Genomic DNA, 576,716 nt, shown 5'->3' with positions numbered 1-576,716 from the left:
CTTCTTTAAAGATTATTTTATTTTGCTGCATTCTCATTAGAAATTGAAACAACATTATTCCTAGGCACATAGCCAGCTGTGACCTTGAGCGCGTAAAACATAGAAGTGTATTGTCCAGCCAACTGACACATGATCTAATTTCTATATCTAATCTGTACTAAAGCCATAGTAATATTCTCAACAGACAAGAGATCTTTCTCGCAACAATTCTGTGTACGTGCTTTCTCTCCCTGCTAATATATTTTTCACAGTATATACAGATTGCTTTTAACTTTAACAATAACATAGAGTGGAGATGGTTTAAATGATAAAGTGCAGTACAGAGCAAAAGACTGGATCGGGGTATATTCTTTTGCACTTATCAAACAGATCCAATAAAATTCTTTCACTTATATATTGAACTCTGGGTTCAGGTCCCTCCTCCACCTATCACTCTATATCTGGAACCTTGGAAAAAAACATATACTTACCCTTTTCAAGGTGTCTTTAGCCGAGTCAGATGACCCCACAGTTCCTCTTTCCCTTCTGGCGGTGGGTGAATCCTAAATGCTGGAGATTGGCTCAGCTGTGTAATGATGTGCTGCCACTCTAAGCAGTATTCCGTCTGTGAATCTAGGGCAAGGGATGGTGTCTTGATGTCCAGGGCTTACAGTAAGTGGGCTAAATGGCATTGGGGGACATTCAACTAGAAGAGGGGCAGCGAGTCTCTTGATCTGTGAGTCTGTGGGGGACAGCACATAAGATTGAGTTTTCTATTATTTCAGAATAGTTAATGCCATGTCCTCTGGTTACTGTATGGTGTCCCTTGCTGTCAGGGAAAAATGCTTTGCCTAGCACTATGACTTACCTTTTGAGGGTGATCTAAACTTCACCTTCTCTCACACAAACACATAGTTGTGTAGTAGAGATGAGCGAATCAAACATGACGAAGTGGAATTCGTTCCGAAGATTTGGAAAAATTCTATTCGCGACGAATCCGAAGATTAGCAAACTTCGGATGCACGAATCGAATTTTCCCAAAAATGGCGGCGACATGTGTGGCGACGGAGAAAATGGACAGAGAAGATGGGGCGGGGATCTCTGGGAAGGCGCGCAGACAAGGCGCGCTGACCCATAATGCATTCATGACATGTGATCGCATTAGCCAATCAGCAGCCAGCCAGCACTGTGTAATGGTGGAGCTATAAATCGCGGCCATCTTAGAATTCTCCATTAGCCTCCGGTCATTCAAGAGAGACAGACCTGTGTGTATTAAGGGACAGAGTTAGGGCCACAGAGACTTTAGGGCCACAGAATCGTTACTCAGGGAAACAGAATCGTTACTCAGGGACACAGAATCGTTACTCAGGGACACAGAATCGTTACTCAGGGACACAGAATCGTTACTTAGGGCCACAGCTATCAAAGAATCGAAAATTTAAAGTGACATACACCCTTTTTTTTTTTGGTGGCTGTCGTGCACAGTTGGTGCTGCAGTGTGCCGATTGTGCAAAATAAACTGACTTTCTGCTTCACAACCACTATTGTACGTTCAAAGAGTTAGGTCCATTTACATGCCGGGTGGCGGTAATATTTTTTGGGTGATTAGTGCATTCCAGTGACATAAACGTACAGTTTCCAGCCAACGGCAAGCTGCAATTGACCGATTGTGCTAAATAAACTGACTTTCTGCTTCACAACCACTATTGTACGTTCAAAGAGTTAAATCCATTTACACGCCGGCTGGCGGTAATATTTTTTGGGTGATTAGTGCATTCCAGTGACATAAACGTACAGTTTCCAGCCAACGGCAAGCTGCAATTGACCGATTGTGCTAAATAAACTGACTTTCTGCTTCACAACCACTATTGTACGTTCAAAGAGTTAAATCCATATACACGCCGGGTGGCGGTAATATTTTTTGGGTGATTAGTGCATTCCAGTGACATAAACGTACAGTTTCCAGCCAACGGCAAGCTGCAATTGACCGATTGTGCTAAATAAACTGACTTTCTGCTTCACAACCACTATTGTACGTTCAAAGAGTTAGATCCATTTACACGCCGGGTGGCGGTAATATTTTTTGGGTGATTAGTGCATTCCAGTGACATAAACGTACAGTTTCCAGCCAACGGCAAGCTGCAATTGACCGATTGTGTACAATAAACTGACTTTCTGCTTCACAACCACTATTGTACGTTCAAAGAGTTAAATCCATTTACACGCCGGCTGGCGGTAATATTTTTTGGGTGATTAGTGCATTCCAGTGACCTAAACGTACAGTTTCCAGCCAACGGCAAGCTGTAATTGACCGATTGTGCTAAATAAACTGACTTTCTGCTTCACAACCACTATTGTACGTTCAAAGAGTTAAATCCATTTACACGCCGGCTGGCGGTAATATTTTTTGGGTGATTAGTGCATTCCAGTGACATAAACGTACAGTTTCCAGCCAACGGCAAGCTGCAATCGACCGATTGTGCTAAATAAACTGACTTTCTGCTTCACAACCACTATTGTACGTTCAAAGAGTTAAATCCATTTACACGCCGGCTGGCGGTAATATTTTTTGGGTGATTAGTGCATTCCAGTGACAGAAACGTACAGTTTCCAGCCAACGGCAAGCTGCAATTGACCGATTGTGCTAAATAAACTGACTTTCTGCTTCACAACCACTATTGTACGTTCAAAGAGTTAAATCCATTTACACGCCGGCTGGCGGTAATATTTTTTGGGTGATTAGTGCATTCCAGTGACATAAACGTACAGTTTCCAGCCAACGGCAAGCTGCAATTGACCGATTGTGTACAATAAACTGACTTTCTGCTTCACAACCACTATTGTACGTTCAAAGAGTTAGATCCATTTACACGCCGGGTGGCGGTAATATTTTTTGGGTGATTAGTGCATTCCAGTGACATAAACGTACAGTTTCCAGCCAACGGCAAGCTGCAATTGACCGATTGTGCTAAATAAACTGACTTTCTGCTTCACAACCACTATTGTACGTTCAAAGAGTTAGATCCATTTACACGCCGGGTGGCGGTAATATTTTTTGGGTGATTAGTGCATTCCAGTGACATAAACGTACAGTTTCCAGCCAACGGCAAGCTGCAAGTGACCGATTGTGCTAAATAAACTGACTTTCTGCTTCACAACCACTATTGTACGTTCAAAGAGTTAAATCCATTTACACGCCGGCTGGCGGTAATATTTTTTGGGTGATTAGTGCATTCCAGTGACATAAACGTACAGTTTCCAGCCAACGGCAAGCTGCAATTGACCGATTGTGCTAAATAAACTGACTTTCTGCTTCACAACCACTATTGTACGTTCAAAGAGTTAAATCCATTTACACGCTGGCTGGCGGTAATATTTTTTGGGTGATTAGTGCATTCCAGTGACAGAAACGTACAGTTTCCAGCCAACGGCAAGCTGCAATTGACCGATTGTGCTAAATAAACTGACTTTCTGCTTCACAACCACTATTGTACGTTCAAAGAGTTAAATCCATTTACACGCCGTCTGGCGGTAATATTTTTTGGGTGATTAGTGCATTCCAGTGACATAAACGTACAGTTTCCAGCCAACGGCAAGCTGCAATTGACCGATTGTGCTAAATAAACTGACTTTCTGCTTCACAACCACTATTGTACGTTCAAAGAGTTAAATCCGGTTTTATTTTTGGGGTGCTTATTGAATTAAAGAGTATGTCAGACAACACGCAGAGGAGTGGCAGAGGAGGCAATGTTTCAGGAGCGAGCAGACGTGGCAGCAGAGGAAGGGGTCGAGGCAGCACTAGTCGCAGCCAGAGGCCAGTGCTCCCGGTGTCATCCAGCGGTCGTGTCTCCACCGACAACCCTGCCGTCATCGATTGGTTGACTCGGTCGTCTTCCTCTTCCCAGGTCACCTCTGACACCTACAGCCAACGGTCGGTGGGTACGTCCGACACAACCGTTAGTTGGCATGGCCCGGGAGCAAGCCCACTGAAATCACGTGTCCTCGACCTGCCCCTGTCCTTTGGTGTTCCCTCACCAAGCGAAGTATCGCATGCTGTGGGCTCAGCCCCACTGTACAGTGAGGAAGAGCTAACAGAGGGCGGTCAGGAACGGGGGGAGACATCCGCCTCTTCAGCAGCCAGGCGAAGAAGTAGTGGCGAGGAGAGTGGCTCGGTAGCCGGTCTAGAGACAGGTCTGTCTCCTGACCCACACGCAGCCGAGGGGGCTAGTAGTGAGGCGGAGACCCTAATTGATGATGATGAGGCTGATCGCACTTGGCAGCCTCGTCGTCATCAGGCTATTGCTTCCGCATCATCAGGAGAAGAGGGTGGCAGCTTGGCAGCGAGCAAAACAGTCGGTGGGTTGCCCAGGAGGCAGCAGGGTCGCAGCAGTGTCAGTGGAGGCAAACGGCCCGGAGTAGAGCACCAGCTCCACTGCAGCCTACCACCACGGCCAGTAGTGATGCCGGTGTGCACGGAGGAAGTAGCAGTCAGCCAGTGAGGAGTATCGGGGGCAAAGTTTCCTACTCGGCGGTGTGGCAATTTTTCGTCAAGCCACCCGAGGAAGTAAACGTAGCCGTATGTCGACTATGTGGGCAGAAAGTCAAGCGTGGCCAGGGGGCCCATGTTGGGACTACAGCGTTGCGTCAGCATATGCAGCATCGCCATTCGGTGGCCTGGGAAAACCGTGATAAAGATACGGCGGTTCTGCCCGCCCCAGCCCCCGCTCCATCACCCGCTCCGTTACTTGCTCCGTCACCCGACGTCAATCGCCCTCTATCAGCCAGTCAAGGCTCCAACACCTCTGCTGAGGGGAGTTGTCGCTCGTTGGCATCTTCCGCTCGTTCAGATGCTCTTTCTCCTGCTACTCCTCTTCACGGATTCCGTCAGCAGTCTTTCTTGGAATCCGTTTCCAAGAGACAACAGTTTGCGAGCACGCACCCGACGGTGCAGAAGCTGAACGTCCTCCTGTCCAAGTTGCTGGTGCTGCAGTCCCTCCCTTTCCAAGTGGTGGACTCAGCACCTTTCCGAGAAATGATGGCTTGTGCCGAGCCGCGGTGGAGAGTGCCAAGCCGGCATTTCTTCACCAAAAAGGCAGTGCCAGCCCTGCATTCACATGTAGAAGAGATGGTGGGCCAGTCTTTGAGCATGTAGGTCTCTGCCAAAGTGCACGGCAGCGCCAACGTGTGGAGCTGTAACTACGGTCAGGGACAGTACATGTCATTTACGGCCCACTGGGTGAACGTGGTGCCGGCACAGCCGCACCAGCAACTTGGACAGGTCACGCCGCTTTTGCCTCCACGTTTGCACGTCCTTGGTCCAGCAAAGATGTCCGCCTCTACCACCTCTTCTTCCGCCGTGTCCTCAGCCGCCACCCCCGTGCCAAGTCCCATTACCCGACCGGCATATCACATGTGCAGGGCGCAACGGTGTCACGCTGTGCTGCACCTGGTATGCCTTGGTGAACATAGTCACACAGGGGAGGAACTTCTGAGTGTAATGAACAGAGAAATCGACAGATGGCTGTCTCCGCGCAAACTGAAAATCGGAACCATGTTGACCGACAACGGAAAGAACATGGTGTCTGCTCTGCGTCAAGGAAGGTTGTGCCATGCGCCATGCATGGCTCACGTGTTCAATCTGGTTGTCAAGCGGTTCCTAAAATCCACCATCCCACTGCAAGACATCCTTAAAATGTCACGTAAACTTTGCATGCATTTCAGCCATTCCTACACCGCAAAGCACACCCTCCTTGAGCTGCAGCGGCAGAACGGAATTCCACAGCATCGCCTGATCTGCGACGTTGCAACAAGGTGGAATTCAACTCTACATATGTTAGACCGCCTTTACGAACAGCGAAAGGCCATCACTGATTTCCTGATGTTACAAGCTCATGTGTGACACCTGCCACTTGCTCAGGCCCTTTGAGGAGGCCACGCTATTCGTGAGTCGGCAGGACTATGGGATGAACGACGTCATTCCTCTGTTGCATGTCCTGGAACAAATGCTGTTAACAATGGCTGGTCAGGGTGCGGTAGACGTGGCGCACAGATCTCAACGCCACATGACCCCTGTGGGGGCAGGACAGGAAGAAGAGGAGGAGGTAGAGGAGGACATTGGTGCTCAGGAATTATTGAGTGAAATGGGTGGTTTTTCCACTCAGCGGACAGGAGTGGAGGAGCAGGAGCATCTGGTAGAGGAGGAGGAGGAGACAGAGGACCCAGACGCACCGTGGCAGTATGCTGTGGAGATGGAGGCAGGGAGTCCCTCGCATTCCTTGGCACAAATGGCCCATAGCATGCTCGGTTGCTTGCGTAGCGACAGCCGAATAATAACCATCAGACAGAGGGATGACTTTTGGCTGTCCACCTTGTTGGACCCTCGCTACCGTTCAAAAATGGTGGCCTTTTTCACACCTGCTGAGAGGGAGGCCAAAATAAAGTACTATAAAAACCACCTATGTAGTCAGTTGGTCTCTGCCTTTCTGCGCCAACGTCCATCCTCAGACACTGTGGGCCCTGTGCGCTCGGGTTCCGCTGCCATGGCCATGATGAGTAGCTTTCTTCACCAGCGCAGTGAGGAAACTACTAACCAGCCGCAGCAGCAGCAGCATCAGGTGGACCTGGAGCAGGACCTCAAACAACAGGCTTGGGCCTACTTGGACAGCACCCTGCCAACCGAGGTAGACAATCCCCTTGACTACTGGGCAACAAAACTTGACCTTTGGCCCCAACTAGCTGAATTTGCCCTTGAAAGGCTGTCATGCCCGGCCAGTAGCGTGGCATCGGAGCGCGTGTTTAGTGCGGCAGGAGGTATTGTAACTCCGCGGAGGACACGACTGTCCACCCAAAGTGTGGAGAGACTCACGTTTGTGAAAATGAATCAGGCGTGGATTAGTCTGGATTTCAAACCACCAGTTCCTGACACAACTGACTAAATCCGCCATGAATCATGCCCCAAACATGTTATTAGGGACAAATGGAAGACCTCCACCTGATCCGTACATTTGTATATATATTTTATTGAGAGGCTGCTGGTCGGCCGACTCATGTTTTGCACATTTTTAATGACTTATACTCTGCAGGTCGGGCCCCTCATGAATTGGGGTTTTTATATTATTTATACTTCGCTGGACGACCGTCACATGAATTGAACCTTTTTAATGACTTATACTCTGCTGGTCGGGCCCCTCATGAATTGGTGTTTTTAAATTATTTATACGTCGCTGGACGAATGTCACATGAATTTAAACTTTTTAATTATTTATAGTCGACCAGTTCCAGACCGATGGAATAGCAATTTTTTTAAATATTTATTTGACACGTGTTGTCCATCTCATCAATGAGGTGGACTGTTTATTTATTGGCCACGGTTTGGCCCCCTCCTGTTTCTTACATTGTTAACTTGTTGTATCGGTCACGGTTTGGCCACATGTTTGGTTGTCTTGTTAAGATTTTCTGTAATGTACACAGTTACGCTTGACTTGTCGACTTTCCACAATCTACTAAGGTATAGCATCGCATCAAAGTTTTTTTTTTTGGTCTAAACCATTTCTTATAATGTCAATTTGTAGGATACGCCGCTGTAAGGCGACCTACTTTTTTGTCACTGTGTAGACATCTATTTATAGGCCGATGTTTGGACAGAAAGATATATTTAGTAATAACCTAGCCGTTCAAGCCGCTCACTGAACACCTCGGGAATTGCTTTGTATATCTGTCGCCTTAGGGGCCGCTGTCTGGCGACATAATTTTTTGTCACTGTGTAGACATCTATTTATAGGCCGATGTTTGGCCACAAAAATATATTTAGTAATAACCTAGCCGTTCAGGCCGCTCCCTGAACACCTCGGGAATTGCTTTGTATATCTGTCGCCTTAGAGGCCGCTGTCTGAACAGCTCATGAATTGCTTTCTATATGTGTCGCCTTTGAGGCCGCTGGCTGGACAGCTGATGAATTGATTTGTATATATGTACTTATTGTCCGCTGTCCGGACAGCTCATGAATTACTTTTTGTATATAGCCTTCCAAACCACTCTCAGAATAAGTCATGATATTCATGCTGTGTATAGCCTTATAGGCCAATGGTCAATCAAGTCATGATTGTTATAGTGTGTATAGCCTTATAGGCCGCTGTCTTTACAACTTTATAATTCCATGCAGTATATAGCCCTATCGGCCACTTTCTGGCATCCAGTTGCTGTAGCCCCCATCACCACACTGTGCCACGGGCCCCTGTACCGCCTTCTCATACTGCTGCCAGATCCATCCTCTGCCATGTGCGTCTTTGTCGTCTGCTCACGCTGCTGGGTTCCAGTTTTAAACCTAGGCCTGTGTATGGCTTCCGAATACTGCTGCCTCCACCGCCACCCTGCGCCATGTGCCTCTGTCGTCTGCTCACGCTGCTGACGGCTTCCGCTTTTTAACCTAGGCCTGTGTATGGCTTCCGAATACTGCTGCCTCCACCGCCACCCTGCGCCATGTGCCTCTGTCGTCTGCTCACGCTGCTGACGGCTTCCGCTTTTTAAACTAGTCCTGTGTATGTCTTCCGAATACTGCTGCCTCCACCGCCACCCTGCGCCATGTGCCACTTTCGGGTCTCCTCACACTGCTGCCAGGTCCATACTGATTCATGGCCCCCTGTACCGGCTCCTCATGAACGTGGTTCAGCGGGTTTGCATCACTTAACGGCAAATCGTTGACATGCTGGGACGTTCAGTGTTGTGCGCATTAAGCCAGACACCAAAGGGCAGCACAGACCTGTTATTACTCGCTCAAGCATGGCTGAACAAAACCAGTCTCTACCACAAATTGGACCCAGACCTGCCCAGGGTCTCGTAACTAGATTGCACGGAGGAGTAGAGTTCGTTATTGGAATTAACTGTGAGGGACTTTTAAACCTAGGCCTGTGTATGGCCTTCAATTGAAGCTGCTTCTGCTCCGCCACTCTGCCATTGGACTCTTGATAGTCGTCTCCCCACGCTGCTGCTGGGGGGACTTTTTAACATAGGCCTCTGTATGGCCTTCAATTTTAGCTGCTTACGCTCCGCCACTCTGCCATGGGCCCCTGTACCGCCTCCTCATGCTGCTGCCAGGCCCGTAATCTGCCATGGGCCCCCGTACCGACTCCTCATGCTGCTGCCAGGCCCGTAATCTGTCATGGGCCCCTGTACCGCCTCCTCATGCTGCTGCCAGGTTTAGAGTGTGTCATGGGTCCCTGTACGGCCTCCCATTGCTGCTGTCTCCATCACCACACTCTGCCATGTGCCACTTTCAGGTCTCCTCACACTGCTGGTGGGTTCCATTTTGTCATAGGGTGCTGTATGGCCTCCCATTGCTGCTGCCTCCACCGCCACACTGTGGCTCCACACTCTGGTTTTGGCCCCGTGACTGCCCAAATGAGTGAAGTGTGCGGTGATTCTAAGATCGACGGCACTCATCTGCATGTCATACTGACTGACAGTATTATTTCTCTTCCCCAGCAGACTCCAAGGGCATTTAAATTAAAGGTACAGTGTTCTGCACTAATATAAAGGCTCTCTGAAGCCTAGAAACACCCTTTTTATAAGTTAAATTCGCAGCGAATATATTCGGCTCGAAGCAAATTTATTCGGCGAATTCGGCGAATCAGCCGAACCGAATTTTTGAATAATTCGCTCATCTCTATTGTGTAGTGTGAGTCCGGGGAGCTGATGCCACATCTAGAGGAGAGTAGTAGTACATGTCACTGGAGCATAAGGCAATGGCATAAAGTGATAATGATAGGGAAGGTCTGCGTATAAATGGATTGTCTGTTACCATCACCATGCAAGATAGACAATCCATTCATATGCATTTACATACATTCACAGAGATAGCTATGGTTATTGTGAGGGCATTATAAAGGTTATTATAAGGATATGGTATAACTAATCACTGATGCCAATTTAGGAAATAGACCATTATGTGATAATTATCCTAATATCCATTAGTATTGGCTTTTTTATATCAGTCACATCCACATATCAATTATTTGTATCCATTACAATTCCCCCTATTACAAAACTATGAAATATAATATAGAGATCTACTGACCACTCATGTCTGTATTTGTAAGTGGCTGTGCAATTTAGTGTCATAGAGTTATTTATGTACATCACTTCCTGCTTCTATGTGGCTGGGTTAGAAAACCCAGAGGATGGAGGTGGAGAGAGAGAGAGGAGGAGCTGAGACTACATGTCCCCATGGAGGAACTATTGGTAATCCAGACCAGAAGCAGGGATTATTAGTCAAGGGTTCCCATTTTAATAGCTTACTATTGCTGCCCATAGCTTCTGTGTGTGTGTGAGTATACTGTGTGTGTATATATATACAACAGTATATATACAACAGTAACAACACCTTGTTGCAATCTGACATGCACTATACCAGATAGCTGAGTCTGTGATACCATGTGTGTGTGTATTGGTCACCTTGCTGTATGTTAGTAGGTGAACCTGTTTATTGCAATAGTTTATATACAGCTCTTGTTATTTTAATTAACCCTGTCTCTTAGTTTTAGCTCAATGCTCAACAGCCAGCATAGGCTAGAGCCAGGTTAGGCATCTGACAGTCCATAGCTAGTTAGAGGCACAGTTGCATGGGAGATTAAAAGTAAATAGGGACTAAGGCAAAAAGTAGATAGGCAGACTCCAGTATCAGAGCATAGTTCCTGCTGGTGAGAAGTTAAGTTCCAGGCTCGTTGGACAACCATTGAAAGATCTCCCCATCATCAGTGATTCTGTCTTCCAATCTTTGACACCAAGACATACGCTGCATTGTGATCATCATCAGAGGTCCCTGCAACTGGAGTTTGCTGCAACATTCATCTGAAGGTATCTTTAATAATAATTTTATATATAAATATATCCAGGTATATGTGCACAATTCCACCAGGACTCATATCAGGCCCTCTGCTGGTATTACCTGTTAGTGCATTGGACATACAGTATGTACTGTTATTAACCTTTTATTATATAAAGTTTGTATTTTTTTCATACTGGTGTGTATCTACAGTGCTTTGAAAAAGTATTCATACCCCTTTGAAATTTTCCACATTTTGTCATGTTACAACCAAAAATGTAAATTTAATTTTATTGGTATTTTATGTGATAGACGAACACAAAGTGACACATAATTATGAAGTGAAAGGAAAATAAATGGTTTTCCAAATTTTTTACAAATAAATATCTGAAAAGTGTGGAGTGCATTTGTATTCAGCCCCTTTACTCTGATACCCCTAACTAAAGTCTAGTGGAACCAATTGCCTTCAGAAGTCACCTAATTAGTAAATAGAGTCCACCTGTGTGTAATTTAATCTCAGTATAAATACAACTGTTCTGTGAAGCCCTCAGGTTTGTTAGAGAACATTAGTGAACAAACAGCATCATAAAGGCCAAGAAACACACCAGACAGATCAGGGATAAAGTTATGGAGATGTTTAAAGCAGTATTAGGTTATAAAAAAATTATCCCAACCTTTGAACATCTCACAGAACACTGTTCAATCCATCTTCTGAAAATGGAAAGAGTATGGCACAAATGCCGGGCAACGAAAGCATTAATCAGAGAAGCAGCCAAGAGGCCCGTGGTAACTCTGGAGGAGCTGCAGAGATCCACAGCTCAGGTGGAGAATTTGTCCACAGGACAACTATTAGTTGTGCACTCCACAAATCTGACCTTTTACGGAAGAGTGGCAAGAAGAAAGCCACAGATGAAAGAAAGCCATAAGAAGTCCTGTTTGCAGTTTCTGAGGAGCCATGTGGGGGACACAGCAAATGTGGCAGAAGGTGCTCTGGTCAGATGAGACCAAAATTAAACTTTTTGGTCTAAAAGCAACCTGCTATGTATGGTGGGAAAACTAACAATGCACATCCCCCTGAACACATCATCCCCACTGTGAAACATGGTGGTAACAGCATCATGTTGTGGGGATGTTTGTCTTCAGCAGGGACAGGGAAGCTGATCAGAGTTGATGGGAAGATGGATGGAGCCAAATACAGGGAAATCTTAGAAGAAAACCTGTTAGTCTGCAAAATACTTGAGATTGGGGTGGAGGTTCACTTTCCAGCAGGACGACAACCCTAAACATGCAGCCAGAGCTACAATGGAAGGGTTTAGATCAGTGGTCTCCAAACTGTGGCCTGAGGGCCAGATGTGGCCCTTTGCTTCCCTCTATCCTGCCCTTGGAACACTATTCCTCCAACTGACAACAATGATGAGGCACCATTCCTCCCACTGCCACCAATGATGGGGCACTGTTCCTCCCACTGTCACCATCACTGGGGCACTATTCCTCCCACTGATACCATCATTGAGGCACTATTTCTCCCATTGATACCATTGATGGGGCACTATTCCTCCTCTTAAAACCAATGATGGGGCAGGGTTTACCCCCACCTCCCACCTAGACATTTTCTACTCACACTGGCCACAGCCGGGCCCCCCTAACGCCTGAAGGGCAGTAAGCGGGCCCTTTGTTTAAAAAGTTTGGAGACCCCTTGTCAGGAATGGACTGGCCAGCAATGGTGGGACTCACCTGCCTTTTGATCTGCAGTACCAGGGCTGGCCAGCGGGTGCTCCCAGCAATCAGAGACTCAACTTTGCAGCCAGCTAACACCTGGAACTGATTATGCTGGGGTATTTAAGGGATGGCCAGACCCACAGACTCTGCCTTGGTGTGTGTTTGTCCTGGGCCCTGTATCTGTCCTGCATCCTGTTTCTGTTCCTTTGCTGACCCTCTGTACTACGCTGCTTGCTACCTGTCCTGATCCCTGGCTTGTGACCCTGACCATCCCTCTGCCTGACCCTCTGTACTACGCTGCTTGCTACCTGCTGAACCTGGCCTGTGACCCCGACCATTCTCCGCTTGCTCCCCCTGTACCTACCTGCCCAATTGATATTGACCCGGCCTGCCTGACGACGCTTGCTTGTATGTACTGTTATCTGTGGGTGGTTGGTTTGGTTTGTTTGCACTGTATTATGTTTAGTATTGCACTGCGTTTATGTTTGTATTGTTAGTGTTAATAAATTATATTGTTTATCCCATATCTGAAGTCTGTGTTTCCCTGCATCAGTCACACATCTCTGGTCATACCTGGGAGCCCTGACATTACACCAAGGCCAATCCTGACCAGAAGTGGCTGCACAGGGAAGCCATCTTGGTTTGTTGATGGGAAGGATGGATCTGGATGAGGTTGAGTATTTATCTCTGCTAGTGTTTGATGACAGGGAGTATGCTTATCAAACTCTGAAGGAGTATCCCCGGGATGAACTGCTAGAATGTATACGGCTCGCTCATGTTCTAGTAGATCAGGGCACAGAGTTCTCTGAGGTGCAGCCTTTGATTGAGGTTTGTGCAGAGTTGGTTTCATCTGGTTCCCCCGAATGCAGGGATGAATTTTTGCCACCATTTAGTGCAGACCAGGTAGAGTCCCTGGTGTGGTTATTAGAGGATGATGTGGGTTACTTTCTGGAGCGTTATTCCACATGTTCACCACAGACACTAAGAGTTTGTATAAACGCAGTGCAGTCATTGACCAGACAGGCTTTGTGTAAGCTCAGCTTTGTTCAACCCCTACTGCAGACATGGACAGACTTGTTGCACCCAGCCTCAGTCAGCTTACAAAAACCCAGTCCTGCTTCTAACTCTTCTCCTGTATTCCCAACAGCTCCTCCAGTTACAGCCCAGTATACTTGGCTATCTACCGCATGTCAGTACCCTGTTCCCACTCGCTGCACCTATCCTGCCTTTAACCCTGTAAAAAAGCCCTCTGTAGCAACTGCTCCCTCTCCTGTTCCATCCTCCAGTTCTTCTCTGTCTCCAGCTGCTCCATTCGTTTGCAGACCTGCGTTTACTTGCAGTGCTCCAGTAGTTAAAACCAGAAAAAAGCGAAAATTCTTTTCAACCAATACCATCCTGCCAGTATCCAAACTGGTGAACCTGCCTTCCGTGGTTCAGCCTGAAGCCTCTACTCGGCCTGAAGCCTCTACTCGGCCTGAAGCCTCTACTCGGCCTGAAGCCTCTACTCAGCCGGACGCCGGCATTCAGCCTGATGCCTCTACCCAGCATGATGAACTGATCCAGCCTGATGATCCTATTAGGCCAGTTGACTCGATGCCCGCTGTTGATCCAGATGATCCGGTACCTGATCCGGTGCTCGCTGTCGTGCCAATTGACTCAGAGCCCGCTGTCGTACCTGGTGACTCGGTGCCCACTGCCTTGCCAGATGACGCGGTGCCCGCTGGCGAGCCAAATGACCTGATGCCTGGTGACCCAGTGCCCGCTGTCATACCTGGTGACCCGATGCCCGCTGTCGAGCCAGACGATCCAATGTCTGGTGACCCGGTGCCCACTGCCTTGCCAGATGACGCGGTGCCCGCTGGCAAGCCAAATGACCTGATGCCTGGTGACCCAGTGCCCGCTGTCGAGCCAGACAATCCGGTACCTGATGACCCGGTGCCCACTGTCGTGCCTGTTGATTCGGAGCCCACTGCCTTGCCAGATGACACGGTGCCCGCTGTTGAGCCAAATGACCTGATGCCTGGTGACCCGATGCCCGCTGTCCAGTCAGACGATCCAATGTCTGACCCAGTGCCCGCGGTCATACCAGTTGACTCGGAGCCCACTGCCTTGCCAGATGACGCGGTGCCCGCTGTTGAGCCAAATGACCTGATGCCTGGTGACCTGATGCCCGCTGTCCAGTCAGACGATTCAATGTCTGACCCAGTGCCCGCGGTCATACCAGTTGACTCGGAGCCCACTGCCTTGCCAGATGATGCGGTGCCCGCGGTCGAGCCAAATGACCTGATGCCGGGTGACCCGATGCCCGCTGTCCAGCCAGACGATCCAATGTCTGACCCAGTGCCAGCGGTCATGCCAGTTGACTCGGAGCCCACTGTCGTGCCAGATGACTCGGCGCCCGCCGCTCTGCCTGAGGGCCCGAGACCTGTCGCTCCACCTGGGGGTCCGGCGCCTGCCGCTCCGCCTGAGGGCCCGAGACCTGTCGCTCCGCCTGGGGGCCCGAGACCTGTCGCTCCACCTGGGGGTCCAGCGCCCGCCGCTCCGCCTGAGGGCCCGAGACCTGTCGCTCCACCTGGATGTCCGGCGCCCGCCGCTCCGCCTGAGGGCCCGAGACCTGTCGCTCCATCTGGGGGTCCGGCGCCCGCCGCTCCGCCTGGGGGCCCGAGACCTGTCGCTCCGCCTGAGGGCCCGAGACCTGTCGCTCCACCTGGGGGTCCGGCGCCCGCCGCTCCGCCTGAGGGCCCGAGACCTGTCGCTCCGCCTGGGTGCCCGAGACCTGTCACTCCACCTGGGGATCCGGCGCCCGCCGCTCCGCCTGAGGGCCCGAGACCTGTCGCTCCACCTGGGGGTCCGGCGCCCGCCGCTCCGCCTGAGGGCCCGAGACCTGTCGCTCCATCTGGGGGTCCGGCGCCCGCCGCTCCGCCTGGGGGCCCGAGACCTGTCGCTCCACCTGGGGGCCCGAGACCTGTCACTCCACCTGGGGATCCGGCGCCCGCCGCTCCGCCTGAGGGCCCGAGACCTGTCGCTCCACCTGGGGGTCCGGCGCCCGCCGCTCCGCCTGAGGGCCCGAGACCTGTCGCTCCACCTGGGGGTCCGGCGCCCGCCGCTCCGCCTGAGGGCCCGAGACCTGTCGCTCCGCCTGGGGGCCCGAGACCGGTCACTCCACCTGGGGGTCCGGCGCCCGCCGCTCCGCCTGAGGGCCCGAGACCTGTCGCTCCACCTGGGGGTCCGGCGCCCGCCGCTCCGCCCTAAGGGCCCGAGACCTGTCGCTCCACCTGGGGGTCCGGCGCCCGCCGCTCCGCCTGAGGGCCCGAGACCTGTCGCTCCGCCTGAGGGCCCGAGACCTGTCGCTCCACCTGGGGGTTCGGCGCCCGCCGCTCCGCCTGAGGGCCCGAGACCTGTCGCACCACCTGGGGGCCCGATGCCTGTCGCCCCGTCTGGGGGCCCGAGACCTGTCGCTCCGCCTGGGGGCCCGAGACCTGTCACTCCACCTGGGGGTCCGGCGCCCGCCGCTCCGCCTGAGGGCCCGAGACCTGTCGCTCCACCTGGGGGTCCGGCGCCCGCCGCTCCGCCTGAGGGCCCGAGACCTGTCGCTCCACCTGGGGGTCCGGCGCCCGCCACTCCGCCTGAGGGCCCGAGACCTGTCGCTCCGCCTGGGGGCCCGAGACCTGTCGCTCCACCTGGGGGTCCGGCGCCCGCCGCTCCGCCTGAGGGCCCGAGACCTGTCGCTCCACCTGGGGGTCTGGCGCCCGCCGCTCCGCCTGAGGGCCCGAGACCTGTCGCACCACCTGGGGGCCCGATGCCTGTCGCCCCGCCTGGGGGCCCGATGCCTGTCGCCCCGCCTGGGGGCCCGATGCCTGTCGCCCCGCCTGGGGGCCCGATGCCTGTCGCCCCTCCTGGGGGCCCGGCACCCGCCGCCCCACCTGGGGGCCTGATGCCTGTCGCCCCGCCTGGGGGCCCGATGCCTGTCGCACCACCTGGGGGCCCGATGCCTGTCGCCCCTCCTGGGGGCCCGATGCCTGTCGCCCCTCCTGGGGGCCCGCCGCTCCGCCTGGGGGCCCGATGCCGGTTGCCCCACCCGGGGGCCCGATGCCTGCTGCTCCGCCCGGGGGCCCGGTGCCTGCTGCTTCGCCTGGTAATCCGATGTGCCTCTGCCCGGAGTCCAGCCCGATGTGCCTCTGCCCGGAGTCCTGCCCGATGTGCCTCTGCCCGGAGTCCTGCCCGATGTGCCTCTGCCCGGAGTCCTGCCCGATGTGCCTCTGCCCGGAGTCCTGCCCGATGTGCCTCTGCCCGGAGTCCTGCCCGATGTGCCTCTGCCCGGAGTCCTGCCCGATGTGCCTCTGCCCGGAGTCCTGCCCGATGTGCCTCTGCCCGGAGTCCAGCCCGATGTGCCTCTGCCCGGAGTCCAGCCCGATGTGCCTCTGCCCGGAGTCCAGCCCGATGTGCCTCTGCCCGGAGTCCAGCCCGATGTGCCTCTGCCCGGAGTCCAGCCCGATGTGCCTCTGCCCGGAGTCCAGCCCGATGTGCCTCTGCCCGGAGTCCAGCCCGATGTGCCTCTGCCCGGAGTCCAGCCCGATGTGCCTCTGCCCGGAGTCCAGCCCGATGTGCCTCTGCCCGGAGTCCAGCCCGATGTGCCTCTGCCCGGAGTCCAGCCCGATGTGCCTCTGCCCGGAGTCCAGCCCGATGTGCCTCTGCCCGATGTGCCTCTGCCCGGAGTCCAGCCCAATGTGCCTCTGCCCGGTGTCCAGCCCAATGTGCCTCTGCCCGGTGTCCAGCCCGATGTGCCTCTGCCTGGTGTACCGCTGCCCGGAGTCCTGCCAGGTGTGCCAGTCTTTGATATCCCGCCAGTTACCAGACCCGGGCGGTGGAACATTTTTCCCAGCTAGGACTGTTTGGAGCGTCCTGAGGCCGCTCCTTGAGGGGGGGGTACTGTCAGGAATGGACTGGCCAGCAATGGTGGGACTCACCTGCCTTTTGATCTGCAGTACCAGGGCTGGCCAGCGGGTGCTCCCAGCAATCAGAGACTCAACTTTGCAGCCAGCTAACACCTGGAACTGATTATGCTGGGGTATTTAAGGGATGGCCAGACCCACAGACTCTGCCTTGGTGTGTGTTTGTCCTGGGCCCTGTATCTGTCCTGCATCCTGTTTCTGTTCCTTTGCTGACCCTCTGTACTACGCTGCTTGCTACCTGTCCTGATCCCTGGCTTGTGACCCTGACCATCCCTCTGCCTGACCCTCTGTACTACGCTGCTTGCTACCTGTTCTGATCCCTGGCTTGTGACCCTGACCATCCCTCTGCTTGACCCTCTGTACTACGCTGCTTGCTACCTGCTGAACCTGGCCTGTGACCCCGACCATTCTCCGCTTGCTCCCCCTGTACCTACCTGCCCAATTGATATTGACCCGGCCTGCCTGACGACGCTTGCTTGTATGTACTGTTATCTGTGGGTGGTTGGTTTGGTTTGTTTGCACTGTATTATGTTTAGTATTGCACTGCGTTTATGTTTGTATTGTTAGTGTTAATAAATTATATTGTTTATCCCATATCTGAAGTCTGCGTTTCCCTGCGTCAGTCACACATCTCTGGTCATACCTGGGAGCCCTGACACCCCTGGTTTAGATCAAAGCAAATTCATGTGTTAGAATGGCCAGTCAAAGACCAGACCTAAATCTAATTGAGAATCTGTGGCAAGACTTGAAAATTGCTGTTCACAGATGCTCTCCATCCATTCTGACAGAGCTTGAGCTATTTTGCAAAGAAGAATGGGCACAAATTTCACTCTCCTAGAGCTGGTAGAGACATCCCCAAAAAGATTTGCAGCTGCAATTGCAAGGAAATGTGGTTCTACAAAGTATTGACTCAGGGGGGCTGAATACAAATGCATGCCACACTTTTCAGATATTTATTAGTAAAACATATTTAAAACTTTTATCATTTTCCTTCCACTTCACAATTATGTGTCACTTTGTGTTGGTCTATCACATAAAATCCCAATAAAATACTGTGATGGGAGTTAGGCAGGACAGAACACACAGAGCTTTATTAAAGAACTGCCAGTCACTCAATTGGGGTCTGCAGGTAGCGTGGCAGTACCCAGTCTAGGGGAATAGCAAGGAGAGGGCTAAAAATAAGTGTAATCCGTCCCCAAGGGGGGCAAAGTTAGAGTCTCTAGCAATTTGTAATCCAAGTAGGGAGCAGAGGGGGAACAGAGTTCAAGGACAGACCAGGGGGAATAAACAGGGGTGCATACACTCACGGCTCCGGCAGGGATGCCCGGGTTCTCAGCAGGCGACAGTCCAAGGGGGACCCACCTCAGCACACAACAGAGGGTCCTAACAGCAGGATGAGGGGGGGGGGGCAGGAAGGGGAAGCTGCAGAGAGGGAGAGAAGCAAAGAGACACCCTAAGTAAACACCGTGAAAGTGAAGAGATAAGGGCCCGCACATTGTGACACTCCTCCCTCTTCCATTTCACAAGTGCCAGCAAGGGGGCCCGACCGGGTTCCCTTGAAGGCACTTGTGGGTCCTAACTCTGCTACTGTGGGTCCTGCTGGCAGGATAGCCCGTCCGCATTTTGGTGTCGGCTTCACTGTCTATACTGAATGGTGAAATTGTAGGGCTGGAGGGCGAGGCTCCCCGGACACCCTATTTAACCATGTGAGGGGGTTATGATCAGTGACAATGATGAACTCCCGGCTGTACAAGTAGGGTTGTAATTTCTTTAGGGCCCAGACTATGGCCAGGCACTATTTTTCTACAGTAGCGTAAGCAACTTCCCTGTCCAGTAGTTTGCGGCTGAGGAAGGCAACAGGGTGTTCTTCCCCAGCCTCGTTTACTTGGCTGACTACGGCCCCTAGGCCGTAGGTGGAGGCGTCTGTCTGTACCAGGAAGCATCTGCTGTGGTCAGGTCTGACCAGGATGGGGTTGCTTGCCAGGGCTGACTTGAGGTCACGGAAGGCAGAGTCACAGGTCGAGGTCCAATTCACCATCCTGGGGCTGTTCTTCCTGGTCAGGTCGGTCAGGGGCTGGGCCGTGGAGCTGAAATTAGGTACAAATTTACGATAATAGCCAGCAGTGCCAAGGAACACCATCACTTGTTTCTTGGTCTGGGGGGTGGGCCAGTCATGGATGGCTTGGACCTTGGCAGGATCAGGTTTCAATTTCCCCTCCTACTCTGTGTCCAAACTGCTGCACCTCAGCCATTCCTAGCTGGCATTTGTCCAGTCTCACTGTCAGCCCAGCCACGCAGATGCGGTCCACGATGGTCCCCACATGCGACAGGTGCTCCGCCCATGTGTTGCTGAAGATGGCTATGTCATCTAGGTAGGCGCACGCAAACCCTTGGCACCCCTCTAACAGTTGGTCCACAACCCGTTGGAAGGTGGCTGGGGCGTTTTTCATGCCAAAGAGCATGACTAGAAACTCGTACAGGCTGAACGGGGTGATGAAGGCAGAGCACTCAATGCCCTCCTTCGTGAGGGCAATCTGGCAGTAACCCTTACTGAGATCTAGGGTGCTGACGTATTGGGCCCCGGCGAGACGATCTAGTTGGTCGTCTATGCGGGGCATGGGGTAGGCGTCACTGACGGTACAGTCTTTCAACCTCCGGTAATCCACGCAAAAGCGGGTGCTCCCGTCCTTTTTTGGCACCAGCACTACCGGGAAGGCCGAGGGACTGCGGGAGGGGCAGACGATGCCCAGCTGGAGCATCTCCGAGAGCTCGGCCCGGATGACCGCTTTCACAGATTCGGGGACTCGGTAAGGGGCCTGCTGTATGGGCTTTTGACCGTGGGTCTCCACATGGTGGAGGGTTAACCCAGTGCAGCCCGGGGTTGCCGAGAAGGCGATGGCCCGGTCCTCTAGTACGGCCCGCATCTGGGTTGTTTGGCGGGGGCTCAGCCGTGCCCCTGTGGGAATCTGGTCTAGAGGGAAGGTGGTTTTTGTGGCTTGCAAGAGGTCGGGCAGGGCCCCCTCATCGGCCTCCCCTGTGAAGGTGGGGCAAATGGCTCCCTGTTAGCAAATAGCAGGTGAGGGAGGAGCTTCTCCCAGTCTGCCTCCCCGTCACGAAGGTCATTGGTTTGGGGGTGATAGGGAGTGGTCCGGATCGCCCGCACCCTGCACGTGCGCCATAGATATTGGACTACATCGGACATAAACTGGGTACCCTGGTCAGTCAGGATCTCACTGGGGAAGCCTACCCGGGAAAAACCGTGACCAGAGCCTCCGCCGCTTTAGGGGCAGAAATGCTCGACAGGGTGATGGCCTACGGGTAGTGGCTCACGTAATTCACCACCGCGAGGATGTATCTGTTCCCCGACTTACTGGGGCGGGCCAGTGGTCCTAGGATGTCTACGGCTACTCTCCGAAAGGGCTCTTCAATGATGGGCAAGGGGTGGAGCGGGGCCTTGGGGTGGTCCCCTGGGTGTCCCTTCCTCTGACAGGTGTCACAGGTCCTGCAGAACTGAGCGACGGACTGTGAGATACCTGGCAAATAAAAGGCTTGGGTCAGTCGCTTCTCTGTCCTCCCCTTCCCTAGGTGGCCAGCTACCGGTATGTCATGGGCGATCTGGAGTAGCGGGAACCTAAACAGTCTGGGCATGACCAGTTGTTTGGGGGCAGCATGAGGCTGGCCCATGCGGCTTGGGCCCGCCTGGTGGTACAGCAGCCCCTGCTTCCACCAAAGTTGGTCCCCACCCCCCTCCAGCCGTCCTTCGTCTGCCTGGGCCCTAAGCTTGGTCAGGGTGGGGTCTGCGTCTAACTCCCTCTTAAAGATCTCCCGGTCCCAGGTCAGGGCGGTGTCTGGGTCAGATGGGGGGTCACACACCGGGTCCATGAAGGGGGAAGGTCCAGTGGTAGTCTCGTCTGTGGGAAGACCTCGACCTGCTTGGCTCCTAGTCACCGACGTACTGGCACTGCAGCTCCCCCAGATCATTCCTGAGCAGAACATCCGCCGGGATGCCACCCATGACGCCAATCTGGCAACGTTGCTCTCCGAATCCATAATCAAGGTGTACGGACGCCCTGGGGATATGTCTGGCTCCTCCCGCCAGTTCGATGGAGAATCCGGGGCCGGGTTGTATGGCTTCCGGCCTTATCACTTGGAGGTCGGCTATGGTAAGGAAAGCCCTGTATCAGCACACAACAGAGGGTCCTAACAGCAGGTACCAGTCCTGATCACCAGCAGTGTACTCCATGGGGAATAATCCTCCCAATCTTAGCATCAGCGTCAGCTGTAGTAATAATCCTCCCAAGCGTTGGGTATTGCTGCAGAGTCAGTAGTGGGAATAATCCCCTCGATCTCCACCACAGGGCAGCAGTATTAGTAATAATTCCCCCCAGCTCAGGGCAGCAATAATAGCCCTTTGGGGTCTTTTGCAGAGGGCTACAAGAGTCCTGCCTCAGCACAGACTTTCCTGGCAGCTGCACAGCAGTGAAGAAGGACCAAGACCCTCCCCTCAGACCTTCTTAAGGTCTGTGTGGAGCGTCCCTGGTCGCCCTAGCAACCGGGTGTGGCGTGCCTCATCAACCGGCGATGAGGCACGCCCCCTTGACACGGGCCGTGCTCTCGGGAACGCGGCCTCTGTCTTCTCAGGGACAGGCTAGGGGGGAGTGACGAAAGTCACACGTCTCCTCTTGGATGGTCCGCATCAAAGGGCAGTGACAGGATGAGGTGGGGGGGGGCAGGAGGGGGAAGCTCCAGAGAGGGAGAGAAGCAAAGAGACACCCTGCCTAAACACATAAACATAAAATGTATGTGACAAATACATTTACGTTTTTGGTTGTAACATGACTCTTCAGCAAATGTGTTTTTTTGGCTGAGTCCTTGCAATTTTTACTATTCTTCTATCCATTCGAATGGTAGTTTTTCGCTTTCTTCCACATCTTTCAGGTTTTGGTTGCCATTTTAAAGCATTTGCAATCGTTTTAGTTGAGCAGCCTATCATTTTCTGCACTTCTTTTCCCTCTCCAATCAACTTTTTAATCAAGGTACGCTGTTCTTCTGAACAATGTCTAGAACAACCCATTTTCCTCAGAATTTCAGAGAGAAATGCACTGTAACAAGCATGTGCAACATTTGCTGCCTTCCTTCCTTAAATAAGTGCAATAATTGCCACCTGTTTTTCAAAGAATGAATGACCTCACTAATAGAACTCCACACTGCTATTATTTTGAACATGCCCCTTTCAATTAGTGATTCAATTACACAGAATCAGCAGCATGCATGTCATGATTGATGGGTCTGTTGGATTTCTATTACTCTACTACACCTGCTAGTAAATTATTTGCCATGTAGAAATATCATTTCTACCAAAAACAGTGATTGATCAGGTTAGTGATGTCTGGCTGCTATTATTTTGAACACAAATGTATATATATAATCTCAATATCACCCTCTAGTGTGCTACTAGGGTTAGTGTAGGTGAATCTATTGTGTATGAGGTTCATGTTCATCTTACATCAAGCCCTGCTGAAGTCAGTGTGAACTGTGTGATCTTGCTTGCATTGCCCGCAGCAACCAGGAAGGCCTATTGCTTTGTGGATTACAAATGCCTAGCTACCCATCAGTGACTGGGGCCAAGCATCATGTTGAGACAAGTTCTGCAAATGTCAGTGAACTGTTCTTGTGTTCCTGTAAGGAAACACCGCTCAAAAGCCTTCAACCCAGTCAGTACACTTCCGCTCAGCTGAGCAGGGGTTAACACAAGCATGGGAAAAGTCCTGCAAACCAGTGCCACTGGCACCAACAAGTCTGAGTGAGGGGCATGGCCACGCCTTAAAGTCTACCTAGTACACTCAGTGTGGGGAGAGAGTGAGAGAGAGAGAGTTACCTGCAGCCTTACAGCCAAATTGAAAGTTTTCCCGAAGTAGCAGGATCGGTACCAGACTACTGGATGGTGGATACCAGTGTGCGATTGGAACATGGGGGGGGATTTGCTCTCAGCACAATCAACATGGTGGTAGGACTGTGCTTGCTATGTTCTAATTGTCGGAGATCCACTGCAGCGATCGGAGCTTGGCTATGGTGTGGGCACTGTGACAAACAGCTTATGAGGTTGGTGCCCAGCGACCTGCCACTGGTCGACTACTCAGTGGAGCTAAAGTCGGGACTGTTTGTACAGAGGAAAGAGGAATCTTCTACCCGATTGGTTAAACTCCCATAAACATGCAACAGGTTGGGACTCGCCTCCACCTGGTTCTGAAGGACCACGGAAGCTTCCATAAGCCTGTGAGCAGAAGGGGTGGAGACCTAAATCTGCATGTTTATGGGAGTCTAACCAATCCCAGGTTTGGAGGCCCTGGTAGAGTGGTGAGGCCAATCCATAAATATGTGAGAATCAGGCTGGCAGGGGAGTCGGGTGGAAGATGTAGTGCTGAGGAGGCTGTTGGCAGTCTGGGAGGGGTCACCTAGGTCTGGGGGGGGGTCTGGGCTCCAGCTGGCTCAGGAGGATCCATTCAGTATCCCAGAATCAACAGGATAATTTCCTGGTAGATCTTCAGGCTGTCAAAAATCTAATTTATACAGTTCATGAATGAGTTAGGAGTTAGGTTCATGACAGCAAGCTTTGCATTGCAGGAGAAATGATCTTTATTTCTCCTGCAAAGCAAATTGTAAAAAAAAAAAACCTTGATCACCGCCCACAGTAGTACAATGTTACTAAGGTAAATTTACTATTCTGATAAAACTATTTAAAAATATATATATTTTTTTTAATAAATACCATGAATGGGAAATTTGCTCTGGGCAAAGCAGCGTAATCTTATGTTGCTTCCTATTTCTGGGTGTGAACGTGCCTGCACCCCCCACTGCCCCTACCCTTCTCCCCCTTGCCCTTCCAGGGAAAGAAGAGAGAACATTGCACCAAGTGAAAGCACTACATTTTACACCCACGAGTTAGATTATCACATTTAACCCTTTGATCATCCCTATTAACCCTTTAATAACCCTGTCACCCAGTCAGTACCATTAGTACAGTGTCATTATATGTATATAGAATTTTTCACTGCTCACTGTATTCCTGCCACTAGCGACATCAGATGGCTTCGGGCTTAGCATCCCTCCCAACCAAGGTCAGCTAGCGTTAGATTGTCCGCACACTATCGCACTCACGTTGTAAGTCTCTGATTATCCCCCATTACTAGTATAGTGTTTGTACGGATCTATATAATGACCATGAACAGAACTATACTAGTGCCTCCTTTGTATAGTGTCCTCAAAACAGTGTTAGCAGGATCAGCCCTGTTTGCTGCCAGCGCTAGCGTTTAGCTCCTCCACTGTTTTTCACAGAAGATTTGTACCAGTTGATTGTGGGCCAAGGCAATTTATACACACAACAATACATCGCTGTCCACCCAAATTCAGCTCTTGCCAGACAATTCGCATGGAAACCTTTCACGGTTTCTGAATTTAAAACTTTTTTGGGCCTAACCCTCAACATGGGCATTGCAAAAAAGAATGAATTGCGGTCATATTGGGCCAGAGACTCGATTCACCATATGCCCATGTTCTCTGCTGTTACATTTATGCCCAATCACCCCAAGGAATTTAAAAAGAGGCGTGGTGAGTATTTTGCAGATATATTTTTTTTTTCTCACAAGGTTTTGAAATATAAAAAAAAGAAAAGAAAAAAATGTTTTTGTTTACTTTCTTCATTTTCCAAAAACTTGTGGCAACAAACAAGATCTTCAAAGTACTCACCATACTTGTTATCAAATTCCTTGGGGCGTCTACTTTCCAAAAAGGGATAATTTGGGGGGGGGTGCTATCCTGTCATTTCAGGGCCTCCAAAAGGTAGTCAGGAAGGATAATGAGGATATAAAGCTCTTTAAAAAGCCTGAAGATGCTTATTGGATTTTGAGGTCCTGTACTTTGCTAGACTGCCAAAAAGTCTCTCATATGTGGTACCCCCATACTCGGGAGAAGTAGCAGAATGTATTTTGAGGAGTAATTCCACATATACCCATGGCATGTGTGAGCAACAAATCATTTAAGTGACAATTTTGTGTAAAAAAAAAATATATATTTTTTGGTCATTTTCCAAAAACTTGTGGTAAAAAAAATAATTTCTTCTAATGACTCAACATGCCCCTCAGCAAATAGTTTGGGGTGTCTACTTTCCAAAAAGGAATCATTTTGGTGGGTGGGGGCATTTTATGCCCAGCATTAGAAGTTTATGCCACACATCATTCACTCTTCTAACCACCTGAAGACCAAGCCTTTTCTGACACTTTTTGTTCCCATGAAAAAAAAAATGTTACTAACCCTAAAAAAATGTTATTAACCCTTTAATAACCCTGTCACCCAGTCAGTACCATTAGTACAGTGTCATTATATGTATATAGAATTTTTCACTGCTCACTGTATTCCTGCCACTAGCGACATCAGATGGCTTCGGGCTTAGCATCCCTCCCAACCAAGGTCAGCTAGCGTTAGATTGTCCGCACACTATCGCACTCACGTTGTAAGTCTCTGATTATCCCCCATTACTAGTATAGTGTTTGTACGGATCTATATAATGACCATGAACAGAACTATACTAGTGCCTCCTTTGTATAGTGTCCTCAAAACAGTGTTAGCAGGATCAGCCCTGTTTGCTGCCAGCGCTAGCGTTTAGCTCCTCCACTGTTTTTCACAGAAGATTTGTACCAGTTGATTGTGGGCCAAGGCAATTTATACACACAACAATACATCGCTGTCCACCCAAATTCAGCTCTTGCCAGACAATTCGCATGGAAACCTTTCACGGTTTCTGAATTTAAAACTTTTTTGGGCCTAACCCTCAACATGGGCATTGCAAAAAAGAATGAATTGCGGTCATATTGGGCCAGAGACTCGATTCACCATATGCCCATGTTCTCTGCTGTTACATTTATGCCCAATCACCCCAAGGAATTTAAAAAGAGGCGTGGTGAGTATTTTGCAGATATATTTTTTTTTTCTCACAAGGTTTTGAAATATAAAAAAAAGAAAAGAAAAAAATGTTTTTGTTTACTTTCTTCATTTTCCAAAAACTTGTGGCAACAAACAAGATCTTCAAAGTACTCACCATACTTGTTATCAAATTCCTTGGGGCGTCTACTTTCCAAAAAGGGATAATTTGGGGGGGGGTGCTATCCTGTCATTTCAGGGCCTCCAAAAGGTAGTCAGGAAGGATAATGAGGATATAAAGCTCTTTAAAAAGCCTGAAGATGCTTATTGGATTTTGAGGTCCTGTACTTTGCTAGACTGCCAAAAAGTCTCTCATATGTGGTACCCCCATACTCGGGAGAAGTAGCAGAATGTATTTTGAGGAGTAATTCCACATATACCCATGGCATGTGTGAGCAACAAATCATTTAAGTGACAATTTTGTGTAAAAAAAAAATATATATTTTTTGGTCATTTTCCAAAAACTTGTGGTAAAAAAAATAATTTCTTCTATTGACTCAACATGCCCCTCAGCAAATAGTTTGGGGTGTCTACTTTCCAAAAAGGAATCATTTTGGTGGGTGGGGGCATTTTATGCCCAGCATTAGAAGTTTATGCCACACATCATTCACTCTTCTAACCACCTGAAGACCAAGGCTTTTCTGACACTTTTTGTTCCCATGAAAAAAAAAATCTGTATTTTTTGCTAGGAAATTACTTTGAACCCCCAAACATTATATATATTTTTTTAAAGCAGACACCCTATTGAATAAAATGATGGGTGCTGCAACTTTTTATGTCATAGTACTTGCGCAGCGATTTCTCAAATGCAATTACTTGGTAAAATATAAAAGATGATGGTATGCCGAGTAAATAGATACCAAACATGACATGCTTTAAAACTGCGCATGGCCCGTGCAATGGTGACAAACTGCATACATTATTTAATATCCATAGGCAACGCTTTAAAAGCCTTTACAAGCTACCATTTTAGATTTACAGAGGAGGTCTAGTGCTAAAATTACTGCTCTTGATCTGACATTTGCGGCGATACTTCACATGCATGGTGCAACCACTGTTTACATACCGGCACAGGGTCAACACTCTCACGTGCGGGGGGGAGGAGAGGGTGCTTATTTTTTAAGTTATTTTGATTTTTTTCATAATTTTTACACTGTCTCTTTAATTTTTTTTTTTTTAATCACTTTTAATGCTATCACAGGGAATGCAAATATCCCCTATAACTTTAAAGGGCATTGTCATAGGTTCTTTTTTTGAGAAATTTGGGGTCTATGAGACTCTAGATATCTCCTCTGCCCTAAAATTATCTAATCTCACCAAGATCGGTGTGATCAGATGCTTTCCCAATTTACAAATGGCACTGTTTATATCCTGCAAAACTGAAGTGATGAAATGCCCGTAGCTTCCTGTTTCTTAAACTATAGAGATGATTGACACTATTCTGGTCTCCAATAAGCTCTATGGCCAGCTGGCAGAGACAGGTTTCCCCAATGGCACTTGACTGCCCATGGAAGGCATCGTCTCCCGCTGCTTGTAAAAGCAATCCTGCAACTAATTGGCCACTAGGATTGCTTTTACATGAAAGACAGCTGAAAAAAAGCAATACCAGGATGATGCCTGCAGCTGTAGACATCATCCTAGTATAACCTTTCAAAGTCCAGTGATGGGTATATATGCTATGTTATTTTTTTTTTTTTTTGTATGCAGCCTGTGGGCTGAATGGGAAAAAAAGAGAAATCTCTGCCAGAAAAAGTGTGTGGTATGCCCACCATTAGAATATACTGCCCTACATCCACCCACTTCTAATGGTGAGCACACATTAGGTCTCACGGTGCCACATGCGCCAATTCCAAGATTGTACAAATGTCTAAATAGTGGCACGTATAAGTGGTACCCCATATGGAAAAAGGATGACGCCAAGTCCCAAACTATCTTGCCACTACTCTCCATGAATTCTGGGCATCTGGGGGCCTCCATGTGACGATCTTTTCCCTCGTAAATCCGAAACTTATAAGTATAGCCTGTTGCCCTCTCACAGGTCTTATACATCTTGACCCCATATCTGGCATGCTTGCTGGGGAGAAATTGTTTGAATGCAAGGCGGACAGAAAAATTAATCAGGGACTCATCAACGCAGATTTTTTGCTGGGGAATATAAACATCTGCAAATTTTTGGTTAAGGTGATTTACGAGGGGCCGAGTTTTGTGGAACCGGTCAAATTCATGGTCACCCCTAGGATGACAGAGTGTATTGTTGTTGAAATGCATAAAACACATTATACTCTCATATCTATGCCTGGCCATGGCAGCAGACAACACGGGCATATGATGAATCGGATCTGTAGACCAATAGAACCGCAATCAATTTTTTTTAGTAATGCCCATGTTGTGGGTTAGGCCCCAAAAAAATTTACATTTGGAAACCGTAATGGGTTTCCACGCGAATGGTCTGGCAAGGTTTGAATTTGGGTGTGGCGGTGATAAATTGTTGTGCATGTAAATTGCTTTTATCCATTCAAAGTATACAGATCTTCCGTGAAAAACAGCTCCAAATAAATCAAGGGAAGTAGTTAAATTTGCTGTTTCCACCTGAATTTCAGGTTGGGCAGTGAATGGGAGAAGTACAGGTGCTGATTCTGTGAACACTATGGTTTTGTGTGCAATGTATCAAGTGACAATGACCTACTGACACTGCACTTGCTGGGGGGGGGGGGGTTAAGCATAGGGGCTAAACGCAGGTGCCGGGGCTGATCCCGCTAACACTGCGTTTTTGGGGACACTACTAATGTGAACGCTGGTATAGTGTTGATCTGATGAAAGATATTGATCTGTTCAGACACTCTACTAGCAATGGAGGTTTATTATGTATGAGCATGTTCCTGGCAATCAAGGGGTTAAATGTGATTAATGGTGTACTGAAGGGCAATCTGACGCTATCTAGGAGGGGCGTGAAAACCACTGGAGCGCTAATGATGTGTATATATACACATGATTTTGCACACCTGTGTCGCCCTGTAGCAGTATTTCTACTATAGGGCGGTCACAAAGCAGTTACAGAAGCGGTTTGCATTATGGCGCTGCTTTGCTTTAACTGACAATTGCATGGCTATGCAACGCTGCACCCAAATGAAATTTACGTCTTTTTTTTCCCTACAAATTGAGCTTTCTTTCCGTGGTATTCGATCGCCTGTGTGGTTTTTTTATTTTTTGCGCTATAAAAAAAAGACTGACAATTTTGAGAAATAAACAATATTTTGGACTTTTTGCTATAAAATATGTCCAGTTAAAAAAATTAAAAATCAAGTTGCGATCTATCACCGACTGTGTACCTCGGACACAGCCGAAGACAGATCTGTGTACCGGCCCTGTTGCCAGTGTCATGTGACCTGCTGTGATCAATCACAGTAGGTCACATGACAGTTGTAAACAATGGATGGCTTCCTTTCATGCCATCTATTGTATACAAGTGTGTCTATCTGTGAATGGTTACAGTGATCACATGCACAGGCTCGGTCAATCAAAGCCCATCTGTGTCATGTGATCAGCCGTGGCCAATCACAGCTAATCACAACAAAAAAACCTGAATGAATCAATTTCATTCAGTTAAATGCTTGCTTATAGCAAAGAAATTATTTGCTATAAGCAATCAAATTGTGTAAGAAAAAAATAAACAAAATAAAATACTGATCACTTCCCCAAAGTAGTACAATGTTACTATGGTAACATTATACTACTTTGGTCATAGTGTAATATGAAAAAAAAAATTCTTAAAAAAAAGAGAAAAAATTTAATAAAAATATACAAAAATAAAATAAAAATTGAATAAAAATATTTTTTTTTTTCGTACTGTCACCAGTCAATGTCCCTAATCACACCAGTTATATGATGACACTATACTGCACTGGTGACAGTATGTAAAAAACATTTGTGAAAATAATTTTTTTAATTTCTTCATTTTCCCAAAAATTATGACAAAATTACAACTTCAAAAAGCTCGCCATGCCTCTTATGAAATACGCCGGACTGTCTCCTTTGCAAAAAGGGGTCATTTGGGGGATATTTGTACTATTCTGACATTTGTGGGCCTCAAGAAATTAGATTGGCTGTCAGTACATCAGGATTGATCAATTTTCAGATATATACCATAATTTGTGAACTCTAACTTTCCTACAGACTAAATAATAAACACTGATTTGGGTTATTTTCCCCAAAGAAACATAGCAGAATACATCTTGACCTAAATTTATGAAGAACAATAATTTATTTGCAAACTTTTATAACAGAAACAAAGAAAAATGTGGGTTTTTTTTTCAACATTTTTGTTCTTTTTTTGTTAATTTAGCAAAAAATAAAAACCCCAGTGATGACTAAATACCACCAAAATAAAGCTCTAGTTGTGTGAACACAATGATACAAATTTAGTTTGGGTACAATGTTGCATGACAGTTCAATTGTCATTCAAAGTGCGAGAGCGCTGAAACCTGAAAAGTGGGCTGGGCAGGAAGGTGGTAAAGTGTCTGGTATTGAAGTGGTTAAAATGTTGGTACAGTACTACAACTGGCATATAGTGGAAGAGAGTTACTAACTGGAGGAGGGAGAGTAGGTGGGAGATGGTGGAGCTGAAGGATCATCCGTAATAGGAAATGGAGGGCAAGATGGAATTTGGCCCATACCTGATTTTTTTCCCAAAAAAATATTGTATTAGTATAAGCAGACAAGATAGCATATAGAGCATATACAGCTATAGATCACAGTCAGAACATAGACATGACACGTTGTCTCCCGTTTCGCAGACGGGAGCTATTGTAAACTGTAAAACAAGGCCATGTGGAACAGAACAGTACATCAAACATACACTACAACCAATGGATACGCAGAGGAAAGAGAATCCAGCAATGTAGGTGTGCGTCATCACGTCTTGAATCTCAGCATATATTTATGATGGAGTGGTATGAAGATAGGGTATGGAGGGCACTGAATGTTGTGGACGTCATGGCTTACTTATTCATAACTTAAGTATATGATACAGTTGAGGTGAGTCATATCTGTGTAACGGTAGGTGCTCTATTCTGGTTGGTGATGAAGGAATGATAAGGTGGTGTGACAGGTGTGAAAAAAGAGAGGTCGGAGAGAAGAACAGGACGAAAAAGAGATGCGGGATGAAATGGTGGGGGGATATGGGGGAAGGGAGAAAAAAAAAAAAGGCATATGGGGGAGGGGGGAAGTAAGAGGTTACGCAGAGGTAGCGTGTATAGGAACTAGAAAATTGAGGTGGAGCACATCTCCAAGTATTAGCCAAGCCAGAAAGGTAGTTATAAAGCTTAGAGTATGGAACGTGTAAGGTCGGACAGCGGGGTAACACGTGGATCAGAGACCCCGTTATTCATGTCATAATATATCTCTACAGCCCATCTTTACGCATGGTAAAAGTTTCCCCGGTGATCCGGGTATTCCCTTATACAGTGTTGTATTGGGTCATTTAGTCCGGGATATAGATTGATCATTTACTATTAAGTGATAGGCAGGAGTGGATTTGAAATGATTCCAGCAGGCCCATGTTTTCCTAAATCTCTCCGGATGTTCCTTAGCTATAGAAATCAATTCCTCCATTTCTTCAGTTGTGTTGATCCTAGCATACCATTCTCGTACAGTGGGAACATGTGTTGAGTGCCAGTGTACTGGGATACATTGCTTTGCAGCATTCACCATCTGCATAGTGAGTGACTTACGGTATGTCCGAAATGGAAATTGTGCGGGGGAAAGGTCTAGGGCAGTGATGGCGAACCTTTTTGAGCCCGAGTGCCCAAACTGCAACCCAAAACCAACTTATTTCTTTCAAAGTGCCAACACTGCAATGAAACCTGAATATCGAGCTTTTGGTTTAGAAAAAACAACTCGTACAGTAGTGCAAACTAATTAACAGTACAGGGATGACCAGAGACTGCGGACACAGTACAGGGATGACCAGAGACTGCGGACACAGTACAGGGATGACCAGAGACTGCGGACACAGTACAGGGATGACCAGAGACTGCGGACACAGTACAGGGATGACCAGAGACTGCGGACACAGTACAGGGATGACCAGAGACTGCGGACACAGTACAGGGATGACCAGAGACTGCGGACAGTACAGGGATGACCAGAGACTGCGGACACACTACAGGGATGACCAGAGACTGCGGACACAGTACAGGGATGCCCAGAGACTGCGGACACAGTACAGGGATGACCAGAGACTGTGGACACAGTACAGGGATGACCAGAGACTGCAGACACAGTACAGGGATGACCAGAGACTGCGGACAGTACAGGAGATGACCAGAGACTGCGGACACAGTACAGGAGATGACCAGAGACTGCGGACACAGTACAGGAGATGACCAGAGACTGCGAACAGTACAGAAGATGACCAGAGACTGCGGACAGTACAGGAGATGACCAGAGACTGCGGACAGTACAGGGATGACCAGAGACTGCGGACACAGTACAGGGATGACCAGAGACTGCGGACAGTACAGGGATGACCAGAGACTGCGGACACAGTACAGGAGATGACCAGAGACTGCGGACACAGTACAGGGATGACCAGTGGCTGCGGACAGTACAGGGATGACCAGAGACTGCGGAAAGTACAGGAGATGACCAGAGACTGCAGACACAGTACAGGGATGACCAGAGACTGCAGACACAGTACAGGGATGACCAGAGACTGCAGACACAGTACAGGGATGACCAGAGACTGCGGACACAGTACAGGAGATGACCAGAGACTGCGGACACAGTACAGGGATGACCAGAGACTGCGGAAAGTACAGGAGATGACCAGAGACTGAGGACAGTACAGGGATGACCAGAGACTGCGGACACAGTACAGGAGATGACCAGAGACTGCGGACACAGTACAGGGATGACCAGTGACTGCGGACAGTACAGGGATGACCAGAGACTGCGGAAAGTACAGGAGATGACCAGAGACTGTGGACAGCACAGGAGATGACCAGAGACTGCGGACAGTACAGGAGATGACCAGAGACTGCGGACACAGTACAGGAGATGACCAGAGACTGCGGACACAGTACAGGAGATGACCAGAGACTGCGAACAGTACAGAAGATGACCAGAGACTGCGGACAGTACAGGAGATGACCAGAGACTGCGGACAGTACAGGGATGACCAGAGACTGCGGACACAGTACAGGGATGACCAGAGACTGCGGAAAGTACAGGAGATGACCAGAGACTGCGGACAGCACAGGGATGACCAGAGACTGCGGACAGCACAGGGATGACTGCTGACCTTTGGGGAGGGAGGGGGAGCGGGTACCTGAATTTGACAGGTACCCGCTCTTACTTCCGCAGAGTTTTTTTTTTTATCTTACCTGTTCCTTTATCCAGCCGCGCGTTGTCTTCCCGGCTTCTGTAGTGTGGGCGCTCGTCGGACAGCCGGATGCCCAGTGCGCATGCGCGAAGAAGCGCTGCGCTTTGTGATTGGTCCGGCGGCTTCTGGGATCTGTCATGTGTCCCAGGTACCGCCTTACCATTCACAAAGAGCACTGCTTCTTGTGCATGCGCACTGGGGACCCGGCTGTCACGCACACTACAGCCGGGAAGACAGCGCGCCGCTGGATTCTCCTGGCGTGCCCACAGATAAGGCTCGGCATGCCGGCTGTGGCACGCGTGCCACGGGTTCGTCATCACTGGTCTAGGGTATACGTGGTAACTTCTGCGATTGTAGATTGAACTTTCTCCCAGAAGGGTTGCAACAATGGGCATTCCCACCAGATGTGCAGGAGTGTACCCGCCGTTTTATGGCATCTCCAACACAAATCAGGAGTGTTGGAGTCGAAGCGGTGAAGCAGGGATGGAACCCTATACCATCTAGAGTATACTTTAAAGTTATTTTCTTGTGTGGAGACACATAAAGACCCTTTGTGCATGTTTTCATATATGTGGCTCTAGTCTTCAAGTGAAAGTTGGATTTGTAAGTCAGCGCTCCAGGCCTTGCAAGCTTTCCTGGTTGAGAGGTCACTGGTGTGTTCTAGACATGTATAAAGCGGGGATATAACATGTCTCTGGGGGGAGTCCGTTGAGCAGAGTTTCTCAAAGGGGGTAAGATGTCTAGTGTAGTCTTTTAGATGGGGTGAGCTGTAGATAAAGTGGTGGAGTTGCCTGTACATCCACGGCGTTAAGGTCAAGGTAGGCCATTTGTTCATAAGGCGGTCTCTGGATAAGAGCAATCCATCTCTGAACAGGTGATGCAGACTCACACCGTCTGCGAGAAGATTTCCCGCAAGAAAGGCATGAGACATACCAGGGGGGAAGTCTGGGTTCAATCTGACAGGAGTGAGTGGGCCACGTGTGGATGAGAACGCTATATGCTTGCTGATTTGATGGTAACAGGACAGAGTAGGGCCTATGAGGATGTGTTCCTTGAGTTAAGATGGAATGTGATGTTTTAGCAGCCAAGGGGAAGTGGCGAGCAGGGTTTCTGAAAAAGCCGCTTCTAAGGCAACCCAGGCCTTGCGAGCATGGTTTGTGGACCAGTCGAATATTCTTGCCATCTGACACGCTTTGTAGTAGCGGGAGATGTCGGGTAGCCCTATACCCCCACATGTTTTGGGCCTGGTTAGTTGGTCAAAGCCAATTCTAGGACGCTTATTACTCCATGGAAACGAGGTACATAATGTTTTGTATAACTTGAAGAAGGAGTTGGGCAATTGGATTGGAATGGTTTGTAGTAGGTACAAAAGTCTAGGAAGCACATTCATCTTGATGATAGCTGCTCTGCCAAACCAAGAAAAAAATGGTTTATCCCATGCTTGCGGATCTTTAGTAATGTTACGCAGGATGGGTAGAAAGTTTTTGTCGTAGAGTTCTGTGAGATGGGTTGGCAATTGGATTCCTAAATAGGTGATGGCGTTTGATTGCCACGTGAAGGGAAACTTAGATTTTGCATGTCTAATCGCGTCCTGGGATAATGAAACATTGAGTGCTTGGGATTTATTGAAGTTTATTTTAAAATAGGCCAGATACTGAAACATCTTGAAATCATGTAGTAGGTTAGGTAATGTAATGTGTGGATGCATCAAGAAGAGTAAGATGTCATCAGCGAAGGCTGCTATTTTGTGAGTTTTGCCATTTATAGAAATCCCTTTAATATTGTCATTCTGTTTAATGCAATTCAGGAATGGTTCCAGTATAAGAATAAATAGGAGGGGAGATAATGGGCGGCCCTGTCTGGTCCCATTACTTATGGAAAGCTTCTGAAAGAAGGCCATTGACTCTCACTTTAGCAGTCGGTGAGGCTTATAGCGACATGATAAAGATCAGAAGGCAATAAGGTATCCCCAGACCAACCAGAACTGCTTCCATGTAGTCCCAGGCCAATCTGTCAAAGGCCTTTTTGGCGTCTAGAGAAAGGAAGAAGCCCGATTGTTTCTTCTGCTTTAACCAATGATGTATCTTGATTGCCCTGATCGTGTTGTCTCTAGCCTCTCTACCAGGGACGAACCCCACCTGGTCAGTTGAGACAATAAGATCTACAATATGCAGTAAGCGATTGGCCAATATCTTGGCAAAAATCTTGAGATCGACATTCAATAGTGATATCGGGCGATAGTTTGCTGGCAATGTCTGGTCTTTACCCTCTTTAGGAATTAATGTGATATGTGCCTCGGGGAGAGAGCGCATGGGCTGTCCTGGGGTATCTAGTAATTTGAAAGCTTTTAGGAATGGATGTGCTAGGACGTCAATGAAAGATTTGTAATACGCGGTAGTCAGTCCATCAGGTCCCGGGCTTTTGCCTGGTTTTAATTGTGCAATGGCCTGTTGCAGTTCTTCCAGCGTCAAAACACCATCCAGTTCTTTTGCTTGTGATTGGGAAATGGGTTTAGGGAGAAATTGAGCAATAAAAGACTGGATAATAACCTTATGTGGTCTAGCGTCCCCCGATGGTTTGGGTGGTAAAGGTAGGTTGTACAGAGAGGTATAATATTTTTCAAATTCTGCTGCAATATCCGTGGAGCTGTAAGCAAGTGACCTTGTTTAGATTGAAGTTGAGAGATGGTACGAGACGCTTTTTTAGATTGCAAGGCACGAGCTAAAAACCTGCCGCACTTATTTCCATGTTCGTAAAAGAGTTTTTGCGTTAAAATGTACTTCCGCTTTGTTTTCTTTTCCACTATGTCTCGAAGTTGTTTGCGGGCTTGGTCAAGTTCGTATGCAGACTCGACCGGCTTAGCGCACTTATGCGAGCATTCCAATGTACGAACTTTTTGGAGTAAGGAGGTAAAAGATGCTTGAACCATATGTTTCCTAGAAGCAGATATGGCAAGCAAGCGTCAACGAATTACATATTTGTGTGCTTCCCTTCGAGTAAGGGGAGACGTTCCCGGGGACGAGTTTTCCTTAAAGTAATTGGTTAGAGCTTCGCGTATTTGAGTAATAACGGACGAATTGGTAAGGAGAAAGGAATCTAATCTCCATGTTTTAGATGTAAGAGGGGCATCGAGAATTTGTAAAATCATCGTAATCGGATGGTGGTCAGAAAGAATCATTGGTTCGATGGAGGCAGATTTCAATGTGTCAGCAAACACAAATGCTCCTGCGCTTGGGGATGGACTCGATGAAGGCTACAACCACATTAAGAATGTCCTGGAACATGCACACCTTGCTGCCCTCAAATGGACCGGGGGAATCCAAATATACTGAATGGGGAAAGAACAAAGAGAGGGCGCACAGGCCTAGTGCATTACCATAAAAAATGTTTAATAAAAAATAAAGTAGGTGTTGTACTCACAAATGACAATATAGTCAAGGCACATCATAAAAGAACAGCTGGGTCAACACCGCGCTGAGTAACAGTCCGCAATAGGGAGTTTAGACATCCAAAAGGCTGACGCGTTTTGAGGACTTGCCTCTTCCTCAGAGCCACTTTGGATGTCTAAACTTTATTTTTTATTAAACATTTTTTATGGTAATGCACTAGGCCTGTGCGCCCTCTCTTTGCTCTTTCCCCATTCAGATTTCAATGTGTGCAAGTCTTTTTGCAAAAGAAAAAGGTAGTCAATTCTGGAATGACATTTGTGCGGTGCTTAGAAAAAAGTGTAGTCCTTATCTGTGGGATGCAGGATACACCATGTATCATGGAGGGTCAGGTCATTCAATTCAATTTTAATCTGTTTAAGCGCTCGTTAGGGTTGTGACGAAAAGCCTGTCGATGTATCTATTAAGGGATTCAGTGCTACATTAAAATCACCTCCAAGTATCAAGAGACCCGATTAGAATGATGCTAGAGTTTTGGAGATTTTACGAAAAAAACTCACTTGAGCTGTATTTCGGCTATAGATGTTTGCTAAGGTGAGCGGTTTATTGTGTATGGTGCCTTTAAGGAAGAGGAATCTTCCCTCCGGATCCTCGAGAGATTCAGTAATCATGAGTGGGAATGTTTTAGAGATCAAAGTGGATACTCCTTTCGCTTTTACCTCTGTGTTAACTGAATGATATGCTGTGGGATAATTGGCATTGGCAAATTTAGGGATGTGATCCGCTCGAAAATGAGTTTTTTGAATGAAAAGCACGTCTGCATGCAGACTTTTCATATAGGTCAGGAGTTGTGAGCGTTTATCTGGTATATTTAGGCCCTTTGCGTTAAGAGATGCCACAGTGAGTGTACAGTGGGTTCGTACAGATGTGCGTTTAGAGGACATTTTATTTTTAGAAAAAAAAAGGGGGGGGGGTGATAAGAGTAGGGGCGGTTGGGGGAAGAACAGAGATAGAGGAGCGAGTTAGAATTGAGTGGAGTGGAAGAACGAAAAAGAGTTCAGGAAATCAGAAATCAGTAGAGGTGAGAAGCATTAGGCATTCACATTCAAAAACAGACAGATGTGATGATGTTTAATCCCAATACTTATCTAGAAGAGTAAATTCCGGGGACAGAGTAGTCCAGCTATGCTGTCCTGTAAAAGCTTTCGTAAGGTACTTGGTGTATGGTGTAGTAGAACTCGGAATTGTGTCAGATCCAGAGAAGGCCTCCGTGAGGTGCCTCAGGACAAACCCAACTAAAACCTCAAGGGCCCACCAGTTATCGTGGGAGTGAGAAGCAAGTGTAGTGTAAAGTCCAGTAAATGAAAGCCATGACACAAGAAAGTAGGTGGATGTCAGCTAGTGGTGACGGAGAGAGGTGCATAAGGTATCACGGGGCTAAACATAGGCGATAATACCTATATAGGTGTGTTAGTTGTGATACGGTAATCATTTGTAGGTGGGACTCGAAGTGGTCACTCGTGTGTATAAAAAGGAATGTGATCTAATGGCCATTGCTAATGTGTTTAGTAATGTGAAATACTCTTTTAGTAGGGCATTAAGGTGTGACTATGTCACCGGATTTGGTGTAGTTATACCGTTACAGTACTATAGTATCACGAGGTGAGCAAGAAATAAAGGTATTGATTCTGTAAATCTGCGACTGGTCACAAGTCATGTAGTGCGGCCCAAGAAGGAAGCATGATGAGCTCTCCTATAATATGTCAAAGCAAATAATAGACATAGCAAATACGTGATGCAATAACAATCAGAAACGTATTTCAATGGCCAACCTTCAGGTTAAACTGTGGCTCTATGATTCTAGTAAAAAAGAGAAAATGAACTCAAACATGACGTAGTACGCTGTACAACAGGCCACCACTGTACAAGGAGACAAACTCCAGAAGCACATGGTTATGAAAAACCACTGAGGAAGTATCGTGCGGTTGTGGCCAGTCGAGAGCATGGTCCAACAAAATCCAAAAACATGTGATAGATCTTGAAAAAATGTAATGTCTGCTCCATTAAAGATCACACGAATGCGCTCCCTAGCTCTACGCAATATTTCTTCTTTTAAGACGGAAATCGACTAAGCAACAAATTATGTCCCTAGGGGGGTCAGACTCTCTACCCCTAGGTCGTAATACCCTATGGAGGCGTTCAAACTCAATAGGAGACTCTTGCGGCCTTTCCAGCAGATCATTGAAAATGGTTAAAAGCATTTGGTTGAGTTGACCAGGTTCAATTGTTTCAGGTACACCGCACACCCTTAAGTTATGACGTCGCCCCCTGTTGTCTAGGTCTTCGATGTGGCGGTCCAGCTCTCTTAGGTGCATAGTTTGCGTATCTACCAGCGTGCGAATATCATGAATGGCTAGGTCATGTGTGATAACTTTATCCTCCACTGCTTCAAGCCTTTGGGCTACCGCCTGCATATCGATATGCAAATATGCTATTGCGGCAGAGAGGGTCTCATTAATATCTGATGCAACCACTTTCAAATCCTCTATAGTGAGAGGTGGGGTGTCAAGATGACAGGATGTGGTTGCTGTGGCTGAGTTCCTGTTTTGCGAATGAGGCTTCTTGTGAAGCGACTGTGTTGGAGAAGCAGGAGCCGAAGCCTCAGCGTGTTCTGGTGTCTGAGAGCGGAATAACTCTGGAATGCTGCAATTTGTGGAGCCGTTAGGCCTGCGGGGGGATCTGGAGCGTGGGGTAGCAGGTTTCCTATCCGTTTTCCCCATAGCAGCGGTGTCTCTCCTTCATAGTATCAAAACTTTCACCTCCTTGTGTCAGGTCTCCCGTGATTAAGCCACCATGTTTTCTGGACCCATGCTGGGCCCCACGGTGTTCATAAACTTATGTGCAACTCTGTCAGGCCCCGTAATGTGTTGGTTCTTGGGTCCCTCAGGGTGGATGTAAGGGACCCTTTTCAGTACTCCCCAGATGCAGGGCCGCAGGTTTGGAAGGTTTTGTGGGCCCTCTGGTGACTCAGTAGGGTCTATGGCAATAGACACCTATAGGCACCTTGAGGATCCCAGTGTAGGCTATGCCCCTAGCCCACTGAAGGCTCATTGAGGCCTATAGAGGTGTGGGCGTTTCTAGACCTTTATTGCAGGCCGTATCCCCTGGTCTGAAAGGGGGGAGGGGTCTGCTAGGCCGGGGGGGGGACTGCCCGCTGTTCCGGGAAGGGGGACTCTGATCCACAGGAGTCCCCTCCCACCTCCCACAGCTTACACCCGGCTCCCGGCGGTAATGATTTTAGCCGCGGCTTCAGCAGGCCATATTCGGCCACAGGGGATGGGGAGCGATATGCACCCGGCTCACCTCCGCTGCAGTCCCGCTCGTGCCGCGCTGTCCCTGCCGGTCGCTCCGGGTCCACTGCCACCTGGATGGCAGCGGATTGCGCGAGTCTGCGCCAGAGCTCCGGATCACACGACTTGTCCGGTCACCATCTTGGACACGCCCCCCCATACCTGATTTTGATGGAGCTGAAGGATCATCAATAGGAGATGGAGGGCAAGATGGAATTTCACTCACACCTGATGTTAATGACACAAGTTTTTTTATGTATTCAATTCTGTCTACCCTCTGGAAAAAATTATCCAGTGATGTCTGAGTAGTAGCTCTTTTTTTCTCATCATAGATGACTCTGCAGCAGCCATTCAGAATGCCATCCAGTGCTACAATCTTTGTGTATCATTCTATGTTGGGGCCCTGTGCCTCAAAAACTAATAGTGCCTCTTCAAGTAAAGAAAATCCCTTTGCCATTTCCTGTGTTGTGAATCTCTTTGGTTCTTCGGTTACATTTTCCTCTTGGCTCTCTTTGTCTTTTTGCTGTGCCTCGAATTCCATCAGGTCCTCATTAAGTAAGCTCCTCATGTTGCACAGCAAGGTGTTCATTAAAGCCATCCTCTTGCAGATCTAGCTCCAGCTTCATGCTAAGGGTCACTAAGTTGTTGAAGACCTCTTTGGACTCTTTACCCATCTTCTCAAGTCCATGAACTTCATGAACAAACTGCAGGCAAAGGTTCTTCCAACCCCCATTCATGTCAACAGCCGAAACCTCACACCAAGCAAAGTTGATGTTTTTTATAGCCATGTAGATGTTATAGTCCTTCCAAAATTGTTGCAAGGTTGTTCCTGTTTCATCAATAGCCTTCACTCCCTGACAAAAAGTGTGACGTAAATAATATTCCTTGAAAGTCGCAATAACTCCTTGTTCCATAGGTTGGATGAGCGGCATAGTATTTGATGGCAGATGCACTACTTTGACGTTGGGATGAAAGTCATCCATGAATTGGGGGTGACCTGGTGCATTGTCAAGCAGCAAAAGAATGTTGAATGGGATATCTTTCTCCAAACAATATTTCTCTATCTCTGGGATAAAGTGGTGGAAAAAACAGTCCTGGAAAATGGCCTGTGTAACCCAGGCTTTGGAGTGCCTCGTGCTTTATGTCTTGTTGGATAGACCTGGTGGGTTCATCACATATTTTACTTGACTATTGCAACAATTTTTTTTTTCTTTTAAAGGTATAACACATGCATTTTTTTGTCTTTTTTTATCATTATAATGTTTGTACACATGTTTTTCCTTTAGGCATATTACTTCACAGTGGTTGTTTTCTACATCCCAGTCCTGATCATTATCATGCCATCAATATTTTCTCACGCAAATTTCCTTTAGTCATCACTTCGCACTTATAGTAAGTGTGTTTAGTTCTTAATTTAAATTTATTTTAAGGTTGATGATATCGAATTGATATTAATACTATTTTTTTTCTCTCATTATTCATATTACAGCACTGCCCTATCAGCATCAGCCTGCAGGTGATCTTGTTGCCAGTGCATTTGGACAGGGCCCCTTCAGGAGGCTTTTTGGCAGCAATTGTCCTTCACTGGTTTCAGTGTTTCCTTACTTATTATTTTTTGTTCCATCATTTTTGCCTGAGATATATGAGAAGTCCTTGGCTGTGTTCATATAAAATTAGTTCGTAAAATTTTTGGCGGTTTTTACCTCACATGGAATCATGTAAGTGTATAACCATATCGTAAATTATCATATTGTTTTTACTAATTAAATCGTGTGATGTAAATTGATATAAGTATGTTTGTTATAGGCGTCATGCCTTCTTGAGCACTTCTTAGGAAGAGATTTCTGTTGATCTCAAAACGCATCAAGTGCAAATTATGCATGATCCATGACTAGATTTGCAATACCATCTTTGATGACACCGCTGCAATCTGTATTGTAGCTCTATGTTTGTTTTTTTTTAAGATTGTAAAAATAAAACTGCATATTGTTTTAAAAAAAATCTTTATTGAACTGCTTACATTTATTATATAAAGAATTGTGCCATTAAAGTCCCCTCTGCGACGATCGTGGCGTCAGACCCCAGCCCTTCTCACCAAACTCGTGACCAAAGGACTAGCCAATCTAAAACCGCGCTGTTACGTGCGTAACAATGCCACGCCCAGCTGCACCCTGCACAAAGATTTTCCAGCTAATGGACCACAATCTGTGTACCTGCAGCCTGGGAGCAATTGTTACTGGGTCAGGTTAATTACGCAATTAACCCTTCACACTGCCACCACCTTCTTTTTGTACAGAGAAAGAGGAAACTCAGCAATATTAGCAATACACTGATGTTTGAATAATCATCTGTATACCACTGTCACAGCAGGCAGAGATATACCGAAATTTAAAACACACACAGTAATGCTCTTTAGAGACGGGTTCTTAGTTTGCATTAAAGAGCTTTAGAAACAGTTCAACACTTTTCAGATAATAGGATTTATTACTAAAAAGGTCAAAAGGGTGCAATAACAATATTTACAGAAAAAGATGTAGCCAATATATATATAAATATACAGAGAGCAATAACACAGCAAAGAGATAACAGAAAGGAATCTAGAGAGGTAGAGTACTTGCCAAAAGTCCTGGGTTAAGCAGCTTTCAAGTTTCAGAGCAAAAGGGTCCCTTATCTCCCAAAGTTAGTTCCGATGTTAAAAGGGAGGATTCTTCAACTTCAACATGACCTACTCAACTTAACTTAACTGCTCCAAGCATAACAGCTTTTCTAGGAACTCAGCAGGGTGTCTCCCTGAAGCAGATAACCAATCACCTCACTTGGAGAGGGCGTTGCAGGCGGAGACCCAAGTTAGAACAAAAATCCTTCCCAGTTTATATCATGAACAATAACTTACCCTCGGTGCATGTAGCAGCCTAGCCACTAGTGGATTAATATGCAGACGCACCTGCTGAACGTCTAGATATTAAATATGACATACCTGTTTGGGACTCTTAAGGAGATATCGTTTTCGGCTCTCCTGTAGATTCCAACTAGGGGGTGTAATATATCAGCCGACTTGTATTAAAGTGACCGAACTGAATATATGCCTGGTTCCCTTGTAAGTCTTCCATATCTCCAGATATAAATTTATATGAAAAAGGGGATTTTTAACCATTAGCCGCCCGGCCAATGGCCGTTTGGCGGCTTGAAAAGCGCTGCAGCTTTCCGGGTGCACGCCATTTGGCATGCTCCCGCACATGCGCGGTTTGTGCGGTTGCAGAGCGACGCAGCAGTGCGATCTGTCACCGCCCGTGCACCTCGGACACGGCCGATGACAGATCCGAGTACCGGCTCCCGTTGCCGGTACCATGTGACCTGCTGTGACTAATCACAGCAGGTCACATGACAGTTGTATACAATGGATGGCTTCATTCATGATGCCATCCATTGTATACTAGTGCCTAGCTGTGAATGGTCACAGCTAATCACATGCACATGTCATGTGATTAGCTGTGACCAAATCACAGCTAAGCACAAAAAAAAAAAAAAAAAAAAAAAAAACTGAATGAATCGATTTCATTCAGGTAAATGCTTGCTTATAGCAAAGTAATTCTTTGCTATAAGCAAATTGTGTAAAAAAAAAAAAAAAAAAAATACTGATCACTTCCCCAAAGTAGTACAGTGTTACTATGGTAACATTGTACTATTTTGGTCATAGTAAAATATGAAAAAAAATCTTAAAAAATTTTTTAAAAAATGTAATAAAAAATTAAATATAAAACAAAAATAAAAAAAAAAAAAAAAAAAAAAATATATATATTTTTTTTTCATACTGTCACCAGTCAGTGTCGCTGTTCACCACCATGCCAGTTATATGATGACGCTGTACTGCACTGGTGACAGTATGTAAAAAAAAAAATTGTGAAAATAATTTTTTTAATTTTTTCATTTTCCGAAAAACTATGACAAAAAAATACAACTTCAAAAAACTCGCCATGCCTCTTATGAAGTACGTCGGACTGTCTACTCTGCAAAAAGGGGTCATTTGGGGGATATCTGTACTGTTCTGACATTCTTGGACCTCAAGATATTAGATTGGCTGTCAGTACTTCAGGATTGATCAATATTCAAATCTATACCATAGTTTGTGAACTCTATAACTTTCCTACAAACTAAAAAATACATCCTAATTTGGGTTATTTTCACCAAAGACATGTAGCAGAATACATCTTGGCCTAAATTTATGAAGAACAATTATTTATTTGTAAACTTTTATAACAGAAACAAAGAAAAATGTGGTTTTTTTTCAAAATTTTTGGTCTTTTTTTGTTAATTTAGCAAAAAATAAAAACCCCAGCGGTGATTAAATACCACCAAAAGAAAGCTCTAGTTGTGTGAAGAAAATGATCAAATTTTAGTTTGGGTACAATGTTGTATGATCGCGCAATTGTCATTCAAAGTGTGAGAGCGCTGAAACCTGAAAACTGGCCTGGGCAGGAAGGTGTAAAATTGCACAGTATTGAAACGGTTAAATGTGAGTCTGTTTTACAGCTAGCTGGATTGTCTTTGAAGCTCAGTGAAGGACTGGTTTATGGTTTTACGAGAAGAAAGAGAAGTGCGCCAGACTAAGTGCAGTATGAATATAAAAGTTTATTGCACACAAGATTATAAATACTCACAAGATGTGGGTAGATATCAGGCATCAATATATAAGGAGGAGAATGTCATCTGTGCTGCACCTCACAAATGGATGGCTGTAATGCCAAGGTGTTGCGTGGCTGGCGCTCTAGGCGGGTCCCACAGGAGGAGGCGAGGATGGCAGGCGCATGGATGTGCCTCAAGCTGGCTATTGTGCCCACGCTGATGTGAGAGATCAGCAGTGCCTGCCCTGGATCCCGGTTCTTATCTGCGCCGCGACTCCCGGTTACTGCGCCTGCCATCCTCGCCTCCTCCTGTGGGACCCGCCTAGAGCGCTAGCCACGCAACACCTTGGCATTACAGCCATCCATTTGTGAGGTGCAGCACAGATGACATCCTCCTCCTTATATATTGATGCCTGATATCTACCCACATCTTGTGAGTTTTTATAATCTTGTGTGCAATAAACTTTTATATTCATACTGCACTTAGTCTGGCGCACTTCTCTTTCTTCTCCATTTACCACAGAGTCCGGTTTACTCTAGAAAGTGCAAGCCTCACGACGGTGTCTACATTGCAGCGTTGTATATATATATATGTATACACATATATATACCATCTATCTCAATTCAGTACTGTTTGCATCACAAGGCCTTTTTTCCCCTCCTTTCCCTACCCCCCTCCCCTCCCCCCTTCTCTTTCCTCACCACTAAAGCTGCATCATCTACTTGTTGCCCCTTTATTACTGGCATGTATGATTATATATCTTAATTTCTGTTTACTGGATTATTTTGTTTAAGGTTTGCTGAGTGAACGTTATGTCCACTACAAATTCTCTTGCGCCAATTGCATTTTTATTTTTATGGTTTTACGATCCTTTTCCAAGCAAGAGTCTCACAGACCTACTGGGGTCAGGCTAATTGGGGTTTATAACCATGCAGCTCTCCAGTTGGGCCTGATGCCTTTTGAACTCAGCATCCAGGGACCACGTGTCACTCAACAGAGAGGGAGGGGGGATTTGGAGAAGGGAGAGAGAGATTCAAGATGGAGGTGTCACAGAGTGTCAGTGCCTCTCCCATCCCCCGCCATATCCCTCCACCCCTCCCTTCCCACTTGCACATTCTGATGTCCTGTAGCTTCCATGAACATTGCTGGGTGGGCCGTTGCCGAGGCAACCTAGCAGCGTGCCACATGGATTTTAAAAGACCCACACAGGAAGCAGCCCCCCTCTTTGTTCCTGTGCACACTGCTAGAATCATCTTGCTCCCTCCGCTGAATGTCTCAGGGTGGGAGTCTCCGCAGCTCTGCATGAGTCCCTCTTCCAAGGTCAGACCCGCGGCCATGCTACCCCCGCTGCTGTGAGGGCCCCTGCCAGCTGGTCACTGGGTCCTGGAGAAGCCGGCCGTGGTGAGGGCCCTGCTGCTGATCGCTGGGTCCCTGGAGAAGCTGGCCGCTGTGAGGGCCCCTGCCTGCTGATCGCTGGGCCCCTGGAGAAGCTGGCAGCTGTGAGGGCCCCTGCCTTCTGATTGCTGGGCCCCTGGAGGAGCCGGCCACTGTGAGGGCCCCTGCTGCTGATCGCTGGGCCCCTGGAGGAGCCGGCCACCGTGAGGGCCCCTGCTGCTGATCGCTGGGCCCCTGGAGGAGCCGGCTGCTGTGAGGGTCCCTGGAAGCTGCCTGCTGCCGAGCGTCCACAAGTCGCCCACCCCCCTGGAAGCCGCCTGCTGCTGAGCGTCTGCAACTCACCTACTGTGAATGTCCCTAGAAGCCGTGAACTGCCCGTTGTGTGCGCACAGACTACCCGTGTCCTGAACTGTCCCTGTTGTGCGCACAGACTACCCATGTCCTGAACTGTCCCTGTTGTGCGCACAGACTACCCGTGTCCTGAATTGTCCCTGCTGTGCGCACCGCCCACCCATGTTTGAACTGTCCCTGCTGTGTGCACCGACCTCCCCAGTGTCCTGAACTGTCCCTGTTGTGCGCTCAGACTACCCGTGTCCTGAACTGTCCCTGGTGTGCGCACCGACCGCCCGTGTCCTGAACTGTCCCTGGTGTGCGCACCAACCACCCGTGTCCTGAACTGTCCCTGGTGTGCGCACCGACCACCCATGTCCTGAACTGTCCCTGGTGTGCGCACCAACCGCCTGTGTCCTATACTGTCCCTGGTGTGCGCACCAACCGCCTGTGTCCTGGACTGTCCCTGGTGTGCGCAATGACCACCCATGTCCTGGACTGTCCCTGGTGTGTGCACCGACCACCCATGTCCTGGACTGTCCCTGTCGTGTTAGGCTAGACTCCACAGCTGGAGTCCCGTTGAGTCCCCGTGAGCCCGATGTCCCTAGAAAGCTGGGTGGGAGCTGTGCTAGGCCAGACTCCACAGCTAGAGTCCTGTTGAGTCCCCGAGACCCCTGCCCAGGGGTAGGTTGCCCGCCTGTTGCCCAAGTCTTCAATCCGCTGTGTAGTCACGGAGGGAGCTTGGCTGAGGCCCCAAGCCTAGGGGGGAGATTGCCTGCCTGTTGCCCGAGACTCCTGCCCAGAGGTAGGTTGCCCGCCTGTTGCCTGAGACTCCAATCTGCTGTCCAGTCACAGAGGGAGCTCGGCTGAGGCCCCAAGCCTAGGGGGGAGATTGCCTACCTATTGCCCGAGACCCCTGCCCAGGGGTAGGTTGCCCGCCTGTTGCCTGAGACTCCAATCCGCTGTCTAGTCACGGAGGGAGCTCGACTGAGGCCCCAAGCCTAGGGGGGGAGATCGCCTGCCTGCTGCCCAAGACCCCAGTCAAGGGGTGGGTTGCCTGCCTGTCGTCGAAGACCCCCGTGCCTGGAATCGTCCCTAGTTTGCGCACACATCACCCTCCCTGCCATTTCCCCATTGAGTGTCATTTTGTTGTTTCAATAAAGCTTTGTGTGTTCCCCATCTTCTCCGTGTGCTCTTTCCTGCCTATGCTTCCATTACAGGAGGGTTTGGAGCAAAATAGATGACCGCGTCCATCTCTGTTTGTACAATTGCTACATCATCCAAAAGAGGACTCCCCCTTGTATTCTTTAGGGATGTTGGTACCCTGTGTATCCCTTCCCTTCTCTCTTCCACACAACAGGTAGAGAGCCCGTGGCTATGTTTTTGAGGGCTCTTGGGTTCACTGAATGGTAAACTGAGAGGCTTTAGTTTCATATCACCGGAAGCATTCCCACCAAACAGAGGAAGTCTGTTCTTTGCTGCTTTGAAGCCTGGTATCACTTTTTCCTCTTTACAGATGTAACTTCATTCTGGCATCCTCTTTCAGTACAGTCCTGTCTCAATGACTTTAAAAACCTGTGGGGGTAAATAAGCACCTTCGTCAATAATTTCTCCAAGTGTTGCTGGAAATTCTTGGGCAGCTATGGTATCAGCACTTGCAACGTCACCACTTATGGTACTTTTACGTTGTGAAGGTTAGCTCAAGTCTTGAATCTGTTAAACCATCCATGGCAAGCAGTAAAAGATGCACACTGTTCACCCTGTCTTTTATTCAAGTCTTCAAAAAGGCTTTTAGCTTTTGCTTGAATAAGCATTAAGCTGAGTGGGACTTGATGCTGATGCTGATCCTGCATCCACACACTGAGATGTTTTTCCATCTCCTTTAAAACTTTACCATGCCTTTTGGATATTATTGTTGACTTCATAGGCACAGCAGACTTCACATGTTCCATGATCTTGGCCTTGTTATTTAGAATTATGCCAATGGTTGAACAGTTAATGTTATAAGAACAAGCGATGTCTACCATCTTTTCGCCAATTTCTCAATTATTTTCACTTTGTTTCCATGGTTATTGCTTTGCGTGTCCTAGCAGTCCCCTCCACATCACCACTGTTTTTCCTCTTGCTGCTAGACATCCTGGGCTCTGTACAGTACATTATCGCACTGTACTGTACAGTAAGCACACAGCAGCGCAGCTGTGACAATCTCAGTCAGATACGTGAGCTACTTCCAGCACTATGTTCGCATCTACGAATGTTCGTAATGCGAGGTTATTTCGTATCTGTAAAAGTTTGCAACCCGAATGTTCATAAGTCTGGGACTTACTGTGTTGGCCTTGAGAATGCCAAGGGACAGTCCACCACTGGATCATGGGAGAGCAGGTAAGTAAAAGTGATTTTATCATTCTCTAGACAAAAATTAGCAGAGTGGAAGTAAACTCTATTTTGCATCTTTTACCTACAGGTAATTTTTTAAAGTGTTACTAAACCCAGCACCCTACATTCACTATATCTGGTCTCCCACAGTACACACAACATGGAAATGCAATTATTTAAAAAAATATAAACTGCTAAATACCTTTTTACATAAGCCGTATATGGTAGTCTTGTGATTTCTATCTGTCCGGCCAAGCACTGGTTAAAGCTCATAGGAGGAGTTTTCATTCTGATCTGTTCTATGAGACTGCATAACCCCTGACCCTGTGTCTGGACAGTGCTGATTGGACTTGTGCTGATCACATGTCCCCTCCCAAAGAAAAAAACCTCTCTAGCCATACACACTAGACTGAGCATGTGCAGAGTGATTCCTAGGGCTCTGTACTATCAGCAGATGGATTGGGGACAGTAGAAGGAGGATCAGAGAAGACAGAATCAAACAGCCTTTATACACAATGTGGATGATTAACCCCTTAGGTTCCACAGTGAGTAAAACAAGCATGTTTTACTTCATGTACAAACTGAATTTACTGTTGTGGGTTTAGTAACACTTTAATAAGGCTTACCTGTAGGTACTGTACATATCTCCTAAATGTGCACTGTCCAATGAGAGAGCCATGCCACAGCCAAAACTCTGTTCACTCATGTGCAGGAATGACAACATCACAGCTCGGGCAATTAGAAGGCCTCAGCCCACGAACCCAGAAGGAAGACCGAGTGAAGATGGAAGCCTCTGGAAGCCGTGGCAGTGCTCTGTTGGAGGGCTTCAATTTTAGGTAAGCCTTTCATAATGTGCTAGTATGGAATTCTTGCTAGAACATTATGCTCTTAACTTGCAGGGAGATTTTTTTTTTTTTTCATGGTTTACTACCACTTTAACCCTTGCAGTGGAGGCTCTGCCCCATGCACAGGAGAATTTTCACTTTTCCCAGAGTTCCCCTTCAACTTTAATTGAGTCATTTTGTATTTTTCTGTTTTAACCAGGAAGGTTTAAACTGTATACTTTAAATTATGGTTGTGTTATATGCATACACAACAGAAATTATACTCAGAGGAAGTTCTTGATATTATTCATAATAGACATGCTAGCTTTATACAGGAACATTTGATCATTCTGAAATGAACAGACTTCCCAACAATTTCTGTTTCATTAGATATGCACAGCCACTATTCAGCTCACATCAGCTGGGCTTTCCATTATTATCCTTCTAGTTATCATAGTATGGCTTATATCAGTAGAGATTAAATCTACTTGGTCAGTTTTCCTATTTCTCAGATTACCTGCAGGGACAATGACAGTCTATGTACCGGTTTCATAATTCATTATTGTCCGGGAATTTCTTCCATTCTGTGGCTAGCTTTAGGGCTTCATTTATATGTCAATGCTACATTGCGATGCAAAATAAATGGCAACACACCATGGTACACAAATTGTCAAATTTTTTAACTCAGAAGAAAAATGGCAACAGTTTATGATGGTAAACAATGACCAGATTTCTTCTAAAATATAGATTTCACCCCTTTTTTATTCTTGTTTGCATCTCAGCACTTCTGATCTTCTCCAGGTTCTACTCCGCTGCTTCTGGTCTATGTGGTTGTAAAACCTGTGAGGCCCACATGTTATTGCTCAGGGCTTTTAGGGAAAATAGTTACCAGGTGAGTAAGTATTATAGTCAGGAATACAGATAGGAGTAGCTGCAATGAGGATTAGCATCAAGGTGAGGGTCAGTGCTGAATTACTAAATGGGCATTATTAGGCACCTGGCTATGGGCCCCATATCGGTTGAGAGCCCCACGGCAAGGGGCATCAAAATATTGATTTAATCTTGAAAGAAAATTTACAGTGAAGCTTTCTTAAATTGTTTACAAAAGATAGAACAATTTAATAAACTCAAAGAAACAACACTAAAGAGATCTAAATTCAAGTAACACAGGTTAGTATAAAGATGCTAGATTATTAAAGTTTTGGGGTATAGAAAAGCATACCCATCATTGGAGGAGGGACAATACTATTAGAGAAATCAGTAAAAAGGAGTCTAATGGCTTGAATAAAGAGTTTGATTTGACATGTTTTATTAGTAATTTTTAGGTACTATGTTGGGATTTATAAAATATTTATAAAATATACATATTTTCTAGGGTCATTTTATAGGGTTAATTTTATAACATAATGATTTTAACATTATATATGAAATTTTTATACAATTTAAAATATTTTTTAATTTTTATCTAAAGGGGAAGTAGTTACTGTGATCCGCCTCTAGGAGACAACATAATAACTATAAAGGTTTAGCATGTTTTTTAAGATTTATTAACATATGTTGGGTAGTTGGGGTAGAGATATACACAGTATAGGATATCATGTATAAATATAATCATCATTTTAAACTATTTTAATTTGTAGATTGGTTTAGTAATGAATGTAGTACCAATGTAATAAATTCATTTATTTATACATATTGTTTAATGGGGATGGTACTTATTATTATATGTGCTTTATTAAATAAGAGTGCATTATATTTTTATATATATAATATTTCAATGGGATTGGTGGTTAGGGATTTATCTTATTGTAATTATTTAAGGAATGCATCTATAGATATTGCATGGCCCCTGTGGTGTTTAGCACAGCCTGTCAGGCCATCAGCATCTTTCAATAGAATGAAAAATCAATACAGTCATCTATTCGACATTATCATACATTGGATGTCATATTACATCCAGTAGACCCCAGATAGATGGCCGCGCACATGCGGACTAAAACAATATGGCGATCATTAGATATATATAAAGCTATGAGAAATGTGACAGCCAATCATATCCCCCCTGATGAAGTCACGTGACCCGGTGACGCCACGCGTAGGGGAGGGGCTCTGACGCCACAACATTGTTTTTATTTAACTTCCGTTGTTTGTTGAATTTATATAAGTTATATATTGATTATATGTTTTTGGTCCTATTTTTGCTTTATTGTAGGAATTTGTGTTTTGTTTTCCCTGAAGAAGCGGGCATTGTCCTGCGAAAATGCGAGAGACCCCAGGTGGATTATTACCTAACTACAACCATCCATAAAATATTTGGAGAATATCGCATGCAGGAGAATTATGGTTACATCTGTCTTTTGAGGACAAAAAGCGAGTTTAGCCTAAAAGTTATTAGGCGAAACATAAGGTGAGTGCATAATAATATCATACTGCATTTGGATTTTGGAGTGGGATTTTCTCTGAACTGAAAGAGGACCCTGTTTCTACAATTATATTGACATTGATCATGTGATCTATGGACATTAGTTATTAGGATATCACAATGCACTGTTATTTTATTATTTGAATATTATAGGCTTTATTTTTTTATATATATATATATATATATATATATATATATATATCTTTTAGTATTGGAGATATTACCATTAATTGTTTGCACAATTTAACACAGGAGCGCGGCACTATTGGTTATAATTAGAGATGAGCGAATCGAACCAGGCGAACCGGAATTCGAGTCGAATTTCAGGAAATATTCGATTCGCGGCGAAACCGAAATTTTGCCTACTTCGGGTGCGCGAATCGAACATTTCCCGATCAGCCGGCAAAAGTGTCCCTGCAGTGAGCTCCGCTATTTCTGACAGTTCTCTGACAGAAGGAACACATGTTTAGCGGTTGAAACATTGTATCTATTAGTTTACATTTAGGATACAGATGTTTCAACCACTGTTCATGTGAAGAAGCTGTGAGAGAACTGTCAGAAATAGAGGAACTCTGCACATACACTTTTTGCCGGCTTGGAATTATTCTTCTTTTCATCCTACTTCTTCTTCTTCTTCATCTTCATCCTCAGAAGAAGAGGATGAGGATGAGGATGAAGAAGAAGAAGAAGAAGTAGGATGAAAAGAAGAATAATTCCAAGCCGGCAAAAAGTGTATGTGCAGAGTTCCTCTATTTCTGACAGTTCTCTCACAGCTTCTTCACATGTACAGCGGTTGAAACATCTGTATCCTAAATGGAAACTAATAGATACAATTTGTATCTATTAGTTTCCATTTAGGATACAGATGTTTCAACCGCTGTACATGTGAAGAAGCTGTGAGAGAACTGTCAGAAATAGAGGAACTCTGCACATACACTTTTTGCCGGCTAAGAATTATTCTTCTTTTCATCCTACTTCTTCTTCTTCTTCTTCTTCATCCTCATCCTCATCTTCTGAGGATGAGGATGAGGATGAAGAAGAAGAAGAAGCAGTAGGATGAAAATAAGAATAATTCCAAGCCGGCAAAAAGTGTATGTGCAGAGTTCCTCTATTCTGCAGATACACTTAGAGGAGCTCTGCACATACACTTTTTGCCTGTTTGGAATTAATCTTATTTTCATCCTACTTCTTCTTCTTCTTCTTCTTCTTTATCCTCATCCTCAGAAGAAGAAGAAGAGGATGAAGAAGAAGAAGAAGAAGAAGAAGAAGTAGGATGAAAATAAGAATAATTGCAAGCCGGCAAAAAGTGTATGTGCAGAGTTCCTCTATTCTGCAGATACACTTAGAGGAGCTCTGCACATACACTTTTTGCCGGCTTGGAATTAATCTTATTTTCATCCTACTTCTTCTTCTTCTTCTTCATCCTCATCCTCATCCTCAGAAGAAGAAGAAGAGGATGAGGATGAAGAAGAAGAAGAAGAAGAAGTAGGATGAAAATAAGAATAATTCCAAGCCGGCAAAAAGTGTATGTGCAGAGCTCCTCTAAGTGTATCTGCAGAGCTCCTCTAAGTGTATCTGCAGAATAGAGGAACTCTGCACATACACTTTTTGCCGGAAACCGCTGTATGGAGGGAATGTCCCAGAACTGTCAGAAATAGTCTATTTCTGACAGTTCTGGGACATTACCTCCATACAGCTGTTTCAACCGCTGTATGAAGGGAATGTCATAGAACTGTCAGAAATAGACTATTAATGACAGTTCTGGGACTGTCCTTCCATACAGCGGTTGAAACATTGTATGTATTTGTTTCCATAAATGGATCCATTTATGGAAACAAATACATACAATGTTTCAACCGCTGTATGGAAGGACAGTCCCAGAACTGTCATTAATAGTCTATTTCTGACAGTTCCATGACATTCCCTCCATACAGCGGTTGAAACAGCTGTATGGAGTGAATGTCCCAGAACTGTCAGAAATAGACTATTTCTGACAGTTCTGGGACAATCACTCCATACAGCTGTTTCAACCGCTGTATGGAGGGAATGTCATGGAACTGTCAGAAATAGACTATTAATGACAGTTCTGGGACTGTCCTTCCATACAGCGGTTGAAACATTGTATGTATTTGTTTCCATAAATGGATCCATTTATGGAAACAAATACATACAATGTTTCAACCGCTGTATGGAAGGACAGTCCCAGAACTGTCATAAATAGTCTATTTCTGACAGTTCTATGACATTCCCTCCATACAGCGGTTGAAACAGCTGTATGGAGTGAATGTCCCAGAACTGTCAGAAATAGACTATTTATGACAGTTCTGGGACATTCACTCCATACAGCGGTTGAAACATTGTATCTATTTTTTTCCATAAATGACATTCTGCAGATACACTTAGAGGAGCGCTGCAGATACACTTTTTGCCGGCTTGGAATTATTCTTATTTTCATCCTACTTCTTCTTTTTCTTCTTATGAGGATGAGGATGAAGAAGAAGAAGTAGGATGAAAATAAGATTAATTCCAAGCCGGCAAAAAGTGTATCTGCAGCGCTCCTCTAAGTGTATTTGCAGAATGTCATTTATGGAAAAAAATAGATACAATGTTTCAACCGCTGTATGGAAGGACAGTCCCAGAACTGTCATAAATAGTCTATTTCTGACAGTTCTGGGACATTCACTCCATACAGCGGTTGAAACAGCTGTATGGAGTGAATGTCCCAGAACTGTCAGAAATAGACTATTTATGACAGTTCTGGGACTGTCCTTCCATACAGCGGTTGAAACATTGTATCTATTTTTTTCCATAAATGACATTCTGCAAATACACTTAGAGGAGCGCTGCAGATACACTTTTTGCCGGCTTGGAATTAATCTTATTTTCATCCTACTTCTTCTTCTTCATCCTCATCCTCATAAGAAGAAAAAGAAGAAGTAGGATGAAAATAAGAATAATTCCAAGCCGGCAAAAAGTGTATCTGCAGCGCTCCTCTAAGTGTATCTGCAGAATGTCATTTATGGAAAAAAATAGATACAATGTTTCAACCGCTGTATGGAGTGGATGTCCCAGAACTGTCATAAATAGTCTATTTCTGACAGTTCTGGGACATTCACTCCATACAGCTGTTTCAACCGCTGTATGGAGGGAATGTCATAGAACTGTCAGAAATAGACTATTAATGACAGTTCTGGGACTGTCCTTCCATACAGCGGTTGAAACATTGTATGTATTTGTTTCCATAAATGGATCCATTTATGGAAACAAATACATACAATGTTTCAACCGCTGTATGGAAGGACAGTCCCAGAACTGTCATTAATAGTCTATTTCTGACAGTTCCATGACATTCCCTCCATACAGCGGTTGAAACAGCTGTATGGAGTGAATGTCCCAGAACTGTCAGAAATAGACTATTTATGACAGTTCTGGGACAATCACTCCATACAGCTGTTTCAACCGCTGTATGGAGGGAATGTCATGGAACTGTCAGAAATAGACTATTAATGACAGTTCTGGGACTGTCCTTCCATACAGCGGTTGAAACATTGTATGTATTTGTTTCCATAAATGGATCCATTTATGGAAACAAATACATACAATGTTTCAACCGCTGTATGGAAGGACAGTCCCAGAACTGTCAGAAATAGTCTATTTCTGACAGTTCTGGGACATTCACTCCATACAGCTGTTTCAACCGCTGTATGGAGGGAATGTCATAGAACTGTCAGAAATAGACTATTAATGACAGTTCTGGGACTGTCCTTCCATAGAGCGGTTGAAACATTGTATCTATTTGTTTCCATAAATGGATCCATTTATGGAAACAAATAGATACAATGTTTCAACCGCTGTATGGAAGGACAGTCCCAGAACTGTCATTAATAGTCTATTTCTGACAGTTCTATGACATTCCCTCCATACAGCGGTTGAAACAGCTGTATGGAGTGAATGTCCCAGAACTGTCAGAAATAGACTATTTATGACAGTTCTGGGACATTCACTCCATACAGCGGTTGAAACATTGTATCTATTTTTTTCCATAAATGACATTCTGCAGATACACTTAGAGGAGCGCTGCAGATACACTTTTTGCCGGCTTGGAATTATTCTTATTTTCATCCTACTTCTTCTTTTTCTTCTTATGAGGATGAGGATGAAGAAGAAGAAGTAGGATGAAAATAAGATTAATTCCAAGCCGGCAAAAAGTGTATCTGCAGCGCTCCTCTAAGTGTATTTGCAGAATGTCATTTATGGAAAAAAATAGATACAATGTTTCAACCGCTGTATGGAAGGACAGTCCCAGAACTGTCATAAATAGTCTATTTCTGACAGTTCTGGGACATTCACTCCATACAGCTGTTTCAACCGCTGTATGGAGGGAATGTCATAGAACTGTCAGAAATAGACTATTAATGACAGTTCTGGGACTGTCCTTCCATACAGCGGTTGAAACATTGTATCTATTTGTTTCCATAAATGGATCCATTTATGGAAACAAATACATACAATGTTTCAACCGCTGCATGGAAGGACAGTCCCAGAACTGTCATTAATAGTCTATTTCTGACAGTTCCATGACATTCCCTCCATACAGCGGTTGAAACAGCTGTATGGAGTGAATGTCCCAGAACTGTCAGAAATAGACAGAAACTGTCACAGAACTGTCCTTCTTCTCATCCTTCTCCTTCTTCTCATCCTTCTTCTCATCCTTCTTCTCATCCTTCTCCTTCTTCTCATCCTTCTCCTTCTTCTCATTCTTCTCCTTCTCCTTCTTCTCATCCTTCTCCTTCTCCTTCTTCTCATCCTTCTCCTTCTCCTTCTTCTCATCCTTCTCCTCATCCTTCTCCTTCTCCTTCTTTTCATCCTTCTCCTTCTCCTTCTTCTCATCCTTCTCCTTCTCCATCTTCTCATCCTTCTCCTTCTTCTCATCCTTCTCCTTCTCCTTCTTCTCATCCTTCTCCTTCTCCTTCTTCTCATCCTTCTCCTTCTCCATCTTCTCATCCTTCTCCTTCTCCATCTTCTCATCCTTCTCCTTTTCCTTCTTCTCATCCTTCTCCTTCTGCTTCTCCTTCTCCTTCTCCTTCTTCTCATCCTTCTCCTTCTTCTCATCCTTCTCCTTCTTCTCATCCTTCTCCTTCTTCTCATCCTTCTCATCCTTCTCCTTCTCATCCTTCTCCTTCTTCTCATCCTTCTCCTTCTCCTCATCCTTCTCCTTCTCCTCATCCTTCTCCTTCTTCTCATCCTTCTCCTTCTCCTTCTTCTCATCCTTCTCCTTCTCCATCTTCTCATCCTTCTCCTTCTCCTTCTTCTCATCCTTCTCCTTCTTCTCATCCTTCTCCTTCTCCTTCTTCTCATCCTTCTCCTTCTTCTCATCCTTCTCCTTCTCCTCATCCTTCTCCTTCTCCTTCTTCTCATCCTTCTCCTTCTCCTTCTTCTCATCCTTCTCCTTCTCCTTCTTCTCATCCTTCTCCTTCTCCTTCTTCTCATCCTTCTCCTTCTTCTCATCCTTCTCCTTCTCCTTCTCCTTCTCTTTCCTCATCTCCAAGGGCATTTAAATTAAAGGTACAGTGTTCTGCACTAATTTAAAGGCTCTCTGAAGCCTAGAAACCCTTTTTATAAGTCATCTTCGTAGCGAAGAAATTCGCATCGAATCGAATTTCACACTGGAATTCGCCGAATCAGCCGAATCGAATTTTTGAGAAATTCGCTCATCTCTAGTTATAATTAGTTTGAGTCACTTAACACTATTGTAAGAGTTGGTGTGAGTGCCAGCGCACCACATGTGTGTTCATTTATTTAATTGATTATCACAGATATTTTTCACCATAGTAGCTCACAAGTACAGCTTGTTTTGATTTAACACACACTCATTTCCACTTGTTTGTAGACACTATGGAGATTTTCACTTATTTGGAAAACAGATTTAAATACAGAAAATATATTTGCAGGGGAAGATAAGGATGAAATCAGTATAAACAATTTATTCGGAAAATTGGGTAATATTATGGATGAAAAAAATTTACATTTCGTGAGACATTTTAACTATGGAGAAGTATATCAAGGAGAAAATGATTCCCAGGAAACTTAGATGGGAACTACCAATTAATGATGGTTTATTGGAGAAAGAAGATAAGAAAGAATGGTATAACTTCTTCAGTGAAAAAGGAATGGAGGTACTCCAATTCCTAATTAAAAGAAAGCAAAGGAAAATGAGGAAAATTTAAACTATTATGAAAGAATACCAAAATAAGGTAGAGAATATTAAAGATCACCCGGATTTTGGAAAACATATGACTCAAATAAAAATGTGCATAAAAAAAGATATGGAAATAAAAAATAAGAAAAAGAGAAAATACCAAAGAGTTAGTCAAGACTATCAACAAAAACAAGTCTTTAAATGGCAAATTAATCCTAATAATAATGCAATGAAATCAACAGAGTCAACACCAGAAAAACAGGAAGAAGGGAACGCATCCCCTAAGAAGAAAAAATTATTAGGATATAAAACATCGAATAGTCATACCCCTAGTAAGGACCATGGAGAATATAGAATGCAATATAATACACAGACACCTCAAACCTATAGGAGGAATCAAGGGTATAATAACTGGAAACCTCAGTATATGACACCAGGACCATATAGGGCTTCTTTCTTTTACAAAGAATTTTATTATAGAATAGATAGGAGCAGAGAATCAGTCAAAAACAGATGCATTGATCAACAGGAATAAAACATACAGGGTATTTGACGAATATTACAGAAAATGTACTGATGGAGAGACATAGAAATAAACTGCATACTTAAGTGCCGGGTACAGAAGAAAAGAGAACACAAAAAAAAAAAAGGGAAAAAACAATAACTTGCAAAAACGGTAAACATTTAAAGACCAATGACAATATAAACTCTAAGGAAAAAGTGTCACTATATCAGCATACAGAAAGCGAAGAAGATATGAGATGTAGCCTCTCTAATCGCAGATAGGCATTCCACACGCATGGTTTCCGATGGAGTCCAACATAAGGATATAGTATTGCTGGTGCAGCACTCAAAAGCAATAATCACAATCAGTACAAATAGCAGAAAGACAGACTAGACCAAAGGAGAGGAACGATGAGTAAGGAGACAAAAACAAAAAGGGCTCCAGGGGGATCGCAACAGAAAAAAAAGAGAAAAATAAACGAATATGTAAATTTTATATCGACAAAAGAGACTGGTCGAATCTTGATGGTTGGGCTATATCAAGCCAGGGACGCCTGGCTGTCCGGATGTCTGCAGGAATTTTGTGTGGCTGTTTAGCAGTATAGCCATCAGTTTTTCATTAACCATTATGAAGTTCATCCGGTTTTTGACAGCCTCATAGCTGAGGAGGGGAGTCTTCCAAGCCCTCGCGATCATCAGCTTAGCCATAAACAGGTGTGATGCCAGCTGCCGTTCAGGACGAAGTAGGCCCACTAATGGTTTAAATAAAAGCGCTTCATACGGGTTGCACTTAATGTCTATGTGAAACATAGTACGGAGGAGGGCATATACTCTGATCCACAATCTGCAAACCTTAGGGCAAGTCCACCAAATATGGACCATAGTACCCATCTGTTAACAGCCCCGAAAGCATGTCGGGGAATATGTAGGGATAAAACGAGCCAGACGAGCAGGCGTATAATACCATCTATAGAAAACCTTATAGGCATTTTCTAGAATGATAACATTCCTAGAGCATTTAGATAATGCTTGGATCATGGTCCACCAATCCTGTTGATCCAGAGTGCCCCCGAGTTCTGACAGCCAACGCTGATGATAAGAACGGACTGGAGGAGTTCTATAAGAAATAATGGAAGAGTAGACTAGAGAGATTAAGCCCGGAGCATGGGGTCTATGTCTACATTGACTTTCAAATGGGGACAACCTGTAGGGTCCCGAGTGCGTCCGTATTAATGTATTGATAAAGTGGTGGAGTTGAAGGTAGCCAAAATGTTCCCGCAGTGGGATATCATGAGAGGAGCGCAGAGTTTCAAAGGTGAGTATTCGAGTGGGAGATAGCATCGAATGTACCTCATGGAGCCATTTGCTTGCCACCATGCAAACTGTCCAGGATTATCAGGACCTGGGGGGAATAATGGGTTATGTAGCAAACATAGCAGCGGTAGGTGGGCAGAGATGAGGCCAGCAGAATATTTAATAGAATCCCAAAGACGAAGCGTTAGCATCGGGCTAAGGGATGAAGGTTGATGAGTAGAAGGAAGCCACGGCAAAGAAGAGAGTGGTATCGGGTGGGAGTCCATCAAGTCTATAAAAGCCCATAAGGGAAAGTGGTGAGATGCATGGAGATGGGCTAAGGTGGCAATATTGGCTGCCAGATAGTAAGACTGAAGATTTGGGACAGATAACCCACCCACGGTCATACGAGCAAATAAAATTTGTTTACTAATTCTGGGTCGAGAAGAACTCCAAATGAAAGACACTAGTTTTCGCTGATGAATACGCAATATATGCGAGGGAACAGGGACAGGTAGAATTCGAAACACATACAATAATTTGAGAAGATATGTCATGCGGATCGCATTGATTCTACCGAACCACGATAGCAGATAATGAGACCAGGAGGACAACAGCTCTGTCAGTTCATTAAAGACGGCGGGGAAATTAGCCCGGTAAAGTCCTTCATAAGTCGGGGTGAGCTTGATTCCTAAATACAGCAAGGCCGAGAGCCATTGAAAAGGGAACAAATGTTTCAGAGTGGCCAAAAGTGATGGTGAGAGGGTAATTGACATAGCCTTAGATTTGGCAGGGTTGATATGGAGGCCTGAGAGAACTGCAAAGGAGTCCAAAACCGCAAGTAAATTTGGCAAAGTAACTCCCGGGTTCGTGACCAAGGTTCCAAAGCCAAGATAAATCGTATAGGAGAAAGTGGGCACCCTTGTCTAGTTCCTCTGCCAATCGGGAACGTTGAGGACTCAAAACCATAATATTTGAGTTTTGCTTGAGGGGACATATATAGTGAGGAGATCCAACGTAAGAACGAGGGACCAAAGCCAAAACGGTGAAGGACCGACATGAGATAAGGCCAGGACAAAGTGTCAAAGGCCTTGTTGATATCTAGTGTTAGGAGCATCATATCAATTTTGCGAACATGAGCAACAAATGTTGTAGCTGTAAAATGCGTCTGATGGCATCTCCGGCTTGTCTGTGGGGGACGAAACCCACCTGGTCCTTTTTTATCAGACGAGAAAGGAAAGAATTCAAACGAGTGGCTAAGATCTTGGTGAGGATTTTCATGTCAATGTTAATAAGAGAAATTGGCCTATAATTTGCCCAAGACGAATTATCACGATCCGGTTTTGGGATCATAACTACATTAGCAGTCAAAGAGTCAGGGGAAAAGTTCGAACCTCCCTTCACTGCATTGAACATAGCGGCAAGGTGAGGGGCAAGCACATCAGCCAATTTCTTGTAATATAAAGCCATGTATCCATCTGGACCTGGGCGTTTGCCCGTCTTCAGATCTGCAATGCATTGCAGAACTTCTGATATTTGGATATCACGGTCTATCAGTTCCTTATGAGCCTGAGTCAAAGTAGGCAAGGATAGATGGGATAAAAAGTCAAAAACAGACTGAGGGTAAGCCCATGTAGGATCCGTATAAAGTCTGGCAAGTCGATGCCGGAACTCCAATACCGCTACAGGATTACTTGTAAGAGCATTCTGACGAGTGCATAGAGAAATCGTTCTGGGGTGATGTGCAAAAGAGAGTAATCTATGTGCTAACATGGAATCTGGTTTATTTGCTTTACTATACCACTTCTGGTGTGTCTAACGCAAAGAGCACTCAGCCTCATCTGTCAAACAGAGATCCAGTTCCAGGTGGGCCTGATCTAGCAATCTATCGTTCGATGGGGTAGGTACCTGCTTAAACTGAGCCAACGCGGAAGCTAGCTTTGATTCCTGCTGATGCCGTTTATGTTGTCTATCCCTCTTCCGCCTCAAAGCAATCTGAATAATATGGCTCCTAAGAACAACCTTGTAAGCTTCCCACAACGTCACCGAAGAGGAGACAAAACCCGAGTTTAGCTGAAAATATTCTTGGGATTTGCGCTGTAGTTCAGCCTGAATCCTATTCAGCAAAAGTAGGGAGTCATTCATAATCCAAGAGGAGTAGGCTGGCTTACAGAGGAGAGATCAACAAACCACCAAAATGGGGTCATGATTAGACCATGGAACCGTGAGGATAGAGACGGAGCGAACCAAAGGGAGATGTTTGCACAATACAAAAGCATGGTCAATTATAGAATGAGAATGATGAGGGTGAGAGTAGTAAGTATAGTCTTTCCACTGGGGTGGAATTCATGCCATAGATCGACCAGGTCATGGGTACTTAACATACGGGTAAAGTATTTGGCTGACGCGGAAGAATTAGAATTCTCTGCAGAGTATTTATCTAGGGAGGGATTTAATACTAAGTTAGAATCTCCTGCCAACAAAAGGATACCCGTTGATGGACAGCCAGGAGAGAGCAGATATGTGTCAGAAAGGGTCCAGGATTGATATTGGGAGCGTAGTAGGACATTATTGTGACATCTATACCCTGAATCGTGCCCTGTAGTAAAAGATACCTGCCACTGGGGTCAGCAATACGCTTCACACAAACAAATGGGGTTTTGCTGTGAAAAGCAACAAGAACTCCCCTTTGTTTAGTAGGGCCAGTAGCCTGAAATACCTGAGGGTAGCATGCATCAAAATATTTTGGGGGGGAGGTAGTTGAAAAATGAGTTTCCTGCAGACAGGCAATATCTACATAAATTTAAATATTTTTACCCGTTTTTGTGGAGAGTTCATTCCCTGAACATTCAAAGATAACCAGTTCGACATGGCGATCGGGAGGAAAAAAAATCAAATCCGCTACGATCCCCGAGAGCCCTGACATTTTTTTTATAAAAACACACATGACAAGGGACAAAGAAAAGAAGATGGAAAAGAAGGAAGAAAACAAGAAACCATCTGGTATACAAGCAATACGCATGTGACAGCAAGATTAGTACAAACATCGTAATAATCAACTGTGGGTGATATACACACAAAGAGGCTGGATAGCGGGCAGGACACCAATCCAGACCATTAGCCAGCTCGGAGGGGGACATAATAGTCCACCGGAACAACTCGACTTAGTGAAGACAAAAAAAAATACTAAGCAAACAACTTAGGCTAATATACCCACGAATAAGTGGTCTATAAGTGACTCATAAGGCAATAGGAATCTCAGTCAGCTAGCACCTTAAAAATGAGTAAACTCCAAAATAACCGGAGGAGTAAGACCACTCACGGGCCCGCCCAGTGAGCAGAGTCACACCCGCAGCCTGAGATCCACCGCTAGTTCTGCCTATCAACAATAACATAAATAGAAGCATATATACAGAACTAACATGGTTATTTAGGCGTTGGCTGCAACGAAAAAAGTGCTACATGGTGTAGCTGCGGAGGAACACCTGTGGGCAGTGTCGCCCACTTCTCAAAAAGTATAAAAAAAACACAAATGTGAATATTGAACCGGACACAGAGACCCTGATTTACTATTGTGCATAGGCGCATTTCCGGGGGCGAACGTCTACTTTTTACTAGCGACCGTCTACTTTTACCTCACTAAGAGATTTACTAAAGAGAAGCATCAACAAGTAGACGCCAAATTGAATTTACTAACGAGACACAGATCAGGAATCAGACTCAAAAAGTAGACTTGCTAAGAGGCACATCTAACACCATGAAAAATCACTGCAGAAACATGTTCACATTGAAATTTGCTTTGCCAAATATCAGGACTTCACTTTTTTTTTTCCAAAAATACTTTATTGTTTTAGGAGACGACAAAAGCATTTAGAGCATGTACAGCCATAGATCACAGTCAAAACATAGACATGACATGTTGCTTTCTGTTTCACAGACGGGACAAATTGTAAACAGTTGTGCAAGACGAAATCATGTAGAACTGTACATCCATCATAGAAAGTAAAATGGTGGATACCAAGAGGAAAATGGATAAAGTGATGTTAGTGAATGTTATCTCGTCCTGACTCTCATCAACTTTTTAATGGTGAAGTAGTGTGATGATAGGGGTAAGGGTAGGGAAAGTATTGGGTACTGTGACGGTCATTGTTTTTATATTTATAGCTAGCGTATGTGCTATGGTTGAAGTTAGTCATATCTGTGAGCTGGTAAATGCTCTATTTGGTTGCTAGAGAAGAAATGATACAGGGAAATAACAGGTGTGAAGACAAGAGGTTAGAAAGAAAGACAGTAGTAGAAAGAATTGTAGGGTGAGCTATTGGGGAAGAGAAAAAAAAAAGGGGGGGGGAGGGGAGAAGGCATTACATCCTCATGTATTGACCCAGCCAGACAGGTATTACTAGAGCTTAAAATATGATGTGTGAAGGATCGGTCAGTGGGGTAAAGCAGGTATCAAGAACCCCAGAAGGCATGTTGAGATATAGATGAACAGACCATCCTTGTGCGTGAGAGAAGTGTCTTCGGTTATCAGGGTATCTCCCCCTACAGCATTGTGGTTAGACATTCAGCCAGAGGGTCTTGGTTGATCGTGTACTATTAGGTGATAGTTAGGGGTGGATTTGAAATGACTACAGCATGCCCATGTTTTCCTGAATCTCTCAGGATGTTCCTTAGCTACAGAAATCAGTTCCTCCATTTCCTCAGTTTTGTCAATCCGGGCAAACCATTCTCGTATAGTGGGAACATGTGTTGAACGCCAGTGGACTGGAATACATTGCATAGCAGCATTTACCATATGCAAGGCGAGTGATTTGCGGTTTGTCCGAAATGGAAGAACAGTATGATGGAGCAGAAATTGTGCGGGGGAAAGGTTTAGGGCATACGTGGTAACTTGTGCAATTGTAGATTGAACTTTCCCCCAAAAGGGTTGCAACAATGGGCATTCCCACTAAATGTGTAGGAGTGTGCCCGTCGTTTGATGGCATCTCCAACACAAATCTGAGACATTGGGGTTGAAGCGGTGAAGCAGTGATGGAACTCTATACCATCTAGAGTACACTTTAAAGTTATTTTCTTGTGTGGAGACACATAGACCCTTTATGTATGTGTTCATATATGTGGTCCCAGTCTTCCGGCGATAGTTGGAGTTGTAGGTCCGCGCTCCAGGCCTTACAAGCTTTCCTCGTTGAGAGATCATTGGTGTTTGAGACAAGAATAAAGTTGGGAAATAATATGTCTCTGAGGTGAGTTCGTTGAGCAAAGTTTCTCAAAGGGGGTCAAATGTCTAGTGTATGCTTTTAGGTGGGGTGAGCTGTGGACGAAATGGTGGAGTTGTCTATACATCCATTGTGTTAAGATCAATGTAGGCCATTTCTTTAGAAGGAGATCTCTGGATAAGAGCCTTCCGTCTTTAAAGAATTGGTGCAGACTTAAGCCGTCTTTGGGACCAAGTCCCGCAAGAAAGGCATGCGACATACCCGGGGAGAAGTCTGGATTCAGTCTGACAGGAGTGAGTGGACCTGGGGTGCATGAGAGTGATGTATTCTTGCCTATCTGGTGGTAACCTGACAAAGTAGGGCCTATAAGAATTTGTTCCTTGAGCTCATATGGAATGTTTGTAGCCAGGGAGAAGTGGCGAGTGGGGTCCCCGAGAAAGCAGCTTCCACTTCAACCCATGCCTTTCGAGCATGGTTCGTAGACCAAGCTACTATTCTTGTCATTTGACAAGCTTGGTAATATCGGGAGATGTCAGGTAGCCCTATACCTCCACCCGTTTTAGGCATGGTTAGTTGTTCAAAACCAATTCTAGGGTGTTTATTGCACCAAAGAAACGAGGTACATAATGTTTTGTAAGGCTTAAAAAAGGAGTTGGGCAATTTAATTGGAATTGATTGTAGTAGGTATAAAAGTCTTGGAAGCACATTCAACTTGAGGATAGCAGCTCTGCCAAACCAAGAGAAAAATGGTTTATCCCATTGTTGCAGATCTTTGGTGATGTTACGCAAAATGGGTAGAAAGTTTTTGGCGTAAAGCTCTGTGAGATGGGTTGGCAATTGAATTCCTAAGTATGTGATGGCTTCTGACTGCCACGTGAAGGGAAAATTGGATTTCGCTTCTCTAATTGCGTCCTGGGCTAGGGAGATATCAAGTGCCTGGGATTTATTAAAATTTATTTTAAAATTGGCCAGATACTGAAACAGTTTGAAGTCCTGTAGAAGATTTGGTAGTGTAGTACGTAGATGTGTCAGGAAGAGTAAGAAGTCATCAGCGAAGGCTGCTATTTCATGAGTTTTGCCATTGATTGAAATCCCTTTAATATTTTCATTCTGTTTAATGCAATTCAAAAAGGGTTCCAACGTGAGAATAAATAGGAGGGGGGATAGTGGGCAGCCCTGTCTAGTCCCATTTCTTATAGAAAAGGCTTCTGAAAGGAGACCATTGACTCTCACTTTAGCAGTCGGTGTAGTGTATAGTGACATAATAAAGTTCAAAAGATGGGGAGGGAGCCCAAGGCCCACCAGAACTGCTTCCATGTAGTCCCACGCCAATCTGTCAAAGGCCTTAAGAAAGAAAGAAGCCAGACTGATTCTTCTGTGTTAACCAGTGGTGTATGTTGATTGCCCTGATCGTATTGTCTCTAGCCTCTCTACTGGGTACAAACCCCACCTGGTCAGTTGAGATAGTAGAATCTATGATACTTTTTGAAGTATGGAGGTAAAGGACGCTTGAGCCCTACGTTTCCGAGAGGCAGATATGGAAAGCAAGAGTCCACGAATCACACATTTATGTGCTGCCCATTGAGTGAGGGGAGTTGTTTCCGAGGACGAGTTTTCCTTAAAATAATTGGTTAGCGACTCGCGTATTTGAGTGATAACGGCTAAGTCTCTGAGGAGAAGGGGGTCTAGTCTCCATGTTTTACAAGTAGGAGGGGCATCGTGAAGCTGCAAGGTCATCGTAATGGGATGGTGGTCAGATAGAATCATTGGTTCAATGGAGGCTGACTTCAACGTATGTAAGTCTTTTTGCGACAGAAATAGGTAATCAATTCTGGAGTGACGTTTGTGCGGTGCTGAGAAAAAAAGTGTATTTTTTATCAGAGGGATGTATTGTACGCCATGTATTGTGGAGAAGAAGGTCATTCAATTCGATTTTAATCTAAGTGCTCAGTAGGGTTTCGATGAGAAGCCTGTTGAAGTATCTACTAAGGGATTCAATGCCACATTAAAATCACCTCCAAGAATCAAGATACCCGATTGGAATGCTGCTAGCGTGTTGGAGATTTTGCGGAAAAAACTCATTTGCGCTGTATTGGGGCTATAAATATTTGCTAGAGTAAGCGGTTTGTTGTGTAAGGTGCCTTTAAGAAAGAGGAATCTGCCTTCTGCATCCTCAAGAGATTCCGTAATTACGAGCGGAAGTGTTTTGGCGATCAAAATGGAACCCCTTTTGCTGTTAACTGAATGGTAAGCAGTGGGATAGTTAGCATTAGCAAACTTGGGGGTGTGGTCAGCACGAAAATGGGTTTCCTGCACAAAAAGCACATCTGCCCGTAGACTTTTCATGTATGTTAGGAGTTGAGAACGTTTCTCCGGTATATTTAAGCCTCTTGCATTAAATGATGCCACCGTGAGTGTATGAAGAGTTCGTGCAGGTGTGCCTGTAGCGGGCATTTTGTTTGAAGAGGAGAAATAAAAAAATATATATATTCTTTTGGGGGGGGGGGGGGTTGGGAGAAGGATCGAGGTAGAGAAAAGAGATAGAAATGAAAGACAGGAAAGAAGAAAGGTACGGAGAGAATCAGAGCACAGTGGATGTGAGAAGCAGTAGATATTCACCTCAGAAATCAAAAGATATGATTATATGTACTTCCAATACCTCTCTAGTGAAATAGACTCCTGGGACAGAGTAGTCCAGCTACGCCGTCCTAAAAAAAAGTAGTTTAATGTGTAGAAAAGGTATTTGGTAGATCGTGTATGTTTGTATAGAAGGTCGGAAATGTGGCTGACCCAGAGGCGGCTTCCGTGAGGTACCTCAGGGCAGTCCCACCAAAGACATCAAAGGCCCACCCTGTATCGGGTGAATGAAAGTTATGTATAAGGTAATGTCTAATAAAAGACAGCCATGACACAAGGAGATAGGTGGATTTCAGTTAATTGTTAAGGAGAGAGGTTCATGTGGAGGCATGAGGGTAAAAGTGTGGACTAAGACATATAAGGTGTGCTAGTTAAACGACTGTAAAAGTTTGTGTGTATGAATCAAGATAGTCTAGAGGGTGTAGAGGGGATATGGTCTGAGGGTCATTGTGAATGTGTTTAGTCATATGCAATACTTTCTCGTGGAGGCAATAAGGTGTTACTATGACACCAAATGTGGCGTAGTTATACCGTTACAATACTATAATATTCCAAGACATGCATTAGATAACAGTAGAGATTATTTCCAATCCATGCTTGGTCATATGTCATGTAGTGCAGCCAAAGAAGACATCATGAGAGGGTCTCTTATAACGTATCACTATAGACTGAAAAATCATTAGTTGTACATAAAACCATGGAAATAACAGATGCATAACATTATAACAATCTGAAACAGAGGCCAGGAGCCAACCCTCAAGCTAAACTGAGGTTTTATATTCCTGAAATAAGATAAATCTTGATCTCAACCAGGACGTCGAACGCTGTACTACAGGCCACCACCTTATATGTAAGTTAAACTCCGGCTACTCGCAGATGAGAAAAAACTCCCACTGAAAAAGTAGTTTGTAGCTGTGGCCAGTCAAGAGCGTAGTCTAACATAAATCAAAACACTAAGTTAGAAACTAACACAACCTCAAAGTACACAGATAGTGTGCATACCATTTCAGTGAAATCTTATTTAGAATACATGATGCCACATCATGTCTAAAGGCAGATAAAGGGTTAGTGTTGTGGAATGAGGTGGAACCTAGGTGCCCACAATTGGGAAAGATGTGAAGGCAGTCAAGCTATAAGAAGGGAGGGGGGGGTGATATGGAATAGATACTGAGAGAAAGAGGAAATGGCAATAGTGCCTTACCCGCAATTTCACACTTGGGAATGCATGACTCTGGATGCGTACGTGTGCGTATGGGAATACATTATAAGCATAACTGCTTATAACCTATAATTTTATAGGTAATCAGGACTGTTGCGGATAAACGTAATGGGCGATATATATGTTTAGGCAAGGCATAGATCTGTATCAGCAATATCACCGAACTTTAATGTTACATAAGAACTTACAAATATAAGGCTCATTCCGGAATAGCTCGTGGATTGTAAAACTAATCTGACGGGCAACTCAGGAAGGCCACAGTATACCAAATGACGATAAACATGAGATCACAATCGTATAACGTGCCCAAGCTAGGGAGACCAAATGCTAAGTATGGTTAGATTCAGTGATTCAGACATATGCCCGGGGAGAGAAACAGTCTGCGTCACTGGATCTCAAAACCGTAACACGTTGCTGTCGCAGCCAAGGTCACCAGCATGGCATGCTAGGTCATCATTGACCAATCTTACAAACTTCAAAGTTGGTCAGTTTGGGCAACCGCTCAGTGGGCACCGCTACCCTACAGCTCGCAGCAAGCGAGCGCCATTATGGTCTCGGTGTCCATGGTCAGAATCGGTGTACACATACAGTAAGCAGAAATTGTGCCTGCAGGAGAGGACAGTCTGATGTAACACACATACCCTAGCATTATGTCTCCAGGTGGTTGGGATTCTCTTCACATATGAAATGGAGCCAGGTGCTGGAACAGAAGCAGTAGAAATCATAGCCCCGTTGCGGGAAAAGCCATTAAGTGACTAAACTATAATGCAAGGGTGTGGTGAGAAAGGTGAAAGGAAAAGTGTCAGTCGTGACATGCCTTACGGTGAGCAGGAGAGTTTGGAAGCTTGTCCCCAATGTTGAGCCTTCGGCTTGCAGGAGAGGACGAGGTGCGGTGGAATAATCTGCAACGCCTTGTTCCTCCATGATGACCAGCTGAGTGGGCCTCAATCGGTTCTTCTTCTGTGTCCTGGGGTGGGAGTTGGGAGTCTCCAGACCAATTGGGTATATCTACTCTTGGAATGTCAAGGGCCTCGCAAAATGGTGCTACATCCTCCGGGAATCTCAGGAGCGCCAATCTACCCATGTGTGTTGCTGAGAGGCCAAATGGGAATCTCCAGCGGTAGGCAATACCCCTTGAACGTAGGAGATCCAGTAAAGGACGTAAATCTTTCCTGCGTTGCAAGGTAAGGTGGGATAGGTCTTGAAAAATTTTTATATCTGCACCATTATATATCACGCGGTTGCGCTCCCGCTCTCTACGTAATATTTCCTCCTTAAGACGGAAATCAACTAAGCAACAAATTATGTCTCTCGGGAGATCAGACTCTCTACCTTTCGGACGCAGCGCCCTATGGAGGCATTCAAACTCAATAGGAGATTCTTGCGGTCTTTCTAATAGATCATTGAAAATGGTTAAGAGCGTTTGGGTGAGTTGACTGGATTCTATTGCTTCAGGGACACGTACCCTCAAATTATGATATCGACCTCTGTTGTCCAGGTCTTCGATGTGGCGATCAAGCTCTCTGAGATGCATGGCATGTGTATCTATCAGCGTGCGCATATCATGAATGGCAAGGTCTTGTGAGATAACTTTATCCCCCATCGCTTCAAGCCTTTGGGCTACCGCCTGCATGTCGATATGTAAATCTGCTATTGCAGCAGAGAGGGTTTCTGTAATATCTGATGCAACCGCTTTCAAGTCCTCTATAGTGAGAGGTGATGTATCAGGACGGCAGGCCGTGGGTGGTATGGCTGGTGTCCTGCTTTGCACAGGAAGCGTGCTGTGGCACGGGTGCGTGGGAGAAGCAGGATCGGAGACCTCTACGTGTTCTGGTGTCTGGGACTGGAATAACTCCGGAATGCTGTGATTTGTAGGACCGTTAGGCCGGCGGGAAGATCTGGAACGGGGAGTAGCTGATTTCCTATCCACTTTCCCCATAGCGGCGGTGTCTCTCCTTGATAGTATCAATTAATCCACCTGCTTGTGTCAGGGCTCCTGCAACTAGGCCATCATATTCTCTGGGCCTGATCCTGGCCCCATAGTAAATATTGTAGTGGATTGTGATAGACAGTCCACGTTCTATTAGATGATCAGTAAAATTACAATTTTATAGTCTTGCTACTTTCTGCTTCTTTCTCTTTAAATTCCTTACTCTCTTAAGTAAACAATCAGATATAAGTTGACAGAACAATGATAATTAAGATGGCGCCTTCATCCGGAGTCTCACCCTAGGTGACTCATTAGAAGGAAAGTATCTTTTAACATAAACAACCCCCATAAAAGGGAATGAGTCGTTTTGGGGACAATGATTGGAAGATATCAACACGGATGGAAGAACACACAAAAACCTAGTGGACTTTTCACCCAATCAATGTATACTGTATGCTTTGCCTGCATCATGAGACCTATAAATGTTACTGTTAGTTCCTCAATAAAACAGAATTTTAGGAAGTTGGCAAACTGCAAAGTGCCAGTGTCTTACTTCCACGTGCACATATTCTCACATTAATTAGGCTCACTGGTAGATCACAACAGCTGTGGTCGGTAAGTGACCGCATCCAAAACATTTTGGCGCCCAACGTGGGGCCCGGGTTTTCTGAACACCGGATCAGCCGATCGAGAGTGGACGAGGGGGACCGTGGAGCATTCCAGACGTGGAGGCTGATCACCTCCGAAAGCGGTAAGTGAATTTTTATGTTTAATAATTCCTTACCCGCATAGTCTGGAATTGCCCAGCGGGACTCCTCACCCGTCTGGCTGTTCGTTGGTCAGCAAAGGACAGGTACTTGCCCGGGGCTCCTTTGAACCCACCTGTCCGCGTAACGTCATCTACCAGTGTGATATGTCTTGTTTTTTGTGTTGTCTGTGTGTACCAGCGTGATTGGTTGTTGCTGATGCGCCTGTATGGGAGGGGAGAATTACGGCACAATATTCCTCATCGGGAGTGGACAGGATACACCCTGATTGGAGAGAGGGTGGCGGGGAACTCGCAGTCGAAGTAATAGCGACACGAGAAGAACTCGCAGTAATGGCGACACAAGGGGAACTGAACTCGCAGTCGCAGTAATGGCGACATGAGGGGACTCGCAGTTGCAATAATGGCGACACGAGGGAAAAAACCACAGCCAGGGATTGGTCTTGTGGGGAAGAATTAAAAATTTTACTCCCAACAGGCGTGTCTGAAATACTATGTCATACCCACACTGTGTATGTGGATTAATGTTTGGGGTACATGAAAGAGGGTGGGGATTGGTTAAGGTAGTAAACGGAGGATACGATCGCCCCCTTCTAGGACTGCAGCCAGTGACACTCGTTCTGATATATTGGTTTACAGGGTTAATGTACATTACTCAGTGGAGCTGGAAATGGGGAAGTCACTGGGAGAGAAGCAGGGGGGGGGGGGGGGGGGGAGTGCTGCGTGCTGTCCGTGGGTTCTGCTTAAACCATATCACGACACAACACTTTTAGAACAGGAGAGAGTGACGGCTTTGGGGTACACCTTAGGGTTCCCAGACGGGAAGTAAAACAAAATGGGACAGAAACTTACGAAGCCAGAGAATAGTTTGTTTTGCCCGGCAAGGCGCCACCCCCCTATGATGATGGCCCATCCTGGAGGTGCGAGGCATGTGGAAATACAGGAAGGCCCCACCCCGAGAGTCCAGATTTTTGCATACCGTGTAGTCAAAACCTCTGGATATGTAAGGGGTGTTCAGCTAAAAATCCAGGGTGGGAGGAGATTTGCAAGGGATGTGACTGGAAGCTGACTGTCGGGGATCGCCGCGCCGCTGGGCTCGGCACAGGCGCAGTGCGCCGCCCTGTGCAGGAACGCGGGCGCCGGGACCTGGCCGACCCCGGCAACCAAGTTCGCGCATGCGCAGTAGAGATCGCGGGCGCGCGCCTGGCACCAATGACAGCGTAGGGCGGGATATTTAAACGGCCCTGAGCTGTCATTCGGTGCCTTCTGGTCTCCTTGTATCCTGTGAACCTGTGAACCTGTTGTAGTAAGTTATTGACCCGGATTGTGCCCTGACCTTGCTGTTTTCTCCTGTTCTTGACCCTTGCTTGCCTGACCTCTCTCCTGAATGCCCCCTATTGGATCTGACCTGCTGTTGCTGACCTGGCGTGTGACCCGACTATTCTTTGCCCGCTGCTCTGTACCGCACCATCCCCATAGTTACCGACCCGGCTTGTATGACCTTGCACTTGCTCAGCCATCCATCCATTCCTCTCAACGGGGTCTCCAGACCTCCTCATACCTGGCTCTCTCCCATGGGAGCCCCTGGCGAATACCCCTACCACTGAAGGGTGTCCTCAGTAGTCACGACCTGGTCCCAGGGTACTCCAAGTCCATCCCCACCATCAGGGGCTGTGGTGAACAAGTACTCTGGGGCTTAGACTCTGTACGCTGGGAACGGCCGATCAGTGGAGTGCTAGTGGTACCGCCGGGCGGTCCCTTACAGTACCAGAAGGCCATGACTGAGCCTAGAGGAGGGCCCTCCCCGCTAGAGGAAATTTGCAGGCACCTAGCTAATTTGACGCAGGCCGTAACGGCCCTGCAGGACAGATGTATGCAGCTGCAAAATCGCTTCCAGACTTGCTCTATCTCTGACCCGGCTCCACAGGCCCCGGTTTCTGCACCCCCGGCCCTGGTAGCTCAGGAGCCAGTCTCAGGGGCTTCTGCCCCGCTCCCTATGGCGGAACCCCGAGTACCCTTACCGGAGCGCTTTCACGGGGACCGCACACGCTTCCGGTCATTCCGTGATTCCTGTCTCTTTTGTTTGAGCTACAACCCCGTACCTTTCTGACTGAAAATGTGAAAGTAGGATTCATCATTTCACTATTGCAGGGTGAACCCCAGGATTGGGCCCACCGGTTAAGGGGAAACAATGATCCTCATCTGGGATCAGTCAATAGTTTTTTTGAAGCGATGGCCATCTTATATGATGACCCACAGCGGGCAGCCTCTGCCGAAGCGACCTTGTATGCGCTCCGACAAGGCCGGCAGGCGGCAGAGGAATACGCCTCTGATTTCAGGCGGTGGATGGGGGACACACGCTGGAACGAGTTTGCTCTGCTGCACCAGTTCCATATGGGGCTCTCTGATCCCTTGAAAGATGAGCTAGCCCGGGTGGAAGTTCCCGAGTCTCTAGAAGACCTTATTGCCCTGACAATTAAAATTGACCGAAGACTGCGGGAACGCCAGGGTCACGGAAATGCCTGGGGTCCATTCCTAGGCCCCAGCCAATCAACCCGACAAAGCATCCAGAATCCACCACCAGGAGATGTTCCAGAACCTATGCAGCTAGGCCTGGCGCGGCCTAAATTATCACCGGAGGAACGCCAGCGCAGACGAGCCCAGAACCTCTGCCTCTACTGCGGTGAAGCTGGTCATATGGTGCGATCCTGCCCACAGAAAATGAGTAAGTGCACCCGCTCTTCTTCGTTATCTATTAGCATTACCTGTCCTTCGCAATACTTAGCAGTGCCCCTCTCCTTTCAGCTTCCAGAAAGGACTGTGGAGGTGACAGCCATAGTTGATTCGGGGGCTTGCAGCTGTTTCCTGGATTTAGATTTTGCTCACCAGCAGGGCATTCCCCTCCAACACAGACAGAAGGGCTTCAACATCTTTTTGGCCGATGGTTCCCAGATAAAATCGGGGGTAGTTAATCAGGAAACTCCCCCCATTACCACTACCATTGCCAACCAACACCAGGAATTCCTCCGCCTGGATGCTATTGCGTCACCTCTTTTCCCAGTCATTCTGGGGCTCCCATGGCTACGGGCCCACAACCCCCAGATTGACTGGGAAACCGGGTCAATCTCGTTCCCTTCCCCATACTGTCGGGAACATTGTCGCACTTCGGGCCCTGCAGGGCCCCAAGTTCTCCTATGCTCTGAAGGAGACTCTGATTTGAGACAGGTTATTCCCGCAGCCTATCATGGGTTCCTGGATGTATTCAGTAAGCGGGGAGCCGATACTCTGCCCCCCCACCGCCCGTATGACTGTCCAATCGACCTATTACCAGGCTCTGAGATTCCTTTTGGGCGAATTTTTCCCCTATCTGAGCTTGAATTGGGGGCCCTAAAGGAATATATTGAGGACAGCCTCCAGAAGGGATTCATCCGCCCCTCCACTTCTCCAGCAGGAGCGGGAATCTTCTTCGTGGAGAAAAAAGACAAAACCCTGAGACCTTGTATCGATTATCGGGAGCTGAACAGGGTCACGATCAAAAATCGTTACCCGTTGCCATTGGTACCAGAACTATTTCAGAGCCTAAAGGCTGCGGTCATATTCACAAAACTTGATTTAAGGGGAGCCTATAACCTGGTACGCATAAGGGAGGGGGACGAGTGGAAAACGGCTTTCCGTACCCGGTTTGGCCACTTTGAATACCTGGCCATGCCATTTGGGCTGTGCAATGCACCAGCCACCTTCCAACATTTCGTGAACGACATCTTCAGGGATTTTTTGGATGTCTTCGTTATCGTCTACTTGGACGACATACTAATTTTTTCACCCTCCCTGGAGGATCATAGGATGCATGTGGCAAAGGTATTGGGGCGGTTGCGGCAGCATGGGTTATATGCCAAGGCGGAGAAATGTTGCTTCGAGCAATCTAGCATCACGTTTCTAGGCCTGATTATCTCCACTGCGGGGGTCGCGATGGACCCCCAGAAGGTCTCTGCAATTTTAGATTGGCCTGAACCCACGGACAAAAAAGGCGTCCAACGGTTTATAGGGTTCGCAAACTTTTATCGGAAGTTCATCAAGAACTTCTCGGGTCTGGTCTCCCCCATTACTCAACTAACCAAACTTGGAACCCGGTTCAAAGGGACACCAGAGGCTCAAGAAGCCTTCGAAGCCCTGAAAAAACTTTTTACCTCGGCACCCATTCTGGGCCATCCGGACGCGGCCCTGCCCTACATCTTGGAGGTAGATGCATCGGAGAATGCGGTAGGGTCCATCCTGTCTCAGCGGAAAGGCACCAAAGAATTACTCCATCCCGTAGCATTCTTCGAGGAAACTCACCTCAGCGGAGAAAAATTACGATATCGGTGATCGAGAACTGTTGGCTATCAAAGCCGCGTTAGAGGAATATAGGTACCTGCTGGAAGGTGCCTCACACCCCATATTGATTTTCACAGACCACAAGAATCTAGAGTATCTGAGGACTGCCAAGCGTCTACGCCCACGGCAGGCGAGATGGGCCTTGTTCTTTTCCAGGTTTAATTTTCATATTACCTACAGGCCCGGATCTCAGAATACGAAGCCCGACGCGCTATCCCGTATGTATGAGGACTCCGAAGAAGAACTGGTACCCGACACTATCCTGTCTTCAGGGAACTTCTTGGCGCTCCAGACGGACCTTCGCTCCAAGCTAATAGAAGCATCTACGGCTACATCAACCCCAGTCGGGATATCCCTCCAGAACAAGGGGGGACTTCTGTGGAAGGAAGATTCAATCGTAGTACCTGAGGAGGTCCGGACCCTGGTTTTGGGGCATTGCCACGATCACCCGCTGGCTGGACACTTTGGCCCAGTCAAAACTCTGGAGCTTCTCCGACGCTCTTTTTGGTGGCCAAACATGGCTAGGGATTGCAAGCGCTACGTGAGATACTGTACCATCTGCCAGAAGAGCAAACCATCGAGGAGCAAAGCCTGGGGGCTGTTGTGACCTTTGCCGATTCCCGAACGGCCTTGGCAGAGGATCGCGATGGACTTCATAGTCGAGCTCCCACCGTCGCAAGATCACACAGCCATTCTTGTGGTCATTGATCGCCTATCCAAAATGGCTCACTTCGTGCCACTAAGGAAGACTCCGTCAGCAGCCGAGACGGCGCGAATATTTATCCAGGAAATCGTTAGACTTCATGGAGTACCTGAGGACATTGTCTCTGATCGAGGGGTCCAATTTACATCTAAATTTTGGAGGGCTCTGTGCAAGGCCCTGAACATCAAGTTGTCTCTCTCCTCTGCGTTCCACCCTCAGACCAACGGCCAGACTGAGAGGACGAACCAGACCCTGGAGCAATACTTGCGTTGCTACACGTCTTTCCTGCAGGATGATTGGTTGTCCCTCTTACCCCTGGCGGAGTTCGCTTATAACAACGCAAGCCATTCTGCAACGGGGCAGTCCCCGTTCTTTTCTAATTATGGGTTTCACCCTGTCTTTCTCCCTGATTTGGTCTCTGAATGCCCAGTTCCGGCGACGCAGGATGCATTAACCTTCTTCTCCGCCAATAACAAAATACTCCGGGAAGCCATCGCTCGGGCCCAAGAGGACAATAAGAAAGCATTTAACAAGAAACGAAGAGGAGATTTGGCGTTGTGGCCTGGGCAGAAGGTGTGGTTGGCCACAACCAATTTAAAGATGCTCTGTCCCTCAAAAAAATTGGGACCTAAATTTGTGGGGCCTTTTCGGGTAAAGCGGATGGTCAACGAAGTAGCATATGAGCTTATCCTTCCTGACACGTTCAGAATTCACCCAGTTTTCCACGTATCCTTGCTGAAACCAGTGATCCCAGATGCCTTCCCAGAACGAGAATCCAGACCCCCGGAGGCCATAACTGTCGAAGGACAAGAGGAATTTGAGGTGGAAACGATCCTTAAGTGCCGAAGAAGGGGGGGCCAGACCCAATTCCTAATCAAGTGGAAGGGCTATGGTCCAGAGGACAATTCCTGGGAACCAGCTCATAATGTCCACGCACCTAGACTAGTCCGGGAGTTTCTTCGCGATCACCCGTGGTGGAGAGATCGGGTAGGCATCCGGAGGTTGCCCGTAGGGGGGGGGCGCAATGTCGGGGATCGCCGCACCGCTGGGCTCGGCGCAGGCGATCCCCGACAGTGCGCCGCCCTGTGCAGGAACGCGGGCGCTGGGACCTGACCGACCCCGGCAGCCAAGTTCGCGCATGCGCAGTAGAGATCGCGGGCGCGCACCTGGCACCAATGACAGCGCAGGGCGGGATATTTAAACGGCCCTGAGCTGTCATTCAGTGCCTTCTGGTCTCCTTGTATCCTGTGAACCTGTGAACCTGTTGTAGTAAGTTATTGACCCGGATTGTGCCCTGACCTTGGGGCTCTGGTGAACAAGTACTCTGGGGCTTAGACTCCGTACGCTGGGAACGGCCGATCAGTGGAGTGCTAGTGGTACCGCCGGGCGGTCCCTTACACTGACTATGCAATATCCGATGCTTCCAACTCAGTCACCTCCATTTCTGCCCCCGGCCCCGCCCCTTCCACCCTCATCAAAGATGGTGGCGCCCAGTGAGGCCACCGGAAGCCATGTTGTCTCTAGGCCTAGCACACCGATATACCATACACACCTCATGCCAGCTGCCCCCCTTTGCCCAGTGCTTACTGTCTCTTGCTCTCAACCGCCTTCGGTGCTCCACACACCCCTAATGCCTGTAGTAACCTCAGACCAGTTTAAACCAAAAATGCCCAGGACATGGAAGGGCTGGAAGTTTACTGACCCGGACTCCCTGACCCCCCAAATAAATAGAAGGGCCCCAGAAGTGAGAGCGGCCACGGCGGATCGCCGGGTCACACAGGCAGATGATGCCAGCTCCATCTGCCCCCAACAGGACTACCCACCCCCGGAAGGCTGCAGTCCAGATCTGGAAACCAAGCCGCTCATTCAACCACTCACCTAGACTACGTGTTCCCCCCGTCAAAGACTACCTATGTATGAGTCTGATAAGGGGACATGCACGATACCCCAATCCCCCACTCCCCTACTTACCCCCATACCTGATGCTCCTATCATGTATGTGGTCTTCACTCAATCCCAAGCCTCCACACTAGTCACAACTCTCCCGGACCCGGAGAAACACCCGATGCCTTTTTACCGGCGCAAAGCCCAGATCCACAAGACCTATTCCACAGCCTGGAGGGATTTAGTCAGTCTGCGTGAGATCAAGGCTGGGGATGCATATTGACCTATAAAATGGGAAAAGGCCTCATCAGAGTAAGGCCAAATGAGGACACCACTTATGCCTCGGGAACTTCCTTCTGTGACCAGTTGCAGCAGTGGGCCAGAGAGAGACTGGCGGACCAGGCCACCACGTTGCAGGAGATTACCCAAGACAAGACTGAGTCGGTGGAAAAATTCCAGACCAGACTAACACAGGTGTTTACAGACCTGGGATTCAGTGTCCATAACAAGGTACATACCCAAATGCTGGCCTCTGCATTTGTATCAGGACTAAAGGAGTCTGTCCGCAAGGGTTTGATAGTTGCCCGCCTGGAATATCGTACCCTTAGCCTGGATATACTACTGCTGGTGGAAAAAGGACTGGAAGCAGCCCAGACGACCCGGAAGCTGACACCACTCATGTTGTCAGCTGGAGAGCAGGTCCCCAGAAGAAACCCACTGGTTTGCTTCAACTGTGGAAAACCAGGACATTTCAGAAGGGAATGCAGAGCTCCCAAATGTCCACGGCGACTCAATGACTACAACTCAGGGTGGGAAGAGTCTGCAATGCCACCACATCCACTGCCTCCAGGACCCACATGGACAGGACCTACCCAAGAACATCTGAACCTTCTCCAATAGGACAGGGGCAAGCCTGTGTCCACTCCCCTTATGACTGTTTCTTCTCATGGATATTGTGCTAGCGGGCCCCTAGCAAAGGTCACTGTCCCTATTGAGGGACATCCTACACAATTCTTAGTGGACACAGGTGCAGCCAGAAGCGTTTTGCGGAGAGAAGATCTACCCAATGAGACATACCTCTCAAACATTGATGTCGCCTGTGTTGGAGTGGACAGCTGCCCACAACGCAGTTGGCTTACAAAACCTCTACATATTGGCACCTTACCCAGTCTTCTGTCTCGTTTTGTGGTGTCAAACACTTGCCCGTTGAACCTACTGGGAACTGATGTCTTATCCAGGTTGCAAGCAACTATACCCTACCAACCAGATGGCACCATTCAGCTCTACACCCCCCTGGGAGATGAGGACACCTCAGCTCTGTGTTCATTACCACTGATGATGTCTCTACAGGAAGTTTCAGGCCGCCCAGACCATGTAGAACAGGCCTTACAGGAGCTGCCACTCACTCTTTGGTCCACCGGCCCCGAGGATATCGGCCATCTGAAAGTTACCCCAGTGTTAGTCCAGCTTAAGCCTGGAGCACCATTGCCAAGGAAGCCTCAATACCCTCTGAAGCAGGCCCAGATGGACGCCATCTCCAAACAAGTCAATGTACTTCTGGAAAATGGGGCATTAATTCCCTGTGTGTCCCCATGCAATACACCCCTTTTTCCAGTGAAGAAAAAAAAACTCCAAAGGGTGAGCCCACCAAATATCGCATGGTTCAAGATCTGAGAGCAGTCAATGAGGCAACTATCTTGGAAAGCCCCATTGTGCCAAACCCCCACACTCTGCTTACAGGGGTACCTCCCACAGCCCAAGTGTTCACAGTTATTGACTTGGCAAATGCCTTCTTCAGTGTCCCACTGGACCCCTCCTGCATGTACCTCTTCGCCTTTACTCATGCCGGCCGACCGTATACCTGGAGAGTTATGCCCCAAGGGGCCCAGAATTCACCAAGCCAATTTACAAAGGCCATGGCAACCATCCTCAGCACCTGGCAACAGTCGCACCCAGAAGTCATAGTGCTCCAGTATATGGAAGACTTGCTCCTATGTGCCACCAACCACTCTGAAGGGAAAAAAAAAAAAAAAATCGCCTCTCTGAGCCTCCTCCACCACCTGGCTGAACAGGGCTGCAAGGTTTCCAAGGACAAGTTACAGTGGTGCCAAACTTCTGTCATCTTCTTGGGACATTGCATTTCCCAAGCCACTCGTCATCTTACGCCGGATAGAGTACGGGCTATCTAGAATGTCCCAATACCTCAGGGACCAAAAGCCCTGCATGCTTTCCTAGGGTTGGTTTTCCTATTGTCGTTCCTGGATCCCAGAAGCCTCCATCCTGATGCAATCCCTTTATGATGCCCTGAAATCTGAACCCTTCATCCTGACAGAAGAAGCTGTATGTCACAATATAAGGTCAGGTTCAGAGACCAGTTGCTACAGCAGTTGTAAGGCTTACCTGAAACCAACAGGATTGGTACACCAGCGGCCTACCCTGGGAATGACGCAGGCTCACCTGAGGTGTGGGGTCTAAGCATCCACCGGTCTTCCCCAGAGCTCCTAATGGTGGAGATGGATTTGGCTGTGTGCGAATGCCATGTCGCAGATCTCAGGATCACCCCACCAGGGAATGAGTAGGCTGGAAACCAAAAGCGGATCAAACAGTTCAGGGATCAAACAGAAGCGGAGTCAGTCACAAGCCAAGGGTCGGTCACCAATGGTAGTAGATAGGATGAGGCAGAATCGTAGTCAGTAGCAAGCCAATGGACAGTAACGTAGATGAAGACAGCAGCAGGAACAGTAAGTGAGATATTGGCTGGTAAGGCACAATAATCTGGCAAGGAGGAAGTGCATAGACATGGCTTTTATAAGGAAGTTCATGGGAGGAGCAAGGAGTTCAAGGTTCAAGAGAAATCAAGGCACAAGGCAGGATTATCCAAGAATTGTCAAAGGAGCTGTCCAGCATTCCAGATAGCTCAGCGAGAAGAGACAGTGCCTCCCACCGCAGAAGGACCAGGTTCGATCCCAGGCTCTGACAGTACTCCCCTCCTCACAGGACATCCACTGGATGTCTTAGGACCAGGCTTGTGAGGATACCTCTGGTGAAATTCTCTTGTCAATCTAGGAGCATGAACGTTTTCCTCAGGCTCCCAAGAATTTTCCTCTTGCCCATATCCTTCCCATTGGACAAGATACTGCAATTTTCCTCTAAACATCCTAGAATCAAGAATCTTCTCTACCACATATTCTTCTTCACCCTGCACCTCAACAGGTGGAGGAGGAGGAAGAATTCTTCCAGAGAAAGGATTTTCATGAAATGGTTTGAAAAGTGATGCATGAAACACAGGGTGAATCTTCATACTGTCAGGCAGTTTTAAGCGAAAGGTGACTTGGTTGATCTGAGCAGAAATCTGGAAAGGTCCCACAAACATTTGGCCCAACTTTGCAGCTGGAACATGAACCTTCAGATTTTTGGTAGATAGCCAAACCTTGTAGCCCACATGAAAGGTAGGAAGTGATCTGCGATGACTGTCGGCAGCCCTTTTATAATTTTCCTGAGCCTTCCCCAAGGTCTCGATCAACTTTGCCTGAATCTCCTGCAATGTAGTTAATCTGTTAGCAACAGCAGGAATTTGAGTTGTGATAGGGAGATCCGGGATAAAAACTGGATGATACCCCATATTGAGGAAAAAGGGGCTTTGGGAAGTGGAGCTATGTTTAGCATTGTTATAGGCAAACTCTGCCGTAGGTAGATAGTCCACCCAGTCATCCTGAAGATAACTGACGAAGCACCGAAGATACTGTTCCAAAGTTTGATTGGTCCTCTCAGTCTGACCATTAGATTGTGGATGGAAAGCAGAGGACAGGTTAACAGTTACCCCTAAAGCTGAACAAAAGCTTTTCCAAAATTTTGAAGTAAATTGTACTCCTCTATCAGATACCACATCATTAGGGATTCCATGTAATTTAAAAACATCTCGAACCATCAACTCCGCAGTTTGTTCAGCAGACGGTACCCCCTTAACCGGTATGAAATGAGCCATTTTAGTAAGGCGGTCGACAACTACCAAGATCGTAGTCATTTCTCTTGAAGGAGGTAATTAGACTATAAAGTCCATAGAAATTGACCCCCAAGGCCTTGATGGAACAGGAAGTGGTTGGAGCAACCCCAAAGGAGAAGCTCGGGGTGTCTTATGACGTGCGCATGTCAAACAAGCGGCCACGTAGCTTTTGATATCTTTTTATAACAAGGCCACCAGAAGGAACATGCCAGAAGATCCTCTGTTTTTGACATCCCAAAGTGTCCCGCCAGTTTGGAGTCATGCACTAATTTGAGGACTTCCACCCGAGCCGACTCAAGTACATAGAGACGATGCTCTAGAGTCCAAAACCCGTTCTTGTACTCAAGGTTAATGTCTCTAGGAGGATCACTGAGAAGTGGGTCGTTCTCATACCCCTCTTTGAGAAGACTCAAGAATGTCTTTGCACTTGTGGCCCCTAGAAAGTTCTTTTGAGTTAGGATCGGACATTCGGAATTACCCTCCTGGGGAGGCTCAGACAGCATCCTTGATAAGGCATCGGCCTTACCATTCCTCGATCCAGGTCGATATGAAATGATAAAATTGAATCTAGAAAAGAATAGCGACCAACGTGCTTGTCTAGAAGACACTCTCTTGGCCGAGCAAACAAATTCCAGATTCTTATGGTCAGTGAGAACAGTTACAGGGTGATTAGCCCCTTCTAGCAGATGCCTCCATTCCGAAAAGGCTTCCTTAATTGCCAGTAGCTCTTTATTCCCAATGTCGTAATTTCTTTCGGCTGGAGACATCAAACGGGAAAAATAGGCACAAGGATGAAGCTGCATCTTTTCATCACTTTGCTGAGACAGGATAGCTCCCACGGCAGAATTGGAAGCATCTACTTCCACTATAAAGGGTAGTTCAGAATTGGGATGTACCAAGATTGGTGCGGAAGTGAAAAGAGTTTTCAGCTTTTCAAACGCAGCTTGTGCCTCAGAGGTCCACACAAAGGGTACCCCTTTCTTTGTAAGTTGTGTGATTGGAGCTATCACTCTAGAGAAGTTTCTTATAAATTTTCTGTAGACGTTGGCAAACCCGACAAAACGTTGAATTTCCTTAACATTTCTGGGTGCTGACCAATCTACCACTGCTTTGACCTTCTCAGGGTCCATGCTCACTCCCTCCGGAGAAATGATATAGCCTAAGAACTGGATCTGGGTTTGTTCAAACTCACATTTCTCCAATTTAATGTAAAGTCTATTTTTCCTTAATCTTTCGAAAACTGTGCAAACATGTTTGCGGTGCTCTTCCCAATTATCAGAAAAGATAAGGATATCATCCAGATAGGCAATTACAAATTGGTCCAACAGATCACGAAAGACATCGTTGATAAAATGTTGAAATGTTGCAGGGGTGTTGCAGAGTCCAAACGGCATCACCAAGGATTCAAAATGCCCATACCTGGTTATGAAGGCAGTCTTCCATTTGTCTCCTTGACAAATGCGGACAAGGTTATATGCCCCTCGAAGATCAAGCTTGGTAAAGATCTTAGCAGAACGAAGTCTTTCCAACATTTCCGAGATTAAGGGTAATGGATAGCGGTTTTTAATAGTGATTTTATTCATGTCTCGGTAGTCAATGCATGGGCGTAAGGTGGAGTCTCTTTTTAACGAAGAACAGGGCTGCCCCCGCAGGAGAATTTGAGTGTCTAATAAAGCCTTTTCCCAAATTATCATCGATCCACTCCCTGAGTACTTTTAATTCAGGTTCTGACAGATTGAACAGGCGGCCAAAAGGTATTTCTGCCCCCGGGAGCAGCTCAATGGGGCAATCATATGTGCGAAGAGGGGGAAATTTATCTGCATTTTTCTTGTCACAGACATCCCGGAACTCATGGTAATGTGGGGGCAAATTGTCATATGACTGGATAGCCACTTTATCACGTAGCGCCTCCTTGGTTGGTGACGGACTTGGTTGGCAAGGTTTTTTGCAATATTTTTTACAGTGGGAGGACGTAAAATCTATAGTTTGTGCTCCCCAGTTAATGGCAGGATTGTGAGTGGAGAACCAAGGAATGCCCAGGATGATGGGAAACTTGGGTGATGTAATCAGCTGAAAGCTGATGGTCTCACAATGGTCAGCCTCAAACAACAGAACCAGGGGAACCGTTTTATGGGTAACAGGTCCTGAAGATAAGGGTGACCCATCAACTGTCTCCATATCAATAGGGGTAAATGTATCTCTTGCTTGAATATTATTGCTGTTGGCAAACTCTATATCCATAAAGTTCCCCCCCGCCCCGGAGTCCAGCATAGCTGATCAGGAGATTTCACGGCCCTCAGATACAAGTTTAATAGGGATAACAAAGTGAGAAAGTAATGAGTTCACCTTATTCTCTTCAGGAATCAGTGGGGAGACAGACTGGCTTATGGAGTTTATGTGTTCAGGCTCAATCACATCAGTCACAGCAATAGTTCTTTTAACCTTGTTAGGACAATTAATTGCATAATGACCAGAATCCCCACAATAAAGACATACGTTTTCTGAACGTCTTTTCTCTTTCTCCTGGATGGAAATGGATCTCTTGATCGCATCAACCTGCATAGGCTTAGGAGTGTTAGAACCCAGAGAGACTCTTGAATCCTGCTGAACAAATGGACTAGCAGAGAGATGCATGCCCCTATTACCTCCAAACATTCCCAGCCTCTCCTTCCTCCTTTCTGTAAACCTTTGATCGATTCAGATACACAATTGGATAAATTCCTCAAGATCATTAGGAATATCTACTCTGGCAAGCTCATCCTTTACCTGTTCAGAAAGCCCTTGACGGAACTAGCTCTTTTGTGCTGCAGGGTTCCAAGTGGTATCTGCCATCCAACTTCTGAATTCGGCTGTATATTCAGTGACCGAGCGTCTACCCTGCTGCAGGCTATGCAATTTTGCTTCGGCAGTAGCACAACGGTTGGGATCATCAAAAACCTGATTCATTGCGGTCAAAAAGGTATCAAAATTATCCAGAATGATATGGTTCTGCTCTATATAAGGGGAGGCCCAAGCTAGAGCTTCCCCAGTCAGAAGCCCAATAATAAACATTACCTTTAGAGATGAGCGAATTATTCAAAAATTCGATTCGGCTGATTTGCCGAATTTGCGGGAGAAATTCGATTTGATGCAAATTTATTCGCTGCGAATTTAACTAATTAAAAGGGTTTCTAGGCTTCAGAGAGCCTTTATATTAGTGCAGAACACTGTACCTTTAATTTAAATGCCCTTGGAGTCTGCTGGGGAAGAGAAATAATACTGTCAGTCAGTATGACATGCAGATGAGTGCCGTCGATCTTAGAATCACCGCACACTTCACTCATTTGGGCAGTCACGGGGCACGACAAAGAAGAAGAAGAAGAATGAAAAGAAGAAGAAGAATGAAAAGAAGAATGAAAAGAAGAAGAATGAAAAGAATGAAAAGAAGAATGAGAAGAATGAAAAGAAGAAGAAGAATGAAAAGAAGAATGAAAAGAAGAAGAATGAAAAGAAGAATAAGAATGAAAAGAAGAATGAAAAGAAGAAGAAGAATGAAAAGAAGAATGAAAAGAAGAAGAAGCAGAATGAAAAGAAGAAGAAGAATGAAAAGAAGAATGAAAAGAAGAAGAAGAAGAATGAAAAGAAGAATGAAAAGAAGAAGAATGAAAAGAAGAATGAAAAGAAGAATGAGAAGAATGAAAAGAAGAATGAAAAGAAGAAGAAGAATGAAAAGAAGAATGAGAAGAAGAATGAGAAGAATGAAAAGAAGAAAGAGAAGAATGAAAAGAAGAAGAATGAAAAGAAGAAGAAGAATGAAAAGAAGAATGAAAAGAAGAAGAAGAAGAATGAAAAGAAGAAGAAGAAGAATGAAAAGAAGAATGAAAAGAAGAATGAACTATATTACTATATCAGTCTCTAATGGATGCTGGAGAGTTAAACCCCCTAACACCTGCTGTGCCCATTATGAGGGGTTCCCACCATCCCTGTGCTGAGGTTCTGGGTATGCACACCTGCTGTGCCCATTATGAGGGGTTCCCACCATCCCTGTGCTGAGGTTCCAGGTCTGCACACCTGCTGCGCCCATTATGAGAAGTTCCCACCATCCCTGTGCTGAGTTCCTGGGTCTGTACACCTGCTCTGCCCATTAGGAGGAGTTCCCACCATCCCTGTGCTAAATTCCTGGGTCTGTACACCTGCTGTTCCCATTATGAGGGGTTTCTACCATCCCTGTGCTGAGGTCCCAGGTCTGCACACCTGCTGCGCCCATTACTAGGGGTTCCCACCATCCCTGTGCTGAGGTTCTGGGTATGCACACCTGCTGTGCCCATTATGAGGGGTTCCCACCATCCCTGTGCTGAGGTTCCAGGTCTGCACACCTGCTGCGCCCATTATGAGAAGTTCCCACCATCCCTGTGCTGAGTTCCTGGGTCTGTACACCTGCTCTGCCCATTAGGAGGAGTTCCCACCATCCCTGTGCTAAATTCCTGGGTCTGTACACCTGCTGTTCCCATTATGAGGGGTTTCTACCATCCCTGTGCTGAGGTCCCAGGTCTGCACACCTGCTGTGCCCATTACTAGGGGTTCCCACCATCCCTGTGCTGAGGTTCTGGGTATGCACACCTGCTGTGCCCATTATGAGGGGTTCCTACCATCCATGTGCTGAGATTCCGGGTCTGCCCACCTGCTTTACCCATTATTAGGGGTTCCCACTGTCCCTGTGTTGAATTCCTGGGTCTGTATGTACACCTGCTGTGTCCATTGTGAGGGATTCCCACCATTCCTGCACTGAGTACCTGAGTCTGTACACCTGCCAAAAGAAAGTTTCAGGATTTTGAAGGAGCAAAATACAGTAATACTGGAACAAAAATGAGCTCCGCGGTGGAGTTGCCAGAAGAAGAAGAAGAAGAAGAAGAAAAGAAGAAGAAGAAGAATGAAAAGAAGAAGAAGAAGAATGAAAAGAAGAATGAAAAGAAGAAGAAGAATGAAAAGAAGAAGAAGAATGAAAAGAAGAATGAGAAGAATGAAAAGAAGAATGAAACGAAGAAGAAGAATGAAAAGAAGAATGAAAAGAAGAATGAGAAGAATGAAAAGAAGAATGAAAAGAAGAAGAAGAATGAAAAGAAGAAGAAGAATGAAAAGAAGAATGAAAAGAAGTAGAAGAATGAAAAGAAGAAGAAGAAGAATGAAAAGAAGAAGAAGAAGAAGAATGAAAAGATGAATGAAAAGAAGAAGAAGAAGAATGAAAAGAAGAAGAAGAAGAATGAAAAGAAGAAGAAGAATGAAAAGAAGAAGAAGAATGAAAAGAAGAAGAATGAAAAGAAGAATGAGAAGAATGAAAAGAAGAAGAATGAAAAGAAGAATGAAAAGAAGAATGAGAAGAAGAATGAGAAGAATGAAAAGAAGAAGAAGAAGAAGAATGAAAAAGAAGGAGAAGAATGAAAAGAAGAATGAAAAGAAGAAGAATGAAAAGAAGAAGAAGAAGAATGAAAAGAAGAATGAAAAGAAGAAGAAGAAGAATGAAAAGAAGAAGAAGAAGAATGAAAAGAAGAAGAATGAAAAGAAGAATGAGAAGAATGAAAAGAAGAATGAAAAGAAGAAGTATTCCAGTACAGCAAAAGTACAGAAGAAGAATGAAAAGAAGAAGAAGACTGAAAAGAAGAATGAAAAGAAGAAGAAGAAGAAGAATGAAAAGAAGAAGAAGAAGAATATAAAGAAGAATGAGAAGAACGAAAAGAAGAAGAAGAAGAATGAAAAGAAGAATGAAAAGAAGAATGAGAAGAATGAAAAGAAGAATGAAACGAAGAAGAAGAATGAAAAGAAGAATGAGAAGAAGAATGAGAAGAAGAATGAGAAGAATGAAAAGAAGAATGAAAAGAAGAAGATGAATGAAAAGAAGCAGAAGAATGAAAAGAAGAATGAAAAGAAGAAGAAGAAGAATGAAAAGAAGAAGAAGAAGAATGAAAAGAAGAAGAAGAAGAATGAAAAGAAGAATGAAAAGAAGAAGAAGAAGAATGAAAAGAAGAATGAAAAGAAGAAGAAGAAGAAGAATGAAAAGAAGAAGAAGAATGAAAAGAAGAAGAAGAAGAATGAAAAGAAGAATGAGAAGAATGAAAAGAAGAAGAATGAAAAGAAGAATGAAAAGAAGAATGAGAAGAAGAATGAGAAGAAGAATGAGAAGAATGAAAAGAAGAATGAAAAGAAGAAGAAGAAGAAGAATGAAAAAGAAGGAGAAGAATGAAAAGAAGAAGAAGAAGAATGAAAAGAAGAAGAAGAAGAAGAATGAAAAGAAGAATGAAAAGAAGAAGAAGAAGAATGAAAAGAAGAAGAAGAATGAAAAGAATGAAAAGAAGAAGAATGAAAAGAAGAAGAAGAAGAATGAAAAGAAGAATGAAAAGAAGAAGAAGAATGAAAAGAAGAAGAAGAATGAAAAGAACAAGAAGAATGAAAAGAAGAATGAGAAGAATGAAAAGAAGAATGAAAAGAAGAAGAAGAAGAATGAAAAGAAGAAGAAGAAGAAGAAGAAGAATGAAAAGAAGAGGAAGAATGAGAAGAAGAAGAAGAAGAATGAAAAGAAGAATGAAAAGAAGAAGAAGAAGAATGAAAAGAAGAATGAAAAGAAGAAGAAGAAGAAGAATGAAAAGAAGAAGAAGAATGAAAAGAAGAAGAAGAAGAAGAATGAAAAGAAGAATGAGAAGAATGAAAAGAAGAATGAGAAGAATGAAAAGAAGAATGAGAAGAATGAAAAGAAGAATGAAAAGAAGAAGAAGAATGAAAAGAAGAAGAAGAATGAAAAGAAGAATGAAAAGAAGAATGAGAAGAATGAAAAGAAGAATGAAAAGAAGAAGTATTCCAGTACAGCAAAAAGTGTATCTGCAGAGAGCTCCGCTATTTCTGACAGTTCTCTGACAGTTCCTTCACATTTACAGCGGTTGAAACATTGTATCTGTTTCCGAATAAAAACATCTGTATCCTAAATGGAAACAAATAGATACAATGTTTCAACCGCTGTAAATGTGAAGGAACTCTCAGAGAACTGTCAGAAATAGCGGAGCTCTCTGCAGGGACACTTTTTGCCGGCTGATCGGGAAAAATCCGATTCGCGCACCCGAAGTTGGCTAATATTCGGATTCGGCACGAATCGAATTTTTCCTGAAATTCGAAACGAATTCCACTTCGCCTGGTTCGATTCGCTCATCTCTAATTACCTTCTTTTTCTCTGAAGGAAACGCAGCAGGGTACATTTGGAAATATACACGACATTGATTAAGGAAACCCCTGTAGTGGCGGCGGTCTCCATTAAACTTAGATGGTTGGGGCATATGTGAACTAGTATCATCTCGGTTCAGCAGTTGTCTCTGTAGAGACTGAATCTCTACCTGTTGCCTTTCTACTATACCTTGCAGTTCAGAAAATTTCTCTTGGTAGGTAACACTAAACTCTTGCAGCTCTGAAATTTGCTGCCTGATAGGAGCCAAGGCATTTGCTATAGCGGCCTCCATGTTTTGGGCCAGATTATTCTGTCACGATATAAGGTCAGGTTCAGAGACCAGTTGCTACAGCAGTTGTAAGGCTTACCTGAAACCAGCAGGATTGGTACACCAGTGACCCACCCTGAGAATGACGCAGGCTCACCTGAGGTGCGGGGTCTAAGCATCCACCGGTCTTCCCCAGAGTTCCTAATGGTGGAGAAGGATTTGGCTGCGTGCGAATGCCATGTCGCAGATCTCAGGATCACCCCACCAGGGAATGAGTAGGCTGGAAACCAAAAGCGGATCAAACAGTTCAGGGATCAAACAGAAGTGGAGTCAGTCACAAGCCAAGGGTCGGTCACCAATGGTAGTAGATAGGATGAGGCAGAATCGTAGTCAGTAGCAAGCCAAAGGTCAGTAACGTAGATGAAGACAGCAGCAGGAACAGTAAGCGGGATATTGGCTGGTAAGGCACAATAATCTGGCAAGGAGGAAGTGCATGGACATGGCTTTTATAAGGAAGTTCATGGGAGGAGCAAGGAGTTCAAGGTTCAAGAGAAATCAAGGCACAAGGCAGGATTATCCAAGAGTTGTCAAAGGAGTTGTCCAGCATTCCAGATAGCTCAGTGAGAAGAGACATTGCCTCCCACCGCAGAAGGACCAGGTTCAATCCCAGGCTCTGACACTGTACTTGACTTCCATTGCCTGAAAAAGGCCATTTCCACTGTACCTGCACTAGGCCTACCAGATTACGATGAGCCCTTCAAACTCTTTGTGGCTGAGAGGCAGGGTCATGCAACAGAAGTCCTGGCACAATGCTACGGAGGTCACCTCCGGCCTCTAGGCTATTACTCCAGCAGGCTGGACCCAGTTGCACGGGGTGGTCCCTCCTGTGTGAGGGCTGTTTTTGCTGCACATCTTCTCCTAGATAAGACAGCAGACTTAGTCCTAGGACACCCCCTCACACCTCTGGCCCCCCATGACATCACTGCAATATTGAATCAAACTCAACCCAAACATCTATCTGCTGCCAGACATCTGCGATTACAAGGCTCCCTCCTCCTGCCTGATCATGTTACCCTGGTCAGATGCACCCAGATAAACCCTGCAACTCTTCTTCCTCTTCCAGAGGGGGGGATAGAAGAAACAGAAGAAGACACCGAAGACATGGCACCAGAGGATATGGCACATGACTGTTTGGAAATTATGCAGGCAGAAACTGCACACCTACCAACAGTCCATGATACGCCCCTATCAAATCCTGCCCTAATACTCTTTGTGGATGGATGCCACTTTGCAGATAATGCTGGCACCTACCACACTGGATATGCTGTGATTACCGACACAATGGTACTGTAAGCTAGACCTCTTCCACCTTTTATGTCTGCACAAGAGGCTGACCTAAGGGCCCTCACCAAAGCCTGTGAGTTAACAAAAGGAAAGACAGCTAACATTTACACGGACTCCAGATATGCACTTGGCATTGCACTTGACTTTGGCCTAATCTGGAAAATGAGGGGCTTCCTCACGGCAGCTGGAAATCCTGTAAAGCATGGAAAGGCGATCAACCACCTTATGGAAGCTCTCTTACTACTAGCTCAAGTGGCCATACTGAAGGTGAAGGCCCACAGTAAATTGACCACTATGGAAGCAAAAGGAAATAATCTGGCAGACATGGCTGCTAAGCAAGCTGCGGTCAGGGAGCAGGAAGAGGATAAAGAGATGTGCAGTGAGGTGGTGCCTGTGTTAATTCCTCAGCCCAAGGACAGCCAACTCCAGGAAGCCCAGGATTACTCTTCAGAAGAAGAAAGGAAGGAGTGGATACGGAAAGGAGCAGTTGAGGGCAAAGGGTTGTGGGTGGTGGGGAAGAAGGTTTTGCTTCCCAGATCCTTATATCCAGCCACAGTGCAGTGGGCACATGGGGTGTCACACCTGTCCAAGATGTTAATGAACTCCTTGATCAACACGTACTACGTAGCACCCGGAATTACGGCTTACACAGACAGATTCTGTAAGTCTTGTGTTGTGTGTGCCAAGTACAACCACGGAAGACCTGAGAAACCTACCAACAAACATCTGGCCAAGACGTCATACCCATTCCAAAGGATCCAGATAGATCACATTGAGATGCCAAAAAGTGGATGGTTCGAATATACCCTAGTGGTGGTGCATATGTTCTCAGGATGGCCAGAGGCGTTCGCAGTAACCAACCAGACGGCAAGAACCACTGCCAAGAAGCTGCTCATGGAGATAGTCTGCAGATATGGGGTGCCTGAGGTGGTTGAAAGCGATCAGGGACCGGCTTTTACTGCCAATATCACAAAAGAGATCTGGGGGGCTCTGGGGGTCACACTTGTGTTTCACACACCCTATCATCCCCAGAGTAGTGGGAAGGTAGAGCGCCTGAATGGGGTCCTGAAGTGAAGAATGTTAAAAATGGCCCAAGAGGTAGGCATGGGATGGCCGGACAGCTTGCCTATTGCTCTCTTTAGTGTTAGATACACACCAAGGGGAAGTCATGGGTTGTCTCCCTATGAGATTTTGTTTGGGTCCGCCCCTAGACTGGGTACCTCCTATCCTCAACAATTACAATTGCAGTCTCACTCATTGACAAAGTATGTGATATCTTTAGCACGTGTGTTGACTAATATCCATGCGCAAGTTTTCTCCTCCATTCCAGATCCTGAGGCGGACACTGGAACGCACACTTTGCAACCTGGAGACTGGGTCTTGGTCAAGAAGTTTCTGCGGAAACATACATTGGAAACCAGATATGACGGTCCTTTCCAGGTGCTCCTGTTGACAGCCACCTCAGTGAAGCTAGAAGGAAAGAGTACCTGGATCCACGCCTCTCAATGCAAGAAAGCTGCACCCCCAGAAGACAACTAGAAACATGAGAGTATACGCATGTATTCTTTTGTATGTGTTTTGGGGAATGGGTAGGGGACAAAGAGTGGCAATCACAAGGGAAGGTGGGACACCCGAACAGAGTGGCCTGATAACATTTTGGTACAATTCTTCCAACACCCGTATGGCCACTTTCACCTTTGACTTCTGCTACTTCTGCCTTGTCCGAAACAACCTTGGCAGTGTACTATGTATCAGGATCACTCCAGTAGTATATATATATGTGTGACAGATGACTATTGGGGAGACGAGTGCGGATACTGGGGCTCAGTAGGATGGAATACGGGAATACTGACTGGGGGTATAAACCACTAAGTGCCCACAAGGGAGTTTTGACCCCCATGTCTATATAGACGCAATAGGAGTCCCAAGGGGGGTACCCGATGAATTCAAGGCCAGAGACCAGGTGGCCGCAGGATTTGAATCCCTATTCCTCTTCATCACTGAGAACAAAAATGTAGATTGGATAAACTACATTTACTATAATCAACAACGGTTTGTAAATTACACACAAGATGCCCTAAAGGGGATAGCTGTCAAGGTCCTACCTTTTCCCAGAGGTTATGTTACTCCATGTGCTGGCATCCATCTTGGATTTCTGGTGAGCATGGTGGGAAGCTTTTATGCCTTCAGGTCTCTGAGGTCCATCCCCCAGAGGGGTGTGGCTGAGTACATATAAGCCTGTGATCCGCACATGCTCTTTGCACTTGTGTCTTGTGTCTTGATCTTGCTACAGCTCTGTGTATACGCTCGTGACTCTTCTGGTATTCTGACTCGGCTTGTGACTAAGACCATTCTCTGTGTTTTCCTTCGATCTGACCTTCCGTTGCTGAACCCGGCCCGTTACCTGTGATTCTCTGTCTACTGTTCTGTACTGTTTTGTCCCGTTGTTGTTGACCCGGCTTGCCTGACTACGCTATTGTCATTCTCACCAGCTACACGCCATTGGCGGCGGCCATTACCGCAGCCAGGGTGTCTTGGGGGCCGCGACCTGGTTCCTGGCTGCGTCAAGTCCATCCCCACCATCAGGGGCCCTGGTGAAGGGCAGCCTGGGACTTAGACTCCGCGCCCTGAGGGACTTCGGTCTGTTGGTGGTGGTTGTCGTCAGCCAGTGCGTTACCCTGCCACTAGGCCTACCTGTCCGTTCCACAGCCCTGCCCTGACATTACACAAGTGCCATAAATCCTGACGGTGCAGGTACACCTTCGCTTCCAATGTTGGTCGTCAGACTGGATCAACAGGATCTCCTGTTGGATCAGTTCGCTCAGGCGTTGCAAACTCTGCTTGCACGCACCGCGCACCTTACTCCTGGTGTTATTAGGCCGGTTGTCACTCCGGTGGTCGCTCCCGCTGCTGTTCCGCTTGTCGCGCCTACCGCCCCGGCTGCTGCGGCACCCGCGGCGCCCAGAGGTATGACTGGTTCAGCCCCTCTTCCACAGCACTTTGGGGGTGAGCCGAGTCAGTGTCGTGGGTTCCTCAACCAGGTGGGGATTTACTTCGAATTAATACCCCACGCTTTTCTGACTGAGAGGTCAAAGGTGGGTTTCCTAATATCGCTACTCTCAGACAAGGCCTTGGCCTGGGCGAATCCCTTATGGGAGAGGAATGACCCAGTGATTCACGAGTTTTCCGGTTTTGTCGATGCCTTCCGTAGGGTATTCGACGTACCGGCTTGCTCCGCCTCGGCTGCCAAGCTGCTCATGTCTATGCATCAGGGTTCACGGACCATTGCCGAGTACGCCATAGAGTTTCGTAAACTGGCAGCAGAGGTGGGTTGGAACAATGAGGCTCTGGTGGCTGCGTTTTCTCAGGGTCTTTCTGATACATTGAAGGACGAGATCGCAGCCAAGGAATTGCCTGTGGAGCTGGAAGCACTAATTTCCTTCCTGATCCTGATTGATACCAGGCTCAGGGAGAGGCCTTCACTCAAGGAACGCCTGCGGAGGCCTTCCAATCGACTGGCACCTGCGTTTTCTGTCCCACCCATTCCTCCCTCTCCTCCCACGCCTCCTGGGGATAGATTGTCTGGTGGTGAGCCCATACAGCTGGGGTTTGCTCACCTTTCCGAGGGAGAGCGGGCCGCTCAGCGTCGGGAGGGTCGCTGCCTGTACTGTGGTCTTGGTGGGCACTTTCGGCAGTCCTGTCCAGTCCGTCCGGGAAACGCTCGCACCTGAGATCCTGTCGGGGACAGATCTTGGGTGGAGTCTCCTCGTCCCCGTCGTTCCGCAGAGATAAGCCACTGATCACCGTTGTCCTCTCTTGGGCGGAGGGCTCGGTGACGGCTCAGGCGTTGGTAGATTCTGGGGCCGGCGGGTTGTTTATGGACAGCTCGTTTGCTGCCCAGCACTCCATTCCCCTGCAGGCTCTAGTTACCCCATTGGTTCTCGAGGCGATAGATGGCAGGCCCCTGCAACCACCGCAGATTACCCACGAGACTATGCCAGTTGAAGTAGCTATTGGGGCTGCAGAGCGTTCCAATCAGGCCTTAGAACAATTCCTTTGGTGTTATATCTCGGACCATCAGGACGATTGGGCCAATCTCCTGCCTTGGGCAGAGTTTGCCAGGAACTCAGCGGTCAACTCCTCCTCCGGGATGTCTCCCTTCATGGCCAACTATGGGTACCAACCCGCGGTATTACCTGAGAGGTTCTCACCACAGGACATTCCGGCTGTGGAGAACCATCTTGCTGCCCTGCGTTCTTCGTGGGGGCAGATCCAGAGGGCTTTGAGGGACTCGGCTCAACGTCAGAAGTTCCAGGCTGATCGCAGACGGTTGCCTGCTCCTTCATACCAGGTCGGCGATCGGGTGTGGTTGTCTACTCGTAACCTCAATCTTCGGGTGCCCACACCCAAACTAGCTCCCCGTTTTGTCGGTCCTTTTCACATTCTCCACAAGGTGAATCCGGTGGCCTATGCCCTTGCCCTTCCACCTGGGATGCGGATCTCCAATATCTTTCATGTATCACTGTTGAAACCTCTGATCTGCAATCGCTTCACTACCTCTCTGCCTCGGCCCCGTCCCATTCGGGTTGACTGTCATGAGGAGTATGAGGTGAGAAGGATCCTGGACTCTCGATTGGTGCGCGGTCGATTACAGTTCCTGGTTCATTGGCGCGGTTATGGTCCCGAGGAGCGTTCCTGGGTTCCTTCCACGGATGTCCATGCTCCTGCCCTCCTCCGCGCTTTTCATACCCGCTTTCCTCAGAAAGCTTTTGTTGAGCCGCGGAGGGGCCCTTGAGGAGGAGGTACTGTCAAGGTCCTACCTTTTCCCAGAGGTTATGTTACTCCATGTGCTGGCATCCATCTTGGATTTCTGGTGAGCATGGTGGGAAGCTTTTATGCCTTCAGGTCTCTGAGGTCCATCCCCCAGAGGGGTGTGGCTGAGTACATATAAGCCTGTGATCCGCACATGCTCTTTGCACTTGTGTCTTGTGTCTTGATCTTGCTACAGCTCTGTGTATACGCTCGTGACTCTTCTGGTATTCTGACTCGGCTTGTGACTAAGACCATTCTCTGTGTTTTCCTTCGATCTGACCTTCCGTTGCTGAACCCGGCCCGTGACCTGTGATTCTCTGTCTACTGTTCTGTACTGTTTTGTCCCGTTGTTGTCGACCCGGCTTGCCTGACTACGCTATTGTCATTCTCACCAGCTACACGCCATTGGCGGCGGCCATTACCGCAGCCAGGGTGTCTTGGGGGCCGCGACCTGGTTCCTGGCTGCGTCAAGTCCATCCCCACCATCAGGGGCCCTGGTGAAGGGCAGCCTGGGACTTAGACTCTGTGCCCTGAGGGACTTCGGTCTGTTGGTGGTGGTTGTCGTCAGCCAGTGCGTTACCCTGCCACTAGGCCTACCTGTCCGTTCCACAGCCCTGCCCTGACATAAGCAGAGCAGTTGGAGGCTCTTCTAACATTTTCTTTCAAAATCGTATGACACTCGATATGTTATTAGCTAAAAAAGGGGGGGGGGTCTGTAAAATGATACCAAAGACCATGACCTGCTGTATGTATATCCCAGATAACACAGGCCCAAATGGAAAGGTGACACTGGCCATCAAGAAGCTGGAGGACCTATCAAATGAACTTAAGGAAAACTCAGGTATTACACATCCCTGGGATCAGTGGTTTGGATGGCTGAGTGACTGGCAGAAAGCCCTCGCCCAAGCAGGGGTGGTTACCCTGGGTATTATCATTCTAATGGCAGTAGTCGCCTGCTGTGTGATCCCTTGCATTAAGAGGCTAATAGGAAAAGCTGTGAACGAGATCTCCCCTACATTCCTGAACTATAACAATGTTGAACTCCCCCGTGAAGAAAGGGAATCCTATACTCCCTTACACACCGTGGCCCCTGACCATCTTATTTCAGACTTATAAATAAAAAAAAAAAGGGAATGCTACAATTTCCCCCCTTAACAGACAACTATAAGCAGGGAAAGACAGTGCCTGACTGTGGCCTTCTCAGGACGCATCAAGACTCTAGGGATGGATTAGCCACTTGGGGGGCTCTATATGCGTCTTAAAATAGTTCCAAGGGGAGGGCCACCAGGCAGTTAGGACATCAGAAAGACATAGGGACAGTCAGGAATAAAATAGCCATTTTAAGGGGGGATTGTAGTGGATTGTGATAGACAGTCCACGTTCTATTAGATGATCAGTAAAATGACAATTTTATAGTCTTGCTACTTTCTGCTTCTTTCTCTTTAAATTCCTTACTCTCTTAAGTAAACAATCAGATATAAGTTGACAGAACAATGATAATTAAGATGGAGCCTTCATCTGGAGTCTCACCCCAAGTGAATCACTAGAAGGAAAGTATCTTTTAACATAAACAACGTTGCGGACAGTGATTGGAAGATATCAACACGGATGGAAGAACACACAGAAACCTAGTGGACTTTAAACCCAATCAATGTATATGCTTTGCCTGCATCATGAGACCTATAAATGTTACTATTAGTTCCCCAATAAAACAGAATTTTAGGAAGTTGGCAAACTGCAAAGTGCCAGTGTCTTACTTCCACGTGCACATATTCTCACATTAATTAGGCTCACTGGTAGATCACAACAGCTGTGGTCGGTAAGTGACCACATCCAAAACAATATAAACTTGTACAAAAGATCTCTCTGATTGAGTAATTGTAGGCCCCAGTGGAGGTCTCAGGTCACATGTGGAGGTCAGCAGGTAGAGATGCTGGCGTCTGATCCCCCTCCACTGAGTATAACTCAGGTGTCCCCAAGGGGGATGCAGTGGGCCCTTTCTTTGTTCCCCAGTTGCAGGGATGTAGTTGTTGGTGGGCCTGTGGACCTGATGGCCCCCTGTTGGGGCTTAGTGAGGCCTGTATTGTAGGCAGTGCCTCTAGGCCTTTATTGCAGGCCGTAACCCCGGGTCAGCGTGGGGGGGTCCGACAGGCCGGGGGGAGGGTGGTCACTTTTCCGGGAAGGGGGCCCTGATCCACAGGTGCCCTCCCACACCCCAACTCTCACTCACCGGCTCCCGCTGGGCTGTGATGTCGGCCGCGGCTGCAGTAGGCCACAGCAGCCGTGGTGGTTCACCGCCATGGAGGGGGGCAATAGTCATCCCGCTCACCTCCACTTGGTGCCGCTGCCGTGCCTTCGACTGGTGTGTCAGAGCCGCTGCCGCACGGATGGCGGTAGATTGTTGTGGTCCCCGTCGGAGCTACGGCTCATGTGACTTGTCCCGTTGCCATCTTGAACACGCCCCTCCACTTTAAACAAAATCTGCCATTTCCAAAAAAATTTTAAATGTGTTAAAAAGTTTTTTTTTAAGCAAGTTGACACAATGAAGAACTAGACGCTTGTGCAGCGTATTTGGCCGATATAAATGTGCAGAACACCTTTTAGATGTCTTCTGTGGGAGCTTGCTTTTTAGCTGCTGTTCAATAGTAAATCTCTGTGTGGAGTCCTCTGACAGACGGCACTCGGTCGCGTCTACTGTGTTTAACAAACAGCACTAGGCATATCTTTATGTATTATAATTTGATTTCCTTAGTTCTATTGATTCTGTTTTTGTTTCTTATCCTTTATAATTATTTCTGTAATGATTTTACTTATTTCGAAGGTCTAGATAATATTTATTTTAACAGCTGAATGTAAAAATAAAGGTCTGCAATAAAAAAAAAAAAAAAAAACAGCATGGGGTCCCCCTCCCATTCATACCAAGCCCTTCTGGTCTGGTATGTATATTAAGGGGTAACTCCATGCCGAAATAAAAAAAAAAACAGCAAGGAGTCCCCCCAAAATCCATACCAGACCCTTATCCAAGCATGCAGCCCGGCAGGTCAGGAAAGGGGGGGGGGCGAGTGAGTGCCCCCCCCTAAACTATACCAGGCCACATGCCCTCAACATGGGGGGGTGCTTTGGGGCAGGGGGGGCTCCCCCCCAAGCATTTTGTCCCCATGTCGATGGGGACAACGGCCTCTTCCCCACAACCCTGGCCGGTAGTTGTGGGGGTCTGCGGGCAGGGGGCTTATCAGAACCTGGAAGCCCTCTTTAACAAGGGGGCTCCCAGATCCCACCCCCCCCCCTACGTGAATGAGTATGCGGTACATGGTACCGCTACTAATTCACAAAAAAACCAAAAGTGTAGTGTAAAAAAACACAGTACAGGGTCTTTGACAAGTCCTTTAATAAAACAATGTCCCCCGAAGTAGATCCAACGTCAATTACAATGTCACGGCGACGACCCAAAAAAAGAAAAACTGTTCCGCACTCGACGAGGCTTACCAGCCTTATGCAGCCTTTTGCTTTTTTTGTGAATTAGTAGCAGTACCATGTACCGCATACTCATTCACGTGGGGGGGCGGGATCTGGGGGCCCCCTTGTTAAAGGGGGCTTCCAGATTCTGATAAGCCCCCTGCCAACAGACCCCACAACCACCAGCCAGGGTTGTGGGGAAGAGGCCCTTGCCCCCATCAACATGGGGACAAGGTGCTTTGGGGGGGAGCCCCCCTGCCCCAAAGCACCCCCCCATGTTGAGGGCATGTGGCCTGGTATGGTTCAGGAGGGGGGGGGGCGCTCGCTTGTCCCCCCCTTTCCTGACCTACCGGGCTGCATGTTCGGATAAGAGTCTGGTGTGGATTTTAGGGGGGACTCCACACCATTGTTTTTTAAATTTTGGCGTGGAGTTACCCCTTAATATCCATACCAGACCCGAAGGGCTTGGTATGGATGGGAGGGGGGACCCCACGCAGTTTTTTTTTATTATTTATTTAATTCACGGAAATTATTTAAAATTCAGCTGTCAGTGGTGAACCCCGCTGACAGCTGGAACATTACTTCTGTCCCTGCAGAGAGCTCCGCTATTATATTTGACATTAAAAAGTATAGAGGTTGCAACATTGTATCTATTTGTATCCATTTCGGATATAGATGTTTTTATTTGGATACAAACAGCTGCAATGTTGCAACCTAATTCATTTTAATGTCAAATATAATTTCTGTTTTTGAGCTTTGTGAATTGTTCTTTTGTGGAATTCCAGACCACATCTGGACATGGCGAGATCACTGTTCTCCACCGAGGAGCTGATCCTCATTTGCCGGGGAAACATTACTAATAATTGTTGTATTTTCAGTTGAAAACATGTCTAATTCCTAGAGGTGCATAGCAGAGGTTCAAGGTTCTTCCCAACTATACAGGTGGCACAGACACAAGCATACACCCAGGGCCACTGTTAGATATCACGGGGCCCCGTACAGCATACATGACAGCCCCCCCCCACCGCCAGAGAAAATACCCAAATTATATTTATGGTACAAATACACTAAAAACATTATTAATGGACATAATCCCAACCATATTCCTGTGAAATCTAAATGATAAAACTGTACTGAGTTCATAAATAAAGCTGTGTGTAATGGAGGTCTTGGGGCTCATTCACATGGGTACTGTGGCCTGTAGAGTGGGAATCAGTGGTTTGTTTTTGTGGCTGTCGCCGTTTGCAGGCAACCTCTGTTACACTATGGAAATGTTGCAGGTCATAATTTGACAAGCATATGGGTGTACAGCCCTGAACACAGACAATGAGCATTCAGGGCCACTTCACCATGCCTTCACACCTGTCAGATTAAAACCTGAGTTCATACAGCTGCTGTGTCCCCATAGTGTAACAGGTGGCTCCAGCCAGATGAACAACCCACTCATTCATGCTGTACAGCCAGAGGACCTGTGTGAATGGGGCATTTTTTACTTTTTTTTTCCTCAGTTCATTAATTTTAATGGGCTGCCTGACGTGTGGGAACATGCAAAAATACTGCAGGCATATTATTTTAAAAGTGTGTTGCACCTAACCGCACAGTAGTGTGGTGCCATGCGTTTTGGTGGCTATGAACGGGTCTGTTTTTAATAGACGTGTGTAGGTGCAATTACGTTTTCATCATGGTACCTACGCACATCTGCAAAGGCCATTGCATTTCCTTGCTGTGCTGGAAAATGTTTGTTCTTGCATGCGTTTCTGCACCACCAATGGTGTGAACAAGTCTTAAGGGCCAGTTCACACTATAGAAACAGTCTAGATGTGTTTCTGATGCGTTTTTGCATGCCCTTTTGGCCTGCATGTTTAGTGTGTTCCTGTACATTTTGGATGCGTTTTGGACACGTTGCATTACATTTTTGTATCCCTTCCAGTTAGTTTTTTCTACTTTCTTTTTATTCAATTTAATTAGGGACATGTGTGTTTTAGTACATTCAAGGGCATTTCAACGCGTTCCAGCACATTTCTGTGCATAAACAATGCAGCGTGGTCAACTTTGTTTACAGCACCTGCAATGCACTGAAAATGCAAGTGCTGATGTGAATTATGACATTGACAACCACATAACCTTCTTTGTGATGCCGAAAAAGCAACTGAAACACATGTAGTGTAAACTGGCCCTAAAGATAATTAGAAGTAAGGGAACGGGACTGACCAGGAATTGTGAATTCATTCAGACTAGTGGTGAGATACAATCAGCAATCGTATAATAATGTGAGATCTGAGCTGCAGATGATAGAAAATGATACACATTTACTTGATCAGTAAATAAATAGTTAAAAAGAGTGGGGCAGTGATCCATAGATTTGCATATGGGACAGGTGATGATGGGGTGGGGGAGGGGGTTAAGTTGTATAAGGAGACAGGTTTAAAAGAAAATAAAAAAGGTTACAATGAAATATACACAGCATGAAACTTGCACATTTCCAACTTGTCAGAAGAACAGGACACAGGTAAGAGTCACCCCATTTCCACTTTCTAGTCATTAGGCAAAATCTTAATTGATTGATCAATATTCCTGTCACTGACACAACCCAGAAAATGTATCTCCATTTTTTTAACATTCATAAATGTCAAGGAGTTTATAATCTAAGGGCAGAAACTCAACCATGTACTAGGCCCAATTAACCTAACAGCATGTCTTTGGAGTGTTGGCAAAAACACATCCATACAGGGAAAGCATGCAAACTGGGATGTAGCCATGACTTGGATTAGAACCCATGACCCAAGTGCTGTAAGTTCTGCATTCTAACCACTAAGCCACTGTGGGAGACGGAGTTTGAGCTTCAATGTAGAATAGTTACATTCTTTAAAACTGATAAAGCGAGCGCTGGTCAAATTATATAGACTACTAAAATGGTATTACACAAGATAAATATAAATATACTGTAGGTATAGATATGAAGGTAGCAGCTAGCACTCAGGCTATTGGCAACAGTCCCAGAATAGAAATATGTTAAAGTAATAGTGCAGCGCTATAAATGCATGTTATCAATCATAAACACATGTAAAATCCAAAAAGTGCAAATAAGTGCAATAATTTATTTCAGGTACTTATATAGCGCTGCCAACTTACTCAGTGCTTTACACATCTATTGTACATTCACATCAGTCCCTAACCCTCAAGGGGCATACAATCTAAGGTCCCTAACTTACACATACTAGGGCCAATTTGGAAAGGAATCAATTCACCTACCAGTATGTCTTTGGAGTGTGGGAGAAAACGGAGTACTCGAAGGAAACCCAAGCAAGCACAGGGAGAACATGCACAGGGTGACATGGTCAGGAATCAAACCCATGACCCATTTACTGCAAGGCAAACGTATTATCTAGAGATGAGCGAAGTATTCAAAAATTTGATTCGGCTGATTCGGCGAATTCGAGGAATAAATTCGATTCGATGCGAATATATTCGCTGCGATTTTAACTTATAAAAGGGTGTTTCTAGGCTTCAGAGAGCCTTTATATTAGTGCAGAACACTGTACCTTTAATTTAAATGCCCTTGGAGTCTGCTGGGGAAGAGAAAAAATACTGTCAGTCAGTATGACATGCAGATGATGTGCCGTCGATCTTAGAATCACCGCACACTTCACTCATTTGGGCAGTCACGGGGCCAAAACCAGAGTGTGGAGCCACAGTGCGGCGGTGGAGGCAGTAGCAATGGGAGGCCATACAGCACCCTATGACAAAAATGGAACCCACCAGCAGTGTGAGGAGACCTGAAAGTGGCACATGGCAGAGTGTGGCGATGGAGACAGCAGCAATGGGAGGCCGTACAGGGACCCATGAGAGACTCTGGACCTGGCAGCAGCATGAGGAGGCGGTACAGGGGCCCATGGCAGATTACGGGCCTGGCAGCAGCAATGGGAGGCCCGTAATCTGCCAGCACCCTATGACAAAATGGAACCCACCAGCAGTGTGAGGAGACCTGAAAGTGGCACATGTTTGGGGCATGATTCATGGCGGATTTAGTCAGTTGTGTCAGGAACTGGTGGTTTGAAATCCAGACTAATCCACGCCTGATTCATTTTCACAAACGTGAGTCTCTCCACACTTTGGGTGGACAGTCGTGTCCTCCGCGGAGTTACAATACCTCCTGCCGCACTAAACACGCGCTCCGATGCCACGCTACTGGCCGGGCATGACAGCCTTTCAAGGGCAAATTCAGCTAGTTGGGGCCAAAGGTCAAGTTTCGTTGCCCAGTAGTCAAGGGGATTGTCTACCTCGGTTGGCAGGGTGCTGTCCAAGTAGGCCCAAGCCTGTTGTTTGAGGTCCTGCTCCAGTTCCACCTGATGCTGCTGCTGCTGCTGCGGCTGGTTAGTAGTTTCCTCACTGCGCTGGTGAAGAAAGCTACTCATCATCGACTGCAGACTGAGGCAGCCGCTGCTGGTGGAGCTGCCCCTGCTCCTACCACCCCACCCCTCCCCTGCTCCCATGGCAGCGGAACGCGAGCGCACAGGGCCCACAGTGTCTGAGGATGGACGTTGGCGCAGAAAGGCAGAGACCAGCTGACTATATAGGTGGTTTTTATAGTACTTTATTTTGGCCTCCCTCTCAGCAGGTGTGAAAAAGGCCACCATTTTTGAACGGTAGCGAGGGTCCAACAAGGTGGACAGCCAAAAGTCATCCCTCTGTCTGATGGTTATTATTCGGCTGTCGCTACGCAAGCAACCGAGCATGCTATGGGCCATTTGTGCCAAGGAATGCGAGGGACTCCCTGCCTCCATCTCCACAGCATACTGCCACGGTGCGTCTGGGTCCTCTGTCTCCTCCTCCTCCTCCTCTACCAGATGCTCCTGCTCCTCCACTCCTGTCCGCTGAGTGGAAAAACCACCCATTTCACTCAATAATTCCTGAGCACAAATGTCCTCCTCTACCTCCTCCTCTTCTTCCTGTCCTGCCCCCACAGGGGTCATGTGGCGTTGAGATCTGTGTGCCACGTCTACCGCACCCTGACCAGCCATTGTTAACAGCATTTGTTCCAGGACGTGCAACAGAGGAATGACGTCGTTCATCCCATAGTCCTGCCGACTCACGAATAGCGTGGCCTCCTCAAAGGGCCTGAGCAAGCGGCAGGTGTCACGCATGAACTGCCAATGGCTGACATCTAAGTTACACAGGGAGTACCTTTATCCGCTTGTAACATCAGGAAATCTGTGATGGCCTTTCGCTGTTCGTAAAGGCGGTCTAACATATGTAGGGTTGAATTCCACCTTGTTGCAACGTCACAGCATGAGGAGTCGGTACGGGGGCCCATGGCAGATTACGGGCCTGGCAGCAGCAATGGGAGGCCCGTAATCTGCCAGCACCCTATGACAAAAAATGGAACACACCAGCAGTGTGAGGAGACCTGAAAGTGGCACATGGCAGAGTGTGGCGATGGAGACAGCAGCAATGGGAGGCCGTACAGGGACCCATGAGAGACTCTGGACCTGGCAGCAGCATGAGGAGGCGGTACAGGGGCCCATGGCAGATTACGGGCCTGGCAGCAGCAATGGGAGGCCCGTAATCTGCCAGCACCCTATGACAAAAAATGGAACACACCAGCAGTGTGAGGAGACCTGAAAGTGGCACATGGCAGAGTGTGGCGATGGAGACAGCAGCAATGGGAGGCCGTACAGGGACCCATGAGAGACTCTGGACCTGGCAGCAGCATGAGGAAGCGGTACAGGGGCCCATGGCAGATTACGGGCCTGGCAGCAGCAATGGGAGGCCCGTAATCTGCCAGCACCCTATGACAAAAAATGGAACACACCAGCAGTGTGAGGAGACCTGAAAGTGGCACATGGCAGAGTGTGGCGATGGAGACAGCAGCAATGGGAGGCCGTACAGGGACCCATGAGAGACTCTGGACCTGGCAGCAGCATGAGGAGGCGGTACAGGGGCCCATGGCAGATTACGGGCCTGGCAGCAGCAATGGGAGGCCCGTAATCTGCCAGCACCCTATGACAAAAAATGGAACACACCAGCAGTGTGAGGAGACCTGAAAGTGGCACATGGCAGAGTGTGGCGATGGAGACAGCAGCAATGGGAGGCCGTACAGGGACCCATGAGAGACTCTGGACCTGGCAGCAGCATGAGGAGGCAGTACAGGGGCCCATGGCAGATTACGGGCCTGGCAGCAGCAATGGGAGGCCCGTAATCTGCCAGCACCCTATGACAAAAAATGGAACACACCAGCAGTGTGAGGAGACCTGAAAGTGGCACATGGCAGAGTGTGGCGATGGAGACAGCAGCAATGGGAGGCCGTACAGGGACCCATGAGAGACTCTGGACCTGGCAGCAGCATGAGGAGGCGGTACGGGGGCCCATGGCAGATTACGGGCCTGGCAGCAGCAATGGGAGGCCCGTAATCTGCCAGCACCCTATGACAAAAAATGGAACACACCAGCAGTGTGAGGAGACCTGAAAGTGGCACATGGCAGAGTGTGGCGATGGAGACAGCAGCAATGGGAGGCCGTACAGGGACCCATGAGAGACTCTGGACCTGGCAGCAGCATGAGGAGGCGGTACAGGGGCCCATGGCAGATTACGGGCCTGGCAGCAGCAATGGGAGGCCCGTAATCTGCCAGCACCCTATGACAAAAAATGGAACACACCAGCAGTGTAAGGAGACCTGAAAGTGGCACATGGCAGAGTGTGGCGATGGAGACAGCAGCAATGGGAGGCCGTACAGGGACCCATGAGAGACTCTGGACCTGGCAGCAGCATGAGGAGGCGGTACAGGGGCCCATGGCAGATTATGGGCCTGGCAGCAGCAATGGGAGGCCCGTAATCTGCCAGCACCCTATGACAAAAAATGTAACACACCAGCAGTGTGAGGAGACCTGAAAGTGGCACATGGCAGAGTGTGGCGATGGAGACAGCAGCAATGGGAGGCCATACAGGGACCCATGAGAGACTCTGGACCTGGCAGCAGCATGAGGAGGCGATACGGGGGCCCATGGCAGATTACGGGCCTGGCAGCAGCAATGGGAGGCCCGTAATCTGCCAGCACCCTATGACAAAAAATGGAACACACCAGCAGTGTGAGGAGACCTGAAAGTGGCACATGGCAGAGTGTGGCGATGGAGACAGCAGCAATGGGAGGCCGTACAGGGACCCATGAGAGACTCTGGACCTGGCAGCAGCATGAGGAGGCGGTACAGGGGCCCATGGCAGATTACGGGCCTGGCAGCAGCAATGGGAAGCCCGTAATCTGCCAGCACCCTATGACAAAAAATGGAACACACCAGCAGTGTGAGGAGACCTGAAAGTGGCACATGGCAGAGTGTGGCGATGGAGACAGCAGCAATGGGAGGCCGTACAGGGACCCATGAGAGACTCTGGACCTGGCAGCAGCATGAGGAGGCGGTACAGGGGCCCATGGCAGATTACGGGCCTGGCAGCAGCAATGGGAGGCCCGTAATCTGCCAGCACCCTATGACAAAAAATGGAACACACAAGCAGTGTGAGGAGACCTGAAAGTGGCACATGTTTGGGGCATGATTCATGGCGGATTTAGTCAGTTGTGTCAGGAACTGGTGGTTTGAAATCCAGACTAATCCACGCCTGATTCATTTTCATAAACGTGAGTCTCTCCACACTTTGGGTGGACAGTCGTGTCCTCCGCGGAGTTACAATACCTCCTGCCGCACTAAACACGCGCTCCGATGCCACGCTACTGGCCGGGCATGACAGCCTTTCAAGGGCAAATTCAGCTAGTTGGGGCCAAAGGTCAAGTTTCGTTGCCCAGTAGTCAAGGGGATTGTCTACCTCGGTTGGCAGGGTGCTGTCCAAGTAGGCCCAAGCCTGTTGTTTGAGGTCCTGCTCCAGGTCCACCTGATGCTGCTGCTGCTGCTGCGGCTGGTTAGTAGTTTCCTCACTGCGCTGGTGAAGAAAGCTACTCATCATCGACTGCAGACTGAGGCAGCCGCTGCTGGTGGAGCTGCCACTGCTCCTACCACCCCTCCCCTGCTGCCATGGCAGCGGAACGCGAGCGCACAGGGCCCACAGTGTCTGAGGATGGACGTTGGCGCAGAAAGGCAGAGACCAACTGACTACATACTGTAGATGGTTTTTATAGTACGTTATTTTGGCCTCCCTCTCAGCAGGTGTGAAAAAGGCCACCATTTTTGAACGGTAGCGAGGGTCCAACAAGGTGGACAGCCAAAAGTCTTCCCTCTGTCTGATGGTTATTATTCGGCTGTCGCTACGCAAGCAACCGAGCATGCTATGGGCCATTTGTGCCAAGGAATGCGAGGGACTCCCTGCCTCCATCTCCACAGCATACTGCCACGGTGCGTCTGGGTCCTCTGTCTCCTCCTCCTCCTCCTCTACCAGATGCTCCTGCTCCTCCACTCCTGTCCGCTGAGTGGAAAAACCACCCATTTCACTCAATAATTCCTGAGCACAAATGTCCTCCTCTACCTCCTCCTCTTCTTCCTGTCCTGCCCCCACAGGGGTCATGTGGCGTTGAGATCTGTGCGCCACGTCTACCGCACCCTGACCAGCCATTGTTAACAGCATTTGTTCCAGGACGTGCAACAGAGGAATGACGTCGTTCATCCCATAGTCCTGCCGACTCACGAATAGCGTGGCCTCCTCAAAGGGCCTGAGCAAGCGGCAGGTGTCACGCATGAGCTGCCAATGGCTGACATCGAAGTTACACAGGGGAGTACCTTTATCCGCTTGTAACATCAGGAAATCGGTGATGGCTTTTCGCTGTTCGTAAAGGCGATCTAACATGTGTAGGGTTGAATTCCACCTTGTTGCAACGTCGCAGATCAGGCGATGCTGTGGAATTCCGTTCTGCTGCTGCAGCTCAAGGAGGGTGTGCTTTGCGGTGTAGGAATGGCTGAAATGCATGCAAAGTTTACGTGACATTTTAAGGATGTCTTGCAGTGGGATGGTGGATTTTAGGAACCGCTTGACAACCAGATTGAACACGTGAGCCATGCATGGCGAATGGCACAACCTTCCTTGACGCAGAGCAGACACCATGTTCTTTCCGTTGTCGGTCAACATGGTTCCGATTTTCAGTTTGCGCGGAGACAGCCATCTGTCGATTTCTCTGTTCATTACACTCAGAAGTTCCTCCCCTGTGTGACTACGTTCGCCAAGGCATACCAGGTGCAGCACAGCGTGACACCGTTGCGCCCTGCACATGTGATATGCCGGTCGGGTAATGGGACTTGGCACGGGGGTGGCGGCTGAGGACACGGCGGAAGAAGAGGTGGTAGAGGCGGACATCTTTTGTGGACCAAGGACGTGCAAACGTGGAGGCAAAAGCGGCGTGACCTGTCCAAGTTGCTGGTGCGGCTGTGCCGGCACCACGTTCACCCAGTGGGCCGTAAATGACATGTACTGTCCCTGACCGTAGTTACAGCTCCACACGTCGGCGCTGCCGTGCACTTTGGCAGAGACCGACATGCTCAAAGACTGGCCCACCATCTCTTCTACATGTGAATGCAGGGCTGGCACTGCCTTTTTGGCGAAGAAATGACGGCTTGGCACTCTCCACTGCGGCGCGGCACAAGCCATCATTTCTCGGAAAGGTGCTGAGTCCACCACTTGGAAAGGGAGGGACTGCAGCACCAGCAACTTGGACAGGAGGACGTTCAGCTTTTGCACCGTCGGGTGCGTGCTCGCAAACTGTTGTCTCTTGGAAACGGATTCCAAGAAAGACTGCTGACGGAATCCGTGAAGAGGAGTAGCAGGAGAAGGAGCATCTGAACGAGCGGAAGATGCCAACGAGCGACAACTCCCCTCAGCAGAGGTGTTGGAGCCTTGACTGGCTGATAGAGGGCGTTTGACGTCGGGTGACGGAGCAAGTAACGGAGCGGGTGATGGAGCGGGGGCTGGGGCAGGCAGAACCGCCGTATCTTTATCACGGTTTTCCCAGGCCACCAAATGGCGACGCTGCATATGCTGCTGCAACGCTGTAGTCCCAACATGGGCCCCCTGGCCACGCTTGACTTTCTGGCCACATAGTCGACATACGGCTACGTTTACTTCCTCGGGCGGCTTGACGAAAAATTGCCACACCGCCGAGTAGGAAACTTTGCCCCCGATACTCCTCACTGGCTGACTGCTACTTCCTCCGTGCACACCGACACCACTACTGGCCGTGGTGGTAGGCTGCAGTGGAGCTGGTGCTCTACTCCATGGCCGTTTGCCTCCACTGACACTGCTGCGACCCTGCTGCCTCCTGGGCAACCCACCGACTGTTTTGCTCGCTGCCAAGCTGCCACCCTCTTCTCCTGATGATGCGGAAGCAATAACCTGATGACCACGAGGCTGCCAAGTGCGATCAGCCTCATCATCATCAATTAGGGTCTCCGCCTCACTACTAGCCCCCTCGGCTGCGTGTGGGTCAGGAGACAGACCTGTCTCTAGACCGGCTACCGAGCCACTCTCCTCGCCACTACTTCTTCGCCTGGCTGCTGAAGAGGCGCATGTCTCCCCCCGTTCCTGACCGCCCTCTGTTAGCTCTTCCTCACTGTACAGTGGGGCTGAGCCCACAGCATGCGATACTTCGCTTGGTGAGGGAACACCAAAGGACAGGGGCAGGTCGAGGACACGTGATTTCAGTGGGCTTGCTCCCGGGCCATGCCAACTAACGGTTGTGTCTGACGTACCCACCGACCGTTGGCTGTAGGTGTCAGAGGTGACCTGGGAAGAGGAAGACGACCGAGCCAACCAATCGATGACGGCAGGGTTGTCGGTGGAGACACGACCACTGGATGACACCGGGAGCAATGGCCTTTGGCTGCGACTAGTGCTGCCTCGACCCCTTCCTCTGCTGACACGTCTGCTCGCTCCTAAAACATTGCCTCCTCTGCCACTCCTCTGCATGTTGTCTGACATACTCTTTAATTCAACGATTATGTGTCCCTGAGTAACAATTCTGTGTCCCTGAGTAACAATTCTGTGTCTGTCCCTGAGTAACAATTCTGTGTCCCTGAATAACAATTCTGTGTCCCTCAGTAACACTTCTGTGTCCCTCAGTAACAATTCTGTGTCCCTCAGTAACAATTCTGTGTCTGTCCCTGAGTAACAATTCTGTGTCTGTCCCTGAGTAACAATTCTGTGTCCCTCAGTAACAATTCTGTGTCCCTCAGTAACAATTCTGTGTCCCTCAGTAACAATTCTGTGTCTGTCCCTGAGTAACAATTCTGTGTCCCTCAGTAACAATTCTGTGTCCCTTAGTAACAATTCTGTGTCTGTCCCTGAGTAACAATTCTGTGTCCCTCAGTAACAATTCTGTGTCTGTCCCTGAGTAACAATTCTGTGTCTGTCCCTGAGTAACAATTCTGTGTCCCTCAGTAACAATTCTGTGTCTGTCCCTGAGTAACAATTCTGGGTCTGTCCCTGAGTAACAATTCTGTGTCTGTCCCTCAGTAACAATTCTGTGTCCCTCAGTAACAATTCTGTGTCCCTCAGTAACAATTCTGTGTCTGTCCCTGAGTAACAATTCTGTGTCTGTCCCTGAGTAACAATTCTGTGTCCCTCAGTAACAATTCTGTGTCCCTCAGTAACAATTCTGTGTCCCTCAGTTACAATTCTGTGTCTGTCCCTGAGTAACAATTCTGTGTACCTCAGTAACAATTCTGTGTCCCTCAGTAACAATTCTGTGTCCCTCAGTAACAATTCTGTGTCCCTCAGTAACAATTCTTTGTCTGTCCCTCAGTAACAATTCTGTGTCTGTCCCTGAGTAACAATTCTGTGTCTGTCCCTGAGTAACAATTCTGTGTCCCTCGGTAACAATTCTGTGTCTGTCCCTGAGTAACAATTCTGTGTCCCTCAGTAACAATTCTGTGTCTGTCCCTGAGTAACAATTCTGTGTCTGTCCCTGAGTAACAATTCTGTGTCCCTCAGTAACAATTCTGTGTCCCTCAGTAACAATTCTGTGTCCCTCAGTAAAAATTCTGTGTCTGTCCCTGACTAACAATTCTGTGTCTGTCCCTGAGTAACAATTCTGTGTCTGTCCCTGAGTAACAATTCAGTGTCTGTCCCTGAGTAACAATTCAGTGTCTGTCCCTGAGTAACAATTCTGTGTCTGTCCCTGAGTAACAATTCTGTGTCTGTCCCTGAGTAACAATTCTGTGTCCCTCAGTAACAATTCTGTGTCCCTCAGTAACAATTCTGTGTCCCTCAGTAACAATTCTGTGTCTGTCCCTGAGTAACAATTCTGTGTCCCTAAGTAACGTTTCTGTGGCCCTAAGTAACGGTTCTGTGTCCCTAAGTAACGATTCTGTGGCCCTAAGTAACGTTTCTGTGGCCCTAAGTAACGATTCTGTGGCCCTAAGTAACGTTTCTGTGGCCCTAAGTAACGATTCTGTGGCCCTAAGTAACGATTCTGTGGCCCTAAGTAATGTTTCTGTGGCCCTAAGTAACGTTTCTGTTGCCCTAAGTAACGATTCTGTGGCCCTAAGTAACGTTTCTGTGGCCCTAAGTAACGTTTCTGTGGCCCTAAGTAACGTTTCTGTGTCCCTAAGTAAAGATTCTGTGGCCCTATGTAACGTTTCTGTGGCCCTAAGTAACGTTTCTGTGGCCCTAAGTAACGTTTCTCTGGCCCTAAGTAACGTTTCTGTGTCCCTAACTCTCTCCCTCAATACAGACAGCTCTGCCTCTCTTGAATGACTGGAGTCAAATGGAGAATTCTAAAATGGCCGCCATTTATAGCTCGACCATTACACAGTGCTGGCTGGCTGGCTGCTGATTGGCTAATGCGATCACATGTCATGAATGAATGCATTATGGGTCAGCGCGCCTTGTCTGCGCGCCTTCCCAGACATCCCCGCTCCGTCGCCGCACATGTCGCCGCCATTTTAGGAAAAATTTCGATTCGCGCATCCGAAGTATGCTAATTTTCGGATTCGTCGCGAATCGAAATTTTCCTAATATTCGAAACGAATTCCACTTCGCCGAGTTCGATTCGCTCATCTCTAGTATTAACCATTAAGCCACTGTGCCACCCATTAATAGTGATGTAAACTGGTAAATGGTGCTAAAAAAAAGTTCATACAATCATTCCTGAATAATGGAATGGCCTTCGTGTTTACCTTTCACGAGTTCATGCACTACTGTCCATCACGGATTCATGAGTACTCCCTGAGTTGGTACTCTCACGTGAAGGACATTCCATTATTCAGGAATAATTATTTGAACTTATTTTAGCACCATTTACCATTTTACATCATTATTGCAATTATTTGCACTTTTTGGATTTTACATGCGTTCATTATTGATCACATGCATTTATAGCACTGCACTATGACTTTAACATAGCATAGTTACATGATTAAAGAGAAGGAAGCTATATCATTATTAGAGATGAGCGAATCGAGCGTGACGAAGTGGAATTCGTTCCGAAGATTTGGAAAAATTCTATTCGCGACGAATCCGAAGATTAGCAAACTTCGGATGCACGAATCGAATTTTCCCAAAAATGGCGGCGACATGTGTGGCGACGGAGAAAATGGACAGAGAAGATGGGGCGGGGATCTCTGGGAAGGCGCGCAGACAAGGCGCGCTGACCCATAATGCATTCATGACATGTGATCGCGTTAGCCAATCAGCAGCCAGCCAGCACTGTGTAATGGTGGAGCTATAAATCGCGGCCATCTTAGAATTCTCCATTAGCCTCCGGTCATTCAAGAGAGACAGACCTGTGTGTATTAAGGGACAGAGTTAGGGCCACAGAGACTTTAGGGCCACAGAATCGTTACTCAGGGACACAGAATCGTTACTCAGGGACACAGAATCGTTACTTAGGGCCACAGCTATCAAAGAATCGAAAATTTAAAGTGACATACACCCTTTTTTTTTTTGGTGGCTGTCGTGCACAGTTGGTGCTGCAGTTTGCCGATTGTGCAAAATAAACTGACTTTCTGCTTCACAACCACTATTGTACGTTCAAATAGTTAAATCCATTTACACGCCGGCTGGCAGTAATATTTTTTGGGTGATTAGTGCATTCCAGTGACAGAAACGTACAGTTTCCAGCCAACGGCAAGCTGCAATTGACCAATTGTGTACAATAAACTGACTTTCTGCTTCACAACCACTATTGTACGTTCAAAGAGTTAAATCCATTTACACGCCGGCTGGCGGTAATATTTTTTCGGTGATTAGTGCATTCCAGTGACATAAACGTACAGTTTCCAGCCAACGGCAAGCTGCAATTGACCGATTGTGCTAAATAAACTGACTTTCTGCTTCACAACCACTATTGTACGTTCAAAGAGTTAAATCCATATACACGCCGGGTGGCGGTAATATTTTTTGGGTGATTAGTGCATTCCAGTGACATAAACGTACAGTTTACAGCCAACGGCAAGCTGCAATTGACCGATTGTGCTAAATAAACTGACTTTCTGCTTCACAACCACTATTGTACGTTCAAAGAGTTAAATCCATTTACACGCCGGCTGGCGGTAATATTTTTTGGGTGATTAGTGCATTCCAGTGACAGAAACGTACAGTTTCCAGCCAACGGCAAGCTGCAATTGACCGATTGTGTACAATAAACTGACTTTCTGCTTCACAACCACTATTGTACGTTCAAAGAGTTAAATCCATATACACGCCGGGTGGCGGTAATATTTTTTGGGTGATTAGTGCATTCCAGTGACATAAACGTACAGTTTACAGCCAACGGCAAGCTGCAATTGACCGATTGTGCTAAATAAACTGACTTTCTGCTTCACAACCACTATTGTACGTTCAAAGAGTTAAATCCGGTTTTATTTTTGGGGTGCTTATTGAATTAAAGAGTATGTCAGACAACACGCAGAGGAGTGGCAGAGGAGGCAATGTTTCAGGAGCGAGCAGACGTGACAGCAGAGGAAGGGGTCGAAGCAGCACTAGTCGCAGCCAGAGGCCAGTGCTCCCGGTGTCATCCAGCGGTCGTGTCTCCACCGACAACCCTGCCGTCATCGATTGGTTGACTCGGTCGTCTTCCTCTTCCCAGGTCACCTCTGACACCTACAGCCAACGGTCGGTGGGTACGTCAGACACAACCGTTAGTTGGCATGGCCCGGGAGCAAGCCCACTGAAATCACGTGTCCTCGACCTGCCCCTGTCCTTTGGTGTTCCCTCACCAAGCGAAGTATCGCATGCTGTGGGCTCAGCCCCACTGTACAGTGAGGAAGAGCTAACAGAGGGCGGTCAGGAACGGGGGGAGACATCCGCCTCTTCAGCAGCCAGGCGAAGAAGTAGTGGCGAGGAGAGTGGCTCGGTAGCCGGTCTAGAGACAGGTCTGTCTCCTGACCCACACGCAGCCGAGGGGGCTAGTAGTGAGGCGGAGACCCTAATTGATGATGATGAGGCTGATCGCACTTGGCAGCCTCGTCGTCATCAGGCTATTGCTTCCGCATCATCAGGAGAAGAGGGTGCCAGCTTGCCAGCGAGTAAAACAGTCGGTGGGTTGCCCAGGAGGCAGCAGGGTCGCAGCAGTGTCAGTGGAGCCAAACGGCCACGGAGTAGAGCACCAGCTCCACTGCAGCCTACCACCACGGCCAGTAGTGGTGCCGGTGTGCACGGAGGAAGTAGCAGTCAGCCAGTGAGGAGTATCGGGGGCAAAGTTTCCTACTCGGCGGTGTGGCAATTTTTCGTCAAGCCGCCCGAGGAAGTAAACGTAGCCGTATGTCGACTATGTGGCCAGAAAGTCAAGCGTGGCCAGGGGGCCCATGTTGGGACTACAGCGTTGCAGCAGCATATGCAGCGTCGCCATTCGGTGGCCTGGGAAAACCGTGATAAAGATACGGCGGTTCTGCCTGCCCCAGCCCCCGCTCCATCACCCGCTCCGTTGCTTGCTCCGTCACCCGACGTCAATCGCCCTCTATCAGCCAGTCAAGGCTCCAACACCTCTGCTGAGGGGAGTTGTCGCTCGTTGGCATCTTCCGCTCGTTCAGATGCTCCTTCTCCTGCTACTCCTCTTCACGGATTCCGTCAGCAGTCTTTCTTGGAATCCGTTTCCAAGAGACAACAGTTTGCGAGCACGCACCCGACGGTGCAGAAGCTGAACGTCCTCCTGTCCAAGTTGCTGGTGCTGCAGTCCCTCCCTTTCCAAGTGGTGGACTCAGCACCTTTCCGAGAAATGATGGCTTGTGCCGCGCCGCGGTGGAGAGTGCCAAGCCGGCATTTCTTCGCCAAAAAGGCAGTGCCAGCCCTGCATTCACATGTAGAAGAGTTGGTGGGCCAGTCTTTGAGCATGTCGGTCTCTGCCAAAGTGCACGGCAGCGCCGACGTGTGGAGCTGTAACTACGGTCAGGGACAGTACATGTCATTTACGGCCCACTGGGTGAACGTGGTGCCGGCACAGCCGCACCAGCAACTTGGACAGGTCACGCCGCTTTTGCCTCCACGTTTGCACGTCCTTGGTCCAGCAAAGATGTCCGCCTCTACCACCTCTTCTTCCGCCGTGTCCTCAGCCGCCACCCCCGTGCCAAGTCCCATTACCCGACCGGCATATCACATGTGCAGGGCGCAACGGTGTCACGCTGTGCTGCACCTGGTATGCCTTGGCGAACGTAGTCGCACAGGGGAGGAACTTCTGAGTGTAATGAACAGAGAAATCGACAGATGGCTGTCTCCGCGCAAACTGAAAATCGGAACCATGTTGACCGACAACGGAAAGAACATGGTGTCTGCTCTGCGTCAAGGAAGGTTGTGCCATGCGCCATGCATGGCTCACGTGTTCAATCTGGTTGTCAAGCGGTTCCTAAAATCCACCATCCCACTGCAAGACATCCTTAAAATGTCACGTAAACTTTGCATGCATTTCAGCCATTCCTACACCGCAAAGCACACCCTCCTTGAGCTGCAGCGGCAGAACGGAATTCCACAGCATCGCCTGATCTGCGACGTTGCAACAAGGTGGAATTCAACCCTACATATGTTAGACCGCCTTTACGAACAGCAAAAGGCCATCACCGATTTCCTGATGTTACAAGCGGATAAAGGTACTCCCCTGTGTAACTTCGATGTCAGCCATTGGCAGCTCATGCGTGACACCTGCCGCTTGCTCAGGCCCTTTGAGGAGGCCACGCTATTCGTGAGTCGGCAGGACTATGGGATGAACGACGTCATTCCTCTGTTGCACGTCCTGGAACAAATGCTATTAACAATGGCTGGTCAGGGTGCGGTAGACGTGGCGCACAGATCTCAACGCCACATGACCCCTGTGGGGGCAGGACAGGAAGAAGAGGAGGACATTGGTGCTCAGGAATTATTGAGTGAAATGGGTGGTTTTTCCACTCAGCGGACAGGAGTGGAGGAGCAGGAGCATCTGGTAGAGGAGGAGGAGGAGACAGAGGACCCAGATGCACCGTGGCAGTATGCTGTGGAGATGGAGGCAGGGAGTCCCTCGCATTCCTTGGCACAAATGGCCCATAGCATGCTCGGTTGCTTGCGTAGCGACAGCCGAATAATAACCATCAGACAGAGGGATGACTTTTGGCTGTCCACCTTGTTGGACCCTCGCTACCGTTCAAAAATGGTGGCCTTTTTCACACCTGCTGAGAGGGAGGCCAAAATAAAGTACTATAAAAACCACCTATGTAGTCAGTTGGTCTCTGCCTTTCTGCGCCAACGTCCATCCTCAGACACTGTGGGCCCTCTGCGCTCGCGTTCCGCTGCCATGGCAGCAGGGGAGGGGTGGGGTGGTAGGAGCAGTGGCAGCTCCACCAGCAGCGGCTGCCTCAGTCTGCAGTCGATGATGAGTAGCTTTCTTCACCAGCGCAGTGAGGAAACTACTAACCAGCCGCAGCAGCAGCAGCATCAGGTGGACCTGGAGCAGGACCTCAAACAACAGGCTTGGGCCTACTTGGACAGCACCCTGCCAACCGAGGTAGACAATCCCCTTGACTACTGGGCAACGAAACTTGACCTTTGGCCCCAACTAGCTGAATTTGCCCTTGAAAGGCTGTCATGCCCGGCCAGTAGCGTGGCATCGGAGCGCGTGTTTAGTGCGGCCGGAGGTATTGCAACTCCGCGGAGGACACGACTGTCCACCCAAAGTGTGGAGAGACTCACGTTTGTGAAAATGAATCAGGCGTGGATTAGTCTGGATTTCAAACCACCAGTTCCTGACACAACTGACTAAATCCGCCATGAATCATGCCCCAAACATGTTATTATTTTTAACATAGGCCTCTGTATGGCCTTCAATTTAAGCTGCTTACGCTTCGCCACTCTGCCATGGGCCCCCGTACCGCCTCCTCATGCTGCTGCCAGGTCCAGAGTGTCTCATGGGTCCCTGTACGGCCTCCCATTGCTGCTGTCTCCATCGCCACACTCTGCCATGTGCCACTTTCAGGTCTCCTCACACTGCTGGTGGGTTCCATTTTGTCATAGGGTGCTGGCAGATTACGGGCCTCCCATTGCTGCTGCCAGGCCCGCAATTGCCATGGGCCCCCGTGCCGACTCCTCATGCTGCTGCCAGGCCCGTATTCTGTCATGGGCCCCTGTACCGCCTCCTCATGCTGCTGCCAGATCCAGAGTGTGTCATGGGTCCCTGTACGGCCTCCCATTGCTGCTGTCTCCATCGCCACACTCTGCCATGTGCCACTTTCAGGTCTCCTCACACTGCTGGTGGGTTCCATTTTGTCATAGGGTGCTGGCAGATTACGGGCCTCCCATTGCTGCTGCCAGGCCCGTAATCTGCCATGGGCCCCCGTACCGACTCCTCATGCTGCTGCCAGGTCCAGAGTGTCTCATGGGTCCCTGTACGGCCTCCCATTGCTGCTGTCTCCATCGCCACACTCTGCCATGTGCCACTTTCAGGTCTCCTCACACTGCTGGTGGATTCCATTTTGTCATAGGGTGCTGGCAGATTACGGGCCTCCCATTGCTGCTGCCAGGCCCGTAATCTGCCATGGGCCCCTGTACCGCCTCCTCATGCTGCTGCCAGGTCCAGAGTGTCTCATGGGTCCCTGTACGGCCTCCCATTGCTGCTGTCTCCATCGCCACACTCTGCCATGTGCCACTTTCAGGTCTCCTCACACTGCTGGTGGGTTCCATTTTGTCATAGGGTGCTGGCAGATTACGGGCCTCCCATTGCTGCTGCCAGGCCCGTAATCTGCCATGGGCCCCCGTACCGCCTCCTCATGCTGCTGCCAGGTCCAGAGTGTCTCATGGGTCCCTGTACGGCCTCCCATTGCTGCTGTCTCCATCGCCACACTCTGCCATGTGCCACTTTCAGGTCTCCTCACACTGCTGGTGGGTTCCATTTTGTCATAGGGTGCTGGCAGATTACGGGCCTCCCATTGCTGCTGCCAGGCCCGTAATTGCCATGGGCCCCCGTACCGACTCCTCATGCTGCTGCCAGGCCCGTAATCTGTCATGGGCCCCTGTACCGCCTCCTCATGCTGCTGCCAGGTCCAGAGTGTGTCCACACTCTGCCATGTGCCACTTTCAGGTCTCCTCACACTGCTGGTGGGTTCCATTTTGTCATAGGGTGCTGGCAGATTACGGGCCTCCCATTGCTGCTGCCAGGCCCGTAATCTGCCATGGGCCCCCGTACTGCCTCCTCATGCTGCTGCCAGGTCCAGAGTGTCTCATGGGTCCCTGTACGGCCTCCCATTGCTGCTGTCTCCATCGCCACACTTTGCCATGTGCCACTTTCAGGTCTCCTCACACTGCTGGTGGGTTCCATTTTGTCATAGGGTGCTGGCAGATTACGGGCCTCCCATTGCTGCTGCCAGGCCCGTAATCTGCCATGGGTCCCCGTACCGACTCCTCATGCTGCTGCCAGGTCCAGAGTGTCTCATGGGTCCCTGTACGGCCTCCCATTGCTGCTGTCTCCATCGCCACACTCTGCCATGTGCCACTTTCAGGTCTCCTCACACTGCTGGTGGGTTCCATTTTGTCATAGGGTGCTGGCAGATTACGGGCCTCCCATTGCTGCTGCCAGGCCCGTAATCTGCCATGGGCCCCCGTATCGACTCCTCATGCTGCTGCCAGGTCCAGAGTGTCTCATGGGTCCCTGTACGGCCTCCCATTGCTGCTGTCTCCATCGCCACACTCTGCCATGTGCCACTTTCAGGTCTCCTCACACTGCTGGTGGGTTCCATTTTGTCATAGGGTGCTGGCAGATTACGGGCCTCCCATTGCTGCTGCCAGGCCCGTAATCTGCCATGGGCCCCCGTACCGACTCTTCATGCTGCTGCCAGGTCCAGAGTGTCTCATGGGTCCCTGTACGGCCTCCCATTGCTGCTGTCTCCATCGCCACACTCTGCCATGTGCCACTTTCAGGTCTCCTCACACTGCTGGTGGGTTCCATTTTGTCATAGGGTGCTGGCAGATTACGGGCCTCCCATTGCTGCTGCCAGGCCCGTAATCTGTCATGGGCCCCTGTACCGCCTCCTCATGCTGCTGCCAGGCCCGTAATCTGTCATGGGTCCCTGTACGGCCTCCCATTGCTGCTGTCTCCATCGCCACACTCTGCCATGTGCCACTTTCAGGTCTCCTCACACTGCTGGTGGGTTCCATTTTGTCATAGGGTGCTGGCAGATTACGGGCCTCCCATTGCTGCTGCTAGGCCCGTAATCTGTCATGGGCCCCTGTACCGCCTCCTCATGCTGCTGCCAGGCCCGTAATCTGTCATGGGCACCTGTACCGCCTCCTCATGCTGCTGCCAGGCCCGTAATCTGTCATGGGTCCCTGTACGGCCTCCCATTGCTGCTGTCTCCATCGCCACACTCTGCCATGTGCCACTTTCAGGTCTCCTCACACTGCTGGTGGGTTCCATTTTGTCATAGGGTGCTGGCAGATTACGGGCCTCCCATTGCTGCTGCCAGGCCCGTAATCTGTCATGGGCCCCTGTACCGCCTCCTCATGCTGCTGCCAGGCCCGTAATCTGTCATGGGTCCCTGTACGGCCTCCCATTGCTGCTGTCTCCATCGCCACACTCTGCCATGTGCCACTTTCAGGTCTCCTCACACTGCTGGTGGGTTCCATTTTGTCATAGGCTGCTGGCAGATTACGGGCCTCCCATTGCTGCTGCCAGGCCCGTAGTCTGCCATGGGCCCCCGTACCGACTCCTCATGCTGCTGCCAGGTCCAGAGTGTCTTATGGGTCCCTGTACGGCCTCCCATTGCTGCTGTCTCCATCGCCACACTCTGCCATGTGCCACTTTCAGGTCTCCTCACACTGCTGGTGGGTTCCATTTTGTCATAGGGTGCTGGCAGATTACGGGCCTCCCATTGCTGCTGCCAGGCCCGTAATTGCCATGGGCCCCCGTACCGACTCCTCATGCTGCTGCCAGGCCCGTAATCTGTCATGGGCCCCTGTACCGCCTCCTCATGCTGCTGCCAGGTCCAGAGTGTGTCCACACTCTGCCATGTGCCACTTTCAGATCTCCTCACACTGCTGGTGGGTTCCATTTTGTCATAGGGTGCTGGCAGATTACGGGCCTCCCATTGCTGCTGCCAGGCCCGTAATCTGCCATGGGCCCCCGTACTGCCTCCTCATGCTGCTGCCAGGTCCAGAGTGTCTCATGGGTCCCTGTACGGCCTCCCATTGCTGCTGTCTCCATCGCCACACTCTGCCATGTGCCACTTTCAGGTCTCCTCACACTGCTGGTGGGTTCCATTTTGTCATAGGGTGCTGGCAGATTACGGGCCTCCCATTGCTGCTGCCAGGCCCGTAATCTGTCATGGGCCCCTGTACCGCCTCCTCATGCTGCTGACAGGCCCGTAATCTGTCATGGGTCCATGTACGGCCTCCCATTGCTGCTGTCTCCATCGCCACACTCTGCCATGTGCCACTTTCAGGTCTCCTCACACTGCTGGTGGGTTCCATTTTGTCATAGGGTGTTGGCAGATTACGGTCTTCCCATTGCTGCTGCCAGGCCCTTAATCTGCCATGGGCCCCCGCACCGACTCCTCATGCTGTGACGTTGCAACAAGGTGGAATTCAACCCTACATATGTTAACCGCCTTTACGAACAGCGAAAGGCCATCACTGATTTCTTGATGTTACAAGCGGATAAAGGTACTCCCCTGTGTAACTTAGATGTCAGCCATTGGCAGCTCATGCGTGACACCTGCCGCTTGCTCAGGCCCTTTGAGGAGGCCACGCTATTCGTGAGTCGGCAGGACTATGGGATGAACGACGTCATTCCTGTTACACGTCCTGGAACAAATGCTGTTAACAATGGCTGGTCAGGGTGCGGTAGACGTGGTGCACAGATCTCAACGCCACATGACCCCTGTGGGGGCAGGACAGGAAGAAGAGGAGGAGGTAGAGGAGGACATTGGTGCTCAGGAATTATTGAGTGAAATGGGTGGTTTTTCCACTCAGCGGACAGGAGTGGAGGAGCAGGAGCATCTGGTAGAGGAGGAGGAGGAGACAGAGGACCCAGACGCACCGTGGCAGTATGCTGTGGAGATGGAGGCAGGGAGTCCCTCGCATTCCTTGGCACAAATGGCCCATAGCATGCTCGGTTGCTTGCGTAGCAACAGCCGAATAATAACCATCAGACAGAGGGATGACTTTTGGCTGTCCACCTTGTTGGACCCTCGCTACCGTTCAAAAATGGTGGCCTTTTTCACAATTGCTGAGAGGGAGGCCAAAATAAAGTACTATAAAAACCACCTATGTAGTCAGTTGATCTCTGCCTTTCTGCGCCAACGTCCATCCTCAGACACTGTGGGCCCTCTGCGCTCGCGTTCCGCTGCCATGGCAGCAGGGGAGGGGTGGGGTGGTAGGAGCAGTGGCAGCTCCACCAGCAGCGGCTGCCTCAGTCTGCAGTCGATGATGAGTAGCTTTCTTCACCAGCGCAGTGAGGAAACTACTAACCAGCCGCAGCAGCAGCAGCATCAGGTGGACCTGGAGCAGGACCTCAAACAACAGGCTTGGGCCTACTTGGACAGCACCCTGCCAACCGAGGTAGACAATCCCCTTGACTACTGGGCAACGAAACTTGACCTTTGGCCCCAACTAGCTGAATTTGCCCTTGAAAGGCTGTCATGCCCGGCCAGTAGCGTGGCATCGGAGCGCATGTTTAGTGCGGCAGGAGGTATTGTAACTCCGCGGAGGACACGACTGTCCACCCAAAGTGTGGAGAGACTCACGTTTGTGAAAATGAATCAGGCGTGGATTAGTCTGGATTTCAAACCACCAGTTCCTGACACAACTGACTAAATCCGCCATGAATCATGCCCCAAACATGTTATTATTTTTAACATAGGCATCTGTATGGCCTTCAATTTAAGCTGCTTACGCTTCGCCACTCTGCCATGGGCCCCTGTACCGCCTCCTCTTGCTGCTGCCAGGTCCAGAGTGTGTCATGGGTCCCTGTACGGCCTCCCATTGCTGCTGTCTCCATCGCCACACTCTGCCATGTGCCACTTTCAGGTCTCCTCACACTGCTGGTGGGTTCCATTTTGTCATAGGGTGCTGTATGGCCTCCCATTGCTGCTGCCAGGCCCGTAATCTGCCATGGGCCCCCGTACCGACTCCTCATGCTGCTGCCAGGCCCGTAATCTGTCATGGGCCCCTGTACCGCCTCCTCATGCTGCTGCCAGGTCCAGAGTGTGTCATGGGTCCCTGTACGGCCTCCCATTGCTGCTGTCTCCATCGCCACACTCTGCCATGTGCCACTTTCAGGTCTCCTCACACTGCTGGTGGGTTCCATTTTGTCATAGGGTGCTGGCAGATTACGGGCCTCCCATTGCTGCTGCCAGGCCCGTAACCTGCCATGGGCCCCCGTACCGACTCCTCATGCTGCTGCCAGGTCCAGAGTGTCTCATGGGTCCCTGTACGGCCTCCCATTGCTGCTGTCTCCATCGCCACACTCTGCCATGTGCCACTTTCAGGTCTCCTCACACTGCTGGTGGATTCCATTTTGTCATAGGGTGCTGGCAGATTACGGGCCTCCCATTGCTGCTGCCAGGCCCGTAATCTGCCATGGGCCCCCGTACCGCCTCTTCATGCTGCTGCCAGGTCCAGAGTGTCTCATGGGTCCCTGTACGGCCTCCCATTGCTGCTGTCTCTATCGCCACACTCTGCCATGTGCCACTTTCAGGTCTCCTCACACTGCTGGTGGGTTCCATTTTGTCATAGGGTGCTGGCAGATTACGGGCCTCCCATTGCTGCTGCCAGGCTCGTAATCTGCCATGGGCCCCCGTACCGCCTCCTCATGCTGCTGCCAGGTCCAGAGTGTCTCATGGGTCCCTGTACGGCCTCCCATTGCTGCTGTCTCCATCGCCACACTCTGCCATGTGCCACTTTCAGGTCTCCTCACACTGCTGGTGGGTTCCATTTTGTCATAGGGTGCTGGCAGATTACGGGCCTCCCATTGCTGCTGCCAGGCCCGTAATCTGCCATGGGCCCCCGTACCGACTCCTCATGCTGCTGCCAGGTCCAGAGTGTCTCATGGGTCCCTGTACGGCCTCCCATTGCTGCTGTCTCCATCGCCACACTCTGCCATGTGCCACTTTCAGGTCTCCTCACACTGCTGGTGGGTTCCATTTTGTCATAGGGTGCTGGCAGATTACGGGCCTCCCATTGCTGCTGCCAGGCCCATAATCTGCCATAGGCCCCCGTACCGACTCCTCATGCTGCTGCCAGGTCCAGAGTGTCTCATGGGTCCCTGTACGGCCTCCCATTGCTGCTGTCTCCATCGCCACACTCTGCCATGTGCCACTTTCAGGTCTCCTCACACTGCTGGTGGGTTCCATTTTGTCATAGGGTGCTGGCAGATTACGGGCCTCCCATTGCTGCTGCCAGGCCCGTAATTGCCATGGGCCCCCGTACCGACTCCTCATGCTGCTGCCAGGCCCGTAATCTGTCATGGGCCCCTGTACCGCCTCCTCATGCTGCTGCCAGGTCCAGAGTCTCTCATGGGTCCCTGTACGGCCTCCCATTGCTGCTGTCTCCATCGCCACACTCTGCCATGTGCCACTTTCAGGTCTCCTCACACTGCTGGTGGGTTCCATTTTGTCATAGGGTGCTGGCAGATTACGGGCCTCCCATTGCTGCTGCCAGGCCCGTAATCTGCCATGGGCCCCTGTACCGCCTCCTCATGCTGCTGCCAGGTCCAGAGTGTCTCATGGGTCCCTGTACGGCCTCCCATTGCTGCTGTCTCCATCGCCACACTCTGCCATGTGACACTTTCAGGTCTCCTCACACTGCTGGTGGGTTCCATTTTGTCATAGGGTGCTGGCAGATTATGGGCCTCCCATTGCTGCTGCCAGGCCCGTAATCTGCCATGGGCCCCCGTACCGCCTCCTCATGCTGCTGCCAGGTCCAGAGTGTCTCATGGGTCCCTGTACGGCCTCCCATTGCTGCTGTCTCCATCGCCACACTCTGCCATGTGACACTTTCAGGTCTCCTCACACTGCTGGTGGGTTCCATTTTGTCATAGGGTGCTGACAGATTACGGGCCTCCCATTGCTGCTGCCAGGCCCGTAATCTGCCATGGGCCCCCGTACCGACTCCTCATGCTGCTGCCAGGCCCGTAATCTGTCATGGGCCCCTGTACCGCCTCCTCATGCTGCTGCCAGGTCCAGAGTGTGTCATGGGTCCCTGTACGGCCTCCCATTGCTGCTGTCTCCATCGCCACACTCTGCCATGTGCCACTTTCAGGTCTCCTCACACTGCTGGTGGGTTCCATTTTGTCATAGGGTGCTGGCAGATTACGGGCCTCCCATTGCTGCTGCCAGGCCCGTAATCTGCCATGGGCCCCCGTACCGCCTCCTCATGCTGCTGCCAGGTCCAGAGTGTCTCATGGGTCCCTGTACGGCCTCCCATTGCTGCTGTCTCCATCGCCACACTCTGCCATGTGCCACTTTCAGGTCTCCTCACACTGCTGGTGGGTTCCATTTTGTCATAGGGTGCTGGCAGATTACGGGCCTCCCATTGCTGCTGCCAGGCCCGTAATCTGCCATGGGCCCCCGTACCGACTCCTCATGCTGCTGCCAGGCCCGTAATCTGTCATGGGCCCCTGTACCGCCTCCTCATGCTGCTGCCAGGTCCAGAGTGTGTCATGGGTCCCTGTACGGCCTCCCATTGCTGCTGTCTCCATCGCCACACTCTGCCATGTGCCACTTTCAGGTCTCCTCACACTGCTGGTGGGTTCCATTTTTTCATAGGGTGCTGGCAGATTACGGGCCTCCCATTGCTGCTGCCAGGCCCGTAATCTGCCATGGGCCCCCGTACCTACTCCTCATGCTGCTGCCAGGCCCGTAATCTGTCATGGGCCCCTGTACCGCCTCCTCATGCTGCTGCCAGGTCCAGAGTGTCTCATGGGTCCCTGTACGGCCTCCCATTGCTGCTGTCTCCATCGCCACACTCTGCCATGTGCCACTTTCAGGTCTCCTCACACTGCTGGTGGGTTCCATTTTGTCATAGGGTGCTGTATGGCCTCCCATTGCTGCTGCCTCCACCGCCACACTGTGGCTCCACACTCTGGTTTTGGCCCCGTGACTGCCCAAATGAGTGAAGTGTGCGGTGATTCTAAGATCGACGGCACTCATCTGCATGTCATACTAACTGACAGTATTATTTCTCTTCCCCAGCAGACTCCAAGGGCATTTAAATTAAAGGTACAGTGTTCTGCACTAATATAAAGGCTCTCTGAAGCCTAGAAACACCCTTTTTATAAGTTAAATTCGCAGCGAATATAATCGCCTCGAAACTAATTTATTCCCCGAATTCGCCGAATCAGCCGAATCGAATTTTTGAATACTTCGCTCATCTCTATACACATTAGTACAGTGTCCCCAAAAATGCAGCATTAGTGGGATCAGCCTCGGTACCTGCCAGCACCTGTGTTTAGCCCCTACGCTTCCCCCCCCCCCTCCTCCAGCAAGTGCAGTGTCATTAGATCACTGTCACTTGATATATTGCACACAAAACCACTATGTTCACAGAATCATGCCTAATCGCTGTTAGCAGTTGTAGGTAAATTTTTTTGTAGCAGTTCAAGCAGTCCCTGACAGGCGCTCTTTTTCTCGTGAGTCGCACTAGGTACCTATAAATTTAGTGGCCAAATTGTCCAACGAAAGGTACTCTAGTATAGAGGCCTACAGGATTTTGATCATGTCAGATGAGAGTGAAGGGGAAGCTTCACTAACAGAGTCTGCCTCAGAATACGAACCTGTAGACAGCAATGGCACCCTGACAGGTAGCTCAGACGATAGAGAGAAGGTCCCCGCTGAGGTCAGGCATACCTACCCGACCTTGCTCGCAGGTTGCTGAGATGTTACAATCGTATGATGATTCTCATCTGCAGCAGAGTGCCAGTACTAGTGCCGCTCTACCTTTTGGTGAACTTGCGAGGACCAGCGGCCTTGTACGTCCTGGTCTTATACATATCAGCACTGCAGTATCACTTGGTGACATGGCGAGTCCTATAAGTGCAATACAAGCTAGTGTGGTGGCGAGCACAAGTAGTGTCCCGCAGCCACCAAAAATTCGCACACAGGCCCATAGAGCCCATAGTGTCCTTTCGGATGTCCTTGCAAATCCTGATTGGCAGCCCACAAATTCTGCAACATCTGTACTTCCCCCATTCACTGAATTCAGGTGGAAACAGCAAATTTAATTACTCTCCTTGATTTTTTGGAGCTGTTTTTCATGGAAGATCTGTATGCATTGATTATGGATCAATCATTTGGATAAATCATGGATTTATATGCACAACAGTTTATCAGTGCCAACCCAAATTCAAACCTTGCCAGGCCATTTGCATGGAAGCATATTACGGTTTCCAAATTTAAAGGGTTTTTTTTAGGCCCAACCCTCAACATGGACTGAAAAAAAGGAATTGTGGCTGTATTAGTCCACAGACCCAATTCAACATATGCCTGTGTTCTCTGCTGCCAAGGCTAGACATAGATATGAGAATATAATGCGATTTATGCATTATGCAATGATATTTCATTCTGTCAACCTCAGGTGAACCTGAATTTGACCAGCTCCACAAAATTCAGCCCCTCGTAAATCACCTTAACCAAACATTTGAAGATGTCTATACTCCCCAGCAAAACATCTGTTTTGAGTCAGTCCCTCATTCATTATTCTGTCCACCTTGTCCAGATATGGGGTCAAGATGTATAAAACCTGTGAGGCTATACATATAAGTTTCGAATTTACGAGAGAAAAGATAGTCACGTGGATGCCCAGATTACATGGGGAGCAGTGGCAAGATAGTTTGGGACTTGGTGTCTTCCTTTTTCCATATGGGGTACCACCTATACGTGGACAATTTTTATTCAAGAGTGCCACTATTTAGACATTTGTACAATCTTGGAATTGGTGCATGTGGCACCATGCGACCTAATTGTGGTGGCTTCCCCCAACAGCTTGTAAAAAGGGGGAAAAAGCCTGCTTGAGAAATGAAGAATTGCTTGCAGTGAAGTGGAAGGACAAACAGGATGTTTTCGTCCTGTCTTCCATTCATGCAGACATGACCATCCAAATTGCCAGAGTAGCTGGTGTTGTTGAGAAGCCCCTCTGTGTCCATGATTATAACCTTAACATGATGAAGCCGTACTTCATTTCCTGAAAAGCCAGACGCTGGTACAAAAAATGTCTGTTTATTTCAATTGGCTCTATATAACTCTTTTGTGCTTTACAAAGCAACTGGACTTAATGGATCCTTCCTAAAATTCGAGGAAGAGATCATCATGACCTTTTGTATCCAGAAGGTGCTATGGCCCAATCCTTCAACCCAGATGCAGTTAGCTGGCTGCATGAGAGGCATTTTCCCAATGCCATTCCTGGTACGCCAACCCAAAGAACACCCCAAAAAAGATGTGTCTGTAGGAACACGGAATTAGGCATGACACCCGCTCTTTATGTCCCTCCTGTCCTTGCCAACCTGGTCTCTGCCTCAAGGACTGCTTCTGTCGCTACCACACACTAGTGGAGTATTAGTATAGGGTACAGCACAGCACATAGTTACATAGGTATTATGGCTGAAAAAAGACAAAGTCCATCCAGTTCAACCATAGGAAAAATAAAAATCCTACACCCACAGTTGATCCAGAGGAAGGCAAAAACCAAAGCAAAGCATGATCCAAGATCCAATTCCCTGGATCAACTTTACCTATAAATGTTAGTAACAAGTTATATTCTGTGTATCCAAGAAAGAATCCAGACCTTTTTTAAAAGTAATCCACTGAGCTGGTCAGAGAGGGAGGGAGTCTATTCCACATTTCCCAGCTCTTACTGTGAAGAAACCTTTTTGTATTCGGAGATTAACTTTATTTTCCTCCAGACGTAAAGAGTGCCCCCTTGTCCTCTGTGATGACCTCAAGGTGAACAACTCTACACTATATGAACCACTGATGTATTTTATACATGTTGATTATATCCCCCCTTAATCTTTTCTTCTCAAGAGCGAATAAATTCAGTTCCTCTAATCTTTCCTCACAGCTGAGCTCCTCCATGCCTCTTATCAGTTTGGTTGCCCTTCTCTGTACTTTCTCCAGTTCCCCAATGTTCTTTTTGTGAATTGGTGCCCAAAATTAAACTGCGTTTTCCAGATGAGGTATTACTAATGATTTGTACAGGGGTAAAATGATCTTTCGCTCTGTAGTCTATACCTCTTTTAACACAAGAGAGGATTTTGTTTGCTTTAAAAACCGCAGGTTGGCATTGCTTGCCATTATTAAGAGATGTATGATGCATGCATATTCTTAGCCTTCAAGTGCAGAACATTTATCAACATTAAACCTCATTTTACACAAAATAGCAGGAGCGCTGCCTCAATGTTTGTTATATGACATGAAAAACATGCTTAAATAATGAACACATAGCAATAAATAGTGAAATAAAGTCCCAAATGTGAAATCAAGTGAACAAAAATCCCTTTCACATCCAGAAGGTGATAAGTGCTCTGTGCTGCCCACCGGTGTGCCCCCTCACTCACCAACTTTAATGGACTCTTATGTTGAAATAAGAGTCACGCTTTTGGTGGTGCATAGGAAGTCATGCTGGAGCTTGTAGTCCTCCTGATTAAATGTTGCTTGTCATTCCCAGTGATTCAATTGTAGAGCTGATAGATATACAGTATACATGTAAGGAATGGAGAGAGGCATCCAAAATATTGTAATTCTGTTTACTAGTAAAAGCAGACACACTGATATTGCACTCACATGTTTCCAGATACAATAGGCATAAAGCTCCAAGTGTACAATAGTAGGTAGATAGTTTTCCACAAAGCTCCTAAGTTTAGTATCACCACCTCTGTGATGGATGCATTTTGACCCACTGGGCGTCCTCAGAGGCATAGCTGTTTTCCACGGCCTTCTCTGGCAGTCCTGTGCCATTGGGTAAACCTGAGAATGCAGCCACTATTTTTGCCAGCTGACCATAGAGCTGTTTGGAGACCGGAATGGCGCCAATCATCTCTATAGTCTAAGAAATCGGAAGCTATGAGCATTTCATCACTTCAGTTTCACAGGATATAAACAGTGCCATTTGTAAATTGGGAAAGCATCTGATCACAACGATCTTGGTGAGATCAGATGATGTAAGGGCAGAGGAGATATCTAGAGTCTAACAGACCACAGATTTCTCAGTTGAATACTTGTCAATGCCTATCGCAGTCATAGGAGATACTGTATTTACATTCCCTGTGATAGCAATAAAAGTGAGCGTTGACCCCGTGCCTGTATGTAAACAACAATTTCACCATGCATGTGAGATATCACCGCAAACGTCAGATCGAGGGCAGTAATTCTAGCATTAGACCTCCTCTGTAAATTTGAAATGGTAGCCTGTAAAGGCTTATAAAGCGTCGCCTATTGATATTAAAAATGTATGCAGTTTGTTGCCATTGCAGGGGGCGTGCAGTTTTAAAGCATGTCATGTTTGGTATATATTTACCCAGCATACCATCATATTTTATATTCTACCAAATAATTGGCCAATATATTGTGTTTTTGTGCATTAAAAGAAAAAAAAAGTGTATTTTTTTCTAAACATTTGCGTCTGAAACATCGCTGTGCGAGTACTATGTGACATAAAAATTGCAGCACCCACCTTTTTATACACTAGAGTGTCTGTTTAAAAAAAATATATAATGTTTGTGGGTTCAAAGTAATTTCCTAGCAAAAATACAGATTTTTTTTTATGTGAACAAAAAGTGTCAGAAAAGGCTTGGTCTTCAGGTGGTTAGAAGAGTGAGTGATATGTGGCATAAACTTCTAATGCTGGGCATAAAATGTCCCCAACCCCCAAAATGACCACTTTTTGGATAGTAGATACCCCAAACTATTTACTGAGAGGCATGTTGAATCAATAGAAGAATTTATTTTTTACCACAAAAAAAGTGCACAAAATTGTCACTTAAATGATTTATTGCTCACACATGCCATGATTTTATGTGGAATTACTCCTCAAAATACATTCTGCTACTGCGTACAGGACCCCACATTCCAATAAGCACCTTCAGGCTTTTACTTCATTACACTTCCTGACTACCTAACTGATAGGTGCTGAATCATTGTTACAAGCAGCGGGAAGGGACATTCCCAACTCCTCCCCCCTCCCCTTCCTGCCACCTTCCACAGTTTTCTCAGGCTCTCCTGTCCCACAGGGGAATCTGAGAATGCATCCAGCAGTTCCACTGGCTGACTATAGAGCTGATCAGAGACCAGAATGTCTCCAATCATTTATATGGTCTAAGAGACCAGAAGCTATGAGCATTTCATCACTTCAGTGTCACAGGATATAAACAGCGCCATTTGTAAATTGGGAAAGCATCTAATCACACTGATCTTCGTGAGGGCAGAGGAGATATCGAGAGTCTAATAAACCCCAGATTTCTCCAAAAAAGAATACCTGTCAGTGCCTATTTAAGTCACAAAGGATATTTCCATTCCCTGTGATAGCAATAAACGTGATAAAAAAAATGAAAGGGACAGTGTAAAAGTAATAAAAAAAAAAAAAGCCCCCCCACCGGGCAAGCGTTGACCCCGTGCTAGTATGTAAACAGCAGTTGCACCATGTATGTCAGGTATCGCTGTGAACATCAGATCAAGGGCAGTAATTCTAGCTCTAGAGCTCCTCTGTAAATATAAATTGGTGACCTGTAAAGGCTTTTTAAAGCATTGCCTATCGATCCTACAAATGTATGTACTTTGTCACCATTGCACGGGCATGTAAAATTTTAAAGCATGTCATGTTTGGTATATATTTGCTCTGCGTAACATCATCTTTTATATTGTATTAAACAATTGGGCAATATATTGTGTTTTTGTGCATTCAAATTCAAAAAAGTGTATTTTCCCAAAAGATTTGCGTTTGAAAAATTGCTGTGCAAATACTGTCACCCCATAAAAAATTTCCTTTATTAAGCTAATAAAATCCACTCACCACGTCACTAGTCACTTCCTCCGCCCACGCGTCACAAAGTAAGGAAGTCGTGAACAGTGATGCAATGCATGGCCGGAGCCTAGTGATGTCACTTCTGGTATTGCGTAAACCAGGAAGTGTGGTGAGAGTGACCATTTTTGTTATTGGAATTACATGCCTTCACTGTTTTGCACTTTGTCAGTGGATTTTAAAAGCTTAATAAAGGAGATCTTTTTATATGGGGCTGCACTATGATTTGTCTTCTTTTCCCCTGAGTATCTACCATCCCGGTGGGAAGCTGAAATCCGGTCTCTTAAAGGGCCTGTAGCAAGGAAACAGCTACTAAGGGATAGCGGTGGACAAACAAAAGATTTACCAAGGTCTATAGTGTTTATGATCTATATGATACATAGGTCAAAGAAGAATGTGAGTGCATGGCACACTCATTGGTGATGGTAAGCACTTCTGTATATGTTGAATGAAGTGAACACTTTACAACACTGTTGTGGAGCATGGTGTGTTTTGCTGTAATGTGAGTGCATATGTTTTGTGCACTCTACCATTAGCTTTAATTCAAACGGTGTTGCACTACGATATATATTTTTGTTTTTTATCTACACTTTGTTGGAGTCGTGACTGAGTTAAGAAATTTGGATTCACTTCTGTAAAAACACCTTTGACCTAATATAATTTGTAGGTCAAACTTAAAGGTGAGCTGAAAGAGTATCTTGAGCACAAGCACGTCTTCTGGAAAGGTGATTGTCAAACTCACTAATTTGGACATTCTATGATTTGGGAGTTGGACTTTTATTGCAGTGTGGATTTGTCTTGCATGGGATTACTGAAGGATTATTTATTTCATTTATAAATCTGGATGAGGAGTTAGCGCACTACACATTCTTGGTTTATATAAATTTTAAGTGAGAGTACACTTAGTGAGTGGGTGCAGCAATCTTCCTTTGTTTATTTTTATTTAGGGTGTAGCAGCGCATGAGTGTGAGCCTTTTTACTTATTTACACTGTATGGGCAAGAGAACCCCTGTGAATGAACCCATTTTTAAAAATGAATTTATTATTTTTTAATTTTTATTTTTTAAAGTTCTTTTGTTTCATTTTTTTTTTACATGTTACTTTGCCTTGGGGGGTGGGGCTTTTGAGTATTACCAGGGGTCTAAACAGACCCCCGCAGTCTCACTTCTGAGACAGAGAAAGGGACTGAGAAAGCAAGTTCCCCATTTCCTTTCTCTGCAGCCTCAGCTGCAATACAGATGAATAACAGTGTCTCCTATTTATTCATAGACACAATTTACTAGGCTTCACTTATGAATGAACACAGTGAATAATTGGTACCGATCACTCACTGTGTTCATTCAGAAAATGAAGGGGCTGGTAAATGACATATTTACCTGCCCCTTTCCCTGCTCTCCATCCTGAAGATTCCCAAAGCAGCCAGCGGATGAAGAAAGGAGAGGAGGGAAGCCAGCTGCACTACGGAAGGGGGGGGGCACACAGAGGGCTCAGACTTCGGGGGGGATCCAATAGCAGACAATAAGGGGTGATCTGACTGTGGGGGGCAATTACAAGCACTGACCCCTGAATGGCTCTTAGTGTAGCAGCCAAAAGTCTTGGGAGGGAGACAAGGAGAAGCAGCTTTCAGTGGATCGGTTCTTGTGATTGGCCCCTGCTGCACCCATCACTCCTTCCTGTACACAAATTCCACCTGTTTTGGATGTTTTCTATGCATTCAGCTAAAGAGGGTGCAGAAAAATGCAACATGCCTGCAGTTTTCCACACCACTCTGAAGCCTAAGGTGATGTGAAGGCAGCACAAGCCTCCCAGAGCATGGACCAGATCACAAATTGCAACCTCTCAAGCTTCAGCAGTACTTCATCCAAGGCTTTCACAAGACACAGGATTAACAGGCTGAGTAATCAGCTGAATAATCAGACAGGGTAACTGTAATTTGCAGTTTAATGACAGGTGCAAAATTAAATCAACTATGCAAAACAGGGTCACAATTAGAGATGAGCGAATCGAAGTAGGCGAAGTGGAATTCGAGTCGAATATTGGAAAATTTTCGATTCGCGCCGAATCCGAAAAATAGCCTACTTCGGATGCGCAAATCGAAATTTTTCCTAAAATGGCGGCGGACATGTGCGGCGACAGAGCGGGGATGTCTGGGAAGGCACGCAGACAAGGCGCGCTGACCCATAATGCATTCCTTAATGACATGTGATCGCATTAGCCAATCAGCAGCCAGGCAGCCAGCACTGTGTAATGGTCGAGCTATAAATAGTGGCCATTTTAGAATTCTTCATTTGCCTCCAGTCATTCAAGAGAGGCAGACCGCTCTGTATTAGGGACAGAGTTAGGGCCACAGAAACGTTACATGGGGACAGAGAAACGTTACTTAGGGACAGAGAAGCATTACTCAGGGACACAGAATTGTTAATGAGGGCCACAGAATCGTTACTTAGGGCCAAAGAAACGCTAGTTAGGGCCACAGAATTGTTACTCAGGGACAGACAGAATTGTTACTGAGTGCCAGAGAATTGTTACTTAGGGCCACAGAAACGTTAGTTAGGGCCACAGAATTGTTACTCAGGGACAGACACAGAATTGTTACTGAGGGCCACAGAACTGTTACTTAGGGCCACAGAAACGTTAGTTAGGGCCACAGAATTGTTACTCAGGGACAGACACAGAATTGTTACTGAGGGCCACAGAATTGTTACTTAGGGCCACAGAAACGTTACTCAGGGACACAGAATTGTTACTGAGGGCCACAGAACTGTTACTTAGGGCCACAGAAACGTTAGTTAGGGCCACAGAATTGTTACTCGGACAGACACAGAATTGTTACTGAGGGCCACAGAATTGTTACTGAGGGCCACAGAACCGTTACTTAGGGCCACAGAATTGTTACTCAGGGACACAGAATTGTTACTGAGGGCCACAGAACCGTTACTTAGGGCCACAGAATTGTTACTCAGGGACACAGAATTGTTACTGAGGGCCACAGAACCGTTACTTAGGGCCACAGAATTGTTACTCAGGGACACAGAATTGTTACTTAGGGCCACAGAAACGTTAGTTAGGGCCACAGAATTGTTACTCAGGGACAGACACAGAATTGTTACTGAGGGCCACAGAATTGTTACTTAGGGCCACAGAAACGTTACTCAGGGACACAGAATTGTTACTGAGGGCCACAGAACTGTTACTTAGGGCCACAGAAACGTTAGTTAGGGCAACAGAATTGTTACTCGGACAGACACAGAATTGTTACTGAGGGCCACAGAATTGTTACTGAGGGCCACAGAACCGTTACTTAGGGCCACAGAATTGTTACTCAGGGACACAGAATTGTTACTGAGGGCCACAGAACCGTTACTTAGGGCCACAGAATTGTTACTCAGGGACAGACACAGAATTGTTACTGAGGGCCACAGAATTGTTACTGAGGGCCACAGAACCGTTACTTAGGGCCACAGAATTGTTACTCAGGGACACAGAATTGTTACTGAGGGCCACAGAACCGTTACTTAGGGCCACAGAATTGTTACTCAGGGACACAGAATTGTTACTTAGGGCCACAGAAACGTTACTCAGGGACACAGAATTGTTACTGAGGGCCACAGAACTGTTACTTAGGGCCACAGAAACGTTAGTTAGGGACACAGAATTGTTACTCAGGGACAGACACAGAATTGTTACTGAGGGCCACAGAATTGTTACTTAGGGCCACAGAAACGTTACTCAGGGACACAGAATTGTTACTGAGGGCCACAGAACCGTTACTTAGGGCCACAGAATTGTTACTCAGGGACAGACACAGAATTGTTACTGAGGGACACAGAATTGTTACTGAGGGCCACAGAACCGTTACTTAGGGCCACAGAAACGTTAATCAGGGACACAGAATTGTTACTGAGGGCCACAGAACCGTTACTTAGGTCCACATAAACGTTATTCAGGGACACAGAATTGTTACTGAGGGCCACAGAACTGTTACTTAGGGCCACAGAAACGTTAGTTAGGGCCACAGAATTGTTACTCAGGGACAGACACAGAATTGTTACTGAGGGACACAGAATTGTTACTGAGGGACACAGAACTGTTACCTAGGGCCACATAATTGTTACTCAGGGACACAGAATTGTTACTGAGGGCCACAGAACCGTTACTTAGGGCAACAGAATTGTTACTCAGGGACAGACACAGAATTGTTACTGAGGGCCACAGAATTGTTACTGAGGGACACAGAATTGTTACTGAGGGCCACAGAACCGTTACTTAGGGCCACAGAATTGTTACTCAGGGACAGACACAGAATTGTTACTGAGGGCCACAGAATTGTTACTTAGGGCCACAGAAACGTTACTCAGGGACACAGAATTGTTACTCAGGGACAGACACAGAATTGTTACTCAGGGACAGACACAGAATTGTTACTCAGGGACAGACACAGAATTGTTACTGAGGGCCACAGAATTGTTACTTAGGGCCACAGAAACGTTACTCAGGGCCACAGAAACGTTACTCAGGGACACAGAATTGTTACTCAGGGACAGACACAGAATTGTTACTCAGGGACAGACACAGAATTGTTACTGAGGGCCACAGCATTGTTACTTAGGGCCACAGAAACGTTACTCAGGGACACAGAATTGTTACTCAGGGACAGACACAGAATTGTTACTCAGGGACAGACACAGAATTTTTACTGAGGGCCACAGAATTGTTACTTAGGGCCACAGAAACGTTACTCAGGGACACAGAATTGTTACTCAGGGACAGACACAGAATTGTTACTCAGGGACAGACACAGAATTGTTACTGAGGGACAGACACAGAATTGTTACTGAGGGACACAGAATTGTTACTCAGGGACACAGAATTGTTACTGAGGGCCACAGAACTGTTATTTAGGGCCACAGAATTGTTACTCAGGGACAGACACAGAATTGTTACTCAGGGACACAGAATTGTTACTGAGGGCCACAGAACCTTTACTTAGGGCCACAGAAACGTTACTCAGGGACAGACACAGAATTCTTACTCAGGGACAGACACAGAATTGTTACTCAGGGACACAGAATTGTTACTGAGGGACACAGAATTGTTACTGAGGGCCATAGAATTGTTACTCAGGGACACAGAATTGTTACTGAGGGACACAGAATTGTTACTGAGGGACACAGAATTGTTACTCAGGGACAGACACAGAATTGTTACTGAGGGCCACAGAACTGTTACTTAGGGCCACAGAACTGTTACTTAGGGCCACAGAAACGTTACTCAGGGACACAGAATCGTTTAATTAAAGAGTATGTCAGACAACATGCAGAGGAGTGGCAGAGGAGGCAATGTTTTAGGAGCGAGCAGACGTGGCAGCAGAGGAAGGGGTCGAGGCAGCACTATTCGCAGCCAGAGGCTAGTGCTCCCGGTGTCATCCAGTACAGTGAGGAAGAGCTAACAGAGGGCGGTCAGGAACGGGGGGAGACATCCGCCTCTTCAGCAGCCAGGCGAAGAAGTAGTGGCGAGGAGAGTGGCTCGGTAGCCGGTGTAGAGACAGGTCTGTCTCCTGACCCACACGCAGCCGAGGGGGCTAGTAGTGAGGCGGAGACCCTAATTGATGATGATGAGGCTGATCGCACTTGGCAGCCTCGTCGTCATCAGGCTATTGCTTCCGCATCATCAGGAGAAGAGGGTGGCAGCTTGGCAGCGAGCAAAACAGTCGGTGGGTTGTCTACATCGCCACACTCTGCCATGTGCCACTTTCAGGTCTCCTCACACTCTGCTGGGGTGTTGAATTTTTTGACATAGGGTGCTGGCAGATTACGGGCCTCCCATAGCTGCTGCCAGGCCCCTAATCTGCCATGGGCCCCTATATACTGCCTCCTCATGCTGCTGCCAAGTCCAGAGTCTCTCATGGGTCCCTGTACGGCCTCCCATTGCTGCTGTCTCCATCGCCACACTCTGCCATGTGCCACTTTCAGGTCTCCTCACACACTGCTGGTGTGTTGAATTTTTTGACATAGGGTGCTGGCAGATTACGGGCCTCCCATAGCTGCTGCCAGGCCCCTAATCTGCCATAGGCCCCTATATACCACCTCCTCATGCTGCTGCCAGGTCCAGAGTCTGTCATGGGTCCCTGTACGGCCTCCCATTGCTGCTGTCTCCATCGCCACACTCTGCCATGTGCCACTTTCAGGTCTCCTCACACACTGCTGGTGTGTTCAGTTTTTTGACATAGGGTGCTGGCAGATTACGGGCCTCCCATAGCTGCTGCCAGGCCCCTAATCTGCCATAGGCCCCTATATACCGCCTCCTCATGCTGCTGCCAAGTCCAGAGTCTCTCATGGGTCCCTGTACGGCCTCCCATTGCTGCTGTCTCCATCGCCACACTCTGCCATGTGCCACTTTCAGGTCTCCTCACACACTGCTGGTGTGTTGAATTTTTTGACATAGGGTGCTGGCAGATTACGTGCCTCCCATCGCTGCTGCCAGGCCCGTAATCTGCCATGGGCCCCCATACCGACTCCTCATGCTGTGACGTTGCAACAAGGTGGAATTCAACCCTACATATGTTAGACCGCCTTTACGAACAGCAAAAGGCCATCACAGATTTCCTGATGTTAAAAGCGGATAAAGGTACTCCCTGTGTAACTTAGATGTCAGCCATTGGCAGCTCATGCGTGACACCTGCCGCTTGCTCAGGCCCTTTGAGGAGGCCACGCTATTCGTGAGTCGGCAGGACTATGGGATGAACGACGTCATTCCTCTGTTGCACGTCCTGGAACAAATGCTGTTAACAATGGCTGGTCAGGGTGCGGTAGACGTGGCGCACAGATCTCAACGCCACATGACCCCTGTGGGGGCAGGACAGGAAGAAGAGGAGGAGGTAGAGGAGGACATTGGTGCTCAGGAATTATTGAGTGAAATGGGTGGTTTTTCCACTCAGCGGACAGGAGTGGAGGAGCAGGTGCATCTGGTAGAGGAGGAGGAAGAGGAGACAGAGGACCCAGACGCACCGTGGCAGTATGCTGTGGAGATGGAGGCAGGGAGTCCCTCGCATTCCTTGGCACAAATGGCCCATAGCATGCTCGCTTGCTTGCGTACCGACAGCCGAATAATAACCATCAGACAGAGGGATGACTTTTGGCTGTCCACCTTGTTGGACCCTCGCTACCGTTCAAAAATGGTGGCCTTTTTCACACCTGCTGAGAGGGAGGCCAAAATAACGTACTATAAAAACCACCTATGTAGTCAGCTGGTCTCTGCCTGTCTGCGCCAACGTCCATCCTCAGACACTGTGGGCCCTGTGCGCTCGCGTTCCGCTGCCATGGCAGCAGGGGAGGGGTGGGGTGGTAGGAGCAGTGGCAGCTCCACCAGCAGCAGCTGCCTCAGTCTGCAGTCGATGATGAGTAGCTTTCTTCACCAGCGCAGTGAGGAAACTACTAACCAGCCGCAGCAGCAGCAGCAGCAGCAGCATCAGGTGGACCTGGAGCAGGACCTCAAACAACAGGCTTAGGCCTACTTGGACAGCACCCTGCCAACCGAGGTAGACAATCCCCTTGACTACTGGGCAACGAAACTTGACCTTTGGCCCCAACTAGCTGAATTTGCCCTTGAAAGGCTGTCATGCCCGGCCAGTAGCGTGGCATCGGAGCGCGTGTTTAGTGCGGCAGGAGGTATTGCAACTCCGCGGAGGACACGACTGTCCACCCAAAGTGTGGAGAGACTGACATTTGTGAAAATGAATCAGGCGTGGATTAGTCTGGATTTCAAACCACCAGTTCCTGACACAACTGACTAAATCCGCCATGAATCATGCCCCAAACATGTGCCACTTTCAGGTCTCCTCACACTGCTGGTGTGTTCCATTTTTTGTCATAGGGTGCTGGCAGATTACGGGCCTCCCATAGCTGCTGCCAGGCCCCTAATCTGCCATGGGCCCCTATACCGCCTCCTCATGCTGCTGCCAAGTCCAGAGTCTCTCATGGGTCCCTGTACGGCCTCCCATTGCTGCTGTCTCCATCGCCACACTCTGCCATGTGCCACTTTCAGGTCTCCTCACACTGCTGGTGTGTTCCATTTTTTGTCATAGGGTGCTGGCAGATTACGGGCCTCCCATAGCTGCTGCCAGGCCCCTAATCTGCCATGGGCCCCTATACCGCCTCCTCATGCTGCTGCCAGGTCCAGAGTCTCTCATGGGTCCCTGTACGGCCTCCCATTGCTGCTGTCTCCATCGCCACACTCTGCCATGTGCCACTTTCAGGTCTCCTCACACTGCTGGTGGGTTCCATTTTTTGTCATAGGGTGCTGGCAGATTACGGGCCTCCCATAGCTGCTGCCAGGCCCCTAATCTGCCATGGGCCCCTGTACCGACTCCTCATGCTGCTGCCAGGCCCGTAATCTGTCATGGGCCCCTGTTGTCGCTTGTTGGCATATTCCGCTCGTTCAGATGCTCCTTCTCCTGCTACTCCTCTTCACGGATTCCGTCAGCAGTCTTTCTTGGAATCCGTTTCCAAGAGACAACAGTTTGCGAGCACGCACCCGACGGTGCAGAAGCTGAACGTCCTCCTGTCCAAGTTGCTGCTGCCAGGCTCGTAATCTGTCATGCGCCCCTGTACTGCCTCCTCATGCTGCTGCCAGGTCCAGAGTGTGTCATGGGCCCCCGTACCGACTCCTCATGCTGCTGCCAGGCCCGTAATCTGTCATGGGCCCCTGTACCGCCTCCCCATGCTGCTGCCAGGTCCAGAGTGTGTCATGGGTCCCTGTACGGCCTCCCATTGCTGCTGCCAGGCCCGTAATCTGCCATGGGCCCCCGTACCGACTCCTCATGCTGCTGCCAGGCCCATAATCTGTCATGGGCCCCTGTACCGCCTCCTCATGCTGCTGCCAGGTCCAGAGTGTGTCATGGGTCCCTGTACGGCCTCCCATTGCTGCTGTCTCTATCGCCACACTCTGCCATGTGCCACTTTCAGGCCTCCTCACACTGCTGGTGGTTTCCATTTTTGTCATAGGGTGCTGTATGGCCTCCCATTGCTGCTGCCTCCACCGCCACACTGTGGCTCCACACTCTGGTTTTGGCCCCGTGACTGCCCAAATGAGTGAAGTGTGCGGTGATTCTAAGATCGACGGCACTCATCTGCATGTCATACTGACTGACAGTATTATTTCTCTTCCCCAGCAGACTCCAAGGGCATTTAAATTAAAGGTACAGTGTTCTGCACTAATATTAAGTCTCTCTGAAGCCTAGAAACACCCTTTTTTAAGTTAAATTCACAGCGAATATATTCGACTCGAATCGAAATTTTTCCACGAATTCGCCGAATCAGTCAAATCGAATTTTTGAATACTTCGCTCATCTCTAGTCACAATGGCAAAGAGCATGCAGAATATTACAGAACAGATTATGAAAGGTGTAAAAACATGGACTCTTCAAAGCAATTACCCTGGGGGCTTAGGATGTATGTGGCTGCACAGTATAGTCTCTATAAGACTCTATACCAACAAAAAGTCTAGCTGAGAAACACTACTTCAGGGAACCGATTCAAAACACAAACCGCTACTTATAATTTTCCTTTATAAACAGCATTCTTCTGGTAATGCAAGCAAAAAGCTAATGGATTCCCCATTTCCAAAAAACACAGCCAGCAGGCTTCGTCAAGTGTCGTCCAGGCCTTCAACAAGCAATGGTCATTATTCTAACTATCAACACTATGCTAACCTTATATTGGGCCATACCTTCTACCAGTTAGTAGGTGAAAAAGTAGTGGCACATGCTACCTGAGTTGCAGAGCGTCTAGTGACACTTTTTACAGCTTCACACACCCCTTTTTGATCAACCTACATGGTTACCTACAAGATACAAGATTTTGATTTACCTACAAGTGTCTAAAGGTGTCCAAATAAGCCAGGAAAAGAAAATAAGTAGGACAAGTGTAGATTGTATGTTTTGCTACCCCTTATAAAACTAACCTGGATGTTTATTATAATAAATATTTACAATCAATGAAAATGAGTGAGCGCTTTAAAGGACGAGCAGCTGAAACACATAGGACAACCAAAAGAGTTCCTCACATAAATGTAAATAAAAGTGCAGCGCTAGAAAATAACAAAAAATCAAAAATCAAAGCACATAGAGTCAATAAAAATAAGTCCACAAAAAAGGGGGAGGGGGGGGAGGGAGGGGAAAGGCCCTAGGCCAAAAAAAGTCTCAAAAAAGAAGGACGACTTCAAATGCCCATACACACTGATCAGAGGTGTATGCACTGTGGTAGAGATGGAGTTGAAGATGTAGTCAGGGAACAGAGGTAGATATAATCCCCGGATCAATGAAGATCCCCAGATCAAGGAAGCACACGTTCCACAAGACAGCAAGGAAGCAGTCACAGCTCCACCAAAGAATACCACCACTCCTTCACTTCATATCAGCGGCATCTAGGAGGAGATACTGTCCCTAGTTTGGTCAAAAAAGGAAGAGCCATTCAGGAAATTCAGGAAAGCAGAGAGGATTTCAGATGAATGGCTCTTCCTTTTTTGACCAAACTAGGGACAGTATCTCCTCCTAGATGCCGCTGATATGAAGTGAAGGAGTGGTGGTATTCTTTGGTGGAGCTGTGACTGCTTCCTTGCTGTCTTGTGGAACGTGTGCTTCCTTGATCTGGGGATCTTCATTGATCCGGGGATTACATCTACCTCTGTTCCCTGACTACATCTTCAACTCCATCTCTACCACAGTGCATACACCTCTGATCAGTGTGTATGGGCATTTGAAGTCGTCCTTCTTTTTTGAGACTTTTTTTGGCCTAGGGCCTTTCCCCTCCCTCCCCCCCCTCCCCCTTTTTTGTGGACTTATTTTTATTGACTCTATGTGCTTTGATTTTTGATTTTTTGTTATTTTCTAGCGCTGCACTTTTATTTACAAATATTTACAATCCCTTTCAGCCAAGACCACTAGTATATCTCTACAAAATACTAGCAATACAGGAGTACTCTTGATGATAGTTATTGCAGCATTTTATTTTTAGGCACAAGAAATGGTTTCTTGGTTATTGGTTTTGCCCCCCTAATCCAGACTTATGTGGTCTACTTGAAAAATCAACAAAGTCAGGCAAAAATAAATAAAAGAGACTGTTTATTCTGATAATCAAAATCTTTTTAGTAGTGCAGTATCTAGGCTGTATATCTTAACACATTTGCTTTATTCAACCAATAGAAAAAATAGGACAATTTACAAATACTGCTTTAGTACCACAATTGTTACCCATATTTAAATATTAGAGCCTTTTAACTGTGCTTACATTTTCTTCCAACATGTAAAGCATATCCTTCATGTTTATGTCTAGAATACATACAGTACATTGTAACAATAGACAGTACAGATCTTTAAAATATACTGTATATTAGCAGCATATTCCTATCTGCATGTATTCTATTATGACTATTTACTATCATGGTAATGGCACATTGAAAACAGCATATTTCAAAAATGCTGTTCCATTTCAAAACAGAAATTAAATATGTATCCAACGAAAAAATGTAAATCTGGCCCAAATAATATTTCACATAACAGTATTAAAACACTCAATGCCATGTTTGTCTATATCTGTTAAAGTTCTTAAAACATCCCCCATGCACACAATACATTAAATATTTCTAACACAAAAATGAGGTGCATTTGCATGCACTGTCATTATACCAGTACCAGACTGGTCCTTCACAACAATTCCTTAACCAGCAACGTAAAAAAATCATACACATGTAGTCTGGAATAGATAAAAAAAATCATTATTTGAAAAATGTAAAAATATACCCTTCAGCATGACAGCCAATCATTTTTAATATTGCCAACTTTAACAATCTTTAGTATTCTATCTTCCATTTCATGATAGTATTGATCTTTGAAGAAATAGCTGTAGCCTGAAAAACAAGAAGGTGAAATAACACTGGAAAACCAATTATTCAAACTTATAATGAAAAATAAAGAGGTCTAAACTAGGAATAAGCTCACAGTTTTGCTTGTTCAAAGATTTGGCAAAGGGCTGAACTAAATGGGTAACACGCATTACCTATCTCTCTCTCTCTCTCTCTCCCCTGTATGTACCTTTGTACCATTTAGCTGTTTTTATGGACTGTTTTTTAATTAATATAGTGTTGCTTTGAGAAACAAGGGAGTGCAGTGATTTTTCATTTGTGCGTGTACAGTGGCGCGCTGGGCTAGCACCCCTCCTGTATTTGGAAAGTGAATATTAATTGCCAGCTTACCTTGAACAGCAATAGAAGTTGATGCCAGGAAAGATGTAGGGGGAGAACATGCATCCCCCTCAACATGGGAGGGGTACCTTGTCAGGAGGGAACCCCCAAGAAAAGCACACTGTCTCCATGTTGATGAGGTCAAGGGCCTAGTGCCTACAATCCTGGCCTGGTGGTTGTTGGGGGGGGGGGGCTGTAGGTGGGGAGCCTATCAGAAACTGGAAACCCATTTAAAAAGGAGAGACACCAGACATACTGTATACTGGTCAGTTATATACTTTGTTATGATTTAACAAACTTCAAGGCAGAGCACTACCCCTTGTCATTTTGTCGGACTTAATGTTACCACATAGTTACAATAACAATTGTTCACTCTGTACAGCTATGTATAGATGGAGAATAGCCTTTGTAAAACACCAACCTCTCTCATGGTTTATTATTTTCAACTGGTTTCAGACAGTGAAAACATGATTCACTTTTAGTCCAAATAGAGCCAAGAGGAAAAAGCATTCTTCATGTCTCTAACCTCAGTGCCAGCCAGTCATGGAGTGAGGGAGTTGTTTGCTGCCAACAACATGTGGATGTTTTAAACCAGGAACATGTCTATGGCATCGCAAGGAATGTGAGCAGTTTCCAGGTTTAATTGACAACATGATGGGTTTCCAGAACCCACCCAGACCACATCTGGTACAAGTTGTCCCTGGATTCAAGAGGGACCCTGCACTGTCTGAAGGCATTGTTTATCCACTCAAGCTTTTATTGTTTGCATAAGATTCTGTCACAAAGCCACTTACCACTTCCACGGATATCTGCCACAGCATCCAAATTGTCGTGTACGCCATTCCATGAATCTGCAATTAGTTTTGGGAAACCAGGGTCCATTTTCTTTTTTGCTTCATTATATCTGAGCCAATAAGATAAAAAAATAAATATTAGATATGATTAAAAAATTTGATTAGAGAAATGTCACCAAAAAGTACAGATACAGTGAATGTTGATAGTACTGTACAGTATACTGTATTAATCATAGAAGGGAATAAGTGGAACCCAATAGAAAACATACATTGTACAATAACTACAGTATAAACTATTAATATATACATAAATGTTTATTAGTGAATTATATAAACTCTGCTCTGTCAGGGCTGATTTTAAAGGGGAAATAGCCTGCAACCTATCTAGGGTACTGAATACAAAATGGCTGAAGAATATCTTCTCTGACCTCACCTGAAAAAAAAAATCCTCCTAACTCAGACAGGAAAACTAAAGGGAAGATTGGAGCTTTAAATTTTCTCTTTGATTTTTCTATCTGAGTTAGGAGAAAGTTTCTGATTATCATTACTTGGGGATATTTGGAGATATCATGTACTTGGGGATATTTGGAGATATCATGTAAAGTATATATCATACTAGATATTGCAAACAATGTTAAATAAGTTATATAGTTATATTAATTGTTAGATAGTTGGTAAGGTTGAATGTCACTACCCTTTTCTATGGTCCTGTACACATCGTTTGCTAAGAAACACATCTAAACATTTTTAATTGATCTACATGCCACGCAGACACCATCAACTGTGAAAGGATGTTCCTCATCTTTACCATTTTAACAGTAATGAGCCCCTTATGTGATTTAAGATTGAACCACGTCCCATCCAACTTCTTATGTGTCTGTGGCTGCATGTATTCTCTAGAGACCCAACATTAAATACTTTTCTCCCATTCATATAGTCATCATTTAAAGGTTTGTATATTGGAATCATATCACCTCTTAGGCACCTCTTCTCTACTGCTCACAACTCTAAACTATTCAGATAATATGCCATTAATCACTACTCTCTGAACCTGCTCCTGTAACCAATTTTCTACCTAGGTACATAATTATTATCAATGCCAAAAAACCTACATTTGTAAAATAAGTGTGAGGTACTGTATCAAATGTCCACAGACCTTCCTCTATCCAGATTACAACTAGAGATGAGCGAATCGAACTAGGCGAAGTGGAATTCGTTTCGAATATTAGGAAAATTTCGATTCACGACGAATCCGAAAATTAGCATACTTCGGATGCGCGAATCGAAATTTTTCCTAAAATGGCGGCGACATGTGCGGCGACGGAGCGGGGATGTCTGGGAAGGCGCGCAGACAAGGCGCGCTGACCCATAATGCATTCATTCATGACATGTGATCGCATTAGCCAATCAGCAGCCAGCCAGCCAGCACTGTGTAATGGTCGAGCTATAAATGGCGGCCATTTTAGAATTCTCCATTTGCCTCCAGTCATTCAACAGAGGCAGACCTGGCTGTATTGAGGGAGAGAGTTAGGGACACAGAAACGTTACTTAGGGCCACAGAAACATTACTTAGGGCCACAGAAACGTTACTTAGGGCCACAGAATCGTTACTTAGGGCCACAGAAACGTTACTTAGGGCCACAGAAACGTTACTTAGGGCCACAGAATTGTTACTTAGGGACAGACACAGAATTGTTACTGAGGGACACAGAATTGTTACTGAGGGACACAGAACCGTTACTTAGGGCCACAGAATCGTTAATTAGGGCCACAGAAACGTTACTTAGGGTCACAGAATTGTTACTTAGGGACAGACACAGAATTGTTACTGAGGGACACAGAATTGTTACTGAGGGACACAGAACCGTTACTGAGGGCCACAGAACCGTTACTTAGGGCCACAGAACCGTTACTTAGGGACACAGAACCGTTACTTAGGGACACAGAATTGTTACTCAGGGACAGACACAGAATTGTTACTGAGGGACACAGAATTGTTATTGAGGGACACAGAACCGTTACTTAGGGCCACAGAAACGTTACTTAGGGACACAGAATTGTTACTCAGGGACAGACACAGAATTGTTACTGAGGGACACAGAATTGTTACTGAGGGACACAGAACCGTTACTTAGGGCAACAGAAACGTTACTTAGGGCCACAGAAACATTACTTAGGGCTACAGAAACGTTACTTAGGGCCACAGAATCGTTATTTAGGGCCACAGAAATGTTACTTAGGGCCACAGAAACGTTACTTAGGGCCACAGAATTGTTACTTAGGGACAGACACAGAATTGTTACTGAGGGCCACAGAACCGTTACTTAGGGCCACAGAAACGTTACTTAGGGCCACAGAATCGTTATTTAGGGCCACAGAAATGTTACTTAGGGCCACAGAAACGTTACTTAGGGCCACAGAATTGTTACTCAGGGACAGACACAGAATTGTTATTGAGGGACACAGAATTGTTACTGAGGGACACAGAACCGTTACTTAGGGCCACAGAAACGTTACTTAGGGCCACAGAAACGTTACTTAGGGCTACAGAAACGTTACTTAGGGCCACAGAACCGTTACTTAGGGCCACAGAAACGTTACTTAGGGACACAGAATTGTTACTCAGGGACAGACACAGAATTGTTACTGAGGGACACAGAATTGTTACTGAGGGACACAGAACCGTTACTTAGGGCCACAGAAACGTTACTTAGGGACACAGAATTGTTACTCAGGGACAGACACAGAATTGTTACTGAGGGACACAGAATTGTTACTGAGGGACACAGAATTGTTACTGAGGGACACAGAATTGTTACTCAGGGACACAGAATTGTTACTGAGGGACACAGAATTGTTACTGAGGGACACAGAATTGTTACTCAGGGACAGACACAGAATTGTTACTCAGGGACACAGAATTGTTACTGAGGGACACAGAATTGTTACTGAGGGACACAGAATTGTTACTCACGGACAGACACAGAATTGTTACTCAGGGACAGACACAGAATTGTTACTGAGGGACACAGAATTGTTACTGAGGGACACAGAATTGTTACTGAGGGACACAGAATTGTTACTCAGGGACAGACGCAGAATTGTTACTGAGGGACACAGAATTGTTACTGAGGGACACAGAATTGTTACTGAGGGACACAGAATTGTTACTCAGGGACAGACACAGAATTGTTACTCAGGGACAGACACAGAATTGTTACTGAGGGACACAGAATTGTTACTCAGGGACACAGAATTGTTACTGAGGGACACAGAATTGTTACTGAGGGACACAGAATTGTTACTCAGGGACAGACACAGAATTGTTACTGAGGGACACAGAATTGTTACTCACGGACAGACACAGAATTGTTACTGAGGGACACAGAATTGTTACTGAGGGACACAGAATTGTTACTCAGGGACAGACACAGAATTGTTACTCAGGGACAGACACAGAATTGTTACTGAGGGACACAGAATTGTTACTGAGGGACACAGAATTGTTACTGAAGGACACAGAATTGTTACTCAGGGACAGACACAGAATTGTTACTCAGGGACACAGAATTGTTACTCAGGGACACAGAATTGTTACTGAGGGACACAGAATTGTTACTCAGGGACAGACACAGAATTGTTACTCAGGGACAGACAGAATTGTTACTGAGGCACACAGAATTGTTACTGAGGGACACAGAATTGTTACTCAGGGACACAGAATTGTTACTGAGGGACACAGAATTGTTACTGAGGAACACAGAATTGTTACTCAGGGACAGACACAGAATTGTTACTCAGGGACAGACACAGAATTGTTACTGAGGGACACAGAATTGTTACTCAGGGACACAGAATTGTTACTGAGGGACACAGAATTGTTACTGAGGGACACAGAATTGTTACTCAGGGACACAGAATTGTTACTCAGGGACAGACACAGAATTGTTACTCAGGGACACAGAATTGTTACTCAGGGACACAGAATCGTTTAATTAAAGAGTATGTAAGACAACATGCAGAGGAGTGGCAGAGGAGGCAATGTTTTAGGAGCGAGCAGACTTGGCAGCAGAGGAAGGGGTCGAGGCAGCACTAGTCGCAGCCAGAGGCCATTGCTCCCGGTGTCATCCAGCGGTCGTGTCTCCACCGACAACCCTGCCGTCATCGATTGGTTGGCTCGGTCGTCTTCCTCTTCCCAGGTCACCTCTGACACCTACAGCCAACGGTCGGTGGGTACGTCAGACACAACCGTTAGTTGGCATGGCCCGGGAGCAAGCCCACTGAAATCACGTGTCCTCGACCTGCCCCTGTCCTTTGGTGTTCCCTCACCAAGCGAAGTATCGCATGCTGTGGGCTCAGCCCCACTGTACAGTGAGGAAGAGCTAACAGAGGGCGGTCAGGAACGGGGGGAGACATCCGCCTCTTCAGCAGCCAGGCGAAGAAGTAGTGGCTAGGAGAGTGGCTCGGTAGCCGGTCTAGAGACAGGTCTGTCTCCTGACCCACACGCAGCCGAGGGGGCTAGTAGTGAGGTGGAGACCCTAATTGATGATGATGAGGCTGATCGCACTTGGCAGCCTCGTCGTCATCAGGCTATTGCTTCCGCATCATCAGGAGAAGAGGGTGGCAGCTTGGCAGCGAGCAAAACAGTCGGTGGGTTGCCCAGGAGGCAGCAGGGTCGCAGCAGTGTCAGTGGAGGCAAACGTCCACGGAGTAGAGCACCAGCTCCACTGCAGCCTACCACCACGGCCAGTAGTGGTGCCGGTGTGCACGGAGAAAGTAGCAGTCAGCCAGTGAGGAGTATCGGGGGCAAAGTTTCCTACTCGGCGGTGTGGCAATTTTTCGTCAAGCCGCCCGAGGAAGTAAACGTAGCCGTATGTCGACTATGTGGCCAGAAAGTCAAGCGTGGCCAGGGGGACTACAGCGTTGCGTCAGCATATGCAGCGTCGCCATTTGGTGGCCTGGGAAAACTGTGATAAAGATACGGCGGTTCTGCCTGCCCCAGCCCCAGCTCCATCACCCGCTCCGTTACTTGCTCCGTCACCCGATGTCAATCGCCCTCTATCAGCCAGTCAAGGCTCCAACACCTCTGCTGAGGGGAGTTGTCGCTCGTTGGCATCTTCCGCTCGTTCAGATGCTCCTTCTCCTGCTACTCCTCTTCACGGATTCCGTCAGCAGTCTTTCTTGGAATCCGTTTCCAAGAGACAACAGTTTGCGAGCACGCACCCGACGGTGCAAAAGCTGAACGTCCTCCTGTCCAAGTTGCTGGTGCTGCAGTCCCTCCCTTTCCAAGTGGTGGACTCAGCACCTTTCCGAGAAATGATGGCTTGTGCCGCGCCGCGGTGGAGAGTGCCAAGCCGTCATTTCTTCGCCAAAAAGGCAGTGCCAGCCCTGCATTCACATGTAGAAGAGATGGTGGGCCAGTCTTTGAGCATGTCGGTCTCTGCCAAAGTGCACGGCAGCGCCGACGTGTGGAGCTGTAACTACGGTCAGGGACAGTACATGTCATTTACGGCCCACTGGGTGAACGTGGTGCCGTAGCAGCCGCACCAGCAACTTGGACAGGTCACGCCGCTTTTGCACGTCCTTGGTCCACAAAAGATGTCCGCCTCTACCACCTCTTCTTCCTTCGTGTCCTCAGCCGCCACCCCCGTGCCAAGTCCCATTACCCGACCGGCATATCACATGTGCAGGGCGCAACGGTGTCACGCTGTGCTGCACCTGGTATGCCTTGGCGAACGTAGTCACACAGGGGAGGAACTTCTCAGTGTAATGAACAGAGAAATCGACAGATGGCTGTCTCCGCGCAAACTTAAAATCGGAACCATGTTGACCGACAACGGAAAGAACATGGTGTCTGCTCTGCGTCAAGGAAGGTTGTGCCATGTGCCATGCATGGCTCACGTGTTCAATCTGGTTGTCAAGCGGTTCCTAAAATCCACCATCCCACTGCAAGACATCCTTAAAATGTCACGTAAACTTTGCATGCATTTCAGCCATTCCTACACCGCAAAGCACACCCTCCTTGAGCTGCAGCGGCAGAACGGAATTCCACAGCATCGCCTGATCTGCGACGTTGCAACAAGGTGGAATTCAACCCTACATATGTTAGACCGCCTTTACGAACAGCGAAAGGCCATCACTGATTTCCTGATGTTACAAGCGGATAAAGGTACTCCCCTGTGTAACTTAGATGTCAGCCATTGGCAGCTCATGCGTGACACCTGCCGCTTGCTCAGGCCCTTTGAGGAGGCCACTCTATTCCTGAGTCGGCAGAACTATGGGATGAACGACGTCATTCCTCTGTTGCACGTCCTGGAACAAATGCTGTTAACAATGGCTGGTCAGGGTGCGGTAGACGTGGCGCACAGATCTCAACGCCACATGACCCCTGTGGGGGCAGGACAGGAAGAAGAGGAGGAGGTAGAGGAGGACATTGGTGCTCAGGAATTATTGAGTGAAATGGGTGGTTTTTCCACTCAGTGGACAGGAGTGGAGGAGCAGGAGCATCTGGTAGAGGAGGAGGAGGAGGAGACAGAGGACCCAGACGCACCGTGGCAGTATGCTGTGGAGATGGAGGCAGGGAGTCCCTTGCATTCCTTGGCACAAATGGCCCATAGCATGCTCGGTTGCTTGCGTAGCGACAGCCGAATAATAACCATCAGACAGAGGGATGACTTTTGGCTGTCCACCTTGTTGGACCCTCGCTACCGTTCAATAAATGGTGGCCTTTTTCACACCTGCTGAGAGGGAGGCCAAAATAACGTACTATAAAAACCACCTGTGTAGTCAGTTGGTCTCTGCCTTTGTGCGCCAACGTCCATCCTCAGACACTGTGGGCCCTGTGCGCTCGCGTTCCGCTGCCATGGCAGCAGGGGAGGGGTGGGGTGGTAGGAGCAGTGGCAACTCCACCAGCAGCGGCTGCCTCAGTCTGCAGTCGATGATGAGTAGCTTTCTTCACCAGCGCAGTGAGGAAACTACTAACCAGCCGCAGCAGCAGCAACATCAGGTGGACCTGGAGCAGGACCTCAAACAACAGGCTTGGGCCTACTTGGACAGCACCCTGCCAACCAAGGTAGACAATCCCCTTGACTACTGGGCAACGAAACTTGACCTTTGGCCCCAACTAGCTGAATTTGCCCTTGAAAGGCTGTCATGCCCGGCCAGTAGCGTGGCATCGGAGTGCGTGTTTAGTGCGGCAGGAGGTATTGTAACTCCGCGGAGGACACGACTGTCCACCCAAAGTGTGGAGAGACTCACGTTTGTGAAAATGAATCAGGCGTGGATTAGTCTGGATTTCAAACCACCAGTTCCTGACACAACTGACTAAATCCGCCATGAATCATGCCCCAAACATGTGCCACTTTCAGGTCTCCTCACACTGCTGGTGTGTTCCATTTTTTGTCATAGGGTGCTGGCAGATTACGGGCCTCCCATAGCTGCTGCCAGGCCCGTAATCTGCCATGGGCCCCTGTACCGCCTCCTCATGCTGCTGCCAGGTCCACAGTCTCTCATGGGTCCCTGTACGGCCTCCCATTGCTGCTGTCTCCATCGCCACACTCTGCCATGTGCCACTTTCAGGTCTCCTCACACACTGCTGGTGTGTTCCATTTTTTGTCATAGGGTGCTGGCAGATTACGGGCCTCCCATTGCTGCTGCCAGGCCCCTAATCTGCCATGGGCCCCTGTACCGCCTCCTCATGCTGCTGCCAGGTCCACAGTGTCTCATGCCATGTGCCACTTTCAGGTCTCCTCACACTGCTGGTGTGTTCCATTTTTTGTCATAGGGTGCTGGCAGATTACGGGCCTCCCATAGCTGCTGCCAGGCCCCTAATCTGCCATGGGCCCCTGTACCGCCTCCTCATGCTGCTGCCAGGTCCACAGTGTCTCATGGGTCCCTGTACGGCATCCCATTGCTGCTGTCTCCATCGCCACACTCTGCCATGTGCCACTTTCAGGTCTCCTCACACTGCTGGTGTGTTCCATTTTTTGTCATAGGGTGCTGGCAGATTACGGGCCTCCCATAGCTGCTGCCAGGCCCCTAATCTGCCATGGGCCCCTGTACCGCCTCCTCATGCTGCTGCCAGGTCCACTGTGTCTCATGCCATGTGCCACTTTCAGGTCTCCTCACACTGCTGGTGTGTTCCATTTTTTGTCATAGGGTGCTGGCAGATTACGGGCCTCCCATAGCTGCTGCCAGGCCCCTAATCTGCCATGGGCCCCTGTACCGCCTCCTCATGCTGCTGCCAGGTCCACAGTGTCTCATGGGTCCCTGTACGGCCTCCCATTGCTGCTGTCTCCATCGCCACACTCTGCCATGTGCCACTTTCAGGTCTCCTCACACTGCTGGTGTGTTCCATTTTTTGTCATAGGGTGCTGGCAGATTACGGGCCTCCCATAGCTGCTGCCAGGCCCCTAATCTGCCATGGGCCCCTGTACCGCCTCCTCATGCTGCTGCCAGGTCCAGAGTCTCTCATGGGTCCCTGTACGGCCTCCCATTGCTGCTGTCTCCATCGCCGCACTCTGCCATGTGCCACTTTCAGGTCTCCTCACACACTGCTGGTGTGTTCCATTTTTTGTCATAGGGTGCTGGCAGATTACGGGCCTCCCATTGCTGCTGCCAGGCCCCTAATCTGCCATGGGCCCCTGTACCGCCTCCTCATGCTGCTGCCAGGTCCACAGTGTCTCATGCCATGTGCCACTTTCAGGTTTCCTCACACTGCTGGTGTGTTCCATTTTTTGTCATAGGGTGCTGGCAGATTACGGGCCTCCCATAGCTGCTGCCAGGCCCCTAATCTGCCATGGGCCCCTGTACCGCCTCCTCATGCTGCTGCCAGGTCCACAGTGTCTCATGGGTCCCTGTACGGCCTCCCATTGCTGCTGTCTCCATCGCCACACTCTGCCATGTGCCACTTTCAGGTCTCCTTACACACTGCTGGTGTGTTTTATGTTTTGTCATAGGGTGCTGGCAGATTACGGGCCTCCCATAGCTGCTGCCAGGCCCGTAATCTGCCATGGGCCCCTGTACCGCCTCCTCATGCTGCTGCTAGGTCCACAGTGTCTCATGGGTCCCTGTACGGCCTCCCATTGCTGCTGTCTCCATCGCCACACTCTGCCATGTGCCACTTTCAGGTCTCCTCACACTGCTGGTGTGTTCCATTTTTTGTCATAGGGTGCTGGCAGATTACGGGCCTCCCATAGCTGCTGCCAGGCCCCTAATCTGCCATGGGCCCCTGTACCGCCTCCTCATGCTGCTGCCAGGTCCACAGTGTCTCATGCCATGTGCCACTTTCAGGTCTCCTCACACTGCTGGTGTGTTCCATTTTTTGTCATAGGGTGCTGGCAGATTACGGGCCTCCCATAGATGCTGCCAGGCCCCTAATCTGCCATGGGCCCCTGTACCGCCTCCTCATGCTGCTGCCAGGTCCACAGTGTCTCATGGGTCCCTGTACGGCCTCCCATTGCTGCTGTCTCCATCGCCACACTCTGCCATGTGCCACTTTCAGGTCTCCTCACACTGCTGGTGTGTTCCATTTTTTGTCATAGGGTGCTGGCAGATTACGGGCCTCCCATAGCTGCTGCCAGGCCCCTAATCTGCCATGGGCCCCTGTACCGCCTCCTCATGCTGCTGCCAGGTCCAGAGTCTCTCATGGGTCCCTGTACGGCCTCCCATTGCTGCTGCCAGGAGGCAGCAGGGTCGCAGCAGTGTCAGTGGAGGCAAACGGCCACGGAGTAGAGCACCAGCTCCACTGCAGCCTACCACCACGGCCAGTAGTGGTGCCGGTGTGCACGGAGGAAGTAGCAGTCAGCCAGTGAGGAGTAGCGGGGGCAAAGTTTCCTACTCGGTGGTGTGGCAATTTTTCGTCAAGCCGCCCGAGGATGTAAACGTAGCCGTTTGTCGACTATGTGGCCAGAAAGTCAAGCGTGGCCAGGGGGCCCATGTTGGGACTACAGCGTTGCGGCAGCATATGCAGCGTCGCCATTCGGTGGCCTGGGAAAACCGTGATAAAGATACGGCGGTTCTGCCTGCCCCAGCCCAGGGTTCCATTTTTTCATAGGGTGCTTGCAGATTACGGGCCTCCCATTGCTGCTGCCAGGCCTTAATCTGCCATGGGCCCCTGTACCGCCTCCTCATGCTGCTGCCAGGTCCACAGTGTCTCATGGGTCCCTGTACCGCCTCCCATTGCTGCTGTCTCCATCGCCACACTCTGCCATGTGCCACTTTCAGGTCTCCTCACACTGCTGGTGGGTTCCATTTTTTGTCATAGGGTGCTGGCAGATTACGGGCCTCCCATTGCTGCTGCCAGTCCCGTAATCTGCCATGGGCCCCAGTACCGCCTCCTCATGCTGCTGCCAGGTCCACAGTCTCTCATGGGTCCCTGTACGGCCTCCCATTGCTGCTGTCTCCATCGCCACACTCTGCCATGTGCCACTTTCAGGTCTCCTCACACTGCTGGTGGGTTCCATTTTTTGTCATAGGGTGCTGGCAGATTACGGGCCTCCCATTGCTGCTGCCAGGCCCGTAATCTGCCATGGGCCCCTGTACCGACTCCTCATGCTGCTGCCAGGCCCGTAATCTGTCATGGTCCCCTGTTGTCGCTTGTTGGCATATTCCGCTCGTTCAGATGCTCCTTCTCCTGCTACTCCTCTTCACGGATTCCGTCAGCAGTCTTTCTTGGAATCCGTTTCCAAGAGACAACAGTTTGCGAGCATGCACCCGACGGTGCAGAAGCTGAACGTCCTCCTGTCCAAGTTGCTGCTGCCAGGCTCGTAATCTGTCATGCGCCCCTGTACCGCCTCCTCATGCTGCTGCCAGGTCCAGAGTGTGTCATGGGCCCCCGTACCGACTTCTCATGCTGCTGCCAGGCCCGTAATCTGTCATGGGCCCCTGTACCGCCTCCTCATGCTGCTGCCAGGTCCAGAGTGTGTCATGGGTCCCTGTACGGCCTCCCATTGCTGCTGCCAGGCCCATAATCTGCCATGGGCCCCCGTACCAACTCCTCATGCTGCTGCCAGGCCCGTAATCTGTCATGGGCCCCTGTACCGCCTCCTCATGCTGCTGCCAGGTCCAGAGTGTGTCATGGGTCCCTGTACGGCCTCCCATTGCTGCTGCCAGGCCCGTAATCTGCCATGGGCCCCCGTACCAACTCCTCATGCTGCTGCCAGGCCCGTAATCTGTCATGGGCCCCTGTACCGCCTCCTCATGCTGCTGCCAGGTCCAGAGTGTGTCATGGGTCCCTGTACGGCCTCCCATTGCTGCTGTCTCCATCGCCACACTCTGCCATGTGCCACTTTCAGGTCTCCTCACACTGCTGGTGGGTTCCATTTTGTCATAGGGTGCTGTATGGCCTCCCATTGCTGCTGCCTCCACCGCCACACTGTGGCTCCACACTCTGGTTTTGGCCCCGTGACTGCCCAAATGAGTGAAGTGTGCGGTGATTCTAAGATCGACGGCACTCATCTGCATGTCATACTGACTGACAGTATTATTTCTCTTCCCCAGCAGACTCCAAGGGCATTTAAATTAAAGGTACAGTGTTCTGCACTAATATAAAGGCTCTCTGAAGCCTAGAAACACCCTTTTATAAGTTAAATTCGCAGCGAATATATTCGACTCGAATCGAAATTTTTTCACGAATTCGCCGAATCAGTCGAATCGAATTTTTGAATAATTCGCTCATCTCTAATTACAACTCCTCTCCCCATAGAATGTTAAAAGGTTGGTCTGGCAGGAATGGCCTTTCATAAATCCATTTTGGTTACTACTAATGATGCCATTTTCACAGGCAAATCCTTGGATATTCCCATAGCTTCCAATAGTCAATAATTTTCAGACACTGTATGTATCTCAGGCCTTTTTTGAATATTGGTGCCATGTTTGCTTTTCACCAATCTGCTGGTACCATTCCAATCAGTAAGCTGTCCTTAAAAATTAGGAACAATGGTCTGGCTATAACATGGCTAACTCCTTTGAGAACTCTCGCATGTAAGCCATCTGGTCCTGGAGTTTTCTTTATATTATGTTTTTCTGATCCATCATGAACACAGCTTTCTGTTATCCACAAGGGTACATTTATTAAAATGTTATTAGCATTACTGTCAACGCCTATGGTAGTGAGCTCTATAGATCCACAGCTTGGGGTTCCCCAGGGTGCAGAATCTAAGCCCCAGCCTGCTTGTTCACCAGGGCCCCTGATGGTTGGGATGGACTTGCAGCAGGTTGGAACCAGGTCGCGACCCCCAGGTACACCCAGCTGAGGTGGAGGAGACTGCTAGCTGGAGCAGGGTGCAAGGGAGAAGACACAGGGAATCCAATGGGCAAGCCGTGGTCAGGACAGGCGAAAAACTTGCAAGGTCAGGAATGAAGCCGGGGTCGGTACACAGATAGACAACACAGGATACACAGCGGAAACACACAGGAGGTCCAACAACACGAAGTTGCTCAGGCAAAGTGGGACAGACTGAACATGTCTTAAATAGACAAGCCAGCTAGGAGGCGACCCAGGAAGTGATGAAAGGGAAGGAAATAAAACCCAGGGAATAGCAGATGATGCCCACAGGTGAGCACAGACAAACACATGTGAAGGAATCAGGAGCAGCAAGGAGGTAAGAATAAATACACAAGAGGGTGCTAGCTAACTTGTGACAATTACTGTCTTTTTGTTCATATAAACTTAGAAGCATGTGTTTGATACAGTTGCCTTCTGCCTGTCACTTGTAACCAACTTCCCCTGATCATCTTTTATGGGGCCAATATGTTCTCCTTCCTTCTTCACCTTTCTACTATTAATATTTTTTTTTAAATGTGTTAGATTCTCCTAATCTATTTTCACTGAGCTGATCGTGCTCTTGAATTTCTATATTTTTTAAAGGACAGTTTTTTGTCCTTTGAATATTTCTTTTACTTTAGTATTTAGCCACCCAGGTTTAACATTTTTTGTTTTTATATTTGTTGCCCAGTGGAATTCACTGACAAATATTATTGTTTAATATGTCCTTTAAGAGCTTCCACTTTTCTCCAGTGTTCTTTTTTTGCAAGATTTTGATATCATTTAGTATCATGTAATATAGAGCGCAGCTTAGTAAAGTTGGCTTTTTTTTTAACTTTAGTGTTCTTTTCTTACCCCCCGGTCTCTCTTTACTGTAATTTGATCTCATTTAGTATCATGTAGCAGGAGGCGAAGCTTAGTAAAGTTAGCTCTTTTGCAATTTAGTGTTCTTTTCCTACCCTCATGTCTATCTTTACTATCATTTATGGCAAATGTAATTACTCTGTGATCGCGGTTTTCTAAGGGATCCCTTACTTCCATATCTGCAATCAGCTCTTTGTTGTTTAAAATTAGTAGGTACAGCAGACAATTATTTCTAGTTGGAGCTTCCACCATTTGAGTAGAGCCATGTCTTATAGAAGTGGGCCTCCTGCTTCCTAAGGGAAAAAGTAAGCTCCTCCATATCATAAATATCATTAACAGATTTTATTCAGTGATTGATTGTGGAACCAAAGGTGAACTTCCAGTGAACTGGGATACAAACCCTGGCCACGTTGATAAGGTGGATTGCCAGAGAATTATGAAATTTTAATTTGGTAAGAGAGTGAGGTGAAGAAGACAGGTTGCACGGTCTTGCCCCTATCTGTGAGGTCACAAATTAGAGCAAGTGCGTTTTGCCAGAAGGGTGAATCAGTGCACAAGACCAATAAATGTGGTATGTGCCCCTATCTGCTTTGAACTTCCAGCAGGTAGGGTCAAACCTCCGAACACATGCAAAGCAGTTTTGTGGGGACTCTCTACTACCTGGTCAGCAATTTGTACCTGGATTCTTGTATTCTTGAGGAGTTTGAAGACTTATGTGCAAAGTGAAGGAATAAATAATGTTGTTTGGTGGAGAAATGTTGGACCAAATCTGTCCTCCAGTCCTTTAGGAAGCTCAGGCTTTCTTCGTTCATAGGGGTGATAAGAGCAGCATGGGTGATCAAAAGACCATGGCAGAGTGGTAAAGGGAGCACACAAACGGTCTCAAAGGGTCTGAGAGTTTACTCTGAGTTAAGGGAATAGAAGGAAATGTCTAATCTGATATGCCTGCCATAGAGGTATGGGATGATTGACCATTGATTGAATGACAACAAACTGTTTTCCACCTTAAGGGTGGTAGCCAGCAATGGGTGTTCTTTGACGTTGGTTGGGTAGAAGCTCCATAGCCAAGAAAGCACTGGAGAGAAGACTGGAGGGAATAGAAAGAAGGCTTGCTCTATGGACACCCAGCTTTTAGAGGAAGCGCATTTGTTTGCACCATTCCAGAACCCTGCTGAGGTGGGCAGCCTGGTAATAGTGGATACCTACAATACATTTACCAATTGTTTCATCCCTTTGAAGCTCCAAACACAAAGACGTGACCTCCTCACTAGTCCCTTTTTGTGATGTCATCTCTCATATTCGCTATCAAATCACTCTTGGCAAACAGGCACACCCCTGCCCCCTCCCTACCTTCTACCTCCTGTGTATACTTGGATTGTCACAAACCAGTCATGTGAACTGTCAAACCAAATTTCTGATATATTGTTTACCCTTAAATTATGAATAAGCGTAACTGTCTTAGTGAGTGTTTTGTGCAAGTGTGGACAATATGACAACAGGGAGTATGGGCAGGTATTTAAATGATATGACCTGAAGTGCTCTGTCATGAAATGGAGGCTAACACAGTTGCTATTTTAATACACTTTATTAAATAATCTTCCTTGTTTTTGGAAAAGTTACATGGACCCGTCAGTGAGATATTACATGATGTACTAGGCTGGGCAAGGTGGGGAAGTTGACAGCTCAAGTGGATGCATGCTGAATAACCCTAGTGGTAACAAGTTTTGCATCTATAGTATGACAGTGGATACAGTTTTGAAAGAGGTGTTAAAGAAAATCAAGAGAATATTCTCTATGGATGAGCTAGAATGATTTTGTCGAAATTACCAATTTTGTCATCTGTAAATTCTCACTGAAGTGGAAACTTATTTTGCTACTTGAGCTGCTAAGGTGAAAACTGCTTGAAAAAAAAATAGTTTTGTTTATTTTATCTTTTGTTTTTTTGTGTGTATTGGACAATTATTCATAGTATTGCTTTACTTTTTTTTATTTTTCTTTTTTCACTATCTGTTTTCTTTCTGTGAACAAAATTGTAAAATAATGAGGATAACGAGGGGCCAATTTTTCAAAAGAACAGGTCTAGCATATTGTGCGCCTCAGGAGGCATTAGCCTGCTGTTGGCTGAAAACCGGTCACAGAAGTGCAGAACTAGCTCCACAACCTCCATACTAACTTGTAATAGAAAGCTGGGAAACAGAATCCATCTTTATAGTAAGTATAAAAGACACCCTATGGATCAGTAAAAGACCCCATAAATTAGTGTTTATGCTGTTAGATGCAATTTTTGCCTGGATTTTTAGGATCTTATCGCTCTGATTATGGCAAAGGTTGAAACATTCCTTAACTAAATGCTTTGTTCCTTCTACTGTTGGTAAAGCATATATACTTGTAGAGTGTATAGGCTGACTCTGAGTTCTGGTGCCAGACCACAGTTTCAGATGATGAAAATATGTGTTCCAGGGTGGTTGGAGGATCTTCCATCACTGCTGATCCTGTCTTCAGATCCCCAACATCAAGACCAATGCTGCACCGAGATCATCCTCAGGATCCTCTGCAACTGAACTTTGTGCAACATTCATCTGGTGTTATCTTTATTAATAATTTTATATTAATATTCTTATACAGGATTTATATAGCGCCAACAGTTTGTGCAGCACTTTACAAAATGAAGGTAGACATTAGTTACAATACAATTTGGTATAAGAGGAAACTGAGGGCCCTGCTCGTTAGAGCTTACTTCCCAGGTATTTGTGAACAATTCCACAAAGACTTTTTGCTGAAAATACCTGTTTATACATTGGATATATGTACTATTATTAATCTTGTCTTATATAAAGCTTGTATTATCTCCATACTGGTGTGCATCTATACTTATCTACTTATAGTCAGGAGTGTTGTGCAGCCCTAGGCAACACAAAAAATCTGACTCCCGTTGCTGTCTCAGCCAATGAGGAGGGAGAGACCCCGGGCAGCCACTGTTCTCGTGCACATCGCTGGATTGAGATAAGGCTCAGGTAAGTATTAGGTGGGCTGGGGGGCATAGAATGCCAATATCAAAAGCTCTAAGGCCTATTTACCTATTCTGGAATCTGCTTCGATATCTGGAGAATAATTAATATTTTAAAGGCTATTTTTTTTGAATGCACTACAATTCTGGACTAGAATATGACATTCTGCAAATGAATAGAATTTTGAAAGCTCCATAATTGAGTAGTCTACACAATGATTTAGTTATGTTACCTCGGTCAATACTACTACTTAGATATACATGGAAGTCAATGAACTAACATTTCCCTTGGTTTATATTTACTATATGTAATTATTCTTCTTTATCTATTACTGTGTTAGTATAAGATATGTATGTGTCTAAATTTAAGGATATATTTTTGTTTCTATTAGATAATCAATATTTTTAAAGCAGTATTTCAGCTCTTTCATTGCATGGTTAAGAAATTTTATGAAGCAATTTATTTCAATCACATCCTCATGACATCTTGTGGCAGAGCTGGAAAACAACATGTACACAAATATAAATGAGTACCCTAACTGAAGTGATTTTATCATTTTAATTCTATTTGCCCACACAACCTCCCCCCTGAGACCCCACCTTGTTGTTTTTTTTTTTTTAAACTAAAAGGTTTCTTATTCCTTTTCATAGATTAGGTTTAAAACACACACACTTACATATATATATATATATATATATATATATATATATATAATGGTGCTGTCCAATCACCCAGACATACTAGGAAAAAGTGTTAAATACAATTAAAAACATCAGTAGTTTTCAGATTGGGCAAGATCCATGGCGATGTATCTTTCATGCTACTAGGGATTCAAGGAAAAAATATAAAATGTCTATTGTTGTACCATTTTTTTTTAATTCAGCCAAAGTTTTAATCCTGAAATCAAAGAAAGCACCGACAGAATGGTTCAGAGAAATGGAACCAGATTAATGGAAACGTTGATACAGTCATATCGGGACCCCTATATGAGTTTCTATGAAATCCGAAGTAGTTGGATTGCATATAGGTAAGATAAGTGAGGTAGGCTTATGCAGGCCATAGATGCGTCGAAAATCGGCCGATTTTCGGATCGTTAGTGGGCTATTTGGTCGGCCGTTTTTCGGTATTTTGGCAGGTTTTTTTTTTCGGTAAAGTTGCGCATGAGCAGTGACCTGCAAGAGGAAGACAAAAAGAAGGAAAAGAAGAAGAGGAAGAAGAAGAGGATGAAGAAGAAGAAGAGGAAGAAGGAGAGGATGAAGAAGAAGAAGAAGAAGAAGAGGATGAGGATAAGGATGAAGAAGAAGAAGAGGATGAGGATGAGGATGAAGAAGAAGAAGAAGAAGATGAGGGTGATGAAGAAGAGGAGGATGAGGATGAAGAAGAAGAAGAGGATGAGGACGATGAAGAAGAAGAAGAGGATGAGGATGAAGAAGAAAAGAAGAAGTAGGGTGAAAAATAAGAGGAATTCCAGTCCAGCAAAAAGTGTCCCTGCAGAGAGCTCCGCTATTCCTTTGACAGTTCTTTGACAGTTCCTTGACATTTACAGCGGTTGCAACATTGTATCTATTTGTTTCCAAATAAAAGCATCTGTATCCTAACTGGAAACAAATAGATACAATGTTGCAAACACTGTAAATGTCAAGGAACTGTCAAAGAACTGTCAAAGGAATAGCGGAGCTCTCTGCAGGGACACTTTTTGCCGGCTGTAGACGGGATGAAAATCGGCCGATTTTTTTTTTACCATTGATGGTAACGTCGGCCGCTTGAACGACCGATTTTCGTTTTTTTTTCGTTTTTCTCCCCGTCTATGGCCTGCATTAGTCTATTAGAGGGATTGTTAAAGACAAAAATACAACCTGGGCACAGAGGCAGGCCATATATCCTCTCCTCTCAATGTTGAGTATAACCCCCCTCCCCCAATCATAAAGGTTCCTCTTTAAAAGTGAGATAGATAGGTAGAAGAGAGAAATAGGTGATTAAAGGCACATAATCTGGTTTGTTCATAGTAAATAAAATGGGGCACTTTCAATGAATGCACAATACCCACTTAGGGCCTGAAGGGAGGTAAGAAGGAGGGAAGGGAGAATAATTAGATTTATGCACAGTTGACACATTTTTATTTTTTTTCCTCTCACAATATAATCAATATCATTATCACATTGTGATGTAATTTCACAACACAAGTAATAGGTGGAGGTTGGGAAAACATTAGGAAGAAGGGAAAGGGGAGTGTATGAGAGGATATGGGGAGTAGATAGCAGGGCCAGGTAATTTTTAATATTGTATGCATTCCAATCTAGAGGACCTCTGCCCTTCCTATTGTCCCCCCTTGTTCTCTCTTAAAGGGAACAAGGTGGGGGATTATTAAAATAGAATGGGGATTTAGGACATACACCTTTTTATATTTTTTGTTTTTCTTCTTTTGTATGGTGAGTACGAGTTTTTAATGTTTGTACAAATCTGTTTTTTGGATATCTATCTTTGTTATTAAACCTGCAACAGTAAAATCAGTCTGTATATGCAGTAAAGCATTGTTATACTCACTGTGGAATCTAGGGGTTTAATCCTCTGCATCGTGTAAAAATACTGTTTGATCCTGTGTTCTCTGATCCTTCCCTACTTCCAGTGTTCCCCTCTTATCTCCTGATAAGACATATTGTGTAGAGTCACTCTGCACATGCTCAGTTTATTCTATATTTTTTTTTTCTTGGGAGAGTGCATGTGATCAGCACAGGGCCAATCAGCACTGTCCAGACAGAGGTCAGGGGTTCTACATCCTCCTAGAGCAGAATGAAAACTCCGACGAGCTTTAACATGTGCTCGGCTGGACACTGATAGGAGTCACAAGACTGCTATATACTGCTGATGAAAAAAGGTATTAAGCAGTTTATATTTAATATAATAATTGCATTTCCATCTTGTGTGTACTGTGGGAGACCAGATATAGTGAATGCAGGGTCCTGGGTTTAGTAACACTTTAAACACATGTACACACATACACTATATTGCCAAAAGTATTGGGACACCCCTCCAAATAATTGGATTCAGGTGTTCCAATCACCTCCATGACCACAGTATTATAACAAAGTGGAAGCAACTGGGAACAACAGCAACTCAGCCACAAAGTGGTAGGCCACGTAAAATGACAGAGCAGGGTCAGCTCATGCCGAAGCACACAGTGCGTAAAAGTCGCCAATTGTCTGCAGAGTCAATAGCTACAGATCTCCAAACTTCATGTGGCCTTCAGATTAGCACAAAAACAGTGCATAGAGAGCTTCATGGAATGGGTTACCATGGCCGAGCACCTGTATCCAAGGCTTACCTCACCAAGTGCAATGCAAAGCATTGGATGCAGTGGTGTAAAGCATGCCACCACTGGACTCTAGAGCAGTGGAGACGTGTTCTCTGGAGTGACGAATCACATTTCTCTGTCTGGAAATCTGACAGACGTGTCTGGGTTTGGTGGTTGCCAGGAGAACAGTACTTGACTCACTGCAGTATGCCAAGTGGTGGAGAGGGGATTATGGTGTGGGGTTGTTATCCAGCAGTTTGGCTTGGCCCCTTAGTTCCAATGAAGGGGTCTCTTAAAGCGTCAGCATGCCAAGACATTTTGGACAATTACATGCTCCCAACATTGTGGAAACAGTTTGGGGATGGCCCCTTCATGTTCCAACATGACTGCGAAGCAGTGCACAAAGAAAGGTCCATAAAGACATGAATTATCGAGTTTGGGGTGGAGGAACTTGACTGACCTGCACAGAATCCTGACCTCAACCAGACAGAACACCTTTGGAATGAATTAGAGCGGAGACGAGCAGTTCATTTTGTTCGACGTCAGTGCCTGACCTCACAAATGCTCTTCTGGAAGAATGGTCAAACATTCCCATAGACACACTCCTAAAACGTATGGACAGTCAGATCCCAGATCCTTCTCCACCATTGATTAGCGCAGTTGTACTCCCCCCTAGTATGTATGATGCATGCATATTCTTTGACACCAAGGCCTTGATTCACTATTGGGCGTGGGTGCATATTCATGGGCTAACGCCCAATTTTCATCGGCGACCGTCTATTTTTTACCCTGCAACCAAATTCACTATTGACCAGCGCCCATAAGCAGATACCCAATCTAATTCACAAAAAGACACACGCCCGGAATCAGACTCACAAAGCAGACTTGCTAAGAAGCACGTCTAACACCATGAAAAATCACTGCAGAGACATGTTCACTTAGAAATTTGCTTTGCCAAATATCAGGACTTCACTTTAAACAATATCTGCTATTTCCAAAAAAATTAAGAATGTGTTAAAAATCGTTTTTTTCAAGGAAATCAACACAGTAAAAATCTAGACGCCCGTGCAGTGTCTTTGGCAGATATAACTGAGCATGTACAGAACACATTTTAGACTTCTGCCATGGGCGTTTGTTTTTTAGCCACTGCCTAATAGTGAATCTTACTGTGGATTCCTCTGACAGCCGGCACTCTGTCGCGACTACTGTGTTTAATAAACAGCACTAAGCATATCTTCATATAATCTAATTAGATTTCCTTAGTTTTAGTGATTCTATTTTTGTTTCTTATCCTTTATAATTATTTCTGTAATGATTTTACTTATTTCAAAGGTCTAGATATTTATTTTGACAGCTGAATGTAAAAATAAAGGTCCGCAATAAGAAAAAAAAAAAAAAAACAGCATGGGTCCCCCCTCTCATCCTTACCAAGCCCTTCAGGTCTGGTATGGATATTAAGGGGGAACTCCACACTGAAATTTAAAAAAAAAACAGCGTGGGTCCCCCTCAATATCCATACCAGACCCTTATCCGAGCATGCAGCCCGGCAGGTCAGGAAAGGGGGGGGGGGCGAGCGAGCGCCCCCCCCCTCCTGAACCATACCAGGCCACATGCCCTCAACATGGGGTGCCTTGGGGCAGGGGGGGCTCCCCCCCCAAAGCACCTTGTCCCCATGTTGATGAGGACAAGGGCCTCTTCCTCACAACCCTGGCCGGTGGTTGTGGGGGTCTGCGGGCGGGGGGCTTATCAGAATCTGGAAGCCCCCTTTAACAAGGGGGCCCCCAGATCCCGCCCCCCCCCCTACATGAAGGAGTCTGCGGTACATGGTCCCGCAGACTCATTCACAAAAAAAAAGTGTGGTGTAAAAAAACACAGTACAGGGTCTTTGACAAGTCCTTTATTAAAACAATGTCCCCCAAAGTAGATCCAATGTCAATCGCGGCGGCGGCGGCGGCGGCAGGGACCCGAAAATAAAAAAAAAGTTCCGCTCCCGTCCGAGGCTTCCAGGCTTGTGAAGAAAAGGCTAGATGACATTTCTTATATAGGTATGGGGCGGGGCCAGCCGGGGACATCATCCGAGTGACCCGCCCCATGTCACATGCTTGCTGTTCCCGGCTGGCCCCGCCCCATAGCTATATAAGAAATGTCAGACTGTCTCCTGCATTCAGCTAGATAGCCTCAGTGGAGAGACAGGCTGACAATTCCTACATAGGTAAGGGGCGGGGATGATGTCCCCAGCTGGCCCCGCCCCATACCTATATAAGAAATGTCAGCTAGCCATTTTTTTTTTGCGGACGATTTTAGACCCATCTAAAGCAGGCCATAGATGGGTCTAAAATCGGCCGATTTTTCTGCCGAAAAAAAAACATTACATTCAGCTGTCAGTGGGGAACCCTGCTGACAGTTGAAACATTAACACATGGCTGTCGCTCCTACAATCCCGCATGAGTTATGTTATCAACTCATGCAGCATTTTAGTAGCGAAAACCATTGCAGTGCTCATGTTTCAGCTGTCGGCGGAGTTCCCCACTGACAGTTGATGTAAAAGTATTGCAGGGAATTATAAACAATTTTTAAAAAACCTGGCGTGGGGTCCCCCCTCCCATCCATACTAAGCCCTTCGGGTCTCGTATGGATGTTAAGGGGTAACTCCACGCTGAAATTAAATAAAAAACAGCATGGGGTACCCCCCATAATCCTTAACAGATACTTATCCGAGCATGCAGACCTGCAGGTCAGGAAAGGGGGGGAGGCGAGCGAGCGCCCCCCCCCTCCTGAACCATACCAGGCCACATGCCCATACCAAATTATTCAAACATTTGTAAACAGACCAATTAGCTGAAATGGTTTGGCATTTGTACCCCAAATATGACGTTCCCTGAGGCGTTGGTAAACCGAGGTACGCCTGTATTAGTATTGCAATCCTTTGTATTGGGATACATAGAACCAACATACATCTGAATTGGCAACATAGCACAACATTTGTGTCACATTGGAGATATCTGGCTAGTTACACTGACCTTGCCCAGGGACTTAGGATTGATTCACACCACAGAAATACAGGCAGGGTTAGCAATGTAGCTCTGTGGATTAGTGGTTAGCACTACTGCCTCACAACTCTAGGGTTGTCGGTTTGAATCCCAACCACGGCAAGGAAGTAGCATGATCTCCGTGTGTGGCTGTCTTCACATACAGTGGGAATTGAAAGTTTGGGCACCCCAGCTAAAAATTAGTATTAATGTGCATAAAGAAGCCAAGGAAAGATGGAAAAATCTCCAAAAGGCATCAAATTACAGATTAGACATTCTTATAATTTGTCAACAAAAGTTAGATTTTATTTCCATCATTTACACTTTCAAAATAACAGAAAACAAAAAAATGGCGTCTGCAAAAGTTTGGGCACCCTGCAGAGTTAATATCTTGTACTGCCCCCTTTGGCAAGTAACACAGCTTGTAAACGCTTTTTGTAGCCAGCCAAGAGTCTTTCAATTCTTGTTTGAGGTATCTTTGCCCATTCTTCCTTACAAAAGTCTTCCAGTTCTTTGAGATTTCTGGGCTGTCTGTCATGCACTGCTCTTTTAAGGTCTATCCATAGATTTTCAATTATGTTGAGGTCAGGAGATTGTGAAGGCCATGGCAAAACCTTCAGTTTATGCCTCTTGATGTAATCCCCCGTGGATTTCGAGGTGTGTTTAGGATCATTATCCATTTGTAGAAGCCATCCTCTCTTTAACTTCAGCTTTTTCACAGATGGCATCAAGTTACCATCCACAATTTGCTGAAATTTTATTGAATCCATTTTTCCTTCTACTCGTGAGATGTTCCCTGTGCCACTGGCTCCAACACAACCCCAAAGCATGATTGATCCAACCCCATGCTTAACAGTTGGACAGAGGTTCTTTTCATTAAATTCTGTGCTCCTTCTTCTCCAAACATACCTTTGCTCATTCCGGCCAAAAAGTTCAATTTTAACCTCATCGGTCCACAGAACTTGTTTCCAAAATGCATCAGGCTTGTCTATATGTTCATTTGCAAAGTTCAAACGATGATTTTTGTGGTGAGGACGTAGAAGAGGTTTTCTTCTGATGACTCTTCCATGAAGACCATATTTGTACAAGTATCTCTTTATAGTGGAATAGTGTACCACAACTCCAGTGTCTGCCAGATCTTTCTGGAGGGATCGTGCAGTCAAACGTGGGTTTTGAATTGTTTTTCTCACAATCCTGCGTGCTGTTCTGTCTGATATTTTTCTTGGTCTTCCAGATCTTGCTTTAACTTCCACTGTTCCTGATGACTGCCATTTCTTAATTACATTCCGAACAGAGGATATTGACATCTGAAAACGCTTTGCTATCTTCTTATAGCCTTCTCCAGCTTTGTGAGCGTCAACTATTTTCAGTTTCAGTTTTCTAGACAACTGCTTAGAAGAACCCATGGTGCTGATTGTTGGGGCAAGGTCAGATGAGTCTGGGCATTTAAAACCTTTGAGATTGACATCACCTGGTCTTCCCAGACAATGATTGAGAACAATCCATGACACTGGCAGGTCTCAGATTTGCAAAGGGGGCAGTGCATGCTATAAATTCTGCAGGGTGCCCAAACTTTTGCAGACGCCATTTTTTTGTTTTCTGTTATTTTGAAAGTGTAAATGATGGAAATAAAATCTAACTTTTGTTGACATATTATAAGAATGTTTAATCTGTAATTTGATGCCTTTTGGAGATTTTTCCATCTTTCCTTGGCTTCTTTATGCACATTAATACAAATTTTTAGCTGGGGTGCCCAAACTTTCGATCCCCACTGTACATGTTCTGGCAACATCTTTGCTTTCTGTCTAAATGATCCCTAAAATGTGAATTAGAATGAGGCCTTGTCTGTTGAAACACCTTCAAAGCTGCACCTTATGTGAATGTCATACAATGGGATAAGATAAGGGCCTGAATCACTAATAGATTTGATAATGATGGTTTACACTCCACCCACTTTTGTGAAGGATTTGGCAAGCAAAGAGCTGACAGAGAGAGAGAAGAGCGAGCCAGTGAGACGAAGAGGAGTGACCGAGAGATACATACTGAAGAGTGATAAAGAGAGACATACAGAAGAGTGAGCGAGAGAGAAGAGCGAGCCAGTGAGACGAAGAAGAGTGAGCGAGAGATACATACTGAAGAGTGATAAAGAGAGACATACAGAAGAGAGAGAAGAGCGAGCCAGTGAGATGAAGAAGAGTGAGCGAGAGATACATACTGAAGAGTGATAAAGAGAAACATTCAGAAGAGTGAGCGAGAGAGAAGAGCGAGCCAGTGAGACAAAGAAGAGTGAGCGAGAGATACATACTGAAGAGTGATAAAGAGAGACATACAGAAGAGTGAGCGAGAGAGAAAAGACTTGGTTGGTGAATCCACATATCAAACTTGTCACAAATACTGGTATGGATTTTTCCACCAAATACAAAGCAGACCCTTATCCCAGCATGCAGGTACTGCACGCCTTCAAAGATTTATTTCCTTTGTTGATTTTCCTGCTTTGCTCACACTATATGCAATTGAAAATTACTCTTTAAGTTGCCAATTTTACTGTGTTTTCTAGAGAATTACTAACTAGTTGTGTTTTAAATTGTGTGTAGCATTGCGATTTCTATTTGAGTCTAGATGTTAAATTGCTAATAAATGGACAAAATTTTCAAATACCTTTGAACTCTCGCTGCAACAAATGGCGTACGTTAATACACTCACATTCACATTCATTATATCCAATATCAGGTACCATGTCAATTCACAAATCGCACCTGAAATTGCACACCCTGGATGTGACTTGTCATGTGATTGGCATGGCCAGCAGCTTGCCCTTTGCATGGCAAATTGCACCCAATGTTACTGGGGGCTAACACCACTGTCACATCTAATCCGATGCGGCAATTGCCCAACATACAGTGAAGTTGCACGAGTTCACAATCCAATTGGATGTGAACAGAGCCTACAGTGGCCAATAGGGTGCGACTTGGTCTATGATTTGCAAGTCGCCTGTCATGCCAATTGCATGGCAATCGCAAACAATGTTACTGGGGGCTACCCGGTCACATTAAAGCAGATTTCTAAGTGGTGTTATTGACACCACAGTCACATCATGTGGCTTGCATAGAAGTTGCATGATTTCAAAGTCGGGGTACATGGTGATTTCAAGTGCAATTTGCAAGACATTCGACACCGATCTCTCAGCAAATTGCATGAAAAGTTGTGTATTCATTACTTTATTATTACTTGAAGCTCCTACCAAGTTTGAACCACAACAATATGAACGCTCCAATAGCGTGCACATAGAGTGGGACTTGGCATGTGATTTGCACAACATGCAAGTTGTAAATCGTCTGCAAAGTCGCACCCTATTGTCTGCTATTAGAGCGACCACATGGGTGCGTTTCAAACACTGATTTCTTAAGTAGTACATGTACTACTTTAGTGGCAATTTGCATAGAGATCTGTGTCAGATGTCTTGAAAATTGCATTGAAATGGTCAACTTTACTGTAAGTCGCATGATTTGTAAATCAGCTTTGCCCAGAGTGTAATGTTTGGTGATGTTTGATTTCTGGAGTGTTTTGCCAATTGATGGGAAATTCACCATACTAGTCAAATCGATTTGTCATTTTCAGTATTGCATACAAGATGTGGTCATGTGACTGTCTTAACTCATGCGAGAATCTGGAGGGAATTGTGACCATAGTAGCAATAAAGGTTCCAATTGGGGTTCCCTTTCACATCCCTGCTCAATGTTCTGTTGTATGCTGCACACGTACATTTCACTGTATATTTCTTTCTGATTTGTGGGGCCTGTATACCAAGGGTTAATGCAGGTAGGAAGGGGATTCATCAGGTGAAAACACTTTCACTGACCAAATTAAGGTCAGTGGTGGGTGTGGCTTCATTGGGTGTGGGGCCTTGTTTGGCGTGCTCCAAATACAACCTAGCTTATATAAAGACGTGCAATAGTGAGTGATTTGGCCTGTTACTAGGCCGTGTGGTTTTTGACTAAGTCCTTGCTTGTAGTGGTTTGGGGGAAGAAGAGATTTTGTGCTGAATTGCCCCAGACACCACTCAGGCTGTGTTTGGAAGTGGGCTGGAAATGTTTGCATATTTTTGGCCTTGTAAAGTGTGTTTGTGTGTTATTGCACAATGATTGTGTTTTTTCTCTTTGCATTGAAAGCCTCACACATGTCAATCGTTTTGTTTAAAATCTGCTCTTGTTTTAATTTTGCTTGCTTATTTAGACTCCAATGCATTTTTCTGACAAACCTGCTGACAAATGTATGTGTAGGGGATTTGTAGAGGTGGGAGGGTTTTTTTTTCACATGCTTTGTTTTCTTGATATTTTGATCTGTAGACTTTTTTTGTGAATGGATCTTTATACTAAGTGATTGTGTAAGTAAATCTTATGTGCACGAAAATGTTGCTTGATTCATCTTCCCCTTTGTTTCCTGCTATAACCTGTGCACGCACAGTTCATTAGAAGTATCTTTAGATTGTAAGCTCTTGTGAGCAGGAGTGTTTTATTTTTGCCACATCCTATTTTTGTGACTCACCAAGATATTGACTGTACCTACTTGTTCCTGCTGACCAAATAAATGAAGATATATTTTTTCAATAAATGTTTGACCGATGTTTTTGTGTTTATTTTATGTTCAATATATGAACAACCTTAATAGTTACTTTTGTATACTTATATAATCTGCTCAAATGTAGCTTGTAAGAGCGTGAATATGCAAGTGTGTGCAAACTGGCTTTTTCAAAACTAAAAAAAAAAAAAAAAAAACCCGCTTGCACCACAATATTATGTACTAATGAATATGTCACATTCACTGTGCAGCCAGCTACAGGTTTTCTACAATTCGATTTACAGTAATAAAATAGTCCACACTTTGTTTATTTCTGGCCTTTGGCAACAAATATATATTAGCCAAGGTTAAAAAAACAAATCAATAAGAAACACACATTCGCGAAAGCTATCATAGCCGCGCATAGAAATGTGTGATTGCGCATGAAAATGCGCGATTGCAAACAAATAAGCGCCAAACAGGTGTCCCCATGGCGCATGAACGGCTATCCTCCCGGAAGTCCGCGCACACCCGGAACTGGTTGTGGGGAGTGTAAGTGGATGAGAAGTGGTTGGAGGTTTTGTGTTGGTTGAAAATTTTGATAACTTTATTGGCATTTGGACATGGCGAGAGCACAGTTCTCAACTGAGGAGATGATCCTTATATGTAAAGTGTGGCCATTGCAAATATATTTATAACATGTGAGGGACAGGTAATTGTAATTTTGTGGGTGGGGCCTAGCAGAATCTGACTTGGTGCACATGCTACTTATCTGTACATTAGCTCCTGGGTATTGATGGGTCAATGATATTAACCACTTGCCTACTGGGTACTCATACCCCCTTCCTGTCGTGGCCAATTTTCATCTTTCTGCACTGTTACCCTTTGAATGACAATTGTGCGGTCATGCCACATTGTACCCATCTTAAATTTAGATCAGTTTTTTCAGACAAATAGAGCTTTCTTTGGGTGGTATTGTTGGTGGGCACTGATCATCAGGGCACTGATCATCGGTGCTGACCCCTGCTCTGATAACTGCTGGTTCTTGGCAGTACTTTCCACACATTCTGACAGCGTGATGAAAGTGCAGCCAAGACCCGGCAAATGCATTTCCCGGTGATCAGCGTGTCATTGGACATGGCTGATCACATGGTAAAAAGCCGCTGTGATTGGCCTTTTACCACATCACGTGATCAGCTGTGTCCTTAGGACACAGCAAACACGGAGAGCGCGTTCTGCCAGGATGTCATATGACGCCCTCCCAGAGCTGGATGCAGTGTAGTGTTATTCGGCTATCTGCGGTCGCCAAATAGGTAACCAGCTAGGCCTTCATGGCTAATCTTTGAATATCTGGACATGTATACTGCGTATAATGCATTACATTCTACAATGTGTTGGTGTACATGGTATTACAGTGTGCAATGCGTTGCTGGATTCTGCATGACAGTGGACAGTGTATCACAGTGTGCAATGCGTAGCTCCAGCCTGCATGACAGTGTACAGTGCATTACAGTCTACAATGTGTGGGTGTACACGGTATCACAGTGTGCAATGCGTTGCTCCATCCTGCATGACAGTGTACAGTGCATTAGTCTACAATGTGTGGGTGTACACGGTATCACAGTGTGCAATGCGTAGCTCTATCCTGCATGATAGTGTACAGTGCATTACAGTCTACAATGTGTGGGTGTACACGGTATCACAATGTGCAATGCGTAGCTCTATCCTGCATGACAGTGTACAGTGCATTACAGTCTACAATGTGTGGGTGTACACGGTATTACATTGTACAGTGTATTACAGTGTGCAATGCGTTGTACACTGCAGTGTGCACTAAAGCATTTTACACTCATGCACTGTACACACTAACGCATTTGACATTTCTAGTGTGCAATGCCTTCGACAATACAATGCATTTGCAGTATTGGTGTATGTTTATTAAGCACAGATAATTAATCTGATTTTAGTTATCAAGGAGAAGTCTTCTCTGTCCCCCTGTTTATGAGGTGGAGGACAATTGTTTTCCGAAGAAGAGAGGAGACATTTTTTCAAGGAGATCTGTATAGATTTCCAGAGATATGTGTAGATGGTTGAGGGGCTGCATGTGATCTCCGGAGATAATTGTGATTAACGATCACCTGAGTTAAACCAGTGAATGAAAAGTGTAAAAGAACATGGATTGAAAATAATCTGCACTGACCACCGTGCTTTGTCAAGCCACATATTGGCACATTCTGGTTTCACACAGATGCGATGTAAAATTTGCAGTGTTTTCTGTGCAAGCGCTGCACCGCATCACAACCCCAACCCCTTCATGCCACCTGCTGCGGCTTTCTAGGTGAAGTTAACAACACACCAAAATTGGTACACAAAGCGTATTGCGATTTGCCAAATTGGATCGCATGCCTATTCACAAACATGTGCATACCCTGAAAAAGGGTCCTGCACATTTTTGGCCCGGATGCTGTGCAATTTGAGGTGTGCAAAATGTTTGTCTCTAATTGCAACGCACACAAATTGCATGTGATTTGCCCAGGAGTGCGGTGTTATACCACAATGCATGTATGTGAAGCCAGAATAAAAGTATGTGTATTTTGTCTACTTTTATTTGCGCATGTTAACATTATGTAAGTGCATTTTTCTTCTGTTTAACATGCTATAGAAATGGAACATGCATTTGGATGGAGTGTTTTTGTATGTGCATTTTGGAAGTATTCTAAACACACATTGACCCTAGGGCCACACCATATCTTAAGCCGCGTTTGTCAGAAATGCTGTACAGTACATTTAAAGCGGATTTACACTCCACCTATCAAAAAATAACAGTCATCAGCTACAAAAACGGTAGCTGCTGACTTTTAAAAAGCAGCCGCTTACCACAGAGCAGCCAAAATCATTCATTTAGCTGCTCCCATGCCAGCATTCCTTGGCCCCTCTCTCCTGTCCATTGCTCCCCGAACAAGCACCTTGTTTTGGTGTGATCCCAAGAACACTCCTTCATGAGCCACGTATACCAGAGAGGCAAGCTTTTCAAGCACATCATGAAATCAGGATGGGGCTCCACTTCAAGTAAGCATTAGTGTGCCTGGGGGAGGGGGGGGGCCTTGGGCCTTTCCAAACACAGTAGATGCTCCAAGAATGTTTCCTTGAACTCTTGAAATGGTTAAAAAGGAAAGACACTCTAGATAGCCTGCACTGAGAATTGACTGTCATGATGACGTGTCAATGATTATTTGCTCTCATTTTTCAGGAGTGGTACTGCTTGCGGTTGAAGCTGGTAGAAATCCACCTTCACGTCCTCCACTCACCTTCACTTGTGGCAAGTGCATATTTTGTGGCCCCAGGCAAGAATTGGCATCGAGGACCTGCATAAAGACCCTGGCATGCCAGAGGTGATTTGGAAGCAGCACAGCAATTTGACCATCCCTTTCCTCTATGTTGGTTTTAGGGGTGCAGAATTGCTTCTCGTTCGTGAACGGACTGTCGCCGGATATCAGAGTCCCCATATTTTCAAGATATGTTTTAGCCATGTTGGCTTATTTTTATGTTGAGTCAATTAAAGACTATTTTTTGTTACCTTAAAAAAGTGTCAGATCCTCTTGATTGTATTCCCGAGACTTAAGATGGCCAGATAATATGCAATCTGAGGAAAAGTCAGTGCAATGTCCTCCACAAGTAGCTAAAGTCTGTCATAGGAGGACCTACCAGAACAATGCATTCATTTGGAGTGGGCCAGGCCCATACAGTACATCATGGAAGTTTGCTATGAAGGAACATTAATGTTTGGATACTTGAGCTCACGTGGTTTGTTTCCAAATATTTCTGCCCATTGCAGCGTATTGACTATTGCAGCTCAATAAAGATCAGGCATACAGAAAAGTGTACCTTGTCCATAGAATAGCCACTGGGAGGTCCTATCTGGGCACACAGATCTGGCCTATGCATAATTGTGGAAAATGCCAATTCGGTCTGCTTTATAATATGAAGGGGTCAGTTCACGCTTGCTTCAGGGGAAACATTACAAAGAATTTTGTTCTTTTTCATAGGAAAACGTGGCCGATCCCTAGATGCATTGAGGTACATAGCAGAGGTTCAAGATACTCCATAGAAGAACTTATTGTTCTTCCTAACTATACAGGTGGCACAGACACAAGCATACACCCAGGGCCACTGTTAGATATCACGGGGCCCCATACAGCATACCTGACAGGCCCCCACCACCAGAGAAAATATCCAAATTATATATATGGTAAAAATACACAACATTTTCTTCATGGACACAATCACAAACAAATTCCTGTTCAATCCAAATGATAAACCTGTACTGAGTTAATATATCAAACGTTGTGTAATTGAGGGCTCATTCACATGGGTGCTGTGGCCTGTAGAGTGTGAATCAGTGTTTGGTTTTTGTGGCTGTCGCCATTAGCATGCAACCTATGTTACACTATGTGAATACTGCAGATCCTAATTTGACAAGCATATGGTTGCAGGTGTACAGCCCTGAACACACAGTGAGCATTCAGGGCCACTTCCCCACGCCTTCACACTTGTCAGATTAAAACCTGTGTTCATACAGCTGCTGTGTCCCCATAGTGTAACAGGTGGCTCTAGCCACATAAACAACCCACTCATTCATGCTGTACAGGCCAGAGGACCTGTGTGAATGTGGCATTTTGTGTTTGTTATATTTATTTTTTCCCAAAGCCCATTGAATTCAATGGGCTGCTTAACATGTGGAAACATGCCAAAATACTGCAGGCATGTTATTTTCCAAGTGTGTCGCACCTAACCGCACAGTAGTGTGGTGCCATGCATTTTTGTGGCTGTGAATGGGGCTGTTTTTAATAGACGTGTGTAGGTGCAATAACGTTTTCATCATGGTACCTGCGCACATCTACAGAGGGCATTGCATTTCTTTGCTGTGCTGGAAAATGTGTGTTCTTGCATGCGTTTCTGCACCACCAATGGTGTGAACAAGTCCTAAGGGCCGGTTCACACTATAGAAACAGTCTAGATGTGTTCCTGATGGGTTTTTTTCATGCCCTTTTGGCATGCATGTTTAGTGTGTTCCAGTACATTTTGGATGCGTTTTGGACATGTTTACATTGCATTTTTGTATCCCTTCCACTTATTTTTTTCTATTTTCTTTGTATTCAATGTAGTTAGGGACATGTGCGTTTTAGTACATTCAAGGATGTTTCAATGTGTTCCAGTACAGTTCTGTGCAGAAACAATGCAGCGTGGTCAACTTTGTTTACAGCACCTGCAATGCACTGAAAATGCAAGCGCTGATGTGAACTATGACATTGACAACCACATAACCTTCTTTCTGTGCGTTTGTGATGCCGAAAAAGCAACTGAAACACATGTAGTGTGAACTGGCCCTAAAGGTTATTACAGGTCAGGGAGCGGGACTGACCAGGAATTGTGAATTCAATCAGACTAGTGGTGAAATACAATCAGCAATTGTATAATAATGTGAGATCTGAGCTGTAGCTGATAGAAAATGAGACACATTCACTTGATCAGTAAATAGATAGTTAAAGAGTGGGGCGGTGATCCATAGATTTGCATATGGGACAGGTGATGATGGGGTGGGGGAGGGGGTCAAGTTGTATAAGGAGACAGATTTAAAAGAGAAAAATGTTACCATGAAATATACACGGCATGAAACTTGCACATTTCCTAATTGGCAGAAGAACAGTACATAGGTAACATTCATCCACTTTCTAGTCATTAGGCAAAATCATAATTGATTGATCAATATTCCTGGCACTGACACAACCCAGAAAATTGATCTCCATTTTTTGGGATGTAGCCATGACTGGGATTAGAACCCATGACCCAAGTGCTGTAAGTTCTGAGCTCTAACCACTAAACCACTGTGGGAGACACAGTTTGAGCTATAATGTAGAATAGTTACATTGTTTAAAGATGATAGAGCGAGCGCTGGTCAAATGATATAGACTAGTAAAATGGTATTACACAAGATAAATATAACCACGAACAGTAGTGCATGAACTCGTGAAAGGTCATCCACCCTTGTGACAGTGTACTACACTATTGAGCACCTTTCTGGCTCCTGTGGCTGAGCTAATTCCTCCCCAGGACAATTTGGGCACCCACCCTGATGGATGGATTGAGCTGGATGACTAACCCATAGCTGCCAGCATACCGCCGCACCCCCAGATGTGTGATGTGTATAACCCATGCACATTAATACTTTTGTTCTGGTGAGTGTAGACCAGTCCCAAGGGTGGTTTACCTTTCACGAGTTCATGCACTACTGTCCGTCACGGAGAGACCACACGTGCCATTCATAGGCACTCTCTGAGTTGGTACTCTCACACGAAGGACATTCCATTATTCAGGAATGATTCTATGAACTTATTTTAGCACCATTTACAATTTTACATCATTGTTGCAATTCTTTGCACTTTTTGGTTTTTACATGCGTTCATTATTGATCACATGCATTTATAGCGCTGCACTTGTCTTTAACATAGAATAGTTACGTGATTAAAGAGAATTTAGATATATAATTATATTGGGAAATTAGAAGTATATAAATTATTTGAGATATAAGTGTGAAAATGTTTAACATTTGAATACAGAATGTATGACATTCATTAGTAAATGCATTAGTTTCCTGATCATTTTGGAGAAACAGCAAAAAAAATAAATAAAAAAAAATAGGAAATTCTAATACAGGTGTACTATTTATTACATTCTAAGGATTCTCTTTTGCTATCAGAAAAACGCCAATATAAATAAAGCCCACGCTTTATTAACATATCCGGTATTGCACCTAAAAATGTGCCAGACGGGATACCACATTTACTAATCGCAAAGTAGTCAGTAGACGCTCGTTAATGAGCTTGCTAGACGCTGGTCAGACGACTGATTGATTGACCTGAGTCTGCCTGAATGGTCAGTCTCTGCTAGTACACTCACATTTTAGTGAATCAAGGCCCAAGTGTCACCTTACGTTTTTTTTTTTTATTATAAATATTTATTAATTTTCAACCAAATACAAATCGCATTCATTTTCTTCTTTAAAAAGACATCAAATCAATTTCTTCTTACTAACATAATTTATCTATATCCCACATCTCCTTCCACCCCTTTCCCCTCCCCTCCCCTTCTCCTACAACCACATCCCCCCATCCTCCGTCCCACTCTGCATTTCTCTTTTAACCCAGAAACATTTCTTTACTTTCTAAAAACCATTTTCTAAAATCCGTATTTATTTCAAGGGATGTAAATCATCATCATATGTTTCACTTTTTCTCTATACTCTTCCCATTTTTTCCACTTTATATAATACTTCTCCATCTTATCTATATGCATATAGTAAAGTTTTTCCATCCCACAAATCTGATTCATTCTAACCATCCAGTCTTCCTCTGTCGGCACCTCCCTTTTTTTCCAAAAACTAGGTATCAGACTCTTAGCTGCGCTCAAGAAATGCAAAATCCCTGAATCCTTGTATAATCTCACTGGAAGCTCAGTAATATGGAGAAGACATAACTCTGGATCTAATCTAACATCAATCCCAGTAATTTTCCTTACTAAGTAAACAATTTTCTTCCAAAACACCTGTATCTTTAAACACTCCCACCATATGTGATATGACGTACCCGCTTCTCCACATCCTCTCCAACACAATGGTGAAATCTCCCCATTCAATTTGTGCTCCACATTCGGTGTGATGTGCCATCTTACTAAACACTTATAGTTCAACTCCACTTCCCACATACTAATATTTTCGTGAATTAATCTAAACAATTTCCTCTGCTGCTCCTCATCTATTTCCCTTCCCATATCTTTTTCCCATTTCTCTACACAAATTAATTTTGTGTCAGTGTCTAATTCCATTAATATTCTATATATTTTTGCAACTCCGTGTCTCCCATCTCCCCGTGTTTCTAATAATCTTTCAAATAAATTCCACTCCTTTCTAGTTCTTACAGGTTTTGGGAGACTCCCAAAGAAATGTTTCAATTGATAGTATCGTACCTCATCCATTCTACTAAAAACCTCTCCCTTTTTTTTCTCGAACTCTTTATATGATCCTATTTCCTCACCCACCATTATATCTCTCAGTTGCGCATCTTGTTTTATGATCCATTTCCCTGTGATATCTTCCTTCCCCGGAGCGAAATAATCTGTATTTCTTAGTGGCATTAACTGTGAGTTAAAAACCCATCCCTTTAATCTGTGTAACATTTCCCAAACTTTTAAAACAATAAAAGTGTACACACTTGTGTTAACATCTAGTCCTCTATATTGTGCAGGTAACCATATAATCCTACTTAAATTTGTCCCACTCAGTGTATTTTCAATTTTAACCCAGCTTTTCTCTGGGTTATGAGTCCAGTCGAAAATTCTCTCAATTATGACTGCTTTAAAATATCTCTTGAAATCTGGGAGTCCTAAACCGCCTCTCTCTTTAATTCTGGTCAGCATTTCATAGCGTATTCTAGGTTTTTTATTCCTCCATATATATCGTGACAACATTTTTCTAAGTGTTTTGAAGAAAACCTCTGGAAGTTTAATTGGGATCATTTGAAATTTATATAAAACTTTGGGCACTATTATCATTTTTATCAAATTTATACGACCCGTCCAAGATGGATTTCCACTCCCCAACCTCTTCAACTCCTCCTTAATCTCATTTAAAAGTGAAACATAATTAATTTTATACATATTTTTAATTGAAGCAGACAGTTTTATCCCGAGGTATTTTAATTCTTTCTCTCTCCAAACAAAGGGAAATTCTTCTTGTTTTTTCTTTTTCACTATTTTTAAGTTTTAGATTTAAAATTTCAGTTTTTGTTGGGTTAATTTTTAAGTTTGATAATTCCCCGTATTCCCTCAGTGTTTTCATTAAATTTAGAAGTGATATCCGAGGGTTTCCAACATAGAACATCAGATCATCCGCATAGGCCGCTACCTTATGTTCTCTGTCTCCTATCTTTATTCCTTTTATATTTATGTTCTTTCTTATCATAGAGAGCAGTGGCTCCAGCGATAAGACATATAGCAGTGGAGATAGGGGGCATCCCTGTCTTGTTCCATTTGACATCCTAAATATCTCTGATCTTCCTCCATTAACCATAATAGCGGCAGTAGGCCTTCTATATAAGTTACCAATCCACTTCCTCATTCTATCCCCCAGACCTATCACCTCCAGGGTGTCCATCATAAATCCCCAACTCACTCTATCAAATGCTTTCTCAGCGTCAATTGACAGTAGTACTACTGGGGTTTTCCCTTTTTTTCCTTCCTGTATGAGCAACAATGATCTCAGTCCGTTGTCTCTACCCTCTCTTCCCGGGACAAACCCCACCTGATCCCCATGTATCCATTCTGGCATCAAGACCTTAAGTCTATTTGCCAGGACCTTTGCATACAGTTTAGTATCTACATTCAACAGCGCTATTGGTCTATAACTTGCACACTGAGAGGGGTCTTTATCTTCTTTATGAATTAAAACTATATTAGCCTGTAAGGACTCTCCCCTCATTTCTATCTCACCTCCCAAAGCGTTCATGTATATCTTCAGTTTGGGTATTAGCAACTCTTTATATTTTTTATAATATTTTACAGTATACCCATCTGGGCCCAGACTTTTCCCCACCGCGGTGTTTTTTAATGCTATTTCTATTTCCTCTGACGTAATTTCTGATTCTAAGGAGTTCAATTGGATTTCACTTAGTTTTACTAAACCAGCATTTTTTAACAATGTTCTTCTTTTTTCTTTATTTACTGTATCAGCTTTATTAAAAGTATCCTGGGGTATGATGTTATACAGTTCACTATAATAATCCTTAAATACTCTAGCAATATCTTTAGTTGAATACACCATTTCACCTTTGGGATTTCTTATTTTTTCTATATAGTTCCTATTTTTCTTTTTCCTTAAGGCCCTCATTAAGTATTTTCCCGGCCTATCTCCCCATCTATACCTTTCACTTATTACTTTATTAAAGACTCTTCTTTTTTCCTCCTCTATTACCTTCTCTAATTCTTCTTTCTTCTTTATTATTCCCTGCATTATCTCTTTAGATGTATTCCTTTTATGAGCCTGTTCAAGGACAAATATTTTGTTTAAGAGTCTATTAATCTTTTCCCTCCTTTCTCTTTTCTTTTTTGCCCCTATTGCAATGAATAGTCCTCTAATGTAAACCTTATGGGCTTCCCACACTGTTGCGACCGACAATTCCTCTGTATCATTCTCTTCGAAAAATCTTTTAATTTCTATCTCAATCCTTCGATCAATCTCCTCATCCTGAAGAAGTGCCTCATTCATCCGCCAAACAAATCCTCCTCTCTCCTCTCTACCCCATCTTGACTTCATTGCAACCGGGGCATGATCTGAGATAGAGCTTCCTCCAATTTTTACTTCTACCACAGATTCTATAAATTGATGTTCTACCAATATGTAGTCCAACCTAGAGTAAGTCTTGTGAACATGTGAAAAAAATGTATAATCTCTATCTTTCATATGCCTAATTCTCCATATATCCACCAATTGATATTTATTCAACGATTTCTTCAGTAATCTCAAGGACCTACTCTCCTCCCTCCTCACACACGAAGTGGTATCCATCCGTAGGTCCATGCAGATATTAAAGTCCCCAGCTACTATCAAGCTACACCTTTTAAAATCCATCAGCCTCTTCAATACTTCCCTCAAGAATATCTCCGGGTTCTTATTTGCACAATATATACTAGCCACTGTACACTCAACTTCCTGCAGCTTACCTCTCAGAAACAAAAACCTTCCCTCTGGGTCTGTTATTCTCTTCTCCTCCTCAAACCTTATATTTTTTGCAAAACCTATAGCAACCCCTTTTGCTCTTTTAATTGGTGAATCCGCATAATACCATGTCGGGAAATATCTAGTCCTCAGCCTGACCTTCGATTCCATCTCTAGATGTGTCTCCTGCAAGAAAACCACTGAGGATGTTCTATACTGTAGCTCCTTAAATATTCTAAATCTCTTCCCAGGACAGCTTAACCCCTTTACATTATAAGTTACAAACTGAACTTCTTCCATGTTGACCCACTCCTCTTATCTCTCTCTTTCCTCCACCCCTCCTCTCTCTCTCTCTCTCCTCCCTTTTGCAGAGTATTACCCTCCCTACCCCGCCCCCTCCCCCCCCCCAGGCCTCCTTTGCCTTTGGATCATAATCCACCTCTGATCCCTACCTTAGAGGTTTGGCTCTGCCCATGACCGCTCACCTTCCCCCCCTCCTCCCCGGTGTCCCCTTATCCATTGACTCTCTGTTTCCTCTTCTAACCAGCTGCCACTTTCTTTCCCCTGGAGCGTATAACTCTCCCTCCTCTACTTCCCAGCCCAGTATCTCAAGTCTCTGCAGTCCAAATTTATCACAGAAATCTTCCATATCTTCCGGAAATCTTAAAATTGCTGTGATTCCATCCCTCCAACCGATTAAGCTCGTTGCACGACCCCATCTATATTTCACGTTATATTTTTTCAACACTTCTAATAGGGGTTTCAGTGATCTTTTTCTTCTCAGAGTCTCTGCTGTTAAATCCGCAAAAATTTGAATATTTTTCCCTCCATATACAATACTTGTTCTTCCTTTAATCTTTTTCCATATTTCTTCTTTATCTCCATAATTATGGAATTTAACAAATATATCTCTTGGTTTCTCTAATCCTTTTTCTTGTTGGTACTTCCCAATTCTATACACTCCATCCAGTTTAAACGTCACCATATCCGATTTATCCATTATGGAGATCAAGATTTTGCCAATTAACTCTTTTAAGTCTTCCCCCTGGGTCGGCTCTGGGACTCCTCTTACTCTAAGATTATTTCTCCTTTCTCTATTTTCTTGTTCTTCCATCATATAAAGCAATCTTTTTTGTTCCTTTCTATTATCTATTATCCATTTCTCTAATTTTGGGAGAATTTGGGTATGAATTTGAACTTTTTCCTCAGTTTCCTCCACCCTGGTTAACAATTGCTCCAAATCTTCCCGTATTGTCCCCATCTCTTGCTTTATTGATTTTTCCAGGTTTTTAAACATCTCCTCCATTTCCTTTTTAATTAGTATTTGCAGATCTCTTTCAGTTTCTCTCGACTCTATACCTTCCATTAGATATTGACTATTATATATTGGTCCCAGGGAAAGTCTCGGACTATTATCCAAACTTATTTCCAATTCACTCTTTTCACTTGCTCCCCGGGATCTTTCTGAGGTCAAATTTCCTTGTGACGTGTACTTCTTAATTGTACCAGTTTGGGAATTCTTAGGCCCACTCCCTTTAATATTTTTACCTTTCATGGTATTTTGTTTTTGGAATTTAATTTTTATTCTAAGAACTCCTCTTCTTCAGCTCCTCCAGACCCTCCCAAGGAATCCTCTATTTCCTTACTTCCAATTAGCTGTTATATACAATGTCTTGTTACAAGCACAAGGAGATCCAATGCATAAATCCCATATATAAAAAAAAAAGAATCCAGTATATAAAGAGTGTATAAGGAGACCTGCAGAGAGGCCGCAGTTATCACTCACCCTCCGCGTTGGAATATGCAGTCCTCTCCTGTCTTCTCGTAGAGGGATCCCTATGGGTCTCTTTATACCTTGTCTTCCTTTCTGTATTCTCCTGGGTTGGAGATGGTTTTGTGGTTGGAGATGGTATGGAGGTGATGGTATGGAGGTAATGGTATGAGAATGGTATGGAAGTAATATGGAGGCAATATGGAGATGATGGTATGGGTATGGAGGTAGTATGGAGGCAATATGGAGATGATGGTGTGGGTATGGAGGTAGTATGGAGGCAGTATGGAGATGATGGTATGGGTATGGAGGTAGTTTGGAGGCGGTATGCCGGCATTCCACCTTACATCGCTCACCCGGCTACCTTGGACGCCGGGACGCCGGCAGTTTCCCCCACTCCCAGAGCTTCTCCGCGGCAGCCCACGTGTCTGCGCTGCTGCGCCGCTACGCCCATCTCCTGGGCAACCCTGCGCTTCCTCTGTAGCTGTCGTGGGAAACACCTTCGGGCTCGCCGCCACGCCGTCTCCGAGGCCCCTCTCCAGCTGGATAAGACTCCGCTCACCCTCCAGTGCAGCTAGTTACGGTATTGGGACATCATAGGGAGGATAATCGGGGGAGGCTAACGAGGAGTGCTTAAACCACACTCTCCCGTGCCACCATGTTCAGGCTCCACCCCCTCTGTGTATGTTTCCTTCTCCGTGTCACCTTACGTTTATCAACAGTAAACCTCATTTGCCACATAGTTGCCCAATTAAACAGTGCATTGAGGTTGGCTTATACGTTGGAGACATCGTGTAAGGACATTATTCCACTGCAAAGCTGGGTGTCATCTGCAAAGACTGAAATGGGATTTTTAATCCCAGACCTTATATCATTTATAAATATATTAAAAAGTAAGGGTCCTAACACTGAACCTTGGGATACACCGCTAACAACGCTAGACCATTTAGAGTATTAATCATTAACCACTACTCTCTAAATACGATCTGTTACCCAGTTTTCTATCCATTTACATACAAATTTTTACAAGCCCATAGACTTTACCTTACACATTAGCTGTGTGTTCGGAACTGTGTGAAACGCTTTTGCAAAATCCAAGTATACCACGTCCACCGCCACCCCACTGTCCAAAGTTTTGCTCACCTCCTCATAAAAATAAATCAGATTTCTTTGACAACTTCTGTCTTTTATTAATCCATGCTGTCTGTTGCTTAAAAATTTTTTTTCCAGCAAGAACTAATCTATGTGGTCTTTTATTAAACTCTCTGGTATCTTCCCACCTAATAGCTTGGTAAAGATTTTGACCCCTTTTTAAATATAGGCACCACATTGGCCTTACGCCTATCCAGTGGTACTATGCCAGTCGTTAAAGAGTCCCTAAAATTAGAAACAATGGCTTAGATATGACAGAGCTCAAATCTTTACGTGCATGGGTGTATGCCCTCCGGTCCAGGTGCTTTATTCATCTTTATTCTTTCTAAATATTTCTGGATCATATCAATTGTGAGCCAATGTGGATCATCTGGAGCTGTGTCAATACCATACCCATTATGGACAAGAGCTCCCCAATGCTCCTTTGTATACACAGAGCTGAAGAAGGTATTTAATAGATTTGCCTTCTCTTTGTCCCCAGTCACCCACTCTATATTATTTTGTAAAGGGCCTACATGCTCGGACCTGACCTTTTTACTATTAATATATTTGAAGAATTTTTTGGGGTTTGTCCTGCTATCTTTTGCAATCTGTCATTCATTTTCAATTTTTGTGGCCTTTATTTCCTCTTTACATATTCTGTTATATTATTTGTATTTTTTAAATGATGATAGCATTCCTTCATTTTTATATTTAATAACAGCTCTTTTCTTATTATCTATAGTTGTTTTAAGTTTGGCTGTTAGCCCCATAGATTTGATTTTTAGCCTTTTAAACTTGTTCTCCATGGGAATACAGTATATTTTGCAGTGTGTTCACATACAGTCTTTTTGAAGAACTCCCATTTCTGTGTTGTGTTCACAGATGCCAATATTCCCTCCAAGTCTAAGTCTTGGAGAGCTGTTCTCAGCCTTGGAAAATTAGCTCTATTAAAGTTGAGCATTTTTATTTTTTCTGTATGTGCTTGTTGTTTACAGCTAACAATAAATGAAATCATGTTATGGTCACTGCTACCCAGATGTTCTTTTATATGGACATTAGTAATAAGCTCTGCATGGTTTGAGATGACCAGGTCCAGCAGAGCATCATTCTTAGTTGGGGCCTCTACCTGTACCATAAATTTGTTTATACATTTTTTCCCCCTTAACTGTTCCTGCAGTACCATTACTCCAGTCAATTTCTGGGTAGTTAAAATCCCCCCTTATTATAACTGTCCCAGCCTTTGCAGCCCTTTCAATCTGTGCAAGGAGCTGAGTCTCCACCTTCTCATTAAGACTGGGAGGCCTATAACAAACTCCAATGATTTCCTTTGTAGTACACACCTCCATGTGCAGTTCCACCCATAATACTTCAGCCTTATCAAATTCTCCATCAACTAGATCCTCTTTTACAATTGCTCTGAGATCGCTTCTCACATGGAGACAGACACCACCACATTTCCTTTTACCACTGTCTCTCCAAAAGAGAACATAGTCAGGAATATTAATGGCCCAATCATGTGAAGAATGAAGCCAAGATTCAGAAATACCAATTAAATCATAGTTCTCTTTATGCACCAAAGCTTCCAACTCACCTATTTTGCTTGGCAGACTTCTGGCACTGGTGAACAAACACTTTAATTAATTGATACCTTGTGCACACGTATTTTGCATATTTTTTATTTTCATACAAATGGTACCAATTCCATTGGTTGTTTGTAACATGGGAACCTTCTTATCTGCCATAGCCCTCCCCCATCTTTGTCCATTCCACCCACCAATAAGGACTAACACCTGTCTGATCTGTCTACCCCATTATAATCTAATTCTTCCTCCCCCTCAATCCTAGTTTAACTACTCCTCCAGCCTCCCCATAAACCTCTCTGCCAGCACAGCAGACCCCCTTCCATTTAGGTGCAAACCATCTCTAGCATATAGGTTGCACCCCAATGAAAAGTCAGCCCAGTGCTCTAGAAACCCAAATCCTTTCCTCTTACACCAGGTCTTTAGCCATGCATTTTTTTTTATAATTAACGTTTTATTAATTTTCAAAAATGTACAACAAACAAGCTGCATATGTAAACATAATGCAATAGAAGAGAAAGAGAGACAACCGAAAAACAGGCTCAGCGATGAGAGGTTCATAGGTACTTACAATGTCAATACAGAACAGTGAAATGTCAATCAATTTCAAACAATTTGAGCAGACAAGTCAGAGGTATAAGTATCCCATGGGTCCCAAACTGCCTCAAATGCAGGAACAGAATTAGCGTGTAAAGCAGTTAGGTTCTCTATTTTTCTAATCTCTGCTATAACCTTCATCAATTCCAGTAACGTGGGGGGTATAGAAGAAAGCCAATGCATGGGAGTGGTTCTCCTGGCTGCCATTAAAACGTGAGTGGAAAGTTTCCGTGAAGATTTGGAGAGGCCTGAAAAATGTAGGCCCAGCAAAAAGTAAATGGGCTCAAATGGGACATGAGCCTGCAAAAGTAACTGTAGTAGGGCAATGACCTCTCTCCAAAAGGGTGCAATAAACTGGCAAGCCCAGAAAATGTGGAAAAGAGTCTCAGTTTCCTTGCCACAATGCCAGCAGACAGAAGAAACATTTGAGTTACAAGCATGGAGAACCTCAGGAGTCCTGTAACAAAACATCAGGATTTTATAAGTATTTTCTTTATATACTACACATATAGAAGTTACTGATCTAAGCCAATATTGCATTGGAGGAATCGGGGCCATTTACGCATGTAAAGGTGAGTATCAATAGAAAGGGGGCAGGCATCTAAAAGCAGCTTATATATGGAGGAAATTATGCTGGTATGGGCCTTAAATACAGATACGCTCAAAGGGGGTAGGATTCTCAAGAATCATGAATTACATATCTGTAGATAAACAGAATATTGGTGAGGTGGCATACGAGTGGCTTTTTGAATGTCAGGGAAGGATTTAAGTTTGCGAGTCATTGGATTGACCAAGTGTCGCAACTGGAATAGATTGGCCTCAGCCCAGGGATGCACACGAGCCATGGCCAGGCTATCTGGGATTCTGGCTATCTGGATTGAATATGAAATTAGTCAAGGGGGAACACATAGAGGCTAGGGTGAATCAATCCTACACAGCCTCCATATAGGTAACGTGAACTGCATGGGTCCAAGCAGGAGATGTTTGTAAGAGTAGATGTCAGCTTTGGTAATAGACCAGAGGAGAGAACAAGGGTGCATTGGACTGAGTTGTAGGGATTCAATCTCGGTCCATTTATTAGGGGGGCTGTGGGAAGACCATGATACAAGATCCTGGAGATGGGTAGCTAAATAGTATGTCACAATGTCTGGGGCCCCAAGACCCCCCCTAGATCGAGGTGAGAGGAGGACAGTACGGGCAATGCAGTGTGATTTATTATGCCAGATAAAATGGAGAAAAGACTTCTGAAGGGCATGGAGATAGGCATGGGGATAGGGACAGTAAGTGTCTCAAACAGATGCAAAAGCTTGGGCAATATAGTAATTTTTATTACATTGAACAGGAATAATTTAAAATCACAATCATGAGTGCGTATCCCCTGTACATCTGAGTTGGATCTAATGGCTATGGCCAGGGGTTCCAGACAGAGGATAAACAGCAGAGGGGAAAGTGGGCATCCCTGATGTGTACCGTTTGAAATCCAGAAGGAGGGTGACAGGAATTATGCCAATTTGACCTGGGAGGTGGGGGTGGAGTATAGAGCAGGGGTGGACTCACCATTCAGGCATTGCCCAAAAGCCCGAGGTCAGTAGGGGCCCCGTGAGAGGTATGGTGACTGTGTGGGGAGCGGTGGAGGAGGCAGTCTCCCCATTGAGCGAATCGAGGTCCCGGGCAGTAGTAGTGTCTTGCTACATGCTGCTGGAGATGGAGGCAGTGGACAGTGGGAAGTTCAGAGGTATATCATCCATGGGTGGAGAGTGTTCACTGCACACAGACTGCCCCCATGGATGACATGTATCACAGGAGCAAAGTCGGAGGTGATCGGTGCAGCGGAGGGAAAGTGACAAGCACAGATCAGATCTCCCTTTTAGTGAAGCAGCTGGAAGCTGATTATCCTCTCCCTCCCGTGGCTTCCAGCTGCTTCACTAAAAGGGAGATCTGTGCTTGTCACTGTCCCTCCGCTGCACTGATCATCTCATGATCATCTGATCATTGTGGATCGGATTTCTCTTCTGGGCCCCCCCCCCCCCTGTGCTCCTCAGCCACCCCCCCAGGTCTCTGATGCCTTGTCTTCTCTCACAGTGTCCAGCCCCTCCCTCCCATCCTCCACATCAATGGCAGAGGAGAGTGCACAGATCTCCCCTGCTCCCTGCCCGTACTCCCCACCTCTCCCTGTCCCCACCCACACTCCAGTCCAAAGAGGATGTGTGGGGAAATTGTGTCCAGATCAGCTTGCAGCTCTGTGAGGCTTCTGAATGTGTCAGTAAGCCAGGAACCTTCCACTTGAGTCCTTCCCTTCCTCCCTGTCTTTCTGTCTCCCCTTTCTTTCTGTTTCTCCCCTTCTTTCTTTCTTTTTTCTTCCTTTTTTCTTTTTCCCCTTTTCCTTCTTTCTTTCTCCCCTTCTTTCTTTATTTCTTTCTCCAATTTTTTGCTTTCTTTTTCTCCTTACCCTTCCTTCCTTCTTCCTTTCTTTCTCTGCTTCCCCTACCTCCTTTCTTTCTTTTTCTCCCTCCCCGTTCTTCTTTCTTTCTTTTTCTCCCTCCCCTTTCTTCCTTTTTCTCCCTCCCCTTTCTTCTCTCTTTTTTTCCCTCCCCTTTCTTCTGTCTTTTTTTCCCTCCCCTTTCTTTCTTTTTTTCCCTCCCCTTTTTTCTTTCTTTTTCTCCATCCCCTTTCTTTTCTCTTTTTCTCCCTCCCCTTTCTTTTCTCTTTTTCTCCCTCCCCTTTCTTCTGTCTTTCTTTCTGTTTCTCCCTCCCCTTTCTTTTTTCTCCCTCCCCTTTCTTCTTTCTTTCTTTTTCTCCATCCCCTTTCTTCTTTTTCTTTCTTTTTCTCCCTCCCCTTCTTGCTTTATTGCTCTTTTTCTCCCTCCCCTTCCTTCTTTTTCTTTTTTCTCCCTCCCCTTCCTTCTTTCATTCTTTTTCTCCTTCCCATTCCTTCTTTCTTTCTTCTCCCTCCTCTTTCTTTTTTTTCTCCCTCCCCTTCCTTTTTTCTTTCTTTCTTTTTTCTCCCTCCCCTTCCTTTTTTTTCTCCCTCCCTTTCCTTTTTTCTTTCTTATTTTTCTCCCTCCCCTTCCTTTTTTCCTTCTTTCTTTCTATTTTTTCCCTCCCCTTCCTTATTTCTTTTTTCTCCCTTCCATCTTCTTCTTTATCCCTCCCCTGTCTTCTTCTTTCTTTCTTTTTCTTCATTTCTTCCTTCCTCCATCCCCTCCCTCCCCAATCTTCCTTCATTCCCTCCCTCCCCTTTCTTCTTTCCTTCCCTCCCTCCCCTTTCTTCCTTCCCTCCCTCCTTTCTTTCCTTCCTTTCCTTCCTTCCTTCCTTCCTTCCTTCCTTCTTTTTCTTCATTTCTTTTTCTTCATTTCTTCCTTCCTCCATCCCCTCCCTCCCCATTCTTCCTTCATTCCCTCCCTCCCCTTTCTTCTTTCCTTCCCTCCCTCCCCTTTCTTCCTTCCCTCCCTCCTTTCTTTCCTTCCTTTCCTTCCTTCCTTCCTTCCTTCCTTCCTTCCTTCCCTCCTCTTGATATAAGGGGGTACAGGTTCTGTTTATTCATCCCAGCATATACTAGTGCTCCCTGTTCACTTCCTACTGACACTGTCCCCACAAAATCCATTGTGAAAAATACAAAATAAATTTGTAAAAAGTTTATTTCTCCCTCCCCTTCCTTCTTTCTTTTTTCTCCCTCCCCTTCCCTTCTTTCTTTTCCTCCCTCCCCTTCCTTCTTTCTTTCTCCCTCCCCTTCTTTCTTTCTCTCCCTCCCCTTCCTTCTTTCTTTTCTCTCTCCCCTTCCTCTCCCCTCCCCTTCCTTCTTTCTTTCTCTCCCTCCCCTTCCTTCTTTCTCTCCCTCCCCTTCCTTCTTTCATTCTTTTCTCTCTCCCTTCCTTCTTTCTTTCTTTTTCTCCCTCCCCTTCATCCTTTCTTTTCTCCCCCCTTTCTTCTTTCCCCGTTTCTTCCCTCCCCTTTCTTTCTTTCTCTCCCTCCCCTCTTTCTTTTTCTCCCTACCTTTCCTTTTTCTTTCCCCCCCTTCTTCTTTTTCTTTCTTTTCTTTCTTTCTTTCTTTCTTACCCTCTCCTTCTTCTTTCTTTCTTTTCCTCCCTCCCTTCCTTCTTTCTTTTTCTCCCTCCCCTTCCTTCTTTCTTTTTCTCCCTCCCCTTTCTTTCTTTTTCTCCCTCCCCTTTCTCTTTCTTTCTTTTTTCTCCCTCCCCTTTCTTTCTTTCTTTTTTTTTCTCCCTCCCCTTTCTTTCTTTCTTTTTTAACCCTCCCCTTTCTTTCTTTTTCTCCCTCCCCTTCCTTCTTTCTTTTTCTTTCTCCTCTTTCCTTCTTTCTTTTCTCCTCCCTTTCCTTCTTTCTTTTTCTCCCTCCCCTTTCTTTCTTTTTCTCCTTCCTCCCCTTTCTTTTTCTCTCTTTCTTTTTCTCCCTCCCCTTCCTGCTTTCTTTCTTTCTTTCTTTCTTTCTTTCTTTCTTTCTTTCTTTCTTTCTTTCTATCCCTCCCCTTTCTGCTTTCTTTCTTTTTCTCCCTCCCCTTTCTTTCTCTTTCTTTTCTTTCTTTCTCTCCCTCCCCTTTCTTCTTTCTTTCTTTCTTTTTCTCACTTCCCTTTCTTCTTTCTTTTTCTCACTTCCCTTTCTTCTTTCTTTCTTTTTCTCCCTTCCCTTTCTTCTTTCTTTCTTTTTCTCCCTCCCCTTTCTTCTTTCTTTCTCTTTCTTTTTCTCCCTTCCCTTTCTTCTTTCTTTCTCTTTCTTTTTCTCCCTTCCCTTTCTTCTTTCTTTCTTTTCTTTTCTCCCTTCCCTTTCTTCTTTCTTTTTCTCCCTCCCCTTTCTTCTTTCTTCTCTTTCTTTCTTTTCTCCCTTCCCTTTCTTCTTTCTTTTTCTCCCTCCCCTTTCTTCTTTCTTTCTTTTTCTCCCTCCCCTTTCTTCTTTCTTTCTTTTTCCCCCTCCCCTTTCTTTCTTTTGTTTTCTCCCCTTTCTTTCTTTTTCTCCCTCCCCTTTCTTCTTTCTTTTTCTCCCTCCCCTTTCTTCTTTCTTTCTATCTTTTTCTCCTTCTTTCTTTCTTTCTTTCTTTCTTTTTCTCCCTCCCCTTCCTTTTTTCTTTTTCTCCCTCCCCTTCCTTATTTCCTTCTTTTCTTTTTCTCCCTCCCTTTCTTTCTTTTTCTCCCTCCCCTTTCTTTTTCTTTCTTTCTTTTTCTCCCTCCCCTTTCTTTCTTTTTCTCCCTCCTCTTTCTTTCTTTCTTTCCCTCCCCTTTCTTTCTTTTTCTCCCTCCCCTTCCTGCTTTCTTTCTTTCTTTCTTTCTTTCTATCCCTCCCCTTTCTTCTTTCTTTCTTTTTCTCCCTCCCCTTTCTTCTTTCTTTCTTTTTCTCCCTCCCCTTTCTTCTTTCTTTCTTTTTCTCCCTCCCCTTTCTTCTTTCTTTCTTTCTCTCCCTCCCCTTTCTTCTTTCTTTCTTTCTCTCCCTCCCCTTTCTTCTTTCTTTCTTTCTCTCCCTCCCCTTTCTTCTTTCTCTTTCTTTCTTGCTTTTTCTCACTTCCCTTTCTTCTTTCTTTTCTTTTTCCCCCTCCCCTTTTCTTCTTTCTTTCTTTCTTTTTCTCCCTCCCCTTTCTTCTTTCTTTCTTTTTCTCCCTCCCCTTTCTTTCTTTCTTTTTCTCCCTTCCCTTTCTTCTTTCTTTCTCTTTCTTTCTTTTCTCCCTCCCCTTTCTTCTTTCTTTCTTTTTCCTCCCTCCCCTTTCTTCTTTCTTTCTTTTTCTCCCTCCCCTTTCTTCTTTCTTTCTTTTTCTCCCTCCCCTTTCTTCTTTCTTTCTTTTTCTCCCTCCCCTTTCTTCTTTCTTTCTTTTTCTCCCTCCCCTTTCTTCTTTCTTTCTTTTTCTCCTTCTTTCTTTCTTTCTTTCTTTTTCTCCCTCCCCTTCCTTATTTCCTTCTTTCTTTTCTCCCTCCTCTTTCTTTCTTTCTTTCTTTCCCTCCCCTTTCTTTCTTTTTCTCCCTCCCCTTCCTGCTTTCTTTCTTTCTTTCTTTCTTTTCTATCCCTCCCCTTTCTTCTTTCTTTTTTCTCCCTCCCCTTTCTTCTTTCTTTCTTTTTCTCCCTCCCCTTTCTTCTTTCTTTCTTTTTCTCCCTCCCCTTTCTTCTTTCTTTCTCTCCCTCCCCTTTCTTCTTTCTTTCTCTTTCTTTCTTGCTTTTTCTCACTTCCCTTTCTTCTTTCTTTCTTTCTTTTTCCCCTCCCCTTTCTTCTTTCTTTCTTTTTCTCCCTTCCTTCTTTCTTTCTTTTTCTCCCTCCCCTTTCTTCTTTCTTTCTTTTTCTCCCTCCCCTTTCTTCTTTCTTTCTTTCTTTCTTTTTCTCCCTCCCCTTTCTTCTTTCTTTCTTTTTCTCCCTCCCCTTTCTTCTTTCTTTTTCTCCCTCCCCTTTCTTCTTTCTTTCTTTTTCTCCCTCCCCTTTCTTCTTTCTTTTTCTCCCTCCCCTTTCTTCTTTCTTTCTTTTTCTCCTCCCCTTTCTTCTTTCTTTCTTTTTCTCCCTCCCCTTTCTTCTTTCTTTCTTTTTCTCCCTCCCCTTTCTTCTTTCTTTCTTTTTCTCCCTCCCCTTTCTTCTTTCTTTCTTTTTCTCCCTCCCCTTTCTTCTTTCTTTCTTTTTCTCCCTCCCCTTTCTTCTTTCTTTCTTTTTTCCCCCCTCCCCTTTCTTTCTTTTGTTTTCTCCCCTTTCTTTCTTTCTCTCCCTCCCCTTTCTTCTTTCTTCCTTTTTCTCCCTCCCCTTTCTTCTTTCTTTCTATCTTTTTCTCCTTCTTTCTTTCTTTTTCTTTCTTTCTTTTTCTCCCTCCCCTTCCTTTTTCCTTTTCTTCTTTTCTCCCTCCCCTTCCGTCTTACTTTCTTTCTTTTTCTCCCTCCCCTTCCTTCCTTCCTTCCTTCTTTCCTCCCCCCAGCTGGGAAAATTCATGCAGTATTTGCTGCAGTAAATATTTAAATGCCCCTTCCATGCAGCTGAGCTGCAATATGTAGCTGGGGTGTTTTGTGGTTGTGGGCTTGTGTAGGTGGAGAAACAGAGGGCCCCATTATCTCTTATTGCCCGGGGACCCCATAAGTTGTCAGTCCGCCCCTGGTATAGAGCTTTCAGTGCTGCCACAAATGGGCCGCTAAACCCAAACCTCTCCTGGACCAGAAACATATAAGTCCAACTAAGTCGGTCAAATGCTTTTTGGGTGTCCAAGCTCAACAAAAGAGCAGGAGTTGAGGACTTAGTAACAAGATTGATCAAATCGATAGTCCTCCTAGTGTTATCTGCAGCATGTCTAGCCGGTACAAAACCCACCTGGTCTCTGTGTATAAGCCTGGATATACATCTGGCCAACATGTTAGCCAATATTATCGTAAATATCTTGTAGTCAGAGTTTATTAAAGCTATAGGGCGATAGTTATCCAGAAGGGAGTGGTCCTTGTCTGGCTTGGGAATCACCAAGATGTATGCGCGTGCAAAATCATTGTGCGGGGCCAAACCTTTCAAAAGATCTTGGAACAAGGACAGAAGATGAGGAGCCAGGATACCAATAAAAGTTTTGTAGTATGAGTAGGGAAGACCGTCCGGTCCCAGGGATTTGTGTGTACGGAGATGTTTGACAACATCTAGTAATTCCTCAGAGGAGATGTCCGCATTTAGAGCCAAGACATCGGAAGGTGACAAACCTGGAAGTTGCAAGGGGTTGAAGAAATCATCAAAAGCTGCCTTCTGGAGGGGAAGGTGGACATCGGGGCTAGGCAATTATAGAGCTTCTCATAATATTCCCCCAAAAAATCAGTAGCCATTATGTGTGGGTCATGTGTGGGTTTGACAACCAAATGGAGTAGGTGACCTGGCAGTGAGGAAGGTGTCTGAGATTTCAGTCTATTTACAAGCATGTGGTGTGGTTTGTTAAAGAATTCATAGAATTTCTGCTTAGCCCAGGCAAGGGACTGGGCAGTTTTGTGGAGGTCAAGGGCTCTGATTTGGTTGCGGAAGTGGGATACTTTCTGAAGCCGAGATATAGATGGTTTGTCTAGTAGCCGCCTTTTGGCTAAGGACAGTTGTCTTAAAAGATTATCTGGTGCTAACTGAGGCCTTCTTCAAACGAGCGCCCATAGAGATACAAAGGCCTCTAAAGACAGCCTTGTGAGCCTCCCATAGGGTTGATGATGAAACAACTGATCCAACATTGCATTGAAAATATGCGTCCAGCCCCTGAGAGAGTTCCTCTCGAAGGTGGTCTGACTGCAGAAAACTCTTATTGAGGCACCAGTGACAAACTTTAGGGGGAGATAGGGAAAAGGAGATTAAGCAGTAGTGAAACATGATCTGACCAAGTCATAGGGTTGATCTCAGAAGAGACCAAAAAGGGAAGCAGGGGAGTGGTGACAAAAAAATTATCCAATCGCGAGAATACGCAATGCGGAGTAGAGTAAAATGTAAACTGTCTATTGAGAGGATGCCTAACCCGCCAGACGTCAAAAAGGTGATGCTCCTGTATCAGTTTAGGGAAAGCTTTCGAAGAGGAGCATTGCCTTTTCGAGGGAGTAGATGCAAAGAGAACCGTCCTATCCTTGCGAGGAGACATACTGTAATCAAATTAAAATCTCCTTCCAACAATCATGTGGGGTGGATAGCGAATATAGTTTTTCTAGCGTTTGAGAGGGAAATGTCAGCTGACCAGAGTTAGATGCATGCAAGTTCAAAAGGACAAGTAGGGAACCCTCGTACATACTTTCCAATAAAACATAGCGACCCAGTGGTTTAACCCTGGAGGAGGAGACCCGTAGGGAGCAGTTTTTCTGAATCAAAATAGCCATTCCGGATTTTCCAGAGGGGTCAAAAGCTGAATAGGACTGTGGAAAGTTCTTAGAGGCAAAAATGTTTGAAGTGAGTTTCCTGAACAAATATAATATCTGGTCCTGAGGATCTGAACACCTTCAGAGCCATCCACCATTTTTGAATGGAGTTAAGACCTTTGACATTATATGACAACAGCCTTAAAGTCATCATAAAACAACATTAGGTATATCAGCTGTGTAACTGGAGTATGCAAGAAAATTATCATCGATGAGGTAAAACGGAAAACAACAGGGATAGAGAACCAGGTAATTAGCAAGACAAGTGTAGAGATGTGCTGGTTGCTTTAAATCTTAAACAGCAGTTGCAGAGCATTTTTTTTTCTTTTCCCTCATTGTGAGTGACAGACAGGAAAAGCAGGACTGTGCTCTGATTGGTGGTTGCTACAGCTGAGAAGGATCCACCCATAGCAGCACTCTTGCAGCTGAACTTATGATTGGCTGTGGAGGAAAGGAGAGAGGAAAAAGGAGGAAGAAGAAGCACATGTGGGGAGGCAGACATTTTCAGGGGACCGCATGGAACAAGGGCTCCTGGTGTAAGGTCACAGAGTCTCACTCTCTGTGCTGCTGGAACCCATAAACTGGGCTCAGAGTGTGTAGCAGAGAAATTGTTGCAGGAGGACAGTGTGCAAACCAAGGATTGTCCTGCCTGACACTCAGAATTACAGCCACTCAAGTGCATGTGTCTCTCAAAGTCTGGAGCTGCTGAAAGATAGAGGATTTCTACTACTGTCTAATGCTATCTAAAGGACAATCCAGAAAAAGTGAGTACTCTGTGATGAAAGGGGATTTTGATATTGCTGCATTTGCTGTTCATCTCTGGAGAATGGTCATGAGAAAGCCTGCTCTCTAATTCTCAGAGTGACACAGATCTTGGAAAGCCCAAGCTGCTCAGAATTAGCTATTCCTGTTGCTGATTGATGAGAGAACTCTGTCTCTGTATATTACTGGTGATTGTCTCCTCAAAAATTGTGCTGTGGCTGAAGAGTGTGTTTTAGTTCCAAATCCCCACAGAAGCTTGCTGCTTTAAATATACTGAGCAAGTGTCAGTACATCAGGATTTCACCTGTATGGTAAAGATTTTGTTGAAGTGTTGTTTTTCCTATTGCAATGTTCACTGGAAGATTCTGCTTAAAGGAGACTGTGCTATCCTGCTACCCCTGGATTACAAATACTCTCCCATGCAGAGAGTGAGTGCTCTTCCATTGATTAAAGGGCCCCAACGTTGAGAGACTTTAAGTTTCATCCCACTGGCCAGTGGTTAGGTAGGATATTTCTGCTTTAGATAGTACTGCTATAACAAATGTCAATAAGCTGCTAAACCTCATTAACAGTTATTGTTTCATGTGTCAATGTCACTCTCATATGTTACTCTAGTCAGTGTGATACTAGTCAGTTTTGGAGTCTTTGGCAAGTGAATTGTGACTTCTTACTAACTGTGTTATGCAAAGTGGTATCTGTGTTTTATGTACATTCCCTGTGTTAAATCAGCTACCATATTTTCCAGCGTATAAGATGACTGGGCGTATACGACGACCCCCTACTTTTCCTGCTAAAATGTAGTGTTTGGGCTATACTCGCCGTATAAGACTACCCCTCCAGCAATGCACACCAGTGGCAGAAATAGTGCTCCATCATTGGTGTCAGTGGGAGGAATAGTGTCCCATCATTGGTATTAGTGGGAGGAATAGTGCCCCATCATTGGTATTAGTGGGAGGAATAGTGCCCCATCATTGGTGTCAGAGCGAGGAATCGTGCCCCATCATTGGTGTCAGTGGGGGGAATCGTGCCCCATCATTGGTATCAGTGGCAGGAATAGTGCCCCATCATTAGTATCAGTGGGGGGAATAGTGCCCCATCATTGGTGTCAGTGGGAGGAATAGTGCCCCATCATTGGTGTCAGTGGGAGGAATAGTGTCCCAACATTGGTGTCAGTGGGAGGAATAGTGTCCCAACATTGGTGTCAGTGGGAGGAATAGTGTCCCAACATTGGTGTCAGTGGGAGGAATAGTGTCCCATCATTGGTGTCAGTGGGGGGTGGAATAGTGCCCCATCATTGGTGTCAGTGGGGGGGGAGGAATAGTGCCCCATCGTTGGTGTCAGTGGGGGGGAGGAATAGTGCCCCATCGTTGGTGTCAGTGGGAGGAATAGTGCTCCATCATTGGTATCAGTGACACCAATGATGGGGCACTATTCCTCCCACTGACACCAATTACACTTGCTGACCTCTGTTCTAGTATGGTGCTGCTGCAGCCAGCATGTGTGGTTGCAGCAGCACCTCTACACGGCACACTTACCGGCCACTCCTTCACTCGATTTTCGCGGGGCCGCTCGGCTCCGTCCCCTCGTCGGTGATTGGCTGCCTGTGTGCCTTTCCTGAGCTACAGTTCTGGTGGCCAATCACCGGTGAGGAGGCGGAGCCGAGCAGCCGCGTGAACATCCAGTGGCCCAATTGAAGGAGCAGCCGCGCTTCCTGGACCGGATCGTCGTGGGACCGGAGCCAGGTAAGAAACAGCAGCCCCTGCCCACCCCTGTACTTAGTGTCCCTTCCATTGGAAGGGGGGGGCGGCGGTGGCACCGCACCGCCCCCCCTAAAAAGTGTCAGTATGCCGTATACCGGTGTATAAGACGACCCCCGACTTTTGAGAAGATTTTCAAGGGGTAAAAAGTTGTCTTATACGCCGGAAAATACAGTAGTTCTTTTTCAGGGTTTGTCTTCTTCAATAAAACCCCTAAAAAATATTCTCAGAGTGTCGAAGTGTTCTGGGTATAATCGGAGATGTCACCAGATTCAGGTGGGAGCTGAACCTATATATCTAGCCAAGCATCACCTAAGGGTGTGCTACACAGGGAGCCTACTGCATGTAAATGTATCACTCAAAACAAAGGCCAAAAGGATCACGGCTAGAAACAAAGATATACACCTGGGAGAATGGGAATATCCCAAGTCATCAAGGCCTAGGGCCCGACGTTCCAGGGGGCGACATGGCAGCTGGCCCATTTTGGCAGATGCCTACCTCAGAAAAATACAAAATGGTTATAGTCAACACATTGTGCTGCAAACAATGTTAAGGAACACATGGGAAACAAACAGCCCAATTAACAGGGCAGGAGACCTGTCAAACAAGAGCATCAGGTGGCAGAGCTCATCAAAGCAGGGAGTCTTGGACATTGAGGAGTGCAAGGGAAACACTTCCTTCCAAGTTTAGCTGGTGTCCAGATCTTAGGCGGGGTGGTGGAGGATCCGGATAGGGGTGGAGGTATCAGAGATGCCTCGTTTGGCAGGGGAGGGAGCCCCAGCTGTTTGAAGAAGGAGCCCTCTTCATGTAGGTCACGGAGTGTGACTTGGGTGTTATCCTTGGAGACAATGTGCTTAAAGGAGAACCCCCACCAGTACGGAACATGATGCTGTTGGAGATGCATAGTGACCGGCTTCAGGACCCGTCTTTTGGCTAGGGGGATGGGAGATAAGTTATTGAAAATTTGGAGCCTGTCTCCCTTAAATTCCATAGAGGGCTTATTGTGAGTAGAAGAGTGCATGGCTTCTTCACTGCCAAAGTACTGAAAATGTACAATAACATCCCTAGGCCTGGTGCCCTCGGAGGGTTTCAGGCCTAACGACCGATGGGCCTGATCCACTCACCAATAAACCTCTGAGACTTTAGGAGCTAGAGTGGTGAATAGAGACAACAGGTGGCATTGGAGTTGAGAATGGGAGACTGCTTTGGATATGCCGCGAATATGAATATTCTGGCAGCGCACCCTGTTTTCTAGATCTTCCTGTTCAAGCTGTAATTGAGACACAGAGTGTATCAGGCTGGCATTATTTTCCTCCAAGACATGGACATATTGTACCAGTTCATTAATATTACACAAAAATACTTGTAGATTTTCCTCCAAGGTGTCCACCGTCAAAGTAGGGGTCGCTGACTAGGGGTGTGAAGCTGCAGAGGGGTCTGCGTCCATCCCATCCATCTTAGTGGATCTCCTGGATCACTCACTGGGGCTGCGGCCACTACTCCAGGCTGGGAATGTGGGCCTAGTGAAGAAGTGGTCCAGCACAGAGGGCTGGGGGTCTGGAGGAGGCAGAGTGGGCGGCTTCCAGCACCCAATTTTTCCCATGCAGAGATATGAAGTGACCTGGGAGAAGGCGCTCCCGGAGCTTTAGAGGCAAAAGAAGCAGTGCTGGAGGGCCGTTAAGCCTGAGGATTAGTGGAGCGCCATTCTCAGGCATCCACCATCTTGGACCACCGTGCATGTGCCTGCCATGCATTTAGTTCTCTAATCTCTCCCTGTCTTTCCTGAGTTGCGCATGGCACAGGCAATATTTCAGAGAATATTACCTTGAAGGTCCAGTTCTTTAAATTGATTGTTAAACAGCCTCCACCTTCCATGTATTCTGTCATAGGTTCCAACATGGACCAAGACAGCTGGGTCATACCCAGCCCCTCCCAGTAATTTATCAACCCGGTCCACCACATGCCAAACCCTGGCACCAGGGAGATAGCAAACCATTTGGTTGAGGCAATCCTGGCTAAAAATTATTCTATCAGTCCTTCTGATTATAGAATCCCCTACTACCACCAACTGTCTAGGCCTTCCTGCACTATCCTCACCACCCCTCCTAGATGGTCTGCCCTCCCAGCTGTCAGGGATAGCTGTGACATCCAGGGCTGCCACCCCTGAGCTTGCTACCCCCACATCTTTACCCAACTTGGAAAATCTGTTTTGGTGCACAAACCCAGGGCTGGCTTCCTTCTCTGTGAGCCCTTACCACTCTCTCTTGCTATAGTAACCCATCTTCTTACCTGATAATCCTGATTAGCCCTTCCACCCTTCACATCAATCCTATTAGCTACTTGCTCAGAACCAACAACCCTTTCAAGGTTGTTGGTTCTGCCCAGTGTTGCAACTTGCTCCTCTAGATCTCTAACGTGAGCTTCCAGAAGGGCAACCCACTGACATCTCTCACTCACAGCGGTATCCATCCTGGAGCTGTTCCTCCATTGTTGCATACATATGGCACACTGTTCACTGCACAAAACCTTCAACTCTGCTAGCACTCATATCCCAGTTACAATATTAATATCACTAATACAAAATATCAGATATTACTTACAGGTTAGTAGACCCCTGTTATATTCTCCTGTTTTTCACTCTGTTTTTTTAACTCCACTTATCAAATGTCCACTTGCTCAAAGGTCCAGCAACCAAAATACAGGCAAGCTCAAAAATGAGCAAGCTCAGAGTACATTGAGCATTTGTGACCAATTAACCCCTCCCCTTAATTAGGAGACTGAAGGAAGGCAAGGAAAGGAAGAAAATAAAATGCTATTTAAAAAGTGGCAGAAAAAAATATTTTAAAAAGTAAAAGCTTCTAGCAAGTTCCAAAGAAGAAAATAAAACCACTACAAGCACCAGCAATCACCAGCAGTCAAAAGTAAAACTTTTTTTTAACTCTCCATTCACATGTCCCACTTTTTTAGCTACCAGCCAGCAAAAAGTGCCAGACAGGGTTAATGTTTCAGAAATGGGGATTGTAGCTTAGAGTTTTAGGGTTGTTGGGGTTTAGAATGTTATAGGTCCAGGTTCAATATTTTACCTTTTTTGAAGGAGATATATTATTTATTTTAATATAATTTTGCTAGGGTTTTATTATTATTTCTGGGTCAACAGTGCACATGACACAGGCAAAGCTGCCCTTTGTTTGTAGCACATCACCGCACACTTGTGCAGTACAGTGTACTGCACCAAATCACTACGTTGTTAAGTCATAGCTCCCAACTGTCCCTGATTTCGAGAGACTGTCCCTCATTTAAAACAAAGTCCCTCTGTCCCTCCTTCCTCCTCATTTTCCCTTATTTTGGTCTGATTTATACAGCTGTATATAAAATGCACTATTTATCTATCAAAAAGTGTTTGCAGTGCTAAACCTTTCATCCGATTTCTAAATTACCACATCTGTATATTTAAAAAGCCAGTATAAAGGAATAGCAGTGGTTAAAAAAAAAGCACTTGTGGGTTTAACTAATTGTTTTTTGTAATATTCTCCTTTAAGGAGGCATGGCAGGGTTGTGTGTCCTACACTTACATACTTTTGCTAATTGGTGTCCCTCATTCCAATCTCAGAAAGTTGGGAGGTATGGTTAAGAGCACCAAGCATCATATTCTCAATCTCTCTATTTCCATAGCTGCTAATAAACTGGACTATCTCTATATTCATCATGTTTCAGAGGCCTAAAGGGAGAGGAAGGGTTTTTTTCACAAGCAGATAGTAAGGGATAAGCAGGTTCTAAACTGGCAGGCAAAATTGGTGGTCCTGCCACACCTTTGAGAGCCAGGGTATTTCTGGCAGTGAGTGGGCAAGCTACATAGCTAGAGCACCTGGAGGAGGTTTGCGAAGTGGCTAAAACCAAGCTTTTCACCTCCTAATCCTTCCCATTCACAAAGCAGTGCATTGCCCCAGAAGCTGCAAATACACCCTTTTATTCCTCCTCCTCGAATGTTAATCCCACCATTGTCCTGCAAACTGTTGCAGAAAGTTGCAAAAGAATTTGTTATTGGATGTTAAGGAAGAGAGCACAAAAAACATAGAGGGAGGGGACAATAGGCATGGAGCAGCAATTGCTATTGTTTTTCCGGGCAGCTGCATCTTTCTGCCAAGTGACTCAAGCTGTCACGTACCTTACTCATGAGCCTGACGGCAGAGGAAGGCCTCTCGTACGGCTCCGGCTCAAGGTCCACTGAAATTGGGACAGCAACCACAAGAGCATGGTGGGGTATGAGTGCCTGTTCAGTCCTGTAGTCTGTGCGGGAATTGCTGGCACTTCGCTGGCCGATGGGATGGCTGGATTGGCTGGCAGCAGAGCAGACTGGTAGCAGAGCAGGCAGGCAGTGGAGCAGGCTGGTAGCAGACTGTATGAAGGGTCAGACAAGCCGGGTCGGTAACAGATAAGCAGATCAGACATGAACGGCAGGCAGAAGAATGGTCGGTCACAAGCCAGGGTCAGTGTTGATGGGAGCAGATCAGGCAGAGTCAGAAGGCAGAGGCGGAGTCCAAGAAGCAAGCTGGGGTCAATCACAGGTAATCACAGGAACAGACACAGAAATACAGGAGGGGGAGCTGCAGAGCAGACAGCAATTCACTAATGCAGATGATGCACCTTTATAGGCCAGTGGGTGCCAAAATCAGCCAATGCACATTCCTGTGCATGTACGCCCATGCATGCGCATATGTGTACGGCCACGCACAACAGTATGAACACGCGCAGGCCCGCACTTGCGTGTTCACGTGCGGATACGAGCCTCAGCTATGCCATGGCCAACATGTCCCTGACACAAGCAATGAGCTGGGTAAGGAATGATGAGGTGGCAGGCTGTACCTGGAGGAAAGGAAGGACAGAAAGTGAGGGAGAGGCCCAACAGTAGTGTAGGAGGATTTCATCCAGGAGCAAGGGCAGCTTGCAAAGGAGCAGAGGAAGCAACTTTTATATTCCACAAGATGGCACTGCTCCATGTGTCCAGGTCAGCGCTATCCCCAGGGCCACTCAGCAGTCCAGGCTTATGTTTTCCCTCTACCCCCACTACACAATATTTTCCATTTGCATCCACTGACACTGCTCTAGGGCTCTAAAGAAGTTTCTATTACTACTACTACCACAATTACTACTACTACTACTTTTTACTACTGACTTAAAGCTGAAGTCCACTGCATGATTTAAGCATGTGCTCTAACATAGTGTGCCCTGAAAATTAGATAAAGTCCTCAAATGTACATAGTTCCTATTTTTGGAGTATCCTACCTATCTCACTCATCCTTTTCCAGGTTTTCCAAAAAATAAAAAAAAACAACACCCCTAGACTGGTCATTAGAGAAACATGTGAATGAGCCTATGCACCGGTCTGCGGGGCACAGTATTTAGGGAAGACCTGGGCCAATATTCCTGCAGTTCCTACAGGAGTAGCACTACAATTGGGGGCTTGGTCCATGATTTTTCCCCTGGAACCAGCTACCAGCAACAGCCAGAGGAGAATAAAGAGACTGTCAATGTTGCTGTGCAGATTGTGAGAAGACAATCGGTATGAAGTAGTGTTGTGTTACCGTGGGGAATATCTGTACTACACTAAAACTGTTGCCAGTGCAGAAGCATTTCCAAGGAGTGACAGTAAGTTAACTCGGGGCGCAGGAGCGCCAATGAGATCTGCCTGCGGAGAGGCAAGGTGAAAATGTCTGTGCTACACTAAGAACTGTTGCTAGTGCAGAAGCATTTTCAATGCCAGTAAAGCCTGTAGGGAGACAAAGGAGAGTGCCACCGGTATGTGTGTTACTATCTCCATTACAGCATGGACAGATAATGCCTGTGTTTCAGTGAGGCTTAATAATGCTGGAGTAAGGTTTGGTAGGGAAGGGGTTAACTCAGAGAATAAGAAGAGGCATGCTAGAGAAGTCCACTGTTCGATTCAAGCACAGGCTTTGACATAGCTTGCCTTGAAGATTAGATATAGTCCTCAACTGTTCATAGCTCTTATTTTTGGAATATCCCACTCATCTCCCTCATCGCTGTCTAAGTTCTCTGAAGAATTAAAAAAAAAAACAATACCCCTAGACTGGTTATTGGAGAAACGCGTGAATGAGCCTATGTGCCTGGCTGTGGGGCAAAGTATTTGAGGAAAACCTGCAGAGATTCAGTGACTAGGAGATTACTAATCACTTAAAAAATAGGATTGATGGAATTTGTGATGAGATCTCCACTGTACAAATATCTCCCCTGCTTAACCTCCCTGGCGGTATGATCATGTCAGGAATTTTGTGCTGAAAGCGGTACCATTTTTTTGCATGGAAATATGTAGTTTTTAATTGTAGGCTGTAATTTTTAGGAATAACTCACTGAAATCTATCCGGAAAAGAGTCTATTAAACATTCCGGATATGATAAAACTTGAAACACGAAATCATAAATTATAATTTAATAAATAATCATAAAAAATAATAATATAATAATAATAAATTTAATTCAATAATATAATCAAACCAAAAACACTGAAATTTGAAATACAGAGGCAAATTCGCACATCGCTGAGCAAAGTCGCAAAATCGTTTTCAGTGTCTGATGACGAATTTCCCCACAAATCATTATCACTCAATTCTGCAAGTGGTTCTGATTTACTATCGCTGTTCTAAAACCGCTTTTGACGTAAAGGGACGCTTTTTGGACGCCATGGACTTTTCTAAGTTTCCAGGCAGAAAGAACATTCATAATGCAGGCAGGGCACAGGACAAAACAGTGGGGACAAAATGTATGTGAAATGCAGTGAAACAGCAATGACAGCAAAAATGTCATTTTTTAAAAATTTCAAATTTCCCGCCGGTTCCGCCGCCCGAACGTTCCGACGTCACGGGGACCGGAACACGGAAGCCAGATGTCGGCATCCGCCGGAGGAGATGGACGGAGACGCTGCAGGGGACCCATCGTGGGAGCGAAGGACAAGGTAAGTGCTGCAGGGACCCCCAGAGAACGCTGCATGGTAAGCCCAAGTGTAGCTCGGGGTTACCGTTCTTGGTATAGAAATTCTACCCCGAGCTACACTCGGGAACACCGCCAAGGAGGTTAACGGTCCATGCCCACCTCAATACCTCTTGTTTAACCATACTACTATAGAATAGGCCTCTAAACTTTTTTTCTAATGCCCACCCAGCTATCTGGCCCCCTGGACCTGTACTCTTACTTCTAAACTTTTCTGCTTTGATAGGCTCCTCCAAAATTTCCATTCACTTGATCTCCATGACTGTACTTTTTGTTGGTCCTCATCTTATCTATCTCACTGCACCCTCAGTATCTCTTATAACTCTACCTCCACCTCTCCTCTTTATGTTGGGATCTCCAAAAGGTTCTGTAATTGGACTTGGCTTATTCTCTATCTATACCTCCTTTCTGGGTCAGCTCCCACAGCTTCCAATACCATTTCTATGCAGATGACACTCAAATCTATCTTTCTACCCCTCAGCTCACCTCATCATTTCCCTCATGCATCATTAATTTTTTAACAGACATATCGGTAAGGATGTCACACTACTTCCTCAAACTCAATTTATCCAATGCTGAGCTCATAATATTTGCTTACTCCACGTCCCCCTTCCTCTGACTTCTCATTGATGGCGCAACTGTCAGTCCGTCCTCGCATGTCAGGGTATTAGGGTATTCCTGGACTCTTAACTTTTATTTTCAGACCCACATCCAGTACCTGTCCAAATCTTCAACCTCTGTAACATCTTCAAAATATGCCCCTTCTTACCAACAATATAGCTATTGCCATTTTTGTTGGTTTTAACACTTTATGCTTCAGTTTAGCCAGATGTTTATTAGCTCGTCCAGGTGTTTACTGCCACTGTGATTGTGTTTTATTACTGATATATGTTTGACATATTTATTACTGTTCTTGTTGGTTTTTACATTATATTCTTCCACTCAAATGGGTGTTTATTATAGCTCGGCCAGGTGTTTATTGCTATTTGATGGTGTTTTATTTTTTATATATGTTTCACATAGCATTTGGATTTAGTCGCTCAGCCAGTTTTCTTATTAACTATGGACTTTTTATGTTTCACAGATCTATTCATTTACACATTGGGTTTGATGCTCAGAAGGGTGTTTATTTATTAGTTCTTTTTGGGTCACGGGGGGGGGGAGAGTGGAAAACAATAATATCCCTGCAGACCTATTTGGGCTCCATTGAGATTCTCCTGTCCTGTCCTTTTAATGATGAAAAACATGTGGCATCAAAGCTTGCATCCAACAGTAAATCACAGGGTAAGTGAGCGCTAGAGTAAAATTATAAATGAGTTGAAAGGAAGAAAACAGCAGCTGAACACCGAAAAGGCACCATATAAACCTCCAGAATAATCAGAATAAAGCAAGGTGCAGCGCTAAAATGATACATTAAAACATATGGACATGTTATATTCAGACATCCCCATATAAAATACAATAAAATAACATAAACCAATACCAAGGTGCAAGTAAAAACATCACCTAATGGTGACTAATAGGTGATTGGGCACTAGACCAAATACAGTCTATAGCGTGAGTAGAGAATATCCCAAATGATCTTCAAAAATCCAATGGCTGGATCCGTGGGTGAGGTGATAGATGTATAAAGATTGCGCACTCACCAGATACGCAATCCCAATGCGCATTTAGAGTAGATAATCTCAGGACATCAAGGATCCTTATGTGGGTCTGGTCAGATCTGGTCAAATGCTCCTCACTGCTTGGTAGTGCTGCCACATTTGGAAATAGTCACTCTGCAGATGTAAATGGCTCCCACCGGAGCTCAAAGAACAAAAGGAGGCCAGATAGTGTGATATCCTTATGACAATGAGTGTTTATTCCAAATAGGTACAGGTAGGAGCAAGGAAAAATACTGACCCATACAAGTATGCAAATGGCCGCCGGGGCCCTCGTGGCGCCGGTCGGCGTGATGTCAAACCACTGTAGCCTCCTCTGACGCGTTTCGTGCGAAGGCACGTAGTCATAGGGGGTTAGCTTACCAACAGTTTGTCATATATATAGATGTAGCACCCTCCTAGTTTACAGTAGGCTGCTAGCTAAATTTAGTTCAGCTCCTCTGGAAACAGTGGAGCAAGGTATGATTACTTGGGTTGCTCAGGTTTCAAAGGTTGCTGCTCTGTTACTTCCCTGTCTTTTAGAGATTTATAGAATATAGTGGAAGGATAGACAGAGTCTGTAACCTGAATATTTAGAGAAGCTCTAGCCAATCCCTGGGAAGGTGGGCCCAGAAGGTAGAGAGAGAGCCCATAAGTCTCAGGCCCCATAAGAAGCCTGAGCAGCAAGGTGCAGAGTTCCTGGGTTCAGTACTTCAGGAGGAGACCCCGTTGTGCAGGGGCTCTGCCCCTGAAGCAGAGGAAGCTAGAGGAGCATTTGAAAACATTAAGGTTCCAGCTAGGCTTAGCCCAATGGCATCCCTAGGGGGTGTGGGCCGCACCGGGTGACACCATCACAGGGGGTGCAGGATGCCAGCAGACCTTCTGGGCTCTGTGAAGGTCCTGGCCAGTTCTTGGGGTGATCCTGGATTCCCAGCACAGTGATAGCGGTAAAATGAGTATCCCGGACCCGTGAAGATATGTATCCCCTGAAGCAACTGCGCATGTGCTGGTTTCAGGCTGAAGAAGCTGATCGCCGATCTCCGACTTTAGCACAGAGCTGCCTCAGTTAACCCCTTACTGGGTGAAATCTGGTTTCTTCTTTTTTTTTTTTCTTTCCTTTTTTCTAAAAACTGCTGGATTTATATCCTAAATCTTAATTCTCCCTCTTCCTGAACCCAAAATGTGCAGACCCAGCACAGAATTTGATTTATGTAACTCTGTCTCTGTTCCTAAATGCATATTACTCGTTATTCTTTCTATTCACATTTTTTATATGCATCAGACTATCATGAACAGGGCTGTTTTGCTCTGCGAGATATTGTCTTCCAGGCTCTTAGATCTTACACAAAGCTAAATGTATGATATGACTGGGCAGCACAGTGGCTAAATGGTTAGCACTTTCACCTGGCAGTACTAGGGTCGTTGGTTCAAATCCCAGCCATGGCACCACCTGCCTGGAATTTGCATGTTCTCCCTGTGCCTGCGTGGGTTTCCTCCCACACTCCAAAGACATGCTGGTAGGTTAATTGGTTCCTGTCTAAATTGGCCCTAGTATGTGGATGAATGTAAGTTAGGGACCTTAGACTGTACGCCCCTTGAGGGTTAGGGACTGATGTGAATGTACAATATATGTATGTAAAGTGCTGCGTAAATTGACGGCGCTATATAAGTACCTGAAATAAATAAATAAATAATATGAGGCCTCATTGGATCCCAGAATAGGCTCCCTGTCACTATATACTAGCTTTGGATACGTCCTCCCCTTAACCTTGTTCCTACTGTTCTTTTGTCCATATTTTTGTAATATAACCTGCTGTTACAGTGTACTTCACTATTTAACCAATCTATCTATAACTGGATATTTATACATCTTTGTTTATGATATGGAAATTTTGTCTGTGAAAAAAACAAATTTGCCACAAATTGGTGCTCTGGTGCCAAGGTTCAGCATGTGGTGGACTGGGTTGATAAATTACTGGGAAGGGCTAGGTATGACCCAGCTGTTTGGTCCATGTTGGAACCAATGACAGAATACATGGAAGGTGGAGGCTCCTTAAGAATCAATTTAAAGAACTAGGCTGCAAGTTAAAGGGAAGAACCTCTAAGGTGATATTCTCTGACATATTACCTGTGCCATGCGCAACAAAGGAAAGACAGGGGGAGATTAGAGAACTGAATGCATGGCTAAAGACCTGGTGTAAGAGGGAAGGATTTAGGTTTCTAGAGCAGTGGCCTGACTTTTCATTGGGGTGCAACCTATATGCTAGAGATGGTTTGCACCCAAATAGAAGGGGGGGTCTGCTGTGCTGGGAGAAAGGTTTATGGGACGGCTGGAGGAGTATTTAAACTAGAATCGTGGGGAGGAGGGAGAATTAGATTATACTGTGGCTGACAGATCAGACAGGGGTCAGTCCCTATTGGTGTTTGGAATGGGGAACGATGGGGGGAGGGCTATGGCAGGTGATAAGAAGGTTCCCATATTACAAACAACCAGTGGAATTGGTACCATTTGTACGAAAATAACAAATATGCAAAATATGTGTGCAAAAGGTGTCAATGAATTAAAGTGTTTGTTCTCCAATGCCAGAAGTCTGCCAAGAAAAATAGGTAAGTTGGAAGCTTTGGTGCATGAAGAGAACTATGATTTAATTGGTATTGCTAAATCTTGGCTTCATTCTTCACATGACTGGGCCATTAATATTCTTGGTTATGTTCTCTTTTGGAGAGACGGGGTAAAAATTAAAGGTGGTGTTGTCTTTCTCTATGTGAGAAGTGATCTCAAAGTGAGTGTGAAAGAGGACCTAGTTGATGGAGAGTGTGATGAGGCTGAGGCATTATGGGTGAAACTGTACATGGGTGTGCATACTACAAAGGTAATTGTTGGAGTTTGTTATAGGCCGCCCACTGTTAATGAGGAGGTGGAGACTCAGCTCCTTGCACAGATCAAAAGGGCTGCAAGGGCTGGGAGAGTGATAATAATGGGGAATTTTAATTTCCGAGAAATTGACTGGAGTAATGGCGCTGCAGGAACAGTTAAAGGGCAAAATTTATAAACCTACTGCAGGACAATTTTATGGTACAGTTTTGCGGCCCCAACTAGGAATGATGCTCTGCTGGACCTGGTAATCTCAAACCACGCAGAGCTTATTACTAATGTCCATATAAAAGAACATCTGGGTAGCAGTGACCATAATATGATTTCATTTATTGTTAGCTGTAAACAACAAGCAAATATGGGAAAAATAAAAATGCTCAACTTTAAGACAGCTAATTTTCCAATGCTGAGAGCTGCTCTTCAAGACTTAGACTGGAAGGGAATATTGGCATCGATGAACACAACACAGAAATGGGAGTTCTTCAAAAAAGTCTGTATGAGAACACACTGAAAAATATATTCCTGTGAGCAACAAGTTTAAAAGGCTAAAAATAAAACCTATGTGGCTTAAAGCCAAAGTTAAAAAAGCTACAGTATATATAAGAAGAAAATAACTTTTAAAAAATATAAAAATTAAGGAACACTATCATCGTTTAAACATTACAAAGAATATAACAGAATATGTAAAAAGGAAAATGATGCCCGCAAAAATTGAAACTTAACAACAGATTGCAAAAGATAGCAGGACAAACCCCCAAAAATTCTTCAAATATATTAATAGTAAATAGGTCAGGTCCAAGCAGGTCATTTACAAAATAAGCTACAGTGGGTGAATGGGGACAAAGAGAAGGCAAATTTATGAAATATCTTCTTCAGCTTTGTGTATACAAAGGAGCATGGTAAAGCTTTTGCCCATAATGGACATGGTATTGACACAACCCCAGATGATCCACATTGGCTCACAATTGATATGATCCAAAACTATTTAGACAGAATAAATTTGACTAAAGGACCTGGACCAGATGGCATACACCCACGGATCCTTAAAGAATTGAACTCTTTAATTTCAAAGCCATTGTTTCTCATTTTTAGGGATTTTTAATGAATGGAATAGTACCACTGGATTGGCGTAAGGCCAATGTGGTGCATATATTGTATTTAAAAAGGGATCAAAATCACTACTACGTATTATACTGTAGACCTGTTAGTTTAACTTCTATAGTTGGGAAGATACTGGAGAGTTTAATAAAATACCACATAGATAAGTTCTTGCTTGAAAAAAATATTTTAGGCAACAGACAGCATGGATTCATGAAAGACAGAAGTTGTCAAACAAATCTGATTTCTTTTTATGAGGACGTGAGAAAAACCTTGGACATAGGGGTGGCTATGAATGTGGTATACTTGGATTTAGCAAAAAGCTTTTGACACAGATCCCCACACATGGCTAATGTGTAAAGCAAAGTCTACAGGCTGGGAAAAATTAGTATGTAAATGGATAGAAAACTGGCTAAAACATTGTATTCAGAGAATAGTGATTAATGATATTTATAATATTTATAAACAATATAGGGTCTGGGATAAAAAATACCTTTCAGTCTTTGCAGATGACACCAAACTGTACAGTGGAATAATGTCTTTACAGGATGTCTCCAACTTACAAACCGATCTCAATGAACTGTTTAATTGGGAAACTATGTGGTAAATGAGGTTTAATGTTGATAAATTTAAAGTTATGCACTTGGGGGTAAGAATATGCATGCATCATACATACTAGGGGGAGTACAACTGGGAGAATCAATGGTGGAGAAGGATCTGGGAGTTCTAGTAGATCATAAGCAAAATCCTCTCTTGTATTAAAAGAGGTATAGACTCCAGAGAGAGAGATATCATATTACCCCTGTACAAATCATTAGTAATACCTCATCTGGAATACGTAGTTCAGTTTTGGGCACCAATTCACAAAAAAGAATATTGGGGAACTGGAGAAAGTGCAGAGAAGGGCAACCAAACTAATAAGAGGCATGGATGAGCTCAGCTATGAGGAAAGATTAAAAGAATTGAATGTATTCTCTCTTGAGAAGAGGAGATTAAGGGAGATATGATCAACATGTATAAATACAGCAGTGGTTCATATAGTGAACTCGGTGTAGAGTTATTCACCCCTGAGGTCATCAGAGGACAAGGGGGCACTCTTTACGTCTGGCAGAAAAGAGATTTAATCTCCAAATATAGAAAGGTTTCTTCACAGTAAGAGTTGTGAAAATGTGGAATAGACTCCCTCAAGATTTGGTTCTGGCCAGCTCAGTAGATTGCTTTAAAAAAGGCCTGGATTCTTTCCTAGATACACATAATAAAACTGGATACTAACATTTATAGGTAATGTTGATCCAGGGAATATCCGATTGCCTCTTCGAGGATAAGAAAGAAATGGTTTCCCCTGCAGGAGAAAATTGTATCATGCTTTGCTGGGGTTTTTTTGCTTTCCTCTGGATCAACTGTGGGTATAGGATTATAACTTTTTTATTTTTGTATGGTTGAACTAGATGGAATATTATCTTTTTTCAGCCAGACTAACTATGTAACCATGTAACAAATTCTGTGCAGAAATTGACCTCGAGTGGGATAGGTCTGTATGAGTTGGTGTGATAACACAGCATTGTCCTCAGTAATCTCACCCCACCCATGTATAACACCCAGGGTTTGGGAGGAATGAAATATTCACTTTTAAGCCTGTCTCATTTCCTTCTCCTATTCACTGCCAGAGCCCTTCTCATATTTTTTCTTAACTTCCTGCTACCTCTGCCTCACAGGGATGGAGGAAGTAAACATAGGGTCCTGCTGGCACTGTGACAGTAGTAAGTCTCCTCTTCTTCCTGCTTCTGTGTCTCCAGTGGCTGGTCTATCAGGTCATGTAGTGTGTGCTCAAGGAGGGACAAAAAAGGAATTGTATCATCAATCCCCACCTTGTTGCAGCTCACAATTTTGTTAACCTTTTCAAAAGGTGCCAAAATGCTGCATGCATCCTGAATGATGATCCATTGACATGGTGCAAAGAACCTAAGCTCCCCAGTGTGTGTTCTTTTATCATAATATCAGAGGTACTCATTGATGGCATGCTGTTGCTGCAGCCTCAGAAGCATGGTCAGCGCTGGGTTCCATTGCATGGGAAATCCACAGATGAGGCAGTTGGCAGACAGCTGATTTCTGTGCTATATTTCTGCCACGCAAGCCAATAAAGCATTGCCACAAATCCTTCTGGATTTCTGGGTACTTTACAATGAAACATTGCACCACCAGTTTGAGGACATATGCCAAGCAAAGTACATGTGTAAATTTTCCTAGGGGATAAGTAGCCTGCAGGTTCATGGCACTGTCACTCAATACTTTGTCTGGCTGAAGATAGCATATGGTCAGCCAACTTTCAGCTTGGACTTGGAGAGCTGTAAGCAGCTCTGACTCAGTGTGGCTCCTGTCTCCGAGTCATATAAGCTAAAATATAGCATCGCAGCATTTAGTCTAGGATATTAAATATGTTCTTGGATCCTATGGGGGACTGCTGGTTCCAAGAAGTCAGAGAATGAGGCCAGTGAGGAGGAAGAGTGTGCTGACACTATCTAACAAGTCAAGTGGTGGCACCACCAGTTCCAGTGGTGTGACCCATTCTGCATCCTTCCCAGATATCAGAGGGTTTGCATCCTTGCCTATACTTACTGGACCATGCGCCTATGGTATGTGTACCCTGCCACTGACAGTGTGATCATGTGACACAGACACACTATGTTCCACATGGTGGTGGAGAGCAGGGATGGCCTTCTGGACAAAATAATGGTGGCTGGGCAACTACCACTGGTAATCTAAATGCCATAAACTCATTAAAGGGGACTGATTCCAGGAAATGGAATGGGAGCAGTTGCAAATCCAGAAGTTTTGTCAACCGGGTATTAATACAGCCACTTTGGAAGAAACACCTACCTTGGGTGTGTAGGAGAATGCTGAGGAATTCAAAGCATTTGCTTGACTCTCCTCAGTGTGACCCTGTGATTCTCTTCCTCACTTGATATTGTCTATCCTAAGCCACTCAAAGCCCTCAGGAGGAAGGATGCAGAAAGTGAAGAATGAGGAGTTTTAGCATTTCATTGCTAATTTGTTTCACTGAGGGCTGCTCACAGTGGGTTTTATGGTGCAGTGTTATATGCTTCCTCATGCATGAAAAACCCACTTGGCTGATACCTGTACCATAGCTCTATGCTGCAGGCATGGACTGCAGACCAAAATGGTGTTGTTGGCAGCAATTACACTAAAAATGACCCACACTGCAGAGCTTTGTTGACTGGCCCAGAAGATAGCACCAGCATGCACCTGTGGGGCAGCACTGCTCCCTACAGCCCTCTGCAACTTGCCCCTGGATAAAGTCCTCCCTCTCTGCTGTTCTGACTCTCCCTCAGAAATTTCTTCCTCTCCATCAGTGAAACCCATGGATCATCTGGCACCTCATCATCCACCACCTTCTCATCTCTGTAGCCCACTTTGTAGTAATCTCCAGGTCATGGAATATCACTGCGTCATGTCCCTTAACTGCTGAATACCTAAGCCTTCCTCTCTCTCTATGGTCATGGTGCTATCTTCCTCATCATCGATACCTGACAGGAGGAATGCTCACTTATGACCTAGATCATCCTCCTGCTGCAATCAGGTGATCAAATAATTCTGTTGGCTCCTCAAAAGACAGGTAGCGGGACTATGGCGGGATTTGTACACGAAGAAAAGAAATCAGAAAAGGACCCATAAGCAGCACTTGCAGACAACTGCTCTATGCCCAGGAGAAAGAAGAAGAGCTAGACTGTATTAGTAAATCTCCTGCAATTGCTGTGGATTTCTGTGCACTTTTCTTTACCACACACATAGGCGGTGACATGCTGCATCCAAACGTTAGTGTTGCTTGTAGTAACAAGTGTACACTTTGCACCTCAAAACAAAAAAGGCCCTAGCAACAGAAAATAAAAGATATACCCACCCCCCCAAAAAAACCTGAAACACCTCATTTGTAACCAAATTGAGTTTTGGATATAGATAACACTCCAATAAAACAGCAAGGGGGTGGGGCAGAAGCTGAATAGCAACTGCAATGGACCTAAAATGGACTATTGGGTCTCTGAACTATGAACACAGAGGGGAGCACATAAGAATATGTAGCCCTTTCACACTTCAATCCACATGAAATTAGTGTAATATAGAACCCTATAGCACAGTAGAGCAATTAAATCTCCCTACTTCCGGTGCTGTATGTGAGAGACGCGGGACTCGCGAATCCGGGTCCTCCGGCATACAACACCGGCTCCCTGCTCCTGGGACTCACACCACGAGCCCCCCCACACATTGCCCCTGCACCTCGGAGCCCCCCTGCATAGAGCGGTACCTTCTGCCAGCTCCTCCCAGCTCTGTACCAGCTCCACGGCCTGACATGTGCAGCTCTCCCTCCTCTGCAGCCAAGATGGCCGATGGAATGGAGACAGGCACAGCAGAAACACAGCACCACACAGCCCCCGCTCCTCAGGAACCACAAATTCCAGCAGATCAATATGATAGAATAGCTCAGGCTGTGGCTGCACTTCTTTCACCTACTATAACACTAGCAGTGGACCGTGCAGTTTCACTGGGAATAGATCAAATCAATAGAGAATTAAGCGACCAGGCAAAACGTTTATCTGAAACAGAACAACAGCTTTCTGACTTGGAGGATGATGTTCATTCTATTACAGCAGGAGCGCATCAAGTCGCACGCACGCAGCAATCTATCCTAGATAAATTGGATGATCTAGAAAATCGCTCACGCAGAAACAACCTGCGCATTATCGGTCTCCCTGAGTCATTCAATGCAGGAGGCCTCCTGGATCTTTGCTCTACACTTATTCCTGCAGCCCTAGGCCTAGCCTCGCCATGCATAGTCGAAAGAGAGCACCGCCTAGGCTCACCCTCAAACGACAGACGCACGCCTCAGTAATAGCCAAAAACCTCAACTACGCAGACAGAGTGGCTATTCTAAATTCCTTCTGCAATTCTTGTTCACTGCAAATCGAAGGTCACAAATTATTAATTTTTGCGGACTATTCACAAGAAGTTTCACGCCAAAAAAAGCTTTCCAACCCATCCGCGCTTTGCACCGAAAAGTGTTAAAATTCACCCTCGCTTATCCAGCCACCTTACGGCTCACTACATCTACAGGAGAAGCCAAGACCTTCACCCAATGTCTGGATGACATAACTGATTCACCAAACCCTCAACATCCTATTCAAGACAAAGGTCCCAGGGACCAACGCAGCCCTCGCAAGGACCCTCTGAAAAGACGAGTAACCCACCTTGCCAGTAAACTTCGGCCTCCATGATTCTACCTCTACCTAGCAACATGCCTCATTGCTCAGGAAACCCTAAGTTTTTTTCCACACACATGACTTCCACACCGCCTTCACTTGATCAGTCAATCTTTCGAAACTCACATACCATATCCTTATTATGTAACTACATATATGATGTATTTTTATGTCATATTCTTGTCACTTAAACAATTTTGATACTGTTATTTGTCCTGTCGCATTCCATATGGTCCTCCATTCCCTCAACATATATTTACCGGCAATCTCTGACAATCAAAAATCTCTTATACCCAGAGCGGGTTTCACACCCTGTCATTTCCGATTATGCTTGCCATTGTAAGGAGTACCATGTAGAAAAATGCAAAGTCCAGGCTAACACTTTGGTTTTGTGTATGCATTTGTTTATTACCAAGCCCCTGTTGGGCCTCACCCATGCCCCCCCACTTTCTCCTTTTACTCTGTTCTCTCCTCTCTTCCTAGGCCTTCATTCCAACACCAGCAAAACCGAGTAATATTTCCATATTGGTTTGGACAGTTAGGAAGCTGTCTCTAGCTTACACTAGATACACTGATCGGAACACCTTCTCTACATTGTTAAAATGATCTCCATTATATCTTGGAATGTCAAGGGCTTAAGATCTCCACACAAGTGCATGGCGGTATTACACCACTTAAGGCAACTTAAAACAGATATCGCACTGCTCCAGGAAACCCACTTAACGCGCTTGGACTTTCCGCGCATGAAAAAATTATGGGTAGGGTGTGTATCCGGCTCCCCCTCAATTAAAGACAAAGCAGGTGTAATTATTCTAATTCACAAGCGGCTTTCCACTACACTGAGATCGATGACTAGGGCCATCTCGTTGCCATCCACATCAAACTAAGCTCTAAGGATCTAATCACACTAATGTATATGCTCCCAACTCGCCATCTAAACAATTCTTTCAATCAGTATCCTCACAGATATCGAAATTAGTTCACCTGCCCCTTCTTATTTCAACACCTGTATGGACTGGCGGGAGGACAGATCAAAAAGTACTGACCACCCTGTAGGTGGTCTGCCACACTCTCCCCCTGCTTCCTCGGTATTAGCCATTTTTACTGAGGCGCTACAACTAACAGACATTTGGGGGTTTATTTACTAAAGCTGGAGAGTCCAAAATCAGACTCCCTTCTACATAGAAACCAATCAGCTTCTAACCTCAGCTTGTTCAATGAAGCTTTGGCAATGAAACCTGGAAGCTGATTGGTTTCTATGCAGAAGGGAGTCTGATTTTGGACTCTCCAGCTTTAGTAAATAAACCCCTTGGCGTCTATCCCACCAGGACGGTAGAGACTACACATTCTATTCACATGCTCGCCATACTCTATCCAGAATCGACTAACTTTTTCTGCAACCCCCTCTTGTTACAGAATATTATTAGCTCCACTATCCATGATATAGCTATCTCCGACCATGCACCAATTTCGATGTCCATGGAATATTTGGACACAGGTTGCTCTCCCTGAATCTGGTGTTTTCCCTCTTATCTGGCCGATAATAAAGATCTCCTTCAAGTAATCTCTACAACCTGGGCAGAATTCATGGCAACTAATGAGGCTCATTATAACACCCCAAACTTGTTCAGGGAGACAGGCAAGGCTGTGTTAAGGGGTAAAATAATAGCATTCGCATCGGCATACAAAAAGAAACTTTTGCGCAAATTCACAGCAGCCAGTGATCGCTTAAGACATGCCCAAAGAATGCTATCAGAATCCAATTCCTTTGACAATAGAAAAACTTGCCTGGAGGCCAAAAACCAATTTGATATGTGGGCTAAGGCACAGGAACGTATACACCAAACATACCTTGACCTGCAATACCACAAATATGGCAACAAACCGGGAAAGCTCTTAGCCCGGCTATGTAGAAAACCTTTTGTCCCGAACCACTTGGCAGCCTTGAGGGACTCCCAGGGATCCTTAAAATCTACACCAGCTGAAATTCTTTCAATTTTGGAATGATACTATGCCCAGCTATATGGCTCAGATCCGACAGACATCACACGTGCCAGCACATTTTTAGAACAACTTACCCTTCCACAGGCTGACCCCACCACACTAATGAAACTTAACACCCCGATCTCCACAACGGACATCACCTCAGCGATACAGTCACTAGCCAATGGCAAGGTCCTGATGGCTACACTGCTGAATTTTATAAACTAACGGCCAAGATACTCACCCCGACCTTACTGTCAGTATTCCAGACCATCCAGAATGGAGGTATTTATATTCCTTCGGGCTATCAAGCGCACATTAAGTTAATAGCAAAGAAAGGTAAAGATCCCACAGAACCAGGTTCTTATCACCTGATTTCATTATTAAATCTAGATGCAAAAATCTTATCAAAGATAGTTGCCAACAGGTTAGCTTCTATAATACCTTCACTTATTCACCCATCACAGGCAGGTTTTATACAGGGAAGATCAGCAGCATCCAATATTCGTAAAGTGCTTGCGGTCCTAAATCATGCCCAACACAGCCCACTTCAAGATTTAGCAATAATATCACTTGATGCCGAGAGGGTCTTTGACAATGTAAACCTCACCTGGCTACAATTGGTTATTCAGAAGTTCGGCTTCTCAGGTCCCTTCATACACCTGATCCGTTCCATGTACTCTAACCCATCAGCACAAGTCATAGCAGCAGGGCTTATGTCCAACTCTATTCCCCTATACAAGGGAACAAGACAAGGTTTCCCACTCTCTCCCCTCCTATTTAACCTAGCCTTAGAGCTGCTGGGGCTCTTTCTACTTTCCAAATCCCATCTTCATGGAATTCAAATAGGTCACCAAGACCTCCGCATTGCTTTATTTGCAGATGATATCTTGATCTTCACCTCTAACCTGAGCTTAGACATACCCTACATCTATGACATTTTCTCTGACTTCAGGCATTGCTCTGGCCTTCGTATAAATTTTTCCAAGAGTGAAATACTTCCACTTTATCACACTAGACCCCCCTCCTGGTCTCTATCCGCTGTTCACTTTATCCAAACACCACATTACCTACTTAGGCATCAAGATAGGGAAAACCCCATCTTCACTATATACACTCAATTTTTCACCAATGATAGACAAAATTGTCAGAGAACTGGAGATGTGGGCGGGCCTGCTTCTCTCGCTCCTTGGGAGATCGCACCTTTTTAAAATGGTTAGCTTCTGTAAACTTTTATACCCTCTTCAAACTATCCCACTCCTGCTCTGACATAGAGATGTAACAAAACTAAACAAAGCTATTTCCAAATTTCTCTGGAAGGGTCGTCGCCATCACATAGCGCTACAAAAGTGATATCTCCTGAAGGGTGAGGAGGGATCTGGCCTACCCAACGTCCGAGTACATAACCTTGCTTGTTTATTACGTATTTGCCTAGATTGGTTGTCCAAATCTTCCAGATACTCCAACTACCTGATTGAAACTGATATGGTCCATCCATATAGTTTAGCCGCAATTCTGCATTGCAATGTCAACCTACTTCCACCACATTTGAAAAACAACTCACTTATACCAGACACTCTTATAGCATGGAGAGAAATCAGAATCAAGCTAGGTGTATCCCCATGGATCTCGCGTTACCTCCCAATTCACAACAATCTCTCCTTTCCTCTCCCCCAACAATATGCAGCTTATAACACTTGGTATGCACACGATCTTACACAGGTATTCCAATTATTTGATACTTCAACTGGTGCTCCTAAACCAACGCAACATACATTATGGAGCCTGGACTTACCCTCCCACCATTTTATATATGTCATGCAAGTACTGAACTATGTTAAATCCCTTGTCCCTGACAAATCTGTCTGATTTCACTCATCGTTGATTTACATCCTTCTGAGCAGAGGCAAATTCAAGATATCAGACATCTACAGCCCACTGAACCTACAGTTTACCAAGCCCATAGAACTTTCATCAACAACCTCTTGGGTCAAAGACTTCCAAAACTCATTCATGGTAGATCAAATACTTACAGGTTTCAATACCACTTGTGCCTTCACAACAAACGAATTTTGGTACGAACAACAGCTGAAGATTATGCACCGTGGCTACATGCCTTGTGCCTTCTCCAATACAACCCCTGCAACCTCACAATGCCCACACTGCAACTGTCCTTTACCCACCCTCAAGCACAGATTCTGGCTCTGCCCACAAGTATATAAATTCTGGGATCAAGTGCTGTGCTTCATGGACTTTGTAATCGGAGTACAACTTTCAAAGAGCCCACTACACCTTCTTTTCGGCAACTTGGAGTCCACATCCTCCACACCTCTCATCGCACTAAACACACTTCTCAGAAAGAATACACCCTGGCTGACAACCTGCTTGTTAATGGCAAGAAGAGCTATTTTAACAAAATGGGTAGAGGACTCACCTCCAACTATATCAGATATTAAACAAGACCTTATATGTCTTTTCCACAAGGATAAGCTTGATCTACTCACATCATGCCCTCGTAGATCTGAATCCTTTGCTCGAAAACGGCAACTATACATCTCCAGAGCATTCACTACGTCAGAACAAAGCGAACTCTTATTAGGCCCCCTGGCAAGCCTTAACCCTGTCAATCTCTCCAGCTGACCTCCGACTCAAGAATCTATTGATCCCAATAACATGTCATAACCTTATACTACTGTGACTGCATTTATCTTGCTCAATGACTCCCTCTGCTCAGTTTGGTTTGTTTAGATGAATATTCAACTGTATGCCTAACTACCTAACTGTCTAAAGTAATTGCATGCCACACCAGAAATGTTCTGTTTCTTTTACTGCTACTTTTAGAGGCCTAGGAACTCAGGTTTCTTATTTCTATTTTCCCCTTTCCTCGCCTTCATATAACATACATAATTGGTGTAATACATATTAGTCTATCTGCCTCCACACCCTTGAGCCACCACTGGCGGACATAGGCTACATTAAGGGCCGTTTTTTTTTACCTCCCTACCCTCATCTGTATTCCTCTCTATGATATCCCCCCCCCCCCCCTAAGCTCTCCCTCAACCCCTTTCCCTTATCCTTTTTGGTAGATCCGTCTACCCCCGTTATGCCACTTTTTGTATGTTATTACATTTTGCTATGCAGAAATAGCATTTACAATCTTTTTCTATAGCAAGCATATTTTATCAAGACCTCAAAACACTCCATGATATGGTCTATTTACCTCAGACTGTGTCTATATTAGACAGCATATTAGTCACAACACAACCATGGCAGGTATCACCTATTCTGTGCTATCAATATGCTACTATTCTTTTCTTTCCCTCATTTGATTATTACCTTTGTAATACTATTCTTTGCACCGTTGACTTGTATTGCATTATCATGCTATTAATCTTTGTCAATCTTTGTCAAAACCCAATAAATATTTCTTAAAAAAAAAAAAAAATCTCCCTACACAGACTATCAATTCTCCCTAAATACACTGATACATTGGGATACCATAAAGCAAAGCCACCATTATCTTTCATTCTAACTCTACTGATCACAGTTGAAAGGTCAGGCAGAGCAATAGTGTTATTTAAAATTAATTCCGTTAAATGTTTGCATAGATTCGCCAGAAACTGCAAACCCTCTCACCCTGATTCACCACAAGCCCACCTTGTGGTGAACCCAAATCTTAGCCCTAATTTTGAGAAACTCTACAAGTCTTACAGATTTTTCCACATACAAAAAATTTGTATTTGCAGTTGGGAGCCAAAAATGAATACTAAACTATCAGGACAATATTTCAATAATTTGTTCTAGAGTGTACTGTTATAGAACCTATAACTTGCACTCCTCAGATGTAATAGCAAGGTGTCATGAAACTTTTAACACATTTCACCACTTCACAAACTCTTTAAAGCAATTTGCCTTTCATAATTAAAAGAACACCCTTAGACTTGGTGAAACACTTTCCTATGCAGGTTAAATATTTGACATGATTGTAATCTGTATTAACACTTGATGTGACTGGTATTACCTCCAAAATTTGTCACCAGCAAAAATGTATGTTTTCTTGTTTCTACCCCAGTTAAATGCAGCATCCACACGATTGAGATCTGGTGGTAATCCAAAGTTACTCAACTTCTTTGGGTATCCTCTTTCCAGTGTGCTTGAAGAGTAAATCCAATATTCATCACCTGTTAAACAGATAAAAAAAAAAGAAAAGAAATGTAATAGATTTTGAAAGTATACCTATGCATTGGCATAAATTAGCAAGATGTTTCAGTGGACATTCCGTTTTCAAAAGAAGGATGCATTCTTTAATATTGACAATGTAGTCCCTCTTTAGTCTCAGATAACATGACCAGTGGCCCTTTACAAAATAATAAATAAAATCAGTAAATATAAATGTGTAGGGTACAGTAAGCCATAGTAGCAAACCAAACACTCCTGTTTTTTTTGTTCTGAATGACATGAAATGGTAGTTGATGGACTGGTCAACAATTTCATGTCTATAGGAGACATCCAAGACTGCCAGCTGGCTGTTGTCTTTTCATTCTTTATTGTATACTATACATCTACTGTGAATTTTACTGAAACACACTTGAATACATATCTAGCGGGTATATCTCTTCCCACACTGTCAGCACACCTGAGAAGGGATCTAGACATTCCTACTGGTACTGACAACATAGAATTGGCCATTTCACAACTCACTTCCCATTAAATGCCAGGCCTGGATGGCCTTCCGGCCAAGTGGTATGTCAAAAATTCAAGCAACTGCTTATCCCACACCACCTTAAGGCAGGCCTTATTGTACAAATTCTAAAACTACAGAAAGATCTTCCTAAATGTCAATCAGACATCCTTGATCAATGAGGATTTTACGATCCTAGCAAAGGTTTTGGTCAACTGTATTAATAAGGTAATTTCCTAACTGGTGAGTAGCATTCAGGGGGGCTTTGTACCAGGTAGATCTTCCAGGATGAATATTTGTAAGATTTTTCACAGTCTCCAATACCACCGAATACTACCTTCAGCACAAGTGTCATTGTAGCCTTAGGCACCTGTAAAGCCTTCAACAGTATAAAATAGCCATATTTGTTTTGTATACTTCAGCTTTATGGCTTCAGTCCACATATGCCTGTGCCCCCCCCCCATTGTTTGATTTAGCCATACAGCCCCTTGCAATATGTGTCTGCTCCACCTCTGGCCTAATGGGCCTTCTTATTGGGATGCTGGAGGAGTGCATATCACTTTATGCGGATGATACCTTGATCTACTTGGCAGGCCCTAAAGACTCCCTACACTGCCTACTGAATATAGTAGAGGAATTCTGAGATTATTCAGGCTTCAGAATTAACTGGGAGAAATCTAGTTTAATCCCCATTGATTGGATGGCTTTCTCCGAGATTCATCTAGACTCCCACCTACAGGTGGTGTAGTCTTTCAAATACCTTGGGGATGGTTTAATTATAATTTCACACCTACAATACAAAACCAGACAGTGGATGGATCTCCCTATAGATCTAATGAGAAAAGTGAATGCTTAAAATGACCTTCCTACCTAAACTGCTGTATGCCTTGGCAAATTCTCCCTGTAGGGTCCCCATGCTGATATTTAACCAAATTGCTTCAATCTGCTTCATAGTTACATAGTTAATCTGTTTCAAATAAAGACACTATTTCATCCAGTTCAACCAACATAAAAAAACAAAACACAACAACCACACGCAGACAATTAGAAAACCTTCATATACACTATCCTAATCCCACAGTTGATCCAGAGGAAGGTAAAAAAAAAACCAAACAAAGCATAATCCAATTTGCTCCAACGGGGGAAAGAATTCCTCCTTGATACCCCCATAAGGCAATCGGATATTCCCTGGATCAACTTTTCCTATAAACATTAGTATCCCATTATATTATGTGCATTTGGGAAATAATCCAGGCATTTTTAAAGCAATATACTGAGCTGGTGGCCAGAACCAGCTTGAGGGAGTCTAGTCCACATTTTCACAGAGTGACCCCTTATCCTCTGTGATGACCTGAAAGTGAATAACTCAACAGCAAGTTCAAAATATGGACCACTTATGTATGTATGCATGTTGATCATATCCCCCCTTAATCTCCTCTTCTCAAGAGAGAATAAATTCAGTTCAGCTGACCTCCTCCATGCTTCTAATCAGTTTGGTTGCCCTTCTCTGCACTTTTTCCAGTACCCAAATATCCTTTTTGTGAACTGGTGCCCAAAACTGAACTGCATATTCCAGATGAGGCATAATTAATGATTTGTACAGGGGCAAAATTATATCTCTCTCTCTGCAGTCCATACCTCTCTTAATATAGAAAGGATTTTGCTTGCCTTTGAAACTGTAGCTTGGCATTGCATGCCATTATTAAGCTTATGATCTACCAGAACACCTAGATCCTTCCCCACCATTTATTCCTCCCAGTTGTACTTTCCCTAGTATGTATGATCCAGTAGTATGTCCCAACATTGAACCTTTAGGTACACCAGTAACAACCCTAGACCATTCAGAGTATGAATTATTAACCACTACTCTCTGAATATGGTCTTTTAGCCAGTTTTCGATTTTTCCAAGTCTGGAAGCTGTACCTTACACAATATGCCCACCAATAGTCTGCATCCTGCACAAGGGTGAGACTACCCATGTGCAGGACACTGACTTTTTGCAGGCATTTTGACAGCTGTCATGATCTGACCTCTCTGCAGTTAGAGAGATAGGACTAGTTAATACACACTGACAGCTTTGCAGTCTCTCCATCTGCTCCACTGACAGCCCTGTGGTGTTCGTATCCTCTACCTATGCTGATTGTCAAGATTTTAACATGTAAGTGTACTATTTGTTTTTATGGAATACATTTATTTGCCATTCTTTGGAGGATCCCATACTGCTCTCTCTTTGTTGTAAGAATTAGAAACAATGACTTTAAAGTGACAGAGTTCAATCCTTTTAGGACACATGGGTGTATGCCATCTGGTCCAGGTGTTTTATTCACCTTTTCTGTCTAATTATTTTTGGATCATATCAATTTTGACCCATTGTGGATCATTTGGGGCTGTGTCAATATCATCCATATTATGGACATGAACGCCCCCATGCCCCTTTGTAAATGTAGCACCCTCCTAGTCAGCTAGGGGGAGCTAAACTCCAGTTGTTAGCCAGGAGGACTGAGTAGTAGCCTGGGTGTAATAGCTAGCAGGGCTCAAATTGTAGTCAGAGCTGAGAATCTCTGCAGACTAGCTCTCTGTAATTTCCCCCTGCTCTAAGACTTTGGAGAAAGATCTAGAAGCGGTGGGATGATCTGAGGAGTGGCCAGTCTGTACTCTTGGAGGATCCTGGCCAATCCCCAACAGAAGGCTTGGCAAGGGGCCAGGACAGCCTTTATGAAAAACTGAGCCTGCTCAGCAGGAGGAGAGTTCAGGTGGAAAATGGAGAGGAAGTGAGGCTGGAGAGCAGGGGCCTGGGATGGGGCCTAGATGGGAGAGGTGCTCACCTACAGGCAGGAGGACCTTGGAAGGAGGAAAGCATGGAACTTCACCGGCCCCCTTAGAGTGCACCACCTGTGAGACATGTGAGCCACATAGGTTTTACTTTTAGCCTTTTAAACCTGTTACCCATGGGAATATATTTTTCAGTGTGCATACAATCATTTTGAAGAATTCCCATTTCTGTTCTGTGTTCATCGATACCAATATTCCTCTCAGGCTAAGTATTGGAGACAGCCCTCAGTCTTGGAAAACTTGCTCTCTTAAAGTTAAGTTTTTTTAATCTTTCCAGTATGTGTTTGTTGTTTAAGCTAACATTAAATGAAATCATGTTATGGTCACTGCTACCCAGATGTTCTGTTATATGAACATTAGTAAAACGTTCAGCATGGTTTGAGATTGTCAAGTCCAGCAGAGCATAATTACTAGTCAGGGCCTCTATGAACTGTACCATAAAATTGTCTTGTAATACGTTTATACATTTTTGCCCTTTAACTCGTATAATTATTTGAGATCAAATTGACTTTTGACCTCGGTAAGAAACCACAGAACTTTGACAAAGTGTGTAATTTTCACTATATTGATAATACTGTGTCTGGACATATGAGACTATTGTTAATGATAATGTTTGACTGTGATTTTCTTTCTTTTTTTTGTATGATAAACCCAATAAACATATCTTTAAAAAAAGGGGGGAGCACTTACATCTGCCTGAAGTAGTCTTTATATCTGGAGGTAGTATTTTGTTTTGTTTAGCTAACAGAGAATACCTTGTTTAACCACTTGCCCTCAGTAAGATTTACCCCCCTTAATGACCAGGCCATTTTTTGCTATTCGGCACTGCGTTATTTAAACTGGTAATTGTGCAGTCATACAACACTGTACCCAAACAAAATGTATGTCCTTTTTTACACACAAATAGAGCTTTCTTTTGGTGGTATTTGATCCCCACTGGGTTTTTTCTACTTTCGGTTATAAAAAATATCCAGTAAACTCAAAGTTAGTCATAAATTTAGGCCAAAATGTATTCTGCTACATGTCTTTGGTAAAAAAAAAATCCAAATACGTGTATATTGGTTTGTGTGAAAGTTATAGCGTCTACAAACTATGGTATGTATAATGGAATTTACGCAGCTTTTACATATAATCAGAAAATTATAAGAAAAGGTCAGATAGTCTTAAAAAATATCTTGAGAAAGAAGAATCTGAACAAAAGTTTAAAAAACTAAAAAATACCTTAGGGATTTGGAGGACTATAAGACCAATAAGGTTTTTAAATGACAATGTAAGGAATTGGTAAAATTAGATGTGGGTCCCAATAATGGTACAATTTGGTTACCCCTAGATCTACCCCAGAGTTGGGTGGCCAGCAGGTGGATCTGTGGTTAGAAACTTTGGGCTGGTGAGGGGAAGAGGTAGGGGGAGATGTGATCGCACTTTAGTCCCTAGGGGCCCAATATTATCCACTTACAATAGATTTGAGGCTTTGGGTGAACATAAGGATGATTATTATGAGGCTGATAGATATATTACGCAACACCCTTCCCAGTATGGAAATCAGTGGGGTGATCAATGGTGTACAAGGAATGATTTTTACTCACAACAGGGGAGGAAGGAGGGAGTACCTGTTCCTCAACAAAATGGGGGCAACTGTAAGCCTGGTAATAGTTTTTTTTCCCAGGGGAGGATTAGGCTTAAAAAGGGTAATAGAACAAAAAGAGGCACTAGAGAGGGGAGGCGTGTCTGATCAAAACAGAAGGCGGGTCTAGTTCTCAGCAAGGGTCTTCTATCTGAGGAAGAAAAGTATGTACTCTATCAGAATTTAAAATTTTCACCCCCTTGTTCTCTCAACAAATTTGAGACATTTATGGATATACATAAATATATCCAGAAACTGAATATCAAAAGATACTTTATCACCAACCCGTCAAGGGTAAGGGCATGTGATACTAATACATTTAAAATTTCCTCTCTCATTTAAAATGACTCTCTTTTCAAGCCCCTGGGTAGTGTTGCAGCATCGGTTTCTGTTTTTAAACACCTGGTATGTAGAGGTTTAGAACATCTTAAATTAAAAAAGCCCAAGTTGGATCTTAAGTTCAAAAAGGGAATGGAGGCTTTGAAGTCACAAAATTATATAGTGGTTCATCCTGCTGACAAAGGGTATCGTCATATTATAATAAGCTTATTAGGTCACTTTCTAATAGAGTTACCTATTTTCCTTTGAATGGTAATCCTACGGCTAAATTTAAAAAAGAACTACACAGTATACACAGATACTTACTGGATACTAACATTTATAGGTAATGTTGATCCAGAGAATATCTGATTGCCTCTCGGGGAGGAATTTTTTTTACCCTGCAGGAGCAAATTGGATCATGCTTTGCTGAGTTTTTTTTTTTGCCTTCCTCTGGATCAACTGTGGGTATAGCATTTTTTTTTTTTTTTTTATGGTTGAACTGGATGGACTTTGGCATTTTTCAGCCAGGCTAACCAAGTAACTATGTAAGGTGTGGTTGAGGTAGGTTTTGGCCAAAAGATTATTACCAAAAAGGAAAAGTCTTTTTTGATTCCAGTAGCACCTCATGTGCCAGTTATCTATTATTTGCCTAAGATACATAAAAGTCTATCTAACCCTCCAGGTACACCAATTATCAGTGATATTGACTCCGATACCTCAAAGCAAATATATAGACTCTTTTTTGCAACCTGTAGTATCTACTACCCCTTCATTTTTTAAAGACACCACTCAGGTGATCGATACAGTTGAGTGGAAGGATAATTATTATACAGTATTATTATTTACACTATATAATTACACTTTGGCCACAGCAGATGTAGCTTCCCTCTATACTGTCATCTCACATGAACACAGAAGGGAGGCTGTAGATTATTTCCTTCAGAGAGATGTCAAGGTGAGGGGATAACAGCGAGAGTTTATTCTCTTTATTAGATTTTGCAATGGGTCACAACTATTTTTGGTTTAAAGGCTCATATTTTTGCGGGGGGCTCTAAATTTGTGCCCAGTATGGCCAATTTATTTATGGCCAAATGGGAGGAGGACATCATCTATAAGGTACGAAGGCCTAAGTTGGTGCTTTGAAAAAGATATATAGATGATGTCCTCCTTCTTTGGGAAGGAGATTTTGATTCCCTTGATTGATACATTGGTCATTTGAATGACCGAGGTATTATCCTCCAACATTAGGCTAGTAACAATGAGATCCATTTTTTGGATCTCGCTATTAGGATTCAGAATAGGAAGATTGTGACTTCCATGTTTTTTAAGGAAACGGATCGTAATGGTTCTATTGATGTTAAAAGCTGCCATCATGCAGCATGGCTTAGGTACGTTCCTAAGTGCCCATATTATAGATTGAAAAGGAATTGTACCTATCGTGATGATTTTTTGCAGGAGGTTCATTTTCTAAAACAACGTTTTCTTGATAGGGGTTATACATCTGAGGCCTTAGAAGTGGTCTTCCTTCAAGTTGATGCTATATCACGGGATGATATACTCAGGTCAAAACAGTCTGTTGAGGTTGATTTCTCTTTTAATTATGCGTTTTGCACTACGTATTCTACTCAACATTATGCTGTGAGAAATATTTTTCATAAGCCTTGGAATGTGTTGGAAAATAAGGTTGTGGGTCCTCTTTTGCCAGAGGCTCCTTCTGTTGTGTTTAGGGGTGTTCCACCATTGAGATTGAGTGTAGCCCCTAATGTTCTGGAAAAACCTTTGTTTTAACCTGGGTTAAATCTACTTCCCATTGGATGTAGCGGTTGCTGTCAATGGAGCACATCCCAATGAGGGGGAGTGTCCTTCCGAGTCCTATTTAAACCATGTGATGCGGCGCACTGGCCACGCCCCTGACAATTTCTTTTGATGGCTAAACGTGTAGGGTAGAGTCACGCCATGTGACATCATCGTGCTCCGGAAGGGCAGCGGCCATCTTGTTGACTATTCTTTCATGCTGTTTTTGATGATACTTATGTAAGTGAAATTTTAATAAATCTCCTGGTTGAATTTATCTACTACACTATGAGCTAGCATCTTTTCTTTATATGGTGTTGTGTCATTCGATGGGAAGTTTGCTACTCAGAGTATCTATAACTTGGAGAAGTATTTGTGAATATACCAGTCTGCACTGAAGACCTAGTGCTGTATCATTTGGATATACTATACTGCATGTTTTGGCCAATCCTTTGGACAGTCAAACCTTCTGGTAAGAGGCCAATTCTTTTGGGTGGAAGGTGATGGCTTCTCTCTGGATTGGTCTTTTTTTCTTTATGTACCAACTTCTGTCTGCATATGTGCTGCCACTTATGTGCATTTATTATTAACCTTGTTTTGCTATACCATTAAGATGCATGTATAGATAGCGCTGCAATTGGTTTGTTATTTAAGTCTTGACCAGTTTAATGTGCAAGCTGCTTTATCATTTTGATTATTTAGATTCTAAGCTCCAGTTCTATTTACACATCTACTTTCTGACTGCCTATCACATTGCTTGAGGTTCTAAAATGCCAGGGCAGTACAACACCCCCCCCCCCCCCCCCAAATTACCCCTTTTTGGAAAGTAGTCACCCCAAGGAATTTGCTGAGAGGCATTTTGAGTCCATGGGAGAGGTAATTTTTTGCCACAAATTTATGGAAATTTGGAAATTACAATTTTTTTTGTTACGTAAAGTTGTTACTTAAATAATAGAGTGCTCACACATACCATGGGTATATGTGGAATAACACACTAAAAACACCAAAACACATTCTAGTACTTCTCCCGAGTATGGGGATACCACATGTAGCTTTCTCCCTACCTATCACAGTTTTGGAGGCCCTAAAATGCAAGGATAGTATAAACACCCCCCAAATGACTCCTTTTTGGAAAGTAGACAACCCAAGGAATTTGATAAGGCAATTTAATAGTCATGACAAGTATTTTGCAGATATAATTTTTGTCACAGGGTTTTGAAATAGTATACGTTTTCGTTTTCTCTTTGTTTTCCAAAAACTTGTGGCAACAAATAAGATCTGAAAAATACTCACCATGCCCCTTAGCAAACACCTTGGAGTGTCTACTTTCCAAAAAGGGTTAATTTGGGGGGTGCTTCTACTATTCAGGGCCAACATTAGAAGCTTATTCCACACAGCACCCACTAACTACTTGAAGACGAAGCCTTTTCTGACACTTTTTGTTTACATGAAAGAACAGTTTCTTTTGCTAGAAAATTACTTTGAACCCCAAACATTATATTTTTTTTAAAGCAGGGACCCTAGAGAATAAAGCAGTGGGTGTTGAAATTTTTATGTCACTCAGTATTTGCGCAGCAATTTTCCAACGGCCTTTTTTTTGTTTTGGAAAAAATACCCTTTTTAAAATTTTAATGCACAAAAACACAATATACTGGCCAATTGTTTGATAACATATAAAAGATGATGTTATGGCAAGTAAATGGATACCAATCAGAACATGTTTTAAAATTGCGTTCATTAATGCAACAGCGACAAACTACGTAAATATTTCATCTATATAGGCAATGCTTTAAAAGCCTTTACAGGTCACCACTTTAGATTTACACAGGAGGTCAAGTTCTAGAAATGCTACCCTCGATCTGACGTTCACGGTGATACCTCACCTGCATGGTACAATCTTTTTTACATACCGACACGGGGCGGCCGCTTGCATTTGCCTTTGTGCACGAGCATGGGGATGGGGGTTACTTTTTTTTATTATTATTATTATTATCATTTATTTTGTTTTTTTTTATTTTTACACTGTCTCTTTCCTTTTTTTTTTATCACAAGGAATGTAAATATCCCCTGTGATAGCAATAGGCAGGGACAGGTACTCTCTTTTCTGAGAAATCTGGTTTCTATTAGACTCCAGATCTCTCCTCTGCCCTTAAAGCATCTTGTCACACCAAGATTGGTGAGATCAGATGCTTTTCAAATTTTAAAATTATGCTGTTTCCAGCAAAACGGAAATTATGAAATGCTCGTAGCTTCCGTTCTCTTAGACCACAGGATGGCTGGATTCCAGGAGGCATTCTGGTCTCCGATCAGCTCCATGGTCAGACAGCGGAACTTCTGGCTGCATTCTTGGATTCCCCTGTGTGCCCAAGAAAACTGTGAAAGGCGGTGGGGAAGGGGGGGAACATCCCTTCCCATTGCTTGTAAAAGTGATCCAGGGGCTAATTAGCCGCTAGGATTGTTTTTACATAAAAGCCAACCGCCAGCTGAAACAAAGCATACCAGGATCATGCTTGCAGCTGCCATTTTTATTTAAAAAAAAAAAAAACAGTGTGCCCCCCCCCCCCCCAATTCATACCAGACCCTTTAGGTCTGGTAGGAAGGATAGGAGGGACCCCTCAGTAAAAGTAATGTGTAAAAGGTGTGTGGGGTTGCCCCTAAAAGCCATACCCTTTAAGCCTGGTAGAACGTTTAAGGGGAACCCCACCTCCCACAAATGGAAGGAGAAAAGAGTGTGGATTTTTCCCTAAAAGCCATATCAGGCCTAAAGGGCCTGGTAGGACTTTTAAGGGAGCATGGGGTCACCTACCAGATCCTTGATTCGAGCACAGGCACTCCCCCTCCTGAACTGTACCAGGCCACATGCCCTCAACATGGGGGAGTGCTGTGGAATGGGGGATCTCCCCCCAAAGCACCTTGACCCCAAGTTTATGGGGACAAGTGCCTCTTCCCTACAACCCTGGGCTGTGCTTGTGGGGGTCTGCAGGGTGTCACTTATCAGAATCTGGAAGCCCCTTTTAACAAGGAGGCCCCAGATCCCGCCCCCCCCCCCGGTGAATGAGTATGGGGTACATAGTGTAAAATGTGAATAAAACACAACAGTTTTTGTCAAGTCCTTTATTTTTTATTAAAAAAGCCAAAAGGTTCCATCATTGTAATCCACCATCAAGCACAGTGTCCAGCCAATGCCAACTCGCCGAAATAGAAAGAAACCGACACCCACTGACCCGTCTGCACCCACCAATGACTCGCCAAACTTATGTTTGACTCGAACATCAAGCCCATCAATACGGGACGTTTTAAAAGACCTGCATTCAATCCTACCAAGTATCCAGCTTCTAATTCTTCTTCCTCTTCACTTCACCAGACACTATTGATTCAAAAGACGCATACATACAGGAGCACAAAAAATGGTTAGATGCTCCAGTGGAGCAAACATATGATTCACGTGGTGTTTTGCACTCTTCACATTCAGTAGATCAGACAAAAGGTGAGGTGATGGGCAATTCAATATCTTCCGTTTCTGATGTATCTAGTGTGATCGCTCAGGACACATTTAGATATTCTGGAGGGCATCCCCCTTTTCTAATTCACATTTTTTTACCCACATGGGAGGTCTTCTCCGCTTTCGAGGAAGGAGTCGAGGGATGGAACCGTATGTAGTGCAAATATGAAAATAAATTAACTAATGATGACTTATTTGAAAAATACTGTTTAAATGTTTACACTCCAACTCTACTACTAATTCTAGCTCTTTCAATTGGTCATCATATACCACCATGGACTTCAAAGCCATCAAGGATCTATCATCCCTGCTGGATGAGAACGAACCTATGGATTTGATTGACCAGATTGACCAGAGGTAGATGAGGCCACCAACACTAAGAACCTTCCTTCAAAAAGCCATCAAACAAATTTCCACCTCCTAGCACTAACTGTAATGCAGCTCTTTTCCTAAAAGGGTCACTGAAGACATAGAACAATGATCTATTATGACCCCAAATACCTCCAATTTGTCTGCTATTGAAAAACAGGCTGTACGTTCTCTTCAAGTCAATCATTCTATTATTATAAAAGCTTCAAAAGGGTAAACTTGGTCATTATGGGCATTACACAATGCGAAACAATGTGTCTACAAATCCTACAAAATAAGGAATGGAACCAGATTATATCACCATCTTTAGTCAAAAGATTCGATCAGGAATTCTATCAGTTGGCAGATACAACATTCAGAGCAGGGGTAATCTCCAAAGACCTTTGGGAATTTATCAGAACACCACGTTCTAAAAATTCCCACATTTTACAGTTTAGCCAAACTGCACAAAGATACGATCAATCCCTTGGGAAGGCCCATCGTTTCGGGTAATTATAGACTGACTGAAAATCTCAGTCAAGTATTAGACACTTATCTTCATCCAAATATTATTTATCTGCCTTTTTTTGTAAAGGCATAGATTCACTTTCTATTTACTTCCTACAGGCATATAATAGAGCTATTACATAGATAGAACTATTGGAAAAACTTCTTTTTACCAACCAAAATCAACAGATAACCCCACTATGGAACATTTCATTACTCCCACCCCAGCAATTACTTTCAGTAGGGCCACATCATGAAGAGATAGGTTGGTTAAAAGCAAATTCTCTGAAGAGAATCGAGGAGATCGAAAAGATCCTTGTCGTTACCCAGGAACGTATCCCTGTTGCGATTGTTCCTATTCATTCATGCTGGGAAGATCATCAGTTATGTTGCCTTATGGGGAAACCTTTCAGTTACATTTTACAAACTGCTATACCAAGGGTGTAGTACAGTATATATGCTGTCATGTGAATGTGGCACATTCTATATACGGTAGGTAAAACCAAACAAGAATTCTGGCCTCACATGTATAAACATTTACATAGCATGGGAATTGGTAACATATCTCCCTGTTGGAAATCACACTGCCTACACCTATAATTACAAATTTCCAAAAATTAAATTCACCGTACTTGATCAAGTACATATTCCAGCCAGGAAGGGTGATTGAAATAAATCTTTGTTACAATTAGAACAAAACTGGATTTATAAACTTCAGGCAATGCTTCCCCCTTCCTTAAAACTTGTCATGTTTAAACCTTTTCTTAAAGGATTTTCAACAGGGACAAAAGATGCAATAATCCTTGCACTAACAGACTGGCAATTTCTTGTGACCAGTATAATCATTTATATAGCCAGAGAGAATAGTGCTCATTATAAGATCAGTATGGTTTACATCATAGCATCTAAAAGTGTATATAAACATGTACTATAGTTTTTTGTTTGTGTGTTTATCCTGTTACGTATATGGTAAATGTTTAAATATATTATAAAATGTTGATAATATTGTTCAATTTGTACATTGTAGGTCCTTAGGGCTACTTCGGATGATCACTGTATTAGTGTCACTGGCAACTTCAGTTAGCGTTAGCGCCCCTCCCAGATAGCATCAGTTTGCCCGCTAGTACACCAGTAATCACATTTAAACCCCTTGATCGCCACCCCCCCCCATTTACCCCCTCACTGCCCTCTCACCATTGTCATTAGTACAGTGTACAGACTTTTTGCTGATAACTGTATTAGTGTCACTGGCGACTTCAGTTAGCGTTACCGCTCCTCCCAGATAGCGTCAGATTGCTAGTCAGTATACCAGTAATCACCCTTGATTTCCAGGAACACGCTCACCTACACAATAAACCTCCATTGCTAGTATAGTGTCTGAATTTATCAATATCTTTGATCAGATCAGAACTATACCAGCGTTCACATTTGCATAGCTTCTCCAAAAATGCAGTGTTAGCGCGATCAGCCTGGTCACTTGCCAGCAACTGCGTTTAGCCCCTATGTTTACCTCCCCTTCTCCCCCAGCAAGTGCAGTGTCATTAGATCACTTTCACTTGGTACATTGCACACTAAACTGCAGTGTTCACAGAGTCAGGCTTGATAAATTTAGTGGCCAAAATGTCCAACCAAAGGTACACTAGTGAAGAGGCCTACAGGATTTTGAGCATGTCAGGTGAGAGCGAAGGGGAAGACTCCCTGATACAATCAGGCTCAGAATGTGAACCTGTAGACTGCAGTGGCACCCTGACAGATAGCTCAGACGATGGAGAAGAGGGCCCTGCTAAGATCAAGCATACCTGGCCCCATTTCCAGGTTCCTGAGATGGTACAAACACATGATGACTCTCATATGCAACAGAGTGTCAGTACTAGTGCCAATCTACCTTTTGGTGAACTGGCGAGCACTAGCGGCCTAGTACATCCTGGTCTTTTTCATACCAGCACTGCAGTATCACTTGGTGATGTGGTGAGTCCCATAAGTGAAGTAAAAGCTGCTGCGGTGGCGAGCACAAGTAGTGTCCCGCAGCCACCAAGAATTTGCACACAGGCCTGTAGAGCCCATAGTGTCCTTCCGGACGTGCTTGCAAATCCCGATTGGTAGCCCACAAATTCTGCAGCACCCGTACTTTCCCATTCACTGCCCAACCCAGAATTCAGGTGGAAACAGCAAATTTAAATACACCCCTTGATTTTTTGGAGCTCTTTTTCACACAAGATCTGTATGCATTGATTACGGATCAAAGCAATTTATATGCACAACAGTTTATCGCCGCCAACCCAAATTCAAACCTTGCCAGACCATTTGCATGGAAACCCATTACGGTTTCCCAATTTAAAGTTTTTTTGGGCCTAACCCTAAACATGGGCATTACTAAAAAAAAGTCAATTGCGGTTGTATTGGTTCACAGACCCAATTCATCATATGCCCATGTTCTCTGCTGCCATGGCCAGGAATAGATATGAGAATATAATGCATTTTATGCATTTCAGCGACAACACACTCAGTCGTCCTTGGGGTGACCCTGAATTTGACCGGCTCCACAAAATTCGGCCCCTTGTAAATCACCTTAACCAGAAATTTGCAGATGTCTATACTCCCCAGCAAAACATCTGCGTTGATAAGTCTCTCATTAATTTTTCTGGCCACCTTGCATTCAAACAATTTATCCCCAGCAAGCGTGCCAGATATAGGGTCAAGGTGTATAAGACCTGTGAGAGGGCAACAGGCTATACATATAAGTTTAAGAATTACAAGGGAAAAGAGTCACGTGGAGCCCCCGGATGCCCAGACTACATGGGGAACAGTGGCAAGATGGTTTGGGATTTGGTGTCACCCTTTTTCCAAATGGGGTACCACTTATACGTGGACAATTTTTATTCAAGCTTACCACTATTTAGACATTTATACAATCTTGGAATGTGGCACCGTACGACCTTATCGCCGGGGCTTCCCCCAATGGCTTGTAAATACCCGTCTTAGAAAAGAGGAAAAACCCTGCTTAAGAAATGAGGAATTGCTTGCAGTGAAGTGGAAGGACAAATGGGATGTTTTCGTCCTGTCTTCCATTCATGCAGATACGGCCATCCAAATTAACACGGCAGCTGGTATTGTTGAGAAGCCCCTCCGTGTCCATGATTATAACCTTAACATGGGAGGGGTGGACTTCAATGACCAGATGATGAAGCCGTACTTAGTTTCCCGAAAAGCCAGACGCTGGTACAAAAAAGTGTCTGTTTATTTCAATTGGTTCTATATAATCCTTTTGTGCTTTACAAAGCAACTAGACATAGTGGATCATTCCTAAAATTCGCAGTTAGCCGGCTGCATGAGAGGCATTTTCCCAATGCCATTTCTGGTACCCCAACCCAAAGGAAACCCCCAAAAAGATGTTGTGTCTGTAGCAGACATGGAATAAGGCATGGCATCCGCTTTTTTGACCCTCCTGTCCTGGCCAACCTGGTCTCTACCTCAAGGACTGCTTCCATCGCTAACACACACTAGTGGAGTATTAGTATAGGGTACAGCAGTGTTTTGAAAGATGTTATGTAGTCAGGAAACTGGCTATCACATTTGGAGAGACCCTACAATCTGTTTTAAAAAGTTAAAGTTTAAAAAAAAAAAAAAATAAAGTACAAAATCCCAAACAAATTAAACATTTTAAAAACCAAAAATAGTTATAGTTTTTTGTTGTTGTCGTCATTGTTACTGTTCTATTGTTACACTTTTTATTGTTTTATTGTTAACCATTGCTGTTTTCTTTGTAGGATCGCTTTCAGCTGCAGCAGCGTCCTGTTTATTCTGACAGCAACAGGAACTTGCTCTCAGAATATACATATACAAGAAGGTGTGGGCAGCTCTGTTGGATGAGAAATTTCATCCGCAGTTAAAAAAGTGCATATATGCCAAAGCAAGGGGGCTTGGGGCGACCAGTGGGTGGATGGCCCCCATGCTGCAGCATATATATTTTATAACATTTGTTGGCACATTTCATGTGTGCCCATCATTAGAAGTGGGTGGATGCAGGAAGGTATATTCTAATGGTGGGCATACCGCACACTTTTTCTGGCAGAGATATTTCAATAAAAAAAAGTTGTTTTATTGAGTTACTGTTTTATTGTTAACCATTGCTGTTTTCTTTGCAGGAATGTCATTCAACTGCAGCGCCGACTTGTTTATTCTGACAGCAACAGGGTCTTGCTCTCAGAATATACATAAGTAGGTGTGGGCAGTGCTGTTGAATGAGATTTTTCATCCACAGTTAAATAAAAGAGCATATGCAGAAGAATGGGGGCATGGGGTAGCCAGTGGGTGGATGGCCCCTATGCTTTGGCATTTATATTTTATATTTGTTGGCACATTTCATGTGGGTGGATGCAGGGAGATATATTTTAATGGTGGGCATACCATACACTTTTTCTGGCAGAGACTTCTTCTCTTTTTTCCATTCAGCCAACAGGCTGCATAAAAAAAGAACATAGCATATACACCCAACAAGGACCAGCGACGTACTGGTACATCACTGGACTTTGAGTAGTTATACCTGGATGATGCCTGCAGCTGCAGGTATCATCCTGATATCGTTTTTTTTCAGCCGGAGATGGGCTTTCATGTGAAAGCAATCCTAGTGGCTAATTAGCTGCAAGATTGCTTTTGCAAGCAGCGGGAGAAGATGCCCCCCCTCCCCCGCTGCCTTCCGCGGCCTTCTCGGGCAGTCCCATGCCATTGGGGGAACCTGAGAATGCAGCTGGTGTTTCTGCCAGCTGACCATAGAGCTGATTGGAGACTGGAATGGAGCCAATCATCTCTATAGTCTAAGAAATTGGAAGCTACGAGCATTTATCACTTCAGTTTCGCAGGATATAAACAGTACCATTTGTAAATTGGGAAAGCATCTGATCACACCGATCTTGGTGAGATTAGATAATGTAAGGGCAGAGGAGATATATAGAGTCTGATAGACCCCAGATTTCTCAAAAAAGAATATAGGACAATGCCCATTGAAATTATATGGGATATTTGAATTCCCTGTGATAGCATTAAAAGTGATAAAAAAAAAATGAAAGGGACAGTGTACAAATAATTTAAAAAAATCAAAATAACTTAAAAAAAAAAAAAAAGTAGCCTCGCCCCGCCATGCACGTGCACACCTGCGTGTGCAAGAGTTGACCCTGTGCCAGTATGTAAACAGTGGTTGCACCATGCATGTGAAGTATCTCCACAAACATCAGATCAAGGGCAGTAATTCTAGCACTAGACCTCCTCTGTAAATCTAAATGGTAGCTTGTAAAGACTTTTAAAGAGTTGCCTATGGATATTAAAATGTATACAGTTTGTCGCCATTGCACGGGGCATGCACAGTTTTAAAGCATGTCATGTTTGGTATCTATTTACTCAGCATAGCATCATATTTTATAAGTTACCAAATAATTGGCCAATTTATTGTATTTTTATGCATTAAAATTTAAAAAAGTGTATTTTGTTTTTTTTTAAATTGTGTTTGAAAAATCTCTGTGCGAGTACTATGTGCCATAAAAAATTGAAGCACCCACCATTTTATTCACTAGGGTGTCTGCATGAAAAAAAAATATAATGTTTGGGGGTTCAAAGTAATTTCCTAGCAATGCTGGACATAAAATGTCCCCACCCCCCAAAACGACCCCTTTTTAGAAAGTAGACACCCCAAGCTTTTTGCTGAGAGGCATGTTGAGTCAATAGAATTTTTACCACACGTTTTTGGAAAATGACAAAAAAATTATATTTTTTTTTTTACACAGAATTGTCATTTAAATAATTTATTGTTCACAAATGCCATGGGTATATGTGGAATTACTCCTCAAAATACATTCTGCTACTTCTCCTGAGTATGGAGATACCACATGTGAGAGGCTTTGACAGTCTAGCCAAGTACAGGACCCCAAAATCCAATAAGCACCTCCAGGCTTTTAAAGGGCTTTATTTCCTCATAACACTTCCTGAATACCTATCACAGTTTCAGAGGCCCTGAAATGTCAAGATAGCACCATTTTTTAAAAGTAGGCACCCCAAGGAATTTGATAAGAAGCATTGTGAGTATTTTGCAGATCTCGTTTGTTGCCACAAATTTTTGAAAAATGAAAAAAGAAAGCAGGAATATATATTTTTTTTTTTTATATTTCAAAACCTTGTGAGAAAAAATGAAATCTGCAAAATACTCACCATGCCCCTTTAAATTCCTTGGGGTGTCTACTTTCCAAAAAGGGGTCATTTTGGGGGGGGGGGTTGGTGCTATCCTGGCATTTCAGGGCCTCCAAAACCGTGGTGGGTAGTGAGGAAGTGAAATGAGGAAGTTACGCACCTTCAGGCTTTCAAAGTGGTCATTGGATTTCAGGCTCCTGTATGTGGCTAGGCTCCCAAAAAGTCTCACACATGTGGTATCCCCATACTCGGTAGAAGTAGCAGAATGTATTTTGGGGTGTAATTCCACATATACCCATGGCTTGTGTGAGCAATATATCACTTAGATTGTAAGCTCGAAAGAGCAGGGCCCTCTAACCCCTTGTGTATTGTATTGTTACTGTATTGTCTCATGTACTGTCCCCCCACTTTATTGTACAGCACTGAGCAAACCTATTGGCGCTATATAAACACTATATAATAATAATAATAATAATAAGTTAAGAGACAACTTTGTGTAAAAAAAAAAGTTTTTGTCATTTTTCCAAAAACTTGTGGAAAAAAAAATAAATCTTCCATGGACTCAATATGCCTCTCAGCAGATAGCTTAGGGTGTTTACTTTCCAAAAAGGGGTCATTTGGGGGTGTTTGTACTGTGCTGGTATTTTAGCACCTAAAGAAATGTGATAGGTAGTCAGAAAGTAAAAGCTGTGTAAATTCCATTATCTATGCCATAGTTTGAAGACGGTATAACTTTCACACAAACCAATCAATATACACTTATTGGGATTTTTTTTTTTTACCAAAAACATTAACAGAATACATTTTGGCCTAAATGTATGACAAAATTTGTTTTTTGGATTTTTTTTATGATAGAAATCATGAAAATAGAAAATAGAAAAAGAAAATATTGTTGTTTTTTTTAAAACAATTTCGGTCTTTTTTTGTTTATAGCACAAAAAATAAAAAGAGCACAGGTGATAAAATACCACCAAAACAAAGCTCTATTTGTGTGAAAAAAGGACATAAATTTCATTTTTGTACAGCATTGCATGACCGCGTAATTGTCAGTTAAACTAGTGCAGCGCTGTATAGAATAAGTGGCATAAATTGCAGTATCTATACCATAGTTTGTAGATGCTATAACTTTCACACAAAGCAATCAATGTACACTTATTGGGATTTTTTTGCAAAAACATGTAGCAGAATACATTTTGGCCTAAATTTATGACTAACTTTGAGTTTACTATATATTTTGTTATAGCCCAAAGGAAAAAATATTGTTTTTTTTTTCAAAATTTTCGGACTTTTGTTTATAGCGCGAAAAATAAAAAGTGCACAGGTGATCAAATACCACTGAAAGAAAGCTCTATTTGTGTGAAAAAAGGATATATATTTTGTTTGGGTACAGCATTGCATGACTGTGCAGTTGAAATAGTGCAGCACCGAATAGCAAAAAAAGGCCTGGTCATTAAGGGGGGTAAATCCTCTGGAGGTCAAGTAGTTAAACAAAATCATAGGTTTACGATCATTTTTATTAACATCAAGGTGCCCCACACACATTCTTTACAGAATTTAGACAGGGTTTCTTCTTGTATAGTTTTTTTCCTTTGCTATGTGATTTTTATTTTAACAACTTTATTATTGTATGTTTTAGCCACTACACGATTAAGGGTTTTTTTTTTGTGGAGATGAATTAGACTGACAGTTAAGCAGGCCATATATTTATCAAAATTTGTCTAGTTCAGCAGAGACCAGTTGAATTTCGATCAATGTTTTACCATCACTACTCGACTGACGTTGATCATTTAAATCAACTTCTGCTGATGGGACATGCTAGAAAATGTTTGTTGATTATCTGGTTGCAGCCACTGCTCAGTGTATTCTGACAGTGGAGGGTTCTTCTAGCACCATCTTTTATTATACATTTATAGTACATCTGAAGGGGTAGGCTGCCCTATCAGTATTTCATTTAAGGTTGATAAGAAGAACTTGCAGAAATGTTGGACAATGTTACAAATGAGATAATGGATCAGGATCTATAGGGGATGAAGGAGGGGATGCTAAAAGAACTACTCAGAGAGCACCTAGTGTGCAAGAGTTAACATTGCAATAATACAAGAGCATTGTAATAACTGTGGCAGGCCAATCTTACCACTTAAGTTCACAAGAGCTTTAAATAGTCACAGCAGATGACTCAAAATCACCAGACCTGGAGAATGAAATATGACTTTTGGATAAACCCCAACAAAAAAAACTTCTCTCATTTGCTTCCTTTTGGTCTGTTAATAATAAATGTCAATGATCAAGTGGTTTCTTGTATCTTTTCAATAAGGGCAAAAAAACCTGTTGATTTTGCCAAAAATCTTGTAAACCGATCACTTTCTGGGCTCTCTGCCTGTGCTGCACTTATCAGTACCTATTTCCTTGCTATGGACTAAAAACACCTAATGCAGCCTCTCTATCTGAGGCAGGTAAGCTGCCGTATATTTATTTTTTTGTTTAGACTTTCGATCAACTTTAAACCTCTTTTTAATTTTTGGATGGAGTAGTGAAGGGTTAGAACATGGCTGTAATTGAGGTCTCTGTCCATTATATGGATATTGGCCCTTTCCTTTTTTTGTCCTCTGTTTGTCAAATGTTTGAAATGTAACCAGAGGAGAAATAAAATATAAATAAAGAGAAATAAATATTTGAAAGAAAGCACTTGTTTCAGTGATAACTGTCTAAAAGATATATCTAGGTGAGGGCTTTCCCTCATTTTGAAGAGATTTCCTCTTACTTCCTTTTGTGTCTAAAGTACAGAAATTAAATGGAAATTTCCCCAATGGGACAGGGATGGCAGAAAAAACCTGACAGGAGCATTATTTTTTTATATTCTTTCAACAATAATGGTATTACTTATAAATCATATCATACACATCAATATCACCTGCAAAAAAAACAGTCTTCTCCTCTTCGGGGTCTTCATATACGGCATCTATTTTCTCGGGTAGCTCAGGCCAAAATGTAGCAACAAGGAGAGGACCTGATGGCTTCTCTCTACGGTTCACAGACCTCCAAATAAACCTTGGGGGAAAACAGATATTTAGAATACGATTGTGTATACACACACACAGGTCAAATCAATTTAAATTTTTCAAGCAGGTCCTGATTTTTTAATACAAGCATCCATAAAGAATAGTTAAGCTGAACACTACTTATTTCTAAATCTAAAAATTATACATCTTGTGCAAGAGCAGATGCCAGCCTTATCAGTCAGAATGGCTAAATTTGAACAAATTAAAAAAAGTATACAGCTGCCAGCTGGTTTCCTTTAGTAACAAATTAACATACAAAATATATTTACATATATATATATATATATATATATATATATATATATATATATGTATATATATATATATATTTCTTAAATAGAACACAATTAAAAAACTTGGTCAAGAATACTAAAAGAAAAGACCAACACCTCCAGCTTAGTATTCCTAGGTAGCCCTCTTTTTGGGGGGTTATGACAAATGCACCTCTCCAAACAGGATATTGTGCTAAACCTGCAGATATATAGGAGAGTCAGGACCTTCGTGAAGTGGAAGAGCGAGTTTGATAATGAAGTTGGCAGTGCCTTCACCCAGGACAGGGCCTCTGTGAACAGAGGGTATTCCCTTTTCCCTTCCTAGGAAATTAATCAGTAATCTAATCAAAGTATTTGGGAGCAGAGGAACTACTGCAACCAACATATCACATTAACCAAAAGTATATAGATGCACACCGTTATGCAAATAATACAAGCTTACTTTATACTTTACTTTATATAAGAAAATTAATAATAGTACATACATTCAATGTACAAACATGTATTTTCAGCAAAGGGCCTAGCAAGTCCTGGTGGAATTGCACACATATACCAAGGTTTATATAGTTATTAACCACTTCCCTTGCGATCCATGTATATAAACGGCCAGAAGGGAGCAGTGCAGAAGCGGGTTGCCGTTCATAAACGGCGCCCACCTTTTTAGCCTGTGCATGCTCCCTGGGAGTGCATGGCACTGCGGTACCGGAGGACACAGTGGAACACCGATCGCTGTACGGGACTTCTATGTGAAGTCCCGATCATGTGATCACTGATTGGCTAATCAACTTCTGACATCGTTGCTTACTACGTGTGAAATCTGTGAATGATCACAGAGATCACATGGTACAAGGCTATTCACAACAGCCTTCTACCATGTGACAAGCTGTGACCAATCACAGCTCTCGCAGTATTTCTCAGTGGCTGCAAGAATGCAGTCAGAGAGAAGAAGAAATGATTGCTTTTACAACCTTTAGGGGTGTAAACGCAATCAGTGTAAAAAAAAAGAAAAAATCTTCATCACCCCCACAAGTAGTACAGTGTCACTATGGTGACACTGTACGGCTAGGGTGACAGTATGTTAAAAAAAAAACAAATCTAAAAAAATAAAAAATATTTAAAAAAAAAAAATTTTAAATGATAATTTTTGGTTATAAACTAATTTGGGTTATTTTTTACTAAAAAGATAGCTGAATACATTTTGGCGAAGCTTTATGAAGAAAGATTATTTATTTGCAAAATTTGTTGGTTTTTTGGACATTTTCATTTATATAGCAAAAAAAAAAAAAATCCCAGTGGTCAATAAATATCACCAAAATAAAGTTTTATTTATCACAAAAAAATTAATATGGGTACAGTGTTGTCATTCAAAGTGTGACAGCACTGAAAGCTGAAACTTGGCCTGGACAGGAAGGGGGTAAAAGTGTCCAGACTTGAAGTGGTTAATAGCGATACTGCCAGATGAATGTTGCAGCAAAGTCCACTTGCAGGGGCCCCTGAGGCGGATCCTGTCAAAGCGTTCATCTTACGCAATTAACCCTTCACACTTCCACCACCGTCTTTTTGTAGAGAAAAGGAGGAAACTCGCCAATATTAGCAATAACACTATGTTTGAATAAGCGTCTGTATACACAATGTCACCGCAGACAAATGTATGCAGAAGTTTAAAACACACAGTAGCGCACTTCAGAGACAGGGATTCTTAGTTTGCATTAAAGAGCTTTAGAAACAGTTCAACACTTTTCAGAAAATAGGATTTATTACTAAAAAGGTCAAAATGGTGCAATAAAAATATTTAGCCTATATATATATATATATATATATATATATATATATACAGAGAGCAATACCACAGAAAGAAGTTTAGAGAGGTAAAATACTTGCCGTCAGCCTTGGTTTCAGCAGATCAAGTTTCCTGAACAAAAGGGTACTGTCTCCCAAGTTGGTTCCTGATGTTAAAAGGGGAGATTTCTTCAACTTACTGCTCCAAGCATAACAGCCTTTTTCTACGAACTCAGCAGGGTGTCTCCTTACAGCAGAGAACCAATCGCCTCATTTGGGGAGGGGTGTTTTAGGCAGGGAACTCAGGCTATGACCAAATCACTCGCAGTTTATATCATGGTCAATAACCTTCCCTAGGTGCATGTAGCAGCCTAGTACTAGTAGATTAATGTGCAGAACGATATGCTGAACGTCCCGACATCAAACATGCCATATTTCACTATTTCAGCTAGAACTATATGGCTCTCTGCTCTCCTGTAGACTTCAACTAGGGGTGTAAGATATCAGGCGACTTGCATTAAACTGAGCTATCCGAATATATGCTTTGTTTGATTGTAATTATTTCCTATCTCCAGATATGAAATTATATGGAAAAGTGGATTTTAAATGTGATGTCTGTTTTACGGCTATCCCTGAATACGTTTGAAGTCCAGTGAAGGACTGGTTTATGGCTTTACGATTAGCTTCAGAGCAAGAGTTTCACAGACATTCTGGGCCCAGGCTAATTGGGGTTTATAACCATGAAGCTACCCCACTGGGCCTGATGTCTGTGATCTCAGCATACATACAGACCACATTCCTGAGGGAGGGGGATTGGAGGGAGAGAATGATACAAGATGGAGGATCCTTAGCAAGATGGATGACCGCGTCCATCTCTGTGTGCACAATTGCTACACTGAGCATGTCTGGGGGCCATTCTGATGACCAAGATCTCTATATATAGAGATGAAACAAACGATAAGTATAACAGATAATATGCAAAATCTACTTGCGCTCTTATGTAAAATAATCAATAAATAAACGTAATAGCTGCTAACATCTGATCCTATACCAATAGATCTGATAAAGTGTAAAAGCAAAAAATGATGTAGCGCTAAAACAAAAAATTATTAATGGAAAGAAATATATAGATACTCTGTTAATAGATCATATTAGGCACATAGTCAATGCAACACAGTGACACACTCATTAACATGTAAAAGGAAAAATAATGCGTGATGGAACTAGATGAGTGAGATCTAAAACACATGTGAGACCCCTGCACACAGTGCACATATCAAAAAAGTCCAGTGATCCGTATCACATTCCTTCCACTCATGCAAAATCAATGGACTGTGTATGGACCCGCACACCCCGAAGTGCAATCCAAAACCGGCTGAAATGGCCTCTCACCTCCTATCTGCGACCCTGCAGGGCCACAGAGCATGTAATATCACCACTGGATCAAGAGAACATTCCTCTTGGGTAGATGACTTCAAGATATGTCCCCAGTACACTGATTCCACCTCTCCTGTAATATCCTTAATGGTCAGATGAGCAGGGTGGATCCCAACTCAAATCCCAATAGGATAAAAGAAGAAGACATCCTCCATAGTGTAAAACCACTTTAATTGTTCTTAAGACTGAATACAATGCACACTTACATCAGCAAGATGAAAAAACAGCTTGTTCCCATACCATGGGTGTAAGCATGTGGCTGAAGGGTGTTCCAAGATGGCGCCGCGCCGGAAGTGCGTCACCACGTATTGCCGTCGACGCGTTGCATCACGTGACCTCGTGACTTCCTCAGGACTAGCGTGATTGGTCTATTGCACTTCCTTAAATAGGCCAGATTTTCCTCCAATCGTGACCCACTGGGCGGGGTCACAGCGGCCATATTATTGTAGCCCGTCGCTACCACTACAGGAGTACAGGCTGAATACATGTAAATGTATACCCAGGGCTGCATTTCAAGACTTAAATCATGCCAAATGCCATAGCATAGACCCTGGTTAATACTTATAATACACTAAATCCAAATGATGTAAGGAGTTAGCTACTACAAAAATATATATAAATATAACTCAAAAAAAATAAATACATGACCCAAAAAATGTTAATTTTAATACAAATCAATGAATAAAAAATATATATATTTAAATATAAAATATATATATTTAAATAAAAAATATATATATAAAAATAAATCAATATATAAAAAACGAATGCAAAGAACGCCGCAAGGAAAAAACAATCTATATAAAAAATTGAGTAAAATATAAAAAATAAAAATAAAATAGAAATAAAAATAAAAAATAAAAATAAAAATGAGAAAAATAAAGGAACCACCTCTAGACATATGCCAGTCACCCATCATATGAACAGATGAAATGTCAGAAGAACATACAAGATAAATCTAAATGAAAAAACTACATAATACCAAAAATGGGATACAAGAATAATTAATAATCACTAATAAAACAATTTTAATCAAAATCAATATTTAACCCTTTTGGTGTATGTGTGTCTAAAATAAAAATCCATTTGGACTCTGCCTGACTTAATGCTCTGATCTTATGACTTCCCCTCCAATGCCTATGGTGCTTCTCAATTCCCCAGAACACAAGACTTGAGGGATCTTTATTATGACATTGCAGAAAGTGTTTAGAGACACTGTGCTTTGGAAAGCCCTTACGAATATTCTGGACGTGTTCTCTCAGTCTAACCCACAATGGCCTTTTTGTCCGTCCGACGTATTGAAAGCCACAACCGCATTGTAATGCATATACTACCCCCTCCGTCCTACAGGATATAAAATCCTTGATTTGAAATTCTCTATGATTACTTGTGGAGATAAATGAATGGCGTCTGGGGTTGGGGCCTTTAATGGCTCTACAAGCATAGCACGTCTTACAAGGAAAGAATCCCTTTTGATCCAAAAATGTAATTGTCTTCTTATTTGGTGGATCTAGAACATTATGTACTAGAGTAGATCTTAATGTAGGGGCTTTCCAAAATATGAATTTAGGAATTGGTGGTAATAATTTACAAAGTAAAGGATCCGTAAGCAGAATCGGCCAGTATTTAATAAAAACTTTTTCTATTTCCTTATAATTGACTGTAAAATCTAGAATGATAGCCAACTGGTTATCAAATTCTATCCTATTCGTTTTATTCTTATCTACCAGAAGGCAACTTCTATCCATATCTCCTACTTCTCTGATTTTGCTTTTAATAACCTCTTTATGATATCCTTTATCTACAAACCTCTTTTCCATAATTGTAGCCTGCTTAAAGAACTCTTCTTTTTCTGTACAGTTCCTCCTCAGTCTGACCAGCTGACCTTTTCGAATATTCAAAAGCCATGGAGGGTAATGGCAACTATCCAATGGGATATACCCATTACGATCTACTTTCTTAAAGAAGGTTCTTGTGCAAACATTCCCCTCATGTACATACACACATAGGTCCAAAAAATTGATAAATGACCGATTGACCTCCCATGAGAAAATAATATTCCTCTTATTGGTATTCAGCTGGTTGAGGAACGACAGTAAGTCTTGTTCTGTACCGTCCCAGACAATGAACACATCATCGATGTATCTCTTGTACAGGACTAGTTGTTGTGGGGGTTGATGGTATACCGCCTCCTTCCAGTGGGCCATAAACAAGTTGTCCACACTGGGAGCGAATCTTGCCCCCATGGCTACACCCCTTATTTGTTTGTAGAATACATCTCTATACCAGAAGTAATTGTGAGATAGGCAATAATCCAGGCACTCCATAATATATCTCCTCTGAGTCCATTTAAATTGGCTGAGCTCTCTCAGACTCCAATTTACTGAATTTATTGCATCTTCATGGTTGATTATTGTATATAAGGCCGATACATCAGCACTTGCAAACACCAATTGATTACTCCCTGTTACATTGCCTAAACACTGAATGAGATGCTTGGTATCTCTCAAATAGGCTTTAGTTTTAGTAACTACAGGTTGGAGGAAAGTATCCACATATTGTCCCATTCTCGCCATGACAGAGTCTATCCCATTGATTATGGGCCTCCCTGGTGGATTATCTGGGTCTTTGTGAATCTTAGGTACCATGTATATAACTGGTATCCTACACACTTCTGGATTTAAATACTGTGCCTCTTTCTTATTTAGTAATTTTGTATCCTTTCCTTTCTCGATCAGTTTTATAAGATCTTTTTTATATAGGCTGGTAGGATCTTTTGATAGGGCTAGATATGTAGTTTTATCATTAAGATGTACTTCCATTTCTTTTTCATAATATTCTTTGGTTAAGATCACTATTCCCCCACCTTTATCTGCTGACCTAATAATAATGTCATTTCTTTTCCTCAATCTGCTAATGCCAATAGACAGAGCTCTATTCTGTGTTCCTTTTGAAAAACTCAAATTCCTCATATCCATATCAATAATTTTTTTAAAAACCTCAATCTGATTATTATTATTCAATTGAGGATTGAATAATGACTTATTTCTTAGTGCTGTATGTACAATATCATTACTAGGAGCACTAGATACTGTATTTTTTGCTCCTGGTAACCCTAAGAAAAACTTTTTGATATTCAATTTTCTGGCATACTTAAGAGTATCAACATATACATTAAAGCCATTAGCTATTTTTGGGGGGGCATATTTAAGTCCCTTGTCTAAAACTAGTAGTTCTTCAGTGGTTAACTTGGTCTTACTCAAATTGAAGACTCCTTCTCCTATGACTTTCTTTTTTTTTTTGAGCCTGGCGGCCTCCTCTGCATCCCCTCCTCTGTCGGTGCTTCTCCGACTTGGGCTTACTTCCGCCCTGTCCCTCCAAAAAAAATCTCTATCAGGATGTTCATGTCTTAAGGGCTCAAACCTATTATATGTTAGAGGTGGACTTCTCTCATTGGGGCGGTAGTAATAATCATAATTCTGGTAGGGTCTCGGACTCCTATCATAATAAGTATTAGGATTATGTCCAGATCGAACATTATTGTTATGATAATATGGCTCGTGTCTTGGTGGTCCATTAAAATACTGGGCCTGTTGGTAATTAGGTCCTCGTGGAGGATATGGTCTGGGTGGATAGTAATTGGGTCTCCACTGATTACCTTTTTAGGTGGTTTCTTATGAAAAGAATTATTCTTTTGTTTCCACCCATTTTTTGGTGTCTGGTTGGTGGATTGATGTTGATAATTATTATGTTGATTCCGAGGTGTGTTATTTGTTTGGGATGCGGATGGAATAGAATGATTAACAAATTTTGTCTCTTTCACTGGTGTAGTAACTATCGATGCACCTTCATTGTCAGCAAGGGAACTTTGCCACTTAAAAACCTGATCTTTTTTAAAATCATTACAGTCCCTTTGGTATTTTTTGGTTTTATGATGTTTAACCTCCTGATCTATATGTTCTAGATCTTTACATAATCTTTTAGTAAGATTAATCATATCAGGGGTATCTTTAAAAGGTTCTAATTTTGTTCTAATATCATTAATCTGTAATTCCAAACCTCTCATTTTCCTTTGTTTTCTTTTGAGGAGAAATTTAACTAGCTCTAATCCCCTCTCCTGGAAAAACTCAAACCACTCCTCTATATCTTCTGTTTCTAGTAAACCATCACAAATAGGTAACTCCCACCTGAGGCGCCTAGGTACTAATTTTTCCTTAAGATATTTTTCATAGGTGATCAGGTCCCACCATGTACTAACTTTTTTCTCCATAAAATGACCCAACTTTCTAAAATGCGTTTGTAAATCACTAGTGTGATCATTGTTGGGTTTGGAGAAAATCTCTTCTATATTGATGGTTCTACTCTCTATGAACCCAAAAACATCCATAATGTGCAGCAAGCAGGTGAAAAAGGTACGATAAGAATAACAGATAATATGCAAAATCTACTTGCGCTCTTATGTAAAATAATCAATAAATAAACGTAATAGCTGCTAACATCTGATCCTATACCAATAGATCTGATAAAGTGTAAAAGCAAAAAATGATGTAGCGCTAAAACAAAAAATTATTAATGGAAAGAAATATATAGATACTCTGTTAATAGATCATATTAGGCACATAGTCAATGTAACACAGTGACACACTCAATAACATGTAAAAGGAAAAATAATGCAAGATGGAACTAGATGAGTGAGATCTAAAACACATGTGAGACCCCTGCACACAGTGCACATATCAAAAAAGTCCAGTGATCCGTATCACATTCCTTCTACTCATGCAAAATCAATGGACTGTGTATGGACCCGCACACCCCGAAGTGAAACAAACGATAAGTGCCATTTTGCCATCATGTGAAACTGAGTACAACTTCCAGCCACTATGTGACCTATTTTAATTCTTTATATTCCTGACGAAGCTCTGTGTTTTGGAGCAAAACATGTAAAGTTTCTTTTTTTTCTTTTCTTTGGGTCTTTCTTTGGGAGCACTTTTTGAATGCACATGGTATTTACTCCTTGCCCCTCTTTTTTGGAGTGGTCTGTACTGCACTGTAGTGCATCATTTGCATTCCTCAAGATAGTGAAGTATTTTTGGCTTGATATGGTGATATATGCGGTTTGTGCATTAGAGGCTGACATTAAGGCTCGTGGATGAGTGTACCCGTATTACATATCTGTAGTAAAACAGATTATACTATCTAATTAGTTTTGTCCATGAGGTAACTTTATCTCCTTAATAGAGATTATATATTCCATCTGATAGGCTTATGATCAAACTACAATGTCTTCTTTATGCCATAATTTCATCTAAAATGTTATGGTATTTGATCTGGTCTGGTGTTATTAACCATTTGGATGTAAAGTAAATAATTGTAATGGTATCCAGTCATACTGTTGTGCGCAGTACATTCCACTCCAACAGGCATTAATTACAGCTGAGCATACATTTTACATATATCTGAATAAAGGTTATATTTTAGATTCATCAATTGGCTAGATGGTGCGTAGGGACACGCACCCTCATCCGGCATAGATGTTTTCATCTTTAGCATACAGGTTGCACCCCATGAAAAGTCAGCCCAGTGCTCAAACCCAAAGCCTTCTCTCTCATACCATGTCTTTAGCCATGCAATCAGTTTTCTAAGTTCCCCCTGCCTTTCATGTGTTGTGAATGGCATAGGCAATATTCCAGAAAATATAACCATGGAGATCCTTCCTTCAACTTGCAACCTAGTTCTTTGAAATTATTCTTAAGGTTCCTCTTTCTTTTTTTTTTTTTAATTTAAATATTTATTGATTTTTCATAGAAATAACAATACACTTTCATCTTTTTCATAATAAATACACAATTCTTTCTTATCCTTTATTTTTCCCCTCTTAAAACATTACCCCCTTCTCCCTCCCCCCCACTCTGCGTTCTTCCCTGCCTTCTGTCTAAAGCAAGCATATCCTACCCCTCTACTCATTCTATGTCATTCTACATTTCACTTTCTCATATTTTCTACAAAATTTTCCCATTTTTCCCATTTCGCGGAATATGCCTCCAACTTATCTTCCTGCGTGTAATATAACTTCTCCATCTTACTACTCCAGTTCACTCTCTCTATCCAATCCTCCTCCTTCGGTATTTCTATTTTCTTCCAATACTTCGGAATCAGACTTTTTGCAGCGTTCATATAGTACCCTAAACCTAATTTCTTGTATTTGCTAACTGATAGCTCTGAACTGTGCAACAAACACATCCCTGGGTCTAACCCAATGTTCATTTCGGTAATTGTCTCTATTAAATGTATTATTGATTTCCAGAATATTTGAATTTTTGGACATTCCCACCAAATATGATACACTGTCCCCACTTCCCCACACCCTCGCCAACACCACTGTGATTTCTCCCCACTTATCTTACTTTCTACTCTCGGTGTAATGTGCCATCTTGTCAAACATTTATAATTTATTTCTACATCCCTCAGACTTACATTTTCGTGAACTAATCTATTTATTTTCCTTTGTTTTTCTTCATCTAATACCACTCCCATATCTCTTTCCCATTTCACTATGTGCATTGGTTTGGTGTTTGTGTCTAATTCTGTAAGAATTCTATATAATTTGGTTGTTCCGTGTTTCCCATCCCCCCGTGTATTCAACAACCTTTCAAACAAATTCCAATCCCTTTTCATTCTCAGAGGTTTTGGGATTTTTCCCCAAAAACATTTTAATTGGTGATAACGCCACTCATCTAACCTGGTGAAGATCTTTCCCTTTTCCTTTTCCAAATCTTTAAAGGGCTTCAGTTTCCCCTCCCCCATTATATCTCTTAGTTGTACATCTTCCTTTTTGAACCAACTACCTGTTATCTCCTCTCTACCTGGGGGAAAAAAATCTGTATTTCTTAGTGGCATTAGTATGGAGTTAAATTCCCATTTCATATGTTTGTGTATTTTGCCCCATTCCCTTAAAACATTTACAGTGTACAAACTTAAATCTTCCTTCAATCCTCTATATTGTGCCGGTAACCATATAATTCTATTCAAATTACTTCCACTAAGTGTATTTTCAATTTTTACCCAACTTGAACTAAATTGAACGTCCAATCAAATATTCTCCCTAATATTACTGCTTTGTAATATCTCTTCATATCTGGAACTCCCAGACCTCCCTTCCCTTTATCTCTACTTAATATTTCATAGGATACTCTCGGTTTTTTATTCCTCCAAATGTATCTTGTTATCATTCTTTTTATTACTTTAAAGAAGGCTTCTGGGAGTTTAATTGGGATCATTTGAAATCTATATAATATTTTCTGTACTATTATCATTTTTACCAGATTTATACGTCCTATCCATGATGGAATTCCTCTTTCTAAAGTTTTTAATTCCCCCTTCACTTCATTTACTAAAGAAATATAGTTTAGTTTATACAGATTCTTATACGCTGCAGTAAGTCTTACTCCTAAATATTTTATATCTCTTTCTTTCCAAATGAAGGGGAATTCTTTTTGTATTTTCTCTTTTTCACTTTTTGGGATATTTATATTTAGGATCTCAGTTTTGGTTGGGTTGATTTTTAAATTTGATAGTTCCCCATATTCCTTCAATGATTTCATTAGGTTTGGCAGTGTTATCCTGGGGTTCCCCACATAAAACAACAAATCGTCCGCAAAGGCCGCCACTTTATGCTCTATATCTCCTATCCGGATTCCCTTTATATCTCCATTCTTTCTTATTGTTGACAACAAAGGCTCCAATGACATAACGTATAATAAGGGGGATAAAGGACAACCTTGTCTTGTTCCATTTGACATTCCAATGGGCTCTGTTTTTTCCCCATTTACTATTACCACTGCGGAGGGCTCCCTATATAACTTTTTAATCCATTCCCTCATTCTAACTCCAATTCCCAGAGCCTCCAAGGTATCCATCATGAAGCCCCAATCTACTCTATCAAAGGCCTTTTCGGCGTCAATTGAGAGAACCACCGCCGGTACCTTCCCTTTTTTACTTTTCTGGATAAGCATCAGGGATCTCAACCCATTGTCCCTACCCTCCCTTCCTGGGACAAAGCCCACCTGGTCTCCATGTATCCATTTAGGCATAAGTTCCTTCAACCTATTCGCCAAGACCTTTGCATATATCTTGGTGTCTAAATTCAACAGTGAAATTGGCCTATAGTTAGAACATTGTGAAGCGTCTTTTCCTTCCTTATGTAACAATACCATGTGAGCCTGTAAAGATTCTCTCCTCATATCCATCTCCCCTCCCAGGGCATTCATATATTTCTCCAGTTTAGGGATCAATTGCTCACTAAATTTTTTGTAATACCCTGCCGTGTAACCATCCGATCCTGGGCTTTTCCCCGTCTCCATACTTTTTAGCGCTACTTTTATTTCTTCCTGTGTAATTTCTGCTTCTAGGGAGTTTAATTGATCTTCTCTTAATTTCGGTAGACCCGCATTTTTTAAATATATCTTTCTTTTTATTCTTTTTTCCATTTCCGTATTATTTATTGCATCATAGGGGTTAATATTATACAGCTTTCTATAGTAATCCATGAATACCTTTGCAATCTCCTTATTTGAATGAACCAGTTCTCCCTTAGGATTTTTTATTTTATCAATATAATTCCTATTTTTCTTTTTCCTTAAGGCTCTCATTAGATATTTTCCCAGCCTATCTCCCCATTTATACTTCTCACTTAACACTTTGTTATAGACCCTCCTTCTCTCCTCCTCCATCAAAGTCTCTAACTCTCCTTTTTTTTTTGTTAGCTTCTGCTTGATTTCTTTTGCTATACTATTTTTGTGTGTCTGTTCCAGGTCAGATATATCCTTTAAGAGCCTACTTATTTTCTCTCTCCTTTCTCTTTTTTTTCTTGCCCCAACTGCAATCAGGATACCTCTTATAAATGCCTTATGTGCCTCCCATACTGTAGCTATCGACACATCCTCTGTCTCATTCTCTCTAAAGAATCTCTCAACTTCTTTCCCAATCCTCTGGGTGATATCTTTATCCAGGAGAAGTGCTTCATTCAACCTCCATCCCACCCCATCTGTTTTCTTTCTTCCCCATCTCATTCTTAAAACAACAGGGGCGTGGTCTGAAATAGTCATTGCTCCTATGTCCACTTTAACCATTGACTCTAGAAATTGATGTTCTATCAATATATAATCCAACCTTGAGTATGTCTCATGTGCATTCGAGAAGAATGTATAGTCTCTGTCCTTCATATGCATAATTCTCCATGAGTCCACCAATTGAAATTCATGGAACAGTTTCTTTAGTAGTCTCAGAGATCTGCTCCCTTCACGCTGCACAGAAGAGGTTGTATCCCTTTGTGGGTCCATACAGAAATTAAGATCCCCAGCTAATATCAAGCAGCCCTTTTTAAAATCCATCAGTCTTTTTAACACCCCTTTCAAATACGTCTCCGGCTTCTTATTTGGACAATATATATTAGCTACTGTACACTCCACCTCTTGTATTTTGCCCTTCAAAAACAAATATCTCCCCTCTGGGTCCACTTTTCTATCCTCCAATTCAAATCTTATGTTTTTTCTGAACCCTATTGCCACCCCTTTAGCTCTCCTAATCGGGGAATCTGCGTAATACCATATTGGGTAATCTCTAGATTTTAACTTAACCTTAAATTCTATCTCAAGATGTGTCTCTTGCAAAAAAAACACTGAGGCTTCTCTATGGTGTAATTCTTTAAATAGCCTAAACCTTTTCCCAGGACAATTCAACCCTTTTACATTGTATGTGATAACTTGTAGTTCTTCCATCTTATTTATATCCCTCCTTTACCTTACCACTCCTCCTCCGCTTTTCTCTTGCTTTAGTACCCCTCTCGATCCTGCAGAGTATTAACCCTAATATCCCTATCCCTTCCCCCCTCCCCCCTCCCCTCCCCCCAACCCCCCCTCCCCCCTTCCCGTTTTTAGGCAACTATTATACCTACTAATCATTTGTGGGATTCTTTCCCCACCTTTGAATTATTACTAACGGTCAAACTCCGCCCATGGACGGCTCCTCCTCCCACCACCTCCCCAGTGTCACCCGTTCTTTTATTAACTCATTATAATTCCAGGCACCTCTTGAAAACAGTATTAAATATCTTTCTATAAAGAAGACTTAAGGGGCAAGGGAGAAGAGAGAGAGAGAGAGACATGAGAACATAAAAAAAAAAAAAAACTTATATCCTACATCCCCCCCCCCCCCCCCCGTCCCCCCCTCCCTACTTCATCCCTCTTGCAAACTGCCAGTCCTCTTGTCTCATTTTTCCTATCTCTCTCTCCTCTTCCTCCCATCCGGCGATCTCCATTCTTTGCAACTCAAATTTTTCACAAAAGTCTCTCAGGTCTTCCGGAAATCTCAAATAAGCTGTAAGTCCATCTTTCCATCCTATTAAACACGCTGGGGTCCCCCATATATAAAACACATTCTTTTTCCTCATCTGCTCTAAAAGGGGTTTCAAGGATCTCCTTCTCCACAGAGTCTCAGGTGTAAGATCCGCAAATATCTGGACATCCATTTCTCCATGTCTCATTACTGCTTTTCCTTTGATCTTTCTCCAGATTGCTTCTTTATCTCCATGTTTGTTAAATTTAACAATTATATCCCTTGGTTTTTCTTTCCTAGTGCCTTGTTGGCGCTTTCCTATTCTCACGACCTCCTCCAAATCAATCACCTCTAGGGCAGGTCTGTCCATTATGGAGTTTAAGATTTTTCCTACTATTTCTTGCAGTGTTTCCCCTTTTGCATTCTCTGGGACTCCTCTTATCCTAAGGTTACTTCTCCTGTCCCAATTTTTTTGTACTTCCATCTTATATATCATTTTTTTCTGTATTTTCCCCATATTCTTTATTTTCTTTTCTAATTCCTCGATGTTTTGGGCTTGGTTTTTACATTTCTCCTCCATTTCTTCCACTCTCATCAACACCTGCCCCAGGTCATTTCGAATAGTTGCCATTTCTTGTTTTATTATTTTCTCTAGATCTTTAAACATCTCTGCCATTTCTTTTTTGTTTGATACTTGTAGTTCACTTTCCATGTCTCTCATCTCCATGGCTCCTAATGTTTGTTGACTACTAACATTTGCACCCACTGATAGTCTAAGGCTACTTTCCAAACTTGTATCCCCTTCACCCTTTCCATTTTTACCTTGAGATCTTTCTGGGGTCACTGTTCCCTGGGATGTATATTGTTTAATCGTTCCTGTTTGGGATCCTTTTGGCCCACTTCCTTTACTGCTTTTATTCTTCATTTCTTTCATGGACCTTACTCTCCTTTATACATAGCTGGTTCACATAAATATAAAGGTCCCATCCTAGCCCAATTCGTGACCGACTTTTCCTCCTCTTTTAAGTTGCTTAATCTTCTTTTCTTTTCTTCCTTTTTTCCTCTCTCTCTTCTATTATTTCAAAAGCCCCCAGGAATCCCCCTTTTTCTCCCCCTCACCCCTTATTTTCTTCAACAGCGCTATGGGACATTTAAAATACAACAGTTCCAGGCTCTTTCACTCACCCATGTCTCTCGTCCCTTGCTGTGAAGAAGGTAGGGGTTTCAGGTTTCCAGCTCCTCTGCACAGGTATCCAGCTTCTCTGCACTTTGGGGGGGATTTCACAGGTCTGCTTATCCAGCTCCTGTACACGTTTCTTTCCCTAGGGGGTACTCCACCAGGCTGCTTCTCCTGCTTCCATAGGGTTCAGCGGAAAGCCAGTGTCCGCATCCTCTCCATTACACACTCCCAGCCAGGGTGTGGGTCAGAAATCAGGAGACCAGAAAGCCAGGAGCAGATAGCCACCTTCCTCTACCTGCCGGCCGGCTCACTCCGCTCCCAGTGCTCCTTTGCGGCTAGACACGTGGTCTCGCCGCTCCTCCGTCTCTCGGCAACCCGGACCTCCGCTCCGCCGGACTCCAGACGGACCGGTCTCCTGCTCCCCTCTCTCCGCTCAAATCCTCCACTCCCCCTGCACTCAGGTGAGACTTGCCACGGCTCACTTTCTCTGTAGAGGGCCCCTGGGGAGGGTAATAGAGGAGCTTAGTGGTGAACTCCTACATCGAGCCCTCCACCGCCGCCATGTTCAGGCTCCTCCCTCTCCAGGATCCTCTTTCTACCATATATTCTGTCACTGGTTCCAACATGGATCAAGACAGCTAGGTCATGCTCAGCCACTCCCAGTAATTTATCAATCTGGTCCACCACATGGCGAACCCTGGCACCAGGTAGACAGCAAACCATCTGACTGAGGTGGTCCTAGTGACAAATTATTCTATCAGTTTTTCTGATTATATAATCCCCTATTACCACCAGCAATTTAGGCTTCCCTGCCTTAACCTTACCACCCCTACTAGATTGGCTGTTCTCCGAGCTGTTAGGCTTAGCAGAGACATCTAGGGCTGCCACCTCAGCCCATGTACAAATTATTAGTAAGACCTCATTTGGAATACGCCGTTCAATTTTGGGCACCAGTTACAAAAAAAGATATTAGGGAACTGGAGTGCAGAGAAGGGCAACCAAACTGATATGAGCTATGAGGAAAGTTTAAATGAACTAAATGTATTTTCTCCAAGAAGATGTGATCAAAGTGGTTGTAAAGGCTGAAGGTTTTTTACCTTTGGGCTTCTATGCATGAAGGTAAAAAAAACCTTCTGTGTGCAGCAGTGCCCCCAGCCCGCTCAATACTTACCTGAGCCCCATCGCGATCCACTGATGTCAATGACAGCCTCGGCTGTCCAGGGTCTCTGCCTTCTCAATGGCTGAGACAACAAGTGGGAGCCATTGGCTCCTGCTTCTGTCAATCACAACCAGTCAGCCACAGAGGAGAAAGAGAGGGTAGGGCCAAGCCAGGGCTCCGTGTGTGAATGGACACACTGAGAAGCGGGTGCTCCCATAGCAAGCTGCTTGCTGTGGGGGCACCCGACAGGAGGGAGGGGCCAGGAGAGCCTGTGAGGGACCCGAGAAGAGGAGGATCAAGCCTACTCTGTGCAAAACCACTGCACACAGTAGGTAAGTATAGACATGTTCCCAAAAAAAAATTAACCTTTAGAATTGCTTTAACCTCCCTGGCAGTATTCCCGAGTGTAGCTCGGGGTAAAGTTTCAGCACCACAAGCGGTAACCCCGAGCTACACTCGAGAATACACAGCAGCGTTGCTCCAGGATCCCTCGATCACTTACCTTGTCCTTCGCTCCCGCGATGTCCCCCCTGCAGCATCCCCGGCCATCTTCTCCGACCGATGCTGGCACGTACGGGAATGTAACCGGTGGGAAATTTAAAAATATTAAACAGTGACATTCACTAATACATTAAAATCACATAGTAAAACATTACTGTATCAAACCATTTCACATACATTTTATCCCTAGTGCTTTGTCCTGTGCCCTGCCTGCATTTTTACTGTTCTTTCTGTCTGGAAACTGAGAAACGTCCATGGCGTCCAAAAAGCGTCCCTTTAGGTCAAAAGCGGTTTTACACCAGCTAAAGAACAGCGATAGTAAATTAGAACCACTTGCAGAATTGAGTGATAATGATTCGTGGGGAAATTCGTCATCAGACACTGAAAACGATTTGGCGACTAAGATCAGAGATGTGCTTGGCACTATATTTCAAATTTCAGTGTTTTTGATTTGATTTTATTATTATTATATTATTATTTTTTATGATTATTTATTAAATTATAATTTCTGATTTCGTGTTTCAAATTTTTACACACCCGGGATGTTTACTAGACTCTTGTTCGGACAGATTTCAGTGAGTTATTCCTAAGAATTACAGGCCTACAAGAAAAAAATTACATACTGTATTTCCATGCAAAAAAAATGTACCACTTTGAGCACAGAAATACTGACATAATCATACCGTTAGGGAGTCTACAGGGGAATATGATCAATATGTACGTTGTGTAAATACATAAGTGATCCCTATAGACTTTCCGATGGCTTGCCGAACACTGGGAGGAGGAGCCTGGTCATGGCGGTGAGGGAGAGTGTGATGATGTGAACGCTCTCCACAAGTAAGCCACTTGCCCCTCATATGTATCCAGCAAAGCCTCAGGGTTGCCTGTAAATCCCTACCTTTGATAGGGAGGATCGTGCTGGAGGTGTGGGAGATCGTGGAGACCAGTCAAGTGGTGAGACTGCGGGAGGTGGAACGTCGGGGGTCTGCTACAGGGGAACGAGTGAAGTCTCAGTCCGGAGCAGCGGGTTGTTTGGAGCCCGGAGGATGCGATAGCGGTCACGTGACCTCCCGCAAGGGAGTGCTGGGAGGAGGAGAAGCCGGCTGGCGTTTTCAGGTGGAGGGAGACGTCGGCTCTCCCACTGAATACACAGAGCCCAGATCATCAGAGGACGGAACCCAGCAAGGGAATCTCCCCCTAATCTTAAGCAAAAGTAAAGCAGCAATACAAGCAGAAGAGCTGGTGAGAAGCACGGCTTACAGCTCACAGCCTATAGAAAAAAGAGCCTGAAGCAACTGTATGTAAAAGAGAAGACGGCAGGTGAGTGTGAGAAACAAGGTGTTTTGTATTGCTTGCAATGAACTGTATGTAAAAGTGAATTTAAAGGGGAGATTGCCCAGGGGGTTCAGAAGAAAGGAGGTCTAAATAACAAAGTACCGGTCCCCAGAAGATATAGAGTCCAGCAGAGGGGTTAGAAATGATATACGGGACTGTAATATAATTAACCCCCCCCAAAGTTTGGAGAAGTGAGCTAAATGTTTGACGATATGAAAAATAAAGTAGCCAAATGAGGTGGGCCCAAGAGTTCCCAAACAAGCACAATTAAAAAATATATACCCTCACAGGGGAATGTGACTCCAGAAAGACAACTAGGATTAAGTGAAAATAGTGTGTTAGAAATCAGTATGGAAGACAATCCTAGACTATCCCTGGGAATGGCGAGTAGTATTCAACAAAGGAAAGAAAGAGTGGAGGCGGAAGAACAAAAAAAGGAACTACAAATGCCAAATAAAAAAAAGAAATAGCAGAAATGTTTAAAAGTCTTGAATAAACAATAAAACAAGTGATGGTGATAATACAGAAAGATCTGGGGCAAATGATATCAAGAGTGGAAGAAACAGAGAGAAAAGTGAAAGAACAGGCCCAAATAATTTTGAAATTAGAAAAGCGGATGATTGAAATGAGAAAAGAACAAAGAAAGCTGCTATATAAAATAGAGGATCAAGAAAATAGGGATAGGAGACGTAATCTAAGGATAAGAGGAATACCAGAGATTTCACACGGTGAAGACCTAAAGGGTATAATATGTAAAATGCTGAATACTATAATGGACAGATCTATATCAGAGACGTTTAAGTTGGACAGTGTATATGGAGTAGGAAAGCCCCAACAAGAAAGGGATAAAGAAAAAACGAGAGATGTAATTGTGCAATTCCATAACTTTGGGGACAAAGAAGAGATATGGAAGAAGATAAAAGGAAGAACGGTTATTAATTATGGAGAAATAAATATTCAGATTTTTGCTGATTTAGCAATAGAGACATTAACAAGGAGGTCTCTGAAACCATTATTAGAGCAGATGAAGAAGCAAAATGTGCAATACAGATGGGGCTGACCGGCGTGTTTAATTGGATGGAAAAATGGACGTACAGCAAGATTGAGATTTCCTGAAGATATGAGAGACTTTTGTGAGAAACTGGAAATTCAGAAAATGGTGATACCTGGATGGGAAGCAGAGGAAGGAGAGATAGGGGCTCTTCAAAAGGAAGATTGGCAGGTAGTGGAAAGGAGGATTAGAGAATAGAGAAGAGGAGGGGGGGGAGAGAGAAGGGGGCCTTTTTTTGGGGGGTTCCCTTTTCCTTTTTTACGCAAACCTTTCACTTAGAGGGGCTGCTGAAGATTTATTAGATATAGAGAGTAGTAGGACACGGAAGAGAATAGGTGGCTGGCAAATCGTTCATGGTCAGAGCACCACTTCAAACTTGAATCAGGGGTGGTATTGGGACCACTAATGATTTGTAGGCAAAAAGGTAGCCTAAGGGATGGGAAGGGTAAGGGAAGGAGAGGGAGGGGGGAATGGAAGGGGAGGGGGAGGGTAAAGGGATATGGGTGATACTCAGCATAAAGAGAGTAGATAGAAGAAGTAGGGAGAATCCTAGGGAAAGAAAGAATATATACAGTAATGGAGGAGGTTAACTTTATGACTTATAATGTTAAAGGGTTAAATAGTTGGGAGAAAAGATTTAAGATACTTAGAGAAAAACAAAAAAGATTTATAGAAGTAGGGTTTATACAGGAAACCCATTTAACACAAGAGGTTAATGTGAAATTATACTCTAAGCACTACCCATTGTGGTATTATGCAGACTCCCCAAGTAAATGTGCTAAAGGTGTGGCAATTGGGTTTGCGAAAAATATACGGTTTAATTTGGAAGAGTAAATGGAGGATTCGGAGGGGAGATTTTTATTTTTAAAGGGGAAATTGCAAGAGGTAGAATGTACACTGGCAAATATATATTGCCCTAATAAAAAACCGGAGGTCTATCTAAAGAATATATTGAAGAAGCTATTACATTTTAAAAAAGGCAAATTAATTGTGGCAGGAGATTTTAATTGTTGCATGGAACCACAGATTCACATGACGTCTCATGTGCTGAGAGAGGGTAATAGACATTTGAAAGAATTAAGGAAAACAATACAATATTGTCAGTTGGTGGATAGTTGGATGTGAGGAGCCATCCCTTTGTGATAACATTTTGCCCTTTCTGTTCTGGTTTTATCCCCTTTGTAAAGCTGTAAATGTTAGCAGCTAGTATGTAGACAGACATTCTACACTGTTTGTTTAAGGAAATGTGACCTTGTAGTCTTTCACTTCTAATAGAGTTTATACTGTATTGTTGGGTTGTAGGGTTTTGTTGTGGGTGGGAAAAACCCGGTGCCAGGCTGTCAGGTGGGACTGAAGGGGGCGGGGATTACTGCCAGGATGTGCGGTATATACTGAGCTGTGTTTAATAAAGAAAGGGTCATTTTTCACCCTACACGAAATTCCGATTCGTGGTTTGGGGAAGGATTGGCTTTGAGCTTTAATACCTGCCTTGACAGAGCGCTGGAAGACATGCAGGACAACGGGACCATTGGGTGAGACGCACTGCTCCGCACGAGGAAGCCCAGGTGGAACAGTTCCGCCACATTGGAGAATTAAAAATCTGGGTGAGAAAGACTATACATTCCACTCTCATGCACATGAGATGTACTCATGTATGGATTACATATTATTGGACCATAGACTTATAGGGGTTTATTTACTAAAACTGGAGAGTCCAAAATCAGACTCCCTTCTGCATAGAAACCAATCAGCTTCTAACCTCAGCTTGTTCAATGAAGCTTTGGCAATGAAACCTGGAAGCTGATTGGTTTCTATGCAGAAGTGAGTCTGATTTTGCACTCTCCAGCTTTAGTAAATAAACCCCATAGAGTCGTTGGTTAAAGCAAAGATATAAGTTATAACTTTATCGGATCATGCACCTGTCACAATGAGGTTAAAATGGGGAAAAGAACAAAAACAGGTAAATGCGTGGAGGTTGAATGAGACACTTTGTCAGGATCAGGAGATAGAACAGATAACACTGTTCAACAAATTTTTATTTTTTACCAGTTTTGGAAACAAAAGGATCCATTTCTTAATGAATTTCACATTCTGAGTTCAAATATAACAATGAAATTTGTCAATTGGCTCTAGTTTTTCTGTAAACGGAAAGTTTTCTACTATAGGCGTAATGACTACATAATGCACAATAATTATATAGATAGATGTCTTTCCACAAATATAAAGCAAGTGATATTGACTACATAACAAAGCCTAAATGGCATAATATATTGCATAGGATTACCAAGAAAAATTATAGCCATAAGCTAAGTTGAATTATTTTAATACTTAGGATTCTCACTAGTTTTGTCTTCAGTTTGTGTCGGTTTTGCTTCTCTTGGCTTTTCTCTTGTATTCGAGGAAAGGGCTATCTCTTACAACTGCACGTGACTACACGCTTCAGGTTCTTCCTCACTTGACTCAACCACGAAGGATTCTGGTGCTTTAGGAATTGGTAGCCCCTCTCCATGAGGAACTGGACGTATTGCCGATGGAATATTTGGATAGTGCACAGATAACCTTTTCTTCTTATTTAGCCCTTTTACAATTGGAGGCACCATACAAAAGTAACAATTACTAACATGATCTGTTGGCTCTCTCCAAATCATTGGCACAGCGAAAGGCATAGATGCCTTTTTTCCATTCAACCATTGCTCCAGTGCCGTCCCACAAGAATTGCAGCATATATGTGGTGCCCAGCTCTTGTCCTGGTCTCCTATCTTGCAGCCAAAATACAAGTTGTAGGCTTTCTTAATCATTCCTGTTATCCTCCTTTTTTGTGAGATAAAAGTTATTTCACCGCAGATATAGCAGAAATTATCTGCTTTATTCACACAAGTTTGAGGCATTACTGAGTAGCCTATATAAGCATAAAACTAAATGTAAAGACGCTGTCGAACTACAATCAGCTACAGATACTGCAGCTTTTATGCAGTGAAGTGATGCAATAAAGGCTAATATTGCATCATCTCAGTATACATGCAATTTTCTATTGGTCACCAGTATCAATTGCGCAATATGCAGCTGAAGTTGCATCATAATTTTGAATGGCTTACGTCATTAGATGGGTGAATATATCATGGAAACTAGAGCCAATCAACATTTTTTAGGGTCATTTTCGTTTTCAGCATCCCAAAATTATGTAAGATTAGCTAATTTTATGCCCAAAACTTTTTACCTGTTGAACAGTGTAATTAAAAGAGAAATAGAACTAAATTTTTAAAGAAATGAGACTGAAGAGGTGTCGGTGGCGACTGTATGGGAAGCCCACAAGGCCTATATTAGAGGAATCTTAATAGCTATTGGGGTGAGAAAGAAAAGGAAAGGAAAGAGAGAATTAATACGCTTTATAGAGAATTACTTGAATTAGAGCAGGTACATAAAAGAAAATAACAAAACAGATTAAGCAGAAGGTAATTGAAAAATGAGAAGAACTAAATAATTTAGTGGAGGAAGAAAAAAGGAGAGTGTTTAGTAAGATGATTAGAGAAAGATAATCGGTGGGGAAATAGACCAGGAAAATTCTTAATGAGGGCTCAAAGAAAAAAAGAAAAGTAGGTATTTTATAGAGAAAGTAAGAGATAATAAAGGAGAACTAAAATATTCTACCAAAAATATTGCAAAAGTGTTTAAAGATTATTATAGTAAATTATATAATATCAATCCTCAACAGTCCATAAGAGGAAGAAAGAAGTAAAAAAAAGACATATATTTAAAAGAGGTGGGGTTACTGAAATTGAAAGAAGAACAGTTAATATCCCTAGAGAGAGAAATATCAGAAGAAATTCATAATGCATTAAAGAGCACCATGGCAGGGAAAAGCCCGGGGTCGCATGGGTATACGGTGAGATACTATAAGGAATTTAAAGAACAATTGATACCTAAATTAACTACAGTTGTGTTCAAAATGATAGCAGTGTGTTGAAAAAAGTGAATAAAGCTCAAAATCCTTCTGATAGCTTTTATTTCCATACACACAAATGCATTGGGAACATTACACATTCTATTCCAAATCAAAACATGAAGAAAAATATATCAAATTTGTGTTGTTTCTCTAAACAAAATTTAAGAAAAGTGAATATTAGACTGTTCAAAAAAATAGCAGTGTTTGTATTCTTCTTTACAAACTCAAACATTCACTATATAAGCTGAAAAATGTTTGACGATTTTGCTTTCCTGTGAATCACTTAATATATATTTGTATAACCACTGTTTCTGAGAACTGCTGTACATCTGTGTTGCATGGAGTCAACCAACTTCTGGCACCTGTGAACAGATATTCCAGCCCAGGATGATTGGACTACATTCCACAGTTCTTCTCTATTTCTTGGTTTTGCCTCAGAAGCTGCATTTTTGATGTCACCCACAAGTTTTCTATTGGATTAAGATCCGGGGATTGGGCTGGCCACTCCATAACATCAATCTTGTTGGTCTGGAACCAAGATGTTGCACGTTTACTGGTGTGTTTGGGGTCGTTATCTTGTTGTAACACCCATTTCAAGGGCATTTCCTCTTCAGCATAAGGCAGCATGACCTCTTCAAGTATTCTGATGTATTCAAACTGATCCATGATCCCTGGTATGCGATAAATAGGCCCAACACCGTAGTAGGAGAAACATCCCCATATCATGATCCTTGCGCAACCATGCTTCACTGTCTTTACAGTGTACTGTGGCTTGAATTCAGTGTTTGGGGGTCATCTGACAAACTGTCTCCGGCCACCAGACCTAAAAAGAACAATCTTACTTTCATCAGTCCACAAAATGTTGCGCCATTTCTCTTTAGGCTAGTCAATGTGCTTTTTGGCAAATTGTAACCTCTTCAGCACATGTCTTTTTTTCAACAGTGGGACTTTGCGGGGGCTTCTTGCAGATAGCTTGGCTTCACATAGGCGTCTTCTAATTGTAACAGTTCTCACAGGTAACTTTAGACCTTCTTTGATCTTCCTGGAGCTGATTGTTGGCTGAGTCCTTGCCATTTTGGCTATTCTTCTATCCATTTGAATGGTAGTTTTTCACTTTCTTCCACATCTTTCGGGTTTTGGTTGCCATTTTAAAGCATTTGCGATCATTTTAGCTGAGCAGCCTATCATTTTCTGCACTTCTTTATATGTTTTCCCCTCTCCAATCAACTTTTTAATCAAGGTACGCTGTTTTGAACAATGTCTGGAATGACCCATTTTCTTCAGCATTTCAGAGAGAAATGCACTGTAACCAGCATGTACAACATTTGCTGCCTTGCTTCCTTAAATAAGGGCAATAATTGCCACCTGTTTTTCAAAGAATGAATGACCTCACTAATAGAACTCCACACTGCTATTATTTTGAACATGCCCCTTTCAATGAGTGATTCAATTACACAGAATCAGCAGCATGCATGTCATGACTGTGGGGTCTGTTGGATTTCTATTACTCTACTACACCTGCTAGTAAATTATTTGCCATGTAGAAATATAATTTCTAACAAAAACAGTGATTGATCAGGTTAGTGATGTCTGACTGCTATTATTTTGAAAACAACTATATATATATGAATGCACTGGGAGGGGAAATGAAAATGAGGGAGGAATCCCTCCAGGCACATATTACATTAATACCAAAATAAGGGAAAGATAGTACACAATGTTCTAGCTATAGACCAATATCCCTACTAAATATAGACACCAAACTATATGCAAAAGTTTTAGCAAATAGGTTGAAGGAGTTAATTGCGGAGTGGATACATATGGATCAAGTGGGGTTTGTCCCTGGAAGAGGGATAATGGATTAAGATCAATAATGCTCATACAAAAAAGTAAAAGATAAACATTTCCTGTGTTGTTACTGTCGGTAGATGCTGAAAAAGCGTTTGACAGAGTAGACTGGGGGCATATGTTGGATACACTGAAAGTCCAGGGGATGTGTCCTAGAATGAGAATATGGATAGGGAAATTGTACAGTCAACCATCAGGTTAATGGGGAAATATCAGAGAGCTTTATGATGTATAATGGGACGCGTCAGGGATGCCCTTTGTCACCTCTGCTGTTTGTTCTGTCCTTAGAATCCCTTTTAGAGAAAATAAGGAATAATATAGACATCAAGGGAATTAGGATAGGAGAGACTTGCTGTTCTATGTAGGTAACCCAAGGATAACATTACCCAATTTAATGAAAACACTAAAGGAATATGGGGAGTTGGCTAACTTAAAAATTAACCCAACTTAAACAAAACGTTATAAATCTTCCAAGAGGAGAGAAAAAGGGTTTGCAAAGGGAATTTTCTTTCTCGTGGAAGGAAAGAGAACTAAAATACTTAGTAATAAATTTAGCCGTCTCCCTGAAGAATCTATACAAAGTAAATTATATTCCATTATTAAACGAAATTAAAGATGAAATGAGAAAATTTGGGACAGTTGGTGTATCGTGGATAGGACAAATAGATTTAATTAAAATGGTAATCGTCCCAAAAATTTTATATAAACTCAAGATGATCCCAATAAAGCTGCCAGGACAGTATTTTAGGATAATGAAAAAAATCATGCTAAAGTTTATATGGAGAAATAAAAAACCTAGAATAAGTTATGAAGTTCTAACTAGAGACAAAGAAAACGGGGGTTTGGGTGTACCTGACTTCAGAAGATATTATAACTCAGTATTGATAGCACAAATTTTTGATTGGACACATAAATCACAGGGGTAAAGCTGGATAAATATAGAAAACACATTAAGTAAAACACATTTGGATAGGATAATATGGTTGCCACCTCACTTTCATGGAGTAATAGAAAGTAAAAGTGTATTTACAAGAATTGTTCTGAGAGCTTGGGACACAATGCACAAACAGATGGAATTTAACTCTGTGTTGATGCCTATTGTAAACACAGTTTTTTTTCCACCGGGGAACAAAAAGATTGCAGGGAGATGGATAAGGAAGGGAGATGCTCAATTAAGAGACCTAATGAAAAGCGAGGAAATTTGCCCTTTAGTATAATTGAAAAAGAAGAAGGAGTTCATTAAAGTAGATGAGTGGCGGTATCTACAAATAAAACATTTTATAGAAAAACTTCCTAGGCCCCTAAGGAAGAAGGAGCAATGGAACCCATTTGAAAATCTGTTTAGTACACAGGGAGATGGGAAACATGGAACTTCGAAAATATATAAAATTCTTACTAAGTTAACAACAAATACGATACCTGCATATATGGAGAGACGGGAGAGAGAATTAGGAATAATTATTATTATTATACAGTATTTATAAAGGACCAACAGTTTGCTCAGCGCTGTACATTACAAAGGGGGACAGAACATGCGGCAGTACAGTAACAATACAATGCAAAACATGAGGGGTTCGAGGGCCCTGCTCTTTTGAGATTACAATCTAGGAGAAGGAATAAGAATAGAGGAGGAGATGTCAGAGGGGGAGATGGGGAGGAGCCACAGCAGGAAACGATAGCAGCATGGCTGGGAGGCAACGGATACTGGCCTGTTAGAAGGAGTATGAGGTGTTGTGCCCTAAGTGTGGAAACAGCTTACCCTTCCCTGGAGTGAGAGGACGCAAAGCCCGGGTGTCATCTGATCCAGAGCGATGGAGGACGGTAGTGCGGCAAGGGAGCAGTGTCGCTGTGCTGGGGGAGCGGAGTGAGAGTCCGCTCCCATGTGAGTCTGAAGCTAGTGTGCTAGCGAAAGTGGCCAAGGAAGGAGAGAGAAGAAGCAAAGACCTGGAGAGGTACGGAAGGACCCGCAGCTGCCCCGGATACTGCCTGAGGACCGGAGGACTGGTGGTCACAGGTTAGGAGGGGAAGGGAGCAGCAGCAGTGGGACCAAAGCCTGGGGACATATGGTCAGTTCCCAAATTTATCTCGTATTCCACCGGGCATATAAAGTAAAACATATACAAAAGGTTGGTGCAGATTTCCTGGTGTAGGGTGATTAAGGGTTGCTGCAGACATTTTCCAGCACACTGGGTATATTTGCTTGAGAACTGTATTACCAATGTCTGTTGGTGCAGGTGGAATTCTAATGACTGATATTTAATTACAGCTGTTTCTTGTCAAGCACCATACAGCAGACCTACATCAAGCTTTTAAATGTAGATCTACACCAAAGTATATACAGCGTACCTGTAACAAGCTCAATACAGCTGACTGACGCCAAATGTTATACAGTGGATCCGCACCTTGATCCAAACAGCAGACCTGTACTAAGCTATATATTGCAGGCTTTTGTTAAATACAACGCAGCAGACCCACACTAAGCTTCAAACAATAGACTCATATGGAAGTATTAACAAGTGACCTGCACCAAGGTGGTGCAGATTTCCTGGTGCAAGGTGATTAAGGGTTGCTGAAGACATTTCCCAGCACACTGGGTACATTTGTTTGAGAACTGTATTACCAATGTCTGTTGGTGTAGGTGGAAGTCTGCTGACTGATGTTTAGTTGCAGCTGATTCTTGTCAAGCACCATACAGCAGACTCACATCAAGCTTTTAAATGTAGATCTATACCAAAGTATATACAGCGTACCTGTAACAAGCTCTATACAGCTGAGTGACGCCAAATGTTATACAGTGGATTCGCACCTTGCTTCAAACAGCAGACTCACACCAAATCCTATAGAACAGACCTGTACTAAGCTATATATAGCAGGCTTTTGTTAAATACAACGCAGCAGACCCGCACTAAGCTCCAAACAATGGACTCATATGGAAGTCTTAACAAGTGACCTGCACCAAGGTGGTGCAGATTTCCTGGTGCAGGGCAATTAAGGGTTGCTTCAGACATTTCCCAGCACACTGGGTACATTTGTTTGAGAACTGTATTACCAATGTCTGTCGGTGCTGGTGGAAGTCTAAAGACTGATATTCAGTCACAGCTGATTCTCATCATATAGCAGACCCACACCAAGCTCTTAAATGCAGATTTATACCAAAGCATATACAGCGTACCTGCAACATGCTCTATACAGCTGATTGACGCCAAACGTTATACAGCGGACCCGCACATAGCTCCAAACAGCAGACTCACACCAAATTTTATACAGCAGACCTGTACTAAGCCATACATAGCAGGCTCTTATTAAATACAACGCAGCAGACCCGCACTAAGCTCCAAACAACAGATTCATATGGAAATCCAAACAAGTGACCTGCACCAAGGTCTATACAGTGGAATTCCGTCTAGTGTTACATAGTAGATCTGCATAAATCTTCAAATAGTAGACACACATCAAATCGTATACAGCTGATCTGCATCAAGTTATATATTGCTGACCTAATTCAAGTACTATACAGCAGACACGTATTAGCTGTATATAGCAGAGTTATGCAAATTCAATACAGAAGATCCAAGTTAGTCTTATATAATAGACCTATATTATATATATACTGTAGAAGGCCTACCCCAGTCCGAAATAAGAAATAAGTCATTAAACAGGAATCCGCTAAAGAAAATGAGAAGTAAACCAACTAAAGGGGGTGGCCCTAAAACACCCCAGGCAAGTGCAAACTCCCTTACCATAAAAAAATATATGCCGACACAGGGGAAAAAAAAGTCCAGAATCGCAAAATCAAGAGAACCAGGGTGAGTGCTCTATAAACATGAGAGGTGATCAATCAAGACTGTCACTTGGTAATATGGAGGAGGTCAAAGATAAAGGAAGCCCAATTTCAGAGAGGAGAGGGGAAAAAAGAAAAGTGAAACAGGAAGGGTCCTCAGTACATACCGTTTCAAAAAAGGATTTGATAGAAATGTTCACGAAATTGGAGATGGTTGTCAAGAAGGAGATTGGGAACCTCTGAGGCGATCTGGGTCATGTACTGTCCCGTTTGGAGGAGTCGGAGAAAAGAATAGAGGAACACACACTAAAAATTGAGAGATTAGAAATGCAAATAGAAGAGAGGCAATTAGAAATGAGAGAAGTATTATTTAAAATGGAAGATCAGGAGAACCGCAGTAGAAGGACTAATTTAAGGTTTAGAGGTATTCCGAAAGAAAAAGGACAAGAGGAAGACTTGGGGAAAATGAAAAGAATTTTCAAAACAATTATGGGAAGACCAGAGACAGATTGTATAAAAATGGATAGAGTATATAGGGTCAGAAGGCCAAAGGGTATATCAGCAGAAAGACCCAGAGATGTGATAGCCAGATTTCAGGGTATTGGAGATCAGGACCAGATTTGGAAGCGTTGTGGGAGTTTCCGGAAATAAAATTTGAAGATTCAGTCATACAAATTTATGCTGATTGTCATGAGTCCCCCGCACGCCACGCCCACAGCGACTAGCTAACCGAAGCGTGCACGTGCGGCCGTGACTTGGGGTAAGAAGGAATAAAGGTGACTTAACTTTGAATATATAAAACCGTATATAAGATCCTTTCACAGCCCGCACTACTACCTCTTGGCCACCACCGGAGGGAGACTCCACTCCAATCCAGCTGGCTGACCACACACACTGGCAGATACAAATCTTATATACAATCTGATGCACTGATTAGAGTTGAGGAGCAGCCTAGCGATCGACGCACCTTTCTAGAGTTCCTCCAGCTATCCTACAGCTAGAACCCCGGTGTTAATCACTCTTCCACTGTCCACACACCCACACACCACAAAAGGTAGCCTGCCACCACCCAGAAGTTTATCCGAAGAACGGTCTGCTGAGACACCCCACACACACAGATCTCCGTCTGGCAGATCTGTTACCTTTTACAATCTGCATGCAATCTGCCCACACGCAGTGCAATTGCATACAGATTGGCAATGAGCTTGACCGAGCGTTTAAAGGCACTAAAATACAATACAATCTAATCTCTCCAATCTAATCTCTCCGAAGATATGAGCCCATGCTTAAATACACAGAATTCACTAATAAATTTTAAGATTTAATTTCCTGAAAGTGGGCAGTGCATAAAATATGTACAAAATATGTACAAAAGTTACAGAAATACAAAAAATACAAGAAGACACACAAATGACTGTTCACTAGAAAATAAAACAGAATAAAACTTTTACCAAGATCTATCCTGTGACTGGAGCAAGTCAGGGAGAAACAGCAATCCGTTGGTCGATCGAACCAGCTCCATACGAATTACGATGTCCCAATGTCCGGGTACTCAATTTATGGGGATATGGACGTAGGCGGGACATTATTCCTCGGCCAGTTGACCCTGGGGGGGTTTCCTGTACCCACCCACAGGATGTTCTGGGTCCTGACCTGCCCAAGGTCAATCGGACCAAGACCGGCTTGGAACACCAAGTTGGGAATTGGATTTCCAACACCAGCGCATCAGCCCGATCGCAACAGTACCAAACACTGTTTGACTGTCGCGATCCAGTGCCACCTAACCATTTCCTGCATTTTCCTGGCATTCTACCTAAGCCACAAATACGGTTTTTATACGTCGGTGTGACCCACAGGGTGCCCCATCAGAAGGAAGTATTTTCTATCTCTCTGCAACTAATATTTTAGCTTTTATGAGGGATGAAACATACTTCTTTGATGTATGTATATTCTTTTAGAGCTCTTCAATGTCAGATAGGAGACCCCCTGGTGTCTGCAGCCAAACTGTCTGGAGCCATTTCCTTCCAACTGGTTTTCCCAGAAGGTGACAAAATCTTATTAGCCCCCAGGTGCCACTTCCAGAGGAAGCCAGGCTTTTCAGATGCTAATTGTTGAGCTAATTGATGGCCATTTGTGTCTGAGTACCTCTGACTGAATATGTCTTTAATAACAAGGAATGAGCTAAATTTACGTTGTCATATTCTCTACAGGTCACATCTTATCTACTCAAATCTGTACATTCATGTCACATGTACGTCACATCTCAGGTCACATCTCAGCTACTCAAATCTTACATGTACGTTACATCTCCCCTCTTCCAGACGATGCATAGCTGGGGTGGGAGGAGATGGGGTAGAGAAGGGGTTTAGTAGTAATTATCTGTATTCAAGTGGAAAGGAATCAAAGGGAACAGATAAAAAAAAGAACAGAGGGTATGAATGAGATTAAGTTTATGACTTATAATGTGAAAGGGCTAAACTCACCCAGCAAAATACATAAGATATTGAGGGAGGTCCAACAATACTCAACAGATATAATATTCTTCCAAGAGACTCTCCTAACTAGAAATATAAATGTGAAATTATATTCGAAGCATTATCAAACATGGATATATGCGGATTCACCTATAAAGGGGGGCAAAAGGAGTAGCAATTGGTTTTTCAGTAAAAGTTGATTTCCAATTGGAGGATAGAACGGAAGATTTGGAAGGTCGATTCTTGTTTATCAGGGGGAAATTATTAGGAAAGGAATATACACTCGCTAACATATATTGCCCAAAAAAAAACCCAGCGGGATTTTTGGAAGGGACATTAAGGAAACTCATAGAGATTAAAAAGGGGAACCTGGTCGTGGCGGGGGATTTTAATCTGTGTTTGGATCCCAGATGGGATGTGTCATCTGAGGGGAGGAGAGAAGAAGAGAGGAGTCTTAAATCTTTGAAGGGGGTGTTGTATAGATATCAGTTGGTTGATGTGTGGAGGATAAACTATCCATGGGAAAAAGATTACACCTTCTTCTCACATGCCCATGCTACTTATTCAAGATTGGATTATATAATGGTGGAACATAGACAGTTTGAGATAGTAAAAGGATCTAAGGTTGAAGTTATGTCATTATCAGATCATGCCCCAGTCACAATGAGGTTTCAAATGGGGAGCGGAGAAGATAAAACATTATCTTGGAAATTTAATGATTCGCTTTTACAGGATCCTGAAGTGGAGAAGAGGATAAAAAGGGAAATTGAACAATTTTTTTAGATAAATGGGACTGAGGGAATGTCAGAGGCAATAGTGTGGGAGTCACATAAAGCTTACATCAGAGGAATATTGATTTCCATAGGCAGAGAGAAGGAAAGGGGAAAGAAATAAAACAGGCCATAGAAGAACTGCAAAAACTGGAACAAACTCACAAAAAGGAAAAGGGGAGGGATAAATATCAGAAGATAATACAAAAAAGGGATGAGTTGAAAGAACTGATGGAACAGGATTCTAGGAGGATATTTAATAGAATGGCTAAAGAAAGATATCAATGGGGGAATAAACCAGGAAAATATTTAATGAGAAGACTCAGGAATAAACAGGCGAGGAATTTTATTGAAAAAATTAGTGACGGGAAGGGAGAGAATTTGTTTAAAACATCTGATATTGCTAGGAGGTTTCATAATTACTATAGTGAACTTTATAATGTAAGAAAGGGTAAGTATGGGGGAAGTGAAGGGGAGGAGGAGAAAAGAATACAAGACTAAGTGAGGTGGAGCTCCCAAATATAGCAAAGGAAAAACGAGAAAATCTCGAAAGCCCGATCACCCGCAAGGAAATTAATGTTGCTTTAAAAAATACGAAAGTGGGTAAGAGTCCCGGGCCAGATGGGTATACAGTAAAATACCTGAAAAAATTTTAAGAGATATTGGTTCCCAAAATATGTAAATATATGAATGTGATAGGAGAGGGAGTAGAAATGAGGAAAGAATCCCTCAAGGCTTATACCACCCTCATTTTGGAGGATAGTTCTCAGTGTGCAAGCTATAGGCCGATTTCATTGCTAAACGTTGATACCAAATTGTACGCAAAAGTACTGGCTGCAAGGTTGAAGGATCTGATGTCCGAATGGGTGCATTTATATCAGGTGGGTTTTATACCAGGGAGAGAGGGGAGGGACAACGGTCGCAGATCTTTGATGTTGGTACAAAAAGCTAAAACGGAAAAAACATCTGTGATCTTATTGTCAATCGATGCGGAAAAGGCATTTAACAGGGTCAACTGGGGGTTTATGTTTGACATGCTTGAAAAATTTGGGCTGAGACCTAAAATGATGAATTGGATAAAAGGATTATATAAGAACCCATCAGAGGCGGTAAAGGTAAATGGAACCTTATCCCAGTTTTTCAGGATGAATAATGGAACTAGGCAGGGTTGCCCCCTCTCCCCCATGTTGTTTGTGTTGTCATTAGAACCACCGTTGGAGAGGATCAGGAAAAGTAATGACATAAAAGGGTTAAAAATAGGAGATAGGGAACATAAAGTCGCTGCTTATGCAGACGACATGCTGTTCAACGTGGCTAACCCTAGGACAACTTTGCCCAACTTAATGAAAGAACTAAAACAATATGGAGGAGTATCAAACTTGAAGATAAACCTGGTTAAATCGGAAATCCTAAATATCAATTTTGCAGTCACAGAATAGCAAAGATTACAAAATGTGTTCCCTTTTTCCTGGAGGAAAAACGAAATAGGATATCTTGGAATAAAATGAATGACTTTGGTAAAAAGCATATACCAAATAAACTATATTCCCCTGATAAATGAAATAAAAGACGAGCTGAAAAGACTAGTAAAAGGGGGAGCCTCGTGGATTGGAAGAATTAATTTAGTCAAGATGGTGATACTCCCAAAAGTTCTGTATAAGTTTCAGATGCTCCCGATATCTTTACCGGGAACTTTCTTTGTAATAATTAGAAAGATGATTACTACGTTCATATGGGCAAATAAGAGGCCTAGGATTAGTTATAAAGTGTTATGCAGAGTAAAAGCAAATGGAGGACTGGGGTTACTGAATATAAAGAAGTATTATACAGCTGTAATATTGTCACGGGTGATAGATTGTTTTTTTAATTCACAAGGGAAAAGTTGGGTAAAGATAGAAGGGTGTCAAGGTCTTACCTTTCCTCAGGGCTGTGCTGCGCCATGTGCTGGCATCCATCTTAGGTGTCTGCAAAGCATTGTGGGATCCTTTATGCTTTCAGTCCTCTGCGGCTCCTCCCCCAGGAGGTGGCGGCTTATCACATATCATATAAATATCCTCCTGCGCTCTTATGGTGAATAGTAAATAAAGCTAGGAAGCAGCCAGCATCTGTCCCACACCAAACAAAGGCAATATGAATAAAATGTAAAATTGATGCAGCGCTAAAAGAACAAAACACTAAAACCTAAATAACCAAATGGTAAATATAGGTATTAGTATAGATATTAACATGACCCAAATCCACCTAGGGATGAGCAGAAGACAGTGGCCCTTAATAGGCTAATAGTAGTGGTTAAGTGCAGGATAAAGTGTCCATAGTTCATATATCTACAGGGGTGCAGGTGAATCACAGCACACTTCAAAAACGTGATCCCGGGCAGTCTTGCTTAAATGGCCTCTCACCTCCACTCTATGACCCTACAGGGCCATAAAGCATAATGTAGATCACCACGGAATCCTCCAATTCAGGGACTCTTTTGGTAGATTGGCATCACATGAACAGGGATGGAATCCCTCCAGGCCAGTAGGTAAACAGAAAGCACTCTCCTCCGATGTCACAACCGCTCATATGCTCATAATTGTAGTAACTTTCCCGCGCTCCCTCCGACCTTCTGCACTCCGGGGCCACACAGCTCGGGAGAAGGTCGGAGGGAGCGCGGGAAAGTTACTACAATTATGAGCATATGAGCGGTTGTGACATCGGAGGAGAGTGCTTTCTGTTTACCTACTGGCCTGGAGGGATTCCATCCCTGTTCATGTGATGCCAATCTACCAAAAGAGTCCCTGAATTGGAGGATTCCGTGGTGATCTACATTATGCTTTATGGCTCTGTAGGGTCATAGAGTGGAGGTGAGAGGCCATTGCAGCAAGACTGCCCGGGATCACGTTTTTGAAGTGTGCTGTGATTCACCTGCACCCCTGTAGATATATGAACTATGGACACTTTATCCTGCACTTAACCACTACTATTAGCCTATTAAGGGCCACTGTCTTCTGCTCATCCCTAGGTGGATTTGGGTCATGTTAATATCTATACTAATACCTATATTTACCATTTGGTTATTTAGGTTTTAGTGTTTTGTTCTTTTAGCGCTGCATCAATTTTACATTTTAGGCTTATCACATATAAGTCTGCTGTTTGTAGCTGTCCATTGCATTCGTGTCCTGTCTCTTGCACAGCAACAAGCTACTGTTTAGCTACTCTTTGCTTTCCTGGATACCAACTCGGCTTTGGCTAAGACTCCTCCTGGCTTCTGACCCTGGCTCTGGCGACCATTCTTCCTGGCTCCTGATCCCGGCTCTGGTGACGATTCTTCCTAGCTCCTGATCCCGGCTCTGGCGACGAATCTTCCTGGCTCTTGATCCCGGCTTTGGCTACGATTTCTGCTGTTGGACTTGCATAGACTCTTGTCTTATTTTTATATTAATAAACCTACCTTTAATTGCACCTCCTTGTGTGTCTCGCTCCTCGCTCCCTGACACTACACGAATGCCATGAATCCTGACGGTGCAGGTACTCCCTCGCACCCTATGTTGGTTGCCAGACTTGATCAGCAGGATCTCTTGTTGGCTCAGTTCGCTCAGGCATTTCAAACGCTGCTTGCACGCACAGCGCACCTTGCTACTGGTGCTATGAGGCCAGTTGTCACTCCTGTGGTCGCTCCCGTTGTTGCTCTGGTTGTTGCGCCTACCTCCGCATCTGCTGCCGCACCTGCAGTGCCCAGAGGTATGACTGGTTCAGCCCCTCTTCCACAGCGCTTTGGGAGTGAGCCGAGTCAGTGTCGGAGTTTCCTTAACAAAGTGGGCATATATTTTGAATTGATACCCCACGCTTTTCCTACGGAGAGGTCAAAGGTGGGCTTCCTAATATCGCTGCACTCGGACAAGGCCTTGGCCTGGGCGAATCCCTTATGGGAGAGGAATGACCCAGTGATTCACGAGTTTTCCGGTTTTGTTGCCTCCTTCCGTACGGTATTTGATGTACCTGCTCGCTCCGCCTCTGCTGCTAAGCTGCTCATGTCCATGCATTAGGGTTCACGAACCGTTGCCGAGTATGCCATAGAATTTCGTACCCTGGCGGCAGAGGTGGGTTGGAACAATGAGGCTCTGGTGGCTGCTTTCTCTCATGGTCTCTCAGATGCGTTGAAGGACAAGATTGCAGCCAAAGAACTGCCTGTGGAGCTCGAAGCACTCATTTCCTTCCTTATCCTGATTGACTCCAGGCTCAGGGAGAGGCCTTCACTTAAGGAGCGTCTGCGGAGGCCTCCTAACCGATTGGCGCCTACGTTTTCTGTCCCACCCGTTCCTCCCTCTTCTCCCACGCCTCCTGGGGATGGCTTGTCTGACAGTGAGCCCATGCAGCTGGGGTTCGCTTGCCTTTCCGAGGGGGAGCGGGCCTCTTGGCGTCAGGAGGGTCGCTGCCTGTACTGTGGTGTCGGTGGGCATTTTCGGCAGTCCTGTCCGGTCCGTCCGGGAAACGCTCGCACCTGAAATCCTGTCGAGGGCAGATCTTGGGTGGAGTTTCCTCGTCCCTGGTTTCCTGCAAAGATAAACCGCTAATCACCGTTGTCCTCTCGTGGGCGGAAGGCTCAGTGACGGCCCAGGCATTGGTAGACTCTGGTGCTGGTGGGTTGTTTATGGACAGTTCGTTTGCTGCCCAGTACTCCATTCCTCTGCAGGCTCGAGTTACTCCATTGGTCCTCGAGGCGATAGATGGCAGGCCCCTGCAACCGCCGCAGGTTACCCACGAGACCCTGCCGGTTGAAGTTGCTATTGGGGCTGTTCACAGGGAGTTGGCCTGTTTCCAGGTAATTTCTTCCCCGCACTGCTCTGTGGTTTTAGGATATCCCTGGCTTCAGAAGCACAATCTGACCTTTGATTGGCGGTTGGCCGAGATTCTCTCGTGGTCTCCACAGTGTGGGGCCGGTTGCATCCGTGGACCTGTTAAGGTGCTGTGTGCCTCCTCAGACTCTGTGTTGCCTACTGACTATGGGGAGTACCTGGACGTGTTTGACAAGGTGCGCGCCGGTGCTCTGCCTCCTCATCGTCCATACGATTGTGTCATAGCCTTGCAACCCGCTGCTACTCCTCCGCGTGGCAGGGTGTATTCTCTTTCGGTTGCAGACAATCAGGCCATGGAGGAGTACATTGCGGAGGCGCTTTCCCAGGGGCACATTCGCAAGTCTACTTCTCCAGCAGGAGCTCGCTTTTTCTTAGTGAAAAAGAAGGGCGGTGAATTGAGGCCTTCCATTGATTTTAGGGGTCTCAATCGAATCACGATTAAGAACGCTTACCCAATTCCGTTGATTACCGAGTTGTTCGTCCGCCTCAAGGGAGCAACGGTCTTTACTAAACTCGACCTTAGGGCTGCGTACAACCTGGTACGGATCAAGGAGGGCGACGAGTGGAAGACCGCGTTCAACACCAGAACCGGCCACTATGAATCCCTGGTTATGCCCTTCGGGTTGTGTAACTCGCCCGCGGTCTTTCAGGAGTTCATTAATGATGTCTTTCGTGACTTGTTGCAGCAGTGCGTGGTGGTTTACTTGGATGACATCCTGGTTTACTCTGTGTCTATGGAGTCTCATATCCAGGATGTTAAGCAGGTGCTGGAACGGTTACGTGAGAATGAGCTTTTCTGTAAGCTCGAGAAGTGTGAATTTCACCGATCCCAGGTTGCCTTTTTGGGCTACATAATTTCCGCTGTGGGATTTTCCATGGACCCTCAGAAGGTTTCGGCGGTTCTGCAGTGGCCTCGTCCCAGTGGTCTTCGGTCCATTTAGCGCTTTTGGGATTCGCCAACTATTATCGGAAGTTTATCAGGAACTTCTCCACGCTGGCCAAACTTCTCTCAGATCTGACCAAGAAGGGCAGTAATCCCCACGAGTGGTCATCCGAGGCCATCTTAGCTTTCGAAGCTCTGAAATCCGCCTTCGGTTCGGCTCCGATACTGTCTCATCCCAATCCTGGGTTGCCTTTTGTCCTCGAGGTTGATGCATCTGAGACGGGAGTAGGCGCCCTCCTGTCTCAGCGTCAGTCGCCCGATGGACCCCTACTTCCCTGTGGGTTCTACTCCAGGAAGCTTTCCTCCGCAGAATGCAACTACCAGATTGGAGACAGGGAGTTGTTGGCCATTATTCAGGCTCTCAAGGAATGGAGGCACCTGCTTGAGGGTTCTGTGGTTCCGGTCCTCATTCTCACTGACCACAAGAACTTGACGTATCTCTCGGAGGCTAAGAGGTTGATGCCCCGTCAGGCCAGATGGGCTCTGTTCTTGTCGCATTTTAACTATGTGGTCTCCTATTTGCCTGGCTCCAAGAATGTCAGGGCTGATGCCTTGTCACGGCAATACTCTGAGCTGTCCAGGGAGGACTCTGAGCCGACCTCGGTCATACCTCCAGATCAGATCCTGGCTGCAATTCGTACCAGCCTGACTTCTCCCATTGGGGAGCAGATTTTGGCGGCTCAAACCAATGCTCCCTCTGAGAGACCGGCTGGTAGATGTTTCGTACCTGAGGGATTGCGTACCCGCTTGCTGCGTACCTACCATAATTCCAAGACTGCCGGTCATCCAGGGTGGAACCAGTTGTCCTTGGTCATTTCTCGTTTATTCTGGTGGCCATCTCTCCATTCCGACATCGCCTCATATGTAGCGGCATGTTCTGTCTGTGCCCAGAATAAATCTCCTCGGCATCTTTCATTGGGCCTTCTGCAACCTATTCCCAATGGGGAGCGTCCCTGGTCACACCTGGACATGGATGTTATTGTAGACCTACCTTCGTCTCGAGGCCATACGGTCATTCTTATGGTCATTGATCGTTTCTCCAAGATGTGCCATTGTGTTCCGTCCAAGAAATTGCCGAGAACTGGCTCGGGTTTTTCGCCAGGGAGATCTTTCGCTTGCATGGGTTATCTAAGGTGATTGTCTCGGACCGTGGGAGCCAGTTTGTGTTTAGGTTCTGGCGCCTTCTGCTCCCAGTTGGGTATCAAGCTCTCCTTCTCTTCGACCTACCACCCGCAGTCCAATGGGGCTGCGGAGCATTCCAACCAGGCCCTGGAACAATTCCTTCGCCGCTATATCTCAGACCATCAAGACAATTGGGTCGATCTCCTGCCATGAGCAGAGTTTGCGAGGAACTCGGCTGTCAACTCATCCTCCAGAATGTCTCCCTTCATGGCCAACTATGGGTTCCAACCCGCTGAGTTGTTCTCGCCACGGGACATTCCGGCTGTGGATAACCATCTTGCTGCCCTGCGTTCCTCGTGGGGGCAGATCCAGAGGTCCTTGAGCGACTCGGCTCAGCGCCAGAAGCTCCAGGCTGATCGTAGATAGTTGCCCGCTCCTTCATACCAGGTCGGAGATCGGGTGTGGTTGTTCACTCGTAACCTCAATCTTCGGGTGCCCGCACCAAAACTGGCTCCCCATTTTGTTGGTCCTTTCCGCATGCTCCACATGGTGAACCCGGTTGCCTATGCCCTTGCTCTTCCTCCTGGGATGCGTATCTCCAATGTCTTCCACATATCCCTGTTGAAGCCTCTGGTCTGTAATCGCTTTACTGCCTCTCTGCCTCGGCCTTGTCTTATCCGGGTTGACGGTCATGAGGAGTATGAGGTGAGCCGCATCCTGGACTCTCGGTTGGTCCACGGTCAGGTGCAGTTCCTGGTCCATTGGCGTGGTTATGGTCCCGAGGAGCGTTCCTGGGTTCAATCCGTGAATGTTCATGCTCCTGCCCTCCTCCGCACTTTTCATGCCCGCTTTCCCCAGAAGCCTTATGTTGAGCCGCGGAGGGGTCCTTGAGGAGGAGGTACTGTCAAGGTCTTACCTTTCCTCAGGGCTGTGCTGCTCCATGTGCTGGCATCCATCTTAGGTGTCTGCAAAGCATTGTGGGATCCTTTATGCTTTCAGTCCTCTGCAGCTCCTCCCCCAGGAGGTGGCGGCTTATCACATATAAGTCTGCTGTTTGTAGCTGTCCATTGCATTCATGTCCTGTCTCTTGCACAGCAACAAGCTACTGTTTAGCTACTCTTTGCTTTCCTGGATACCGACTCGGCTTTGGCTAAGACTCCTCCTGGCTTCTGACCCCGGCTCTGGCAACCATTCTTCCTGGCTCCTGATCCCAGCTCTGGTGACGATTCTTCCTAGCTCCTGATCCCGGCTCTGGTGACGATTCTTCCTGGCTCCTGATCCCGGCTCTGGCGACGATTCTTCCTGGCTCTTGATCCCGGCTTTGGCTACGATTTCTGCTGTTGGACTTGCATAGACTCTTGTCTTATTTTTTTATTAATAAACCTACCTTTAATTGCACCTCCTTGTGTGTCTGGCTCCTCGGTCCCTGACAAAGGGGAATTAAGTAAATCACAATTAGATAAAATGATTGGATACCTCACCTGTTTCGTACATTAGATGTAGAAACAAGTAAATTGACTAGGATAGTGTTGGATACATGGGACAGATTACACAATAAGGAAAGATGGTAATTTAATTCACTATTGATACCACTAGTATATGTTAAAATGTTAAAATAAATGGAAGATGGATAAAGGATAAAAACACACGCTTGAAAGATATTATAAAAGGGGGAGATTATGCACGTTTCAGAATTTAAAAAAGAATAAGGATTTGTTTGTTAGAATAGATGAATGGAAGTATAACCAGTTGTCTCATTTCGTTGCAAATTTACCACAACCATTTAGGGATGTAGGAGAAATGAACCCGTTTGAAAAACTAATGAATGCTGAATTAAGCCCAAAACACATCACCTCTAGGATATATAAAATCCTTGTGGACTTTGATGATGTAGAGCCCCCTGGATATAAGTAAATGGGAAAGGGAACTAGGAATAAAAATCAACCCTCAGCAAAGGGAAGGTATTTTTAACTTAACACATGCGCACAGTAGAGATGAACTACAAATGCTTGGCGAGATGGTATTTAACACCCAGTATAACCCATAAGCAGCAAGGGGAAAGCTCCCCATGGTGCTGGAGAGGATGTGAAGAAAAGGGCAATATTGAGCACATCTGGTGGAGTTGCCCAAGGACACAAGTTTATTGGAGGGAAATAGCGTATTATATCAAGGAAATATGTAGGGTAGATATTCAATGGGACCCACTGAAATGCTTATTCTACTATTCTGAGTCCATGGCGGAAGCAAATAGGAATAAAGTATTGTACCATTTAATCAGTGCAGCAAGGGGTTTGATACCAAAATTTTGGTTCGTGGGAGAGGTTCCGAGGGGGGTGGATTGGATAGATAGAGTGGAAGGCATTTTCAGAATGGAAGAACTGAGAAGTTTAGAGGAGGATAAGATGGGAATATTTAAAAGAATATGGAGTGTTTGGTTAAATTTTAAAACTGCAGAATCTTATACAGAACTAGTTAAAGTAAAGGAGGTAGCCTAAGAAATCACGATGAGATTGCTCGGAATAACAAGTTATGGATAAATGGATACAGTTGGAGAAAGATAAGACAATGATGGGGGGATGGGTGGGGGGTGGTAGATGGAGGGGTTATAGAATGTATTTATTCATTTAGGGGAGAAAAGAAAAAAGTATATTTTGGAAGATGGAATGTTTTAATGTTGTTTGTATAAGTATGAAATAGAAAGTTGAAAAAAAAGAATAGCGGAGGGTAGACGAAAAATGATTTACAAGTTAACACACGGTAATGTGAGCATGAAAGAGGTAGAGATGAACTATAAATGTTTGGCGAAGTGGTATATGACACCAAATATAGTACACAAACAAAATAGGGACCACCTTTATGTTGGAGGGGTTGTGGGGAACAGGGCAAAGTAGGTTCCATTTGGTGGGAGTGTCACAAAATTCAAAAATATTGGGAAGAAGTAAATCACTTGATACAAGAAATAACTGGGATATTAAAGGAACCAGGGGTATGTCTCTTTCATGGAACAGAGTTAACGGTCGAAAGGTATAAAAATTCTGGGTTATTGCACTATATTAATGCAGCAAAGGGTTTGATTATTAAATTCTGGATGGAACAGGAAGCACCAAGAATATCGGACTGGATTAAAAATGTAGATCAGATATACAGGATGGAAGAACTATACCACGTAGATGAGGATAAAATGGAGTGTTTTCGTGAGAAATGGAAAAAAGTGGGAGGAGTTTAAGAAGGTTAAATTAATTGAAAGTGTATAGGAAAGAAGAGTACATGAAAACCCTAGGATTCCAAAAGAGAGAGAAATGATGCTGAGAACAGGGGCGGATGGTATGGAGTGGGATAGGGAGGGGGGAAGGGGGAGTTTGTATTTTTTGTATGTTGGGTGAAAATAATTTAATAAGTTATATTGAAATTTTAATTGATGGAAGAGATGAAATGTAAAACTTAATAAAATATTAATAAAAAAAAAAAATTAGTGATCCCTATAGAGAACTTGGTGTAGTGTTATTCACTTTCAGGTCATTACAAAGGACAAGGAGGCATGCTTTATATCTGGAAGAAAAGAGATGTAACCTTCGCATACAGAAAGGTTTCTTCACAGTAAGAGCTGTGAAATTGTGCAATAGACTCCCTCAAGAACGAGTTTTGGCAAGCTTGTTTTAAAAAGAAGCTGCATGCATTCCTAAATGCACAAAATACAACTATATACAGTACCAAAATTTAGAGGTAATAACACCAGGTTTAGTTGGACTGTCTGCTTGCCTCATGGAGGACTAGGAAGGATTTTTTTCCCCCACTGGAATGAATTGGATCAGTAATGCCCTGGTCCAGATCTGGGAGGAAATACCCCAGGACACCACCCATCATCTCATTAGGAGCCCAACGTTGTCAGGCATGCATATAAGCACGTGGGGGCCATACAAACTACTGAGTACCATTTTGAGTTGCTGCAATGAAATTTCAGCAAAATGGCCTAGTCTACTGCATCATTTTTTCACTTTGATTTCTGGAGTGTCTTTGAATTCAATCCTCTGGAGGTTGATAATTTTCATTTCCATCAAACGATGGGGCATCCTTGCGTTCCTAACATAATACCCAGTCCATATCAGTATAGATATGCAGCATGATATTTTTCCCCATTGAGATGCTCTTTTAATTTTTTTGAGCAGTATTTTTTTTTCGGTGGTAGTGGTGATTTAGTGTTGAAAATTATTAGTATCCCCCAGTTTTGACACTGATATCCTACAGCCTAACCTAGTACACACGATCAGAAATCACATGAAAAATATCGCTTTATAAGCGATTGTACTCTAATCTGATCGTTAGTACACAGCTTCCGCCTGAAATTATTTGAAGGGACAAGTACAAAAAAGTTTCTTGTTTAATCAGTGCAGTTTTACTCCAAAAATACAATACAGTACATTACATCACTACATCACAAGAATTTTTGTAACTTTAGTCATTTTTGAGATGAGAATAGAATGCAAAAAAAAACCAGATGATCATTCCTACAGTCAGGTCATAAATATTAGGACATTGACACATTTCTAACATTTTTGGCTCTATACACCACCACAAAGGATTTGAAATGAAACAAACAAGATGTGCTTTAACTGGAGACTGTCAGCTTTAATTTGAGGGTATTTACATCCAAATCAGGTGAACGGTGTAGGAATTACAACAGTTTGTATATGTACCTCCCACTTGTTAAGGGACCAAAAGTAATGGGACAGAATAATAATCATAAATCAAACTTTCACTTTTTAATACTTGGTTGCAAATCCTTTGCAGTCAATTACAGCCTGAAGTCTGGAAGGCATAGACATCACCAGACGCTGGGTTTCATCCCTGGTGATGTTCTGCCAGGCCTCTACTGCAACTTTCTTCAGTTCCTGCTTGTTCTTGGGGCATTTTCCCTTCAGTTTTGTCTTCAGCAAGTGAAATGCATGCTCAATCGGATTCAGGTCAGGTGATTGACTTGGTCATTGCATAACATTCCACTTCTTTCCCTTAAAAAACTCTTTGGTTGCTTTTGCAGTATGCTGTGGGTCATTGTCCATCTGCACTATGAAGCGGCGTCCAATGAGTTCTAAAGCATTTGGCTGAATATCAGCAGATAATATTGCCCGAAACACTTCAGAATTCATCCTGCTGCTTTTGTCAGCAGTCACATCATCAATAAATACAAGAGAACCAGTTCCATTGTCAGCCATACATGCCCACGCCATGACACTACCACCACCATGCTTCACTGATAAGGTGGTATGCTTAGGATCATGAGCAGTTCCTTTCCTTCTCCGTACTCTTCTCTTCCCATCACTCTGGTACAAGTTGATCTTGGTCTCATCTGTCCATAGGATGTTGTTCCAGAACTGTGAAGTCTTTTTAGATGTCGTCTGGCAAACTCTAACCTGGCCTTCCTGTTTTTGAGGCTCACCAATGGTTTACATCTTGTGCTGAACCCTCTGTATTCACTCTGGTGAAGTCTTCTCTTCATTGTTGACTTTGACACACATACACCTACCTCCTAGAGAGTGTTCTTGATCTGGCCAACTGTTCTGAAGGGTGTTTTCTTCACCAGGGAAAGAATTCTTTGGTCATCCACCACAGTTGTTTTCCGTGGTCTTCCGGGTCTTTTCGTGTTGCTGAGCTCACCGGTGCATTCCTTCTTTTTAAGAATGTTCCAAACAGTTGTTTTGGCCACGCCTAATGTTTTTGCTATCTCTCTGATGGGTTTGTTTTGTTTTTTCAGCCTAATGATGGCTTGCTTCACTGATAGTGACAGCTCATTGGATCTCATCTTGAGAGTTGACAGCAACAGATTCCAAATGCAAATAGCACACTTGGAATGAACTCTGGACCTTTTATCTGCTCATTGTAACTGGGATAATGAGGGAATAACACACACCTGGCCATGGAACAGCTGAGAAGCCAATTGTCCCATTACTTTTGGTCCCTTAACAAGTGGGAAGCACATCTTGTTTGTTTCATTTCAAATCCATTGTGGTGGTGTATAGAGCCAAAAATGTTAGAATTGTGTCGATGTCCCAATATTTATGGACCTGACTGTATACTCTCACTATGTGTACGGGGCTTAAGGAAAGAGCTGAGAAGAGGAAGAAGAGAAGAGAGAGCTGTATTGAGTCCACACCCATCTAAGCTGTAGTTTTAAAGCAGAACTCCAGGCAAAAACTTCTTTACACAGATATACTGCTGCTTTCATATCTTCCGAGAATATGTGATCAGTCTTCTGTTTGACTCTGTAGTTTCTGAGAAATAGCATGTACATTTTTTAAATCCTGGGGTTAATCCCCTGTGTCTTCCTGTGTGTAAGACCAGTGGATGCTGTTCCTTACTTTCCCCCAGCCACTGGTCTTGGCACATCTCTCCTGTAGTTCTCATGTCAGCAGCAGTGATGCAATTCCTGCTAGCTGCAGTGGGCGGAGCAGTCTGAGACTCCCAGTTTGAACTGCCCACAGAGGCACAGTGCCCCTCTTCCCATCCAATAGTAACAGCTGTCAGCAAGCCTGGAGCTGAAAGCTTTTAACTCCACACAAGTCTGACAACAAAACAGGGAGGTTGGGGTAAAAGATTTCACTGGGGATTCAGAAGGCACTGTGACAGCCCAGCAGGAGGACAGACATCAGTCATCACTATTACCTGTGCTGATCCTAGGACACACAGGTAGAGATAAGGAATTTTTTGTGAACTCTGTATAAGCAGAGGACAAGGGGGGAAGGGGGCTGAGCAGCAACACAGACTTAACCCCATAGCTGCTGGGGATAGAGCTGCGTCTAACAGTTAACCCCTCAGTGGCCAGACAACTTTATATTGTACTACTAAAAGCACCCACTGATTAACTTAACAGTCTGGCAATTGAGGGGTTAATTGTTAGCCACAGGCTCAGCTTCCTCCCTGGCAGCAATAGGGTGATGGAACATGTGTGCAGAGAGAGTACAGTGATGGAACATGTGTGCAGAGGAGGTAAAGCGATGGAACATGTGTGCAAAGGGGGTAAACCGATGGAACATGTGTGCAGAGAGAGTACAGAGATGGAACATGTGTGCAGACAGAGTACAGCAATGGAACGTGTGCAGGGAGAGTAGAATGGTTGGAACATGTGTGCAGAGAGAATACAAGGATGAAACGTGTGCAGAGTACAGGGATGTAATATGTGCAGAGGGGATACAGATTGGAACATGTGTGCAGAGAGAGTATGGGAATTGAAAATGTGTGCAGAGAGAGTACAGGGATGGAGCATGTGTGCAGAGAGAGTACAGGAATGGAACATGTGTGCAGAGAGAGTACAGCAATAGAACATGTGTGCAGAGAGAGTACAGCGATGGAACATATGTGCAGAGAGTACAGTGATGGAACATGTGTGCAGAGAGTACAGGAATGGAACATGTGTGCAGAGAGAGTACAGGAATTGAAAATGTGTGCAGAGAGAGTACAGGAATGGAATGTGTGCAGAGAGAGTACAGGGATGGAACCTGTGCAGAGAGAGTACAGGGATGGAACCTGTGCAGAGAGAGTACAGGGATGGAACCTGTGCAGAGAGAGTGCAGAGATGGAACATGTGTGCAGAGAGAGTACAACGATGGAATGTGTGCAGAGAGAGTACAGGAATGGAACATGTGTGCAGAGGGAGTACAGGGATAGAACGTGTGCAGAGAGAGTGCAGAGACTGAACATGTGCTCAGAGAAAGTACAACGATGGAATGTGTGCAGAGTGAGTACAGGGATGGAATGTGTGCAGAGGGGATACCGCAATGGAAAATATGTGCAGAGAGTGTACAGGAATAGAAAAGGTGTGCAGAGAGAGTACAGGGATGGAACATGTGTGCAGAGGGGGTACAGCGATGGAACATGTGTGCAGAAGAGGTACAGGAATGGAACATGTGTGCAGAGAGAGTATAACGATGTAATATGTGTGCAGAGAGAATACAGCGAGAAAACGTGTGCAGGGAGAGTAGGTTGGTTGGAACATGTGTGCAGGGAGAGTAGAAGGGATGGAACATGTGTGCAGGGAGAGTACAGGGATGGAACATGTGTGCAGAGAGAATATAAGGATGGAACATGTGTGCAGAGTGAGTACAGGGATGTAACGTGCGCACAGGGAATACAGGTTGGAACATGTGTGCAGAGAGAGTACAGGAATTGAAAATTTGTGCAGAGAGAGTGCAGAGATGGGACATGTATGAAGAGAAAGTGTAACGATAGAACATGTGTGCAGAGAGAGTACAGTGATGGAACATGTGTGCAGAGAGAGTACAGGAATGTAACATGTGTGCAGAGAGAGTACAGGAATGTAACGTGTGCAGAGAGAGTACAGGAATGGAACATGTGCAGAGAGAGTATAACAATGGAACATATGTGCAGAGAGAATACAGGGATGGAACATGTGTGTAGAGAGAGTACAGGGATGGAACGTGTGCTGAGGGGATGCCGGAATGGATTGTGTGCAGAGAGTATACAGGAATAGAAAAGGTGTGTAGAGAGAGTACAGGGATGGAACATGTGTGCAGAGAGAGTACAGCAATGGAACATTTGTGCAGAGAGAATACAGGGATAAAACATGTGTGCAGAGAGAGTACAGGGATAGAACATGTGTGCAGAGAGAGTACAATGATAGAACATGTGTGCAGAGTGAGTACAGAGATGGAACATGTGTGCAGAGAGAGTGCAGAGATGGGACATGTGTGCAGAGAGAGCACAGCGATGGAACATGTGTGAAGAGTGAGTACAGGGACGAAACATATGCGCAGAGAGAGCACAGAGATAGAACATGTGTGCAGAGAGAGCACAGCAATGGAACGTGTGCAGAGAGTGTACAGGAATAGAAAAGGTGTGCAGAGAGAGTACAGGGATGGAACATGTGTGCAGAGAGAGAGCAGAGATGGGACATGTGTGCAGAGAGAGCAGAGCGATGGAACATGTGTGAAGAGTGAGTACAGGGATGAAACATATGTGCAGAGAGAGCACAGAGATAGAACATGTGTGCAGAGAGAGCACAGCAATGGAACGTGGGCAGAGAGTGTACAGGAATAGAAAAGATGTGCAGGGAGAGTACAGGGATGGAACGTGTGCAGAGAGAGTACAGTAATGGAACATTTGTGCAGAGAGATTACAAGAATGGAACATGTGTGCAGAGAGAGTACAGGAATGGAACATGTGTGCAGAGAGAGTACAGGGATGGAACATGTGTGCAGAGAGAGTACAGCGATGGAACATTTGTGCAGAGAAAATACAGGGATGGAACATGTGTAGAGAGAGAGTATAGCGATGGAACATGTGTGCAGAGAGAGTACAGCGATGGAACTTTTGTGCAGAGAGAGTACAGCGATGGAACATTTGTGCAGAGAGATTACAGGAATGGAATATGTGTGCAGAGAGAGTACAGGGATGGAACATGTGTGCAGAGAGAGTACAGCGATGGAACATTTGTTCAGAGAGAATACAGGGATGGAACATGTGTAGAGATATAGTATAGCGATGGAACATGTGTGCAGAGAGTGTACAGTGATGGAACTTTTGTGCAGAGAGAGTACAGCAATGGAACATTTGTGCAGAGAGAGTACAGCAATGGAACATTGGTCCAGAGAGAGTACAGCGATTAAACATATGTGTAGAGTGAGTGAAGCAATGGGACACGTGTGCAGAGAGAGTACAACGATAGAACATGTATGCAGAGTGAGTACAGGGATGGAACATGTGTGCAGAGAGAGTGCAGAGATGGGACGTGTGCAGAGAGAGCGCAGAGATGGGACATGTGTTCAGAGAGAGTGCAATGATGGAACATGTGTGCAGAGTGAGTACAGGGATGGACCATGTGCATAGTGAGTACAGGGATGGAACGTGTGCAAAGTGAGTACAGGGATGAAACGTGTGCAGAGGGGATACAGGTATGGAACATGTGTGCAGAAAGATTACAGGAATAGAAAATGTGTGCAGAAAGAGCAGAGGGATGGAACATGTGTGCAGAGAGAGTACAGCAGTGGAGCATGTGTGCAGACAGAGTACAGCAATGGAACATACATGTAGAGAGAGTACAGGAATGGAACATGTGTGCAGAGGGGATACAGGATTGAAACGTGTGCAGAGAGAGAGTACAGAAATATAAAATGTGTGCAGAGAGAGTACAGAAATATAAAATGTGTGCAGGAAGAGTACAGCGATAGAACATTTGTGCAGAGAGAGTACAGCAATGGAACATGTGTGCAGAGAAAGTAAATCCTGTTGGGTAAAATGTTGAAAAGAACTGCTTTAAAATTTATAAGTGATATAGCATAGAACAGCTGCCTCTGTTAGGCATCTGAAGTGAAGGTCATGCTGACCCTGCCAATTTATACCATGCTACCATGCATCAACTCATGCAAACAATATTTAGTTACCACAACTGCTGGTACCTAGAACAGAGTTTAGCGACCCCATTGAAGGGATACTTCCTGTTTCTGTGACCCCACTGGAGGGAGACTTCTAATGTCCTGTCCCTGTGACACCTCTGAAGGGAGTCTTGCCCTCACATTCTGACCCTGTGACCCTACTGGAGGGAGACTTCTTCCTGTTTCTGTGACCCTACTGGAGGGAGACTTCCCCTCACTTCCTGTCCCTGTGACACCACTGTAGGGATACTTCCCCTAACTTTCTGACCATGTAACCCCACTGGAGGGACATTTTCTATTTCTGTGACCCCGCAGGTGGGAGACTTCCCCTCACTTCCTGACCTTGTAACCCCACTGAAGGGAGACTTCCTGTTTCTGCGACCCCATTGTAGGGAGACGTCCCCTCACTTCTTGTCCCTGTGACCTCACAAGAGGAAGGCTTCCTGTTTCTGTGACTTCACTGGAGGGAGATTTCCTGTTTCTGTGACCCAACTGGAGGGAGACTTCCCCTCACTTTGTGACCCCACTGGAGGAAGACTTCCACTCACTTCCTGTCCCTGTAACACCATTGGAGGGAGATTTCCTGTTTCTGTGATCCCATTGGAGGGAGACTTATCCTCACTCCCTGTCCCTGTGACATCACTGTAGGGACACTTCCCCTAACTGAGACACTTCATGTTTCTGTGACCCCACAGGAAGGAGACTCCCCCTCACTCCCTGACCCTGTGACCCCACTGGAGGGAGATTTCCTATTTCTGTGACCCCACTGGAGGGAAAGTCTTGTTCCTGTGACCCCACTATAGAGTGCCTTCCTGTTTCTGTGACCCCCTTTGAGGGGAATTCCCCTTTCTGTGACCCCACTGGAGGGAGACTTCCTGTTTCTGTGACCCTACTGGAGGGAGACGTTCTGTTTCTGTGACCCCACTGGAGGGAGACTTCCCCTGAATTCCTGACCCTGGTACAGGAACAGCCATAACAACATTTTCAGAGGTTCAATGCTTTCCTTGCTGTACTATAAATGTTTTCTTGTCTTTGACTTGATGTGATATGTTTCATGTCATTTCCTGTAGTATGGCTATAGTCTCTGATCAATTAGTTTATCTCCTGTTATGGCTGTAGGGGGGAGAGATTGCATGTGAAGATAGCAGCCACAGCCAGTAACAGAAAACCTAGAGGAGGGAGAATTAAATATTTAATTAAAGTAGACTACATACAATGAACTAAACATTTTACACACACATGCTTGTAAGATTGTCACCTAACTGTCCTGTTGTGCAATGCTGAGCAGTGTGGTTGGAGAATGAGGGGGCATTATTTATGTTAATGTGGGAGAGTATACATTCAACAGGTAGAGGCCTAGTGTACCCACATTCAATGTAATTCCCAGAGGTTGATGGGAACTGTAGTTTCCTTTTACTGTAGAGAGAGAGGAGAGGATATGATGCAATCCCTGCTATTACACCTCCTCCTTGGCAGAGCACCTGCTGTTATCATTTGAATCACAATGAAGACTTCCTGAAAATTCAGTTAGACTTTTCTCTTCAATGGTAAGGAATTTCACAAATGTATTAACCATTTAGTGTTTTGTGTAGGGGTTGTACTAATGGGTGATTTTTTGCTTATCCTGGAGTTCTTCTTTAAGTCTTGCCAGCCCTCTTTCATTAAATAAAACCAAAAGTCCACAAACAGTTGCCCACACAGGTGGTTTTCACCAGCAATCCAAGTAATGAAAAATAACAAGTCACCTGGCTCTCTGTTCAGCAGCACCGCTGCTCTTATCACTGGTCCATCAGACTCTCTCACTTAGCTCTCCTGGCTTTCTGGGCCACCCATGGCAAGTCCAAATACTAAGAATTTTGAGTGTCAGTATTCAGGGGAAAGTAGCCCACAGACTTCACAGATTGGAATTAAAAAAAAAACTAATCACAAACTATAGGAGATGCTTACCTGGTCCATTTGGCTCAGGGGTGGCCCACCTACCCTGTTTGCATGCTTTGTAGATTGCTTAAAAAAGGTTGAATTTTTTTTTAATGCAGAAAAGATAATCATTATTAACATTTGTAAGACATAGCACTGTACAACGTTGATCCCGAGAGTATCCAATTGCCTCTGGGGACCAGGAAGGAATTTCTTCCAGTTGGAGCAAATTGGGCTATGTTTTTAAGGGATGTTCTCCTTCTGGATTATCTGCTGATTTAGGGTTCTGAGGATGAAGGGTTTTAATTTATTTTTCAACCTGGCTCATTATGTAACTATGAATGATTTTGGAAAATGTCTTTACAAAGATATTTCTTACCGGTCTTTAAAGAAGAATAATTCTCCTCTAATTTGTGAAATGCCATCAAACACAATGTCACTGGTGCACAGATCTGGGGTTACAGGACCTTCTGTGGGATAAGGATCAGGTCCTGGTCTTGGTTCCTTTCCTTCTCCCCTTCCTGAAAGATACATGTAAAAAAAGCATAAAAATAAGATACATACGAGAAATACAAAAACTATTTGTTACTAGACTGTGAGACTGTACCACATTCTGTGACTCTAGTGAATGCCCTGGATATTTCAGTCAACTATAAAAACCACAGGGCATGGCCTAGCCAACATGGAGTGATATAGTAATATGAATGATCTCTGTGTGGGGACACCTATGGTAAAAGTGGTGCTGGCATTGCATGCACCTTCTTCCCTCACCACATGTCTGAGGAAAGTGATAAGAGGCCCCCCTGAGAATTATAGTAGGAACATGCCTAATTCTGCTGCCCAGTCTGCTGTCATATCTTACCCTGTGATTTGGAAGAAGGAGGAAGGTAGCCGATGCCTAGGAGGTGCCTAGACTACTGAGACTCATGCCAGACTATACATGTACAGCTGCAGAGGCAACTTTAAAGTATACGCCAGGCCTTGGTGGGTGCAGTTTCAGCAGCAATAACAAAGGACAAAGAGCCAGTGTCAGGAACAAGATAAATACCTCCACTGAAATGATCGTCTGAAGCTGAAGTTATCCCTCCCATTAAGCCATAGGACAAAATCTGGCACCAAAAGGCTCCCTTTCAACCATGCTCTATTCAACCAAATTTTACTTGGGAAAGAGAGAAGAGGAGAGTGGAATTAATGCCTTATAAAGGAACAGCAGGCCACACAAGAGGAGATTAATAAATGTGGAGAAAACATTTGCATTTTTTTACAATATAATCTTGTGGCTCCATTAATGATCCAAGTTTTACTCACCTAACAGTATAATAAAGCATACTAAAAAAGGTTTGTGGTTTAAGATGCATATTCCCCTATGCCCTATCAGCCCAGGGGGTGTAGATTTACTTACTCAGATCCTCTCCTATACCACTGGTGGGTTGGTGATTGCTACCAGGCCTGTCAGCTGGGCTGCTCCTTCCCTACCATACAGCTGGTCCTCGCTCTGGGGGCCAGTGAGTTCTGAGCTTTCCTCCTTTCCAGCTCCAGGCCTGCAGGTAGGCTCCATCACACTGGGCCTCCTTGCAGCCTCCTGCCTTCAGCCTTACATCTTCCTCACTATCTTCCATTCACACTCTTCTGCCACTAAGAAGGCTCCAACACTTTTAAGGGTGCCCAGCCCCTTGTCAAGCCTTCTGTTGTGGACTGGCTAGGACCCCTCTAGAGTGCAAGCCAGTCACTCCTCAGATCCACCCACTGTCTCTAGACCTTCCTCCAAAGCTCTAGAGCAGGTAGGAAATTCCAGAGGGGCTGGCCTGCAGAGCTTCTCAGCTCCTGAGCACAATTTGACCCCATGACTATCACACCAAGGCTGCTACTCAGCCCTCCTATTTATCAATTGAACACTAGCTCCCCCTAGCTAGCTAGGAGGGCATTACAGTAGGAATACAATGTGATTTGATATCTGAAGTAAGGATGAGCTTTGGGTTGGGGTCAAGCATGGGTTCACAGCGAACCTAACCTGTCTGAGGTGAACTAATACAACCATTTGTTGCCATGGAAACTACCAATAATGCACTACCAGGCCTCTTCACTTAGATATTAAAATTGCCAATACTGTGGGCTTTGTTATGTGCCAACTAGTCACTAAAAAAGGCATGTTTTCCAGAAGCCATAGTGTGCTTGAGATAAGAGAAGCATAGGAAGTGCTGTTGACAAAATCCATAGGTGTCAAGGTCCTACCTTTCCTCAGACCTTGTGCTGCTCCATGTGCTGGCATCCATCTTAGGGGTCTGCAAAGCATTGTGGGATCCTTTATACTTTCAGCCCTCTGCAGCTCCTCCCCCAGGAGGTGGCGGCTTATCACATATAAGTCTGCTGTTTGTGGCTGTCCATTGCATTCGTGTCCTGTCTGTTGAACAACAGCAAGCTCCTGTTTAGCTACTCATTGCTTTTCTGGATACCGACTCGGCTTTGGCTAAGACTCCTCATGGCTCCTGATCCCGGCTCTGGCGACCATTCTTCCTGGCTCCTGATCCCGGCTCTGGCGACGATTCTTCCTGGCTCTTGACCCCGGCTTTGGCTACGATTTCCGCTGTTGGACTTGCATAGACTCTTGTCTTATTTTTATATTAATAAACCTACCTTTAATTGCACCTCCTTGTGTGTCTCGCTCCTCGCTCCCTGACACTACATGAATGCCATGAATCCTGATGGTGCAGGTAGGCCCCCGCTCCCTATGTTGGTTGCCAGATTTGATCAGCAGGATCTCTTATTGGCTCAGTTCGCTCAGGCGTTGCAGACACTGCTTGCACGCACAGCGCACCTTGCTCCTGGTGCTATTAGGCCGGTTGTCACTCCTGTGGTCGCTCCCGTTGTTGCTCCGGTTGTTGCGCCTACCTCCGCATCTGCTGCCGCACCTGCGGTGCCCAGAGGTATGACTGGTTTAGCCCCCCTTCCACAGCGCTTTGGGGGTGAACCGAGTCAGTGTCGGGGTTTCCTTAACCAAGTGAGCATATATTTTGAATTGGTACCACACGCTTTTCCTACTGAGAGGTCAAAGGTGGGCTTCCTAATCTCGCTGCTCTCGAACAAGGCCTTGGTCTGGGCAAATCCCTTATGGGAAAACAATAACCCTGTGATTCACGAGTTTGCCGGTTTTGTTACCTCCTTCCGTACGGTATTTGATGTGCCTGCTCGCTCTGCCTCTGCTGCTAAGCTGCTCATGTCCATGCATCAGAGTTCACAAATCGTTGCCGAGTACGCCATAGAATTTCGTACCCTGGCGGCAGAGGTGGGTTGGAACAATGAGGCTCTGGTGGTTGCTTTCTCTCATGGTCTCTCAGATGCATTGAAGGACGAGATTGCAGCCAAAGAACTGCCTGTGGAGCTCGAAGCACTCATTTCCTTCCTAATCCTGATTGACACCAGGCTCAGGGAGAGGCCTTCACTTAAGAAGCGTCTGCGGAGACCTCCTAACTGATTGGCGCCTATGTTTTCTGTCCCACCCATTCCTCCCTCTCCTCCCACGCCTCCTGGGGATGGCTTGTCTGGTGGTGAGCTCTTGCAGCTGGGGTTTGCTCACCTTTCCAAGGGGGAGTGGGCCTCTCGGCGTCGGGAGGGTCGCTGCCTGTACTGTGGTCTCGGTGGGCATTTTCGGCAGTCCTGTCCGGTCCGTCCGGGAAACGCTCGCACCTGAGATCCTGTCGGGGGCAGATCTTGGGTGGAGTTTCCTCGTCTCCGGTTTCCCACAAAGATAAACCGCTAATCACTATTGTCCTCTCTTGGGCGGAAGGCTCGTGACGGCCCAGGCGTTGGCAGACTCTGGTGCTGGCGGGTTGTTTATCGACAGTTCGTTTGCTGCCCAGTACTCCATTCCTCTGCAGGGTCGAGTTACCCCATTGGTCCTCGAGGTGATAGATGGCAGGCCCCTGCAACCGCCGCAGTTTACCCACAAGACCCTGCCGGTGGAAGTAGCTATTGGGGCTGTTCACAGGGAGTTGGCCTGTTTCCAGGTAATTTCTTCCCCGCACTGCTCCGTGGTTTTGGGATATCCCTGGCTTCAGAAGCACAATCTGACATTTGACTGGCGGTCAGCCGAGATTCTCTCGTGGTCTCCACAGTGTGGGGCCGGTTGCATCCGTGGACCTGTTAAGGTGTTTTGTGCCTCCTCGGACTCTGTGTTGCCCACTGACTATGGGGAGTACCTGGACGTGTTTGACAAGGTGCGCGCCGGTGCTCTGCCTCCTCATCGTCCATACGATTGTGCCATTACCTTACAACCCGGTGCCACTCCTCCACGTGGCAGGGTGTATCCTCTTTCAGTTGAGGAGAATCAGGCCACGGAGGAGTACGTTGTGGATGCGCTTTCCCGGCGGCACATTCGCAAGTCTACTTCTTCAGCAGGAGCTGGCTTTTTCTTCATGAAAAAGAAGGGCGGTGAATTGAGGCCTTGCATTGATTATAGGGGTCTCAATCGAATCACGATTAAGAATGCTTACCCAATTCCGTTCATATCCGAGTTGTTCAACTGCCTCAAGGGAGCAACGGTCTTTACTAAACTCGACCTTAGGGCTTCATATAACCTCGTACGGATCAAGGAGGGCGACGAGTTGAAGACCACGTTCAACACCAGAACCGGCCACTATGTATCCCTGGTTATGTCCTTCGGGTTGTGTAACGCGCCCGCAGTCTTTCAGGAGTGCATTAATGATGTCTTTCGTGACTTGTTGCAGCAGTGCGTGGTGGTTTACTTGGACGACATCCTGGTTTACTCTGCGTCCATGGAGTCTGATATCCAGGATGTTAAGCGAGTGCTGCAACGATTACGTGAGAACGAGCTTTTCTGTAAGCTCGAGAAGTGTGAATTTCACCGATCCCAGGTTGCCTTTTTGGGCTACATAATTTCCGCTGTGGGATTTTCCATGGACCCTCAGAAGGTTTCGGCGGTTCTGCAGTGGCCTCGTCCCAGTGGTCTTCGGTCCATTCAGCGCTTTTGGGATTCGCCAACTATTATCGGAAGTTTATCAGGAACTTCTCCACGCTGGCCAAACCTCTCTCAGATCTGACCAAGAAGGGCAGTAATCCCCACGAGTGGTCATCCAAGGCCATCTTAACTTTCGAAAATCTGAAATTCGGCTCCAATACTGTCTCATCCCAATCCTGGATTCCTTTTCGTCCTCGAGGTTGATGCATCTGAGATGGGAGTAGGCGCCCTCCTGTCTCAGCGTCGGTCGCCCGATGAACCTCTACTTCCCTGTGGGTTCTACTCCAGGAAGCTTCCCTCTGCAGAATGCAACTACCAGATTGGAGACAGGGAGTTGTTGGTCATTATTCAGGCTCTCAAGGAATAGAGGCACCTGCTCGAGGGTTCTGTGGTTCCGGTTCTCATTCTCACTGACCACAAGAACCTGACGTATCTTTCGGAAGCTAAGAGGTTGATGACCCATCAGGCCAGATGGGCTCTGTTCTTCTCGCGTTTTAACTATGTGGTCTTCTATTTGCCTGGCTCCAAGAATGTCAGGGCAGATGCCTTGTCGCGGCTATACTCCGAGCTGTCCAGGGAGGACTCTGAGCCGACCTCGGTCATACCTCCAGATCAGATCCTGGCTACCATTCGTATCAGCCTGACTTCTTCCCTTGGGGAGCAGATTTTGGCGGCTCAAACCGATGCTCCCTCTGAGCGACCAGCTGGTAGATGTTTCGTACCTGAGGGATTGCGCATCCGCTTGCTGCGTACCTACCATAATTCCAAGACCGCCGGTCATCCAGGGAGGAACCAGTTGTCCTCAGTCATTTCTCGTTTATTCTGGTGGCCGTCTCTCCGTTCCGACTTCTCCTCATATGTAGCGGCATGTTCTGTCTGTGCCCAGAATAAATCTCCTCTGCATCTTCCATTGGGCCTTCTGCAACCCATTCCCAATGGGGAGCGTCCCTGGTCACACCTGGGCATGGATTTTATTGCAGACCTCCCTGCATCTCGAGGCCATACGGTCATTCTTATGGTCATTGATCATTTCTCCAAGATGTGCCATTGTACTCTGTTCAAGAAATTGCCGAGAACTGGCTACGGTTTTCGCCAGGGAGATCTTTCGCTTGCATGGGTTACCTAAGGTGATTGTCTCAGACCGTGGGAGCCAGTTTGTGTCCAGGTTCTGGCACGCCTTCTGCTCTCAGTTGGGTATCAAGCTCTCCTTCTCTTCGGCCTACCACCCGCAGTCCAATGGGGCTGCGGAGCGTTCCAACTAGGCCCTGGAACAATTCCTTCGCCGCTATATCTCAGACCATCAAGACAATTGGGTCGATCTCCTGCCATGGGCAGAGTTTGCGAGGAACTCGGCTGTCAACTCATCCTCCGGGATGTCTCCCTTCATGGCCAACTATGGGTTCCAACCCGCTGTATTGCCTGAGTTGTTCTCGCCACAGGACATTCCGGCTGTGGATAACCATCTTGCTGCCCTGCGTTCCTCGTGGGGCAGATCCAGAGGTCCTTGAGGGAGTCGGCTCAGCGCCAGAAGCTCCAGGCTGATCGTAGACGGTTGCCCGCTCCTTCATACCAGGTCGGAGATCGGGTGTGGTTGTTCACTCGTAACCTCAATCTTCAGGTGCCCGCACCGAAACTGGCTCCCCGTTTTGTTGGTCCTTTCCGCATCCTCCGCAGGGTGAACCCGGTTGCCTATGCCCTTGCTCTTCCTCCTGGGATGCGTATCTCCAATGTCTTCCACGTATCCCTGTTGAAGCCTCTGGTCTGTAATTGCTTTACTGCCTCTCCGCCTTGGCCTCGTCCTATCCGGGTCAACGATCATGGGGAGTATGAGGTGAGCCGCATCCTGGACTCTCGGTTGGTCTGCGGTCGGGTGCAGTTCCTGGTCCATTGGCGTGGTTATGGTCCCAAAGAGCATTCCTGGGTTCCTTCCACGGATGTTCATGCTCCTGCCCTCCTCCGCGCTTTCCACAGAAGCCTTATGTTGAGCCGCGGAGTGGGAGGGGCCCTTGAGGAGGAGGTACTGTCAAGGTCCTACCTTTCCTCAGACCTTGTGCTGCTAAATGTGCTGGCATTTATCTTAGGTGTCTGCAAAGCATTGTGGGATCCTTTATGCTTTCAGTCCTCTGCAGCTCCTCCCCCAGGAGGTGACGGCTTATCACATATAAGTCTGCTGTTTGTGGCTGTCCATTGCATTCGTGTCCTGTCTGTTGAACAACAGCAAGCTCCTGTTTAGCTACTCATTGCTTTCCTGGATACCGACTCGGCTTTGGCTAAGACTCCTCCTGGCTTCTGACCCCGGCTCTGGCGACCATTCTTCCTGGCTCCTGATCCCGGTTCTGGCGACGATTCTTCCTGGCTCCTGATCCTGGCTCTGGCGATGATTCTTCCTGGCTCTTGATCCCGGCTTTGGCTACGATCTCCGCTGTTGGACTTGCATAGACTCTTGTCTTATTTTTATAATAATAAACCTACCTTTAATTGCACCTCCTTGTGTGTCTGGCTCCTCGCTCCCTGACAATAGGGACTGATTAGTGTAGAGCTTGTAGGCACTGATTTCTTAATGTAGATGTAAACCCTTACTGAATGTTCTTTGGGAAAAAAGATGCTGTTTATCTTGGGGAATTTAGGGGGAGGATTGTTACATGTTAATGCTGTCAATATGTGTCCTTCAACCTTTCCACATGCTTTGCCTACAGTCATAACAGACTGAAAATGTGTCCTTAAAAGTACATTTCGGGATGGGAGGGCAATTTATTTTTTTTGACAGTCTATTCTGAGGTCAACATGCATATGACTGCTTAGGAGCTGTAAGTGTATTTTCACAGGGAATATTTTTTTTTTTATTAACAGGCCTTTTTTGTAAAATTCCTGGTCAATATGCATCAGCACAGATGCTTATTTTTCCTGGAAAGGCATGTGACAGGGTGATTTGCAGGCAGGAAATTGTGGGAAACATTTTAGTGGTTGGGTCAACATCTATTTTAACATTTACAGTATGATCAAGTTCTTTGAGTATGTGCTCTTTTTGTGTATACACATCTGTATATCCAAAAATGTATCTGTACCCAGCAACTAATAGGTACCACTTTAATCATCAACACCTGAGATACTTGCTTCTATTAGATGGGCCTTTTCCTTTTAGATATATCTTAAAGTGGAACTACACTGCACCTGATCTACACAAAACAAAAATGCTATTTAATTCATTTTCAATATTCAGAGGAAAATCAACCATAGTTACATAGTTAGTCTGGTTGAAAAAAAAAAAGTCCATCCAGTTCAACCATAAAGAAAAAAAAAGTCATAATCCTACACCCACAGTTGATCCAGAGGAAGGAAAAAAACCCGGCAGAGCATGATTCAATTTGCTGCTGCAGTGGAAAAAACTCCTTCCTGATCCCCCGAGAGGCAATCAGATATTCCCTGGATCAACTTTACCTATGAATGTTAGTAACCAGTTATATTCTGTGTATCCAAAAAAGAATCCAGGCCTTTTTTAAAGCAAGCCACTGTCCAGAACCAACTCTTGAGGGAGTCTATTCCACGTTCTCACAGCTCTTACTGTGAAGAAACATTTCCATATTTGGAGATTACATATCTTTTCCTCCAGATGTGAAGAGTGCCCCCTTGTCCTCTGTGATGATCTCAGGGTGAATAACTCTACACCAACTTCGCTATATGAACCACTGATGTATTTATACATGTTGATCATATACCCCCTTAATTTCCTCTTCTCAAGAGAGAATAAATTCAGTTCCTCTAATCTTTCCTCATAGCTGAGCTCCTCCATGCCTCTTATCAGTTTGGTTGCCCTTCTCTGTACTTTCTCCAGTTCCCCAAAGTTCATTTTCTGAATTGATGCCCAAAACTGCATATTCCAGATGAGGTCTTACTAATGATTTGTACAGGGGTAAAATTATATCTCTCTCTCTGAAGTCTATACCTCTGTTAATACAAGAGAGGGAGGATTTTGCTAGCTTTAGAAACCGCAGCTTGGCATTGCATGTCATTATTAAGCTTGTGATCTACTAGAACTCCCAGATCCTTCTCCACCATTGATTCCCCCAGTTATACTCAAATGCTTTATTTTACTGAGAAATCACTTTGAAAAAAAATTCCCCAAGCACTTCTGGCCGCAGCCATCTTGAGTAAGGGCAGATGATTCATGTTGCATTTACTTTCTGGAATCCATCTGCCTTTAGTTCAGACATGCAGGCAGAAGGGTGTGCTTAGCTGAGAAAACCCTGCCCTCCTGAAGATTTCTGGGATGTAAGACATCATTTACCTAAGCCAGAAACCAGGAAGTAACTGAAAAAAGTTTAAAACAAGTAAATATAATATACATTCCTATCTGTTTACTAAACCTAGCAGCATATGGATTAAAATTAGCCAATGATGTAGGAGAGAGTGAAGTTCCACTTTAAGCTTGGGATAATTAGAAAGCATTTGCAACTTTTTGCTGACAGTCTGCTCTTCTTTTTTGTATAGTTTGAAAAAAAATATATAAGTGCAAGAACAATGTGTATCTAAACCACCTCAAATGACCTCACTCACATTCACGCACCCTCTATTCACATAAAGTAAAAGGCTGCTGGCCAATTTTACACTGTTATATTCTTTGCAGGATCTTATTTTACTGCCATTACTGCCTCCCCGCGTACCTATACATACGTACATATTTATACATTTTAATCATATCCCCCTCAATTATTATTATTATTATTATTACATCGAGTTTATATAGCGCCAAAGGGTTTGCTCAGAGCTGTACAATAGGGGGGGGGACAATACAAGGCACAAAACAACAATACCAAACAACGTACGAGGGGTAAGAGGGCCCTACTCTTTCGAGCTTACAATCTAGGAGGGAGAGGGTAATGGTACAGTAGGAAGTGGCTGAGGGGAATGAGGGGTGGGAGGAAAGAGGGAGAATGGCCGTTAGGTGAGGGTGGGGTAGGCTTCCCTGAAGAGATGGGTTTTGAGGGAGCGCCTGAATGTGAGGAGGGAAGGCGACAGTCTGATGGATTGGGGCAGTGAGTTCCAGAGGATGGGGGAGGACCTGGAGAAGTCTTGCAGTCGTGCATGGGAGGAGGAGACCAGGGAGCAGGATAGAAGGAGGTCCTGTGAGGAGCGAAGGGTACAGGTAGGGCGGTACTTGGGGATCAGGTTGGTGAGGTAGTCAGGGGCAGTGTTGTGAACGGCTTTGTAGGTCAGGGTTAGAAGTTTAAATTTGATGCGTTGGGCAATCGGGAGCCAGTGGAGGGAGAGGCAGAGGGGGGTGGCAGAGGTGGAGGTGGATGAGTCTAGCCGCTGAGTTCACAATGGTCTGGAGCGGGGAGAGCCTGCACTTGGGTAGGCCGGTGAGAAGAGAATTGCAGTAGTCAAGGCGTGAGTTGATGAGGGAGTGTACTAGAAGTTTGGTGGTGTCAGGGGTGAGGAAGGTACGTATCTTGGCAATGTTGCGGAGGTGGAGCCTGCATGTGTTTGTAAGTGATTTGACATGAGGTTGGAAGGAGAGGCTCGAGTCAAGAATGACGCCAAGGACTTTGGCTTGCAGAGCGGGAATGATAGTGGAGTTGTTGGTGATGATGGATAGGATGGGGGGGGGGGTGTGGGCAGGGGGAAAGACGAGGAGCTCGGTTTTGGAGAGATTGAGCTTGAGGAAATGTAGCGACATCCAGTCTGAGATGTCGTTTAGGAGGTGAGTGATGCGGGCGGAGATAGTGGGGGTGAGGAGAGGGGTGGAGAGGTAGATTTGGGTGTCGTCAGCGTAGAGGTGATAGTTGAAGCCGTGGGAGTGTATGAGTTTGCCCAGGGAGGAGGTGTAGATGGAGAAGAGAAGGGGTCCAAGGACAGAGCCTTGGGGGACCCCAACAGAGAGGGGGAGGGAGGGGGAGGTGGCACCATTGTAGGTGACGCTAAAGGAGCGTCGGGATAGGTAGGATGAGAACCAAGAGAGAGCGGTATCTCTGATGCCAAGGGAGAGTAGTTTATTAAGGAGGAGGGGGTGGTCAACTGTGTCGAAGGCCGTGGAGAGGTCCAGGAGAAGGAGGACAGAGTAGTCACCCTTGGCTTTGGCGTTTAGTAGGTCATTAGTGATTTTGAGGAGGGCAGTTTCAGTGGAGTGTAGGGGACGGAAGCCAGACTGTAGTGGGTCAAGGAGGTTATTGTCAGTAAGGTGGGAGCTTAGGCGATCGTAGACTATACGCTCAAGGAGCTTGGAGGTGATTGGCAGCAGGGAGATGGGTCTGAGGTTGTTGGGGTCGGCGGGATCCAGGGAGGGCTTTTTGAGGATGGGGGTGATATGCGCGTGCTTTAGGGGGGAGAGGAATGCACCAGTAGAGAGGGAGAGATTGAAGATGTGGGTGAGGGAGCGGATGAGGGAGGCGGGGGGTGACCGGAGGAGTTGAGAGGGGATAGGGCCCAGGGGGCAGGTAGTGAGGCGGGCTTCTGAGAGGACTTTGGCGACTTCCTCAGTAGTGACAGGGCTGAGGGACTGTAGTGCAGGGGAGGTTATGGTGGGCGGGGCCTTGGGAGAGGTGGGGGGCAGTGCGGTTGTGAGGGCAGAGGAGGGGGGAGATGAAGGAGTGACAGGGGTGGGGAGGCTAGGTGGGGAGGTAGATTGCAAGTTGACAATGTCCTTACGGATAGCGTCAATCTTGTTGTGGAAATGGGTGGCAATCTCGTGGGCGGTGAGAGAGGTACTGAGTGGAGGAGGGGGGGGGGAGAGCAGGGAGTTGAAGGTGGAGAAGAGTCGGCGAGGGCAGGAGGAGAGGGTGTTGATCAGGTTAACAAAGTAGGCCTGCTTGGCGGCGTGGAGGGAGGAGGTGTAAGTGAGGAAGGCAGATTTGTAGAGGGAGAATGCATGAGGGGACCTGGTTTTGCGCCACAGTCTCTCCAGTGCGTGACTGCAACGTTTGAGGCGTTTAGTGCTGTCATTCTGCCATGGTTGAAGTGGTCTAGGTTTGATGATGCGTGTGGTTAGGGGTGCCAGAGAGTCTAGGGCAGCTGACAGTGAGTCATTGTACAAGGTGGTGGCTATGTCAGGACATGACAGTGAGAGGATGCTGCCGTGTAGGCGGTCGGCGGCCGAGTGGAGGGGGGCCGGGTTCAGGTTGCAGAGGTTGCGGCTGGTGATGGTTTGGCGTTTTTGGGGGGGGGAGTTGGGGGAAGGGGAGATGGAGAACATGATGAGGTGGTGGTCGGAGAGAGGGAAGGGGGTGTTAGAGAACTGGTTGAGGGTACAGAGGTGGGAGAAGACGAGGTCCAGGGTGTTCCCTCCTATGCGGGTGGAGGATTGAGTGTGCTGTGTGAGCGCGAAGGAGGAGGTAAGGTGGAGGAATTGGGAAGTAGCCGGGTTGTTGTCATTGATAGGGATATTGAAGTCCCCGAGGATGATGGTCGGTAGCTCAGAGGAAAGGAAGAAGGGGAGCCAGGCGGCGAAGTTGTCCAGGAAGTGGGGTATGGACCCAGGAGGTCTGTAGATCACTGCGATCCTTAGGGGGGTGGGTGAGAAGAGTCGGATGCAGTGCGCCTCAAAGAAGGGGAAGGATAGAGAGGGTGAGTTAGGGAGGACCTGGAAGGTGCTCAGCGGTGATAGGAGCAAGCCGACACCACCACCTCTGCGATCGCTCAGTCTTGGCGAATGGGTCCAGATGAGACCTCCATGGGTGAGTGCCGCAGGGGAAGTGGAGTCAGTGGCCTGTACCCAGGTTTTCGTGACTGCTAGGAGGTTGAGGGAGCGGGAGATGAAGAGGTCATGGATGGCGGTAAGCTTGTTGCAAACCGAACGGGCATTCAGGAGTGCAACCGAGAGAGGGGGGATAGATATGGGGAGGAGGGGTACATGTATGAGGTTGAGGGGATTGCGTCGGCTGGCGTGAGCAGGGGGGTCTCTAGGAAGGGGGGTGAGATGGTGAGGGGCCAGGGTTCGGGGAGATGTCCCCAGCTGATATGAGAAGGAGGAGGGTGAGGAAGGTGGCATGGGAACGGGAGGTGTAGGAGCGTGTGGGTCTGAAAGTGGTGGCAAGTGGGTCAGCGGGGAAGTGGAGCAGCAGGAGGAGGTGGTGGGTGCCGTAGTGGGGAGAGGGGAGAAGTGAGGGGGCAATATAGAGCTGCTTAGCGGGGGTGGGCGGGTAGAGGGAGGCGGTTTTAGGGATGGAGGAGAGGAGGATGAGGAGTGTGGGCGGCATGTTGGGGTAAGCGGGGTGCTGGAAAGGTCGGGGGAGGTGAAGGGGTGCTGGTCAGGGATGGCGAAGCAGAGTGTCCGAAACGCCGTGGGAGGTGAGGGGGTGCAGGTCAGGGATCTCTACTTCTTAAGAAAGAATTCAGTTCCTCTAATCTTTCCTCATAGCTGAGCTCCTCCATGCCTCTTATCAGTTTGGTTGCCCAATGTTCTTTTTGTGAATTGGTGCCCAAAACTGAACTGCATATTCTAGATGAGGTCTTACTAATGATTTGTACAGGAGTAATATGATCTCTCTCTCTGGAGTCTATACCTCTTTTAATACAAGAGAGGATTTTGCTCACTTTAGAACCACAGCTTGGCATTGCATGCCATTATTAAGCTTGTGATCTACCAGAACTCCCAGATCCTTCTCCACCATTGATTCCCCCAGTTGTACTCCCCCTAGTAGGTATGATGCATGCATATTCTTAGCCCCCAAGTGCATAACCTTACATTCATCAACATTAAACCTCATTTGCCACATGGCTGCCCAAATAAACAGTGCATTGAGGTTGGCTTGTAAGTTGAAGACCACCTGTAAGGATGTTATTCCACTGCAGAGCTTGGTGTCATCTGCAATGACTGAAATGGGATATTTTATCCTAGACCCTATATCGTTTATAATTATATTAAAACGGGTCCCAACACTGAACCTTTGGGTACACCACTGACAACCCTAGACCATGCAGAGTATGAATCATTAACCACTACTCTTTGAATACGATCTTTTAGCCAGTTTTCCATCCATTTACATACAGATTTTTCCAAGCCCGTAGACTATACCTTACACATTAGCCATGTGTGGGGAACTGTGTTAAATGCTTTTGCAAAATACAAGTATACCACGTCCACCACCACCCCTCTGTCCAAGGTTTTGCACACCCCCTCATAAAAAGAAATCAGATTTGTTTTACAACTTCTGTCTTTCATGAATCCATACTGTCTGTTGCTTAAAATATTTTTTCCAGCAAGAACTCATCTATGTGGTCTTTTATTAAACTTTGCAGTATGTTCCCAACCATAGAAGTTAAACTAACAGGTCTATAATTACTTGGTAAAGATTTTGACCCCTTTTCAAATATTGGCACCACATTGGCCTTATGCCAATCCAGTGGTACTATGCCAGTTATTTAAGAGTCCCAAAAAATTAGAAACAATGGCTTTGAAATGACAGAGCTCAATTCTTTATGGACCCGTGGTGCAAGCCATCTGGTCCAGGTGCTTTATCCACCTTGATACTGTCTAAATATTTATGGATCATATCAATTGTGAGCCAATGTGGATCATCTGGAGCTGTGTCAATACTATGTCCATTATGGACAAGAGCTCCCCCATGCTCCTTTGTATACACAGAGCTGAAGAAGGTATATATCCCTATAATAAATTTGCCTTCTCTTTGTCCCCAGTCACCCACACTAGATTATTTTGTAAAGGGCCTACATGCTCGGAACAGCTTTTTTTACTATTAATATATTTGAAGAATTTTTTGGGGTTGGTCCTGCTATCTTTTGCAATCTGGTTGATGCACTATAAATAGACTGTACTAAGTTGCAGCTAGCTAAACACAAATATAAATAGTTTTCTTCATGAATAATATCTGTTTGGATATATTTCTGTCCTTATTATGATAAATCATTTGGTGCCAGGTGAGATTATTATCAAAACTGCTGTTGGAATAACTCTAAACCTTACCTACTTGGCCACACCCACTTTTTGGTAGCCACACCCACTTTTGCTGCAGTGAGCTACACTTGCCACATCCTTCAGTTTTGAAAATTGTCTTGCTTTGTAAATTTTAGACGTTTAGAGGCATGCTTCTGCAAGGCCAGAGTCAGAGCTATCAGAGCCGACAACCTTATCTTGCATGAAACCTACGTTTTGTGTGGTTTTTGTGCATCATAACAAAATTAGTGTTTAGGCCTAGGCCTTTCTTTTCTTTAAAGCTGAACTCGAGGAAACTTCTCCCTTGCAATGGAACTGCACCTGTACTGCAAGGGTTAACTGTTTTTAGGTATAGAGGGCATAGAAAAGTAGGTTTACTTACCTACATCTCTGTGCTGTTAGGCTGGTCCCTACAGCATCCTATCACCCATGCTGCAGTCCAGTCTAACATACTGAGGTCACGAAGACCCGTGCATTTCATAGCCTTCTTTGGACTGGATGATGCCGAGGAACAGTCAGCCGCCAGAGCATAGGGGAGCATCTTCTGCCACTTTTCCAAAGTTGAACTTTAAAGTGATTGTAAATGTTTTTTTTTTTTTTAATGTGCCAATACTTATCTGCTCTGGTTTTGCACAGAACAGCCTCGATCCTCCGCTTCTGGGGTTCGATTCCGGGCTGCACTGTGGGCATATCCTGACACACAGTGTGGCCCAGCCCCACCTCTCGCTCTCTTCTCACAGGATTTGATTGACTGCAGCAGAAGCCAATGGCTCCTGCTGCTGCCGAGCCTCCTTTTAGAAGAGTAGAGAGATGAGCAGAACTGCTGCAGATAGACACAGTGTTGGATTAAGATCAGCCTCACAAAGGAACTGGGAACACAAGGGGGAGAGTAATTTGTGCTGAGGGTGAGAGTATTTGTACTAGGAGCGTGAGGTAGAAGGGGATTGGGGTGTTTATGCTATAGTGCTAGGAAGGGAAATCTGCAAGGGGGGGGATTTGTGCTGGCAGGGGGCATTTGGGGGGTGTTGGTGTAAGATTTGTTCTAGTAGGGGTAATTTGGGAAGGGGGGAGTGCTAGGAGGGGTGATTTGTGCTAGTGGATGGGGAGGGATGATTTGTGCTAGGAAGGGGATTTAAAGGGGTTGTGCTAGAAGGGGGGATTTTGGTGCAGGAAGGGAGATTTTTGGGGATGTTAAAAGGGTTAGACTTTGGCTTCTCCTATGCTCTTCCTCAACTCTGACATGTCAAGATGAAGAATAGCCTAGGAAGAAGGGCATCCTACTGCAGTAGGAGTCCCCATGATCTATTGCAACCTCACTCAAGTGAAAGATGGAGGCTTACCCAAGTTTAGTAATAAAGACTTAATGTGACATAAATGTGACATAAATGTACAGATTTGAGTAGATAAGATGTGACCTGTAGAAAATATGACAATGTAATCGTAGGTGTAGTTGCATGCCTTGTCATTAAAATATTCAGTCAGAGGTGTTCAGAGACAGATGGTCATCAATTAGCATCTGAAAAGACTAGCTTTGTCTGGAAGTGGCACCTGGGTGCTAATAAGATTTTGTCACCTGGGGAAACCGGGACGGAAACGGCTGGAGACAGGTTGGCCTCATGACACCAGGGGGGCTCCGATCTGTCTCCCTGACATTGGGAGCTCTAAAAGAATATACATACATCAAAGGAGTATGTTTCATCCCTTATAAAAGCTAAAATATTAGTTGCAGAGAGATGAAAATACTTCCTTCTGATGGGGCACTCTGTGGGTCACATCGACATATAAAAACCGTATTTGTGGCTTAGGTAGATGCCAGGAAAATGCAGGAAATGGTTAGGCGGCGCTTGATTGAGACAGTCAAACAGTGATTGGTACTGTCGCGATCGAACTGATGCGCTGGTGTCGGAAATCCAATCCCGACATGATGATTCAAGCCGGTCTTGGTCCGATTGACCTTCGGCAGTTCGGCACCCAGAACATCCTGTGGGCGGGTACAGGAACACCCCCAGGGTCAATTGGTCGAGAACTAATGTCCCGCCTACGTCCATATCCCCATAAATTGAGGACAAGGACATTTGGGCATTGTGATTCGTATGGAGCTGGTAGATCGACTAACGGATTACGGACTTTTTATGACTTGCTCCAGTCGCAGGGTAAATCTTGGTAAAGTTTTACTTCTGTTTTATTCCCTTTTTATTTTATAGTGAATAGTCAATGTGTGTCTTCTTGTATTTTTTGTAACTTTGTATACTTTGTACATATTTTATGCACTGCCCACTTTCGGGATATTAAATCTTAAAATTAATCAGTGACTTCTGTGTATTTAAGCACAGGCTCATATCTTCAGAGAGATTAGATTGGAGAGATTAGATTGTATTGTATTTTAGTGCCTTTAAACGCTCGGTCAAGCTCATTGCCAATCTCTATGCAATTGCACTGCGTGTGGGCAGATTGCGTGCAGATTGTAAAGGTAACAGATCTGCCAGGTGCAGATCTGTGTGTGTGGGGTGTCCCAGCAGACCGTTCTGTGGATAAACTGTTGGGTGGTGGCAGGCTACCTTTTGTAGTGTGTCTGGTGTGGGGGGTGTGGATTGCTAAACTGCTCCTCAACGCTAATTAGTACACTAGATTGTATATAAGATTTGTATCTGCCAGTGTGTGGGGTCGACCAGCTGGATTGGAGTGGAGTCTCCCTCCGGTGGTGTCCAAGAGGTAGTGCGGGCTGTGAAAGTATATCACGGCCAGTCTTATATACGGTTTTATATATTCAAAGTTAAGTCCCCCTTATTCCCTCTTACCCCAAGTCACGGCCGCATGTGCGCGCCTCGGTTAGCTAGTCGCTGTGGGCGTGGCGTGTGGGTGATCCCATGACACTTAAGAAGGGATCAAGAAGGAAATCCCATCTGCTTGCAGTGTGTACAGTTATAGACTCTACCTACTAGACATGTGGTAATGGGATATCTGCAAAGTCAAAGTCCCATGAAATTACTGGGCATTGATTTCCTGTACTTAGAGCCCAATATGAGTGAACAACAGAACAAACTGGTAGTGACTGACTACTTTACCCCATATGCACAAGCTTTCCCAAAGAAAGATCAGGGAGCCTCAACTGTAGTCAAAGTTCTAGTGGAAAGGATCTTCATCCATTACATAGTTATTACAGAAGATTTACTCAGACCAACAAAGACTTTTGTGAGCAAATTCATAAAACAGCAATTGAACATGCTGGGTAGAGATGAGCGAATTATTCAAAAATTCGATTCGGCTGATTCACCGAATTCGCGGAATAAATTCGATTCGAGGCGAATATATTCACTGCGAATTTAACGTGTAAAAAGGGTGTTTCTAGGCTTCAGAGAGCCTTTATATTAGTGCAGAACACTGTACCTTTAATTTAAATGCCCTTGGAGTCTGCTGGGGAAGAGAAATAATACTGTCAGTCAGTATGAGATGCAGATGAGTGCCGTAGATCTTAGAATCACCGCACACTTCACTCATTTGGGCAGTCACGGGGCCAAAACCAGAGTGTGGAGCCACAGTGTGGCGGTGGAGGCAGCAGCAATGGGAGGCCATACAGCACCCTATGACAAAATGGAACCCACCAGCAGTGTGAGGAGACCTGAAAGTGGCACATGGCAGAGTGTGGCGATGGAGACAGCAGCAATGGGAGGCCGTACAGGGACCCATGACACACTCTGGTCCTGGCAGCAGCATGAGGAGGCGGTACAGGGGCCCATGACAGATTACGGGCCTGGCAGCAGCATGAGGAGTCGGTACGGGGGCCCATGGCAGATTACGGGCCTGGCAGCAGCAATGGGAGGCCATACAGCACCCTATGACAAAATGGAACCCACCAGCAGTGTGAGGAGACCTGAAAGTGGCACATGGCAGAGTGTGGCGATGGAGACAGCAGCAATGGGAGGCCGTACAGGGACCCATGACACACTCTGGACCTGGCAGCAGCATGAGGAGGCGGTACAGGGGCCCATGACAGATTACGGGCCTGGCAGCAGCATGAGGAGTCGGTACAGGGGCCCATGGCAGATTACGGGCCTGGCAGCAGCAATGGGAGGCCATACAGCACCCTATGACAAAATGGAACCCACCAGCAGTGTGAGGAGACCTGAAAGTGGCACATGGCAGAGTGTGGCGATGGAGACAGCAGCAATGGGAGGCCGTACAGGGACCCATGACACATTCTGGACCTGGCAGCAGCATGAGGAGGCGGTACAGGGGCCCATGACAGATTACGGGCCTGGCAGCAGCATGAGGAGTCGGTACGGGGGCCCATGGCAGATTACGGGCCTGGCAGCAGCATGAGGAGGCGGTACAGGGGCCCATGGCAGAGTGGCGGAGCGTAAGCAGCTAAAATTGAAGGCCATACAGAGGCCTATGTTAAAAAGTCCCCCCAGCAGCAGCGTGGGGAGACGACTAATAGTCGTCTCCCCACGCTGCTGCTGGGGGGACTTTTTAACATAGGCCTCTGTATGGCCTTCAATTTAAGCTGCTTACGCTTCACCACTCTGCCATGGGCCCCTGTACTGCCTCCTCTTGCTGCTGCCAGGTCCAGAGTGTGTCATGGGTCCCTGTACGGCCTCCCATTGCTGCTGACTTCATCGCCAGACTCTGCCATGTGCCACTTTCAGGTCTCCTTACACTGTTGGTGGGTTCCATTTTGTGATAGGGTGCTGTATGGCCTTCCATTGCTGCTGCCTCCACCGCCACCCTGCGCCATGTGCCTCTGTCGTCTGCTCACGCTGCTGACGGCTTCCGCTTTTTAACCTAGGCCTGTGTATGGCTTCAGAATAATGCTGCCTACACCGCCACCCTGCGCCATGTGCCTCTGTCGTCTGCTCACGCTGCTGCCAGGTCCATACTGATTCATGCCCCCCTGTACCGGCTCCTCATGAACGTGGTTCAGCGGGTTTGCATCACTTAACGGCAAATCGTTGACAAACGCTGGGACGTTCAGTGTTGTGCGCATTAAGCCAGACACCAAAGGGCAGCACAGACCTGTTATTACTCGCTCAAGCATGGCTGAACAAAACCAGTCTCTACCACAAATTGGACCCAGACCTGCCCAGGGTCTCGTAAGTAGATTGCACGGAGGAGTAGAGTTCGTTATTGGAATTAACTGTGAGGGACTTTTAAACCTAGGCCTGTGTATGGCCTTCAATTGAAGCTGCTTCTGCTCCGCCACTCTGCCATTGGACTCTTGATAGTCGTCGAGTAGCAGGAGAAGGAGCATCTGAACGAGCGGAAGATGCCAACGAGCGACAACTCCCCTCAGCAGAGGTGTTGGAGCCTTGACTGGCTGATAGAGGGCGATTGACGTCGGGTGACGGAGCAAGTAACGGAGCGGGGGCTGGGGCAGGCGGAACCGCCGTATCTTTATCACGGTTTTCCCAGGCCACCGAATGGCGACGCTGCATATGCTGACGCAACGCTGTAGTCCCAACATGGGCCCCCTGGCCACGCTTGACTTTCTGGCCACATAGTCGACATACGGCTACGTTTACTTTCTCGGGCGGCTTGACGAAAAATTGCCACACCGCCGAGTAGGAAACTTTGCCCCCGCTACTCCTCACTGGCTGACTGCTACTTCCTCCGTGCAGGGGCAGGTAGAGGACACGTGATTTCAGTGGGCTTGCTCCCAGGCCATGCCAACTAACGGTTGTGTCTGACGTATCCACCGACCGTTGGCTGTAGGTGTCAGAGGTGACCTGGGAAGAGGAAGACGACCGAGTCAACCAATCGATGATGGCAGGGTTGTCGGTGGAGACACGACCGCTGGATGACACCGGGAGCACTGGCCTCTGGCTGCGACTAGTGCTGCCTCGACCCCTTCCTCTGCTGCCACGTCTGCTCGCTCCTGAAACATTGCCTCCTCTGCCACTCCTCTGCGTGTTGTCTGACATACTGTTTAATTCAATAGTGGTTGTGAAGCAGAAAGTAACGATTCTGTGTCCCTGAGTAACGATTCTGTGTCCCTCAGTAACGATTCTGTGTCCCTGAGTAACGATTCTGTGTCCCTGAGTAACGATTCTGTGTCCCTGAGTAACGATTCTGTGTCCCTGAGTAACGATTCTGTGTCCCTGAGTAACGATTCTGTGTCCCTCAGTAACGATTCTGTGTCCCTGAGTAACGATTCTGTGTCCCTGAGTAACGATTCTGTGTCCCTGAGTAACGATTCTGTGTCCCTGAGTAACGATTCTGTGTCCCTCAGTAACGATTCTGTGTCCCTGAGTAACGATTCTGTGTCCCTGAGTAACGATTCTGTGTCCCTGAGTAACAATTCTGTGTCCCTGAGTAACGATTCTGTGTCCCTGAGTAACGATTCTGTGTCCCTGAGTAACAATTCTGTGTCCCTGAGTAACAATTCTGTGTCCCTGAGTAACAATCCTGTGTCTGTCCCTGAGTAACGATTCTGTGTCCCTGAGTAACAATTCTGTGTCCCTCAGTAACGATTCTGTGTCCCTGAGTAACGATTCTGTGTCCCTGAGTAACGATTCAGTGTCCCTGAGTAACAATTCTGTGTCCCTCAGTAACGATTCTGTGTCCCTCAGTAACGATTCTGTGTCCCTGAGTAACAATTCTGTGTCCCTGAGTAACAATTCTGTGTCCCTGAGTAACAATTCTGTGTCCCTCAGTAACGATTCTGTGTCCCTCAGTAACAATTCTGTGTCCCTCAGTAACGATTCTGTGTCCCTGAGTAACAATTCTGTGTCCCTGAGTAACGATTCTGTGTCCCTGAGTAACGATTCTGTGTCCCTGAGTAACGATTCTGTGTCCCTGAGTAACGATTCTGTGTCCCTCAGTAACGATTCTGTGTCCCTGAGTAACAATTCTGTGTCCCTGAGTAACGATTCTGTGTCCCTGAGTAACGATTCTGTGTCCCTGAGTAACGATTCTGTGTCCCTGAGTAACGATTCTGTGTCCCTGAGTAACGATTCTGTGTCCCTGAGTAACGATTCTGTGTCCCTGAGTAACGATTCTGTGTCCCTGAGTAACGATTCTGTGTCCCTCAGTAATGATTCTGTGTCCCTGAGTAACGATTCTGTGTCCCTGAGTAACAATTCTGTGTCCCTGAGTAACAATTCTGTGTCCCTCAGTAACAATTCTGTGTCCCTGAGTAACAATTCTGTGTCCCTGAGTAACAATTCTGTGTCTGTCCCTGAGTAACGATTCTGTGTCCCTGAGTAACAATTCTGTGTCCCTGAGTAACAATTTTGTGTCCCTGAGTAACGATTCTGTGTCCCTGAGTAACGATTCTGTGTCCCTGAGTAACGATTCTGTGTCCCTGAGTAACAATTCTGTGTCCCTGAGTAACAATTCTGTGTCTGTCCCTGATTAACGATTCTGTGTCCCTGAGTAACAATTCTGTGTCCCTGAGTAACGATTCTGTGTCCCTGAGTAACGATTCTGTGTCCCTGAGTAACGATTCTGTGGCCCTAAAGTCTCTGTGGCCCTAACTCTGTCCCTAGTACAGACAGGTCTGTCTCTCTTGAATGACCGGAGGCTAATGGAGAATTCTAAGATGGCCGCAATTTATAGCTCCACCATTACACAGTGTTGGCTGGCTGGCTGCTGATTGGCTAATGCAATCACATGTCATGAATGAATGCATTATGGGTCAGCGCGCCTTGTCTGCGCGCCTTCCCAGAGATCCCCGCTCCGTCGCCACACATGTCGCCGCCATTTTTGGGAAAATTCGATTCGTGCATCCAAAGTTTGCTAATTTTCGGATTCGGCGCAAATCGAATTTTTCCTGATCTTCGAAACGAATTCCACTTCGCCATGTTCGATTCGCTCATCTCTAATGCTGGGGTTGAAGAACTCATCCATTATTCCTTACTATCCTCAAGGAGCCTGAGCAGTTTAACTGTACATGTTGGGGACATGCATATCTGAAAATAAATGACACTGGAGTAGGCTATTAGTGAATCTGGCCTTTGGCATCTCCATCGATGGGTTGTCATATTTTCTTCAACATAAAGACTGCCTACAAGGCTCAGACTGCCTCTGACACCAAAGGAAAGCAAAACAAAAAAAGATATTATCTAAAAATTCAAATTCACAATCTAAAACAAAGTGACAAAGTGTTGCTGAGGAACCTGTATCCTCCAAGTATCTGACCACCTATGATAATGACCTATGTTTCCATAGGAAACAGTTCAGGGGAAGCCATTACCACTGACCCCCTGACACCAAAGTGCATAAAACTATCATACCAGACCAGAATTTATTTCTTTCTGGACTAAAGACCTTCAGTGGCAGGGGGGCCAGGTAGGGGCCTACCTGCAGGCAGGAGCTGGGAAGAAGGATCTCTCAGCCTCAGCCATCCCCTGAGAGAGAACATTCTGGAAGACAGGGAAGAAGCCAGCCCAGCATAAAGCCTGAAGGCAGCCACTAACCTAAGCTTACAGGAGAGGACAGAGTGAGTGATCCTGCACCCCCTGGGCTGGATGAGGGGAGAGGGCAGTCAGCTGGCAAACTGACTCCCCATCCGGGGCTGCTTTACTAAAGCGGCAGCTTCTGGGTCCCCTTGCTCAGGGATTCCCTTGGGCAGCTGTGTGAAAAGGAGCATTCATTCGGGATCTGAGGAGGTACACCAGAAGGCCTGGAGAGTTCTTGAAAAGGAGAGACTTTCATTCTCTTTATCCACATCTGTACATATTTGCTAGGGAGTTTGTCCTTTAGTTTCTACAGTTCCTTGGGCATCCCATACACCCCTTAACCCCATCCAAGTTCAAAACCCTTTAATAAAACTACAAAAACAAGCTCAAGGATGATTCACTGTCTCCAGTGTGCAAGTGTGGAAGAAAATGCATGTTGCCTGGCTGTGCAGAACTATAGGGGGACTATAGGGAGACCTACAAATAGAACAAGACTACAGGTAAAAGTCTATTAAAGAGTGATAGTCCCACAAAGAAATGGTACTGACAGTGGTTGTTAAAGTAGCTGTAATCCCTTACATATATCTAGTGAAGTGACTGGCCTCAAGTGATACACAGAGATGAAACAAATCCTGCTACATAAGTTGTACCTGTTTATCTGCAATCTTCTCTTCTTTACAGACGTTAAAAGTGCTGCATGTATACAGCTTGTCTGAGTGTTCAGACAACAGGGGCCGGGGAGCTGAAGCTGCCCTCTGCAGATCTCGGTAACAGCTGATTGGAGCGAAGGGACACAACCCCCTTCACACAGCAGTATGCTGGAGCTCCTTCCCTTGTAACCTTTTTACCTTTTGGTGTCAGGAAAATATGTCACTAGTGACTCATGCAGACACCAGAGAAAGGAGGCAGCTGACTGAAATCACATTTAGTGTTCTGGAATGAGACAAGTATACACTATAGAGGGATATTCTTTGTTCATATTCCATGTCTGAGGTTTAAAATAACTAAGGGCATGCAGAAGCTCCAGTTTTTCTGCAATGTAACAAGTATTTTCTTACCTTTTTTGTAGTCATACCTTTCTCTCCTCTGTAAAAAATTTGATAGCTCAGGTACTCATAAAGAAGACCTGTGCTATTTTCTGCCCCATGTTTATGTGATTTTTCTGTGTTTTATTGAAACTGCATCAGGTGTTATTGTTTTGTAGCATGTTGACATCTAGTGACAGTTTTGGGCCACTACAACTTGTTTAATATATCATTTTGATTTCTCCCTCTGTACTCCCCCTTCTGTTTAGTGCTAGTTAGTTTAGTCCTAGCTAGACCCTCCCTCTTTATGCCATGTTCCCTCAGTAGTCATAGTTTTTAACAAAGACAGGACTTAAGAAAGTCATTGCCTTCTTACAATTCAAATGACTGTAAAAGCATCATCTGTACTGTAATTAGGTAAAATAAATGTTGACTTCAACTTCTATGTCTTGTTGAAGGGATAAGCTGCCTGTGGATGGTGCCAAGTCGGCAGATGACTATATTGTCCAGAGAGACTTGGTCTAAGGAGGTATATCAATGCATAAAGCGATATTTGAAACAGAACTCACTCCTATTTATGAATCAGTTTCCAAAATGGCATAGTATGGAACACAGAAAAGTGTTGTAAGAAGAAGAGCCTCAGTGTCTGCACATTTTTTTCTTAGTGAAGCTTTAGAAAGTTTCTCACCAAACATGAAAATATTACTGCATGTGATGACTGAAGTCTGACTTACAGCTCAGTGCTGATTTCTGGGAAAAGTGGTGAGCAAATACCGCAAGCAGGAAATTAGATTTCTGGGAAGTTCTATATAATGTTTGTGTGCCAATATGTAAAATAAATACTTTAGCATTTTTGACACAGACACATATCAGTTCTGTATGACCTGAACAACTGCTATTAGCATCATTTCTTTCTGGCACTATTACATTTTAGTATACAAAAAAACCTGTAGTTTTGTTTCATTTATATGCAGAAAGTGAGATATAGGACCTATTGCATAGAATGATTGTAATCTAACTGTATTTTAATGTCAATTTATGGGAAAAACAGTGAACAAACACCACAAGCAGGAAATATTATTTATGGGGAATGTCTCTACACAGCACACAGAACACCCCAAAGTTACCATAATGCAGAGAACCAACATTTGAATATTTCACTAGTTTTAGAAAATCATAATGGCTGCAGGTTAATATTGAAAGCATGAACAATAGTTTAAAAGATTGAAACATGCAGTTATGTGTTTGCCTATTTAAGTGAGGGAAAAAGCCAATTTAAAGCAGACTACTATGTACATTTTGGTGGTGGGACAGACTAAACTGCATATTGAGATGATGGGATGATTTGATTATTGGTTACAATGCTCAACACTCTCATTAGGTGTCAGTATATTTTTACACACATACATGGTAATGATTTTGTTACTCAAAATATGTTTTTCTTTTCTGCAGTGCTTGATACTATGTTGCAAGTAGTAGTGGCTAATGTTTACCTCTTCACTTACTGGTATATGTGCAGCTGTAAAATGGCATCATAGTAAATTATACAGAAATAATGGAAACATTACGCAATATATTAATAGGAATAGATTTGCTGATTTCATACAGTACATGTATGTGTATGTGTATGTATGTACATGTATGTGTAAAACACTACATTTATTAGGAACCTGGAAAATTATGTTTAAAAAATAAAGATTAAAAATTACAAATGCCAAGGAAAACATTTTATGCATTTCTGATAACAATGTGGATAATATTGATCTGCATGGGGATTACGGTTGGAATATAATGGTTACACATCCCACACAAATTAAATTTTACCTTTTTTAGATAAAAATATGGGTAAAATTAGTTTAATATATGGGGATTATGGGGGGGAATACCATGGTAACTCTTAACCTATTTCGGATAAACAAATGCATATAATTATTTTTCTGTATGGGGATTATGGATACATTTTGTGGATACACATGGCAAGGATCATATTTGATCTATTTCTGAAAAGATTATGGGTATAGTTATTTTTCTACATGGGGATTATGGGTGGATGAATGTAGATACACATGCCAAGGAACATATTTGACCTGTTTCTCCTAAGAATATGGGTATAGTTATTTTTCTACATGGGGATTATGGGTGGAATAAACATGCCTAGGAATACATTTGACCCCTTTCTGCTAAGAAAATGAGAATAGCTATTTTTCTGCATTGGGATTATTGGTAGAATATTGTTTTTTAACATGCCTAGGAACACCCCTTTCTGATAAGAATATGAGAATAGTTATTTTTCTACATGGGGATTATGGGTGGATTATTTTGAATACACATACCAAGGTCCATTTTTTACATATTTCTGAAACAATTATAGGTTTAGTTATATTCTACATGGGTAATATGGGTGGAATATCATGGTTAAACATGCCTAGGAACACATTTGATTTGTTTCTCATAAGAATATGAGAATAGCTATTTTTCTATATGGGGATTATGGGTGGAATATTGTTTTTTAACATGCCTAGGAACACATTTTACCCCTTTGTGATAAAAATATGAGAATAGTTATTTTTCTTTTAAATTCTTTATTTAGTAGCAGCTTTCGACAACAGTTCAAAGAATAACAGTGTCCGTAGAAATGAACAGCATATAGAGACAGGCCTTTATAAATATAGCATATAAATCATCAGTAATCTCGAAAGAAGACATCTGAATCCAAAACCTAAACAAACTTTGGTCATGCGTGTGTGAGCCCACAAGGTCAATAACAAACATAAAAGGGGCCACCTCATTAAGGACACTCAACTCCGGGTAGGAGGAATAACTGTGTCTCTAGCTGCACTGCCTATTTCTCAATTTTTATCAGAGAGTAGCCCCTGAAATTCTAAACCAAAAAAGAAAAGAATGAGAAGGAGAGAGATGTAGAAAGAGACAGCCAGAGAAAGAGAAGAAAAAGGAGAGAGAGAAAGGAAAATTCTGTGCCTGTTTCCAAAACATGGGAATGCAGGTCTTCGCTGCTGTCAACAATACAGGTAAAATAGGACTTGTAGGACTTTTTTGGGTAGCTATGGTGATGCAGTAGATAAAATGCCGGATCTCTGACAAGCACATGATCCGTAAACCTCTGGACAATATGGTGAACACCATCCCAGAACACCTGCAATTGGGGACAGGACCAAAAAGTGTGAAGCAGAGAGCCTGATTATTCCCCACACCACCAGCATTGATCATCACAATGAGCAAACATTGCCCGTAATTTGGCAGGAGTACAGTACCAGCGCGTCAGCAGTTTAAAGCCAGATTCTTGATACTTAGAACAAATCGATGTTTTAAAGGAAAATTTGAGAAGCCTCTCCACCTGAGCATCTGTAAAACTGAGCCCCAAATCCAGTTCCCAGTTGCATATATAAGGCAGCCTATACAACGATGACGGAGATAACAAAAGTTGATAAATCTGAGAGACCGCATGACGAAACGGAGAATCCTCCAAACAAAGTTTCTCAAAGGAAGTAAGCGCCCACCTACATGCTTCAAGAATAGTTATTTTTTGACATGGGGATTATGGGTGTATTATTGTGGATATACATGGCAAGAGCCATTTTTGGCCTATTTCTGAAAAGATTATGGGCATAGTTATTTTTCTACATTGGGAATTATCATGATTAAACATGCCTAGGAACACATTTGGCCCTTTTCTGATAAGAATATGAAAAAAGCTATTTTTCTAAATGGAGATTATGGGTGGATGATTGCAGATACACATGCCAAGGACCATATTTGACATGTTTCTCCTAAGAATATGGGTATAGTTATTTTTTGTTTGTTTCTGATAAGAATATGAGAACAGCTCTTTTTCTACATGGGGATTATGGGTGGAATATTGTTTTTTAACATGCCTAGAAACACATTTGACCCCTTTCTGATAAACATGTGAGAATAGTTATTTTTCTACATGGGGATTATGGGTGTGTTATTGTGGCTACACATGGCAAGAACCATATTTGACCTATTTCTGAAAAAAATATGGGCATAGTTATTTTTCTACATGGGGATTATGGGTGGAATATCATGGTTGAACATGTGTAAGAATACATTTGACCTGTTTCTGATAATAACATGAGAATAGTTATTTTTCAACATGGGGATTATGGTTGGATCATTACAGATACACATGCCAAGGACCATATTTGACGTTTCTCCTAAGAATATGGATATAGTTATTTTTTTTTGGGGGGATTATGGGTGGAATATCATGGTTAAACATGCCTAGGAACAAATTTGGTTTGTTTCTGATAAGAATATGAGAATAGCTATTTTTCTACATGGGGATTATGGGTGGAATATTGTCTTTTTAACATGCCTAGGAACTCATTTGACCTCTTTCTTATAAAGATATGAGAATAGATATTTTTCTACATGGGGAATATGGGGGTGTTTCTGTGGATATACAGTGGGGATCGAAAGTTTGGGCACCCCAGCTAAAAATTTGTATTAATGTGCATAAAGAAGCCAAGGAAAGATGGAAAAATCCTCAAAAGGCATCAAATTACAGATTAGACATTCTTATAATATGTCAACAAAAGTTAGATTTTATTTCCATCATTTACACTTTCAAAATAACAGAAAACAAAAAAATGGCGTCTGCAAAAGTTTGGGCACCCTGCAGAGTTAATATCTTGTACTGCCCCCTTTGGCAAGTATCACAGCTTGTAAATGCTTTTTGTAGCCAGCCAAGAGTCTTTCAATTCTTGTTTGAGGTATCTTTGCCCATTCTTCCTTACAAAAATCTTCCAGTTCTTTGAGATTTCTGGGCTGTCTGTCACGCACTGCTCTTTTAAGGTCTATCCATAGATTTTCAATTATGTTGAGGTCAGGAGATTGTGAAGGCCATGGCAAAACCTTCAGTTTATGCCTCTTGATGTAATCCCCCGTGGATTTCGAGGTGTGTTTAGGATCATTATCCATTTGTAGAAGCCATCCTCAGCGTCTGGTGATGTCTATGCGTTCCAGACTTCAGGCTGTAATTGACTGCAAAGGATTTGCAACCAAGTATTAAAAAGTGAAAGTTTGATTTATGATTATTATTCTGTCCCATTACTTTTGGTCCCTTAACAAGTGGGAGGCACATATGCAAACTATTGTAATTCCTATACCGTTCACCTGATTTGGATGTAAATACCCTCAAATTAAAGCTGACAGTCTGCAGTTAAAGCACATCTTGTTTTTTCATTACAAATCCATTGTGGTGGTGTATAGAGCCAAAAATGTTAGAATTATGTCGATGTACCAATATTTATGGACCTGACTGTATATCCACAATAATCTACTCATAATGCCCATGTAGAAAAAAAAATATACCCATAATCATTTCAGAAATAGGTCAAATATGGTGCTTGGCATGTACAGTGGGGATCGAAAGTTTGGGCACCCCAGCTAATGATGATCTGCCAGGCCTCTACTGCAGCTGTCTTCAGTTCCTGCTTGTTCTTGGGGCATTTTCCCTTCAGTTTTGTCTTCAGCAAGTGAAATGCATGCTCAATCCGATTCAGGTCAGGTGATTGACTTGGCCATTGCATAACATTCCACTTCTTTCCCTTAAAAAACTCTTTGGTTGCTTTTGCAGTCTGCTTTGGGTCATTGTCCATCTGCACTGTGAAGCGGCGTCCAATGAGTTCTGAAGCATTTGGCTGAATATGAGCGGCTAATATTGCCCGAAACACTTCAGAATTCATCCTGCTGCTGTTGTCAGCAGTCACATCATCAATAAATACAAGAGAACCAGTTCCATTGGCAGCCATACATGCCCACGTCATGACACTACCACCACCATGCTTCACCGATGAGGTGGTATGCTTAGGATCATGAGCAGTTCCTTTCCTTCTCCATACTCTTCTCTTCCCATCACTCTGGTACAAGTTGATCTTGGTCTCATCTGTCCATAGGATGTTGTTCCAGAACTGTGAAGGCTTTTTTAGATGTCGTTTGGCAAACTCTAATCTGGCCTTCCTGCTTTTGAGGCTCACCAAAGGTTTACATATTGTGGTGAACCCTCTGTATTCACTCTGGTGAAGTCTTCTCTTGATTGTTGACTTTGACACACATACACCTACCTCCTGGAGAGTGTTCTTGATCTGGCCAACTGTTGTGAAGGGTGTTTTCTTCACCAGGGAAAGAATTCTTCGGTCATTCACCATAGTTGTTTTCTGTGGTCTTCCGGGTCTTTTGGTGTTGCTGAGCTCACCGGTGTGTTCCTTCTATTTAAGAATGTTCCAAACAGTTGTTTTGGCCACGCCTAATGTTTTTGCTATCTCTCTGATGGGTTTGTTTTGTTTTTTCAGCCTAATGATGGCTTGCTTCACTGATAGTGACAGCTCTTTGGATCTCATCTTGAGAGTTGACAGCAACAGATTACAAATGCAAATAGCACACTTGAAATGAACTCTGGACCTTTTATCTGCTCATTGTAACTGGGATAATGAGGGAATAACACACACCTGGCCATGGAACAGCTGAGAAGCCAATTGTCCCATTACTTTTGGTCCCTTAACAAGTGGGAGGCACATATGCAACTGTTGTAATTCCTACACCGTTCACCTGATTTGGATGTAAATACCCTCAAATTAAAGCTGACAGTCTGCAGTTAAAGCACATCTTGTTTGTTTCATTTCAAATCCATTGTGGTGGTGTATAGAGCCAAAAATGTTAGAATTGTGTCGATGTCCCAATATTTATGGACCTGACTGTATATACCAAGGACCATAGTTGATCTCACAGAAGTGAGTACACCCCTCACATTTTTGTAAATATTTTATTATATCTTTGTGACAACACTGAAAAAATGACACTTTGCTACAATGTAAAGTAGCGAGTGTACAGCTTGTATAACAGTGTAAATTTGCTGTCCCCTCAAACTAACTCAACACGCAGCCATTAATGTCTAAACTGCTGGCAACAAAAGTGAGTACACCCCTAAGTGAAAATGTCCAAATTGGGTCCAAATTGTTAATATTTTGTGTGGCCACCATTATTTTCCAGCACTGCCTTAACCCTCTTGGGCTTGGAGTTCACCAGAGCTTCACAGGTTGCCACTAGAGTCCTCTTCCACTCCTCCATGACAACATGAGCTGGTGGATGTTAGAGTCCTTGCGCTCCTCCACTTTCCATTTGAGAATGCCCCACAGATGCTCAATAGGGTTTAGGTCTGGAGACATGCTTGGCCAGTCCATCACCTTTACCCTCAGCTTCTATAGCAAGGCAGTGGTCGTCTTGGAGGTGTGTTTGGGGTCGTTGTCATGTTGGAATACTGCCCTGCGGCCCAGTCTCCGAAGGAGGGGATCATGCTCTGCTTTAGTATGTCACAGTACATGTTGGCATTCATGGTTCCCTCAATGAACTGTAGCTCCCCAGTGCCGGCAGCACTCATGCTGCCCCAGACCATGACACTTCCACCACCATGCTTGATTGTAGGCAAGACACACTTGTCTTTGTACTCCTGACTTGGTTGCCGCCACACACGCTTGACACCATCTGAACCATATAAGTCTATCTTGGTATCATCAGACCACAGGACATGGTTCCAGTAATCCATCTCCTTAGTCTGCTTGTCTTCAGCAAACTGTTTGCGGGCTTTCTTGTGCATCATCTTTAGAAGAGGCTTCATTCTGGGACAACAGCCATGCAGACCAATTTGATGCAGTGTGCGGCGTATGGTCTGAGCACTGATAGGCTGACCCCCCCACCCATTCAAGCTCTGCAGCAATGCTGGAAGCACTCATACGTCTATTTCCCAAAGACAACCTCTGGGTATGATGCTGAGCATGTGAACTCAACTTCTTTGGCCGACCATGGCGAGGCCTGTTCTGAGTTAAACCTGTCCTGTTAAACCGCTGTGTGGTCTTAGCCACCATGCTGCAGCTCAGTTTGAAGGTCTTGGCAATCTTCTTGTAGCATAGGTCATCTTTATGTAGAGCAACAATTATTTTTCTCAGATCCTCAGAGTTCTTTGCCATGAGGTGTCATGTTGAACTTACAGTGACCAGTATGAGAGAGTGAGAGCAATGATGCCAAACGTAACGCACCTGCTCCACATTCACACCTGAGAGCTTGTAACACTAATGAGTCACATGACATCGGGGAGGGAAAATGGCTAATTGGGCCCAATTCTGACATTTTCACTTAGGGGTGTACTCACTTTTGTTGCCAGCGGTTTTGACATTAAAGGCTGTGTGTTGAGTTATTTTGAGGGGACAGCAAATTTGCACTGTTATACAAGCTGTACACTCACTACTTTAAATTGTAGCAAAGTGTTATTTCTTCAGTGTTGTCACATGAAAAGATATAATAAAATATTTACAAAAATGTGAGGGGTGTACTCACGTATGTGAGATACTGTAATTCTAAAATGATTATGGGTTTAGTTATATTTATACATGAAGATTATGAGTGGAATATTATGGCTAAACATGCCTAGGAACATATTTGACTTGTTTCTGATAAGAATATGAGAATAGCTATTTTTCTACATGGGGATAATGGGTGGAAGATTGTGCATGCACATGCCAAGGAATATATTTGACCTTTTTCTAAAATATGTGAACTGTTATTTTTCTGCAATAGTATTATGGGTGGAATATTGTGGATACACATGCCAAGGACCATATTTGACCGATTTTTTATAACAATATGTGTAGTTATTTTTTATACATGGGTATTATGGGTGGAACATCATGGTTAAGCATGCCTAGGAACACATTTTACCCCTTTCTGATAAGAATATGTGTATAGGTATTTTTGTAAATGTGGATTATGGGTGAAATATTATAGTTATACATGCCTAGTAACACATTTGACCTGTTTCTGATAATATGAGAATATTTTTCTACATAGGGATTATGGGTCGATGATTGTAAATACACATGCCAAGGACTATATTTGACCAGTTTCCCATAACAATGTGTATAGTTATTTTTCTATTTGAGAATTATGAGTGGAATATCATGATTAACCCTTTGAGGACCAAGGGACGTATTTGTCCCATGTTTTTAATTGCCTGTATCATCTGATTAAGAACTTAAAATACTTTTTTTTTTTTGGTTTGAGTCAAAATATTAGTTCTTATCAACAAATGGATCGGCTTTTTGCCAATTATTTCATGAAATGGCTTAGTTACAGCAACTGAAGTATACAAACTTTAAAAACAAAAAATTGATTCTTTTGGCATTCCGTAATCTTATGGTCCTCAAAGGGTTAAACATTCCTAGAAACACGTAACCTGTTTCCGATAACAATATGAGAATACTTATTTTTCTACATGGGGATTATGGGTGAAATATCATGCTTAAACATGCCTAGCAACACATTTGACTTGTTTCTGAGAAGAATATGAGAATAGTTATTTTTCTACATGAGGATTATGGGTGGATGTTTCTGTATACACTTGCTATGGACTATATTTGACCTATTGCTGAAAGGATTGTGGGTATAGTTATTTTTCAACATGGGGATTATGGATGCATTAATGTGGATACACACTATATTTGACCTATTTCTGATAAGAATACGCATATACCGGTAATTATTTTTCCACATTAGGATAATAAGTGGAATATCATGTTTACACATCCCACATAATACATTTTACTTTTTTAGATAAGAACATGGGTAAAATTACTTTTATTTATGGGGATTATGGGGGCAATATCATGGGTACACATCCAGGATAAAATATGTAACCTGTTTTTGACACATTCCACACTGGCAGCTAAAAACGTAATGACGTCACATCAATCAAGCTCCACCCTACGCATTTCATCATCGACGTCCTCACGGAGCGGACGTCGAGGACGTGAGGACGTCAATGATGAAACGCGTAGGGCGGAGCTTGATTGATGTGACGTCATTACGTTTTTGGCTGCCAGCTACTGCGCATGTGCTGAGTAGCCAGGCTCGTTTATGTGATTGCTGTTATGCTGTTGATGCTGGTGTCGGCTGGGACACCTCTTGAGTAAGTGCAATGAGTACCTAATAAAGGAATTGTTTTTTATAATATTGCACCATGAAGTCTTTCTGTTTCTCTCGAGTGCTTGGCATTTCCCCCCATGGATACGTTTGAAGGTGGTCCTTTATCTATTGGAGAAGTGGATTTTCGATTAACTACAAAGTTTTTCATCCTGTTATTTCGATCGATGAGGATCGGTGTGTTGCAGAGTTTCCGTTTCTGAAGATATATTTATGGATGATCTGCCATTATATTATCAAGGTTTTTTGGTGAAAAAATTTTTTATATTTAGACACTTTTTTTGCACAAAAGTTTTTTGCACTTAAAAGTTTTTTTATTTTTTTTGTGGTATTGGTATATATATATTTTTTTCTGGACTTATGATTTGATGATTTCTTTTTATACACATTTACTAGCGCAAATTATTTATTTATTGGTACACTTTATATATGGTGATTTTTTGCAGCTGGTACACTATTAGTAAGTTATATAATTTTGACCATAGGCGCTATTATTAATTTTTCTTATTTTAAGCAATAAAGAGCACCTGTTTGGGAACAAATTATAAACGCACGGATCAAGCACACATTATGGACTTTTAAGTTGTATTCAGTGTATTCACCATTGTTGCATAATCACATGGTTTGGATGCTTTAATTCCTATATGAGGTTATAGAGATATATGTGTGTCACTATTTTATGATATATCTTTTGTGTGTGGAAACGCATGTGTCAGCAGCACTGGTATACGGAGGAATTTGAGGAGTTATTTGTACCATTTCACACAAAACCCCAAAAATTGACTGGACAAAATTATTGGCACCTTCTCAAAATTGTAAGAAATAATTGTATTCTAAGTTTGTAATACTCCTGTAATTTGTAATTAAACTCACCAGTGTCAATTAACAGGTGCTGACAATAAAGCAATATCACTGGCAACCAGTTAAAATGGTGTCTGAGGGTTTGAGAACAAAATTGTGGAAAAGCATGGACAATCACAAGGCTACAAGTCCAAGTCCAGTTTTTAATGATACTGTGTCCTCTGTGCACAACATTGTCAAGAAGTTTACAGCCCATGGCATTGTAGCTAATCTCCCTGGAAATAGATGGAAGAGAGAAATTGATCAAAGATTGAACAAAGGATTGTTCGAATGGTGGCTAAAGAACATTGAACAACTTCCAGACAAATTCAAGCTGAAGGTACAACTGTGTCAGTTCGTACTATACATCGCCATCTGAATGAAAAGGGACGCTATGGTAGGAGACCCAGGAGGACCCCACTGCTGTCACAGAAACCTAAAAAAAGCCAGATTGTAGTTTGCCAAAACTTACCTGAAGAAGTCAAAGCCCTTCTAGGAGAATGTGCTGTGGACAGACAAAACAAAATTACAGCCCATCACTCTACTGGTTTCTGAAAAGGCAATGAGGCCTTTAAAGAAAATAATCCAATCCCTACAGTCACACATGGTGGGGGGGTCACTGATGTTTTGAGGTTGCTTTGCTGCTTCAGGCACTGGATGTCTTGACCGTGTCCATGGCATTATGAAATCTGAAGAACACCAAAAAATTCTGGGGTGCAATGTAGGACCCAGTGCCAGAAAGTTGGGTCTCCGTCAGAGGTCATGGGTCTTACTGCAGGACAATGACCCAAAGCACATGTCAAAAAGCACCCAGAAATGGTTTGAAACAAAGCACTGGAGAATAATGAACTGACCAGCAATTAGTCCAGATCTCAATTCCATAGAGCACCTGTAGAGAGATCTCAAAACAGCAGTTGAGAAAAGGAACCCTTCCAAACTGAGAGACCTGGAGCAGTTGGCAAAAGAAGAGGGGTCCAAAATTCCAGTAGAGAGGTGTAAGAAGCTCAGTGATGGTTACAGGAAGCGACTGAGCTCAGTTATTTTCCCCAAGGGGTGTGCAAATATTAAATTGAGGGTGCCAATAATTTTGTCCAGTCCATTTATGGAGTTTTGAGTGGAATGTGTTAGATTTGGCTTTTTGTTTCTCCACTTTTTTTGTCATACCAATGCAAACAAAAGAGATAAACATGAGAATGCCAAAACATTTGTCATTGCAACAAATTTCTGGGCAAAGTGGTGCATTATCTGATGAAATGCAGGGGTGCCAATATTTTTTCCATGACTGTATATTACGTGGGATGTGTAACCATGATACTCTACTCATAATCCCCACATAAAAAAATATTTCTATTCCACTTTTAGGTGATCCCTGAAAAACCTTTTTTCGGAGAAGTCTATTCTTGCTCCACCTAAAAATTGTACATTTATTTTATGCATCAGCTCATCCCCCCCCCCCCCCTCAATTATTACCTTTTGAATCACCTGTCTGTCTCTTTTTAGATTGTAGGCTCTAACGAGCAGGGCCCTCTGATTCCTCCTGTATTGAAATGTATTCCTAATTGTACTGTCTGCCCTCATGTTGTAAAATACTGTACAAACTGTTGGTGCCTTATAAAACCTGTAAAATAATAATAATAATAATAATTCCCATAATCCTATAAGAAACATGTTACATATATTATGCTGGATGTGTACCCATGATATTGCCCCCTAATCCCCATAAATAAAAATAATTTTATCCATATTCTTATCTACAAAGGTAAAATGTATTACGTGAGACGTGTAAACATGATTTGCCCCATATGGAAAAATAATTATATGCATGTTCTTATCAGGAATAGATCAAATATAGTCCTTGGTATATGTATCCACAAAAATGCACCCATAATCCCCATGTAGAAAAATAACTATACCCATAATCCTTTCGGAAATAGGTCAAATATGATCCTTGGCATGTGTATTCACAAATATACACCCATAATCCCCATGTAGAAAAATAACTATTCTCATATTCTCATCAGAAACAATTCAAATGTTTTACTAGGCATGTTTAAACCTGATATTCCACCCATAATCCAAATGTAGAAAAATAACTATTCTCATATTAGTTTCAGAAACAGGGAAAAAACAGTTCTTACCATGTGTATCCACAATAATACACACATAATCCCCATGTAGAAAAATAACGATTCTCGTATTTTTATCAGAAAGGAGTCAAATGTGTTCCTAGGCATGTTTAACCATGATATGCTACCCATAATCCCCATGTAGAAAAATAAGTATGCCCACAATCTTTTCAGAAATAGCTCAAATATGGTTCCTGCCATGTGCATCCATACACCCATAACCCCCATATTGAAAAATAACTGTACCCATATTCTTAGAAGAAACATGTCAAATATGGTCCTTGGCATGTGTATCTGCAATCATCCACCCATAATTCCCATGTAGAAAAGAACTATTCTCATATTTTTATCAGAAAGGGGTCAAATATGTTCCTAGGCATGTTAAAAAACAATGTTCCACCCATTACCCCCATATAGAAAAATAGCTATTCTCATATTCTTATCAGAAATGGGTCAAATGTGTTCCTGGACATGTTTAGCCATGATATTCCACCCATAATCCCCATATAGAAAAATAACTATACCCCTATTCCTAGGAGAAACATGTCATATATAGTCCTTGGCATGTGTATCTGCAATCGTCCACCCATAATCCCCATGCAGAAAAATAATGATTTACATATATTCTTATCATAAAGGGGTCAAATGTGTTCCTAGGCATGTTAGAAAACTATATTTCACCCATAATCCCCATGTAGAAAAATAGCTATTCTCATATTCTTATCAGAAAGGGGTCAAATGTGTTCCTAGGCATGTTAAAAAAACAGTACTCCACCCATAATCCACATGTAGAAAAATAACTATACCCATAATCATTTTAGAAATAGGTCAAATATGGTCCATGGCATGTGTATCTACAATATAACCATAACCCCCATGTAAATAAGTAACTATTCTCATATTTTAATCAGAGAGGGGTCAAATGTGTTCCTAGGCATGTTTAACCATGATATTCCACCCATAATCCCCATGTAGAAAAATAATTATGCCCATAATCTTTTCAGAAATAGGTCAAATACAGTTCTTGCCATGTGTAGCCACAATAATGCACCCATAATCCCCATGTAGAAAAATAACTATTCTCGTATTTTTATCAGAAAGAGGTCAAATTTGTTCTTAGGCATGTTTAAAAGACAATATTCCACCCATAATTCCCATGTAGAAAAATAGCTATTCTCATATTCTTATCAGAAACAGGTCAAATCTGTTCCTAGGCGTGTTTAACCATGATATTCCTCCCATAATCCCCATGTAGAAAAATAATTATGTCCATAATCTTTTTGAGAAATAGGTCAGATATGGTCCTTGGCATGTGTATTCACAATAATCCACCCATAAACCCCATGTAGAAAAATAGCTATTCTCATAGTATTATCAGAAAGAGGTCAAATGTGTTCCTAGGCATGTTTGTATTTCAATGGTTTTTATTAACTTTTGTAAACAATTTAACAAGAAGGATTAGAGCAAAAGACATGCTCACACAGGGGCTATCAGTGGTACATAAAAAATAAAGAAATCAGCACTGTAACTCCAACAATGCAAAATGCACGCCCACATAGGGGCTATCAATAGCACATAAAATACAGAAACAGTGATATAACACCAACAAGGTAAATATCTATCGCCTCAAGTAATCAAACAAAAAGAGTAAAGAAGGAAGAAGAAAACAAGACCAGAAGCAGGGATCCGGGAACGCCAATACCATACAGCGTCATAAACACAGACTAGTCAGGGGGAGCGTGGGAAAAGCATATGTTTAAAAAACAATATTCCACCCATAATCCCCAGGTAGAAAAATAGCTATTCTCATATTCTTATCAGAAAAAAGTCAAATGTGTTCCTAGACATGTTTAAACATGATATTCCACCCATATTACCCATGTAGAAAAATAATTATGTCCATAATCTTTTTGAGAAATAGGTCAAATACAGTTCTTGCCATGTGTAGCCACAATAATGCACCCATAATCCCCATGTAGAAAAATAACTATTCTCATATTTTTATCAGAAAGAGGTCAAATTTGTTCTTAGGCATGTTTAAAAGACAATATTCCACCCATAATTCCCATGTAGAAAAATAGCTATTCTCATATTCTTATCAGAAACAGGTCAAATCTGTTCCTAGGCGTGTTTAACCATGATATTCCTCCCATAATCCCCATGTAGAAAAATAATTATGTCCATAATCTTTTTGAGAAATAGGTCAGATATGGTCCTTGGCATGTGTATTCACAATAATCCACCCATAAACCCCATGTAGAAAATAGCTATTCTCATAGTATTATCAGTAGAGATGAGCGAATTATTCAAAAATTTGATTCGGCTGATTCGCCGAATTTCAGGAAGAAATTTGATTCGATGCGAATTTATTCGCTATGAAGTTAACTTATAAAAAGGGTTTCTAGGCTTCAGAGAGCCTTTAAATTAGTGTAGAACACTGTACCTTTAATTTAAATGCCCTTGGAGATGAGGAAGGAGAAGGAGAAGGATGAGAAGAAGGAGAAGGAGAAGGATGAGAAGAAGGAGAAGGAGAAGGATGAGAAGAAGGAGAAGGATGAGAAGAAGGAGAAGGAGGAGAAGGAGAAGGAGAAGGATGAGAAGAAGGAGAAGGAGAAGGATGAGAAGATGGAGAAGGAGAAGGATGAGAAGAAGGAGAAGGAGAAGGATGAGAAGAAGGAGAAGGAGAAGGATGAGAAGAAGGAGAAGGAGAAGGATGAGAAGAAGGAGAAGGATGAGAAGAAGGAGAAGGAGAAGGATGAGAAGAAGGAGAAGGATGAGAAGAAGGAGAAGGAGAAGGATGAGAAGAAGGAGAAGGAGAAGGATGAGAAGAAGGAGAAGGATGAGAAGAAGGAAAAGAAGGAGAAGGAGAAGGATGAGAAGAAGGAGAAGGAGAAGGATGAGAAGATGGAGAAGGAGAAGGATGAGAAGAAGGAGAAGGAGAAGGATGAGAAGAAGGAGAAGGAGAAGGATGAGAAGAAGGAGAAGGATGAGAAGAAGGAGAAGGATGAGAAGAAGGATGAGAAGAAGGAGAAGGATGAGAAGAAGGATGAGAAGAAGGAGAAGGATGAGAAGAAGGATGAGAAGAAGGAGAAGGATGAGAAGAAGAAGGATGAGAAGAAGGAGAAGGATGAGAAGAAGAAGAAGGATGAGAAGAAGGAGAAGGATGAGAAGAAGGAGAAGGATGAGAAGAAGGAGAAGGATGAGAAGAAGGAGAAGGATGAGAAGAAGGAGAAGGATGAGAAGAAGAAGAAGGATGAGAAGAAGAAGAAGGATGAGAAGAAGGAGAATTCCAAGCCGGCAAAAAGTGTATCTGCAGAGCTCCGCTATTTCTTAGGCTATTTCTGACAGTTCTGTGACATTCACTCCATACAGCGGTTGAAACCGCTGTATGGAGGGAATGTCACAGAACTGTCAGAAATAGCCTATTTCTGACAGTTCTGTGACATTCACTCCATACAGCGGTTTCAACCGCTGTATGGAGGGAATGTCCCAGAACTGTCAGAAATAGCCTATTTCGGACAGTTCTGTGACATTCACTCCATACAGCGGTTGAAACATTGTATCTATTTGTTTCCATAAATGGATCCATTTATGGAAACAAATAGATACAATGTTTCAACCGCTGTATGGAGGGAATGTCCCAGAACTGTCAGAAATAGCCTATTTCTGACAGTTCTGTGACATTCACTCCATACAGCGGTTGAAACATTGTATCTATTTGTTTCCATAAATGGATCCATTTATGGAAACAAATAGATACAATGTTTCAACCGCTGTATGGAGTGAATGTCCCAGAACTGTCAGAAATAGGCTATTTCTGACAGTTCTGGGACATTCACTCCATACAGCGGTTTGAACCGCTGTATGGAGTGAATGTCACAGAACTGTCAGAAATAGCGGAGCTCTGCAGATACACTTAGCGGAGCTCTGCAGATACACTTTTTGCCGGCTTGGAATTATTCTTATTTTCATCCTACTTCTTCTTCTTCTTCATCCTCATCCTCTTCTTCTTCTTCTGAGGATGAGGATGAAGAAGAAGTAGGATGAAAATAAGATTAATTCCAAGCCGGCAAAAAGTGTATCTGCAGAGCTCCTCTAAGTGTATCTGCAGAATAGAGGAGCTCTGCAGATACACTTTTTGCCGGCTTGGAATTATTCTTATTTTCATCCTACTTCTTCTTCTTCTTCTTCATCCTCATCCTCAGAAGAAGAAGAAGAGGATGAGGATGAGGATGAAGAGGAAGAAGAAGAAGAAGAAGTAGGATGAAAATAAGAATAATTCCAAGCCGGCAAAAAGTGTATCTGCAGAGCTCCTCTATTCTGCAGATACACTTAGAGGAGCTCTGCAGATACACTTTTTGCCGGCTTGGAATTATTCTTATTTTCATCCTACTTTTTCTTCTTCTTCTTCTTCTTCATCCTCATCCTCTTCTTCTTCTTCTGAGGATGAGGATGAAGAAGAAGAAGAAGAAGTAGGATGAAAATAAGAATAATTCCAAGCCGGCAAAAAGTGTATCTGCAGAGCTCCTCTAAGTGTATCTGCAGAATAGAGGAGCTCTGCAGATACACTTTTTGCCGGCTTGGAATTATTCTTATTTTCATCCTACTTCTTCTTCTTCTTCTTCATCCTCATCCTCTTCTTCTTCTTCTGAGGATGAGGATGAAGAAGAAGAAGAAGAAGTAGGATGAAAATAAGAATAATTCCAAGCCGGCAAAAAGTGTATCTGCAGAGCTCCTCTAAGTGTATCTGCAGAATAGAGGAGCTCTGCAGATACACTTTTTGCCGGCTTGGAATTATTCTTATTTTCATCCTACTTCTTCTTCTTCTTCATCCTCATCCTCAGAAGAAGAAGAAGAGGATGAGGATGAGGATGAAGAGGAAGAAGAAGAAGAAGTAGGATGAAAATAAGAATAATTCCAAGCCGGCAAAAAGTGTATCTGCAGAGCTCCTCTATTCTGCAGATACACTTAGAGGAGCTCTGCAGATACACTTTTTGCCGGCTTGGAATTATTCTTATTTTCATCCTACTTCTTCTTCTTCTTCATCCTCATCTTCTTCTTCTTCTGAGGATGAGGATGAGGATGAAGAAGAAGAAGAAGAAGAAGAAGAAGGATGAAAATAAGAATTCCAAACCGGCAAAAAGTGTATCTGCAGAGTTCCTCTATTTCTGACAGTTCTCTGACAGCTCCTTCACATGTACAGCGGTTGAAACATCTGTTTCCGAATAAAAACATCTGTATCCTAAATGGAAACAAATAGATACAATGTTTCAACCGCTGTACATGTGTTCCTTCTGTCAGAGAACTGTCAGAAATAGCGGAGCTCTCTGCAGGGACACTTTTGCCGGCTGATCGGGAAAAATCCGATTCGCGCACCCGAAGTAGGCAAATATTCGGATTCGACGCGAATCGAATTTTTCCTGAAATTCGTATCGAATTCCGGTTCGCCTGGTTCGATTCGCTCATCTCTAATTATCAGAAAGAGGTCAAATGTGTTCCTAGGCATGTCTGTATTTCAATGGTTTTTATTAACTTTTGTAAACAATTTAACAAGAAGGACTAGAGCAAAAGACATGCTCACACAGGGGCTATCAGTGGTACATAAAAAATAAAGAAATCAGCACTGTAACTCCAACAATGCAAAATGCACGCCCACATAGGGGCTATCAATAGCACATAAAATACAGAAATACAAATGTGTTCCTAGACATGTTTAAACATGATATTCCACCCATATTACCCATGTAGAAAAATAACTATACCTAATGATTTCACAAATAGATCAAATATGGTCCTTGGCATGTGTATTCACAATAATCAATTCATAATCCCTATGTAGAAAAATAATTATATGCATTTGCTTATCCAAAATAGGTCAAGAGTTACCATGATATTCCCCCATAATCCCCATATATAAAAGTAATTTTAACCACATTGTTTCTAAAAAGGTGAAACTATTCTATTCCAGCCATAATCATCATGCAGATCAATATTTAACCACGTGGTTATCAGAAATGCATTAATTTTTTCCTTGGCATTTGTAATTTTTAATCTTTATTTTTTAAACATCATTTTCCAGGTTCCTAATAAAACAGTTCAAAATGTAGTGCTTTACACATACATGTACTGTATGAAATCAGTAAATATATTCAAATAAATATATTGCATAATGTTTCCATTATTTCTGTATAATTTACTATGATGCCATTTTACAGCTCCACTTGCATCAGTAATTGAAGAGTTGAACATTAGCCACTACTACTTGCAACATAGTATCAAGCACTGCAGAAAAGAAAAACATATTTTGAGTAACAACAAAATCATTACCATGTATGTGTGTAAAAATATACTGACACCTAATGAGTGTTGAGCATTGCAGCCAATAATCCAATCATCCCATCAACCCAATATGCAGTTTAGCACATCCCCATTTTGTTTGTTCCCACTCAGCACCTTACAAACATACAAAAAGACAAAAGGGAACTCTCCCAATTGCAAACATTAAAGCATTATAACATTAAAAACATTAAAGCATTAAAAATTGCATGTGTGTTAACAGCATAAATATTAGCTCTGCTTTGGTGCTCTGCTATGTCTTTCAACAAAAGTATCTGTGTAGCCAGGTGCAGCCAGTGATCAGTCTGTGATCTTTTGCTCTGCCACCGTGCTGCCACCATGAGAGAGAGAGCGCAAGCTGCAGGTGTTGAAGCCGGTTCTGCTCTAGGTTATGTTATGGCTGTGGGCTGTTTCATCCCTTAACCTGCTGCTCCTGCAGATTGGGGCCAGGAGCGCCTGTGCAGCTCTGGGATTCTGCTTCTCTCTCTGTCCCTGTGCGGGTTCGATTCCTTACTCACCTCCCCTTCCCCCAGGATCTGTGAATGGTGTAAAATCCCTACTCTTCTCTGCTCTTCCCCCTCCCTCCTGGAAGTGCAGATCAAATCCAAGTAGAGGATAAGAGAGTAAGAGCCAATAGAGATCTCAGAGATGATTTGTGTGCCACAGAGCCTCAAGGAAATGTTATTACACTATGGGAGCATCTTCCTTTCTTTCTCTGGCTGTATGAGGATTGGCTATTTCCCGGATATCTCTGCGGAGGCTGCTTGCAGTGCCTTTTTCCACCAGTGAGGGGGATTGACTCTGCTTTGGACCTTGTGCCTGTGGGAAGGGGTCCAGGTTCCAGAATGGTGCGGTACTATTTGAAAAAGCACTTTGACCCTGTGGGGTCACTTCAAGGAGGTGAGGGGGCATTTCACTCAGTGCGGGATTCCCTATGTCTAACAGTTCATATACGTATATCCACTAAGGATTACAAAACACCTTCACCATTTAGGTGGTTGTGGACTTTAAGTTTATTTTGGATGAGATTCACTCTACAAATTGAATATCATTTTATAGGATTTTTGTTTTTTTATGTTACGGAATCATGTATATATATCACTTATTTCCAATTTTTATCCCCACATTTGGGGGTCACGTTAAGCAGTTTATTTGTCTTTCCTGTTTGTTATGTTTATAGGCTGTGTGGCTTATAAACGCTTCACTACATACAAAGATTCTATTAGTGTCACTTATCCATTAATTTTCACTTTATCCCCAATTAGGGGTCACTGCTATCTGGTTCACATTTTTTCTTTTATTAGTCGTTTATCTGCAGAATTTGGACGTTGCATTTTTGATTGTGTTGTGTTATACTAGCTTTGTGGTTTTTCACGATTAACCACTTTTTTCAATTATTTTTTTTTTTTACTTATGAGCACTATAAGTGTTTTTTTTGGGTAGTTTTCTTGGCAATTACCAGTTTGGCATGGAATATACCTGTAGGTATATTTTCTAGATCACTAGTCATTTGTGCAATTTAGCACAGTAGTGGTGGGATATTATTTTATCACTCATTTGGCACTTAAGGATTGTCACTTATAATTCAAGTATTTAGGGTGTACTTAGGTTACACCTTAGATATATTTTGGGGGTTATTAAATGTGCATGTAGGTAACACTCTAGATCTAGTATTTTGCGGGTTCCATGGTTATATATTATTTTCATGTGTATTCTATTCTATATTAATTTTGATCTATATGCTCTTTTTGTGATATTTTTCTGCTTATTTTATTCCAAAGGATTAATTATTAGTGCAGCACCAAATTAATAGTGACAGTGCCAATGTCTCAGAGTCAGGACTAAGATTAAAAACAGTGACATGCAACAAGAAACATGCAAATGCTTTGTGTGCAAGAAATAAGGCCAATTAAAAGCACATTGCAGAATCTGGAAAGCTAGGATGCAAAAACAAATTGAACTACAAAAGGCCAAAAGTGTGAAAGAAGAAACTGATTTCTCTTCAGATAATGAATATATTTTTCAAACCGAAAGTTGCACCTCATCTTTTCAAACATTGTGTGTTGATTCAGGAGCTACGAGTCACATAACAAATTGCAGAAATTTCTTTATTCATCTTGACTAGAATAAAACAGAAAAAAATCACCACAGCTAATGCTAATGGTCAAATAATGGAATCAGAAGGAATAGGAGATTTTTTTTTTACTGTCCTATTACTCAAAGTGTCACCAAAAAGATACCTGAGAAAAATGTCCTGTATGTCCCTGCTCTTAAAACTAATATTTTGTCTGTGAAGAGATCACAAAACAAGGCAATGCAGTGACCCTCCAAATGACAGTTGTGCCATCACAAAAGACAATATCTTACTTGCCAATAGACATTTGCGATATGTTTTGTTCCGAACAGAAGTTTGGACAAAATTTTCATTATTTGGAGAATTGGATGTATCCAAATTTCTGAATTACAATAGTAATGATTTTAAAAAAATCCAAAATAATGAATCAAAATTTTGACCAAATTATAATCAAATTAGAAAACATATTCAAAGTAAAAACATATTGCTGACTATTGCCGATTTCCTTCAAAGATTATGTGTATCAGCGTTAGAATATAGCCATCATCTGAAGTTCAAATTTCGAAAAGGCTAGAATAAAATATAACAGAAAAAAATACAAAAGAATCTATAAAACAGAATAGAAAAGAAAAGAATAAAATAGAATGAAATCAAAGGAATAGAATAGAAAAGAATAGAGTAGAACAGAAAAAATAGAATAGAATAAAATTAAATAGAATAAATCCATCTTCCAAAATTCAAATTGCGAAAATAGAATAAAACAGAATAGAATAGAAAATAAAAGAATAGAAAATATTATAAAAGATTAGAATAGAATAAAATAGAAAGAATATAGCCATCATCTGAAATTCTAAAAGAATAGAATGGAATAAAATAATCGAATTACGAAAAGAATAGAATAAAACAGAATAGAATAGAAAATAAAAGAACAGAATAGAACAAATATAACCGTCTTCTTAAATTCACATTTAGAAAAGACTAAAATAGAATAAAATGGAATAGAATAGAATAGAGTAAAACAGAATAGAATAAAAAAGAATAGAACAGAACAGAAAATACTAGAATAGAAAGAAAATAGCCATCTTTCGCATTTGGAAAATAATATAATAGAATAAAATAGAAAAGAATAGAAAATACTGGGAGGGGGCGTGGCCGGCAGCGGATGGAGATGACTGCTCTGTAAGAGGGCTCAGAGAGCCGCCATGATCCGCAGACAGAGTTTTTCACTCTGGTGGGTGGTCCCTCCCCTCAATATGGCGCTGGACACCGTCCCTCTCCCGAGCTACAGTGACACGTCAGGGGGTGATGGACACAGCTCTCCCCTGCATACATCCAGTCCAGCAGTGGCTGCAGGCTCTGCACTATCATCCCCTTCTATCAGTCCACAAAAGCACAGACAACACTGCTCGGCAGATGTGCATTCCCTAAGCGAGCAGTTAAATGCAAAGTCAGTGTCACATAATTCCACCAGTGAATTTATTGAACACCTAGAGGATTTCCCCTGCAGAATCCTTACCCCTTACTGCGGCTGTCATGAAAGATATGTTAATTACCCTAAAAGGCTCCCTGCATAAAGATATGATGGGATTTGTGGCACAAGTTAACAAGGATGTTGAATGTTTAGGGGAGCGAGTTAGTTGACGCACATAATGAGGCAGAAGAAGCTGTGAGAGCTTTAAAGGTGAAATTAGCGGATCTGGAGGATCTTGCAGGAACAATGTGAAATTCAGGGGCATTGGCGAACATATACCTGCTGCGGAACTCCGCAAATATATCCAACAAATAATCTCTGCATTGCTACCACACACTCCGAACAGGGAAGTGGTGGTGGATAGGGCCCACAGACTGCCTAAGCCCACATTTCTACCTGATCATATTCCCAGAGATGCAATAGCAAGGATTCACTTCTATCACGTCAAGGAGGAATTAATGCTATTTGCATGGAAAAATACTCTACTTCCTGAACCCTATACGGGGATCTCTTTATTCACTGATCTTTCACAACATACCATATTAGCCCACAAAAAATTGCTCTCCTTCACGAAAATGCTACGCAACAACGACATCAAATATCAGTGGGGTTTTCCTACTAAATTGCTTATCACTAAAGATCACCGTGTGATCACAGTCAACTCTGAAGAAGAGGGATTCCAGTTAGCCAAAAAATGGGGCCTCCTACCAACAGATGAAACACCAGTGCCTTCTAAGGCTTCACCCAGGAAAATAACCCCTGATTGGGAACAAGCAGCAGGATGATGCGCCATGTCGCTATTTCTCCATGCTTCCTAATTATTTGTTGCATACCCGCTGTGCACTTGGACTGCAATTTAATGAGCTGCGTTTCTCGGCTCTGAACCCCCCACTCATTGTAGTGATTAATTTCACACAAAGTTTCACGCTAACTGTTATGTTTGTCTCTTTACAAGTTTTTCTCTCCCTCTTCCTAACTGTTTTCACAGAGCATCCTGACCAGCAAAACATGGGATAATCACACATTGACTTCCCTTCACTTTGAGTGGACGACACCTTTTTCCCCTCGCTGGAATACCTTGGTCCATGTAAGCTTTTCCATTTGGACTACCTAAGCCTCTATGCATTTCCTATTTACACCACATGAGGGCAACCTTTCATCATTTTCTCTAACTCCATCATGGTTTTGAAAATAATTTCCATGAACGCCCATGGCCTTAATGGCCCATTTAAACTCTCCACTCTATATGGAGAGAAGCACAACGGTTGGCTGGAGATGTGGTTTGTGTCCAAGAAACCCATTTCACATCCACTAAAATGCCACATTGCTCACACCACTTGTTTCCACATATTTTTATGTCCAATGGTCCTGATAAAAAATGTGGTGTCCTTATAGCAATTCGCAATTCTGTCGCATTCTCGCTGTTAGCCCAAGTGTCTGATAACAAAGGTAGATACCTGATCATTGTGTGCGAAATTAATAATATCACCTACACCATAATCAACCTCTATGCTCCTAATGTGCATCAGATCCATTTTCTCAACTCTCTACCGAAAAAAGTGGCTAAAACCCAGAAGGGCTTCCACTTATTCTGTGGAGACTTCAATGCTATCATAAATAACTCCCTAGATGTCTCACATCCTTCCTGCAGCTTAAGACACTCCTTAGCTAATGTGCTTTCTGAAGCCAATCTATATGATCGCTGGAGATGTCTACATGCATCTAACGAGACTATACGCATTACTCTGCATCCCACAAATCTTACTCAAGAATAGATCTTTTTTTGACGGATATTCAACTACTACAAAACGTCTCCAAAGGTGAAATCACACTATGACGTGGTCGGACCATACACCTATTTCACTATGCATTGAGGAGCCCTTAAAATTTTCCCCAGTGTTTTTATGGCGCAATGACATATCTACAGTGTGTATTATAATCCTGCTTTTCGTTCTACTCTTACTGCAGCTTTACAAGAATACTTTGATATGAACTCCTCTCCTACTGTAAATGTATTTAGTACATGGTGTGCACATAAAGCATTTTGTAGAGGTTTACTTTTGAAACTGGTCTCCCAAGCGAGGCGGGATAGGAACAAAAAATTCTTGGACATGGTTGACAAGATAACTAGGCTAGACAACTCCACAAACAATCATTATCTCCCACCGTACTGCAGGATCTCCAAAAAGCTAGACTTGAACTTAGGACCATTATGACATGGCGATATGCCTCAAATTTGACAAAAAGCCAAGACAACTTTTTACACACAAGGGAATAAAGCAGGTAAAATGCTTGTGAGATACCTGGCTACTAAACAATCTAAATCCAAATTAGCATCCATTCTGGACCCTGTATTGAACAAACCCACCTATCATCCCAATAAAATAGCAGCCGTGTTCTGATCCTATTATTCCCAATTATATAATCTTAAAGAGGATCCCACCACTCCTCAACCTACCCCTGAGTTGATCCATAAATTCTTACATACCCTACCATTACCTAAATTAACACAGCAAAAATTGGAAGGGCTCAATCTACCCATTCTGGGAAGCGAGATACAGTGGGGCAAAAAAGTATTTAGTCAGCCACCAATTGTGCTCCCACTTAAAAAGATGAGAGAGGCCTGTAATTGGCATCATAGGTACACCTCAACTATGAGAGACAAAATGAGAAAAAAAAATCCAGACAATCACATTGGCTGATTTGGAAAGAATTTATTTGCAAATTATGGTGGAAAATAAGTATTTGGTCACCTACAAACAAGCAAGATTTCTGGCTCTCACAGACCTGTACCTTCTTCTTTAAGAGGCTCCTCTGTTCTGCACTCATTACCTGTATCAATGGCCCCTTTTTGAACTTGTTATCAGTATAAAAGACACCTGTCCACAACCTCAAACAGTCATACTCCAAACTCCACTATGGTGAAGACTGAAGAGCTGTCGAAGGACACCAGAAACAAAATTGTAGACCTGCACCAGGCTGGGAAGACTGAATCTGCAATAGGCAAGCAGCTTGGTGTGAACAAATCAACTGTGGGAGCAATAATTAGAAAATGGAAGACATACAAGACCACTGATAATTTCCCTCGATCTGGGGCTCTACGCAAGATCTCACCCCGTGGGGTCAAAATGATCACAAGACCACACGGGGGGACCTAGTGGATGACCTGCGGAGAGCTGGGACCAACGTAACAAAGGCTACCATCAGTAACACACTACGCCGCCAGGGACTCAGATCCTGCAGTGCCAGACGTGTCCCCCTGCTTAAGCCAGTACATGTCTGGGCCCGTCTGAAGTTTGCTAGAGAGCATTTGGATGATCCAGAAGTGAATTGGGAGAATGTCATATGGTCAGATGAAACCAAAATAGAACTGTTTGGTAGAAACACAACTCGTCGTGTTTGGAGGAGAGAGAATGCAGAGTTGCATCCAAAGAACACCATACCTACTGTGAAGCATGGGGGTGGCAACATCATGCTTTGGGGATGTTTCTCCGCAAAGGGACCAGTACGACTGATCCATGTACAGGACAGAATGAATGGGGCCATGTATCATGAGATTTTGAGTGCAAACCTCTTTCCATCAGCAAGGGCATTGAAGATGAAACATGGCTGGGTCTTCCAACATGACAATGATCCCAAACATACCACCCGAGCAACGAAGGAGTGGCTTCGTAAGAAGCATTTTAAGGTCCTGGAGTGGCCTAGCCAGTCTCCAGATCTCAAGCCCATAGAAAACCTTTGGAGGGAGTTGAGGGAGTCCGTGTTGCTCAGCGACAGCCCCAAAACATCACTGCTCTAGAGGAGATCTACATGGAGGAATGGGCCAACATACCAGCAACTGTGTGTGCCAACCTTGTGAAGACTTACAGGAAATGTTTGACCTCTGTCACTGCCAACAAAGGATATATAACAAAGTATTGAGATGAACTTTTGATATTGACCAAATATTTATTTTCCACCATAATTTGCAAATAAATTCTTTCCAAATCAGCCAATGTGATTATCAAAACAAAATTCTTAGAAAAAGGATATGATGAAAAAATGCTTAATCAAGTAATGGGAGAGATTGGTGGATCCGACAGAAGTCTGATGTTGAGTAATACATCTAGACAAAGACCAGAGAGGATCTGTCCATTCATCACTGATTATTCAATTCAGCATAAAGCCAAAATAATGAAAAATAACTGGAAGATACTTAAAGCAGACCCGATACTGAAACAAATACTTCCAGATAAACCTGAGATCACTTTCAGGAAGGCTACATCGCTTAGGAACAGGATAGCTCCTAACATTTTGGACCCTCCCAAACAAGTCCGTATTTTTCCCAATATGAAAGGTTTCTTTCCCTGTAGGAAATGTGTGATCTGCTGCAGTAGCAGATATACGGAAAAACACACGCATTTCAAATCAACATCAAAAGGGAATAACTATGAAATAGAGGACTTTATCACGTGCAATAGTAGATATGTTGTGTATTTATTACAATGCCCATGTAATTTACAGTATGTAGGACGAACAGTAAGACGGTTAAAGGATCGTTTAAGGGAGCACATTAGTAATATAAAAAAGGGGTATAAGGAGCATTCCCTGTCGCTCCACTATAGGATCCATCACAATAAAGATCCGTCTTCGTTGATATTTATAGGCATAGGATTGATCAACGCACATTGGAGAGGATCAAACAAGAAAAAAGCGCTATCACAATTAGAATCAAGATGGATCTATGACTTGGGTTGTTTACACCCAAGCGGACATAATATTGAATTTGATTTGAACTGCTTCATTGACAACAGTTAGAATTTTCATGCTTTTAAACCCGAATGAACAATTTTGGGTTTTATAATATATGGTCTTAACATTTTTTCATATACATAAAAGTTTACAGAATCATATATTATGATAAAGTATATTCTGGTTTATTTATACCATATGTTATTACAGTAACCTTTTTTACATCGAATTTTATATATCGATTTTTATTTCTTATATCGAATTTTTTATATCATATTGTATTTATCGATTTTTTTGATCGAATTTTATGAGTCTGTTCTTTTAATTTTTATGGTTCTTGTCATTGCAATTTTAAGAAATTGTATATTGTATGTTTATTGACCTGTTTGGATTTTAGTTTTACATTAAGAGGTTTCTATCATGCATGGCTATATATACACATATATGATTTTATATGTATCGATATCAGTTTTATATTATATGTTTACTGACCCCATTATTTTTAGTGACCACACATTTTATGTTATTACGCACTATGAGTGCTTCTATGTGGTCAATAATTATATACAGTTTGTGTAGAACAGTGACATCCATAATACTGATGTCATATCATGAACGTATATAAATATATATATATATATATATATATATATATATATATATATATATACATATATATATATCTTGGATGTTTTTTACATGTTTTCCCTTTTAATTTTATATATATATATATATATATACATGACTATGATATATAGGTCATGTATATGTGTAAAAGGGGAGGGCACAGCCTACTTTATATTTGCAGCCGATTGGCTAATAGCGGTATATAGACTGTATATACACTGTATATACTGTGTATATAGTATATACACTGGAGGGGCAGAGCAGGGAGCTGGTGACTAACAGTCAACACTCTGCTCAGAGTGGAGGGGAGAACTGAGAAATCAGCGGTGTTTGATAGCACATTATCTAGCATATAGCGATCATCTCTGATTGAGGAATCTGCTGCAGCAAATACTATGTACAGTAATCTGATGCCATTTCATCTGTGACTAAAAACATACTATGGAATATATTTCACATTTTTGTAAGTCGTTTGTTTTATTTAAAGTTTTAATATATTTTTTATTATCTTATGCAGCTAGTGTGTATTTGTGAGTAATATGTGATTAATTATTGCAAAAACATTCTGTAATATTCCCATTTTATTTATAATAAAAATGGAGAATACCCTTTTGTAAACATAGGCACATATTTAAAGTTCCGATCTTTGGCTGGTTAAATCAGAAAAATTCACAATTGAAAAAACTTACCATAAAGTTCTTGGATTCCACTGATATCATCTTGTGAGAGGCGGAAGTTTTTAGTGTAGGTATAAATTGGGGCCATTAAAGCACCTGGGTCATCAGAATGTTCCAATCCAAGAGCATGTCCAAATTCATGAGCAGCCACAAGAAACAGACTGTATCCTGAAAAAAATGCTTATACTGAGAATTTGACTTTTTCAATTTATTTTCATTTGTGTAGTTGCAATAATTTTCCCCAAGGCTTAGTAACAGTGGTAAAGCTCTACTGATTTCCATCAGCTAATAGAGTGCACGCAAAAATGCTTTTTTAAAAATTTTTTTCCTTGCATCTGATTGGATATTCTTTACCAAATGAAGCTTTACCACATTTCTATTTACTATGAAAATGAGTGTAACAGGCAATGCACATAAGTCTACAGTTGATGTTTACATTTACTATATTACATTTACCATTAATTACCATTACATCTACCATAGGCAATGAATGTGCGCTTAAGAAATATGACAGCTGGAAAATGCCCAGTGAATGTCATTGGTATAGTAAGTGAAGCATTAAACCCCATCCTCGTTAGATCCAGAGATAGAGGAATAAGCCATAATATTTACTTTAATCCTCACTCCAGTAGCCTTCCTCCACACTGTGCGACCAGTCCCCTAAAGCCTTTTCTATAAGGTGCCCCAGCTGTGGTTCACAGTCTGACATTATCACATACTGTTCTGGGGTAATAGTCCCAAATTTTACGTAAGGAATGCAAGGGTCCACCAACAACTCAGGGTGCCGGAGAGAGGGGAAGTGTTTAGTCTTTTCCTCTACTACCCCCCCCCCCCCCTTTCTCCCTCAGATTTAATGAGCATTCAACCCTTGCAATGCAGGGAGGGGGCTCCACAGCAACTGTTTTCTTTGTTCCTGGGGTCCATCATTAACTTCTTTTCTTTTGTAAAACTCGGTTGCTTTTTAATTGAGAACCAAATCATTATTCTCTTTTTCTCACAGCCCTCTGCTGGGATGTGAGGGAGATCCTGGCCCAACGATGATATTTAGGGTGCTGCAGGTCTAAGGAAATATCTCCCTTGGAGTTTCCAGTGATGTTAGTGATTATAAACCCATATTTGATATTAATCCAAAAGCAGGAAATGCTGTAGCTTGAAGTAGGCATGTGAAAAGTACACCCCTTGGAAACTGCTGAATTTTTCTACATATTTAAACAGGCAAACGCTAAATCATAATTCAAACAGTGCTGACAGATATAAGTGCTATAAATGAACAAATGACACATGGCAAGCCATGGTGTATACATTCTTTATTCTAAATCAATGAAAATGCAGACATGGAAAAATTAGCTACATTCATACATTTACCACCACTGCATGAAATTAGAATCAGGTATTCCAGATTAGGCCCCAGTGTTTAGAATCTCATTAGGGGATGTGCACATGGAATCTGTCTTATTTAAAAAACAGATTTCTGGGGTCTGGGGTACACTTTTCCATTTACATTTGTGATGTCATCAAACCAACATGAGCATGCACAGGGGTGACATAATCTTGGCCCAGCCACTGAAAACGGTTGAAGATTGGTACACAGAGGCCAAAGATGTCAGCGGCCAGTGGGGAGCTTTGAGACACTGCATGGCTGGGGTAAATGTGGGCATAGGTATGTTTTAAATAATTGATTGCAAAGCCAGATTTTCCCAGTGTTTTAATTCAAGTATGTTACCTTTATTGTAGGTACCGTTTGAAGGAAGATCCATTTGCCTAATTAGATATGTTGAAAAAGTAAACAATTTCTATGGGGTGTTTACAAACACTAGTCAGAAGAGGATCTACCATTCAACAGCAGTAGTGCTATCACCTCAAAATGACAGACTGTGAACCAACATCAGTCCGGGGTTCGGGTAGGTGAACTTGCCAAATATAGACAGTTTGTTCACCCATTTGCTGAGCTATGAACAGACATGTTTAAAATGAACCCAACGCTCATCCCTGGTCTGTAAGTGTTCACTTGATCTTTTGTATATTACGTGTATAAATGTTTTTATCATATATTTTTTTTGGGGGGTTATTGAATGGCAACAAAATTACAGCCAAAGCAAGTAGGCATAAAAGTGTCAAAGAGCATTGACATACAAGTTTACAATAACAAAATGAGACAGGTACTGATAGCAAGTGGACAAATCAGCGCAAAAAGCTGCATTTAACATATCAATGTACAATACAATTAAACTCAGGGGGGGAGGAAGGGAAGGAATGGGGAAAGGGAGAAGAGAAAAGAAAAGAAAAAAAGGGAGGGGGAAGAAGGGGGGCAGCGGAGGTAATCCTGTGGCAATCAGAATAGGGCACCAACATCCCTATTACTTTTAGGAAACATGGGATCTAGCATAGGGTATGTCGAAGAGAGACATTGGGGAGAATAATATACCCTATGTAGAAATTTAAGTTGAATCCATCTATCCCTACCTGAGACCAGAAGGGGGATATTCTGCTGAATACCCTCTTCCAAATCCCCATCCGTCAGTTTGGGCAAATCGCGGTGCCACAAGTCGTGGAGACGAGTGACCTTAGAAGTATCTGATTGACCAGACAAAGAAAATTGGTTTATCCAGTTGATCCATAATTAATAGATTTTCAATTGCGTGTGAGGCCAAGACTAAAAGAAAGGTAACCTTGGACTGGGCAGTGTGTGGGAGTTGGAGATACTTAAAGAACATATGATTGGGCAATGCAAACCGAGCCTTGAGACTGTCAAAAAGTCAACAGCTGACCACGAAAGATTATATCTTTCACCGTTTTGATACCACATTCAGCCCATGGAACCGGGTCAGGTTTGTTTGAAGTGGGGCAACCAGGCGTTACACCAGAGTGGAGTTTGGGGCGATGCCTTCCCCGCAACTGCCATTAGGGATTCCATTTATCTCCACACCATCAGGGTGGTTTGCATAGGTTTAGTTACTTTGGAGTTGGAACGTGGTCCACGGGACACTAAATTTCTCAATTCTGCATTAGACCCTAGCAAAGCTACTTCCAGGTCTTCTGCTGGATTGCCTTTCATCTGGGCAAACCACCACTGGATAGTGACAAGAACAGCAGCCCAATCATATTTTTGAAAGCATTGGAGGGCCAAGCCCCCCTAGTGTAAGGGGCCGTTGTAGACTGGTCCTAGCTACTCTAGGGATGGTACTCACCCATATAAAGGAAGTAAGAACTTGTTCCAGCTTCTGAAAAAAGGATTTAGGTATAGGTACTGGTGTGTGTTGGAACACATACAAAAACTTGGGAAGAAAGATCATCTTTATGAAATTGATCCGACCTACAAGAGTAAGAGGCAAGGACCTCCACACAGCGCACTTCTGAGATAGTTGGGCCATCACAGGTTGCAAATTCAAAGACAAGTAGGCTGGAAGCTCTCTCTGGATGTTAATCTCTAGATATTTAAACTCAGTAACCCATTGGAGGGGGGTAGAAGAGGGCAGGGGGACCCCTTTTGGACCCAAGGAGAACAGAACTGATTTGTCCCAATTCATTCTAATGCCAGAGAAACACCCAAACAGGTCAATCAATTTCAGGGCTGCAGCCAAGGACAGGGAGGCATCTCCAAGGTACAGCAAAGTATCGTTTGCGTAAAGCAGACTTTTTCTTCCAAGGGGCCAATAGCTATCCCCCTAACCCTCTCAGAAGAATGCAGCAAAATGGACAAGAGTTCTAGCGCGAAAAAGCAAACAAGCCCATGGATAATGGGAACTCTGCCTGGTACCCCTGTGCAGTCTAAATTCTGTAGAAAGTTGCTCCCTGGTTCGTACACGAGCCTTGGGGTCAGTATAAAGGATTGCAGCTAAGAGAGAAACCAGGGACCGAACCCAAGATGTCTCAAGACCTCCCACAGATAGGGCCATTCTATGGAATCAAAGGTCTTCTCAGCATCTGAGGAGGCAATATCCCCTGTAGGGCAGGTAGAGGCAGAGAAGGCCATTACAGTAAATAATAATAGTGTTATTAAGCTGGGTGGCCAAAAGTTTCATCAATTTTTTTTTTATCCACATTCAAGAGCAAAATAGGGCGGTGTAATGAACCGCCTAGCGGTACCTCTAGTAACCCACCGGATAGGATTCCCCAGAGTGCGCAGTCTAAGTCCTGGTCTGCTTGTTCACCAGGGCCCCTGATGGTGGGGATGGACTTGGAGCAGACCGAAACCAGGTCACGGCCCCTGTGTACACCTACCCGTGGTAGAGGGATCCGCCAGAGGTATCTGCAGGGTGAGAGCCTGATGTGAAGAGGCGGATGTGCCAGAGCAAGGTGGATGGATGGATGAGCAGAAGCGTGGTCAGACAGTCCGAGTCGGTAGCCATGGGAGCAGCGCGGTACAAGGCAGCGGGCAGAGAATGGTCGGGTCACACGCCAGGTCAGTAACAGGAGATCAGATCCAACATTGACATTGCCCCCCCCTACGGGCAACCTCCAGGTGCCCAACTTATCTCTCCACCGCAGGTGACTACGATAAAACTCCTGGATAAGCCTGGGGGCATGAACATTTTGGGCTGGTTCCCACGAGTTCTCCTCGGGACCATAACCGTTCCATTTGATCAGGAACTGAGTCAGCCCCCCCCTTTTCCGGCAGTTCAGGATTGCTTCCACCTCAAATTCCTCCTGTTCCTCAATGGTTTTTGACTCTGGAGGTCTGGACTCCTGATCCGGGAAGGGGTCTGGCATAGCTGGCTTCAGAAGTAACACATAGAAAACTGGATGGATTTTGAAAGTTTCTGGAAGAATAAGTTCATATGCCACCTTGTTGATCATTCGCTTCACCAGAAATGGACCCACAAACTTCGGTCCCAGTTTCTTGTACGGGCAAGAGATTTTCAGATTTGTTGTTGCCAGCCAGACCTGATCTCCAGGTTGCAACACTAGTTCCCCCCTTCGCTTCCTATTGAAGGCTTTCTTGTTGTCCTCTTGAGCTTTTGTAATGGCTTTCGGCAACCAGATCGGGCAGAAATGTGGGGTGGAACCCATAGTTTGCAAGAAAGGGGGATTGCCCTGTAGCTGAATGATTTGCGTTGTTGTAGGCAAATTCTGCCAGTGGTAGGAGTGCCAGCCAATCATCTTGCAGGAAGGACGTGTAGCATCTCAAATATTGCTCCAATGTTTGGTTTGTCCTTTCCGTATGCCCATTTGTCTGTGGGTGGTAAGCAGAAGAGAGGAACAATCTGATACCCAATGCTTCACATAACGCCTTCCAGAACTTCGAGGTAAACTGGACTCCTCAATCCGAGACGATGTCTTCAGGGACTCCATGGAGCCTCACTACTTCTCTTATGAAGATCTGCGTGGTTTTAAGAGCCGATGGCGTATTCTTCAAGGGTAGGAAGTGGGCCATTTTTGACAAACGATCCACAATCACGAAGATCGTGCTGTAGCCCTGAGACGGAGGCAGCTCGACTATAAAGTCGATCGCAATCATTTGCCACGGTCGATCGGGTATAGGCAGTGTGTGTAGCAAACCCCAGGCCTTGCTCCTGGAGGGCTTGTTCCTCTGGCAAATGGTGCAAGACTTAACGTAGAGCTCACAATCCTTGATCATACTTGGCCACCAGAACATGAGCGGAAGTAATTCGAGAGTCTTCGCCAACCCGAAATGACCTGCCATCGGGTGATCATGGCAGTGTCCCAGGACCAATGTTCGTACATCTTCTGGTATCATGATTTGTCCTTCCTTCCATAAGAGCCCTCCCTTGCTCCGGAGGGATACCCCAGGTAGGGTTGGCATTCCCACGGATGCATCCTGCAGCCTGGAACGTAGCTCCGTCTGGAGGGCAAGGAAGTTTCCCGAGGACAAGATAGTATCCGGCTTCGGAACTTCCTCAGGGTCCTCAAACATGCGCAAAAGGGCATCGGGCTTCGTGTTCTTGGAGCCTGGTCTGTACGTGATGTGGAAGGAGAACCGGGAGAAGAAGAGTGCCCATCTCGCTTGGCGTGGTTGTAAGCGTTTTGCCGTTCTCAAATACTCTAGATTTTTGTGATCTGTGAAAATCAGAATAGGATGCGTGGCTCCTTCTAGCAGGTATCTCCACTCCTCTAATGCGGTCTTTATGGCCAAAAGTTCTCGATCTCCAATATCGTAGTTCCTTTCCGCCGGTTAAAGTTTCCTCGAGAAGAACGCCACTGGGTGCAGGAGTTCCTTGATGCCCTTTCTTTGGGACAGGACAGCCCCTACTGCATTTTTCTGAGGCATCAGCTTCCAGAACATAAGGTAGGGAGGAATCAGGATGACTGAGAATGGGAGCGGTGGTGAATAATTTCTTCAGTGTCTCAAATGCTGCTTGGGCTTCAGGCGTCCATTTGAAATGGACCCCTTGTTTGGTCAACTGGGTAATGGGGGAAACCAGACCAGAGAAGTTCCTGATAAACTTCCTATAAAAATTAGCAAACCCAATAAAGCGTTGTACGCCCTTCTTATCCGTGGGCACTGGCCAGTCCAAGATCGCAGAGACCTTCTGAGGATCCATCGCAACCCCCGTAGTGGAGATGATCAGCCCCAGGAACGCAATACTGTGCTGCTCGAAGCTGCACTTGTCAGCTTTGGCATACAGACCGTGTTGGCGTAATCATTCCAATACACTTGTCACATGACCCCTATGAGCTTCAAGTGAAGAAGAGAAGATTAATATGTCATCCAAATAGACAACCACGAAAACATCAAGATAATCTTGGAATACATCATTGATGAAATGTTGGAACATGGCCGGGGCATTGCAGAGTCCGAATGGCATGACCAAATACTCAAAATGGCCAAATCAAGTGCGAAACGCCATTTTCCACTCATCCCCCTCCCTTATACGGACCAGATTATATGCACCCCTCAAATCTAGTTTTGTAAAGATCGCTGCTGATTTCAGTCTCTGGAAGAGTTCTGGGACCAGGTGCAGTGGGTAGCGATTTTTTTATCGTGACCTTGTTTAGCTCGTGATAATCTATGCAGGGTCTTAGGGACTTATCCTTTTTCTCTACAAAAAAAAATTCTGTCCCCAGCTGGTGATGTGGAGGGGCGAATGAACCCTTTTTGGAGGTTCTCATCGATGTACTCCTTGAGGACCCCTAATTCTAGCTCGGACAGGGGAAAAATCCGACCAAACGGAATCTCTGAACCAGGTAGAAGGTCAATGGGGCAGTCATATGTTCGGTGTGGAGGATGGACGTCTGCCCCCCGTTTGCTGAAGACGTCCAAGAAACTGTGGTAGGCTGGAGGGATGACCTGCCTTAGATTGGAGTCTCCATCCGTGCATAGGAGAAATTGGGGAACTGTGGAGCCTGAGGTGTGGCAGTGTTCCCGACAATACGGGGATAGGAACTGAATGGACCCGGTTTCCCAATCAATCTGGGGATTATGGGCCCGCAACCAAGGAAGCCCCAGAATGACTGGGAAAAGAGGGGAGGCTATAGCATCCAGTCGGAGGAACTCCCGATGATGACCAGCTACCGTAGTAAAAATAGGAGGCGTCTCCTGATCCACCAACCCCGACCTAATTCGTGACCCGTCAGCCAAAAATATGTTAAGGCCCTGTTCCCTAGTCTGGAGGGGAATTTTCTCCTGATGGGCAAAGTTAAAATCCACGAAGCAACTGCATGCTCCGGAGTCAATTATAGCCGTCACCTCCACGGTTCTTCCTGGGAGCTGGAAGGAAATAGGTATGGCTAAGTAACTGGACTACTTAATACTTTCAGCAGATATAGAAGAAGAAATAGAGGCAGACTTACTAGTTTTCAGCAGACAGGAACGCACCATATGACCGACCTCTCCACAGTACAGGCAGAGGTTCTTGGGCCGTCTCCTCTATCGTTCCTCGGTCGATAGTGAGCCAGTCCCAGCTGCATGGGTTCGAGGGTATCTTCAGGTTCTGGGGTCCGGTTCCCCTCCAGTGTATGTTGTACTGCGCCCCGGGGGGGGTACCCATGTTGTTCTCTGACCCTGGCTGGTCCTCTCAAATCTGCGTTCCCGCAGCCTGCAGTCTATCTGAATGGCCAAGGCGATAAGATCCTCCACGGACTCGGGTAGACCTACCCAGGCTAGCTCGTCTTTAAGAGCCTCAGTGTCAGGGATGTGGGTGTGACCAGAAGTGTGTGGACTGACACAGGGAAACGTAGGCTTCAGATATAGTAAATAATATAATTTATTGAGACTAACAATACAAATATAAACGCAGTGCACCAAACCCCAAGCTAACACAAATACATACAACAAGGTGAAACAAACCCAAACCTAAACTGATATAGATACACAGGTACATACACATATAGAGCACAATGTAGTCAGGCAGGCCGGGTCGATAACTATCGGGCAGGTAGGTACAGGAGGAGCAGGCGGAGAGAATGGTCAGGGTCACAAGCCAGGGATCAAACAGGAGAAGTCAGTAGAGGTCAGGATCAGGCAGGGTCGGCAACAAGTCAGGCAGAAACAGGAACAGGAATGCAGGTTACAAGATACAGTGGCCCATGGAAAAGCACACACCAAGGCCCTGACTGTGAGTCTGGCCATTCCTTAAATACAACCCCTGCAATCAGCTTCAGGTGTTTTGGCTGACTGCAGGGGTGAGTCTCTGATTGCTGAGAGCACCCGCTGGCCAGCCCTGGTACTGCAGCCCACAAGGCAGGTGAGTCCCACCGTTATTGGCAAGTCCATTCCTGACACTCAGAGAGACCTACGCAGAACTGGTGGCGTAGGGCGGTGGCGTTCCACCGGGTATCTCCCATCCACCATCTAAATTCCGACGCATATTCCTCTGCTGCCTGGCGGCCCTGTCTGAGGGAGTATAGGGCCATTTCTGTGGAGGCTGCCCGCTGCGGGTCATCATATAATATGGCCATAGCATCAAAAAAATCTGTTACCGTCTCTAGGTGGGAATCGTGGTTCTCCATCAGTCGGTGAGCCCAATCCCGGGGTTCATCCTGGAGCAGGGATACAATGAATCTCACCTTGACTGACTCCGTGGAAAATGTGCGTGGCTGCAGATTGAAATAAAGTAGGCATGCGTTCTGGAAGGCCCTGAAGCGTGCTTGGTCCCCGCGGAAGCGTTCTGGCAGTGGAACGCGGGGTTCTGGAGTAGGCAGTGCAGCTACAGCTCCCATAGATGGTCCTGGAGATTCCCCGGATGGGGCAGGGGAAGCCGGACTCTGGGAAGTGGTGACAGGTGCAGTCAACGTCTGGATGCGGTTCTCCAGATGGGTGTATCCATCTTGCAGCGTCTTGACAGCTTGGGTCAGGGCCGCCAGGTGCTGGCATATGTCCTCTAGTGGGGATGGTCCTCTTCCAGACTCTGTCATGGCCATTTGGTACTGTAATGAACCGCCCGGCAGTACCTCTAGTAACCCACCGGATAGGATTCCCCAGAGCGCGGAGTCTAAGTCTCGGTCTGCTTGTTCACCAGGGCCCTGATGGTGGGGATGGACTTGGAGCAGACCGAAACCAGGTCGCGGCCCCTGTGTACACCTACCCGTAGTAGAGGGATCCGCCAGAGGTATCTGCAGGGTGAGAGCCTGATGTGAAGAGGCGGATGTGCCAGAGCAAGGTGGATGGATGGATTAGCAGAAGCGTGGTCAGACAGTCTGAGTCGGTAGCCGTGGGAGCAGCGCGGTACAAGGCAGCGGGCAGAGAATGGTCGGGTCACATGCCAGGTCAGTAACAGGAGATCAGATCCAACAGGGGGAATCCAGGAGAGAGGTCAGGCAAGCCAAGGGTCAGAGCAGGAGAATACAGCACAATCAGGGACAATCCGGGTCAGCAACAATCAGAATAACGAGGAATACAGGATCAGGAACACAGAGAGACCAAACGGCAATTCATGTCAGCACAGAGCGGATTTAAATACCGTGCCCTGTGCTGTCATTGGTGCCAGGCATGCACCCGCAACTCCGAGTGCGCATGCACAAGTTCCGTCTCCGGCCAGAACCTAGTGCCCGTATACCAGCGCGAACCGGCACACTGCGCCTGTGCCGAGCCACACGTCGCGGCAGGTCCTGACAGGCGGTATGAGGAGCACAGCTCCGGATCCTTTCCCGGTTTAGGAAGTACAATAATTGCTGCCTGAGTCATGGAAGCTGGGAGACGACCAGAATGGTCAGTATATAGCTCATGTAACTTGGCTGCCAAAATTTAAATATGGGATTTGTAAAATTCAGATGGAAGACCATCTGGCCCAAGGGTTTTCCTAGATTGTAGGGAGCATATAGCTTGCTGAACCTCCTTCACCATTACAGGAGCATCCACTTCATCCTGCAGAGCTGGTGTCAGAGTAGGGAAGTCAATATCTGCCAAATAGGCGTGGAGCTCATCCTCCGTATAGGTGGCTCTAGAGGAGTACAACCAACTGTAAAATTGTGCAAAACACCTGTTGATAGCAGCTGGATCTTTAACAGTGTCTCCCATATCATTTTTAATTGCAGCTATAGATGTTACAGGAGGTTACTCCTTAGACATCCAAGCTAAGAGGTGTCCTGTTTTGTCCCCCTGGTCAAATATTCACTGCATTTGGTGAAGCTGTTGCCTCTGTGAACACTCCACACGAAGGAGTCCAATCACTCTATGCACAACTTACATGTCAAATAGGGTAACAGGGTTGCGGGTGGCTAAAAATGCCTGTTCTAGATCACTATCCCTGATCTCAAGAGCTTCCAGAATATGAGCGGATTCCTGTTGAGCAATAGAAATAATGGTCTGGTATTGCCCCTTTTTTAATTAGATTTTATTAGATATGCAAGGCAATGCATTTAGAGTTTTACTCCAGAGGCAGGTAAACTTCATACAACCACTGTCTCCATATTACTATTTCTTAAATAGTCACTGGATGTGTCACTGGATGTGTTAAAGAGCCTGGTGCAATACTGGTACTCATCATTTCAAGTAGAAGACAAGTGTTGTAAATCCTAGGACTGACTGCTCAAATGACAGTGACTGTCAGAATCTCTCAAATGAATAGGACACTCGCCCCTACAAATAGGGATACTTTGCCAATCATCAGATGAACAAACGTAAGTTGAATGCAAATTATGTCGTACAAAATGGAATTCACTATAGTTACATATAATGTATAAACTTTAGCACAACCTGAAGTATGCAGGATTACCTCAGAGGGTTTATTAGATGTAGTTCATGTATAGCAAAGACTAAAATGGGATCCCCAGCACATATAAATACAGATAGATATAGAGAAAATATGCCGACTCACCTCTTTTTTTAGGTACAAAGGTGGTGTTCTCAGGACAAAGCCATACAGTAGAAAAATTGACCAGTAGGTAACAAACCCACTAGGAAAGAAGTTCTCAGGAGAACATACTGTGGCTTAAAACATAATGTTTATTAACACTTTCATAGCAAAGTACAAAAAGCAACAATGCCCTCCACCCTACACTGTGAAATCATGACAACATTTCCATACAATAAAACACCCGCCCCGGGATCTTGGTCCACACCACACACACCCACACAAGCACCGCGCACTTGATCGGCCAATGAGATAAGACACCATGAAACCCCTGGGGTCATGTGGTGTCAGATGAAGAACAAAGGGACAGCCGGAATATATTGGGAATCAAAGAGACAGTGCACAGATTAATGGCATGATCAAACTGATGAATACTGGAGCAAACTCAATAAGTCCTCAAAAGGAGATATTTGAGTGGAATCAATCCAGGTATATCAGAGCAGGCAGTCCTCAAACTTCCCATGTGTAGACAATGCTTCAGAGAGTGATGACATAATAAGTGGCTCTCATATAATGAGTGGAATTTGAGAGTATATGTGACACAACCAGATCAATGCACTGGTATAACAATCTGAAACAGAGAAAGACCCTTGCAATGTATGGCTAAGACAGGCCTGTCTGCCTATAAAATCTACTAAAATGCCCCAGATCAGGAAAAATCAATGGCTGGGGGTATTCCTGGATTTGGTTCATCATGATTTGGCACAACTAGATTGGCGACCAAGAGGTGCGGATAACCTCACACGGGATGAGAGACAGGCATTTAAGGAACTTAAGGAATCTCCCAATCTGGTGATTTAGCCTAGTGGCAAAGGTGGCAATGCAGTGCTCATGTCTGAGGACGATTATGAACGGGAGGTTAAGTGGCAGCTTCAGGATACATCTACATACACCAAATTAGAGAGAAACCCCTTTCCTGGGGTGGTCTCTCTTCTTAATCATAAATTATCTCTAGCATGTGAGGTTGGCCTTATCTCTAAGAAGGAACATGGTTATCAACGGGTAGAGGACTACAATATTCCCACCATCTATATTATCCTGAAGGTACATAAGACGTTAGCCAATCCACCAGGGAGGCCCATTATCTCAGCCATTAGAGGACCCCTGTCGCACATTTGCAAATACATTGAGGCCCCTATTCAGGATATGGTTTTGGCACTTCCCTCATATATTCAAGACACACGCGATGTATTGTCCAAGATTGCCCAGATTAAGGTACAGCCGGGTACCTTTTTGGTGGGCATCGATGTAGAGTCCCTCTATACCTCCATCCCCCATAACTGGGGGATTGGGGCTGTAGCATACTTTCTAGATAAAAGCTACCCAATGATGGGTGCCCAGAATGAATTCCTTATTGAACTGTTAGAGTTCTTTTTAAATAAAATTTTTTTTTTCAATTTCTAGGCACATCTTACTATCAAATTTGTGGGATGTTGATGGGAGCATGTTTACATCTGGGTTGGTGGGAGGAACACATTGTGTACCCATCCCCATTGTATCTCAGTCATGCCTTTCTCTGGTTAAGGTACCTCGATGATGTCCTCATGCTATGGGAAGGCACTGAGTTGGCATTCCAGGCGTTTTTGTCTGAACTCAACAATAACAATCGTAATATCAAACTCACCTATACCTTTGATTATAGGCAAATTTTGTTCCTTGACCTCTCAGTATCGATTGAGGGTGATGCCCTCCACACTAAAACATTCAGGAAATCCACAGCTTCAAATTCCTTGCTCCTCGCCTCCAGCCATTATCCGCATCCCCTGATTCGGAGCATCCCCACTGGACAGTTTATGCATATTCCCAGAAACTGTACCAGTGGTGATGACTATAGACAGGAGGTTCATGACCTTTATCATATATTTCAGGAAAGAGAGTACCCTCATAGTACTCTCAGATGCTCTAAAGCAAAAGCTTCCAAAAGGCAAGCAAGATAATCTATTACATACATTTACTGACAACTTGATTCCCAGTGAACAATTTCCTGTGCGCATCATTGCCCATTTTGGGAATCAGTGGGAGGCAGTGCGGACAATTTTAACCAAACACTGGCACATTCTCACTTAGTCCCCTGAATTATCCCAGATTGTGGTCTTATGGTCGCCAAACGAGCAATGAACTTGAGGGACAGTTTAGTTAAATCTGAATTTACACCCACACCAACTAAAAACTGGCTCACTGATATAGCTCCGCTCACAAGGATGTATCCATGTGGACGATGTAGGTATGTTGACCAGACAGATAGATTCACTGATATCTATAATCAGAAAGTTTTTCACATTAAGCAATTTATGAACTGCGCTACCACTCGAGTGATATACATGCTCCAGTGTCCCTGTAATAAGATATATATTGGGAAAATGTCAATTACGTGTACGTATAGGTGAACATATATAGGTGAAGCAGTATATGTGATAAACATGATTGAACTCTGGTTGCTGAGCATTTTGCTAAGTTCCATAATTCGTCCCCCCGCTGGCCTACGTGTGAAGGCCATTTACACATTAAATTTGTCTAATCGTAGGAGTGACTGACACAATTCTCCTGCGTAAGGAGAAGGAATACATTTTTAAAATTGGAGCGTTAGCACCCAGGGGTTTGAACACTGAAATTGGCCTACAGGTCTTTCTTGATCCATAATGACCAAACATTACTACTCTCTTCCTATTGGAGCTACTGTCACCTGTTATCACCTGTCACATTGGTCTGCTGATTAGCTCTCCTCTGATGGGTCACTTAGAAGAGTGGCTCACTGTCGCAGATACTTTGTATCATTTGGGATCTTAGTTGCCCATTGATTGCAGTATGATTATTTGGTTGCGTATACCTGATTCCCCTGTGTGCATTTTTATTACATGATAATTGTAGCATTATTATATTGCTGGTATGACTTTGCTTTTGCAGTGGCCATTCTCCCTATGGAAACCGGAAGTGACGTCCAAGTCATCTATAAAAGTCTTCAATAACATGGCCGCCGTATCCTGAAGAAGCTCATGTGACTCAGTGAGTGAAACGCATTGATGTCACAGCGTTATGACGCCCACGTCCCCAGCATCCCAGTCCCTCCATATGGTTTCACCATCTGACCGCCACGTACCGCACACTGGACCACCAGGCAGACGACCACACCGCATGCCTCCGCACATCATACTTAGCAGCAGGAAGGGAAAACGACTGACAACAGTGCATGGTTGGGTGAGCGGACTCTGTTCTTGTACCTAGGCATCAATACACTGGGGAACTCCCATCAACGGCAAAGGGCTCGGCTGAGCCATAGTAACTTGATGTCCTTGCTCTTAACACTGGCCGACGGTGGTTCATCACTACTTTATTCTCTAGCTCACCCACCACTGTCGGTATTCACTTCAATACCTACTCTACCAGCCTTGCATCTATACTGGCACCACAGCCATCATCTACTCTTTGAAGATATTATAGTGGACTCTCCTTCACGGGAAATATATGGGTCTGCCATGTAATTTCATGATCTCATACAGGATCAAAGGATTGACCTGCATGGTTTAATGCATTACTATTGACTGCCTCTCCTTGTTATACCAATGCATTGATCTGGTTGTGTCACATATACTCTCCAATTGGGGGCTATTCCACTCCTTATATGAGAACTACGTATTATGTGATTACTCTCTGAAGCATTGTCTATACATGGGAAGTTTGAGGACTGCAAAAAGAGGGGGGTTATGAAAAGAGATTCACAAAAAAGGGGCTACATTATGAACAGAATGTGATACTCAGAAAAATTTCCAAAAATTATGCTTTATTACACATACAAATTTGACATATTTGACAATACTGTCTCATACTGAGGTGATGGTAAACCAGGGCGATTGCCCATATGTCAAATTTGTATGTGTAATAAAGCATAATTTTTGGAAATTTTTCTGAGTATCACATTCTGTTCATAATGTAGCCCCTTTTTTGTGAATCTCTTTTCATAACCCCCCTCTTTTTGCATGCCTTGTTTTGGCTACTGAATGGAGACCATTTACTGGGTGATACGGTAATTTATCCTACAACCTCTTAATAACTACCTTTAACAGAAGTTTGAGGACTGCCTGCTATGATATACTTGGATCGATTCCACTCATATATCTCCTTTTGAGGACTGATTGAGTTTGCTCCACTATTCATCAGTTTGATCCTGCCATTAATCTGTACACTGTCTCTTTGATTCCCATTTTATTCCGGTTGTCCCTTTGTTCTTCATCTGACACCACATGACCCCAAGGGTTTCATGGTGTCTTATCTCATTAACCGATCAAGTGTGTGGTGCTTGTGTGAGTGTGTGTGGTGTGGACCAGGATCCCGGGGCGGGTGTTTTATTGCATGGCAATGTTGTCATGATTTTACAGTGTAGGGTGGAGGGCATTGTTGCTTTTTGTACTTTGCTATGAAAGTGTTAATAAACATTATATTTTAAGCCACAGTATGTTCTCCTGCGGACTTCTTTCCTAGTGGGTTCTTTACCTACTGGTCAATTTTTTTATTAGATGTAGTTCATGCATGACCCGCAGAAACACCGTGGTATAAAGAAAAGTAAAGACATCATTAATCCTAACAACCAGCCAACTAATATACAATCAGATTTTATTACCTGTGTGACCAAATGTGTTATACTTTATATCTGTTTATATTGTACCATTACCCCCTTAGGGATTGCTGTTGAATTTGGGTCCCCCTTTAGTTCTGCACAGCCAGTCAGTTAGCATTTTCCACACAGCTTTCATACACAGACATAAATCAGGCCTTGAGCATTTATTTTATTAAAGGGGTTAAACTTGGATAGGGTAAAGGGGTGTATAGGATGCCCAAGGAAACTGAAGTCTGAGGACAACTTCCTGAACTATTCTCAGCTTCTTCTATCTGACACACAGGGGTTTATTTACTAAAGCTGGAGAGTCCAAAATCAGACTCCCTTCTGCATAGAAACCAATTAGCTTCTAACCTCAGCTTGTTCAATGAAGCTTTGGCAATGAAACCTGGAAACCGATTGGTTTCTATGCAGAAGGGAGTCTGATTTTGGACTCTCCAGCTTTAGTAAATAAACCCCACAGTCTCTGTTGGAGTGCTAGCCAGCAGCTCCAATTATACAACCCCAGACTCTAGATGAACTCCTCTTCCAGCAATCTGAAGGTTTTCTTCCTGATCAGGGGATCTGGCTCCCTTTCCCTTAAACAAGGTGCACAGTCACTAGCAAAGGAATAATCTGGTTTCCCACCAGAGTGCTCCTTTCCCCATCTGCCCAGGGGGTGTAGGTGTACTCACTCAGATCCTCTCCTGTACAGCTTGTGGAATGGATGCTGCTGTCAGGCCTATCAGCTGGGCTGCTCCTTCCTTGCTGCACAGGTGGTCCTCTCTCAGGGGACCAGTGAGTCCTGAGGTTTCCTCCTTTCCAGCTCCAGGCTCGCAGGAAGGCCTATCCCAGCAGGCCTCCTGGCATCCTCCCTCCTCCAGCCTCACATCTTCTTGCTTCTCACTCCTCTCCCACCACCACACTCCAACTCCTACCACTGAACAGACTCTTAACACCTTTTAAGGGAGTTCAGCCACTTGCCAAGCCTCCTGTTGGGAATTGGCTGAGGTCCCTCAAAGGTGCAGCCTACCACTCCTCAGATCCACCGACTTCCTCTAATCCACCTAATTTCACTGCTAACTTGGCACATGTCTGCCGAGCTATAATTATTGACCATCAACCTTCTTACATGCATATGAAAAACTGTACATTCAAATGTATGATTGTTTGAGAATGCTTTTTGCTTATAATTATATAAAAAAAATTCTGTATTTCTTTTTTAACATCTGGAAGTGCATTGTCATTTTGCTCATAGTTTACATCTCCCCTTTTTGTTTAACCAGTTGCAGACTTCATGTATACAAGGTATGCCCTAAACAACTTGGAGTACATTGGACATACCTCATCAAATTTTAATAAGAAATTTGTGCAAAATTAACATAAGGCTAAATAGACTGTCCCGTATATACTTTCAGCAGATGAAATGTCTTTTTAAGTCACCCTTAAGTTTTCCTTCTACAGCCATGTGGTATTGAATGGTCACAAAGGCAGGTGGCTTTGTTAGCTACTGCATATCAGCTACAGTAATATAGCTTTTATCATTTATATTGCAATTCCTGAGAAATGTTTTTTTTTTTTTATTCTATCACTGCTTTATGTGAATGCACAAAATGCACAAAATATACTTTTACTGGTTATGCCAATTCAAGTACTGTTCATTATTACCAAACCAATATGTTGACACATCAGCCCAAAATTCCTGTAATACATCCTCTTTATGGATCACGCAAAAACTATTCTCTTTTTTAGCAGTTGTGGAGCATAGTGTCTAAATATCTTTTTTAGATGTTGTATGTGAGGTTAAGCCTCTGTTCACAGTACGAACTGCATATGAATCGCACAGGAACTGCAACGCATTTTTGTGCAATTCATATGTGATTCATTGCACCAAAGTCATGGATGCACCAATTTTGGAACAGTGTTGCAACCGGATCGCATGGTCATTTTGTACCATGTGATCTGGTGCAGGGAATCGTACTGCATTTGCGATTTGCATTTGAGGCGTTTTTAAGATTGCACTGACACCCACTGCAGATCGAAAGGGCAGTGCAATTTGAATGCAGTGCAGGAAACACGCACAGATTGTGGGTTTCCTGCACCACATTCTATTGTAAACCTAGTCTAACAGATTATGCAGCAGCGTTTTGATACAATTCTGTTGATTAGTGTGAGAAGGATGAGCTGTTTTGATCAAAGAATATGCAAACCCAACATTACTGACATATTCCTGCTGTACAATGTAATTGTATGAAAAAGTATCCCATTCTCTTTCTATTGCTTCCTTTGTGTGAAATCCCTGGTGTTCCTTCCAGTCCCTCTGTTTTTCTAATACAAACTGACCACCGTAGGCAGGAGACAACACCATGGTCAGTTCTCTAGTTCTGATGGGAACTCAGTGTGCTGTCCTCCAATGATCAGATTTGTCCTGATACCCCCCCTGCACAGCACAGCCATTCACTGGGAAGATAAGTGTCCTGCAGTTTCTCCTCCCCCAGCTCTTATGCAGCTGAGAACAGAGGATATGTGATCACTTATGAAAAAGGGAAAAAAAAGGCATTTATATTTTTTTTATATCTATACACAATAATTTGCATCTCATTTCTTTTTTAAACTGAATGGGTTGTTTTACAAAGTGAGGGTTTACTACACTGTAAAGGTTCTCATTTATCCGTATCATGGCATAGCTAGCAGTAGGTAGTCACATTAAACTGGACATGTTAAAGTTAAACAATCAAACAGTTGAATGTGACTAACTACTACTAGCTGTCCTTATAAACCTTATTGTGACATGTGTAGTCTGACATAGTCAGGTTGGAAAAAAACTGTAATTATTTACTTCTTTATTTCTATATGTTTTCATTACCTTGATCGGGGCAGAAACCCCACTTGCGGTCATTATCATAGTTGCTGGATGTTGCACACCATAGTTTGCCATCGCTTCTTCCAGTGCTGGTACACGAGTTATATTTATTACCAAGGAAAGTAAAAGGGAAGACACAAGGAGAGCCATCTGAATTTCCGCCCACAGTGGAGAGTGCTGAAATAAAGAGATGTATTTCTTTTAAAGCAATTACACGTAAAACTAATGTATAAAATAAAAATAATAATAATAATTTAAAATGTATCTCCATTATCAATTCCAAGTAAAATACCTGGACCTAAAATGCAGCAGCACATTTTCAGGATTATCCCTATGTTTAGCATTTTATTGCTGCTAATACAGTTTCCCTAGCATTAGGCCAACAGAATGTGGAGGAAGCATCACAAGTGAATTCAGAAATTTCACAGCTATGAAAATATGTTTAACCGGGGCACAGAATCAATGTGCAGTTGCCTACAAAAACATAAATAATATGCAAAAAAATAATAGCAATGCATTTGGGAGCCAAATTCCAATGCCAAATGGTGCAATAAAACTCCTCATTTAGCCATGAGCGGCATCGAGGTATTGTACACACCAAGCAACATTTTTATGAAAAGGTATGATGGCCAGTAATTGATAAGGATTTGGAGCACATGATCTCTGCTTATCACACCTTCCATCCTAAATTTATTTAGGACCAAGTTTCTAGGCATTTTGGCCAACTCTTATCAGATATCCAGACCTTTCCAAAAGTTTAATTTTAAAGGAAGCTTTTAGGCTAGCAGTTTGCATACTGAAAGGCTAATGCTAGACTAGCATCCAAAAACTAGGAAATAAACTAGCACTCTGAAAGAACCATTCCAACAAATTATCCCCTTCTTATGAAATGGAACCTTATACTATATAACAGAATAGAGGTACCCAAGTTGTTTTTTAGGATCCAGAGGAAGGCAAAATTGCTTCAAACGTCAAAAAAAGTTATGCAAAAGTTGGTTGGGTCAGAGAACCAAGCAGTAGACGCTGAACATCCTGCTAGAAGGAATAATAATCCTCCTGACAGATACAATATTAACTACATCAGAAGTGATCAATAAACTCACTTGGAGTTTACATTTTGTTTTGTGCATACATTATTTGTTTAAGTGAATATTAAATATTGCCTTGTAGCTAATTAATGCAGGTCACACTCAGGATACTGTTAAAAGCCCAATAAAAAACATTCAGTATTATTGAAACTATTTTGACAACCTTCATTTTCAGAATATTAGCTCCTCTTGTTATTGCATTTGCACAGTGGTATTTATTTATTAAAGCTGGAGAGTGCAAAATCAGGTGCAGTTCTGTATAGAAACAATCAGATTCTAAGTTTTATTGCCAAAGTTTAAAAGAACAAGCTGAAGTTAGAAGCTGAGTGGCTACCATACACAGAGGCACCAGATTCCGAGTGAGCCACTTTTAATAAATCTACCCCAGTGTGTCTAGTTAAGAAGGTGGAGTCCAACAGACACCAAAGTCTGTAGGTTTGTTGAGTAGTGTAGCTACATGTTAAACTGTGGGCACCACACATTGTTACATCTAAATAAATCACTTCAGTCAATTTGTACTAGCTCATGTTCAGCTGAAGTTAGACATGTGTGATTCGTCTCATTACGAATGGATATTTGGATGGAATTTGTGTGATTCGGAGATTGTATCCAAATCTCACAATAGTAACGAATTTCAATGAATCCGAGATACATTATAATGAAAACAACAAATTCATTCATATTCATTTGTTTCAGTCGAATTCCATGAATTTTAGGTCTTTAGTTAATGTTTTAAGCATCCAAAATAACACGACGACATAACGAATGATCCAAATTGATTTGGATCCATATGTTTTTATGTTAGTGAGTGTAGCGTGAATATTCTGATTAGTATTGGGGTTGAATTTGTATTGGGGTTGAACTTGGTTCCATAAGAATCTCTGAATCTTAACATAATGAGTGAATCCAAAATTAATTTTGTTCCATTTGTTACTTTCGGATGTATGTGACTCCAGTCAATGTCATTCCATTTCTCTTTGTGGGTTGGACTAGCAGGGGTGACTCAGACTGCATAAATATTTGCCCAAAATAACTACTTAACGAATCTAGCCAATCTTCTGAAATACCTTCTAAAAATACGAATTGATTCAGAACAACGAATATAATGAAATTATTTAAGTAACAAATGAAACTGAAAAGCAACAGACCAAATGTTTCCATTTTGCACATCTTTAGTTGAAGTCCTCCCTGGTTGGAGACTAAAGCAAGTGGCTCTATGGCTTAGTTACATGGATAAGACACTATTATAATACATTCAGATTCTTCCATTCAATATCCCATATTCATATTTTTTTTATGTTTCAATATTTTTATTAAGTTTTTCAGAGATAAATAGGGGAAAAAAAAGAAACAGGGACAAGAGATATGGTTCATTCATGCATACAATATTGAAATAGACAAATTATAGTTGATTACTTTTGTTGTAGTTCCGCCCGTTGGACGGATGAGGTGTTGGTCTTGTTTAGCAATATCATCAGAGGTATTCGTGTGCAATTGATGAACCTTGGTGATGAGTTTGGGGTGTTAAGGGGTTTTTGGTGGAGAGGTAGGGGAGGATAGGATTGAAGGGAGGAGGGATGTAACTGGGTATTTGAGGAGATACCAGTCTTGGTATGGGGTGTGATTTCATCTCATGAAATGTCATCAGGGTTGTACTGAGCATTTTGGGTGATTTAGCCATCGGGTCTATTGGATATTAAATTTGTGATAGGAAGAAGTGTTAATTGCAGATAATTTTCCCATTTGACATTGAGTGTTAAGGTCTGTAATTAGTGAAGTGATTCAGGGGGTATTGTTTGTGTTCCATAATCTAGTGATATTAATTTTGGCAGCAAAGAGTGTGTGGGTAATAATTGCTCGGGAGTGGGAGGGAGTTTCTCGATTCTGATGTGTAGGAGTGCTAATGAGGGGTTTGAGGCTATCGAAATTTTGTTTATTTCGGATATTAATTGAAAAGTAGTATTCCAAAAGGATCGAAGTGAGTTGCATGACCACAGAATATGTAGTGTTGAGCCTGGCTCACCACATTGTCTCCAGCATGTAGGAGATAGCTTCGGGTAGTAGATGGAGAGTTTGACCGGGGTCAGGTACCATTCGTGGAGTATTTTTAGATATGACTCCCAGTGGGAGCTACATCGGGTAGCTTTATAGGTAACGTTGAAGGTATTTTCCCAACATTTTAAAGTTATTTAGTCTGATAGGATTTTTTCCCAATTGGTTAGGGAAGTTATTTGTAGAGTGAATTGTAAGTTAATGAGGTATGTGTAGAAGGTGGATATACCCTTACCTGGGTATTGAGGTTTGGTGAGGAAGAGGTAGGCTATAATTGGTATCATAGTATTGTGTGGTAGGTAGTTGTTTGTAGACAATGAGCAATTCTTAGGTATGTGAAATTTTCAGTAGTAGGGATATTGTATTTGGATTGGAGAGTTTGGAAGGGGCATAAAGATTGATTGGTATAGAAGTCAGTTAAGTTGGTTATTCCTTGTTTAGTCTATTGGGATAGGTCTAATGAGGGAATGAGAAGGTGTAGTATATTGGTTGGGGTAGGTATATGTTTAACATCTTTGAATTTAGTTTATCTCGTCAAGCTTGTAGGGAGGCTAGAATACATGGATGTTTTAGTTGGGGTTCTATTCGTTTGGATGGTGGGGTCAAAAGTATATGTTGGGGTTTAAGTGGTTGAAAAAGGAGGGTATCCATTATGGACCAAATTTTTTCCTTCGATGGGTTCCACCAGAAATATAGTTGGTCTAAGAGAGTAGCTGTGTAGTAAGACTTGAGGTGTTGGGGTCCTGCACCTCCTTTAGCTGTAGGTCGTATTAGAAGATTGATGGTACATCTCGGTTTTCTCGAGTTCCATAGGAACTTTGTGAGGATTGTTTGGAGGTTAGAGAAGAATGAATTAGGGATTGGAATGGGTAGTGTGCAGAACATGTACAAGATTTTGGGTAAAATATACATTTTTAGAGTCACCACTCGGCCTAGTTTGGAGAGTTCTGCGGTGCGTAAAGAGTTTAGTTCTCGGGGGATAGTTTCAAGCAAGGTTTTGTGATTTGCTGTGTATAGTTGGTCTGTCGCTGGTGTGAGTCTGATTCCTAAATAAGGTATGCTGTTTGTTTGGGAATTGTTTGGGAATTGTTTGGTTAGTTGGGTTTGGAGATGGGTAGATATATGAAGGTTAAGTATGGAAGATTTGGGTTCATTAAGTTTGTAGTATGAAACTGTCGAATATGTATGTAGATGTGAGCGAATTGTTTGCAGGGATTTTTTGGGATTGGTCACCATTAATATTATATTGTCCGCAAATGGGCTGATTTTGTGTTCCTTGTTAAGATGTGTGATTCCTATAAATAAATAAAAGGAATGCGCTAAATGAACATATAAATAAATGACAAAGAAAAAGTGTGAAAAAAATATATGAAAAAAAAAAATCAGCATTGAGCTCTGGTGAGTGACCCAACTTTTTTTGGTGGTGGATTTAGCACGGTGTGGACATCACTTGATTTTGAAAGATATTTTTTGGACATTTATTGTATTTATGAACACTTTTTTTTTTCATATTTTTTTTCACACTTTTTCTTTGTCATATTTATTTATATGTTCATTTAGTGCATTCCTTTTATTTATTTGCTTGATCAAAAAATTTATGAGTTTTCTGAAGTGGGAATTTGCTGCGTTGGAGAGTTTAGGGTGTGGCGCTTTTCTAACAATACTCTGATTCCTATAAATGTTTAGTCCTCTCTGAGTTTGGAAGCTAGGGGTTCAATAAGTGGGCAGCCTTGTCTTGTACCGTTTGAGATGTCAAAGGGATAAGATAATGTGCCATCTGTGTCAGGGATCGCGGGTCTCGCCGCGGCGCACGTGTCTGCGCATGTGCAGTTTGCTTAGGCGCACCAATGTGCAGGCACTAGGATCTGGGCACCCGCGGCAGCAATTGTGGCAGCAATTGCGGCCACGCATGTGCACGCGGGCACGCGCCTGGCACCAATGACGGTGAAGGGCGCGCTATTTAAACTAGCCAGGCAGGGACCAGATTGCCGCAAGGTCTAGTTCCTGTCATCTGTTTTCTGAAGTGAGTTCCTAGTTGCCGACCCTGCCTGTCCTGATTCCTGTTGACTATCTCCTGCTCTGATTCCTGGCTCGTCCCTGACTACTCCTCTGCCTACCCCTATGTTATTGGACCTCCTGTTGCTGAACCTTGGCTCGTGACCTGTTTACTCTTCGCCTACTGCTCTGTACCAATCTGCCTCCACCGTTACTGACCCGGCTTGTCTGACCACTCTTACCCCTGTCATCCATCCATCCCGCACGGGTCCTGGACCTGTCAGCCCTTCACATCAGGCTCACCCCTGGCACATACCCCTCTACCACAGTTGGGTGCACTCAGGAACCACGACCTGGTCTCAGTCTTGCGCCAAGTCCATCCCCACCATCAGGGGCTCTGGTGAAAAGGCAGACTGGGACTTAGACTCCGCGTCCTGGGGAATCTTGTTCTGTGGATCACTAGAGATCCCGCTGGGCGGTGCATGACAGTACCTTGCGGCCATGACTGAGCCTGGAAGGGGAGCTTCCCCTTTGGATGACATATGCCAACACCAGGCGACCCTCACACAAGGGGTTAAAGCCCTACAGGAAAGGTATACATATCTGGGTGACTGCATTCAGACTTTAGCCACACCGACATCCCCGACCAGGCATTCTGGGGAACCTCCTGGGGGAACACTGGTCTCCATACCCGCACCGGAACCCCGTGTCCCCACACCGGAACGTTTTAACGGGAATAGCAGCAGATTTAGGGCATTTCGCCACTCATGCCAACTGTACTTTGACCTTCAGCCACGGACATTCTCATCAGAATCCGTAAGGGTAGGGTTCATCATTTCCCTACTACAGGATGAACCCCAGAGCTGGGCCCACTGCCTATTAGAGACTCGTCATCCGCACTTAAAATTGGTAACAGTATTTTTTGAGGCGATGACACTATTGTATGACGACCCGCAGCAGGCTGCGACGGCTGAGACGGCCTTACACACCCTGAGGCAAGGCCGCCAAGCAGTGGAAGACTGTGCTTCCGAGTTCAGGCGTTGGAGTAGTGACACCCTATGGAATGATGAGGCCCTGCGTCACCAATTCCGCATGGGTCTATCCGAGTCACTTAAGGACAAGCTGGCCCGAGTAGACATACCCGATACTCTTGAGGCTTTGATAACCTTGGCTATCCAGATCGATCGCAGGTTGAAGGAACGCAGGCGGGAGAGGTCCAACCAAGGGCTGAGACCAACCTGAATACTACCTCATGCTCCGGCCCAGCCGAATTCTTTTTTGGATAACCGGAACCAGGAGTCTACAGATGCACCTGAGCCTGGGCCATCAGGAAGGACGCGGCCTTCACTAACACTTGCGGAACGCCAGAGGTGTCAGGTAAACCGTCTCTGCCTTTATTGTGGGGGAGCAGGCCATGTGGTGCGTACCTGTCCAGCCAAGATGGGTAAGTGTACCTCTGTTTTTTCTGCGGTAGCCCCAATGGTCCTAGTAGCACAAGTTATCTTGCTGTGCCTATCTCACTTCAGCTTCCGGGGAGAACTGTGTCAACAACGGCAATTGTCGATTCCGAAGCATGTAGCTGCTTCATAGATTTAGACTTTGCAGCTCAGCAGCAGATTCCCCTACAGACGAAGGAGGTTTGGTTAAATATATTCTTGACCAATGGGTCCCGTATTAGATCAGGGGTAGTAGACCGTGAAACCCCACCTATCCGCACTACAGAGGCGACCCACCATCAGGAATTCCTTCGCCTGGATTCTATTGCATCCCCATTGTTCCCAATTATCTTGGGGCTCCCTTGGCTATGAGCCCATTATCCCCAGGTTGATTGGAAGGCGGGGTCAATTCACTTCCAGTCACCCTACTGTCAACAGTATTGTCTCCCTAAGACTTCCCCGGTTACGCAGGCCTTGTTGTGTATGGATGCGGATGCAGAACTGGCTCAAGTCATTCCTTCGGCCTACCATAGTTACCTGGATGTGTTTAGTAAGCGGGGGGCAGATATTCTTCCTCTGCACCGAGCCTACGACTGCCCAATTGACCTCCTCCCGGGATCTGAAATACCTTTTGGGCAGATATTTCCCTTGTCAGAGCGGGAGCTAGGGGTACTGGAGGACTACATAGATGAAAATCTCTGTAAGGGGTTTATTCGGCCCTCCACATCACCAGCTGGGGCTGGTATCTTCTTTGTGGAGAAGAAGGACATATCCCTAAGACCCTGTGTAGATTATCGGGAATTAAATAAAATAACAGTTAAAAATCGTTACCCTCTTCCTTTGGTCCCCGAACTGTTTCAGAGATTAAAGTCAGCTTCTGTCTTTACCAAGCTGGATTTGAGAGGTGCTTTTAATCTAGTCTGTGTTAGAGAGGGAGACGAATGGAAGACAGCATTCTGTACCAGGTTCAGGCATTTCAAGTACCTGGTCATGCCCTTCAGCCTATGTAATGCACCCGCCACTTTCAAACATTTCATAAATTATGTGTTCAGGGACTATCTGGATATCTTTGTCGTCATCTACTTAGACAACATCCTGATCTTATAAAACATAAGGAATGCTGCGCTACATTCAAATCAAACAAAATGTGAATGTGGGATCCCAAAATATTAAATAAAAATGTGACAATGTTATCAAAACAGGTCTATACGTGCTCACTGATAATAACATAAATCAAATAAATAGCTCAAAAACATGTGGGAACACAAAAAACAATATCTATATATATGTGCATAAACCAAAAAAAACACACATATATAATATAATCACACGTGCCTATTGTGAAGTGAAAAATAACCATAATAATGGTACACACAAACTTATATCTCAAAGTCCAAAATATAAATATTGTTGGTGAACCAAACAGTAAACGGTGCTTCCAAATTGTACTGTTAGTGACCACAGGTGAAAACTCGTGCAGGTTTCTGGGTGTATACAGATCTGCGAATCCAACCACCATCTAAATTAGCCTCTCACCTTATCCCTTCGACCCTTGCGGATCAAAGAGCAGTAGTGGATCCCTCTCACAGATCCTCCAGGCAAAAACACTCCAAAGACAGTTTTCTCAGAGTATAATATTCCCACTATGGCTCTTCTCCAGGAAAAGTTGTAATATCAATCTCTCAAAATGAGACAAAGGAATCCTCCCATAGTGTAGTATATTTAATTATACCATAGGAACATGTAGCATATTTACATCTTCATTTAAATCTATTTTCTGAAGTGAGTTCCTAGTTACCGATCTGCCTCCACCATTACCGACCCGGCTTGTCTGACCACGCTTACCCCTGACTGTCATCCATCCATCCCACACGGGTCCTGGACCTGTCAGCCCTTCACATCAGGCTCACCCCTGGCACAAACCCTCAGCGGGACCCCTCTACCACAGTTGGGTGCACTCAGGGACCGCGACCTGGTCTCAGTCTTGCACCAAGTCCATCCCCACCATCAGGGGCTCTGGTGAAAAGGCAGACTGGAACTTATACTCCGTGTCCTGGGGAATCTCGTTCTGTGGGTCACTAGAGATCCCGCTGGGCAGTGCATGACAATCTGTCAGCACTCTAGCGGATGGATGTGAATATAATGACAAGATGGCGTTCAGCATCCAACCTGTGATGCCGAATTTTTGAAGTGAGAGTTGCATGAATTGCCAATGTATCCGGTCGAATGCTTTCTCTGCATCTAGAGATAGGAGTAAGGAGGGGGTCTTGGTACTTTCTAAATTGTGTAAGAGGGATATAATTCTTCTGGTACCATCAGGTACTTGGCGACCTGGGATGAAACCTACTTGATCTGGGTGTATTAGGGTTGGTAGGTTGGGGAGGATAGATCGCAACATGTCTTTAGGGAATGAACCTGTGGTGGCCACGTGATTGAAGAGTTTGGTCAGTGTGGTGATAGTTCTGTGGAAAGGTGTTTATAGTATTCGTTAGTGTAACCGTCATTTCCTGGTGATTTATTAATTGGGAGTGTTTTAATGGTCATTTCTATTTCTTTGGATGATATTGGGGTAGAAATGGAGTCAGGTTGGTCTGAGGATAGCTGAGGGAGATTGGTCGTTTGAAGAAATTGTTGTATGGATGTGATTGTTGGTTGTGTGGTGTCAGGGTCATTTTTAAGGTTGTATAGATTTTGGTAGTATACTGCAAAGGTGTTGGCTATGTCTTGCAGGTTTGTGCTTAGGGTATTTGTAGATGGGTGTTTAATTGAGGCTATTTTGGATTTCAGCCGTTTTGTTTTATCGCTTTGGCTAGCAGAGAGCTGGCTTTGTTACCTAAGGAATAGAATTTTGCTCTAATTTTTTGGAGATTTAGATCATATTTGTAGAGTAGCAGGGATCTTAATTTATTTCTATCTGCTATTAGGGACGCAGAGATTTTTGGGTCTTGAGATCTTTTGTTTCTTTCCTCATTTGTTTTAATTGAGGTTAGGAGATTATCTGTTTGTTGGGTTCTGTTTTTATTGACGCGAGCGTTTAGTTGTATCAGAATACCTCTCATGAATGCTTTAAGTTGACCATAGAGTGGTTATAGATATATCAAGAGTATCGTTGAATTCAAAGAAAGTTCTGTGTGCATCTATTTGTTGCTTGTAGTCTTGGTTTTTCAGCAGGGTCGTGTTCAGTCGCCATAAACGTGATATCGACGAATGTTGCTTGTTGTCGAGAGAGATAGTGATCGGAGCATGGTCTGACCAGGTAATAGTACCAATCTTGGAGGAGGTGACGTGTTGTAGAGTCCATTTATCAGTGATGGAGAAGTCGATTCTAGAGTAGGATGAGTGGGATGGAGAATAGTAGGTATAGTCCTTTTCTGTACTATGTTGGCATCTCCAGATGTCGTAGAGATCATTGGAATAAAGAAATTGGTTGAAGGACTGTTTCGAAGATCATTTGTTGGATGAGGAGTCCAGAAGAGGATTACTGATAATGTTAAAGTCTCCGCCGATAAGTAGTCTGCCTTTTCTGTGTTGATTTATGATGGGGTTAAGTTTGTTGAAGAATTGGATTTGATTGGTGTTAGGACCATAGACATTCACAAATGTATATGTAGAATCATTGATTTTGCAGATCAATATGTGATAGCGACCTTGTGGGCCCGCTGTTGCCAAAATAAATGGGAACTTCAGGTAGTCTCTTATGGTTGTAATGACGCTGTTTTTCTTTTTAGGGTTCGTTGCCATATATACTCTGGAGAACTGAGGAATGTTGAATTTAGGGATTTTGGATGAGGCGAAGTGGGTCTCCTGTAGTAATACGATGTCGGGTTGAATGGTGCAGATTTCTCTTGAAAGCAGGTACCTTTTGAAGGGGGAGTTGAGACCTCGGACATTTAGCGAAGATATCGTAATCATTTTGTTGGTGTAGATGGTTTGGATTCTGTAGCTGTGGTGATTCAGATGTTGTGGAGGTAAGTGATTTCCGCATGGCGGAGGTGATGGACCACCAGATGTGCGGCTTAGTGAGCATGGGTTTGTCCTTGTTGTGGAGTGAGTGTTCAATTGTGTGGAGAGAATTGTTGAGAGGGGCAGTTCTAGCAACTGATGACTGGTAGCTTGTGGTAAGAACAAGGGTAAAAACGGGTAAAAAAGTCTTGCAAACAACGCAAGTAACATGTGTAACAGTATCCGCTACTGTGTAAAGTGGAGGCATGAGAAAACATGAGTCTTTCGAGAGCTCATGCTTGAGACGAACTTGAACAATCAGTATGTTTGATCAGGGGCCGATTGCCAGCTTGTGTGTTAGAGAGTGGTGCCCCGGGAATTGGGCGTGAAGGTAATATACTTGAGTGGAGGCTATGACCATTCTGCTTCCATCTGTTCTTCATGGAAATCTCCGTGATAGGTTGGTCAGAAGCAGGATAGGATTCAATTAAAGATGGAGCATTAGCAGACAGGATAGTAGTTGAGAGAGAAGGCTGATGTCTGTCAGGGGGTGATCCTGTGTCCAGCCTGAGTCTGGATTTTGCTGGGCTGCTGGATGTAGGAGACAGGGTGGGAAAGGATTCACCAGGATCTCCTGTGTAAAGCGATCCCTTCAGCCTGGGGTCTGGATGGTATGCAGCCTGGTTGTCTGTGTTCTCCTCTTGCTGCTTTTGCTGGGCAGACGAGCCGTTCTGCAGGGGGCCAGCGCCATCTTGGCTGCAGGGAGCGAGTGTCGGGAAGAAGCTTGGAATTTTTGATGGATGACCCGGTGCTTTTCTCCTGCAAGTCATAGCTCATTTGGATGGTGAGGGGTTAATGGCTCTGATGAGCTGTTTATTATTCCCTGAGGCCGTAGTGTGCCGAGGTCAGGCTGGCAGGCGGACAGAGCTCTCTTCAGTGAGCGTCCATCCCCAGAGCCGGCCGCGCATGTGCCCCCATATTCGTATTTTTTATTTTCAAAAGAGTAAGACAGTTTTACAAGACACATAGGGGAAGATTTACTAAAAGTGGTGCACTCAGAATCTGATGCAGCTGTACAGGGTAGCCAATCAGCTTCTAACTTTAGCTTGTTCAATTATGTTTTGACAAAATCTGGAAACCTGGTTGATTTCTCTGCAGAGCTGCACCAGATTTTGCACCATGCAGTTCTATTATATAATCCCACTATGTAGCCTTGACCAAGACAAAAAATCAAATATGTGCAGTAAAGAAATTGCTCAAATCATCATCTCAAAAATGTAATATATTGAAGAATAATACAATATTAAAGTGATTCTAAAGCAGTGGTTCTCAACCTTTCTAATGCCGCGACCCCTTAATACAGTTCCTCATGATGTGGTGACCCCCAACCATAAAATTATTTTCGTTGCTACTTCATAACTGTAATTTTGCAGTGGGAGGACTAGCGCCCCATCACTGATGTCAGTGGGATGAATAGTGTCCCATCATTGGTGTCAGTGGGAGGAATAGTGTCCCATCATTGGTGTCAGTGGGAGGAATAGTGCCCCATCATTGGTATCAGTGGGAGGAATAGTGCCCCATCATTGGTGTCAGTGGGAGGAATAGTACCCCATCATTAGTGTCAGTGGGAGGAATAGTGTCCCATTATTGGTGTCAGTGGGGGGAATAGTGCCCCATCATTGGTGTCAGTGGGGGGAATAGTGCCCCATCATTGGTGTCAGTGGGAGGAATAGTGTCCCATCATTGGTGTCAGTGGGAGGAATAGTGTCCCATCATTGGTGTCAGTGGGAGGAATAGTGTCCCATCATTGGTGTCTGTGGGGGGAATAGTGCCCCATCATTGGTATCAGTGGGGGGAATAGTGCCCCATCATTGGTATCAGTGGGAGGAATAGTGCCCCATCATTGGTGTCAGTGGGGGGAGGAATAGTGTCCCATCATTGGTGTCAGTGGGGGGAATAGTGTCCCATCATTGGTGTCAGTGGGGGGAATAGTGCCCCATCATTGGTATCAGTGAGAGGAATAGTGCCCCATCATTGGTGTCAGTGGGAGGAATAGTGCCCCATCATTGGTGTCAGTGGGAGGAATAGTGCCCCATCATTGGTGTCAGTGGGAGGAATAGTGCCCCATCATTGGTGTCAGTGGGAGGAATAGTGCCCCATCATTGGTGTCAGTGGGAGGAATAGTGCCCCATCATTGGTGTCAGTGGGAGGAATAGTGCCCCATCATTAGTATCAGTGGGAGGAATAGCGCCCCATCATTGGTATCAGTGGGAGGAATAGCGCCCCATCATTGGTGTCAGTGGGAGGAATAGCGCCCCATCATTGGCGTCAGTGGGAGGAATAGTGCCCCATCATTGGCGTCAGTGGGAGGAATAGTGCCCCATTGTGGGTGTCAGTGGGAGGAATAGTGCCATATTGTGGGTGTCAGTGGGAGGAATAGTGCCCCATCGTTGGTGTCAGTGGGGGGAGGAATAGTGCCCCATCGTTGGTGTCAGTGGGGGGAGGAATAGTGCCCCATCGTTGGTGTCAGTGGGGGGAGGAATAGTGCCCCATCGTTGGTGTCAGTGGGGGGAGGAATAGTGCCCCATCGTTGGTGTCAGTGGGGGGAGGAATAGTGCCCCATCGTTGGTGTCAGTGAGGGGAGGAATAGTGCCCCATCGTTGGTGTCAGTGGGGGGAGGAATAGTGCCCCATCGTTGGTGTCAGTAGGGGGAGGAATAGTGCCCCATCGTTGGTGTCAGTGGGGGGAGGAATAGTGCCCCATAGTTGGTGTCAGTGGGAGGAATAGTGCCCCATCATTGGTGTCAGTGGGGGGAGGAATAGCGTCTCATCGTTGGTGTCAGTGGGGGAAGGAATAGTGCCCCATCGTTGGTGTCAGTGGGGGGAGGATTAGTGCCCCATCGTTGGTGTCAGTGGGGGGAGGAATAGCGTCTCATCGTTGGTGTCAGTGGGGGAGGAATAGTGCCCCATCGTTGGTGTCAGTGGGGGAGGAATAGTGCCCCATCGTTGGTGTCAGTGGGGGAGGAATAGTGCCCCATCGTTGGTGTCAGTGGGGGGAGGAATAGTGCCCCATCGTTGGTGTCAGTGAGGGGAGGAATAGTGCCCCATCGTTGGTGTCAGTGAGGGGAGGAATAGTGCCCCAACATTGGTGTCAGTGGGAGGAATAGTGCCCCATCATTGGTGTCAGTGGGAGGAATAGTGTCCCATCATTGGTGTCGGTGGGAGGAATAGTGTCCCATCATTGGTGTCAGTGGGGGGAATAGTGCCCCATCATTGGTATCAGTGAGAGGAATAGTGCCCCATCATTGGTGTCAGTGGGAGGAATAGTGCCCCATCATTGGTGTCAGTGGGAGGAATAGTGCCCCATCATTGGTGTCAGTGGGAGGAATAGTGCCCCATCATTGGTGTCAGTGGGAGGAATAGTGCCCCATCATTGGTGTCAGTGGGAGGAATAGTGCCCCATCATTGGTGTCAGTGGGAGGAATAGTGCCCCATCATTAGTATCAGTGGGAGGAATAGCGCCCCATCATTGGTATCAGTGGGAGGAATAGCGCCCCATCATTGGTGTCAGTGGGAGGAATAGCGCCCCATCATTGGCCCAGTGGGAGGAATAGTGCCCCATCATTGGCGTCAGTGGGAGGAATAGTGCCCCATTGTGGGTGTCAGTGGGAGGAATAGTGCCATATTGTGGGTGTCAGTGGGAGGAATAGTGCCCCATCGTTGGTGTCAGTGGGGGGAGGAATAGTGCCCCATCGTTGGTGTCAGTGGGGGGAGGAATAGTGCCCCATCGTTGGTGTCAGTGGGGGGAGGAATAGTGCCCCATCGTTGGTGTCAATGGGGGGAGGAATAGTGCCCCATCGTTGGTGTCAGTGGGGGGAGGAATAGTGCCCCATCGTTGGTGTCAGTGAGGGGAGGAATAGTGCCCCATCGTTGGTGTCAGTGGGGGGAGGAACTGTGCCCCATCGTTGGTGTCAGTAGGGGGAGGAATAGTGCCCCATCGTTGGTGTCAGTGGGGGGAGGAATAGTGCCCCATCGTTGGTGTCAGTGGGAGGAATAGTGCCCCATCATTGGTGTCAGTGGGGGGAGGAATAGCGTCTCATCGTTGGTGTCAGTGGGGGAAGGAATAGTGCCCCATCGTTGGTGTCAGTGGGGGGAGGATTAGTGCCCCATCGTTGGTGTCAGTGGGGGGAGGAATAGCGTCTCATCGTTGGTGTCAGTGAGGGGAGGAATAGTGCCCCATCGTTGGTGTCAGTGAGGGGAGGAATAGTGCCCCATCGTTGCTGTCAGTGAGGGGAGGAATAGTGCCCCATCGTTGGTGTCAGTGGGGGGAGGAATAGTGCCCCATCGTTGGTGTCAGTGGGGGGAGGAATAGTGCACCATCGTTGGTATTAGTGACACAAATGATGGAGCACTATCCCTCCCACTGACACCAATGATACTTACCTTGCTGACTCCTGCTCCAGCCTGGGCTCGCTCTCTCCCTCTCCCATCTACAGCCTGCATACCTGGCTGCAGCAGCAAAATTTGCACTTACCTGTCAGCTGTCTTCCTTCTCTGGCCTCTCTCTTCACTCGCTCCTGCAGCTCCCTCGATCTTCTTAGATCTACGCGCGCTGCCGCTCGGCTCCTCCTCTCCAAGCTCCACCTCCTCGCCGGTGATTGGCCGCCTGTGTGCCTCTCCTGAGCTACAGTTCCGGTGGCCAATCAGCGGCGAGGAGGCGGTGACAGGGGCAGCATATCATCCCGCCCACACATCGCCGGAGACAGGAGCGGTGTCTCGGTTCCTAAGACCATCGGAAATATGTGTTTTCCGATGGTCTTAGGCGACCCCTGGGAAATGGTCGTTCGACCCCCAGGTTGAGAACCGCTGTTCTAAAGCCTTGTGTTCCTCACATTAAATTGAAAAACACCCCACTAACTACCCCCCCCAAACACTTACCTGACCCTGTCAGCAATAAAGCCCTGTGGCCATCTGTAGTCTTCCCTCCCTTCTCTCTTATCACAAGGACTCGAGCAGCAGAGGGAGCCATTGGATCCTGCTGCTGCCAGTCAAATCCTGTGAGCAGAGAACAGGGGGCGGGGCCATGAAAACTGTGTGACTTCAGATACACACAACATGGCTCAGGAGCAAGTCAGATTCTAGGCCTGTGACACCATCTTGGTTTCTGTATACTGCTATTTTTCCATTTACCTCATGTGAGTGGATTAATGCAATACATGTTTATCATTTTAAGATTTGCCTTTTTTTCTGTCTTTACCTCATATGCCATCATGGCCGGATCTAGGGGGGTGCTGGGGTGGGCTATGCCCCCCCAAATTTCAGCTGCGCCCTGTCTGCAGCAAATCATATATCCCAGACCGCACGCTCCCCCCTCCCCTTCCTTGCATGGACAGGAGAGGAGAAAGGAGATTGATGTACACTGCCTCCTCTCGCCATCTCCTTCTGTCTTCCCCACCCACACCCCAACTCCTAACAAGTGCTGAACCTGAAAAGATGTGTGGGCAGGAAATTTCAAGCACTGCAGCTGACAACTACATTGGGGCTGTAAGATAGATTCCTCTGCCTGAGCCTACAGAAACCAACCTGGGTGAGTGAGCTGAGCTCTGCATTACAGCTGAACTCTCCCCATCTCCTACCTTCTCTCCCCCCTCCATCTCCTTCCCTCCCCTCTCCATCTCCCTCCTTCTTTTCCTCCTCCATTTCCCGAATTCTCTCCCCCCTACATCTCCCTCTTTCTCTTCCTCCTCCATTTCCCTCTTTCTTCTCTCCCCCTTCCATCTCCCTCCTTCTCTCCCCTCTACATCTCCCTCCTTCTCTTCCTCCTCCATCTCCCTCCTTCTCCCCCCCTTCCATCTCCCTGCTTCTTCTCTCTCCCCTCCATCTGCCTCCTTCTCTCCCCCCTACATCTCCCTCCTTCTCTCCCCTCTCCATCTCCCTCCTCTCCCCCCTCCATTTCCTTCCTTCTCCTCTCCTCCCTCCATCTTCCTCCTTCTCTCTCCCCTCCATCTCCCCCCTTCTGCTCTCCCCCTCCATCTCCCTCCTTCTGCTCTCCCCCCTCCATCTCCCTCCTTCTCTACTGTTCCTCCATCTCCTTCCTTCTCTCCCCCCTCCATCTCCCTCTTTCTCTTCCTCCTCCATCTCCTTTCTCCTTCTCTCCCCCCTCAAATTCCCTCCTTTTTCTCTCCCCCTCCATTTTCCTCCTTCTCTCCCTCCTCCATTTCCCTCCTTTTCTCCCTCCTCCATTTCCCTCCTTTTTCTCTCTCCCCCTCCATCTCCCTCCTCCATCTCCCACCTTCTCTCCTCCCTCCATCTCCCAACTTCTCCCCCCTCCCCCCTCCATCTCCCTCCTTCTCTCCCCCCTCTATTGCCTCCATTCTCTCCCCCCTCTAATGCCTCCATTCTCTTCCACCTCCATCTCTCCCTCCATTGCCTCCCTTCCCTCCCCCTTCATCTCCCTCCTTTTCCTCCTCCATTTCCCTCCTTCTCTCCCCCCTCCATCTCCCTCCTTCTCTCCCCCCTCCATCTCCTTCCTTCTCTACCCCTTCCATTTCCCTCCTTCTTCTCTCCCCTCTCCATCTCCCTCCTTCTCTTCCCCCTCCATATCTTCCTTCTCCCCCCTCCATTTTCCTCCTTCTCTCCCTCCCCTTTATGTCCCTCCTTCTCTCCCCCCATTTCCTCCTTCTCTCCCCCCCCCCATTTCCTCCTTCTTCTCTTCCACCTCCATTTCCCCCCTTCTTCTCTTCCCCCTCCATTCATCATTTTGGTTTTGCCAGATATAAACATTTTAAAAATTGGAAAAGTAGCTGATCACACCGATCGTTGGTGTGGTCAGATGCTTTAACCACTTGCTCTCTAGAGGATTTACCCCCCTTAATCACCAGGCTTCTTTTTGCTACTCGGCACTGCACTAATTCAACTAATAATTGCGCGGTCATGCAATGCTGTACCCCAACAAAATTTGTGTACTTTTTTTTCACATAAATAGAGCTTTCTTTTGGTAGTATTTGATCACTTTTTATTTTTGGCGCTATAAATAAAAACATTTTTGAGAAAAAAAAGTTAGTCATAAATTTAGTATTCGGCTATATGTTTTTGGTTAAATAAATCCCAATACGTGTATATTGATTGCTTTGTGTGAAAGTTATAGCATCTACAAACTATGGTATAGATAATGGAATTTACACAGCTTTTACTTTCTGACTGGGTAGAGAAAAAAATATGTATACGAGCGCGCCTAATTGCAGCAGCTATACATCAGGTTACCATACACCTTAAAAAATACCATAAATCAAAAATGTAGCGCTACAGACCCAAGATATTCCAATGAAGACAGATAGGTGATTCATGCGAATAAATGTCTAAACAAACATAACAGTTCATAAAAAGGGTGACTTTTAGTGATTTCTTCTCTGTCCTACACTTCTGGTGTTCAGGCGTTGTGCAAAATAGTGCTGATAGAATGCACACTCACCAGAACGCCCAGGAAAATGAGCGTTTAGTAATATATATTCCCCTCAGAGACATCAGCCGGTCAGGATAAGATAATATGTTAGCCTCCCTCAAGAGCTCCTGGAAGTTACTGTGTGATCCCTCGGTAGGTGGCCTGTGGACTTCTCCTTAAGGACCACATACGTTCCTTACCCAGCGATGGCTGCAAATGAATACTCCCCAAGGGAGTCAAAACAAGGACGCCTCCATAGTGTAGTAGGTGATAACAGAGGTTTTATTACATAGGGCATCCAAAGTACACAGCGGTGTATACAAAAAACGGACTGACCGTCCAGTGGTAAAGATGGCCGCCGGAGCTCCACGATGCTCCGGCGGCGTGACGTCACGGCGTTCCTGGCTCCTCCTACGCGTTTCGTGCACACGCACGTCGTCTGGGGGGATTTTGGCAAATCCCCCCAGACGACGTGCGTGTGCACGAAACGCGTAGGAGGAGCCAGGAACGCCGTGACGTCACGCCGCCGGAGCATCGTGGAGCTCCGGCGGCCATCTTTACCACTGGACGGTCAGTCCGTTTTTTGTATACACCGCTGTGTACTTTGGATGCTCTATGTAATAAAACCTCTGTTATCACCTACTACACTATGGAGGCGTCCTTGTTTTGACTCCCTTGGGGAGTATTTATTTGCAGCCATCGCTGGGTAAGGAACGTATGTGGTCCTTAAGGAGAAGTCCACAGGCCACCTACCGAGGGATCACACAGTAACTTCCAGGAGCTCTTGAGGGAGGCTAACATATTATCTTATCCTGACCGGCTGATGTCTCTGAGGGGAATATATATTACTAAACGCTCATTTTCCTGGGCGTTCTGGTGAGTGTGCATTCTATCAGCACTATTTTGCACAACGCCTGAACACCAGAAGTGTAGGACAGAGAAGAAATCACTAAAAGTCACCCTTTTTATGAACTGTTATGTTTGTTTAGACATTTATTCGCATGAATCACCTATCTGTCTTCATTGGAATATCTTGGGTCTGTAGCGCTACATTTTTGATTTATGGTATTTTACTTTCTGACTGCTCATCACATTTCTTGAGGTGTTAAAATACCAGGATAGTACAAACACCCCCAAATGACCCCTTGTGGAATATGTGGAATTACACCCTAAAATACATTCTGCTACTTCTACCGAGTATGGGGATACCACATGCTTGAGACTTTTTGGGAGCCTAGCTACATACAGCAGCCTAAAATCTAATGACCACTTTGAAAGCCTGAAGGTGCTTAAGTTCCTCATTTCACTTCTTCGCTACCTATCACAGTTTCAAAGGCCCTGAAATGCCAGGATAGCACCAAACCCCCCCCAAATTACCCCTTTTTGGAAATAGACACCCCAAGGAATTTAAAAAGAGGCATGGTGAGTATTTTGCAGATCTAATTTTTTTCTCATTTTTTGAAATATAAAAAAAGAAAAGAAAAAATGTTTTTGTTTTCTTTCTTCATTTTCCAAAAACTTGTGGCAACAAACGAGATCGGCAAAATACTCACCATGCTTCTTATCAAATTCCTTGGGGTGTCTTTGTTTCCAAAAATGTGTCATGGGGGGGGGGGTTGGTGCTATCCTGGCATTTCAGGGCCTCCAAACTGTGATAGGTAGTCAGGAAGTGTAATGAGGAAATAAAGCCCTTTAAAAGCCTGAAGGTGCTTATTGGATTTTGGGGTCCTGTACTTTGCTAGACTGCCAAAACGTCTGTCACATGTGGTACCCCCATACTCGGGAGAAGTAGAAGAATGTATTTTGGGGAGTAATTCCATATATACCCATGGCATGTGTGAGCAATAAATCATTTAATTGACAATTTTGTGTAAAAAAAAAAAAGTTTGTCATTTTCCAAAAACTTGTGGAAAAAAAAATAAATTCTTCTATTGATTCAACATGCCTCTCAGCAAATAGTTTGGGGTGTCTACTTTCCAAAAAGGGGTCGTTTTGGGGGATGGGGGCATTTTTTAATGCCCTGCATTAGAAGTTTATGCCACACATTATTCACTGAAGGCCAAGCATTTTCTGGCACTTTTTGTTCACATGAAAAAAAATCTGTATTTTTTGCTAGGAAATTAATTTATACCCCAAACATTATATATTTTTAAAGCAAACACTCTAGTGAATGAAATGGTGGGTGCTGCAATTTTTTATGTCACATGGTACTCGCGCAGTGATTTTTTAAACGCAATTTTGTTTTTTTAAATACACTTTTTTTACTTTTAATGCACAAAAACACAATATATTGGCCAATTATTTGGTAAAATATAAAAGATGATGATATGCTGAGTAAATACATACCAAACATGACATGCTTTAAAACTGCCCATGCCCCGTGCAATGGTGACAAACTGCATACATTTTTAATATCCATAGGCAACGTTTTAAAAGCCTTTACAAGCTACCATTTTAGATATACAGAGGAGGTCTAGTATTAGAATTACTGCCCTTGATCTGACATTCGTGGCGATACCTCACATGCATGGCGCAACTGCTGTTTTCATACTGGCACAGGGTCTACACTCACGAACGCAGGTGTGCGCGCGGGGAAGGGGGGGGGCAAGGGTACTTTTTTTTTAAGTTATTTTGATTTTTTTTATTATTTTTACAATGTCCCTTTAATTTTATTTATTTTTTATCACTTTTAATGCTATCACAGGGAATGCAAGTATCCCCTATAACTTCAATGGGCATTGTCATATATTCCTTTTTGAGAAATCTGGGGTCTATCAGACTCTAGATATCTCCTCTGCCCTTATAATATCTAATCAAACCAACATTGGTGTGATCAGATGCTTTCCCAGTTTACAAATGGTGCTGTTTATATCCTGCGAAACTGAAGTGATGAAATGCTCGTAGCTTCTGATTTCTTAGGCTATAGAGATGATTGGCACCATTCTGGTCTCCAATCAGCTCTATGGTCAGCTGGCAGAAACACCGGCTGCATTCTCAGGTTCCCCCAATGGCACAGGACTGCCCGAGAATGCCGTAGAAGGCAGTGGAGGAGGGGGCATTGTCTCCAGTTGCTTGTAAAAGCAATTATGCAGCTAATTAGCCAGTAGGATTGCTTTTACATGAAAGTCGATCGCCAGCTGAAACAAATGATACCAGGATGATGCCTGCAGCTGTAGGCATCATCCTGGTATAACCATTTAAAGTCCAGTGATGTACCAGTACGTCGCTGGTCCTTGTTGGGTATATATACTACTGTATGTTCATTTTTTTTTTGTATGCAGACTGTGGACTGAATGAAAAAAAGAGAAGAAATCTCTGCCAAAAAAAAAATGTGTGGTATGCATTAAAATATACCGCCCTGCATCCACCCACTTCTAATGGTGGGCACACATTAGGTCACACTTTGCCACATGCGCCAGCTCCAAGATTGTACAAATGTCTAAATAGTGATACGCTTGAATAAAAATTGTCAATTTATAAGTGGTACTCCATATGGAAAAAGGATGACAGCAAGTCCCAAACTATCTTGCCACTGTTCCCCATGTAGTCTAGGCATCTGGGGGGCTCACGTGACTATCTATTCCCTCGCAAATCTGAAATTTATAAGTATAGCCTGTTGCCCTCTCACAGGTCTTCTACATCTTGATCCCATATCTGGTATGCTTGCTGGGGAGGAATTGTTTGAATGCAAGGTGGCCAGAAAAATTAATGAGGGACTCATCAATGCAGATGTTTTGCTTGTGCTACACTTTTGGGACTCGCCACATCACCAAGTGATACTGCAGTGCTGGTATTATTATTATACAGGATTTATATAGCGCCAACAGTTTGCTCAGTGCTTTACAATATAACGGGAGACAATACAGCAACAATACAGTTCAATACAAGAGGGTTAGGAGGGCCTGATCCTGGGAGCTTACAATCTAAGAGGTATGTGAAATACCAGGATGTACTAGACCGCTGGTGCTTGTCAATTCGCCAAAAGGTAGCACGGCACTAGTACTGGCACTCTGCTGCATTTGAGAGTCATCATAATTTACCGGCAAGTGCTAACAGAGATCAGGCCTGATTCTGCGAACACTGCGGTTTTGTGTACAATGTATCAAGTGACAGTGACCTAATGGCACTGCATTTTCTGGGGGAGAAGAGGGGGGTAAGCGTACGGGCTAAACACAGGTGCTGGCAAGTGCCGGGGCTGATCCCGCTAATGCTGAGTTTTTGGGGACGCTATACTAATGTGAACGCTGGTATAGTGCTGATCTGATCAAAGATATTGATCCGTTCAAACACTATACTAGCAATGGAGGTTTATTGTGTACAAGCGTGTTCCTGGCAATCAAGGGGTTAAATGTGATTACTGGTATACTGATGGGCAATCTGACAGCATCTGGGAGGGGCGTGAAAACCACAGGAGCACGAATCACATATATATATATGTGATTTTGCGCACCTCTGCCGCCCTGTAGCAGTATTTCTGCTATAGGGATGTCAGGAAGCGGTTACATAAGTGCTTTGTGTTACGGCACTGCGTTACTTTAACTGACAATTGCGTGGTCATGCAACACTGCACCAATATTAAATTTACATCCTTTTTCCCCCCATTGGACTTTCTTTTGGTGGCATTTGATCGCCTGTGCGTTTTTTATTTTTTGCGATATAAAAAAAAAGTCCGACAAAAAAAACAATATTTTGGACTTTTGGACTTTTTGCTATAAAACATGTCCAGTAAAAAAATTAAAAAATCAAATTTCGTCATAAATTTAGGCCAAAATGTGTTCTGCGACATGTCGTTGCTAAAACAAAATCCAAATACATGTAAATTAATTGTTTTACGTTTACAAATGGTGGTATAGATACTGTTTTTTTTTATTTTTTTATACTAATAATAGTGGCAATCAGCGACTTATGGCGGCAATCAGCGCCTTATGGCAACGATCAGCGACTTATGGCGGGACTGCAGGGGACATTCTGACATTGGGGGGAACTGACTTGGGGTCACTGACATCCCCAGTGACAATAATACAGTGATCATTGCAAAAAAAAAAACACTGACACTGTACTAATGGCACTGGGGAGGAAGGGGTTCTCCTTTGCTGTCTGCAGTCTCTGGTCATCCCCTGCACTGTCTGCAGTCTCTGGTCTTCTGTACTATGTCCGCAGTCTCTGGTCATTCCCTGTACTGTGTCTGCAGTCTCTGGTCATCTCCTGTACTGTGTCCGCAGTCTCTGGTCATTCCCTGTACTGTGTCCGCAGTCTCTGTTCATCTCCTGTACTGTGTCCGCAGTCTCTGGTCATCCCCTGTACTGTGTCCGCAGTCTCTGGTCATCTTTTGTACTGTGTCCGCAGTCTCTGGTCATTCCCTGTACTGTGTCCGCAGTCTCTGGCCATCTCCTGTACTGTGTCCGCAGTCTCTGGCCATCTCCTGTACTGTGTCCGCAGTCTCTGGTAATCTCCTGTACTGTGTCCGAAGTCTCTGGCCATCTCCTGTACTGCGTCCGCAGTCTCTGGTCATCCCCTGTACTGTGCCCGCAGTCTCTGGTCATCTCCTGTACTGTGTCCGCAGTCTCTGGTCATCCCCTGTACCGTGTCCGCAGTCTCTGGTCATCTCCTGTTGTGACTTTTGAAATTATTTATCAAAACATAACGTTTCTGACAGCAAACCAGCCTAGCCATCTGTCAAGGGTTAACTTGTCTTGGTTGAAAATTCAAAGGACCCTCCAGTTAAGAAATGTAAATAATGGGTGAAGGGATTTTTTTTTTCCCCAGAGACAATAGACTGTTTGACTATCCACAGGTAGTTTAAGACCAGACAATTCTAAGGTTTAAATTGAAGTCTATGAGGTTAGCTAAAGTGTGGATATGTCAACAAATACTGTTTATATATTGGGGTTGAGTTGAATACGTCTACAAAAGTTAAACAGACAGCCAGATGAGACCTTGGACCTTCAAACATTGAATCACACCTAACCCAAGTGAACAATATATGATGCTAGATTAAGGTTTGAGAAGAATAAACAAACCTTGGAGAGGATAATGAACTAACAGTCTTTTCAAACAACCAGAACAACTGACTGTTTACTATATGGTTTGTTACAATGGACAAGTAAACAGAGGGTCTTTCCTCCTCATGGGAATGTTGGTTCTAAAACAAAAAGGTTAAATTTAGGACAAATCAGGCTAAACTGGATATCTCTACCCACAGAGATATTACTAAAAAGCATACTATCAATGGGATATTATAAAGAGTATGTTTCACACACCACAAAATATTCAGCAGAATGGGGATTGTATATCACTAACTTGAGTATTGAGATGAGGAAAAGTAAGATATATTGTGACTTAGCATTAGTTGTATGTCTTATCAGGAAACAAATGCTTTCACACAAGTCGTATCTCAGGGAGATGAATAACCGAATATACACATATATTCCATGGTTCCTATTTAGAACATTATAGCTATGATCACCTATATATATCTGGATAAGACGTATATTTAATACCTGAAATCACCTTGAGTTCCACCCGAGGTGTGAGTCATCATAAACACTCAAATTGTTCTATGAGCTCTGACTGCCACTTAGTGGACAGGTGAGAAATAGCTTATGTACATACATTTCTCAACCAGCCAATCAAAAGCCTGGTGGGAGGGTCTCTTAGAACAATAGTTTAGATGGTATAAAAACCCATGCACCTCATTTAGAAAAACTCATTGAAAAAAAAAACCTCATTGAAAAAGGAACAACTGACTGAAGAACCTGACTGAAAACTGACTGAAGATATCTGAAGAGGCTGAAATCCATCTCTGCTGTCTATCCACTCTTCCATCCTTTCAAACTTCTAAAAACTTTACTAAATTTCTAAATCTCTGTACTTCTAACTTCCTACATTCTCCTACACTATTGAACTATATCTCACTTCCCCCTGTGGTCATCATTCTGAAGGCGTTCCATTGCCAGCTGGATCCACTGGGAGGTGTCATATTCCTAGATCTGGGTGTGGTGAGACTGTCCATTTAATTTTGTATTGTATATTTTCTCTGTGTGTAGAGTAACAAGAATTACCTTAGAGTGAGAACAGCTGTATTGGGTGTTTATATATATAGAGAGAGATCCCGTATTACTGTTAGATATTGTTGGTGTCATATTACAAATTTTTCATATTTCATAAATTATTAAATATTAATAATTAGAGTATAATTTATCAGGGAATATCTTCTCCCATTGCTATGGCCACGTGATGAGAGAAAATAACCTCTGAAATACTCTAAAATTATTAGTTATTACTAAATTTAATTTTAATAATCATTATCATCTAAAAATTTGTTATATTGATTTCATTATTTAGAAACGTTATATCGTGTATGATATTGATATAGTATATCTTTGACCGTGTGTATCAGTATTCATTCATCACCAGCCTTTTGCGTTTTGTGTTAATATATATGTAATTTTTGTACATAAATAAATTTTTATATTTATCTATTATAAGGCAAATTTTGTGTGTATGGTACGAAATCATACTGGCTAAAAGGATTCAAGGTTTAATAATAAGTGGTGATCGAATTATCAAGGTGTCCAAATTATTGGTTTACTAAATATTTGCCGTATTTTGACGGCTGGAGGCACTGTAACATTCCATCTAAGGGAAAGGGACACCGCCCTTAATAAATAGAATAAATCCTTACATAAACCACCACACTCCTGTACTATGTCCGCAGTCTCTGGTCATCTCCTGTCCTGTGTCCGCAGTCCCTGGTCATCCCCTGTACTGTGTCTGCAGTCTCTGGTCATCTCCTGTACTATGTCTGCAGTCTCTGGTCATCCCCTGTACTGTGTCTGCAGTCTCTGGTCATCCCCTGTACTGTGTCTGCAGTCCATTGGTTCAGAATATTTATTTTCTTGTTTTTCTCCTCTAAAACCTAGGCGCGTCTTATGGTCAGCTGCGTCTTATGGAGCGAAAAATACGCTATATATATAATGTTTGGGGATTCAAAGTAGTTTTCTAGCAAAAAAGGCTTTTCAAGTAAACAGAAAGCGTCAGAAAATACTTGGTCTTCAAGTGGTTAGAAGAGTGGGTGATGTGTGGCATAGGCTTCTAATGTTGGCCCTGAAATGCCAGGATAGTAGAAAAACACCCCCACCCCCCCTCCGATGACCCCTTTTTGGAAAGTAGACCCGCCAAGGCATTTACTAAAGGGCTTGGCAAGTATTTAGCAGATCTCATTTGTTGCCACACGTTTTTGGAAGATAAAAAAAAAAACAAATGTATTTTACTTTTCTTTTTTTGTTTTCAAAACCCTGTGACAAAAATTATATCTGCAAATCACTCACCATGCCTCTTATCAAATTCGTTGGGGCATCTACTTTTCAAAAAGGGTCATTGGGGGGGTGGGGGGATTGTACTATCCTGGCATTTTAGGGCCTCTGAAACTGTTTTAGGTAGTGAGGAAGTGACATGAGGACATGAGGCTTTGAAAGCCTGGAAGTGGTCATTGGATTTTGGGGGCCTGTAAGTGGCTAGGCTGCCAAAAAGTCTCCCACATGCAGTATCCTCATATTCGGGAGAAGTAGCAGAATATGTTTTGGGGTGTTATTCCACATATTCCTAAGGTATATGGCAAAAAAATTGTCATTTTCCAAAAACTTGTGTCAAAAAATTAAATCTTCCATGGACTCAGCATGTCTCTCAGCAAATTCCTTGGGGGGTCTACTTCCCAAAAAGGGGTCACTTGGGGGGGGGGGGTTATACTGCCCTGGCAGTATATACCATAGTTTGTAGACACTAAAACTTTCACAAAAACCAATTAATATAAAGGTATTGGGATTTTTAGAATACATTTTGGCCTAAAATTATAACTAATTTGGAGTTTATTGGATATTTTTTATAATCGAAAGTAGATAATATTGGGTTTTTTTCAAAATTTTCTGTCTTTTTTCATTTATATCACAAAAAATAAAAAACTCAGTGGTGATAAAATACCACCAAAAGAAAGCTCTATTTGTGTGAAAAAAGGACATAAAGTTCATTTGGGTACAGTGTTGCATGACCGCGCAATTACCAGTTGAAATCACGCAGTGCCAAATAGCAAAAAATGGCCTGCTCATTAAGGGGAGGTGAATCTTCTGGAGCTAATGTGGCAAATGGCATTCCAGTCTTAGTCAGTAGGGTTCAATATTGAGTTGGCCCACCCTTTGCAGCTTTAACAGCTTCAGCTCTTCGGAAGACTGTCCACAAGGTTTAGGAGTGTCTTGATATGTTTGGCCATTCTTTCAGAAGTAGATTTGTGAGGTCAGGCACTGATGTTGGCTCACAGTCTCCGCTCTAATTCACCCCAAAGGTGTTCTATCAGGTTGAGGTCAGGACTCTGTGCAGGCCAGTCAAGTTCCTCTACCCCAAACTCGCTCATCCATGTCCTTATGGACCTTGCTTTGTGCACTAGTGCAAAGTCATGTTGGAACAGGAAGGGGCCATCCCCAAACTGTTCCCACTGTTGGGATCATGAAATTGTCCAAAATGTCTTGGTATACTGACACCTTAAGAGTTCCCTTCACTGGAACAGGGAACAAGCCCAACCCCTGAAAAACAACCCCACGCCATAATTCCCCCTCCACCAAACTTTACACTTGGCACAATGCAGTCAGGCAAGTACCATTCTCCAGGCAACCGCCAACCACAGACATGCCCATTGGATTGCCAGACAGGGAAGCGTGATTCATCACTCCAGAGAACACATCTCCACTGCTCTAGAGTCCAGTGGCAGCATGCTTTACACCACTGCATCCGACGCTTTGCATTGCACTTGGTGATGTAAGGCTTGGATGCAGCTGCTCGACCATGGAAACCCATTCCATGAAGCTCTCTATGCACTGTTGAGCTAATCTGCACTGTTGTACTAATCTGAAGGCAACAAAAAGTTTGGAGGTCTTCAGTTATTGACTCTGCAGACAGTTGACGACTTCTGCACAATGTATAATTTTACGTGGCCTACCATTTTGTGACTGAGTTGCTGTTGTTCCCAGTTGCTTCCACTTTGTTATAATACCACTAACAGTTGACCGCGGAATATTTAGTAGCAAGGTAATTTCACGGATAGACTTATTGCACAGGTGGCAACCTATCACGATACTATGCTTGAATTCACTGAGTTCCTGAGTGCAACCTATTCTTTCGCAAATGTTTGTAGAAGCAGTATGCATGCCTTGGTGCTTGGCTTTATACACCTGTAGCCATGGAGGTGATTGGAACCCCTTAATCCAGTGATTTGGAGGGGTGTCCCAATACTTTTTGCAATATAGTGTGTGTGTATATATGTATGTGTATATATGTATATATTGTGACAGAGTGGCGATCTGTCACAATATAAAAAGGATATTTCACCTGGGATTCTCAACAAGGCAGTTTGAGGGACTCCAGGGTACTTGTTTGATGAAAAGGAAAGTGGCTTTTCACTTACCTCATTTGTTTGTAAAGCACATTTTGGGACCTGGAACCTGGAGATTTCAAAGTGATTTGGGAGGGATGAAAACTCCAGTCATGGTACCAGGTTTTGGGAATGGCCAGGAGACTGATTGGTCAGGTGTGTGGCTCTCTTCTAGAGTCAGGATCAGGGTTCTGGGCTCCACCTTCCCGAGGAGTCCATGTGGGTGCAAGGGAGCAGCCACAAGTGTGCATGGTGACACAGAGAAGTCTGAGAGCAGACAGGGTCCAAGCCTGTGGGCTGGAGAAGCAGGAGTGCTGAGAAAGGGCGCTAACCCAGGTGCAGTGGGTTGCACATGAATGGTCAAGAGGACCGAGGTATGAAGCCTGAGCAGCGGTGCTACTAAAGAGAGCCAAGAGGCTGAATTTATTATTATACAGGATTTATATAGCACCAACAGTTTGCGCAGCGCTTTACAATATAAGGGAGACATTACAATTACAATACATTTCAGTACAGAAGGAATGTGAGGGCGAGGGTGAGAATTTATGTTTTTGTTTCATTGATGGTAGATACCCCTGCATGTTGTGCAGACGTTTCTTTAAAATAAAATTGGGCAAAAACAGCCCTTAAAAAGAAGCAAGCAACTGATTGACTGTGTGCTTAAAAAGCTCTACTCTTGGTGCTAGTTACCACAATATGTGTGTATATGTATGTGTATGTATATATATATGTGTGTGTGTGTGTGTGTGTGTGTTTTTTTTTTTCAGCGGGAATGCAGGAGAATGCAGTTCCAGAACTGGATGTATGGTAATGGAAAGTGATTCTGGGGTGTGCTGGAGGGTCAATTGATGCTAATGGCGAGGTCTATTATTGCTGTTGGTGGGTCATTTGTAACTGAAGAGGTCTTATGTTGCTGGAAGGGAATCAGTTGTTGCAGGGAGGGATCTACTGTTGAGGGAAAGTCTATTCATGCTGGCTGCTTGAAGATCTGTTGTTGTTGCTGGGGGATCTGTTATCACTAGGGTGGATCTATTGCTGTTTAGATGGTACTTTGATGCGGGGGGGTCATAGTTGAGGGGGGATATAATGTTGCTGGGGAAAGTTTTATTGTTGCTGTGGGGTCTAATATTGCTGGAGAAGGATCTATTTTTGCTGGCTGCAGGGGTTATTGTACTGCTTTTTTCTGTCATTAACAATTTCCGTACAGATTACTTAGCACCACAAAATGATACTTGGTTCTATATTTTCTAAAAGGGGCGGGTACTGGTAGGGGGTGGAACTAAGGGACGATGGTCGAAGGTGGGTGAGGGGCAGAGACAAGGGGGGAGTTCCTGCACCTATTCTCTGAGAAAAAAAGTCATAGATAGATAGATAGATAGATAGATAGATAGATAGATAGATAGATAGATAGAGAGAGATTCAACAGTCTCTTTATTAGGTACACCTGTTCAATTGCTTGGTAACACAAATTGCTAATCAGCCAATCACATGGCAGCAACTCATTTAGGCATCAAGACATGCTGAAGTTCAAATCGAGAATCAGAATGAGAGGGGATTTCAGTGACTTTGAACATGGCATGGTTATTGGTGCCAGACGGGCTGGTCAGAGTATTTCAAAAACTGCTGATCCACTGGGATTTTCACACACAAACATCTCTAGGGTTTACAGAGAATGGTCCAAAAAAGAGAAAATATCCAGCTGCATTTGTGTGGACAAAAATGCCTTGTTGATGCCAGAGGAGAATGGGCAGACTGGTTTAAGATGATAGAAAGGCAATAGTAACTCAAATAACCACTCATTATAAGCAAGGTATGCAGAATATCATCTCTAAACACACAACACGTCAAACCTTGAAGCAGATGGGCTACAGCAGCAGAAGACCACACCGGGTGCCACTCCTGTCAACTAAGAACAGGAAATAAAGGCTACAATTCACACAGGCTCACCAAAATTGGACAATAGAAGATTGGAAAAACATTGCCTGGTCTGATGAGTTTTGATTTCAGCTGCAACATTCAGATGGTATAGTCAGAATTTGGTGTAAACAACATGAAAGCATGAATGAGGGGGGGGTGGACTCATGCGCAGCCAACAACAGTCTCAGAAAATGAAGTAGCTCCTAACACCCGGCTTTACTATGATGTATAACAAACTGATAAGAAAAGTGGTGTAGCACTGTGTATACGTTGATATACTTTAAATAAATAGTGAAAATCAATAAAACGTGAATAAAAGTAACTTGGTTCAATTATTGGTGTGACACTGTATGATCAATAAAAAAGATGTGAATAAAAACAACTTAATACAAATATATATATATATATATGAATCATGGTACACTCCATACTTCATATATATTTGAATTAAGTTGTTTTCATTCACAACATGAAAGCATGGATCCATCCTGCCTTGTATCAACGGTTCAGGCTGGTGGTGGTGCAACAATTGGGAGATCTTTTCTTGGCATGCTTTGGGACCCTTAGTGCCAGTTGAGCATTGTTTAAACACCACAGCGAACCTGAATATTGTTGCTGACCATGTCTATCCCTTTATGACTACAGTGTCCCAATCTTCTGATGGCTACTTTCAGCAGGATAATGCACAATGTCGCAAAGCTCAAATCATCTCTAACTAGTTTCTTGAACATGACAATTAGTTCATTGTACTCCAAAGCCCTCCACAGTCATGAAAGTTTAATCTAATAGAGCACCTTTGGGACATAGTGGAACAGGATATTTCCATCATAGAAGTGCAGCCAACAAATCTGGCAGAAACTGTGTGATGCTATCATGCCAATATGGACTGAAATTTCGAAATATTGTGTGTGTGTATATGTGTGTGTGTGTGTAATATATGCGCAGTACTGTGCAAAAGTCTTAAGCAGGTGTGAAAAATGCCGTAAATGAAGAAATCTTTCAGAAATAGAAGTGTTCATACTTTATTTTTATGAATTAACAATATAGAAAGAAAATGAACATAAGAGAAATCCATATCTAGTTAATATTTGGTGTGATCATCCTCTGCCTTTAAAACAGCATCAGTTCCTCAATTCTTCAAGCACACTTGCACATAGCTTTTGAAAGAACTTGGCAGGTTGTTCCAAATGTCAGAAAAATGGTAGCAGGTGCTTTGGACTGATGAATCCAAAATTTGAAATTTTTGACTGTAGCAAAAGGCAGTTTGGTTGTGAAGCACTGAAGAGCAGTACAATAATGTATGTCTGCAGGAAACAGTGAAGTATGTTGGAGGTTCCTTGCACGTATGGGGCTGCATTTCTGCAAATGGAGTTGGATATTTGGACAGAATCAATGCGGTCTTCAATGCTGAGAGATACAGGCAGATACTTATCCATCACGCCATACCATCAGGGAGGAATGTGATTGCCCCAAATTTATTCAGCAGCAGGACAATGACCCCAAACATACAGCCAATGTCATTAAGAACTATCTTCAGTGTAAAGAAGAACAAGGAGTCCTGGAAGAGATGGTCTGGCTCCCACAGAGCTCTGATCTCAACATCATAATCTGTCTGGGATTACATGAAGAGACAGAAGAATCTGAGGCAGATCTGTAGTAAATTCTTCTAAATGTTTGGAACAACCCACCTGCCGAGTTCCTTCAAAAATTGTGTGCAAGTGTACCTAGAAGAATTGATGGTCTTTTGATGGCAAAGGGTGATCACATCAAATATTGATTTGTATTTCTTCTGTTTCTTTTACTTTCCATGTTGTTAAAGGAATAAAAAAATATTTTTATATTTTTTTTATTCCTTTAACAGCATGGAAAGTAAAAGGAACAGAAGAAATACAAATCAATATTTGATGTGATCACCCTTTGCCATCAAAAGAGCATAAATTCTTCTAAAAAAAAATGTAAAATTCAGAATACTTTTACTTTTTTAAGTAAAAGTATTCTGAATATTACAGCATTTTTTTTTTTTACACCTGCCTAGGATGTTTGCGCAGTACTGTATATGTACACACACACACACTACAAAAAGTGTGGATCAGGGGAATTTCCTATCTAAAGGGAGAAAGATGTGCATTCACTGACTGGTTGCTAGGGGTGTGTTGAGAGGCATCACAGGGCTTATAATATAAAGCAAGATAATATAATTTGATGAGATATCAGCAAAGACCAAAGTGGGAATTTCACAGCAAAATAGCTTTCAGAAGAAATTTTCCCCTTATCGCTACTTGCCTTATATTGTACATCATTATATATAGGTCTGATAATGCTGAGGTGATTGGAGAGGAGCGCTTTTGGAGCTAGATTACTGTAAATGAGACCTGTTTATCAGTTTATTCCCATCTGAGGATTCGTGCCAGATAGACCTCATGATTATAGAGAGGTCAATTTGTAAAATTGAGCAGCTTGGAGTTACACTGGGTGAGGAGTGAATACTATTGAGTGTGACATTTAAAGAAGAAGCGCACAGATCACATTATTGGATTGGGACATTAACTATTTTTAGATATTTTAGCACAGTATTTTGTGGGGGTTTTTTTCATTTGTATATATATTAAAACTTGTTGCACATTTATTGTATGCACTATGTGATGCACTATGTATTTTTTATTCTTATTGTATCCTTATTGTGACACTGAATTTTGATTTGGTTAGTCACTTATTTATGTATATACTGTATTGATATCAGTTGGGAATTGATAGTTGATTTATATTGGGTTGTGCTGCACTAGTTTTTGGTTATAAGTTCACTAGATCAAGTAATATTTGTGAGCTTTCACCAGCACTATTTTTTCAATGCAGAATGTTCTTATTGTTCAATTCACTTTATTTATAACCTAGCAAATGTTAGTGGGAGAAATAATTGTTATTGAATTTAAAAGTGTTTAATGTGTATAGATTGTGAACAAATAGGAATTAGAATCGTATTCTGTACTGTATATCCCTCATTCTTGTAAAGAAACAGGCATTAGCACAACATGGCAACAAGCAATCGGATGGCTCTATAGTATAAAGACACACTCATAAAACATTTATAATTTCATACTTGTTTCTGGGCAGAATCCATACGTCGTATCCTTGTCATAGTCTTCTGTGGTTGCGCACCATCTATAGCCATCACTTCTTCCTTCAGTTGTGCAGCTGTCATATGTGTTTCCTTGAAACTTAAAAGGAAACTTGCAAGGTTTTCCATCTGCATTTCCAGCCAATGTAAAGAGTACTGAGGAAAGAAGAGTGTTTTTAAAATTCACTTTTTCTACTGCTCTTTGGTGAAAGAATATTTTTACAGTTGATTATATGTACACTGTATGCCGTGTACATATAATATTAAGGAGTAAATAATTGTCACTTCGCACAGTAAATGTTTGTTGTATTCAATCCAATATGTGCAAGAAATAATTGTGTTGCTTTTTATATCTCCTTTTTTTACCTTTATTTATTAGACTAAGTCAGCATTCACTTTGCAAAGTGAAAACTCTCTACTCACTACACAAGCTTTCTGGGGTCTACCCCTCTATTAACATACATTCTACCAGTTTATCTGAAGGTTTCTCTTCTCTACGGCTGCTTAACCTCCCTAATATGTGTTTCCTAACTCATCCTTGCCAGGTAATAGTAAAAAATGTAAAATAAAATTGTAAAAAGAAAAAGAATGATAATGTTTTTTTTACTAATGAAGCATCCCTATGGTGACATTGTACTGCTGTGGCAGTGATCATGTACAATGGTTGGCTGCTCTGATATCACTGTATGTCAGTGGTGCTGCATGTCAGTGGTGCCAGCCAATATCTATGTTCAACGCCACAGCAGACCTATGTCACCAGTACAGTGCTCTCAGTTAATGTCCTTAATAACCGGCACCCACTCCCAGTGTCCCTAATTACTGTTGCACCAATCACAGTGTCCTTGATCACTGCCACACCAGTCATATTGTCCCTAATCACTGCAACACCAGTTAGTGTCCCTAATTACCAACACAAAATAAATGTTTTTGTTTTCTTTCTGCATTTTCCAAAAACATGTATAAAAAAACTGATTTGTTCAAAAGACTCACTATGCTTCTTAAAAATACACTGGGTGCTTGCTTTCCAGAAGTTGGTCATTTTGTGTATTCTAGTTCTCCAGGGTCTCCAAAACTGTGATAGGAAATTAGATGCATAATTTATGTTCTGGAAATCCTTGGATTTTTGGCCCCTCTAAACTGTTAGTCTCATGCATGCGGTATCACCATACTCAAAAGCAGAATGTGTTTTGGGGTGTAATTACAATAAGTATGCCTATTATGTGTTTTAGAAATATCTTATTAATTGTCAAATTTGTGTAAAAAAGGTAATTTTCATTTTCTTTCCTGTATTTTCCAAAAACGTGTGGCACAAATTATAACTTTCAGAAAATACCTTGGAGTGTTTTCTTTCCAGTACATCATGACTGACACATTTTCAAATATACTGTATACACCATAGTTTGTAGACAACTTTCACACAGACTAAATAATATACACTGATTTGGGTTATTGTTTAAAAATTTAGCAGAATAAAATTTAGCCAAAATGTATGGAGATTATTTATTTGCAATAACAAATTTCTGTTTTTTTTTATAACACAAAGAATTTTCTTTCACAATTTTCAGTCCTCTCTCATTTATGTAGCAAAAAAAAAACAGTATCAATTAAATATCACCAGAAGAAAACTGTCTAAAAAAAAAAACAACAATTGCAATTGGGTTCAGTGTGGCATGACTGAGTAATTGTCATTCAAAGTGTGACAGCATAGAAATCTGAAAAATGGCCAGAGCAGGAAAAGGGTGAAACAGTCCCTTCTTGAGGTGGGTAAGGGAAATCTATGGTCACATCATACAGCATAAACTTTCATTTTATAACATCAGTATTGTAATAGCAAAACAAACAATATTTTTTTAACAATACAATTAGAGATGAGCAAATCGAAGTAGCCGAAGTGGAATTCGAGTCGAATATCGGAAAAATTTCGATTCGCGCCGAATCCGAAAAATAGCCTAATTCGGACGCGCGAATCGAAATTTTTACGAAAATGGCGGCTGACATGTGCGGCGACGGAGCGGGGATGTCTGGGAAGGCGCGCAGACAAGGCGCGCTGACCCATAATGCATTCCTCAACGACATGTGATCGCATCAGCCAATCAGCAGCCAGCCAGCTAGCACTGTGTAATGGTCGAGCTATAAATAGCGGCCATTTTGGAATTCTTCATTTGCCTGCAGTCATTGAACAGAGGCAGACCGCTCTGTATTAGGGACAGGGACAGAGTTAGGGCCACAGAAACGATACTTGGGGACAGAGAAACGATACTTAGGGACAGAGAACCATTACTCAGGGACACAGAATTGTTAATTAGGGCCACAGAATCGTTACTTAGGGACAAAGAAACGCTAGTTAGGGCCACAGAATTCATACTCAGGGACAGACAGAATTGTTACTGAGTGCCAGAGAATTGTTACTTAGGGCCACAGAAACGTTATTAGGGCCACAGAATTGTTACTCAGGGACAGACAGAATTGTTACTGAGTGACAGAGAATTGTTACTTAGGGCCACAGAAACGTTATTAGGGCCACAGAATTGTTACTCAGGGACAGACAGAATTGTTACTGAGTGCCAGAGAATTGTTACTTAGGGCCACAGAAACTTTAGTTAGGGCCACAGAATTGTTACTCAGGGACAGACACAGAATTGTTACTGAGGGCCACAGAACTGTTACTTAGGGCCACAGAATTGTTACTCGCACAGACACAGAATTGTTACTCGCACAGACACAGAATTGTTACTCAGGGACATAGAACTGTTACTTAGGGCCACAGAATTGTTACTCGCACAGACACAGAATTGTTACACAGGGACACAGAACTGTTACTTAGGGCCACAGAATTGTTACTCGCACAGACACAGAATTGTTACTCGCACAGACACAGAATTGTTACTGAGGGCCACAGAACTGTTACTTAGGGCCACAGAATTGTTACTCGCACAGACACAGAATTGTTACACAGGGACACAGAACTGTTACTTAGGGCCACAGAATTGTTACTCGCACAGACACAGAATTGTTACTCGCACAGACACAGAATTGTTACTGAGGGCCACAGAACTGTTACTTAGGGCCACAGAATTGTTACTCGCACAGACACAGAATTGTTACTGAGGGCCACAGAACTGTTACTTAGGGCCACAGAATTGTTACTCGCACAGAAACAGAATTGTTACACAGGGACACAGAATTGTTACTGAGGGCCACAGAACCGTTACTTAGGGCCACAGAATTGTTACTCGTACAGACACAGAATTGTTACTCGCACAGACACAGAATTGTTACTGAGGGCCACAGAACTGTTACTTAGGGCCACAGAATTGTTACTCGCACAGACACAGAATTGTTACTGAGGGCCACAGAACTGTTACTTAGGGCCACAGAATTGTTACTCGCACAGACACAGAATTGTTACTGAGGGCCACAGAACTGTTACTTAGGGCCACAGAATTGTTACTCGCACAGACACAGAATTGTTACTGAGGGCCACAGAACTGTTACTTAGGGCCACAGAATTGTTACTCGCACAGACACAGAATTGTTACTCGCACAGACACAGAATTGTTACTGAGGGCCACAGAACTGTTACTTAGGGCCACAGAATTGTTACTCGCACAGACACAGAATTGTTACTCGCACAGACACAGAATTGTTACCGAGGGCCACAGAACTGTTACTTAGGGCCACAGAATTGTTACTCGCACAGACACAGAATTGTTACTCAGGGACACAGAATTGTTACTGAGGGCCACAGAACTGTTACTTAGGGCCACAGAATTGTTACTCGCACAGACACAGAATTGTTACTCAGGGACACAGAATTGTTACTGAGGGCCACAGAACTGTTACTTAGGGCCACAGAATTGTTACTCGCACAGACACAGAATTGTTACACAGGGACACAGAACTGTTACTTAGGGCCACAGAATTGTTACTCGCACAGACACAGAATTGTTACTCAGGGACACAGAATTGTTACTGAGGGCCACAGAACTGTTACTTAGGGCCACAGAATTGTTACTCGCACAGACACAGAATTGTTACTCGCACAGACACAGAATTGTTACTGAGGGCCACAGAACTGTTACTTAGGGCCACAGAATTGTTACTCGCACAGACACAGAATTGTTACACAGGGACACAGAATTGTTACTGAGGGCCACAGAACCGTTACTTAGGGCCACATAAACGTTAATCAGGGACACATAATTGTTACTGAGGGCCACAGAACCGTTACTTGGGGCCACAGAAACGTTAATCAGGGACACAGAATTGTTACTGAGGGCCACAGAACCGTTACTTGGGGCCACAGAAACGTTAATCAGGGACACAGAATTGTTAATGAGGGCCACAGAACTGTTACTTAGGGCCACAGAATTGTTACTCGCACAGACACAGAATTGTTACTCAGGGACACAGAACTGTTACTGAGGGCCACAGAACTGTTACTTAGGGCCACAGAATTGTTACTCGCACAGACACAGAATTGTTACTCGCACAGACACAGAATTGTTACTGAGGGCCACAGAACTGTTACTTAGAGCCACAGAATTGTTACTCGCACAGACACAGAATTGTTACACAGGGACACAGAATTGTTACTGAGGGCCACAGAACCGTTACTTAGGGCCACAGAATTGTTACTCGCACAGACACAGAATTGTTACTCGCACAGACACAGAATTGTTACTGAGGGCCACAGAATTGTTACTCGCACAGACACAGAATTGTTACTCAGGGACACAGAATTGTTACTGAGGGCCACAGAACCGTTACTTAGGGCCACATAAACGTTAATCAGGGACACATAATTGTTACTGAGGGCCACAGAACCGTTACTTGGGGCCACAGAAACGTTAATCAGGGACACAGAATTGTTACTGAGGGCCACAGAACTGTTACTTAGGGCCACAGAATTGTTACTCGCACAGACACAGAATTGTTACTCAGGGACACAGAACTGTTACTGAGGGCCACAGAACTGTTACTTAGGGCCACAGAATTGTTACTCGCACAGACACAGAATTGTTACTCGCACAGACACAGAATTGTTACTGAGGGCCACAGAACTGTTACTTAGGGCCACAGAATTGTTACTCGCACAGACACAGAATTGTTACTCGCACAGACACAGAATTGTTACTGAGGGCCACAGAACTGTTACTTAGGGCCACAGAATTGTTACTCGCACAGACACAGAATTGTTACTGAGGGACACAGAATTTTTACTGAGGGACACAGAATTGTTACTGAGGGACACAGAATTGTTACTCAGGGACAGACACAGAATTGTTACTCAGGGACAGACAGAATTGTTACTGAGGGCCACAGAAATGTTACTCAGGGACACAGAATTGTTACTCAGGGACACAGAATCGTTTAATTAAAGAGTATGTCAGACAACATGCAGAGGAGTGGCAGAGGAGGCAATGTTTTAGGAGCGAGCAGACGTGGCAGCAGAGGAAGGGGTCGAGGCAGCACTATTCGCAGCCAGAGGCTAGTGCTCCCGGTGTCATCCAGTACAGTGAGGAAGAGCTAACAGAGGGCGGTCAGGAACGGGGGGAGACATCCGCCTCTTCAGCAGCCAGGCGAAGAAGTAGTGGCGAGGAGAGTGGCTCGGTAGCCGGTCTAGAGACAGGTCTGTCTCCTGACCCACACGCAGCCGAGGGGGCTAGTAGTGAGGCGGAGACCCTAATTGATGATGATGAGGCTGATCGCACTTGGCAGCCTCGTCGTCATCAGGCTATTGCTTCCGCATCATCAGGAGAAGAGGGTGGCAGCTTGGCAGCGAGCAAAACAGTCGGTGGGTTGTCTCCATCGCCACACTCTGCCATGTGCCACTTTCAGGTCTCCTCACACACTGCTGGTGTGTTGAATTTTTTGACATAGGGTGCTGGCAGATTACGGGCCTCCCATAGATGCTGCCAGGCCCCTAATCTGCCATGGGCCCCTATATACCGCCTCCTCATGCTGCTGCCAGGTCCAGAGTCTGTCATGGGTCCCTGTACGGCCTCCCATTGCTGCTGTCTCCATCGCCACACTCTGCCATGTGCCACTTTCAGGTCTCCTCACACACTGCTAGTGTGTTCAATTTTTTGACATAGGGTGCTGGCAGATTACGGGCCTCCCATAGATGCTGCCAGGCCCCTAATCTGCCATGGGCCCCTATATACCGCCTCCTCATGCTGCTGCCAGGTCCAGAGTCTGTCATGGGTCCCTGTACGGCCTCCCATTGCTGCTGTCTCCATCGCCACACTCTGCCATGTGCCACTTTCAGGTCTCCTCACACACTGCTGGTGTGTTCAATTTTTTGACATAGGGTGCTGGCAGATTACGGGCCTCCCATAGCTGCTGCCAGGCCCCTAATCTGCCATGGGCCCCTATACCGCCTCCTCATGCTGCTGCCAAGTCCACAGTGTGTCATGGGTCCCTGTACGGCCTCCCATTGCTGCTGTCTCCATCGCCACACTCTGCCATGTGCCACTTTCAGGTCTCCTCACACTGCTGGTGTGTAGAATTTTTTGACATAGGGTGCTGGCAGATTACGGGCCTCCTATAGCTGCTGCCAGGCCCCTAATCTGCCATAGGCCCCTATATACCGCCTCCTCATGCTGCTGCCAGGTCCAGAGTCTCTCATGGGTCCCTGTACGGCCTCCCATTGCTGCTGTCTCCATCGCCACACTCTGCCATGTGCCACTTTCAGGTCTCCTCACACTGCTGGTGTGTTCAATTTTTTGACATAGGGTGCTGGCAGATTACGGGCCTCCCATAGCTGCTGCCAGGCCCCTAATCTGCCATGGGCCCCCGTACCGACTCCTCATGCTGCTGCCAGGCCCGTAATCTGTCATGGGCCCCTGTTGTCGCTTGTTGGCATATTCCGCTCGTTCAGATGCTCCTTCTCCTGCTACTCCTCTTCACGGATTCCGTCAGCAGTCTTTCTTGGAATCCGTTTCCAAGAGACAACAGTTTGCGAGCACGCACCAGACGGTGCAGAAGCTGAACGTCCTCCTGTCCAAGTTGCTGCTGCCAGGCTCGTAATCTGTCATGCGCCCCTGTACCGCCTCCTCATGCTGCTGCCAGGTCCAGAGTGTGTCATGGGCCCCCGTACCGACTCCTCATGCTGCTGCCAGGCCCGTAATCTGTCATGGGCCCCTGTACCGCCTCCCCATGCTGCTGCCAGGTCCAGAGTGTGTCATGGGTCCCTGTACGGCCTCCCATTGCTGCTGCCAGGCCCGTAATCTGCCATGGGCCCCCGTACCGACTCCTCATGCTGCTGCCAGGCCCGTAATCTGTCATGGGCCCCTGTACCGCCTCCTCATGCTGCTGCCAGGTCCAGAGTGTGTCAAGGGTCCCTGTACGGCCTCCCATTGCTGCTGTCTCTATCGCCACACTCTGCCATGTGCCACTTTCAGGTCTCCTCACACTGCTGGTGGTTTCCATTTTTGTCATAGGGTGCTGTATGGCCTCCCATTGCTGCTGCCTCCACCGCCACACTGTGGCTCCACACTCTGGTTTTGGCCCCGTGACTGCCCAAATGAGTGAAGTGTGCGGTGATTCTAAGATCGACGGCACTCATCTGCATGTCATACTGACTGACAGTATTATTTCTCTTCCCCAGCAGACTCCAAGGGCATTTAAATTAAAGGTACAGTGTTCAGCACTAATATTAAGTCTCTCTGAAGCCTAGAAACACCCTTTTTTAAGTTAAATTCACAGCGAATATATTCGACTCGAATCGAAATTTTTCCACGAATTCGCCGAATCAGTCGAATCGAATTTTTGAATACTTCGCTCATCTCTAAATACAATATAAGCTTACTTAAAAAAACCTCTTTCCATGTTGGACTACATATTCCTTGGCTCCTTGCTGCCTTCAAGCAGTCACTCCTGCACTGACCTTTGCTCCTGGAACTACTCCTCTCAGCACCTCTGTAGTTCAGAAGGCAGGCTCTGTGCAATGTGTGACACAGCAGTGCCTAATCACAGAGCATAGTGACTACATACCAGAATTCAAGGAGTTAAATATGTAGTGCTTTACCTCGGGTTTTGTAATTCATAGATAAGTTTATCTTTAACTGGAATGCATTCTATCAACAGCCTTGTTGGATACAATGAATCTTGCCTCTAATACCATCTGAAATGTTATTTGTAAGAATAGATACTAAAGGCTAACGACTCCCCTTCTTTTCTGTATGATCAACTTTTCCTGACAATGAAATATAATTAAGATTTATGCAGTGTGCAGCTAAAGATATGTTTACAATGTTATGTCCAATGACTCTTGTCGAGAATCAGTCATGCTTGACAAAGTACTAATGCAAGGACCATCACATGGTCACCTGGTTATATGTGAACAAATACTATGCATTTAAAAGTAATGAACATTACTTTTGAAATTACTTTTACTTTCTAAAACTTATGTGAGATTTTAGTGGTTGTTTTTACAAATACTTTACTCTCCTGAATTTGCCTCCTGTACGTGCCCCTAGGATGCTAGCAACTTTTTTACATAAAGGATAAATGCTGGGGAATTATCTATATATGCTGACCAAGCTGCTACAGCAAAGGTGCCTTAAACGATATGGTCTTTTTAAATAATCCTGCAGGTGACAAACTATTGTTGCAAAGTAATAATGTTAAAATCACAGAAATACATTAGAAATAATGTTAGACTTACATTCATGAGGGCAGAATCCATATTTCTGATCTTTATCAAAATCATATGTGGTGGAACACCAGATAAATCCATCATTGCGGCCAACATCAGTGCAGCTGTTGTACTCTTTGCCATTGAATTTGAATGGAAACTTGCAGAATTCTCCATCAGCATTCCCATATTTGACCTTCACAACTAAAGTGAATAATATGATTTAACAAGTAAAGAGTCCAATAATACAAGTAAAAGCACAGTAGTACATTTGTAATTTTGCTTTAACGTTTTTACTTTTAAAGATAATACATGCATTTTTTTCTTTTTTAATTATATTTTTATTATCGCTAAAACATTTCAAAAATATATGTAGTAGATTATATAAAGTAAAATCTATGAACCTGAAAGAATCAGCGTAAGAAAAAAGGAAAAAAAGGCAGATATACTTAAAAGAGGCTGCATTACCTAGATTGGAAGAAGAAAGATTAGTAGCCTTTGAAAAATCAATATTACAGGAGGAAATCTATGCAGCATTGAAGAGCAGAGTTGCACAAAAGAGCCAGGGGCCAGATGGATATAGGAAATTTAAAGAACAACATGTGTTTAAAATGTATATGTACATGAATGCATTAGGATAAGGGATGGAAATGAGGGAAGAATCATTGCAAGCATATATTACAATTAAAGAGGGGAGAGACTTGCCGCAATGTACCAGTTATAGACCTATATCATTAAATATAGATACAAAATTATATGCAAAGGTCCAAGCAAACAGCATGAAATAGTTGACGCCGGACTAGATACATTTAGAAAAAGTGGGATTCATACCAGGTAGAGAAGGAAGGGATAATGGATTAAGATCATTGCTCCTCCTGCAAAGGAGTAAGAGAGAGAACTATCCGGTTGATAGATGGCGAAAAAGTTTTTGACAGGGTAGACTGGGGATTTATGATTGACACATTGGAAGCATTAGGAAGTGGACCTAAAATAGTACAGTGGATAAAAAAGTTATATATTTATCCATAAGCAGCAGTGAAGGTTAATGGCTCATTGTTACAGTCCTTCAAAATGTATAATGGAATAAGGCAGGGATGTCCAGTCTCTCCCCTACTATTTGTTATATCTCTGGAGCCCTTATTAGTGACTGTACAAAGGAATGTAGATGTAAAGGGAATCTTGATAGGACATGTGAAACACAAGGTCGCGGCATATGCAGAGGATATGTTATTTTGTATAGTAAATCCTAGAGTAACGTTACCCAATTTAACTAAAATATTAAAATACTTATACAGTTATCAAATCTGAAAATTAATCCTTTCCTTTAAAGTCAGAAATATTAAATATTAATGTTCCGAAGATAGAGAAGCAGACCTTACAGAAAGTGTTTCCCTTTGTATGGAGGGAAAAAGAATTAAAATTACTTAGGTATAAAGTAAACCTCTTCTTTAAATAATTTATATCAGGTAAATTATATTCCATTAGTAAATGAGATAAAGGATGAACTGAGAAAAATTTAAATAGGATTGCTTTCCTGGATTGGTCATATAAACATGGTAAAGATTGTGATAGTACCAAAAATTCTGTATACATTTCATATGCTACCCATATATCTACCAGGGACATTTTTTGAGACAAAAAATGATACTCATATATATATATGATTAAATAAAAAATCAAGAGTTAAATATGAGGTACTGTGTAATTATAAAGTAAATGGGTGTTTAAATGTGCCGGATTTTAGGAGATATTATTGTTCTGTTTTGAATTCACGAATAGCATATGGGTTTATAAATTCACGGGGGAAAAGTTGGGTAAAAATGGAAAGTACACTTAGTGAGTCTCAATTAGATAGGCTTATTTGGCTTCCACAACGTTTTCGTACCTTTTCTGAAAATAAATGCACTTTAACAAGGAATGTAATTAGGATATGGGATATAATTCATAAGCAAATGAGGTGGGAATATAATTCATTGTTAATACCCCTGGTGGGAACAAAATTTTTCACACTGGGGGAAAGATAATATTGAAGGAAAATTGATAAAAGATAGAAATGCACGTTTAAAAGATATCACTGAAAGAGGGGAATTATGTTCTTTTTCAAGATTTAAAAAATAAAAAGGAATTATTTTTTATATTAGATGAATGGCGTTATTATCAATTAAGACATTTTGTTGCAGCGCTCCCGCAGCCACTGTGGGCAGGGGAAGACATGTATCCATTTGAACAATTGTTTAGCTCGGATGCAATGCGAAAACATGTTACCTCTTGCGTTTATAAGACCCTCACAAAAATGTCTGGATCTATTTCTCCACCATTTCTGGAGAAGTGGGAAAAGGACCTTGGAACAAAATTGAATGAGCAGGAAAAAAAGAAATTATTTAAATTAACACATGGAGCTGTGGATATGAATATAGTAGAAATTATAAATGTTTAGCAAAATGGTATATTACACCTAGTGTGGTACATAAACAACGATCAGAGAGTTCACCTTTATGTTGGAGGGGGTGTGGGATGAAAGGAACAATGGCACATATATGGTGGGATCGCCCCAAAATACAGGAATTTTGGCAAGGTATAAAACAACACAGGAGATGTTGGGGATTAGCATATTGAAAGACCCTTGGGTCTGTTTATTTCATAAATCTAAGTTTACAGTGATACAATATAAGAATATGATGATATTTCACTTAATAAATGCTGCTAAAGGGTTGATCCCTAGATTCTGGCAGGCACAGGAGACCCCAAAAATAAAAGGGTGGAGTATATATACACAGGATGGAGGAACTATACCATATCGGAGAGGATAAAATTTAAAAATTTTAAAAAAGATGGTGGGAATTTAAAGCATCAAACAGATATCTAGAATTGGTCGGAGTGTAAAGGATGGGAAGAGGAGGCACATGCGCGGCTGGCTCCTGGATGGACGCGATCTGATCCTCGCTCCTTCCACTCGCCAGACATATCCCGGCACACCCCGGCCCCGAGGGACATAAACCGGCTAAATACAAAGCTAAAGGGTGTACAACCCTCAATGTCCATGCCTCGCCACCGCAAAACACCTGGACAGCCAGGGAAATTAACTAAATTCTTCCCTGCTGTCACAGCAGGGATCCAAGATGGCGCCAGCTGCACAGCTAACGGACACAGCAGCCATGAGGGGGACAACACATCGCAGCATCCAGACGTCAGGCTGAGATCTCCTCTATAACCCTGGGGACCCGGAGGAGTTATCTCCTCCCCTGTCTCCCACCACAAGCAGCCCAGCCAAATCTAGACCCCGACTAGAAACTGACTCTGCCTGTCAGCCTCTCATCCCTCCATCACAATACTGATTCATCTGTGATAGACTCTTTGCCTGCTTCTGACCAGCCTATCACCGAAATATGCATGAAAAACATGCTCTTATCCCTGCGACAAACACTACATAGATATTTGACATCATCACTATCCCAGATCTCCAATGTGGTTCAGCAACAAGAACACAGATTACGCCATATTGAAACGAGAATGGGAGAAATAATTACAGCGCATAACGACCTAATTGACACACACGCAGACCATACAACTGATATCGAGCAAATAAATCTGAAACTAGTGGATTTAGAGGACCGCTCAAGACGCAACAACATCAAATTCAGAGGTATTCCTGAAAATATTGCCAGCGACACACTACTGCCATATATCCAACAATATATGAAACACCTCATCCCATCTCTCTCAGATATGGAGCTCGCCATAGATCGAGCGCACAGAATACCCAAACCATCATTCTTATCAGCATCAATCCCTAGTTGTTCTGGCCCGCATCCACGTTTACCACGTAAAAGAAAAAATAATGTCGGCAGCCAGAAACCCCCCTCCACTCCTGCCATCACATGCAAATATCAGATTATTTGCAGATTTGTCAAAGGCCACACTCCTTAACCGTAAAAAGCTGGTCACCATCACCAAAGCCTTACGAAACCATGGAATAGGCTATCAGTGGGGTTTCCCCACAAAACTTACCATCAAACATCACGGTAGAATATATACAATCAAAAACCTAGAAGCAGGCATCGACCTTTAAAGACCTGGAACATAATACCTGTGGAACCCTACCAATCTACATCTACCAATACAAATGGAGGCAGAGTGATTCTGACACATTACACCCTCAATCCACCTCAAACATATCACCTCGGGCACTATACCTCAACCTACTAATCTCTGGCAAACGGCCCTTTACCAAATATCTTCACATTACAAGATACTGTTTGGCATGACCTCTTTCACGGTCAATGCTTGTTCACACCCCCCTGTTTTGAAGTAGCACACCACGCTACTCATGTTACTTGCATTTTCAGCAAGTTTTTTTTACCCCCCCCCCTTCACCTCCTTCCCCTCCTGCACCATCAGTCGACCATCCGAATCAACTGTTCAACTGAAACCTGCAAAACAACATGCAGGTTGTTGACTCAGGAGATGAGAATACATCTCCTGAGTCAACGACCGAGCCAATACCACATTACCATGCCTGTGGAAAGTCTCCTCCCACGACCACATTTATCCAACGTTTCTCAACATATCAATAAACAACTCGCCTACTCAACTAACCAAGTCAACGATCTGCAATATGATTAACATAACATCTCTTAATGTTCGTGGCTTAAACTCCCCCTTTAAGAGATCGATGCTCCAAAAGGAAACCCGCGCATTTCATGCTGACGTATTCTTCCTACAGGAAACACATTTCGCATCAACCAAGACTCCTAAATTACATCTGCATCAATTCTCTCACATCTATATGCCCACTGACCCCAAGAAAAAAATTGGTGTCATTACAGCCATAAAAGACTCTACACAATTCCACCACATCTCAGAAATAGCAGACCCTCAAGGTCGCTACCATATCTTAATCTGCAAAATCAACGATATCCCCTATACTCTGGTAAACGTTTACGGTCCTAACAACAATCAGATGCAATTCTACAACAAACACCACTCCACCATCTCTTCTCAAATTCAAGGCAGACTTCTCATCGGCGGAGACTTCAACGTCATCGGCAACCCACTTCTGGACTTTTCCTCCAACAAACGATCCTCCAAACATAATTTCAACCGTTTCTTACATGACCATGATCTCTATGACATCTGGCGATGTCAACATAGCACGGAAAAAGACTACACCTACTACTTCCCATCTCACTTATCCTACTCCAGAATTGACTTCTTTATTACAGACAAATGGACTCTACAACATGTAACATCATCCAAAATTGGCACCATAACCTGGTCAGACCATGCTCCAATCAACATATCCCTAGACAACAATCAACATTCTTCAATCCCTCGCATCTGGAGACTGAATTATTTGATATTGAAGAACCCAGATAACAAAAAGCACCTGCTAGAAGCTCACAACTTATTTTTTGAATTTAATGCCAAACCTGATATCTCTATAACCACATTGTGGCCCGCTTACAAAGCATACATGAGAGGTATCCTCATACAACTAAATTCCCACATCACTAAACAAAGAACCCAACAAATTGAACAACTTCTAACATCCATAAAACTAAAAAAAACCAAACCCCCCCACATCTGCTTCCCTAGCCTCAGACAGAAATAAACTCAGAACCCTCCTACTTTACAAATATAACCTTAACCTACAAAAAACTAAAGCGCAATTTTATTCCCTAGCTAACAAGGCAAATTCACTATTAACGAAACTAATTAAACAACGACGTCTCAAATCCAAAATCTCTTCAATTAAACACCCAACAACACATACTGTATATCTCTCACAAATCTGCAAGACATAGCCAACACTTTCGCGACTTATTACCAAACACTATATAATATCAAAGATAACCCGGACACAACCCAACCAACTACATCCATACAAAAATTCCTAAACTCTACGAATCTCCCCCAACTTACTCCATCACAACTCGCTTCTATTTCTACCCCAATTTCTCCCACAGAAATAGAAAAAACCATAAAATCTTTACCTCTTGATAAATCACCAGGAAACAATGGCTTCACTAACGAATTTTAGAAAACATTTGCCCCTGATCTCACACCACACCTAACCGATCTCTTCAACCATGCCGCTTCTACAGGTGAATTCCCAAATGAAATGTTACAATCCATAATTACAACTATTCCAAAACCCAACAAAGACCAACCAACTTGTCCAGAACTACAGACCGATCTCACTGTTAAACACAGACATAAAACTTTATGCCAAAATAATAGCCCTAAGACTACTTCCCCACTTTCCTACATTAATCCACCCAGACCAAGTGGGATTTATCCCTGGTCACCAAGCACCAGACGCAACCAGAAGACTCATATCCCTCCTCCACAAGTCAGAAACCACCAAACAATCCTCTCTATTGCTATCCCTGGATGCAGAAAAAGCATTCGACCGAATATAATGGCAGTTTATGAAACTAACACTTAAAAAATTCGGAATTACAGACTGGATGCTTTCTGCATTCCTCTCCCTGTACTCCAACCCATCAGCTAGAGTATCAACAAACGGCACACTCTCACAGCCCTTTCACATTTCCAACAGAATCTTTACCTTACTCATTGAACCCTTAGCTTCAAGACTCAGAGATGACCCAACATTCACAGGAATCACCCACCTTAAAACAGAACATAAAATTAGCCTATTTGCAGATGACGTCATACTAATGATAACTAACCCACACAAATCGCTCCAAACGATTCGTTCACATCTTCAAAGTTATTCGGAAGTATCATATTACAAACTCAATGAACCCAAATTTTCTATCCTAAATCTCCACACGCCTACTAAGACTCAAAAAGTACTAATCAAACAATTCCCCTTCTCTTGGGGACAACACAGCATCCCCTACCTAGGAATCAAACTCACTATTACAACAGATCAGCTATACGCCTTAAACCACAAACTATTACTCAAATCCATCCCACGAAAACTTAACAATCTTCGCTCATCAACACTATTGAAACTGGGAAGAGTAGCAACCCTGAAAATGTACATACTAACCAAAATCCTTTATATATTCCGCCCACTCCCCATTCCCATCCCCTATACCTCCTTCTCCAAACTACAAGCAATACTTGCCAAATTCCTCTGGAATTCAAAAAAACCAAGATGTACTACAAATCTTTTAATACGCCCAACATCCAGAGGAGGAGCAGGTCTCCCACATTTAAAATCATACTATAATGCCACTCTTCCAGACCAAATTTATTTGTGGTGGCACCCAACTAAAGAAAAATTATGGTCTACCATGGAAACTCTCACATCTCCCGCTCACACCACGTAACATATTGTTCTCACCACAAACACCTCAGACCAAAATTCTACTCAAACACCCATGCATTCAAGCCTCCCTACAAGCTTGTATGATCTCCTAACCTTTAACTCGACAGATACCAAACATATACGTACCCCAATCACTACACTACACCTGTTAAACTCTCTTTATATTACCCTCAACACTCATCCGCTTGCTGGAGACAATGCGGAGAAACAGGATCAACTCTCCATATACTTTAAGAAGAAAAAATAAAAAAGTGAGCGCTCTCTCAACAGCAGCCAATGCACTCAAGGTAATCACAGCAAAACCCTCAAAATACACAAGAATATAAGAAGTGCGGCGCTAATAAATATGTGTCTCAAATGAACTAAAACACAAATATAATAAGCAAAAATAAATATATCAGATGAATATATCAAATAAATAATAATGTCCAAATAAAACGCAGGATCTTGCATGAAGTGAAAAGAACCAGGATCCAACAGTAAAATTGCGCACTCACCGGACGCGCTATATAAAAGCGCATGTGTAGTATGACCACTGGAAATCCATCATACGGGGACAATAGATAGCCATCCAGGAACAGATGATCTCAGTGTAATGGACAACTTCCAGATCCAGAAATCCCCTTAAGACTGGGTGAATGATAAGTAAGGGACTCCCTCCGGTGGTGAAGATGAGAAATGGAATTACCTGAAATATGTTAGCTCCAGATAGGAGCCAAAAAACACCTCATAGTGTAGTATGTAAAAAGCAAAAACGTTTATTCCAAAAAATTTTTTGAACTTAAAAAACAGGGCAGGAACACTGTGACAGTGAACAATGAATGGGAGTGTAACTGACCCAAAAGTAAGATGGCCGCCGGGCCTCCTCGTGGCTCCAGGCGGCTGAATGTCACGCTCTGCTGGCTCCTCCTAAGGCCTTTCGTGCTCCTGCACATCATCAGAGGGGAGGCCAACAGAAGCATGACAGACCTCTCTCCCTATGTACCGTTGTGCGGCAATCGCGCATGCGCAAATCGGCGCCGCCATTTATTATGGATCATTTTTATTGATCATCTTCCCATTAAGATGGGTGATGTTTTCGAACAACGATTATCACGTGTGGACATTCCTGATGATGTCTACACAATGGATAATGATCCTGATGACCTTAAAGGTCTTTTTTTGCATCTCAAAAATCTAACTTCAGCAGAAATTAAGACTTTATGGGATATCTCTTTTTTAAATAAATATGTTAAAGAGCAGATGGTTCCAAGGTCGTTACGCTGGGATATACCCCCTGACTCTGATGACGGTAATGGCCATCTAGAATGGTACCAATTTTTTAATTCAGCAGGTTGTGATCTTATCAAATTCCTTATATTAAGGAAAAGAAAGAAACTCACATATTTGGATAGGGAGATTAATTTAGTAAGGGAGAAACTTACACCATTTAAAGAGAAAGATAATTATAAGAGCGAATCAGATAGACTTAAAACACATCTGGAGGGGGTAGAGAAAGAGCAAAAATTAAAGAAAAGGAAAAAGTATCAGAGGGATTATAAAGATTACTCTGATGGAATAGTCTTCCAATGGCAGAAGGAGAAGGAGACCTCACATGTTCCTCTCACTAATACCCCCAAACCGTCTGAGAATATGACTAAACCTAGACCAATTCTAAAATATCCTCATAAAAAGACTCAATATCATAATACCAACAATAGTGGTTCCGAGCCCATACAACGTTTATATGATGAGAATATAGGGGCTAGGGATTCTTCCTGGCATCCAAACAGGTATCCACCAGGGTATAGAAATTCCCCTTATAAAGACCCTAGGAATGGTTCCCAACAGTGGGATACCTCAAGAGGGGAAAGCAGGAATGATACTTTTCATGCCTCTCCAAGGCAATACTATGATAACTATCCATATTACCCTGATGGTCCCCAAACATGGAGGAATGACCACATGCACTATGCGTCCCCACGTCAGCATGGAGGCCACTCTAACCAGAATAATAACAGGCCTTTTAGATCTGGTCCCCAAACATGGAGAAATGACCATGTATACTATGCGTCTCCACGCCAGCATAAGGGCCATCCTAATCAGAACAATAATAGGTCTTTTAGACCTAGCCCAATGCGCTCTAACCACCCACATGCACAAAGGACACCACACACTCCCCCTAGGCGTTCTACCCATCCAAATAGTGGGAATAACGGGAATAATCATCCCAGACAACCTTTTTTAGGGGAAGGCAAGGTGAGAAAAAGGAAGGACACAGAAGAGGCAGACGAGGAGGGAGAAGAGTACACGGACATAAGCAGGAAAAGAAGGATATAGTGGGCAAAGGGTTATTCAACCTTAGTAATGTTGATCTTAATAGTGACGAATTACGTTTGCTAGATAAGGGTTTGAAATATGCCCCTGCTAGTAGACTTGACAAATTTAAAGTTTACATGGACATACATAAATTCACCAGGCAACTATCCCTAAAAAGATTTTTTGCAAATAAACCTAATAACAGCAACAGACAGGTAGATCTTTTTGTGCATTCTAACCTACGGAACGCCTCTACATATAACCCTCCTCCACAAACCCATTCTTATGTCAACATCTTCAGAGATAAGGTCCTGAAAGAACTAGGTCACTTAACTGTTAAGCAACCATACAATAGGACAGGGGACATTACAGCGATGAGATCACTTCTTGAAAAGAAGGATCTAGTTATTAGACCCGCTGACAAAGGGGGTGGTGTCGTGATCCTAAACAAGTCAGATTACATCTCAGAAGTTATGGATATTTTGAGTGATCATACGACATATTCTCCATTATTTGGCGACCCACTTCCTGGTTATAAATGCACATTGAAAAAAATCGTTAACTACGGCTTTGAACAAGGAATCTTAAATAAAAAGGAGAAAGCTTTTCTCATTCCAATTGCACCTAAACTGCCCATTTTGTATATACTTCCAAAGATTCACAAGAATCCTACCAAACCCCCGGGACGCCCAATAATAAGCGGTATAGGATCCCTTTGCTCAAAGGTGGGCGAATATATCGACCATTTCCTGCAACCATTGGTAGTACAAACGCCTGCTTACCTTAAAGACACTAAACAGGTACTTAATCTAATTAAAGATTTTACAATATCAATAGATACATTCCTTGTGACGGCGGATGTCTCCTCACTATACACCAACATCAAACATGGTGATGGAATGGAAGCAGTTGACTATTACTTATCACATCATAGTAGTTTGCCGGCTATACAGAAAGAGTTTATTCTCAAATTACTTGATTTCGCAATGACCAATAATTATTTTTGGTTTAATAAGACCTACTATTTGCAGATCAAGGGTGTGGCCATGGGGGCCAAGTTTGCCCCCAGTCTCGCTAATCTTTTTATGGCGAGATGGGAGGAGGACATCATTTATGCCAGAGATTGGCCCGAATTGGCACTCTATGGGCGATACATCGATGATGTCCTCCTCCTATGGAATGGTAGTGAGGAATCACTTGTGAACTTCTTTGGAACATTGAATAACAACACACACAATATAAGTTTAACATATGTGTACAGTAAATCGCAAATAAACTTCCTTGATCTTACACTCTTTAATGTAGAAGGAAAGATAATTACGGAGTCTTTTTTCAAGTCCACGGACCGTAATAGCTACATCCCCACGCACAGCTGTCATCACCCTTCTTGGTTAGCGAACATTCCACGGGGCCAATTTACTAGGATAAGGCGTAACTGTACTAACTTGGATGCGTATTATTCCCAGGCTATGGTCTTGAGGGAGAGATTTGTGGAGAAGGGCTACAGTAGCAGTAGTCTGATGGAAACAATACAGTCAGTTGCGGACTCTGATAGGGAAGTTATGTTACAGGATAATCACAGACTTATTCAAACTAAAGTCTGCCCGTTCGTCACTACTTATAATATACAGCATAAAGCCATTAGTGGATTGATTAAGAGAAATTGGGATATTTTACTTTCTGATCCAATTCTGAGTAACATCTTGCCTGAACGACCTGAAATTATGTTCAGGAAAGCTGTATCTATTAGGCATAATTTAGCACCTAATGTGGTAGATCCCCCAGCCTGTGTCTCCCTGTTTTCTGACATGAAGGGGTTTAGTCCATGTAACAGATGCGTGATCTGCAGATGCGACAATAGTAGGAAACGCAGGATCACTGAGTTTACATCACATACAACAGGCAGAACATATGTCATCAAGAATTTTATCTCCTGCTATAGTAGATATGTTGTTTATTTACTTCAATGCCCCTGTCTAAAACAGTACGTGGGACGCACCACAAGGCGGTTAAGGGACCGCTTGCGAGAATACGTGGCAAACATCAGAAAAGGGTATAAAGACCATTCCCTGTCGAACCATTACAGAATACATCATAATATGGATCCCACTTCTCTTAAGTTTACCGCTATTGACGTCGTCACTCCCCACTGGAGGGGTGTGAACAAAACACGTGCAGTGTCCCAGGCGGAAACAAGATGGGTATATGAGCTGGGTACTTTATACCCTCTGGGACTTAACATTGAAATCGACGTCAATAGTTTTATTGCCAATAGCTAATAATATCATAATATTACTGTAATTTGCCCTATTATCTTTCTTGGTCTAGGTTTATTCTCTCCCCCCCCCCCCTATTTTTTAGTGATATTTGAAAGGGGATGACGCTTCTTTGCATTTTGGCCATTCTTAATGACATTTTACTATTATTGATTAAAATTATCATTGCTATCTATAGCGGTTACCGCGAGTTAAAATTATCATAACCATTCATGTTGGTTTCTCAGTGTTAAATATGAGTGTCAGGGTGTCTTTTGATGTGTAGGGAGCGTATATTTAGACTTTTTACATTCGATTTATTTTTTGTTCTTTTTTACCTTAATATGCTGGTAACATTATGACAAGTTCTAACCATTGGACTTTAAAATGGAGATCCCTCTTGTTTATTTTATTTTTATTATATTCCACACATTTTTGTATTATATTTTATATGTGTGCATATTGGGCATTCACCTGTCTATTTATGAATATTGATTGTTGTCAATTTAGTGATACAATGCGAGTGACTTGTGTCATTTAAAATGACATAATTATTATAAAATATTTTGATGTTGCAGCCAGATCCACTGGCGCCTCTGCCCGTATTTTAAGTTTTGGCTTTTTTGACTATGCCTAAATATGACATTTCATTTGTACATTCATTCAGATCTCCAATATAATGGCACCTGTAAAGTGACTCCTTATGAGTGACAATAACCTTTAATATGTCGATGGTGCTGTATTACATGCACTATCACAGAGTACTTAAGGTCTGGATTCAATAGGATCAACTTCGGTGTGCTGTGGTGGCATAGTATTCCCTTAGTTGAGAGTGCTGTCTGAAATATGATTTCAGACCTATGGCAAAATGGCGCCCGCGGATCCGCGCATGCGCACTTGTGCCGACCACGGCAAAATGGCGGCGCCGATTTGCGCATGCGCGATTGCCGCACAACGGTACATAGGGAGAGAGGTCTGTCATGCTTCTGTTGGACTCCCCTCTGATGATGTGCAGGAGCACGAAAGGCCTTAGGAGGAGCCAGCAGAGCGTGACATTCAGCCGCCTGGAGCCACGAGGAGGCCCGGCGGCCATCTTACTTTTGGGTCAGTTACACTCCCATTCATTGTTCACTGTCACAGTGTTCCTGCCCTGTTTTTTAAGTTCAAAAAATTTTTTGGAATAAACGTTTTTGCTTTTTACATACTACACTATGAGGTGTTTTTTGGCTCCTATCTGGAGCTAACATATTTCAGGTAATTCCATTTCTCATCTTCACCACCGGAGGGAGTCCCTTACTTATCATTCACCCAGTCTTAAGGGGATTTCTGGATCTGGAAGTTGTCCATTACACTGAGATCATCTGTTCCTGGATGGCTATCTATTGTCCCCGTATGATGGATTTCCAGTGGTCATACTACACATGCGCTTTTATATAGCGCGTCCGGTGAGTGCGCAATTTTACTGTTGGATCCTGGTTCTTTTCACTTCATGCAAGATCCTGCGTTTTATTTGGACATTATTATTTATTTGATATATTCATCTGATATATTTATTTTTGCTTATTATATTTGTGTTTTAGTTCATTTGAGACACATATTTATTAGCGCCGCACTTCTTATATTCTCCATATACTTTGGATGTGTAAATCTCTCAGATCTTACTGGAATAGCATTTTCCAATTGATCTCAACACTAACTGAAACCCCAGTAACACCAAACTCTGCTCTTGCACTCCTCCACATTGGAATTGACAAATTCCCTAGAGATTCTCGTACTATTATTATCCACACATTAGCAGCTGCTAAGACCAACCTTACTAAATTATGGAACTCTTCCAAAATTCCCTCTCTCACTTCACTTATAACAGATCTTAACTTCCAATGTGATATGGAAAGAAGATCAGCCCTCAACAATTCCTCCTGCCACACGCTCAAATACCAATGGTCTCGATGGCTACAGAACCCAAACTGTTCCGTAAAATGCTGATAAATTAAATGTACAATACTAAGACTCTTTACCCTAGACTGGTGCTTTCACCACCACCCCCCCTTTTTTTCCCTCTCCCCTCCCCACCATACCCTTCCATCCCTGTTCCTTACCCCCTTTATATAACATACACACCCATATACGGTTCACACCAAACCGAGCATACCTCACAGGTTAATGCGAGTTACGTTTATAATGTCCCCAGCCAAATGGTGGGGAATTTATTTCGTACAAAATGTATTGCTGTACTTGACTATGAACCGTATTTTCGTACCTTGTTTTGTAATAAAACCTTTCAATAAAAATATTGAAACATAAAGAATGGGAAGAGATCATGAAAGGAATGATGGTTCTTGTAGGAGGGAAAGCATTAAGAAGGAGAGGGGAGGGGTGAAGATAGACAGAAGGAGTAAATAGAGGAACAAGAAGAAAAAAGGAAAATAGTAGGAGAAATAAGAGGAAACTGGGGGGGGGAGGGAATATGTAAATCTTGTTTTGGAAAATGTTTGTAATACTTAGAATAATGTTGGACTTGTAATATATATGTAATAAAAATACATGCACTTTTATATCATGTTGGAATGTACTTTTTATATCATGCTGACAAAACGTTTAGATTGGACACTTTTCTATATTAGGTATACAGTCGATGTACTTTTTGTCAGTCAGTTATGTTTCTCTGTTAAAGCATTTCAATAATGATTACTTCATTTTGGTTTCATAGGATATACACATCCTACACATACACACACACAAACACACATACACCTTTTTTAGCTTTTGGTGATAAGGTGCTGTCAAGGCCCCCCCTCCCTCTCTTCCCCCCCCTTCCCCATTGCATGTCCCTGTGTCCAAACGTAGCCCACATAAAGTGGTGTGCTGTGCACCAGGGTGCTGCCTCCTGCGGCGAGGATCACACCTCTCCTCAGACCAGGTGCCAAGGAGTCCGCCACCCTGTGTGCCTCCATGTGGAGAATCTACATGCAGGCCACCTAGGTGTCTCTGCTGGTCCCCCTCTCCATGTCTCGGTGGGCACAGCGTGGACCCGAGGTTCCCGCGCTCTACACCAGCCAGAAACAAAGGCCGTGCTCCCTGTGTGTGGCCAGAGTGAGGGGGCGGGGCTTGTTGCAACAGAAACCCAATGCCAGGCTGGCCATTGCTGTGGCAACCTGGGAGCAACCTGCTCCGGAGATAAACCCAGAGTGTTGTGAGAGGTCTGAGCTGCGGCCAGACCCTACAGCTAAGCCGGATTTAACCCTTCCCTGCCAGACTGCCTTCCGCTGTGTGCCCTGATTAAGCATTGCCTGCCAGCCTGCCCTCTGCTGTGTGCTCGCATTAACCATTGCATGCCAGCCTGTCCTCTGCTGTGTGCCCGGATTACCTGTTGGCTGCCCTCTGCTGTGTGCCCAGACCTACTGCCTGCCAGCCGGCCCTCTGCTGTGTGCCTGGACTTACCCCTTGCCTTCCATCCTGCCCTCTGTGTGCCTGGACTTTAGCCATTGCCTTCCTGAACTGCCTTCTGGTGTGTGCCCGGACTTTACCCATTGCCGGCCTTAACTGCCCTCCACGGTGTGCCCAGACTTACCCATTGCCTGCCAGCCTGCCCCTCTGCTGTGTCCCCAGACTTTACCCATTGCCTGCCTGGACTGCCCCTCTGCAGTGTGCCCCTGGACTTAACCCTTGTTATACCGATCAAGTGCCCCCAAATCACTCAATAAAAACAGTGTGTGCCCACTGCTCTCCATGTGTGTTCTGTCCCACCTACACCTCCGTCACATACTGGTTGGCAGCAGTGGGATCAGAATGCGGAAGAAGACGATGGAGAGCAATATCCCCCTGATGCTGGACCTATCCCGGGCTAGTGAGTACAGGAATTGGACTGTGGTGAGTTTGCAGGAGAGGGCTTGGGAACTAGGCCTCCCCAGAAGGGGCCTATGCAAGGAGGAGCTGGTCACCGCCATCAAGGAAGCCAGCCCTCGGGGGGCTGACAGCTTGGATGCCCCTCAACCAGAGACCGAATCAGACAACCAAAGCCCCAGGAGCCCATGGATCACCTGGTATGAGGAGGAGATGGCCATCCTGGGCCCTGGGGCCACTTTGGACGACAGGTGGAAGGCTATCTGGAGGGCCAACAATAGGGAAACCCTAGGAGGCATCAGAGAGTGAGATTCCCTCCCCAGCCCAAGAACCCTTGGGCCTGACCTTCCAAGGGTGACTTGTAAAGATTTCAAGCCCTTTAGTGAAGCTGCAGAAGATGTGGAGGGGTTCTTCCAGGACTTCTAACACTTATTCCAGCTGCTGGAGGTACCCCAGGTAGACTGGGTGTGGCACCTGGTCGGTCTGCTAGAAGGGGGCGCAGCTGCTGCGTACCGGACAATGGACACACAATGGAATAGAGACTACATGAGGGTCAAACAGACGGTGCTGGAACACTATGCTGTAACCCTGGAAATCCACCGTATCTACTTCCAGGACCTTTCTTGTCATGCTGAGCCACCCTTCAAAATGTACGCACACTAGATGTTGCGGTCCTGCCGGCGCTGGCTGGAAGGGGAACAGGTCCTAACCCTTAAACGTTATCGAGGCCTTTCTGAAGGAACGGTTCTATACCCAATGTTCTGCAGAGGTGTGAGAGTGGGTGAAGGAGAGAAACCCTGCCACCCTCGAGCGGGCCGCTGCACTGGCAGACTAGGTCCTCACCATCAAGACCCACTGGAAAAAACGGGTGACTGAACCGCCTAAGGCCCAGAGCCCTGCCAAACCGCTCCTTGGCCTCCCCACGCCACACTTCCGGCGGCCCTTCATGCCAGCTCCAGTGCCCTCTCCATTGCCTTCCTACCACCCCTGACCATCGGGGCCACCCCTGCACCGTCGGTGTTATAGGTGCAACCAGAACGGGCACCTCCAGGCCAGCTGTCCCAGGAACCGCTGCACCACCCACTCAATCAACTACATTGAACTACCACCAGAGGAGGAGCCACTTCCCCCAACACCCAGTGAATGGGTGACCTCAACAAAGGCCAAGTGCACCCCGGGGAGTCTACAGTGTTCACCCACTTGTCCCTTCCTACCCTGAGCTGAGGTAGCGCTACCTGCAAGCAGTCCTCATCGATGGGAAAAGTACCGGGGGTTTCCAAGAAACCTAGGCCTTCCTCGCAATCGCTGATCCCCCTGTGGTAAAACTGGAAGCCATCGAACCAGGCCCTGGGTTCTCCATTGGACTAGCAGGTGGTGCCAGGCAGCACATTCCCAGGGCTTCAGTAAGTCTTGACTATGGATTTGGGGAGAAGCGCTGCCAGATTGGAGTTATGAGCTGGCTCCCCACAGATGTCTTGCTTGGAAATGATCTAGGGGAGCTGCGGTGCGAGGCTGTCGGGGCAGGAGCCAAGGCAGTCGAGGTCTTCCAGCTGAAGAGGCCCACCTGGAACCCCCCTCCCACCCTGGATCCGGCGAGTTCTCCCAACCCTGATCTAAATACCACTCTGACCTAGGACCAGGAAATATTTAAAGGGGAACTGGACTCCGACCCCACTTTGAGCAGATTTTCAGCCCAGGTGGATGCTGGACCAGTAGGGGAGTGCAGGGAGCAATTCCTTTGGGAGCAAGGACTACTATACTGCCTGACAGACTCAAACTGCCCAGGCCAGTCTCAAACTGCAACTAAACAGCTGATAGTTCCCCAACTGTTTAGGTTCACGCTGCTCCAAATCGCCCACAACATTCCCTTGGCTGGCCACCTGGGGAAGAGAACAGAAAAAAGACTGACCCAAGCATTGTACTGGCCGGGCATCTCCCAGTCAATTGCTAACTTCTGCCGGACCTGTAATGTGTGTCAAAGGAAAGGGCACCCAGGGGATCGCTCCAGGGCTCCGCTCCGTCCTCTACCCATCATCGAGGAGCCCTTTCAGAGAGTGGCAGTAGATTTTATCAGCCCTTTGGCCTGCCCTAGTAAGTCAGGAAAAAGGTATATCCTCACTATAGTGGACTACGCAACCCGCTACCCGGAGGCTGTAACTCTGTCTAGCATTTCGGCACCCAAGTTAGCAGAAGCCTTGGTCACCATTTTTTTCCCACGTGGTATTCCCCAGTAAGATCCTAACTGATCAAGGCACCCAGTTTATGTCAGATGTAATACAATCCATGTGGCGCACATGCGGGGTACTGGCCATCCTGACCACCCCATACCACCCCCAGACAAACGGCCTCTGTGAACACTTTAATGGGACCCTAAAAGGCATGCTGAAATCCTTTGTTGACAGTGAGGCAGACTGGGAAAAACTCCTCCCCCATCTTCTCTTTGCATACTGGGAAGTGCCGCAGGGGTCAACGGGGTTCTCCCCCTTTGAACTCCTTGGGCGAAAAGTCTGAGATCCCCTGACCTTACTGCAGAAGCACTGGGAAGGGAAGGTCAAAGATACGGGCACTCCAGTCGTATCATATGTACTGGAACTGCGAGAGCAGCTGACCAGACTTGCTGCCGTAGCCCACAGCCACCTCAAAGAGGCTCAGACATGGCAGAAGGTGTGGTATGACTGCAGGGCCCACGGACGGGAGTTCGCAGAGGGCCAACAAGTTCTCAAGATAGTCCCCCACCCCCAGAACAGGCTACAGCACACCTGGGAAAGACCTTATAAAATCCTCCACAAAATTGAGTAGTTATATGATTAGCCTGGACGATCGTGACCAGCAGCAGACAACAGTCCATGTAAACATTCTTAAAGAATACCATGATAGGACCCTGCTCATACTGGCCATCTACCCCACACCCACAGGGGAGGCTGATGGTGGAACCTTACCCGACCTCCTGCAAGCCACCAAAACCACCCACTCTCTTGACCAAATTCCCACTGGGGCCCAGCTAAGCTCCCAGCAAACAAGTCAGATGCGGGCCGTACTAGAGGACCGGGCTGTCGCATTCTCAGCAGCCACGGTACGTACTGGTTTAGCTATTCACCATGTAGAGACCCATGGACAAAAACCTATCCAGCAGGCCCCCTACCGAGTCCCTGATTCTGTGAAGACTGCCATCTGAGCAGAGGTCAGAGAAATGCTCCAGCTGGGCATCATCAGGCCTCTAGCAGCCCCTGGGTTTCCCCAGTGGTGCTAGTGCCTAAAAAGGATGGGAGCACTTGATTTTGCATAGACTACAGGTGACTAAATGACTACACTGTTAGCGACGCATACCCCATGCCACATAGATGAACTACTGGACTGACTGGCTGGGGCACAATACATCAGCACCCTGGACCTCAGTAAGGGCTACTGGCAAATTGCCCTTACCGGGGAGGGCACAGAACGCTCCGCCTTCATTACCCCTTTCGGACTCTGTTCGAATTCCTAGTGATACCCTTCGGGATAAAAAATGCACCGCCACCTTTCAGCGAGTTGTAGACCTACTGTAGGAGGGATACCAGGGATTCGCTTGCGCCTACTTAGATGACATAGCCATCTTTAGTGACACCTGGGAAGAACACCTACTGCATGTGGGGACCATCTTGGACAATAAGACCAGACAAGTGTCAGCTGGGAATAGCTGAGGTGCAGTACCTAGGCCACAGAGTAGGGGGGAGGGAAACTGAAACCAGAACCCGCAAAAAGTCCAAGCCATCCATGACTGGCCTACCCCTCAGACCAAACACAAGTAATGTCTTTCCTGGGCAGTGCAAGTTACTATCGCAAATTTGTCCCCAATTTCAGCACTGTGGCAAAGCCCCTGACTGACCTTACCAGGAAAAACAGTCCTAGGATGGTGAACTGGAGCCTGGCCTGTGACTCTGCTTTCCATGAACTCAAATCTGCCCTTGCAAGCAACCCTGTTCTGGCTGCCCCTGACTACAACAGACAGTTTCTGGTGCAAACCGATGCTTCCACTTACTGCTTGGGGGCCATCCTTAGCCAAGTGAACGAGGCTGGAAAGGAACACCCTATTGCCTTCATCAGCCAGAAACTTCTTGACAGGGAGGTCCCCTACGCCACCATTGAAAAAGAATGTCTGGCCATAGTCTGGGCCTTTAAAAGAACTTCAACCCTACCTGTATGGCTGAGAATTTACCATCCTCACGGATCACAATCCGCTCACATGGTTGAATAGAGTGTCCAGGGAAAACGGGCACCTCCTGAGATGGAGCCTCGCCCTCCAACCCTACAACTTCACCATCCAGTATTGACGGGGAAGCCAACACCAAAATGCAAACGTGCTATCCCGGCAGCAGGACTCTCAGTAGGTGAGCTTATCCCCCACAAGTGCTTCCAAGGAGCCCCGCCGAGGTCCCCTTGCCAACACTTGTAAAATAAAAGGAGGAGGGACTGTCACAGTCCCCCCTCCCTCTCTTCCCCCCCTTCCCCATTGCATGTCCCTTTGCCCGCACGTAGCCCACATAAAGTGGTGTGCTGGGCACCAGGGAGCTGCCTCCTGCGGCAAGGATCACACCTCTCCTCAGCCAGGTGCGAGGAGTCTGCTGCACCACTGTGCCTGCATGTGGATTCTCCACATGCAGGCCACCTAGGTGTTTCCACTCGCCCCCCTCTCCGGGTCTCGGTGGGGATAACGCGGCCCCGTGGTTCCCGCGGTCTGCACCTACCGGAGACAAAGGCCGAGCTCCCTGCGCACGGCTTGAGTGAGAGGGCAGGGCTTTTTGCCACGGAAACCCGACGCCAGGCTGGCCGTTGCCATAGCAACCTGGGAGCGCCCTGCTCCAGCGATAAAAGACCGGAGCAGGACCCGAGCGGGGAGATCTTTCCCTGCTCGTAACCCAGAGTGCTGTGAGAGGTCTGAGCTGCAGCCAGACCCTACAGCCAAGCCAGACTTAACCCTTCCCTGCCAGCCTACCTTCCGCTGTGTGCTCTGATTATCCATTGCCTGCCAGCCTGCCCTCTGCTGTGTGCCCAGATTAACCGGATCTACTGTTTTCCAGCCTGCCCTCCGCTGTGTGCCCGGACTTACCCATAGTCTGCCCTCTGTTGTTTGCCTGGACTTTACCAATTGCCTGCCTGAACTGCCCTGTGCTGTGTGCCCCCGGACTAAACCTTTGCTATACAGATCAAGTGCCCCCAAATCACTCAATAAAAACCTTGTGTTTCCCACTGCTCTCCGCATGTGTTCTGTCCCACCTACACCTCCATTACAGGTGCTGCTAAAACAAAAGTATTCCGAAACAATGTATATGCTATTATAATGTTGATGATCCACACCATTTATAACATCCAATTAATTTTACACTCATAGGGTAAATTATGCAGTTGAAAATAAATTGCTCAACAAAGGGAACTGTATTTATTAGAGGAACTAAATTATCTTTTCAGAAGAGGAGATTAAGGGGGGATATGATCAAAGTGTATAAATCCATAGGTGGTCCATATAGTGAACTTTGTGAGTTATTCACTATAAGGTCATCACAGAGATCAAGAAGTCACTCTTTATGTCTAGAGGAAACGAGATTTAATCTCCAAATATGGAAAGGTTCACAGTAAGCTGTGAAAATGTGGAATAGACTCCCTCAAGAGCTGGTTCTAGCCAGCTCAGTAGATTGTAGGCGTTCTTTACTAAATGCACATAATATAACTGGATACTAACATTTTTAGGTAAAGTTGATTCAGGGAATATCCAATTGCCTCTTGAGGGATCAGGAAGACATTTTTTTTTCCCCTGCTGGAGCATATTGGATCATGCTTTGCTGGGGGTGGTTTTGCCTGTGGGTATAGGATTGTGCATATAGGATTGTATATTTTTTCCCCCTTTTTTGGTTAAAGTAGATGGACTTTTTTCAAACAGACTAACTATGTAACTATGTAACAGAATTTTGGCACAAATAAATGATCCGAGCGGTGAAGAGAATATCCATAATGGATACTCCAGAGAGCCTAAAACTTTGTAGCACATCAAGATAGGTTCCCTTTAGTTGATAAACCTTACTAGATTTATGATCTATCTATACATAGAACATCCCTGTTTATTACTGGGATTACTATGCTTGAATGAAGATACCATTAGTATGCATTGTAGCATAAAGCAATATATAATAACAGTTTATAGCATAAAGCAATCTATAATGACAGTTTATAGGTAAGTCCCTAATTGGCCAGATGTTTATCACCCTGCCTGTTCAGAAGTTGAGATTTGCATTTTAATGTGTGAAAATGCAGAATGACAAAATATTAGGCTTTCAAAAGGCAGTTTATTTTTTTTACAAAACATTTAGAATTTCTCAATATATTAATTGTAACACCACATATTTTATAGATCTTCTTAATTGCAGAATGGAAAATCAAGCATGTGGGTAGTACAAGGAGGTTGAATGGCAGTCTAAGAAATTATAATTGTGATCTTAAAATGAATTTCCGCCTTTACAGCCAAATTAAGATAACACCTACTTTATATTTGTTACTTGTTTCTATTTACATAATATAACTTTAAAAACAAATTTAAAAGTGCTGCTTACTTTTTACTTTATGCCCATCTTATTTACTATGAACAACTCTTTTGGATTAAAAAAATGATGTTAACCTTTGTAAATGCTCTTCTCTCAAAACTCAAAGACTAAAATCCTACTTAGCTTCAATTTCTCTTTGAGGGGGCCAAGGAGTTAATGTTTACCATAATTAGCCTTGTTTTTAATGTGCTGGCAAATGTCATTATCAGTTGTATCACTGTGCCACATGTCTATCTGGGGTCAGATTAACTTTTTCACAGTAGGTTGCAGTCTGCCCAGGGGCCTGCTCCAAACATCCAAAAGGTAAGAAATGGGATTTTAAAAATAATTTTTAGGCATTCTGTATGAATGGGAACACATAAATGTGCAGTGGGTTTTTTTCAAGTTTGACTACAAAAGTGGAAATACACTTTTTTGCCAAAAGAACAATGGTTTGGCTGAAAACTTTGTGAATGCACATTCTAACCATAAGCTAATAAAGATTGTAGGGAGTAAAGTTCCATTTAAAAAGCACGTTTGCAGTTATCCTGTAGAGAATAAAGCATGTGATTTTTTTTTTTAAATATCTACATGCTTCATTTAATCACCAATGATTATATTCAAGTTAGTTTCTAAAGACGTACTGTAAATCATTAATTTGGGTATGGGAAACCTTTCAATCCTAACTTTTAAAAAATTACCCAGAAGAAACGTGACTACATACAACAGAATCAGTCTTACCTTGACCTTCTCCTAAGGTCCAAAGTTCATCATCATCAAAGTGGGAGTCTCCACCAATTCCTGATCCTGGTGCAAAAGCATGAGCCAAAAGCCCATCTTTACCATCAAATGGATATCCATCTCCATGTTCTGAAACCCATGTGCAAATAAATAAACAACGTTAAGATAGTGTAGAAACAAAACTTGATTAAATATGATGAGTGATGGACAGGTGATCTACACAAAGGCAGAGAAAGCAAATCATAGAAAATCAGACTGATGTGCTACATGTGTAATGTCACAAAGGTTTGACACTAATTGGCACCAAAACACCATTTGCCATTTAGACCCCAGTATGCGATTTTAAGTGGTTGGCAAGCCTCTCCATAGTGTTTTATTGATGTTTGAAGCCTCTACTTAGCTCACTACTTCTTTATAGCAGTATATCAACAGGGGTGATATACAGTAGTTGGCTACATCCTCTATATAAAAGCATAAGCTGCTTTTTTGCTCCCCACAGCAGTGTATAAGAAAAATGAAAACACAGGACAATGACACAGAAAGCTAAAAACAACAATCTGAGTGTCAGCATGTGGCACTAAAACGTCACTGAGAGGAATTTTCATAATCCATGTATATACAAATATAGTTTTATTTTAAAATTGTTTTAATGAAATTTGTAGCCCAAACTTATACAATTCACTATATTAGTTTCAAAGTAATTTCTAGCTGAAATGTATTATAATTTTGCATTGTAATATGTTAGATAAGCCCGTTTCTACAATTAGGGCAGTTTCTGTTAAATATTATAAATGTTTACGTTTGAACCTGTTGTTGAAGTTCATATACAGACTACCAAATCTTGGTATACAGCCAATTACTATTCTGAAGGAGGAGTGGGCTCACTGCAGGCAAACCTGTCCTCAGTTTATCCACTGCTATATGTGGTCCAACTTGTAGACTTTCAAAACTATACAGTTAGGACCACAGTATACAGAGGAGCCTTGGAAGGGCACTGCAGCTTTCACATATATTTGCAAATGTGTGTAACTAAAACCTCTTTAATGTGAATTGTTAGACAGGGAAATGTTCTGTTTGAGATGTCCAAAGCCCTTCTATGTGCATCTTACTGCAAATGCTATTTAATGATTGAGGTGGATTCCACTTATCTGTACAGCTTGTTGGCTGGATTTGGCGTGGAGACATATTGGATGCCTTCAGCTGCCATTGTGCTCTTGCTGGGTGTCCAATGTGTCCCTGTCCCTTTAGGAAGGATTGGGCTCCCACCAGGCAAACCTGCCTTTAAGCATCTTAATGCAAATGCTATTTAATGATTGAGGTGGATTCCTCTTATCTGTACAGCTTGTTGGCTGGATTTGGCGTGGAGACATATTTGATGTCTTCACCTGCCATTGTGCTCTTGCTGGGTGTCCAATGTGTCCCTGTGCTTTTAGGAAGGAATGGGCTCCCTCCAGGCAAACCTGCCCTTAATTTATCCACTGATATATGTGCTCCAACTTAGAGATTCTTAAAACAATGGCATTAGGACCTCCGTATATAGAGAAGCCTTGGCAGGGCACTGCAGCTTTCAAATATATTTGCAAATGTGTGTAATGAAACGCTTTGTTTTTAACAAATTGTTATACAGGAGGGCCCCAAATTGTTATACAGGGTGTCATAGGGTGTCATAAATTGTTATACAGGGTATATTCTTACCTCCTTGCTGCAGTGTTTCTGCTAGTCCTGTGATTTCTTAACATGTGGTGTTTGGCTCTGTGCTCCTCTATGGGTGTCGCTTGCTATTCTGTGGGTTAATATTTCCTTTCCCTTCCATCACTTCCTGGCCTGCCTCTTAGTTTGCATCCCTTTTATATAGACATGCTCAGTCCAGCCTGAGTTGCCTGAGCAACGTCACAGTTCTTTAAGCTCCTGTTTGCTACTACTTATGTATCCTGTGTCTGACTACCTATGTGCCAACTCCAACTTTTTCTACCATCTGTGCTTGTCGGCTGCCCATCCTGACCTCGGCTTGCCTCCTGGATTTTCTGTTGTCTCCTGCTGTTTGTACTCTGCACATGGGAATGGCTGCCACATCCTCAGCTCGGAACACCTGGGGGCCGCAACCTCCTTCCAGCTTGCTGCAAGGCCATCCTCATCATCAGGGGCCCAGGCTAAGGCTTAGACTCCGCATCCTGGGGAACCCTGAGTTGGTGATCTACAAGGGCTCACTACCACAGGTGCTTGACACAGGGTCAGTTTGGTTTTCTTGCAGGCTAGCTTGTAAGTGTACTGGGAAATTTTCTGTTTGTGATATTCTGAAAGTAATCACACCACAGAAAGCAATACAGCACCTGCACTGAGAAACATTAAAGGATACTGTATATTGATCTGTATTTATAAAGCATTTGCAGTGCATTTACTTTGATTTTGATTGTTTTTGGTGCAAAGTGGAGAGCTAGGTTCACTGTTCAACAAATTTTTATTTTTTGCCAGTTTTGGAAACAAAAGGATCCATTTCTTAATGAATTTCACATTCTGAGTTCAAATATAACAATGAAATTTGTCAATTGGCTCTAGTTTTTCTGTAAACGGAAAGTTTTCTACTATAGGCGTAATGACTACATAATTCACAATAATTATATAGATAGATGTCTTTCCACAAATATAAAGCAAGTGATATTGACTACATAACAAAGCCTAAATGGCATAATATATTGCATAGGATTACCAAGAAAAATTATAGCCATAAGCTAAGTTGAATCATTTTAATACTTAGGATTCTCACTAGTTTTGTCTTCAGTTTGTGTCGGTTTTGCTTCTCTTGGCTTTTCTCTTGTATTCGAGGAAAGGGCTATCTCTTACAACTGCACGTGACTACATGCTTCAGGTTCTTCCTCACTTGACTCAACCACGAAGGATTCTGGTGCTTTAGGAATTGGTAGCCCCTCTCCATGAGGAACAGATAGTCGTCGACTATCAAGAGTCCAATGGCAGAGTGGCGGAGCAGAAGCAGCTTCAATTGAAGGCCATACACAGGCCTAGGTTTAAAAGTCCCTCACAGTTAATTCCAATAACGAACTCTACTCCTCCGTGCAATCTACTTACGAGACCCTGGGCAGGTCTGGGTCCAATTTGTGGTAGAGACTGGTTTTGTTCAGCCATGCTTGAGTGAGTAATAACAGGTCTGTGCTGCCCTTTGGTGTCTGGCTTAATGCGCACAACACTGAACGTCCCAGCATTTGTCAACGATTTGCCGTTAAGTGATGCAAACCCGCTGAACCACGTTCATGAGGAGCCGGTACAGGGGGCCATGAATCAGTATGGACCTGGCAGCAGCGTGAGCAGACGACAGAGGCACATGGCGCAGGGTGGCGGTGTAGGCAGCATTATTCTGAAGCCATACACAGGCCTAGGTTAAAAAGCGGAAGCCGTCAGCAGCGTGAGCAGACGACAGAGACACATGGCGCAGGGTGGCGGTGGATGCAGCAGTATTCGGAAGCCAAACACAGGCCTCGGTTAAAAAGTGGAAGCCGTCAGCAGCGTGAGCAGACGACAGAGGCACATGGCGCAGGGTGGCAATGGAGGCAGCAGCAATGGAAGGCCATACAGCACCCTATCACAAAATGGAACCCACCAACAGTGTAAGGAGACCTGAAAGTGGCACATGGCAGAGTCTGGCGATGAAGTCAGCAGCAATGGGAGGCCGTACAGGGACCCATGACACACTCTGGACCTGGCAGCAGCAAGAGGAGGCGGTACAGGGACCCATGGCAGAGTGGCGAAGCGTAAGCAGCTTAAATTGAAGGCCATACAGAGGCCTATGTTAAAAATAATAACATGTTTGGGGCATGATTCATGGCGGATTTAGTCAGTTGTGTCAGGAACTGGTGGTTTGAAATCCAGACTAATCCACGCCTGATTCATTTTCACAAACGTGAGTCTCTCCACACTTTGGGTGGACAGTCGTGTCCTCCGCGGAGTTACAATACCTCCTGCCGCACTAAACACGCGCTCCGATGCCACGCTACTGGCCGGGCATGACAGCCTTTCAAGGGCAAATTCAGCTAGTTGGGGCCAAAGGTCAAGTTTCGTTGCCCAGTAGTCAAGGGGATTGTCTACCTCGGTTGGCAGGGTGCTGTCCAAGTAGGCCCGAGCCTGTTGTTTGAGGTCCTGCTCCAGGTCCACCTGATGCTGCTGCTGCTGCGGCTGGTTAGTAGTTTCCTCACTGCGCTGGTGAAGAAAGCTACTCATCATCGACTGCAGACTGAGGCAGCCGCTGCTGGTGGAGCTGCCACTGCTCCTACCACTCCACCCCTCCCCTGCTGCCATGGCAGCGGAACGTGAGCGCACAGGGCCCACAGTGTCTGAGGATGGACGTTGGCGCAGAAAGGCAGAGACCAACTGACTACATAGGTGGTTTTTATAGTACTTTATTTTGGCCTCCCTCTCAGCAGGTGTGAAAAAGGCCACCATTTTTGAAAGGTAGCGAGGGTCCAACAAGGTGGACAGCCAAAAGTCATCCCTCTGTCTGATGGTTACACTGTTCAACAAATTTTTATTTTTTGCCAGTTTTAGAAACAAAAGGATCCATTTCTTAATGAATTTCACATTCTGAGTTCAAATATAACAATGAAATTTGTCAATTGGCTCTAGTTTTTCTGTAAACGGAAAGTTTTCTACTATAGGCGTAATGACTACATAATGCACAATAATTATATAGATAGATGTCTTTCCACAAATATAAAGCAAGTGATACTGACTACCTAACAAAGCCTAAATGGCATAATATATTGCATAGGATTACCAAGAAAAATTATAGCCATAAGCTAAGTTGAATCATTTTAATACTTAGGATTCTCACTAGTTTTGTCTTCAGTTTGTGTCGGTTTTGCTTCTCTTGGCTTTTCTCTTGTATTCGAGGAAAGGGCTATCTCTTACAACTGCACGTGACTACACGCTTCAGGTTCTTCCTCACTTGACTCAACCACAAAGGATTCTGGTGCTTTAGGAATTGGTAGCCCCTCTCCATGAAAACTGGACGTATTGCCGATGGAATATTTGGATAGTGCACAGATAACTTTTTCTTTTTATTTAGCCCTTTTACAATTGGAGGCACCATACAAAAGTAACAATTACTAACATGATCTGTTGGCTCTCTCCAAATCATTGGCACAGCGAAAGGCATAGATGCCTTTTTTCCATTCAACCATTGCTCCAGTGCCGTCCCACAAGAATTGCAGCATATATGTGGTGCCCAGCTCTTGTCCTGGTCTCCTATCTTGCAGCCAAAATACAAGTTGTAGGCTTTCTTAATCATTCCTGTTATCCTCCTTTTTTGTGAGATAAAAGTTATGTCACCGCAGATATAGCAGAAATTATCTGCTTTATTCACACAAGTTCGAGGCATTACTGAGTAGCCTATATAAGCATAAAACGAAATGTAAAGACGCTGTCGAACTACAATCAGCTACAGATACTGCAGCTTTTATGCAGTGAAGTGATGCAATTAAAGGCTAATATTGCATCATCTCAGTATACATGCAATTTTCTATTGGTCACCAGTATCAATTGCGCAATATGCAGCTGAAGTTGCATCATAATTTTGAATGGCTTACGTCATTAGATGGGTGAATATATCATGGAAACTAGAGCCAATCAACATTTTTTAGGGTCATTTTCGTTTTCAGCACCCAAAACTTTTTACCTGTTGAACAGTGTTATCATTCCACACTGTTATCTCTCTCAGCACACTGCCCCCGCTCTATTCACCCCTGCTTCAGCGCTCTGTTCCCTCTGTCACCATCACTCCCCACACTCATATCTCTGGATCTCTGTCACAACACAACACGCTTTTGTCTCTGGCTCTCTGTCCCCTCTCAACACACTGGATTTACTAAAGGCAAATAGACTGTGCACTTTGCAAGTGCGCTCATTTTTCCCAGACCTTAGTAAATGTGGTAAAGATCTGCTTATTTCCATCATGCAATCATGTGCAAGCAAAAATGCCATTTTTTAATTTCCTTGCATCGATTGGGTATTCTTTACAAAGTGAAACTTTACCACACTTACATTTACTAAGAAAAAAGAGTTTGTTGTGGACTAACCCTCACTTCTTTGTTTTCTTCGTTTTATATGTATATACTGTATGTTCTTTCTCCTTTGCTAAATAAACTAGAACTGCGTGTATACCCCTATCTGGGTTTCTGCCTGTTCTGTCTTCTGCAGCAGCTAATCTATTGACAGTAAGAACAATGATTTATTAGTAAAGTAAAATTATTTTTGACTACAGAAATGTAAAAGCCTAATGTTATACAGCTACAGTGTGTGTCACTTCTATTTACTTTTGTTTTACTTCTGTTTACTAAACCTCTGTTTCAATCAGCATACTGTGTGTGACAAGTCCCAGTGGTGAAAAGTTTCACAATATGTTTATTTTCTGTTTTCTCTATAGTTTCACCCCATTCCTACTTCATATTGGTAAAGCCACATACTTTCCATATGGGCATTATATCACAGGTAATGTCTGTTGCCTATTGCCAAAGCTTACACACATCTAAAGGCCCCAAATACATCTTTGTTTCCAGCTGATTCCTGCTGGATCAGCATAAATTCAAGCTGCATTTGGCCCTGAAAGCACCCCCAGCTCTACAAAAGTCTATTAAATTACTGAGTCAGGTGTAAAATTATCAGCTGAGCAGAGACTGCATACTATTAAATGCAGCCACTGTTTGGATATTCATAAAAAAGAGGGCAGTAAGGATTCCTCCATCTATGCTGTTAGCTTGGGTGTGGAAATGGATTTGCAGGCAGAACGAAAAAAAAATGGAGCTGTGTACGGTTGCATCATTGTAAACACATCAGGCATAAAGGAAAATCAAATATCTGCTACCAAGCAGGTAAGATATTAACCACTTCCCGTCCAGCACATGTACATAAACAGCCATACAGGAGCAGCGCAGGAGCGGGTGGCCGTTTTTAAACATCCTCCCGCATTCCCTGCCTGTGCACGCTCCCTGGGAGCACGCACACCGCGATTCTGTGCCCGCTGTGTCCGTGAACACCGATCGCTGTACAGGACCTCTGTGTGAAGTCCCAATCATGTGATCACTGATTGGCCAATCAGTGATCACATGAATAATAGTAAGCAAGAGGTCACTTGCTGACATCATTGCTTACTACTAGTAAAATCTGTGAATGATCAGAGGTCACATGGTACAAGGCTATTCACAACAGCCTTGTACCATGTGACAAGCTGTGACTAATCACAGCTCTCACAGTATTTCTCAATGGCTGCAATAATGCAGCCAGAGAGAAGGAGAAATTATTGCTTTTACAGCCTTTATGGGTGTAAAAGCAATCGTGTAAAAAAAAAAAAAAAAAATCTTCATCACCCCCCACAAAAGGAGTACAGTGTCACTATGGTTAGTTTGGAGGAAACTATTCAGAAGACTGAAAAAAACATCAATGTTCTCTTTTTTAGGCACCCCCAGCAAGGGAAGATTTTGTTGATGTAGAATAAAATGGGTATGAAAGTAAATTTGTACTCTAGTCAGGTGTATATTAAAGTATGTGAAGCTTAGTGACGCCACTCTGAAGTCAGAGAGAGGAATCCACCTTCCTGACAGAGGAATGAAAGGAGCAGTGTCTCAGGTTTGTTCCAGTATCTGCAGTGAAGTGGGGGGGAGTGGACGCCACTCAAAATCATCCCCAAGATTCAAGCATGTTGAGTGTGAGTGGAGTGGCCTCAACACTATGCTAGCCATGCCCACTGACTGCCCATCAGGGGGCTTGGTCACAGAAGCGAGAGGAGAGCAGGCTGCTAGAAGATATATTCTCAGCATCATCAGCTCTGAAGTGAATCAGGTGTGTGGATGTGTGAAAAATGCAAGGAGACAAAACCAAGCAAACTGAATGAAAGGTATGAAAGAACAAAGGAAAAGGAGAAAGGAGAAGTCGGGAATAAAAGTATGAAGAAAAGAGAGATGAAAAAAAGAAAAATAAGAATGATAATAAATATAAAAAAAGCTTAAATATAAAAATAAAATGAAAAAGAAAATAGAGAAAAAAAGAGAAAAAATAGAAATGAAAACGAATAAAAATGAAAATAAGAATAAGATGAAAAGAGAGAAGAATGACCAACATAGACAAAGTGCAAAAAGGGGGTTAAGTACAATAATGAAAGACAAAAAAAGGGGGGGGGGATTAAGTAAAATAAATAGAAGAAAAATAAAAGAGATAGAACATACAGTAAAAAAGAGAGAAGAATAGAAAAAAAAAATGATGAATAATATAAACTAAACTGAAAAATAATGAAAAAAGGAAATCTTTATTAGAAATTATTCAAATGGTGAAAAGAAAGAGATAAGAAAAAAGTAGTGTGTGTGTGTGCAGTGAAAATAGGAGAAAAAAAAAAATCTAAAATGTAAAAAAACATTTATTATAAAAAATTTTTATATATTAATCATTTGCCCTCCTGAGGATTTACCCCCCTTCCTGACCAGGCCTTTTTTTGCTATCCAGTGCTGCACTATTTAAACTGGTAATTGTGTGCGGTCATGCAATGCTGTACCCAAACGAAATGTATGTTCTTTTTTTCACACAAATAGTGCTTTCTTTTGGTGGTATTTGATCACCTGTACGCTTTTTATTTTTTTACTTTCGGCTATAAAAAATATATAGTAAACTCAAAGTTAGTCATAAATTTAGTCCAAAATGTATTCTGCTCCATGTCTTTGGTAAAAAAAATCCCAATAAGTGTACATTGATTGCTTTGTGTGAAAGTTATAGTATCTACAAACTATGGTATAGATAATGGAATTTACACAGCTTTTACTTTCTGACTACCTATCACATTTCTTGAGGTGCTAAAATACAGTACAAACACCCTAAGCTATCTGTTGAGGGGCATATTGAGTCCATGGAAGACCACCCCCTCCTCCTCAAAAAACTATATTCTTTTGGCCTCAGAGACTCTGCTCTCTCCTGGCTCTCTTCCTATCTATCACAACGCTCCTTCAGTGTTACCTATAACGCTGCCACCTCCCCCTCACTCCCCCTCTCTGTTGGGGTTCCCCAAGGTTCTGTCCTCGGGCCCCTTCTCTTCTCCATCTACACTTCCTCCCTTGGTCAACTGATACACTCCCACGGCTTCAACTACCATCTCTATGCCGATGACACTCAAATCTAACTCTCTACCCCTCGCCTCACCCCTTCAGTCTCCACCCGGATCACTAGCCTTCTGAACGACATATCAGACTGGATGTCACTCCACTTCCTCAAATTAAACCTTGCCAAAACCGAGCTCCTAGTTTTCCCTCCAGCCCATGCCCCCCCCCCCCCCCGACCTCTCCATCACGACCAACAACGCCACCATCAGCCCCACCCCGCAAGCCAGACTACTAGGTGTCATTCTAGACTCCAATCTGTCCTTCCAGCCCCAGCTCCAATCGCTGACAAATTCATTCAGACTCCACCTCCGCAACATCTCCAAAATACGCACGTTCCTAACTCCAGAAACCACAAAGCAACTCATTCACTCCCTTATCACTAGACTACTGTAACTCCCTCCTCGCTGGCCTACCCCAACACAGGCTATCCCACTTCAGTCTATCCTGAATTCTGCGGCAAGACTCATCCACCTTGCCAGCTGCACTGTATCTGCCACCCCCCTCTGCCAATCCCTCCACTGGCTTCCGATTGCCCAACACATAAAATTCAAAATATTAACATTGACGTACAAAGCTGTTCATAACACTGCCCCTAACTACATCACTGACCTGATATCCATCTACCACCCAAAACGCACTCTCCGCTCCTCACAAGACCTCCTACTCTCTAGTTCCCTGGTCTCCTCCTCCCATGCCTATCTCCAGGACTTCTCCAGGGCTTCCCCCATCCTCTGGAACTCACTACCCCAATCCATCAAACTGTCACCTACCCTCCTCACCTTTAGGCACACCCTGAAAACCCATCTCTTCAGAGAAGCCTACCCCGCCCTCACCTAATTGCCGATCTCCTCCGCTCTTCCCACCACTCCATCCCCCACAGCTATTTCCTCCTGTACCACTCTCTCCTCCCTCCTAGATTGTAAGCTCCAAGGAGCAGGGCCCTCGAACCCCTCATGTATTGTATTGTATTGTTACTATGCTGTCTCGTGTATTGTCTCCCATTATAATGTACAGTGCTGAGCAAACTGTTGGCGCTATACAAATCCTGTATAATAATAATACATTTTTTTTCCACAAGTTTTAAAAATTTCAAAAACATTTTCTTTTCTTTTTTTGACACAAAGTTGTCACTTAAATTCTATATTGCTCACACAATCTATGGGTATATGTGGAATTACACCCCAAAATATATTCTGCTACTTCTATTGAGTATGGGGATACCACATGTGTGAGACTTTTTGGGAGCCTAGCCACATACAGGAGCCTGAAATCCAATGACCACTTTGAAAGCCTGAAGGTGAGTATTTTGCAGATCTTGTTTTTTCTTGAAATATAAAAAAGGAAATAAATATGTTTTTGTTTTCTTTCTTCATTTTCCAAAAACTTGTGGCAACAAACGAGTTCTGCAAAATACTTACCATGCTTCTTATCAAATTCCTTGGGGTGTCTACTTTCCAAAAAGGGATCATTTGGGGGGATTGGTGCTATCCTGGCATTTCAGGGCCTCCGAAACTGATAGGTAGTCAGGAAGTGTAATGAGGAAATAAAGTCTTTAAAAGCCTGAAGGTGCTTATTGGATTTTGGGGTCCTGTACTTTGCTAGACTGCCAAAAAGTCTCTTACATGTGGTATCCTCATACTCGGGAGAAGTAGAATAATGTATTTTGGGGAGTAATTCCACATATACCCATGGCATGTGTGAGCAATAAATCATTTAAGTGACAATTCTGTGTGTAAAAATTTTTTTTTGTCATTTTCCAAAAACTTGTGCTAAAAAAAAAAAAATTCTTCTATTGACCTACACATTTCGTCATTCGACGTCCTCAAGGGGCGGAGTGGATGACAGATGTGTGTTCTCACAATATATCCCTCACTCAATCTGCATTGCAGACTAGCTGTAACCAATCGATAAACGGCATTCTGATGACACAATACTGCTCGATCTCTGCAGATTCATCGAGTACCAATTGAAATCAAACATGTATAATACATTTTATATACAATATAAAAAGTCAGGTAAGCGATCAATCTCAAATCATAGGCGATTGTTATAATTATTAAATTCCTATTAGCCTCAATTCATATACACTAAAAGTACAAAAGATCAAGTCTTATAAAACATAATAACATAAATAAGTATCTCCAAATCAATGAACTTTGCAAATACACAAAATATAAATAAAACAAAATAAACCATCATATCTAATTGAATTTCCATTTAAAAGAATTTCCATTTAAAGGAACACCCTACTCCCGACAAACCATGTAATGTATGTGTGCTATTAAATGTTCCAAAAAGGAACATATCAATATTAGATCTGTATTGATCACTATAATATAAAATCCGCTATGATCACTAATCTAAATAACCCCATATTATAATGTATAAAGGGCGAGTGTTCACGGTAATATCAAAAATGATTATATTATATATCGAAATGATTTTTTTATATAAAAAAGGCCAATAACCTAGGGCAAATCCCAAGCTTCCATATACAGTATATCTTAGCAACCCAATAATGGCAATAATTCACTAATCACGAAAAAATGATCTTCTAACCGTTCATAATAATAAGCAAAGATGTATATAAATATCATAAATAGATATTGAAAGCCATTCGATCCAAACAGATCGAACAACTCAATCTCTATAACTATAGACATCTCCTTATACCTATATCCCAGGAAAAAATCAATCAAAAATTGGTCAAAAAACAGTTTAGATCGATGTCAATATTCAAACCGTTCAGTTTTAAAGAATTTAATTTGTATATCCAAAATGTTTCCCTTCTGGAGGTCTCATTGATCATATCAGTAGCCCTCCAATGTCTTTTGACTTTATCTATTCCATAAAAAGTCAGCAAACTAGGATCACTATTATGTTTGAGTTTGAAATGTCTGGAAACGATATGTTTCTCATAGCCCTTTTTTATATTATTTAAATGTTCTCCTATTCTCGTTTTCAATAGCTTCCTGTCTTTCCCACATATTGAAAGTGGCACGGACATTCTAGTACATAAACCACGTATGATGAATTACAAGAACTTAATGAATCGATCTTATATTCTTTATGCATTGATGTAGAATGAAAATCTTCCCTCTTTTTCTTCGAATCTCTTTTTACTGTTTTACATGCCTTACACTTATTACAATAGAAAAAACCTTGTAAGTTGGGAAAAAGGTATATTTCTTTAGGCGGATCTATAACAATATGGGCTAATTTTGGCCTCAACGATCTATTCTTTCTGTAGATAAATCTTGGTCTAGAAGGGATGATTTTTTTAAGGGTCTCATCTTTCAACAAAATTGGCCAATATTTTTTAAAAATGCCTTCAATATTCTTATATTGGGTGTTATAATCTGTAATGAAAGCCATATTATCCATATTCCTCTTTTGTTTTCTATTTGATAAGAGAGAATTTCTGTCTTTTTTGTTTATCAACTCCCTTTCCAATTCCAAAAAAGGCCTATCATAACTCTTTTCTATAAATCTGTTGATCAACACGAAATCGCTCTGTGTGCTACAATTTCTTTTAATCCTTGTAAACTGACTTCTCGGAGTAGAAAATAACCATCTGGGGTGATGCCCACTTGACTTGGGTAAATAGCTGTTTTTATCTATATCCTTGAAAAAAGTCTTAGTCAAGATATGCCCCTTATACTTATATAGTGTCAGATCTCAAAAATTGACTGTTACAGGATCACTAGTGACTATGAACCTCAATCCGTAATCGTTGTCATTAATAAATTCCGTAAATCTGTCAAGATCTCTTTCCAAATCATCACAATATCATCAATATACCGCCTATATATATCCATTTATCTAAAACCAAGTTAGCCATACTGGGAGCATACTTTGCTCCCATTGTGATGCCTCTGCATTGTTGGAAGAAAGTATTCCTGTACCAAAAGAAATTATTCGACATAGCAAATTCCAATATCTCCATGATAAATTGTCTTTGAACCTTTTTAAGTTTAGATTTATGTTTTAAAGCCCACTTAACCGCTTTAATACCATCCTTCTGATTGATACTGGTATATAGGGATTCTACATCAATGGTAACTAAAATACAATCATTGATGTCTCCTACTGATTTTAGAATGTTAATAAGTTCCCCACTATCTCTTAAGAAAGATCGATTGTGTCACAAACTCTCTAATGGTATCTCTATGGGTCCACAGCCTGGGGTTCCCCAGGGCGTGGGATCTAAGCCCCAGTCTGCTTGTTCACCAGAGCCCCTGATGGTGGGAATGGACTTGAAGCAGGCTGAGACCAGGTCGCGGCCCCAGGGTACACCCAACCGTGGTAGAGTGGACCGCTAGTGGAACGTAGCTTGGTAAGAGCCTGATGTGAAGAGGCAGGGAAGACCTGAGCGGTACACAGATAGATCCATGCAGGATGGATGGATGCGGACACACCGTGCAGCAAGTAGCGGAGTCAGACAGGCCGGGTTACTAACCGTGGAGGCAGAACGGATCAGAGCAGCAGGCAAGGATAGTCGGGTCACAGGCCAAGTTCAGCAACAGGAGGTCAAAAGATTAGGAGCAGACAGAAGAGCGGTCCAGAGGCAAGCCAGGGGTCAGGGCAGGAGACGGTCAGCAGTAATCAGGAGCAGGCTGGGTTCGGCAACGAAAGCACACACAGGATCAGAAACACAAGCAGAGGATTAAGACCATACGGCAACTTGGACATTGTAATGGCCAGTTTAAATAGCCCGCTCTGCGCCGTCATTGGTGCCAGGCGCGCACCCATGTGCACGAGTGCACATGCGCGGCCGCAAGTGTTGCCGCGGGCGCCTATGTCCTAGCGCCCGCATGCTTGTTCGTATCGGGATTCCGCGCATGGGCAGATTCGTGCGCCGTGGCGATGCTCTTGTTCCCTGACATTCCCCCCCCCCTTATGGGCAGGCTCCGGATGCCCAATTGACTCCTCTTTTGTGGATGGTTATGAAAAAATTCCTGAATTAGTCTTGTAGCATGGACATTCTGGACTGGTTCCCAAGAATTTTCCTCCGGACCATAACCCTTCCACTTAATGAGGTACTGCGTCTGACCCCTCCTTTTCCTGCAGTCCATGATTGCCTCGACCTCAAATTCCTCTTCCCCATCAATGTCTATGGCCTCTAGGGGCCTTGACCTATGATCAGGAAAAGGATCTGGTGCTGCAGGCTTCAATAGTGACACGTGAAAGACTGGGTGTATTTTAAAGGACTCTGGGAGCGCTGATTCGTAAGCAACATTATTAATTTTGCGTCTTACCCGGAATGGGCCCACAAACTTGAGTGCCAACTTCCTTGATGGACATTCCATCTTCAGGTTGGTTGTAGCCAGCCAGACTTGGTCTCCTGGGTGCAAGATCAATTCTCCCCTTCTCCTATCAAAGGCCCTTTAGTTGTCTTCCTGGGCCTTTGCAACTGCCTCCTGTAACACTTTGTTGTTAGATGCAAAACATTCAGCGTATTCTGGGCAGCAGGAACAGAGATCTCTAGGATCAGGTCAGGTAGGAAGGTAGGATGGAACCCGTAGTTGGCAAAAAATGATTGCTTCGTGGCAGAATGGCTCGCATTATTGTAGGCAAACTCTGCCAAAAGCAAGAGTGCCAACCAGTCATCTTGGAGAAAAGATGTGTAACATCTGAGGTATTGTTCTAAGGTTTGGTTGGTCCGTTCGGTTTGTCCGTTTGTTTGAGGGTGGTACGCAGAAGAAAAGGACAACTTGATTTCCAAGGTTTCGCACAGTGCCTTCCAGAACCTCGAGGTGAATTGTACCTCTCAGTCAGAAACAATATTTTTTGGAACTCCATGGAGCCTTATGATTTCCTTAATAAAGATCTGCGCAGTCTCAGGAGCTGAGGGTGTATTCCTTAGTGGCAGGAAATGGGCCATCTTTGATAGGCGATCCACCACCACGAAAATAGCAGTATGTCCTTGGGAAGGTGGAAGTTCTACTATAAAGTCAATAGTTATCATTTTCCAAGGCCTATCAGGTACTGGCAGGGGTCTTAGTAAACCCCAGGCCTTGTTTCGGGTGGACTTATTTCAATTGCAGATGGTGCAAGTTCTTACGTATGCCTTACAGTCCTTAGCCATATTTGGTCACTAGAACGTGCGTTGTGCCAGCTCCAATGTTTTGGAAACCCCGAAGTGACCTGCCAACGGGTGATCGTGGCAGTAACCCAGGACAAGAGTTCGTGCTTCCTCGGCTCCCCTTCCCATAAGAGCCCCTCTCTGCTCTGTACCGTGACTCCGGGTGGACTGGGTGTTCCTACTGATGCCGTTTGTAATTTAGAAAAGAGTTCTGATTGTAGCAACAAGAAAGTCCCTGCTGGCAGGATGGTGTCTGGCTTCGGAGATTCTTTTGGATCCTCGAACATGTGTGAGAGCGCATCTGGTTTAGTGTTTTTAGAACCCGGCCTGTAAACAAACCTGGGGAAAAACAGTGCCCATCTAGCCTGGCGAGGTTTAAGGCGTTTAGCCATTCTTAAATATTCAAGATTCTTATGGTCCGTATATATCAAGATTGGATGTATGGCCCCCTCCAGCAAGTACCTCCATTCTTCCAATGCCATTTTTATTGCCAAGAGTTCTCGGTCTCCAACGTCATAGTTCCTTTCTGCCGGAGTAAGCTTTCTGGAGAAGAAGGCTACTGGGTGCATAAGCTCCTTGAGGCCTTTCCTTTGTGAAAGGACCGCCTCCACTGCGTTTTCGGACGCATCCACCTCCAGAATATAAGGAAGAGAAGAGTCTGGATGACTTAAGATGGGTGCTGCTGTGAACAATTCTTTCAGTGTCTCAAAGGCAACCTGCGCCTCAGGCGTCCAATGGAAGCGAACCCCCAGCTTAGTGAGCTGGGTAATAGGTGAAATGAGGCCCGAAAAGTTCTTAATAAATTTCCGATAGAAATTACCAAAGCCGATGAAACGCTGAATACCTTTCTTGTCTGAGGGCACCGGCCATTCCAAAATTGTGGAAATCTTCTGGGGATCCATGGCAATTCCTGCAGTAAAGATGATCAATCCTAGAAATGGAATGCTTTGCTGCTCGAAGCTACATTTCTCTGCCTTGGCGTAAAGCCCGTGCTGGCGAAGTCGCTCCAACACGCTCCTGACATGACCTCGGTGTACCTCCAGAGATGTGGAAAAAATCAGAATGTCATCCAGGTAGATGACAACAAAAATATCCAAGTAATCTTTAAAAACATCATTAATAAAGTTTTGGAACGTGGCAGGTGCGTTGCACAACCCAAATGGCATGACCAGATACTCAAAGTGACCGAACCGAGTGCGGAAGGCTGTCTTCCATTCGACCCCTTCCCGTATGCGGACCAAGTTATATGCTCCTCTCAGATCCAACTTAGTAAAAATAGTGGCAGTCTTAAGTCTCTGAAACAGTTCAGGAACCAGAGGAAGGGGATAACGATTCTTTACGGTGATTTTATTCAGTTCTTGATAGTCCACGCAAGGCCTCGAGGACTTATCCTTCTTTTCCACAAAGAAAATTCCGGCTCCAGCTGGTGAAGTGGAGGGACGGATGAATCCTTTTTGGAGGTTCTCATCGCTGTATTCCTTTAACACCCCTAATTCTCATTCCGATAAGGAGAAGATTTGCCCAAATTAGATTTCAGACCCGGGAAGGAGATCAATCGGGCAATCATAGGCTCGATGAGGAGGAAGAATGTCTGCTCCCCGCTTACTGAACACATCAAGATAACCATGGTAGATTGGAGGGATTACTTGAGAAAGTTCTGCGTCAGAGTCCATGCACAGTAGGGTTGGTGTGACTGAGGGTGTCATGGGTAAACAATGTTTCTGACAATAAGATGAAAGAAATTGGATTGACCCGGTCTTCCAGTTGATTTGAGGGTCATGCTTCCGTAGACAAGGGAGTCCCAAAATGACAGGAAATAATGGAGAAGCGATGGCGTCCAGACGCAGAAACTCCTGATGGTGGTTGGCAATCGTAGTGCGGATTGGTGGGGTCTCTCTGTCTACCAGTCCGAATTTAATATGGGACCCGTCGGCCAGGAAGATGTTTAATCCGTGTTCCTTGGTCTGTAATGGAATACGCTGATGGGCTGCAAAATTTAGATCTATGAAGCAGCTGAAGGCCCCTGAATCAATAATTGACGTCACCGACACGGTTCTTCCGGGAAGCTGGAATGAAATGGGCGCAGCTAGATGAGTTGAGCTGTCGATACAGGCCGGAGAAGCAGCAGAAGAGACAGAGAGACACTTACTCAACTTAGCTGGACAGGAGCGCACATAATGACCCGCTTGTCCACAATATAAGCAGAGGTTATTAATCCGATGTCTTTGGCGTTCCTCTGACGTTAATGAAGGTCGTATTAGTCCAAGTTGCATTGGCTCAGGTATATCTGTAGCTTCAGAATCCCTAAGATCAAGTGTAGTATCGACCTTGCCTTTAGGGGTGTCCCTGCTTCCAGCTAGGATGATGAGAACCACTTGCATCTATCCCAGCCATTTGGTCTGTGTGGGGTACCCTCTACTCGGCCTGGTAGGATCATCGATTAAATTCGGCTTAACCTGCTTGCTGCTATTGGGTTTGAGGCTTAGCCCCCACACAGAACGAGTTTGTGATCTTCCCCCCTTCCCACTCTGCGTTACTACCTCCGGGCAGTAGACGCTCAATAGCCTTTTCAAAGGCTAAGCAAGAGTGAAGCCGCCGAGGAAGAAGAAGGAGAAGGAATCCGCTGAAGATCTCTTGGAAGCCCTCCTGAGAACTCCTCTGCGACAAGATGGGGAAGAACAAGCAAACCGCCAAGAAGCCACTGACCGCCGCCCCTGCCAAGACCCCGGGAGAAGCCCCCTCCGCCTCCACCTCCACCTCAGAACGCTCCGGCCCTGCAGAAGGTCTCCCCCCTCTGGAGCCCTGGATGAAGCAGACAGTCGTGCTGTGGCTGAAAGAGGTGGAAGGCAGAGTCCCGGACATGACCCCGAAAGTCTTCGGCAAGAAGATGATCCTGGAACAAGGATTCAGCAAGGCAGAGACCCTGTCGGTGCAGTCCTTCGTGAAAGGTATCTTCTTCATAACCTTTGTTTCATTACAGGTCTGCAGAAGGTACTGGGAGATGGTGAAGACCTCTGGGCCCGATTCCCCTTTCCGCAAGTTTCTTGCGAATTCTCCCATTCAAAGGGACGAAAGGCGGATAACGGTGTCTATGAGGAACCCTCACATCCCCGGTAGAGATATCGCCACCTATCTCCAGAGGTTCTGTGTCGTGTTGAAGGACCCAGTCCGGATACTAGACACCAACGGCTTCTGGACAGGTAAGTGGGCCGTGTTTTGCAGGTTGCTGAGAGATCAACCTGCTGGAGACCTCCAACACCTGCAACAGTGCTTCTCCCTGGGAGCATCCGCAGGACTCCTACACTACCCCAATCAACCCCAGTCATGCCGCAGGTGCGGACAGCCGGGGCACGAGGGTAAGGATTGCCATGTGCTCTCTTGTAGGTTCTGCCGGGCTGCAGGCCATGAGACCAAGGATTGCCCTAGGTCCAAAACCTGCAACCTCTGTGGACGGTCAGAGCACTTCTATAGGGACTGCCCAGAGAGAAGCAGGACGTATGCGGGGGCCCTGAGCAAGGGCCCTGCTAAACCACCGCCACAGAAACCTCAGAAGAACCCAGGTAAGAGGAACCCCCCACCCCAGCCCCCCCTACCCCTCCGGTGTCGGAGGCCACCCCCCCGGACCCTGCCCCCCCTGCCCCTTGCCCTCCTGCCCCCCCTGCCCCTTGCCCTCCTGCCCCACCCCTCCTGGGCCCGGTTCCACCCCCCCGACCTGTCCTCACAGGAGGATTTCCCGCCCCTTCCCCCTGCCACCCCCATCAGCAGCTCTGCGGCGGGGAACAGGAAGCGGAAGAAGGAGCAGGCCAGCCCGGCGGCGGAGGACCCCTCCTCCACCACCAAACGGCCTGCTGTCCTCCAGAATGCCGCAGGTCCCGACCCCGTGGGGGAGGACCTCGACACGCTGGAGGAAGAGGAAGAGGTGGAAGAAGAGATGGCTCTGACCCGGTTGGAGCCAGATCTCTCCACCTACTTCAATGAGGTCCTCAACGAGGTCCTCAACCAGATCGGACTGAGCCAGGACCTTGGTCAGGCTGCAGAGGTCACCCCCCCTCTCCAGGGGAGGTAAGCACAGCCCCTGCTGACTAACCCCTTCATCTCTTTCCTATGATGGCTGAGATCTCTATCTTTTCCATTAATGTGAGGAGCATCAAGGATGCGTCTAGGAGGCAGACTGTGCTGACCTTTCTCTCCACACAGCAGAGTGCTGTCTACATGCTTCAGGAGTGCGCCCTTTCCCCTCTGAGGAGATACACTCATTTGTCCTCCCAGTGGACCCACGGTCCCTCCTACTGGTCTGGGGGTGGCGATTGCAAGTCTGCAGGGGTAGCGGTTCTTATCAGGGGAGGACGTTTCACTGTTGACTCCGTCCAGGAGCTCGTCTGTGGCCGCCTTTTGGTCATAGACGGCTCGTGGGCGGGGGAGCCCGTTAGGCTCATCAACGTGTACGCCTCCCCGGAGAAGAACGCGTGGCTGGAGCTTTTCCAGTAGTGATCGGCGGTGATTTTAACTGTCCGATAGAGGAGGACGGGCGCAGCTCCAGCATGTACGCTAAACTCGATGCCACCTCGAAGCTGCTCCGGGAGGTGATTACGGAGGCTTCCCTGCAGGACGCCGTGGGATCCGTAGGGCGCAGCTCCGTGAACTACTCATGGAGCCGTCCCGACGGATCTGTGCGTTCCAGGATTGACTTTGTGCTCACCTCCAGGGCCGTCAGGCACCGCGGGTTCTCCATGGTTCCCTGCTTTTTCTCTGACCACAGGGCCATTCACTTTCAAGGTGACCTGGGAGAGGGCTTTGCCCCGGGCCCAGGCTCCTGGAAGCTGAATTGCACCCTGCTGGACGATGAGGAACTGCTAGAGGAGCTCAGGGAAACCTACGGTGCCTGGCAGTGGGAGAAGTCTTTCTTTCCCAAGGTAAGCGACTGGTGGGAGTTCGTGAAAGTCAAGCTGCGCAGCTTCTTTCAGGCCAGGGGACGCCAGCAAGTGTGTGCCAGGAGGAGGGAACTCAGGAGACTGCAGCGTCAGCTGCAGTCCCTGCAGGACCTTCATCTCAGTGGCTCGGACATGAGGCAAGACCTGGAGGACACCAAGAAGAGCTTGAAAAAGCACTTTGAGGAAGAATCCAGGCACATTGTCTTCCGTGCCAAGGTGGAGCTTCTAGAGAAAGGTGAGAAGTGTAACTCTTTCTTTTTCAGGAAACTCCACTCAGGACACACACCCCTGTCGGAGCTGCGTGACAAGACTGGAACACTCCAGAAGGGGAAGGAGGCCGTGATGGAAGTGGTCAGCGACTACTACACCGACCTCTACTCCCCCAAAGAAACACGTCAGCAGCCGACAGATTCTTGTCAGGTATCTCTAACGCTATTGATCCTGCAGGTTTGTCGGCCACCAACGCCCCCTTGACGTTGGAGGAGCTGCACTCTGCCGCTAAATCCTTTAGGCGGGGCAGGACCCCGGGCTGCGACGATCTCCCAGCAGAGCTCTATGTAGCGCTGTGGGACCTCGTGGGCCCGGACCTGCTCGAGCTGTACGAGGAGACGGTGGTGGAGGGCAGGATGCCTCCTTCATTTAGGGAGGGGATGATCACGATCCTGTACAAGCGTAAGGGGGAGAGATGTGACTTGAAAAATTGGCGTCCCATCTCTCTCCTGAACGTGGACTACAAGATCGTCGCCAAAGTCATGGCGAACAGGCTGAAGGCTGTCATCGGACAGATCATCCACCCGGATCAGACTTGCGGCATTCCTGGCCGCAGGATTGCGGACAGCCTAACGCTTGTCCGGGACACGGTCCAATACATCAAGGACCGCCGTGTGCACGCGGCCCTGGTCAGTCTTGATCAGGAAAAGGCCTTTGACCGTGTCTCCCATGGGTTTATGTGCAGAGCCCTGCGCAGGTTTGGTCTCGGGGAAATGTTTTGTTCATATGTTGACATTATGTATAACGATATTTGCAGTTCCGTGCAGGTGAATGGCTGGAAAACTGACCCCTTCCCGGTCCTCTCCGGGGTCAGACAAGGCTGCCCTCTTTCACCTCTGCTTTTTGTTTGCTGTATAGAGCTCTTCGCCGAATGCATCAGACGGAATCCAGAGATCGGGGGAATCACCGCACCGGGACCAGACAGAAGGGAATTGAAGTGCTCGCTCTACATGAACGACGTGACGGTGTTCTGTGCCAACCAGCGCTCCATCGACCTGCTCGTCCAGACCTGCGAGGACTTCGGCTAAGCTTCGGGGGCAAAAGTCAACTGCGGGAAGTCGGAAGTCATGCTCTTCGGAAAGTGGTTCCTGCCTTCTTCTGCATCCATGCCCTTGGCATCAAGACAGACTTCATGAAAATTCTGGGAGTTTGGTTTGGTGCCGAGGGCGCAGCCCTGAAGTCTTGGGAGGAGAGACTGGCTAAGATGCGTCAGAAATTTGGACTTTGGAGCCTCAGAGACCTCACCATCGAAGGGAAGACACTGGTACTCCGCAGCGAGATTCTCCCTGTGTTGCAGTACCTCGCCCAGGCCTGGCCCCCATGGGTCAACACCTGTAAGGCCATCACCAGGGCGGTGTTTCACTTCATCTGGGGCTCCAAGATGGACAGAGTGAAGCGGGCAGTCATGTTCAAAGAACCCCTCAAGGGCGGTAAGGGCGTGCCCGACATTGCCACCCAACTGAGGGTGTTCTTTGCCTGCAACTGCATCCGCAGAACTTTGCCCAAAAGGATTATGGACTCTGGCGGGAACGCAATTTCTCGCTTCTTCCTGTTGCCTCTCTGGAGGTCCCTCGGGTGGGACACTTGGGACTGTTCCATCCCCTACAACTGGGACACCCCTTGGTACTACTTGGATACCTTCAAGTTCATCAGGGAGCAGGGGCTGCAGGGAGTCAAGCCTGACTTGTGGAAACCACAGACCATCTACAAGCTCATCAGAGCAAGCGACATTTTGGAGTCGGTTCCAGGCCTGCCTTCAGACACCTGCAAGGTGGTCTGGAGGAATGTTTCTTCCAACATTCTCACCAACAGGCACAAAGACCTGGCATGGATGGCAATCCAAGGGGGGTTGCCTCTCAGGACATTTATGCATGCCAGGAACCTGAGCAGATACAGACACTGCCCCTTCTGCATCATCCATGAGGAAACGTCTCACCACGTTTTCTGGGAGTGCTCTTTTGCTCAGGCCCTGTTGGGGGCCCTGGAACCTGAACTCAAGGACTTTGTACCACAGACAGCCATCACTCACTTTGGGGTGTTGAATGGACTATTCTGTGGAACTTTTTCTCTGGAGGACATTGACGGCGCCTGGCGGGTGCTGTGTTGTTTTAAGGACGCTTTATGGTGCGCCAGGAAGCGCCTCATCCACCAGCGGGAGAGGATGTCCATTGAGGACTGCCACAGACTGATTCTCAGTCTGCTCAGAGACTATACCTTGATGGACTTTAAGGAGGAAGAGGATGTCTGAAGATTTCCCCTTCCCCCTACTCCCCCTTGCGTGTCTTTGTCCCTTCAATAAAGCTTCGGGCCTGGGTTTTCCCCCTTTTTTTCCCCTTCCCCCCCACACACCCGATGCCTATTGTAGATTGTAACATTCGGTTTTCGTTTTTGCATGACTTAGTGATATTAGGAAATGTACTGTGTATTAGGATGCTATGGTTTCGGGGTAAGCGGCGTTATGCATGACGTGTGGGTCTGGGGGATTCATCCTCCACGCACATCACGTCAGGCATCATATCGCTGAGCGAATGTATTCATTTGTGAATGTATTTATCGTATGCTTGGAACTGTATTGCAATGTGGTGCGCTGCGTCGCAGTATAGGGTGAGATGTACCCCGATTACAAGTATCATGTTGTTTTTTATACTTCTGTAATAAAAATGTAGCTTCAGAATCCCGGTTTCTGACAGGAGGATTGGGCTGGACTGGGAACCTAGGTAGCGCCCATGTAGACCTCTGAACTTGACTGGATCTTTCTAGCCTGGGTTCGCGCAGCCTACGGTCAATCTGGGTGGCCAATGTGATTAGGTCCTCCAAGGAGTCAGGTATGCCCACTCTAGCTAGCTCATCCTTGAGGGGTTCAGATAGGGCCAAGCGAAACTGATGACGTAGGGCTGCATCGTTCCAGCTAGTATCACCACTCCAGCGTCTGAAATCAGAAGGGTAAACTTCTGCTGCTCGGTGACCCTGTCGGAGTGCGTGTAAAGCTGCCTCAGCTGAGGTAGCCCGCTGCGGGTCATCGTACAGCTGAGCCATCGCATTGAAGAATGTTGTTACAGAATTCAGGTGTGGTTGGCGATCTTCAAGCAGACGATGGGCCCAACCCTGGGGTTCACCTTTCAGTAAGGAGATGATGAACCCCACCTTCACAAACTCTGTGGAGATGGTTCATGGCTGTAGATCGAAATTCAGCTGACATGCATTTCGAAATGCCCTGTATTTACTTTGATCCCCATTAAAATGTTCTGGCGTAGGTACATGGGGTTCAGGTAGAGGTAACGGGACCACTGTACTGGTGCGAGGTTCTGTGGAATCCCTGTCCGGGGAAGAAGGAGCTGGATCCAAAGATGTGGGAGCAGGTGTAGCTAAGGTCTGGATACATTCTTCCAGGTGTGTATATCCCTCCTGTAATGTCTTAACAGCCTGGTGAGTGCCGCCAGGTGATGACATATCTCATCCAATGAAGAGGGTCCTCTTCCAGGCTCGGCCATGGCCGTATGGTACTGTCACAAACTCTCTAACGGTATCTCTATGGGTCCACAGCCTGGGGTTCCCCAGGGCGCGGGGTCTAAGCCCCAGTCTGCTTGTTCACCAGAACCCCTGATGGTGGGGATGGACTTGGAGCAGGCTGAGACCAGTTCGCGGCCCCCGGGTACACCCAACCGTGGTAGAGTGGACCGCTAGTGGAACGTAGCCTGGTAAAAGCCTGATGTGAAGAGGCAGGGAAGACCTGAGCGGTAAAAGGATAGAACCATGCAGGATGGATGGATGCATGTGGACACACCGTGAAGCAAGTAGCGGAGTCAGACAGGCCGGCTTAGTAACCGTGGAGACAGCACGGATCAGAGCAGCAGGCAAAGGATAGTCGGGTCACAGGCCAAGTTCAGCAACAAAAGGTCAAAAGATCAGGAGCAGGCAGAAGAGCGGTCCAGAGGCAAGCCAGGGGTCAGGGCAGGAGACAGTCAGCAGTAATCAGGAGCAGGCTGGGTTCGGCAACGAAAGCACACACAGGATCAGAAACACAAGCAGAGGATTAAGACCATACGGCAACTTGGACATTGTAATGGCCAGTTTAAATAGCCCGCTCTGTGCCGACATTGGTGCCAGGCACGCACCCGTGTGCACGTGTGCGCATGCACGGCCGCAAGTGTTGCCGCGGGTGCCTATGTCCTAGCGCCCGCATGCTTGTTCATATCGGGATTCCGCGCATGTGCAGATTCGATGCTCTCGTTCCCCGACATTTTGGTTCTCACTATGGTTTGTAGAAAAAAATCTACATATTCTCCAAAGGAGGCAAAAAAAGAATTAATCCCGCTGACAATGGGCCTCCCAGGAGGGTTCAATTTATTTTTATGTAGCTTTGGTAGATGGCAAATCGTCGGAATTCTGGGATTTTTTATATACAGATATCTAGCCTCCTTTTCATTTAAAAGACCTAGATCCTTCCCTTTCTTAATTGTTTTAGATGACATTTCAGTTTTTTGGTTGGATTAGAAGTCAATATTTTACAGGTATCTTTAATATTCAAAAGTCTTTCCATTTCATAATCAATCTTGTTAAAAATAACAATACTACCTCCTTTGTCTGCACTTCTAATGATGATATTTTTCCAATTTTCTAGATCTTTGATCCCTTGTGTAATATCTATTGGGGTATAATCCTTCTTTTTGACATTTTTAATATCAGCTTCCACCATTCTTTTAAAGACCTCCAAAAATTCATTACCTACATTATTAGGATTGAAGGTCGAAAAATGATATTATATATCAAAATGATTTTTTCATATAAAAATGTCTAAAAATATCTATTTATGATATTTATATACATCTTTGCTTATTATTATGAATGGTTAAAAGATCATTTTTTCGTGATTAGTGAATTATTGCCATTATTGGGTTGCTAAGATATATATGGAAGCTTGGGATTTGCCCTAGGTTATTGGCCTTTTTTATATAAAAAAAATCATTTTGATGTATAATATAATCATTTTTGATATTACCTTGAACACTGGCCCTTTATACATTATAATATGGGGTTATTTAGATTAGTGATCATAGCGGATTTTATATTATAGTGATCAATACAGATCTAATATTGATATGTTCCTTTTTGGAACATTTAATAGCACACATACATTACATGGTTTGGTGGGGGTAGGGTGTTCCTTTAAATGGAAATTCTTTTAAATGGAAATTCAATTAGATATGATGGTTTATTTTGTTTTATTTATATTTTGTGTATTTGCAAAGTTCATTGATTTGGAGATACTTATTTATGTTATTATGATTTATAAGATTTGATCTTTTGTACTTTTATAAGTATGTATGAATTGAGGTTAATAGGTATTTAATATTTATAACAATCGCCTATGATTTGAGATTGATCGCTTACCTGACTTTTTATATTTTTATATTGTATATGAAATGTATTATACATGTTTGATTTCAATTGATACTCGATGAATCTGCAGAGATTGAGCAGTATTGTGTCATCAGAATGCCGTTTATCGATTGGTTACAGCTAGTCTGCAATGCAGATTGAGTGAGGGATATATTGTGAGAACACACGTCTGTCATCCACTCCGCCCCTTGAGGACCTCGAATGATGAAACGCGTAGGGCGGGGCTTAGTGGATGTGACGTCAGGACGCTCCTCGAGACTGTTGACTGTGATATCGCTGTGAGCGAGGTTCATCCCTGCTATTCCAGAGGCTATCTCAGAGGCTGTCATTGCTGGTGTCGGCTCAGACACCTTTTTTGTTATTGCATATCCTATGTTTTAATAAAGTATATATGTTTTAAACGTCCTGCACCATTATATTTTTTCTTGATTCCCTGAGCATTACCAATATTTATGGAGTAATGAAGACCGCTTGCTGATAAGGCTGTTCCATATGTGCTGATTGACTGATTGCAGTTTGTTGCGCCCATACTTTGGATAATTCTACAGATCATCGCTTCCAGAGCAATTGCTATTATGCTGATTTATAATTTGATCAGCATATAGCTCTGGTGAGTTTATTCATTTCATTCGGTGGTGGATTTTTTTGCATTTTTTTGATTTATACAAGATTCCAGAATCGATTATCACTTTTGATGGTGGTTGGACTTATATAAGCATTATGGACATTATTTTGTATTTATATATTTTTTTATTTTGTTCTTTGTGGTAATTTATTATTTAGCGCAATTCCTTTATTCATTTATATTACGTACCTCTTTTTTGGTTAGCATTGCAGCTTTACTTTGATTTATTTTGCCGGCGCTTCTTTTATCACCATTTCATCTATAGCGATGATTGGCACCATTCCGGTCGTCAATCAGCTCTATAGTCAGCTGGTAGAAACACCGGCTGCATTCTCAGGTTCCCCCGATGGCACGGGACTGCCTAAGAAGACCGTGCAAGGCAGCGGGGGAGGGGGGGCATCTTCTTCCGCTGCTTGTAAAAGCAATCCTGCAGCTAATTAGCCACTAGGATTTATTTTACATGAAAGCTGATCGCCTGCTGAAAAAAACGATACCAGGATGATGCCTGCAGCTTCCTCATCCTGGTATACCCACTCAAAGTCCAATGATATACCAGTACGTCGCTTGTCCTTGTTGGGTGTATATGCTATGTTCTTTTTTTATGCAGCCTGTGGGCTGAATGAAAGAGAAGAAGTCTCTGCCAGAAAAATTATGTGGTATGCCCACCATAAGAATATACCACCCTGCATACACCCACTTCTAATGGTGGGCACACATGAAAATGTACCAAAAAATATTATACAATATACATGCTGAAGCATAGGGGCCATCCACTCACTTGCCACTCCACGCCCTCATGCTTTGGCATATATGCTCTTTTATCTAACTGCGGATGAAAAATCTTATCCAACAGCACTGCCCACACTGACTTATGTATATTCTGAGACCAAGTTTATGTTGCTGTCAGAATAAACAGGTCGGTGCTGCAGCTGAATGGCATTCCTGCAAAGAAAACAGCAATGGTTAAAAATTTTAATTTTGGGGGGGATTTGTACTTTTTATTTTTTATTTTTTTTTTTACTTTTTTTTTAAACTTTAACTTTTTAAAACAGATTGTAGGGTCACTTAAAATGTGATAGCCAGTTTCCTGACTACCTAACATCTTTATAGACCCTCTCTAAATATGTGCCCTGAACTGTGCCGTGCTGTACCCTATACTAATACTCCACTAGTGTGTGGTAGCGACAGAAGCAGTCCTTGAGGCAGAGACCAGGTTGGTCAGGGCAAGAGGGACAAAAAAGCGGGTGTCACGCCTAATTCCACATCTTCTACAGGCACGACATCTTTTTTGGGGTGTCCTTTGGGTTGGGGGTACCAGGAATGGCATTGGGAAAATGCCTCTCATGCAGCCGGCTAACTGCATCTGGGTTGGGGGTTTGGGCCACAGCACTTGCTGAATACAAAAGGGCCATGATGATCTCTTCCTGGAATTTTAGGAAGGATCCACTTTGTCCAGTTGCTTTGTAAAGCACAAAAGCATTATATAGAGCCAATTGAAATAAACAGACACTTTTTTGTACCAACGTCTGACTTTTTGAGAAACTAAGTATGCCTTCATCATCTGGTCATTGAAGTCCACCCCTCCCATGTTAAGGTTATAGTCGTGGACACAGAGGGGCTTCAAAACAATACCAGCTGCCGTGGCAATTTGGATGGTTGTGTCTGCGTGAATGGAAGACCGGACGAAAACATCCCATTTGTCCTTTCACTTCTCTGCGAGCAATTCCTCATTTCTCAAGCAGGCTTTTTCTCCCTTTCTAAGACGGGTAATTACAAGCTGTTGGGGGAAGCCCCAGTGATTAGGTCGCACGGTGCGCCAATTCCAAGATTGTACAAATGTCTAAATAGTGGCACACTTGAATAACATTTGTCCACGTATAAGTGGTACACCATATGGAAAAAGGATGACACCAAGTCCCAAACTATCTTGCCACTGCTCCCCATGTAGTCTGGGCATCCGGGGGGCTCCATGTGACAATTTTGTCCCTTGTAAATCAGCAACTTATATGTATAGCCTGTTGCCCTCTCACAGGTCTTATACATCTTGACCCCATATCTGGCACGCTTGCTGGGGATAAATTGTTTGAATGCAAGGCGGCCAGAAAAATTAATGAGGAACTCATCAATGCAGGTCTTTTGCTGGGGAGTATACACATCTGCAAATTTTAGGTTAAGGTGATTTACGAGGGATCAAATTTTGTGGAGCCGGTCAAATTCATGGTCACCCCGAGGATGCCAGAGTGTATTGTCGTTGAAATGCATAAAACACATTATACTCTCATATTTATGCCTCGCCATGGCAGCAGAGAACACGGGCATATGATGAATCGGGTCTGTGGACCAATGCAACCGCAATTCATTTTTTTTAGTAATGCCCATGTTGAGGGTTAGGCCCAAAAAAACTTTAAATTTGAAAACCATAATGGGTTTCCATGCGAATGGTCTTGCAAGGTTTGAATTTGGGTTGGCGGTGATTGATCCCCAATCAATGCATACAGATCTTGTGTGAAAAACAGCTCCAACAAATGAAAGGGAGTATTTAACCCCTTCACGCCTAAGGGTAAAACAAATCTAAATGCCTAAGCACAATTTTGCAATGTTGATATGTGTTAGTAAAACCATACATATCATCACAACTACTTTGTACATCCAGGTGAATTATACTGCTTTTTTCAGGACAAATTGGGCTTTCATTTAGTGGTAAATGGTAATGGTTATCTCCTGATTTATTTTTTTTTTTTTTTTTTTTATTATTATCAAAAGAGAACTGGCCCAAAATAGTAAAACAAAAATCATTTTTTTATTTAGCTGTGTGTTTCTTGTTACTAGCATAACCTACCACCAAAGAACAACCCAAAATAAATTTTCCAGCTCTTGACGATTGCAGCAATAACTTATATGTGTTATATTTGTTGTTTGTACCTGTAGTACAGCCCAGAAACAATAGTGCACATTTTGTTTTTGTCTTTTTTTTTTAACCTAAAACACACTGACACTGATACTGACATTGACACTAGCTGACACTGATACCAATGGGTTTTTTTAACCCTGACCTTTTGACCTTGACCTTTGACCCTGACCTTGACCCAAACAATAACCCTGGCACTGAATTAGATCAAACCTTGATCTAGGTATTTTTTCTTGTATTTTTTAATTTTTATTTATCTTTTTTTTTTTTACAAACATTTTTCTCTCTATGCCAGGAGTTAGCGAGATACAATGTATCTCTCTACTCCATTCATAGAAAGATAAAAACAAGGGGGTGACTGATTACTGTGATAGCCAATTGGAGGCTATAACAGCGATCATGTGATTCGGAATCGGTCATCCCTGGTCCCGATCATTAAAACAGGACCCGGGGCTCTCAGTGACACCGCGGTCTTTGTGCTGGGAGCGTACAGTGTGGCATGCTCCCAGCACAAAGACAGGTACGCAAATATGCGGCCCCACAGAAAAAAGCCCAGTTCTGTGAGGCTGCATTGTGTGACGTCGGCGTCAAGGGGTTAAATTTGCCGTTTCCACCTGAATTCCAGGATGGGCAGTGAATGGGCGAAGTACAGACGCTGCAGAATTTGGGATTTGCAAGCACGCCTGGAAGGATACTATGGGCTGTACGGGCCTGTGTGCAAATTCTTGGTGGGTGCGGGACACTACTTGTGCTCGCCACCGCACCAGCTTGTACTGCACTTATGGGACTTGCCACGTGACCAAGTGATACGGCAGTGCTGGTATGTGAAAGACCAGGATGTACTAGGCTGCTGGTGCTTGCCAGTTCACCAAAGGGCAGAGCGGCACTAGTACTGGCACTCTGCTGCATATGAGAGTCATAATGCGATTGTAACATCTCAGCAACCTGGGAACTGAACTGATCTTAGCAAGGACCTCTTCTCCATTGCCTGAGCTATCTGTCAGGGTGCCGTTGTTGTCTACAGGTTTGTATTCTGAGGCTGATTGTGTCAGGGAGTCTTCCCCTTCGCTCTCACCTGACATGCTCAGAATCCTGTAGGCCTCTTCACTAGAGTACCTTTCCATTGACATTTTGGCCACTAAATTTATAGGTACCTAGTGCGACTCATGAGAAAAAGAGCACCTGGTTGTCAGGGACTGCTTAAACAGCTACAAAAAAAAATGACCAGCAAGTGTTAACAGATGAGGCCTGATTCTGTGAACACTATGGTTTTGTGTGCAATGTATCAAGTGACAGTGATCTACTGACATTGCACTTGCTGGGGGAGATGGGGGGGGTAATCGTAGGGACTAAACGCAAGTGATGGCAGGTGCCAGGACTGATCCCGCTAACGCTGCATTTTTGGGGACAATATACTAATGTGAATGCTGGTAGTGCTGATCTAATCAAAGATATTGATCCGTTCAGACACTATACTAGCAATGGAGGTTTAATCTGTTTGTGAGCATGTTCCTGGCAATCAAGGGTTTAAATATGATTACTGGTGTTGTGCTGCCTTGTATTACACAAGGAATTCTTTAGCATTCAGCAGTGTCTGTCCCCTTTAAGGCCAGGGACTTCCTGTTTGCTAACTTGGGAGGAAGTGACCTCATCTGAAGACTGAAGAACTGAAGAAATTCTACTATGCGAGTAGATGTGGGATGCTGTTCCCTCTTCATATATGGGTTCGATTAGACCCCCAAAGTCTGTAAGTACCCCTCCTATGTACTGAGGAATGTTATGCATATAGCTAGGTAGTTAGATATGTACTCATGTCTGTTTATTCTGTTTGTATTCCAGTTTTATCACATTCATTCACATTCATATCCACACTTCATGTACTATGTTCACATGTTATCAGTAATGTTATCAGTAAAAGATCAGCGGTTATCAATCATCGACTCGTTACTGTGTGGACATCAAAGGTTATACTGCCTGTTACCCTCTGTAACCCTTTCATAACTGCAGAGAAGGCAGGACAGGTGTACTGATGGGCAATTTGACGCTATCTGGGAGGGGCACTAACGCTATCTGAAGTCCCCGGCAACACTAATACAGTGTTCATCAAAGAATCTGTACATTGTACTAATGACACTGGTGACAGGGCAGTGAAGGGGTTAACTGTGTGATTTGGGGGGGGGGATGTGGGTGATCAAGAGATTAAATGTGTCCTAAAGTGTTCTAACTGTGAAAAGCGTGCTGCTTTTACTCACTGTGTCTTGATTCTTCTCTGCCTGGGACAGAATGTGCCCAGAGAGATATGTCATCACTTCCTGTATCTGTGTAACTGTAAACACAGGTACAGGAAGATCCCTGATAGGACAGGAATCGATTATCTGACTTAGGTGACCATCACTGGCCTAAATTGGATGATTGATCCCTTGGGGATCAAATCACAGCACCCACAGTTCAGTGGGGGAACGCGCCCCCCCCCAGCCTGCGAAAACTGCGGGAGCGCGAATCTCGTATATATACACATGATTTTGCGCACCTTTGCCACCCTGTAGCAGTATTACGGCTACAGGGTGGCACGGAAGTGGTTAAGATCAAAGCTCTGTTGTCCTGATCAGGGATATCATGTTTGACAACCAGAAAAACATGTTTATGAAAAAATATGTTTGTAAACAATATTTGAAACTAATATTTGAAAAAATATTTAAAAAATATTTGAAGTATGAATTTGTTGCATCTGGAACAAAAACAATAAGGAACTGCTGAGTAAAAGATCGTATTCATAGAAATGGGTGACATCCCACTCAAAATTTATTCCTTTGGGTATCCGCAGTTTCAGGTTTAAGAATCCAATACACTTCTCTTTTGCAGAGGAGAGAAAATCAATCACCCCCTCCGTTGTGCTGGTCTATACGTTCAATGATTTGCACTTTAAGAGACCAACTGTTGGAGCTGTGATATAATCTAAAATTCTGGAAATATTTATTTGCTGGTTTTTATATTGGATAAATGATCTCTCATTCGGTCATAGGGGTGCCTAGTTGTGCAGCCCACATATTGTATGTTACAAGCTTGGCAGGTGATTACATAGATCATGAATAGGGTATGGCAATTAACCAGTTGTCTAATACTGTAGTCATTGCAATTAGTACAAGACGTTACAGTGTGACAATCCCCAGCAAAACAACAGCTTGAACACCAGGTAGCATTACATTTTAAAAGTCCATAGTATGTAGCCAAGTGTGCTCAGGTTGTTTTAAGAGAAATACACTAGGTGAAACAATGTTTCCCATAGTTTTTTTTCCTTCTGGCCACAAATTTCACATTGTCCAATAGAATGGTTTTGTAGTCAGGATCTCCATATTGAGAAATGATATGTCTAATATTTGGATATTGATTACTATACCGCGTTGAAAAGACCAAAGGCGTGGTAACTGCCTTTGTTTTCATTCTCTCACTGGAGGTTCTACCACTACTTAACAAGACTTCTCTCTATGTATTTTTTACTGAATGATAAGCTTGAGTGATTAGATGTTTGTTGCAGCCTCATTCTAGGAACATATTTCCCTTTGTTTAGCATTCATTTCAAAATCCTTGCTTAAAAGAGCAATTTCTTTTCATGTAAGTAAACTGGCCTTTAGGAATGGCCTGAATGACATGCCATGAATGACAAATGGAGTCTTTAGATGTGGGTTTTCTTAATGCTGTTATTGTAACTTGTTGATATTGTATTGGGTCATATTCAAATAATTAATGTCCGCTGGTTGCTCTTCACCTGTGAATCCTAAATTCCAAGTGTTAATATTCAAGTACGTGAGAGTTTTCAAGAGGCAAGTCATTATGTACAATGAAGATCAGATCATCAATGTAGTGAAAATATGCTTTGATCAAATGTCTATAAGGGTTAGAAGTGCTGAACATGAACTGCTCTTCCCAGTTGCCCATGTAGAGGTTCGCATATGTGGGTGCAAACTGTGCTCCCATTGAGGCTCCTTGCTTCTGTAGATACAATTTTTGATCAAAGAAGTTATGTTTCAACAGAAAGGAGACACTCTCTAGGACAAACCATTTCATCTCATAATCATATTCGGCGTACAGATCCATATGATACTTTAAAGCTTGGAGGCCTAAACTGTGTGGAATGCATGCATATAGTGATCGTACATCACAGGTTAACCACTTAAGATTCTCTGTCCAAGGGAAATTTTCAAAGACTTGAATGATATGTTTTGTGTCTCAAGTGTAGGATGGCAGATGAGTCACTAAGTGTTGAAGTAAATTCTCCATGAGATTTCCTAGAGGTTCTCCAAGGGAGCCTATACTCTCTACGATAGGTCTTCCCTTGAGGTCCTATGTACCTTAGGTAAATGGTGGAATATTGGTGTGACTGGAGATTCTGGTACCAGTTTTTTGCTTCATCTGGTTTCAATATATTCAAACTGGTGGCCTCTTGTATAATGTTCTCTAATTGTTGTTTATGCAGAAGAGTAGGATCTGTGCTCAGCGGTTCGTATTCTTGTGAATCAGTTAATTTTCGCAATGCCTCTTGATCATAGTCAGTGGAATTCAATACTAAAACCACTCCTCTTTTATCTGCCTCCTTGATGGTAATCTTGGAATTCTTTTTTAGAGATTGAAGGACTTTCATCTCTTTCTGGCTTAGGTTGGATTTGAGATATCCAGGAGACCTTTCTACTTGTTGTGCCAAGGAGACCAAATCTTGTTCAACAAGTTTGTCAAATAGTTCCAGATTTTCACCTCTAGACTGTACTGGATAGAAATCAGAACGCTGAAATGAGGTGATATCCAAGCATTCTTTCAGACATTAACATGCTCGAAAAGTCTTGAATATCAAGAGAACTCATGTCAAGTATACGACAGAAATCCCGGAAATCGAAATCACACTGGTGTACCCCAAAGTCCTGCTGAACTTGTAAACTCTCTCTGCCAATCCCTTCACTGGCTTCCCATTGCCCAATGAATAAAAATCAAAACAGTAACAATAACATATAAAACCATTTATAACTCTGCCCCAAATTACATCACCAATCTTGTCTCCAAATATCACCCAAACCGTCTTCTCCACTCCTCCCATGACCTCCTGCTCTCTAGCTCCCTTGTCTCCTCCTCCCATGCTCATCTCCAGGACTTCTCCAGAGCCTCCTCCATCCTCTGGAACTCTCTACCCCAATCTATTAGACCATCACCTACTCTGCCCACTTTTAGGCAATCTCTGCAAACCTATCTCTTCAGGGAAGCCTATCCTGCCTTCAGATAATAACAGAATCTTCTATTCCTCCTACCAGTCCATCCCCCACAGTTATTACCTTTTCTACCACCAGCCCCTCCCTCTTAGATTGTAGCCTCCAAGGAGCAGAGCCCTCCTAACCCTTTTATATTGAACTGTATTGTTATATTGTAAAGCACTGAGCAAACTGTTGGCGCTATATAAATCCTGTATAATAATAATAATAATCAGCTCTGTGGCTCAACATGTAAAAACGTTTCTGGTGCGTTAAGCGTCATGCAAAATTGTTCACATCAATGAGCGTGGAAAATGGATTGAAATTCTGTGAGGGTGCACAATTCAATAGTACAGTACGGCTTGTTCATCAACCGATAGGGTATAATCAGAATAGGTAAGGACTGAATTTATTGAGGACTGACATGTCCTTATAATATCCCGGCATCTTTCTCCTACCTACTCTTTTCTTTTGGATGAATGCTTTTGTCCTCCTTGTTCTTGTTCGGGGGGGTTGGCACTTTTTTGGCTGGGGGGGGGAGTTACTGTCCTCTGAGAAAGTGTCTTTCAATTTTCTCTATCTTTTGTACCCCACGTGGATGGAGAAAAGGCAGCCATGGCCTCCCCTTCAGTGTCTGAAAAACACTCTTTTAGGAGTTGTTATAGGTGCGGAGGAGGTTCTGAGGATGGAGTGTTTAGATTTGCCTGAGATGTTTGATCTATTTCATAATCCTGGAGTTGTCCACTTGTACACCATGCCCTCTTCATAATCTTATTTGTCTCTGAGAAATGTTGATCTTTTTGTTTGCATATCTTCTTCAAGAGTATTGAGAGGCGAGGTCATTTTCATCTTTCTCCTGGAAATCTGGCTGATTGCGAACTTTCTCAAGACTATGCTGACATTGTGTAATTTCATTTGTTAGTACTTCAAGATGTTGTTTTTTATGTTCCACAATGAACTTCATTAATTTGAAAGAGGTTTCATCCAGGACTTGGTTCCAGCTTTTTCCAAATACTTCATCCTCAATCTGAAAAGAATGAAACTTTTTTTATTCTTAAGCCTCTTGGGATCCTCTTCTCCTTGAGGTATTCTTCAAAGGATGCTACATCTTACCATAAGTGGGTGTCTGTAGTCAATAACCGTTGTGGTTTGCGAAATGTCATCTCAAAGATCTCCTTGTCATTAATATTCTCAGCAGAAAAAACTGTTTTACTTTTCATGTTCCATTCCTATGTCTTATTGGCTGTGTCCCTGAAATGTGGCAATAGCAGTGGCTGTGCCATGGTTATCTCTGAAGACAACTTCACAAGGAAGTAATGATAAAGTCTTCACTGTTGATGAACCTAATCACTAGTCAAAAATGCCAGTGAAAGAGAAAGAAGCACCAAAAAAAAAGTACTGAGATGATCCCTGGAAGAATATTAATAAGAAAAATACTAGTGAGGGGAGGAGGGAAAGGGGATAAAAGGCAACAAACTATAGAAGCAGCCTGATGGTGAATATCCAACTGGCAAAATAAAATGAAAACTATGTATATATCAAGTGTTCTTGTTCCAGGTGCAAAAAAATTCATACTTTTTTTTTCAAATATTTTTCCAAATATCATCAAATATTGTTTACAAACATATTTTTTCATAAAGACATTTTCCTGCTTGTCCCAAATGATGCCCCTGATCAGGACAACAGAGCTTTGTTCTTAATATTAAAAAAGTGTATAATTATTTTTTGAAATTTCTTTGACTTTTTTTTCACATTTTCACTATACACACCTCCTCCTTTTTTCCTATCCCTTTTTCTTTTCCCATTATATTTATTTTTCATCTTATTCTTATTTTCATTTTTATTCTTGTTTTTCATTTATATTTTTCTATTTTATTCTCTTTTTTTTTTCTTTCATTTTTTATTTAATTTTTAATTTTGTATTATTTTTCATCTTTTTTGCTATTTTTATTTTCATTCTTATGTTTTTTTTCATCTTTCATCTCTCTTATCTTCATATTTTTATTCCCGACTTCTTCTTTCTCTTTCCTTTTATACCTCTCATTCAGCTTGTTTTGCTTCATCTCCTTGCATTTTTCACACATCCACACACCTGATTCACTTCATGGTTGATGAAGTTGAGAGAATAAATCTTTACGCAATTTGTTCTCCTCTGTGACCAAGCCCCGATCGGCAGGGTAAAACGCATCAGTGGGTGTGGATAGCACAGTGCTGAGGCCACTCCACACACAATCAACACACTTGACTCCTGGCGATGGTTTTGAGCAGTGTCTGCTCAGAATTTGTTAGGATACCTGTCAGCTCTGCTACAATGTTTAAAAGGCCTTTCATTTTGTTTCTGCATGTCAAATTAAATATTATAAGGGGGACAGCATTACATTAACAAAACTTGATTTTTACCATAAATTTGTATTTACACTCTTTTATGGAGATGCCCATTTATCACCATTCCCAGATGCAGGGCCCTTTAACTGCATTCCCTACACCACTCTAGGTTTCTAGACATGCTCACAGAGTATATATTCCTCAACTTCATCCCTCAATAGCTCAGAGAGGCCACACCTGATGAGGCAGATGTAGCTTGGCAAGTGACCTGCAGCCAGATGAAAGGCCCTTCATTGTAAGAACCTGCTTGTGTTTAGTCAGGGTAAAGCCAAAAAGCACACAGTTTTCCCACAGAACCCAGCTACAGTAGAGAGACCCTCCTATATTGCTACCAAAATACTCTGGACCCAATTGGGTAGCCCTTTGTCCTTTGATCCCTCCAGCTAATAAGAGCTACCCTGGACTTTACTGTGAAGAACACTGTTTATGAGGAAAATCACAAGTAGCTGTGCTCTGAACTGTTTTATTGAAGTAGTGATTCTTAGTTTGGCTCTCTAATATTATGGAGTCTTGGGCCCCTAATACGCTAGCAGACCGATCAGGTCTGCCTGTTCATTTTTCAGGCGGACCTGATCAGACCCTCCAGTCTCCTCTATGGAGCATTGGATGTAAACAGACATGTTTACATATGATCTCCCAGGAGGAGGACAGGCTGTGTCTGCTCTGCATAAGTGCAGCAGAGCAGACATGGCCGAGCTATACATTTGTTCAGCGAGGATCAGCAGACTGGCCCCCTGCTGAGCAAGCAGACTCCACCCCATGTGGAAGGACCTAGCAAAAACTATTCTTTGTTACCCTGATTGAGTCACAGAGACATTGCTTTGAGAGTTCATGTATGTGCAGCTTTCATTATTCTGCTGTGTATACTTGTTTTTGTCATCCCCAATTTGTTTTGTGTTATTATATTTAGCTATGCACTTGTTTAGTAAACTGTAAGTTAGTTACATTCTGTCTGATCATTAGGTCAATAATCTATTCTTTATGTCTATAAAAAGGGCATGGAATATGCAGCGATTGATATGAAGGGATTTCCATTCTTTCATCACATCACATTTTATCTTTGTGAGATTACCAGTTTGTAGTTATTGTATTTGCCATGAACAGAGTCAAGACCTAGATTCACTTAAATGTCAGTCAAAACAGATTTCATGTGATTTTTTTTTCAAGATTTTTTTAAGGATAATGAATTACCCCAGCGGCCAAAGTTAATCATGATATCGGCATCTCCGTCCATTAGTCGAGTGAACTTCAGAGGTGTTACATCACTCCATACTTGAAATGCCCGAGCAAATGCATCATCCACAGTTTCAGAATCCAGATCAATAGTGTATCCTAGAATCCTAAAGATAATTGTGAACCGTTTAGTGCAAAATATAAACGGTTTTGCATTTTACTATCCACAGCATATTCATAAATACACTGAGTCTTATTTACCATAGGAAATGAACAAGAGCATGCAAAAATTGCTATTAGACATGTGGGTCATAGGCTTTCATAATACTTATTAGTAAATTTAGTGTATAATATGCACACCATAACAGTGGGGACAATTTACAAAGCAGTATCTTACCACATCCAAGTATACGGTAAGATACCACACTCTTTTTTTTCCAAAAAAATTTGGCATTCCAAAACAAAGCTAATAAAATGCATAGTCATGCGGTATTTTAGTAGTAAAAACATGTGGTAATGTAACACACATACACCCCCCACTGACAGCTGCATGTAAAGAAAAGAATTGCCGGTTATTAAAAATTACAAAAAAAAGCATCCCCCCCAATCCATAACAAACCCTTTGGGTAGGGACGAGCGAGTGTATCTTCAATCATGATGCCCACCTCTGTCTTGAAAAAAAAAAAAAAGAGGAGGCTTCACTCCCGACTAAGGTTCCTGCAGTCTGACAGCTCCGCCCACCTGACAGTTCTTAAATAACCATCAACGTCACCTGGCCCCGCCCCATGTACCCCCATACTCATTCACATAAGGGGGAACTGGTATCTGGGGGCCCCTTGTCCAAGGGGGCTTCCAGATTCCGATAAGCCCCCGCGCTCACAAACCCCTTAAACCACTGGCCAGAGTTGAGGGGAAAAGTCCCTTGTCCCCATCAACATGGGGACAAGGTGCTTTGGAAGGGCAGAGCCCCCTTCCCAAAAGCACAACCCCATGTTGATGGCATGTGGCCTGGTATGGTTCCTTACCTGCCAGGCTGCTTGCTCGGATAAGGGTCTGGTATGGATTTTGGGGGACCCCTCATTTTAATGTGGGGGTTCCCCTCAAAATTCATACCAGACCGAAGGGGTCGATTGGGGAAGGGACCCCACGCCATTTTTATTCTTTATTTTTATTTGCCAGCAATATTTTTTTTTATATTTAGCTGTCAGCATGGAACCCCGCTGACAGCTGATGACTCATCAGTTGTTAAGGACACTGTGGATGCCCTCCTTAACAACCAGTGCATACGGCATGCCTGTACCACTACTTAACATATGTATTTAATTATTTATTTTCTTCTGTGAATTGACTTTAACACCTTTTTATGCTGTATTTACTGAACGCTTTTGGTATTTAGAAGGAATTTTTTTCCCCTTCTGGAGCAAATTGGATCATGATTTATTGGTGTTTTTTTTTTTTTGCCTTTCTCTGGATCAATTGTGGGTATAGGATTGTGTATATATACAATTGTATGAAAAAAAATTTCTCCCCTTCTGTTGGATGGACTGGATGGACTTTTTTTCAACCAGACTAACTGTGTGTGTATTGCAAGCCCGGAGTAAATGGGATGCAATTTGCCTGATGCATGATCAATGTGCTGATCTACACATATTAGCTTTCATAAATCAGGTCCATTAGATTACCTGTATGTGACATGGTTCTTTTCCCATTTTGGTTTCCTTGGAAAGAACTGGTAGTTGGACACATCTGGGTTACCACATCTTGGCTTTTTCATTGTTTCTATAGTCTTTTGATCGATCTCTCCTGTCTCAGGAATATGGAAAAATTTCTGCATTTTCTTCAGTGTGTCTTTCAGTACCATAATGCAACCATCTTTAGGGCAACCATAATACTTCAACAGGTATTGCTGCAGGAGAAAAAATGGGCTCATTAAAAATTACATAAATACATTTTAAGCCAAATACTGGACAGATTTTCCTAGGTTTCGATGTGTAAACAAATTATACCTCTCCACAGTCGTAATACATTGGGGTTGATTTACTAAAGGTTAATATACTGTGCGCTGCAAGTGCCCCTGCAAATGTGCTTCCAGTACACTGCAAGTGTAGATGCTTTATGTCCAAGGGGAAGTTCCGAAATGAGGCGAAGCTCTGCTGATTTCTTTCATCCAATCATGAGCAAGCAAAAATGCTGTTTTTTATTTTCCTTGCATGTTCTCCTCAGATTTAGAGCAACTACATTTTCAGTGCACTTCCAAGTTCCACTTGTGCAAAGCCTATTTGCCTTTAGTAAATAAACACCCCTATGTAATCACTGCACAGTACTTTAATATCAACATTTTCTTTCTGCAGAAGTACAGCTCCCACTTTGCTTGAACCCTGCTCAAAATATGAGTGCTGCAGGCCTCATAGACTACAGCAACAGTAACATTTCTCTACACCCTGTCCCCTTGGCCGTTCACAAAACACAGAGCTGCAGGTTGCTGTCAGGGATCTCGTACAGCAAGTGCTCATTTTCATATAGCAAGTGCTCATTTTCATGTGTATGTGCAGGGTCATGAGCACAGAAGCCTAACTAGACATATAAGGACAAGAATGTGCATGGGCATTGGCACCTGGTGGACTATTTAAGCTCAGGGTCTGCCTGGTCCCAGTGCTGGATTGTCTTCAGCTCTGGTTCCTGTATTCTTAGTTCCTGAATATCTGTTTACCTTGCTCCTAACCTGGCTATGCCTGACATCTCTCTTGGATCATTCCGGCCCGTTATGTCTGCTGATTGCTTATGTTACCAACCTCTGCTTGCATTTCTGCCCAAGATTCTGCCTCCTGATCTGGTACCTCATTGCCAGCATGATACTGACTCCTGCTTCTTCTCAACCTTTAACTTGCTCCTGACTCTGCACATGTTTGCCTGGCTGCTGTTCAACATAGCTTGTGACCAGACTCCATACTGCCACTGGGGAAGCACTGTGTTTCCAAGCTTCAATTCACTACTTCAGCTTCCTGACATCTATGTCCTTCCACTGCCCTAGCAGTCCCTGCCTGCACTACCAGGGGTGCTTGGAAGAGGTGTTACGCAAGAAGCCACCCTTGTCATCTCAGGCTCCACAGTCAGGTATGTGACAATTGCATTGTGTGAATGGCTAAGGGAAGGGAGGATGGAGAAAAGATATCAGGACTACACATCAAAAATAAAACAAAATCTTTTTATCTGGAGTTGACCTTTAATACTGTAGCTCTTAAAAAAATAAAGATTTTAATGGCAAATGCACAACTCTTTTTCTTTTTCTGTATAGGTCATGATGAATACTGAATAACAAGATATTTTCAAATGAGGATCTGTAAAAAGAACTAGATATACATGAACACCATTACCTACAGTATTTTCCCGAAATTTGAAAAAGTTGGTGCCCAGATCCATGCAACATATACAGATTCCACAAATGTAAGAAGAGTGAGACCATGTGTAACACAGTATGAGCCAGATTAATCAAGCAATAATAGCATTTATTGTATTTAACGTGTATGGTAAATATTATTTAGTGACAAGTGTCACTGCCATTGATTAATCAAAGAGTGAAAAGTTTTAGGAATGCCTTTAAGATTGAGGAGGTCCCCACAAAACTGATACCCCATCTGAAGCACTGGTCCCCAACTCTAATTTGCACTGGACTCTTCAGCACCTCTTTTGTTCATGTCACGCGTCAACAGTAGAGGGTTTATGTGCAAATTACAAGACTCTACAATGTTGCAATCCCCTTACACTTTCATTTTTTAAATATAACTTTAAAAAACAGTATACTGGTAAATGTGAGGATCACTAGATAGATACTGTATGTGTTTTAATTTGTGGTAATTGGTTTATGAAGATTGTTATTCAGCTATCATGCCCCAATTACTCTTTTGAGTGGTTCTTTTGAAATCCAGAAGAGGTGTTCAACAATGAAAGCCCCACTAGTAGATGTCCAAATACAAATACAAATAAAATTTGTATTCAAAAAGATTAGGCAATGTGGGTTTTTTGGGGATTACAAAGGGGCCCCCTTCATCAGGGCTGCTAACACATACATGAAAACATTTTTCAATAGAGAACTGAGAAACTACTAAAATGTTCATCTTGTTTGTAATAAATATGAAAATGCATTCTTTATGGCCTAAGTCAGCTATTCTCAACCATGATTCCAGAGATTCAATGCATAAAGCATTTTTCTTATTGCTGCTAGATAAACTGATTTCTGTAAAGGTTCCCCAAGACCTGAACATTTTTTTAAGGGTTCCTGTGGGGTAAAAAGGTTGAGAAAGGCTGGTCTAGTTAATAGCAGTACATAGGATGAATGTGCTATATAATCTTCTTTATAATAATCCCTAGTATCTCTAATAATTAGCTTAATTCACAATACTGAGAGATAAAAGAGAAATAGAAACACAATAGAAATAAAAATGGAAAATGGAAAATCTAAAAGAATAAGTTTGCCTTTGGAAACATGTTACAGTATATGTTCCACCCTAAAAATGGGTGTAACATGTTCTCACTGTTGCAGCCGCTTCCCACTGTTCTTTCTCCCTGTGATAGCAGTATGGGGAGAAGTTCCCAGTACTAGTTGTCACTTTTTAAAACAGTGCAGCCGTGCGGGGCTCCGCCCACACAGCCGCATCATTCATTCACAGAGTTCTGTGGGCCCATCCCCTCAGGAACAATTTAAAAAATTTATTACACTTTGGGATAAACATCCCACACTGATTACATAATGAGGTGAAGCTGACATCAGTCATATCCTACCATGTAGGCACCTCCAGAAGGACTTGTCAACAAATAGGTGATTCAATTAACTCCATTAACAATGGGAATACACACCTGGGAGGCACAGAATGGGAGAAGATAACCCATAATACCCTAATAAACAGATTAGAGCAAGAGTCCTTAGCATGAGGTTGTTTTGCTGATTTTATCAATATCTTCCTAGAGTCTCTGAGTCTAGGAAGAAGGGGGGGTTGAAGCATGCAATGCTAGTTTGGGCAAAAAAATCTGTTTATTGGTCCTCCAGTTCTCCCAGAATCTGTGTGTTTTGGGAAGACGTGGACTGGAATCTGAAGTAAACTACTCCAAAGGTCCCCCCCAGTCACACACCAAAGAATAGAGCCCCCTCAAATGCCAGGGCCATGGTCAGTATACAAGAGGCTAGCCTGCAGTCCCCTCCAAAAGCCCCTGTCCCAGTTGGGTTTGTCACAAATGGATAGCTAGAGTTTTAGCAAGTATTTTAATGTCTGCAAATAGTAACGGAATGAGCAGGTAAGAGCCTGGTTTGGAGGGGTCCTTATTGGGTTTTGGGATTACTACTGTGATAGCTTCATGCATAAAAGCTAGAAGGGTTCCTAATGCAAATGTTTCCTTAAGTGCGATGGGAGTTGTGAAAGTAGATTAAAAGTCTATTTTTTTATATACCTATGCTGGGAGACCATCCACATGAGCAGCCTTGTTTACAGCTAGAAAAAAAAAGGGCCTCTGGTAACGCATCAGGTGTAAGATCAGACTCCAAATGATCCCTGTCATCCAGTGTAAATTTAAAAGATAAGTTCACTTTTTGGAAAAAATAATAAATACACATTTTTTGCAGATAGAATGTGTGTTTATTATAATCTTCTTTTTATAAGTAGCCTGCAGAGCATTGTACCTGTGATCAGCAGATTTGGGCTGCAAGGACAGAAAAGGTGCGGCGCTAGAACAACAAATATTAGAGTTCCAAAATATATGCATACATGAATTGCACTAAATCACATAGAAAAAAGTGACCAAAGTGCAAATGCGCAAACCTACAAAGGTGATAATGGTGAGCACTGAATAGTGCTGGATGTCAATACACATACACAGTCCTAAAAAGCAGTTCATAAAGTGCTTAAAAGCAATGATCCATCTGAAAGGATCTCAAGTAAGTGATCTCAAGTAAGTGTATTGACATCTAGCTCTATTCAGTGCTCACCATTATCACCTTTTAGGTTTGCACATTTGCACTTTTTTCTATATGTGATTTAGTGCAATTCATGTATGCATATATATTGGAACTCTAATATTTGTCGTTTTAGCGCTGCACCTTTTCTGTCTTTGATTATTTTGGAGGTTTTTTGGTTTGCCTTTTTGGTGCTTTGGCTGCTTGTGATTGTTCTAGCGCTCACTTATTTTACTATTAAGATTTGGGGTGCAGTTTCAGGCTCCCGCAGACTCAGGATAGCTGTCTGCCTATACCTCGTATAGGCAGGCAATTACTTGAGCACAGGAAGAATCCATGAACTACCAGAGAACTCACACATGCTCTGGTAGGTCATTGCGAGCTACAAACTGTCAGCAGCAATGAGTGATGGTACATTCAAGCTAGTCATTCACAGTTTCCTGTGAATGAATGCATGAATATGCCCTGTGGGTGGAGCATTGCATGGCCACTTTCTGTTACAGTGAGAACTTTCTGTTACAGTGAGAAGGGTGCAGGGTGCAGATGCTGGAACACATCCATCCTAAAAACAGGCGGAATATGTATCATGTTCCAAAGGTGAAGGAGGCTATGAAGGTCTGATAAATGTATTGGCATCTTCTTGGTTCTCACAAGTCACATGCCTAATCTCCTGTTTTGAAGGAGCCCTGAGATTCTAAGATGGGGTCCCAGATTGCCCTTCAGCCTACAGTTAAAAAATGGAAAATTGTGACCAAGGGGTACTTTAACCACTGCCGACCAGGCCAATACACTTAAATGGTCAGGTGGGACAAGCACCATTCTAAGTAGACGTACCTGTAGGTCCCTCAGAATGTGGGCGTGCGCATGGCCGCAAAGCTGCATGGTCCCAGTGTGCCTGTGTTCCCTGGACACAGCACATCACCACTGGGCAGATGGGCTCTGTGATTGACTCTTCTGATCACATGATGGCTGTATCCAACCTCAACCATTATGTAATGTAAACACTGCAGCCTGTTGCTAGATAAGCTCTGCTTCTCCTCACACCCAGCCCACCAGTGAAGAGAAGGAGAGCCAATCAATGTTGTGCCAGCTGGGATCAGTTAGCTTTAAAGCATTTTCACACACTGAGTCCCCATACATCTGTTACCGTGTCAAATCCACATCTGTTTGAGTGTACCTGTGATCATAAGCATCTGTCACAGTGTACCAGTGTCAAATCCACATCTGTCACAATATACCAGTGATCAACATCTGTCACAGTGTACCAGTGATCATCAGCATCTGTCACAGCATACCATTGTCAAATCTACATCTGCCACAGTGTACCAGTGATCAACATCTGTCACAGTGTACCAATTTAAAATCCACATCTGTCAGTGTACCAGTGTCAAATCCACATCTGTCAGTGTACCAAGGAATATCAACATCTGTCACAGTGTACCAGTGATCAATATCAGCAGTGCAGCATCAATAGATCTAAAAAATTATACAGCAGTGAGAAGGCTTTACATATATTGAGTATGACGGATCAGAGTAGCTTGGAACTCTCTCTGTCACACTCACATTCTGAGTATGAGCCAGTTGTAAGCAGTGGGTCAGCAATGGATTTCTAAGTGCACACAAAGATCCCTATCCTACCTAAAATGCCAAGAGGACATTGTTTCACTATCCACCTTGCCATGCTGCTGAACAAATTTGCTGTGTTTCAGTAACCAGACTCCATGAAAGGCATTTCCCTAATATCCTCCCTCTTACCCAAACAGGCTGAAAACCCCAAAAGAAAATGTCATGTACTATATATTCCAGTAACAGAATTCTACTGTCCCCAATGTCCCTCCCAGCCAGGCCTCTGTATTGGAGAGTCTTTCCAGATCTATCACACATCATTAATGAAGTATAAGTGAAGATATATCACACATCATTAGTGAAGTATAAGTGAAGATATTTTTCCAGTGTCCGCTATCTGCTATTTCCCTGTATTGTATATCCAGTGATAGACTGGAGCAGTGGTCATTTTTTGTACTGTTGAATTGGTGGTCAAGGGGGCGCACTGGACACCTTAGCTGCCATTGTGCTACATGCTGGGTGTCCAGGGCGCTCCTGTACCTTTTAAGGAGGGTTGGGTTCCCTCAGGTTCACCTGCCCTTGGTCTATCCATTAAATACATGTGCCTCTACTATGGGGGCTCTTAACATTTGTAGAGTTAGGAACTACAGAATACTGGGGTGCCGTGACAAGGCTCTGTAGCTTACACATGTGTTTGCAAATGTGTGTTAACTAAACCCCTGTTTTTAACGCATACTGTTAGGTTAGTTTTGTTTGCTTTCAAGCTGGCTGGCAAGTTGAGCTGGGAATTTTTCTATTTTGTGGTTTGACATGCGTCGCAGTGACCATAACATGATTTAATTTGTTAGCTGTAAACAGCAAGCACATACGGGAAAAATAAAAACGCTCAATTTTAAGAGATCTAATTTTCCAAGGCCGAGAGCTGCTCTCCAAGACTTCGACTGGGAGGAAATATTGGCATCAATGAACACAACACAGAAATGGGAGTTCTTCAAAAACACTGTAGGTGAACACACTGCAAAATATATTCCCATTTGCAACAAGTTTAAAAGGCTAAAAATCAAACCTTTGTGGCTTACGGCCAAAGTTAAAAAAGCTATAGATAATAAAAAAAGAGCTTTTATTAAGTATAAAAATGAAAGAATGCCATCATCGTTTAAGCATTACAAAGATTATAAAATAATATTGCAAAAAGGAAATAAAGGCCGCAAAAATTGAAAACGAATGACAGATTGCAAAAGATAGCAGGGCCAACCCTCCAAAAATTCTTCAAATATATTAATAGTAAAAAGGTCCGGTCCGAGCATGTAGGCCCTTTACAAAATAATCTAGAGTGGGTGACTGGGGACAAAGAGAAGGCACATTTATTAAATATATTCTTCAACTCTGTGTATACAAAAGGAGCATGAGGGAGCTCTTGTCCATAATGGGCATGGTATTGACACAGCTCCAGCTGATCCACATTGGCTCACAATTGATATGATCCAAAAATATTTAGACAGAATAAAAGTGAATAAAAGTGAATAAAGCACCTGGACTGGATGGCATACACCCACGGGTCCTTAAAGAATTGAGCTCTGTCATTTCAAAGCCACTGTTTCTAATTTTTAGGGACTCTTTAATGACTGGTATAGTACCACTGGATTGGTGTAAGGTCAATGTGGTGCCAATATTTAAAAAGGGGTCAAAATCTTTATCAAGTAATTATAGACCTGTTAGTCTTACTCCTATAGTTGAGAAGATACTGGAGAGTTTACTAAAAGACCACATAGAAGAGTTCTTGCTGGAAAAAAATATTTTAAGCAACAGACAGCATGGATTTATGAAAGACAGAAGTTGTCATACACATTTCATTTCTTTTTATGAGAAGGTGAGCAAAACCTTGGACAGAGGGGTGGCAATGGATGTAGTATATTTGGATTTTGCTAAAGTGTTTGACACCGTTCCCCACACACGGCTAATGTGCAAGGTAAAGTCTACAGGCTTGGAAAAATCCGTATGTAAATAGTTGAAAAATGGCTAAAATATCGTATTCAGAGAGTAGTGGTTAATGATTCATACTCTAAATGGTCTAGGGTTGTCAGTGGTGTACCCCAAGGTTCAGTGTTGGGACCCTTACTTTTTAATATATTTATAAATGATATAGGGTCTGGGATTAAAAATACAATTTCAGTCTTTGCAGATAACACCAAGCTGTGCAGTGCAATAACGTCTTTACAGGATGTCTCCAATTTGCAAGCCAACCTCAATGCACTGTTTAATTGGGCAACTATGTGGCAAATGAGGTTTAATGTTGATAAATGTAAGGTTATGCACTTGGGAGCTAAGAATATGCATGCATCATGCATACTGGGGGGATACAACTGGGAGACTCAATGGTGGAGAAGGATCTGGGAGTTCTGGTAGATCACAAGCTTAATAATGGCATGCAATGCCAAGCTGTGGTTTCTAAAGCAAGCAAAATCCTCTTGTGTTAAAAGAGGTATAGACTCAAGAGAGATAGATATCATTTTACCCCTGTACAAATCATTAGTAAGACCTCATGTGGAATATGCAATTTAGTTTTGGGCACCAATTCACAAAAAGAACCTTGGGGAATTGGAGAAAGTACAGAGAAGGGCACCAAACTGATAAGAGGCATGGAGGAGCTCAGCTATGAGGAAAGATTAGAGGAACTGAATGTATTCTCTCTTGGGAAGAGGAGATTAAGGGGGGATATGATCAACATGTATAAATACATCAGTGGTTCATATAGTGAACTCGGTGTAGAGCTATTCACCATGAGGTCATCACAGAGGACAAGGGGGCACTCTTTACATCTGAAGGAAAATAAATTTAACCTCCTAACACTGAAAGGTTTATTCACAGTGAGAGCTGTGAAAATGTGGAATAGACTCCCTTAAGAGTTGGTTATGGCCAGGTCAGTGGATTGCTTTAAAAAAGGCCTGAATTCTTTCTTAGACACATAGAATATAACTGGATACTAACATTTATAGGTAAAGTTGATCCAGGGAATATCCGATTGCCTCTCGGGGATCATGAAGGAATTTTTTCCCCTGCAGGAGAAAATTAGATCATGCTTTGCTGGGTGTTTTGGAAATATCATATAAACTGAGAACTTTGTGTAAAAAAAAAAAAGTTTTCATTTTCTTTTCACCATTTTCCAAAAACTTGTGTGAAAAAATTACATGTTCAAAAGACTCAGTATGTCTCATAGAATATATATCAGGTTGTTTGTCCAAAATTAGGTCATTTTGTGGGTAATTCCATTGTCCTGGTGCTCCAGGGCCTTCACAAATGTGATAGGTAATCAGGAAATTAGATGTGTAATTTATGCCTCAGAACACCTGATGATGCTACTTGGATGTTGGGCCTCTGTACTTGGCCAGGCTTTGGAAAAGTCTCTCCCCTGTGGCATTGCCATGCTCACATGGAGTGGCAGAATGTATTTTGGGATGTAATTCTTGGAATGTACATGCTATGTGTTAGAAATATCTTATAAAGTGACAACTTTGTGTAAAAAAAAAAAAGGTTTTCATTTACTTTCCACATTTCCCAAAAACTTGTGGAAAGAAATATGTTCAAAAGACTCATTATGCCTCATAGAATATACATTAGGGTGTTTGCTTTCCAAAAGGGGGTCATTTAGTGGGTGTTTTCATTGTCGAGGTGCACTAGGGCCTTAAAAAATATGATAGGCAGTCAGGAAATCAGATGTGTAAGTTACGCCCCTAGATTGCCTGAAGGTGCTCTTTGGATGTTGGGATCTGTATGTGGCCAGGCTGTTAAAAAGTGTCATACATGTGTTGTATTGCCATACTCAGGAAGAGTAGCAGAATGTATCTTGGGGCGTAAATCTATGTGTTAGAAATATCTTATAAATTGACAACTTTGTGTAAAAAAAAAAAAAAATAAACACTTTTCATTTTCTTTCCACATTTTCCAAAAACTTCTACAGAAAATGAAATATGTAAAAGACTCATTGTGCCTCATAGAATACATATTGGGGTGTTTGATTTCCAAAATGTGGTCATTTTGTGGGTAATTTCATTGTCCTGGTGCTCCAGGGCCTTCACAAATGTAATAGGTAGCTAAGAAATTGCATGTGTAATTTATGCCCCAGAACACCTGAAGGTGTTACTTGGATGTTGGGCTTCTGAATGTGGCCAGGCTGTAGAAAGGTTTCACCCATATGGTATCGCAATGCTCACAAGTAGTGGCAGAATGTATTTTGGGATGTAATTCTTGGAATGTACATGCTATCGATTAGAAATATCTTATGAATGTATTTTCTTTGAACATTTTCCAAAAACTTGTAGAAAAAAAATGACATATTCAAAAGACTCCTTATGCCTCATAGAATACACATTTGGGTATTTGCTTTCAAAAATGGGGTCATTTTGTAGGTAATTCCATTGTCCTTGTGCTTCAAGGCCTTGAAAATGTGATCGGTAGTCAGGAAATTAGATGTGTAATTGATGCCCCTAGAACGCCTGAAGGTGCTGCTTGGATGTTTGGCCTCTGTATGTGGTATGGCCATGAAAAAGTGTGTTGCTATAGATTAGTTTGTGATATTTTTTTTATAGCTTAGATATGTGATTTTTAAGTTGCATGTTTTGTGTTTGAAGCCAGGCGTCCCCTATTGATTTGCAAATGAACCCTTTCCACTGGTTTATGTGCAAGACAGGAAACTCCTTACAGGAAATGAGGTAGCAGGGGGAGATAAGGAGGACTTTTTGAACAAGTCATGTGCTGAGACAAAGACAGAGTTGTTCTGAAAAATAAAGAAGCAACAGCTGTGCTGGAGACTTGGAAGAAGAAACCGTGTGTGGGAGGACTTTAAGACAAAAGGAGAAATTTTTCCCAATCTCCTGCAACTGCTATGGAGTAAGCCTGGGTCATCCTTGCCTAAGGATATCATGATCCCACTCTAACCTGAGTTAAGTAACCTTTTAGCATATTTCCATTGTATACAGACTTGCTTATTTGCTAGGAAGTAGGTAGAATTTTGTGTGTTGTATGTATATCTGCCAGCCTTGTACTGTTTTTCCTTTTTTCCTATAACTGTAATAGTTTCTATGTACAGCAGTTTCATTTAGTTAAAGCACATTAATACAACACAGAGGTCTAAGTTTCCTTGACTTATACATTAAAGTAACCTTAACTAGACATCAGGGGTGGACTGACAACTCATGGGGCTCCCGGGCAATAGGGGATCATGGGGCTCCTGTGTCCTCACCCACACTCAAACCACACCCAAAAAAGCCTATAAAAAAGGTACCAGGGTCATCTCATGGGGACCCCTACTGACCCCGGGCCCTCTGGCAATGCCCGAGTTCCCAAATGGTCAGTCCGCCCCTGCTAGTTATCAAGCAAAACAAAACGTTTCACATACTGTATGTTCTATCGCCATACTCAGGAGGAGTAGCAGAATGTATTTTGTCGTGTAATTACAAGTATGCCTATGATGTGTGTGAGAAATAACTTTGTAATATGACAATTTTGTGGGGAAAAAAAATCTTAATCTTTCAAACAATTGTGGGAAACAATTTACAACTTTAAAAACCTGCCTGTTGGTAAATACTTTGGACTGTCAACTTCCAAAAAGAGGTCATTAGATGGGGGGGGGGAATTTGCTGACATTTTAGGGCCTAAGGAAGTGAAGTGAGGAAGTCAGTGCATCAGGATTGATTAACTTTCAATGATACATAGCATAGCTTGTAGACACTAACTTTCACACATCCCAATTAATACAAACTTATTGGGATTTTTTTTTGCCAAAGACATATAGCAGAATACAGTCTGGCCTACATTTATGAAGAAATTTTATTTTATTTGATATTTTTTATAACGGAAAGCAGAAAAATCGTTTTTTTTTTCAAAATGTTTGCTCTTTTTTTGCCTATATCGTAAAAAATACAAAACCCAGCGGTGAATAAATACCACCAAAAGAAAACCATTTGTGTGAAAAAAAATTATACAAAATTATTTTGGGTATAATGTAGCATGACTGAGTATTTGTCAGAGCACTGAAAGCTGAAAATTGGTCTGGGCAGGAAGGGGGTAAAAGCGCCCAATATTGAGGTTATTAAAATATACATGGGACACTGGGCAGTATACTCACTGGGGTTACCTATGACATTGCTACTTCAATACCATTATATGTTTTAAGACACATTATGGCACAATTACATTGAGACCCTTTAACCTGTTTACTAGGAGGGGGATCACAGGTAAGTTATACATATCTGACCTTATTACTAGAATCCTCTCCTAGACATTGGGAACTTTTAATAAACACAAAAAACGTCTGGAACTCCGCTTTAAATAACAAAAAGCTTGAATACCAGGTGTATTGAACTGGTGGTACTCTTGGAATAGGAAAAAATAAACTGGCATTGATACATTTGAGGAATGGGTAATATTTAGGTAATCAGCATAAAGCGATCACAGCAACTCAGTTCTTTGACCAACTCAGTACTTGGCACTTTTGCCCCCTTCCTGCCCAGGCCAATTTTCAGTTTTTAGTGCTGTCACACTTTGACAATTGCACAACTATGCAACACTATGCCCATATGAAATTTTTATCATTTTTTTCAGAGATTTCTTTTGGTGTTATTTAATCACCACTAGGTTTTTCATTGTTTGTGCTATAAATGGAAAAAGGTGTTTTTCTTCGTTTCTGTTATAAAATTTTGCAAATAAATCATCTTTATTCAAAAAGTTAGGCCAAAATGTATTCTGCTATATTGCTTTGGTGAAAATAACCAAGCAGTGTTTAATATTTAGTTGGTAGGAAAGTTATAGAGTTCACAAACTATGGTATGCGTATACTGTATCTGAAAGTCAATCAATCCTGATGTGCTGACGGCCTATTTCATTTCTTGAGTCCCCAAAACGCCAAGAAAGTACAAATACCCCCCAAATGACAGCTTTTTGGAAAGTAGACAGTCTGAGGTATACATGGTGGTAAGAGGCATGGCAAGTTTTTTTAAGTTGTTACTATTTGTCATAATTTTGTGGGGGAAAAAAATGTTTTTCACAATTTTTTTTTACATGTTGTCAACAATGCAATATAACTGGTGTGGGAGTGATCAGGGACACTGACTGATAACAGTATGTATCCATTTTTTTTTTGTTCATTTTTTTAAATTTATTTATTTATTTTACTCCTGTGACCAGAGCAATACAACATTGCCATAGTAACATTGTACTACTCAAGGCAAGAGATCAGAATTTTTTCATGCATTATGACTGCCTGTAACAGTGAATTTCACTAGTTATTGTTGTGATTAGCTGTGATTGGTCAAAGCTGATCACATGTTACAGATGGGCTGTGATTGGCCCTGACTGTACCATATGATCACTGTGACCAATCACAACTAGCAACACAATTGTAATCAATGAATGGCATGAAATTAAGCCATTCATTGTTTACAATTGTAATGTGATCTGCTATGATTGGTCACAGCAATCACATGGTATTTAGCAGTTTATCAGTGTGTCTGGTGAACACAGTCAGTGAAAGATCGTGCCAGAGCGCAGCCCATGTGAGGCACAATCCTGGAGGGACATCTTATTACATCCTCCCGGGATAATAGGTGTTAAAGTGTTACTAAACTCAATGTGTTTTGGGCACATGCGCAGCCGGGACCCAAGATGGCCACTCTGTAGCTGAGCTCCACTGCCACTCTGCACTCACAGCGGCACCCAACCTGACAGACGGGACGCATTTACCCACAAATAAGGGGATTACCTCCCGGACACCCGTACTCACCATGCGAAGGAAGCGGAAGTCCCCCGCGATCCCCCAGCGGCTCACAGAATTCTTCCTGACCCTGGACACATGAGGCCAAGATGGCGCCAGCTCATCCCTCCTCAGCTGCTCCATCCCTGCTGCAGACACCAGCTCATACACTCAGGATCCTAGGCTGAGAATTCCACTGTATGATGGGGACCCTGGTGAGTCTTCCCCTCCAGTCTCTCCTACACCCAGGAGCCCTGCCAAATCTAGGCCCAGGATTGAGGATCCTTTATCAAATGACTCCCATCAGCCAGATACCTTATTCTCCCATGCACTACAGAAATCCGCCATAGAAGAATCTCCAGCATCTGACCAACCAATCTCAGAATTAGCAATGAAAAATATGCTATTATCATTACGAAAAACATTACACAGCGATATAACTAATGTAGTAGCCCCCATCTCTAACGCTATACTCGACCACACCAAATGCATACATCATATTGAGAACAAACTGTCTGCCATGTTCACAGCACACAATACTGTGGTAGATGCTTACGCTGACCAAGAATATGAGATTAACATATTGAAATATAAAATAGCAGACCTAGAAGACAGTTCAAGAATAAATAACTTAAAAAGTCATGGGATCCCAGAAACGGTCACTAACGAAGCTCTCCTACCATATATCCAACAACTTCTGAAGCTCCTAATCCCGGCTATAACACCAATGGAACCAGTGGTCGACAGAGCACACAGAATTCCCAAACCATCTTTCCTACCAGCCTCCACCCCACAAAATATCTTAATCAGAGTCCACTTCTACCAAATCAAAGAAAAGCTTGTTAGCTACAAGAAACCCCACAGTACTCCCTACTCCCTATGCAGGTATCAAGTTCTTCGATGACCTATCCAAAGAAACCCTGCTCCTCTGGAAGAAGCTAGTTTCTATCACCAAAGCTCTAAGAAATCACGGTATAGGATACCAATGGGGCTTCCCCACCAAATTATTAAACACCAAGGAAGATCCTTCATCATCAGAGGCCTAGATGATGGCATACACCTCCTAAAAGAATGAAATATACTTCCCATGGAAGACCGTCGTCCACACTCTGACCACCATCACCCTCAACAAATGGAGGGGGACTGGACAGAAACACTCCCCTACCAATAGTCAGATCCTGACCAATCCCTTATACACCTCCATCTGCAGAGTTTTGGCTCCTAAAATCTTTTTCTTTTCACACTTTTCATTTTCTTTCCACATTTTCCAAAAACTTCTACAGAAAATGAAATATGTAAAAGACTCATTGTGCCTCATAGAATACATATTGGGGTGTTTGATTTCCAAAATGTGGTCATTTTGTGGGTAATTTCATTGTCCTGGTGCTCCAGGGCCTTCACAAATGTAATAGGTAGCTAAGAAATTGCATGTGTAATTTATGCCCCAGAACACCTGAAGGTGTTACTTGGATGTTGGGCTTCTGAATGTGGCCAGGCTGTAGAAAGGTTTCACCCATATGGTATCGCAATGCTCACAAGTAGTGGCAGAATGTATTTTGGGATGTAATTCTTGGAATGTACATGCTATCGATTAGAAATATCTTATGAATGTATTTTCTTTGAACATTTTCCAAAAACTTGTAGAAAAAAAATGACATATTCAAAAGACTCCTTATGCCTCATAGAATACACATTTGGGTATTTGCTTTCAAAAATGGGGTCATTTTGTAGGTAATTCCATTGTCCTTGTGCTTCAAGGCCTTGAAAATGTGATCGGTAGTCAGGAAATTAGATGTGTAATTGATGCCCCTAGAACGCCTGAAGGTGCTGCTTGGATGTTTGGCCTCTGTATGTGGTATGGCCATGAAAAAGTGTGTTGCTATAGATTAGTTTGTGATATTTTTTTTATAGCTTAGATATGTGATTTTTAAGTTGCATGTTTTGTGTTTGAAGCCAGGCGTCCCCTATTGATTTGCAAATGAACCCTTTCCACTGGTTTATGTGCAAGACAGGAAACTCCTTACAGGAAATGAGGTAGCAGGGGGAGATAAGGAGGACTTTTTGAACAAGTCATGTGCTGAGACAAAGACAGAGTTGTTCTGAAAAATAAAGAAGCAACAGCTGTGCTGGAGACTTGGAAGAAGAAACCGTGTGTGGGAGGACTTTAAGACAAAAGGAGAAATTTTTCCCAATCTCCTGCAACTGCTATGGAGTAAGCCTGGGTCATCCTTGCCTAAGGATATCATGATCCCACTCTAACCTGAGTTAAGTAACCTTTTAGCATATTTCCATTGTATACAGACTTGCTTATTTGCTAGGAAGTAGGTAGAATTTTGTGTGTTGTATGTATATCTGCCAGCCTTGTACTGTTTTTCCTTTTTTCCTATAACTGTAATAGTTTCTATGTACAGCAGTTTCATTTAGTTAAAGCACATTAATACAACACAGAGGTCTAAGTTTCCTTGACTTATACATTAAAGTAACCTTAACTAGACATCAGGGGTGGACTGACAACTCATGGGGCTCCCGGGCAATAGGGGATCATGGGGCTCCTGTGTCCTCACCCACACTCAAACCACACCCAAAAAAGCCTATAAAAAAGGTACCAGGGTCATCTCATGGGGACCCCTACTGACCCCGGGCCCTCTGGCAATGCCCGAGTTCCCAAATGGTCAGTCCGCCCCTGCTAGTTATCAAGCAAAACAAAACGTTTCACATACTGTATGTTCTATCGCCATACTCAGGAGGAGTAGCAGAATGTATTTTGTCGTGTAATTACAAGTATGCCTATGATGTGTGTGAGAAATAACTTTGTAATATGACAATTTTGTGGGGAAAAAAAATCTTAATCTTTCAAACAATTGTGGGAAACAATTTACAACTTTAAAAACCTGCCTGTTGGTAAATACTTTGGACTGTCAACTTCCAAAAAGAGGTCATTAGATGGGGGGGGGGAATTTGCTGACATTTTAGGGCCTAAGGAAGTGAAGTGAGGAAGTCAGTGCATCAGGATTGATTAACTTTCAATGATACATAGCATAGCTTGTAGACACTAACTTTCACACATCCCAATTAATACAAACTTATTGGGATTTTTTTTTGCCAAAGACATATAGCAGAATACAGTCTGGCCTACATTTATGAAGAAATTTTATTTTATTTGATATTTTTTATAACGGAAAGCAGAAAAATCGTTTTTTTTTTCAAAATGTTTGCTCTTTTTTTGCCTATATCGTAAAAAATACAAAACCCAGCGGTGAATAAATACCACCAAAAGAAAACCATTTGTGTGAAAAAAAATTATACAAAATTATTTTGGGTATAATGTAGCATGACTGAGTATTTGTCAGAGCACTGAAAGCTGAAAATTGGTCTGGGCAGGAAGGGGGTAAAAGCGCCCAATATTGAGGTTATTAAAATATACATGGGACACTGGGCAGTATACTCACTGGGGTTACCTATGACATTGCTACTTCAATACCATTATATGTTTTAAGACACATTATGGCACAATTACATTGAGACCCTTTAACCTGTTTACTAGGAGGGGGATCACAGGTAAGTTATACATATCTGACCTTATTACTAGAATCCTCTCCTAGACATTGGGAACTTTTAATAAACACAAAAAACGTCTGGAACTCCGCTTTAAATAACAAAAAGCTTGAATACCAGGTGTATTGAACTGGTGGTACTCTTGGAATAGGAAAAAATAAACTGGCATTGATACATTTGAGGAATGGGTAATATTTAGGTAATCAGCATAAAGCGATCACAGCAACTCAGTTCTTTGACCAACTCAGTACTTGGCACTTTTGCCCCCTTCCTGCCCAGGCCAATTTTCAGTGCTGTCACACTTTGACAATTGCACAACTATGCAACACTATGCCCATATGAAATTTTTATCATTTTTTTCAGAGATTTCTTTTGGTGTTATTTAATCACCACTAGGTTTTTCATTGTTTGTGCTATAAATGGAAAAAGGTGTTTTTCTTCGTTTCTGTTATAAAATTTTGCAAATAAATCATCTTTATTCAAAAAGTTAGGCCAAAATGTATTCTGCTATATTGCTTTGGTGAAAATAACCAAGCAGTGTTTAATATTTAGTTGGTAGGAAAGTTATAGAGTTCACAAACTATGGTATGCGTATACTGTATCTGAAAGTCAATCAATCCTGATGTGCTGACGGCCTATTTCATTTCTTGAGTCCCCAAAACGCCAAGAAAGTACAAATACCCCCCAAATGACAGCTTTTTGGAAAGTAGACAGTCTGAGGTATACATGGTGGTAAGAGGCATGGCAAGTTTTTTTAAGTTGTTACTATTTGTCATAATTTTGTGGGGGAAAAAAATGTTTTTCACAATTTTTTTTTACATGTTGTCAACAATGCAATATAACTGGTGTGGGAGTGATCAGGGACACTGACTGATAACAGTATGTATCCATTTTTTTTTTGTTCATTTTTTTAAATTTATTTATTTATTTTACTCCTGTGACCAGAGCAATACAACATTGCCATAGTAACATTGTACTACTCAAGGCAAGAGATCAGAATTTTTTCATGCATTATGACTGCCTGTAACAGTGAATTTCACTAGTTATTGTTGTGATTAGCTGTGATTGGTCAAAGCTGATCACATGTTACAGATGGGCTGTGATTGGCCCTGACTGTACCATATGATCACTGTGACCAATCACAACTAGCAACACAATTGTAATCAATGAATGGCATGAAATTAAGCCATTCATTGTTTACAATTGTAATGTGATCTGCTATGATTGGTCACAGCAATCACATGGTATTTAGCAGTTTATCAGTGTGTCTGGTGAACACAGTCAGTGAAAGATCGTGCCAGAGCGCAGCCCATGTGAGGCACAATCCTGGAGGGACATCTTATTACATCCTCCCGGGATAATAGGTGTTAAAGTGTTACTAAACTCAATGTGTTTTGGGCACATGCGCAGCCGGGACCCAAGATGGCCACTCTGTAGCTGAGCTCCACTGCCACTCTGCACTCACAGCGGCACCCAACCTGACAGACGGGACGCATTTACCCACAAATAAGGGGATTACCTCCCGGACACCCGTACTCACCATGCGAAGGAAGCGGAAGTCCCCCGCGATCCCCCAGCGGCTCACAGAATTCTTCCTGACCCTGGACACATGAGGCCAAGATGGCGCCAGCTCATCCCTCCTCAGCTGCTCCATCCCTGCTGCAGACACCAGCTCATACACTCAGGATCCTAGGCTGAGAATTCCACTGTATGATGGGGACCCTGGTGAGTCTTCCCCTCCAGTCTCTCCTACACCCAGGAGCCCTGCCAAATCTAGGCCCAGGATTGAGGATCCTTTATCAAATGACTCCCATCAGCCAGATACCTTATTCTCCCATGCACTACAGAAATCCGCCATAGAAGAATCTCCAGCATCTGACCAACCAATCTCAGAATTAGCAATGAAAAATATGCTATTATCATTACGAAAAACATTACACAGCGATATAACTAATGTAGTAGCCCCCATCTCTAACGCTATACTCGACCACACCAAATGCATACATCATATTGAGAACAAACTGTCTGCCATGTTCACAGCACACAATACTGTGGTAGATGCTTACGCTGACCAAGAATATGAGATTAACATATTGAAATATAAAATAGCAGACCTAGAAGACAGTTCAAGAATAAATAACTTAAAAAGTCATGGGATCCCAGAAACGGTCACTAACGAAGCTCTCCTACCATATATCCAACAACTTCTGAAGCTCCTAATCCCGGCTATAACACCAATGGAACCAGTGGTCGACAGAGCACACAGAATTCCCAAACCATCTTTCCTACCAGCCTCCACCCCACAAAATATCTTAATCAGAGTCCACTTCTACCAAATCAAAGAAAAGCTTGTTAGCTACAAGAAACCCCACAGTACTCCCTACTCCCTATGCAGGTATCAAGTTCTTCGATGACCTATCCAAAGAAACCCTGCTCCTCTGGAAGAAGCTAGTTTCTATCACCAAAGCTCTAAGAAATCACGGTATAGGATACCAATGGGGCTTCCCCACCAAATTATTAAACACCAAGGAAGATCCTTCATCATCAGAGGCCTAGATGATGGCATACACCTCCTAAAAGAATGAAATATACTTCCCATGGAAGACCGTCGTCCACACTCTGACCACCATCACCCTCAACAAATGGAGGGGGACTGGACAGAAACACTCCCCTACCAATAGTCAGATCCTGACCAATCCCTTATACACCTCCATCTGCAGAGTTTTGGCTCCTAAAATCTTTTTCTACCCATCTAATATATGCCAGCCATACAAGCTTGGCTGATACCAAATGATATCTCTCGGTTTCTTTTTGTTCTCCAATGCCCCAGTTTGACAGTAGTTCTCCAAACTACCCATGTTTCTTACTTTGTTCGCAAGAGGTTTTTAATTACCTGTTCTTTCGTCCTAACTCCATCTTAATTCTGCATACCTTAAACAAAAATCCTCAAACTCAAAATACCGTATTGCCAGTGCCTCCCCATGGCCTTGTACACATGATGGTCCACCCAGGAGCCCCTCCTTATCCTTCTGCACTAACAAATCTCTGATTACAAACTACCTTAACGCCTTGAAACACCTATGCAACCACAGGCATCTCTACGCCTGCACCAACATTCTTATTAATCATATAAATGATTAGTATCCTATCTATCAATGTCAGGGGACTCAACTCACCACTTAAGAGATCATTCCTAAACAAAGAAATTGCCACACAGAAAGCCAACATCATCTTCGTCCAAGAGACTCACTTTGTAATATCTAAAACACCAACCCTTAACATTAAAATTTTCTCCACAAAATTCCTAGCCTCTCACCATAAAAAAACAAACTGAGTCATGACATCCATCAAAGACTCTCTTCAATTTTTGCTTATTGAAGAATACGCAGATCCTAGCGGATGCTTCCACATCTTAGTAGGCAAGATTGAAAACATCCCTATTACGCTGGTTAACGTATATGGTCCTAACTCAGACCAACACTGTTTCCACAAGCTTTTACTGGCAAAAGTCACCTTTCTGAAACAAGGACAGCTGCTAATAGGAGGAGACCTCAATATTGTATGAGATATACAACTAGACACTACCTCTAGCAAAAGTATGTTGAAACAAAGTATCAACCAATTTTTACATGAAAGCGACTTATAAGACATGCCAACACTGATCTGAGAGTGACTACTTATATTACTCCCCATCCCAACGATCATACTCTAGAATAGGCTTTTTCCTCACAGACAAATAGACCCTACATAGTATCTCTTCTTCCTCTATAGGTACTATAACCTGGTCAGACCAGGTTCCACAGTGAGTTTCCCCTTAGGTTCCACAGTGAGTTTCACAAGTCTGCTTTACTGCATATACAGACTGATTTTACTGTTGTGGGTTAAGTAACACGTTAAGGAAAAAGTTGTTTGAGCAAAAAGAAAGTGCTGCACACAAAGCCACCTTATAAATTATGTTGGAGCAAAAATGTGACTTATTAAAACTATTTGTCTGTAAATAAAAAAATAGAGCTCATAAGGTAAATTGAGCCCATGCACTTTTTGGGGACCTGTTTACCCCGCTCTGTGCGAGTAGCCAAGGTACTCCACTGAGTGAATAGATGTGCAGCACATTCAGAGTGTGTGTAGTAATGGAGTACTCCTCTCTATGGGTTTACACTTTGAGACCTTTCAGGGCTGTTATGGAGCAGGATTGGCAATTACTGTCTGAATCCTGGTCTGAGCAGTGTGAAGGCCCAGAAAGTGGAGATGCCAGCAGGGTTTTGGTGTAGCTACAATGGATTACTGTGAGCTCATTGGGAAGAGGCGGGCATATTGGAAGCAGTGGGACCTTGGGAGCGTGGTGTAGCCAATATAAGGAAATCTGTTAATGGCAGGGTCTGCAGGATGTGAAATTGTTTCTTTTTCTTTTTGGTTGGTGGACACCCCTTTGTAGGCAATAAATGAATGGCAGGATCTCCCAGATCTGGCTTTAAAGAGGGGCGTTCAGCAAAGGCACATATTTACAGTGACCAATCCCTCTTTAGAAGAGGCTTTTAAGAGGGATATTATCACTTTGTATAAATTTGTAAATATATATAATGAACTTAGTGCAAAGTTGTTCACATCAAGATGATTGCAAATGACAAGGGAACACTCTATGTCTATTATGGAAGTCTTCAGAGTTTCACCTCATTCACTAAGATAAGGGGAAATTTATATTAGATACTGCAGGACCAATAGCTTTATCAATGTAGCGTAAACATGTTGCTTTTAATAACATCATCAGTAGTGACTGCCTCGAGCAAATTGACCACATCCAGGGCAATTATTTACACATTTCTAAAATGTTTTTGTTGCTTCTTTTATATTGTCAGCTGACAGATTCCTTCTTTGTGACCTCATTGTTTACAGTGGAATCAGCATTAATGAGCATACTTAATAGAATATGCTTTTAAATTTTCCATCCCTCACAATTATGGTTTCAAGCATTCTTGTCAATCTGATGTGGTGGCTAACGGTCTTGCACAACAGCAACAATTTACCTCTTGGTCAAGGTACACTTATTTATGGCCCCCAACCCCTTCCTTGGTTGCCTACCTGCTACAGATCATGATCAGTAAATACTGTATCATGGTAGAGTATAATAAATTCTGCCTTAGCTGCAAAACTTCCTTATCCTTTATCCATCAAACATTTGGAATTGTATTTACATTTGTAATCAGAGTAAGACTTTCCAAAGACATCCAACTGCCAAAATATTATTCTTGGTAAAGATTACTGAGTCATACCTGCCTATGGTTATGCAGGATGAAGAAGAGTATGAAGAAATTCTATATCTTGCTTTTCTCAAAGTAAAACCATAGCAATCAGCCAAATAAATTTAGCATGGCTGATCAATCCCTTCACATGAGTCTGCAAGTTCTGCAGAGACCCTCTGGTCCAGAAGTGTCCAGAAAGATAAGATCAGTTCACACTGTATTTGAATTTACAGGTGGATATGGATAGTTGCAGCCTGTGCAAAGCAGTGACAGCAGCTGTCCGCTGGTGTTCAGCTGTAATCGCACATTGACCGATGGTTAAAGAAAAGGTGATACAAACAGCTTGATTACATATGAAGACCACTGGACAGCTGCAACTGTGGTCAGCCTGTCATTATTTTGTACAGGCCAAGCAGCTGCAACTCACCGTTTCTACCTGTGAATGCAGCTGCAGTTGGATTCTTGCAACATCTATCCTTAAAATACTGTTATGGAGGCCTTACAGTATGGCTATGGACACCTTCAGTTTAGAATACTGTCCTGCGCCATCAATCATTTTCAGCTAATAGATATACTGATGGCTGCCTGAAGAACCCTACAATGGATTTACTGGACATGTTCACTTCTTTGTGCAAGAATGTCTCAATATACAGTATCTCCCAGGTACTTTCAACTCCAATAAGCTTCTGAATCTTTTAGGTATTTTATCTGTAAATGCCTTTATTTTATATAAATCAAGCTGCATTTAAAGTTGTTTGGAAATAGAATTACTGCTGATATTAGTGGGTCATGCAAGTTATATGGCTTAAAGTAAAAACTCCACATTTGTTATTAAAAGAATATTTCCCCTTCTCCTGCAGAGCTGACTGCCAGTCCTCTTGCATGTTGCATGGCAGTCAGTCAGCTCAGGCTGTCAATAACATGCCCATTATAGTGGATCATTATGCAGCCTAGACTCAGTGCCGGTTCACATATGTGTGGATTGGATACAGTTTGAACCGCATCCAATCCGCATGACATGTGAAATAACATTGCTTCCTATGGTGCCTGTTCACATATGTCCGATGCACTGGCAGTGCAGATTCAGTGTAGACTGAAAAAGAGTCATGTCCAATTTCTGAGCAGTGTGGTCTGGTTCAGGTGCGGATTACAGGCTATTGACTTCTATTGGAACCGTTTATAAACTGCACGTCATCAGTTGTGAACAGGATAAAATCCTGACCTGAACCTGATCTAAACCTGTCCTTAACCTGATGCAAACCTAACTTGAACCGCTACACAACTACTGTATTAATTAGCTGTGAAACCTGAGTTTCAATCTGTATCGCACCTGTGCGAATCAGCATTCAGTGCTCCAGCAATTGATAAAACAGTAAACATTTTCATGTTCCAAGTCCAATCACTAACAAACTCATGCAGACTCCACCTCCACAACATCGCCAAAATACGCACGTTCCTAACCCCAGAAACCACCAAGCAGCTCATCCACTTCCTCATCATATTACGACTCGATTACTGAAACTCCCTCCTCACTGGCCTGCCTCGCCACAGACTATCCCCGCTTCAGTCGATCCTGAATACGGCAGCCAGACTCATCCACCTTACCAACCGCTCCGTTTCCCCCAGCCCCCTCTGCCAATCCCTCCACTGGCTTCTGATTGCCCAACGGATCAAATTTAAAATGCTAACACTGATGTACAAAGCTGTCCACCATACTGCCCCAAACTACATCACCAACCTAATATCCAAGTACCACCCAACAAGCACTCTCCGCTCCTCACAAGACCTCCTTCTCTCTAGTTCCCTGGTCTGCTCCTCCCATGCTCGCCTCCAGGACTTCTCCAGGGCGTCACCCACCCTCTGGAACTCCCTACCCCAATCCATCAGACTCTCACCTACTCTCCTCTCCTGAAAACCCACCTCTTTATATAATGGAATTTGAACTTAGCATTTTGTAGCTGGTTAGTGAAAAAAATTATTATATATTTTATATAAATATATTTATATATATATAAAAATTAAACAACATTTTTAAAACTGCATCTTAAAAAACAAAACTCTAAAAGATCAGTTTACACACATTGAAAACCAAACTGTAATAAAATTATAAAATGTTCACTTTCTTGTTTTAAATTCCAGAAGATAAAAAAAATACACAGCTTGCTGGAAAATATTTGTGTGATGAAACCCCTTTATGTGGAATAGCAGGCAGGCTGTATTCACTATGCAGAGACAGCTCTTATCCATCATTTAGGTTTCAAGACACATTGGGGCAAGTACTAGTGTGAGGATATACAGAACTCTTACGTGCACATGTACATCACATGTACATCCATGACCACAGTTAGGTCAAACCGTTTTCTAGCAGATCATACAGTGATTACACCGAGGAAGAGGCATCTGTCTACTTATAGAAATAATTTTGTGTGCTGATATTTAAAAAAAGTTTATGTGAAATTATACCCTGCAGAGGAGGGGTCAAAGAAAGGGAGGATTTTTTTTCTGATGTACTGAATATTTAAAGAACTGCTATTTTCAATCCATCCTAGAGAAGGTTTGGAAAAGTTAATACACTGTTACTAACAAGAATATCTCATTACTTGTCATTTCAATGTAAAATCACTATTGTTTTATAATGAGAACAGTTTTTGCTGTTTTTTTAACTTTGTAGTAAAAAGTAGTATTGTTGACGTTGGTTTAATCACAGAGGACAAATGGTTGACTTATACACTCTTATACTTTAATACAATATCAATAGCTCTAGACCTTCATACTGTTTAGGTATCAAAGAGATATATCTTAGTAGAATGGAGGGGTTTGGCAAATTGATGAGGAATTTAAGGCCATTGTGTAAATTGTTTGTAAAAGAATGGTACAGATAAGGTTTTCGTGTTGTTTGAATATGATGTATGTGTCTGTGTAGAATACCAAGCCATTTCTTAATAGATGAAAACAGAGAAGAGTTGACATATGTTATAATAAATATAATTAGTGCCCTTTCACTAATAATGCCACTAATATGTATTTGCATGCAAAGCATAATGTACTACTGATAGAATTAGCAAGTAAAGCAATGAAAACTACATAATAATAATAAATGAAAAAATTAGCTACATATGATTTTTTTAAATAAGGGCTTCAATACAATTTGTGAGAAATGTAATTAAAAAAAACTTTACACGTCTCTGAAAATATCAGTGCAAACATTATAGTATGCATAGATTAGCCATTTTATGGCTCAATGCTAACCAGTGCCAAACCTAACACTTTTTGCGATTCACGTTAACGTGGTTTAGATTAATAAATTGTTGCAAACAGACTTACGGTAACCAATTCTTTGTCTGTTTTGGGTGACGTGTCTCCTGGAAACTTAATGATGGGTGAAGGTGCAGCTGTGTTCTCGTCAATCAGATCAAAAAATTGAAAATAAAAGGCACAAAGATGAAGTGCTTGAACAAATTTCATCCTTAGCTAGTGGCACAGTCCAGGTTAGAGTACAGAGCGGCTTTCTGAAACTTCTTGTGCCTCTAAATTGGTAGTTCTTTATCTCGTCCTGACAGCTGCCCAACTTTTCAGTGTGTTGAGTTCCTTTGTGTGGAATGTAATCCAGATGTACTGTACACTGTGTAGCTAACTCAGGAGAAATCGGGAAACATAAGAGGAGGAGGGAAGCCAGATGTGGCTGGCAGGATGTTCTTAACCCCAGAAGTCCTGGTATAAAGCACAGTGTGTCAATGTGACACAAAGATTCTCTTTGTGGACTGTTTTTTAAGCCTCAGTATAATAAGCTTTGTCTAATAATAGTATGAATATATCAAATTCTTTGAATGACTACTCACTAAGGATAGAGAGTATGTAATATGAGCTGTTAGTTTGAGTGATGGCATATTTCTGACACTAATATGATCAGAGACTAAATAATTTGTCTGTTTTTTGTATTTATTGATATAGCCCTGACATAAACTATATATTTTGTAAATACATTGTACTTTTCACATTATTCCCCGAGCTAAAAAAAAGCTTACAATTAGTATGACAGGAATTACCAAGGCAGAAGACTTTCTATTCATAGGTAGCTTTCCTTCACCATCTCTTGAAGTAGACAGCCACAAATGGAGGTCAAGTTTCAGACTGGCCACAACCAGCTTTATTATTCATGAAAAAAAGGCATAAACAGCATTTCCAGTAAGAAAAAGAGTAGGTATATCCTCCATAGCAATAAACAATAACACATAAAAATAAATCCTAACCTCTCTGGCTCTTGCCTTTCTTTCTAGACAGAAATTGATCTTGTAACCAAATCCCCCAAAGCAATGGTTCTACTTACTAAAGTTTTCTACTACGCAGTATATTATCATTAATGTTAAGCATCACCAAGGTTTATGTGAGTTTTGAGGCATTCCTTTAGGGACAGCAACCTCCTCTATAAAGAATAACCAGACCTATGGGATTATAATCAATGATAAGGTCATGTTCTCAGGAGCATACTGTACCATTTCCTTACCATGCTGGCTTTTCCAGCACTGCTTCTTCATATCCTCTCCATCTATCATGGCTTTTACATACAGTATTTACATAGTTAGTCTGGTTGAAAAAAGACACAAGTCCATCTAGTTCAACCAATAAAAGACTTGGGGGACAAAGCACGCATTGCTCCTGAAGATTTGCTTTTTATTGAAATATCTACAGTATATCACAATGAGACCAGTGACATTGGCTACATTACCAGTAGGCATAAGTGAAGCTGAATGATTTTACCTACCGTGATATTATTGGAGAATTTGAGATTGGTAAATGTTTTAATGGTTTTGATTGTCTCCTGCATTTTTTTTTTCCAAAAACAATTTTATTGAGAAATAAAGCAGAAAGGTAACATATACAGTTTACATTCGGATCATGTATACAACTCAGTAAATGCCCGTATCCCTGACGGGGTATAAATCTGAAACACATATAATGTCATCAATTAACATTGCTTGAGTTAAGAAGGCATAAACAAAAAAACAGAAGAGAGCATGTTCCAAGCAAAGATTGACATAGAATAAAGTGAACAGACAGTTGGCTACAGACATCAGCCAAACCTCATAACAGCCCCTTTAACCACTTGCCTACCAGGCACTTATACCCCCTTATTTACCAGGCCAATTTTCAGCTTTCAGCGCTGCCGCACTTTGATTGACAATTGCGCGGTCATGCAACATTGTACCTATATGAAATTTTGATCATTTTTTTCTCACAAATAGAAATTTCTTTTGGTGGTATTTACTTGCCACTGGGCGCTTTACTTTTTGCGCTATAAATAAAAAAAGTGCAAAAAATTTGAAAAAAAAAAAGTTTCTTTGTTTCTAGTATAAAATTTTTCAAACAGGCATTTTTTCTCCTTCACTGATGTGCGTTGATGAGGCAGCACTGATGAGCACTGATAGGTGGCACTGATGGGCACTGATAGGCAGCACTAAAGGGCACTGATAGGCAGTACTAATGAGGTGGCACGGATAGGCGGCACTGATAGACAGCCCTAATGAGGTGTCACGGATAGGCGGCACTAATATGCAGCACTGATAGGCGGCACTGATAGGTGACACTGATGATGGGTACTGATAGACGGCACTGACTGGCATCACTGCTGGGCACTGACTGGCGGCACTGACTGGCACAACCCCTGGGCACTGACTGGTGGCACTGACTGGCAGCACTGCTGGGCTGCACTGGTGGGTGGCACTGGTGGGTGGGCACAGGTGGGTGGCACTGGTGGGCACAGGTGGGTGGGCACAGGTGGGTGGCACTGCTGGGCACAGGTAGGTGGCACTTCTGGGCACAGGTGTGTGACACTGCAGAGTGGCACAGGTGGGTGCACTGCTGGGCACAGGTGGGTGCACTGCTGGGCACAGGTGGGTGATCTGCTGGGCTAAGGTGGGCGGAGCTAGTGGGCGCACTGCTGGGCACAGGTGGGCGGAACTTGCGGGTGGCAATGCTGGGCACCGATCATCAGGGCACTGATCATCAGTGCCCTGATGATCGGTGCCGATCCCCGCTCTGACAACTGCCGGTTCTCGGCAGTACTTTCCTCACGATCTGACAGCGTGAGGAAAGTGCAGCCGAGAACCAGCAATTGCATTTCCCTCTGATGAGCGTGTCATTGGACACCGCTGATCACGTGGTAAAAGGCCGCTGTGATTGGCCTTTTACCACATCACGTGATCAGCTGTGTTGCCCTGGGGCGCGCAGGAGAGCGCATTCTGGGAGGACGTCATATGACGTCCACCCAGAACTGGCCGGCCGCAGTGCAGCCGTCATTCAGCTATCTGCGGTCGGCAGGTAGTTAAATGACAAATGTGATGTAATACAAAGTGAGAGGATGGTGAGAACAGTGGATATTAGGTGTCCACCCCTGAGGGGCGGAGGCTGAGGAGCTGCATTTGTACCTGTGGGTCTGCTGGTATTCTAAGTTCATTTAAACTCAGAGAAATGGGAAGGTAATGTTAAGAATAAGAATGTAGGATAGATAATCTGCGCAACAATCAGAGGTCTTGTACAGCCATCTAGGTAGGCATGTGCAGTAGTCCAATATATAGGTCAGTTTCCGTGATATTTGGGCTGTACTATTCGGTCTCAGTCAGGTAAGGTGCACGTTATATGCATGACACCTGGGAAAAATTATTTATTCCTATTGGTCATCAAGTTATGATCAAGTGGGGGAAGGGGTGGAGTCAAGCAGCAGCTGGTGATAAGCGGTTGTGGCTTTGAAATTACTCCAACATGCCCACGTCTTCCTGAATCTCTCGGGGCAATCTTTTGCTACAGAGATGAGTTCCTCCATGTCGGCAACTTTGTTTATAAGTGCAAACCATTCCCAGACTGAGGGGATATGTATTGAGTGCCAGTGAATTGGAATACACTGGTTTTCCGCATTCACCATATGCATAGCGAGTGATTTGCAGTATGTCTTATAGGCTAGTGAGGGGTGGTGGAATAAGAATTGTGCAGGAGATAAAACTAGGGAGCAGGGGCGGACTGACCATTTGGAAACTCAGGCACTGCCCGAGGGCCCGGGGTCAGTAGGGGGCCCCATGAGATGCCCCTGGTACCTTTTTCATAGGCTTTTTTGAGTTTGAGCAAGGACACAGGGGCCCCATGATACCCTATTGCCCGGGGGCCCCATGAGTTGTCAGTCCGCCCCTGCTAGGGAGTAAGTTTTTACTTGAGCAATTATTGACTGTATTTTTTCCCAGAATGGTTGGAGCATTGGGCAGTTCCACCATATGTGTAGAAGTGTACCAGTTGCTTGGTAGCATCTCCAACAAGAATCGGGAATGCTAGGATCAAATCTGTGGAGTAGAGATGGAACTCTGTACCATCTTGAGTAGAGTTTAAATTATTTTCCTGGGTCGAAACACACATGGAACCTTTTTGTATATGGCCATACACATGGTCCCAATCCTCGGGGACCAGGTTTAGTTGTAGGTCATTACTCCAGGATACTCAAGCCTTTCTAGATGTGACTTCATTTGTGTTTTCTAGGCATGTGTATAGTTTGGAGACCACATGTCTCTGTTAGGAATCTGTGGAGCAGAGTTTGTCAAATGGGGTAAGGGGTCTAGCATGCTCTCTTGGACGTGATGGGCTATGTATGAAGTGACGGAGTTGCCTATACATACGAGTGGTAGTTTAGTCTGCTCCTCCCAGCATGCTCACATTTTCCCGGGATTTTACAGAGTGAGGCGAGAGTTTATTCCATCTTGTTTTTGCAGTCACTTGAAGAGTTGAAAAATGAGTTCATCTCGGGGGTCTCTGGAGCCCGGGTTTTTTGAAGGTGCTCAATTCTTCCTGGTTGCTGACTGATGTGTTGGATAAATCCCTCCATTGGCTGATGTACACCTCTGGGATCTCTGTCCTGCTGTCCTGGGAACATGACATCTAGTGGCGAGAGATAAGATGACATCATCCTTTCCAGTGGCTTCTTTTTCAGAGTACCAGGAGTAGGTCTTAATTACTCCATGCTCCATGTGCTGAGACATCTGGTTAGTGCAAGCTATTCTCAGTTCTTTACCACAAGAGTCATGAACTTTCTTCTGGTTTATCAACCTTGGATGCACCACAGAAGTCACAAGTTTAATATTTTAATGTTTTTTGTTTAATTTATGCGATCATGATATTATCTAGCATATGAGCGCTGCATATTTTTTATGGTCAATTCACCATCCGAAGTTCTCGAGGTTTACTTCCTATGCTAGCTGCTTGTTTCATTTATCTATTTATTCATTTATTTTCTCTTTTCAATTATTAGACACCTAGCGCTGTTGCACTTTATTCTGTTATACATCCATGGTGTCAAGTTTAGGGTTGGCCATTGGTTGAGAAGGCATCCTCTCGTCAAAAAGACGCCATCCTTAACAAGATGGTATAGTCTCCGGTATTTTTGAGGTAGGGCCCCAGCAAGGAACGCACTAGACATTCTGGGGGGGGAAGTCAGGGTTCATTTGGATAGGCATAAGTGGACCAGAAGTTGAGGAAAGACCTGATTTCTGACATATCAAGTGGTAGCAAGACAGTGTCGGACCGGTTAGGGGGTGTTCTTTGAAATTGGATGGGATATGTGATTTTCCCAGCAATGGAGATGTGGCTAGTGGGGTCACCAAAAAGGCAGCTTCCAGGTTCACCCAGGCCTTACGTACATGGTTTGTAGACCAGTCCACTATTCTTGCCATGTGGCAGACCCAGTAGTAGCGAGTAATGTCTGGCAATCCGATACCTCCCTTAGCCTTAGGCATTGTAAGTTGTTCAAAGCTGATTCTAGGACGTTTAATGCACCATAAAAAGAAGGTGCATAGTGTCTTATATGAGCTAAAGAATGACTTAGGTAGTCCGATTGGTACCGTTTGCATCAGGTACAGTAGCCGGGGAAGCACATTCATCTTGAGGATCGCTGCCCTTCTAAACCAGGAGAAGATTGGTTTATCCCAATTCTGTAAGTCTTTAGTAATGCTGCATATAATAGGTAGGACGTTTCTTGCATATAGTTATGAAAGGCGAGTTGGTAGCTGAATCCCTAGGTAAGTGATAGCCTCGGATTGCCAAGTGAAGGGGATGTTTGCCCGCGCTTGTCTAACCACGTCAGGGGGTAAGGTGACATTGAGGTCCTGGGATTTATTGAAATTAATTTTGAAGTTGGACATATACTGAAACATTTTAAAGTCTTGAAGTAGATTAGGGAGAATGATGTGTGGGTCTGCCAGGAAGAGTAGTGTATCGTTATTTTGTGTAATCTGCCTTTAACCATAATTCCTCTGATATTGTCACTCATTTGAATGCGTTTCAAGAAGGGTTCCAGAGTGAGGACAAATAGGAGGGAAGATAACGGACACCCTTGTCTAGTCCCATTACTGATAGAGAAGGCATCCGACAGGAGACCATTGACTCTAACTTTGGCCGTTGGTGCGGTATATAGCAACATGATAAAGTTCATGAGGCGCGGGGGAAGGCCAAGTCTAATCAAAACTGCTTCCATATAGTCCCAGGCCACCCTGTCGAAAGCCTTCTCAGCATCAAGAGAGAGGAAGAAGCCAGGTTGTTTCATTTGCGTCAACCAATGATGTACATTTAGAGCTCGTACCGTGTTGTCTCCTGCCTCTCTACCTGGCACAAACCCAACCTGGTCAGTGGATATGAGAGAGTCAATAATGCTTAAAAGACGGTTCACTAATATTTTAGCGAAGATTTTTAGATCAACGTTCAGAAGGGAAATTGGGCGATAGTTGGCCGTCGATGTCTTATCCTTGTCTTCTTTTGGTATGAGTGTGATATAGGCTTCAGAGAGAAATCTCATGGGCTGTCCTGGGTTATCTAGTGAATTAAAAGCATTTAAGAATGGTTGCGCACAAATGTCCATAAAGGACTTATAGTAAGTGGTCGTAAATCCATCTGGGCCTGGGCTCTTGCCCGGTTTTAATTGTGCAATGGCTTTTTAGAGTTCTGTCAGTGTCAGTGCCCCATCTAGTTCACTTGCTTGTGATCGCGAGATAGGTTTGGGAAGATATTGCGATAGGAAGGCCTGGATAATGCGTGATCTGCTATCCCCTGTAGGTTTTGGGGCTTGGGGGAGATTATAGAGGGCCGTATAGTAATTCTCAAATTCAGTTGCTATATCCAAAGAAGTTTTAAGTATTCGACCTTGCTGGGAATGGATTTGGTGAATAGTGTGAGCTGCTTTTTTTGCTTGTAGGGCCCTAACTAGGAATTTACCACTTTTGTTCCCATGTTCGTAGAACAGATTCTGAGATAAGGCAAAGTTACACTTGGTTTTCTTTTCCACAGCTTCCAAAAACTGTTTTCGTGCCGATACTAGTTCGGCTGTAAGGGTCAAAGCCTGTTTACGTTTATGGGAACATTCTAGTTGATGTACTTTCTGGAGTAACGAGTTAAAAAAAGCTTGAGCTGCGTGCTTTTGAGAGGCTGCAATTGCAAGAAGAAGCCCACATGTCACACATTTGTGTGCTTCCCATTGGATGAGTGGGGTCATTTCTGGAGATATATTTTCCCTAAAGTAGTTAAGCAGACATTCACAAATTTGAAGGGTCACAGATGAGTCTGTAAGAAGAAACGGGTCCAGTTGCCATGTTTTGGAAGTGATTGGGGCATCTGGGAGATATATGGTCATAGAAATGAGGTGGTGGTCTGAAAGGATTATAGGCTCAATGGAGACCGACTTCAAGGTAGGGAGATCTTTTTGCAAAAGAAAGAGATAATCAATTCTAGAATAGCGATTATGAGGTGAAGAAAAAAAATTTGAAATCTTCATCAGACGGGTGTAAAGTACGCCAGGTGTCATACAGGAGGAGGTCTGTAAGTTTAATCTGTTTAAGTGCTCGAAATGTTTTTGAAGATGTACCTGTCAAAGTGTCTTCCAGAGGGTTTAATGCTACAATAAAGTCACCACCTAAAATCAGGATGCCCGATTGGAAAGCTGTTAGTGCTTTCGCAATTTTATGGAAAAAGCTAACTTGCGCTGTATTGGGGCTGTATATGTTAGCTAGTGTGATCGGCCTATTATGAAGGATACCTTTAAGGAAGAGGAACAGACCCTCTGAGTCCTCAAGAGAATCAGTAATCGTAAGCGGGAGTCTCTTATGAATTAAAATGGATACACCTTTTGCTTTCACCTCGGTATTAACTGCATGATAGACTGTCGGGTACATTGCGCTGGAAAATTTAGGGATATGGTCAGCATGGAAGTGAGTTTCCTGGATGAAAATCACTTCTGCTTGTAGGCTTTTCATATAAGTCAATAGTTGTGAGCGTTTCTCGGGCAGATTTAGACCTCTGGCGTTAAGAGATGCCACTGAAAGCGTAGGAGAAGCTTGTAAAGTTGTGGGGGGCATTATCTCCTATATGTGGAGGGAGCGTCGGTGTGTCTTGTCTATCACTGAGGGAAGTGAGTATTAAACAGGGGCAACACGGTCAGATATTTAGAGCGACACTTCAGAGAGCTGCAGACAAAAAAAAGGGGGGGGAGTGGGGTGAGGAAGTAAGAATAGAGGGAAGTAAAGGGAAGTAAAGAGAATAAGCAGAGACAGGAAGGCAGAAGGGGGGTAGAGAAGAGGGATGATAGGCACCTCTATTAAATCATATAGAATATGACAGGGGGTGACCAGAGGAGTTGGGCAAAGAAAAAATCCGGCGACGGAGTAGTCCGCTACGCCGTCCTTTATTGTTGTCTTTTATGCTGTTACTGGTTTTATTGTTGTTTTGTTGTTTGGTTTGTGGTCTAGTACGGATAGGTTCAGTCGGACTCTGGGGAGTCCACTGTAAGGGGTCGTGGGTGAGTCCCAAGGACAACGTCCCAGCACCTGTATTATATGCGAGTGCACGTAAATATGGGTGTATTGGGATCAGGTAAAAGGTAGCAACAACACACGGAGGAACAGAGAAATCATCATAATGCTGTAGGGAGAGCATAGATGGTTATGGGAGGGGCAAAGGTATGGGGAGTATTCACGATGTAGATGAATGACGTGTAGTATCCCGATTAGTTTTACTCAATACTGGGGATGGTAGACAAAATGGGAGGATGCAATGTACCAGAGAAGCATTCCCTAAAAGAATGTTCCCTAAAAGCACATCAGCGGGTATAGAAGTCACGATATGGTAGCATGGTGGGGTTGTGTATCGCCACAGTGTATAGTTAAACATTCACAACAGTATAAGACAGCATTACAAACATAATGTAGGCATATTTTGTATCCTGGCTCACTATCAGGATGCCGATCAAAAGTAAGGTCTCTACAAAGATCGGTTTAAGAAGAGGTTATTACAAAGTGCTTGTTAAGGCTCAAGTTATCAAAAATACATATAAATCTGTATATAAACATTCTGCAAATAATGAAACGAGATATAGGTATGGAGAACATTTCTAGTGTATACTAACAATCTGCACAGCCTGATCAAAAAGGCGGTAACACATGCGGATTTAACCAAGACTATACAGCAGGGTGTTACCTCTCAATTATGGAGGCGCTAGGTCATACCCTGAAGTTTGCTTGGCAATGTGAGATCGCAGCTAACTGAGAGTGTGAGATGACTTTGCATACGAATAATTACTATAACCTAGTAGGAACATAAGCAGCATGTCGGGGATCGCCGTGCCGCGCCGCTGGGCTCGGCGCAGGCGCAGTGCACCACCCTGTGCAGGGACGCGGGCGCCGGGACCTGGCCGACCGCGGCAACCAAGTTCACGCATGCGCAGTAGAGACCGCGGGCACGCCTGGCACCAATGACAGCGCAGGGCGGGATATTTAAACGGCCCTGAGCTGTCATTCAGTGCCTTCTGGTCTCTTTGAATCCTGTGTACCTGTGAACCTGTGAAAGTAAGTTACTGACCCGGATTGTGCCCTGACCTTGCTGTTTTCTCCTGTTCTTGACCCTTGCTTGCCTGACCTCTCTCCTGAATGCCCCCTATTGGATCTGACCTGCTGTTGCTGACCTGGCGTGTGACCCGACTATTCTTTGCCTGCTGCTCTGTACCGCACCGTCCCCATAGTTACCGACCTGGCTTGTATGACCTTGCACTTGCTCAGCCATCGATCCATCCCTCTCAACGGGGTCTCCAGACCTCCTCATATCTGGCTCTCTCCCGTAGGAGCCCCTGGCGAATACCCCTACCACTGACGGGTGTCCTCAGTAGTCACGACCTGGTCCCGGGGTACTCCAAGTCCATCCCCACCATCAGGGGCTTTGGTGAACAAGTACTCTGGGGCTTAGACTCCGTACGCTGGGAACGACCGATCAGTGGAGTGCTAGTGGTACCGCCGGGCGGTCCCTTACACAGCACAAGTATGTATGAGTTTAATGATAGACTTATGAGACACACACCAGAACCTCGACAAAGGGACGTCAAACGGCCTTCACTCGAGGGATAGCGGGAGACAGGATCAGGATAATGATCAGACATTATACTGGGAAAAGTATGGTGGAAGCACTGAAGTAGAGAATAGAACAGAAAAAGAAAAAAAAAGTGGAAACGTCATTCCCACAGCGCCTTGCGATGAGCCGGCAATGCTGGTAGACTATCCCCAATGGTGTGTCTGCGCCTGGTCGGTGAAGACGGAGGTTGGGGGGGGTCTACGGCGTCTCGCTCCTTCAGGGTGTCCTGATGGCTGGGCTTCAATGCTTTCATCCCCTGTCTGGACTGGGAGGCGGAGTTCCACAAACCAATTGGACAGATCTACTGTTGGGATGTCTAAGGTCTTGCAAGATGGTTGTACATCTTCTCGGAATCTCAGGATAGCCATTCGTCCCAGGTGTGAAGCTGAAAGACCAAATGGAAATTTCCAGCGATACGCTATGCTGCAGGAGCGAAGTAGATCTAGCAAAGGATGCAAGTCCTTTCTGCGTTGAAGGGTAACATGTGAAATAATTTAATTTCTGCTCCGTTGAATATAATGCGATTTCTGTCTCGCGCTCTGCGTAACAGCTCTTCCTTGAATCGGAAATCCACTAGGCAGCAGATAACATCTCGCGGGGGTTCTGTGTCCCTGCTTTTGGGTCGAAGGGCCCTATGGAGATGTTCAGTCTCAATAGGTGTCTCCTGAGGTATTTAAAGTAGATCGTTAAAGATGGTTAGGATTGTTTGTGGTAATTAACCCGCCTCGATCGCCTCAGGTACGCCACACACTCTTATGTTGTGGCGCCGTCCCGTTGTCCAGGTCCTCAATATGACAATCAATCTCGTGTAGATGCGTAGCATGCGTATCTAGCAGTTGGCGCGTATCATGTAGGGCAAGATCCTGTGTGATGATTTTGCTTCCAACCTTTGTGCCACTGCCTGCATGTCAATATGCAGATCAGCAATCGCTGCAGAGAGGTTCTCTTTTATGTCAAGTGCCACAGCCACAAGTCAAGTGCCACAGCCTTAAGATCCCCTATAGTGAGAGGGGAGCCTGCAGAGGGACATGCTGTGGCAGCTGCAGCTGGGCTCCTGCTACGAGAGCGGGATGCTCTATGAGTAGAGTGGGAGGAGGCAGCATGTGAGGAGGCCGCAGTGTGTTCCAGGGCCTGGGACCGGAATAGCTCCGGGATACTGTGGCTTGTGGGACCGTTCATCGGGTGGGGAGACCGCTATCATGGGGCGGAGGCTTTCCGATCCACCTTCCCCATGGCAAAGGCGGCTCTCCCTGCTTGTGCCACGTGATCTTTCCTCCGTGTGTTGGAGCTCCGGGGGTTAAGCGGCCATCATCCTCCAGGCTCAAGCCAAGCCCCCTTTTTTGTTATGTTCTGAGTGTTATTTTTTGGTTTGTTTTTGGGTGTAGTATGTTGTTAGTTGAGGTGTTTTAGATAATACTGTAGGTGTGAAAAAAAGAACTTTCCACTGTAGGGTTTTTGTTTTTATGGTTATTTTATGTGGTGTATTTTACTATTAGTCAAAAAAGGGGGATAAAAGATTTAATAAAAAGGAGAGGGAATTTTTGGTGAAATTTCAATTACAGCCAAGTCGTCAGTTTCTCTAAGAAATTAGGTTTGCTAAAGTTCTCCAAATATGCTTACTCTCCATATAATTCTTCATGTTATGGGTCCCAATTTGTAAAAAGTATAAAAATATATTTCTTGTAAATTTTTCTTAAGGAATGTGCGTCAGCTACAGTACTGCCCAAGCTGAACTTCAGACACTGGAGAGCGTCACATGATTTGCAGTCACTGTCAATATTGATCACTGAGGTTCCCCTACTCCCCTCCTCCTGGAAGGACTTTGGCTGACCTCAGAGCTAGGAAGGGGGAGCAACTTTGTATATTTCAAATGCAGACCAACACATCTACTGACACTTCCAGAGATGGGAAAAAAAAATCAGATTTGTTTTTAGTTCATTGGGGCAAAGACTGTACAAATAAAAGCAGTCTAACTTATGATTATGTTATGCATCAATTTGAGATATTCATCTTAATAGGCATTGCATGGTAAGATTGTCTTTTTAAAGAATTTAAGATAGCCAAATATTATGCCTCCAATAAATAAAGAATGTACTATACTATATAAACACTAATATTGCTGAAGCTGTTTCAATCACAAATTGAAAGGATGGCCCGAAGAGCCCTGTTAAGATTGTGAAAGACCTGGGAGCACCTCAAGGACAGCACTGATGTGACACACATAGCATACATCAGTGAACAGTGAAATGTGCTGAAAATAGGAGGGGCTTAAAGAGGCATGATTTATTAGAGCCTGCTCACTGTATGCACTGCACACATATGCAATAGTCTATTGCCATGGGTCCGCAACAAATCTTTCATCTTCAAAATTCAGGGTTCCAGCAAATGATGCAGGGAATTCTTTGCAACCATAATGCATTTGGTGGCCTTTGAACGGAGGTCCTCAGACTTAGAAAGATCAATAAGGGATCTTATGGATAAGTCAGTTCCCTCACTGAAAAGGATGAGATCACAGTAGCCATATTGAGTTTTTTTGTGATAGGGAGTGCTTCTGACAAACGGCATAGGGAGAGATTAGTGTAGAGCTTGTAGTAGATGTAAACCTTTATTGAATGTCATGTGGATAGCAAACTGCTGTGTTTCTTGGGGGTGGAGGAAGGAAAGGGGTTTTACCTTTTTTATCCTCTGTTACATGTTAACCACTTGCCTACTGGGCACTTTTACCCTCTTCCTATACAGACCAATTTTCAGCTTTCAGTGCTCTCATACTGTGAATGAAAATTACGCGGTCATGCAACACTGTACCCAAACTAAATTTATATTTTGAGACAAATAGAGCTTTCTTTTGCTGGTATTTGATCACCACTGGGGTTTTTATTTTTTGGTAAGCAAACTAAAAAAGGCCAAAAATTTTGAAAAAAAAGTTTCTTAGTTTCTGTTATAAAGTTTTGTAAATAAGTAATTTTCCTCCTTCACTGATGGGCACTGATAAGCTGCACTGATGAGAATTCACTGATGGGCACTGAGAGGCTGCATTAATGGGCACTGATGAGGCTTCACTGATCGGCACTGATGAGTGGCACTGATTCAACTGATTGCCGGCACTGATTGTTATCACAGATGGGCACTAATGGGTGCTAATGGCCACACTCATGGAGCTACACTGATCACCAGGACACTGATGATCAGTGCCCTGACGATCAGTGTAGATGTTCCCCTGTGGAATGCCACTTACCAGCTATCCTCTCCTCACACACTGTCAGCGTGAGGAGAAGACTGCCGATAACTGGCACTTCCTATTTACCCGGTGAACAGCTGTGATTGGACACAGCTGGGCACATGGTAAAAGAGGCTGTTATTGGCCCGTTCCTTAGTCATGTAATCAGCTGTGTCTAAAGGACACAGCAATCACAGACCGCACGCAGTGTGCGCCCCAGGGGGCGTGGTTCTGAGAGGACGTCCATGGACGCCCTCCCAGAATTAGCCGACTGTGCTGTAGCCATCTTTTGGCTATACCGCGGTCAGGAACTGGTTAATTCTGCTAATGTCCTGCAACCCTTTTACAGCCTGTCCATATGCACAATGGTAATAACAGCCTACATGTGTTTTTTCACAGAGTATATTTTCTAATTTGTCTGCCAAAAATTATTTTTTTCACAGACATTTTTTAAATGATGACAACAGTGGAATATTCCAGGCCAATATGCATCAGCACAGAAGCTTTTAGTCTCCTTTGGGAGAGCTTGGGACAGGGTGATAAGCAGGAGATTGTGGGAGGCGGGGCAAATTGTTGTCACCTCAAAGTGCCCAAATAAGGACCTTTATATCAGTATTAAGAGTTATTTTAATGAAAGCTAGCTATTAAAATAAAAATAGGCTTTCAAAGTGATATTATCATGATAAAGCTTATCTGAGATTTCAGTGGTTAGGTTTACACTTTAACAAACTATTCTTCAGTTCTTTGAAGTGCAGTGCTGGGTCAATTTATTTTTTTTTGCCCTGCCTCTGTCCACAGATCTGTACACCCAAATATCTGTCTAAAACAGTTAATTAATAGCTACTGTGTCAATTGTCAACACCTTAGCTACTGTTTCCTGCTAACTGGGTCTTTCTGTTTTGATGATATTTTTTATCCTGAAGTGATTAGAATACTTTAGGCAGTTGTTGCTGACAATCTGTTCAAGAGCTGCCTTTTTTCATAGCACTTCATTGCATCCTTTAACTAGTTGCCGACCGCAGATAGCCGAATGATGGCTACACTGCGGCCAGCCAGTTCTGGGAGGGCGTCATATGATGTCCTCCCAGAACGCGCTCTCTTGTGCGTCCCCGGGGGTGCGCACCCGGCGATCTCCATGATCATTGTGTCCTACAGACACAGCTGATCACATGATGTGGTAAAAGGCCAATCACATCAGCCTTTTACCATGTGATCAGCTGTGTCCAATGACACGCTGATCACAGGGAAATGCAATTGCTGGTTCTCGGCTGCACTTTCCTCACGCTGTCAGATTGTGAGGAAAGTACTGCCGAGAACTGGCAGTTGTTAGAGCAGGGATCGGCACCGATCATCAGTGCCCTGATGATCGGTATCCAGCAGTACCACCCACCAGTTCCACCCACTTGTGCCCAGCAGTGCAGCCACCTGTGCCACACACCTGTGCCCAGAAGTGCCATCCAGAAGTGCCACCTACCTGTGCCCAGCAGTGCCACCCACCAGTGCCCATCAGTGCCACCCACCAGTGCCCAGCAGTTGTGCCAGTCAGTGCCCAGCAGTGCCCTAACAGTGCAGCCAGTCAATACCTAGCAGTGCCGCCAGTCAGTGCCCAGCAGTGATGCCAGTCAGTGCCACCTATCAGTGCTGTCTATCAGTACCTATCATCAGTGCCGCCTATCCGTGCCACCTCATTAGTGCTGCCTATCAGTGCCCATCAGTGCTGCCTCATCAATGCTTATCAGTGAAGGAGAAACATTACCTCAAAGAAATTAGCTTGCGAGCCACTGAGGTATGTTATGAAGGTATAAGTACTAGATCGCTGGTTAGTAAGCCCACTCTCTTGTGATGTGCGTTTATCAAAAATTAATTTAAATATTAACCGCACTCTAATATCCACAGAACAAGTGAATCAAAAGTGCTATGTGCCTATAAATAAATAAAATATAAAAATAAATAATGTATCGTGATTGAAAATTATGACTTGTGAAATCAAATAAATTAATATTTAACGTAACTAATTATATAAAATAATTCATATCATATTATCACGTCACTAAATGTGCAATCCTTATAACTAGAGATGAGCGAATCGAACTAGGCGAAGTGGAATTCGTTTCGAATTTCAGGAAAAATTTGATTCGCGTCGAATCCGAATATTTGCATAATTCGGGTGCGCGAATCGGATTTTTCCCGATCAGCCGGCAAAAGTGTCCCTGCAGAGAGCTCCGCTATTTCTGACAGTTCTCTGACAGTTCCTTCACATGTACAGCGGTTGAAACATTGTATCTATTTGTTTCCATTTAGGATACAGATGTTTTTATTCGGAAATAAATAGATACAATGTTTCAACCGCTGTACATGTGAAGGAACTGTCAGAGAACTGTCAGAAATAGCATAGCTCTCTGCAGATACACTTTTTGCTGTACTGGAATACTTCTTCTTTTCATTCTTCTTTTCATTCTTCTCATTCTTCTTTTCATTCTTCTTTTCATTCTTCTTCTCATTCTTCTTTTCATTCTTCTTCTTCTTTTCATTCTTCTTTTCATTCTTCTCATTCTTCTTTTCTTCTTCATGAAAAGAAGAATGAGAAGAAGAATGAAAAGAAGAATGAAAAGAAGAATGAGAAGAATGAAAAGAAGAATGAAAAGAAGAAGAAGAATGAAAAGAAGAATGAGAAGAAGAATGAAAAGAAGAATGAGAAGAATGAAAAGAAGAATGAAAAGAAGAAGAAGAAGAATGAAAAGAAGAAGAAGAATGAAAAGAAGAATGAAAAGAAGAAGAAGAAGAATCTTTTCATTCTTCTCATTCTTCTTTTCATTCTTCTTCTTCTTCTTTTCATTCTTCTTCTTCTTTTCATTCTTCTTTTCATTCTTCTTCTTTTCATTCTTCTTTTCATTCTTCTTCTTCTTCTTTTCATTCTTCTTTTCATTCTTCTTCTTCTTCTTTTCATTCTTCTTCTTCTTTTCATTCTTCTTTTCATTCTTCTTCTTCTTCTTTTCATTCTTCTTCTTCTTCTTTTCATTCTTCTTTTCATTCTTCTTCTTCTTTTCATTCTTCTTCTTCTTCTTTTCATTCTTCTTTTCATTCTTCTTCTTCTTCTTTTCATTCTTCTTTTCATTCTTCTCATTCTTCTTTTCATTCTTCTCATTCTTCTTTTCATTCTTCTTCTCATTCTTCTTTTCATTCTTCTTCTTTTCATTCTTCTTTTCATTCTTTTCATTCTTCTTTTCTTCTTCATGAAAAGAAGAATGAGAAGAAGAATGAAAAGAAGAATGAAAAGAAGAAGAAGAATGAAAAGAAGAATGAGAAGAATGAAAAGAAGTATGAAAAGAAGAAGAAGAATGAAAAGAAGAATGAGAAGAAGAATGAAAAGAAGAATGAGAAGAAGAATGAGAAGAATGAAAAGAAGAATGAAAAGAAGAATGAAAAGAAGAAGAAGAAGAATGAAAAGAAGAAGAAGAATGAAAAGAAGAATGAAAAGAAGAAGAAGAAGAATCTTTTCATTCTTCTCATTCTTCTTTTCATTCTTCTTCTTTTCATTCTTCTTCTTCTTTTCATTCTTCTTTTCATTCTTCTTCTTCTTCTTTTCATTCTTCTTTTCATTCTTCTTCTTCTTTTCATTCTTCTTCTTCTTTTCATTCTTCTCATTCTTCTTTTCATTCTTCTTTTCATTCTTCTTCTCATTCTTCTTTTCATTCTTCCTCTTCTTCTTTTCATTCTTCTCATTCTTCTTTTCTTCTTCATGAAAAGAAGAATGAGAAGAAGAATGAAAAAAAGAATGAAAAGAAGAATGAAAAGAAGAAGAAGAATGAGAAGAAGAATGAAAAGAAGAATGAAAAGAAGAATGAGAAGAATGAAAAGAAGAATGAAAAGAAGAAGAAGAATGAAAAGAAGAATGAGAAGAAGAATGAAAAGAAGAATGAGAAGAAGAATGAGAAGAATGAAAAGAAGAATGAGAAGAATGAAAAGAAGAATGAAAAGAAGAAGAAGAAGAAGAATGAAAAGAAGAAGAAGAATGAATGAAAAGAAGAATGAAAAGAAGAAGAATGAAAAGAAGAATGAGAAGAAGAATGAAAAGAAAAATGAAAAGAAGAATGAGAAGAATGAAAAGAAGAAGAAGAATGAAAAGAAGAATGAGAAGAAGAATGAAAAGAAGAATGAGAAGAAGAATGAGAAGAATGAAAAGAAGAATGAGAAGAATGAAAAGAAGAATGAAAAGAAGAATGAAAAGAAGAAGAAGAAGAATGAAAAGAAGAAGAAGAATGAAAAGAAGAATGAAAAGAAGAAGAAGAAGAATCTTTTCATTCTTCTCATTCTTCTTTTCATTCTTCTTCTTCTTCTTTTCATTCTTCTTTTCATCCTACTTCTTCTTCTTCTTCATCCTCATCCTCTTCTTCTTCTTCTGAGGATGAGGATGAGGATGAAGAAGAAGAAGAAGAAGAAGTAGGATGAAAATAAGAAGAATTCCAAGCCGGCAAAAGTGTATCTGCAGAGCTCTTCTATTCTGCAGATACACTTAGAGGAGCTCTGCAGATACACTTTTTGCCGGTTTGGAATTCTTCTTATTTTCATCCTACTTCTTCTTCTTCTTCTTCTTCTTCATCCTCATCCTCATCCTCGGAAGAAGAAGAAGAGGATGAGGATGAGGATGAAGAAGAAGAAGAAGTAGGATGAAAATAAGAAGAATTCCAAGCTGGCAAAAAGTGTATCTGCAGAGCTCCTCTATTTCTGACAGTTCTCTGACATAGAACTGTCAGAAATAGAGGAGCTCTGCAGATACACTCTTTGCCGGCTTGGAATTCTTCTTATTTTCATCCTACTTCTTCTTCTTCTTCTTCTTCATCCTCATCCTCATCCTCTTCTTTTTCTTCTGAGGATGAGGATGAGGATGAAGAAGAAGAAGAAGAAGAAGAAGCAGAAGAAGAAGAAGAAGTAGGATGAAAATAAGAAGAATTCCAAGCCGGCAAAAAGTGTATCTGCAGAGCTCCTCTAAGTGTATCTGCAGAATAGAGGAGCTCTGCAGATACACTTTTTGCCGGCTTGGAATTCTTCTTATTTTCATCCTACTTCTTCTTCTTCTTCATCCTCATCCTCATCCTCTTCTTCTTCTTCTGAGGATGAGGATGAGGATGAAGAAGAAGAAGAAGAAGAAGTAGGATGAAAATAAGAAGAATTCCAAGCCGGCAAAAAGTGTATCTGCAGAGCTCCGCTAAGTGTATCTGCAGAGCTCCGCTAAGTGTATCTGCAGAGCTCCGCTAAGAAATAGCGGAGCTCTGCAGATACACTTTTTGCCGGCTTGGAATTCTCCTTCTTCTCATCCTTCTTCTTCTTCTCATCCTTCTCCTTCTTCTCATCCTTCTTCTTCTTCTCATCCTTCTTCTTCTTCTCATCCTTCTCCTTCTTCTCATCCTTCTTCTTCTTCTCATCCTTCTCCTTCTTCTCATCCTTCTTCTTCTTCTCATCCTTCTTCTTCTTCTCATCCTTCTCCTTCTTCTCATCCTTCTTCTTCTTCTCATCCTTCTTCTTCTTCTCATCCTTCTTCTTCTTCTCATCCTTCTCCTTCTTCTCATCCTTCTTCTTCTTCTCATCCTTCTTCTTCTCATCCTTCTCCTTCTTCTCATCCTTCTCCTTCTTCTCATCCTTCTTCTCATCCTTCTCCTTCTTCTCATCCTTCTCCTTCTTCTCATCCTTCTCCTTCTCCTTCTTCTCATCCTTCTCCTTCTTCTCATCCTTCTCCTTCTCCTTCTTCTCGTCCTTCTCCTTCTTCTCATCCTTCTCCTTCTTCTCATCCTTCTCCTTCTTCTCATCCTTCTCCTTCTCCTTCTCCTTCTTCTCATCCTTCTCCTTCTTCTCATCCTTCTCCTTCTCCTACTTCTCATCCTTCTCCTTCTTCTCATCCTTCTCCTTCCTCATCTCCAAGGGCATTTAAATTAAAGGTACAGTGTTCTGCACTAATTTAAAGGCTCTCTGAAGCCTAGAAACCCTTTTTATAAGTTAAATTCGTAGCGAATAAATTCGCATCGAATCGAATTTCTTCCTCAAATTCGGCGAATCAGCCGAATCGAATTTTTGAATAATTCGCTCATCTCTACTTATAACAATGTGCAAATCTTCCCTCAGTGAAAAACATACATCATATAATTTGATAAGTGAAATTAAAAAGTGAATAAGAAATGATAAATAAAATATAAAAAATATAAGAAATAATGAAAAAAAAAAAATAATAAAAAGTCTCTGAATAAACGACAATTATATCCCAATGTGCAAAATAAATGTCCATCTTGGATGGATATACTCTCCTTCAGTATGAAGATGTAATCTTTACTGTGATGTTGAGAACCTGTGTGGCTACAGAACAGTGAGGGATACTCCCTTTCTGAATCCACTCCTTACTCCTCTGCCTTTGTATTCCTCGTATGTAACCTGTTAAATAACAAAATCCAGAGCTTAAGATATAGAGTGTTTTTTCAATGTCTTACAGACGACTCTTTTCTCACCAGCAGTTAGAGCAGACCTGTGACTTCAGCTGAGCACTGGTCAAAGCCTGCAGGAGGAGTCCTCTTTCTGCCCTAGGAGGATGCAAAACCCCTGACCTCCGTCTGGACAATGCTGATTGCATGTAGTCACACAAGAGCAGCACCGGTCCGAGCAGTCAGCAGCGACAACTGAGAACGCAGCCTCAGCTCCCTCACTACAATGCCTGAATGGGCGGAGACTGGGAGCCGAGCACTACCTGAAAAATTACCTGTTTGCTAAATTTTATAATAGAAACAAAAAAACTTTTTTCAGCCGCCATTCGCGGGTGCGGCTGTCAATCATTGGGTCCCAGCCGACCAAGGATCTCCGACGGGGAGGAGGGCTGCTTTGTTTACTAACAGTCCTCCTCCCTGTCGGCTCAGGCACACTGCTCTGGATGGCTGTGCACAGCACGGCTATCCAGAGCAGTGTGCTTATAGTGAAGTACCAATACACCGCCCCCCAGTAAAACACTCCCTGCACACAGTTAACCCTTTGATCACCCCCTCATGTTAACCCCTTCCTGCCCAGTTCCATTAGTACAGTGCCAGTGCTTTTTTTTTTAGCACTGATCACTGTATTGGTATCACTGGGGATGTCAGTGACACCAAGTCAGTTCCCCCCAGTGTCAGAATGGCTGCCGCAGTCCCACTATAAGTCACTGATCGCCGCCATTACTAGTAAAAAAATAAAAAAAATTCTAGTATTTATACCACCATTTGTAAACGCTATAACTTTCACATAAACCAATTCATTTACACGTATTGGGATATTTTTTTTTTAGCAAAGACATGTAGCAGAATACATTTTGGCCTAAATTTATGACGAAATTTGATGTTTTAAATTTTTCCACTGGACATGTTTAATAGCAAAAAATCAACATTACTGTTTTTTTTTCTAACAATTGTTGGCCTTTTTTTTATAGCGCAAAAAATAAAAAATGCATAGGCGATCAAATACCACCAAAAGAAAGCTCAATTCGTGGAGAAAAAAAAGACGTAAATTTCATTTGGGTGCAGCATTGCATGATCGCACAATTGTCAGTTTAAGTAACACAGTGCCGTAACACAAAAAATTGCCTGGTCAGGAAGGGGGGTAAATCCTCAAGAGGGCAAGTGGTTAAAAAATATGAAAACACTGTGCACCAAAATAACCTCAAGCCATCAACCCAGGTGCACCATAACCCCCATCCGTATCCCTATATACAATACCTCATTTTTCAAAAATATTGGAGCTATAGCTCATAGGCATGGTTTGGTAAGAATTGGTCAGCACCAGGACAGTTTGTGAACATGCACAGGTAGAGTAGGATACAATGTAGAACCAAAAACAAGTCAGGTGTTTTGCTACACTAGAATAATGTATCTCAGAGTCACCTAAAGAGGAATTTCACCCAGCTAAAACACATATGTCACGATCCGCCTGGCGGCGCCTCTATCAGTCCACAGCACGGATTTCCTCAGGGCATGGGATCTAAGTCCCAATCTGCTTATTCACCAGGGCCCCTGATGGTGGGGATGGACTTGGAGCAGACTGAGACCAGGTCGCGACCCCTGAGTACGTCCGACAATGGTAGAGAGCACCGTCAGAGGAGTGCGGGGTAAGGAGTCTGCTGTGAAGAGGCTGGCAGACCTGGTAACCAGGAACGATCCCTGCGGGATGGATGGATGGTCTGGGTGGCTGGAAGCGTAGTCAGGCGGGCCAGGTCAGCAACGTGCGGGCAGCGAGGTACCGGAGGAGAAGGCAGAGAGAGGTCGAGGTCACAAGCCGGGTTCAGTAACTAGCGGACAGCGCGGTACAAAGGGGTCAGGCAGAAGGATGGTTAGGCAAGCCAAGGGTTAAGCAGGATACAATCAGCAGGGTCAGGTAGAAAGCAGAGGTCGGCAACGGAGTAACACAGGAACAGGTATCAGGAACAGAGCACAAAAGACCAAATGGCAATTTGACATACCTCTATTCCCGTTTAAATAGCCCGCCCTGCGCTGTCATTGGTGCCAGGCGCGCGTCCATGATCACGAGTGCGCATGCGCGGCCATCACGATCGCCCAGGGCCCGCTGATTAGAATGCATCGGTGTCCTGCGCATGCTTCGCCCGGCGCATCGCAGCAGGGACACCGATCCCTGATAACATACTTACCAGCCAATGAAGTCCAGGTGTCCTAATGACAACTTAAATCTTTGCAGCTTTTTCTTCTGCCCCACAATCATCTTGAACTTGGGAGCTGGCTATCACTTCATGTTCACTAAACCAGCCAGCCCCCTGCTTAATCTTCACTTCATATGTGTGCAATCACAAAAACCAATATGTAGCGCTTATTCACTCCACTTTTACAGAAAAAGTAATATAGTGATAAATTAAAGTCCGCAAGAGAAAGTCCATAAAATGTGACTATATGTTAAATAAAAGCCATATCTTCAAAAAGGTGATGTGCCGCCAACGAGAAGAAAGAAGGTATCCTCCACCATCACCACTCACATCCTCTTACCAGAGAATGTGACCACAGATCATGTGGTCAAAAACAGCTAGTATGGATTATCAATGGATATATTGGATCCTAATAGGTTGGAGCTACAGCTTCTGACATCATCATGCCACGCATTGCAGCCATTTTGCTGGTTGAAAACTTCTGATTTCACATTCTAATTTCATCATATGTTTGTAAGTGCATTACTTTTATTAAATTTTGGATTATTTTAAACACTACACTATGAGGAGTGTAGTATTTAAAATAATGATTATCTTTGAGGTGTAACACTGGATCATTATCATCGATATACCAGCTGTGGAGTTGTCTTTTTGGTGGAGAAGATTTAGGATCCAATATATCCATTGATTTTCCATACTCGCTGTTTTTGGCCGCATGATCTGTGGTCAATTTCTCTGGTAAGAGGCTGTAAGAGGTGATGGTGGAGGATTCTTCTTTTCTTTCTTCTTGTTGGCGGCACATCACTTTTTTGAAGATTTTATTTAACATATAGTCACATTTTATGCACTTTCCCTTGAGGACTTTAATTTATCACTATATTACTTTCTGTGTAAAAGTGGAGTGAATAAGCACTACATATTGGTTTTTGTATTTATTTTATATGATGTCTGCATTTTTGTGTTCTCTGCTTTCTCACCACATATAGTGCATTTAGCACAGGTACACATCATTGTTATTGGATAATATGTGTGCAGTCACCAACTGCCAAGATATACTGTCCTGAAGCCTCCTGAAATATGTGATTTGTGTCTCAGGAGGCTGTGAGGATGGACCATAGACTGCATCACACTCACCTAGGCAAAGAATGAGGATATTGAAGCAAATAGTGGTTGAAAAAAAGTACTTGCTTCCGAAAAAAAAAATGCAAATTTGTAACAGGGATAGATGAATTATTCTGAGTGAAATGAAGGTTCACTTCATGAAGATATTGAAAAACAGTAGGGCAGTTTAGTGAGCAGAATTTGGGGGAGAGGTTGGACACAGGGCAGATGTTTTGTTATACTAGTGTACTGTTGTTGAGGCACTTCAGAACAAAATGACCAATAGCAAAGTGGTAGTTTAATGTATCCAGGAAAAAAAGGCCAAACTGTTCAGATACAATGGGGTTGATTTACTAAAAGAGGGAAGAACAAAACCTGGTGCAGCTCTGAATAGAAACCAGCTTCCAGATTTTTGTCAAAGCTTAACCGCTTTCCATCTGCATACGATACAGAATACATTTTGTCCTAAATTTATGAAGGAATTTGATTTTATAAATTTTTATAGGATATGTTTTATAACAGAAAGTAGATTTTTTTTCAAATTTGCATTTTTTTTACATAATAAAAATATAAAATCCAGTGGTGATCAAATACCACCAAAAAGAAAAAAACGGTATACATTTAATTTGTTTACAGTATTGCATGACAGCACCATTGCCAATTAAAGTAGCACAGTGCTGAACAGCAAAATATGGCCTGGTCATGAAGGGGGTAAAACCTCCCAGAGGTCAAGTGGTTAACTGAACATGCTGATGTTAGAAGCTGATTTACTACCATGCACAGCTGCACCAGATTTACCTCCCCAGTTTTATTAAATCAGTTCCTATGTAAGTGTAATATATTGAATACAAATGAACAGACAGGGCAATAGATAATCTGCTTGAATAGGTCAAAATGTGACTTTTAAAACATCAAGAAAAGATGTACCTGAGGGCCACAAATTGGGAGGTGTTCTACAGCAAAATTCAACTTTCCTTGCAAGGAAGGGAAGTGGGGGCTAGCTGCTGAACACCAGACGGCTTCTTAGACTATGATTCAGGGAAAACTATTCTCTCCATTGTTGCATAGAAGGAGAAGATGAAGGAGAAAGGTGCGGGAGGAAGGAGATGAGGAGTAGAAAAAGGAAAGAGATGAAGAAAGAGGAAAAATGGAGGTGGAGTGAGAGGAGGAGAAAGAAGTGAGGAGGAAGGGGGGGATATTAGAGGGATTAGATGGTGAAGGTCAAGGATGGAGGAAGAGGAATAAGAGCTCAGATTGGCAAAGTTTAGCACCTAATCTCCATGTAGCAGCACCTCTACCTCTCCTTTTAGAAAGTGCAAGTCATGTTTTTTGTGGATGGTCCTCATTTGGAGAAAGACAGGCTGTTGTAGGGTTCTAGATTTCATTTTTGTGGCTGCCTAACTTTCCTACTGGCCACAGATTTTCTGACTCTGTTTTCTGGGTCCTGCTCTTCCCCGTGTTGTGGAATGGAGCTATTCCCCTAGTGCCCTGACTATAATGAAATAAAATGCATATGAAAAAATACAACTGGTTGTACATATATAAATTACATTTAAAAAGGTTATGAGGAGGAAAAGAAACTTAATCTCCTAACACGGAAAGGCTTCTTCACAGTGAGAGCTGTGAAAATGTGGAATAGACTCCCTCAAAAGTTGGTTCTGGCCAGCTCAGTGGATTGCTTTAAAAAAGGCCTTGATTCTTTCTTAGATACACAGAATATAACTGGATACTAACATTTATAGGTAAAGTTGATCCAGGGAATATCCGATTTCCTTTCGGGGGATCAAGAAGGAATTTTTTTCCCTGCAGGAGCAAATTGGATTATGCTTTGCTGGGGACTTTTTGCCTTCCTCTGGATCAACTGTGGGTATAGGATTATAACTTTTTTTTTTTTTTAATAGTTGAACTGGATGGACTTTTGTCTTTTTTCAGCCAGACTAACTATGTAACGAATAGAGGTATATGCATGCAGCTGAACATGGTGGAAAGCTAAATCTCTAGCTCCACACCACTCCAGCAATTTTTAGTCTTGCACAGCTGATAGTTCCTCAGTGCCACGGATTTCCCTTCATTCACCCCTGATATCACCCCAGCACAGTATTTTGATGATGTCACGTACCTGGCTGCGGCCGAGCTGATGAGGACTTTTCTTTACATCTCCTGTCCTGTTTCTCCTGAAGGTAATTACAGGCTTTAACAGGGCACGGAGTGGCATGGGTGCCTTGTAGGAGGTTCTGAACAGCAGGAGGACTGATGAGTTAGCCGATGTGAAGACACAGCAGCAGGTGCAGAACCATGGGCAGCAAGCAGACTGACAAGTAGGCAGATGCAGGATCTCGGGTGGTCAAGCAGCCAGGAGTCAGTGTCAACTGGACAGCAGAGGTGCAGAATCAGGAACCACAAAGAGTCAGAGCCAGGCTGGGGTCAGTATCAGTGGAGCAGGGAAGGTACCAAAACAGCAGGCAGAAGGCAGAGTCAGGTCGCAAACCAGCAACGAGGTATCAGGAACAAGCAGGGTCAAGACAAGCTGGGAAGTACAGGATCAGGTCACAAACAGTAGAAGCTGATGACCACTCCACAATCTTCTGGTCTCTGGAGCCACATTAAATTGGAAAGTATTCATGCTCGCTCATGCTAATTTGCATGCACACATGCGCAGATACTTGCGTGAGTTAGGGCATGTCTAGTTGTCACTCTAGAATTAAGATGAGCATGTACACATCTTCGTGCATGACTGTGCTTATGATTTCCATCACAAATGAAAAGGAAGCGGAACCAGCCTTCTGTGCATACATCTGGAGATCGAGTAACGGCTGCAACAAGCAGCAGCACAAGCTCCTCCATACAGACAGCCCAACACAGAGGTTATCACAAGGAAGACACAGGGGCAATCCACACTTACAGAGGTAAGGTTTATCACCTGTTCCTTAAATTGGGGGTTCCCCGTGCAGAGAATCATCTTATTGTTTTTCACCCACCTTGGATAAAGCTTTGAAGGACATAATGACCACTCAAGCATGTCAAACCTTTTCTTCAATCTTCACTCAATAAAGTGATAAAGTATCAATGACTTTTCCCCGTTTACTAACTGGCCACACTCAATGTGCTGATCCGGGATCAGAGGGTAATATACAGTAGTGTTTATCAAATTCTCCAGAAACTGACAGTTCTATTTTTTTCATTTCACTTACACAAACTAGTGTAATACTGGGGGGATTGTTCAGTATTCAAAGCAATTTTAGTGAGTCCATGCCACTCTCAAACAAAATAAAGTTCAACTAAAAAGTTGCCCACATAGCGGATTTTCACAATCAAAAATTGGTAATGAAAAAAAAAAGAGCTACCTGGCTCCCTCTTCAGCAGCACCACTGCTTAGGCCTTAATCTTGGCTTTTGGCTGATCCCTCAGACCATCTTACACAGGACAGACCTTTGTGTTTGTTCAGCTTTCCTAACTCTCTTGACTCTCTCAGCATTTTCAGCCTTTGCACCCTGCTGCATGGGCTCACTCTGTGGTATCTCGATGGGGGTTGTCCTGACAGCCCAGGCTCTCTCACTCCTTTGACAGTGTGCCCACCTTACTAAGCTGATTGACATCTGGCCGTCCTATAAATAAGAGAGTAAGTCATGAATGGCGCTATCCTGAGGAAGTCACGTGACGGTCGTGACGTAACGCATAGAGGCGCGTTGATGAACGTCCGGTGGACGCCATCTTACTACACCCAGTGTTCTACAGTACACCCATAGCATGTGGGAAAACTGATTGATTGTATCAACCTTACTGTGAGTGTCCACTTGGTGTTTTTTATACCTAATATTACTATTAAATAGTGTTACATTATGGAGGTCTCTTTTGCTTGCTTTTCCATGGCCTTGGTATGATATTTATGTACCTATGAGCTGTACTGCGGTGATCTGCTGTTGGAGGAAGAGCCAATGCTGTAAGGAAGTTACCATATGAGGTTATGTGGAGCCACTGGAGCCCCGGTTTATGTGATGCTGTATGGTGTGGAGCTATCTGCTGTATAAGGCGTTATGGCCCTTAAGGGTCGCGGTAAGGAGGTGAGGAGGCATTTCAGCCATTTAAGGATATCTATCCACCTGCATGTCGCACAAACACTACAAGCACTTATTGCTGAAGATTGAAGCACTCTTATTTGTATTTTTGCACAATATTTTTTGCACTTTTATTCTGGACTTTATCAACATATTTTCTATTTTTTTATCCATTATCCATATTTATCACTGTGTTTATGCGTTTTTTGATATATACATTTTATATTTATTGGGAGTCTCAGCACTAGTCACTTTTGATTATAGGTTATCCCATTGGGACTCACGGCGTCACTTTATTAATTTATCCCAATTTGAGATTGGGTGTTTTTGGCACTATGTTTTAGGTCCAGATTTGGGACCAGGTATTTTATGCACATTATCACTTGTTGATTCACGTTATATAGATCTGTGAAGGATCTACCACTTATTTGTGTTTATATAGGTTTTTGTATTTATTCACTTCATATTGTTTTACTTTGTATAGCGCTACACCAATATTATTTATAATGTGAATGCAGTGCATATACTGTATGTAGCAGCCTCCTAGTCAGGTGCTTGGTTAGGTAAATTTAGTTTCGCTCACTGTAATCAGTGTGGCTGCAATTTCATTCTAGCTCACTATAATCAGTGCAGCTGCAATTCATTGTGTAGGTCTGTTCTGTGTTTCACAGGCTGCAGATTTAACTACTCTTCCTGCCTTCTAGAACCAACTGTATGGTCCTGGAACATGGGTGTGGAGTAATGCAAATGAGCAGTAGCATTGTCCTGGAGAGAGGAAGTTCAGCCTTGAGGGTATGCTGCCCTCCTGGACAGTCAACATGTGCTTTTGCCTTCTGCTGCTCATCAAGGCCCAATATGTCCTGCTTTCCTGAGGACCCATTCTACAGTTGCTTTGCTGAAGCTGACCAAGAGGATTTTTTTCTTCAGGATCAGTCCAATATTTGCAGCAAGCAAGGTCTCATGCTCAAAACTAAGGAAAAATCTGCATTTTCCTTGCAACCTGATTCCTCCACTTCCAGTGCCATGTCTGAGGAGGAACCTGTGCAGCTAGGTTCCACCCATGTATCTACCCGGGAACACACTGCCATAACATGGGACACTTGCCCCTGACATCCAGGAACCTCCAGTACCTAGGTGATTGAAAGGAGGTTCCTTAGGTCTGCTTTCATCTCCCCAAGAGGACAATCACTTAATGATCCTTGCTGTTATCCACTTTGTGACTGGGTTTAATGAATTGCTGATCTTTGTAGATTTCAGAGCCACAGTAAATGTTATCGATAAGGCTCTGGCCACCTTCCTGTCCCTGGAAACTCATGCTCTAGCCTGCCTGGTCCACCTAATTTCTGTGGATAATAAGCCTCTCTCACAAGACCAAGTGATTTAAGCCACTAACCCTCCCCATGCTACAATTGGGGGCATAGCATTAGGAGATGATTTCCTGTCTTGTTATTGATTCTCCATGCACTCCTTTGATTCTAGACCTTCCCTGGCTTAAGAGTCATAACCAAGTAAATGATTGGAGAATATGGAATACTTCAGCTTGGTCCGATCAGTGTGTACAAAACGGCATCCAGCACGCTATTCGATTTGTCACTTGCAAAGTAAAACAGAGTCCACCTTGTTATAAAGACTTTTTGGATGTATTTTCTAAAGGGTCAGCTGACAGTTTATCTCCTCACCGTAGTTACAATTGTCCCATAGACCTCTTACCTGGCACTACACCTCCACGAAGAAGCGTATTTCCACTGTCTGAGCCAAAGAAGTTTTGCTAGATTACATCCAGGAGAACCTAGAAAAGAGGTTCATCCATCCATCTTCTCATGCAGCTGCTGAAAGTTTCTTCATTCTGAAGAAGGATGAAGGACTAAGACCTGGTTTGCGATGTTCACGGACCTGGTTCACGGTTTGCGATGTTTTTTTTTTTTTTGGGGGGGGGGCCAATTTGTTGTTGGGCAGATTAAAAAACACAAAAAGCAAAATGCATCTAAAACGCATCAAAAACATGTAAAAAATGCATTAAAAATGCACTACATGCTTTTATGCAGCATTTCCACTGAAGTCTATTGAACCAAAAACACACCGTTTTGTGTTTAAAAAAGTCCCTGACCCTTTCCAAAAATGCAGTGGCTGAAAAAAGCATAGATGTGAACTTGTCCCATAGGAAACCGTGTTAAATGGACTGTAGTGCGTTTCTGCAGAAAGCCCAAAACACCAGAAACTGCATAGATCCAGGCCTAAAGCTTTATGTTGACTACAGAGGTCTAAATAAAGATTACAATTCCCAATCAGCACCCTCTTCCTCTCATCACCAAGTTACTACTCTCAAATCCAGGGAGCCAAATCCTTCTTGAAACTGGACTTCAGAGGAGCTTTTAATCTGGTGAACATCCGTGAAGGAGATAAATGGAAGACAGCTTTTAACACAAAGGATGGCCATTATGAATGTCTAGTTATGCCTTTTGGTTACAGGAATGCACCAGCTGTCTTCCAGAACTTTATAAATGACATTTTACGTAACTTATTATGTCACTTAAAGCTTGCATACTTGAATGATATACAGTCGTGTTCAAAATAATAGCAGTCAGGCATCACTAACCTGATCAATCACTGTTTTTGGTAGAAATGACATTTCTACATAGCAAATAATTTACTAGCAGGTGTAGTAGAGTAATAGAAATCAAACAGACCCAACAGTCATGACATGCATGCTGCTGATTCTGTGTAATTGAATCACTAATTGAAAGGGGCATGTTCAAAATAATAGCAGTGCGGAGTTCTATTAGTGAGGTCATTCATTCTTTGAAAAACAGGTGGCAGTTATTGCCCTTATTTAAGAAAGGAAGGCAGCAAATGTTGTACATGCTGGTTACAGTGCATTTCTCTCTGAAATTCTGAGGAAAATGGGTCGTTACAGATATTGTTCAGAAGAACAGCGTACCTTGATTAAAAAGTTGATTGGAGAGGGGAAAACATATGAAGAAGAGCAGAAAATGATAGGCTGCTCAGCTAAAATGATCGCAAATGCTTTAAAATGGCAACCAATACCTGGAAGACGTGGAAGAAAGCGAAAAACTACCATTCAAATGGATAGAAGAATAGCCAAAATGGCAAGGACTCAGCCAACAATCAGCTCCAGGAAGATCAAAGAAGGTCTAAAGTTACCTGTGAGTACTGTTACAATTAGAAGACGCCTATGTGAAGCCAAGCTATCTGCAAGAAGCCCCCGCAAAGTCCCACTGTTGAAAAAAATCACATGTGCTGAAGAGGTTACAATTTGCCAAAGAGCAGATTGACTGGCCTAAAGAGAAATGGTGAAACATTTTGTGGACCGATGAAAGTAAGATTGTTCTTTTTGGGTCTAGTGGCCGGAGGCAGTTTGTCAGACGACCCCCAAACACTGAATTCAAGTCACAGTACACTGTGAAGACAGTGGCGCATGGTTGCGCAATCATCATGATATGGGGATGTTCCTCATACTACGGTGTTGGGCCTATTTATCGCATACCAGGGATCATGGATCAGTTTGAATACATCAGAATACTTGAAGAGGTCATGCTGCCTTATGCTGAAGAGGAAATGCCCTTGAAATGGGTGTTCCAACAAGACAACGACCCCAAACACACCAGTAAACGTGCAACATCTTGGTTCCAAACCAACAAGATTGACGTTATGGAGTGGCCAGCCCAATCCCAGAAGCTTAATCCAATAGAAAACTTGTGGGGTGACATCAAAAATGCAGTTTCTGAGGCAAAACCAAGAAATAGAGAAGAACTGTGGAATGTAGTTCAATTGTCCTGGGCTGGAATACCTGTTCACAGGTGCCAGAAGTTGGTTGACTCCATCCTCCTTTTTTAGTGAATTTGTTCCCATCCTTATGACAGTAACAATTTCATGTTGTCATTTTTTTGGGATTTGTTTCCCAACAATGTTTTTTTTTTTCACGTTTTAATATGCCACATTGGCATATTTACAGTACATTTTTATTACCATGATGAAATATGGTCAATTTTGTATTCATGGTAATTTATTTTTTTCTAATGTTTTCTTTCCTCATTCTTCTTTACTTCTTCCTTATTTATGAGGTCTATAAACATGAATATTTTCTCCGGAGTTAGTTATGTTTTTAAAGACATCCCTCTATCGACTAACAGACTTGATTGAATCACTGTGACAAATACTTATACCTCCAACTTTAACATTCTTATCCATAATGTACAGGGATTTCATTCTTCTTCGAAAAAGGGCTAAAGCTTTTCAAAATCATCACAGATTGAGAGCAGATATTTTGCTACTCCAAGAAACACATTTTTCCAATTCATCAACCCCAAAGTATCTTCATTATACATTTTCCACTTTCTATCTTGCTAAGGTGTAGCAGTTTGCTTATCAAGAAAAATATCCTTTACCTTGCAAACAATTATTCGAGATTAGGAAAACAGATATATTTGACTAACAAGGACTCTTAATGAACAAACAGTAACTTTAGTATCTTATTATGCACCTTACGCTGGTCAGATTACATTTTTTCACAGCATGCTAAGTTCCCTATTTTCTCATTTGATAGGTCATGTCATTCTAGAATGTGATAATAACACACCTCTTGATCTGATGTTAGATACATTTATCCCTAATAAACCGGTAATGAAAAATTCTCCTTAGCAAATTCATAAAATTGCTGACTTGTTACTCCAAAATGATTTGATTGATGTCTGGAGAGACTGTAATCCTAACACAAGAGACTATACTTTCTATTCCCATGTTTACGAGACATATATACCCATTTGGACCACCTATTCATTTTCCCTTCACTCCTTCTCTTTCAGCCAAGATCCTGGCAGTATCTTGGTTTGATCATTCCCCAGTGTAGTTATCCATATCCGATCTTTGAAATAAACCCTAAGCGTCACCACAGAGTCTCAATGCTACAGTTCTTAATGACCCCATAACTTTTCAGGAAGTTGAAATTGCAAAATGTCAAGTTTTTCAGGATAATCAATCAAATGACACTTCTCCTATTATTAACTGGACAGCTCATAAAGTCACTATAAGAGGACCATTAACCAACAGGAATCAATAATTGATGAAAGAACAAAAGAAAAACCCACATAAGAATTTAGGAACACAAATAGAAAAATCATGTATGGCATTAAATATAAGCTGCACATCAAAAGCTAAAAAATAGCTCTTCCTAAATTAGAATTTTTAATGGTTCCGTTACCCAAAACCTGTGGTTAATTGTAAATGATCTTTTTTTCTACTCTTAACTTTATACTCTCTCAGAACCATTCCCCAAACTTAAAGCAGAGGAATTCTTCCATGATCTCCGTCTACCACATCTCTCAAAGAAGTACATTGATTTCCTAGAAAGAGAGTTCACGGGAAGTGAAATTATGATAGCTTTCAAGGAACTTAACCCAGGCCATTATTATATCAAATTTGCTGATACTCTCACCCCACACTTGTGTGCTTTCTTTATTGGCCTGCAAGATTATACAAAATCACCCCCACAAGAAAATAAAGCTTTCATACATGTTATTCCAAAACCAGGCAAAGATCATGGGGACTGTACAAATTGCAGCCCCATCTATTTAACAAATTTAAATCTTAAAATAATGAAAAATATACTAGCTATGAGAATTAATTCATTTTTATCCCAATATATTCATACTGATCAAGTGGGTTTTGTCTCACAGAAATGAGCATCTGATTAGACCAAACAGGTTATTGATATTATTTCTGCCATTCAATCAAAATGGGAATGCAAGGCCTGAGACATGGTATGCTCCTAACACTTGACTTACACAAAGCTTTTGATTCCATTTCATGGACACACCTCCAGAAATATGGCTTTGGACCTAGATTTATTTACCTGTTTCAGACATTAGAGATAAGACCCCATAGCATTTCTGACTGTTAAAGGCTTCCAATAATCAAGTTTTTAGTATATTTATGGGTACTAGCCAAGGTTGCCCATTATCCCTAAATTTACTTATATTGGCTTTAGAACTGCTAGCAATAAAATTAAGGGAAACTCTGAATATCAAAGGCATATCATATGGAGGACAGGAACATAAATGTGCTCTGTTTGTTGATGACATCCAAATGTTCACCTCTTCTCTTATCACTATAATTCCAAATTTAAAAAGTATATTGCACCAATTCTCCTTAAGTTCAAGACTTAATATAAATTAAAATCTCAAACTTTGGCCATCTCCTTAAATCCCAAAATTCATCAAACCATCCAAAGAAACATACAATTTTAAGGGCAACCTGAAGCTCTTCTCTACCTTAGCATATACAGGTGAAACTTGAAAAATTAGAATATCGTGCAAAAGTTCATTTTTTTCAGTAATGCAACTTAAAAGGTGAAACTAATATATGAGATAGACTCAATACATGCAAAGCAAGATAGTTCAAGCCGTGATTTGTCATAATTGTGATGATTATGGCTTACAGCTCATGAAAACCCCAAATCCACAATCTCAGAAAATTAGAATAGTACATGCAATCAATAAAACAAGGATTGTACATAGAACAATATCTGACCTCTGAAAAGTATAAGCATGCATATGTACTCAGTACTTGGTTTGGGCCCCTTTTGCAGCAATTACTGCCTCAATGTGGCGTGGCATGGAAGCTATCAGCCTGTTGAGGTGTTATGGAAGACCAGGATGCTTTAATAGCGGCCTTCAGCTCTTCTGCATTGTTCGGTCTCATGTCTCTTCTCTTTCTTTCATGTCTCTTCATCTTTCTCTTGGCAATGCCCCATAGATTCTTTATGGGGTTCAGGTCAGTCGAGTTTGCTGGCCAATCAAGCACAGTAATCCCACGGTCATTGAACCAGGTTTTGGTGCTTTTGGCAGTGTGGGCAGGTGCCAAGTCCTGCTGGAAAATGAAGTCAGCATCCTCATAAAGCTCATCTGTGGAAGGAAGCATGAAGTGCTCCAAAATCTCCTGGTAGATGGCTGCGTGGACCCTGGACTTAATGAAGCACAGTGGACCAACACCAGCAGATGACATGGCTCCCCAAATCAACACAGACTGTGGAAACTTCACACTGGACTTCAAGCATCTTGCAGTGTGCCTCTTCATTCTTCCTCCATACTCTGGGCCCTTGGTTTCAAAATGAGATGCAAAAGTTTCTCTCATCAGAAAAGAGGACTTTGGACCACTGAGCAACAGACCAGGTCTGTTTTTCTTTAGCCCAGGTAAGACGCTTCTGACGTTGTTTGTTGTTCAGGAGCGGCTTGACAAGAGGAATGCGACATTTGAAGCCCATGTCCAGGATCCGTCTGTGTGTGGTGGCTCTTGATGCACTGACTCCAGCCTCAGTTCACTCCTTGTGAAAGTCCAACACTTTTGAATGACCTTTTCCTGACAATCCTCTCCAGTCTGCGGTCATCCCTGCTGCTTGTGCACCTTTTTCTTACACACTTTTCCCTTCCACATAACTTTCTATTAATGTGCTTTGATACAGCACTTTGGGAACATCCAACTTCTTTTGCAATTACCTCTTGAGGCTTTCCCTCCTTATGGAGGGTGTCAATGATGGTTTTCTGCACAACTGTCAGGTCAGCAGTCTTTCCCATGATTGTGATTCCTACTGAACCAGACTGAGAGACCATTTAAAGGCTCAGGAACCCTTTGCAGGTGTTATGGCTTAATTAGCTGATTAGAGTGGGACACTTTGAGCCTAGAATATTGCACCTTTTCACAATATTCTAATTTTCTGAGATTGTCGATTTGGGGTTTTCATGAGCTATAAGCCGTAATCATCACAATTATGACAAATCACGGCTTGAACTATCTTGCTTTGCATGTAATGAGTCTATCTCATATATTAGTTTCACCTTTTAAGTTTCATTACTGAAATACATGAACTTTTGCACGATATTCTAATTTTTTGAGTTTCACCTGTACATGACTCCTTCCCTTCATACACTCTACCAAAAGAATTACTGTCCTTTATATAAAAAAATATCAAACAATTTAAATAATTGGAAAATTTGCACACCTCATCTTTTGGTTATTCAAAGTAAGCTACTTAACCATTAGCCGCCCGGCCAATGGCCGTTTGGCAGCTTCAGATGTGTATCTGCATTCCGGGTGCATGCCATTTGGCGTGCTCCCGCACATGCGCCGTTTGCGCTAGTGCAGAGCGGCGCAGCAGTGCGATCTGTCATCGGTCACATGACAGTTGTATACAATGGATGGCTTCATTCATGATGCCATCCATTGTATACTAGTGCCTAGCTGTGAATGGTCACAGCTAATCACATGCACATGTCATGTGATTAGCTGTGACCAAATCACAGCTAAGCACAAAAAAAAAAAAAAAAAAAAAAAAGCTGAATGAATCGATTTCATTCAGGTAAATGCTTGCTTATAGCAAAGTAATTCTTTGCTATAAGCAAATTGTGTAAAAAAAAAAAAAAAAAAAAAATACTGATCACTTCCCCAAAGTAGTACAATGTTACTATGGTAACATTGTACTATTTTGGTTATAGTAAAATATGAAAAAAAATCTTTAAAAAAATAAAAAAAATGTAATAAAAAATTAAATATAATAAAAAAATTAAAAAAAATTAAAAAAATATATATTTTTTTTTTTTTCATACTGTCACCAGTCAGTGTCCCTGTGTTCACCGCCATGCCAGTTATATGATGACGCTGTACTGCACTGGTGACAGTATGTAAAAAAAAAAATAGTGAAAATAATTTTTTTCAGTTTTTCATTTTCCGAAAAATTATGACAAAAAAATACAACTTCAAAAAACTCGCCATGCCTCTTATGAAGTACGTCGGACTGTCTACTCTGCAAAAAGGGGTCATTTGGGGATATCTGTACTATTCTGACATTCTTGGACCTCAAGAAATTAGATTGGCCGTCAGTACTTCAGGATTGATCAATTTTCAGATTTATACCATAGTTTGTGAACTCTATAACTTTCCTAAAAACTAAAAAATACATCCTAATTTGGGTTATTTTCACCAAAGACATGTAGCAGAATACATCTCGGCCTAAATTTATGAAGAACAATTATTTATTTGTAAAGTTTTATAACAGAAACAAAGAAAAATGTGTTTTTTTTTCAAAATTTTTGGTCTTTTTTTGTTAATTTAGCAAAAAATAAAAACCCCAGCGGTGATTAAATACCACCAAAAGAAAGCTCTAGTTGTGTGAAGAAAATGATAAAATTTTAGTTTGGGTACAGTGTTGTATGACCGCGCAATTGTCATTCAAAGTGTGAGAGAGCTGAAACCTGAAAAATGGCCTGGGCAGGAAGGTGTAAAATTGCACGGTATTGAAACGGTTAATTTCATATGGGAGGATAAGTAACACGGAGCAAATAAACACATATTATATGCCTCCAAATTAAATGGAGATTTAGGGGTAACAAACTTACCTAAATATTTTCAAGCGGCACAATTAGAGTAACTAACTAAATATCACACACAGCTATTCACCCTTCCTGGATTAGATTGAAATTAGAGTAACTATCTACATATTTTACACAACTATTCACCCTTTCCTTGATGAAATTGGAATCTTTTCCCTATTCCCCTAAACCAATTATTCATCTAATGTGGTTATTGGCAACAGATAGACCTACTGTACTTTGTCTAGCTTTATCATTTTCTTTGCGTTTATGGAATAGATTGAACAGAACACACAAAATTAAATCTTCACATAACCCAAAGGACTCAATATGCTATAATCCTGCTTTCATTCCCAGACTCACTCCTTCCAGTTTTACATGGTGGACTAACAAAGGTTTTACAAGAGAAGCAGACATATGCAATGAAAAAGGTAGATTTTCAAAACAATTAGATTCAATGACCATGACACCTATGGAATATTTATGCAGAAAAATCAATAAAAGATCTGGTCATATATCTGAAATGTATTCCATATTGAATACTAAACCCACAAAATGATCCTATATGATCAAAAGGGAACAAGTTGTAGAAATGGAAATTAATACTGAAGACTGGCATAAATTGGCTTCCCGCGCATTTAAAACATACTGTATATAAATAAATACTTCAATAGCTGAAGCAAATTACAAAGTAATGTTATGATGGTATATTGTCTCATCGAAGCTGGCTTCTTGAGCTTCTGACATTTCTTTTATTTCAGAGCATGTGCTCAAGAGGGAAAGGCTTACCATATTTAGTGGAAGTGCCCAAAGGTTGATAAATTCTGTATATATATATATATATACAGTATTTATATAGTGCCAGGGAGAGGCCATGCCAATGTGTAGAATGGCAGTCTTTGTGGAAACCAGCCACACTAATGTGTGTTGGCTTTATATTATTGACAGGGTGAGAGTTCAGGGCCCCACCCTCCCAAAGAGGTCTGTGATTGTAAGGGAGCAGCAGAGAGGTATATGTCTGCACTATGCTGTTCAGGACAGGACAGGCAAAGGCATGAGTCTGTGAAGGAAGGAACAGTGGGGAGCTGCAGGAAAGACAAAGTCAAGCTGACAGCGTACAGGTACAGCGTTTTGTGCATGAGCACTGGGACTGCATGTTAAATGGTCTGGAAGACCAAGGTATAAGGCCTGAGCAGTAGAATTGCAAAGAGAGCCATGAGGCTGATTACTGTTTATGATCGTTTAATGGTGGAAAACCCTGTGTTTGAATCTGATGAGAACTTTGTGCTTTCTTCTAAATAAAAGTGGCCAAAAAAGCCCTGAATCATGCTTCTGGTGTGGAGTAAACTCACTGTTTTGCACTACCGATGAGCTACAAAACCCCCAACTTGGCACTATATATATATATATATATATATATATACACACATATATATACACAGTGAGCAACAGAAGTATTTGAACACCCTGCGATTTTGCAAGTTCTCCCACTTAGAAATCATGGAGGGGTATGAAATTCACATTGTAGGTGCATTCCCACTCTGAGAGACAGAATTAAAAAAAAAAAAATCAGGAAATCACATTGTATGATTTTTAAAGAATTTATTTGTCTTGCACTGCTGAACATAAGTATTTGAACACCTAAGAAACAGCAAGAATTCTGGCTCTCAAAGACCTGTTACTGTGCCTTTTAAAAAGTCCACCTCTACTCCACTCATTAATCTAACTTAGTAGCACCTGTCTGAGCTCTTTAAAGACACCTGTCCACCCCACAATCAGTCAGACGCCAACTACTACCATGGGCAAAAGCTGCCAAAAGACACCAGAGACAAAATTGTGGACCTCCACAAGGCTGGAAAGGGCTACAGGGCAATTGCCAAGCAGCTTGGTGAAAATATATCAACTGTTGGAGCAATTGTTAGAAAATGGAAGAGGCTAAAGACGACTGTCAGTCGCCCTCAGACTGGGGCTCCATGCAAGATCTCACCTCGTGGGGTATCACTGATGATAAGAAAGGTGAGGAATCTGCCCAGAACTACAAGGGAGGAGCTGGTCAATGACACGAAAAGAGCTGGGACCACAGTTTCAAAGGTCACTGTCGGTAGAACACTACGCTGTCATGGTTTCAAATCATGCATTGCACGGAAGGTTCCCCTGCTCAAGTCATCACATGTCCAGGCCCGTCTGAAGTTTGCCAATGACCATCTGGATGATCCAGAGGAGGCATGGGAGAAAGTCATGTGGTCAGATGAGACCAAAGTAGAACTTTTTGGTCTAAACTTCACTCGTTGTGTTTGGAGGAAAAAGAAGGATGAGTTGCATCCCAAGAACACCATCCCTACTGTGAAGCATGGGGGTGGTAACATCATGCTTTGGGGGTGCTTTTCTGCGAAGGGGACAGGACGACTGCACTGTATTAAGGAGAGGATGAATGGGGCCATTTATTGTGAGATTTTGAGCAACAACCTCCTTCCCTCAGTCAGAGCATTGAAGATGGGTCGTGGCTGGGTCTTCCAACATGACAACGACCTGAAGCACACAGCCAGGATAACCAAGGAGTGGCTCTGTAAGAAGCATATCAAGGTTCTGGAGTGGCCTAGCCAGTCTCCAGACTTAAATCCAATAGAACATCTTTGGAGGGAGCTGAAACTCCGTGTTGCTCAGCGACAGCCCTGAAACCTGACAGATCTAGAAGAGATCTGTGTGGAGCAGTGGGCCGAAATCCCTGTTGCAGTGTGTGCAAACCTGGTCAAGAACTACAGGAAACATTTGACCTCTGTAATTGCAAACAAAGGCTTCTGTACCGAATATTAACACTGATTTTCTCAGGTGTTCAAATACTTATGTTCAGCAGTGCAAGACAAATAAATCCTTTAAAAATCATACCATGTGATTTCCTGATTTTTTTTTTTAATTATGTCTCTATGGGAATGCACCTACAATGTGAATTTCAGACCCCTCCATGATTTTTAAGTGGGAGAACTTGCAAAATCGCAGGGTGTTCAAATACTTCTGTTCCTCACTGTATATATATTGTGACAGTAGGCAGGTGAAATCACCTGGTTGCGTCCTGGATGGACGATACATTTGTCTGAGGTTCAGGCTTTATGGGGATTTGTTCCACTAGAGGGAAGTGCTGAGTCCTTCAGCACTGAGGTAATGAGCCCAGCTGTAGGTAGTGGGCTCATTAAGGCCTGTATAAAACTTCCCAGAGTGCTTAGGGAGTTGCTCCAACCTGGAACCAGATCTGTGTCTGAACTGACTGGGGAGCTGACATCTTATCTGTGTGCAGAGAGACCAAAGCCTGTGTGGCTAGCCTCCAAGTTTTAGCAACTAGGTATAGCAGCAGGCTGTACCTAGTGGGTAGCTAGGGAAAGCTGTTGTTGCAGTAAGTAGCCAAGATGGCCAGGATTTATTTTGATGTTTTTTTTTGGTTTACCATTTTCTGTAAATATTGTAAATAAATTGCACCTGTTTGTTTTCACCTCCAGTGTTGTTGTGCTGTGCCTGTCTTTTTGTGTTGTGCACCCATCCAGGGGGTCACACACACCCGCTGCCAAGCTAACCCTGTTACAATATATATATATATATATATATATACACACACCCCTAACCAAGTTACACTTACGAAATCTCCCCTGCAAGAATTACTAAACCAAGCAATAAAGGGGATACCTAGATGCACAACAAAACGTAGCTTGTTTAGGTTTAATGTATTGCCAGATCTTGGAAAACACCAGCTATCCCATTTGATCTAGTTTTTTTTATATAAACATACTCAATAAAACCTTAGCTTATTATCAAAACATTTATCGTTTCATCCCGACCCCCCCCACCTATTTACCACCTATCCCCCCCAATCCAATCCCTGACCCCTTCTGCTCTGCATTTTCCTGTTCATTTCTGGACATCATAATCCCTATAAAAAGAATAAAATATGTTTCCATATTATTTTATGTTAATCCCCCATAACCTCTAAGGCTAGCTCGACTTTTTGAATTCCTCCCATTTGTTCAATCTCGTATGGTGACTCTCCATCTTATCTTCATTCAAATGATAAAGTTCCTCCAATTTACATATTTGATCCACCCTATCCACCCAGTCTTTTATTTTCGGCACCTCTTGTCTCCTCCAATACTTGGGTATCAGTCCATTTGCTGCATTCAAATAGTACAATAAACCAGATTCTTTATATTTTTTAACTGAAAATTTAGTACTATGAAAAAGGCAAATCTCTGGGTCTACTAGAATATCAACCTCTGTAATTTTCTGAATCAAGCTTACTATTTTCCCCCAATACTCTTGTATTTTAGAACACTCCCACCATATGTGATACATTGTGCCTCTACCTCCACGCCAACATAAAGGTGAATTATCTCCACTCAGTCTATGTGCCACACTCAGTGTGATATACCATCTTGCCAAACACCTATAATTCATTTCTACCTCTTGCATATTTGTATTTCAATGGATTATTCTATACATTTTCCTCTGTTTTTCCGCATCTATTGTAACTCCTATTTCTCTTTCCCATTTTTCTATATATGGAGGACTTATATCTGCGTTTATTTCAGTGAGAATCTTATATATTTTAGAGGTTCCGTGTTTCCCATCTCCCCGTGTACCTAACAAGTGCTCAAAAGGATTCCAATCCTCTCTTATTCTAAAAGGCTTTGGAAGCTTCCCTATAAAGTGTTTCAATTGAAAATAACGCCACTCATCCATTCTCATAAAAACATCTCCTTTTTTTCCAATTCCTTAAAGTGATCTTATTTCCTCCCCCACCATTATATCACTTAATTGTGCATCTCCCTTCTTAATCCAATCCCTGTGATACCTTCTTTACCCGGGGGGGAAAACTCTGTGGACTTTTAGGGCATTAACAATGAACTAAATTCCCATCCCATCTGTTTGTGTAAAACATCCCAAACTCTTAAAACATTAAATGTGAACAAACTTGTACTGTCTGCTAATCCTTTGTATTGTGGAGGTAACCATACACTTCCTCTTAATTTAGTATTACTTAGTATATTTTCTATTTTAACCCAGCTTTTCCCCTCTGCATTATATGTCCAGTCAAAAATTCTCGCCATTATTACCGAGTTATAATATCTCTTTAAATCTGGGACTCCCAATCCTCCTTTCTCTTTATGTCTGCATAAAATTTCCTGGCTTATTCTTGGTTATTTATTCCTCCAAATAAATCTTAACATTTTTTAATTGATCTAAAGTATACTTCTGGTAGTTTAATTGGTATCATTTGAAGTTTATATAATATTTTTGGAACAATCACCACTCTTATCAAATGTATACGACCTATCCATGATGGGGTTCCCCCTCCTAATTTCCTTAGTTCATCCCTGATCTCATTTAACAATGGGATATAATTCAATGTATACAAGTTCTTGGAGGATACAGTTAATTGTATTCCTAGATATTTCAATTCTTTTTCTCTCCAAACAAAGGGAAATTCCTCTTGTAACCTATTTTTCTCTCTATTTGGAAGATTTATGTTTAAAAATTCTGTTTTTGTTGGGTTCATTTTTAAATTTGACATTTCCCCATATTCTTTCTGTGATTTCATTAAATTTGGCAATCTTATCCTTGGGTTTCCCACATATAACAGCATGTCATCTGCATAAGCTGCCACCTTATGCTCCGTATCTCCTACCCAAATTCCTTTTAAATCTATATTATTCCTTATTGTAGCAAAAAGAGATTCCAATGATAAAACACATAGCAAAGGAGACAAAGGGCATCCCTGTCTAGTTCCGTTCTGCATCCCAAAATACTCTGACAATTCCCCATTAACCATGATTGCTGCAGAGGGTTGACTATATAATTTCCTTATCCACGCTCTCATTCTAGGTCCCATCCCCAATACTTCCAATGTATCCAACATATATCCCCAATCTACTCTATCAAATGCCTTTTCAGCATCGATAGAGAGTACCACCGCAGGAATTTTCTCTTTCCTGCTTTTTTGTATGAGAAACAGAGACCTCAATCCATTATCTCTACCCTCTCTCCCTGGGACAAAGCCTACTTGGTCTATGTGTATCCATTCCGACATTGGGTCTTTCAACCTGTTTGCCAGAACTTGCATATAGTTTAGTATCTGTGTTTAATAAGGAAATCAGTCTGTAACTTGAACAGTGAGTATCATCTTCCAAAAAACGGAGATTTATTGTGAAAGTTGACATAGTAAAATAAGCATGTGACATAAGTGTAATACATTTGACAATACACATATCCAGCAGAAAGTGCATAAAATCCACTCCAAAACTAAGCAGTATGCGGGGACTGAGCCACGACAGGGTTGTGCCTGTAATACAGAAAAACTCTGAGGACATAAGTTAGGCCATGAGGCATCAGCCCTTCTGTAATAACGTCAGGGAGTTTGGGTTTGCGGAGGAAAGGAGACCATAAACGTCTAGGCCAGAGTCAATGCTACGGATTTATAGTATAGGAGTGGTCCAGGCGCGGGTGTGGGAGTATATGATCATATAAACTGCTAAGAGAGGAAGGAGAGTGATGCTGTCATTATGCCTAAGTAACCTTTGGACGATAGCTCATTACTTGCAGAAGTTTGGCAGAAAAGAAAGGGAGAAGAAAAGAAGAAACAGTAGAGTGAAAAGGAAGGGAAGAAAATAATGAAATAAAAAAAAATAAAAAAAGGGGGGAAGGGGAAGCACAGGGGGTGGGCAAATGAGTAAGGGAGCAGCAGAGCGATTGATATCAATACGGTGGTATGTTCACAAATGCCACCGTATTGATTCAGACGGTTGGGGGTAGAGCACGGGGGGGGGGGGTCCAGTCCCATAGAGTCAAACGATACTGAATAGCCCCCTCAGGAAGTCCAATTGAGTTCAAACCGACTGGTCCATGAGGGATCGGTATTTAGGGGTAGTCAAAAAATGTGTCCAACAGGCCCAAACGTGGGAGAATTTCGTAGGGGTATCAAGTGCAGTCGCGATCAGCTCTTCCATTTCCGCCATTTTGCCCACTCGGGTGAGCCAATCACGAATAGAGGGAGGACGAGTGGAGCCCCACAGAACCGGAATGCAAAGTCTGGCCGCGCTGACCATGTGCATAGCTAGGGATTTGAAGTACTGTCCCCTGCAAAGGGGAGAATGGTGAAGGAGGAATTGAGCCGGGGAGAGAACCAAGGGCAAGGTAGTAACGGATATCACAAGCCGATGGACCTCTCGCCAAAACGGTTGAAGAACCGGGCAGGACCACCAGATGTGGAGAAACAACCCATCAGAAGTTCCGCATCTCCAACAGCTGTTGGGAAAGGAAGGATTGAAGCGATGAATCCTCCAGGGGGTGCGATACCATCTAGAGCAGTGGTTCTCAACCTTTCTAATGCCGCGACCCCTTAATACAGTTCCTCATGTTGTGGTGACCCCCAACCATAAAATTATTTTCGTTGCTACTTCATAACTGTAATTTTGCAGTGGGAGGAGTAGTGCCACGTCATTGGTGTCAGTGGAAGGAGTAGTGCCCCATCACTGATGTCAGTGGGATGAATAGTGCCCCATCATTGGTGTCAGTGGAAGGAGTAGTGCCCCATCACTGGTATCAGTGGGATGAATAGTGTCCCATCGTTGGTATCAGTGGGAGGAATAGTGCCCCATCACTGATGTCAGTGGGAGGAATAGTGCCCCATCACTGATGTCAGTGGGATGAATAGTGTCCCATCGTTGGTATCAGTGGGAGGAATAGTGCCCCATCACTGGTGTCAGTGGGATGAATGGTGCCCCATCACTGGTGTCAGTGGGAGGAATAGTGCCCCATCACTGGTAACAGTGGGAGGAATAGTGCCCCATCACTGGTGTCAGTGGGATGAATAGTGTCCCATCGTTGGTGTCAGTGGGAGGAATAGTGCCCCATCACTGATGTCAGTGGGATGAATGGTGCCCCATCACTGGTGTCAGTGGGAGGAATAGTGCCCCATCACTGGTGTCAGTGGGATGAATAGTGTCCCATCGTTGGTATCAGTGGGAGGAATAGTGCCCCATCACTGATGTCAGTGGGATGAATGGTGCCCCATCGCTGGTGTCAGTGGGAGGAATAGTGCCCCATCACTGGTGTCAGTGGGAGGAATAGTGCCCCTTCATTGATGACAGTGGGATGCATAGTGCCCCATCGTTGGTATTAGTGGGAGGAATAGTGCCCCATCACTGGTGTCAGTGGGAGGAATAGTGCCCCATCACTGGTGTCAGTGGGAGGAATAGTGCCCCATCACTGGTGTCAGTGGGAGGAATAGTGCCCCATCACTGGTGTCAGTGGGAGGAATAGTGCCCCATCACTGGTGTCAGTGGGAGGAATAGTGCCCCATCGTTGGTGTCAGTGGGAGGAATAGTGCCCCATCGTTGGTGTCAGTGGGAGGAATAGTGCCCCATCGTTGGTGTCAGTGGGAGGAATAGTGCCCCATCGTTGGTGTCAGTGGGAGGAATAGTGCCCCATCGTTGGTGTCAGTGGGAGGAATAGTGCCCCATCGTTGGTGTCAGTGGGAGGAATAGTGCCCCATCGTTGGAGTCAGTGGGAGGAATAGTGCCCCATCGTTGGTGTCAGTGGGAGGAATAGTGCCCCATCGTTGGTGTCAGCGGGAGTAGTGCCCCATCATTGGTGTCAGTGGGGGGAGTAGTGCCCCATCATTGGTGTCAGTGGGAGGAATAGTGCTCCATCACTGGTGTCAGTGGGGGGAGTAGTGCCCCATCACTGGTGTCAGTGGGAGGAGTAGTGCTCCATCACTGGTGTCAGTGGGAGGAATAGTGCCACATCATTGGTGTCAGTGGAAGGAATAGTGCCCCATCATTGGTGTCAGTGGGGGGAGTAGTGCCCCATCATTGGTGTCAGTGGGGGGAGTAGTGCCCCATCATTGGTGTCAGTGGGAGGAATAGTGCCCCATCACTGGTGTCAGTGGGAGTAGTGCCCCATCACTGGTGTCAGTGGGAGTAGTGCCCCATCACTGGTGTCAGTGGGAGTAGTGCCCCATCACTGGTGTCAGTGTGAGTAGTGCCCCATCACTGGTGTCAGTGGGAGTAGTGCCCCATCACTGGTGTCAGTGGGAGGAATAGTGCCCCATCATTGGTATCAGTGGGAGGAATAGTACCCCATCATTGGTATCAGTGGGAGGAATAGTGCCACATCATTGGTGTCAGTGGGAGGAATAGTGCCCCATCATTGGTGTCAGTGGGAGGAATAGTGCCCCATCATTGATGTCAGTGTGGTGGAGGGGAGAATAGTGCCCCATCATTGGGGTCAGGGGGGGGGAATAGTGCCCCATCATTGGGGTCGGGGGGGGAAATAGTGCCCCATCGTTGGTGTCAGTGGGGGGAGGAATAGTGCCCCATCGTTGGTGTCAGTGGGGGGAGGAATAGTGCCCCATCGTTGGTGTCAGTGGGGGGAGGAATAGTGCCCCATCGTTGGTGTCAGTGGGGGGAGGAATACTGCCCCATCGTTGGTGTCAGTGGGGGGAGGAATACTGCCCCATCGTTGGTGTCAGTGGGGGGAGGAATAGTGCCCCATCGTTGGTGTCAGTGGGGGGAGGAATAGTGCCCCATCGTTGGTGTCAGTGGGGGGAGGAATACTGCCCCATCGTTGGTGTCAGTGGGGGGAGGAATAGTGCCCCATTGTTGGTATTAGTGACACAAATGATGGGGCACTATTCCTCCCACTGACACCAATGATACTTACTTTGCTGACCCCTGCTCCAGCCTGGGCTCGCTCTCTCACTTACCTGTCAGCTGCCTTCCTTCTCTGGCCTCTCTCTTCACTCGCTCCGGCAGCTCCCTCGATCTTCTTTGATGTACGCGCGCTGCCGCTCGGCTCCTCCTCTCCAAGCTCCACCTCCCCGCCGGTGATTGGCCGCCTGTGTGCCTCTCCTGAGCTACAGTTCCGGTGGCCAATCAGCGGCGAGGAGGCGGAGCTGCTGAGCGATCCCGGAGGTGTGGCCAGGTGACAGGAGCAGCGTATCAATCCGCCCACACATCGCCGGAGACAGCAGCGGTGTCTCGGTTCCTAAGACCATCGGAAATATGTGTTTTCCGATGGTCTTAGGCGACCCCTGGGAAATGGTCGTTCGACCCCCAAAGGGGTCGCGACCCCCAGGTTGAGAACCGCTGATCTAGAGGCTATTTTATAGCCGTTTTCCTGTGTCGAGACATTGAGGGAGCATTTGTGAGAGTACTTAAATATCAAGTCCCAGTCAGAGTCTGACAGGTTGGCTTCAAGATCCCTATTCCAGGTCCGGCAAGAGGGAAGAGAGCTATACGTCCTGTTTTCCAGTAAGGGGGGGTAGATCTCCAAGATCAAATGTTTTCGTGGTTCAGCTTTAGCACATATAGACTCAAACGGGGTGAGAGAGCGGGACCAATTTTGTGGGGGTTTATGTGAAAGCAAGTTATGTCTAATCTGGAGGTATGCCCAAAAGGGGAATTCACGAATTTCCAGACTTTCAAGTAGTTCTTGAAATGTTAACATCTTGCCGTTGTGGATAAAGTGTTTCGCCAAGACCAAATTATATGGCCAATGCTTAGATAAAAAGTCTTGATGCATCCCGGGTGGGAAGCCAGGGTTAAGGCAGATAGAGGTTAGGGGGTTGGGTGCCAAGGAAATGGACGCGGATTTACATGCTGATCAAAAATTTTTTAAAGTGGAAATGGACGCGGATTTACATGCTGATCAAATAATTTTTAAAGTGGGCCCTATCAGTGGATGAGTGAGAAGAGCCAGGGGCGTATGTTTCGGCAACAGCCAAGGGATCGAAGCCAGGGGAAGGGGTGATAGAGAGTTTTCAATATATATCCAGTCCTTGGAGGCCATGTGAATGTGCCAATCAACTATCCGGGAGAGGTGGCATGCCCAATGGTAGTGTTGGAGGTCAGGAAACCCAATTCCACCTTCAAGTTTAGAAAGGGTCAGTTGAGAGTAGGCAATGCGCGGGTGCTTATGATTCCATAGGAACAATGAGCACATTTTCTTGCAGGATTGGAAAAAAGCTGGCGGTAATTGAATTGGTAGTGTCTGGAAAAGATACAGGAGGCGGGGAAGTACATTCATTTTGATTATCGCCGCCCGCCCAAACCAGGAAAAACAGGGGCGGTGCCATTTAATGAGATCTTCCTGCATAGAGCGAAGCGCAGGAGGAAAGTTTTTGCATAAAGATCACCAATGTGACGAGTAAGCTGGACACTGAGATAAGTAAAGGAATCCCTTTCCCAATGAAATGGGAATTGGGACTCACAAAAAGAGACTAATTCAGGTGGCAGAGTGATGTTAAGGTCAGAGGACTTGGAGAAATTAATTTTGAAGTTCGACAGGAATCTAAAAAAGACGAAGTCTTTCAATAGATTTGGCAAGGTAGTACGAGGGTCCGTCAGGAACAGGAGAATGTCATCCACGTAAGCTGCTAGTTTATACTCTCTATCTGCTATCTTGATCCCCTTGATATCAGGGTTAAGACGGAGTTTTCTCAGCAGCTGTTCAAGGGACAGGACAAACAAGATAGGGGAGAGGGGACATCCCTGGCGTGTACCGTTTTGTAAACGAAAGGAGTTCGATAAATGGCCATTAACCCGGACTTGGGCAGATGGGTCAGAGTACAAGGACATTATAAAGTTAAGCATCTTCTCGCCTAATCCCAAGGCCACTAATGACGCCTTCAGGTAGTCCCAAGCTATCCTATCAAAGGCCTTTTCTGCATCCAAGGAGAGGAAAAACCCTGGGGATCTAGAGCTATGGAACCAGTGGTTGAGGTTAAGGGCCTTAATAGTATTGTCCCTTGCTTCCCTGCCTGGGATAAATCCCCCCTGATCCAAATTGACCAGGGAAGGGAGCAGGGGAAGAAGGTAATTAGCGATGATCTTAACGAATAGTTTAATGTCCACATTCAGCAAGGATATGGGTCTATAGTTGGATACCTGGGTGGTATCCTTCCCGCTTTTGGGGATTACTGATATGTGAGCCTCCAGAAGACGGGTGTGCAACTGTGAAGGGTGGGAAAGCGTATTAAAGGCAGAAAGAAATGGAGCGCCCAGGATATCTAGGTAAGATTTGTAGTAAGCTGCCGTAAAACCATCAGGGCCCGGACTCTTGCCCGGCTTCATCTGTTTCACCGCGCACTGCAGCTCAGTTAAGGAGAGGTCTTTTTCCAGGGCATGGATCACGTCTTTGGAGAGGGCAGCAGGTCCGTGAAGACGGAGGAATTCAGAGATCAAGGATGCTCTGGATTTTTCGGTGTGTATAGGGGGGCGTTCCGGAGGGAGATTATATAAAGCTTTATAAAAACTTTCGAATTGGGTGGCAATATCAGGGTTAGATGTGGCCTCAACGCCATCGGGGCCCCTGATTTTTTGTACCGTCATGGAAGATCGTTGTTCACGAAGAGCTCCGGCTAGAAACCGACCGCTCTTATTTGCGAATTCGCAGTACAGCTCTTGCGAGAGAATGTATCTTTTCCTAACTACCTTGCCCAGTTCCGAGAGAAGTTGTGTACGAGTATTCGTAAGTTCCACAAGGGTGGACGCGGCCAGGGTCCGCTTGTGAGCTTGTTCCAATGAGTGAATCCGTTCAGTAAGTAGCCTCAGACGATCTTGTTTTAGTCTTTTACGTTTCGTCGCTTTGGCTATGAGGATACCCCGAATCACACATTTATGGGCCTCCCACTGCGTGAGAGGATAGGTGTCCGTGGAGCTATTCAAAGAAAAATATTCGGTCAGAGAAGAGCGAATCTCATGTTCGATTGCAACATCCACAAGAAGGGAAGCGTCTAGGCTCCAATATTTAGAGCGCGGGTGTGCAATAGGGAACTGCAATATCATGGTGATGGGATGGTGATCAGAGAGAGTCATTGGCTCTATGGTGGCGGCGTGGAGGAGTGGGAGATCCGATTGTGATATAAAAAGGTAGTCTATCCTAGTGTCAGTAACCATTGCGACGCATGGGTCTACACTGGCTGACACTCTTACCCATGGCGGAATTCGCATTCAATAACGCGAATCACTCGGCTACAGGGCAGTCTCCATTTTTTTCAAATTACGGGTTCCATCCCACGTTCATGCCCGACCTGTTGGCAGAAAGTACGGTGCCAGCCACTCAAAGCATGTTGGAGTTCTTCTCTGACAACAACAAACGGATACAAGAAGCTATGACTAAAGCCCAGGAGGACAACAAGGAAGCATTCGATAAGAAACGAAGGGGAGACTTAATTTTGCAGCCCGGAGACAAGGTCTGGTTGGCAACAACTAGCCTGAAACTACAGTGTCCATCCAAGAAATTAGGACCAAAATTCTTAGGTCCCTTCCCGGTGAAACGCATGATTAATGAGGTTGCTTATGAGCTGATCCTTCCTGAAACCTTTAAGATCCATCCTGTGTTTCACGTCTCCTTGTTGAAACCAGTAGCCACAGACCCATTTCCAGATCGAGAAGCCAGACCCCCAGAGGCTATTACAGTAGGGGATCAGGAAGAGTTTGAGGTGGAAGCAATCCTGAACTGTCGTAGAAGGGGGGGCCAGACCCAAGTCCTGATTAAGTGGAAAGGTTATGGTCCTGAGGAAAATTCTTGGGAACCTGTTCAAAATGTTCATGCTCCTAGACTTATGCGGGAATTCGTGCGGGTTCACCCGCAGTGGAGAGATCAATTGGGCACCCGGAGGGTACCCATAGGGGGGGCAATGTCAGGAACCATTGCGACGCATGGGTCTACACATGCGTAGGTGTCTGCCGAGACGTATAGGTGGCAGGGCACTGGGACCCAGGCGCACACGTCATCTGGACAGTACTAGGCAGGCACTAGGACCCAGGCTATGCCTGTCAGGTGCAGGGCGGCCTATTTAAGCTAGCCCTGCACAGACACTTGTTGCCGAATGGTCTTTGTATCCTGTTACCTGTGTGTGAGTACTTCTGATCTGGATTGTTTTGACCTTGTTGCCTTCTCCCGTCCTGACCCCTTGGCTTGCCTGACTCTGCTCCCGGATGTTCCCGTTTAGATCTGACCTCCTGGTATTGACCCTACGTGTGACCCGACTATCCTTTGCCTACCGTTTTGTACCTTACCGATCCTCTAGTTATTGTCCCGGCCTGCATGACTCTGATTTAGCTCATCCATCCATCCACCCCGCAGGGATCACTAGGCTCCCTTACATCAGACTCCTAGCTCTCTGGAGCCCCTGTCAGACTCCTCTACCCCTGTTGGAGATACCTGGTAGTTGCGACCTGGTACCGGAGCGCTCCAAGTCCATCCCCACCATCAGGGGCCCTGGTGAACAAGTGCTCCGGTGCTTAGACTCCGCACGCTGGGGAGGCTCTACCGGGGGACTGATAAAGGTGCTGTCAGGCGGTCCCTTACACCTAGAGTATTTATTGTGCGGAGGAGAAAAAAAGGTGTAATCCTTAGCAGAGGGGTAAAGGGTACGCCACGAGTCGTGTAGTTGCAATTGTTGTAGTTGTATGCGTATTTGCTTAAGAGCCTTATAGGGCAAGAAGGAGCAGCCTGAAGAAGAGTCTAACAGAGGACTTAAAGGGACATTCAGATCACCCTCCAATATCAGAGCCCCTGTTTGAAAGGCGGCTAGAGCGGAGGTGAGGGAGCGTACAAACGAGACCTTTCTAGAGTTAGGAGCATAAACATTAGCAAATGTGATGGGTCTGTTGGCGAAGATCCCCTTTATAAACAAGTATCTCCCTTCAGGGTCTGCAAAGGAATCTGTGACATGGAAAGGGAGGTGTCTCGCAAGCAGGATGGATACCCCCTTTGATTTGGCCAGGGGATTAGTAGCATGAAGGACAGTGGGAAAGTGAAAGTTGTGAAGTTTGGGAATGGAATCTTGGTGAAAGAGCGTCTCTTGCAGGAACACCACGTCTGCTTTCTGTTTGTGCAAGTAGGAGAGTAAAATTGAGTGCTTTTCGGGTATGTTCAAACCCTTAACATTAAGTGAGAGAAATTTTAAAGTCCTGGAGGAAGAGGAAGGCATGGCTAACAAACCGGGGAGTCTGAATCAGAGGCCTTGCTGCGCAAATGCTTGTAAGGGTGGGAGGGAGGGAAACAACAAAAAAAAAGGGGGGGGGTGAGGGATGGAAAAAAGAAATAGAGCAAGGGGAAAGAGAGAATGAGCAGGGAGGGAAGAGGAGAAAGGTCAAGCGTATGAAAATAAAGAAAAGAAGAGTGCGGCTAGTAGACGGCTCAAGGAACAGGCCCGCTATTCCAAGTGGGAAAGACAAGAAAAATAGGGAAAAAAGAGAGTCAGCAAGAAAGAAGAGTACAAACAAGGGGTGGCAAAGAGACCAGAGGAAGAAATACTACTAGTAGCCGAATAAGGGGTTCAGTAAAAGCTCACCGAGCTCACTGTATGGGGAACTAGATCGGCGTGGAACCAGGAAGTGAATGACCGCCGGCCGGTGGCCCCCTATTAAAAATTATGCAAAGGGAAAACGGGAACGAGGAAGCTGGGTTCGGGGAGGTAGATCCTACTAGGGATCCTCAGGGTCTGATAAGGAAAAAGGAACGGCGAACCTCCCCCTGCGATGGCGCGGGGTGTGCCATCGAAGGGATGAGGATTGGGGTGATAGGAATGGGCGAGGGTAGAAAAAGAGGCAGGGATCGACGCAACCATCATGTATAAGAAGTATCATCGAGTGTGTAGGGTAAATGCATTATAAGAGGCAAACAGTGCCAGGACGAAATCTGGACTGCTATGGGACTCCTCGCTATAGGAGGAGTAGTAGATGGTCTTCATCCCTGCTACAGGCAAACCGAATCATGCATTAAAAACATCAGGATCCAGCAAAAACAGTATAAATGAAATCAAAACAATCCGGGAAGAAACCCCCACCCTCCCGTATAACAATCAATAACCGTCTAAACTCCTGAGTGTCAAAAACGTGTCCTTCTCTTCTAAAAAAAAAAAAAATACAGAGCAAACATTCATGGCCCCCAAGGTAGCAGAGGGAATGAGCACAGCCTCTCTTAAAATCGGTATCAGGGAGGAGACTAGGGGATGAAGGGAGAGTGTGTGCGGGGGAGGTCAAGGGCAAGAAAACCTACAGGTCAACCTCGCCAGCCATGACAGGGATCAGAGACCGAACTGAAAGTAAAAAATAGGACACCAGTCGTGTCGGTCTAGCATGTGATGGGGAGAGGCGATGCTCGTTCACGCCGCCACCCTCAGTGATCAGTATGAGCCGCTACGGTCTCCTACCATGCAATTACCTGACTGAACAGACAGTCATCCCATCATCCCCAACCCACCCGCTAAAAATATAAACGGCTTCAACCACATTTCAACATACAGTTGCAAGAAAAAGTATGTGAACCCCTTCGGATTACGTGGAGTTTTGCATGAATTGGGCATAAAATGTGCTCTGAACGTCATCTAAATCACAACAATAGAAGAACACAGTCTGCTGAACATAATACTACACAAACATTAGATGTTGCCATGGTTTAATTGCACATAACATGTAAACATTCACAGTGTAGGGAGGAAAAAGTATGTGCACCTTTGGACTTAATAACTGGTTGACCCTCCTTTGGCAAACCAAACATTTCCTGTAGTTGCAGATCAGACCTGCACAACGATCTTGGGTAATTTTGGACCACTCCTCTTCACAAAACTGTTTCAGTGTAGCAATATTCTTGGGATGTCTGGTGTGAATCGCTCTCTTAAGGTCATGCCACAGCATTTCAATCGGGTTGAGGTCAGGACTCTGACTGGGCCACTCCAGAAGGCGTATTCTGTGCTGTTGCAGCCATTGTTTTGTTGAATTACTTGTATGCTTTGGGTCATTGTCCTGTTGCATCACCCATCCTCTGCGGAGCTTCAGTTGGCGGACAGATGGTCATACGTTTTCCTGCAAAATGTCTTGATAAACTCTAGGATTCATTTTCCCATCAATGACAACAATCTGTCCAGGCCCTGAGGCAGCAAAGCAGCCCCAAACCATGATGCTCCCTCCGCCATGTTTTACAGTGGGGATGAGGTTTTGATGTTGGTGTGCTGTGCCTTTTTTTCTCCACACATAGTGTTGTGTGTTCTTCCCAAACAACTCAATCTTGGTTTTATCTGTCCACAGTATATTTTTCCAGTAGTGCTGTGGAACATCCAAGTGCTCTTTTACAAACTTCAAACATGCTGCAATATTCTTTTTGGACAGCAATGGTTTCCTCCGTGGTGTCCTCCCATGTACTCCATTCTTGTTTAATGTTTTCCTTATTGTAGATGTGTCAACAAAAATGTTAGCATGTGCCAGAGATTTCTGTAGGTCTTTAGCTGACACTCTGGGATTCTTCTTTACCTCATGCAGCATTCTGCACTGTGCTCTCGCAGTCATTTTTACAGGACGACCACACCTAGGGAGAGTAGCAACAGTGCTAAACTTTCTCCATTTGTAGACAGTCTGTCTTACCGTGGACACATGAACATCAAGGCTTTTGGAGATACTTTTGTAACCCTTTCTAGCTTCATGCAAGTCAACAATTCTTGATTGTAGGTCTTCTGAGAGCTCTTTTCTGCGAAGCATGGTTCACATCAGACAGTGCTTCTTTAAACCAGTAAACCCAAAACAGGTGTGTGTTTTTTAAGGGCAGGACAGCTGTCAGCAACACATCCAATATCATCACACTTTCAAAATAGAAAGGGAAGGGGAGGGGCTCTGACGTCACGACATTGCACTGGAGAGGCTCGGTGATCTGAATACAGACACAGGTAGACAGCACTGCAGGAACAGAGGCAGAGCACATTTATGCTGGACTACAATTGTATACTACTGTGCAACTGGCAGCAATAAACCCCCTTTTTGCACAAGGATAAGACACTATGGTCTGTTTGTCTTCCTTTCTCAATTGAACAACACCCTTTGAGCTGATATAAGGAGGACTGGAAAAGGAAACAGCCCCAGGAGGGGAATTGGGAGATCCTCAGAGAGATGGTCAGTATACCCACTCATGAGCAGCTACAGGAGAACAAATATAAATCCACATCCACCTTCTGAGATAATTCAAGAGCATCATTCCATCCCATCTATCCTGGAAGGATAAAAAGTGTATTTGCCTGGATTTATTCAGGCAAATATAGAGGTGAGCACATAGGGAGACCATTAAGCACTCGGCGAGAGGGAACCAAGAATCCACCTGCACATTTATTTTGAAAGACTTTTTTTTTTTTTTTTTTTTTTTTTTTTTTTTTTATTGAATATATCATAAGCACGTGCACATAATATATATGTGTTTGCACAATATAAATATAAGGATCACAGTAGAATAGAGGAGTATTTCTGATTTGTATATCACTGTACTTTAATAGGCACTATCACCTTAGGATTATCAGTTATTAATGTCACTTGCATGAAGATTAATATTCACAATGATGTTTTGAGTCACTAGTAATAATTGTTTGATACATGCAGTATCTTGAAAGCTATTCATTAGCACTTTGAAAGTATAAGATATACATATTGGTACATGGGAGCGCGGCACTATCTATTTTGAAAATATTATATATACACTAGCATATGAGTCAGTGCAAGTGCCAGCGAACCTCACGTGAGAAATAAGGACATCTAAAGTCACATATTGAACACCTCATTTCATAATAGCTCACAAGCATTCACCATTTACAATATCATCACACTGATTGGAGTCAAGGTTGGCTCACTCCTGGCTCCAATTAGCTCTTAAGTTAGGGCCTCACATACTTTTTCCTCCCTGCACTGTTAATGTTTACATGTTATGTGCAATTCAACCATGGCAACATCTAATGTTTGTGTAGTATTATGTTCAGCAGACTGTGTTCTTCTATTGTTGTGACTTAGATGACGTTCAGAGCACATTTTATGCCCAATTCATGCAAAACTCCACGTAATCCCAAGGGGTTCACATACTTTTTCTTGCAACTGTATACTGAACTTTACAGGTGAGCGGATGTCTCTTCCCAGGAATCAGGAACAAGCGGGCAGTCCGAAGCACGCCAGGGTAGAGCAATCTACATCTGAAGAGTCTCACCGTAGTAGTATGATTTCTTCAAGGCAGCGAGGATGAGGTTCAGGTGTTGCAGGACAATTGAGGCCAAAGGAAGAGGAATGATCAGAATACTCTCAGTCGATTGGAGAATGTGGGAGGCTGGAAAAGTCACGGGTTGAAAATCCTCTGGAGGTGGATGACCTGTTAAGGGATGTGGGGCTTTTGGCAAGGACAACCAAAGTAGAGCCCAGCAAATGAAACCCATCATGGGAGGCTGAGTCAGCAAACGGAGCTCATCATATTGATAGGCGGAGAAGAGGTGCATCAGCCCGGTCATGGCTTGCAGGGCACCGACTGTAATCAGAGCCCCTGGCGCGATGGCCATCATTTTGACGAATAAGTGGCGGGAGCATAAAAGTAGAAGTCCAACAGACATGGGGCCATGGGCTAATGACTAATCCGGACCCTCAAGGCGAAACGGTACGAAAACGTGCGAGACCTTAGAAAAGTTTGGGCACTTGTTGAGGAGTGCGCTGGAGACTCAGGAGCAGTTGAGAATTGCGGACTCTTAGTCATCGCGTCTCGGCTTCCTGTGTGCCGGAGAGGCCGTCGGGCTGAGAGTAGCTGGTATGCCCCCCGTGGGGAGTCTCGGAGGAGTCAATGGGACCATCTGCCCCCTACGATGAGATTGGCCATGCCAATCCATAGTGCTATCATCAGTTCCCAGATCCGGGGCTGTTGGCACTCTCATGGGACCATGCCAGTCAGGCAAATCAGTTTGAGGAATGTCCAGGGAAGTGCTGAAAGAGGTACTTCTTCAGGGTTTTTCAAGTTGTAGGTGCAGCCATTAGCTTGTGCAGAGAGGCAAAAGGGGAACCACCATCTGTAGGGAATGTTAAGCGATCGAAGCATATTCAGAAGAGGGCGTAAAGCGCGCCTTTGTCGTAAAGTAATGCTGGATAAGTCCTGAAACAGTTGTAATTCTGCTCCCCCATATAAAAGATGCCTTCTATCTCTAGCACAGCGGAGTATATCCTCTTTGAGCGGAAAACTGACCAGGCAGCAAATAACGTCTCTGGGTGGATCTGCATCTCCCCTCCTGGGGCGGATTGCTCTGTGTATACGCTCGATATCAATCATGGTGGCCGGTGGGCGACCAAGGCCATTAAATATGGCGATGACCGCTTTGGAGAGATCGGCAGTATCCACTGATTCTGGGAGGTTGCGGATTCTAATATTATGCCTGCGACCCCGATTGTCTAAGTCTTCAACATGCCTGTGGAATTCCCTAACAGCAGAGGAGTGTAACGCTGCTGTTTGCTGTACCTCAAGTATGGCGGACCTGCTTTGCCTGGATGCGGATTCCACATGGTCTAATCTTGATCCCAGCGCCTGTATGTCTGCCCTTAAAACATTCACAGCGGTGGTTAATGAGGTGGTCAGGGTGGCTTTGATGTCTGCAGCCACCATCTGAAGATCCCTTAGGGAAAGAGATTGTGAGGCAGAAGGGGTGTCATTCTGGGGCACTGTGTCTGGTGCTGCATGTGTGGCAGAGCAGGAGGGACTCGCCATATCAGCGGCTGTGGAGGGGGGGGGAGATGCAGAGGGGGAAGGAGATGGCTGCTGTCCCTCTCTCTGCTTTTGGGAGCGGAAAAGCTCCTTAACATGTCTCCCCTGCGTGCTATAACTCCAGGGGGAGCGTGAACGGGCACCAGATGATGCCCGGTCCGTCTTCCCCATCATGAGGCAGTTCAGGCTCACCCAGTTCCTCTGCAAAGCGGCATAGAGGGATCCGGCCGGCGGGAGCTCTCAGACTAAGCGGCCATCTTCCTCACACGGCAGACCACGCCCCCCAGTGAGTATCATCTTTACCTTCCTTATGTATGAGAACTACATGGGCTTGTAGGGATTCCCTCCTCATTTCCATCTCTCCTCCAAATGCATTTATATATATCCTCATTTTAGATACTAATAATTCTTTATATTTTTTATAATATCTCACTGTGTATCCATCAGGTCCTGGACTTTTCCCAGCTATAGTCAGGGGCGTATCTACCGCAAGGCCAACAAGGCGTTTGCCTAGGTCGGCAATTTTTAGGGGTATGTCACCGCCGCCGGCCCGGAAGAAAGGACCTTTTGAGCAGCGGCGGACAGAGCCATGCAGAGCCGCCATCAGTGGGGTAGCTTCGGTACTCTTTCAGTGGCCCAGACAGCAGGAGGATCGATGTGGGGGAAGGCAGTTGCAGAGCGATGGTCCTGTACTTCTCCTTCCAGCAGCTGACGAGCCAGGACCAGGAGACAGCCTGGAGCAGGGAGAGGAGAGCCAGGAGGAGGTGAGCTGTGCTGTGTTCTGTGGGATCTACCTGCCTCCCTTCCTACACTGACAGATCGTATGGGGCTGCACACACCTCCTCCTTCCTGCTGCCTGGAGATCAGCAGCCCTTGGTGCAGGTGTGTGTGTGTGCAGCCCCATACGATCTGAGAAACGAAGAGAGGGAAGAGAGAGCGGGAAAAGAGAGAGAGAGGGAAGAGAGAGAGGGAGGGGGAAGAGAGAGAGGGAGGGGGAAGAGAGAGAGGGAGGGGGAAGAAAGAGAGGGAGGGGGAAGACAGAGGGAGGGGGGAGACAGAGAGAGGGAGGGGGAAGAGAGAGAGGGGGGGAGGGGAGACAGAGGGGGGCAAGAGAGAGAGAGAAGAGAGAGGGGAGATAGGGGGGAAGAGAGAGAGGGGGAGATAAAGAAGGGAGAGAGTGAGGGAAGAGAGAGAGTGGGGGAGAGGAGAGAGAGAGGGGGGAGAGAAGGGAGAGATTGAGGGAAGAGAGGGGGGGAGAGAGAGAGAGAGGGGGGGGAGGGGGAGTGAGAGAGAGAGAGGGAAGAGAGAGAGAGAAGAGAGAGGGGGGAGATAGAGGGGGAGAGAGAGAAAGAGAGAGAAGGAAGAGAGAGAAAGAAGAGAGGGAGAGAGAGGGAAGAGAGAGAGGGAGGGGGAAAGAGAGAGGGGGGGGAGAGAAGGAAGAGAGAGAGCAGGAGAGAGAGAAGAGAAAGAAAGGGAGAGAGAGAATCATATATACATATACTTATTGACTCTCTTGTTCTCTCATTGGGGGGGCTCAAAATTTTTGTGTTGCCTAGGGCAGCAGAAAATCTAAATACACCACTGGCTATAGTGCTCTTTAATGCTAAGTGTATTTCCTCCTGCGTTATTGCTTATTCTAGGGATTTTAATTGCTCCTCACTTAATTTTGGTAATCCTGCCTTTTTTAAGTATGTTTGTCTTTTTTCTATTTTTCCTACTTCATCTTTACTTATGGAGCTGTGGGGGATAATATTATATAGCTTATTATAATATTCTTTAAACACTTTAGCTATATCTTTAGTTGATTACATTAAATCTCCTTTGTGGTCTCTTATTTTCTCTATATAGTGCCTAGATTTTTTTTTCTTCTGAGCCCTCATTAAATACTTTCCTGGTCGATCTCCCCATCTGTATTTCTCACTTATCATTTTATTGAACACTCTTATCTTCTTCCAGAAATTTATTTAATTCTTTTTATTTATTACCCTCTGCATAATCTCTTTTGTTACTTTATGTTTATGTATCTGTTCTAACTCACAGAGTTCACTAAGAAGCTTGTTTATTTTTTCTCTTCTTTCCCTCTTCTTTTTTGCTCCAAGCGCTCTTAGGATTCCTCTAATATAGGCCTTATGAGCCTCCAACACCGTTGCTACGGACACTTCCCCAGAATCATTTTCCTCAAAAAATTGCTCTATTTCTTTTTTTTATTCTTTGATCCACCTCTGAATCCTGGAGAAGTGTCTCATACCCTCCAAAATTTCCCCCCGATCTGCTCATTTCCCCATAATAATTGCATTGTGACAGGGGCATGGTCCGATATTGACATCACTTCTATTTTTACTTTGACCAGAGACTCGATAAGTTGATGGTCCAGCCATATATAATCCAGTCTTGAATACATCTCATGTGCATGAGAATAAACCGTATATTCTCTGTCCTTCATGTGCTTAATTCTCCATATATCTACAAATTGACATTGGTATATCATTTTTTTCAAGGATTTCAGAGACCTACTACCATCTCTCTGCACAGGGAACATCATATCCATCTGGGGATCCATGCAGAGATTGAAATCACCTGCCACAATTAAATTGCCTTTTTTTAAATCCATTAGCTTCCTCAGAGTATTTTTTAGGAATACCTCCGGTTTCTTATTCGGGCAATAAATATTTGCTAATGTAAGGTCTATTTCCTGTAATTTTCCCTTCAGAAACCTCACTTCCAGATCTACCAATCTGTCTTCCAGCTTAAACCTTATATTTTTCGCAAAATCTATTGCCACTCCCTTGACCCTTTTAATTGGGGAATCTGCATAAAACCACATTGGATAATATCTGGAATTTAATTTCACATTTGATTCTTGCACTAAATGTGTCTCCTGTAAAAAAAAAACACTGAAGAAAATCTATGTTGAATTTCTTTAAAAATCCCAAATTTCTTCCCAGGGCTATTTAACCCTTTAACATTATAAGTCACAAAGTGAATCTCTTCCATTCTTCTCCTCTCCACACCTCTATCTTCCCCATCTCTTCACTCTTCCTCTTTCCTCCACATATTCCTCTTTGATCTCTAGGATTTCTCCAGACTGACGTTTCTCCCACTATTTCGCAGAGTCTTAAACTACCTATCCCCTCCCCATACCCTCCTCCCACCCTCCCGTCCCTCCTCCTCACTCCCACTCCTCTCCCTAACCTCACCCCCCCCCCCCATCTCCCTTTAGGCTTACATTTTCCCTATGAATCATTTGTGGTCCTAACCCCACCTTTGATTCAGCTATTAAGGTGAAGCTCTGACCATGAACTTTTCCCCAATAAGTGTGTCTCATCCTCCATGCCCTGCCATACTCTAGTAAACTTCAAAGATCATAAGAAAGAGGCAGAAATGGAGGGAGAGAGAGAGAGAGAGAGAGAGAGAGAAAGGAAAAAAACAAAAAAAACAAAAAGGCGAGAACCCCCTCCCTCCCATTTTATTCCTCTTTACCATTCCTACTCTCTATTTCTCCTTAGAGCTACCTGCCTCCGCTCAATTTCCATATCCCACATTTCTCCTTCTTCCTCCCAACCAGGGATATTTATTTCTGTATATCAAGTCTCTCACAAAAGTCTCTCAGATCTTCGGGGAATCTCAGTCTTGCTGAACAGCCATTTCTCCATCTGATCAAACATGCTGGAAACCCCCAGCTATATCGAACATTCTGTTTTCTCATCTGTTCCAGTAACAGTTTCAAAGTTCTCCTTCTTATTAATGTTTCCACTACTAAATCAGCAAAGATCTGTATATTTATTTTTCCATATTTTATTATTGCTCTTCCTTTTATCTTCTTCCAAAGCTCTTCTTTATCCTGAAAATTATGGAATTGCACTATTACATCTCTTGGCTTTTCCTTTTTATCTTCTTGTATGTATTTTCCTATTCTATATACTCCCTCCATCTTAAGAGTCTCTGTTATAATTCTATCCATTATAGTATTCAGCATTCTCGTTATTATTCCCGTCAAATCTTCTTCTTGGGAGATCTCTGGAAAGCCTTGTATCCTTAAATTGCATCTCCTATATAACAGATTTCTTTGTTCTTTTCTCATTTCCATCGCTCGTTTTTCTAACTTCTGTATAATTTAAGCATGTTTATCTAGTTTTTCTTCCATCTCCTCCACCCTTGATAATATTTGCCCCAGATCTTTGTATAATTTCGCCAGTTCCTGTTTTAGGGATCTTTCAAGTCCTTTAAACATTTCTGCTATTTCTGCTTTAGTAGGCATCTGTGAGCTCTCCTCTTGTTCTTCTACTTTATCCATATCCACTTCTTCTTCCATATGTTGACTACTGTGAGCTATTCCCAAGCATAGTCTGGAACATTCCCTGCTGTTTTCCCTCTCACCTCTTACACTTATTCCCTGTTGTCTCTCTGGAGTCTGTTTCTCCTGTGAGGGTATATATTTTTTAATTGACCCTGTTTGGGAAGCCTTAGTCCCTCCTCCCTTTGATACTTTGTTTTTCATGCTGTCAAGGACTATTTAAATTTTCCACAGTTCTGGTTTTGGGAAAGGGGGGGGGGTCTTTTTTTGATTTGATATCAAAATTTGTTGTCTTCCATGGGTATCCCCCTCTCAGTTTTCTTCCTTTTTCTCTCTCCCCTCTCCCGAACTCATCTACCCAGGTCCTCTTCTTTCAGGTCTTTATCTGTTATACATTGTCCTCCTTCTGATTTTCCTCTAAGACCCCCTGGGTGAACCCCTCCTCAGTTTAAACATATAATTCAATACATACAGTTCAGTTCCCATGCAATATATTAATCTCAGTACTTTTGCCGCTCTTACTCACCCTCTTATCCCCAATATGGCTTTTCCCCCGTATGAGATCGCTGTCATATATGAAGAAAAGGGATTCTCTGAAAAACATTTCCCACACTCCAAACAGGTATACAACTTCTCCTCTGTGTAAGATCTCTGATGTGTGTGAAGACTGGGCTTCACTGAAAAGTATTTCAGGACAGACATATGCCTTTTCATCTGTGTAAGATCTCTGATATATGTAAAGTCTAGACTTATCTGAGAACATTTCAAGCACTTAGAACAGGGATATAGCATATTCCTCATGTGAGGACTCTGATATATATGTTTACATACATGTCTGATATATATGCAGGCTGGACTTCTGTGAAAAACATTTCCGGTACTCTGAACAAGGGTATGGCTGCTCCCTCTTGTGTTATCACTGGTATATATAAAAATAGGACTTACATGAAAAACATTTCCCGCACTCTGGACAGGTATGCAACTTTTCCTTCGTGTAAGATCCCTGATGTGTGTGAAGACTAAGCTTCACTTAAAAGTATTTCCCGCACTCAGGACAGACATATGGCTTTTCACCTGTGTTAGATCTCTGATATATGTAAAGTCTAGTTTTGTCTGAAAAAAACATTTCCATCACTTAGAACAGGGATATAGCATCTTCCTCATGTGAGGTCTCTGATATATATGCAGCCTGGACTTCTATGAAAAACATTTCCCACACTCTGAACAAGGGTATGGCTGCTCCCTCTTGTATTATCACTGGTATATGTAAAAATAGGACTTAAATGAAAACATTTCCCGCACTCGAAACAGGAATACTTCTCCCCCATGTGAGATCTCTGGTTTCTATAGAGATTGAACTTCTCTGAGAGACTTTCCTGCACTTTAGGACATCTCTTCCTTTACTCCAAGTGAGTCATGAGGCGGCTCCATGTACTCTATTCTGGGGAACATTGCACTCGACATTCCCCTCACACAATGAGTGGATTGCAGGGGGGGGTTTACCCAGCCCGTTTCCACATGTCTCCAGCTGCCATAGTCCTGTGTGCAGGAGGAAGAGAGCCGGCGTTTCCCTTGCTCCAAGAAACACCGGCCGGCTCCTCTGCCTCCCAGAGCTCCCTTGTGGCAGATCACCTGATCGCCCGGCGTCCACTGAGCTCCAGGGAACACACAGCATCGGGCCGAGAGCACAGGAAGACCCATCACGATGGCCACCACTCCCAGAGGTCCTCGGTCCACACTCCCTGCCAGGCAAGCCCCCCCTCTCCCCTGATAGTCTCTCCAGTGCTTCCTGCACATCTCTCCCCTTCTCGGCAGGACACTGGAGGTGCTTGGGAGCCAGGAGCCCTCACATCGAGCTCCTGCTCCAAGCCATGGTCAGGCTCCTTCCTCCCATTTGATCTAGTTAAAGTGAAAATGACATGGATAACAATTAATGAACAGATCTCTGCTATTCTGAATGATAAAGCTGTAATATATAAAATAGATGGGATTCGTGGCTTACTACCATGTCTGGTGTAAGCTAATACATTTTCTATATTGACCTAACCTCATCTCTCACTCTAACTTTTTCTTTGACTATTATTTATCTTTTCTACCTCTGTGTACTGATTGCTCCTTGTTTCTATTAAGATATGTTTAACAATATCAATCTTACTTCCCCAAAACAACTGTTTTGTTGTTCTGTCCTGTTCTGTTCTGTTATGTTTCCATGTATCTCATCTGTCCTTCCGACTTGGGGAGGCCCTCACTTCCCATCACTAACAAGGGAAGAAGAGAACATTGGGATCAGTTACAATATTCATTATAAAGCTTTGACATATACATTATATGCTAAATTATGAATCACTTCATTATATTTTACTTTATTTCTGTTCTAGACTCTGAACAAAAGGTCTTTTATGCTGTTCTTTTCTCGTTCTTTAAAATATCAATACAATTATTGAAAAAGTAAATCATTAATATACTAAAAATCCCTAATAATAAGAAAAGAAGGCAGTTAACTGAGTGCTTGTCCAAGATCTAGCAATCAAAACTGGGCTACACAACTTGCAGCCCCGAAGGGAGTCCTGCATAAAGGTAATTTGAGAGGCAGACATTGCTGACCAAGCACAACTGTCAGACATTTGTTAAAAACAAATCTTTAGTCTTCCCTGAAAATATTTTTGAAATCATCATGTATACATAGATGAATCATTTAATGGCTTACTGTTTTGCAATGCCAGACTTGACACTTTATTCAGTTCATGTTAACATATGCTTTAAATGAAAAAAAAAGGCTTGCAAACAGACTTATGGTAACCAACTATTTGTCTGTTTTGGGCTGCATGTCTCCTGGAAATAATGTGTGAAAGTACAGTGAAGAACTGCATGTTGATTTTTAGACAGTGGCACAGCTCATGGTAAAGCTAATAGGAGGGTCTCTCCAAAACTTCTTGTGCCTGTAAAAAAGTAATTCTTTATCTTGTCCTGACAGCTCCTTACTTTGCTGTTTCTTTGTGTGGAACATAATCCAGATGTACTGTATGTACGCTGTGTAGCTAACTCAGGAGAAATTGAGAAATACGAGAGGAGGAGGGAAGCCAGATGTGGCTGGCAGGATGTTCTTAACCCCAGAAGTCCGGGTGTGAAGCGTAGTTTCTCAAAGATTCTCTTTGTGGGCTTTTCCTTTGAAGCCTTGTGTCCTCTAACATTTGTATACGTGTATAATTAGCTCTCATTAATAATAACATGCATATTTAAAATCTATGAAACTGTTAGTTTGATGAGTTATGGTATACTTCTAGCACTAATATTATGTTTGAATATATGCTAAAAACAATATTGGCCAACAAAAAGCTATGAGAGAGAAATAAAGTGCTAAAGTGTGTGGCATTATTTATATTTATTGTACTTCCTCATTTCAACTTTACCCGCTTGCCTACAGGGCACTTATACCCCCTTCCTGCCCAGGCAACACTGTACCCATATGAAATTTTTATCATTTTTTTGTTACAGATAGAGCTTTCTTTTGGTGATATTTAATCACCTCTGGGTTTTTTATTTTTTCTTAAACAAACCAAAAAAAAAACTATTTTTCTTAGTTTTTGTTGTAAAATTTTGTAAATTAGTGATTTTTCTCCTTCACTGATGTGCGCTATTGAGGCTGCAGTGATGGGCACTGATAGGCTGCACTGATGGACACTGATAGGTGGCACTGATGAGGAGGCAATGTTAGGTGGCACTGATGGGCATTGACAGGCATCACTGATGGGCACTGAAAAGCAGCACTGATATATGGCACTGATAGGTGGCACTGACGGGCACTGATAGGCGGCACTGACAGGCACTGATAGGCGGCACTGACTGGCACTAATGGGTGACACTGAAAGGCAGCTCAGATGGGCACTGATATGTGGCATTGATGTGCACTGGTAGGCACTGACATGTGGCATTGATGTGGCACTGATGGGCACTGGCATGTGACAGTGTTCAGCACTGGCATGTGACAGTGTTCAGCACTGACAGCTGGCACTGATGGACACTGACAGGTGGCACTTCTGGGGCCACACTGATCATCAGGGCACACTGACCATCAGTGCCCTGATGATCAGTGTACATGTCCCCTCCGTGGAATGCCGATTACCGGCTCTCCTCTCCTCTGTCAGCGTGACAGCTCGTGAGGAGAGAAGTGCCGATAACCGGCATTTCCCTGTTTACATATGATCAGCTGTGATTGGACACAGCTGATCACATGACCGAGCCGACATCTTCGGCTCTTTCCGTAGATCGGTGATCCACTGTGTCCGAGGGACACAGCGCACTGCCGATCGCCGCGCGCTCCATGAGCCACGCATGCGCGTTGAGAATTGGAGGGCGTTATATGACGTCCTCCCAGAAGGAGAGAACCAACTTGCGCCCGTCATTGGACTATATGGCTGGTGTGAGGTGGTTAAAATTCACTTTCACTAAGAAAATGAGAAAAAAAAAAGAAAATATTGAAAAAAAAAAACTTGTTTCCCTATGTTTCTGTTTTAAAACTTTGCAAATGAATAGTCAATACAATTTAATTTTTTTTCCTCACAAAATAGGCATTTTTTTTTTTTACCAAAAAAAGCGTTTATTGATGAAGTACAGAATGATGCAGAAGATGTGCAAATGATACTTAGATAAGACATTTGGCAATGCATATCCTGACAAAGCAAGAAGTAGCATGCAGAAATATATGCAACATTGTTTTACTAGTCTACGACAAAATGATGCTTGTAATACTCAGGCGTTATTTTAGTATGATTTGAAATATTGCCGCGTCGAGTCTCCTACGGGTGTAAACTCACTGAGGAGCTGTAAAGGGAGGGAGGGTAGATGCGGTACCAATGCCGAGGACAAAGCCAAAATCTCACGTCAGTAGAGGTATCTGAAAGCAAACCGAAACTGTCGTGATGGCCGCTGATGAGAGTAGAGAAAGTAAGTTATTAGCATGCCAATGTTCTCTGGAAAGGTATCCAAAATTTATCAACAAATGTGCCAAGAGGGAAAGAAGAAGGAAAAAGAGCAAAAGAGGGGGAGAAAAGAAGAGAGAGAAAAAAAAAAGAAGGGGGGGGGGAAACTAGCGGGATTTGTATTGTCATTAATACCAATGGTCATACGTGGATGAGTTCAAGCATTAGGCTATCACCCAGGTCAAGAAGGTGGGGAAAAAACCCTGGAGGAAAAAAGAGAGTTACCTACAATAGGATCTAGGGTAAAGGAGTATCGCCCACAGGAGGATAAAATTAAGTCAGGCAGATCGGTCCATGAGCGACTGGTATGTAGGGGTAGATATGAAGTGAGTCCAGCAGGCCCAGATATGGGAGAATTTAGTAGGGGTGTCAAGTGCAGTCGCAACCAGTTCTTCCATTTCTGCCATTTTACCCACACGGGTCAGCTAATCACGTATGGAGGGAGGGCGAGTGGAGCCCCATCGAACGGGAAGACAGAGTCTGGCTGCATTGACCATATGCATGGCTAAAGATTTGAAGTATTGTTCCTTGGGAAGGGAAGAGTGATGGAGAAGAAACTGAGCTAGAGACAGAGCTAAGGGCAAGGTAGTCATGGAAACTACAAGCCTATGGACCTCCTGCCAGAATGGTTGGATGCCCGGACAGGACCACCAAATGTGGAGAAAAGACCCATCCGGTGTTCCACATCTCCAACAACTGTTGGGAAAGGAGGGGTTGAAATGAGAGATTCTCGATGGGGTACGGTACCATCTCGAAGCCAGTTTGTAGCCATTTTCCTGTGTCGAGACATTAAGGGAGCATTTATGGGAATACATGAATATTAGGTCCCAGTCGGAATCCGACGGACTATCTTCCAGGTCTCTGTTCCAAGCCTGGCAGGAGGGTAGAGAGTTGTAGGCCCTGCTTTCAACAAGGAGGGGGTAAATCTCCGAGATCAGATGTTTACGTGGTTCAGCTTTCGAGCATATAGATTAGAAAGGAGTAAGAGGACAAGTCCAATTATGAAACGGTTTATGTGAAAGCAAAAAGTGCCTTATCTGCAAATAGGCCCAAAAAGGAAGTTCACGAATACCCAGGCTTTCACACAGATCGTGGAATGGTTTCACCTTGCCTTCGTGGAGAAAGTGTTTAACCAAAATCTGGTCATGTGGCCAATGTTTAGATAAAAAGTCTTTGTGCATGCCGGGGTGGAAGTCAGGATTAAGGCGAATAGAGGTTAAGGGATTCGGTGACTCAGAAATGGATGCTGATTTACAAGTTAGGCGGAAAATTTTAAAGTGGGCCCCACCAAAGGGTGAGTGAGAAGGACTTGAGGCGTGTGTTTCGGCAGTAGCCATGGAATCGATCCCAGGGGTGAGGGTGAGAAGGCATTTTCTAGTGGACCCCAGTCTTTAGAGGCAGTGTGGTCGTGCCAATCCACTATGCGGGAAAGGTGACATGCCCAATAGTAACGGTGAAGGTCAGGGAGCCCAATTCCACCTCTAAGTTTAGGAAGAGTCAATTGAGAGAACGCAATACGCGGATGTTTATGGTTCCATAAGAATAAAGAGCACAGTTTTTTGCAAGATGTAAAAAAAGCAACAGGTAGATGAATTGGCAGTGTTTGGAAAAGATAAAGGAGGCAGGGGAGTATATTCATTTTGATTATTGCTGCTGCCCTTCCAAACCAAGAGAAGCAAGGACGGTGCCATTTATTTAGATCCTCTTAGAGAGACCGAAGTGCGGGAAGGAAATTTTTGCATAAAGATCGTCGAGGTTGCGGGTAGCTGTACTCCAAGATAGGAAAGGGAGTCCTTGGTGAAGGTTAAGGGCCTTAATGGTGTTGTCCCTGGCTTCCCTACCCGGTATGAATACCACTTGATCTAGATTGATCAGGGAGGGAAGCAGGGGGAGGAGTTGATTAGCGAGGATCTTTAATGTCCACATTCAGCAGGGAAATGGGTCTGTAGTTAGAAACCAGCGTGTTGTCTTTATCACCTTTGGGGATGACTGTTATATGAGCTTCTAAAAGTCGATGTTGAGGCTGGGGGGTTGAGAGAGAGTGTTAAACACCGAAAGGAAGGGAATACCCTGGATATCTAAGAAGGATTTGTAGTAGGCTGCCGAGAAACCATCAGGGCCCGGGCTCTTACCTGGTTTCATCTGCTTCAAAGCACACTGCAGCTCATTCAGGGTCAGGTCTTTTTCCAGGGAGTTAACCAAGTCCTCCGGGAGAGCCGGCGGGCCGTGGAGATGGAGGAATTCAGAAATCAAGGAGCCCTGGATTTGTCGGTATGCGGAGGGGAGCGTTCAGGAGGGAGGTTGTATAAGGATTTATAAAGGAGTTCGAAATGAATGGCAATGTCCGGGTTAGATGTGGCCATAGTACCATCGGAACCTCTAATTCTATGCACTGTCATACTGGATCGTCTCTCGCGGAGGGCTCTGGCAAGAAACTTTCCGCTCTTGTTAGCAAATTCATAGTATAGCTTTTTTAAGAGAATATACCGTTTCCTGACCACCCTACCCAGCTCTGTAAGAAGTAGTGAGCGTGTGCTCGTGAGTTCGGATAGGGTCGATGCAGCCAGAGACCGCTTATATGCTCTCTCCAAAGAATGGATCTTATCCGTAAGGAGTTTCAAACGCTCTTGTCTATCTCTTTTATGCTTCGTCGCCGCAGCTATGAGGAAGCCACGGATAACACACTTATGGGCCTCCCACTGCATGAGGGGGGGAGGTATCCGGAGAGCAATTTAGTGAAAAGTATTCCATCAGATTAGAGCAGATCTCCTGTTCGATAGCAGAATCTGCAAGAAGGGAGGTGTCAGGGATCTCCTCGATCCCCGCCGCGATGGTCCCGGCGCAGGCGCAGTGCACCGCTCTGTGCAGGGACACGGGCACTAGGTCCGGGCCGGCCGCGGCGTTCGAGTTCGCGCATGCGCAGTAGAAGCCGCGGCCGCCCTCTGGGCACCAATGGCAGCGCAGGGCGGGATATTTAAATGGCCCTGAGCTGTCATTCAGTGCCTTCTGGTCTTTCCTGCATCTTGTGATTCTGCGAACCTGTACCCTGTAAGTTATTGACCCGGATTGTACCTGACCTTGCTATTTTCTCCTATCCTGACCCTTGCTTTGCCTGACCTCTCTCCTGGATTCCCCCTATTGGATTTGACCTGCTGTTGCTGACCTGGCGTGTGACCCGACCATTCTCTGCCCGCTGCCTTGTACCTTACCGTCCTCTCTGTTACCGACCCGGCCCGTCTGACCTTGCTCATCCATCCATCCGCCCATCCCTCGCAGTGGGGTCTTCTGACCTCCTCATATCAGACTCTTTCCCGTGGGAGCCCTTGGCGCATACCACTACCACTGACGGACGCACCCAGTAGCCACGACCTGGTCTCGGGGGGGCTCCAAGTCCATCCCCACCATCAGGGGCCCTGGTGAACAAGCACCCTGGGACTTAGACTCCGTGCGCTGGGGACGCCTATTCAGTGCAGTGTTAGTGGTACCGCCGGGCGGTCCCTTACAGGAGGTGTCTAGGCACCTAAATTTCGAGTGTATGTATTTATCTGGGAACCATAAGGTCATTGTGATGGGGTGGTGATCGGAAAGAACCATTGGCTCTATGGAAGCAGCATGGAGGAGTGGGAGATCTGATTGCGACAGAAAAAAATAATCTATCCTACAGTATTTATTATGTGTAGCGGAATAAAATGTGTAATCCTTCACAGTAGGGTAGAGGGTTCTCACAAGTGTCGTGCAATTGTAAGTGTTGTAGTTGTATTCGATATTCAAATCGCCCCCTAATATCAATACTCCTGATTGGAACGCAGCTACGGTGGTAGTGATTGAACGCATGAAAGATACCTGTTTGGTGTTGGGAGCATAAACATTAGCAAATGTAATGGGTCTATTGGCAAAAGAGCCCTTTATAAACAAGTATCTGCCCTCAGGATCTACAAGGGAGTCAGACATAGTGAAAGGACAATGTCTAGCGAATAAAATAGCTACTCCCTTTGATTTGATTTGGCCAAAGGATTGGTGGCGTGGAGGACTGTGGGAAAATGGAAATTAAAAAGCTTGGGAATGGAGTCCTGGCAAAAGTGCATCTCTTGGAGGAAGACTACATCCGCTTTTTGTTTATGCAGGTAGGAGAGCAGCATAGAATGCTTTTCGGGTGTGTTCAGACCCTTGGTATTGAGGGAGAGGAATTTCAAGGACAATGGTCCCGAGACTGAGGTGGAGGACGGCATGATAACCCAGCAGTATAGCGGAATACTGAGGCCACAGCACACTGGGGGAGAGGGGAGTGGGGGGGGGGGGAGGAAGAAGAGAGAGAAAAAAAAGGGAGGGGGAACCAAGAGGGGGAGGTATTAGGAGTAAACAGCTTGAGGAAGAGACCCGCTATTCCACGTGAGAAGAGGAAAGACTAGGAAAAAGGAAGAATCAGAGAGAGAAAGGAAGGATGCAAAGAGGAGAAGGAGGAAAGAGATAAGAAAAGAGAAATGAAAAAGTCAATATAGTGATAGGAGCCGTAAAAATGTTCAGTAAGAGCTCACAGAGCCTACTGTGTGGGGAACGAAGTAGACGTCGAAACGAGAATAAAAACCACCGCTGGCCGGTAGCCACGTTAAGATGAGTAGAAAAAGGAAAAGTACGATTTGAGGAGGAGGGAATTTGACAGTGACTTATGTTGCAGAGTATTCATGGAGCATAAAGTGTAGCAAAGGTCTCCAACAGTCTCTGTAAGGTAGCAGGGCGTAGAATATGCGTGTGACACAAATGCGTAGGCGGGGACAGGGGTACAATATAAGTGGTATAATCCGGTCAGAGGCTACCCCTACTCAATATGTGCCTAGCGTATCAAGGTGCAGAGGAGACAAATATGTGTGAGAATTCAAATTATGTTGAGACGGTAACAAGACCTTTAAAGGGGAAAAAGACAAAACGCTGAAATGTGGAGTGCTTTGACGAGTATTACAAGCATCCCCTTAACAAGGAACAGAGTACCAACAGGTCAACATAGGCAATACAAGTGAAGGTCAGTGCAAAAAAAAGCCAACATGCCATTGAGCCCCAAATATCTTGCAGTAACAGTCGGATCTCCCTAGGGTCAAAACCAGTCATTGCATCGCAGAACATAGAAATGGCTAAGTATTATGTGTATAGGTAAAAACAAGTTATCCAAGGCCCCCATAGTAACAAAAGGGACGAGCATTACCTCTCCCACACCAGTGAGGCTGAGGGGAACCCAGGGGTGAGGGAAATGCGGGCATCAGGGAAGCATCGGTAGTGCGAGCACCCCCAGATGTACCTTTTCAGCCAAGTCAAAAATGGGGATAGGCCAGGAGGAAGAAGGCAAGTCCAAATGGGACAGCCCAGTAGGAAGCAGGGAGAGGTAATGCTCATTCGCTAGACCAGAAACATGATGAAATAACTAGATCACCCTGCATCTCCCTATAACCACAACTAACCTCCCCCACCCACCCCCCCGCCCCTCAGCCCCCCTCCGAGCGAGGCATCAGGCCCCTACCATACTCCCAAATATGTAGCATACTGTTACTCAGTTCGCTGAGATCTCCTCTGAAAAAAAATGCTGTGCCGAGCGAATCGAGGCAGGCAAAGGAGAAGCAGAGTTCATCTGGACGCTTCCTCAGAAGTAGCATGATGACTTCTAATGAGGCAGGATGAGGCTCTGGGGGTACAAAGAGGACACCGCCAATGGAGGACAAACAATCAGGAAGCTGACATTCGAATAGGGTGCGTGGGAGTCCAGCTCGCAGAGCGGGTCACAAGCCAATTGGAGGCGCAGGGTCCACTGAGGGGCCCGGGATGCTGAGTATCCACGACAGAGAGCGAGCCGGGGGTCAGGTTGTCGGCCAGGGAGGAAGAGCCGACTGTGGAATGGGCAATGCTCATCTGCCAACAGGACAGAGATGAGTGAGAGAGGCCCGTTGGATGTCCTCCGGTCATGACTGCGGGTCTGACCTTTGAAGCATTGGCTCCCATCCATGCAGGCACTTGGTGTCTTGAAAAGAAAGGAAGTCCAATGCACAACGAGTGGGAGGGAGAAGGACATTCGGGACTCTTTAGGCGAAACAGTAGTGAAACGTGGAGAGTTGAGGCAAACTGCAGGCACCTGATAAAGGGTGCACAGAAGTGGCAAGAGTAGATGAGGATTAGGTGCAGTTAAATCTCGTGCCGTGACTTTCTGTGCGCAGGAGAGGCCTTCGGGCTGCAGACTGCCATAGCACCCCCTGTGGGGGGTCTTGGAGGAGTCGAAGGGACTGTCCACCGTCTACGATGGGATTGGCCTTGCCATTCCATAGCGCCGTCTGCAGAACCCAGATCCAGGGCCAGCTGCACTCTCAAAGACCTATGCCAATCAGGCAGGTCTATCAGTGGAATGCACAAAGAGGAACAGAAAGATGGCAGATCTTCGGGCACTCGCAGGTCAAAGGTGTGGCCACCAGCCCGTGCTGAAAGGCAAAAAGGAAATCTCCATCTGTAGGGAATATTGCGGGAGCGGAGCATGTCTAATAGTGGACGCAGAGCTCGCCTTTGGCGTAAGGTCATACTGGATAAGTCCTGAAACAATTGTATTTCCGCCCCTTCGTAAATTAAGATGTCTTCTGTCCCTGGCACATCTAAGTATATCCTCCTTGAGCGGGAAACTGACAATGCAGCAGACAATATTTCTGGGTGGATCCGCGTCACCCCCCCCCCCCCCGGGCCGGATCGCCTTGTGCACACACTCCATTTCAATCAAGGGTTGCTGGCGGGCGGCCCAAGAGGTCATTAAAGATGGTCGTTACTGCCTTGGGAATATCAGTGGTTTTCCACGGATTCTGGTAGGCCAAGGATTCTAATGTTATGTCTACGGCCACGGTTGTCTAAGTCCTCAATATGCTTGTAGAACTCCAGGATAGTCAAGGTATGAATCTCTGACTGTCGCTGTAAATGGAGTATGGCGGTCTTGTTTTGTCCAGAGGCAGACTCCACCTGATCCAGCCTTGAGCCCATTGAGAGAATATCCTCACGCAGATCGTTAAGGACAGTGGTCAGGGTAGTGGTTAACGTGTCCTTTATGTCAACAGCCACAGCTTGTAAATCCCTTAAGGAGAGGGATTGAGTGGCAGAGGAGAAATCATGCTGTGGCACTGTGTCATTGTGTGCAGCCATGCAGGGAGAACAGCCTGTGTCAGTGGCTGCAGAGAGGGGGATGGAGGGGGATGGAGAGAGAGAGGGAGAAGGCTGCGGCCATGCTCTCTGCTGCTGGGAGCTATCACTGTGAACATCAGAGCGAGGGAAATCATTTTAGCACCAGACCTCCTCTTTAACTCTAAACCTACCAGTATAAGGTTTTAAAGCATCATCTATGGAGATTTTTAGGTACTGTAATTTGGCACCATTCCATAGGCGGACAAAATTTTTAAGTGTGACATGTTTTGTATCTATTTATTCAGCGTTACATCCTTACAGGATGTCTCCAACTTACAAGCCGACCTCATTGCACTATATAATTGGGCAACTGTGTGGCAAATGAGGTTTAATGTTGATAAATGCAAAGTTATGCACTTGGGGGCTAAGAATATGCATGCACCATACATACTAGGGGGAGTACAACTGGGGGAATCAATGGTGGAGAAGGATCTGGGGGTTCTGGTAGATCACAAGCTTAATAATAGCATGCAATGCCAAGCTGAAGTTTCTAAAGCGAGACAAATCCTCTCTTGTATTAAAAGACGTATAGACTCCAGAGAAAAAGATATAATTTTACCCCTGTACAAATCATTAGTAATACCTCATCTGGAATATGCAGTTCAATTTTGGGCACCAATTTACAAAAAGAGCATTGGGGAACTGGAGAAAATACACAGAAGGGCAACCAAACTGATAAGAGGCATGGAGGAGCTCAGCTATTAGGAAAGATTAGAGGAACTGAATGTATTCTCTCTTAAGAAGAGGAGAATAAGGGGGGATATGATAAACATGTATAAATGCATTAATGGTTCATATAGTGAACTCGGTGTAGAGCTATTCACCCTGAGGTCAATACAGAGGACAAGGGGGCACTCTTTACGTCTGGAGGAAAAGAAATTTAATCTCCAAACAAGGAAAGGTTTCTTTACAGTGAGAGCTGTGAAAATGTGGAATAGACTCACTCAAGAGTTGGTTCCGGCCAGCTCAGTGGATTGCTTCAAAAAAGACCTGGATAGTTTCTTAGATACACAGAATATATCTGAATACTAACATTTATAGGTAAAGTTGATCCAGGGAATATCCAATTGCCTCTCGGGGGATCAGGAAGGAATTTGTTTCCCTGCAGGAGCAAATTGGATCATACTTTGCTGAGTTTTTTGCCTTCCTCTGGATCAACTGTGGGTATAAGATTCTAACTATTTTTTTTTTTTTAATGGTTGAACTGAATGGACTTTTGTCTTTTTTCAGCCAGACTAACTATGTAACTATGTAAGTGAAATGGGAGTTCTTCAAAAAGACTGTATGTGAACACACGGCAAAATATATTCCCATGGGCAACAAGTTTACAAGAATAAAAATCAAACCTATTTGGCTTATGGCCAAAGTTAAAAAAGCTATAGATAATTAGAAAAGAGCTTTTATTAAATATAAAAATGATGGAACGCTATCATCATTTAAACGTTACAAAGGATATAACAGAATATGTAAAAAGGAAATCAAGGCCACAAAATTGAAAACGAACAAGAGACTGCAAAAGATAGCAGGACAAACCCCCCAAAATTCTTCAAATATATTAATAGTAAAAAGCTCAGAACCAAGCATGTAGGCCCTTTACAAAAAGGGGGAGTACAACTAGGGAAATCAATGGTGGAGTAGGATCTGGGAGTTCTGGTAGATCATAAACCAAATAATGGCATGCAATGCCAAGCTATGGTTTCTAAAGCGAGCAAAATCCTCTCTTGTATTAAAAGAGGTATAGACTCCAGAGAGAGAGAAAGAGATCATTTTGCCCCTGTCAGGGCTCCGGGTATGACCAGAGGTGTGTGGACTGACACAGGGAAACGCAGGCTTCAGGTATAGTGTAAATAGGACAATTTATTGAAGACTAAACAACACAAACGCAGTGCAAGGTAAACATAACACAGTGCAAACAACCCACACCCAACAGATAACCATATATACAATCAAACGTAGTCGGGCAGGCCGGGTCGGTGGCAAACAGGGTACCAGGAGCGAGTGCAAGAGTGGTCAGGAATAGCCGAGGTCAGGACAGGCGGAGTTCGTTCAGAGTCAGGATCAAAGCAGAGTCAGGACCAGGCAGGAAGCAGACAGGATGCAGGTACAGGGGCTCATGGGAAACATACACCAAGGCACTGACTGCAGGTCTGACCATTCCTTAAATACACCTCCTGCAATCAGCCTCAGGTGATGGCTGATTGCAAGAGTGAGCTTCTGGTTGCTGAGAGCACCCGCTGGCCAGCCCTAGTACTGCAGCCCACACGGCAGATGAGTCCCACCACTAATGGTGAGTCCATTCCTGACAGCCCCTGTAAAAATCATTAGTAAGACCTCATCTGGAATATGAAGTTCTGAGCTCCTCCATGCCTCTTATCAGTTTGGTTGCCCTTCTCTGTACTTTCTCCAGTTCCCCAATGCTCTTTTTGTGAATTGGTGCCCAAAATTGAACTGCAGGGGTAAAATGATATCTTTCTCTCTCTGGAGTCTATACCTCTTTTACTACAAAAGAGGATTTTGCTCGCTTTAGAAACTGCAGCTTGGCATTGCATGCTATTATTAAGCTTGTGATCTACCAGAACTCCCAGATCCTTCTCCACCAGGGGCGGACTGACCATTTGGAAACTTGGGCACTGCCTGCGGGCCCGTGGTCAGTAGGGGGCCCCATGAGATGCCCCTGGTACCTTTTTCATAGGCTTTTTTGAGTTTGGGCAAGGACACAGGGGCCCCATGATCCCCTATTGCCCGGGGGCCCCATGAGTTGTCAGTCTGCCCCTGTTCTCCACCATTGATTCCCCAGTTGTACTCCCCCTAGTATGTATGATGCATGCATATTCTTAGCCCCCAAGTGCATAACTTTACATTTATCAACATTAAACCTCATTTACCACACAGTTGCCCAATTAAATAGTGCAGTGAGGTCGGCTTGTAAGTTGGAGACATCATGTAAGGATGTAACGCTGAATAAATAGATACAAATCATGCCACACTTTAAAATTGTGTCCGCCTATGGGATGGTGCCAAATTACAGTACCTAAAAATCTCCATAGACGATGCTTTAAAACCCTATACTGGTAGGTTTAGAGTTAAAGAGGAGGTCTGGTGCTAAAATGATTTCCCTCGCTCTGATGTTCACGGTGATATCTCACATGTGTGGTGCGCTATTTACATATGTGTGCTTGATCTACATGTGTGTTCACATTTGCAAATGAACACTGGGGAACGAGGGCACTTTATTTTTTTTTTACATTTTATTGATTATTTTATTTAAAAAAATATACTGTATCTTTTTTTGTCTCCTTTATTGCTATCAGAAGGATGAACCACATCCCTTGTGATAGCATGGGCCATGACAAGTCCTCTTTATAGAGAGATCTAGGGTCTGATAAACCCCATACCTCTCCTGCCCTGCAAAGCATCTAATCAAACCAAGATCGGTTTGATCAGATGCTTGTTCAAGCCAGGAATGGCTTGCTTACAAGAGACCAATATTGGAAGGGACGAAATCCTTGTTGCTTCTGGTTTTTGTTATCACACATCAGTTTCTCTCACTGTGTCCCAGGAATCGGAGGCTGCTGGTTGCATCCTTAATGTGCTTCCCTATTGCACTGGAGAGCCCGTAAAAGGCAGTGGTAGGAGGTGGGTGGGACCTCCTTTCACCACCTGTAAAAGTAATCCATTGGCTTCTTAGCCACTAGGATTATTTTTACATTGAAGTTAGTTGCTAGCCCTAAAAAATTATATCTGGATCATTGTTGCAGCTAAATTGATGACCAAGATATCACCTTTCTAACACAGCATCATACCGATACATCTCTGGATGGGAAGATTTTATGCATCTAGGTAGTGAAAAGGTTTCACTTGTATGGTATTCTCAATCGGGAAGAGTAGAAGAATGTGTTTTGGGGTTTAATTGTAAGTACATCTATGTTGTGTGTTGTGTCTTTTTTCAACCAGACTAACTGTGTAACTATGTGGTACCCTTAAAATACAGCATTCTATGATGCTAGGATTAAACCCAGATATTCCAAGCAGGTGAGTTACAGCACTGACTTCTAAAGGTTCAGGACCTTGTTAAACCTCTTCAAGGTCTGGACAGTCAGAGCTATGTTGTCCATCAGTACCCAAACTGACTGATCCTTCAGCAAGAGGTTGTCTAGATATACTGCAATGGGGACTGAATAACTGCTGTGAACAGGACAGGCAGAATTGCAAGGCCACAAAGCATAATTGTGGTGAGCCCACAGCAAAATGAAGGAATCATTGATGAGCTGGAAAAAGGGATACATGCAAGTATGTATCCTTGATGTCCGGAGAGGCCAGAAAGTTTCCCAAATGAAGAGAGGTTATGAAAGACCTGGTGGATTCCGTATAAACTTTAAGAGCCCAAATGAAAACATCTAATGTAGGTCCTTGAGATCCAAGATAGGGAAGATGCGTTGACACAGGCAGGTTGGATGAACATGGGAGGAGGCTGAGTGTTAACTATAACTTGTAGCCCCTGGGTACCATCTCTTGCACTCAAGCATCTGAGATCCAGGTCCCCCAAGTGTCCAGTAAGGATAACAGATTTCTTCCCAGTTTGAAAAGTGTTGACGCCCCTTCATGTTAAAGAGGATTTATCTGAGGGTTTGTGGGACTCGGAAACACAGCATCTGTGGGCAGACTGGTTGCTAGAATTGGATGTTAAGGCCTGGGAATGATGAAAAGGACTTTCTTAGCCTCCGGCATGGTGTGTGTCTTCTTATACTGAGCCCTAGAAATCTTTCGCTAAAGAAAATGGGTACTCTTGCTTCCAGTGATATCCATAGGGAGGGCACCAGCAAGACCCTAGAGACACATTGCCCCTCAATGGCCCAGGGGTTAAATGTCATGGTGATCAGAGCACCCCTAATGTCCTTAACCTACTCATCTCCAGTTTGGTGTTTTTTTGCCTCACTCTCCTCTGTTCTTTCATAGTGTAGTAAGTAAATGGCAAATTTATTGATAAAAAAAATTTAAGAATATACTCAAACAAA

The 576,716-nt window shown here is 44.1% G+C and overlaps 1 protein-coding gene across 1 annotated transcript; it reads right to left on the bottom strand.

Annotated features, from left to right (window-relative positions):
• Positions 1 to 143,813: 143,813 nt before the first annotated feature.
• On the bottom strand, positions 143,814 to 498,494 carry MMP2 (matrix metallopeptidase 2). Its single transcript, XM_089692555.1, has 13 exons — positions 498,190 to 498,494; positions 472,496 to 472,719; positions 470,832 to 470,980; positions 432,657 to 432,785; positions 409,696 to 409,869; positions 401,007 to 401,180; positions 367,623 to 367,796; positions 348,926 to 349,081; positions 296,112 to 296,253; positions 244,521 to 244,657; positions 223,845 to 224,004; positions 145,743 to 145,852; positions 143,814 to 144,615 (listed from the first exon to the last, which is right to left on the bottom strand). The coding sequence occupies exons 1-13, from the start codon at positions 498,328 to 498,330 to the stop codon at positions 144,512 to 144,514; spliced, it is 1,974 nt and encodes a 657-aa protein (XP_089548681.1). The 5' UTR covers positions 498,331 to 498,494; the 3' UTR covers positions 143,814 to 144,511.
• Between the last annotated feature and the right edge of the window lie 78,222 nt (positions 498,495 to 576,716).

The sequence above is a fragment of the Staurois parvus genome, unplaced genomic scaffold (genome assembly GCF_062004578.1).
Source record: "Staurois parvus isolate SC_StPar_1 unplaced genomic scaffold, SC_StPar_1.0 ptg000594l, whole genome shotgun sequence".
Taxonomy (NCBI): domain Eukaryota; kingdom Metazoa; phylum Chordata; class Amphibia; order Anura; family Ranidae; genus Staurois; species Staurois parvus.
The sequence above is the reverse complement of the archived record's forward strand: the minus strand, read 5'-3'. Positions and strand labels throughout refer to the sequence as shown.

Bases quoted from the DNA above. Each gene is read 5' to 3' on its own strand.
- MMP2 (XM_089692555.1), bottom strand. From the start codon at position 498,330: ATGAAATTTGTTCAAGCACTTCATCTTTGTGCCTTTTATTTTCAATTT. The intron at 470,981-472,495 runs GTAATCTAATGG...AATTATCTTTAG, and splicing joins AAGAACCATGTCACATACAG to GATTCTAGGATACACTATTG. The intron at 145,853-223,844 runs GTAATACCAGTC...TTATTGGCTCAG, and splicing joins GCTGGTGACAAATTTTGGAG to ATATAATGAAGCAAAAAAGA.